The sequence below is a fragment of the Pelecanus crispus genome, chromosome 3 (genome assembly GCF_030463565.1).
Source record: "Pelecanus crispus isolate bPelCri1 chromosome 3, bPelCri1.pri, whole genome shotgun sequence".
Lineage (NCBI taxonomy): Eukaryota > Metazoa > Chordata > Aves > Pelecaniformes > Pelecanidae > Pelecanus > Pelecanus crispus.
The window spans coordinates 35,151,533-35,693,072 of record NC_134645.1 but is presented as its reverse complement, the minus strand read 5'-3'; the positions used below and the strand labels follow the sequence as shown (position 1 = coordinate 35,693,072).

The following is a 541,540-nucleotide window of genomic DNA, read 5'->3' as shown; positions in this document are numbered from 1 at the left end:
TCCTAATGTGCCATATGGCCTCAAGAATGAATCACACTTGTTTATGGTAACAATGTAGCTTTGAGGGATCAGTCCTTAAAATTTCAGGGTCTACCTTACTGAGCCTAGGAATGGACCATTTCTGGACTACAACACATTTGTAAATGGCAAGAAGTTCTTATGCAGCCTTTTACCTAAGAAATTTTTGTCAGTGCCTTATCTTTTGAAGAACCAGAACCTCTACAGTTCCTGTATGGTTTTTTGTTTGGTTTTTTTTGCATGAGAAGTGTATTTCATTTGAGCTTTCATTCTTCTTGAAACGATGGTGTTTTAAAGGTGTCTGTCGTGAAGATACCAACCAGCATGAATGAATGCCAAAAGTCAGCAATCATCAAATGATGTTCTTAGCTCTAAATTTAAAGGCACTGCAGTTTCAAAAGTTGCAAACATGTTCCCCAGAAGCATTTTGTTTTACTCAGGTCCAGCTGATACTTGTTCACACTGACTTGTAGAATTTGCAGACCCTCTTTGGGTCTTATTTTTTCAAGCAGTGTTCAGCAGTTGGTTTTTTCCCTCTGCGTCAGATGTACCAAAAAAATCTGCAGCTTGTCTATCACTAAATTATTTGGTAGATGACAAGAGCAAATAAAAAGTACTGTTTTGAGGAGAGGCAGGAAAGGCTTTTAATTGCTGTATTCTAATAACCACATCCAGAAAACAATGCAGAAAAATACAGCGATTTTTAACAAGCATAAACCTTCTGCCGATATTTGCTCTATGAAAAGGATTCTTAACTTCCTCTTTAAGTCAAGTCACACCAGACGCCATATGATATTTTACCCAGGAATCCTGCTGGAGTGCTTTCCTGAATGTCACGCTGTACAGTGGCTGCCTGTGCCGGAGCTGTGACTAACGTGGGAATGCAATTGAAACTGGTATCACTGTGACTTTCTACATTTCAAATAGAGATGGCTCTGAATATAAGTGCAGGCATGAAGAAGAGTTGATAAATAGCACAATCTGAATACCGATGATTGTTCAGACAGGATAGGCTGACAAGAAGCAGATCTAAACCAGACTATGGGTTTTCTTTATTGGTTTTAAGAAAACACGTTAACTTTAATTTTGTATCTGCTGGTTTGCTTATAGGTGTACATGAGATTTAGAAGAAATGCAGGATGGAATGGATAATTTTGCATTTTTTTTTTCTTATGTTAGTCTATTGTAACCTGGCTGTACATAAAATTAATAGGACAGGCCTTAAAGAATAATTTAGGCTCTGTGTAAATTAAAAAAGAATGGGACTTTGCTGATTGGGCATGATTCAAGTGGCAAATCTTACAGCATCTCTGACCATTAGATAACATGCAAGATATGAATGTTAATGTTTTTTGGATGCTTAGCTTGTTTTCTAATAAATATAAGTTAATATGTAAATTCAGTCAATTCATTGTAAATATCAGCCAATTAACATTTACAGAGAGTACGCTTTTAAAACTAAGGAAGTTCCATGACACAGCACCGAGCAATGCTCTTATAACAAAGACCCTTGTCTCCCCAGCACAGTGTTCTGAATGTCCACATGGCGAGGGTTTGCCTTGCCATGTATAAACTGTGAACTGTAATGAAAAATAAAGTTTTTAATTAAAATAAGCTTTTCTGAATCTCCTGCTTGCTACAACTGGAATGCTAAGAAATAATTTGTGAAACTGATTTTAGTGCTTTCGTTGGTTACAGAGTATAGCAGTTTGCCACCTGCTTTAATTTAAGCTGGTTTAGCAATAAAGGCTTGCCTCACCCAGCACGGATTTTTTTTTTCTCTTGATATTAAAAATAATGTTCTTTGATTGCTGTACCTGAAGTTGTGTTTCTTGCTGTTTTGTTTCAAAAACTTGGCAGGCCGGAGTTTCTTCTGTCGTGTGCTACAGTGATGATGGTAATTGCTCTGTCTTTGCACTGAGGGAGGCACGGGGAGCTCTGACCTGCTGCCCTGCCAGTTCTCCCGTGATGGTGGTATCCTGCAGAAGCATGTGAAAAAGCAGCTCTAAGGCAGTAGCCTTTTCGCACCAGAGCAGTCATTTCTACAGTGAATATTTTACAATGGACTCTTTAATTAGGTCTTGGCCAAGCGAATGATAGCCCGCAACTGTGTGGTGGTAAGTGAAGAGGACTGTTTTCTTACATCGTTCCAATCTGATTTGTGTGGGATGTGTCTCAGTGCCTTTTGGATCTGATTTTTCAGAAAGGGACTGGTAATGTTTAAGGTTTATTGTCTTTGACACTCAGAGATGTGACATCTTAGTTTAAACCATTGGATCATTCTAACCAGTTTGTTTCCATTTACCAGCCTATGGAAATGAGTGTCTGTGTGGTTTCTTTCATTGTTAAAATGAAACCTTTGGTCATCTCAGGATGTGCTGAAAAGAGTATGTTGTTTTGAGTTCCTGTGACAATGTTTGAGATATTAGTATGGATATTTGTTAAATCCATTCAGCGTTTACTTACCTTGATTTTATATATGATCTCTGGGAAAAGAAACCCTGTTAATTTATATATAAAAGATATTTTTTCACTTTTGTACCCGATCTAAATTATCCTACCTTATCAAAATAAGACTAGATTTGCCTCTTTGGAACAAAGCGTTAACAGAGAAAATCCTTTATTTGTAAGTTCAATAACTGAAGAAGAAGATGCAACAGTCCAGATGGTATAAGTAGATAGAGTTATCATGATCCAAATGCCTCTAGTACCATTAATGTTATTGGAAAATCTTTTTCTCCCTCTCCACATACAGTGATAGATCACAAATGCTGTGGATGGGTAAGTGAATTTATAAAACTCGATGAACTCTATAAATTTTTTTCTTTTTATTGCTGTAAGAGCAGAATTTTGTATTAAAAACCTGTGTGTCTTGCCTCTGGAAATCTTGTATAGCTGACTTTTCCCTTCCAAATATGGAGCTACAAAAGCATGAATTAGGACTTAATGAAATTCTGTTTGTAACTGCCTTCCTCTCACACACACATGAAGACATTTCCAGACTGTTAGGGTACTTGCTACTTAAGCAAGTTTGTGAAAATGGTATTTCAGTTTGGTAGAGGGTTGTTTTCTCTTGTACTGCCAAACAAATACCATATTTAAAAAAAAAAAAAAAAAAAAAAAAAAGACACTGGCAAAACGTTTTGGATGAGACAAGTTCTGGCATATAAGAATCTGTAAAGGCACATGTGCCACCTGATAAAATAATTTATTTCTCAGTGCTAGAGGAAACATTACATTAATAAAAATGATGTGAAATCTGCTAGAGAAGCAGCTAGAGATAATCTGTACTGTTTGCTGTTGCCTATGATAATCCTGCCTTTTTTTGCATTTTCTGGGGTCCTACACCTGGTAAAGTGTCCAAAGTGTCTATGTTGGTCAAAGCCTAGATTTTTGGACAGCCCTGCATGAGCGGCAGGGAGACTGAGTCGCAGACAATTTGTTCTATGCCCCGTTCTTGCATGAGTACCAGGGGAAGAGTTTGCTTTGGCATTCCCTCTGTGTTTTGTAGCTCTAGGCTGCCTGTCCTCCTTTTCCCAATATTTAGGCAGCCTTGAGGTGCTACCGTCTGAGCTGTGAACAGCCTGGAAGGGTCAAACCCAGAAGCTGGATCTTATAAACATCCTAGCCGTGCCTTCCTCTCTTCACCTCTTCCTGATTTTTTTTTTGATACAACAGGATGAAAGCTGGAGGGTAACATAGAAACCCACAGAAGTGCTAAACCTCTAAAGGGACCTCCCTTGAACTGGAATGGACCTTCCTTAGGTCACAAAGCAAACCTGTAAGACCAGGACAGCAGATGGGAGAAAAATCTGGTCTGTATGTTTGTTTTGAGTTCTTGCTTCTCCAGCATTATTTCTAAACCAATGGTCTCTAAATAGGAGTACAACACACCCCATGGAAGAAGAAATGGAAGGCTGCTCTACTTAGTCAACCCTTCATGCTCATCACAAGTCCATATATGTATACAATTTTATTTCCTGGGAAGGAAATTTTTCTGTCAGGGAAACTACGTATAGTGTTGAAGTACAGCAGTAATATTTCTAATAAATTGCTGTCATACAGTTATGTGGTAATTACCTTTTCTTTCCTACCTTGCAGTACTGTTTGAAAGGAAAGGATTTTATATACTAAGAAAAATACACATTTTACATGAATTTGTCAGATTTAAAGTAATTATTTTGCCATAGAAACATGAATGAGATGTTTGTGTTTGTGTTACCTTACAGATTTGAACAAACGTTGTAACCTTAATGCAAACAAAGTGTTCCACTTGGGAAAAATAGAGAAGATGCTGATTTACTGTTGTTAGAAATAAAAAGCTGTTGAGCTACACAGAGATATTAAAAATGCTAACTCTTTTATTTGAATGAGTATTCTCTGCTTTGCCAAGTTATTGTTACAATTGTAAAGAGTCTGTGTGAGAATCAATTGTAATAGGTTTATTGTACTTAGAAAACTTGAACATTTGAATTTTAGGCCATTGCTTATCATGCTTTCCCAAACTTTCAGAGGAATATGTTGAATAAGTTTATCAACAGGTACATTACTTGTAGAACATCATCATTTTACCCTTTATACATAACAGCTGATACAGTAGCTTATGTAGCTTTTTATTCTGGACCCAGATATATTTGTGCCTTCAGTATGTATCCACATTGTTGTACAATCTTAAATTGACTAAAAACCACACTTTGCTACACTGACTATTGTTTCATGTTAATTTAGTGATTTGACAATATAGCCAATTTAAAATCAGTATCTTAGAAAACCAATGGACTTCACAACTTTTTATGAATTATAGCAGTCTATCTACAGTGGTAATATAATAAATAAAATATTATTTATTGCCTGTTCTAGTTATTTCTGGATGTTTAGCTGGTTTTCTAGTCTAGATGCTCTAGACAGATAATTACAAAGAAAGCAACTCATCTCTCTATGGTTTGTAATTAATACACTATGACCAGGATTTTGATGTTAGAATTCTTTGTAACTAAAACTGGGATAATACATTGTGTTCTGTCTCCACTTTACTAATTATTAATAGCAGTATTCATTAAACACTGCAGGTGCACTGTTTTTTCTGGGAATGTTACAAGGGTGTTTATATAGACATCTTTAGTATGACTTTGGCAAATGAATGTCCTTGGTGAGAAACTCCTTAAGAAGGATTTACTTTATTAACTCAATTGTTAATGCTAGCTAATTCTCAAGACTAGTTATATGCAGTCAGATCTTTGTCCTCCAGAGAAAGGCACATAATATGCATATAATAAAAATCCTGATGGGAATGTACTATTTGTCATTAGTAATAAATAACAATATTTTCCAGAAGATGAACAGCAGCCTGAAATGACTTCTTGAATAGTAGTTTAGTGATAGCTCCTTGGTGTGGGTTTTTTTTTTATTATTACACTATTAATTTGAGCCTTCACATTAAATGGGGAGGTCTGAGAAATTTTTCTGAAGACGTACATGTTTCACAGTAAGTGTACTTTAGTCTTGTTTGGCTGAGGGGAGACAGAGACTAACTTTGCTGACTAGAAATATTGAATCTGTTTGTCAAAAATTCTCTCATGAGTACATGAGAGAATACATTGCTATACTTTTGATACCAGTCACAAATCTGCTCCTGTTCTGTGTGGATTTTTGCATTTTCTCCAAAGATTATGGTATTCAGTATTCATGCACTCAAGCATGCTAGAGTGATGGAAAGCCATCAGGAATTTCTGGAATTCCAACAAGAGTATCTGAATATTAAAGTTAGTAGTCTGAAAGGGGCAAATATAGCATGTGCCCACACAAGGCAGAGTGCATCACTGCAGCGGACAATCCGTGATTCAAGTCCACTAGATCTGGCGGTAAATATGATCAAGAGATGTTTTGCTTTAACTAGCACAGCCACACTTAGCATACCCTTCTCTGTAATTTACAGAGCATTTAGCATAATTTGTCACCTTTGCTTGTTCTGTAGCAGAAGAGAAGGAATTTTACAGATTTAAAGGCACCGTGTTGCACATTTGGACAGAATAATAGCCCAAGAGTCACAGTCCAGGCCATTCGGAACTACAGAGTGAAAAGTCACAAAGTCTGAATGCTTTTTTAATAGAGAATACTTTAGAGGTTTGTAGCAAAAAGAAGGATAAAAAATTAGATTCCGCTGTGAAAAGTGGAAGTGGGAGTAACATGCCATGTACTATTGTGCGCTTCATAAAGTGGAGGTGGGACGGGCACAAAGACCTTTTCATTTCTCAGTGTCCTTAGAGACTGTCAGAAGAGAGGCAGAGTGTAGCCTGCATTATATCAGTGTACTCTCGCTCTTTTGCAATGCTTTTTGCAAGCTCTGAATGTGCCCCAGCTATAAATGTATTACACCTTTCTGGGTGCTGGTTGACTAACAATGATGGGATAGCTTGAAAGGGAAGGAACTTTTTCTCCTGCTCATACTGCACAGGTGGAGTAACAGATGGGTTTGGCATTTGTTGGACAGGAGCAGCCTTTGGGAACAGGCCCTCCACAGCTGAATGTTAGATGAAATTCACTTTTTCCAATATGAAGCCCTTAAAACACTGTTTTACATAGAGGAAGGATTTTGAAAAAACAGATTCCTATTTGCTCTATCAAGACCAGAGCAGAGGCTGCAGGGTTTTTCTTTTTTAACACTGCAGCTGCATGCTGCTTTTGAGCTTGGCCTGTCTTTCAATCAGCAAGACGTTAGGACAAAATTAGCACTAAGAGTGGTTTCTACTTGTGTGGACTGAAAATATGAGAAAACAGTTCCTTGAAGAGGAGTAAAGAGAAAAGACCTCTAAATTCCTGCTGCTGGTTGGTGATCATGGAAACCAGGTTTAGAACTTAAATTAATTTTTATTGTCAGTGCAGAAGGGCTGCATTTGCACATCAGTCTAACTCTGCTAACCTCAATAAAGTTGTTCCATACTTAACTGTCCTTTAACAAAGCCTACTGCTCCAAGAGTAAAGGATTACAATGGAGAATATGTAGAGCCCTTAACTACAGAGCATACCATAAACTCTTCATCCTTTTCATTACAAATCCAAAGCCATCTACTCCGTACAGAAAAATGGAATGCAAAAATGCGTAACTAGCTACAAAGATAAGTCAGGGTATCTTCCTTTCATTCTTTTTTTAATGTCTGTTTATGTCTGTAGGCTATAGTTAAATGACTTCATACATTTTAACATTTTGGTTGTTTGTTTGTTTTTTTTTTAGTGGTGTCGTGCGTAAAAAATGTAACTCATTGAAGCAAATTTCTGTGCTGTATGCCTCTGGTTTGCACATTTCGGGTCCTATTAGGAATTAACAAAACAATCTCCAATGCAGGTGGAAAGGGTTATTTATGAAAAAAGACATAAGAAATGGTAAAGATGGATTAAGCCTCTGATTACTGTTTTCCCAATTAATATGCCAGAAATTTTGAAAACAATATGTTGCCATGGAGATTGTGGCATGACATGATGTATGACGAGGACAACATGATCATGTGCAGACCTCCATGGGTTGCTACTTCCTGCAGTGCCCAAGACAGCTGTTGGAATTGCATGCAACTGAAATAAATCTGTTTTCCTATCTCTTCCAGCTTGTCTGCCTGTCGGTTTGGTAATTTTGCAGCAAAAAAATCTTTGAAGCCAGTTGGAAGAACAGAAAGACAGAGGATACTGACCTGAAAGGATCTGGGGGCAGCTGCAGTGATTACATCAAGTTCTCAAGTGTGGTTTTTTTTCTCTACCTGTGCTATTTGGGAGCTGTGCGAGAGAAGTAGCTTGACAATTGATGTGCTATCTCACCACTGCAGATACATAGCTTGGGTTTGAAACTGCCTGTGAGCCTCCACTAAATCTTATCCTATCTGAGATAAAGTAAAAATGAATTCAAAGTAGCAATGGAAATTCTTGGGATAGTAATTATCTCAGGAGCTTTTGATGGTCAGTCTGTATTTGAACTACATCTGAAGCAAGTGATCCTTAATGCAAGTCCAGAGCATTACAAATCAGGGTACCCCAAAGCCAGGTCCTTTACACCTGACTTCGTATTCCTCTGACATCCTACAGATGATGATGATAAAAGCCAGAACTAAATATCATTAGTCTGAAAAATCATTACCAAAAAAATCACTCTAACAGTTCAGCAGAATTCCTTGTTTCTTCAGTATTCTCCAGCAATATCCCACCACTATGATGCTGCCATTTTTTTCTTTTTCTTTTTTAAAATTTTATTTCACATTTGTTGTGTTGCACAGCAGTTAGAGAGGAGTTTGAGAGTTAGGTTTATGTACTCTATTCCAGTTTGTGGCTGATTCACAGAGCAGCAACAAGAACCTCTTTAGTATAGGTAACAATTGCATTAGGATGTGTCTGTAAAAAGAAAAAAAAAATATTTTGAACACCTAACATAGAAAGGATCCTGGAATTGCATTTTGTTTTCTTTTTATTGCTGCAGGTTAGTGCCAGCACATGCTTATCCTCATGCTTAAGGGAAACTTTCTGCAAGTATTTTATCTTACCTCTTTTTCTTCAATCACTCTAAGAAATTCTCTTTTGCTGTAATAAAAAGACTGAGTACTGTCTGGCTACTGTTGTGCTCGGAGCAAATTTGCGGTGGTCACTGATTTTATTTCCATTTTGCTGAAATACTCCACAACTTTCTGTATCCCTGTACTTTCTCTTGTCCTGGGATTGTAACCTTTGGAGACAAGGATCATCTCTTTAGTCTCTGTGGTACTCCCTGCCATGTGCAGTGGGGTTCTCTGTTGGTATTATAGTAATGCAGATTCATGATGTAATCAAACAGTTGCATGTCTTCACTGGGTTGGATACCAAAATGCCTAATTTCTTTCTTGTGGCAAGGAAAATGAGTCATCTTGAATACCTCAATCATGGAGACTACCAGGAACTTGTACTCTGTGGTTATCTTGGCCACCAGTGGTTAGTTTATCACCTCAGATATCTAGTGAACTGCAGGGTGATTCTGAAGAAAGGAAAAAATGTTGTGCACAGACAAAATCTTTTTGAATTGGGATGTTAAAAAATTGCTGTGTGTTTGTGGAATCAGGATGATACTTTAATTCTTAACCAATGCAGTTTACTGGGAATGATTTGTGGCTATGTAATAAATAAATAGGATCACTGAAGTGAAAAGTACAAGAACCATAGATAATATGTTAAATTTTTTTTGTCATGTTTATTTGAGAGCACTCTAAACATCTGTCAAGTCACTATAATGACAGGCATGTAAAATCAAAGCCAGCACTGGGGTCTGGCCTTCTCCCCAGAACAGAACTGCTGGCTCACTCAAACTTCATAGTCTTAGGCTGTAAAGCAGTACTCATTAAATGTCACAATTTTTCTAAAAAATAGGCAACCCTTAAAGTACAGGCTCTTGGAAAGCATATAAAGTGAAATAGAATTTGGACCTACACTTCAAGCTGTAACAATGGTTACCTCCATATTCCCTTTCATGGGAGATGACAGCAATTATTAATTTACTGAAAGCTATGCTGCCAAATCACAGTTAAACACTAGACATGAAGCTGCTTTGATAAATGAGGTAGCCAGATTGCTAGAGTGCTTCAGAGGTGCTACTCATGAAAAATCCGAGTCCAGTGGCAGGTACATGAAATGAAAAAATACAAGAGAAAATATAAAAGGAGAGCTTTGCTTTGAGTACTGCTACCAAGAAACAAAAGCCCAGTAGGCAGAGTCCTTTTTTTTTTTTTAATGTCAAATAAACTGTCTCTTAAAGGGAACATAAATAACTCTGCTTCCTATGAGAAGGCTATTGAAGGGATGTCCCTCCATCTGGGCACAGTATCAGGCCATAGTCTCATTTCTGTATCTCTGATTATCTCTCTCCCCCTGTCTCCTCCCAGAGTAGGGTACAAAAAGACAGTTTCCACCCAAAGGAACTGAAGGATTGGGCAAGAAAATAGGAATAGAGCATTTTCAGAGATAATTTCAATGCTGTGTTCCTCTCTAGGCTTCTAAAGGTTGGATGAAGCGTGTTGTTGAAGTGCCTTTCCAACCAAATTTTTCACCCTGTTCTTAAATCTATGTTTTTGTCTAGTTTCTGAATAGGGGCAAAAAAAAGAAAAAAGAAAACCAACAAAAAAAAGTCTTTTCTTGTAGTTTCTTTTTATTTGCTTGTACAGTTGAACCTCATATAAATGTCGCAACTGCTTCTGCTCCAATAACCCACAGGGTAACATTGTCTTTAGAAAAAAGTGGGAGAGCAAGGACATTGCAGGAAAGGGTTTGCTTTAAATCAACGAGAAGCCTTAGTATTTGCAAAAGCACAATTTATGCAGTGAGTGGGAGCTTAATACAAGTGCAATTAACTGTAATGATGTTGCTAATATGCCTGACTGTTTATTCATCTTAGCACTTGAAGCTACAAAATCAAGTCACTTTCAGGTCTGTTGGGGTCTGCAGCCACCTCAGCTCACCACCAGTGTGGCTGAGTGGCAGAAGGGGAAAAAGCTGCTGTGGGCATCTTACAGCTGATCCTAGGGTGACGACGTGCACTGAACTAGAGCTGCTTATGACTGGCCTAAGCTGTGCAACCTGTGCTCCCTTCAGACCTGTTCTGCTGGCCCTTCACTGGAAAAATGCATCCTATGTGTTGGAGTGACAAACACTGACTCAAGCTGGAAGCAGAATAGTCAGATTACTGCGGCACTTCAAGTAACCTAAGCTTTTGGGAGATTTTCTTGGTGTTCAGTACTTGCCAGCTGTTGTGGTTTAACCCCAGCCAGCAGCTAAGCACCATGCAGCCTCTCACTCAATCTCCCTGCCCTGATGGGATGGGGTGGAGAATCGAAGGAGTAAGAGTGAGAAACACTCCTGGGTTGAGATAAGAACAGTTTAATAATTGAAATAAAGTAAAATAGTAGTAGCAATAATAACAATATAATAATAATAGTAATAATAATATACAAAGCAAGTGATGCACAATGCAATTGCTCACCACCCGCCGACCGATACCCAGACAGCTCCTGAGCAGCGATCACTGCCCCCTGGCCAACACCCCCAGTTTATATACTGAGCGTGACGTTACAAGGTATGGAATAGCCCTTTAGTCAGTTTGGATCAACTATTCTGGCTGTGCCCCCTCCCAGTTTCTTGTGCACCTGGCACAGCATGGGAAGCTGAAAAGTCTAGCATAAGCAGTACTTAGCAACAACTAAAACATCAGTGTGTTATCAACATTCTTCTCCTACTAGATCCAAAACACAGCACTGTGCCTGCTACTAGGAAGAAAATTAACTCTATCCCAGCTGAAACCAGGACACCAGCTCAGCAATTTTGCTTTCTGAACAAGTGCTAGTGTGTGTGCTTGACACTGTGTGTGCTGATCTGCATGAAGGTGAGGGAGGAGCTACCTCACGGTCCCTTTGATGTTCCCCATTCTGCAGAGCAGCCAAACCTTCTGAATATGCTTTTTTCACCCAAGGGAGCGCCTCTCCCATCTTTGTCAGTCTCAGTTTATTCCATATGAAGGAGAACAGATAGGCTGACAGGTGAGGTTACAATTGGATTTTTTTTGTTGTTTTTTTTAAACCTAGGAAAAAGAAGTGGATGAAGAGGAGGAACTCAGCTTCATCTTCATCCTTCTGCAATATCACTATTCGGGTTGTCTGAAGATCTTGTCACAGCCTTCAAGCCACTAGAGGAAAACAAAGGTCATGGTATCGCTTGTCTAAAAGGAAAAAAAAAAAAAAAAAACAAAACAAAAAAACCCCAAACACCAAAAGAACTCCTTCTAAGGCAAACTTTATGTATGTAAGCTCCATAAAGGAAAGAGCATAATATGTCTGAATTTTCCTTTGCAAATCACATGGAGATGACATAAGTACAAGAGATGAGGCTGGAATATCGTGTGGGATTGATCCATTTTGTCTTGCCCCTTTTTTGAGTGATGTCCACGCAACTGAATTCTCACTATGTGTAAAAGTGCCTATCAAATGCTGGGGTTATTTTTTTGGTAGAATAAAATACCAAGTTAATTAACATGCATTAGAATAACTTCTAGCCCTCACTTGTATTATATTACAGAACATTTTCCTTCTAAATCATAAGCCTTCAAGTTTAAAAGATCAGGCTTTACATAAAAGTATCTGAAATGACAGAAAATGAGAAGAAGAGACAGAGACCTCTGATCAAATGAGGGAGTGCTAAGCTTTTCAGCTAACATGAAAGGCTAATTACTGAAGTGATACTTAATAATTGATGCCTTCATTCAATATTGCTCTGAGATTTAGGTCCAATAAAGAATTTATGTACCTAAAAATAGTCAATACAGAATCTAATTTTCCACCATTTGGTCCCCAGATAGGTACCCAGGACCCTATGCATATTACTGAGGCCTTAGAGCAACAAAGCAGCCAAGGAAATTTCTCAGATTGTCAGAGAGGGGCTAAGGTTAGTGCCCTCAGCCTGCCCACAATTAGCTAGGCTGGATGTGACTCTGCTAATGATGCAGAGGATGTGGCAAGGGGGCTGAGGAGCAACTGAGCTCTCTTCTGCCATCTGATAGAAAGCACCAGGGTTTGCTAAAACGTGTTGCAGTTTCCTTCAGGTCCCCATTGAATCCTCACATCTAGATCCAGTTTAAAAAATGGAAATGCTGAAAATAGAGGCAAGTGTTATGTTCAAGATTTATCTGAGGATGCTGAGACATGTCTCAAGGACTTCCCAGTCCTTGATTTAATGTGCTACTGAGATTTTTTCCTTCTGAAGCACTTAGCAGGACCTTTTAATGTGCAGTCAGAGAAGGCTGAAGGGTTTTGCTACTGCCCCTTTTTACACAATAGCTCTTATCCAGCAGCTCTCATCCAGCAGCTCTCTGGGAGATTGAATTTCTTTAGCTGGAGAGGATGAGTTCATGCATCCCTGAAGAGCAGCTGAACCATGGGGCAACAGGTCAGGCTATCAAGGTAGGACCTTTACTTCTCCAGCCTGTAACTGAAATGGTGTGCAGCAAATCATGGAGGTAAGGAGACAAAAACCCTGCAGCTCAGGTGGAAGCTAGTTAGTCCTACACAGCTGAGCCCTATTGCTGACCCGCTGCCCACATAAAGCAACGTGATGGAGAGGTAACTAACTCTAGGGGTAGAGGTTGGCAGCTAGCTTGGTGAGTCTCCAGTCTGGGAGAGGTTCCTGGGTACTAGCCTAAAGAGTAAAGCTCCTTCTGAAAAATAGCCTAATTCCAAAAATCCAGAGCTCTGGGACTGAAAGGATTGATCCAAGTCTTCTGGTAAAACACAGCAGCAGGGGTGTAGTTGGGGCCTCATCAGCTTCCAGCTCTGGCAGCTGTGGTGGTGAAGATGGTATCAGGTGGTGGGGGTGATTGTAGTGGTAAGACTTTTTGGGTCAGTGGGCTGCATGGAGAGTCTGTGTCTGCACAGAGTGGTGAGCTGTGGTACCAGGCTGAGGATTTGAAACTCCCTTGGATCGTGATTGCTGCATCCAGACAAAGCCTGGTGAGTGAGTTAAAAGGAAGGAGGGTAGCATGGTCACTTGTTTCCACTCTGAGGGGGCACTGAGTTCAGGCCATGTCAGAGAAGGGGGTTGAAGGGCTGTCTTGACTATTGGTGTTTTACCTTGATTTTTCTTATCTTCTTTTCTTTTTTTTTTCTTTTTTTTTTCTTTTTTTTTTCTTTTTTTTTTCTTTTTTTTTTCTTTTTTTTTTTCTTTTTTTTTTCTTTTTTTTTTCTTTTTTTTTTCTTTTTTTTTTCTTTTTTTTTTCTTTTTTTTTTCTTTTTTTTTTCTTTTTTTTTTCTTTTTTTTTTTTTTCTTCTGTCTTTAAAAATGATGGGTGAGGGTTTGCTGCTGCTTTGCTTCCCACCATGCTTTCCACCAAGACTGTCTGTGACTGGAGGGATTGTAGATCCATGTATGTGGTTGCCAAGTAGAGGGGCTTGTCCAGAGGTGGACCCAATCCAGATGGGGAATCAAGGTAGGGGGTATACTGTTCCACAGTTAAAAAACCTAATATTTTCTAATACACGATGTTGCTTCTTTTCTCTCAACCTAGAAGTGAGAATTTTGTTAGGTCTGAGGTTGTCTTGTACTTGAGCCAAGATAGTGATGCCTGCTGGAGAAAATATTATGACTGGTCATGGCAAGTTAATATTCTTCCTACAGCTGTGGAACTCCAGAGAGCTGTAGGAAATGTCGCAATATTGTTAAGTAAGCAGGATGGTAAGGAATCCAGCAGTAACCATGCTGCAGAGAGAGAAATCAAGCAGGAGCAGCACATTAATCAAATGCATAGGAGGAAAGAAAATGTGCTGTGCAAAATCAGATGAGTTGCCTGTTTCACTGCTTCACATTTTTTATGTTGATAGTTCACTGAAAAAATGCTTTGTAAAGTTTATTGCTGAAGGTTACTTAACGAATATGAGGGGTTGCCGGATATAACTAAAAGGACAAAGCAATTATCAGTGTGTGCAACTGCCTTTCAGAAGAGGAGTCAAGCAAGTCCATGTTTTAGTACAGAAGGAAGGAAACTTGCATGCAAGCTAGCTTTTTTTAAGTTCCCTTTTTGTCCCTTAGTTTCTAGTCTCTTTTATCTTTGACCCAAATTCATCTGTACTGATGCGGCATGAAGAATGATACCTAAAAAATACATCATTATTCCTCGTCTTGTCTGCGTGGTTTTGTTTGCCTGTTTTGTGGTTTTTGGGGTGCTTTTTTTGATGGGTTTTTTTTTGTGTGTTCAGTTGGTTGTTCTTTAAATAAAGCAAAGCTTAAGGCTGTCAGATGAGTTTGCCTAATTGGGAATTGCTAAATATGGTTTTGAAAACAGTGGCACTAAGTTTGGGTATATAGCAAAAATACAGGGAAGATCATTACAACCCAACCAAAAAATCATGTGACTTTGACTCTCTTCTTAAAAAAACCTGCAAACCTGCCATTTTGGTCCTAATTAACAAATGTGTAGGTTTAGTGTTTAAAACCTCTCCTCAAACAACTGTTTATTGCTTTGTTCTTCTGTGTTGATTTAGTCACTTGGTTTGGTCTTGCATCTGTCTGGGAGAGGCTGTTCTCCTTCCTCTTCTCTCTTGGAGCATTCAAGTTCTTACCATTCATGTTTGCATGAAGGCTCCTGTCCTGCTTTGAACTGACTACCTAATGATGATGGCACCAAGCTATGGTAATAGACCACAGAAAGTCACGTGCAGGAGACCACAGTGTCTGGAATTGAGGGCTTTTAGATAGCCAACGGGAGATATCAGCTGAGGTACTGTGGGGGGAATGGAGTTAGACATATTTTATTTACTCTTCCTGCAGAGAAATTGATTAAAAAGCAAGCATTGATAGGTTCTGGTTTGCATCTGCCAGATGCATAAGTGCTTGATGATAATATCTTCCCTTTTACATTCAAGAGGAATAGACGCTCCTTCTTGTCTTTTTATTTTAGCCTACCTCAGCCTGCTTCCACTCCTGTGCTCTCTTTGTACTGACTACAAGGTAGTTTGTTGTTGCTTTGGGGGCTGCAAATGGCCTTCTCTAGCCCAAGGCAGATCTCTCCATGAGAGTCTTACTCTGTGTAAAGTAGACATATGGGTTACTAAGCTTATCCACCTTCATCCCTGGCATGAGCTGAGGTAGCTGTGAGTTGTGGGACTGCACTTGGAGAGACTGTGAATTGCTTGCATGTGTTATCAACTAGTTAATTTCAAATTTAGGTCAAAGTGCAAATATTTCTGGGGTCACTCTTTGCTGATTGTCTGACTGGGTTCTTATCTCTAGCTGTAGAGATCTGTAAGAAATATTAAATTTGGCATCATTGAAATATGAATTGAAATATGACTATGAAAGCACTGGAAGAAGCATCAGACCAAGGGTTAAAAGAATGGCCTGTGCTCAGAATAACGGATGCTGCTGCCAGGTTGCTCTTCCCAGAAGTAAAACTGAGAAATGTGGGGTTTTTATGTCAAGACCACAGTGCAGATGACTCCTTGGTGGAAGACCCTGCATCCTAACAACAGGACACATATGGCATTCTTTTTCATGTTAGCTCAACAATAAAGCAAGGTTTGGTGGGTTTTTTTCCTTCCCTGTTCTTTCTTACTAGGAAAACTAATAAACAGCAACTTTTGCTGTTTTCTGTGGCATGGTGCTGTGTTCTCATTCCAGGGAGGACCATTCCAGGGCAGATGTAAGGTGCTTGACTACACCACTGAGCCACTGTCATGTGCCAAATATCCTCTGCATGTCATCAAAGGCTTCTTAAACTAGACTTTTTATCAGCAATATACAACTCTCTTTACAATATTTAGAAATTTAACAGTTGTGTATATGCTGCTTCTGTTAAGTTTAGAAGATCTGAGGGTTTTTTTTCCTATCATAGGTTTTGGATACTGGTCTTGTTCTATAATCCTTCTTCACTAAATTTCTTATTCTTAGATAATAATATCTCTTATAAATTAGCCTTAATATGTAGTCAAACTACTGGCAAACAGGACTTTAAAATGTAGGTAAGATTGTTTAGAAAAGGAGATGCAGAATTGCATTCTGTAAAGAAATTACACTGTATGTTAATTCTGTCCTTCTGCAGCGAAGACATGAGGAAACCCCCACCTTCAGATCTCCAACATCCACAAGGCTGCTTTTCCCCTCCTCACCCCCATACCGGATAAATTCACTGAACTCCACAACTAAGCTCTATATGATGACATAGTCTAAAAAATTTAACTCCTGCGTATTACTTGCATATCCTTATTGGCAAACCTTCAACAGGGTCAGGTTAAACAACAAAAAGTGAATTTTGGAAATTGGTGACTGACAGATAATGGCTTTCTTAGCATTGCCTGTTTGCTTGGAATCACTATAGCACTAAAAAAATGAAAGTGTAAGAGCAGGCAAACATGTATGACATAAAACATGATTGCATTGTTTATTTTCAAACTGTGCTGTAGTCTTGATAGCAATGAAGAAAAAAAGATGGGTGGAGAACTTTGTTAAGGTTTTACCTTTGTAACACCCATGCTCTTTTCCCTTGACTTTTGATTACTTGTGAGGTTGTTAGCATCTCAGGGGATAAAAGTAAACCAGTTGAGGTCAGCTCTGAAGAGTGTTAGCACATTAAAGATAAATTATTTTGTCAAGAGGAGAGGACAAAAGAGGAAACAACACTAGCATAATGGCCATATGGTCTCAATAATAGTACAGTTCCAAAAGGAACTACAGCTGTTTTAAGTGTATCTGCTGTAGACAAACAATAATGTTAACTAGAAATTAATGTAACTGAACCACTGAAAGAGGGTAATTGTAGTTTAATATGAAAAATGCAACAATATGATAACAGGCCAGGATTTGAAGGAACCATTAGATTTTCAGCAAACAGCCAGTCTCCATAAATGTAGCTTTAGGTAGTTCTGTTTTACCAATAGCAAAGAGAGTATTAAAGAATGAAATTATTGAAGCTTCCAGTAAACAACATCCTCTTTGGTCTGTTCACTTTCTAGACTATAACCAAATTACTCTTTATTTGTATAACCTAAAGCTTGGCAAAATTTCATCTAAACCTCAGTGACACTCTAAAACTCTGGAGTAATTACCCTGTAAACTCACTACAACTAAAAATAAAAACTGCAAGCCTACCCAGCTCGCTGCTGTCCTGGCACACTGAGTCCGGTTTCCAGGTTTTGTTTTTATTAGCTTAGGCAGACAAGTTGGTAGGAATTAAATGTGAGATCAGTTACATACTGCATTTCTGGGTATTCAAAAGTGCTGATAAAATCCATTATGGATTGTGTGGATCAAATGTCATTAGGTGCCAGACATCTTTCACATCTGTGAGCTTTACATCAGGCTTTTGGCAATGCCTTTGAGAAATCTATACCTTCATTTGGAGCTACCTTTAGGTTAACCAGTACCAGAAGGGGACTGTCTTGAAAAGAGGCAGTCCATTTGTATGCGAGTCATACCTTTATTTCAAAATGAAATGGCATGCGAACACTTGAATGGCATACTAACTGGAGACGTATCTGACCATTTCATCCTACTGCTATAGACTAGATAAAATGAAGCCTAAACTAAGGTTAAAAATGGTCTCTTCTTTCATCACTCAATCTTGATTCTGTTGTTCCTGAATGATGTGAAAATTAGATACCATGGTCATTTTTTTTTATGGGACAAAATCTGGCCTCCACTAAACTTGGTTGGCCTCCAGATCTCATTTATAGCTGCTCTACCTAGTCAGCGCTAGAAAGGAGAACAACTTTGTTCACGTGATATCCACAGCCAAATCAAGTGACTAAAGAGCCAGTTTGACCTCACATGGCACCTTCCTTTCAGGTGTGTGTCTGGAGATAGCAGTTTTCCAGCAATTTACTAAGATTAGATCAAGGCTTATCTAGCAGTAAGTGAGGCTACAATAATAATTTTAAATGGAGGTCCTACTAAAAAATGAAGTTCTTGAAGCTTTATTGTGTATTTTGGAGTAAGGAATAAAAAATAAGGCTTGTGCTCCTCTTCCTAGAGGGAAGAGAGTCTGAGAGGAAGCAGTTGTGGGGTGAAGTTCTTGGAAAGACACTGCTGGTTATTTGGCCTGCATTTGTTATACCAGGTACAGTTCACCTCTTAGCTGCACTCATCTAAAAGTTAGTTGTTCAGGTTTTCCTTTTATCTGCTGGAGAGAAGATGGTTATTTTGAACTACCCACCCAATTGACTTGTGTGCAAACTTTAGCTAAACCTTCTGCATTACAATAGATTTTGTTTGTCACAGTGCAATATATACAACATGCAATACATTAGCATTTCATTCTATATTATAATGTGGCGTATATATAAATAAAATACAATAGAATCTACTTCAATTAAGAGCAGAAGAATTCTCTCCCCTTCATTCAGTTAAAACTCCTATCCTTCACAGGATAGGAAGTGGGAAGAAAAAAGGTCATGCTTCATTTCAATAAGTAAATTGCCTGACTCTGTCTGGCTTCAAATTTGAATTCTCCCAAGCTTTAAAAGTATACAAATTGCAAATTTTGTTTCAGATCTAGCTCTAGAGCTTTCTTTGAAATCCAGAACAATTTTCAAAACTACTAATTAAAGCATTTTTTATGACAGTGCCTGGGTTGTTGCTGATAGTTTTTTGCTAAAGTAGTATTTCTTAAGATACTTCAGTGAAGACCATTTAATCAAGTTACTTATTTCCCCTGTGGAATTGCTAAAAAAAAAAAACCCAAAAATTTGCTAGCTTAGTTGCTGACAACTCATTTGCAAACTAGTATGCTTAGCTCTTTTGCTAGTAAGCCCTTTGCAGAGTCAACCATAGCTTCTGCTATCTAATTAAAGTGATCTGAAAAACTAAACATACAATGATACAAAAGGCATAAATAATGCTGCAGATCTGAGCACATCATCCCTCTCCCGTATTTATATTACCTTGTTCTTCAATAATTAAGGACATACTTAATCAAAGGCATTCTGAGCTTGCCTTTTGTACCATATGAGCTGTGAATGTGCAACTCTCTAGGGTTTCACAGGATTGAGGTCTTCCATATCTTTTAGTGGTTTGGTTTTTTTTTTTTTTGAGGTTTGCTGATACTCAGTCAAGATCAAAACATGAGAATACCACCAGCATAACCCCACACCTTTGCTTGAGGGTAACTAAAACATTTTATTACTTTTCTAACCCTGAAAAGAAAGAATGATGGAGGAGGGTTAATTATTTCTGAAAGCTGATTTATTTACAAAACTTATTTACAAAATTTTCCACTTGCATATCTGAAGAGATTTTACAGATGGTAGTGATATTATCCTTAGGGGTAAAACGTTAAGGTGCAATTTCAAGCGACCCTCTTAAACATTTTTCCTAGAAAAGAATCCCAAATCACTGTCCTTTTTTTCTGCCATATGCAGTGGTGAAAAGGAAGGTCCCCTGTGGCAGAAGTGCTCCAGTTATTCTATGTGAAATTAAATGTTCCCTCCTCGAAGAACAGCTACCTATAAGAGAAGATTTCTTACCATTCAGTTTCCATTTCTTTTTTATAAGCTAAAGAGCATTGTCAGTAGTCACTATACCTGTGTAGCTATTGCCCATCCCAAAGAGCAGAATCAGAGTGGTGGTGACTGTATAATTTGAAATGGCTGATTGGAAACACTCAGTGTTTTGATGCACAAGAATAAGAAACAAGGGATATGTATCTGGGGGAGTATTTTTTTTTTATTATTATAAATAATTAAACCAAGTAACACTTCTGAAGTGATAATTCCTGAAATAAATGGCTGTAAGAACCGTAGCTTGGAATTATCCTGGGTTTTCTCTGTGCAGCTTCATTGCCACAATGCTCAGAGGATCTGCACATCTCTAATGCTAGAAGTCCATGGTGGTTACCTGACAACTATGTCTTTGTTGGTGAAAATGCCAATAACAACTTTTAAATTGGTTTAAGTGGTACAAAGTAAAGGTGTGAGTTTTGTGTGCAAAAGACCTCTTCTTCAAAGTCTTAGCAACTGAAAATGCTGAGTTTTCAGCTATTCTAGCTACAAAATGTGAAGTTTCTGAGTCTCAACTGCTATGCTTATACTACCTTCTGGGGTGGAGCAGGGGAGGGTATGAAGATCAATACAGGAGCTTGGAAAGCTATGAACTAGGTAGAGCTTTCCACAGAACCAGTTTTCCTATCTTTCTTTTTCATTGTACATCTACATGAGAAGTCATGTAGTCATGGTAAAAGTTAAATTAAGAAGTCTACAAACTGCACAAAAATTTCACTACTCTGAAAACAGCACGTTAAGGGATTGTGAAGGGCTAGAGCATGCTTGGCTGTGTTTTTAGCCTAATGCATGTACACGATTTCAACAGGAAGAACTATGCATGGTGTCCATACACTCAGTAAGATTTTTTTAAACATCGTAGCTGTCAAGGTCCAGCAAGCCTCTACTAATTACCTGCAAACAAATGATTCTCAAAGGTACCTTTAATAGGATCTAGGGAGTCTGCATCATTGACACAAAATCCATAAAGTGATTAGGGATTTGCAGGGTCATAACTAACCAAAAGTAGGGTCTTAGGAAAGTTCCCCAACACCTTGTATTATAACAGCTAAAGCTATGCAATTCCATGAGCAGCCTGGGCTATGAGTCTTGTAAAAAGTATGTACGGTGCTAAAGACTCTGAAAACAAATTGTTTGAAGAAGTTGAAATACATAATGCTCTGAGAGGGTGTATGTTCATTTATTTTAGCTAAGCCTCACTTGAGGAAATGGCCAGTATTTTGTCTCGCTGGTAAATTCTCCTTTAAAATAGCAAGCCATGAAGGATCCTGAACATTTTGCCACACAATGCCACAAAATGAAGAATATCCCACAGTTCTCAATTCAACAAAATGTACAAAAAAAAAAAAAAGGCACAGAACCAAGTTGAGTGGGATTAATGGTGAGAGTGGTCACTCTGCCTAGGTACAGGAGGGTGACAAGTCAAGGGGATGTCACTGGGTGACCTCAGGGTGATCATTTTGTGCTGCCCTGTTTCTTTCTCTGCTCACCAGAGAAGACAGCAGCAGTGGCTGGTGCTGGGAGGGGCAGGGCCTTGCTGCTGAGCTGTGCTGGAGCTATTGCCTTCCAAAAAAGAGACCCGACTCGTTCAAGGCATATCTCCTCTTTGAGCAGCATGTAAGGTGTTGATGGAGAGCTGAGCTCAGTTTCCCACCCTGTATCAAATTGCACTTCACCCTACAATGATGTGCGAAACACTGGCTGTGAGCTACTGTTTGAAAGCACCGTTGTATCCTGTGTATCTTACATTATATTTCAAATAATAATAGTATATCATAGTAACTGATACATTATTTAAATTACAAGTAACTTAAAGCAAAGTTACTTCCAGCAAATACACTATTTTTTTTCCCCCAGATATTAATGCTTTCTGCTAGGAAAATACTTCTTTTTGCATATACAGGAGGAAAACATAACTGAATCCAATGCTCTCTGGTTGAAATGCAGTAAAGATAATATCTTTTAGCCGAAAGAGACTCGATTACTTTGGGCTACAGTAATCATCACTTAAAAAAAACAAAACAAACAAAAAAAACCCAACCAAAACCCAAACCTCATGTTCACATTCTTGGGCCTTTTCCGAGTCGCATTTCATAGTGGAAGGACATTTGCAAGGTATATTTTGTAGTCTGGAACATTTAGTTATTTCATATAGAGCTTTGGTACACAGTCATTGCATCAGCTGTGCTGTTACTCTGACCCTATGGATATGGAGCCTGACCACCCAGAGACCCAAGCTGACATGATTGTCATTTATTCTATTAACTTATGAATTAAGGCTGCCTATTCCTCATGGCATTCAAGCAGGCTGGCAGCAGTACCAGAATCTGGTCTAACTGAATAAGGGCGCTATAATTTTTCTTTCCACTTCTATGGCTTTTCTGTTTTTATTTAAATCCAAATCTTTCTGTTCTTCAAACAATAAACTGACTTAAGTGCAAAAGGATAAAGGTAAAGGCACAGGTGCTTTATGTAGTCCTAAACATCTGCACACACAACAAGCCATGTTAAGCAGAATGAGGACTGAAACTGCTATTTCAGCTTCCTCACAGGTCTCCTCTCCTAAATTAATATGATCTGCCCAGTGTAAGCTTAGAGACCTCTTCTTTGATATTAAGGCAATGTCACTGTTATCCTGACTGGTAACTTCAGAATTGGCTGGTTTGGTTCCTTGGTGTAATCTGTAAATTAGAGAGGGGGTGGGGGGTGGGGAATCCAGCACCTTCTTTCCTAACTGATTTTTCTGATGTGCTAAAAAGACAAGAGGAAAACATCAAAAACTTCCTTAGCTAAGAAAAGGGAGAGATCTAGCTTCCAACTCTGAAGGCGGCAGTCAGCAGAGGAAGAAGGTGCAAAATATGTTTGTGAGTTACCCTGACTTTTATAATATCTAGATGTGTGCGATTGCTCTATTGACGTCAGCTGGCAGGGCGGGATGGCATTCTTCCAGAACACTTGTTTTTTTTCTCATTAGCAACCTTTTTTTGATATTATGTCTAATTGAAGCCACAGCTTCTGCACCATGTTTTCATTTCCAGCTACTTGAAAGGATCAAGGACAAACTAAAGGGCCTCCTGTGACTTGCAGAACATTAAAGCTTATAACCTCTGGGACTGATTTTAGAACTTGATAGGGTTTGTGTTTGTGGGTGGCTTTTTTTTTTTTTTCCCCTCTTTTCTCTTTTTCCCCTCTCCAAATATCTTAATGCTTTACAGAAAAGTGTTTCGGGACCCAAGCTGATGACCCATGTCTCCTTTCTCTCTCTCTCTCTCAGCTTTTTTATTCTGATCAAAGCATCTCAGCAGAATTTCTTTGATGTCTCCCTAGCTCTAGCTGTATCATAAGCAGTTTGACACAGTAAAAAGGAAAAAAGCATTTGTGGAAAAAATAATTTTCCAAATAAGATGATTTTTCACTCAAGTGACTGCATGGGGCAAAGGCTTATACAATCAGCGTTGTTTTGATTCCATGCTCAGCCTTCAAGGAATGGAGCACTTAACCAAGATTTAGTTATTTATTTATTTATTTTAAATTCCTGCTGGCTTTTCTTCTGGAGGTTCTTGTACACCACCTCTCAGAGCCTCCCCTTGCACTGATGGCAGAAAACCTGCTTATTCCATCCCAATCAAGACTTAAACAAGCGTGAAGCCTATTGTGAGTGAGAGGAAAATCAGGCCAAGTGTGTTTATATTGGGAGTTGTTAATAACAACAACAGCTCTTGGCTTTTGTGAAGCACATGTCAGGCAAGGAATGCGAAGTGCTTTTAAGAGGCATTAATTAAGGTTGACAACCTCCACTCTCTTCGCTTGCCATGAAGATAGTAATGAATCAGGCACATTGATTGGCTTTTAATCTCCCTTCCCAGATGTTGACCTGCCCCTCAAATGGTGTGGTGGGTGTGCCAGGGCAGGGTAAGGGAGGAGATGGGACCTTTCCATCTACGTGAGGATGGTGCTATATCCCCCAAGAAAGGGCTTCTGGCACTGAAAGTCTTACATGACCTGAGAAGCAAATCAGTTTTGGGGGAAGGATTTCTGAGGTGTGTTTTGACCTGTCGCTAGAAATAGCTGCTGTTCCTTAAATGTTAGAGTTGGGACTTGCTCAGTTACCCTGTGGTGGGAAAAGACAGATTCTGAAAGACCATTTTGCATAGGTGTTAAGTTTTAAACACAAAAGTAAATGTTACTTTGTAAGAAGTAGCTAAATATATTTGCCTGAATACAAATCCCTTCAGTAGGAAGTCTTGCTGAATTGAGAAAATTTGTGAAGTGTGGTATGGGAAGGTAAAATATGCTAAATTAGATTTCACCTTAGTCAAGAAGGCTAAATAGCCTTGCAAATATTTTGACTGGAGCGGTCCGCCACAGCAGAAATGCCTTCTTGGGTTTTTTTGTGGTGGTTTTGGTTTTTTTTTCCTGGCCATGAGCATAGATAAAAATATGCTACAATTCCTGGCTCAAACTCTGGAATCTGATTTTTATATCTCTATTCACCTTGTATAACTTGGAGGGAGTCTGATTGAATAATATCAAGGTTATAATTGATAGACTTACTGTCTCTCTACCTTTAAATGACACAAAAGTATCTTTAAATATAATTTTAGCATCTTTAGATCTAAAAGGTCTTTTAAAGTACCTTTTAACAGCCTAATGTAAAATTATTGCTATATAAGCTTCCAGATTAATTCAGATCTTCTAATATAGCAATTATTTTAACATATTTATAAGTAATATACAGGACAGTAGTTGCTTTGCTACTTTTTTCTTGTTAATATTCCATGAAGCTAAGGATCCAAACCATGGCTTATAAATTAATAGTTTCCTTGTGAAAGGAAAATATAGTGTTCAATGGCATGAACATTGGCTCACTGTTTTATTAATATATATTTAAAAAGGAAAATTAATTAATCAGAACTAGATTTGACAAAACTAGACTGACATAAAGAGTTAATGCCTCAACATTTTCCCTCAGAAAACCAACCAACCAAAAAAAAAGACTTGTTACTACTGAGAGATGTATTTTTAACATAGCTGAGCATGTCCTGGCCATCTCTTATAATAGTGCCCATGTTGCTATTTTTTTGTGTGTGTGTAATTACATAGGGAGCAGACTCATGATCTGTTTTGTCCTGCATCCTGCCCCTACAATGGGCCATCAGTTCTTACTTCAAAGGAGAGTATTCCAATACAGGAGAGATTTTGCTTCTGCCTGAGTCTTTTCCCTGATCTTTAAAATTATCATAATCAGTAGCCATCCTGAAGCTTGGGGTCCCAAGCTTTTGTAGCTATGACTGGTATAACTTTAGGTCGAAACAGCTGATTCCTTCTACTAGAACTGAAATATAGATGTAGTATTTGTGTAAACATTTTATTATTATTATTATTAATCATTTGAATTGCCACAATGCCTATATAAACCAGTTACGGACCAGCTCTTTACTGTATCAGGAGCTTTGTAAACATAGAATAAAGAGATTTTCTGTGCCCCAGAGAGTTTAGTATCTATATAAAAGTTCTAAGGCAGCAGATGCTGATTGGCAGATGGAAGTCGCTGAATAGAGGCAGCAATGAAATGGGTTTTATTTGCATGATATGGAGTCATACCAACATATCTGAGGCTTAACTTCTACCAAGCATATTGTAGTTTTAGTTTTAAGGAGCAGCAAGGGAAGTGAAGGAAGATTGCTGAGGTAACTTTGTGGGTATCGATGAGGAATTCCTTTCCAGCACAAGGAGCAGCATGGGAGAAAGCAAAGAACCATATCAGAACAGAAAGGAGGAGGGAACAGGGGAGATAACTCATCCATACTGATGGACTGGAAGTTACAGGGGAAAAGATGCAAGAGAGTATGATGTGAGAGGACTGGTGATGTGGAATAGCATTAAGCGGTGCTTGGAGAGAGGGAGCACTTCAGTATGATTTCCACTTACAGTTTAATAATAGTTAGAAGCAAAAATGCAGAGACAAACACTCCAAACAAAAATTATGTTGGCAAAATGAGCTTACCTTCTGTGTTTGCTTTTGTACCTCAGAGTATGTTGTCACACCAACTGATAGGTAATTTGCAACCCACTGTTTTGGCAAAATCAGTGTCCCACTTGGGCAGCTCAGCCCATGAAATATGTTAGATATGCCTTAAAGCCATAATTTCAGACATATTTATTATGGTCCTCTATAATGAATATATAGTTGGTCTACATAGACAAATAGTTTTGAGTAGTATGACTTGGTACAGCCCAGCAGTATCTGTAAGGGCTGCATTTTGACTTGAAGGAGTAACTTTCAACTTAACATGTAGCCATTTTTTTTTTTTTTTTAGTAGGAAAAATATCAAACCTGTTTTCACCCTTGGTGGGGGTGTGTGTGCAAAACCAGGATTTGGAAAAGAGCAATTAACATACACGAAGGAGTTCCATATGAACAGTGTGGGAATATAATGACTTGATTAAGGAAGGCGTGATGCTTAGAGCAGACTTGTACTGACCGGATTTATTTTCATGCAGTTCTTCCCTCCAATGAAACTTAAGAGTGCAACTGGCTACTCTGAAGCTACTCTATTAAGCATTCTCCCCATTTCACATTTCCTATGTGTGGCACCTGAGAAATCTGAATTTATATTGAATTGTCAAGAATAGCAATCACACTAACAGTGAAGGATGAAGTCCCTGTGGTTTATTTTCTGCCATTTACTGAGTAGTGAATTACAATTCATAAACCCATTTCTCTGCTCTTGGTGCACAGTGCCCCATATTACTAAAATCATTTGGTTTCACAAATCTGATTATGTTCATACTATTTCTGAAACAAGACATTTCCCTTTCTGTTATCTTGGATAATACAATTTCCAGTGTGCATTTGGAAGATCAGAGAACATCAATGACTACAGCTGTTCCTATTTTTATGGCGCATATTGTTCATGGTTCTCCACAGCTAGAGATGACTTAGTTCTGTGCTTCTGGTTATTAAACCTTATAATAACATAAGGCATGCTATACAATCAATTACAATAAATGCCTTTATTGCCAATATCTAGCAATTTCCTGTTATTCTTATCTCAATTATTTTCAACAGAACAAATTGCTTGAGGGCGATTATGGCTGCTTTATGAGCAGATCAGCATCACCTTAAGGCTGCAGGGGCAATGCATGAAAAGGGATAGAGAGCGCCTTGAAGATCCTCAATCATAATTGCACCTCATTAGGGAAAGTGTGAAAGGTCCCTACCTTGGTTGTGCACCTCATAGTCCTGAGCCTCTCTGTATACGTGCTAGTTCACTAGCAGCCTATGGTGGTCATGGAGAGAAGATGAAGATTGTGGTTATGGTAACGTCTAACTGCTAAGCACCTATGGGTTGACTTACAAATTATTAAATGAAAAAAAAAAAAACAACCCACCAAACATTCAATATTCAACCATTTTACCATCCTTCTGAGCCTTTGACTGTTCCTCTCTGGCAATATGAGCTCAGTCTTTGAGAGAGAACTGAGATTCTCCTGCAACCTCTCTGCGGAATAGCACGTGCAAAAGGTCACAGGGATGACACTGAAATGATGCTAGCATTTGGCAACATTTCATGCATTGGTGGCTCTGAAGAAACAGGCTGAAATCACAGGAGCATGCTGTGAAAGGCCATCTTGTAAATGCAGGGAGAGACACTTGCAGCACCCAAGAATATGTAATCTGAACTATGAGACTGACAAACTGTGAAGTTCACTTTTTTTATAAAAGAAATTAAAGTGCAAAGCAATGGAAAAAATTTTGGTCCGAATACCATATGTAACAGGAATTACAGTGGAGCCCAGAGGTTCCTATTTCAAGTTTAGAGAATTAACTAAAAAAATCCCCTTTCGTTTCAGCATGTGCAGAGGAGTGCTCAAGAACACTGAGAATGTAGAACAGCCAGGGATCCTCCTGGTGCTTGCAAATCCACCCCAGCTGTGACTTTCACAGGCTCTGGTACCTAGGCAAAGCAGTGCTGTGCTCTCTCTGCCTGCAGCCCCCCCTTTCTAAGTGACCCCCACTTCATGTGTTGCTGTTGTGAGCTTCACTTCAGCAGAGAATATGCAGTTCCCTGTGAACAATTCAAGGTGTTTTCTTCCTCCTGTGTATTGTCAGCTTCCATTAGTATAGGATGCAGCCACTTGAGTTTAGATCCTATACACTCTTTCCATAAGATGTCAGGCCAGTCTGAGGTCTAGAAATAATTGCATTCAAGCCAGATTCTTAGATGCATATCCAAAGTAGATAACACTTGTGGCTATTATCCCATACTTGCTCCTTGCCATAAGGAGCAACAATGACATCAGTATGTTATTCACAGCAAAAAGTGAGCATTTGGGAAATTTTATTTATTGGATTATTTATTGGATAATATTTATTTAATAAATACATAAAATTTATTTATTGGATTAGGGTGAACGTACCATTCACTATGGATAAAAACACAAAAATGTCCAGAGAATATCTTTGAAGTGGCTCAGCCTTCAACTTGTTGTCAGAAACAGGACACCTAAATCAATGAACTGTTGTTATAAGAAAGAGATACTCAAGCTTTCTTGTTCATTATTAGAATACTTCAATTGGCTTTTGTGCTATAGAAAATTAAAATTAATTTTAATGTGACAGGTCTAATTAGAGGAAGTTCTTAAGTTTTTATATACTGATAACAGGCTTGAAAATACATTACAAAAACATGTTTGGGCAGGTTTGAACAGGCTTGAGAAATATGTAACAAGAAAATAGAAGCAGTTAACTAGAAAGTGAAAGGGAAATTATTTGCTTACTCTTTTACAAAGATGAATTTATCTGTTTCCACTGGTGCAAAGTGAAGGAAAAAAATTATAAAATGAAGCAGGAGAAAGTAATGCAGTTTTAAAGTAAGCAATTTCTATGACAAAAGGAAGATTATTGTTTGCTTTCAGTTTTCTGAATTATTTTTCAAAATGGAATTGAGAGTCCGTTCATTGGGAGCTTTTTCTCAATAAGGGGCTACTTAAATGAGTGAAGAATTTAAGTTCAAGGGGTAGTTTTTTATTGGAGTTGTTTGGTTTTGTTTTTGTTTTTTTTTTTTTTACCTAATTTTAAAATGTTATTTCCTTGCATGAATAAAGTTTCTGTAATACAGCAGCACTCAGTGTTGTGGAAATCAAGGCAGAGAGTGGGCAGGTCTGTTGAAAACATTTTGCTAAATAAATCATAATGAAAATTTATTAAAACATTATTTGCTAGTTAGAAGGCTGCAGAAGTTGAGAATCATGTCCAGGCTTGTGTATTTGGTCCAAAATTCATTCTACTGACCTGAGAGCCTAGTTGAAGAACCCAAGTTCATTGGGCTATGGTTGGCACAGAGATGCTGGGTGGGATGCATTGCCCCCAGCAGGCTCTCCCCATCGACTCTGAAGGAATCTGCACAGGTGGGGTTTAGGTACCAGGGTCTGAGCCCTGACGTTCAGAGACTGAGGATCAGATCCGAGAAAACCTGTGAAAATCAGGTGTCAGGACATCTTTAGATGGGCAGCTTCAGTGATTTCAAATTTGAAAATAATTTTTAAAATTACTGTATCCACATCAAAAGGTGTCTGGCTTGCTTCAAGTTGGAATTAGTTTCTACAGCTCTGGCTTTCTGGAAGTGTTAGACTAGTTCTGGTCTTCACAAGTGGCGAGTTAATAAACTGCTCATAACAAAGCACTTTTCAGGCTTTCTCCTTTTCCTTTAGAGGGTCATATATCCTGTCTGGGACTGATCTGGTGAGTGGAAGTTCTTGCAAATAGCACTACTTTTTAGTCCAAATGAGCCCATGTTCTGCAGCTTTGCATTGCAAAGGGCTCTACAATTTTTCTGAGAAGCAATTCTTTTTATACAACTCTCAACCTTTCTGTCTTTTAGGCAACGATCAAACAAACCCCAACTTGCCAGCAGCTCTCTATGAGATCAAAGAGGAAGGGAAAGTGGATTGCTAACAATAGACTACCATCCTCTATACGAACAGGCTGAAATTATGATGAGGTATAAGGTGGGGACACATTTTTGACGCATGGTTCTGTGCCAGAGCTTGAGTATTTTGAAGATTTAACAGGAGCACTTGAAGGTATTTCTGTGTATGAATAGGAAGAAAGTTTTGCCTTACTGAAAATCATGTTATTTAGTCCTATATTAATCCTGAAAAAATTCTGATATAGCAAAAATTAATATATTGATTTCTTAACAAATACTGGTTTAGCAAAGAATTTAACTACTTGCTTAATGTAAATTAAGGCTTATTTCTTTGCTTAAAATTAACTGCTTTCAAATGTTTTGTTCATTTTGGGCCTAAAATTTTCTGTTATGTTTGAGTATAGGGAAAGCTTGATTAGGGAAATAATGATTTCAGAGTCTCCTGATATAGCCTGTCCTTGGGAGATCCTGCTCCCTTGAAATAGGTTCTCTATGCATTGTTTTTGGAGAGCTACTGCCCAGCTGAGAAGCCAGGATTATTTCATTAGTTATTTTCCTCAAGTATGCTGGTAATGACAATATATTATGTGTTTGAAAAGTAGATGTATCAGCTGCTAGTCTGTGAAAACCCTTAGGACTCCAGTCTTCCATGTTTGTACATGAAAAACTCCAAGAGGATCACAGGAAGACTCTTTTAATGCACCCCATTGGGTTCGTTGAACTGTCTGCTTGGCTCATAATACCTTCATGGTCTAAAACTGGTGTTACTCCTTGTGAGAGAATGCAGTGGAAAATGTGTTTTATCAACACTTGCTTCACTGGGAGGAAATTTAATCCATGGCTCTCTGGTCTTTAGCTTGATGGGTCAGGATATGAATGTTTTATCAGAAATTTTCCAAACAGGAAGGGACTTGTTGACCATTAGCAAGCTCATCAGTGATAAAGCAGAAGAATGTGGGAGTTTTTCATTTTCAGCCTTGCACCTGGACTTTGAGAGCTCATAAACAGATGGGTTTTTTCCCATTTTGGAATCGTCAGTCCTTATGAATGCAGCTTAGACATCCTGAACACCCGTCAGGGAAACAACAGAAGTGCCAGGTTAGTGGACTTGGACACAACAGGACACTTACATTTCTTCTTGGCAAGTCAGTATTTTTATTTTTGGCTATGCAGTGTTTTCTAATGTCTCATGCTACTCTGTTTAAAAAGCTGTAAGAAAAACTCATAGGTGCTCAAGTAATTTTGCATTTCTGGGAAAGTGGTACTCCCAGTACTAATACGATTGGACATCTGCAGTTCAGAATTAGACCTGCATAAGACATAAGAGCAGTGAAAGTATATTCATATGAGTTCAGAAACTTTTTCGTGCTTTCTTTCTAACTCAATGATCTCACGTGAATCTTATGGGAGAGAACTTAGGTTTTGCTGGAGTTAAAATCCACTCAGTCCCTGAGTATTCTTTTTGGCGTTGTTGTATTTTTATATTTGTATAATCTTAGTTCTTTATAGTCATGACATTGTGGATGCCTTTTCAAAACACCTAAGAAAACTGGGGTCTAAATGTGTTAGGAAATAGCAAACACAACTGTGATAAAGCATGCTGCTTCTAGTCTCTGTGGAAACAAATAGCGAATCTTAGAATCAAAGGATGTTCAACACCTCTCTAAGAGTACTTAGCTGGCAATACTGTAGCTGATAAAATTATGGTATAGCTATATCTCTGTCAAAAAAAAAAAATCAGTTACTTCTCAGCCTCTAATTTGTCATGTAGGTTCTAGCACAAATCCTATTTTTTAACTACTCTCAGTGCACCAAAATATACATCACTTGATTCTTGGCCACAGTTGTGTTGATAATTCTTTACCATTAATGAAATGTAAATCATAGCAATTGTTGGATGTGTCTTGTGGCCCAGGATAGCATACAATACACTTATTAAATGTTAAAATATGACCTACGCTCATGCATCATGATCATCCATTGATGGATTAATAGCATCCATCCTTCTGAGACATTCATAACTTCTAGAGTAAATGTCCCAGAACAGGGATGGTGTCCCTAGATGACACCTTGCAATCCAATATGTTCTAGAGATACTGAGTATGTATTGTTACCAGGAACACCACCACAATTCTAGTTTCTGTTTTAGCAAATCCTGAGCACTACTTGGGTTTAGCTGTTTAACTGGTGTTTTCATACTTAGACCGTTGTGCTAAAGGTTTCCTAAGAACAGAATCTGTGTTAATCATCAAATATAAAGGGGGCTGTCAACACAGGAAAAGCCCTCATCTCCACGAGACATTTTCCATAGAGATATTTGAAATTATGAACACTGTGGTCTATATTGGCAGGAGAGTTTCTATTTTCACATGCATTAAAACCGTGAAATCACATTCTTACCCAAAAAGTTAATGTTTTTGACCAGTGTCTGTGAGTTTAAGGAAGGATTTGCTAGAACAGAAATCAGTATTTCATTGTGGTACACAGCAATGACAGACAGGGCGTAAAAGATTCCTTAAGTGTACCGCGATATAATCAAGAATATTCCATTTTTCTACAAGATATCAAGTGAAATCCTCACCTTCATGAGGTCATTGCAATTTTTGCAGTCAATCACTGTGATTTTCCTACCTGACTGCATGAAACCCTGTAATGAAGTATGTTTCATTAATAACTTCTGGGTAGAGAACTATATTAAAAGGCCAGACACTGTAGTTTTCAAAATTGAGTTATTCAACAACAGAAACAAGTGTACTTCTGTTGGAAGAACATCAGAGGTGAAAGTGGCTTCTTTGGATTTTATATGCCTTTTAGGAGTCAAAACATTGTGCTAATTTACAATAAACAGCCTGACTTTCAAATCATAAGTAGAAGCCATTGAGCTCTTTTAAAATGGTGTTGCAAGGCAGTCTGAAGATCTCATCTAGCTTACATCCCTAGAGATTGAAAGTTAGAAAATTTGGAACCCGTGAAAGGATATCTGGAGGATCAATAATCTGTAGACAAAAATCACAGAGGATGCCTGTACCAGGAAAATGTAGAACATGTTTTTTTCTTAAGTGAAATAAGGTTTTTGGAAGCAGGACTGTGTGTATATTCCCAGATTCTGTATGGGGAAAAGAAAAAGGGGCTGGTGGGGGGAAGCACAGCAGCTGAGTTGATGTAAAGTTTTTGTAATGGAAACTGAAAACCTAGGTGAAACAGCACAGTCTTCCCAGTATTATATAAGAGAAAAACTGATTACTTGGTCACTAGTAGAAGATGGTAAACTCTTGAATAAGGTTTTGTACTGCTCATGAAAGCATTTCAGTGTGAATGGTTTCAAAATAAACACTAAAGCATGAAGTTAATGCTGTAATATTATAAATATCTCTCACTGTCATCTTCTGTGTTTGTGGTGAACGTTCATCCTTTGAGTCATCATGTGGTTTCTCAAGGAGGTTTCTGTGGCTTGATATCAGCCTTCAGGATCTCATGGGAGGATGCAGTGCTATTCTGCTGCCTTGTGTGGTGAGATGTACCTCTCTACATCCATCTTGGCCACACACAACCTGTTTTGAGAAAGGAGAGAGATGTGAAGTCCAACTCGGAAAACGCCATGCTATTCAGATCTTGAAGTTGGCACTGAAAATCTAGCAAACGTTATCCAGTTTCAGGGCATCATTATGGCCCTCAGTAAGGTCTGATTAATTCAGGGCAAAAGCTTACTTTGTGGAAAGAGTGTAAAGGATGTGAACTTAGTCATGTTGTTCTGTTGGTGGATGTTCACTGGGAACTGAGAAGAGACCTCCAGCTAGCACAAGACAGTAAGAAGCTCAGCTCAGTGGGCTATAGGCAAAAGGCTCCCTCCTGCTCATCTCCAGCACACTGAGCTATTCAACAGCGCCAGCACGACAGGGCAAAATGGATACAAAGCAGAGACTGCATCTGGAATATGATTTTAAACCAGTTCTGTATTTACATGTCCACCAGACAGCCCTGGTGAATCTGATGGCAAATGTGGGCAGATTAAAATATCTGTCTTCAGGAAAAATCCTCCTCCCATTAAATGTGTAGGAGAATAAAAACATCATAATGTAATTTTTAGAATTTGAATGAGATTAAAATAAAATGATGTTGCTTTTGTAATCCTTAAAATGAAATCCAGAGCACTCAAAGACAAAAGTGGATAACATAGGTTGGAAGCAACCTACGCAAAAATGGGATGTTACTAGTAATAAGGCAATATTTCTGATATGGCATTCACTTTCACCTGGAGTAGGATTTGCTACTTTGATATATTTTGTGCCATTTGTAGATTATTGCTCTTAAATTAGGTATGTTGATTAAAAATCAGTGGGTCCAACACTAGCCTTGTTACAGATGGTATGGAGAAAGTGTTTCTACTTATTCAGACGTTTACTCTATATTTACAGATGTACAACGGAGTATAGTGTTGGGACCGCCTACTGTACAGGTAAATAAGAAATAAGCCAATACATAACCAGGTTCTAGTGAGTAAATTTACCTGTCACAAATAACTGGAATGCTTTAACAGTTGTCTTGGCAGAGAGGCTGAATGAAGTCAGACTGGGAGAAGTCTGTACCAGGACTTTTTTATCCAGAGTGGTTAATTAGGCTTCTTTCATGTGGGCTTAAAACAAAAAGGAGTAAGATTTTGAGAGGCAAGTGAGTTGTCAGCAGTAATTTGCATTGCTGATGCATAGTGTCTCACGGAAAATGATGCATGAGAGGCTGACCATATGCTAGAAGGAACTTCAAGACATAATGATAATTTATTTGAATAAAGGAGAATAACCATAATTAAAATACAATTCCCCCTGCCTGCCCCCCCCCCCCCCCCCAACCTGAAAACAACAGTAATAACAGCCCAAGAAGTAAAAGGTATGCAGCATGTGAGAATTGTAATGTGATAAATCCAGGACCTTTAGCCATATCCTTAAATGCACTGCTTTCAAATTTCAATCCTCTTGATTGCTAGGAGAACCTCGAAGCATAGAATATGAGTGAATGCTGTCTCTTCGGCTTAGTTACTCCAAATTGAAAACAAAAGAAGAGCAATACAATTCCAAGTACCAATCAAGCAGCAATCTCAGTAAGAGGAAGAGTAAGACCCTTTTCTGAGCTTTAGGCTAGCTGCTATTTCATGTTTAGAGGGCCAAAGCCTGATTAATCCTGGCAGAGGTACCACGATGTATATCGGAGGGAAGGGATGTTCTGAATCCCTTATTTGGCCTTTTCTGTCCTGTAACAGAGCACATTAAAAATTTATCAATTCCAGCTCTTAATTCTTGATTGTATTTTTACATTGTAAGTACAATAAAAATGGCATCCAAGTGTAAATGAGGATCAGTCCTGTCAACAATTACAATTAAGATTTTTAAGCATAACAGGGAAATGAATGTTTTCACTCTGTCTCACTCCTATGGACTGTCGAGATAGTTGGAAGAACCCTTTCCATGAGCATAAAGATAACGCCACCCTAAAAGAAAAGCGAGTCGCAAATACAGATTCTTCTTCCTGGATGTTTCTTGTCACCAACATTTTCCTTGAAAACCCTAGCATTTTATTTGTTCAGTTTCCAAATGGATGCTCCTCTCTCTCCTCAGGTAGCAGAGAATAATTTAGAGTGAAATTCACTTGTATGTGAAGATGCACCCCTCAGTTATGGTAACCCTTGAAGGTTTATGCAGGACCAGGTGCAAGAAATGTAGGGTCTCAGAGCTGAGGGCAAGGATACTGTCCATAAAACACTCCTCAAAAGTCTACAATAAATTCTAAACCCACAGCTAACATACAGATACATGTATGTACGCTTTGCCCAACTGAGTTTCGAATATCTGCAGGGATGGACATTCTCAGTAGCTATGGGTACCTTGTTTCAGGGCTTAACCAAAACTTTTTTCTTATGTCCATCTGGAATTTCCCTTCCTGCAACATTCAAAAATTGCCTCTCATTCTTTCTCTTTGTACGACCAAGAGGAGTCTAGCTCTGTCTTCTTGATAGCCCCTGTTTAGCAGCAGAGTACTGCAACTGGATTCCCTTTACACCTCTCTAAGGCAAAGTCCAAACTGCATAAGGATTTAGTTAGATACTTATTTTATCTACTTATTTCCACATAAATTTTAATGAATTTATAAAATACACCTAACATTATGCATAATTTGTGCATATTATTAAACACGCCAGTATAAACTGGGCACAAAGAGGTCTGTGTTAAATTAGCTGTTTAGAGTGGATTTCATAATTTTCATCTTTAAAGTTTAAATTCATAAGTGTCTCCAAGAAAGAGATATTATTACATACAAAGGACTACTATCTTTTGAAAATGTAGTATTTGCACTCCATTGAGAGGACAGTCCAGAACAAGTATGAATAAGTAATAAAAATATGCAATACAATAACTCCATGTTCTGTGACCTCCATTTTGGATAGATTCCAACCTCTGTTTAAACTGCGATTGCAGTTTTCTTTTAGTCCTGTAGACCTTAATAGTTTCATTAGAAATGTGAGTCCCAAATTATGAAAAAATTGCCTCAAAATGGGGGAAAAAAAAATCTCCTTTTCTTTTTCTCCAGATGAAGTATTATATAAAACTATGGTTCAAGCACATATTTCATATGTAGTTGCTAGGGATTCTCAAGCAGAAGCCCTGCAGTGGCAAACACAGCCAGCTGTGCATGTGTTGCATGTGTTGCCTGTGTTTTAGGGCGCCCTGTGATTTAGTGAGTAGTCTGCTACAGCCAGCTGGCAGAAGCCAGCTGGACAATGCCCAATGCTACAAGGAAGTACCAGATCATGTGCTCATATGGACCCTTGTCATTTGTGCATGTGCAACAACTCTGTATGTACAGGTCTGCTGCTGAATTGTGGGGGGGTCTTGGGGACAAAAATGCTGCCTCCCTTGCTTTCGTCTGCACTGCTCTTTCTGGTCCCTTTGCCTAGGGGCAGAGCTGGGGAGTGAAGTAGCAGAGGAAAGTCAGTCAGGGAGGACTGAGGCAACGTGCCCATGCTCAGCACCATGGGACTGGATGGGATGCATCCACAGGGTGCTGTGGGAAATGGCTACTGACATTGTGAGGCCACTACCATCATCCTAGGCAGGTTGTGGTAGTCAGGGGAGGTTCCCCATCACTAGAAAAGGATAACATCACAGCCATGTTCAAAAAGAGGAAGAAGGAGAAGCCAGGGAACTACCAGCTGGTCAGTCCCTGGGAATATCACAGAGCAAACTTTCCTAGAAGTTATTTCTTCTAGGGAGAAGGTGACTGGGAACAGCCTATGTAGATTTGCTATTAACAAATGTTGCTTGTCAAACCTCCTTGCCTTCTATGATGAAGTGACTGTTTTAGTGGATGAGGGGGGAGCAGTGGGCATACCTTCAACTTTAACATGGCGTGCAGCATGCTCTCCCATAGTATCTTTTGTAGTCAGACTGGAGATATTCAGACTGGAGACATACAGACTGGATGTGTGAACTACAAGGTGAGTGTCAAACTGGCTGGACTGATGGGCTTCAAAAGTAGTGGCCAGCAGTTAAAAGCCAGCTGATGTCTCATTACTAGCGATATTCTTTAGGCTTCAGCAGAGGTAGCAGTAATGTCTAATGTCTTTGTTCCTGGATGATGGGACAGAGTCAACTTTTGCAAGCTCACCGATGACACCAAGGTGGGGAGTAGGGCAGGGAGACTTTCAGAACCCACAGATGTTCCAGAACTTGACTGGCCAAGGCTCTGAGCAACCTGATCAAACTCTAGAGTTAGCCCTGGTGTGAGCAGGTGTTGGACCAGGTGATCTACAGAGGTCCCTTAGGACTTATATTATCCCATGGTTCTATATACAACATCTATGCGAGAAGCACATGTTGTATATACACAATAAATCTTTTTTTGTTGAGGAATGGCCAACTTCATGGTGGGGACAGAGCTGCACAGGGCCCTTCATCCACTGAAACTGTGCTCCTGTGTGAGCAGGTGTGTAAGATTTATAATTTTCAACTTGCTTACTCTGTTGCTTATATGTGCAAAATCTTCTCGTCTTTAAATCAGGAAGTCATTTTCTCCCTCACAGAAATAATGAACCACAAGAGATGCCATTAATAATGAGCCCTTCTAGATGTCCTAGATTTAGAAATGGTATGCTAAAACAATATTTTTAGCTGTTGATCATCTTTTAAGCAAAGATTTATCATACTTTTACAAATAGTCTCTTTCTGTCTCTGCAACCCTGTCTAATACAAAGGTGCTGCCTCTGTCACCTTCTCCTTCTCCATAGCAAAATTTACTTTTCCTTTATGCCATTTTGGGCCACGGAGTTAGTAGAGAGAAGTTCAAAGTGGTTAGATGCAGCTTGTGCTAGTCTAGAAAACTGAAAACACCGGTGGATAAACTTTCCCTTTGCCCAAACAAGTGCAAGAGAACTTGGGGGAGGTTTAAATGCAGTGTAACTGAAACTAGCACTCAGTTGCTGAGGTGAGCAGCTCTGAACAAGAAAAAATACAAGAAAAAATTAATCCAGGAAGAAACCTACCCAAGAAGTGTCTCTCAACTGATTACTGAGCATTGTTGATGGGAAGTGTATAGAAACTGAGAAAAGAGAAGTCCTGAGAGACCCATGGGAAACGATCAGTAGAAAATCCAGCCCTTACTACTTCTGTGAGTCTCTGAAACAAGGACAGAAACATGAGGCCTCTATGTAAATGGAGAGGTGAGGCTTTGTTTGGCCAGTTTTTTGGGTAAGGCGAGTTTTTCTTTGGTTGCTATATTTCCCTCTCCAGAAGGTAAAAGCTGAATGAGCCCATCCTATTCTATATTTGAGAAGTATGGTGGAAGAACAGCAGTCAGGAGGCTGTTTACATGCCTGGCAGCATCCTTTAGTGACCACAGCTGTAGACCAGGACCTCAACAGTGTGGGCCCTCATAGTAGGTTACTGTAGCTCATCTGACAAAGAACAACTGGGTAATCTCTGTTGTGCTTCGAATAATACCAATTAGGTATCCATACTCTGATTTATTTGGTGCCATTTCTGTTCCTTAATTCCTATAAAAATAAAATAAGAAATTCTAAACCAAAGTATTTTGTTTGTAATGTAATTACCACTAATGAACAGCTGCCAAAAAGACAATATTGTCTAAATAGCATAATAAATATTTGCCAATGGACAGCAGTGTAAATGAGCTCTCAGTCATGCAGCACTTTCTTAAATTAAAAACAAATAAAAAGCCAGATCTTTTCCATCCCCTGATTTTGATCTTGCATAAACAGAATTGAACAGGCATTTAAAAAAAATCACTGTAAACTTACACATGAGATTGTGACTGATAAGTGACTCAGGAAAGGAGCCAGAGATCAGAGAATGTAACTGCTCAAAATCATCTACGTGCTTTGTGCTGCAAACTTGCTTACAACCGAGAGCAAATGAGGTGACAAGGCAGATCTCTGTAGGAATGAGTGTACAAAGTTTGAAGCCTGAATATCTTCTCAAGAATGCACTTAAGCCTGTGCCAGAGGAGAGAATGGATTCTCAGGCCAAGATCAACCCAGAACACTGCAAGCAGACACAGTGCTGTTGCATAGTGCTGGGAGCCAATTCAAAGCCAATCCTCCTGACCCAGCAACAAAATGTCTAAATTCTTACCTTTAATCCCAACCACAGCATGCAGGTAATTCACCGTGAAATCTTGAGTGGTAAAGCACTTTCAGACATTTATGTTACAAATTTACTTTATAATTTATTTAGACTGAAAAAGCAGCCTTCTGTATGACTGGACCCGCTTGCAGGGCTGATTTTACATTTTCCACGTATTTCTTTTTCTGCTTCAAATGCATCAGCTGTGTTGCTAGAATGCCTACCTGCATATTCTGCTGGAAGCAGGTATTTGAGAATGTCTCAATAGCAGCCCATAAACAACCAGAGAAGAAACTGGTTCTTCAGAAAACATTTCCTTCTGTGCCCTGCCCCTGTTCAGCTGTCATTTCAAAAAAGGGGGGACCACAGGGCTTGGAGGTGGGAGGGAGTGGAAAGAGGTTGAGGTGCTAGATCAAAGTCCTTTTAAAAAGAAAAAAAAGGAAAAAAAAAAAAGAAAACCAAAACAAACCCTGTGAATTATTTGAACTCCATTAGCTTGACTCAGGAATTTCTATGGGGGGGTGTTTCTGATTTCAGTTCATTTTTGGAGAGGTGGTGGTTTCCTGTGTATTGGCAGTGTGTGTGCCCGGCCTCTCTGATGTTGGGGTCCCCTTCCAGCATGCTGCTCACCCGCCTTGCGTTGCACCGCTTGCAGCCTTGTCAGGGCATATCTTGTGGGCAGCTCCCAGCTGTTGCCTGCCCTTCACTGTTTTAGGTGGGACAGCACAGAAACATTGTGCTTTAGTTCATCCAAGTATCTGCAGCACCAGCATGATGTCCAAATAAACATTTTTATCCCTGCGGGAGTTTGGCAGCTGGCTTGCTCCTGCCTTCTCTCAGAGCCCAGGAAATACAGGATTTCTTTCCCAGACCAGGCAGAAGCAGATGTTACTGTAGCACTGCAAGGAGCCAGATTTATATGATTGCAAGGGAGAAATTACAAAGAAAGGAGTACCTTGAAAAGGAAGAGAAGTAGGGTGTGTGGTGGTTTCTTGTCACTATGATTTCTGCACAGAAGAGATCAAGCTATGGTCAGAGCAAGCAGTGTGGCAGAAGGCAGGGACACAGAATGGGGTCAAGGGGTGACTTCTGCTTGTGAAACAGTGCTGAGTGCTGGTACGTGACTAATGCCAGTTTATAAGGCTGTTTAATTCAGCATATTAGCAGCAGGACCTTTCTTTGCATGTAGGTCCTTTTAATAACGTCCAATATATGACAATTTAAACTTTCTAATAGACATCAGACAGTGCTCTACATATACCTTCTGCTGTTTCAATGTAATAACATTTTACAGTTATTGATTTACCATACCATCTTTTAAAGAATACAAAATGTTTACCCTTGTTAAAATGTTTATTTCAAATAGTCTAGACAGCAAATGCTTTCGTTTGATAGCCCATATTGTCATCAGCTGCAAATTGTGATATGGTCCTTGATTTTGGGAATCACGTACTGAAGTCCACCTCAGTGTAACCAGGAGTAGCAACAAATGGATGTAAAGTGCGATGTAGGGCAGCAGAGGATGATTGTGCATTTTAAAGTTCCTGGGTCCATTTTTACATGATGTGGATGACCTAATTCATTTGATACCATGATATTTTTATTCTACCAATTCCCCCCCCCCCGCTTCTCCCCTGCCCCCAAGGGAATGGAGGCTTATGAGACCATGCTGTGTGGGACGGATGCGTTTGCCTGTGTATCCATTCCTTTCCTAGAGGCTTTTTGAATCCATCAGTTACTTTCAATAGAATTTAATAGTGAGGTTTCTCTAAGGCCCATGAAAAACAGGTGGGCAGATAAAGGTGCAGAACAACTGTGGTTCTCTCACTGCCTAGGCAGTCGGAGCTTGTGCTTCATTAGGGAGTCCAGGCAGGAGAGAGGCCTCACAAAATGCCACACTGGTGGCAAAAGCTTTAGTCAGAACTTGTACCTAAGCCAGCAAGCAGGAGACGAAATCAATAGGAAACCTGGCTTCATTAGCACCCCTGCTCCTAGAGCTGTTCGTTTTTCCTTTACATGTTGCACAATGGCTCATTTACAGCAGCGTTTTCTAGCAAGTCTTCACTTCTCATTGACATCATGTTGTCTCTTTTTTTAATATATTCCATAAAGGGTCCTTTCTTCTCCATCGTTCACTCCAAGTTATTTCATAGTCTGTTGAAGTGTTTTCTACCTTGCACCTCACTCTATACCCAATTCTAGTTATGATTTAGTGCATGTAAACAATTTCTTTTCTGTATAAATTAGGGCAGTTTCTAGTACTTAAAGAAAAGTTCTTTCAGACAAATGGAAGGAAAGAGGCAAACAGCCTTGAAAAGCAGACAGGCAAGACAAATAGCCCTGATCTTGTTCACATGCTGTGTAGGATTTGAGGGAAGGTAGATTAACTCTCTCCTCATTTAGTTAAGGGTTCTCGCTGATGGCAATATGAGTGTTTTTCTGAACTTGGGAATGAGTGAAAACTCAACAAGATTTGGAACTGAATGTATTTGCAGCTGTTTATGTTTTTGGCTAGCAAGATACTTTAGCATTCACTGTCATTTGCCCTACAGGCTTAAATTATACATTATTTGAGGCAGAGGAAATATTTTTTGTTCAATTTGTGCAGTGACCAGTACAGTGTGATGCTGATCCACAGTTGTGGCTTGTACATTGCACAGATGCAAAATAAGGCTAATAAAGATAGCAGAGAGCAGAAAGTTCTTATTTTTCTTTTTTTTTCTTCTTCATTAAACAAATTATATGTTGGGAAGTGCACGCATGCACACACACCCAAAAATCTGTGTTCTGAAATGCATTAGCTTGCAAAAACAGGAAAGCAGTGTTAGTGCTGGTGGCTCTGGGAGTAAAGCACTGCTTTTCATTGTTGCTATTTCTTTAGAAATGGCACTTTCCAGTTTAATGCACCTTCATGTGCTAAACTCCACAGCATGCAAAATGTATCTTGTATCAGCCGGGAAATACGTCCCTGGATACTTGTTAGTATAGTAACCATAAAAAAAGATGAGGTTTTTGACCTTGCATTTGGCCTGGGAAAGTTTTTTTTTGCATGTGAATCATCCTAATGCTACTTTCTGTATGAGCATTTATCATGTAAAGGACGTAAGAGGGTTCAAGAAAATAATGCAAACACCTGCTTGGTGGGTTTCTTATAAGTAACCCCAAGTTTAGGGTTGGCTGATTTTTTTTTTTAGAAGTAGCAAAAGTATAGCAGTGCCAGTGTGGTATGGTGTCCAAAAGAATTAGCTTTCCTCATTTGAAGGACAACAGATTACTTTGTTTTCACTACATTTTTATTGTACTACTCCTCTGCTTTCAGCTTCCCTTTGGAGGCAGGGTGAGAATAGTTGAGACATGAAGAACCTTCCCCTCTCGATCCAACATTTGCCTCACTTTTTGTGAATTGTTGCAGACTGACCACAGATAAAACAAGAAAGGTGTTCCCACACTCTTGTGGCACCCCACTGTATATTTTGCTTTTATGTTCATGGTTAAACTGATTAAGGGCCAAGACCAAATTTTCTCCCCATGCACCCCTAGCAGATAAGCGAGATTTGCTAAAAGATTTTTGTTTGGTTTTAACCCTTCTTTAGATGACACAGTGCCATCCATTTCTGAGGTCATCTTGGAGTTGCACTTAGGAAACCTGAGGGGGTCTGAAACACGGCAGTGCCCATGGTATTTTGTGACGTGCCATGGTTGTAGCATGTGATGACTTGCTGTAGTTCATACATTTGATATAACGTGCTGGGAAGGTGCTGTGTATGTTGAATTGCTCCCAGGCACAAGCTGTGCTACTTCAGCTCTGTTACTTTTGAGGTGGTTCCTAATATCCCTGTGCAATACTACGGTCACATGTGTAAATGTGCAAGATTGTTTAGAGCTAGCTTCAGGATATTTAAAATAACATTCATTCCATTCTGTGAACAGACCTTAAGTTTAGCATAGTTTTGTTGTGTTTTTTTCTTTTTAAATTGATTTATTTTTAACTGAAATGGAAGCAGTTTAGCAAACCTAGACTCTTGCAAGCAGATTGTGCTGACTGTGAGGATAAGTTTGTGGGCTGAGTTTTGTATCTGCTGAAACTATATAAAAATCTTAGTGTGAACTGCAAGCTAAGATGATGCTGTTGCTCAATTTGCTTTAACTAAAAGTGCCTGCAAAAGATCAGGCTAATAAAGGCTGTCTCTCAGGACCTAAAAAATGCACAATCCTATTAAAATACTCCTGAGCTTTTAATTATTTTCAGGTGGAAGTGCAATAGAAGTTTATGCCTGGATTTTCCTATCTGGAACCCGCTGCCTTAGAGACCTCGTTAGGAAAAGTGCAGGTCATTATAGCAAAAGGACACAGGAATTTAAGCAGGAGCTGAGGCACAGCATGAAACCCAGCCCCAAGAAAACCTGCCAGTACGAACATACACTGTCTCTCTTGTTGGAACTACTCCACTTTGTACAAACAATGGCTTTTGGAATAGGCTTTCAAGTATCCCAGCAGAACATTGTACATACTACCTCTGTACCACAGAGCCACAGAATAACTCAGCTTGGCTAGGACCTCTGGAGGTCCAACCCCTGCTTACACGAGGGCTAACTCCAGAGTTTGGTCAGGTTGCGCAGGGCCTTGGCCAGTCAAGTCCTGAACATCTCCAGGTTGGAGATCCCACAGCTTCTCTGGGCAGCTCATTCTTGTGTATGATTTCCCTCACTGGGAAGATTATTTTTTCCTTCTGTCCAGCTGGCATTTCTTCTCCTGCAGCTTGTGACTGCTCCCTCCTGCCTTGGCTGTACACCTCTGAGAAGAGTCTGGCTGGGTGTTGTCTGTGACCACCCATGAGATAGTGGAAGAGCCCACCAGCCTCCCTGCTTACTCTTCCTTCCCGCCTACAGGCAGGGGAAGACCAGCTCCTGCAGCCTCTCCTGCTGCACCACCAGCCTCAGCCCCCTGCCCATTTTGGTGGCCCTTCTGCTGCTGCACTCCCTCCAGTATGGCAGCAACAGCTCTCCTGTGCTGGGGAGCCCGCAGCTAGACATAGTACTTGAGTAAATCTCTTGCTTTTGATTTCCCATGAATATTTAAATTCTTTCAGCACAGAATTTCTACCTGCCCTCTGCATTTCTATGTGATTTGTGTCCTTATAGTGAGGTATGTAGTCTTTTTTTCCATCTCACAAGTATGGATTTATTAACAATGCAAGCGAAACTATTTTTTCAACCCTTACTCTGGATTCGATGCCTGGGAAAAAAAAAAGACAAAATCCTGTTCTTCTCTGGCCTTGTGTGACTACATATGATTTGGGCACAACCAACTCCTGCAAGGGAATCCTGCACTGATTCTTCAACAGTCATTGACAGCTGAAAATAACAATAATTATGAATAGCTGTCAATGCAAAATGTGGGCTACTTCTCTGTGTTTCAGTTCCCAGTCTCTCCCTAATCTGGAATCCAAGCAGCTCTAACCACCTAACATTGGGAGATTCAGCAGATATGCATAACATCTTTTTGAGGTGAGAAAACACAGTTAACAAAACAGCCCCGTCATCTTTAATATTCATCTCCCTTATTCTGACACTTTGCAAATATCTTATTTTTTGGCAATTCAGAGATATCAAAGTGATACTGAACTAATGAAAATTAATTTGGTCTTCTCCTGGAAGAGTATAATAAAACATGAGGAAATGTACTTCTCTTTTGATGGACCCAGGTTTCTTCTAAAACATAAAAGAACTCTACCCTTTTAGTGTTACTTTCCATATATTCTTAAAGAAAAAGGACAAACGTAAGGGCGAAAGGGTAGAATTAGGAGAACTCCAACTGTTTTGGGAGATCTGATTTTAGTGGTGTTTGGAGAGGTTCATCCCTGGGATGCTGATTAATTAGAAAACTAAAATGTAGGTCACCATGGTGGGAGACTGATATGGTGGTCGACATTGTGAGCCTGGGGAGCCCCAGAGCTGGGCAGCTCAGCCTACATGGCTGGAGAGCAGCCGTGTTTTTAGGGAGGTTCTGCTTCTGGAGTTCTTACTGAAGTCTGCTGACATTCAATACTTTTCTTTAATGAAACCTTGGAGAAATAAAGGGCTTGATACTTCTGATTGGAGATAAATATCTCTACTAAATGACCTGATCTTAGAGGTTTAGGGGGCTGCAGTTTAAATATTCTTGTTATTCTCAGAGTAATAGAAACAGAGACTCTATCACTTTTCCTATCTTAGTTGATCTCAGCTGACTGAAAATACAATAACCACTGAAAATAATTTGTTCAAGGGGGATTTTGGCTTTGTCATTTGTATCCCTATTCTCAGGCTTCAAAATGGTATAATATGCGAATTCAGAAATGAAATTGATAAACCACACACCAAAGCTGTAGACCTCTTCTCTGATCCAGTACCATTCTGTGAATTATTTAAATAATAAAAGGGAACCCTTGCTAGGTTTCCACTGTAGGTCTGCTGTCTTGGGCGGTTTTGTCTGCACAGCACTTGTCTAAGCAGAAATGTTCCCTTCTGTGGATGTGTTCAGTTCCACAGCAGTTAAGGCTTGCAGGTGATCACAATTTTTCCTTAATCTTAAAACAAGACAAATTTCCTTTGGGAACCAGTCACAGATTTCCAAACGCAGAATAGAAATTCATGTATCAGAACATTATCTAGCATGGTGGTAGCAAGCATGGTGCTATGCAGGTATGGGTTATTTATCCATAACCTCAATGCTAGCTGTATTTGTAGGTTTTATAGCATCTGCTAATAGTTACCTTCAGCAACTAGTGCAAATACTGATTAAATCTAAGGAATTAATAGTGTTTCTTCCATGCCTGTCTTGAGAGACTGAGCCTGTATCTCCATGGCAGCTTTGCCTGCTCTTCAGCTCCAGAAAGTTCCTTAAACTCTCATGTGTTAACATGAAAAAAATTCTTTGTTCTCTTAACATGTGCATGCAGTTTTGGTCATCTGGGAATACTAGAAAAACACTCCAGGCTGGAGTGCTGGTCCCACATGTATGAATCTAGCCAGGGCTTGCAGCATCAAGATATGCGCCTCCTGAGCATGAGATGCTTGAAAGTCGGTCAGGCACATAGCCCCTGCAGCTGTTTTTGTTACTGGGTGAGTTGTACCTGTAAACATTTTATCTCACTAATTGCTACATTAATATGTATATCTGCTAGGCTTGGTCAAAGAAATCAGGAGCTTGTAGCTTCCATAGGGTTCCTGGAATGCCTGCTGGTACTGCGGTTCTTGGAATGGCTGCTGGTACTGCAGTTAGATGTCAGCACTAAAATTCAGGACTCTCTAGTGCTCTCTGGGCACAGACTTCTGCCAGGGTTAGCAAGTTACTCAGATATCTTGGACCTTTTGGGAAATGGTTTTAGGAATGATCAAGATTAAATTAGCATGGAGGTCTGAAGCACTGGAAATAAAGGCCTGCATGGAGGTGTGTGCCTGAACTGAATGAAGATGGATGTTTCCTGATGTCTCTACAGTCTTACCTGGGTTAGGGTTATCATACGGGATTTTGTCTTCCAGAGGCTGACGAAATTGAAGGCTTACTTTCAGAAGGATTATAAGGCCATTCTCCATTCATGGAGAATTATTTCCAACAGGGTTGCTTAATTTTGCATATAAGTGGATTCTCAGCATTAATAAAACCATTAAGATAGGACTGGATCGGGGAAGGCTAGATTTAGGACTGCACTAAACTAGGTTACAGAGGAATCCCATGGTTTTAGTCAGGAAGTTCAGATGGCTCGTGACTGATCTTCAGATTATTTGAGTTATGATATTTTTGTCTTTATTTTACTGCATAACTTTTAGCATTTCAAGGTAATATGTTGTCTTTTAATCTAGTAGAGAAATGAATAAATTAAAATCAATCTGGCCTACCTTTGGATCTGGAGATTACAGTAATAAAATATATTAAGATGTTTTTTGTTTTCTTATCAGAAAATATTACTGGCCCCTGAAGAAAGTGGCAAGTAGAATTTTGCAAAACTGGTATAACTGGAAGCCACAAATTTTCACAGATTTTTTTTTTAGCTATACAAAAATTTAAATAAGTAATAATATATAGTAAATCAACAATATGGGTTTTTTTGCAAGTCAGTAGGAAAAAACTGAGTACTGTTTGGCCTCATTACGGGGAAAAAATAATGCTGATGGTAGACTTGCGTGGGTGAAATCAGAGCTGAGGAAGAGAAATCAGGCATAATGACAGCCAAAATCTGCAGTTTTTTTATCTTCAGTTGCTTTGTTATGCCACTAAAAGCAGCAGCATGTATGGCGGGGGGGGATGATACCGGCGTTTTCTCAGAAACACAGCCTTTAAGGTTAAATATCAGCAGAACATTAATCCAAGGCATTCTCATTCCTTACAGACTTGAAATAGTTTAACAGATCCACGGCAGACCTGACTGTACTGAACATTACAGTAACACAGAGCTAAAGCAGGAATTCAACGTATAAAAACGCAGAACATAAAAAACATTAGTATTCCAAGTAAGCAATTCACAGGGTTATTATGAAGGCTGTGTTTTCCCTTTTGTAAGGGAAAATAGCTAAGGTTTTAAGAGTACTGAAAATAGAGGCAAATGTAATTTTGATTTAATCATTCATCTAAACAATTTTGGTGTAACAATTTTGGGAAGAAGCATGTCTTCACATACTTTTATAATCATTTGTACTAAATTGAATTTAGTAAAGCATTTTTTGACAACAGTCTGTTCTTTCCAAGTCTTCTGGCTAACTAGGTAATATTTAAAGGCACATTGTCAAACTAAAAGGAAAATAGTTAAACCTGGAATATGTGCTGACCACTTGCACTACTCGCATGCTAAATGACATTTAGTATCAGTGAGACTATTCTTCAGACTAGAGGGAAAAATGTTATGTTTTAAAAACAAAAAAAAAGAAATCGTTTGTGCCCTTGGGATAACTATTGACTTCACTGAAACAACCTGATTACTAAAATAGTTCAGAAAGTTTAATTTCTGTTTAGTAGTCATTTTAACCCATCTGACTCACTTCAAAGTAAAATTGTAAGGAAGTGCCAATAGGTGAGCACGGACTGACAGCCAGTAATTGCTGAAATGCCACCAGCTACTGTTTAAAGGTATAGAAGAGCCTATGATGTGTTGACTGTGAACAGAAGTGAAAATGGCTGAACAGGGAATTTTTTTTTCAACAGAGTGAACATTTTCCAAAGTGACTAGACACCCAAATAAATAAATAATAAAGCCTTGCATGAAGAACAGGAACTCCTGTTTGCTTCACAACGCGAGCTCTGCTGCCTGGGCAATGAAAGTGGGCTATTCCTCCCAGTAAAACAAGGCCTTCAAAGCCCCGTTTGAAAGCTCTGCTGTGCAGCCAGGGAAGTGACATGTCATGTATTATAATAAAACCTGTCTTCCCTGGAACATGGTCTGCACGGAAGATTTTTTTAAAAATTAAATCAATCTGGATGGTTCAAGCACTTGAACTATGTATTTACTAGATAAACATTCACGATAGATTAGAACACAAAGTATTTTATTTCTTGTTATTTCTTTCAGCTCTGTTTGTTGTTTTACTGCTCTCATAAAAAAGCGTGCTCCGTGGGAAGGCATGCTTTGCATTTATGCTGACTTCACCCAGGAACCCTTACTGGCTCGTGTGTTTACCTCGTGCGCAAATAAAGCACATCCAGATTTGAACTCTGTCACTCGGATTCTGCTGGAAAGAAAAAAACAAGTCGCTTTAGCCCACTCTTCCTCACAGCTTTGGCTTATTTAGGCTCTTGAGCTGCATGCAGCGTGTTTTCTGGAACTTGTGGCCTGGTGATATCAATCATAAAAACACAGGAGGACACATGTAATGCTGTTTGTCTACTTTACAGCTTAGGAATTGGCACCTGTGCTTGTCGCTCCTCTTTCCTCTCGATCTGCTTTGTTTCAGGTTTTCTTGTGTTTTTGCTTGAGATTTGGTTTCTGATCCACTGGTGTATGAAGTAGAAAGCATCCAAGCAGCAGGCTCTTGATGGAAGGATGCACTTTTTCACACAACGGATAACTTAATAGTGGAACTCACCATCATGGGATATTGTAGAGGTCTAACACCTAAATGGATTCAAAAGATCAGAGGGGGTATGTCCACGGGGGGCTATTAAACGCAGCAACTTGATGTCACCACGTCTCAGAGGTTCCTATATCTATATACCTCCAGAAGCATACACAAGGAAGAATCTTTTGATATGTGCCGTTTCTTGTATGCTTTTCTGAACATCTATTACTCGTCACTTAAGAGAGACAAAATGATGGGCTTGGACGGATCTCTGATCTGTTCCAGTATGCCTCTTCCTACGGCATAAGCTCTAAGAGAGCTAATTCTGAACTATAGGAAGACCTACCTGGTTTTTTTGTCTCTTTTCCTAATCATTCCCTATGGTCTGCATGGAATAGCTTCTAACTGAGCATGCTGCTTTCTGTAAATGCTCTCCTTAAGTGCTCAGTTCCTAGGTTGAAGCTCAAGATTTTGCTGGGTGGAAGGATATCCAATGTCAGCAAGAGCAGGGTTACCCCAAGAGAGAGGATGAGCTGGGAGCCAAGGGTGACATGGGCAGGGCAGTCACCCCAGCAACCAGGACACAGTCCCAAAATATCAGGGGACATGGCTGGTTACTCTTAGGGTCTATTGACAGTCCCAGGCATGGTGAGGTAATGAAATAAATCCAGTGTCCACCCAGGGATGCCGTCCAGGGATGCACCCAGGAGCAGCAGGAGATAGGGCTGGAGACACAACTACAACATAGGGCTGAGGTTCATCCAGGAAAACCAGTCAGCAAGTCAGGACAGCAAAGGACAAGGCCGGGTGTGGGTGCACCTACAACATAACTCAAGGGCCTGAGCTTAAATAAGCCATGAGAAGTTGGGTGGGAGGGAGACCAAGGTGACAGTGGTCATAATAATCAAGGTCAACTAGTGCCCAGGTTCCTTTGCAGATTTAGCCCTTGGTGTCAGGTATTGTATTGTTTTCTGTTTGGTGGTTTGTTGGGTTTTTGGTTGGTTTTTTTTTTTAATTTTTCTAATTGTCAGTAGGTTACTAATGTGAGTTGGAATGATACATGAATCTCTGGTAAGATTTAATAAAATAGATAACAAGCTGAGTAAAAATGACAGGAGGTCTGCAGCACTTGGGAAATGACAAATAGAATCCAAGCTCCCTGTGCCACTTTAGTAGACCGCATTATTAGTGTCTCACTAACCAGTAAAAAACACACTGCTAGGATAACAGGCAGAAGGAAGTCTGCAATAACCAAATAATTTTACTCTCCGGGACTTTTAAGTCAACATCTGCAGCAATAATGGGCAAATACTAACAATTAAAATAAATGGAAAAAATAAACCAATGAAAACTGTAATCAATACTGAGGGAATGTCCTAAGCCAAGTTCTACACTTATATGCACTCAATGGATTTTCAGGCATGTGCATTAGCTTAAATCAGAGTAAATTTGGCTTGTGTTTCAAACATAGAATGCTACAGCATATTTTGACATAAATTTTAACAATCTACTTAACATTTAATAGAATAACATTAACTTCTTTGTAAGGAGCAGAATGGTTTATACATCTGTCTGTAAATCAGAAAAAAGCTAACATAAATAGCTTCTGTCAGGTCCACTACATGATGATTGATTTTGTAAAATTTTTTTAAAAAACTAATTTGCAATTTTCTGACAGTTTTGGAGTCTTGGTAACTGTGTAACTGCTTAGATTTAAATCTTAATTGATTAAGTAGTTTTCACTGTATCCAGACCCTTTAAATGTCTTGTTGCTTATCCATCAATATGAATTTGGTCCTGTAGGATGGGTGTAGCTCCTGCAGAGGGAGATGGTGGTTTAGGGGATTTAGATACTCACAAGTTGCCCTGATAGCTATGAAGATACTGCTTCATAAATGCCCCTGCTAAAGTGGACTGAATGAAGAAATGCAATGATGTAGAAACACAGAATTGTGTTCTGAGGTTTATCCAGAAACTATAAAACTCCTTTGATCTGGAAATACTGCAAATCTTGGGTTAGTATTTTTGTAAATTGCCTGCTTATTTTTATAGGAATTGATATTATACTTTTCAGTCATGTAGGAATGTTGGGTTTACTATGCAAGGGTAGGATAGCAGCTCCTTAGATAAAGATAAGTTCTGAGAATGGGCTTAAGATTAGGTATCTTTCCTGGCAGAGAAGCTGGTCTTCTCATGGGTAATAATAAACAGCATCGTTTCTTGAGTGCTTTAAAGTTTATTTACAACTTTTTCTGTGATTTTTTTCTTTATGATGTGCAATTTAATCCTGACTTTTCATGATGCTTAGGCAAAAATGCAGATACCATAGCACCAGTAAAATGAAGGAAGCCAGAAAAATAGCAGTGGTGTCCTGATATGCATCTCTCACATGATATACAGAATAATAGGAAACCAACAGTAAACTGACTTGAAGAGATGGAATAGAACTGCTGATGTAAAATCCTGGCCCTGATGCTGACAATGGTTAGTTCCATTACTGGCAGCTGGGCAGAGAGGATGAACAGGCGGAGATACAATCTCAGAATTCTTTTTTTTTTTTTTTTTGGGGGGGGGCGGTGGTGGAAATGGGAATAGAGATTGGTTTTATACAGTATTAGTGTATCAGAGCTAGTATCTCTGTCTTAAATATATTGTGTATCTAATTATATCAGAAAAGGCCAGTTAGCTTGGCTTGCTTTCTTAATCTTCTTTCTCAGAACCTCTGAATAATGTCTCAAACGTATATTTTATGAAGAAGCCCTGATGCAATTTTCTTGTTTCATGTACGCATCCTTCAATTTCCTGTGCCATTTTAGTTCTAAAATAATATATTTCAAAGCATTTTTCAAAGCATTTTCATATGTTTTTGATAATACCATGATCAAAATTGGCTTAGCAGATGTGATGTATTGTCTGGCAGAGACAAACAGGGAAAAAAATCCCACAGCTGGTATTGTATACCAACTCTATTGCAGACTTTTGAACTTGCATGAATAATAACAATTAATGATTATCTATGCCAAGAGAAAGCATGTATTACCAGTTTATATAATAAACCAAATTCCAGTTGATTTACACGGCTCTAAATTTTTGCATCTATAGCTATTCCCTATTCTCCTTTGTCACCCACGCACAGACAATCTCCCTTCTGCATCATTCTAAAAGCAACACAAGCAAATTGTCCAAGTGAAACTGACCCTTTTTGTCTAAAAAAGAAAAAGTAAGCATGATCCAAAATTTTCTTCAAGAATTTATACACTGAAAATTGAATAGTATCATTTGACTCTATTGGAGAAAGGAAGAAAAACCAATTTCATAAGGCATACATTTTCTGATAAAACTGTTGTTGAATGAATAATTTGTTGTTGAAAATTTTCAGTAGAGTTTTTTTGGTGGGTGAAGAAAAGGAGCAACGTTCTTTTTTCAATGGAAATTTCTGGTTGCCTCTAAAATTTCCCTACCCCAAAATTGTTTTGCTGAATTTCTTTAGCTTCTGGCAAGTTATCTCTCGCATTTTACAAACAGCATAGTAAAGAACATTTTTCTGTAACTTATTGGGGGCGGGTGGAATATATGTAGATGGCCAGATAGTCATATCCACTGAGTGTCCTATTTTTTTTTCTGTTAAGGCTGCTGAGAAATGTTGGAAATGTTGTAAATCTGGTGTTTAATATACAAAGAATGTCTTCCCATGTTAAAAACATTTCTGGGTGACTCTAGAACCCAATATATAAAATTACATAATAGGTACCAACATTCTCATATTCCTGTAGGATTAGGTGCTGAAACATCTCTGGAGACCTGGCCTCTGTTGCCAATTTCTGCAAGGCTTTGAACATGTCCTTAAGCGAAACTATGCACTACACCTATGGAAAATATTGAAGGAATTGTAATACTTCAAGTTCCCACACCTGACTTATTGCTCCCTCACCCTCAGTTTGAACCAGCATCTCTGAGCTCAGTATTTAAGTCTCTGCATGGTACATTTTAAAAAGCAGGCAATAAAAATATTATTTTTAAAAAGTCAGTATGTTCAGCAACCACTTAAACTAATCAAAAGAAAACGCCCAAGCAGTCTATCTTTAGTCACTTAAAATACTACATGTTGATTTGGAAATGACCGGTCCTTCTCCTACTCATTCCTGACTTTTTAATGAATAGCCTTCTTTGCCTAATATTGCCTCCTTTTCCCTTTTATATATGCAGATACATTATGAACCCTTCTCTTCTGCTTCCGCCCCACTTGCTGGTCTTGTTACCCCAACCTCCCTTCCCCAGAAAAAGGTATAAAACTAAGAGGAAACAGCCAGTCGCAGTTCTGACCTGTGTAATGGTTTGATATTTTATCAGTAATGCGGGCTGAGCGTAGCAATCCTCACAATGTTTAGTAACTTCTGGTTTTATTTCTCCCTGGCTGGAAAGACTGCCTGTGTGCTCACCAGCAGGAATGTTTTTGTCCTAAAGACAGTTACCTGATGTTGGCAAATGGGGCACGTTCCTTGCGGGGACCATGGCTTCAGGAAATTTTAGAGCTGCTTCAGTGAAACATGTTCCTCACCTAATGGGAAAATTTTGATTGTAACTAGACAACTCGGGATGATGAGAGTCTAGTTTTATTCAGAAATGTGCATTTTAACAGTTTCTGTATCAAAATATTTCTTTCAAACAAACAAAGCCTTATTTTGTTTCAAGCTATGAGCATTATTTTTAAAATCAAACATATTGGGCTGCCAGACCCTGTTTTCTGCTTTTCCTACTTAGTGTAAGAATAACCAAGACTTCCCAAAAACTTAAAAGCAGAACTGAGATCCAAGCAGATAACTGGGGTTTGGATGGCTCTGATGCTAAGCACAAGGGCATCAACAAAAGCATCTGCAAACAAGGGGGCAGTGGCAGAGCACTGATAATTTAATCGGGAGAAATATATATTTTTTATTAGATAACTCTGTCTTTACATTAAAAGAAAAAAGAATAAAAAAGAGAAAAAAGAGGCAGAGCTGAGGGAGTAATACTTTTTTTAACAAAGGTGTCTTGATGGTGGAAAAGAGAACAGCAGAAGACTGTCATCTCCTCGTTTTCCTTGATGCCTGCTACAAAGAACTTGTCTACTGTCTCCTACACATATTTAGAAAGATGAAATCCTTCTCAGGTATATATTTTTATAGTCTCAAGTCTCTAACTTTGTTAAAAGATTTTTGAATCTGTGTACAGCTTTACTCCAAACTTTGCTCCTTCAGCAATTCTTTTTCAGAGAAACTTATAACACAGAGACATCTGTGGCATTTTCTGCTGACAATAATTACAAGAAAACATGCAATATCTTCTGCAAAAAAACTTTATTTCTGAAAGCAATCAAATGTTGGTAGCTCAACCTCAGAGCTGTGTATTTAAATCAGCTTTGAAAGAGTAACTTCAGTAACAATATTTAGCCTTGGAACCAGATTTGAAAAAAGTATAGCACTACAATGTGTGGAAGATGCAATCAGTTCAATTCTATGTTATTATCCATAGGGTAAAGTACATAAACAGTCCTTGGAGTAGGGTCTAAAAACCCAATTCCCTTTCCACTGATGTTATTGCCTTGCCAAAAAAAGAAAAAAAAGTGGTGACACTGTATTTTCTGTCAAGCCCAATCTCGTTAATGCCCAATGCAGGGATTTATGCAGAAAATTTCTACTTTTTATGACTTCATATAAGGAATGCAATGATCATCCATTACCACAGGAGTCTTAAAAGTATTACTTTTCTGTGTATGTCTGAAAGCAGAATTTTTAGGTGTTAGGGATATTTTAACGTCACAAGTATCTGCAACAATAGTCTCAGAATGCTGCTAGGTTAGATATCTAGGTGGACTGGGTACTGCAGGACAGTAACTCCAACTTTATCTAAAATCTGCTTCAGGCCCTGTTTAGACACCTACATCCTTTTTTAGCTCTAAAATTTGATATTTTTGCTTACTTTCCCCACCAGTAAAATAAGGATAATGGGGAGTCTTTTCTGCATCTATTTCATAGTGTAAGTTCTTTAATGTATTTCTGTATTTGTACAAACTTAAATTTCAGTTGTAGGCTCTGGATGTACTTCTGGTACATCAATATTCTATAAAGTAACAGCGCATAAAAGGAGAATAATTAACACTTTCCACCAAGTACTAAATTTAATATAAATGAAATATAATTTTAGCACTGAAATACTATTTCACCTTATCCATGTTTTAATATAAGTATGAAGTATTAGCATCCCCACAGCAAAGCAGCTCCTGTAATTTAAGGCCACCTCAAAGAAACTCTAAAATATTCTTCCAGGGTAATTTTCTAGATGTTAAAAATATGCAGTAATAACTTATCTATAGCACTGTCAACTGTAACATTAAATTAAATATATTTTTCATGGAAACAAACTCACTCCTTCTCCCATGAGAGCTTGTTCTTGTGGGCCATGGCTGAGTATCTCAGGCCAACACTTTGCCAAGGCTCAGGGTCAAGGTTAAGGTTGGGAGAGAGAGCGAGCCTACAACTCCAAGTGGTGCTGGAATACAAAGGGGTGCCAAAGGATGGTGTAGACTGCAAAAACAATGCTCCTCAGAGAGCCTGTTCATGCAGACCATGATGTTGGTCTTTGGCTAAGGCTTGGCCAAAGCCTACAGTTCAGTTTTGAGTAAATGATGGGATAAAAACAAAGCCAGGAGCTCCAGGTGGTGTAGGGCCACAAAGAGGCTGTCAAAGGATAGCATAGGCTGTTGTATGAAGTCTTCCCTGAGACTTGTTTGCGTTTGTCATTGCTATGGGTCTTGGGCTAAGGCTATCTAGGAGATAGCTTAAGCCTGGAACTCCAGGTGGCACATGGCTTCCAGGGGCTGCTGAAAGATAAAGCTGCAAGATTTCCTCACTGAGGACTTCTTTGTGCCCTAACTATGGACTTGGGCTAAGCCTCTGTCAAGGCCTAGAGCTAGGGTTAGTGTTGTGGATGGAGAGATAGCCTAGACCTGCAGTTGGATTTAGGCTGCAAAGGGACTGCCAAAGGATGGTTTAGACGGCAGAAAGATTTCTCCCCAAAGAGCTGTTCATGTAGGCCATGGCTGGCTGTCTTGAGCTAAGGCTTAGCCAAGGCCAAGGGGTTTTGTTAGTGTTAGGTTCAGAGTTAGGAGAAGGACAAAGCTGAGAGCTGCAGGTAGTATGGGGCAGCAAAGGGGCTGCCTAAAGGTGGTGTGGGCTGCAAGAATTCTCCCCACAGAGCTTGTTTGTATGCACCATTGTTGGGCTATAGTAAATGTCTGTATTATATCCCTATTGGTAGACTGTTTAAAATAATCATTAGTTAAACTGGAAGGAAAATGCACAATTTTTTTATTATATAGAGTGGGTTGGTTGGTTGTTTTTTTTTGTTTGGGTGGTTTTTTTCTTTTTTGGAAAATGGTATAAAAAATACTCCAGCAGTTGAAAACATATTTTGCAATTGTTTATATTGAGGTAGAGGACTCTAGAGAAGGAAAAAATTATGGATACTGTAAAAGGGTGTATTTCTTTCTAGAACTGGAATATTAAATAATGAAGCACAGTAAAATGTGACCAAAGGCCCTTTGTTTTTCGTTACTTAAGTGCATGATGTTCTGTGGCATTCAGCATCTAAATCTTATAAGAACATCTAAAAAATATTGCCAATAAAATATAAACACTTAAGTAGCACCAATGTAGTCCTACTCCTTTGATTTCAGATGGGGGTGGGGGTGCAGAAATTAAAGTGGTGGTAAGTGAAAAACTGCAAAAGTTATCAAAGGACCTGTCACTTCTCAATTTGTATAAACTGGTACATGGAGAAACATACACGGCAGTAATGTTCCTTAATTCCATCCTTTTCTGTCCTGTCTAAAGCCAAGTCAGTTAATGGAAACTATAGAAATGAGCCTTGCAAAATGGGTACTATTGACACATTTTGTAAGTCTGAATGTGCATTTCTTTCTTCAAATCTCATTGCCAAAATAAAAATATTTTATTGTGAATTGGGTCCACTGCAAGACGAACAAAACCATCAGTTCACCTGTCTGCTTTCCTTGTTACATACTTGATGTCTAACGCATAAAATAAGGTCTTACCTATCAATTAGTCTGCTCTTCCTCTTACAGGAGTGGAACGTGCAGTCGGCACTACAACACAAGCACTCCCCATTACCATTCCTCTCCCTCCTCCACTGGAGGCACAGAGTAGTAGGTGGGCAAGCTCTGCCACTGAAATCTTCAGAGCTTCTGCTTTATCATATGCAGAATATGGACTTGGCCACCAGAGGCACAGAAAGGGTGTGAAGTGCCTTGCGTAGCCAATTTGCCCCATGGGACAAAAGATGCAATTTTCTGAGTCTATATTATTTCCATAGTGTGGTCCCCACACACTAGGATCAATAGACTAGGATTTCAGTCCACCTTCAGTGAGCAGTTCAAGGACAAGTCCTTAAACTGTATTTTCACACAAAAGTCTCTGATATGCTTACAAATTGTGTCCAAACATAAAGTCTTGTTTTAGCTTTCTGAAACTACTGGGCCAGAACTCAAGATCAAAATTAGCTTGAGTACACATAATGCCTTTCCTGAGCATCTAGAAAAGGAGGTGAAGGAAAAAGGAGGCACAGGCAGGATGAAGTATATTTTTCATTCATCACAATTCATTGCTTGGGAGAAACTTAGCAGGCAAGGTATTTGCCATGTTGATCCATTTTTCAGAGACAATGAGGACTTGCAGACAGCATGTCCTCTTGGGTATATTCCCTCTCAGCTCCCACTCTAGCTCCTTCCTGGAGCCCAAGAGCAGGTGGAAGTGAAAATACTTGTAAACAACAAATCCACATGGGTTGAATCCATGCTCTGCAGTAATACCAGCAATCCCTCATTCTTTTCTAAGGATGCATCTTATAAAAATAGCTGGCACATGTTTAAACTATTTCATTTTTACAGAACAGTTAAAGAGACCTGACAGCACATACTGTAGAGAGAAAAGTGGGAGCACTTTTTGCACACTGACAGTGTGTACTATCAGCTGCCATTTAGACAGTTTAATCCACAATCAGCTATAAGGCTTGGATGCAGATTTGAATTGCTTAGTCCCAAGCCAAGACAGACTTTTTTGTCTTCAATTACTGAAAGGTATGTCTGTGTAGATGTAACAGATATGTTTAAAAGGAATATAGGCCAAAGCAAAGAAGGTCAGCGGATTCTCAGGCTTGTGCTGCTATCTGGTGGAGTCAGCTTGGGAAGGAGGCTCTTCAGGAGAGGCAGGGACTAAGGAATTGATGAGGAACTGTTCCCGGAGGCCTTTTAGAATCAAAATTTAGGACTGGAAGTCATGTCATGATAAGCAGTTCACAAGTACCACAAGGTAGCAGGCTGGAAGCAAGGGCTTACTATGCTTCCCAGGGCACTAGGTATGCTCTTTCCTGCTATTCCAAAGACGGTGGTAGCATCTATTGCAATAGGCATAAAATCATGCTATACGACATATGGCCCTTGGTCAGTGTGCAATGGATAGTGGCCTAGAGGGTAAGGTGTGAGCTTTGAACTCAGAAGCGTAGACTTCTCCCCTTGTTACAGTGCAGTATTAATAGGACAAATTCACAAAGTGTTCAGATAATCGTTGGTAAGTAGAGGACCCCAAAGCCAAACCAGAAATCTATTCCTTCCCGCCTCTCCCTGTCCCCTTGATCTAGCATGTGTGTCTCTGAGGCAGGATGAGTGCTGGGGAAGAGGTGTAAAGCTGTCCACCGGTCCCTGTCCCTCACTGTCCAGCACAGATGCTTTCCTTGTGTGCACGGTTGCCCTTAGCTGCACTGCCTATGGCAGCTTCTGGCCTGGCTGGGTGGAAACCATTGCTTTGGCTCCAGGTGTGGTGTTTCCCCACCTCAGACCTGCTAATTTCAAAGTGGCAGTGAAAGAAATGTCTGTTGTGGCAGGAGTTGTTCACTACAGCCGTGGGAGAGAAGGAGGAAATAGAGCATTTGGAAAGACAATTCTCACGTCGCTGTAGCCAGCAGCCCTAAGAACGACTGGGAGCTAGGAAGGGGAGGATGGGGCAGCCAGGATCTAAAATATCAGCAAACAGACATCCTGAGAAGCAAGGAGGGCATGGACTGTCACTCAGAAGATCAGGCAGCAAAAAGGCGTCCTGTCTTGATGCTACAGAAGCCAGATGGGTTCTCATGAATGGCCTCCGTGTTACTTAAAGGCAGCTTCCTCAACTGATGAACTGCTTTAATACAGAGCAGCTAGTCTAATTTTATTTTTGAGGATGAAAGTGTGATAAAAATTACGTGCATGCAAGCTCCTAGGTTGGTTCAAATTATTTATAACTTTTCAGAGTCTAAGCTTCTGTCAAGTTTAATTTCATTGCTTCTAAATATGATATTCTAGACTGGAGTGCTAAAAGGGGAAAAGCTGTCAGAAAAGTGGAAATTTCTGCTATTCAGTTCCACTTTTTTTCTAAACAAGTTTTATTTATTCTGCTGGAGTTCAGGTCATTTCATTCTGAGAGTCTGTGGCATGCATTTGTTACTGAAAAAGAAAAACATCTCATGTATATGAAAAACTCCCACTAGATCCCCCAAATATCTTGCATAATGCTATTTTTTTGTTACGAATCTTCACTCACACTGAGAAGCTCCTGGTAAATTGAGAAAGAACTGTTTCTCTTTCCTATTGTGTTACAGTCTGACTTTAGTTGGATATAAATCTAATGAGAGACACAATAAAACCTGTTACTTTCATTTGATTAATTGTGATTTTTGGAGAGTTCTCATGTTTTGGGTTATTAATTCATCATTTACGGCATATTCCTTGAGAACGTTTGGTGGAATGGCTACTTCAACAGGAAGAAGCTCAGACAGAAACTCAAGATGCAGCAATGGGAGAGGAATTGTCAAAAATAGCCAATAACTGACAACCATTGACAGTCTTGTAGGGTCAAGCAGATATTTCAGAATACCTTCTTGTAATAAATGTTGCCTTGTTGGATGGCAGATGAATATAAGAAAATAAGAGCTCTTTCTGGACATGTTGAAATCACCAAAAGCATCTGCCGAAGCAGCCTGTACTTGAGGCACTTCATCAGAATGGATGCTGCATTTTGTTTTTCTAGTGCAAAGAGACATTTGTGTCTGTTCTTTCTTGTTCTCCTTTTGTGTTCTGCAGCTGCCTTATTGCAACAGTGGCTTCATATTGCTGGAAACTATTAAATGTGTCAAAGTTGGATCAAATATTAATTTACTCTATTATGTTATAGTGCTATCCTTACTTTGCTCAGGGTGAACAAATGTTTGAGCTTTACTCTTTTGAATGGAAGTTCTTATAATGTGACTTGTTGAGGAATCAGGCTCCAAAATATATATTAATGTATGTATATTTGATGAGGAGATTTGAACTGGCAAACTCATTTAGGTGTTAGTTGGGTTTTAGCGTAAAAATAAAATCTCTCATGTTCTAAGCTACATCTAGTATTTTTTTCCTTCAAGCTTTTATAGAAATACTGTTGGTGCTTTTAAGCCATGTGTATCCCTTTAAGAGGTAATCCTTCATTTACCTGTGTAATTGGAGAGGAAAATGTTTGCTAACAAAATAGAGTCATTGCTTTGCCTCTTAATTTCCTGTTTATGTTTGAATTGATAGGTGTTTCTTTATTAGCATCAAGAAGGAAGGAACTGGTCATTTATGAATAACTTATTTACATTGCAATCACAAAGCTACAGCAGATTGTAACCCCTGATTCAATAACCAAAAAGTGCCCATAGGTCTTGGCAAACTGGATGGCCCAAATCTTGCCCATAAACTCAATTCAGAATGAACCAAAGGGCATCCCAGAAATCTGTGTAGGATAATCAACACTTGGCTTGGTATTCAATAACACAGGGTGATGTATTTATTATCGTAGCATCTAATGTTTCATTTTGCAATTGCATTCTTTCCTACCAGAATTCACTGACAGAAATGTTTAAAAATATATTTAGCTTTATGTGATGTTGTGTCTAAGTAGAACCTAGACTTTTATTTAAATATTCACGTTTGAAGTGTCATTCTCATTTGTTATAATTTGCTTTAATTTCTATTTGCTTTCAAATTTGTTTTCCCAATTATAGTACTTTAATTAAAAGGTATTTGAGCACCTCATTCTCATTGACTTGAAAGAAGGAAAGTGACAGGCATGCTGGAGGAACTGGCCTGAAGTCCTTTACATGTTTACAGAAGAAGACTTAAAAAGGCATAGGCAAGAGAAATTCACAACTTCTTGTCATAGCTGTGCTGTGGCAGCAAGTCTGTTTTGAATAGACCATGTCTAAATATGGTAGTTCCATCCACAGGCTAGTTCTGTATTTGGCTTTTAATTATTGTTTTGGATTGATGCCACAGGTAAGAACCAAGATTATTGGTAGATTTCTTTGATGATTCAGAAGGCCATTCAGTAGCACTTAAATGCAACCATATTCAGTAAATCCTACATACCAGTCATCAAGACTGATACATCTTTCAGTATAAAGCTGAATTTTTTCTTAATTTGTGAAAACCTCTGTTCTTTTTTACAGCAGGATAAACCTGATGGTTTAATTGATGAGCACTTCTTTGAGAATCTTCTACCCAAAAGCTAACTTAGAAAAAACATGACATGTCATTAGTACAAAGTGTCATCTAAATCATTTATATAACATTCCTCCCACCATACTGCTCATATTATCTTCAAAAATGCAGGTGAGGAGCTATAACAAAAGTGATAATGTAAGGGAAAAGCCTGAGATGTGAAACGACAGCACAAGAGGTACAATTTATACTTCACCTTATAAAAATGATAAGACCAAGGCATTTCCAGGTCACAAACAAACCAGAAACCTTTATGTAAGAAAAATAGCATCTCTGCTTTTACAATGTAGTGAGTATGCATTTACATTGTTGTGTATATACATGCACTATTCAAATACCCATGATGTCTGCCTACAAATCAGTAGTGGACAAAAACCATATTCATTTTCATGAGATTTTTTTTGATCATGTTTACTAGCAAAATAATGGCTGTTGGAAAAAGGTAAATATGTAGTATTTGTCAACTTCACAGAACAGAACATAGGCATTAGAGATTTTCTGTTATGTTTTTCTGTTTCACATTACATGTGAATGTATTCGCATTTTCTGTTAATGTTATGGTCACCATGTTAACAGCAGTTGGAGTGTCACTGGATCTGATAAAAAATTTAAATCCTGTTCTATGTACTTATTATGGTGCCAAAGAAACTTTCACTGTCCGCTGCATATTTACTTACACGCATTTGTACAACACAGGGTCATTGGGCTTACTTAGACTGAAACAGGAATTCATCATAAATAGGTAATTTAAAGACAACTGAAAATTAAATTTAAGGACCTAAATCTTACCTGTCTTTATATTCATGTAAATCGAGATTAATACCTCCAAAGTCAACATAATCAAGGAAAGAATGTACCTCTAAGAGGTATGCATAAGAACTAGCTGTGAGTGGATTTTGTATGGTGCGAATGCCTGTGCTGCATCATGCAGGTCACTCTAGGGTGCAGATTTTGAACAAAAGAGACATCAGACTTCTCTACAAACGGTTTTCAACCAATATTGTTGTTATACCTTCTCCATTCCAGCACTTGGACTCAGGCTTTTCACATTCCTAGAACAAGTCATCTCCAGACCTCCACCGCAGGACTGGTACTTCCACTTTCATTGTTCAACACAATGGCTCTTTTCAGAGATCCCACCTGCCACACGCAACGGGTTGGTCAGCCTAGGATCTTCCACACGAATTTGCTATGCAGAGTTTGGAACAGAGCCACGTTTAATCTAGAGCAATATTTTAATAAAAGCCATTTTGCTGAGCAAGGGGCTAAACCTGCAGGCCCTCTCCACTCACTCATGACTGCTTCCTTAGTCGATGCTCAGACTGATGCCCAAGGACACTAATAAGCAGGGACCCTCCACCCACACCCTCTGCCCATGGGTCCAGGACCTCCATTTAAACCCAGCCCTGGGTTGTTGGTCTGTCTCTTGGTTAAGGTGATTGTTGTGCTTATTTTTAGCCCTGTCTCCTGCTGGCTCTGGCTGGTGGAGAGGCCCAGGCTCTTGCGGGTCCCTGGATGGTGCCTGGACTTGATTCATCCATGGTCCTGCCTGGGGCTGTCAATGGAGCTGTTACCAGCACGTGGCTTTGTCTGTCCAGCTGAGCCCCTGCAGGACTGTGCTGCTGTAGGTGAGGACGCTGCCCTGCCAGGGTCACCTCTGGCTCCCAACCCATTCCCCCCCTGCAAATGCTGCTCCCTGGAAAAAGAAGTATATTTTAGTATTTTTCAGTGTAAGTTTCTTTTCTCTTTCCACAGTAAGGTCTCTTCAGCAAGAAATGGTAGAAGCTAGACTGTTTTAAGAAGTTATTTTTATAATATACAGTTGCATTAGAATGCCATCGTGATATATGTTTTAAATAACATGAAGGGATGCAAAACAAAACAATAAAACACAGCTGGCATGTTTTAGTGTGTACTACTCTGATCCGTAGTTTGCTGAATACAAGACCTCAGGGTGAGGTGTTTATATTAATTTATTCTTAATACCCTACTGTGCTTTACCATTTTGCTTTATTATCCTCAATCAACTTTGGTGCTTTGTCAAAATGTTCCTTGACTTTCTCCAGGAGCTATAGCTGGGACTTTACAACCAGCAGGTTTTGCCATTGTCTTCTAATTTTGCAGTTCTGCTCTGGTATTGTAAAACTAGGAAATAGCTTAAAGCAAAAAAGCACTTCTTTATAAAGCATATACTAAATCAATTTACACAATTAATAGAGAAATGGATTTGAATGGTGTCCCACATAAATAGGAGCTATTCACCCAAGTAAGGGTGCTCAAGACCTTGTCCGTATAGTTTAGGTATAAAACTATTTTTCATAAACTTCCACCACCAATTAGAGAATCCAGGATGTCTTGACAACATTGACTGTGAAAGTAAATATACCTGACCTGCTGAACAACGTGGCTATAGGGGAACTACACTGGGATGAGTCTTTTTGCATTGAAGAGACAACTGTTAGTCAGCAAAAGGCGTTGTGTAGCTCATGGCATTAGCTTCCCCCCCCACTATTTACCTCACAGATTACATGATGCCTGCAATGGTGTGTTTTCTAGCTATTGATATATCAGCTATTGAAAATTATGTATTTACATCAAAGCAATCATTCAATGCAAAGTATGCAAGTAGGGTAGTATCTGTACTAATAACAATACCTGATCCTGCCATGGAACAAGGTCTAGCCTGGATGACTTCCTTACAATCCCACTTTAGTCTTATGAATTGTAATACAGGATAATACACTCAATAAAACCATTCATTGTTACATTCTAGTTTTTCCAATGGATGAATCATTAATATCTACGTATACTGATGCCTAACTAATGTTTTATGTGACAGACACCCATGATAGTGAAAATCCAATCTAAGGGAGAACTGCACTGTGTATCAAAAAAGTCTGAGCTGGTGGTCAACATCTCATTAAGATGTTAAAGCTGCAGTGGATGCAAGCATGTTTCCATAGTTTAACAAAAAAAAAGCAAGCCTTTCTTTTTCATATTGAGGCTTTGCCATGGTTATCAACATATGTTACTACAGAGAACTCTACCTCGGTTATGATTTCAAATTTAGAAACTGAAGCTAATACAACTTTTGGTTGCCTAGTGTTTAAAAAATGTTTCCTTAGGTTGTGTAATAGAGTATTCTGAACCAGGATATGGGCAGAGGGCATTTCTGGTGAAGGATCTTTGTCAATTAAGAAAAATTTGATTTGGTACTCTAAGGCTTGGCTTTAGAGACATCAACATCATGCTGCAATGCAGAATTTCCCCTCAGCTCTTTTCTGATGACAGCTCTGAAGTGAGAGGGGGAGTAGATTACTAAGGACTCTTCTTATAGGAATTGGTCTACTTTTTATTAATTATTGGGGTTTTCCAGTCTTTTATATAGTTCACATTTTAATAAATCCAACTCGGTAAAAGGTAATGTACAGTGCATTCATATGTCAGTGTCATCTTGCAGTTTTCAAGCTTGTGTTGTAAAAGAGTGAGGAAACCATATTGCTTGCTTATATGGGCTGTTTTGTTGCCCTATTTTAATTAAGAATATAAGTGTACCCTAACACTATACTAACCTCCTTATGAAAGTAAGGTATACTACAAAGTAAAGAAAATACTATAATGTCTATATTAGAAATAAATATGTATTTTTATTAAAAAAGCAATTATGTTTTGGGGTGGGTGGTTTTTTTTTTCCTGATCTTACTTGTCTGCTTGCATTTACAGATACCAGGGCTGGGCCAGAAGGCTTTGAGTGCCGGTATCTCTGTAGTAACAGGATTCATCTTACAGAGGTATCACTAATTTCAGCTGTAGTGGATTTGACATTTGATTCTGCATTTTCTAATTCATTGTCAAATTATGTATGCTGCCGTTAGATGTTTGTAGATATGTGATTAATATTTTCAAAAGGGGAGTGTTTTGTTTAAAGGGTTATTCAAACATGTTCGAAGGTAGCATGTGAATCGTCTGTATTTGATTAGAACACATGGCGCTTCCTATTTCTTCTTACCCATGAGAGAACTAAGCAAAAGTTCGCTCAATTATCTCTGTAGGCCAAGGATACAAAAAGTTTAAGAGACCTTAGTCTCCAGTTGCCTGTGACCACAAGATCACTATTGAAATTATTCACCCAAAGCCAATATATTACTGTTTCAGGTCTTTGTGTGAATTCTTTGTGGGTGGAAAGCTGCCTGGCCAAAAAGGACCTGGGGGTGTTGGTTGACAGCTGGCTGAACATGAGCCAGCAGTGTGCCCAGGTGGCCAAGGCGGCCAACAGCATCCTGGCTTGTATCGGGAATAGTGTGGCCAGCAGGAGCAGGGAGGTGACTGTCCCCCTGTACTCGCACTGGAATACTGTGTCCAGTTTTGGACCCCTCAATACAAGAAGGACATTGAGTTGCTGGAGCGTGTCCAGAGAAGGGCTGATGGGGAGCGGCTGAGGGAACTGGGGTTGTTTAGCCTAGAGAAGAGGAGGTTGAGGGGAGACCTTATCACTCTCTACAACTACCTGAAAGGAGGTTGTAGTGAGGTGGGTGTTGGTCTCTTCTCCCAAGTAGTTAGCAATAGGATGAGAGGAAATGGGCTCAAGCTGCGTCAGGAGAGGTTTGGACTGGATATTAGGAAAAATTTCTTCACGGACAGGGTAGTCAAGCATTGGAACAGGCTGCCCAGAGAGGCAGTGGAATCACCATCCCTGGAAGTGTTCAAAAAACGGGTAGACATGACACTTTGGGACATGGTTTAGTGGGCATGGTGGTGTTGGGTTGATGGTTGGACTGATGATCTTAGAGATCCTTTCCAACCTTAATGATTCCTAGTTTTTACTTTCATTAAAAATAATCCGGCCACCAAGCCAAGAAACACGAAATTGCTACTCTACCCTTAATTGGCTTAGTGTGGACTTGGTAGTGTTAGGTTAATGGTTGGACTGGATGATTTTAAAGGTCTTTTCCAACCTAAACGATTCTATGATTCTATAATGAGGCATCATTACCCTGATTTATTTCTTTGCCATAGGCAAATTTTATTAAAATACTGTAGAGGTGAACAGATAGTCTATATAAGTTTCATTAAGTTGCAAGTTTCTGCAACTAAATCATAATTGCCTAACTTGGTACAAATGCCTGCATAATGTTGAGAACAATACCACAGAAACTAAACTTATTTTGTCTTTTTAGCAGCATCTCACTCTAACAAACAAGGGAACTGTGATTCACTGCAGGAAAACAGAATTTGTCAAACTCTGGGAACAGGTAAAAGACTTCTGGTGGATTTTTACATGCCTCTCCTAGATGAAAAGATCTTGCACAGCACTTCCACTTTCTACAGCATTTCTGCTCACTAATGACGTCTTTTCCTACATCACAGGTTACTTCCTCATCTCTACCCCATACAGTATGACTTGGATGGTCCAGAATTAAAAGCAAGGTATGCTCCAGCCAGGACTCTAATAAGCTTTTGCTAGTCCATAATCAAATCAGGTTTTATAAACAAAGCAATATCAGACTTCATCATGTAGCTAGAAGACCTCCAAGAACCACACAACATTACAGAAGTTGTTTTACTGATTCAGTAGCTGGTACCCCTCCCTTCCACGTCAGTAACAATCTGCTTATGTAGCCTGGTGTCACAGCTATTGTAGAGCATTGTGCTTCAAGAGTTATATGTGTAAGCCACCTTTCTTATCATCTTTTATAATGCCCATTATCAGTGATATGACTTGAAAGAATTTATTTCTCCATAAAGTAGTTCCCAGAATCAACAGTGTTTCACTTTTGTCATTTTTTTCCTCCAGAAGTTTGGGTGCTTGTCTGAAAAGAAAAAAAAGAAAAAAATTACTGAGTTTAAAATTAGCTACTTTTTGTGTTTTGGTTACAAAAGAATAAAGGATTTTTTTTGTTCAGGTGGATTTTCATGGAGCACTCTAAAATTTAGCAAGTAGAGAAGTTTTCCTACTTAATTTTCTGTTTCATAAAAGTGGTTTTAAATTAATCATTTTGACCATAAAAGAACTCAGAGTAGGTGTCTATAGGGAGGAACAAAATCTATTGTGCTTCCATACAGAAACAGTCTAACTCAAAAATTCTTTTGCTTCAGGGCCTTTTCTTGAGGCTGTTGATATAAGTGCTGCTGGAGCTGTGACCATCCAGAGCCAATGAAATTCTGCCTCTGGTTGTTTGGCTAGTAAATCCAAGTAGAACTTTGATATGTAATATCATTATAAGTTACAGTCTCCTTCACAGTATTTCAGAATGTGTCCCTCTATTTCTTTTGAGGTTACCCCATTGCCAAATATATGTTGTCATAAAGCTTCTCTGTGGTTTTATTAATGTTTTCTGTGACATTATTCTTCATTCTGCTTAGGGTCAACATTGTAGAGCACAGACAGTAATACTTCTAAAAGCAAAGAACAGAAGGAGAGCGCCAGGCTTTTAACTCATTTAAAAAACAGAACTGAAAACTAAATCAATTGTTGGACAAGTAGAAGAGGCTGCTACTTCAACATTTTAAAATCCAGGGAGGGCACCCTCAGTGGTACGTGTTCAGCATCACTTTCAAGAATGGTAATATTCAGGAGGCTCAGAGGTAAAAGCTTGGGATATCTTAAGTTGCATGAAATTCAAAGTTTAGGCTTTCAGTTTACTTGAGGCAAAGGTAGGGGATGGTGACTAACACAGTTTATTTATACAATGCTTTAAATATGATTGTCTATTGAACTATGTTTAAATACTACTGCATTTTTGTGCAGTACTTTCTATATCACATTTTGCTTTGTATTTGTGTTGAGCTTGAAGAGCTGCTCTAACAACCAAAATGCAAATACTGTGATCAACCCCTTGCCTGGTTTATTGCGGTGTTCTTTGGACCTTTGAGTGGTAAACCACAATCAGTACTGGATAGATAATATTAAGGAAAGTTTTCCCTGTAAATAGATAGCTTAATCTGGTCCTGGAGAATACAATCCTACAAATTAACTTTTAATTTTTTTTTTTTTTTTTTTTTAAAGAAAGATAATGTTTTATATTTTTGCTCTTAGAGAACACTTTCTGGAGAGATATATTTTTAAGATATTCCCATGTTATTGATGTTCTAAGACACTCAGTGGGATGGAATGCAGAGTTCCTTTCCTCTTTTTTCAGGGAATACCTTAAACTGCTTGCTCATCCTTCAGTTTGGCACTGGTGGCCCAAAGTACTGATTATTCCTAATATAGGAATATAATGTCTGTCAACATTCTGCAAAGCAAATAATTTTTCTTCAGGGGTGAATAAACTGAAAGAAGAGACTTGTGTCTCTACACCTCCTCAGGGAGGAGCATTTTGCTACACGTTGGCTGCTACAAGAACTAAAAAAGGGAGGCTTCTCTGAGATGTTGCTAATATTTTGTACAGAATCATAGCTAATTTTCACTACAACAGGAAGAGAGGGCAGAAATGTAAGTTGAGTGAATTAGAGTTGTCTGGTTTTAGGGTTTGCCCTAAACTCCAGATCAAGCATGGTACAGTATAATTTATTTTAAAACTCTTTTTCATTTACTATACATTATGATCAGGAAAGGTTTTGCCTTCTGTTTGACTTTAAATAAATGTTTGTCTGTAAAACGAAGGTGATCTAGGTTAGCTCTAAATCTACATCTCCGTGGATTTGCGTTTGAAGGGTCTTGATTGTAGGGCATCAAAAGACATGCAAGTATGATCTTCTCTTTAGAGATGTGTTTAAAAACACATACCTCAAAAGATCATTTAAGACTACATACCAAGTTCTACCTAATAAGCAGGAAACTCCTTGAATTTTACAGCTACTGTACTGTTACCAGTGTTTGTATTTTAGGTTTGGGGCTTTTTTTTCTATTTTAATACATAACTCCACAGTATTGCTTGCTACCTGCAATATGTTTACATGAATCATTAAAGGCACCTGATGAGGACTTAGATGAGGACCAGTGTTAGAAGTCTGGTAATATTTATCTGTACATAGACTAGAAAGAATGAGAAGCTGTCCTTCTTCCTCAGATACCCCTATAGAGAATGTCTTTCCATGTCTCAGGATATTTAAGTACCAATCCTCAAGCAGTTTTAAAATTTATATTTTTTAAGGGAAAATTATATGACATGCCAAATAAACAGTAGCAAAATAACCCTTTTTAAACTTTGGAAAATAGCTTTATGATTTGTTAGTTCTATTCTGTAAGATAACAATAAACAGGATAAATGTCCAAAAAGTAGCTTTAAAATACAATTTAGCTAGAATGTACGCAGTTCTTTTGGAAGTGCAATAAGCAGTAATTTTGTTTACAGTCTTATACAATGCCTTAATCAGGACATTTTCTCCTTTTTTAAAAGAAGGAAAAAAATAGCATTAATAATTTATTATTTAGAGTGAAATACATTAAAAAGGATGCAGTTAATGTTATAGCCCAATATCCAAAGCCCCTGAAAATCAGGATAGAATTTAAGCAAAGCTGTCATTCAGCCTTTGGCTACTTTCAATATAACTAAGAAAAGTGCACTCAACCCCCCATATCCTCTTTTATCACCCCCTTGACTTAAATTATTTTGTTTTCCAGACTTCCAAATAGTGCATTCACAGTTTGCAGAGCTTTCTCCATCCATTAGATTTGCTTTTTCTAGGGACTTAAAAAAAACAAGCAAACACTGCAGTGGCATCTGGCTTTCAGTTGAGTATTTAATCACTCTCCCCATACCCATTCAGATGGATCATAAATGCTGCCTATTTTCATGCTACAGTCTGTCCATTAAAAATGGGTTTATCTTTTGACTGGTATAAGGCGATCATCATTTTTGCTTTTATGTATATATCCTTTTTATTTCTAACAGAGTATGCTCTTAAACGCCAAGTATATTGTTCATGGTATCAAAAACTACAGCTATAAACTCACAAGATTCAGGTTCAAGTAACTTCAGTATACAGCATTTCAATATTGTTAGGCATTTTTTAGCATTTCCTTTAGCATTATATTAAACAATGAAAAAATTTAGCATTTCTTTATTTTCTTGTATTACTAATTCTTTAAAGGTTTTAATCCATTGTGGTGGTTTTTTTTTTAACAATTCCCAAATTTAAGTTTCTTACGGGACTTGAGCACAATAAGAAATAGCTGAGTTTTCTGTAAGGTGATTCATGATCAGAGAATGTTGTTAATGAAATTAAAACAACTTGTTTTAAATGGGCATCAAGTTCAGACTTTTATTATGACAGAAATAATATCATAAAATTTATATTGCATATATTATGAAGAAAAGTCAATGACCTGCATGTGTCAGTGATAATCTTTATGCACTTATCACACACAGGGTGAAGAATTGTATGTCTTCAATTCTGCACAGGCACAAAAACCAGAAGGCAAATAGTGTTTCATACAATTGTTACCACACAATGCCATGACATGGCACGCTAATTATCACGTGTTGGTAGCACATGAACTGCTCTGCCTGGGTGTGCAGCACCGCTGCCAGATGTGAACACAGGCCTGGGCGCAGCAGAGTGTGGGTGAGTGAGGAGGACTGCAGTCACTGCCATCGTACGTGAGCTGCACGGTGTGACGCCGAAGGCTACAACCTTCTCCCTCCATACCCATACTCTTTGCTCTTCTCCATTACATTTAGAGGTACAATTAAAGCAGTATAGGTAAAATTGTATGTTGTATGGTACCATGCTTTATCATATGAAGGTTCTTATTGCCATATTTCTTGTTCTTGTAATAGAAGTGAATAATAGGAAAACTATACTAGTGCCTATGGACTTCTTTGGTGATGTTCTCCCTTAATATAGCTGTAACCTCATTGATATTCATTTCCTTGGACATGACTGAAAAAGGAAAAAACACCTCTGAAGTCACTAAATTATGTAATTCAAAGAAAAGGAAGACCCACAGGAATTACATATGAACAATAAACCCAGGCGTATTTAGTTTACATAGGATAAAGTGTAGTCATGCTTCCAGGCATAAGACATCCAGTAAGTGCTGAGGGTTAGGAAGACACTTTTTAGTTGTATAACTGTGGTCACTGTGGCAGTCACCTGGATATAAAGAAGCACCTGGCAATGATCATTGTCATCAGCAGGATGTGCTACTAGAAGATGTTATGGTCTTTAGTAAGGCCTGAAAATTATTAGAACATCTATGCTGTGCTGTAAGCAAAACTAGTATAATTGTGGCATTAAGTCCAGATAAGATTAAACAGTATCACTTTACTCCAGTTTAGGCATTCAATTCAACTCTGTGATCCTGAATAGAAAAGAAAGGGTTATTTCATTAGTTAGAAACTCAATTCTTTCTCTGGAACCACAACCTGGTGGCCACTGGAAACAATAACTTGAACGCTGGTGTGTGGCAAGTGCAAGTAAATTAAATGGTTTGGAGCTAGTTGCCAAATGCCTTCTGAGAAGGGTACCAGTACTGAATGGGTACGAGGTGGACACGTCTGATAAAGAGGGTAACAAGGGGGAAATGGAGAAACACAGATATGTAAGACTGGAGAAATGTAAAAAAACTTTTTTTTTTTTAATAGATTATAACATTTCTGGGATTAGAAAAATACTGTAATATATTAACAAACCGCTTATTTAATCAATTTGTAGATTTACAAACCAGAAACATCATCCCCAGCTGTTTGAAAACATGAGTACTTCTACCTTATAATCCTATGAATTCTGAAAGAAAGAGATAAAGAAAACCAAATTCAGATAATACTAGGTAAAGCTATAGTTTATATATTATTTATTAATATACTATTACATTACAGCATTTTAAAATAAGTCTTTTCTATATCAGGTAAGAATCCAATTTAAATGGGAATAGACTACTAAATTGCATTAAGGCAACACAGTTCTATGAAGAAGCCTCAAGGGAAACTGCACTGCTGGTATTCCAGTAAGCTTCTACTGGAATTTTATCTGACATGCTGTTGACTGGCTTTCGCATCTTGTGTTATTAAACTAACAATTAAGGAAAATCAGAAAAGCCAATGATTCATAAATTGGTATGTATGGTCTAATATATGAACTATTTTTCTGGAAATGTAGGAAATCAGAGTGTATCCATTTAAAGTGAGAAAGGAATGAGTAGAAACACCACTCATTAAATACTTTTTCTTAAAAAAATGGCTCATTATCCTTTTGTGTGACTCATGAAGTCACCATCAATCAGCTATGTAATCTGTAATTATATAGCATTTCTCTGCCAACATGGGTGCAAAAAATCCATAGCTAGAATTTGATTAACTCTGCCTCAAGGGACTGCTAAAGGATATTGGACTTTACAGTCATGATTTTTGAAAATGACTACTTAATTTGAGTGCCTTAATATCTGGATTTTCAGATGGAGATATTTTCAGGACAACTGCAGAAATAGCAAGGTACCCACCCTTCGAAAGTCAGCCCCTTTTAAACCAGTTCAATTGCTTCCTTCTCCAATGTCCAACATTAAAACTATCATAGAATAATTCAGAAATCCTGCAGCAGAAAATTATTGAACAATAAAATGATGCGGTTTTTAGTGCCACGAAGTGACATTTTGCTTGTAATAAACATGTAGTGTAACTATGGGTATTTTCATTATGCGCATACACATTTAGTCCTGTTTAAAAGCATGATGCATTGAGTAAAAAATGAAAATTCCTTTTTTCTGTCCTTAATCATTATATTTCAGATGCATTTTCTTCTGTTTACTTGGTTCACTGACTGCAAATGAGAACACCTATCTTCTACCTGCTATTTTTTTTTTGTATTCTTATTACTATCACCAAAGTTTGAAAGATCTCCTTGCTCGATATTTTTTTTTTTTTTTAAATACATATTTAAATCAAGGACCTTTCAGTAATATGTGCTATGCTCTCTTCAAAATGTGATTTCCACTGTTCTCTCACATCCTATTCCCTCAAACACCTCCTCTAAATTACTCCCTCTCCCTCCCCAATCCATACCCCCAAGGAAATCTTTCACATTTATATTTCAATATTTGACGACAAGGTGAAAAGCAGTATGCAAGGTAAGGATAGAACACTAATTGATATAAATGTGAAATGACAGTAATGGTCTCTGTTTGGGCCATGGCTGAAGACTTCTGTATAATGAAAAATCCTCCACAGTTAGTATTTTTTGTCCCTCTAGTAATATTAGCTAAGGTAATGTTTTAATAGATTTTTGAACCAAAATCTTAGTTCTGCTGTGCAAAGTTGAAATATACCAATACATAGAAGGGTTTCTTTCCATCTTGCAGCATTTCTAGAATAGATTTCTTTTTTTCCAGAAATACGGAAGAAAAAAAAATTATTGGCAACCTTCATTGTAATTAGTCTATTTCAATAAGTGATAAATGGTTTCATTATTATTCATTTCTGGCCTCTCAAGAGATTTCAGAAGTTTTATTCAAAATTAGAATATTTTTTCATGAATAAGATTTCGCGTGTGTGTGTGACTGTGATACAGAAAACTGACAATTACATTTTCTTTCCTGAGTCAAGCACTGTGACTGTAATATGAAAAGAAAGCTGATGCAACATTAATTGCTTTTGTGGTAAGAAGAAAAGGTTCTGGCAGGGTGTGAAAATAATGCAGTGTTGCCTTTTACTTTACATACTGTTAGAATTGGATCTTGCATTTTAAAATTTTCTTGTTGTTTGATGTACTGCTAGTGAACTATGCCAAAATAACATAAGTTTCTGCTATGCAAATCTGGTGAAGGGTCTGGAGCACAGGTCTTATGAGGAGTTGCTGAGGGAACTGGGATTGTTTAGCCTAGAGAAGAGGATGTTGAGGGGAGACCTTATCGCTCTCTACAACTACCTGAAAGGAGGTTGTAGTGAGGTGGGTGTTGGTCTCTTCTCCCAAGTAGTTAGCGATAGGATGAGAGGAAATGGGCTTAAGCTGTGCCAGGGGAGGTTTAGGTTGGATATTAGGAAAAATTTCTTCACGGACAGGGTAGTCAAGCATTGGAACAGGCTGCCCAGAGAGGTGGTGGAGTCACCATCCCTGGAGGTGTTCAAAAAATGGGTAGACGTGGCACTTCGGGACATCGTTTAGTCTAGTCTACCCTTGATTGGTTTAGTGTGGACTTGGTAGTGTAGGTTAATGGTTGGACTGGATGATCTTAAAGGTCTTTTCCAACCTAAACGATTCTATGATTCTATTCTATAAATCTAAGACTTGAGAGACAAAGAAAATCACATCACACAAGAAAAAAAAAAACCACCATTGGAAATCATCATCAATGAAGATGAGAACAGAGAAAACAAATAAGGGAAAGGTAAAATTGCCAAGAGTTTTCCAGGTGACCTGTGAAAGTCTGGCTCTCCCCCTCTCTGGCTCCGGGTTTTTCTGCTGCTTATTGACCACCGAGGCCAGTTTGGAAGAAGCAGCTGTGTTGCACAGCAGCTGGAGCAAGTCTTTGTCTCCCTGCATGTACTGGCCTAACCACAGTTTCCCAATTGCCTCCCTGGAAGACTCCTAATTATACTTTATTTCAGGAACAAGGAAGGGATAGCTACTTCATAGGTGGAGATTTATTTAAAGTTCTGAAATAAGAAAACATATTAGTCCAATAATAACATGCTAAAGACATTTATACATTTGAAAATCATTCTAAGAGGTGTTTCTCAGACTATGCTTCAAACGTTTGGGATGCTTTTGAACAGTTGGGATTGAGGCTTTCCAATACTAATAGCTTGGCCAAATTTCAGTGACTATTCATAAGACTGCTGACAAAGCCCATATTCCCCCCAAAGGAGATGATCTATTGCCTTGCCAAAGTTGAAGTCCTGCTAACAAATTTCAAGTAAAACCAGGAATTTTTAACCTCTCTAAACTGACATATTTCCTTTCTATTTTTAGGTATCCAGAACAGTTTTCAGTGTTTTCAGTGTCCAAAAAGAGTCAAGGAAGAAACACAGCCTGGGAAATTTCAGCCTAAATGCATGAAGACTAGCAATGTGATAAGCAACTGAAGAGCAGCATCCTGTAAGGAACCGAATCTGGTAACACTAAATTGCAGATACCGTATGTGCATTGGCTCCTATGGAAAAAGCCACATTCACTAGTTAGTTGTATTGAAGGGTTTGCTAGATTCAAAGAATCTAAAATGTGGGTGAGGAAGGTGCACTGTTGGAAAGGATGAGAAGGGAAACCACCAGCCACCAAAGGAAGCTGTGAAACCATGTTTGTCTGTGGTTTGAAAAGCAAAAGCTATTCTGAAAATACACAGCCACATTCACAGAATCACAGAATGGTTGAGGTTGGAAGGGACCTCTGGAGGTGAGCGGGTCCATGCTGGGCCACGTAGGGCTGGTTGCCCAGGGCCATGTCCAAATGGCTTTGGAATATCTCCAAGGATGGAGACTCAAACTGTGCCAGTGCTCAGTCACCCTCACACAGCAAAGAAGTGATTCCTGATGTTCAGAGAGAACCTCCTGTGTTTCCTTTTGTGCCGATGGCCTCTGGTCCTGTCACTGGGCACACTGAAAAGAGCCTGGCTCCCTCTTCTTTGCACCCTCCCTTCAGGTGTTTACATACATTGATAAGATCCCCCCCTGAGCCTTCTCTTCACTATGCTAAACAGTCCCAGCTCTCTCAGACTTTCCTCAAAAGAGAGATGCTCCACTCCACACTTAATCATCTTTGTGGTCCTTCGCTGGACTTTCCAGTAGCTCCATGTCTCTCCTGTACTGAGGAGCCCATAACTGGACACAGTACTCCAGGTGTGGCTTCACCAGTGCTAAGCAGAGGAGAAGGATCACCTCCCTTGCCCTGCAGGCAACGGTCCTCCTAATGCAGCCCAGGATACAGTTAGTCGTCTTTGTGGCAAGGGCACGTTGTTGGCTCATTTTCAAATTGGTGTCCACCAGGACCCTCAGGGCCTCTTCTGCCAAGCTGCTTTCCCGCTGGGTGGCCCCCAGCCATACACTGGGGCCTGGGGTTGCTCTTTCCCAAGGTGCAGGACTTTGCAATTCTCATTGTTGAACTTCATGAAGTTCCTGTCAGCCCATTTCTCCAGTCTGCTTGAAGGTCCCTCTGGATGGCAGCAAGACCCTCTGATGCATCAGTCACCCCTCCCAGTTTCATGTCATCTACAAGCTTGCTCAGGGTATGTTCTGCCCCACCATCCAGATCATTAATGAAGATGTTAAACAGGATTGGACCCAGTTTTGACCCCTGGGGGACACCACTAGTTACCAGCCTCCAACTGGACTTCGTGCCACTCTCTGGGCTCAGCCATCCAGCCAGTTTTCAATCCACCTTGCTGTCTGCTCATCCAGCCTGTACATCAACAGCTAGTACGCTAGCTGTATGCTAGCTCACTAGTATGCTCTGGCTGCACTGCACTGCTCTAGTAACTACTCAAACTGCTTATGGTACAACAGCCATAAACGTGGCTTAACTTGCTTTTTTGAACAGGTTTATTTTACTAGAGTGATGTGAATCAAAGAGCTCACTACTGAACATGCCCTCAAAAAGGGAAATAAAGTTAAATATGATCACTTACTCAAAGAAAAGCAGAACAGACTGGTGGCAGCCAACATAATTCATATGTTCATATGAAAAGATGTATAAGTAGTACAAGTGATCTTCCTCCAACAACTTTTGGACAGAATAGACCAGAACACAGTCCTCCTCTCCATGGCCAAAAATTTCAGGCACTTGCTTAACTATTACTAAGTATTGTAAACAAAATATTTGCTAAAACGAGCCTTTCCCTACCCATCTAGAACCAAGCAACAATTACATATACATACACAGATACATACACACACATATGTTTTGCTGAGTGTTCGCAATCAGTCACTCAGGTAAGGAGCTAACATGATAGGTGTTACTGTTTAAAATAATTACGAGTGAAGAAGAATAGCTTGCTATGTGTATTTACATGTATATTTTGATCTGCCAAAAGCTGCATCAAGATGTTCACAAAAATATAGATAATTTCAAAACATCAGTGAATAAAAATGGATGCAGCAGAGTTTTGGACTCTTTGCAGCAAATGAAGCAAGGTAAGTTCATGGCACCTTGCTCACAGGTGAGTATTCCAGATATGTGGGTTTAAGTACTCATCAATTTGATGAGTATACAGTGGGTAAAGCTGGAAGGACTCCTAGGAACATGGGTTGCTCCTGGCTGTTTATACAGACAACTACTCCATGTTCTCTTAAAACAAAAGTAAGCAGTATCAGGACTTCAAATATGACATTTTTGTTGTATTTCCTCTCATTGCCACAGCTTAGCTAACAGTCCAGTTTAGACAACTGTAATTTCCTGTGTGTATAAAGTACATTTGCTTAAGTCTTTGGAAAAAACAGCTGAGAGGAGCTTTGATGCTCCCTCTCACCCTTACTACAGTTTTCAGGGCTCATTTGAGAGATGTATATTGGAGTCATATGGATATGTGGCTTATCAGGTATCTCTCTGTCCCTGCAGCCAAAGCCATCACTGAAAACCCATCAGTAAGAAAATACTTTGAAAAATCATGCCCCCTCGTGCTGTTGTATGGCATGAGATTTCAGTTTTTAAAGAGTAGTTGAGTAGATCAATCCACAAATACCTTTTTGAAGAAGGCAGTTAAACATTTCTTCATTAGAAAGCAAACTGATGGCTGTAAAATTAATGTAGACAAGACTGTATGGCAGAGACGGCATAAATTCTTGCCCGTGAATGGGGAACTAAATGCAAGACAGATCACTTGTGTATGCAGTGGAATCGATGCTTTGTCACTGGCTGTCCTTCAGCCTTTCAGAAAGACATCCAGATCTGGTATTACAAACATACAGTAGAGTCAAACGGAGGAAGAAGGTATTAGGTGGAGTTATTTTGCTGGTATTATACTGAAGGTCAGGCCAAATAACAGTTGTCCTTTCAGCTCACAGAAGTCAAAAAACTCTTTGGTGTTCCAGCAGTGTCTTCACACACAGAATATAAAGTTTCTGTCTCTAACCCTTCAATTGTTGTAATTGAAACAAGGAATCACAAAACAAGCATTAAAATGCTTGAGCATAATCAACATTGGTGGGCTGAAAAATGTCAGAAGGAGCATAAAGAGAACAAAATAACTGAGTATATAATTTTTTTTTCACAGATTACTTTCAGAATTTGTGTTTTGTTCTTATCTTTAAGAAACTCTTTTCTAATATGAATGATCTTCAATCCTCTCTATGATTCTTACTGATGAACAGGCCTTGAGAAATAAGCAAAAGATACAAATTAATTAATGTCTCAGGTAAATGTCTATGTTACAACCTGGGCCTTTATTGTTTCATACCCGACAGTATATACAGCTATTTATTGGACCTTCAGCCTGCTATACAGTGGTGCCTGCTTACACAGCAGTCCAACATAAATAAAGCTGTGCTAACTTACTACAATCTAACCCTGTTTGTCTAGGATAGATTGCAGTCTGAGGGAAGATATTTGATTACTAGCTACATCCAGTTCATGAACAGAATCTGACTCAATACAGAAATGTAGACAACTTTAGCTGAATGGCTTAAATGATGAACACAAATGCATACACTGCACACAAACTCAACGGATTTTCAAATCAAACTGGAGTCTGCGGCAGTGGCATTCTTCCACTGTCCTGAATGGAAAAAAGCCTAGGCTTTCACAATCGACTTGTCCTGGCAAACAGCCCCACGCTGTGGATGCGGCATGTACTAGTAAAATAACACACAAATTTACTGTATTTGAGCTGTCTCCTGTCTCACCCAGCTCTGCTGGGATAGACTGAAAATTATTAGGTTGTGATTAATTAAACACTTATTTTCATACAAAATTTGTCTAGAATATTGGGCAGAGGAGGAACTTTTCAAAAAAGCAGTTGGTAGACTTGGGATTTTTTTTTTAAATTTTTTTTTTATTTTACCAGGGAAAAAAATCAACTGCAGAAATTCTGAAAGAAAAGCTGTTGAGTGGCATGTGGCCCTGGCAGCCCTTTGGGGGGCAGAATGCAGCAGTGCTCTGTCTCAGGATTAGTGGACATCCCACACTTGGTAACTTGAGAACAAATGCTATGCTGGAGCATAACAGTAATCTTCCCCAGACTTGTTGAACACAAAGATTTTAAGACTTATTTTCTGAAAATGAAGGTTTTAAGAATTTTTCCAGGGATTCAGCAGACTTGGATACATAGTTCTTTACAGGACATTGCAGAATGTTTCTTCCCCTTCTAGGAAGCTGCTTCTGACCTGGTCCTGGATCTATCGTCTCCTTCCTTTCACTCTATTTTAAGAGAGGGGAAAAAAGCCTTTATAGACATTTCTGCCAACATCCCTTTTATTTGGCTGTGGGGTGGAGCTGCTCTGGTCAAAGGGAACATCCTTGGTAGCTACGCACTGTGCAGCACTGCATCTGGAGCTGAAAAGAAAAGTTGTTTCCCAATTTGCAAGCAACAACCATATGTTCAGGAATAAAGACATGCATACTCCACCTAGTCCCATGACCTCATGAGCTTCCTTTCTCCCCTGTGGCCTATTTAAAATTATTTTAGTACTCTATTGGACTCCAGCTACTAAGTGAATACCTTCAAACGTTAGACCCTTCAAGCTAAGTAATTGTAAATAAGCAAAGCTGGGGAAAAACTGAGCATGCACTAACTATTGTTCCTAGTGACTCATAGTATCATTTCCCAGAGTGACTATATTGGTGAGACTCCAAGGCTCCTCCCTTTAGAGCAGATGGTAGAAAATTTTTAATTTGGCATTACTATTGTGTAACACCAGCAATCAAGATGACAGTTTACAGAAAGATATAGAGACAAGATCCCTGTCAGAAAGTTCTCACGTTTTGTGAGAAAATAGTTAAAAAAAAAAACAGATGGGGACTTTATATTGCTGAGAGGCTCCCCCTCCCCTCCAATATGCGAAGTGACTTTTATTTTAAAAGAGTCCTAGACAATAATAATGTAACACATTATATCATCACCGAATTTAAATGCTTATTCACTTCCAAAACATTTAATTTGTTTTCCAAACCAGATGCTATGAAAAATAAAAAGAAGAAAAAAGTCTGACTTAGGCTTTATAGAAACAGCTAAAAATATATCTCAGGAACTGGTGTCCAGCCACTCCATACTGTTGCACAGACTGCTGCACCGCATTTATCGTTGGTATAAGTGTCTGGAAAGGAGCCTGTCCAGGGTGGTGCAAAATCTCCCACACTATGGATCTGCTGAGGAGGCAGAGAAAGAATTTATTACCTAACTTCCTTTGGCTCCTTGGGGAGCCAAATTGTTCCTCAGGTAATAACTTCCAAAACAGGTACCAGGCAAACATGCCAAAGAGTAGCAATTCCTCCCTAGACTTGTATTTTAAGTAGCTTAAGGGCAATCATGCTATTGGGAGGTGTCTCTGAATACAATTTATACAGCAGAATTTGGCTTCTTTTGAATGGAATAATTAGCTTCTGGGCCAGAAAACAGGATGCTCCACAAGAAAATGGTACTCATACCCAAGTGGATAAAAGTGGGTAAGAAACCCTTCCTTGTACTCTTAGCTTGGATTGTTGCAATTAAAGAGATCAAATTACAAATTAAAATGTGCACCACCACATAGCAAATAATTCATTGCATGGGCCTCCTAAACTGTACAATCATCACTCAGAAGCATGCGTATTTAATTCTGATGTCTACTTTTTGCATAGTGCCACGTGACCCTTTTTGACAGGGTTTTTTTTTGATGAATTAATGAGAAGATGATAGAAACTAGCAACATAAAGTTGCTTTGTATATTAATATTGTATAAAGCTGATGGGATGTGTGCTTTGAAATGAGCTGGGGATTTGTTTTGGAGTGGTTGCAAATCATGTATTTTAATTGCAACATCAAGAGAAATGGTCTGGAGAATATGCCTGAAACCGTTAAGCTAAAACAGGAATTACATTTTGGAAGCTTACTTTAAAAACAACAGAGGCATCTAGTGGAAGTGTTTGAGGACTGCAGCTGTCAGAGAATGCATCGACGCACAGCTGATTTTCTCCCATTGCTTCTTCCCGGATTGAATTTCATGAATCAAATGACAAATGCCAACGGTCTTTAGGTTTTATTTAAGATGAGGCAAATCTTAAATTTAATGGTATTTAGGTACTGTGAGGAAAACGTGATTTAGGAGCCTAAGATGTATTTTTTCAAAAGTGATCTAAGCAAGTTTGGCCACGGAAGCATTTAATATGTGCAATGCTTACAGTACCATTTCTTGAAGACACGTGGCCAGTTGCAGTGCAATTTATAGTCCTTGACTACCTAAGCTATTAGATTCCTTATAAAACATGATAAAATTAGGCATGCAGAAAAGTGATCTTTTAGCTGCCTGAATGAGCAGCTGCTCAAAATGGCCAATGGGAAACACTGAGGATAGGTGCAAGTCTTCTACACAGAGTCTTTCCACAGTGGTGGGTTGAAGTGTATGGTTTCCAAGCATGACCCATGGCCTCAAACCCTCTCTGACTTAAGTTTTTCTTTTACAAGCTGGTGGGTTGAAGTAGGGAGTGTCAGTCTTCCTTCCAAATACAAGAAAAGAAATATCCCTTCCCACACTATTATCCAATACTTTGTTAGAGGGCTCCCCCAGGACCTAGGAGAGGAAGTTCAATTTCCTTCTCTGCCTGATAGCACACCTGAACATTTTTTGTTTCCTATTATATGCTCTGGGAAAGGAGAAGACAACTCAGAAGAATTGGGCTCAAGCTGCGCCAGGGGAGGTTTAGATTGGATATTAGGAAAAATTTCTTCATGGACAGGGTAGTCAAGCATTGGAACAGGCTGCCCAGAGAGGTGGTGGAGTCACCATCCCTGGAAGCGTTCAAAAAACGGGTAGACGTGGCACTTTGGGACACGGTTTAGTCTACCCTTAATTGGCTTAGTGTGGACTTGGTAATGTTAGGTTAATGGTTGGACTGGATGATCTTAAAGGTCTTTTCCAACCTAAACGGTTCTATGATTCTATGAAATCCAAAAGTGGGCTTTTCTTAAACCCAAGAAGAAACCCAGACTACAGCCAGACTACAAAGCATACGGAAAGCATGAAGGTCTAGGGCTTGGTGACACATTCAGCTGCTTTTTAATTTTCCCTTCCCTGAGGCTGTAGGGCAAAACACACCATAGAAGTGTCTGTACTAACATATTCAGAACACATTACAGAAGTATTTACAGGCTCCCTGCCCAAGCTTAATACACTGTGCTCGTTAGCCAGTTAGCCCAAGAAGCCTAACATGGCTGTGCGTTTCTCTGTGATAGTGATAGGGCCTTGCGATAGCTAAGTCATTTCTCCAACATACTTCACTGCCTGGCAAGAGTATCTTCATAGGTTTGGTCAGTTGGGCTCTATGATAAGACTAGAGTAAAAAAACTTGAATTTCCAAGGTATGCAAGTGAGGAAGTGGCCAGCTAACTTCAAGCAGTTTAGTCCTAGTCACGTAACTCTCACAGAATTTGCAAAATATAATTTTTGAGCATGCTTCATCTCTATCCATGTGTCCCTGCAGAAGAACATTATGTTTAAGTAGGGTGTGGATCCTCATGGTTGGTTTTCAATCTCTAGGCAAATTTCACTTGCAATAAATTAAAATATTGGGCTCGTATTTGCTTACGCCTCTCCTTGTTTAAGTGTAGGAATCAATGACAAAGCCTACCCTCACAACTTTAAACCACAATTTTATTACTTCCTCTGCTAACTGCACTGTTATTTACTTCCTCCTCAATTTTCTCAATGTGATAGATTTCTTCCTCGAATTGCACTGTGGGCTCAGATTCGTCGTGTCTATTTTTTTCCCTTTCATCAGCGCAGAATTTGATTAACGAGGGTCGGCTGCAACCCAGGCTGTAAACTCCACCGTGCCACCACTGCCTCCCCGTTGAGTTTTCAAGGAATTTTCTGTTGCTATGCTTCTCTTGCACGGCATTGCCATTTACCGGAGGCGTGAGCTCCGCAGCCCGGGGTCCCTGCGGCCGGAGGGAGGCACAAGGCCCGAGGGGCCTCGCTGGCGGTGGCTTTATTTTACGCTGGGGTCGCTGGCGCCTGACGGCGGCATAAGCGGCTGCCCCCTTCCTTTAAAAACACAAAGGACAAGAATTTGGCCTTCTTGGCTTCTTCTCCTCCCGGCGCTACGCCGCACCCGGGGCGGGCGGGCTCCCGCCGGCTGCCCCGCCGCACAGGCCGGGCCGGAGCAGGCCAGGCCGGCGCCCGCGGCGACACGGCCCATCAGGGCCGCGCCGCGCCGCCCCGCCCCGTTCACCTGCCCGGCCCGGCCCGGCCCGGCCCGGCCCGGCCCGGCCCGGCCCGGCTCCGCCCCGCCGACTGGCAGCAGGGCCCCCACCTCGGGAGCAGCCGAACGCACCCGGCCCCTTCCGGGCGCGTCCCTTCCCCCGAGGGGCGGTGACCCGCCCCCCCGCCCCAACCGCCGCCAACCGTTCCGCGAACGGTTCGAGGCCATTTGGCCCGCGCCGGCCCCCCTCCTCCAGGTGCGGTCGCGTTGCCATGGCATTTTCCGCTCGGACCGGGGAGGCGGCGCGGCCTGGCCGGGCCTGAGCGGCGGGGAGCCGGCGGGGCCGCAGCCTGGCCGGACGCTGACCGTGCCCTGGCCGCCGGCGGCCGCAGAGGGCTGCGCGGTCCCGCTGGCCGATCCCCCGTCTCCTCCTTCCCCGCCGCCGCCTTGCCCCGCCGCTGCTTCCCTCGACCCCGAGGTTGCGGCGGCGGCGGCGGCAGGAGGCGGCGGCGGGCGCTGGCTGGAGCAGGCGGCGGGAAAGATGGCGGGGAACGGCGGAGGCTTCGCTGGCGCTGGGAGCGGGGAGATCATCCAGCTCAACGTGGGCGGCACCAGGTGAGCGAGGCGGCGGGGGCCGCCGCGGGGGCGGTGGGCGGGCGGGCCGGCGGAGGGGGAAAGGCCCCGGGCCCTGCCGGCGGGCCGCTGCGGTCCCGCGGGGCGGCGGGTGGTGGCCAGGCATGCCGGAGGGCATCGGAGCGAGGGGGAGCCGCTCCGTGCGGCCGGCCCCTGCCGGGGGTCTGCCTGAAGGGAAGCGCTGCCCGGCCGTGCCGGCTGGTAGGCTGGCCCGGCAGCCGCTGCGTCCCGGGAGGGCGGCGGTGCCGAGTCGCCTGGGACCTGTCCGCCCGGGCTCCGTGGTCTGGACGTGGTGCTGCACGCATGGTGGTGCCTCCGGGAGGGCCTGAATAAAGCTTCACCCAGCGTGTTGCAGGGGGGCTGAGTCAGGGGTACCTGGAGGCAGATACGGGAAGTGTTGGCAGCCCTGTCTGGTGTCTGCCTGCAGTGTCTGGGGGTTTCTGGATACGTACTCCAGTAACGTGTCTTATGGACTCTGGGTATACCCCTTCGTCAGGAGCAGTGGACAGAGAGGGTTGCTTTGCCATCAGATCCATAGGCTTCTAGGGATCAGTCTATGTAGCAGCCTCAGAAGCTAAGGTATTGAAAAGGTTGATATGATCCTGGTGCTATCAACCAGAATAAAGAACTGTACTGTATTCGAATGTACGCTGGAAGTGTGGAAGCTGGCGTATGTAGGCATTTTGGCAGGCTGAGATAGAGAATGTGGGACAGCTGTGGTCAGAGTCTGTGTGATAAATAGTGCAAATGTTCCCGTAAAAATGCTCAGGCATGAAATCATTCAGATTACTGTTGTAGCTAGTGGAAACTGAAGTAATGTGTCTTCCCGAGTCTGCGCACAATGTGAAACCAGCTATAAGTAATAAGAACTACAACTACTACTATTGTAAGAATTTTCTTGCATTACCCAGCAAATGAACTTGTTCTTATAACTAAATTGTATGTTGCAGCATTTCTTAAAGGAGGGTGCCATAAATTCGATGCAGAATTCCTTTGTTATAATAAGATATTAAGAACCCGGTTCAGCCCAGAGAAGCTGCTTGTAACTTGCATAGGCAAAACTCACTATGATGGTGCTTTCAGGATAACATTGATGTTGGCTTGGACCAGATTTCATGTTAGAGTGAACAAGGTTCTTCAGTGAACTCTGAAATTATACGCTAGTTCATCTTTTAGGTTTTTATTAAAAGTGGAATCACAAAGATGCTTCAATCTCATAACTTTAAATAGATCTTGCTTATTAAATGTCTCTGCAGAGAACAGAGAATTGTGTACAGGGCGTGAATTGGGGAACAAATACACATCCTCAGAGGGCTTACCTACACAGAGAAGTATGAAGAATAAGGCAAACTAACAATCGTATGTATTTCATTTCTAGTTGAAGGTCTAGATTCTAGCCAACAGATATCATTTGGATGTAAGGATTAGGAAATGTGTGCATGGACATTGCCCTTTTAATAGGGAGACAATATGCAATAGTACCTCTGTGTAAGAGGTTTTGGTCTTTTACAAGCTCAACTTCCCTTGTAGTGCCCATATTCTTTGAAAAATATATCTGAGCCAGGTTCTTCAGCTTGGAAAGGCAGGTGACTCAGCTGACAGTGGAGAGGATGATCTGGACAGCAAATGGGTGAGCATAGGTTACTATAGACGTTTCCTTCTCTTCATTAGTTCCTGTTACCCTTACTAGAAACCTGAAACTCTTAGTTTTGTTTGTAGAGTTGTATGAGAAGAAATTAGCGCCTTCCTCTGACAGCAGTTATACTTTGGAGCATCTAGTACAGAGACCCCAGCGTACCATCTTCTGACACAAGGTTCCCACTGCTTCCTGGGACTGCCAGAGCTTCTCTGTTGTGTGCAGTTGCTCCAACAGTTCCTGGTCTCAGCTGTTGTGGATTACTTTGCTGGGAGCACAAGCCTCTTGCAAGTTAACATTCACAGAAATTACTGTAACAAATTTAGTGAATTTTTTTGGCCCTTTATTTCCCTCTGGTTATAACTCTACAAGCACAATAGACAATGAAAATGGTTGTTTTCTAACTGACGCAGTGTATCTGTTTCCAGTTAGTTGCCTATATTTTCTTTAAAATAATGGTAGGCTGCCACCTGCTTAAGTATATTTGAAGATATTGCACTGGGTTTGCCTAATTTTCCTCATACGATGTCTGTCTGACTGCTACATGTTAGCTGCATGGAGCTGCAGATGCACTTAACACACGTAAATGTTGCTAGCTAAGGTTCTTTCTGCATCCTGGAAAGGAGTACTCTGTCTTGTTGTTTACATAGATTAATGTGTATGTATTAAAAGTTCTAAAGTATATGTTAGTATGAGGTATTGCTTACTAAACTGGTACCATCATGCTAAATCATAGACAGAAAATCCTTGTGCTATCTAAACCCACTGATAAAATTGCAAGGAGATGAATGTGGAATCAGTTGATGGCTCTTTTTCCTGTCTTCCTGATTGTGTGGCTTGTTCTTCTGGAGCATCTTCTAGTCCCAAATGTTTTGCTGCTAAGCTCTTTAACTGACTTAGGAAAAGCTAGAGTAGAACCCAGCTGGTCAAAACACCAGCAAAACTTCAGTCTTGACGCCTCTGAATAGTTGACTGTCACTCATGTGCCTAAATGCAAATGTGCCTCCAGGTCAGAAATTGTGCTGTAGCATTTTGAGAAGACAGTTCCTCAAACATCCATTCAAAGATCCTGAATGTCTTCATGATCTCATCAGACTTCTGTATTGCTTCAGAATTAATTTAGCATTTATTGTTCAGTGTTGTAGACAATGCCAGTTAGCTGTGGTTCTAGTACTTTTTCCATGTCTTTCTACCTACACATGCCTTCCTGGGAAACCATAAGTCCTCTGTGGTTTTTTTTCTCTTCTTTTTTTCTAAAAGCACAAAAATAATTGAAAGTTGTAAAATATTTAAAGTATTAGACAATAAAAGTCTTTAGCTTATGAAGACCTTTAAAAGGGCTAACTGGTGATGCTGCATCTATCCCAATAGTTAGAAGCAGTTCTGGATTAATCTTGGATAAAATTTATGTAACTCAGAATCATCCCTTACTCTTAAAGTAGAGAAGGGTAGTGATCTGTATTACTGATGATAAAAGCTGTGCAAAACTGCAAATATACTTAGAAGTCACTTTCCATTTAAATAGCAAGCTGTTTTGATTCTTTTAAATTTTTTTTTTCTTTTTTAGAAAAGACTTTGTGTATGTTTGTGCTTAGAACACTGATACTGTAGTTTTTCTGTTAAAAACAGATTTATCATTGTTATGCTTGCAGTGAGCAGCTACACAATCCATGTTTTTGCAGCATGGTAGCTCCATATAGCCTTTGTGTTTCTGCCTCTTAGGGAGTATAAAGTAATGCTTTTTTTTTACATTTTTTTTTTCCTTCCAAAACTGGAAAATTCAAGCAGTGAAAACTAGATAAGTTATGATTAAGTACTTTTATTCAAAAAATATTTTGTAATGTATTGCTGTACTATATGGAAAGTTGTCATGTCATGTAATTTTACTTTTGCATTTCTTCTTTTGATTCCCATTAATGAAGAGGTCACCAAAGGTTTCTTAGTCATGGTACTAGTAAGAGGATATGTACAGTCAGAGAGCTGATGCAAAGCATGAACTCATTGTCCGAGCTGCCAGTCCAGTTGTCTTCCTTCGTGTTAAATCAAAACCAGAAGTATAAAAGAGTTCATAGTTAGTTATTATGTAAAATACTGTCTGGCATCATAAGTAATACTAGAATTTGTATTATTTCATAATATGATTTGGAGTAAATACTTTCTTTCTCTTAATTGTTACTGTTACTGAGACCCCCTAAGAGGGCCCAAATAACAAAATGGCAAATAATTAAAGTTACTGTAAAATATTAACTTGAAGCTCATTGTGGTCTTTTGCAGTGCACAATGTAGCACCCTTTGAGTCCTAAATAAGAGTAACATGCAGTTAATGACAAATGTAGCACGCTGTTGATAAACTTACATTTTAGTGGCTGCTTTTTGTTTGTGTGTGTGGTTTTTTTGGTGGTGTTTTGTTTTGGTTTGTTTTTTTGCAAGCATTAATGTTGACTAAGTATGAGAACCAGAAAATGTAGGATGTTTGGGACAGTGTGTTACAAACATATAAAGAATTACACTTTTGGGGTCTCTGGACAGTCCTGCTTTGTGCTTAAGGACAATCTGTGCAAAGAATCTGCAACCTCTTTGAGTAGACATTTAAATGATCCCAAACTTCCCAAACCCATTTCATACCAGCTTTGGAGGACAAGTGGAAGTATTTTGATAAAGCAGACTTCCTTCCAATTATACAGCTGATTCTAAACTTGTAACTTTGGTTTCCTAGGTTCAGCACTTCAAGACAAACACTAATGTGGATTCCAGACTCTTTTTTTTCCAGGTATTTGTAATATATCATCACATTAAATAAAGACAAATTAACAGTCATTAAAAGAAAAAAGAAAAATGTTCCCAGTTCTTAATTTATGCCATAAATAGTGTCTTTATTCCTTAATGCTTTTTCCCTATCTCAAGCAATGGGACAGGTTAATTTGAAGTAAGCTGCTATCCAAAAGGCATCTTCTGTCTTGAATGATGCTATGGCAGCTTATATGTGCTGAAGAGTTGTCACTTTTTGGATGGAGTGTTGTGGAAATAAGGCTCCAAGTCTGCAGGAAAGGGAGATGCCACTGACTGTTACTGTATTGCCACTTGTGATGTTATTGACCATATAGGGTAGCACTGCCTTTAATATTCTTTGAATTAGTGCTGTACCTGGAGTTTAGTCAAAGTTTTGAGGGTTTTAACTTGTGATGCAGGACCTGTTGGATTACTGAACATCCTTCTGCTAACTTTTACTACTTCTGTAGGTTGTGCTGCTTACTGTTCGTACCCTGGTAATTTTGTGCTGTAGTTTCTGTACCTCTACCAACCCAGTAAATCCCAAACACATAAAAGAAAACCTAAAGGCTGGCAGTTTTGCTTCCTTGCATTTAATTTCTATACTCTAGACTTCTTTCCCAATAAAAGCCTGGCAGCTGACATAAGCAGCATTATCTGCTCCTGTTTTACGGAAATGTTCAGATAAATGGAGTGCCAGGGAAATGTCACCTTCTTTGAGGCATGGAAGGAAAGTCCCAAGGAGGAAGTCCCTTGCTATTCCCCAGTCTCTCAACACTAATCTAAGGAGGTTGTTCTGAAAGTCATCCAGTACTGGAAAATCTCAGAGGTAATTGTCATCCAGACTCGCATGGAATCTTGAAATAAAACTGATGACATTAGTTAGTTTGCTTTGTATCTGTAAAACCATGTTTTAGTATTGTGTTTTCTGCTGATCTGGAGCAAAAGTAATTTGATCTGATGGGAGAGAAACTTTGAAGTAAAATGGTGTAAGAACTCATCCACCCCATTCTTGCCAAGTAAGTCCTTGCAGAATGGATTGTTTACTCTTCCTTTTTACTTCAGCAGCTTTTACCGATTTACTAGATTGTAACAAACTATGCAGCCCTCTGGGTGCCTGGGAAAACTTTTCCATCCTTTCAGGCTAGGCCTTGTGTCTGTTTTCTTTGGGAATCTAAAGGTCTTTCTGATGCAACTCAGCCTTTCCTTAGCTATGCATGCACTGCTCCTTTGTTCAGGAGAGATACTTCACCCTCACCAGCATTCTGCCTTGCCTAGGCTGTTTTCTTTGCTCAGCTATACAGTTTTACCAAAATGAAATCTACAATACACAAATAGAGCAAAGAGACTGAGAATGTTGCTGTCTTGTATTTTTGTCAGTACATTTCTGGGGGACATCTAATGAAGATTTCCTGTGTTTCAGTTTGCTGAGTGGAAGAATTTCAACGCTGAAGGATGAAACTGGTGCTGTGAGTAATAAACCTACTGATAAAGTGTTAATTTAATGTTATGCTTTCAGTTAGGTTCTCTCCTAAAGAATATTCACTGTGGGTGCTGATGGGAATTATACTTTCTGAGTCAGCTCTGCTTAAAAGCATGGAAAACAAATGGCCAAATGAATTAAAAACATTCACATTCCTGGGCTTTTAAAAACGTGTTTTGGCTTTTGCCAGTATTTTCTCTGTCCCTATTGTATTACATAACCCCTAATAGTAGTGTTGCAGAAGCCTATGTTTAAAATGCTGACAGCACTGTCTCTGCTTCAGAGTCCATGAGGAGTAATGTTCAATTGGACTTGACCTTTTGTTCATGTTTTGTCACTTATTTCAATAGGAGGAAAATAAGGGACCTTGAAATAATTTCAAAATGTTGCCATGCATTTTCCTTTTCTTTTGTTAGATTCATTACAAAATACACTCTCCTCTTTCTTATACTCTCAAAGCCTAATTGCAATACTGTTCAGGCTATTGAGTGGGAGAATGACTTCATAATCATATAGTCATAATTTAGTTATGTCTAGTGAAGTTTTAAAGATTTTAGGACAGAATAAAGGTCTCAGAGATGTAACTATGTGAATGTCATCGCGCCAATCTGGTCTCCAAATTTTCATTAAAATTGGTGACATCTCTGGATTTCTTGGTTCTCATCTTCATTCTAAGATAAATGAGACTGGAACAATGTGCATATTTCTATGCTCATTCTGCATTGTATAGACTGCAGAGACAGAAACTGTACTTTTTTTTAAACAGAAAGAACTGCTAATTGCTGTACTGCAGAGGGAGGGGTAATTTTCATTAGATAGGATTGCATATGTAGTTGAGTAATCCTGACATGGAAATGTAGCTTTTGTTGGCAAATAGATACAGAAGAATGGCCATTTCAGTCTGTGTATATGATATTGTTAAATGGGAAACTACAGTTACAGCAGTGTTGTTGAGTGATAGCAAGGCACACGAGTACTTTGCTAAAAGCTAGAGGTAGTTGTAATGGTAATTGGCTTCATTAAAAAGTCTAAATTTATATTGATCTTATTACATTTACTGCATTCTGAACACATGATAGAATGTGAGAGTACCCATTGGCCTTTGTGGAGACTCTAGAACTTAACATGCTTACTAAGTGCCATCTATTTGCAGCAGTATTTGTATATATGTCTTTTAAGAATGTTGAATTAGTGGATGGTAGAAGAATAATGAGAGCAAAGGGGTGGTCTAAAAACTTTGGGTTATGTTTGTCTGCTGACTGCCTCATCTTCAACTCCTCTTTCCCATGCTCAGCATAAAAAAGCATTTGACAGTTGCTCCATAATAATGATAAAAGTACAGCAATTTTTCTTTGCAGATATTTATTGATCGAGATCCAGCAGCATTTGCACCCATTTTAAATTTTCTTCGCACAAAGGAGTTAGACTTACGGTAAGAAGTTCTAATTATTTCAAGTGAAAATGAATTTGATCAGATGGTTTCGAAAACTTTTTCAAATGACGATTGTTCAGTTTTACTCAGCTAGTTGGGTGCCTACTATATGACTCCACTCCCTGGTAGATCTGGTGCCATGTCTAGATTATATGTATGATGTAGTGGAGGCAGAAATGGTAGCATTATATTTTGTAAGTGGATTCTTGTAATTTAAACCACTTCTGGCAATGTATTTCTTTATTGTTCTGTATCCTTATTTTAATGAAAGATAATTAGTATTAAGATCACTTTGAAATCTCAAACATCAACATGTTGAATGTGTTTGGTGGTAATTCTGTAAACAGGTAGCTGGGTGTTCACATTGTGTGATATCTATATGCAAGTATTTATATTCAAGGTATTGACTTGCTCTGTTCTTGTGGTTTTTGGGTTTGTTTTTTGTTTGTTCTTTCTCTAGGGGAGTGAGTATTAATGTTCTCAGGCATGAAGCTGAATTCTATGGAATCACTCCTTTAGGTAATTTCTTTTTTTTTTTTTTTTTTTTTTAAATATGAGGTCATCTCACATTTATTACTATACTAATGACCCACTTACAAGTCCTGGGCAGTTGCGACCCTGAAGATTTTCAAACTTACTGATACAGAAGGTTATTTGAAATAATGTAATGTTTCCTGGGAAGTGAAAGCTATGGTCATATCTGTATTTCCTCCTTAGTAAGAAGATTGCTACTATGTGAAGAACTGGAACGCTCATCTTGTGGCAGTGTCCTTTTTCATGGCTACCTGCCTCCTCCAGGTATTTTTGTATTCATGGTCTGATGTTGCTTGCAGTCACTTATTGCTTTAGTTTGTGGGGGTGATTGGCCAAGGTGGTTACTCTAGCTGTCAAACTGTCCAGAGAAGGCTTTCCTATGGAAAGATTGAGATGAGTGGCTGAATGGAACATCGTTCTGATTCAAAAACAAGGCTTTTATCTGTTTGCTGTATGAAATGGCATAATTAGAGTACTGGGTGGGGGGGTGTGGTATGTAAATACTAAGCAGGCTGTGTTTGGTAGCAGACTAGAGTAGAGGTTCTTCAAGTACATTTCAGTTAAATGTTAACAGCATGGAGCGCTTTCTTCTTTCTGAAGGTATGGTTACTTTAGGTGCCCTATGTCTACATGACAAATCAGCATAAATGAGCTTTCCTTAACAATATGAGTACTTGTTAGATTTTTACCTCTCTGTAGAGATTAACACAGTTCATGTGTTAACCTGAAATCTAGGGGATATCTAACCAATTGTTGACAAGTTTTTTTGAAGATAGTTTCTTAAATTAAATTATGAATGTCAATGTAGAGAGCAGAAGCATTTTCTGTTTCAGTGTTATGATATTGCCTAATTATAGCAGATGAATTAGACTTTAGATCAAAATGCAAAAGTATTAATCCTGTATTTTGAAAGTGAATGAATATCTGTTGTATTGCTAAAGATTATGGAGTGGAACAAAGTATCTCTTTTCTTTTATAGGCATTCCCAACCGTAAAATAAATAGCACTGCTGGGCCACCGGCTGATGTTAGAACTGGCCAAAACTGCTCCGAGAGTGAGGTTCATGGAGGTGGTGGTGTCCAACCTACACTTGCTGGTACTGGGGAAGGTACAGTCAGGCTAGGTGAGGAGTGTCAGTTTTAAAACCAAAACAAACTGCAAAGATGATTGTCACTGGGAAATAAAAACTGAGTGACTATTTCTGGTTTCAGCCTGTTATTCTACATTTGCCTGTTCTTAAATTGCTGAACACTTACTTAAACACTATTCCCTGTACAGTATTTAAGGCTCACTGCTGCACAATCAAGACGTGAGGCTGAAAGGCAAATCAAAGTTCTTCATGCAGTCTTAATATGGTCCCTTAGACAAATGCCTTATGCTGTACTAAAGCCATGATAAAAACCAGGCAGGCCAGTGTCTCTGGTCTTTGTTCGGAACCTCCTTCCTGCTCTTGCACCTTTCTTGCTCCTGGTGCCTCTCTTGCCCTGCAAGAGTCGAGTTTTTAAGTAAAGGTAGTCTTCAGTTGTTTGACTATATAGAGCACTTTCCATATAAAATATATAAAAACTGTAAATAAGATAGGCTTGAATTCTGTCATTTTCCAGCTTTTGACTTTGCAAGCAAAATGATGCGGTTAGTGTCATATTTCTGCTATAATCATGTAAATTGTAGCAGTGTTAGGAAAATCTAGAGGATGTTAAAAGGTGAATCTATATCCGGGTAATATAAAGTAAGCCTTGGATATGAATTGCTGATTCTTCTTTGTGAGTTGCTGCAGGTTTGGAAGAGGGCAGTCTTAGGGAAAATGAGATAGAAGGTGCAGTCTTTAGGCATTAGATCTTCAGCATATCCAGGCTGAGAGCTAACTCAGGGAAGTACCATAACCACTGATTTCCAGTGCCATCCAACACTTGCCAAATCTAATTTAGTTATAGATCAGAAACAGGCATGCTCCCACTAGATAATAAATGGAGGCGCTGTAGGTGTTCTGAGATGCCGGAAATTTCAGTTTAAGAGTCTGGAACAATAATACAGGGTTGCACCAACCATTTGGAAAGAACTTTTACGAAAGAAAGCATTGTTTCTTATTTGATAACAATCTTCAAATTTTTACCAGTTTGGCAGGCTTTAAAACTGAGGCATGTACTTGCCCCTTTCTCCTTATGAACACTTTGCATTGTAGTGACTGAGATGAAATGTCTTCCTTCCATGTAAGAACTGTAATAGTTATAAGGCTTGTGAGGAGTAATATTGCTAACTAGAATCTAGCTGAAAATGTTCCTTGAGAAACTTCATTATCAGAGTTTCTGTTGCATATCCTAGCAGAGATCTCTATCCTGTTCTAGGTGTGTCTGCTCATCTTCTAATACCCATGACTTGATTGACTTCAGCTTTGTTGTTGTTTTTAGGATTTCCTGTGGACCCACGGAAAGTCCTAATAGTAGCTGGCCACCATAATTGGATAGTGGCTGCCTATGCCCATTTTGCTGTTTGCTACAGGTATGAATATAGTTGCTTGTCAGGTTACAGGAATCTAAAAAAAATATGATAACTTGTTATGAGCAGAGCAGAAAGTTTACTCTCAAATGACAGTAGATCACATGCATTTAGTCTGCCCCTATAAATATGAACTGCCACTTCTCCTTGTGCAGACAAACTGCTTGATAGGAATTCAGATTTTGCTGCTTTGATGTCAATTCTTGATGCTATTGCAAAAGTAATGGACTCCAATTGAACTGCTTCAAAAGCCTGTTTTAAAGCAGTCTTTTAAAGCAAAGATTCATTTTAAAAGTTCTTCCTACTCTTTGGGTCTGAAGATAGTCTGTGAAGTTAGACTATCAAAGAACTTGAAACAGTTAATGGATTTTTGCTACCTAAGTGATGTACCTTGTCTTAAACTTCAGGTTTTTTGGCTTAGCAGAACTGTTACGCACTTGCTCTTTCACATGGATGGCTGAAAAATGTCTTTAAATGTCTTGTAAACAAACTGGCTATTTTTTTAAGATCAGGTGAAGATAAGTAACACCTTCATATTATAGAAGCTGTTTTTAGTTCACATCTGGTAGTCGTGGTTTAATTGGTGGCTGTCTTTTCAATGAAAAGTGATGTTTTAAGAAGAGCTGTCGCCAAAACCAAACACTGCTGTCGTAGTGTGGTTCAGAAACAAGGGAGAATAAAGAGTGTATTGTAAATAGCTTCTTTCTTTACTGCCAAGCTGAAGCCATAGTTTGCTGCCTTTTTCACTATATAGAACACTAATTTACTTGCTTAAACTTTGTAACTTAAATAACATCTAACTTGTCTCTTGTATTCACCATGGCAATTTGTTTTGCTTTAATTTATGCTAAATGTGGCTTCTCTTGCACTACTTAATGTTCTTGTTTTCAAGAACATTATGCTTGATATAATGCTTAATATGGTCTGACTGGAGAAAGCGGCAATGATTTGCAATTGTCTTTGTGCTAATTGTCCCCTCCTTAGGATTTTATCTCTGACTGTTTTCCTCGGATGCTAGCTCACTTAAATGAAAGATTCTGCCTCTTTCCTGCTTGGTAATCTACTTAGTAAGACTTGTTACCATCGAACTTAAGTCACTAGTGGTGCTTTTGATGAAGCATGTCAGACTGGAGTAGTTGCCGAAAGGTCAATATGCCAGTTTAAAATGCTGCTTTTCTTCATAGTGACTCAAGGTAGCAGTCCTGTCTTGATCTGAATATTTTTTCTTCTGGAACTTGCAGAAACTCTAGGAATATAATGGTGGAATTTTCCCTCCTCCATTCTGCTCTTATACAGCTTTGGTAAACAGTCTTTCCGCTCTCTGCTGCATCTTAGTACCTGTCTGGTTTTTATTGCTTGACAAGTGAATTTGCCCAGACTTCTTTGAATACCTAGTGTTTGAGGAGACAGCATATAACTAAAACTACTTCCCTCTACCCACAAATTTTAATATAGCTTGCTTATACTACTGTGCTGCAGTCAAGTGATGTGATTTTTAAGATTCTTGTCAGGATTGTTTTAATGTAAGGGCAACATCTGAATTTTAGCCAGAATCACTTCTCAAAGTGGTAATTTGTAGTGGATAGTGAATCCCATGCAGTAAGAAACTAAATATATTCAAATGTTTAGTTTTGTGACATTCTTGTATGCTGCTTGTAAAAGATATTATTTAAATACTTCAGATAATTATTTCAGTAGAAAGCTACAGCAAAGCACAGTACATACTAAAGATAGTATTTTTTCCCCTTTGAAGCATGGCTGAAGTCTTCAAAACTTGATAATAAAGCTTGAATGTCTTAGTTGCATTTAAAGGCTTATGGATATTGCAGTCCTGCTCTTAAATCCCTTCAGTATGATTTCTTCTGCATACTGTATGGGTAGAGCACAGTGATTTGTGGTGCTTCATCTCCAGGCAGGATGCAATGCTGAAGTGAAAGAATGGCAACAATGGCAAAAAATACTATAGATATGTTTCACTTTCCATGTTAACATTTATATAATTTAACTGCTTAAATTTACTGTGCTCTAGCTCAGTTGCGAAGTATCTGATTTAGTTTTAGGCAATAATTTAGATAAATTATGCTTTTCTGGCATCATGTAAGTCTTTAAAATTGCACAGGCAAATGATTCTCCTCAAAGAAAGTTTATAGTCAGTTCAGTATAGTCTGTTTACAGTACACCATAAACAGAAAATGTGACTAGATAGCACAGCTTTATGCTAGAGTGTGATTGGGTGTCTAACATGATATGTAAGACATCTTCCCTCTGAAAATTAATAGAGATTTCTTCTAAAGTCTTATGCTGAACCTCATTCTCTAGCATTTGGCTAGCCCAAACTTTTGGCTGGATCATCCACATTGGTTCAGGCTTAGACAGAGATGTCTGTTTCTGAATCTTTAACTTCTGCTCCCTGTTCCCTCCTTTGCCCTTCCAGAATTAAAGAATCATCTGGGTGGCAGCAGGTGTTCACGAGTCCCTATCTGGACTGGACAATTGAGCGAGTGGCTCTCAATGCTAAGGTGGTTGGAGGACCTCATGGAGACAAGGATAAGATGGTTGCAGTGGCCTCAGAGAGCAGCATAATCTTGTGGAGCATTCAAGATGGTGGTAGTGGCAGTGAAATTGGTAACTATAATTGCTTGGGTTTTTTTCTTTTTTGTGTGTACGTTTAACCAGAAAGAAGTCTCTGAGCGTATTTTGAGGTATGTATGATTGGCAGTATGATGTTCGGTAATCGGTTTCACAAAGTGACAGAACAAGCTATAGTAAGGAACATATTGGAACATATTAACTTACTTCTCTGTCATGCTAGAGGAATCCTTTCTCAAAAACAAAAAGATGAATAATAAAAAAGTAGTCTATTTACTGAACAGATACTTACTAATACTTACTGTTCAGTTCAGCTTGAGTTTTTGTGTGAAGATGCAAATTAAGAGTTAAACTTTTCTCTGGACTTGCATTTGAATCTAGGCCATAGCACAAAGGAACTAAGTTTCTGAGATGGAAAGATAGAGATACTGAGAGATTCTGCTCTTTTCTTTCCTTTGTCTTATTAAAGCTGTATTTTTACACAGAGATCATAAAAAGGCTTCAGTTCTCTGTCAAATGTAGTTCATAAATGGAATGTGGAAGATGAAAATTTCTTCATTTTATAACTTGGGTGTCTAGGTAGGGAAAAAGCATGCTCTACTGCCCTAAGCATACAGCAATCACTGCTTGTACACCTTGGCACTGAAGGGCACACAATCGGGGGGGCTTTAGAAACAGCAAGAAGACATTTTCAGAAGTAAATATTCCTTGGTACTGATCTGATGGCTTCTCTGAGTCACTGCTGTTCAAATACAGGGCAAGTTTGGGAGGCAGTGAAGGGAATGTTGTTAGGAACTTCCTCTAGCCTAATACCTGGTGTTTGAATCATCACTATTATGCCAGTAATATCTGTTTCCTCTGGCAGTGGATACTGCTAACAAAGTACGATAGCAGTCTCCTTATGTGGACGCTTTTCTCTGAAACTTAGTGCTGAGTTAATTTGTTATTAGATGTATCTCCGTACTTGAAGTAGTGAGAATTAATGTGGTCGTTAATTAAAGTCAAAATGACCAAATTCAAGTTTTGATCCATGTGCCTTTAAACGAAGAGCTTACTTGAAAGATGCTTAGGCAATTTCTAGCTATATTAACAGCTGTTGCTTTTTTTCATGCTTGAATGAGTGGAAGCACCAAGTCAGATTTGAAGATGGGGAAAGGCGAAGGTCTTGCATGAGATAATGCAGCCATATACTGCTCTTTTACTTGTGACTCAGAATTCTTGTATGTAATCATCGTCATCAAAACAGAAAAGGAGGTTCTGTTATATTTAAAGTAAATCTGAAAGGTGTGCCTAACAGTTGAATGTGAAATATCCCTATTAAACAGGGAGGAAATATAGAACTTGGGAAGCCTTTTCTTCTGTTATTTTCCCCTTGACCAAATCTTAAAGGCAGGAAGAGTTAGCGTGACAGCTGTACTCCTGTAATAGGCATTGCTTTAAGCACCGTGCTATTACATTCCTCCTGCATTTTCTGGTTTGACTTAGCTGCTTGTGTTACCTTGGGATTTGCAATAAGTGAAGCAACATTTCAGATTTTGGGAAATCAAGTGCAAAGGGAGGCAAAAACCGTAAGTAGACTTCTACTTCAAATAAAAACTGTAAAATATGCCAATATCATAAGGTTCTGATAACTCTGACTATGACTGAACATGGCAACAAAACCGAAGGAAGCTCTTCAGCTAAACAGGCTGTACTGCATTGAAGTGACTTTGTGAAACAAAGGAAATGCCACTTGGGGCCGAGGGGAGCAGAGAGAAGGTGCCTACAGGATTGAATCTTTAGTCCGAGTAACACTGAACAAAATTTACTGTTCCTCTTTCAGATAATAGGTCATGCTGCTTGGTTTAAAAAAAACTGCGGTATGCTTGTGTTAAATAGTAATAACTTGAGTATAGCTGTCTTGTTTCTTTGTAGTGGCAAATGCTTGCAGTCCTGCTTTGTGTAGATATATGGTACACTGCTATCATCTTCTGAAAGAAACTACTTGTTCCAAACAGTCATTGGAGCCTGGTGACACCATCCTCAGAAAATTGTGTGGGCTGGCATCTTTGTGATAGAGCTCTCCCAGAGCGCTCTCTTTCCTTTCAATATTACTTACATAAGACACTGCTGCTGGATTGCTGCTGTAAGCAGTATTTTACTGAGAGGGACCCTTAAGACAAGAGCCTGTCATTACCTATAGCATTGTCTCCCCTGTGGATGGGTCTCAAGATTGTCGAGGCTAAGCAAGACTGACACTTCAAATTCCTCCAGACCATTCAACCTGTCTTCCTTGATTTCCTTGAATCTCGTCCTTCTCTGGAGTATTCAATTCTAGTTGTTTCTGTGGATTTTTTATTACTGTGTTTTTCATGTGCCCTGTACTGCTGAATCTTATCTGCATCGAATGATTGTACTGTGCCCTGGAAAACAGTTTAGCATCCTAATTAAAACATAAGTGTATATTGAGCTTCCTGAGGTTCCTTCTTGGGGGTGTAACAGAGGGCTGCTTCTTGGTTGGGAGTGGCACTGTGTTCGTTTGAATTTGTCCAAAACAGTGTTGGGAAATTTTCTAGCTATTGGGTACACTTGTTTTGAAGACACCTGTCTGCTGCAGTTGAAGTATATTAGTGAGGAGTAATATAAATATGTAGAGTGAGCAGTATGGAATAGGAAACTTGTGAGTGAAGCTTGACACTTGGTAGTGTGCCTCCAGTAGCAATGACTTTTGTACTTACCAGGCAGTAAAACTTAGCCTGGAATTACTTAGAAACTAAGTTACTTACAGGGTCAGTTTGCTGGACTTCATAGCTGGCAAACTTTGAAATTATCTCAGACCTTTTTAGTTTGCTGTAACTTTTAAAAGCATGATACAATAAATAGTACAAAATTTAGTATGCTATCCAAGTTTGCAGTTCAATTAAAAATATTCATACTGGATCTATGGTGAGACTAGGAAGCTCTAAAGAGAGGACAGATTTTGTGGAAAAGCTCAGATGTTAAGGTCTGTTATAACCATAGTCATCAATGCCTGTCATGTTCTGCAGTGTTTTGATTTTTTTAAGTGAAATGTTCTTGATGCCACATTTGCTGGTAAGTCTTACCTTCTAGATCTTGAATAGCATGTGATGATTGGTGAAACTGGTTCCCTATGTAGTTTCAATTTTTAATAGCCTGTACTCTCTACTCATGGACAGTAACCAAACTTTAAGATGTGGAGATGAACAGAAAAAGAAAGAAAAATAGGCTTTTGCAGGCTGCTTATTTTTCCAGGTTTGAGTATTTCTTCTAAAAGAGAAATTTGAATGTATTCAAGCAGTGTCATGTTGGGGTCGTTCAGCCTTTTCCCAAGGATAAGGATGAAGCCTTGTAGCTGTATTTAGATTCTAAAATTATGTTTTCAGACTATGTCTATTTGATTGGACTTTAAAAAAAAAAAAGGCGATGAGAACTTGTAATACTTCAAAAGGTAATTGCAAACTAGTGTGGCATAAATTTGTCTGTCTAATTACTGCTTCCTAAATGACACCTAATAGTCACAGATAAAAAAAAAAAACAAAACACAACACAAAACAACAAAAAAAATCCTGCTTGCTGTAATAGGATTTTTATTTATTTATTTTTAATGCCTTAGGATGTATAAAGCCATTTGAGAACTTGATGGCTGTAGAAAAATGAGGAATGCATATTTCACATGGGCTCTTCCTTCTCTTGCCTTCTTTCTCCTTCCCAAGTAATGGTTGCATCAGCAGAGATGACATCACGCTGCCACTTAATTTAATGGAACCCAGTTTCCTGCTTGAATGGTACCTCACCTAGCACACTGCAAATCCAGTTTTGGCTGTTCTTTACTTGCTACTGTACTAAATGTGATATATGATAATAGTGGAGAGATTCCATTGTTACTGTTTTTTTCTCTTTATTTTAGATGAGCTTCATAGACTCTTCATTTTTTGTAGGAGTGTTCAGTCTTGGAGTCCCTGTAGATGCTCTATTCTTCATTGGCAACCAGTTGGTGGCTACAAGCCATACAGGGAAAGTGGGAGTGTGGAACGCTGTGACTCAGCATTGGCAGGTGTGTTCAATTCAATTTTCCGCATCACTGTTAAGAAGCTGGTATGTCTTTCTAGTAAAAAGAATAAAATAATCTAAAAGGATGTGTGAAGTGCTTGTCAGGGTTTTCAGCCCTGACTTGTGTTACGGAGTTTGCCACCTTGGTATCAGAGTATTGTGCCTGTGAGCAGAATGTTGAATTGTTTGGTGGTACTACCAAGCATGCTTTTTAGGCTTTCAAATAAAAGGACGTGGTGTGATTTGGAGTAATGTCAAATGTGTGTATATCTAAACTTCCTTGTGGTTTACTAACTTTGTAAAAATTCACTAGTATCATAGGAAATAAAAAAAAAAATTGTGGGGAATGTGTGATGGCAATTTCTGCACTCTCTGAAAGAAGAAGAAAACAAGAAGGCAGTCTATCTGGGGATCTCAAAAGTTGTTTTACAATGGGATACTCTTCTTCAGCAAAATATACGTGGTGCTTTAAAGATGTTTGTCTTGCACGTTGATGCTTCTGGCTGCACTGACTTTATTCCTATTGTCAGAATGCATATTAAATAGAGAGATCCTTGGAGTTTGTACAAGTCTGAGAAAACAGTCAAGCATTCATGTGAATAACAAAGCTCATAACACAGCCAGATGTACGCCTTTGCAGCACAAACCCTGGATGCAATAAAAATCCAAAAACTGCCTTGCAAATAAATCTCAAGAGGCAGAACTGACCTGAGGCTGCTCCACTGTTTGCTGACTAAGTTCTGATTCAACCCTTAAGTGACAGTGCTGCTAACAAATAACACAGACAATAAGCATGGGATAGCACTGGTGCTGCAGCAGAGACAGACATGTTAATATGGTCTTGAATTAAACAAAACATTATTTAAAGCTCTACTGATGCCTTGCAAAATCTTCTGTTAAGAGACAACTTAATGCAATGTGGCAGGCTGGCATTTGACAATATTTTCTAAAGGAGCAATTCATAAGGAATAAAAACCGATGTCCCATTCACCTTTGTTTCCAAGGGGAGCCACAGAAATCTTTCCAATCACATTAATAGTTCTTCAGTTTGGCTGACTATTCCTTTGGAGAAAACATTTCTTATTGAAGAGTAGAAAATCTTTAAGAGGGGCTTATATGCCAGGATGTCCCAAAACCAAGTTTTTTGGCTTTCTAATTTTTTCCCCAGAGGATGAGAATAGCTCCCTTAAAAGAAACAAAAAACAAAACAACTCCACCAAAAACTGAACAAAAAAAAACCCAAACAAAAAAACCCACACAAAACCAAAACAACCAACAAAAACCAAAACAACCAACAAAAACCAAACCCCAACTCCAGCCAGTTTCAAGGTGCTTTCTGTACCTCAGACTCTTTTGTTAGTAAGAAGAAAAAAAACCCATCCTCCTATAGATCTTTATCTCCCTTTAGAACACATTCTCCTTGAAGAACCTCATAAAGACTTAAGTGGCAGGGCTGTGCCTCTGATCTTCAGATTCCTCATGAGAATACATATTTGTGTAACTGCTTTCCATGAGTTGCCCATAGCTCTGGACTTAGGATGTAATCATACTTGCTGCAGTGAGAGAGATTTTGAGGAACAGAATGTGTCAATGCCCAATTTCAGACCAAGAACTTTGTTTCCTTTCAGGCTTTCTTTCCTGATACCTTTCTAAGTTTTACTTTAAGAAGGCTTAGTTTGTGCAAAGCTATCCTTCCTTACACTGTGAGTTTTGTATTTGGTGTATTACACCCTGAAGATGTAACTCTGACCTCTGCCTGTAATTGGTTCTTGCATCTTCTTCCCATCTTGGAGATTTGAGCAGACTAGCTGAGGTGCTTTCCCTAGTACTTACTCCTCTGGCAATGTTTCAGTTGCATGCAATAAGGAGAAGAGGTTGCAGGTGCTAGATACATCAGTAGTGAAATTCTTAGCATAGGAGAGCTTAAAGGAAGCAGAATAAGAGGTAACATAAAGCAATATAATATGACAGAAAAACTTGGTCTGTGAAACGAGGATTCTCGCTGGCCATGTTTTACCAGTGACTGTAGTATAGTGTCACTCTGTTTCCTAATGAAAGTTCACATCCTGGCAGGTGCAACTGCTGAATCACCTCTGGTGTTCCTCTCTCTCCTGCAGAAGAAAGGACTCTCCTTGTTTTGTATGATCTCTCTGACCCAGTCAGTCAATCTCTGCTGTCGGCAGCATTGTGGATCCTCTTGCTCAGACCTCTCCTTGCAGTTGTTACATCTTCTGCAAGGTCATGAGTAAAGTAGTATATCTGTTGATGGGTTGCCTTTACCTTCGTCAGTTTTGTAAACTTTTTGCAGATTGGAGAGCTTCTGTTTATACCTGTGATCCACAGAACCAGAGAGCACACTGCACCTTGATCCAGAGGCTCTTAGATGCTGAGATTCTGTTTACTTTCTTGCCTTTCTGCTCTTGTACTACTTCTTTAAAGTAGTCTGGAAAAAAATAAATCTCTTGAAACCAAGTTCTGTGGCCCAGATCATTAGATGCCTTATTTAATTAGGTGTGGTATGAATTTGATTGTGGGGAGGATAGGGTACTTAGTACTTTTTCAGATACAGCTGTTTATGTGAAAGCATTGAGATCAAGAATAGCAATTCTTTTCAGTAATTCAAAAGGTTCCTTCTCCAGGTCATTCAATCATCAGTTATACAGGGAAAATCCAAGTGCTTTCCAAGAGCAATTTATTTTTAGCATTGGATCTGTGCTGAATTATGGGTGAACATAAGTGAGAGAGGCGTAGTTCTTCAAAGAAAGAAAGGAGGGAAAGTGCCTCCTCCCTCCTTCCCTTTCAGGAAAATATGCAGAAGCTATATTCATGTGCAGCCTTCTCTGTAAGGCTACTTGATAGGCTTAGAATGTGTTTTAGGGGCTTAAAGGCTATCCTTAGGTTAGGAATGGATACTGGATACTGTGGGGTGCAGGGAAGTTTCTTTGGTTGGTTTGTTTTGCTTTTATCCAACAGATTCACGGTAGGTATTTTGCAAATGATTTTGCAGGTCTCTGAAGCAATTGGAAGGATGCTGCTGATCAGAGAGAAATGAGAATTTAAGCTGAAATTTCCATGAGTTAGTGTTCAGTGTCCATTAAGTGGACTGACTGAAGCATATGCGGTGCAGGAAAAATGCTATGACTTTGTGCATGTTTGAGTGCTCTGGAAAAAATGGCTTTTGGCTTTTTCTTTCTCAGGGCTGAAGCAAAAAAGAATTGCTTGAGCTAGGGGATCATAGCTAGCATAAGCTAAACATTTTCTTTGTTTGAGATCTCTGTCCCACCTGAGGGGATAAGCACTCCTTTTGATCCTAGAGGGCAAAGAGAGGGCATTCTTAATCCCTCACCTTAAGTTGTAGACCAGTAAGTAAAATATGACAAGGCTGCCTTCCAGTTTACTTGGTACGGATGTGTATTGGAAGTGGGAAATTGTAATGGCACAAGAATTTTTTTTCCCCTCGTTATATATCTGCTAGAGGCTGAGATCTCCATAGAGGCTGGTAGAAGGACTCAACTCGGGGTAAAGGAAGGCTTAGAGAGGCAACATCTAGTTCCTTTGCCTCGCAACCTGTTAAGGAGCTGTCAGGGAAGAAGGGATAGAACAGAAAGTGTGAAGTACACTAATTTTGCATATTGGAAAAAAAAAAAACCCTCTTTTGAAGATGTGGTTTAGCTGCAACGCTCGTAAGCTTTGTGCCTTCACATGGAGAAGGATCTTCTAGAGCAGTTGTGCTAAATTGGCTGCGTGCTTCTGCTGAACTCCATGACTTAAGATCTGGTTTGGTAGAGGAGTGTGATCTACCAGCAGTACTTTAAGAATGCCATTGTACGTGTGAATGCGTGCACAACAGCTTCAGACCAGTACCAAACCCAGGTATTCTTCAACAAAATGTACCGAAAATGTGCAAAAACTGAGAAAGTAGCAACCTAACTTCTTGATTTGTTTGTTTATTTTTTTCCTTTCTGTTTGCACTAGGTTCAGGATGTTGTTCCTATCACAAGCTATGATACTGCTGGGTCTTTTCTGCTGCTGGGCTGTAACAATGGCTCTATCTACTATATAGGTAGGAAATGGTAATAGGGTGGAATAAAAGGAGGTGGTACTGAGCAGCTTTGTTCTTAAACTCTTTAGTTGGTCTAAGTTGCATCAGAACAACTCTGTCTATTCAGAATAATAAACAAATGTCTCTTCCCCACAGACATGCAGAAGTTCCCATTGCGAATGAAAGACAATGATCTTCTAGTGACAGAATTGTACCATGATCCCTCCAATGATGCTATAACAGCGCTCAGTGTCTACCTCACGCCTAAAACAAGTCAGTATTCTATCACTGTCTCTTCAGTGAGAGTCTGTTACAGATATGGGTTTTTTCTTTTTTCGAAATGGACTTTTTCTATTGCTGCATAGCAGGGCTAAAGCAGACAAGGTTGGCCTTGACATAAACCATGAATTTTTCTTCATTTAATCATCTTCAAGTGAACAATGAACAGTAGGTGTAACAGTTAACCCTTACATCTGTACATATGAATAAATACGTACATGTACTTACAAGTATGTGTGCATATGCTTGTACATCATGCATTATACATTAATGTATAATGTAATAACATAATGCATCATATATTAACGCTTGTGCATAATGTACCTTTGCTGGTTTTAAGCCTTTTGCACAAGATATGCACTTAGATTATGAACTGTATTCACTGAAATAGTTTGTGGTGAACTGGGCGGGGGGGAGGCAACCTTGTTGTTATGTCTAACCTTGTAAACAATATACTAAAAAACATTTCTATATGCAGCTGAATGATGCTTAGCTATTGTGTCTGTATACCCTTTTGTAATCGCAGTGCAGCTATCTTTTAAATTAAAAAAAAAAAACCCCAACCAAAAAAAACCCCAACCAAAAAAACCCCAAACTGGGAGAAGGTGGTTACTCACATCACTGCATTGATATCACAGTGACCTTTTTAACTATAGTCCTCCCTGCTCTTGCCTTGCTTTCCCATTCTCTCCCACTAAGGCAGAAAAATAAACGGTATGTGGCACATATTGACCGTATCACTGTGAGGAGTGCCAAAATATCTGATCATATGACTTTATCCATCTCTTCTTTCACTTCTAGGAGGGAGGAGAGAATAGGAGAGAAGGCTGTTGTTAAGACAGTGTTGAAGAATGTAGTATGGAATTGAACAAATGTTGGGGATTTTTAGTGGCAAAATGTCATCTCTGTTCATTGAAAAATAATGAGTAAACAATGTTTAAAATAAATATCTATCTTACTGTGGAAGCTTGGAAATACTATTTTCTATTGCTTCATTCCCTGGCCCCAGTAAGAGAAGCTTTCATTCCTTGGGGGAACAACTGTGTTCTTGCTTGCTTTAGGTGTAAGCGGCAATTGGATTGAGATTGCATATGGCACCAGCTCTGGAGCAGTGAGGGTGATTGTACAGCACCCTGAAACAGTTGGGTCTGGGCCTCAGCTCTTTCAGACCTTCACAGTTCATCGAAGTCCTGTTACGAAGATCATGCTCTCAGAGAAACACCTTGTGTCAGGTAATCTTCTTTTCTGTGCACAAATTTGTACTGGTGGTTCTCCCCTCCTCCTGAGCAATGAAGTATTTGTATGCATTACTTTATAACTTGCATTATTCCCATATGTGATAGAAATGAGTTGGACAGATTTGGGGATGGGGGAGGGGCTAGATTTGCTTGGATCCTCTTTCTTAAACATTCTTCAAAGCCTTTAGCAGTTAAAAGGCCTAAGTTTTATTTGACCAGATACTGGAACAGCTAACTCTTTTGTTTGCGTCTTATTCCAAGGTTGCCATTTGTGGAAATAAAAATGTATCCCTGTCAAGGCTTATTGTTGTGGACAGGCCCTTTAGGACTTGTCGTCTTTTAACAGCCTTTCACGAGCTTTCTGGGTTGCAGAAAAATGTGCACCATCTCCTCTTGGGCCTTAGAAAAAGCCTTCCCATGACTTCAAAGGGCTGTCTGTGCTTTTTTTTTTCCTCAGCAGTCTCCCAGTGTTTGTTGTGCTATCCTGTTTGTCCTATCTTATGCTCTGGAAAGTGTCTTGCTTTTAGGGAAGATGCAATCACGTCTCCCTCTGTAAGAATCCATTTCCCCCAGAATCCAGCAACCAGGGCATGGCAGAGAACAGATTTACTTTCTGCTGCTATCCCAATTTTTTTAAAAAAAAGGAACAGGAAACATGGTATCCAATTATACTGCAAACAAACAGCCCAGAGGTTATCTGTTCCCCTGCAACTTGGTGCTAAAACCTCAGTGCCAGGAAGGGCACATCTGTGTGTAGAAAACTGAATAACTGATGAATGAAGTAGGAGAGCACTATTGTGTGATGCTGCTGCCAGGCTGCTCTCATGACGTCTTGTCCTAGCATCTGCACACAGAGGATTGAAGTGTGCTGGTAAGCTACTGGTGCTGACTCAGTCAGACCTTAATGTTGTGTTCCACCTGCCTCAGTTTGTTTCTTGAATTTCTGAGGGAAGAGACAAAACTAATAGAAAATAGGACATCAGCAACAATTTGTGGATTGTTAGATAAATCTCTGGAGATGCTGTGTGACCTGACATTGACTAAATTCTGCTTGATCACTCAATCTTGAAAAACTATCATACAGAAATCATTAGAGAAGTTTATCTCAAAAGTTTTGCCATCGCTTATAAATGTTACTGTACATCTTTTCCTTTCTAGTTTGTGCTGATAACAACCATGTAAGGACATGGACTGTGACTCGGTTCCGGGGCATGATTTCAACTCAGCCAGGCTCAACACCTCTTGCATCATTCAAAATCTTATCCCTTGAGGAAGCAGAGAGTCATGGCAGTTACAGTTCTGGAAATGACATTGGTAGGATGTCTCTCTAATACGCTGTGCTGAGCCTGTATGTTCACTGGTCTCATAAAGGTTTAACAGACCTTCAACCCTGTAACATGCAAGTCAGCTGATGGGTATAAGCTCTTATATACTGCTCTCCCCCTGAAAAGATGGCAGGGATCTGTAAGATTCACCTGGAAATACTATTTAGGCTGTATAGAGTGAGTACACTTAAAGGGCTTACTCTGAAGGTGAGAAAAAGGGAGGAAAAACTTTTGAACCAGACATTATACCTCTTCCTTGAGCAAACTGATGTAGCATTTCACTTTTGGTTTAACTAGAGAATGACAGAAAGCACAGGGGACTGTATTAAAGCAGATGAGCACAGCAAGGTTTGGGTCTACTGCAAATTCCAGTTCACTGTTCCATCAGGATTAAATGATGCACATGTGAAAAATTCTTAAATGAATTTGAAGTTGTGACAAAGTTTACTGAAACCTTGAAACTGCAGAGGCAAATGGTGCTAGCACATTGCTATAGCAAGATACTGAAGGAATGCATGTCAGTAAATATGGGTAGACGGGTAGTCTGGATTCCTTTGTGGTCTGAGTCTTGCAAATGAACCTTTGATGAATAGGATGCCCTGTGAATACAGGGTGGGGTCAGTACTATGGCAAGAAATCTGATTAAGCCTTTAGACACCTAGGAGCTGCAAAATAAGAAAATACTTATTGTTATTATAGAGGCCTAATGTAGGGTTTGTACTGACATAGTAATTCCTCCAGGAACATGCAGGAAACTCAAGAATGGGTGTCCTTCAGAACAAAAGAACAAAAAAATGTCTATCTGCACAGGCTTCTAACTATTGGATGGTTTGTTGAGCTGTTAGTCATCTTTGGTTCCCTGGTCCCGATGCTTTAAAATTGCAGTGGTCATACTAATATGAGTTTGGGTCTTCAGGACTGTGTGGGGAAGAGGGTGAGGGAATTGAAGCAAACAAACAAAAAAGTGATTTTTTTTTTTTTTTTCTTTTTTTCTCTAGGACCCTTTGGTGAACGTGATGATCAACAGGTGTTTATCCAAAAAGTTGTTCCCATCACTAATAAGCTGTTTGTAAGGCTGTCTTCAACTGGGAAAAGGTACCTCCATGTTTAGGGTTTTAAGTGGGAAAGGAGCAGGACTGTTCATGTGGTGGGGTCTCCCATCTCTTGGGGATGCATGATGCAGTTGCACTTAGCAAGCTTCTAATGTGCTTGACAGGTCTGGGTGAACTCTAGTTTGTGTGTTAGTAACAGAACCGTACTTAATGATCTACTATAACCTAGAAGCCAAATGGCATTTTGAATGTGGTATCAGAGACTCACTTCATGATGGCTCACCTGCTGAGCTCACAAAACAAACATTTGTGTGCCTCTACAGAATCTGTAACTCTCAGCCATGGTACCGTGCTAACATTAAATTTCAAAACTAATGCTGAAGTTGCTGGTGGCAGGGATTATGCTGCTCACAAAGGTAGACAGGGAAGCAGTTTCTCTCTTCCTTTGTCTTTGAAGATATTAGAACCTTTAAAACTGAGAGACAGTCTTCTAGGTCAGCTATACAATTGTTACTTAGGCTTGACTTCATAATATTCTAATACGTTTCTGCCAATGTAGTAAAAAAGTTGCTAAATAACCACAGCTGCTTTGCTTCCTGTTAGGCTAGGAAAACAGCAAGAGATCAGAAAAGATGGTGCATCTCAGTTCTATGCTTCTTACTGTTCTTGCATCTCTTGCCTAATAACTTTGAATCTGGGTGAAAATGTTGATGCCTTGACACTATTGGCATCTGAATTGAGGATTACTGATGTGTTTTCCACCCCACCCCGCCCTTACTTCAGGCTAGATTTGTATGTAGTGGAGAGCTTACTAGATGACTTACTTTGGCACTTTTTTGGGGTAAAAAGCTCAATACAAGGGGCCAGTAAAATAAATTACCCGGAATATGTGAGGTTCTGGTGTGGAGTCTGGCTTACAGCTTAGCTTTGGGAGTCTTTCTCCTTTCGCTCCCCACATAAGGTTCTCAAATAAAGGGCAAAAAAGCAATGGAGATTTGCCATATCAAGTGTTACTGCAGTTATCATAAGGCAGAAGTTATCTGTATAGATAACCTTGGTTTTATCATTCTTGGATTTTTTTTTTGCATATCTCTTATATGGTTAAATGTGCTGTTTCTGCAGGTTAGTTTCCTAGAGTGCCTAGCACATGAAGGGGCTAGTTGCTGTCATTCTTGTGAGAGCCTTAGGTTTCTAATCATTGCAAACTGAAAATGGACACCGAACATACGGGGGTTCCCTAATAAAAATAAACAAGTAGTAAGATGGATTGGTGGGCAAGGTACTGTCTGCAGCTGGGCAGCATGCCAGTCATGCAAGGGAAGGAATTTCATGTGGAAGAAAGGTCTCTTTCTGATGGCAAGTTTGGTACCTTCTCAGGAAATCAAAACAGTACTGACTTCACTCACCAAACTCTGCCAGGTGCAATTGTTTTGATAACTTGGGGTTTCTCTTCCTGTAGGATCTGTGAGATCCAGGCAGTTGACTGCACTACCATCTCATCATTTACTGTGCGAGAATGTGAAGGATCCAGCAGAATGGGCTCCCGGCCACGCCGCTACCTCTTCACTGGGCATTCAAATGGCAGCATCCAGATGTGGGACCTGACCACAGCTATGGACATGGTTAATAAGAGTGAAGACAAAGGTAAGTTGTGTTGTGCCAGGACTGTGGTGTGGTTCTTTTTTTGTCCTCACATATGCATGACTATGGTAAATGAACTTGGGCACTAAGAGCTGTCTCTTTCAGATGTTGGCGGCCCCACAGAGGAAGAGCTGCTCAAGTTGCTTGACCAGTGTGACTTGAGTACGTCTCGCTGTGCCACACCCAACATCAGTCCTGCCACCTCAGTTGTTCAGCCAAACCGGCTTCGGGAATCTAATTCCAGGTAAGTCACCAAGGGTGGCACCGGCTGCAGACACCAAAGGTTTTACCTTTCACATAGGCAAAGAGGGGTTTGGTGACCTGAATGCTGTAGCTGAGCCCTTGAGTATGGATTGTCCTACGTGTCTTGAACTACACACACATACTCCTCAATTTCTGTTGGTTTATATGTGTGCAGATTAAAGTATTGTATGAGAATTTGAAGTAAGTGATCTGGAAGCCCTTCTGTAGGGGTTGTGATGAGTGTATTGCTGTTTTAGTGGGAGTTGCAGTGGTGGGTGGGAGCAGGGTGTGCAGAAGAACTGGCTGCTATTCTCAGCCTAACATGTGCTCTTGTCCTTAGTTGTTGGTTTTCTCTTTTGAAGCCTCCAACTGCAGCACCACGAAACAATCCATGAAACAGCCACCTATGGTTCTGTGCGGCCATACAGAGAAAGTCCCCTATTGGCAAGAGCAAGGCGGACGGAGAGCTTTCACAGTTACCGGGACTTCCAGGCTTTTAACTTATCCAGCAAAAGCCCAACAGAAAAGGCAGCTGCTGCAAATGGGAATTCAAGCCAGACAGAGGCCAAGAAGGCAACAGCTGAGGGCAGTGCAGCTGAGAGGAAGGCAGTCCCAACAACAGCATTTGAAGTGCGAGGCACAGGCGTGACAGATGCAGGTGGGTGCTGCAGTACAGAGGTTCACCATCTGCCAGAGAGTTCACCGAATCTCAAACGAAGAGGACCAGAAGAGGAGAGCGAAGCCAAAGCAGAAAGCAAAAAGAAAATGGGTTTTGAAGGAGCTGGCTTCCTGGGAAGGAAGAAAGTGCCTCTCCTGGCCTCTGCACCAGTCCTTGCTGAAGGTGGGCCTGAATTACCTGGTGTGGCTTCTCCATCGCCTACGAAGACAGCTGCTTCACCACGTCACCGGAAGAATGACTCCTCCTGCCAAGACTATGGCTTGTGAAAATGTGACTGGTGGCAAAGATGAGGTGCAGGTGCCCTCTGGCTTGGCAGCAGGCGTAACGTTAGGTGTTGTGGGTTGTTTCTTGACTGGGACTTTGTTCTGATACACAGAATGAGAATTGTAAGGTTATGAGAAAGTACCTGGCTGCTGCCAAACCTTTGAAGAGTCATCCACATCAAGCTGTGGCTTTATGTAATGCTCCAAAATGTGGTACGGTACTTGGTCCAAAATATTGTTGTGCGTTATTGCGTAAACGTAGTCAGGCATGTGATATGTTGTGATTATTTTTGTTTTGGGGGAAGGGAGGGTGCTAAAGTAATACTTGGTTGCTCAGTGGAAGATGCCTTTAGACGCAGCCACACATTGCTCTGCAGAGGTGCTGCTGTCTTGGCTGGATTTTGCCTATTTTACAGGGCTCCCTCTGTAGTCTTGTTTTATGAATGCTCTCTATGTTGCTGTCTGAAATCTGAAATGTTTTGTGTAGGTTAAGGAGGAAGCTATTCAAAATAGCATATTATTTTGCCTCTTAGTCCAAATAAATTGCCAGAGGAGTGTTGCTTGTGCTTTCTGAAAATGTGTAGTATCAGATGATGGGTTTTACTGATTGGGACTGGGAGCGTGCATAAAAATATGCTTGCAGAATACACAGAACTGGCTGTCTCTTGAGGGCTTCCCTGTCACTTTCTCTGGAAAAAGGACAGAGATTAATATGGGAGTAGATTTACTGTCATCGTATAATAATTCTCAAGTACAAGTGCCTTGACATGGTATTTCCTACCTGTGTTGCACTGGCTGCTTGCTGTTTGCTCCTAGTTTACTGTGGGCGGTGAACACATTTTATTGCCTGTAGATTAGTAATACATAAGCAAAAGGGAAGGCTCTGACAGGAAGTGTGTAATAGGGAGTGGGTTAGGAAGTTTTCTACCCCTGAAAAAGCATGCTTGGAGTTAAGCATTAATTAATGGCTTTTTTTTTGTTTTTTTACATTTGAACCAAGAGGGTGGGAAAGAGGGAGGGAGAGAACACAAAGGTTAAAGCAACTCCATAAGAATTCCTTCATTTACTGTTTATTCACCTGTCCCTGAACACAGTGTTGTGGTGGAGCTTTGTCAGGGCAGGAAAAGACATGGCTATCCTTTCACGAAGGCCCCTTTTTGCCACATGCTGTTTTTTGGACAGGTAAAAGATTTTTCCTTACCAAGCACACTGCCCCCCTCCCACGCCCACAACCCTCCTGAACTCTGAAAATTGGATGAGAGACAAATGCAAGAGCCTCTACCTTCACAGTCTTCTACTACTGTATGACTTAGGGATTTTCAAACTGTTCTCTTTTACCTTTCTGAGGTGTCAGTGCTAACACATAGTTTTTACTACAGTTGAAGAGATGGTGGGAAAAAAAAAAAAAAAGGCCAACTTATCCCTGCACATCCCCTCCCAACAAACAGTTTTATCTTTTAACTATTGGGCATGGGGTGGGGAAACCAGAGCCCTATCCCCTCCCCTAAAGGCTATGCAGGCTGCTTTTGGCAAGTTACCCACTGTTTTCTGGAGAAGGTGATTGTGTTCTTCAGAGGTGGGTGTCAGTGAATGTGGTGTGCTCCTTGGTGACTGTGCTGAAGCCTTTGATGACATTGACAAGATCTTCTTCATCTACATACTGTTGGGGGGGGGGGGTGGGGGGGGGGGGGGGGAGGAAAAAAAAAAAAAAAGCACGTAAACCAAAGCTGTACCAGACTAAAGGCCGTTCCTTCATTTCTCTTTCCTCCTACCCTCCTAAAAAACAGTTCAGAAATAGTCAAATAAGTGTATTTCTACCTCTCTACATGTTTTCCCATGGTAAGAACCTAAAGCATTCAAGCACCTAACCTAAAGCATTCAAGCACCTGAATCCAAACCAACTAGATTTTCATAGTAAGCAGTAAGTTAAAAAAAAAGTTACTCTATATAGCTGACAAATGGTAAATAAAATAGCGTTTGTTCCAGTGTGATGGGGAACGTGGAGAGATGAAAAGAGAAAGAATACATGTTTAGCATTTTGTTTTGTGTAACAACCCTGTCATCTGTGATTTAGTTGCGATTTTGTTCTTCAAGCTTCTAAAGGAGGGAGTGAGCTGCTTCTAACTGCACTTAGCTAATGCATTGAGTTAGAGAAAGAGTTGAAAGAAGGAGCAAAACAAACTGTTTCCATAGCGTAGAGAGATCACCAGCAGTGTTACTGCAGATACATGTCCTGGGCCACTTCAACCATTCAGTGTATTAATTTGCAAGATGGACAAAAGGGGTGAACAAAACTTGCTGACAGTCTGAAGCTACTGAGTGTAATAAAGGGAAGAACGGAGTGAAAAGCATTGCAGGAGGTTTGCAAGAGAGTACCTGAGCAGGTACAGGTTCAGGGAAATGTAAAGCAATGTACAGAGAATGGACAGGTGAGCCCAGTTTTATATATAGTCACTGATTTTAAAAAGCACCTGAGCACTTGCTGTCAGGGTTGTTTGCCACCAAATGTGAGAGGAAGTTTTCGTTCTTCTGCCTCATCTGAAACTCATTGGACTATTCTGTACACCAGTTCTAACATACCAACATCTGACGGGGTGGGGGGGGGAGGTGGGGTGGGAGGGGTGGGTTGCAAGCTAAACCAAATCATGGTGTTAGCACAAGATAAGCAGATAGAGCAAGAGCTTCCCCTTAGCATCGGGAAGCTGTTCTTTTGGCTAATGAGATCATACAGCGGCACGCCCTGGGTGGGCTTTTAGTCCCCAAGGAATTAAATCACAAGGATGTGATAGCTCTGAGAAAAAGGACTCAAGGCTGAGTCACAAGACCACTGACTCAGGAAGTCCGTGAGCTGCAGATCAGTGCAGGCTGGAAAGTTAACCTGTACCTATAGGAGTTTAGCCTAGAGCCAAGTATCGCTCGCTTCTTACTTAAGCCTCATTAGCTTCCTTGGTCCTGCTGGTAGGGTCTAAGCAGGTATGGCAGCAGTGGTAGCAACACCCCCATACTGTGGCACACCTACACGTTCCAGCCCTTCTAGCTATTTGGTGTGCTGAAAGTGAAAGCCTAAGGAAGCTGCCTGGATTTATGTATGTGCCAGCCCATCCTTCTCCAGTTTACTTTGCATTTTGGACAAGATCCCCTCAATGATACCGGCACACTCCATGTAATTTTGTTACTACCTCACATGCCCTTCACCCCCATCTGTCCCCTTTTTAGGAACCTTATTAGTCAGCTTTTTCTGCAAACAAACACTCGTGTCTTGCTGGCCCCCAAATCCCTTCCCACACATTTGCTCAGGGAAGGGTGGAAGCCAGGTGGGGGGGGGGGGGGGGGGGTGGAGGTTAAAAAGCCTGTTTCCTGGTGACAAAGGGAAGTTGCCACTGTCCTTGACTTGCGAATCATAAGTTTTTATATCTGTGTGTTCAGGTCCATGTTGGTGACACCAGCCAGTCCTGTCCTCTCCTATATTAAAAGACAGGTACTCTGCCTGCCCCCCAGCCTCCTTCTAGTCCTATGTGGGCAGAGTTTGAAGTCATTTGCCACGAATGCCAGAAGATCTGAGCATTCACATGAACTCTGCCTTGTGACTGAGCAGAGGACAGACAACAAGTCTTGTCAGCAGGTGAGTCCAAGGTCACAGAACAGGAGTCACTGGAACATAAGCTCCTTCTGGCACTGAATGTGTGAAGGATGCCAAGACATTCCTCCTCACTTGTTCATTTGCTGAAATGTATGGAGAGAAAAGGCTATGAGTTGAGCAAACAGAAGGGACATCTCCAAGGTGCATAGCCCTGGTAGACGGCTGAGTTATTGGTTCAACATGAGCAAATGCATGTGGACCCCTCACAGCCTGTAAGAGCAGTGTGTGATCACCTGCAGCTCCAGAAAAGCAGTAGGCAGGAAGGATTTTTGAGGATCTAATCTCTGCCCATGTCCTTCTAGGTCTTTTGGCTGTGTCTCCAGCAGCTTTTGATATTTAGACCTTTTTGTGATGCTAACAGACAGACAAATCACTAGCAGCTGACACACAACACCATTACAGAGGAACAGGAGTCCTTACCAAGCCATGACCAGTATTGCGATGATTGCGAATAATGGCATCCCAGGGTGACTCTTCAACAAGAGACTTTTTGTCATAGAGGTCGAGCAGCTGGCTGACACTACGATGAAGAGAGGCTTGGGAATATGTGCGACTTAGCTGGCTCTGACTTGGTCTCCTTGTCCCAGATGCGATATGGACACTATGGTTGCTTGTGGGAGAACCAGCTCCTGGAATTTTTGTATCTGCCAGCCCCTACGAAGAAGACACAAACTAATAAACCAAAAATAAAGGGCACGGTCTCAAACACTTTATCTGAACAAAACCAAGCAGGAGTGGAAGAGAACAGAGAAACCCATGCTTCAAAAATCATGCACAGTTATAAACAGAAGGAAAAAAAAAAAAAAAAAAAATTACCTTTCCCCATTGTAGGACAATCATATATATCATTAAAAAGGGAAAAAAAACCCCAACCCTGTAAAATATGACTTTCCTCTCCCTAATTTTTTTTTTAAAGTAGCCAACAGGCAGAGGGCCAAAGATAAAATTTTGACTACCAGAATGATAGCCCAGACTTGCACACCGAGTCTAACAGAAGACTTCCTTTTTCAATTATCATGACAAGGGAAAAGACATTCGCCCACCAGGAGAAACATGCAATGTAAGATGCCTTCGTGCATGTTCTTTGGGTCATCTGGCACATCACACATCTTGCAATTCTGCAAGCTACCAACTCTACCTCAAAGTGCATTGTGTAGCTTTTGAGAGTGACACTGCTTGATGAATCAGATGTGTCGGCAATGGTTTCAAACTGAGATTAAAGAAAGGAAGGAAAAGCATTAGGGCAGGGCAAGGTGCAATGCAGGTGCAGTCTGTTCCTTACGGAGGGTGTGAATTAGCTGCACTCTGTGAAGGGGAGCAATGTAGCAGGATGTGGGGGACTAGGGGAACTGGCAAAGATGAGGCCATATTTAACTTTGAACTGGTCATCGCATGCTGCGTGGGCAGCCAGCTTTGCTTGCCACATGACCTCACTAACAATTGTAAAACACAAGCCATTTTGCCACTTCATAATAGCTCTATCCTAACTTCACTTCATAGTAGCTCTATCCTAACTTAGATTAAGTCCTTCAACTGATGCATTGTAGAATCTTCCTTTCTATTAAGTCCATGAGCTTCTGGAAAAAGAAAAAGGAGAAAGGAGAAAAAAAAAAAAAAGAAAAGGGGCAGGAACATGCAAAGGAATTGTGCAAGCATGCCAAGAGCAAAGACATTTTAAAGTCAAGAGGAACAATGCAACATGACAGACTGTAAAGGAAAAGGAATCAAAACCATGAGACCAAAAAAAAGAAGTTTCTTATGCTCTTAGCCTTTGCCAGGAGAAGGGGCACACTGGAAATCCCATTGTTTCCAAGAGCTCCTTTCATTGAGGCACAGATGCAGCTTCTTGGCACCAAGACAAGAAGGAACAGAATGCGTGAAGGATGCAGGAGTCACTATCCTGCTTGATGGCACTCACAGGAAAAAAGAAGCTGAGAAGTGACAAGAAGAATCAGCTCATGGCCTGTGCCTGGGAAGAAGCATGGAAATGGAAGGCACTGCTACTCCCATTCTCAGTCATGTAACAATTGCCATCTTCCTGTTTTGCTTTTCCTCAAAGAGTAGCTGCTCTGCTGCATGGTGGAACATGTTCTTTATCCATTTTTGTACAGCTTTATAACTTGTCATAATAAAAATGATACAAAGCCTTCCTCTTTATCACTCCTCAGCAGTTCTCCTCCCACCTCTCTGGTGATCCCACTGTGGGTGTATGTGCATAGATGTACACACACATTTTGGGAAGGTCCCTAGCTTTTCCCTGGTTGCACTCACTCTCCCCCACTCTTTCCTGGCATGCAGCTTGTCCTAGAGCAATCCAGCTGGGTGGTGGGTGGATACTAGAAAGAAATAGAGTCTCTCCCTAAGTCCTGCTTTTTGCAGGCACATTTCATGGATACTTGACAAAGACTGTCAGATTGATCCCGGTTAGCCGTCCACAACAGATAGTTGGGAATACACGAAAGGTTCCTCTGAAAAGCGCATTTTATCACCTACCTTCTCACAGCATGCCAAGGCCTTTTCAGCTCTATTGCAGATGTCAGCTAACATCAGGTGACATCAGTGGCTTTGCATTTTCTGTGACTCCAGATCCAGTTTGTCTTAGGCATTAGAAGCATGTCAGGGCCTGCAGACCAGGTGCCATAGGGCTCTTTTTGGACTAAACACCTGTAGCATGGCTCTCTGTGCCCGCATAGGTACACCAGACAGCCCTTTTCCTAAACTGAACAGCCTTCATTTGGTAACCAAGAGTGCAAAAAAATGGTGGAGGGGGGAGCGCACACACACAGAGATAAAAGTATAACATGACGGATACACAACATTGCATTTTACCAGACGTACCGGATGGGTTTCACCTGATGAGTACACACTCATTGGTGACGTTCGTTTCTGGAGTGGAACTAAAGGAGGTCTGTCTCGTGCATAGGGTTGCTTGTGGACTTTTCTTTGAAGAATTAAGGAGAGGAGAATAGCCAAGAGGATCAAACCTAGAACTACCATCAGCACTGCAAACCACAACTCGTTGTAGAATTTTGTACGTTTGGACTCTGCTTTGTCCTTCTCTCCAGGTGTTGTCAAGATCAGACCTGTAAAAATCAAGAGAAATTAGGGGAGAAAGGGAATGTTATTTCAGAAGGCGTTTAACAATATGCTATCCCTTTCCTCGCTAATAAATTAGGCAGAAATTTAAGTAATTTTGTCATCATGTGCTTATTTGCACTTATGTTCAAGGTGGCATAATGGTTCAATATGCTAGCGGGCTATAATAAAAAGCTTACTACCCTCAAGAGACCCTGCTTAAAGTTCTGGCATTGCTGCTCAGGCTGGAAATCACCAATGCATCAGCAGCTCTTGAGAGAGGCGGCAGTGGAGGTGGAATGCAAGACAAAAAGGGTTCTCCAAGTAACCTTGAAGAGTGGAAATGCCTACGGTAATTTCAGAGCAGTACAGGCAGAGGTCATTCTCTCCAGCACTGTGTAGTGGCAGGCCTGTGCAGTTAAAAAGAGAGAGGGAGGACAACTGAACCAAAATGAGTGATAAATTAATACAAAAGCAAACAACATGAAACATTTTATTCCTCCTTCCACTGCCTGTTAGAAAAAAACAGCCATTTGGTTGGCTTTGCTCATGCACAACAGAAGCATAAGAAATCTCAGTGACAGGATTTCCTGGTTATTTGAAATCCTACACGCAAATCCAGACTCTTTGCTAAGGAACGTCCATCACCTTCACTTGCAAGCCTCTGCTGCAAATTGCCTGTGGTGCTGATCGAGTTTGCAGTACACTCTGGGTACAAGCAGCAATTAAAAGAAAAGAGGAGCAGACTGTGGAAGGTGATGGATGTAGAGCAACTGGGAACATTTTATAATGCCTTTATAGCAAACTTGCATGAAATTCTGCAGGTGGATGGAGTGAGAACATGAAAAGGGATGTAAGGGAAATGCAGTGTAAAAGAGTCATTGCAAAGACAAGGCCCATCTTTTTTAGGAAGCTGAACAAGATTCAACTCAAACAATAAATAAATGCATTAAAAACAATACGTCACTTAGAAGTGGTTCGAGCTTAGCTTTGCTTCCCAGAAAACTAAGGAGTTAAAAAACCTGCAACTTTTTACTGGTAGGCATCTACTACTTAGTGGACAACAAGTGACTGGGATGCCACCATGCCAAACTCCTTCACTTCCACGAAACAGGCGAAGGCCTGATGGACAGAAGGGAAAGAGTCAATGTTATAAACCAGGTCCTGACAGCATCTCATATGACATTCTCATGAACTTGTTAGGCAAACACAATCCAGGTGAAACTGCAAAATGAGCCTGGCTGGTTGGTCATACAAAAGGGGCAGGTGGGTGCCTTCGTGCCCCTTGCTGGGGTGGGTGGGATGCAGGGAGGAGAGAGGATGTATATTTTCATTGTCAAACTGAGGAGGAATGTGTGTGAGAGGACAGGATTAGAATTCAAGATAATCTTAATTTGGAGCTAAAATCTGGAAGAAAGCAGATTCAATTCAGGAGGAAAAAGCACTACATTTTTGAACAATATATTTGTGTAAAAATAAAAGAAAAAAAACCTGTACACATCTGGAGAGAGGATCTGAAGCTGATCATGATGTAAAGGAACAGAAATCCATCCGTGGCAAAAAAAGGCACCTTACCTGCATACTTCATATCCTAAAGATGCTAAGGGATCTCCTGATCCTGCAATGAGATGCCATCCTGTCTGGCATGCATGATGTATCAAATTTCTACCAGAAACACATAAAATCAATAGGTGCTAGGTAATTTCTTCACATATTTACCAACTCCATCTCCAGCGCTGTACTTGATGACTGGTGTCATGGCGCTCCCTTCATCAGTGATGCAGGTCACTTGAAATGAAAAGGCTGAGCAAAAAGGTTAGAAAATACTGTCAGCAGGAGAAGCCAAATTCTGTAGGTGTTTCTTTTTCACCATGCTCCACCACTAGAGATGGCCAGGTCTGAGAAAAAACAAGGCAGGCATAGCACATAACCCATCATAACCCACCTAAATCCCAGATTAGAGCCTCATAATCCCTTATACATGGGCATTGAACTTCTAAACGATGAACCATGGAAGATCATAGATAGTCACCACTATGATGTTGCTACAAATTATGTTCCTCTTTCGCCACCCCATCCTCCCTCTTCCAATGACATGTAACTGGCAACTTTCAATCTATTCATCATTTTGCCCTAAATCCCTCATTCTTTATTCATGGTTGATACAGGCATGTTAAGATCGTTTGAGTTAAAAAAAAAAAAAGGTATTAGCATCATTGCAGTAATCGGGAAGGTAAAAAAAAATTTACAAAATCCTTTGACATACAAAAACCCCGATGCCTTAAAAACAGAAAACATTTTTTTCTTGGTTTTTTTTCCTTTTTTTTTTCTTTTTTTCCCCTGTTGAAAGAGTTTCCTTGTATTTTAAAGATTGCAAATTTCTGAAAGAATCTGTATTTCAAAACATGGCTGATTCCAAGAGCTACTGACTTAATTTGGTTCAAATGAAAATTCAGGCTCCAGTCTTTTCTGAAGCTGATTTCCATGCATTTCCCAGAGTGCAGCCCTGAAGGGTGCAATTGCAATGCAGCTTGAGGACTGGGAAAACTCAACCCTTACAATGAGCCAGAGCAGTCTCACCCAGTCAGGTACAATGTTTAAGAGGAAGCTTAGCTCCAAGGATTTTTGTTTCAAGCGTCTGCTTAGACGCACTTCAGCGCGCCGTAGTATGCTCCTGTGCTCTTAGGTTGGGATGGCAATGGAGAGTTTTCCTTAAATTTAACACACAATTAATTTAGCTCAAGACTCTTTCACAGAGAGAAAGCTATTGGAAATTGAAACTCACTTTTGTCAGATGTCCTTGGTAAGTACAGCTCAGTGTCAAAGCCACTGTAGATGCGTTGCCCGCTCTCAGTTAACGCGTACTCCTTCAGGCGGCCATTCAATACAAAAGTGCGACTCCAGTCTATGTGGATGGTGGATAAATTGCTGACAATGGAGAATGGAGCCGCGTACCGAGGTGCTGCAACAGAAGGAAAGAAGCTCATTTCTAGCCAACGGGCCTGACTGAGTTATACAGCTCAGAGAAGACTCTGCATGATACAAGCTGTCACATGCACTCCTTCTCTCTCTCATATACATGTGTATGAATAGGGGAGAAGGAGAAAAAAGAAAGCTGCCATAGCATGCCAGCCTCTACACTGGGAAAGCAGAAATATCTCATATCTTTAAAATGAAGACCTAGAACTCCCTTCCTTTCCTTTTCCTTTGTGTATATGGTACAGACACTAAAACTGTATAAATGAAATTCCAGCTTAAGGTCGGGGACAGGGAGGCACAGGAGGTTGTGCAAGTTCAGCTGCAGCATGCCAGGATGTGGGAACCAAAACACTAAGGAGAGGACTCTTTTGCAAGCTCCAAGAAATTGCCCAAGATCATCTTTTAACACGTGCACATACATGAACATGGGGTTTCAGAAAAGCAAGAGCAGATGGCAGGCAGAGAGAAAAGAAACCCAGAACTCAGTTCAGGGAGGAAGAGTTCATCAGCTGGGCTCAACAGCTTGCTGACAAAAGACTTCATTTAAGTTTGAGGTGGGCCTTTCTTGTGGCTTTGCCATTAAGCCATGTGCCCAGTATATGCTGGTTTGTTCATAAGCAAGCTGCTTGTCCAGCTGCGCTATGCTGCTAATTGCCCACTGTCACTAAAGCAAGCCTTCCAGGCAAGAGGAAGGAGACATTCGGAGTGACTCAGGAGAGCTGGTGTGAAGAGGTCAGCAAAGCAAGAAAAGCAAGACTGAAAGAAGAGGGCTGCAGACCCCATGGGCGGGGGTGTAGAAATGGCTTTCAAAACCTTGCATTCTGTATGTCTCACCAGTTCATTATGAATTTTCTCCATTTAAAAGTTCATTATCGTGTTCCAGCTTTTTAGTTTGCAATTTAATAAAACACAGCTTTAGAGATAAGGACGTTTTTCTTTTTTTCAGTGGTGACATTAAAGAATATCTGGGGCTGTTCCACCTGAAATTTTCAGCTAAGGATGTAGCAGATACATTTTTAGTAATTACTAGGCAGAACTACCAACTGATGCAAAAGGGATTTTTAGAAAGGTGATTCTGAAATCCTGACACAAGTGAACATCCTCTTTGCCCTGACCTGGCAGGCTGAGGTGAAATGCCCATCTCATCTGTTATGGAATGACTCTGGCTACAGCACTATAGATCTTTTTAATAAAAGCTGATGTTAGGCTACTACAAATTCAGTTTTGATGGCAAAACCTATTCTGACTGTTAGGCAGAGGTCCTGCATGTTAAATTTCCATGCAGATCACCACATGGCCTTAAAGTACTGCCTGTGGTGGTTAGATAGGTAGCAACAAATTCTTACTTCATTGTCAACAAGGACCCAATCATTCAGATGTTATCCAAGGAAAACTCTCATGAGCCCTGGCAGAAGTGTGGCATGAATTAGGACAGTAAGATTGTTCCTGAAAAGAATCACCAGGTCTCTTTCAAGATCTCTGCTTTTCCCAGGGATTATTTATGGCAATGTATTTATTACTGCACATCACCCTTCTGGTAATACTTGAACATTTTATGTTCTGCAGCTTTGCTGCCCATTCTCAGTAAAATAAAAGGTTTCCAGGCTCCCAAGACAGAGGATGTGATATCACCTGATGAGCAAAGAAATATTTTTGAAGGAATGAGCAGTCAAGCCCCAGAGCGGAATTTCAATGAATGGGCAGCAGGGACACAGTGACCAGAAGAGCAGGTTTCTGGGGACGTCATCTTTCACAGAGGTGGAGAAGTCATTTGGTGCTATGCGGCCCCGTGCATCAGAGGCAGGCATTGCTGATTGGTGAACCATTTCTCATACTCACGCTCCTTTTCCGTAGTGAAACCAATCCATTCTGAGGCGCTGCTGCCAACAGAGTTGTAAGACACGACTCGCAGGTTGTAAGTCGTGTAAGGCTCAAGGTTGGACACGTTGGCACTCTGGCCTTTTCCCGTATATTTCACCTCAGTTGGGCCAGGACTGCAAGCCTTCACTGCTGGCTGTAGGTTCAGAGGACAAGCCATATACACATGGAGCTCATAGCTGAGAAGAAAGTTGAGATTTTGATTAATCAAGAGCCTTAATAGCATAACAGCCAACCATACATTTCATCCAAATTGCTGTATGTCTGGCTACCAGAGAAGAGAATGGACCTGATCCCAGTTTTTCTCTTGGAGATTTTGGCCCCAAGTGTAAGATGCCTACAAGCAATCGTGGTTGTCAGTCACACTCACAGTGAAACTGTTGATGCCTGTTACCTTGCTGCTCACTTCTGCAAATCAGTATTTGCCTTAATAACTACAAGATGCAGCTGCCTCTTCGCTGCCAGTAGATCTCACGTCTTTTTGGCTATGCAGCAGCCACAGCTGTCAGAAAATTACCTCCACTCACAACAGCTCATCCTCTCCACCTTCATCCCCCCCAATATCCTGCTCAGGAGAAAAGCAATTGTTGTGTGTAAACACCTCCCAGATGGCATTTAGGCCACACGGAATATCACCATCAACACTAGGAAGGAGGAGCATGGCTGTGACAACTGTCCAGTGCTCTCAGCCCTGCAATTCCAGCTCACGTCCAGGAAAATTGTTCTGCCACTGCCCCTAGCTGAGGTGGGCAGTTTTGGCTGGGTGGCAGCTCCTACCTGGTAACAATGCCATTGGGTGACTGAGGGGCGCTCCACTGGAAAGAGGCGTTCCTGGAGGTCACGGTTCGGATCTGCGGGGGCGGCTGCTCCGAGGGTGGAGCTGGCTGCGTGGTGATTTGGGCCATGGGTCCTTTGCTGCAACAGTTGAAACAGGTGCAGGCCTCCACACCAATGGAGTATGTGGTAAAAGGTTTTAGCCCGTGTATTGTCTGCTGTGTGGCAGTCCCTTCTGACAGCTATAAAAATTAAGAGGGAACTTGTCACAGCTTCAAGCACCACAAGTACTAAATAAGAGTTATGGAGGTGAATTAACTCCAGAAGATGACGGGCACAAGGTTCTGCATGTCCTTTAAGTCTGACATTAATGCAGCTGTTGTGTACTGGGAACTCTGCATTCATTTTTCTCCCATTACGAAGTTAAAGGGCACTGTTCAAAGGAAAAGACCATGCCATCAGTGGCCTCACAGACATCTTGACTTGATCTGTGACCACTGTATGTCAACTTGCAAATGTCATTCTCAGGAACAGAGAAAAAGAAAACCTTTAAGGGGAAACTCTGGGATAAGTGCTACTGAAGCAAAAAGAAGTTAATGTGGAAAATAGCTCCATGATAAATGTGCTAGCAAATACTTATGCATATCCCACAAGATTCCTCAACGTGGATACAGGAGACCATATTGGGCAGAGTGATACAAATGTGTCTGGTGGGTCAGTTTACTCACAGACAGGAGAATGTGCTCTCTGGTAGGTACCTCTATGTTGAGGGTCAACAGGATGCTCTGCATTCAGATGGCCATGCTGATGGGCGAGCCTGTTAGGAAGCTCTCCTACACTCAGCAAGGGAGACCTGGCAGTTCTGGCAAAGGAAACAGTGCCCCCATTCTGAAACTGCTTGCAGGAACTGCCACTTCACCTTGCTGCTGTAGTCATTTGCAGGTATAGCTTCTTTAAGCCAAAGAAATAAAAATATGTAGAAAACACCAATGAGGGGCAACATCTGCTCCCATTTGGCAGCATGTGGTTTAGCAGAGTGCAGCAAAAAGTAGGAAGGAAAGAGTCAAGTGAGCAAAGGAAGGCACCTGGTACTTCTTGATGCCAGAGCCGGAGACAAACCAGCAGCATGGCAAGTGTGAGGGGATGGAAATGAGGGCCATGCAGGCACCAACGAGATGAACTGGCTGAATCAGACATGGACACAGACAATTGCACTGGAAGGAATAAATGCATAGTGTGAATTGGTAGGCAGCTTAAGCTCACAGGCAGGATTGGTGACCTGGGAAGGTGTCCCTAGCACTTCCAAGCTGAGCAAGATGGGATAAGGGAAAAAAATCCCATACAAATATTTACCTACTTGTAAAAAACAAACAGTGTTACAGACAAAAAGTATCCAAGTATTTTGCACTGATTTGGTGGTAACTGTTCCAGGCACCTTCCACAGCCCTAATCTTTCCCCACATCTCCTTGTTTTATAACTTTAATGAAACCCTGCAGATTTCCTAAGCTGAGACTGGCCATTTCTGGACACCTAAGGGTGTCTAGACTGAGACCCCAAACACAGGAGGAGTTGCTTGGCTACTTGCACTACTCTTCAATGCTTTATGATGAAATACTTCCTACCAACAAGAAAGATTTTAAGGGAAGTTCATGTACAGCACTTTCTTCTGAACTTCAAAACCATAGGCTATCCAAAGCACACAATTATTTCCTAATGGCTGCAGTTTCCGCCTGCAGCATTTGGACTGGCGGGAGCTGTCTGGAAGTGTTTCATTTGGAAGGTTAGCCACCCCTGAACCATACTTCTGATTGTCAAAGCACATCCCCACGTCGGAAGTGTTTAATAATGAGGTTAGTTCCTTGAGAAGCACATTTAGATTAGTGAAAGCGCTGGTGGTGCTTTGGCCAGAAGACAGCATTGCAGAGCGGTTAACAATGGGAGTGCAGGAGAGGAAGACAGTCTGCAACCAACAGTAGCACTTTGTAAGAACAGAATTGTTAAAGCTAGAAAATACAAGCTCAAATGGAAGTACAGAAATGGTGTTGACAATACTCACCACCACATCAGTCCCTCTGGTATCATTAGAAAACAGCCTGTAGATACTGACCACCCCGTTTGGCTTAAGAGGGGGGCTGATGTTCACCACAGCCACTGTGGATGCCACTGTGTCAAAAAGGGGAGCTTCCAGGCCCTCAGGAGGGGCAGGGCCCGTCCGGCAGCGGGACCAGCTGCTTGGCGTCCGTCCCGCTGAGTTTACCGACCACACCTTTGGCACACAAAAACAGAGAAACTGTTAGCAAAGGACTCAAGCCTACAAAGCATCCACAGTTAGCCAGGGATGCTACTGCAGCTGTACTGACACTGAGAAAAACGCAGCGCAATGACACCCATGCAAGAAGTCCCTTGACTGCTGCCCGGTACCTGTGTTGACTCAATGACTTTCTAACAAAAGAGTGCAGTATTTCCCACAGCTACCTTTAGGTAAAACAAGCAGATTTCATGTCTCAGGCAGCGTGTATTCATGTATCTTCTTCATCCCTGATCCCCAAACTCTGAATTCCCACCACTGTCTGTGTCATACCATGCAAAGAGGACTCCTTGAGAAGCTGTGATCAACAGTCATAATGTTTTCAAAGACATCTGAACAAAAATATTGGTATCCAGCCCTGCCAATTACTCCCTTCTACACACTGTCTTCATGTATGTAAGCAACCCTGATGAATTCAGCCTGGAACTGTGTGACACTTAAGTTACATTCACCTTGACTGAATCGCACAAGCCAAACTCTACTTACTCTCTAAAACCGGAAAGTTTTACAGGAACATCCCTGTCTTAAACATACTAATGTAGCAGTCATTTGGCAGCATTTTCAGTAACCCATAATATAAATAAAGCCCATTGAAATGCATAGTTAAGTCAGCATCTCTCATTTATTTTCACAACATTTGCTTTATTACATGAGCACAAAGGCAATGGCTTCAGCTCCCAGATTTCAAAATTTAGCAGCTTGAATTAGGCCTGATTAAAAACCACATGTCTCTATGAACTGTGCCTACTGGTTTTGTCAGCTTCCCAAAACCAAAGTGATCTGCAGACTACATAACACTCAGCACTTATTAAACACACTCTCCAACAAATCTGCATGAAAATTAAATTTTGCTTTCATCAAGGAGTGAATAAACATATGGAAGGATGTATAATCTTATTTATCAAAAACCATTTGTATAATTAAACACGAATATCATAAAAGGTTGCCTTAGGTCATAATTTGCATGAGTAAGTAATTTGTAGAATGTCAGGTACAATAGACAGAATAGATGGATGCGTGAGCATATAGGGTTAAATTAGGCTCAATATTAGCCAACCACATAGTGATCAATCAGAATGATAGATCTAAATGGCAATACAAGAGGACTGTCTGAGTGATTTTTAGTATAAGTATTCCTTAGTAAGCTTTCATGTCGAGCAGTTCTAACTACAGTAAAACACGTTCTTATGTGATCTACTCTGGGCAGAAGTCCTGGGGAAGTGGATGGTGGGACTATGCCTTAAGAAAAAAAGGAGATTTAGAAATAAGAGGTCTTCAGAACTGACCCTGGAGTCCTTCCAACTTGCAATATTAAGTTCCAAGATCACAGGACGCTTAAGAAGGATCCTGGGGAAGGAAAAAGGCCAAAAACCACCACAGTGGCTTTGAAGACTGGTTCTGCCAATTACAAACCCAAAGTTCCTGCCCGATTCCATCAGTAACATATAGCACCATCCAGTGAAACATTACATAAATACGGGTGACACTCTACGATAAAAAGCTCAGCCAAAGCACTTTCATTTTCAGTGAAATCAGTAATATATCTCCATTGTGAACTTTTCATAAAGTCAAACTCTGTTCACTTTACTGCAGTAGGTCAAACCCTCTATCTCAGTTCAGTTCCAGCTGCTACAAAGATTTGCCCACAGTTGTTCATTTCAAGGGGCATATTTCTTTGTGGAAAGAATAAGCCACATATGGAAAGAGCAGCTCTGAGTGTGCCACTGGCAACGACTTAGCACTGACCTGAGCTCAAATGCTCCAGTTATATCCAGGCTGTGGCCTTAATGAGCACAGAGCGTAACAGCGTTGGAATTGACCTGCCAAGCAAGCTGCCCACAGCAAAACTGAAGGTGATGAGTTAGGAATAGAGGCTTCCTGTGTAGCACAGGAATTTGGCCTCAGAATGTGACCCCCTAGGAATTTTGGAGAAGGATGCAACTCACGTGGGAAGCAGACACCTCACTGAGGGTTGGATGGAGACACTTTCCTCCACCAATCCCTCTCCTATCATAGGTGCCCATGCCTTGTCTTTCAGAAAACAAGCCTTATTTCAGACAAACAAGGGCTCTTTCTTTCAAAACACTGTCTTAGGACAAGGCTCATCCCCTTTGATACTACAGCTAAGTGGTTAAAGGACTCTTCCAGAGGCAGGTAGGTTCAATCACATGCTCCAATGGAGACAGTCAGCCTGCCACCCTCCAAAGTGGGAATGCCCAAGTGGATGACCCATCTTTGCACTTGGGGTGCTCCCAGTGGTCCCTTCAGAGCTGTTTCACTTTGCATGAACACAGTGAAATGAAGGTTGACTGGGCAGAGCACGAGCAACCGGGAGCAGACATGGTTCCCCAGACCAGCCCTTCCCCAGGGAGGTGTGGAGGAGCTGAGGTTGTGGTCCATCCCCTAGGCGCCACACATCTGTCCCTCTTGAACAAAGGCTGAGGTCATGGCCACATGTGTGTGGGCCTGACAGACAGGCAAGCTCTGAGTGTGCCTTCTGGACAGACACCAGCTGCTCAGCCCTGCCAAGACATGTGTCCAGCAGAAAAACTCCAGGTGTCTGTGAAACTAATGCCAGCTTCTGAGACAGCTGTGACAGCTAAACAGGACTTCTGAGTATCTAAATTCTGGATTTACACTGACCTAAGCTGGATTCCCTTAACTCCCTCTGCTTCTGCTCAACCATCTGTAAAAGGATGGATAAGTATAGAAATACTTCCCTTTGAGAACTGCCATCCAAGTAAATCCTGGTCAGCGTTTGGAGACTTGGAGCAGTAAGTGCCCAGAACTGACTGCAGATGGAAATGCTGATGTTTAGCCACTTCTTTGCATGAAGAAATGGGACAGCACGGCAACAGAAGCCACAAATAGAAGTGCCTGTTAAAATCAGAGGTTTGGTCATGGTTCCTCAAAAAGTCACCACAAAACAGTACAGATGAAAGCTGTTGCCTGGCTAGCCTGGTTAAACTGAAAATTCATGGTTTGGACTTTTGTAAAAAGCTTTTTGGGCTCACAAAAATTCCTTCTAAATTGTGATATAATCAGCACCAAAAAATATTTAACTGCATTCATATAGAAATGTAAAGAGTTTAACAGGCAGCAGTATTACCTGCTGCTTAAAATATAAGAAGATTATAAAAGAGCACACAGGAACGTGGGGCAAACAAGAAGCAATCACATCTCAGGGATGTGTTGAATGTCAAAATACAGGCAGCAGAAAAGTTTCTTATAACTTGACTTTCTGAATATACTGCCTCCAAAAGCATTAAGTCTGACATCATGGTGCATGGCTCAGCACCCTGCCAAAAGACGTGCTGCTGTTAATGGCTGCACTGTCCCCAAAAAGCCAGGAGAGGGCTCTGAAATCAGGTACACGGGTTACTATTTAAAATGTTTTATCAATCTGCTGGCCCCTGGCCCAGACTGCACTTTGAAGTGGAGCCAGAGAGAGAGAGAGAGGGGAAACCTCTCTGGAGACCGTATATTCGGAGGACTGAAGAATTCCAGTTACAGGTAACTAAGCTTGGGTTTTTTTCCATCATAAATGAGCTTTCACAGATCTCTGCTCCTGGAAGAAACCACTAATCAGCCATTGCTCAAAATGATCACAGGACAACCTCAAGGTTCATTGGCACGGCAAGAAGGGGCAAAACCCATGAGGAGCAGGAATGGAAGTGCTGAGAAGATGGCCACAGCCTTACCACCGTGACCCCAGCCTGTTCAAGCTTAGTAAAGCTGAGTAACAACTCCTCCCATAAAGGGCAACAAAATCACAATGGCCCTCGGGTGTAGATGCAAAAAAATCATGGTACTGTAGACGCTGACAGTGGAAGAAGCCCATTAGATGACTTACTCCATCCCTGAGCCACACAGGTTCATCTGCTGCAATACTCTTGAAACCCCAGGTCCTTACCAAGGAAGCTGTGTTTTAAACTTAAAAAGAAGTTTTCTTTGATGAAATTGAGGTCATATATGAAGGTATTTACTCCATACAGGACGTAGTAATGGGAACTGAGGGAAACAGCTGGATGTATGCTACCACAGCTCCTCCCACACTGCAGCGCAAGAAAGGCACTAGAAGAAGAAAAGCAATGATAAACCATGCGAGCACTATCGCCTCACTGTGATGAGAAAGAGAAGGTGAAGAAGTTGCTAAAATAAAGCACTCACACTAATGCCCCTCAAAGGACAAAGATAGTCCAGGATTAAGGCAGAAAACACAGTGCGTGGCCAAAAGTTCCCCAAAACAAAAAAGTCATCACTTGATCACATGACTCCGATTAAGTGAAGGAGCACAACCCCAGCTAACTGAGCAACGGTTTGGCAGAGGACATTGTGTGTACACTAAAGCCTGCCAGCTCACAACACTTGCATCTCAGACCTGGCTCAAACAATGTGACAGGTATTACGTCTGCAAATGCAGGGAACAACTGGTATGTCCCCAAGCGGGAATTCTCTCCGCTCCTGCAAAGGGGAGCCTCGGGCAGCTGACAGCCTATGGAGAATGAGAAACTCTCCCTTACTGGAGACATCTCATTCACTTCTGCTGAAGCATGGCCAGGCAGCAGCAAGCACAAGGGTGGACTGGCTGGTGATATCTTGCCTGTCTGAAGGCAGCAGTCCTGAGCTCCTGTTGACTTCTCAGGTCAGGGAGAGCTGGGATCCTCTGCTTTGCACGGAGGCCAGATGCTGCTCACCCTTCCTGGTTGCAGGAAACCAGCAGAAAGGCGAGCAAGCCAAACAGCTGACTACTGACCAGCAGTGACTCCTGACGCCCACCACGTCCTGTAGGCACTGTGCATCATACTGCTTCGTGCTGCAGTTAATCTGCAGTCCCTCACAGTTGCCTCTGTGAGGGACAAGATCTCAGCTCTGTATGTGGCAGCAGCTTGCACTGAGCACTCAGAAAACAGCCTTTGGCCTTAAAAAAGTCTCATTAGTAAATCACTACCTACCTTTAGCGTTGAGCACTGCTTAGAGCTGTAGGGCAGTTAGGTAGTGCTGTAGGTTCTGGGGAACCACAAGGTCAGACCAAGCCACCCCTTTCACATGTGTACATTACTCTTTACTCCTCTGTGTAAGAGTCGGGTACAACTTGGGTCTCTGCCCTTCAGGCATCCATGGACCACACATACCTGTGACTGCTGGTCTTTCCAAAAGGGATTCAATGCTGGCACTACTCGGCGTGTGTTAGGGGAGACAAACAGTAGCAGAGAGGAGTTCGTACCACTCTTCTCTTTTTAGTTTTTTCATGGAGGTCACAAAGACGCAGCACTACTTTGAGACTTTGCTTTGGATTTCTTGACTCAGATTTGTTCCATTTCTAACCCCACACTTACATAAATGCAGAATTTTCACAGCATAATTCCTTTCCAAGATAGCAAGACATTTTAGGGGCATGTAAGATATGACATCAGTAAGTTCAGAAACACAGCACCCAATTTTTAGTTGTGTTTGAACAGCAGTCTGCAAGAAAACTGAAGAGACCATAATCTTGGCTGGTTAAAATTAGAGAAAACCAGAGCAGCTCCCTCTCACCATGAGTTGCAGAACCCTTCACAAGTCTTTCTTCTCATCAGAACTGACCAGTGTGCAGCCTGGGTAATTTGGAGTTACTTAGGCAATGTCAGCATAACTCAGAGCACAAAGCTTGTCTACCGAAATCTAGCATTCAGCATTAGGATAATGTATTCACATCTGGGCACCGCAGTATCAGGCAGGTATTAGCAAAGTAGAAAGTTTCAAAAATGTCTGCAGTCTACGGGGGACAGAGTAAAGGTGAGGGAAAGAAAGTATTGCATCAGCTCATGACCAGAGGTACAAAAGGTAGTAAACAAATGTGTGCTTTCTGATTGCCCATCCTCAGATCCATACTTTTCCCTCTTCAACATTCAGTTAGCATCCTTAGGGAGGCCATAAACATATAATGGGATAGATTTTAGGTCCAGGCTGCTAGCACTGTGATAATTTGGGCCTCTTAACATTGCTATTCATCTCCACTGTTCAAATGCTAATAATAAAAGTACTAAACCCATTCTGTGGAAGGGAAAGGGAAAGACAACAGGCAAACACTTTGGGGCTTAAACAAAATTACCAAAATCTAAAGGAAGCTCATTTCATATAACATAGTATAACACCAGTAATTAATGAGAGATGTAAACAGGTTTAACTCTAAAAGGTAGAAAATTAAATAATTTGTTTCCTATGGGTGTATAATGAGATAGTTACCAAGTTCCCATGAGAGACATAAGCAGATATTAAAAGGTCTTTCCAATACCTGTAATGGCTAAGGGCAACAGCTAATTCAATAGATTCGATCAAAATCACCACTTCTTTCTCCGCTTCTGACTTATTACTTTGGCTGTAGTTAGTCATCACTCATTTTAGTTTGCTTTTCAGCAGTCATAAATTATGACTCATAAATAAAAAGATACAATCAAGGAAATCATATCAAGTCATCTGCAGCCCTGGCATATATTTTCCCCTAGTACTCACACTAATGTCTTTTTAAAGGATAGCTTGCCATGGTTTTGAATATGTCAGAATCACAGTTTACTGAGAAGGATCTTGCAAGGATGGTGCTGTAACAGTCTCACTGGTAAGTTTTGAAGCCAACAAACCCAGTCTAATATCCATATTTAGTTTAATGAACAAAAATCAAGGTTTGTTGCGTCAATGAACTGTTTATGCACTTGAATTTAGGATGGTGTTGACAACAGAAACATAGTGCTGGAAGTGGGGCTTAAGGAAAGAAATTGCGTGGTTTCAAATGGCCCTTCTCCCTACCCTGTACGCTCTACCGGGGTAAGGAAGCATCTCGTTCTGCAAAAGGGTATTTAGAGTAGGTATCGGCATTACATTAGTGAAACAATATGGTTATGTCTGCTTTACTTTTCAGAAGCTGAGGTCAAGCTCGGTAGCCTAATGCAGGTGTAGTATGAGAAACTGTCTTTACTTGGAAGCAGGGAATGCAACGAACCTTGTAAGAAAAAGCACTCTTCCAAACGAAATGGGGATAACAAGCAGGGAGTGCGAGAAAGAACTACATCTTGTTTTATGTCACTACTTTGTAGTGCATCTTTCTGTCAGGGAGACGGGAAGAAATGGCGAATTAAAACAATGAAAAGGAGCCAGATATGAGGGATATTACAAATGGGTGACTATCAATCACTGGCCAGTCAGAAAACCAGTTTCACCCCATTTTAAGCTGCAGAAGTCACTGAGCTGTTTGTCAGTAACTAAGCAGCACAAACTGGCATTCAGCCAATGATTTGACAGACAGGCTGGTAAACCAAGTGTCATTCTTGTCATCTCTGAAAAGTGACCAAGAGGGTTGACATATTCTTCACTCCAGGTAGTTTGTCCTGCCTTAATCTTCATGACTTTGCACCCATTTTTTTTCTCTTTATCTCTCCAAAGGCAGAATATGATTTGTTTTCTCTTTGAGAGTCCAAGATGAAGGACCCAAAACGTATTTCCCCTGGTATATCTTGGGGTATTTCCTAGACCCTTCACTTGGCTACAGTAACTGGAGTGTGAGAAGCGTGCTTCACAAGCAAGAGGGATGCTGTGCCTCCCGCAGTGGTCGGAGGCAGACAGCTTCAGCGCTGCAGACCCTGCCTTGGTGCACCGGATAGTCCTCCTGGAGAATAAACATCTGCAGGGAGCCATAAAGCTTTCTGAAAAGGGACAATCCTACTTTTCTGTCTTTTACATGTTCCATGCCTGCCAAGTGGAAATAAGGATGTGCCCTAAACCAGGAAGACATTAAGCCATTAATCTAAAGAAGCAGTCCTAAGTACACAATTAAGCGCAATTATGGAAGAGTGACGTTGCACTTGCATGGAAATTGCACCATACACTGACAGCTCTGCTTTGCAGAACAGCACTAAATGCCACAATTCTCTGTTCAAAAGGGCCTTCCCTTAGCTAAGAAAACCAGGTCTGACTATAGGTTACTATATGGGAACTTTGCACACCATCCTCAATAATTCCTGAAGAGAGCCTATGTAGTCTGTTTCAGAAATATTCCAGGAATCAAAAGATTACACTTACAAACTCATTAGGCCACATACAGCTAAGGATCTTAGGCAGCATTCCAACGAATATCTAAACAGCCAAATGCTCTAGAGAATGCAAATATCTAAATATACGAATAGACCAATAGAGGGAATTACAAAGATCTAAGTAATTATTTCCAAACATGGGACAGTAGGCACCTTAGTGCCTCTTAAAAATCCACTGATACCTAGCAGGTGCTAATATGCTTATGTAGATCTGGCCCTTAAAGAACAAAAGTGCATCCTTGAACAACAGTGACCTAAGCATTTAGGGGACACAGTCCCTTTGACCAGTATGAGCTGCTAAAATCACTTCACCATTTTTGAAAGTGCAACTTTTGCATCTAGTCTTACAAGCCCTAAATATTCAGCTGAAGTTTCCAGCAAAAGAAAAACAAAACAAAACAAAACAAAACAAAACAAATCAAAACAAAACAACCCAACCCCAAAATCCTGACTTCAGATCCAAAGAAGCTGTCAGGGCTCATTGAACTAAATCTCAATACCTCCAAAAATGCTGGAGAGAGTCCCATCACAGCACTTGGATTTTATCTGCATTCTGCTGGAGGAAATTCAGTTGCATTTAAAGTTTTATGTCCAGCAAACAAGCCTCAAATGCAGAGACAGCAGAATCAATATCCAGTTTAAGTGAAATATAAATCTGGGTTTCATCAGCATAATAGCCAAAGCCAAGCCCTATACTTATGAATAACTTGTCTCACAGGCAAGATATAAATTGTCAACAATGGAGGGGCTCAGAATAGATCCCACAGGACTGCTGCAAGTGACATAAGCAGAAGACAAACACATGCGTGCAAAAACCTCTCACAGTGAAATAAATGGCCACCAGTGAAAAAAACAAAAAATGATTTAGGGTCCCAGTCAACAGCTCAGCTTGGTTATTGAGTAGAACCGAGATAAAAAGCAAAGTCTTGAATACAGCACGGTATTCAGGAATATTCAGGAAAACCACAGGAATCCGGTCAAGAGACTTTCTTTGTTACCTGTCGCTAATAAATCATTAAAAACTTTGGCTCAAGCAAGTCTCTGTGCTATCAACTTCTCAAAAAACAACTTCTGACTGAGATAATTGAAAGTTGGTGCAAATGAGAGTATCCCACAGCCAACATCTACAACTTCCAGCTCAGATACCGACCTGGGATGTTTTTCTTTATCTAAGAAAGATTCCTAACTAATAAGTAGGGCTTGGGTCTACTACAATGCTTGCTACCTACCCAGCCCCACCTGCACTTGAATTCACATTCTTCACAGATTGTGTCCAAAATAGCAAGATCTGATCTAACAACAGTTCTGCTATAAGGAACCTACAGTAAATGGAGAGCAGACTTCACAGTGTTGTAGGCCTATGGACAGGTCCTACACAGGCATTAAAGAAAAGCTGGGAGAAAGAAATGGAAACCTTAATATTTGTACATAGTAGGACTCAAAACACAAACAGTCCACCCTAAAGTGTGCTGTTTCTACGAAAGGTTTAACAGCTTTTTTTACATGAGAAGTGACAACTGAAAAATATACCCTTGCATACCTAAAGTGCAATAAATTTTCAGGCTTTAAGTAATTAACATTTTTGCTTTGGAACGTATTGTTCTAGCATCTCCCGTACTGCTAGGTTCAAGACGACGTCATTAACTAACTGAAGGAAATCAAGCAACGTGAACCTGCAGTCAGCAATAAGAAGCAGTCAGCTTACAGATGCTCGTCATTTCCTTCAGCACAAAGCTAACAGACACACTTTTCACACTGGTTGTTACCTTGCAGACATGCTGCCAATCCAGAAACATCAAAAGGAAAAAACTAGAGGTTTGTGATTGACAAGCAGAGAAGAAAGGCTTTGCAAATGCTGTAGTGAGTATACGTTTCTAGTAGCATCCTAGGGTCTCTTTTCAATAGTTTTATAACTGTCCCTTGAGAATCCTTTTCTTACCCAAATTAGAGCTGCTATAACTGATTTATGAGGAAAGCCACTACACTGCTCCTTCCAAGGCCCCAGGACTCTGACAGTAAATGAGCAAGAGGTAACAGACACAAGTTGAAACAAGGGAACAAACAAAAATGAGACATATGTAGTCAGAAATTGGAACAGGGTGCCCACACAGACTGTACAATCTCCAGCCTTGGAGATTCAAGGATGGAGGGCTTGATCCAAAACTCAGCTGGACACAGCCCTAAGCAGCCTGCTCTATCTGGACCTGCTTCAAGCAGAGAGTTTGGCTAGGTGCCTTCTGGATGTTCCGTCTAACCTACATGACTCCATGCATCTATGACACATGTACATATAGCAGCTGGATACACTGTACTGCTAATGTGATAAAGAAACCTTTTAGATTTAATTCTTTATGGTTTCTGGTTACCAAAACCAACGTAACAGTAGCAGTGGACCACAGCTACCAAAGAACCTGATCTGTAAAGTGTATTCTCATCAAATTTGTGGATGACACCAAACTGGAGGGGACTGGTAAATATGTTCAGGGGCAGGTCTGCCATTCAGAAGGGCCTAGAGGAATGGGTCATCAGGAGCTTTAAGACTTTCAGCAAAGACAAATGCCAAGTCTTGCACCTGGGAAGGAATAACTCCTTGCAGCATTACAGGATAGGGACTGACCAGCTAGGGTGCAGCTCTGCTAGAAGGACCTAGAGGTCTTAGTAGACAGAAAGCTGAACATGAGCCAGCAGTGTACCCTGGCAGCAAAGATGGCCAACAGCATCTTGAGTTGTTTAACAGGAGCATAGCCAGACAATTAAAGGAAGTGATTACATGCCTTTACTTAGCACTTAGTCTGTTTTGGCCCATGAATACAAGACAGATATTGATAAATTGGAGCAAGTTCAGCGGAAGGCCACCATGGTAATCAGGGGGTTGCAGAACTTGGTCTATGAGAAGAAGCGGTGGGACTGGGGCTTGTTCAGACTGGAGAAGAGATTGCTTTGGAGGGATATGATTGCAGTCCCACAGCACCTATTCACAGGCTAAGAGGAAGGTGGGTCCAGGTTTCTCACAGTGGTATGTGGAGGGGTGGGAGGGGATAAGAGAAAACAAGCATAAGTTCAAACAACAGAGGTTCAGACTAGACGTAATAAAAAACCTTTTTCATAATGAGAACAGTCAAGCAGTGGAGCAGACTGACCCGAAAGGTTATACAATCTCACTCCCTGGAGGTTTTCAAGATGCGACTGGATAAAGCCCTGAGTAACCTCATCTGACCTCTTAACTGACCCAGCTTTGAGCAGGAAGTTAAGGATAGTGTCCTGAGAACCCTTCCAACCTGAATTATCTTGTGATCCTATAAAGCAAAAGAGCCTATAAAAGAAAGATTGCCACCACCTTGCAGGATCTCAAGAGGTGGAATGCACCATGTTTCATACATATCAAAACAAATCCATGCTTGAACAATTTTTCTTATTTTTTTCAGGAAAAAGGTTGTAAAGACTTTTGAGCATTGCCAAACTCCTCTTCAAGATATATCATGTGTACAAATATTGTGTACAGAATCAGTAGTGAGGCTTACTGGTGTCCGGTTCGGTGGCAAAGAAGTGTGCATATTCATAGACAACATCATATTCAAAAATCAGTCTCATTCTGTTATGATACTACATCCACTTCTTTTTAGAAACAAAAATTCAAGGATGCTCTTTTGGTGAGGGTCTAAACTCCACCAACTCATATAAAAGCTTTGGAAAGATTTCAGGTGTTTATAAACAGCAAAGTTCTTAGTGCATAGGCTGAAATCAAGTAAAGCCCTATATTACCACTAGTACTGTATGATAAAAAAATGGTGCTAAGACTTGTAACTTCGCCATAGAAAACAATTACAGGTAAAAGAATGGCAGAACTGGGCTCCTTGCTTTACCCTAGCCTCATAAGAAAAACAATAGTAAAAATACCGGTGAGCATAAGAAGTAACACAAACCATCAACATCAAATTCACTTTTGAACCATCCATGAAAACTGCTTGTGAACCTAATGTCTAATTTAAAGAGGAAACAACCCCAGTCCTTCTTGATGTAAACCACTTTAAGGTCATAAAGTAAAAATTAATTCATAATAGATTGGGGAAGATGGAAAAACAATGAAAAACCAGTGAAATGAAGCTGCCTTTTAAGAACTAGAATTTCACATTACTCATATAATATTAGAGCCTTGCAAAAGCTCTGGAGGGTGCACAAACATTTAAGATACAAGAAACACAGGCACGATTAAGGTAAAAAAAAAGAATGCTGAATGAATGTATTGCTTGTGCAAAATTATTTTCAGCTTCTCAACTATTTAAAATACATTAACAATAATCATTCAGGTATCGCAATACTATTAACATTAGAAATGAGAAGTGTATGTTCTTTGTGAGTGTAAAGTAAGGTTCTCAAAGTGTACTGAAATCATAATCGGAGCTGCTAAATGGCTTCAATTCCCACCTGATATTCATATTCTGTGTAAGGCAGCAACTTGTCATCTTTGAAGGAGGTTGAAGAACCATTGTAAACAAGTGCGAGGTCTAAATTTATGTGGGCTTGAGTCGTTCGCCTTCTGTAAAGTTCATAGTATAAAATCTTCCCATTTGGCTGCTGTGGGCCAGTCCACAGGACAGAAGAAGTCGACGGGAAGCCCCCAGCTCTGGTCTGTATTTCTATGAGAGGGGCAGGCTGCACTGCCGGGGGCGCCTCCAGCGTCTGTATTGATGCCCACTCGCTGGAGGCACAACCCAGCTCTGTGCAAGCTTGGAGCTGTACTTCATACCTTTGGGAACACAAATCAGGAATGAAGTGATTAAAACACTGCAAATACAAATATAGACTGTGCACGAGATCCAGGGGAATCTCTTAAATTCTCTTGGTCTTTGCAATTTTTAATATGAAAACAATTTGTGTCATCATACAGATTATATGCTGTGCCTTGCGTAGAGAAAAGGAAGAACGCTGTCTTCTGGGTTTTCATTTGTTGGGTTTTTCTCAGAGCAGAGTTAACATCTGCAGGAGACAAGTGATCAAAATAGTTTTGATTTTGATGATATGAATCAAAATGATGATTCATTGTAGGAGATGATTTGGGTATCATTTGAGAGCTATAGAGCCTCACTCTATTCTCTCTTTGGATTTAGCTTAGTTATATGTAAATAGTAGATAGACTTATCAACCATGTAACAAAGGTATGCCTACAAAAATATATAAGGAAAGGTCAGGTAAATAATCAAGAATTAGTAGGGGACATATTACTTCAGTATCAAGTGTGCTCCTTCTGTAGCCGAGCGTTACCTTCTCTTAAGTTTTAGTTTTCACTGAAAAACAAGTTGCTTGTTTTCAGCTCAAGGGTGTAAGCATGTTCCTAGCATGACTCCATTAATCTTAGCTTAGCTACACTGTGAATGGGCTAGCTAACAGGTCTTTGGTCTCCCCACCGTGAACTTTGTCAACTAAAGCCCTATTTATTCTTGAATGAAGACATCTTGAGAAAGATACACAAGTACAAGACTGAAGGTTGTGGAGTCTATAGCAGAGTAGTGAATTGCCCCTTGTATTAACTACAACCAAAGTCAACCCTATGCACTTCATCAAGGTGATATATAGCTGGTGTTACTATAAATTAAAAAATCCTAGTTTTATCATGGGCTTTTTAGGAAACAAAACCCAATGGGTTTCACTATCTGTTTAAACAAGATCGTTAAGCTATCTGCCAGCCCACTGAACCACCTTGCAGCATTTATTCAACTAATGAGGTCTTCCAGACTTACCTGCTGTAGGGCTGTAGTTCTGCCACTATGTACGACCGTCTCACAAAGGAAACATGAGATGCATCAAAGTCAATGGTTTTCTTTTCTGTTTCAGCAGGCTTGTGGATCGAGATTGTGTAATTTCTAATTTCACCATTTACTTTGATAGGAGGATCCCAGGCCACCAAAATCTCCTTTGAGGACCATGCCTGCAACCTAGCAGGCAACATCCCAGATGGAGCAGAGGGGTTGGTTTTTATCTGAGCTGATGGGCTTGTCACACTCCCTTGACTGTTATTTGCAGTGACAGTGTAGCTGTACGCCATGCCTGGCATTAGGGTGAAATCAAGATACCGAGTTTCCAGACCTGAGTAAACAAGAACACCATCCCTCCTTAGGTCATAGCTTGTGATTTTGCCATTGGGGTTAGCTGGAAGTTTCCATGTGATTTCAATTGACTCCGAGCCCATGACAAGGAGCCTGGGAGCTTCCATATTTAATGGTGGGGCCTCCATGGTCATCACTGACTGGGATATACTAGATGTGCAGCCTCCGGCAGTACAGGCAACCAATGCAAAATCATACTGTGTGTAAGGCTGTAGATTAGAAATAAACATTTGCAAACTTTTGCCAGGATAATACTCTTCATTGTTAAATTTCAGTATGTACTTGGTGATATCTCCATTTTGTATTTGGGGAGGTGCCCAAGATGCATTAATTTGAGTGGCACTAACAGCCTGCAGAGATGGTGGATCCACTAAGGCAGGAGCTGCTTCCAGTGTCCGTATTGCAGCTGGTTCGCTGGTAGAGCAGCCTCCCATTGTACAGGCAACTATCGCGTAACTGTACATTGAATAGGGCAGTAAGTCTTCATCCGTGTAGTTGAAAGTAGCAGCATCGAAGCTGAAAGGATGGAGAACATCATTTTTTAGCAATCTGTAGGACTGAAGAATACCATTGGGCTGTGCTGGGGAGGCCCACGAGATTAACACTTTACGGGGGTTAACTGACACCAAGGATAACCTGGGGGCAGTGAGACCTTTTGGGGCAGTTTGACTAGTCTTTGCCACTGTCCAGGAGCTGTCAGCATAGCCTGCTGCATTCCAGGCGCGTATTTTATACTCATACCTTGTCCATGGCTGTAAACCTTTATCATTATACATGAATGTATTACTTCCAGTGTTATATTCTGTGAAAACAATTTTCTCATCTTCTGTTGTTGCTCTGTTCCCTGCAGCACTTTCTTTTGTGCATCTGTGAATAACTTCATAGCGAATTATTTTTCCATTTGGACTAATTGGCTGCAACCAGCTCAGTTCAACATTGGTAGCATTCACTGCCTGGATTACAGGTGCCATCTGAGACACTGGGGGTGCTTCATCTGTTCGGACCGGCTGGGGTAGAGAACGAGTGCAGCCTGCCGCATTGCAAGCCTCCAGTATGAGGGTATAGAGAGTGTACGGCTCAAGGCGCCTGAAGAGGAACTGGCGAGATAAACCATTGTACTCCAGGTTATCATCGCTGAAAATATTGTAGGTCTGGTGAATAAAGAAAGAAAGAAAAAGAAAAAAAAGGCAGGGAGGGGAGAAAAGACAGAAGCCAGGATAAAAGGAAAAAAAAAAAAATTACATAAATCAACAATTCTTGTCAATAACCAGTAGATGAGACACCTTAATATTTACAATAGGGTAAGGACTATTAACCAATGATTCATAAACTTACTTTCTTACTAGTAACAATCAGCACACAAACAGATCATTGATAGAAAAGGAATGTTTTGATCCAATTTTCATGTTTTTTTCATTTTGGATGCAGTAATAAATCACTTAGTGACAGTTTTCATTTTATTTGTTTGTTATCAAGTTTCATTGCGAAGCTCTCAAAGGCTAGCACAAAGCTTCTCACAGACTAACTCTAGAGAAAAACATTTAAGAAAAAACCCTCCAAATAAACTCCTGTAGTTGCAAACTTTGCAGGTAAAGGTTTACACTCAGTTGAAACCATTGAGCTAAAAGAAGTCCCAGATTTCCGAACAACATTCTGTCAAACCCAGGTTTTCTAGGAACACATTTTGGCAGTGTCTAATGTATGCCAAGGAAGATTATAAGCTTTCATGCATAGCTTTCTATACATTAAATGAACAATTTGATTCACTGTAAATGAACATTTACAGTCATGGGGTAGCACAGGAATGTTAATACCCATTTTAATATAACCACAAGCAGAGAGCGCTCACAGAGTGCCTTGTGCTTACATAGGACTTCTGTGTTATTTTAAAGTATAATGCATTTGACTGAGTCCGTTTCAGCAAAAATGTTTTAATTTGATTTTCAGCATTTCCCTTCTCTTTTTTGATCAAGTGAAGTGTCAAGATGAAGATTACCTTAATCACGCCATTGGGTTGGGAGGGCTCTGACCATTTTAACAGCAGAGCCCTGCCATTTTCTTTCTTTTCCACAGTGAAGTTGCTCAGGCCACTGGGTGAAGCTTCCAATGTCTGCACAGATGTCCAGGGGCTTGAAACCTGCCCGGCATTGTTTACAGCTACAACATGAATATGATATGTTGTGAAAGGTTTCAATCCAAATAAATGAGCCTGATGCTTTGTTCCCTGAAGCAAGAATACAGATGTTTGAGTTAGTTAAAAAAATAATCAGCATCTGTGGTTTATGATGTCACTTGGAAAATGAGGTCTCAGCTCTGGGTTGCTTCTGACTGCTTTGCAGAATACCCCATCTGATTACCAGGATTTTTTTGGTGTGTTTCCGTAGCTGAACCTCAAAAAGAAACTCTTAAGCTTTTAAAAAGTACGTATCATTATAGTAGAGACTTCAGAGCTGACTCCTGGCGAGTCCTGCACAGTCCAAATCTCAGCTAGCAAACAACTTACAGTTCATTCAGCAGGTGTCTGAGCTTTGCTCAGTGAGGATGAGAGTGCCTGGTACTCTGCAGGATTCAAGCACATGTAAAAAGCTGTGGTATATGAGTGATGCCTGCCTCTAAAGAATCCTTATACATCTTGTGTGTAGATGTGACATTTGATAGGCATGCTGTCCTGTTCTAGCTACTTAGAGCATTGTAATCTGGATGGACAACAGTGTTTCCAAGAGCACAGTTTCATTTCCATACTGAAAACAAACCCCTTAAACGCGAGGGGCGGGGGAGAGAGAGGGAAGGAGGGAATAAACTGGTTTCTATGGTCCTGCTTGTAAAGATGTCGCTTGAAAGAAATTCACAAGGTAAGGGGCAACCCGCTGCCTTACAAGAACCCTCCCTGTTTTTCCAGGTTGGAGGAAGCAGCCACACTACGGATGGGGACACAGACAAGCGGGCTCGACCCTCCCTGGTGCCAGACCCTCGCCTCGCACCGGTGGAGAGAGGCTAGGAGGAGCGGGGCTGTTCGTGAATCCCACTGGGCTCTGCCAGGGCTGGAAGGGCTGGGGCTGACCTGCCACCATGCCAGACCACAGCCCAGCACAGGGGCGTGCAGGTGGGTGCAGACCGAGGGGCATCAGCCATGGCCAGAAGGGGCCACTGGCATCGCAGCTCACAGCTTTATCCAGCTTACCCCAAGGAGCATCTGACACAGACCTGAAACTGCTCAGATATGAGGCAAAGCGAGCCTCAGCACAAATTCCAATCTAGGCAGGAAGGCGATACAGCCCTAATAGTATTTTGAACAGGCGCGAAAGATACAGTGGCTAACAAAGAGCAGGAGTAACACTTTTCAGTAGGAGACTGTTCAGACTTGTCTCATCCAAGGAGCGAGGAAGAAAGGAGTTCAGCTGATCACCAATGTATTTAATCTCCTTTTTAGTTGTGCTTTTGCATTAATTATATAGATCTCAAGAAGGGGCGTGTGGGAATTCAGTTTCCTTCGTGTGGCAGAAACAGCTGAAGTCAATTTCCCTGTTTCAGTAAGTCATATTAAGTTGTTAAATGCTAACACTTCCAATTGTTTAATATTTAAACATTTGTTAAGCTATCAGACTCAGAAACAAATTTTAAAGAAATATTAATTTCTTTTTTTTAAATATTAAAAGTTAGATCATAAATATTTAAATAGTTATTTCCTCACAACAATGAGTTAGTCTTTTAGATAAATATAGCACAGCATTTGAATGACCATTATGAATATTAAATCTGAAGATGCCACAAGTACAGATTATAAATATACTTTTCTGATAAATGATTCCTTTTTCTGTTAAACAGGGCAAACACTAGCGAGATTAATAATGCAAAAAAGTATAATTCTTTGTTAGGAATTCCCAGTCATCACTGCCAAAAAAGCATAAGCTCAAATGCAAATAGCAATCACCTCGAACAGATTATATATAAAAAAGCTCTGGCTGCTGTGGGACATTTAGAGATATCTTTTGTCATAAGAAACATGGAAAGCATGTGGGCTATAAAGCAAAAACATATGTATATTGTCAATAGCAGCACCTGTTCAATTACAGTTTATTTCAGTACGGAGAATTTAGTTCAGCCCCTAGATGGCAATACTATCAAACACTTTTTGTAACATGAGTACTTAATGATTAACAACGTGCGTTCAGTCATCCAACATACTCAAGGCAGCCATTAAAAAAATAACAAAACTGATTTCATTATAGATTCTTTTAATAAACATTTATGGCTTAGATCCTTGAAAGTGGAAGCGTTCAAACTGCCATAGCCAAAAACCTATACAGCCGAATGCAAAATTATGAACTGCAGGTTAAAGAACAGAGCTCAAATTGAAGTTCATGCTTAGCATAAAAATCTGGCATCAGAAATTATGTTGGCACAAAACATGATTAAAATTAGCTTTACAATTGGATGTGGTCTGTATTAATAGTTTTTATGAGAACAGTTATCTATTAGGTTTTCAAAACAGAACTTTTAAAAGACTAAAATTTACATTCCGTGGTTTGGAAGGGGGATGGGAGGAAGGGAGCACACAACATTAAATTACTGCCCCTGAACCGCTACACAGAGGCTCTCTGAAGGTACAAACGCATTATTACAAACACCATACAAAAAGCAATACCTCTGCTTTCTAATCAGCTGCATCATCAGGGTGGGCTTTTGTGACAGTGATGCTACAAAACACTTGATTTCTTTTTTTTAAACAGAAAACTGGCATATTTTCCATCACCCTCTACCGTTTTCCCACTAAACCCCAATATTTAATTATTTACAATCCTCACCACACTTTGAAATGAAAAAAGGATGGAGGGATTTCCTTGCCTGCAGTTCATCATGTTCTCTGGAGACTGCTAAACCATTCCTTCCAGGGATGACTTTTATCCCTGGCTCCTACAGATACTTCCTGAAGAGCAAACGGTTTACACGTATTTTTGTTTGGTTTGGTTTTAAAGTAAGCTCAGGGGACATACTCCCAGAATACGGAGCCACACTTTCTCCCCCTGCACTGCTGCCATTGCCATTCGTGAATTTGCTCAGCTCAGAGGCTGATGCCGAGAAGAGGATGGATAGCAGTCTCAGTGATTCATTTTAAGGATTACTTTATGTCCTCCCATGACATTTTCAGCCTAGAAATACTGTCCTGCTGGAATAGACAAATATAAATAGCAAAATACACCTTGCAAAGGATAGCAGGGTAACCTTTGGCTTCAGTGGACAATGACATGGCCTTAAACAGGCACAGGAGCAAAATCACTGTGTGGGATATTCTCCCAGTCTTTGTCAGCAAAGCCATGAACTCATATATCCCATGTTTACACACTGCTAACAGGCCAGATTTCATTTACCATTAAAAGCAAACCAACAAAATAAAATTTTAATGCGAACATTAAGATGTTCATAGACTGACTGACCATGAAATCTGATGGACTACAATCCCATGCCCTCCTTCCTCTGTCTCCTACTGCGAAGCATTCTCACTCATTCAGTCATTAAATTAGGAATAATCTAGCAAACGCTTAAGCGTGTGCACTCTCACATTCCTCCTATAAGGCCTGTGCTTTTAATGTAAACACTACAGAAATGGACACCTGAGGCAAGCTGTGAGGCACCACCGTGATCTGATCCCTGACTGCAGCCCGGAGCCCAGCCTTTGGCATGGCCCTTGCATTTGGCAGCCCCATCCCCTTCCCTTGCGCAGCACTGGCAGCACCACCACCACTCCAGGCAGGACTGCACCTTTGGTTTTGCTGTGTAAAATGCTTCACGCACTGCCAGTGGCAGCACAAGCTCTTAAGAGCAACAAATACGCTCCTTGGCTAATTCCACTCTTCTAACTGTAAATTAGGATAAAAGTTATTTAAAATAAAACCTTGTTTTAACACATTTTTCAAAACATAAAATGAGAGAACATGAATCATGAATAATGTATCTGTCAAGATTTGCTTCAGATTGCCTTTTTTGTTTGTTTATTTTTTAATTCATGAGCACAGAAGTCACTTAAAGTCTGGAAACAAATTAGCATAGTCTTTCATGCCGTTCAAAGGCAGCAGAATCCATAATGCGAGGTGCTTGCCTTCCTCGCTACCTCTTGGCCCTCCTTCTGGGCATGGGCAAGACTGTGCAGCCTTCAAGGGTCTGATGATTTTACACTGCTTACTATGATTGCTTTTGACTACTTGAAGCACCCCTAAGGTGGCAACAGGGTCAAGAGGTCTTTGTAGGTTAAAAATGATCAAAAATTAACATTGATCTGTAGCTGCCAATAATACTCTGTGTGGGTGGACCCCCTGCGCAAATGTTTAAACTGCATACAACTACACAACCTAGTCATCTTTGAATCTATCGATCTGATGAAGCAGCACTTTCCAGTAGTGTCACTCTGGGCTTTTCCTCTTTTTTCAAGTCAGGCCACCTTACCCAGTTGCCCAGGTCTCAGGGCATGAGTTCAAGATGTGACAGATACATCAGAAGATCTCTGAACCACTGGAGAGCTGCCCAACGGGCAGCTTGAGTATCTGTCCCTTCTTCAGGGTAATCATCAAAACTCAGCAAGTCGTCAACAGTCATGTTGAGGTTAGGCTCTGCTTTCTTCTCTCTCCCTATCTTCTCTTCACACAGTAATCCCTATTTGGCAGGTATCTTCAATATCTGATTAAAAAGCTAGCTCATTCTTTCTGTGAGTAACTAAACTCAGTGGCATCAGACACTACCACACTGCTAATGGTAGTAGTGGTACAGGGATCCAAACCTGTTCTTTCATAATGCCCAGACATAAATGATGGCAAGGTAATTCGGTATGACACGCCCTTGTCTACAGAGGCAGAGATGCTGAACTCTCCCTGGACAAAGGAGGAGAAAGCTAAGGTCTCCTGGCAGTCAGAATGTTAATCTGACCATCCTCCAATGACAGTTTTCAAATTCTCCATCAAGGAAGTCAAACAGATTCCTCCACAAGTGACAGAAGCGATGGGGAATGCTTGGCGTTTTACTAAGATACTCAGTTTATCCTCACCTTTGTCATTATCCTCTTATCCATCTCCCCATCTAATCCAGATTCTTTGCCATTTTCTGCAAAGCAGTGGGAACGCTTCCACCTTGACTCTGACGTTCACTCCTATTTCCCAGCCTACTTCTTAGCCCCTGCCTTCACTCTTAAAATTGTACTGAGTGCATATTCATATGCAATCCCTAACGGGTCCTTTGGGTTGCCTTCTTTCTAAGGCTTATATCATGCACACTGTGTCTTTTTCATTTAAAAAGTCTACTCTATTCTTAAAGCCTTATGCTCAAATTCACAAGGATATAACTTACAGATACACAAGTAATCTATGAGTCCCTTCCTCTAGCAGTGTGGACTGGAATATAAATTATTCCCATGGTAGTACTGAAAAATCTCAAGGGTTAGGCAAACAGAAACCAAAGTGTTATTCATTTTACCAGAAATTTTCTTGCCTACAGGTGACCAGAATTGCCCTTTTTATCATAAATTGATGTTGCACTATTTGTTTTCCTCCAAATTTGTGTAAAAAATAATTTTAGATTTTTAATTTTTTTGTAAATTTCATTCTTAAAATTTTTCATTTTAAGAACTTTGCATTTCATGTTAGAATTTTAAAATTGCCTTTCAGCACATATTTTTCATTTTAAATCATTATTGTATTATTTGACATTACCCAACAGGCCTTCAAAAGCAGTAATGTATACCACATTGGTGATAGTTTTTATGGTATACAAAAAAACAAGAATTATGAAAGAAATCTAAACGAACATTTAAATAAAATGTTTAAGTCTGTAAAACCAGACATTTCCTTAATAAACCTAAAATAATTTTGAAATGTTTTTGCTCAGGGAATATTCTTCCAAATTGTCTTTTGTTGAGATGAAAAGGCACTCTTCCTTTCCCAGCCCTGCGGTGGATCGATGCAGTCTTTTCTTCTACAGTGGCTAGGAAATGACATTCAGGAATTCATTCTATTTGAGCTCGCTTTTTTATAAATAAATTTAGGAAAATTTATTTTTAAAATGTATTAGATTCAAGTTACAAAGTAAAGCACATAAAATGGCTTCTTTGTTAAAACATAAGCTTTGATTACATGATCAAAAAATATTCTTTCCCTGAGATTCCTGGCAAACTTAATGCTTTTTTTTTTCAACTTTAAGAATGTTCTTGTAATTTATTTTTAAAACAAATGGTAGTTTTGCCATCAACATCAGAGAACACTAGTCATCTATCCTCTGTGACTCCATGTTCCTGTCCTTTCCTAACAGTACCATGTTAGCAGCTTTTTTTAATAAAAAACCTAATTTGCACACCCTGTTCATCTCAACACAATTGAATCATTTCCTATGCGAATAGTCCTACATGGGCTTGTGGACTATACGAGGGAGAAACCTTTAGAAACAGCAGTAATCTAAGTTTAAAATGTTCAGCAAACAACAACTAATACCTGATACAGAAATATTACATTGCAATTCGTTTTTCTCCTTTCTGGCAGAGCATGTAAGGAACTGTGAATTGCATGCAGCTGGATCTGCCTAGTGGAGTTGGTGCTTATTTTCACAGTAGACAGTTTTCTTTCCCAGCACACCTGGGGGCCTGCTGCAGTCTCACCAGGTGTCTGAATCCCCAGCTTTGACTTGAAAGTAAAGCACCACAAAGCAAGCTAGGATGCATTGCACATTAAAATGAAATGAAGCACATTTAGCAAGCTGCATTCAGTCACTTATGTCGGCCTTTGGGTAGAAGTACACTTTTAAACCACCAACAATGTTGCATTTCTGCTGGCAAAACCTTAAAAAAAAACCTCTTTGGGCAAAGTCAACACTTCAGTAGCCTTCTCCATGCTATTTCAGTAAGATCTCTTTTCCTTTTCTCTTCCTTTTCTCTCATCTCTTTTCTTTTCTTACATAATTATTTACTTAAAATTCATCTAATGTTGCTGAGTGCCACCTTCTCAAAAATGTATTTGCATCTGTATTTGTCTAATTTGTACTAAGAAATATTGAAATAAAAAAAGAGATTTTTCTGCATGACTAAATAAATCAGATAAACCAAAATATCAATGACATGACATTCCACTATAGACATCATCTAGAGGACGATGTCAACATGTTTTCCTAACATTAATATTTTATCTCTAACAACACTCACAAGACCTACTGTATAATAAGCCATAGTTTTCCACCTTCTATGCTTTTTCTTTCCCCCACATTTTTCCACTTTAAACCATGTTTATTGTTTCTTATCATGAGAAAGTGATGGAAAAGGAGAGAAGAAGTGCTTTTTATAAACTACATACCTGATGGGACTGTTTTCCCCAAACTTTGGTTTTGATAAGTTCAAATCTGACATCCTTACTTAACCTGAATGATACTTTTTGCTTTCCATAATCATTCTGGATATGAAGAACTAGACTAAGTTTCTCTTCAAAATAAGACAGGCAGAATCTGAAGCAAAAATTTTAATACTATTTATTTGAGATACAATAAAGCATGAGATAAAATACTTAAACCCCACTGAAGAACAGTTATGTGTCACCCTTGGCAAAATGCATGTATATTGTATGTTCTGGTCTAGCTGAGTGGGGCATGCTTTTTGGAGAGCTAATGGGAGTGAGGGAGGATAGAGCAGATACATCAGCAAAGACTTCATGGTATATGGAATCCAGCATCATATTAAAGCAGTGTCAAACGCTGTAGGATTGAGCTGGGAGGTTTTTGTGATGTTCCAAATTCACACACTGTGTAACTTAGAATCTGCATAAACTCATCAAGGCATTGCAGAACTTGCAATTTGTTGAGTCTGCCTTGGTCACAAGGGGGATGGGAATGAATGATCCTTCAGGTGGGGCTTTATAATCTGGGATAGAAATGTGTCTTCAGGGAAGCTAAAAAGCTAGGAAAGGCAAGCACACAAACGCTGGCTGGGGTTTGTATCTCTACAGTTACAACTAGTGCACTCATACAGCTGAACTCCAGGAATATGTTTAAAATAAGTACCACATGTAGCGCTCCTGCTGAACAGCAACTTTCCATCCACTATTTGTTAACGTTTAGGAGTGGTGGTACTCTCATGGATTTGTTCTGTAGGCATGGCATAAAGAAGAAAAACCACTGCTGCTGTAAAACAGCAGCTAGAGCCTAAGGGCTCAAACCTGCAAATCGTATGGGGTACATCCCTTAATATGGAGAAAAATGTTATATTTTTCCTAATGCCATAAACCGTATTTTCTATTTGATATATTGGCCAATGGCCAGAATGAAGTTAGATGCTTTTGTCAGATCAAACAAAATCTGGGCTGTCACGTCAGTGCAGTCCATGTCTTAGTCTCAAATCCTTTTTTTTCTAGCAATGTCCAAAGTGGCAGGTGTTTTGCATAAGAGCGTCTGTAATTTTAAACCAATGTAATGAAACTGTGGATGTGTTTGTTATCCATAAAAAAGGATAATTTATATACCTGAACCTCTCAACTGAAGGTATCTTGTGACAATCGGTTTTGCTTCATAATAGAAAGAGCATGCCCTTGTCATTATCAAATGTTTTGGCTTTTGGTTTCATTTAAAGTTTTGTTTTTCAAGCACTCACATTGCTCCTCTATGATATTTGTGACTACGTATATCTGTGCCATAAGCTGCCTTCTTCATTTCCTCTCAAATTACATTATATATGGTACTGCGAAGAAAATTGGCTCTGAACACTATAAGACTTCTCCCATCTGATCTTAAAAAGACCTGGGCACAGTATCTGAAGAGTGCTATTTTCTGTAAAATTTAAAAAAGACAGTTTGGCTATGTGTTTGTTGTATGGAAAACAGACATAGGAAAGCCCTTATTTTTCCCCTATAAAAGCAATTATTTTCGATTTTTGCCTTTGCACAGCTCAACAGCCATAATGGGGAAAAGGGAATGTAAAGAGAAAAAAAAGTTTGAAGAAAATCTTTAAGGGGACTTGTACAAGGACAATCTGAATCTTAACATAGATTACTGGTGAACTCCCACATCAGTTTCCTTGAAAATGCCACTGAATGTCAGTTGTGCTCCATAAAATTAAGACTTTGCAGTTATATATGACTTTTCATCACAGGATCTCACATCATGTTACAAACATTAATTAATTAAGTCTCAGGATATCCCCTTGTGTTACTGTGTGCAGCTTCAGGAAAACTATCATTGTTTTAGATCCCATTTTACACAGGCACAATAGGTGTGTCATATTATTGTTAAATGCAAGCTTACTTTATTCCCTTTTCTCAATCATTCTGAGTCCTTGTCTCTCTCACCCAACACAAGCAAAAAGAGCAGTTCTAGCTGCTGCTAAGTAGAGGAAGATAACACAGCCTCAAGGCAATTCACAGCTTTAAATCCCTGCTTTCTGCCAACACAATGGAAAATAAAAGCAACATTTTAAAGGAGACTAAAAGGTTTTTACTTCCTACTGTTTTATTCTTTTTTCTCTGCCCTGTACTGAACAGTCCTAGCTTTTCATTCAAACTTTGCCTGCTATGTATGTAATCACTTCTGAGAGATATTAAAAGGTAAGCATAAACAATTTACTTGGAGCTACATTGTAAAGGCCAAAGTTTAGTCTGAATATGTGGCTGAACTTAAACCATCACCTTTAAAATGAACTGGGTATTTTAAAAAATGATGGGCCAAAAAGTATACAAACCCCTATCTCTTGAAAGGCTTTCCTTCACCAGGTTTTTCATTCCTTCCCTTAATGCTTTACACTTCCTACATGAAAATACCTGCTCTCCAAATAGAGACAGGCTGAAAGTAAATGAAAGTCTGCAGGTAGCAGTTTGGGAAAGGCGCAGTTCAATTATGCCAATCCATGCCAGGAAAAAGAGATTCGCTCCACACCTTTTTGTACACAGCAGTCACTCTTAGCAGAAGGCCAGAAGCACCCTGCTTATGCAGGTAGGGATGCCCTCTCTCTTTTCTGTAGCTGGAGGAAAGTTCAGCCTATCTTCTGACTATTAGCAGGCGATATTGATTAGACATATATTTAGGTGTACACTTTGGGGACATATTCCTCAGGAAAGCACAGCTTCCCATCAAAATACTGACAGGTTCAGCAGAGATCTTAATACCTTCCTTCCAGAACTTGCGGGACGATCCCCCAGGTTTGGAGTAGGGGTTTGCTACAGGGGATCCCTGCCCCTACTGGTCATATATGCTGGTTGAAAGCCTCAACAAGTAGCCTGAAAAGCCCCCTGATGGTAAGAACAAAAAAAAAAAAATCTTGTTTTCCTATTGCAGCTACTATGGACCACACTGTTGATGAAAATAATCAGGTCCAATAAGATTAAGTTATACATTGTTGTGTCCCTTAGCAGCTATGTCTTGCCACATGAAGGCTCAGAATCAACTGCACACCAAGAAAAGAGTTCAGAAGAAGACAAGAAAAGTGCTTATAGATTTTGCTGGAGTACCTGGGAGGGAAGCCACTTGCAGGTTTAATGTCTTGAAACCAAGCGATGCCAGTGGATAGACAAACTCCCAGATCCTCCTAGGATCATATGGCTACAGTCCTCTCTAGCTTAAGCCTCTTAAGGCACAAAGCTGGGAAGAAACTCACCTTGACACAGCATATGAAGCAGTGTCTGCAGACTGCCCATTCCCATTTTTTATGCTGTCAGACCAACGCTAAATGCATATACATATACAGAAAAGTAGACAAACCTGCTACGGTGTGACCAGGAAAAGCCACTAGCTAACATCACTTTTAAATGCTAATGAATAAATAAACCAGACTTTTAAATATGTCTTTCATATGGTTACATGTTCATTAGTCCTTTCTAGTGTGGCTTGGGCTTCTCAGTGCAAAGCTCCTGCCAAAAGAGAAGAAACTCTGAGCTGCTTATGATTTGCACTAGCAAGATTCAGTAGTTAGGGAAGAGATGAAAGATGTATACACTGAACTATTACTTGAAAACTGAAGCATAACGAGTTTAGTTCAGATTCTGTATTTTCCTTGGATATTTAAGTTACCTGGGGAATTAAAACAGATCACCAAGTCAACAGGTACATAGTTAAGCTTGGTACAAAACAAATTGTGCTGGTTTCAGAATTGAAAATATCTTTACAGCACATTATTGACTCCAGCATATTAACTTGTAAATCCACTAGTTTCATTGTCTCATCTATTGATTAGCTGCATGCATGCATGTTATAAAGGAGCAATCCAAAAAGAAATTACTACAATTTAGTCATTTTGGGCCAGACTTGTAAATGTATTCAAGTGCTCAAAGATGAAGATAGGTGCTATGGGAAATAGAGCTCCTCCATTCAGACACAAGGCTTGTGTAGCTAGTGTCCTCAGTTACACTCTATACTCTGTGCAGAGGAAGGGAGGCTCCTCCAAAGGGAAGGTCCGATGTTTAACTTCTGTTTTTAATAGCCCTTCAGAGGAGCCTCACTCTCTTTCCCAAGACAGATGAGACAGACTAGCCTACATTGGCAATCTAAAGTAAGTTTTTAGAATTCAGAGCCATAACTTTTGCTTAAATTCACTTCAGATTCAAAGAACCAAGAAGCCAGTGACAACATTTTCAACCAGTATACAGCAAGAGACCATACAGGTGAACTCTTTCTTTTTTTCTTAAGGTGAAACAGAAAACTATTGAAAGCTTCAGAAGTTAAACTGCAGCTGTTTCAAAGCACTTCAAAATGCGGAAGCTTTCTTTTGCCTTTTCAGGGATCCTGGATCAGGGTCTTCATGACTAGGAGAACAAAACTAAATGGTGTCTGTAGATGGCACTCAACCAGAACAGGGACTGGGTTTAGTTAATCCTTAATATTCAAGCAAACATCCCTGACTCCTGATTTTCATCCATAGGTCACCATGTTGGCAATGATCTTCAGTCTGAGATGATGTTACTCAAATCATTGTGGTTTAAAATTTCCATTAACACCCTTAGACCAAATATCATTACAGGGGTTTGTCAACAAAGCAATTGAAAGTGATGTGATGCTTCTATGCTAGACCAGAAAGATGAAAAAAATGCAGTATGCTGAAGAGCTGTTGCAAATTTTTGTCTCAGAAATGTCCTATTTTAAAAGCCATGTTCTCAGCTCTATTTGTCCTCGAAGTGGGCACTCTATTTGACATCAAAGCAATTGGAGCTCAAACTATTGTGTTACCTGGTGGAATAGGTGATGTTTTTCTTCTCATTTGCTCTCAGGGTCTCTATTCAGTCTTTTTAGGGCAGGACTTTCCAGTAACATTAAGCACAGCACTTAAATATGTCACTGTCGTAAGCTACAACTATAGCATAAATCTCATGATCTATTGGTACATCACGAGTCTAGCATTTCTAGCATAGACTAGCATTAGAGAAAATCTAAATTATCATCTGTCTTGAACCCCTGAAGAGAAAACAATAAAAAATAATTTTATGATGCCATAATGACAAGAATAATACTTCACTTCATCTGGGAAAAGATGTCTTCCAGACTTCTCATTAATTCTTTTTTAAAGCCTGTTGAAATATAAGACCTCTGCAAAGTTTCATTCATTTTGTTTGTGCAGAGTAAAGTTTTGTTTATAGCAAAAATACAGAAAATTTATCACTGCAAGAAGCCCACTTCCCTCACTCTCTTGCTATATTAAATCTCCATTTGCAATTCTGATTTTGTGGGACAACTGTAAACTTGGTGCCTTTTTTGCAGCCACTAGAGTAGCATCTCCACACTGCATGGAGGAATTGGGGCAGGCTAGGAACTGTGATCTGGATGGGAAAAAAGAATTGGTGCATTCAAACCTGCAGCAAACAGACTTAAAAAAATACTTGGAGCAAAATTCAGAAGTAAAATGAGTAATGATTTGTGATATGCCCCAGTATGTTAAATAGATACTGGGATGTCTGTTCATCTTCCTGTTGTGAATATATGACTCCTCAGAGTCATTTTGGCACACAGACAGCACACACTCCAGGTGTCTCATTCAGATGGACCATAGCCCAGCAGTAACATCATCTCTATGTTAGGGTGGTGTGGGCACAGAAGCGTTTAGAAGACACGTGCTACATAAAGAAGGAAGGTGGCGCAGTCACAGTTTAGTTTAAAAAAGACATCCTACAGATGCAAAGTCAGAGAGCTTAGGGGAGGCTACTGTGCTGCAGGTCCAGCTGCTGCTCTTGCACCAGTCATAGGTTGCCCTGGGAGGACATGCAACTGTTTATTTGTCTCCTAAGTCTTTGCCTGCATAACTGCACAGCCTCCAGAAATACAAGACCTTTAAAGGACATTACCTGACTGAAGCAGAGTCCTGCCTGGTGTAAGGACTGCAGGACCCACAGAATATCTGGAAGCAGAAACAAGTTCCTAACAAAAATCTGAAAAAGACAGAAGTTATTCTCCACTAGAGCCTCAGAATGGGAATTAATTCCTGCTCCCTATATCACCACCATAGTCTGCAAATGTGCTTTTAGAAAGGAAGGCTTGTGAAGGGAAAAGAAGGGAAGAAGAAACAGTTTCCACAGTTTTGGTGGAGGGAGTAAAGCAGCCTGCAGTTGCCAGAGGTATAACAGATGATGTTTGATGCCCTAAAGGCTGTAACATGGCACCTGCTAATAAGGTGAGAAAAAATTCGCTGAATCTGGTAGCAACTTTGGCAGGGGTTCTTCCAGCAAGCCCTGCACTTCATGGGTAGAAACCTTCTCTCCATGCTTATAGTTTTTCTTGGCACTCATAAAACAGTTCAATAAGCATATCCTTTCCAAATCTTCCAGCTGGTGGAGGGACACCAGTACTAATCTCTCTCTTTCTTTAAAGACTGAAGAGATTTTATTTGATGAATGCTGAAGAAACAGACCTAAAACTACCATACAGTTTTCACAGTTAAACAATAAAATCCATCCATTATGGGTGTATGAGTACAATACACTTAGATGTTCTAGATGCCATTTGCCGTGCATTTCTGTAACTCTGGTCAGACAAAAAGTTCAAGGTGCTGAGGGAAATACTTGTAGGGATAAGTTCATAAATTGGACTTTGTTTCCTCCAAATACAGATTACATGTATGTGAGCTACCCGCAAGCATTTTACGTAGGAAGTTTTCAGACTACCATCCTCACAAGAGTCTACTACTTTCTGCCTTCAGTTTCTTCGGAAACAAACCAACCAACCAACCAGCCATGAATTACTTATGTTTTGGTGATTTCACTTGTGATTGTACTGGTACTGAGAAGCAGGAAGGACAGATAAAAAGACTGTTTAGAACTTTATTGAATCTTATTAACTGTCTGGTTTGGGCTCAGTTTAAGTTTGTCAAAAGTAAAATTCCCCTGTCATCTTTTCTCTGTTCCACACACAAAAGAGATCTTCACACAATTCAGAAACTGTGCTAGGTTTGAAGACAAATGCAAGAGCTGCCTGTCAGCTCATTCACCAACCAGCCACCCCAGTCATCTAACTCGCAATCTCCCATTTGTCTGTTCGACATCACTCAGTTGTGTTTTCAACATTGTTAAAACACATTTCAACCACATGAAGATCCAGCAGGAACTGGGTGCCCTTGCAAGGGTGTGGAAGGTTCTGTCTCCAAAGGTGCACGGGCAGGGGAAGCAGCGGCTCCACCTGCTCAGCAGACCCAGAGTGATGCGGTCCAAGGGAGGGAGGGATGACAACGGTGGGGCTCAGGACCCCTTGGTTTCCAGCAGCCACTTCTACAGAACTGGTACAGACCAGTCCGGGTGCACCTCCCCTGAACCACTGATGTGCGCCCAGTCAGCCACATCCCAAGCTGGTAACGTGGCTGTGCTAGGTTATTATATCAAAAGGTCTGGCATATATGAACTATTAAAACCTGCATATGGTTTAAAGTAGAAGTGGTCAAACTCAGTATTCCGAATAGCATTTATTATAAACTTATGTGATTTTTCCTCTTTGCCTGCCCATCTCAGAGTTTTTTTCTTTACAGACTGAATAGTTGGATGAATGTTTTTGAAATGAAATCTCATTGGCTAATTATTCACTTTATTTATTTACAATTTAATTTCCACATTGTGTGATGAATCACCAGAGTCAGTTAGTAGTGCATCTGCTGACTGGATAACTACTTTCATTTTGTTTTTAATAACAAGTAAGTCACAGCTATTTTTAATAAACAGATTTTTAAGATTGCTAACTCTGTTAGTAAAATTCACAGAGCTTTTGGGCTTTGAAACCATTTTAATACTCTGCAATTCTCCAAACATTCTGAAAAACAACAGAAAGTCCCATTATGATCCAAAAGAACAAAAACAATGCTTCGGTTTGAAAAGGGCGTCACATTTTGGATTCCTTTTTCATACCCAGTTAACTTTATATACAGGTACAGTATAATGTGATAGTAAATTTATACCCCTCCATTGTCACCTGTTCAAAATGCATGGGAGTATGCAGTATTTTTTTTCTGTTTTTAAATCTCCATCAGAGCCTGTGTGAGAACTGGAATAAATAAGCAGCCACGTTATCCCATACTGGAAAAGTTCCAGAAGGGAAAGGGCTCTTGACATTACAGAGCTAAAGGAGTTTTCAAGACACTTTCTATTTCCATACTCGTTCTTTTGTATGCTAGGTTGCCTGCCATTATGTTTATGTAATTCTGACAGTGTTCTTAATGACACACTAACAGATTGTAAAACACGCTGCTGGCATTTACTTGTTTTTTATATTTTTAAAACAATGTCCTTCATGTAACAGTAGTTAAGCGCGGCAGAAGGACATCATTAGAGCCATGGTTAAACTGTAATTTACACCATTAGGAAGGCAGGAGCAATTTTTATTGCCTGGCAATTTTCTTGCTGAAATATTTGGACCATATGGCTCAATTTGTGTAATAACCTTAATTTCAGCACCCTTCAGGTCTGCCTCCATCTCCTACGGAATGGTAAAATGCGGTTTAGCAGAAAAGGCAACTGTCTATACTTAGAGAGTTGAGATTAATAACATGTCACGTCCTGTTTTTGGTGAAGGAATTCGAACAGCAGCCAGATGGTATCTCTACAAATAACTGTCAGGGGTCTTGATCTAATCAATACAATGTATTAATACATCTCCCTTCGCTGCTTCTCGAGGGGCTAGCGTGCAACATCTGGAAAGATTGGGGGGACCGCCAAGTAGAAAGCTGATCCTTTTCAGAATCAAACTGAGCCCAATTAATTTTTCATGTATACTTGATAACTGTTTCATAATGAGCTATGCGTCTTGACGGAGTTAGGGTTGGCGGCATGAGCGGCTTGTGCTTCCTATCCCCATTCAGTCCACTTACAGAAACCAACCCATTAATCAAACTATCTGGCATAAAACTGAAATCTCAGCTCAGCAAGAGATCAATAACCATCCTTAAAAAAAAAAAAAAAAAAAAAAAAGCAACAACAAAGACCCCACCACAGAACAAGGCTTTAGTGGGCAAAAGTATCCAGGCATGACATTAGTAATTACTTGAACAAGAACCAAAAACTCAGAACCATACTCACCTGACAGGCACCTATAACATAGAATTTAATATTAGCTTCCTGTCAAAAAGTAACAGTTAAGTCCATTAAAAATACACTGCCATTCTGCTTTCTAGATACAGAGGCCATCTGGCCCCTATTCACCATAATTGCTATTATAGTCTCAAAAATAATATTTATATAGTGCTGTAAATTAACAGACACCCATTCCCACTCCCAAAGAGCTTTCTGTTGATAAACTCATGTTTTAGCACTGTGCAGGAATTAGGGTCTCGCCCCCTAAAAAAGAGTGTGGCAAGATTATACATGCATTCCAGTCCTTTTTGTAATGTCTGAAAGGAGGAGAGAGAGGTCACTTGGCAGGCAGCAAATGGGAAACTGCAACAAGCATAGGGGAGATGAGCTTGAATGAGGCTGTGAAGCTGAGTGATGGGAATGGATTCAAAAGGCAGCAGTAAAGAGAAAGGACAGGAGGTCAGCTGAGAATACTAAACTTATCTTGCGTAGGACACCCAACGGCTGTTTGATGAGAATGACTTTGGTGACTGTAGACCTGGATTAGATTCAAATGGAGTCCCCAGCGGTAAAAGGCTCTATATTATATTACCAATTCCCACGAGTCATATGGCTTGCTCTTGCTTTTTTTAAAAAGAGGACCTGTTTATTAAAATTACACACTCCTTGTTAAAATTCCCTATGAAATATAAGCATATGACATAACACTTCTCAGCCAATTTGAATACAAGACCTTATCTGGAGGGGAATGGGGTAGCAGGATGGGATGAGGGGGTAGGGAATGGCCTTTCTAATTATCAGCTGAAGAATTCCTGTATCTGTAGCTGTTGGGCATGACCCTGGGGATTTTAGGAAGCTGCCCTATGACTTTACCAACAGAGGGTTATCTTGGAGTTGCCTGATATATCCACTTAAGAATGTTGGTTAAATGTGAATTAAAATCTAGTCAAATCCAATTAAGCATTTTTAAACAGTTATCTAATTTGAAAAGCAGCTGTACATATTACCCAACAAATTTCTGCCGCCTCCTCCTCCATTTTTATTCCCTACTCATATATGAAAAAACATCTGTAGCTTACCAAAGCCTTGTTTTTAAAGCAGATTTAGTGCAGTCACACTCAACATGGCAAAAAGGGAAGAATGTCCCTCATATTATATCTTCCTATCAAATTATACTTAATAAGGTGAAGGTTTGTGGGGGTTTCTGTTTTGTTTATTTTGTTTTTACAAATTAGAAAACAACCTGTCAATGGTGTTTTTCTACACTGCCTGGTTAGCTTAATCTTATCCACACAAATGAAATGCAAAACTTACAGAAAAACATCATAAAGAAAAGCATAAATATAAAGCATATATAAAAACATATATAGAGAAACAGCATATGGAACATCTATACAATCTCATTTTAGGCATCTACCTTTAGGCTTTGTCATGTGGTCACCTATTCTTTTATGACTGCAGGTGCCCAAACTGAAAAGGTTACCCACTTCTAGTCTGCTGCCCACCACCATCTTTCCATCAGAGGGTACCACCTTTTAAATCTGTCAACCTGCATAATCCCATTGTGTGGGTTAGGAAAGACCAGCCGATTAATCAGCATAAAATTAGCCACCTTCTTTTGACTGACACATGCCAGTAGTGGCACACAAGTGCACTGGAGGAAAGCAGTCTTGTGTGAACAGGTAAATGTCCATGCCTTAGATGTTCTGGAGGTTTCATGGTCAACAGAGGACATTCATGCTCCTAAACTAGGTTAGATGCTATAAGACCTAATACTACATGTGTTTCACAAAAAAAAGACCTATGGAATGAGTGAAAATTGGATCTTGCACAAGGAGAAACCCAAGGATAAAATACACCAGATATTTCCAAATAGGTAACTAATTTACTTGTAGAAAAAATTACCTATTGATCCAGGCACTCTGATCTAGTCAATCTAGAGTGTGCAATTAGGCATGGTCAGACATAACCCTGTATTTGTTTTTACATCTGGTCCAAAAATTTATCAAAGGGCAAAGTTATGGCAACTTCATGTTGCACACTGAATTAGGGAGAAAATAATCAAGAAAAAAATGTAACGAAATAAACTTTTTTGCTGTAACCTTCACTATTTCAAATCACCAGTTGCCTGACAACATTAAGACCTCACAGACACTAGATAAACCTTTCCCTGCTACCCCGCATCCTAACTCGCAGGGATTCATTCATTCTTGGCAGAGTTCCAGCAGGGTCTAAAGCTATGTTTCTGTGGCTGCCGAAAGCATCCAGGAGACACTGAAGTGGCCTTGGTTACAGCAAGGATGGTATAAATAGAAGAGCTGAAGCCTCTCTCTCTCTCACCATTCTCATCCAGTTCTATTACCACAGTACTTCAAAATCATCAAAGTTGTGCAACAATCCATTTCATCCTTTCTGCTCTAATTAGGCAATTCTACATGTCTGTCTTGATAGGTAGGGCTTACTGAAGCACCTAATCAGTTTCTGGAGGGGCATCGTAGTGCCAATCCAAATGCTTATTTAAACAGAGCCATAGTGCCAAATCCAGCATATTCTGCAGCAGCATGGAAACAACAGAATCTGTGAGACACAGATTGCCTCACACACTCTTTTTTTTTTTTTTTTTTTTAGCAGCCTTCAATGTGAAGGAGCACTTGTCCTGTATTCATCCTGTGTAAGCTTAACAGGTCTAGAGATTAAAGCACGGGAAGCATTTTATATTATTGGGCTTTCCTGGCAAATAAAACAATTACAGCAATTCCAGTACAAGCCCTTCCTGAAACTGTGCTAACAAGGCTTTGAATCTTAAAAACTGCATTTAAATCAAATGATTCATTTGCAAACCCATCACACGCAGCACACACGTAGTAGGTGTGGGTCATTTCATTGGAATTAGAAAGCAAATGTCTCTATACATGAGAGGTCACCAGTTGTTGTAAGTTAAAATCTTTTCACTGTTAGGCATAATTAAAATACTCTAACAGTGGTTTCAGTAATTTAAACATTGCGGTATTGTTGTAATATTTTTCTAGGCTTCAAGAGTTCACAATTGTTTGGTCCAATCAAATCTGGGAACACTGGAGAAGTTATCACCCATCAAGGTAATTACTTTCAAGTTGAAATAATTACTCCATCAATGTTAATGGTCTTTCAACTTCAATAAAGCACTCACCTGCCGATAATCACAGCTAACCTCTTGCTCTCATGCAATTCCCTCTCTATTTAGCAGGTTATATTACAGCCGTTAGAGTGGTCACTTGTCCTGAACAGCTGCTGAATTTCACTTTGATCGGCTGTGAACCATAAAAAAATTAGTCATCTGTGTATGATTTCCCCCTAACCCATAAGCCCTTGCAGAGCTGAGGATATGATCTTTTGGCTGTATTAGGGCACTGCTGAGCAGCCATCTTGTTTCTGGTTTTGGCTACTTTCTGCTCACTAACAGCAGCACAGTAGCCTAATTAACTTTTGCCCTCCACTGCCGTTTACAGCTTTCATTCTTTGCTAAGCAGCACATCTTCTGAATTTATGGCATGTGCAGGGATTCCTCCATTTACTCTCATCTTGTTTTCTTAGATTGCACGCCATTTCCCAGGCATCTGAAATAGGCATATATAAAAAAGTTTCACTGGTCCCTCTCCTTGGCATATTTTTTCTTATTCTTGTGGCTATGATCTTCATTCCTTCTTCTATAAGGAAGTTGCCATGTACAGTCCTCCATACTGCATTACTGAATAACATTATGTACAAGGAAGTTAATACCTACGTGCTATGTCATCTCTAATGCTGCCAAATGCTCACTGGTATATATGAGGAAACATAAATGAAGAATCACACATGGATGTATTAAATATTTCTGAATATGACAAATAGAAAGGAACTAACTCTGGATGCAAGATTCCAGATATCTGTAAAATCCTGCATAAGAGGTGTGTGTATATGACAGTACTGGCCACTTAAGATTATTTCTGATATATTATATTTTATACGGAGTTTTTCAGCAAGTCAAATTTATTTATTATTTTTACTCTGGTTATATATTCAATATACAAATTACTGTCTGGTTATAACACCATAATCATGCAAGCGAAAGCCTCATCCTCCTACCAAAGTCTCTATTATTATTGCTATTCTGCAATATGTCTACAGATTTCCCTACCACAGATGAAGCATCTGCCAAGAGAGCTTGGCCGGTGTAGTTATATACCATCTCCCCAAATAATGTAAGGTAAGCCAACATATGTCCTCAACTGTTAGCATAGCTGCATCCAAACCAAAGGCTTTGCTGGTGCAGTGATACCAGCTAAGAGACGTGTTAATTTTTTACACCCCAAGCTGACATAGCTATGCCAAAAAAGGCTTGTAGGATAAATTTGGCCTGAGAGCCTCATACTGCAAAACACATTGTGAGTAGACCTGTGCTTCTAAGTAGGCACAGGTGTAGGATTTCCCAGGAATAAGGCCTTTAATGCTTACACCTATGTCTCGCATCCTGTAACAAGCACATTGTACTTTTAGTTACACTCTGCTGAGGCCGATTTGACACACGAGGCCCTGATTCTACATAATAATAATAATGGGGGTCACTGCCCATAGGAAGCAGAATTTTTCTTTATAACCCTCATCTCTGGATGCTTTTCCTTCTCCAAGCACATTCTAACAGCTACACATTCTTACATTTTTTACTCATCTTCTTGGCTTTGAATTCTCCCGCTCATGGTAAACAACAAAATACTTTATACAATTGTGATGGGAGAAACAGCATTACACACCCACAAAACATCTGCCAAGGAAAAGTCCAAACTTACCCAGTTTTACCTCGTAGCAACATTAGGAATATAACAGTTAAAGAGCCGTGATGCTTTGATGCCATTTGGCAGGTACTGGCTTTATAATGGAATCAGCTCTGGGTCCTATGTTCACAAGCTTAAGCCCTAAGTTCACAAGAGTGAGAAGCTTGCTTTGACAATCTAGTCACTTTATGCAGATTTCTGTAAATGAGAACTTACTGTCAATCCGTTCCTCTACAAACACATCTGTCTCATGTTAATGCTGTCAATAAGACACTAAATATCATTCTTGCTTTAAAATGAACTGGGAAGACATTGCGGGAGACACTTATACTGCTGTAACCAGTCTTGACTTGACTTTGCTCTGCAAATAAACCAGAATGTCAGTTTAACTTGCTGTCACCTAGCATCTGTCACTACAGTCCTGGCCAAACAAGCTAGGGAAATGGGTGACATTGCTCTTTAACTGTGGAGCATCAAAATGGCTCATGTGTACTTCACTTGCTTCTACAGGGCAGGGAGATCCTCCTTTTGTTTGAGTGGCAGCAGCTTTAGCTCTCAGAACTGAGTTCTCCTTTTTATCTCCATAGGCAGCATGAAATGTCAGGGCATCAGCAATAACCTTAAGGTACTGGATAGCCATACCTTTGACACATTAATTCAAACACAGATTAATGCACCTTAACTGGGGAGTGAATAGCTGCATTTTGGGAAGGCAGTGGCTAGGTCTATCAAATGGTTTGAAAACCCAGAAGATGCTTCTCATTTGGCTCTGGAAATGGATGGAAACGAAGCTGTCAAATTAGAACAGTCTGCAGGGATATTAGCAAGAGCTTAATTTGTATCCTGCAGCATCACAAGGACTGTATTTCTACTTTAGGTTTTGGTCAAGCTTTATGTCCTGTGGCAGACAACCAGCGTGCAACTGACAAGAGGAAGGGTGGTATCGGCTACCGTGATTCTAGCACTGCTTTTTTTCTGGAATAATCTAATGGGATAAGAATGGAGTATAACAGATTAAATAAAGGACCGAACTCATTGCTTGCTTAATACTTTAAGTCTTGCTTGTAACATGGAAGCTTGTGTGAGAGAATGACTAATGGCGTCTCCCACGAGGGAGCTCCAATAGAGATGCTTTAGGAGATTAAATGATTTAGCCTAGTACCCCTGAAAGCTATATTTTAAAGGGGCAGAAGTTTAATCATTGGAAAGCTAGTTCCTTCGATAAAATTACATTTTAATTAAAGTGTCTCATTCACAAAGCTACAGTTAGGGGTATATCAGCAATTTCATGATAAAATTCTATTTTTAAGGTGTTATAACTTTGAAAGTTGTTGTCCAGGTTTTTGCCTGCTGGAATAATTGACCTGACCTCCTGAAGATATCTTTGATAACAGGACTCCATGCACTTTATGTCAATAACTTTGATTCAAAGCTTTAGCTGTTCTGCTATATTCAGAAGAGGTAGGATTCAGATCTCGGCTCCTTAGTATAAATCAGCAACAATTCTATTGAGTTAATGTAGTTGCAACAGCTTAAAGGGAGTGCAACTGATGGAAGAGCTGTGCAGAAAGGTTTCTCCCCAAAGGGTAGTAAAATATTTAAAAATAAAAAAAGAGGGGAGCAAAAATAATAATCAATAAATGTTCATGACAAAGGACAGTAAAAAACCCATGCAAGTCAGCTTTGCTGCAACACTAGTAGAACAGCTATACATATGCTGCCAGAATGTCATTTTGATTCAGGATAGTGTTTGGGGAAAATAAAGGATTTTGGAGCCAGGAAAATACTAATTCAGTAAATAATAGCTTGTTAATTTAAAAGGCTTTTAACTGATGCTGTTAAAGAAACACACTGTGGCAACATTATTTAAAAGGCCATTTTGGTAGGTTTTATTACCCACAATACAACCATCTTGGACATTTTCTGTTGTTGTTGGCATGCTTAGAAGACACTGCAATGCATGACCGGCCAGGTCAATTCCGATGCTCAGCAACACATTGCATGCTGCTGAAGCAGAGTGTTAGGAGAAGCCCTGCCATTTCGCTGGTATTGAAATGTTAAGTGTCCCATCACAATTATGATTGTGATTATTTCTTTTAAAACAAGTTAGGGGAGCTAAGTACCCATATCCTACTGAATTTCTGTAACTTTAAAATCCCAATCTACTTTTTAAAACCTAACATACTGTACGATGTGAATGCAACTATTTCAGAAGCCAAAAGTATATATTCCTATCATTCAGTTCAGGATCTGTTTTCTTTCTCAGAAAAAGAAGTATTACAAACTTAATCCATTTAGGCTTCCAGAAAGCTAGACACAAAACTGCTTTGGAACCATATGATCACAAGAGTAGGTAAGATTACTGAGCTGGAAACTTCTCCCACCTTGTCATGTCGAGATTTGTCTAAGGGAGTTACTTAAAGGTTACCATTGGGTATGCCACAGAAAGCTCTTTAGGATCCTACTTGAATGTCAAACAGCTACTTTATAATTGGGGTAATTAAGAATTTTGGGGATTTCTGGTGTTATTCGGTACAAATGTGGTCTATGAATATCATTTCGGGAAAATTCTAGGTTTATGAAATTGAGGTGGCACTGCTGAGGAAACCCAACTTTATTACAACCTCCTTAAATATTTTCTAAAACTTATTTTCAAGAGACAGCCAAGTACAGCAGGTATCCTAATACACAGCAGTTCTGTTTAACTATCTATAAACTGTCTTTCTGTAGAAAGACTAGAATGTAATATATAGGTGGGAGGAGCAGTGGTAACTGCACAAACCATAACCACTTTGGTCACTGATTTACGTAACATTGTTAGTTCACAAAACAACCTGCCCTTTCCTGAGTCTAACCCTCCACATACTGAATAGAAATGTAATATTTACAGACATTCATGTTTGGAAAGTCCCTTGAAGGGAAAGACATGTTAACAGTGCAAAGTAACGTTCTAATATAAGTATATGTAATGAAAGTAAAAGTAGATCTGCTTTTATTACTGATGAATTATGAGGGGAATATGCACATTTTTTGCATATATGAACTATGTAATTACTAATTAATTAATTAATTCACCTTGTGATTCCAACCAAATTTCAAAACTAGAATTATATACAAGGAGGACCGATTTTGTTGTTCTTTGTGCAGATCCTGTGAAACTGTTTTGACAGACAAAAAGCTCAGGACAGTATTTTCAGAGTGGGGCTGACAGTTAGATACATGTGCTTAATTCCTCCAGACATGACTCATCTGTGCTTTCGAGTAATCCACTTGACTCTACCAGGAATTAGATATTAATGTGAAATATTTCAGTCTGCATTGAGCCAAAGACAAAATTTAAACCAGCAAAACTACTGGCAATTGGAAACCCCACTTTTCCAATCGGTGTTAAATGTGATTTTAGAATACCACAGAGATCAAAGCAGAGTAAAAAAACTTAAAACTGGTTTTGTGGTCCAGTTCTTACCATTACGGTTAGTGCTGTAACAGCTGGGATGCTAAATGTTGGATCGCTGCGTTTTTCTTGATAGACTACTCGATACAAAGATATAACACCATTGGGAGAAACAGGCTGGGTCCAGTTCAACTGCACTGAGTACGCACTTGTTGCTTGTGCCCAAGGGGCTCCCAAGCCCCATGGGGAAGCCTCCAGAGTTTGGGTTGAAGCCCACAGGCTGTCCACTGACCCCACAGCATTTTGAGCTCTGACACGATATTCGTAGAGAGTAAAAGGCTGTAGAGCATCGGATGCGTCAATAAGTTCCAAAGCTCCTTCAGCCCAGATGAACAAAAGCAGCTCTTCTTGACTGCCCACAGGTCGTCTGAAATTAAATCAAAGGCAATGTGTTTAAAATTGAAAATAACTTTAACACTCCATGGTAGTAGATCCTGAAGTTCTAAGTTCAGCCTGTACCTCAGAAAAGTACAGAATTTATTTCTATACTTTACACACACACAAGGAACTGCTTATCTATCTTTGTATTCCCCTGAACTTGTGTTAGGTGCTGAGCGTGAAGAGGAGATTTTTGAGGCAATCATTTAATTTTTCTCCTTTATCTAGAAGAATACTATAAAACATGTCAAACAAGGGTGCTGTCACAGTCCATAGTAGCAGAGTAGCAACACAACAGCATACTGTCCTGTGTGTGTCCAACACATCAGATATGAGACCTTCAGAATTCAGAATGTGAAATTTTAAATCCATGTGTAGTTGCTAAGTAATGGGTGCAAGTTTCCAACATTTCTGAAAATCAAACTATTTATGGAGGTACTTACCTCAGGATCCCTCATTTATGGAAAACTTATGACCAATTTACTTGAGAAAAATGTTACCTAGTGAACAAGGGGTAAATATTCTATCATGCCCTCAAAACCAAAGCCCTGCACTTTTAAATTCTGGTTTGATCACAAAAAATACCCTATTTTTTCTTGCGAATGGAGTAAGTAATCGTTTGTGCATAAACTTAGCAGACTTTGCAGCTCCACCACAGAAACTCATTAAAATATCACAAGTAGTGCTTTCTACTAGTAAACTACATATTTTTTCCAACGCTGTTTTTGTTTAAAAATGCAAACTTAAGGTATATGAAGACAATTCACTGTATAGGCTTTTGGCACAATGGGGTTTTATTTTTGTACATATGTATATATATCTGTATGTACATGCATGCATAGAGATATATATACACGTATATACTTATATATAGCATTCCTACTACACATCTGCTTGTGTTGGCCCTGGTGATATTCTGAGTATCAGAGGAGATAACAGATGATCCTCAGCCCCTTTCTAATGTGGTCCCTTCTAGTATATAATTTACAACAGTTGTAATAAGGCAAGCACTCATCTTCAAAACAGAGTTATCAAATCAATTCTTTCACTTGGCATAAAAATGTTTGTGTGAAATTAAGTTGGTTACATTTAAACACTGTGATAAATCTCAATGACGGCTGTGCTGTACTGCACATGAATTTAAGTATTTCCCCTACTCTTCACAGGAACCTTGGCCTTTGCAAAATGTAAAAGCACTTTCACCCTCCATGCCAACAACAAAAACCAAATTACATTATCTGCCACTTTTATTGCAAACAGGGCAAATTTGCAGAAGTAAAATTGGTTTGTTTGACTACTGGGTGTCATCATCACTACACACACAGAGAAACTGAAGAACATTTCTTTGGCAAGAGAAAAATCTGTATTTCACAGAATTCTGTCAGATTTCATTTTGTTAAATCAACCCCAGGAATTACTTTAAAAATACAAAATGCAACAATTTTTTAAAACTGATAATCTTAGCTGTTTGTAATAATATATACCCAGGTACTTACATGCAAATATGAAGAATATAATGAATACATGTATGTACACATCCGTTCATTCTTCCTTTGTGTATATGCATATATAAGGCATGCATGAATACATTATTTTCTTACATGAAGATAAAGAATTTTTGCTAAACTCTGAGATAAGCAGGTTATATGGACACTGTTTAGTTTAAAAGGGTTAAAGTGTGATTTTAAAAAACAAGAGTTTTGAGGTACAATGTCTCTCGTGTAGGGAAATAGGCAAATTGTAAGACGTGTTGATAGTGAGAATTGGATGGCAGAACTGGGTGAAGAATGGCAGGTAGAACAGGCCGGAAAGATTCCCTAGCAATTCTCTCTCTTGCAACAAAATGTCTGGAAGAGTTGGAGTACAAAACTTCCCATTGACCCCAAAATTCCAACAGCTATTTTTAATACACTTCCTCATACTCTACCGTAGCGGCAAATTAAGCCTTATGCAGAACTCTCCCTTAGATGCTGTTCACTGACTTAATCCAAGTCACACAATTCTGAAAGGTGAATCATTACTATGCTTTTCTCCTGCACCTAAAAACATAGTCTTTTCCCTGTGTACTCAAAAACATGCCTAAAAATAAAATTTCTGTAGATAAGTGAAGAGAGAGCATATTTTAGTGCAATAAAGTCACATTTAGTATGTCTTGTCTGACCAAGCAGTATGGCACTTAAATGAATACAAATTTATGTTTCATAAATTTTCGAAACTCTGTGATAAACAGTTTTTTCACACTGAAAGATCAAATATGCCACCAACTGTAAGCTCATCCACAAGCAAAGCTGTACAATGTAGTCTGGTTAACTATTTAGATCTTATTACTGCTGAATATTTAATGAATGAAACTTATGGTTAGGTAAATGGTTCCATCTGTAGTGCTAAAAACCAGAATATCTTCATGTATGAATAAACTTTGAACAGAAGTGGTTGAACAGTCTGTAATCATTTCAATCGTCTTAAGATTTAAGATTCAACTGCTCATTTAACTGGAAGTGTTTCTTATGTACAATGAGCTGCAAAGGAGAATAACATTTCCAAGAGAGCAGGAAGCTGTCTCTTAATCTGCATAGTCTGATTTGCTGCTTACATTCATTTTAAAGATGCTCAGATACAGTTATTTTTATAAGGGCAAATTCTCCCTGCCCCACTGCCAATCTGAGCCAGATGACATAAAGAGAAGAATATAATCTTCTTTGTGACAGATAACTACAGAGCTGTAAGCAGAAGACTGCAGCAACACTAACTGCAACACTCGCCCCTCAGCTTTCTTATGTGGAAGGAGACTCAGTGAATCCCTGAGGTCTTGCAGGTCAACCTAGAATTATTCTTCACATTTACCTTTCACCATGCAACAGAAATACATGTTTTAGCAGTACCTGCTGTTTTACTTTCCAGAGTGGCCGTGTTATTTCTAGAAACACTAAGAAGTCCTGGGGTAAAATTCAAACAATTGGGGAATCACACTGTCAAATGTGAGGGAATAATGTAACATCAACAGTGCTCCCCCTCTACAGTTTCACATCCAATTAAACAAAGCAGCCTCACTTACCGTTTGGATTCAACAAATCTATACTAAGTAGTAGTTTGTATATTTTTCTTTTTTTTTTTTACAAGTTTTGATGTCAAAAAGTGAACAAAAGGAATTTGAGATTATTGCATGTAATATGCTAACTCAGTTTAGGTATATCAGTTACAGGTATAAATAAAACCCTTCAGGAGTTCTTATACTCAATGGCATATCCATTCATAAGAATTCTTACATTAAACCATCTACTAATACATGTGCCTTGGTAGATGTCTTTGGTGCAGCTCATGGTTAAGGGTATAAGGGTAAGCAATGAATTAATCATAAAGAGTCAGTCTAGAAACCTATACACTGCAAGTCACGACAGTCAACAGCCACTGAGACATGTCCTCTGTCTGAAATTGCCTGTTGATTTTTCTGTTACATTTTCACCATCAGGATTGCTCAGCTAATGAGAGCTACATTACAATCTCACATATATATACTAAATAATATAATCTTTCTGAAAAATGACGTAGACACTTTGACAGAAATTCAGACACTCCCTTAAGCAAGGTACGAACCAAAATACTTATAATTTTACAGGCAATATTTCTTTAAGAGTCATCTCATGTGCATCCTACACAGTGCATGCTGGTGGACAACAGAGAGCAGTTCCATTAGCTGATGTGGCCTATATCTTATTAAAATACAGCAAGAAATACATCACCTATTTCCATAATATTATTTTTCCAGACTAGCAATTTCTGTGGTTGTCACAGGGATGTTATGTAATGATGAATGGGAAGAGAAGTAGATTGGGCGATTGTCTCATGAACCAGATCTTTTCTCATTCACAATTTCTTCTAAGTTGTGGTCCTTGCTAGAAAAGTTTAAAACCCTCAGATCTGTGTTTAAAACTGCTATATGAATCAAAAATAAAATGTCACCCTCTCTTTTATCATAAACTAACATTGTAATTTTTTGGTTTCTAACAAAATGGCTGCAAACTTGCACGTGCTTTTATGATTCTAGAGGAAAGCACGAGTCCTGCCATTTTAATGCAAAAATTTGCACACACACTAGCTCCCCAAGCATTCCAGGTTTTGAGTTAAATGAATTTATTTTGGTGGTGATGCAGTAAGGAAGAGGCACATGATGAAGAAGAAATTACATGCCATAACCTCCCATAGAAATACTGCAGTCTTGCTGCTATAATAATGTAAGGCTATGTGTGGCTACAAAATGAAAAAGAACTATGTGCTTACATCCCATTTCTGATTTTTTTGCAGCTATCTGAGAAAGATTTGATATTGTTGTTGTCTAAGCACATTTAAACTTCAGCTGAAATAACTGCCAAGTGATTCATGCCTATGTAGGTGAATATAACGATTGTATCTGGAGCCCCAGTGCGCCATTTTCATTTCACTTTAAATAAAAAACAAAATGTATCTATGTCAGTCAGTGCCCTTCTGCTGTACTCAGAGGTATCAAACAGGCTACAATTATGATTGTGAAGTGATTGTGTCACATTGGAGGAAGGTTTATTGCTTTTGAGTCTGCTAGGCAGTAACACATTCTGTTTCATATTACTCTTTATATCATTGTTTGGCTGTGACTAGAATAATCAAATGCCATCAAATGCTGTCAAATTCAATTTACAGTATTTTTCACTGAAGCAGGCTTTCTGCATTATATTTCCTGTTTTCCCTTTCTATGGCTGCCACAGAATAGCAGCGGTAATCATCAGCTTTATTTACAAAACCAACAGAGTGAAGAGATGTCTTGGGCTATAACATACCCTTTATTCCTCTTTATACAGGGGGGGGGCTTGGGTTTTTTGATCAGACAATTAAAAAAAGCAAACAAAAGGATATTTCAAGAGAGCAGGAATTTTTAGAGACTACTAATATGTTTAAGGCAAAAGTGAATTTATATTAATTATCACTGCTGATTCCGAAAGGTAATTCGATTCCCTGTCTTCTCAGCCACAGCTCTAATATAATAAAATGTCCCAAGCTCTTCATGGGAGGCTAGGTGCAGCCCAGCATGTGTTTGCCACACATATTTAGAGTTGGGAAAACCAGGAACTTCAGACTTTAAATTCTTCTCCAATACATGGCATGAGTTTTATATTCTCTGATTTTCTGAAGCTATTCAAGAAGGTCCCTTCAGCGAGCTTTTAAAAAAGGGTCAATGGGCACAGCAGATGTCAGTGCTCTGCTACTTTGATACTTCCCTAAACACAGCTATCTATATAGCAAAATCCTCACGCAGAGCTTATGACGCTCTTCATAGGGAGCGAGGGTATGTCAGTCAACCACCTAGACAAGGCAGCTGAATACAAACACGAAGAAACATAAACAGATGCACTGTAATCACACTCCAGATTACTCACTCATAAACAGGAATATAATTTATCTCAGAAAATTGATCTGTGTTAGGAACCTAGATACCTTTTTTTGCTTTTGAAAATCTCAGAAATGGTGAATTACTCCTCTTTCCATTCCAAAATTCTCAATTGTCTATCAGAGAGCACTGAAGAATGTACCTAGTGGTCTGGGTAAACACACAGAGAGTATCGATCTTACAATTTTTGTCTGTCCCTTTGAATTTTTAAAAATATATTTTCACCTGCTTTTTGTCCTTTGTAGATCAGGAAGTTGATTCTTGTCTCAGCTCTTATTCTTAACTTGTCCATCCATAGATCAGCAATCTTACCTTAGCATTTGAAAGGTAACATATATTTTACCATATACTTCTACACATTTTTTCACCTCCTAGTATATCAGGGAATAAAGAAATGAACAGTTCGATAAGACTAAGAATCTGAGGTGATAAAAGCATTTACCTGTGAATAAAGTAGTTAGTAATTATGCCATTTGGCTTCTTAGGTGGTGCCCATTTCACTTCTATGAGTGCAGATCCCATTGCTTTAACGTTAGGTGGCCTCAATTCTCTAGGAGGTGCTTCAGCAGTTCTTAAATATGTTTGACCACCCACTCCACACGCACCTACAAAACCAGAAGTCTGGTTAGTGATAAGAGCTTCTTACTCAACAAAAAATACAGTAAAAGCAAATGAATGTCAAGTAAAGAAGCTCCTGATGAAATGGTGCCTCATTTCACCTCATTTCATTATTAAATACTCGTTTAAATTACCACAACTCCACTGATGAATTTAAATTACTGCAACTCCTGATTTTCATCAGTGAAGGTGAGGAAAGAATTGTTTCCAAAGTGTCATTTTAGGAAGACTTATTTCAAAAGGATTTTGAAAATTTCCATTAAAGTCAAGGAGTTTTGTAATATTTGGGCTCTTCTCGCCTGTCTTTATGATTACCACTTCTTGTTGGTGAACAGTTACAGAACTGATTTTGTTCTGTATGCACATTTTCGAAAACTGTTAAGCTATTTGTAACGAGCTTTTAATAAAATGGCATATATTACCTAAAATACATTTTTTAAATCTCCATTTAAAATATTAATGATATAACATGGAGAAATATTTAATGCTTCATTCAGTGCTAGGCTTTCTTTTTACTAGGTAAACATTTGACTCCAATGTAGGAATAAGATTTTATCTGTTTTGCTGAGTTGAATCTATCTAGAAAATCTCCATTCCCTTCCAGTCACAGAGGTGAGTCTTTTAAAAACATCTTACCATTCTGGCATGCTTGTATTCTTATCTCATACAGGGTGTAGGGATCTAGGTCACCAACAAAAGCAAAATGTGCACGTCCTGCTGGCTTCACCAGTAGAGTGGGACTGCTCGCATTTAGTAAGATGTTGTATTCCAAAGGCACATTGGCAATGAATATCCCTGTTGTGAAAGAGAGAAGAACCAGTGATTATCTGAAATACTAACAACAGTGCAGGGCAACTTCAAAGAGGCATTCATCATATGCAATTTTAAATGTAAGTCCCCTGTGGAGGTTTTACCTATTGCCTCTTTTGGAAACTACAATTATTTAAATATAAACTGAAACAGATCCGTCTGCAGATCACAACTGGAAGATAGACATTACAGTTCTTAGTCAAAAATCAAAATTCAATCCAGTCAATGCCTGTGTTGCAATTGCTACTTCTGGGAAGAGTGACCTTATGACTGGGAACCAGGCAGCTTTTATTTCTTTATTTTGGAGGGGCAACAGCTACTAAGCACTCCTGTTTGAATATAGAGTCATATGATCAAGAGTGAATTGCCACCATTCAGCAAATTATCCCTTTTTAGGCCAGCAGCAGTAGCTGAGTGTAGGCTCTTAGCCTGCTTTACCAGTAAAGTACAATACACTAGCTTGAACCAAGAACCATCATTTCAAGTGAGATAAACCCAAACTATCTAGTTTTTGTTGAAGAAAAAACCTGGTTTTAGTATTTTAATTCATATATTTTCCCCATCTATTCGTCTTCCCATGCTGTCAATTCCTAGTTTTCCAGTTCTGTTGAGAAGCTGAAAAAATCCATTTCTCCATGAGAACAAGCTAAGCCATATGCGATCCCCTCAGAATGATCAGCAGAGGTTCCTGGATCTTCTCTTGTTTCCTCCCACATGACTTCTCAAAGGCTTTTTTTTGGTTTGGTTTTGTAATTAGGAAACGAGCTGTAGGATTTTTATTTTTTGTCCACTACAGACTGTTCTATGTAGACAGCAGCAATTTCATAAAACCAAGAGAATAACTAAAGAGTGTCTGGTAAGTGTGTTTCCTCCATTCTGCCATCACAGAAGGCACAGTCTTAAGAAAGAACAAAGTAGACAAGGTACCTTTCTGAAATGAGTCAAGATGTATCTGGTTAGCAAGAGCACATTTCTCTTTCAACACACATACTTTACATGTCACAGAGATGTGTCTGTGATTGCACCAAGAACCAGATGTGTATGAGCAGTTCTGAGACTTGTCTAGATCTTGAGAATCTTTCAATTCATAACTTTGGAAAACAACTCCATTCTTTCTCCTAATTGTGGTTTTGGTCCTTTTCTGATAAAGTATCTACATTGATACTATCACCCTGAAGCTACAAAGAGCACTTTTTTCCACTGTTGTGCATCTTTTAGATGGATTTTTTTAGCTAAATATGTATGTGAATATGATCATCAACTAAAAGAAAAAAAAAGGTTACAAGAAATCAGAGAGATTTCAAGTTTCATTGTGGTACTATAAACAACTGATGTACGTTGGAAGATCAGAAAAATCTTTGAAATACCAAGTTTTTCCAACTCTAAGAAGAAAAAGAGGAGATAAAAATCCCAAAGAAATAAGATGCTGCTGCCTCACTAGATGCTAGACAAAGGAAATGCCATTACACTAAAAAGCTGAAAAATAGCCCTGAAGTGGAGGCATGACTTCCATCTTATTCAACTGCCCAGCTTACAGGAAGAAAAAAGATGTTGATATTAGTCATTGGAAGTGGTGAACGGAGGAGGAGACAGAAAGTGCAAAAATCCCACTGTAAAATTGTCCTTTTTCAGTGTAAAAGTTTCAAGGAAAACACCAAGATCTAATCATTAAGAATGGAATAATAGAAATACAACTTTTAAAGTCATGCAGGATGTTACTGAGTAAACCTCCAAGAGGTAATCTTGAAGTAGATGGCTTCTGCAACAAAGAAAATTATTTTTTGTCTGTGATATATGGAAGATGAAATGCTCTGGAAGAGTGCACTTGAGTGTGCATTGTATAATTATACCAGAAATTAAAGATATATTATTACAGCTAAACTACCCCCCCTATAATTGGAATGCCTGTAAAGGACACAACAGAGGATCCAAAATTAAGAGCTTGAAGTGGTAGACAGCACATCAAATAGAAACCTTTTTTTAATCTTGCAGTTAAGGCCCCCTTCTTCTCCAGTCCTGACAACAGACCAGATATTTCAGCCAGAAAAACCCACTAGCTTATGAAAGTGACACATAATTCACTTTTGTGCATCTGGTCAGTGCATTTTTTCTAGGCAAAAATTCACCAGAAACGCTTGAAATTGGAACTATTCAGAATGCTTGATTTCCCAAGGAAGATAAAATACAAACAACGACAGCTGAATCCAGCCATCAATATGCAGCAAAGGACACTTATTTCAAAATAATTGACCAATCCATATCCAACATTCAGTCCATATCACAGCAGAAATGCTAAGAAAACCCAAACAAACCAACCCCAAAATCTTAAAATTCTGCTAAATGTTGCAATATATTAGGAATGATACCAATAATAAAGATGCTCAGGAGAAAAAATATTCTCAAGAAGTGAACATGAAATTGTAAATAAAACCAAGTAAACATCCTGAAAAATTCCAATATCCAATGGAAATCCTCCCACAATTTGATGAAATTCATCAAATGCTAAAATCAGAGGATCACTTTATAATCTGAAAAATAAAAAATATATACTCGTACAACACAGAAACTTGTAAAAAACCCTTTCCTCCAGAATAGCCTTCAGCATCTGCAGCGAGTCTGAAACTACTACCTTGTGTGCTCTGATGACTGAAAGAAACGAAATGGGCATATTTGTTAAAGTCAGCTGGGAAACCACACGACTTGGTTAGTTCCAGAGTTCATAAATTTATGTCAGAATAAAAGGAACCGTAAAAGCACAAGTGAACCAATTTACCCTAAGTGCAAATGGCAGTTTTGTTATTTGGTGTCAAAGTTACCATGAGCACAATGACAACCTGCCATAACACATTTTCATGTTCACTAAAGAACAAGGATTTAGTTGGTTAATATTCCCAGCAATATTCTTTTTCATAATTTACAACAACTAGATGCTGATAGGTTATTTAACATTTATGAAGTTATAGATGTAATCAGAAAAACCCTGATTATCTTTACAAATAAAAAAGTTAAATTATTCCACTTTTTTTCTCTGCAACTTCATTTCACAGCAGGTGCAATGGGACAAGTCAGTCAAACTAAACCTTGTTTTTTTGTGGGCATATTTAGATAACATTTAATGGACAATTCTGTGCAAAACTCTGCAAATTAGGTTTGATGGCTCTGTGTACTTCAAAACTAGGGTAGTTCAAAAATAGAATTTGCAGCAAAAGATGCTTAGAATTGGGGGGAAAAAAGCCAGTCTGTTTTACAGACTGGTCACCAAAAATCTGTTTGAAGTCAATTGCTGAAAAATTGTTTAATATGATGTGAAACCCAATCACAACTAAAGCAAAATAGTTGAACTGTTTCACTTATAGTAAGCAAATACTAGAATAAAAATGTCATATCTTTTATTTAAAAACAAGTAAGAGTAAAGTTATGTTTTAATATTTAACGCCACAAAAGAAAACAATCTATTTGGCTTCCTGAGATTAAGTATTTACATTAAGCCTCAAATATCCAGATATCTCATTCTGGTTTTATCAAGTATTCCCAGCAAGACTCTGAAGACAGTAACAGCTGGAGATGCTGACTGCTTTCATGATGCAGAAATTTGGACATTGAGCTTCAAAAGCTTGTCCTACAGTGACGTGGAGCAAACAATAATTTACATGAGAAAACAAAAATGAGGAAATGTAACATTGGCTTAGCAAAAGTCAGAACAATTCGTTAGGCCACCAATAAAGGAGAAACCAGGTTAGCTGGGGAAGCTCAGAGACAAAGCTAAGAGACAAATAAACATCATTCAAATACCAGATTTGATCCCAAAAAGAATAAAGTAGGAATCCAGACATGTTAGGCAACTTCCATTCTAACTGATAAGCAAACCCAGCGGTGGATGAAGTATAGTGTTACAACACGGTGAAAGAAGATATTTTAATCCAGATGGTCATTAACATATGAAGCAAGTAACCTAGGAATGAGGACAGGATCCTCTTTTGAGCATGTTCAGCTTTCATGGTGTCACCAGCAGCAACTGAAGATATCTAGAAGAATCAGGCCCACAGTGAGGACCAGTAGGGTTGTCAATGAGTTGAAATGCAGGATGGCTACCTGCCTACCTATCAATAACATTTATGCATATGCCTTGGGAGAATTATGTGGTGGGGGGTTTTTTTGGTTTTTTTTTTTTTTCCATTCAGGTTTTCTGTTTCTATCCATGTCTCTAATAGTTGTTCCATAATAATTGTAACATATCCTTCTGCAGCATATCAGTGAAATGTACCGTACCTTTGAGGTCTGTGCACTGAGGCAATGCAACACAAGATAATGGCATACCTATTTCAGAAAATAAAGTCCTATTTTCCATAGTGAGTGAGGTGTGTCAAATATTTTTTCTGAATCCATCACTTTAACCACTACTCAGCCACCTTGCTTTTTAGCTAAGTCAGGAGTTTTGAAATGCTACATATCTATAAAGTCATAAGATTTAGATACATTACAGATGTTGAAACATTATAATTAAAGCCACCCAAAAGGAAGGTCTGTGTAATGTGATGCCCAAACTTAATCCTGAAGGTAACTATTTGATCCTAATTTATTACAGGAGATAAGAAGATAGAATGCCAAGGCATCCCTGATATCCACAGACAGGAAGACACTATGACCGACTACCCTCTCATCAAAACCTGTCTAGTAAAAAGCACTTTTTTTCATGGAGACTATACCAATTAAAACAACTGTCTCGTTCAAGAGTGACTGCCAAGCCTGACAATCCTTATAACAAACTCTGCATTCTGGGCTTATAAAGGAAACCTGTATTGTCTCAGTATAGCCAATTGTGAAACAAGGGTTCATACACAGAAAAAAATAGATCAGAAAAAAAAAAGAAGTTCCTCCATGCACAATGACGTAAATGAGGATAAAAACTGTAGACTCTTTAGGCTAATCCTACCAAGCTGGGGATGTATGTGGCCCCAGACGTCTGCATGCACAGGACCTGTTAATAGGATGTATGCCATTCCAGAAAATCAGAACCTCCAAAATAAACCTCCACCAGCATCCCCCACAGTCTTCCTCTTGGGAAAAAAAAAACCCACTAGGAGCACAAAGGTCTCAGAATGAGCATGAAGCAGGATTATGAAGGGTCAAGAATTAATTTCCTAGCTTCTGCATATACCTATGCTTCTGCACACAGGTTTTCTTTTAGTAGCATTTAGTAGCATTTCTCTGCTGTTAGTACTCCCCACTCCTGTAAGATCAGCTGGTGGCCCTGAGCTGTTATAATAAAAGGAACAGCAAGTTTTGTTTTCCTGTCTACCCAACAGGGGCACTGTATGAAAAACAATCCCTTATTCATACTTAAAAATGTAAATAATTGGCCCTACAATGAGAAGGCAGAGAAGAAGGGACTGAGTCACCAAATATCCACAAAAGCGAGGTAAGTGTTCAAGGCGCGTCCCAGTACCTGGGAAGAAAGACATGTGCCTTCCCCTGACTGAGGAGAATGATTCCTACAGCCATGTGAATACATCAACCCTGCATCCTCTACAGAGCCATAATGTCCAGCTTCCTCCTCACCCCTCTTGATCGTGTGGAATACGTGAACCTTTGTACACACAATCTTAATTGCAGCATAACCAAATGTACTACATAGAGCCTGATTCTCCTTGCAGGCTTGTAACCTACTGCGAGTAACAGGAAAAGAAAATGTCTAGCACAACAAGGACAAGCTTTTCTGGGAAACACCCCACTCTTCACAAGCCTACACTATTCCAGTATATTCTTATGTTTTAAATCTATTTATAATGTTGCTGAATATTTTGTACCCTAAATTATATTTATTATCAAAACTATAATACAACATGAGTCACTTTCCAATAAAACCAACTGTAGATTATATGCCATTCGAATTCACCTTCCTTCTGCTGGGTTCTAAATCCTTTCAGGCAGTAGGGGGAAAAGTTCAATTTAAGATTTTAATCTTTTTCATATATTATAGCATTTCTATAATGGATTTTGTGCTTCTGAAAACTAAAAGATTGACAGCTCAGGGTATTATAGATTTATTAATCATTGCTTAAATGGGTAGGGTGAACGCTGCTAAGCACTGCCACAATACATACTATCCCAGCCTTGAAGGCAAAATACTTTTTCTAGGTGACTTTATTTTTAATGCCAATTGACTCTACTGTGACTGCTGTGCAAGGAAACATCTTAAATAATTAGGAAGAGGAGACATCAAAAACTTCCCTGAGTTCATTGATAAAACACATACTGTTGTTATTGCAATATGCAAACATCTAAGTTTCTAAAAAAACTGACCTCATTTAAACTGAAAAAACCCAATATCTAGAAACTGGAAAAATTCTTGCTGAATATTAACTACACTAGACAGAAAATTGTTCATTTACAACACTCTCATTGTCCCACAATAACTACAGCATACCATTTTTATAACACCAGTAAGGTAAACAAATCACTTAAGCTGTGATCTGTGTTAATGAAACAGAGAATAGTCTCTCATATAGAAAGATGCTATTATTCAATTATACCTTCTTAGCCTACCTCTGTAGCAGGCCAAGACAACCTGGTGATGTTCAGGAGAAGAGTAACAAGAAGAAAAATATTTCTGGCCCTTTGCTGACCCACCCTCCTGCAAGGTAACATGTCTACATAAAGCTATGGTGCTCTGGCGAATAAAGTTTACTCAATCAGGTCAAAGCTAGCGTAGAATCTCTGTGTCACACTCTTATACCTTTTGTTAAAGAAGCTCAACATTGCATATCTGCAGGACAACTGGATATTTTAATTGCCAGGATAGCAATCAAGACATCATCAACCCAAAAGGTTGGCAGGTTTCCCTGTTGATAACTCAGGTTAGTCTGAACAGAAAGGAAAACTTATTCTCAGTGTAATTGTTTTTTTTTATTATTTTTCTTTAATACTTGCACTCAATAATAGTTTACAAGATCAAATTAACATATGGATTTTTGATCAGCTAATCCCCACAATACCCGTGTCAAGTATATAGGTCAATATTATTAAAATAATACATCTCTAGGAAACAGCAGCTTTAGATACTGGTTATTTAAATCACACAAACACTAAAACCAAATATGAAGAATAAAAATATCAGAATGATTCAGCTGCCTGCCTGAATATACTAATTTTTCCATCCTTTCATTTTGCTACAAAGTACTACATAGAAATACATTTTTACCTGGCACATCCCAAGCTAGAAATACAGAATATGCATCAATTACTGTGACATTATATGGGACATGAATTTTCTCTGGTGTTCCTACTGGTGTTTGTATAACATATTTATCACTAGTGTTGCTGCCGCCCCAAGTGCTGGCTTCCAGCTGGTAAACATATCTGCGCAAACACAAAAAGATCAGTAGGCACTACAGTTAGAAGCTTTAGGCATATCAGTAACAGAACATTTCCATTTTCACCAACTTAAAGTGAATAGACTATACAAAAAGTATTACAAATACTGCATTAGTGAAGATTTTCACCTTTAAGTTTTCTTAATGTGAGAAAAGTAACTCTTTCCTTATCATAATAATAATTTTAATACTAAATTTCCCATTAGCTTACATAAGAGAGAGACGTATTGACTCAAAAAGTGTCAAAACCAATTTCAGAATGGCCTCTATAAAAATATCCAGCAGCTGCTACTTTTGAGCCAGTATTTTCAATATGCACAGAAATGTTATAAACCATATGCAGTGCTGTCTGCCATATAGACTTAAATTTTTCTAAGGATATTCCATGAGGGAAAAAACCAACCAATGAGCCACCAACAACCACCCAAGGGGGAAAAAAAGAAACCTCCCCCCACTTTGAATCAGGATGGCCTATTCTCAGAAAAGGAAAAAAAGAGAAGTCCTTTGATTAAGGCTTTCCAATATTTGGAAGCCTCCTAAAAGTGCTCTACCAATTTTTCAGTGATTAAGTAATATCGTAAGAGATTTTTGTTTTGTTAAAAGAGTAAATTATATTTTGTACATTTTGCAAACACACGTACATATATTTTGAACACTTTTCACATATTACCAGAGCTCTTTAACATGCCTTACCTACTGTTAGGCTGCAGGTTAACATCTGTGAAATTCAGGTCCGGACTGCCACCCAGGAAAATCTGTTCTCCATCACGAAATAATCGATACTGAGTAATGAGTCCATTGGGTTTCTTTGGTTCACTCCAGTAGATTTCCACTTCTGTTGAGCTGACTATGATATGATGAGGTTTTGGCCATACCCCTATTAACATCACAATGACACTATTTCAATTTTATGACAGAAATATAACGTGTTTTTTTTTTTCCTTTCCCACAGTTTGTGCTGTTGCTTTCAGCAATGTAATGAAAGCATAAAACATTGCTAGAGAGAATGACAGAATTTAACACACTTTCTGTATTTATCCTATATCAAATGCAACCAACTAGACAAGGTACAGATTAATGGAGAACAAGGCCAAAGGCTGCAGCCTTTGTATGCCCAGTTGTCTCTGCATATTTATTTGTGCTTTAAAAAATATGCATCTGCTAATTGTAACCTTGCTAACCTAAGGATGAAATTTGGGCAATTGTCACAAAAAGAAAATAGAAATGCAGTGCCAGGCAGTCAGTATAAGGAATGTGCTAAGATACAAATATTCCGAGAGATGGATTATCCTGTGTAAATTTATACATGATATCTTGATGGATGACAGTAGAGTTTTGCACCTTGTTAAACCATCAGAAAATACAAGCCCATATGACCATCTCTTTGCAGTTCTATAAGAATGACTTTTTCCCTTACCATGAGGAGCAGCTTGTAAAGTTTGACCTGAAAATGGTTGGCTAGAAGCACAGCCAGCAGATGTGCATGCAGTAAGCATGAAGCTGTAATTAGTGTATGGCTGCAAACCTAGAAAGAGCAAACAGAGGTTAGACTGAGATGTTGACATCAGGCATCCCAAGAATTGTATCACTACATAGAAAGTTACTGGACTTAAAGTTATCTTTTAATATTTTTGGCAAACATAAAATATGAACCATCCTAATTTTACATTTGAGTAATATCAAAATGGTGAATTCTTGCTAATTTAGATATATATACTCTACTATATCCTCGGCTACAGGGGTGGCTTCTGTGAGAAGCTGCTAGAAGCTTCCCCTATGTCTGATAGGGCCAATGCCAGCCGGCTCCAAGACAGACCCACTGCTGGCCAAGGCCAAGCCCATCAGTGACAGTGGTAGTGCCTCTGGGATAACATATTTAAGAAGCGGGAAAAAAACCCCAAACTATGGGGACACAAACTGCAGCTGGAGTGAGGAGTGAGACTATGTGCAAGGAAGGACTCTGCAGACACCAAGGTCAGTGAAGAAGGAGGGGAGGAGGTGCTCCAAGCCTGGGAGCAGAGATTCCCCTGCAGCCCATGGTGAAAACCATGGTGAGGCAGGCTGTGCCCCTGCAGCCCATGGAGGCCCACGGTGGAGCAGATATCCACCTGCAGCCCGGGAAGGACCCCATGCCGGAGCAGGGGGATGTGCCCAAAGGAGACTGTGACCCCATGGGAAGCCCATGCTGGAGCAGGCTCCTGGCAGGACCTGTGGACCCGTGGAGAGAGAGGAGCCCACGCTGGAGCAGGTTTGCTGGCAGGACTTGCGACCCCATGGGGGACCCACGCTGGAGCAGTCTGCTCCTGAAGGACTGCACCTCGTGGAAGAGACCCACGCTGGAGCAGTTCATGAAGAACTGTAGCCTGTGGGAAGGACCCACACTGGAGAAGTTTGTGGAGGACTGTCTCCCGTGGGTGGGACCCCACGCTGGAGCAGGGGAAGAGTGTGAGGAGTCCTTCCCTGTGAAGGAAGAAGCAGCAGAGACAGCGCATGATGAACTGACCACAACCCCCATTCCCTCATCCCCCTGCGGTGCTCGGGGGGAGGAGGTAGAGAAAATCGGGAGTGAAGTTGAGCCCAGGAAGAAGGGAGGGGTGGGAGGAAGGTGTTTTAAGATTTGGTTTTATTTCTCATTACCCTACACATGTTCTCACTCCTCTCTCCTACTCAGTTTTGATTGGTAATAAATTAAACTGATTTTCCCCAAGTCCAGTCTGTTTTGCCCACGCTGGTAATTGCTGAGTGATGTCCCTGTCCTTATCTCGACCCATGAGCTTTTTCATTATACTTTCTCTCCCTTGTCCAGTTGAGAAGGGGAGTGATAGAGCGGCTTTGGTGGGCACTTGGCATCCAGCCAGGGTCAAACCACCACAAATGGTTAAAAATTAACTGGAAGGCACCTAAACATTCTTGGCACAGGCATAATCTCCATCACTGCTAATGGCCATAGAAGCTCAAAGGTTTCTAACAGATAGGCACCTAAAAGTGTAATTGCTTACAGTTTTGGACTTGAAAAGCTGAAGAGCCTGTAATGTTTTGAAAATTTATTACAAATATATTTGCAACAGAAAGAAAAGATAATAAAATACTCTCTTACTCGAATATGAAATCTTCTACTATATTGCAAACAAGTCCAAAGATACTCTGTTCTTGCCCCATTCCCAAGTTCTATTTGTTTGATCTTTTTCCCTATTTTTTTCCTATTTGTTACAAGATTTAACTATAAATGCTATAAAGGAGTTAGAAGCAGGACTGACAACCAAGTCCTCCCCATTACGAGATATTAATTTTAGTTACTTGTAATTTTTTAAAAATTATTTTTTCAGCACAAACCTTCTGTGCTGGACATCCTTGAATGAGACTAAAAGAGAATGTATTGCTGTGACCTTTCCTTGGAAATTTCAAACATCCTTGTGCTGTGTGTCAATGACTTCAGATTTGACATCAAGTTGCCTGCAGCTTAAGAATTTGACTTTAGGAGTCCTCATAAAATTGTACCCAAAATTTGGCTAATATACTAAGCTTTTAAAATAGCCATTTCTGCACATCCTTTAAAGGCTTCTTACAGTTAAATCGTTAAAGATGCAGACCTCTGTGAGCCTGTCTTGAACGCCTCAGAGCTCAGCTTTAACTGCTGATGAGACTGCCTCACAGAGCACGCTCCAGCCCAGGTTACAGGGTCTTTGCTAAAATACTTTTTTGGGTATTTCTCAAAGTTGATCTTAAACATGATACTACCAAGGCACAGACACTGAAAACCTCTCTCTCACATGTTTTCAAGGACCCTCTTGTCAACTCCTCATAATACATTAAAAAAAAGTTCCTGTTCCTGAATGCAAGGGGGACAAACAGTACAAGAAGCAAATTATACACAAAAATTCTGTGAAAATACTAAGATTGCAAAACTGAACACTCATAAACTAGGAAATCCCAGCATTAGGACATTGTACAAGACAAATTGACCCCCTTTGTATACAGGGTCTGTGGCACAGTCCTATCTAAAATTCCCTCCAGGATGTGGTCTCTGGCCTGCCTAATTGTATGTAATTCCAGACTTTTTTTGTAGTATCCACCCCTAGAGCATGCAATTGCTTTACTAACGCTGAGCATTGCAAATGGCTTAATGCAGTACCAGAAGAATTTAAACAAAACAAAAGATTTCTCTCACTCAGAAACAAGAACCTTCCTGGACCTGCCAGGAGGCCATCTGGGATGCCTGGGACCTGGCTGTCAGAGTACCTGGTGTTACGCAAAACTTTGTATATCCAAGCGCAACCCCTGGTGCCTTCAGCTGCAGCTCCAAGAGCTCAGGAATTAGCAATTCAGGCCCCAGGTCTCAGGCAGGGTGTCCAGAAAAATAAAGAAGACATGGTGGTGACGAGCTGTGAAAGCTTGCGAGGTGTCTTCCTCAGTACCACAGCCTGAACAGAAATGAATGCCCTGCAGAGCCAGGACAGAAGCCAACTGCCACGATCCGGAGGCTGTCTCTCCTCCGAGCCATCGCACGCTTAATTCACTGCAGCTTTCTAATCCAGCATCCCACAGGATTTATGAGACCCACCAGGGCCTGTCCCACCACCCCAGCTGGGGAGCGGGGCCAGCCAGGGGCAGCCGCAGCCCAGGCACTTCCCTGGGGATGGGGCTGGGCTGGGCCACGGGCCCGCGGGTGGCCCGGGCTTGGCAGGGCCCATGGCTGGAGGCCAGCACGGGGATTGAGGGCAGCAGGCTGGGCTGAGGGGGGGTCCTGGCCCCATGGGCAGGGCTGGGGGAAGGCCCCAGGGGAGGCTGGCAGCAGCTCGACGGAGAGCTGACGTGGGAGCACGCCGCAGCGGTGAGGGCCACCCTGCGCGCTGCCACTTGGCCGTCCTCCCAGGACACTGCCCCTTCTCCCTTCTTCCTTTTGGCAGCCAATGCCACCAGCCCCTCCACGATCCACAATTTATCCCTCTGGGTCGGCACCATCCCTGTCGCCTCCCTCGATGTGCTCCATATTCACATGAACTTCAGTTTTGCACCTCCCTGACGTCTGCTGAGCAGAAAGCAAATTTAGCTCCGGGCAGATGCAGAATTAGGCTCATCTACACCAATATTCCCAGAAGGAATAAACCTACCAAACACAGCAAAAGCTGAGGCAGCAGTCCTACATACAGGAGTTTATTTATTTATTTGTATTCCTCCCCAGAAGAGGCACAGCTTGTGGACTGAATGAGGCAGTAACCCTACGTACAAATGACTACGCTACTGTGTAATGCAGACTGCTCGTGTGAATTGGCTGAATTAGGATTATACAGGTCAATTCGTAAGTATTACACAGGTCAGTTTTTAAGTGCTTGGCTTTGTGACCTCAATAACGTACTTCTGATGTAGCTCATGTGCCTACTTTAAGAACAATACAATTCTATGACAAGAAAAAAAGTCCGGGCAAGATCTTTGTTTATAAACAAATCCTTGCTTATAGCCATTACAGAGATATTTTAATTAAAATATATTACAAACAAACAGAGAGAAAGAATAAGCAATAATTATGTAGAAAAGTAAAATACTGAATGGAAGACATGCAGGCTGCTTACAAATTGAACGAGACGTGAAGGAGAGAAAATAAAGAGATGACTCAGAGGGACAGCCCTGGCTGTAACCTAATCATGAACTAGAGGAGAAGAAAAATCATCTGAATGCTGTGTATAAAAGTAAGAAGGGAGAAAATGACGGTTGCAGACTTGAGAGAGGCAAAGGCATGGAGGAAAGCCAAGTATTTAACATTTCAGGATAGAAAAGATTACTGTGGCAACAAATTACTTGAATTCCCCTAAAGGGAGTCATGTTCACTTTTAAAGGAAACATGCATAATAAAGCAATACTCATTTACAACTACACTTTAAAGAGAAAAATGGGCATTAAAAAGAGAGCACATGGTTTCACTAAATTTATTGGTGAAATTCTGATACCTGAAACCTCTAGTCATACATGGAGCCGTCACAGCAGATTTTTATCTAGATTATTAAAGCTTTGCATTAAACTCCTTGTCTTATGTATGCTTTGGAAAGCTCTGTGCAAATCTATGTATGTGATTAATAATAAAAATAACAAGTAAGATAATCTTGAAACATAAACACCATTTTGCTTTTCCAATTTCTCTACTGGATTGTTCACTAGAGGATATTTCTCCTCTCCTTTTCTTTTTTGGTCTATTATTGTGGTTTTTTTTCTTTTTTTAACTTAGCAGTCTATTTTGTTATTGCAGCATTTGTCATTTGCTGAAAGGCTGTGAGACTGTGTTTTTTTTAAGAATGCATTCTTCTATTAGCCAAATCAATTCCTTCTGATACTGTTTGTCTCCATTTGAGGGTATGGCTCCAGCAAGGTCAGTAATTAGCTCCTAGGCTAACACTCCTGGGCCCCGCTGTGGGAATTTTACTCAGGAGGATGTCAGATTGCTGACCACAGCCTCACACAACCCCTCCACCCCCAAGAGTTTCCTTTAGATAAATATTGCTAATGATTATGATTCAGTGCTGCATGGAGATAGAGTTGACCAGTGACACCATTTCTGTATCCCTTCAGTGTTCACTATCCTGAAATGGAGAATATGTTCAGATGAAAGAATTTCAAACCATTCAGTCAAAGTATTTCTTAATATTGTTTCTTTTACTAAAATAAACGTCAATGCTCTTGCTTGGCTTTTACCTAAAGACAATTGATCCTACAAATTTGTGATAAAGCCTCTTACTCAGGATATTATCTTTAATGTACTAAAAAGGGGGAGTTGAGAAGAATCTTTGCTATAAACCCACCTGCTGCTGCTGAAGAGGGCACTCTTAGCTTTCTTTTACAATTCCCCTAATTATTTTCTTCAGTCTTACCCTCTGCCTGGCCCCCACTGCAAGGCATTAGCAAGCCCATTTGTAAAGTAGTAGTAACACAAAGTGAAACAATGCCATAACTGTCATCCAAATTGTTCTGTACAGGGTAGTGGAAGTGTTCAGTAATAAATGATATAAAAGGGTCTTTTATTGACAAGCTGCCATGTGCTGTTTGCATTAGAGAATATGAGAAGATGATGGCTGCTGCCCCTAGGTCCCAGTGGCATTCAACTCAGTGAGATAGCAGAAAATGCTTCAGTTTGCTTAAAGCATTGATAACACCTCTAAATAATTAACTGAGGACTTCCTGTCTTCAATTACTTAATGCTTTTTTTAACATCTTGAGAGGATTATAAGCAATTTATGGATTTCACATGATGAGCACATTCACTGCTATTCCCACAAAGCATTTGTGGGATCATGTTTCCAAAGCTTTGATGTAATTAAAAATAAGCAGCAAGACAATGGTGCAGTGGCAAGGTGCTAGCCTTCTCGTCTGTTATTTGCAAGACCCTAGATCCAAAGTCTCAAGAAATACTAATGCTACAGCTTCATTAATGTTCAACTGTTGCTCAGGGAAAAGCAGACAGTTTTGGGAAAAAAAAAAAAAAAAAAAAAGAAAGCAAGAAAAGGAAGATGAGAAAATCAAAACATACATCCACAGGGAATAAGACAACAGTTCAAACATTTGAGATTATGCATGAAATAAATTTGATTGTTTTATCTTATTCTTTTAATTTAGAGAGCAATAATTATCCACATTGCTAAATCACTGCCATGAATTCCATGTTATTACCCAAGGAAGCTCCCGCAGAACACAGCACAAGATTTGATTATGACTGTCAGGAGGAACGATCACTTATTTCACTCCTGGCTTAACATGGCAGCATTGGACAGTGGCTTAACGGAACAGGCACACAAAAGGAAAAAAGATCTTTGTTTCTCAGAAGGTAATTTCATTTCCTCTCCCTTCCAACTGGTAAGAAAAACAGTATTGTTTGTATTAAAATCTCAGTTACTCTGGAGGTATAACTGTCTTTTGGGAAGGAAATGAGAGCACGAGAAGTATTTTTCAAATGGGTTTGACAAATCATTCCTTGTTGGTAGGTGTTCTTTACAGTATAAACTTACAACAGCAACTCTAAAACACGTACTACCAACTGGCATACTCTAGTTAGTATCTCATGTCCAGAAACACTGAATATGGAGACAGGCATAATACACAGTTGATGAATTTCACACTTGAGCATGATATTGTCAAAGAGGAACAGTAATCCTTTACTCCTCTGTGAGTGACTACAGCGAGGATGAACTCTTTTAAAGCACTAAAGGATTCACTCTGACTCGGGACTCATGCTTTGAGGGGTGGTTGAGAGTGCCATATATGCTCTATAGGTTTTGTATGCCCTGAGTCAACTTCTACTCTTTGGGTGGCTGTCATATTGTGTGTATAATATATTAATCTCTAAGTTTCCTACTTAAAAAGAAAAAAAGGAAAAAATAACATATTTATGAATTCCTAAAAATCATAGATACAAGACTTTGATGAGCAACCTGAGGTCAAAGACTGAAAAAAGATATCCCAGAATGTTTATGTTCCCATTTTGTGTTCAACAGAAACACTTCTAAGAATAAATTTACTTTAGTGTAACATTCAAATGTAACTAAAAATTGAATATGTGAAAATAATACATTTGAGGTCTGAGTCAAATCGTCCCCCAAATCCCTTGACTAAAGCTTCTCTCAGATACACACAGAGTAGTGAAATGTCACCAAGTAGCTAGAAAATGGCTATAAAGAATATATAAGATTATAAACAGAAACCAGGATCTTTCCCTATCCCTCTTCCTTTCCTTTTTTACTATCTCAGGCATAAAGTACTAGATCCTTCTTGCTCCTACACTGTTACACATTCACAGCAGCACTAGTGACTTCAGCTGCATTACTGCACATTAATAACAGTAAAAGAGAAAGCTGAATCTGTGTGTAGCTATGGCAAGCCTACACAGAATATCTGAGACCTTGAGCACACCACAAGCATGCCTCTTGAATCAAGCTGGATAGATTATTTTAAATTTTTGAAATTAAATCTATTAATATTTTAAAAAACAGCAGCCATAAATGAAAGAGACTGAAAAAAATAAATTTAAGGTACATAAAGTCATAAAGCATTCTAAAGTGTGCACAGTACTAGGGATTTAAAAGTTACTGGCAAATAGCATTTTCAATATGTCAATACTGTCTTATACCTTAAGGACAGGACATTAGCCTGTCAGAGAGCTCTGCCTCCTTACCTGATACTGTGTGCTGCATTCTGCTTGCAGTGTCAGTGTATATAAGTCCTTTCCCTACTTGACTGATCTGGTACTCTCTGATGATACCATTTGGTTTCTTGGGTGCAATCCAGCTTAAATGTAATGCTGTTGAGTTCAAAGCACTGACGTCTGGTGGCTGAACACTCTCTGGGACTCCTTGGACAGTGACTGCAACTACCTGAAGACATATGAATTAAACAGCAATTTAATGTAATAGTACACTAGATACCATGATCAATGAGAATGTCACTTTTGTTTTAAAATGTTGTTTGGCCTGGCATATCATTACCAAGGGCCTGGAGAACTAGTTACTTTTTCCTCCTTTTTCACAATGAAATCTGACCTTGAATACATTACATAAGTCTATGTCTACAATTTATCACAACAGGTTCACCATGTTTTAGCTGCAGTGTATAGCACAGGGTGAAACAACAAAAACTGTATTGCTTGAAAACTCTTGATAACTCTCTTCCATATGGTTTGTCAGTGTCTCTGCATTTTAACTGCCTGATTTCATATATTTTAAGCACCAGTAAACATGGGGCTAAGCCTCCATATATCCCATGCAATCTGAACTCTATTGTAGTTATTTGCAAGTCCATATTTTTGTAAGGAAACCAAAGATTTTGAAAGATCGAATAACTTTGCCCTTGTTAAGCTCCTTCTACAAAAAGAAAAAAAAAAAGAAGAAAAAGGAAAAAGCTAATTTTCTATTGACACATCTCTACCATCTCCTACAGAGGCATTTCCAAATTACACTGGTTTAATAAGTGAGTCAGACCTTTTTCTCTTTGAGAATCACTTTTCTTTTTCTGTTATTACCACCATAAAGTATTTATATTATGCTGTAAATATAAAATGTGCCCTCTATAATATATTGTCTTAGTGCACTTGGTGGAATCAGTCCCTACTTGCAGACTTCAGTGTTTGCAACAGTAAACTCCTTAATTACAGGCAAGTGAAATAAGCAGGATTTATTAGCTCAGGCCGATGGCTGCAGCAACTGTGCCTACATAGCTTCCAGACCACAGCTCTGTGTGCAGGTAGAGGACTATCCACCTATCTCCATCCCTCTGCATCAGTGTTTCTTTTCTTACACTTTTGGCTGAGATTTGCACCAATAAGAAAAACATTTAAACGCCTGGGAAAAAAAAAAAATCAACTTTTAAATCCCATAGACGTTATAATTACAAAGCTCAGTCATTATTCCCCACCTCTGCCCCACAGACCTTAAACTTGTAGCCCTAGAAATTCATTTTCATAGAGGCAAGGATATTATTGTGAAAAAGAGGTCACTTAAGAAATAGTTTTTACACATGATGAATAAGGCTGCTACTAGAGCTGGTTAAATAGTAATGCTGGTGAAAGGCACCTGTGATTGAAAGTGATACAAGAGGAAATGAAGGAGTGACAAAGGGAGGGAAGACATTTTGTTTGCTTAAAACTGAAGCAGAGGCAGGTTGTACACACAGGGAGTGTAAAGCCTGAAGCAGGTGCAGACATGGAAAGCCACTGAAGGGTAATAATAGTGGAAGGAGGCTCTAAATAAGAAGGTTGTTGAATAAATTGATAGGCTAGAGCTGAAGCAGATAAACTAAGAAATACCAAGGAAGATGAGGCTATAGACCTCCTAGTGAGAAGCAAAGATTTAATTTCAAGGCTTAGAGAAAGTGAGTTTTAATATTCCTTACTCTATTCTATCATGTGCAGCTTTCTCTTTAACAAACATCAGTTCCTACAGTGCAATTTCAGCTTTGCCAAGACTGAGATACTGCTTTCTCCTTCCGCTTGCATGTATCAACCTTAGGTTCCAAATAATCACCTGTCAGTAGTTGAACCAAATAAGATTATTGACGTTTTTCACTTGCTTACTCAATAATCATCATGTCTTCAAATTACACCTTTCCAAAAGCATTTTTGTGTTACCACACTGGCTAATAAAATTCCGGCACCAGTTCCATAAAGACCAATTTACTAACCTTGCTGCTGTCTGCGCAACCAGCAACAGTGCAGGCTCGCAGCTGGTATGAATATTCTTGGTATGGCTGGACACCACTTGTGTCTGTGAAGTTCATTTCTGTTCCTCTAAAACGCTCAATTCCATTTCGGAGAATGATATAGTGAATAATAAGACCTATTGCAGAAAAAAAGTTTTCCCTTTTGTTAGCTGAGAAATCCTGTGTGATGGTATACTATAATAACCTACTCTGCACACAGAAAATATTAAACGAAATCTCTAGGCGATCACTGTAACAGACAATCACCCTTTTTAAACGGCTAATGTAAATTACCAGCTACTGTCCTCAACCTGCACATCAACATCTCAGTATTTCTCCATTTTTATTGAGAGCTATTCCAAGTTTTCTCACTGTTTGAAAATCATAAGCAAGATTTCCTGAAAGAAACATGAGTATCACCCACTCCCCCACCCCCTAATCCCCAAATATTTTGTAACATGATTGTGATTTTCTGATCATATTTGCCAATTATTATTACAACTGTTCTCAAAAGAGGCTTCTGGGCCTTTCTTAGAGACATACTAAATTGTCTTCTGTGAAATTAGACTCTACTCTTTTTTGCAATGAAAATGATCTCAACCTAGAGCAAATTCTTCTTGCAGAGTTTAGGAATACATATATTTCAGTGCCAGTGATAAGAAACATTTTGTGACTTTGGAACACTGTCAGCTGAATGATAGAACATACTTATTTTTCAACATATACCAATACCATTTGGTTGAAGTGGTTCCTCCCAGTTTAGAAGTATCATGTCTTCCCGATTATCCACTTTGGTCCATTTTGGTGGACTTACACCCTGTGGCACATCTTGCTTAGTGACAGCTCTGCTCATTTCACTAAAGCCTCTTCCGTAGCTATTCCAAGCAGCCACTCTGTAGTCATATGTGATAAAAGGTTCGAGGTTCAGGTCTAGAAAAAGGAAGTTAAATATGGATCATCTCAGTCTTATCAAAATACAAAACAACTTTTGTTTATTTTTTTCTGTGCCTATGGGACAACTTCTGTGTTTAAAGACAGATAGATATGGAAGTTGTTGTTTAGCCAGGGCCATTTTCTGATATAGCAATAGTTCTATCAACTTTTGTAAAAGCCAGTTTAGATCTCGTGTTCACTGAACTTCCTTCTACACATTTCATTTCCCTGAAGATACTGTCCTGATTCACAGGTTAATTCTTAAAGAATGCTACTTCACTACAATTGCTTCACATTTAATTAGAATACTTGATAGCATTCAGGACATCTTTTTCTCCAGAGTGAATGAAATACACTTAGCAAATTACCAATCTGATGTGCCACTTTTCCTTACCTGTAAATGAATATTGGTTTGGACTTCCTGTATAGACAGTCTCCTCTTCAGCTGGACACACACCTTCCTTCATCTCCTTTTCTGTAGCACTCTGCGAACCTTTTATCCACGCACAGATATTCTCCCTAGGATCAAAGTCACATTTTCCACAGTGTGCTGTTGCCTCCACAGATAAAGGGCAAAGGATATTAGCCTTGCATTCTTCTTTTACCTGAGGGATACACATACAATTTCAATATATTTACCACATCTTCCTTCCTTTACAAATGCTTCCATTAGTATTTCTCTGTCTTTATGCAACATACAAATCAAGAAACCACATTGAGTATGTTGATATTTCTAGCATATGGGAGACCCTTTCAGCCTTTGGCCTGTCTACTCTCTTTGGTCATTAATGCTTTTATAATCCTTTCTAAAAGAAACATTTTTTTTTTTTGTAGGGTCCTTGCATGAAAACATCACAAATGTTAACCACTGGAAGTCCAAATGGCTGGGTTTGTTGGAAGTAGAAGAGTCTATAATCAAATAAGAACAGGATTTTATCTGAGAATTTGAACATTCTGCCCCTGCAAAGGCCAATATCCTGTGGCAAATCAGTAGCAAATTTCCAGCCCCTCATACAGCTTGCCAAGTACACAAGAGGGTTCTCTGCAATTTCTTGGCAGCTGTCAAGGCTGAGAACTCTATCCATGGGTGATATAAATCTTGTCCTCTACCACACCACTCCTAAACAACAGTCTTTGCTGCAATAACAGGACCTCTGCGAGCGTTGATGCAGATATAAGATTTAACCCATAAAGAACAATTCACAGAAATAGAAATACACACTGAACATCCACAAGTTTCCATTAAAATTCATGAAATAATATTTTTGCCAAACCATAAGCTAGAGAGCAATAATTCTCATAAAATATAGGTGGTTGTAGGAAGAAATGTACTGCAATATTTGCTACAAATATTTCTGCCCATTAGGCTACAGATTTTAGAAGGAAAACCAAACAGATTATATCTAATGCTTCCTTAATTCACCCTATTGAAATTAGCTTGTTAGCTGATTATGAACTTCAGCTAATTTAATTTCCCAAACTTGGCACTTTCACAAAAATTACATTGTAATAGATATCAATATAAGATGTAGGATGGACTGGATTCACATATAAAGTAGCTCCAGAATATATCTCAGAAAATCAGTCCTTTTAATGTTAGTAAATCTAAACATATCAGAAAGCCAGCACAAGAGATACCTTTTCTATTGCAGGTAAGTGAAATACAAAGTGCTTCCTTTGTTTATACATTATACCTAAGGCATGGATCTAGCATGTTATCTACCAGAATTCATTAATCTATTCTCAGCCATTTTTTGCCTTGCATTAACTACTAATACAGTGCATTGAGGAACTGTAGCTGACTCATCACAACACTTGGATTTTCCCTAGGAGAAAATTATTCCATCTGAAAATGAAATGACATGAAAACCTTGACATGAAAAGGAGAAGATGGAAGAAATATTTGTGTATTAACTTAGCAGATGAACAAAAAGGATACAGGAACACCTGTTGGGGTCTGGTTTTCTTTTTACTTTAGTGATAAATTCCACAATATCTACCTGATTTCGTATTGTAGAAATCACAATAGCCAACCCTCTTTCTTTCTCTCTTACCCACTTTCTCCCTCTCTCTATAAATATAAATATAAATCTATATAAAAGTATGTATATAAATGTATATATAAATGGGGTTTCCATCCTTTGAAATGTTCATTTTCTTAAACAAAAAATTGTAATAGCAGTTGACAATATTTTTACAGCTTACGTTTAACACTAAGATGCTAATTCTTGAAGATTTCTATTGAATTCAACTGGAGCTGCAAGTCTTTGCAGCTTTCAAAGCTTGGTGAAATTGTCTCATGCTGATACCTATAGTCACTGGCCACTCTTAGAAAAGATGGAATTAGCCTTTATGCTGCTTAGCTTAGCCTTACATTAAAAGCGAGTGAAAATAAACTGTATAACTGATTAGGCATGAAAGGCACCAAAAATATAACACCCTCATTGTTGCTAAAAGTTATACAGGGACCTATCCTAGTACTGCTGAAACTTATGCCAAAATTGCCACTGGTTTTCTACAGGAACAGGATTAAGTCCGCCAAGAAAATATCAATTGCTTTATTTTTATTTTTATATATATATATTTTTTAGGAGGTTGGGGAATCTATGTCATACTGCCTGACCAAATTGAAACGTAATAGCATTTTTATACTTCAGAACCGGCCACTTCAATTTCAATTTCCACTTAACGAACATCATCAGGAACTGTGGTCACAGAACGGAAGCTGGCTATACATGCCAGTCTTGTTAGCATGCCAGCTTTTAGCCACTGTACTAATCTGAAGTGCTGGGCAACACTTCACAGAGGCAGCTAATCATTATTAATTCCTTTAGAATTCATTGCAATAACATCAATCATGGTGAACTCATTCGGTATTAATACGGATGTAATGTGAAAATGAATAATGCACACAAGAGTTTTTATATTCCTATTTTAGAAAAATAGTTATGAACAGTGTATTTCTCTTTCCATCGTCAAATCAGAGCTACCGAGGGATTTTCTATCAATTACCTTCATCATCATTCCAGCTGAAATCTTGTCAGAGCAAACATATTTCAAAGGATTATATCCAACTCCATTACAGCATTCTTCGCTCTTTGGAATAAGTTCAGTCTCACAGCATTTTACTGGCACTTGGTCATTCTTTCTAATGTGTGCTAGGAACTCACCACTGGAACCAGAGCAGCATATGGTATCTGACATATTCACATAGTCCTGCCCACAACAGAACATCCCTGAAATGAACAAACAAAAAAATATATCTGAATGTGAAACATAAGTAAATAAATAAATAGATAAAGAAAGGAGAAAGCTCAGAATGCAATATAGCTTGGCATAAAACCATCAGCAGCTGGAATTACGCAGATTTAGCTAAAGTGAGATTAAATTCGAACGTGAGGTGACTGAAGTAAGCGTCCTGTCTTCTAGACCTGCTGAAAACAATCAAGAATTAGAGGAATAAACAGGGATCCCTTACAATCAACCTACACCATTGCTGAACTCTTCTAAGAACCTTTGCTATGAAATACTATACCAAAGTACTGTGCACAGCAGGTTGAAGACAGACCGTTGATGAAAATTTCCTGTAGAATGCAGAAATTGAGAAAGCTTCTCCACGTACTTTCCAGTCAGGTCTCATTCATCCCCCCCTTACATGGGCAGTCTTCCAACAGTGCATCTTAGCATTCCAGAATGTTTCACATTATGTTTTAAAGTGGGGGTTCATATTAGATACGTAGAACTGAATGGGTGACTTGCCAAATACCCACAGTGAAGCTTCAGTCATCTGATATGAGAATCACTCTTTAAGAAATTAATATCTAAATATAATTTGTATTTCTGCAGTGGAATTTATAAGCTGCCAAAATTAATTCCACAGTCTCTCTTCTGCTTTTAATAATTTTATTTTAAAATTAAAAGCTCATCATAACCCCTGTAATTTTCCAAATATTCACATGAATGATTCTGCAACTGTGAAATACCAGCATTGAACCACACACCATTTAAAGAAAGGGGTAAATTTTAACTCTGAACCAAATGCTACAAACACCTCTATAATTGGCAATGAAATAAATGTTATTACTAATTCAACTAGAAAGATAACACAAAAAAACCCCAGGGCTGTGATATACTCTTACATCTACAAAGTAATTTGTGTTTGACATAATTTCTGTAGTATGTAGACATTTAAAACACATGCAAAATCGCCACTCTTCTCACTGCCATTTATTGCAGCAAATCTCTCTTAGGAAGTCATACATAATGAAAATTACTCTGTAAGGGTGTGATCCTGCTAAAGCATTCAGAGCATTTCATTCTGATCACTGGAATGACTCAAAATGGGGATGGTACCTGCATACTTTACCCATTTTCAGGGCTGGTTCCATTCACAGAAATCAAACTGTGATCACCAGCTCTCCACAAGGTAAATATTTCCCCCTGTTCACACCCTTTTCCCAAATTGTCCTCAGATTCTACCAATTTTAAGTAGAGAATCAATGCAGAAAATACCTCAGTTCAATACTAATAAGCAACTCAGTCAGCTCCAAGGGACTTTTGACAGGCAAGCTAAGATTTTGATAATGAACTGTTTTTCTATTGAAACAAACAAGGCTGTATTCTTTCACTGCGAACCTCATCTTTGTTTAACTGAATTAAATTTTTCAGCCAAGATTTCACTCACATAACAAGAAGTGACTCCCTTTCTAGTTTCTTTGGTAAACCATTACTTCTTTAATTATTATCAACCTTGTTCCAGTGTGATAAATTGCTAATTACTTAATACCCTAATCAGCGTTCATTCTTTGCACAGATAAACTGTGACAGCGCCATTAATTTAAATAGTAATTTCACTTAATGGCCAGAACGGCACACCAGATTTTTATGCAGCATTTTCTGAAGACTGCATCCATCACTGCAATATTCTGACATAAAGATGTCTGACGTGCACTAACTCACTTAGGGAGAGCAGATGTTGCAGAGCAGAGTTTGGTAGTAATTCCCATAGTGCATCACTTCAGCATGAATGAGCTGCAAAGGCAGAAGTAGACAATCTTCTGAAACTGCATTGCATAGCCTCTGACCTTTGCTTAATTTATCACATGTAGCACTTGACTCCTGAACCTTGACACCTCAAATGTACAATTTTAAATATGCTCCAAGAAAAACAAAATAGGACCATGTGATATTGATAGGTTGATTTGCTTTCTAAAAATCACTTTCCCAGTTGCTTAAGGATCCAGAAATTCCTATAAACAGTTGCTGAATTCAGCAAAATACCAACATACAAACTATTTGTTTGTAAATCAGTCGGAGTGTGTGTGTCACGCTTTATATGTTTATGTTTCATAGGCACATAATGCATTACAGCAAAAACGGAAATCCATGGGCTGGAAAAGACACTTCCTGCTAACAGTGATTTCTGTCAACAATTATTTCATGTTCATCCCCAGCAACTGAAAAAAATTACAAACATAGCTGAGTGATGAATTACTAATTTAGTAAATCTGTAAAACCAATGGTTTCAAAAGGGAAAAATGAGTATTAAAAGGCTTAGCCTTTGGAGCCAGAATAGAGGATCAACAAAATACAGAGCCAGTGTACATTGCAAACTACTCCAAAAATCCTTGGCTTACATGTGGGTATTGCAACTATTACAGATCAGGAACCACAACAGTACAAAGCATCATCTTTCGTAAGTCTGGGATGTCAGTATAGTGGCATTTTGTTCGCTTTTTTTTTCCTTTTCTTTTTTTTTTTAAAGAAAAAATCCAAGAGTGGTTTTAGCATTATCCTTTATAGCCAGAAATAGACAACTTTGGATAATCACATTGCAGCACTGGGGCTCAGGATGTGTGTATACAATGGCATCACTGCCAGCCTTTGCCAGTAGATGTCTCTATGGTCACCCCACTAAATAAGGCCAACAAGGGGTGAAAAATAAAACCTAAGAAATTAGAATTTTTTTTTTTTAAAAAGGAGTAATCTGCGATGGGAAAAACATCTCTTTTTGCAGGACAGACTCTCTGAAAAAGATATACAATGGCAGATGAAAAAGTTCTACCATTCAAGCCCTTAACCCAACATTCAATGCAAACCTGGATCTAGAGTCTGCAGAAACACGCTGCTTTCAAACTGGTCATGAAACACTAACACTGTGCACAAGGCTTGTACTTTTATTGATCATGTTTTTCTTGTATGATTATTTCCAAGGAACTAAAACTCCCAAACAAAAGCTTTACATTGTCATTATATTTTTAACCATGACATTCATTGCCAACTACAAAACAGAGCTTCAGAAGCATTTCAGCTTTTGCATAAAGCCACCCGTTACCTCTTCCCCTTCTAGACAATGAGATCAGCTTTCCAATTACCATATTCTTGCAAAATTCTACTTATCCATTTGCCAATGATAAGTAAATTATGTTTTTATGTGAGAGCATTTTTTCCATTAGAATCATTATAATAATAGACATAGGGAGCAGGTAGATTTTTGTGCCTGGCTTGTGCATTTTCATGATGTTTTTAGCAAGGCTGAATTACTCTAAGAAATTAAGCAAAAACCTATTGAGCTTGATGTATATGATATGATAAGAAACCACAATCTATTTTATGTTTAATGCAAAAGAATACGATCTCTTTTCAACTATGGCGCTAATTCATCTTTTAAACCTGTATTATGCTGGCTCACAGCATAAAGTCCTCACAGAAAACCTGTAAATGATGAAAAAGCCACTGTTTTCTTTTTTAATAGCCAAAAAAATGTCATCCTGACCCATTCTCAAGAAAAATGGTGCAAATGATAGAGCGCTATAGGCTAAACACATTTTAAAAAGAGGGGTATAAAGGTTTTTTAAATATATATATTTAAGGAAAAAACTGTTAAGAATACATATATACTGAAATGAAGAACATAACTTTCATCCCAAGATACCTGTATTACACTCCTACACAACTCATCTGCCCAGAGAGAGCAGTAAAAACATAAACGCTACCCCAGCAGTTCTGTTCCAACAGCATCTGTTAATTCACTCCATTTATAAAATACATATTGACAAAGACAACTGAACTGGGACCAGGGAGATTTGATTTGGTGTGAGAAAGTCAATTCAATGTGATTTTGTTAAAGGGCTCCTGCAGGCAAATAAAAGAGTTTAAGTAATAAAGTACATAAAGAGATGTTTTATGAGCCAGCCCCGCCTTGTGGCAGCCACACAATGCACGGCTATGCAAGAGGGCCTTGTTCAGAGCTGATATTGTGAGCCCTGCGTAGACGCTGTAGATCAGGCACAATTAGGGATCACAGTGAGGGGGAGCTAAAAACATGCAAGCGGTGCTGTTCACAGCATACACTCCATACGTTCCAACGGGGAACATTGTCACCGAGGACAAGGAAAAGGCTGAAGTACTTAACGCCTTCTTTGCCTCTGTGTTCAACAGCCAGACCAGTCATCCCCAGGGTACTCAGGCCCTTGAGCAAGAGGATAGGGATAGGGACCAGAATGGAGCCCTCATAGTCCAGGAGGAAGCAGTTAATGACCTGCTATGCCACCTGGACGCTCACAAGTCTATGGGGCCGGATGGGATCCACCCAAGAGTACTGAGGGAGCTGGCAGAGGAGCTTGCCAAGCCACTTTCCATCATCTATCAACAGTCCTGGTTAACAGGGGAGGTCCCTGATGACTGGAGGCTTGCCAATGTGACGCCCATCTACAAGGGCCGGAAGGAGGACCCGGGGAACTACAGGCCTGTCAGCCTGACCTCGGTGCCGGGGAAGATTATGGAGAGGTTCATCTTGAGCGAACTCCACAGGCAAGTACAGGTCAACCAGGGGATCAGGCCCAGCCAGCATGGGTTCACAAAAGGCAGGTCCTGCTTGACCAACCTGATCTCCTTCTATGACCTGGTGACCCACCTGGTAGATGATGGAAAGGCTGTGGATGTCATCTACCTCGACTTTAGCAAAGCTTTTGACACCGTCTTGCATAATATCCTCCTCGGGAAGCTGGCAGCTCACGGCTTAGACAGGCATACTCTTCGCTGGGTAAAGAACTGGTTGGGTGGCCGAGCCGAGAGAGTAGTGGTGAATGGTGTTAAGTCCAGTTGGCGGCCGGTCACGAGCGGTGTTCCCCAGGGCTCTGTTTTAGGGCCAGTCTTGTTCAATATCTTTATCAATGATCTGGATGAGGGGATCGAGTGCACCCTCAGTAAGTTTGCAGACGACACCAAATTGGGTGGGAGTGTCGATCTGCTCGAGGGTAGGATGGCCCTGCAGAGGGACCTGGACAGACTGGATCGATGGGCCGTGGCCAACTGTATGAGGTTCAACAAGGCCAAGTGCCGGGTCCTGCACTTCGGTCACAACAACCCCATGCAACGCTACAGGCTTGGGGAGGAGTGGCTGGAAAGCTGCCTGGCCGAAAAGGACCTGGGGGTGTTAGTAGATAGCCGGCTGAACATGAGCCAGCAGTGTGCCCAGGTGGCCAAGAAGGCCAACAGCATCCTGGCTTGTATCAGGAATGCTGTGGCCAGCAGGAGCAGGGAGGTGATTGTCCCCCTGTACTCGGCGCTGGTGAGGCCGCACCTGGAATACTGTGTCCAGTTTTGGGCCCCTCACTACAAGAAAGACATTGAGGTGCTGGAGCGTGTTCAGAGGCGGGCAACGAAGCTGGTGAAGGGTCTGGAGAACAAGTCTTATGAGGAGCGGCTGAGGGAACTGGGGTTGTTTAGCCTGGAAAAGAGGAGGCTGAGGGGAGACCTTATCACTCTCTACAACTACCTGAAAGGAGGTTGTAGTGAGGTGGGTGTTGGTCTCTTCTCCCAAGTAGCTAGCGATAGGACAAGAGGAAATGGGCTTAAGCTGCGCCAGGGGAGGTTTAGACTGGAAATTAGGAAAAATTTCTTTACGGAAAGGGTGGTCAGGCATTGGAACAGGCTGCCCAGAGAGGTGGTGGAGTCACCATCCCTGGAGGCGTTTAAAAAACGGGTAGATGTGGCACTTCGGGATATGGTTTAGTCTGGTCTACCCTTGATTAGTCTAGAGTGGGCTTGGTAGTGTAGGTTAATGGTTGGACTGGATGATCTTAAAGGTCTTTTCCAACCTAGATGATTCTATGATTCTATTCTATTCCATGAGCCACCACAGGAAGGGAAGAATGGTATAGAAACCACAGAAAGCTTTGCAATGGCTCTTCTGATTAGCCCTTCCTGGCAGTCAACACAGAACTAGGGTAGTTCTAATACCACAGATGGATCCGCTGACGGATCCAGTGAATACAAAAAATCAGCTGAAGATAGAGCTCATTTTTTGGGAAAGGCGGAGTTCAGTCTTCAGATCTGTATTCTTAGTTATATATCAAGATCCTTAGTTGAACAACTAGAGGCTCAAACTGGCATGTATATGGTGAAAGCACTGTACCACTCATCTTTGTACACCAAGCAGAACTGGGTACTAAACCTTCATTATTTCTGTGTTTTGAAATCGGGCTCCCCTTTGAGACTATAATTGTTTCCGAAGTCTTTTCATCAGGCTGAGAAAGCCTAAGGCTGATGGCATATAATTTGTCTAATAACTGTGGAAAGAAAATACCTGAATAGGGTTTTTAATAATACCTCCAATCCCTGTTGCCAGCTAGTCACAGAATGCTTTACGAGGAAGCAGAGTGCAGATTGCATCTCTGAGTGATGGACTAATTTCCTACAGTGTGCAAGAGATTAATGGGATACAACAGATGAACAAGTAACTAGTGCTAGGGATTAAGTTTTCTTAATTTTAAACTGCAGAAGGTTTACCCCTATGTAGATGCACAAGTGCGGGACATAGACCACCAAGCAGATAGCATCGCAGTCTTCAATTTCTAGGTGACTAACCCCACATCTCCAGAGCAAATGGAAAATCCCTGCACTGGGATGCATGGCAGCACAAGGCAGCCAAGTCTAACCTCTGCTCTACTCAACTCATTGAGAGGGGACTAGTCCTATTTCCTGACTGGCATAATGAAAGATCGTGCACTCCTTTTGAATTTTCTGGTGTCTCCAGCCCCCACAGCTTTTGGACAAAGGCAAAGAAGGTTTACTAAAAGCTCACCATTTTGCAGTCTATCAGAATAGGTGAGTAAAGTGCAACATCACTGTAACAAATTGGCATACACACCTTAAATCTGAGTGTGTCACTGCTGAATGGTTAGTGTCACAAGAGATTTAGAAAGATGAAGACCCTTTTTTCTGAAAACTTATCGCTTACCTGGGAGAGGTCTATGTGCAGTCCCTTCTTCTTCATCACCACAACAAACCAAGTCCGTACTTATGACTTCTCCACCACAGCACTGCTGATTGAAACTGTCATGGAGGGATCCACCACAGCAGATTTGATTGCCCGATGTGGAGTAAGGCATTCCCTGGCAGCAAGAGTCACCAACTCCAACTGAAACTCTGTTTTGCTCTTCGTTAGGGCAACATACTTCTCCTGTCAATTTAAGAATAGAATTAAAGATTTTATGCATTCATAGCTCTTGAAATCCCTGAGAGGCTTTCGTCTGATAGCAACAAGTCTGGGTTCACACACTAGTAGCTTCACATACAAAATGTTCCACATGAAAGCATGGAATCACTTGGTACTTTAGAATGCTATAACAGTATTTTATTCATTTGTAATAAAAATTAAAGAAACATGCATTCATGAATTCAGGGCCAAGACTCTAAGATATCAAAATGCAAGCATGACAAAGACAAACTGAGAAGAGCAACAAAAATAATTTCTGTAACTATGATAATTATACAGATGAAAACCTTTAAGTAGAGGCAGCTACGTAGTAAAGAGAGTTCATTCTTGCTGTAATTAACAGTCAGACGACTTATTCTCAGCAAAAAATTTCCTTGCTTCCTCCAAAATCATTCTAAACTTGTTTTGAAGGACTAATTCACACTGCTTAACAAGTTTTTCAGCCTTGCTCAGGACTTCATCTCCCAAAGAACATAAGGATTAAGCTCCCTTTAAAAATTAAATACCATCATCACAATCAGTGGGTTTGGCCGCTACTTAAGCAAAAGCATCAGCTTTTGCAGGAAAAGGCCTTAGGAAAGGCTGCCAATGAGATCGACACTATAATGGTGGGCTGGGCTGGGATAAACTGTGTGCTATGAACGGAGTAGATACTGCTATAAAGGATATATAAATGATGGTAAATGGCAATAATTTTCATTCACGAGTGTCTGCACTTGATCTGATCCAGTGTTCTAAGAGTTACATTTTTGTATTATCTTTCTGTGTTTGCAATGTTTTCTGTGGCTCAAATGTCATTTGGAAGGAGTAGGGGTTTTGTTCTGCTACTAAAGATGGGTAATAGAAGTGATTAAACTATTTGGATTCCTGATTGTTAATAAAATAAATGTGTTTTGATTTTTAAAACTCATTTTTCTCATTGAAAGTAATATCTCAAGTCCTTTTCTTCTGAAAGCTTGGGAATTACAGACAAAGTGCCCTAAACCCAGTGCAGCTTTTGTCAGAAATAAACACGTAATGTGATTTTAACAGATGAGGGAGAACACTTTTTTCCTTCCCCCCCCAACATTTCTTGCCAAAGAGGTGCCTGGGTGGTAGCAGCATTATGTGTTCTGCTCTGCTTTAAGAATCTGTCCTCCCATCTTAGTTCTGGGATGGATGTTTGCACTTCTTTGTGCACTACTGTTTCAGAAACTGAGATTCCTGCCTTCCTAATTTGTAATCTTCATGCCTTCAGCCCAGTGTGCTTCAGTACATCTAGAGCTATCAAGCTGGCCAAACAACATCTGGGAAATGTGTATGCTTACAGAGTTTCCTGTATAAATAACTTTATCAAATAAAGTCAATAATAAACAAAAAAAGATGAGAACAAATTTTTAGAGTATAATAGATATAATCTGTTTAGATACTTCATCATATTTTCCTGCATTCCTTGGAATCTAATTTAGTTGCTACACAGAAAGTATTAAAACACCGAATGTAGCTTACATCTATCGGAAATAAAACTGGTTGGTGTTTTTTTTTTTTTTTTAAGAACTATTAGACATAAGACACAAAGGATCAGTAACCTTCTCATTAACCTCTCAAAATGGGATCCATTCCAAGCTAGGCTTGAAAATGTTCTCTCTCTGAAAACTACCATGCAGTCTTACCAGTTAATTGTTATCCTTATCAAAGAATGACCCACATTAACATTTAGCTTGAGGTTATTAGCATATTTATAAAAATAAAAAAGAAAAAAGTGACCAACATTGTTCATGTTGCTGCCCTTTAGAGTATTGAAAAAGAGAATGCAGAAAGTATACTTAGAAAAAAATGTTTAAAATCATGTTCAAACATTCACTGTTTCATGTTTGTGGACTGCTGACTGAACAAGAACTACTTTCAGACATAAGACATTTTGTTTCACTGTGCTTTTCTTTCTTGATGTAAACAACATTAAGCTAGTTAACTTAGACCACTGGATGGGGACAGAGGTCACAGTATAATCTCTCCTTTTCAGTACACTGAGACTAATGAGGCCAGCAAAATACTCTTCTCTGGTACTTCCATGGGATAGCATTTTTCTGATGACATCATGGAAGGCATTCTAATATTGTGATATATGAATTACTTTTCAAAGGATCAGAACTTGGGATGTGCTGAATGTGTTGGCAAAAATTCAAGCATTTCTAAGCCTAGGGAATGTGTGCCAGCTCATGAGTAATGGAAGCATTTTAGCTCCTGACCTGACAATTGCCTACAAAGAGATATATGCTCTGAACACTGCCCCCTGAAAGGGCTCTCCTCCCCCTTTTCCTGTCCTCTTCCTGTCAAAAACCTACCAACAAACTGGAAAACCAAACTCTGGACAACAGCACAGAAGCACAATTTTGGCAAACTTCCCAAACAGTTCTGAGAATAAGAGCACGATCAGCCTTAAGAAAAGGATAAATTTCCATCAAAGATAATACATGTGGGATGCGTACTTTGATCTGTAACACTGGTAGAAACAAAGAGTAGACAATGCAGAAACAAGTAGAAGTGACATAATCCATAATATCAACCCCAAATACTAACAATTGTTTTACAAAAGAAGTGGCTAGGGAAAATCACATGGGGTCAAGTCAAGCAGAGAACTAAACCACACCACTAAATTGCCTGATGGTGTTCCTATTAAGCAGAACTGCCCTCCCCATTATGCAGCACTTACTGCAATTAAGTATAGTTTGGCATAAATTAGTTCTCTGGGAAATGACCCAATCATCAGGTTTCATCAATTAAGCCTTTCTTGTATAAACAGTGTACTGTGTTTAGAAGACAAAGTCAGTGCAATTTTCTTTGCTTATCCACTGAACACAAGTCTCGAAGACATATAGAAATCTTGATAAATCCCACGTTTATTGCTATGTTTTCATTCTCCTTGCTTTAACAGTTATATCAACTTTGTTGTTTTGTTTCTTTCAAGCACTGGAACGGAGTTGTCTCTTACCTACTAATACTCTAGTGTAATAACCACCACAGCACTGATGTTTCGGCTGCACAGCATGTATCTGACCACCACAGCAAACCCCTGGTGAATTAAGAAAAAATGGAATGTACTTGTCTTCGCAGCATTGGAAGCCAGGTTTATTGTCGTGCAGAATCCCATTACAGCATACCTAGAAGTAGTTAAAAAAAAAAAATCAGTAAGGCAATATCTGTTAAACAGAACATAATGTGTTCTCTAGCAAAACAACGTATATGAAAACGTGTACAACACATCCTAGTACTGACGCTAATATGACTGCAGTCAAATAAAATGTAACTTGGCTAAAATCCTGTGCCCTCCAGCATTATCAGACTTCAATAAACTACTGTGTTTCTGAGAGAATGCTGCTATTTTGTGGCCTTCAAACATACTGCACCTTAATGAAATAATCCATTAATATGAATCCACTTCATATGCCTTGCAGGCTGTTTGAGTCTCTCAATGTGGAGTAGGTTGCAATGTGTAGATATAATCTACCATCACCTTATCCGTTTCCTTTCTCCCCAGTTCTTATTTACTTATTTATTTATTTATTCATTCATTTATGATGAAACATGTGATCTAAAACCCTTACAACTAAAAACCAGTATTTCCCAATATGAGCTCTTGGGTTTTCTTTCACATAAAAATAAGTGGAATTTTCTTCTTATAGCACATGATCACTTATTTATGACCACAGTTCTTCAGACAATGTGATCTCAAGAGAATGGTATTTATATAAGGATTTTTTTTTCAAAATAAAATTTACATAGAAATGAATTTTGAAAAGGCCTTTTAACTGTGGAATTCTTTCTAGGTGCTGTCGAGAAAATTATACACTTGAACAATCAAATAATTATTTGTACACTTACTCCTGTGTCTATGGAGTGGCACACTGTACACACAGCAAATCATATAGAACAGTCAGTAGAATCATCGTAAAAATTGTAAACTCAGAACCTACAGTCAGTACAACTTATATTAGCCAGAAGGATGCCTCTTACAGCTAGGCAGAAAATGCAGTTGGCAGTACAGCACAGATGTTAGAGCAGAGTTGCTCCTTTGTTTTCTTTTGACATGGACCACTTCAGCCACTGACTTTAACCACGATCTAAATGAGGTTATCTTAGCAGCAAAGAAAGTAAGCATTCCTCTAGAAGGATCTTTTGTTTACCCAGGTACTTTAATTACTAGCTGACAAAAAACTTTAAAAAAATTATATTACTAGGCTCAGGACATCTAATTTGTATTACATTTATAATGTTAACACAAATATGTACATACAGAAAAAGTATTATTACTTTTCTTAAGCCATAAACAAATTCTTTCTGACTTCAGAAAGATGAAGCTTTGTTTTGTTCACATTTGAATGGCCTTTACGCAATCACCCAGTATTAGGTTAGGTCCTGAAGTTACAATTTACAAAACATAAACAGTATGTAACCCAAAATTAACATGAGGTAGGGCAGAAGGTGTTCTTGTTTCCTCATTAAATTTTGAGGTTTTATAACCTTATATGCTTTGAATTGTCACACTGTTTTCTGCTTTTCCAGCACACTTTCTCATTCAGCATCTGTTTTAGGCTACCAATGTGGCTGAATTTTGTCATTTTCTCTTCAGGAATTTTGAGTCTCTGTAGGTCCTATTATATTATTTTGCTGTCCACCTTGTCACTGGTAATATAATCCAATCTATGAATTTAATTAACCTACTGTTCTTTCTTCCAGATCATTAGTTAAGATGTCAAATAAAACTCTGCTTTACACCTCTTCTCTGCTTCCTATCTTTTGGATTTTTTTTTATGACTGGCAGGCACTCCAGGCTGAGTTTTTCTTCACTTACAAGTGGCTCCAAAGCAACCTAGAAGATTACCTGGTCTCTCTGTATTTCCAAGTCATTTAAAAGCATTCTTAAAAATATCAGGTCAAGTAAAAATATCAGATCAAGTACTATCATGGCACTTTCCTCAGATCATATTTAGCAACAGTTCTTGACACTTGTAAAAAATGGCCTCTGTCCTGCCCTTTTTACTGAATACTGATCTTAAGACACCAGAGCTAGTAAATGCTATACCTGCCTGCATGAAAGGAGGCCAAATACATGTTCCTCACACATTCTTGGTCCGAATTTGTGTACCCCTTGGGATTGTGTCTCCCTCTGTGATCTGTCTAGCCCAATTTCTCTTCTTGTTTGCATGGATTTCATTTGTCATCCCTGTACTGTTTCCTCCTTTTCAGTGATACATACCACCCAAATTTCACCTGAACAGTCTCTTTCCATCTTTCAGATAAAGAAACTTGCACATCTTTGGCATTATCCAGGCTCAAATGCTTGAGCAGCCATTTTACTTTCCATATGATGTTTCCAGTTTTTAAGAAATGCCCCTTCTCTTGTGAATCCTCAGTAGAAACAGCTGCTCTGCATATTTCACACAGACACTGGGAGGGCCGTTTTAGTACTAACTCTAAAGCATTCTGGCTGGAACATTTTTTGTAAGATTGCATTATTACTGGTGTCTCTCATTTTCCCCCTGAATTCCCTCAAAAAATCCCCAGCTGAACACCCTGGTATGTTACAATAGTTCAGCAGCTACTTCTCCTTGTTAAAAATTATTTAAGATCCTCAGTATTTCTCAATACCCTATAGACAGCTTCCAAAAAGGGGTCCAGTTGGCTCTAAAACACATTCAGACTCTCATCTGGCATTACCCATTGATATAGTTGGTGCTATTATTATGTAGCTCCATAACATCCTCTGCAGTCAGCTGTAAATTGTTGAATAACACTTTTTTGGCAGTCCTCTAAAGATAGTTAGTTTCTATTTGCATTGATATTCAGCCCAAGGATTCTGCATTATCAATCCATAAAATAAAATGCATTCAAGTAATGCTAAAATTATGTCATAGACAAAGAAGAAAAGCAGATGGATTGAAAGTTATAGTGGCAAAAGGTTATTATTATCTCATCCTCTTAGATCTAAAAGTGACAGTCCCAACTGGATGGTGTTACTATGTACATGAAAGTAGAAGCTTCGTAGCGATCAGATACAGTGACACCTACATTTTTGGCAGGTCCGAGATCTTACCCTCGTATAGAGGGTTGAATGCTTGACATATGCTTACTAGCCAGAAGATCTTTACTCCTTATGGAGATGATGCAAGATGTTCATCCTTAGCTATCATGGGGGCCCTTGAAAATATTGGTAGACTGAGTTATTCACAAATCAATCCTGTAGTTATCCTCCCATCCAAGCCTACAGAGGGGCTGTGACCCAGGAACACAGGGACTGGGAAGGGCTGGGCATAAAGAAAGGCTTATTATGATACCTGAGAAAGGGCCAGCCAGCCATGACACTAGCACAGAGTAATGATATCAAATCTGGCAGGCAGGATTACACAGTATTTTAACAATTTTTAAAAATACTCCAAACTTATCCATGCAACTCTCTTTTAATTAAAATCGTGTCATCCCTGATCCCTCTGCTTGCTGAAGACTTTTCTGAAGGATATGATCTGGCCTTATGGACACATGCCAGTTGAGCTAGGACTGATTTACTCAAATAAACAGATGTGCTAGGCAGCCATGTTTATCCTTCTTGTCAAACGCTTGCTGCCAGAGCCACTTTGTGAAATAGCAATTCACAAAACACTCCAAGGAATTCCTATTAGCTACAGGAGTTCATTAAAAATTTCTGCCTGTGAAGCAAACACCAGAGTAATGATTGACCCATCATGTTCTCATGTGAAAGGGAATATTTTAAATTAGCAAGGCTCATTCTTTTTTACTTAAATTATGTCTGAATCTATATAGGCACCTGGTTTTGCTAAGTATACTTACTCACCCATTTCTTTTCTCAAACGGCTGTTCTCTTTTGGTAATTGGCACAGCCTTAGATCTAAAATCTGTGAGCAGAAATTATTGTTATTCTGTTACAAATCACTATATACTATCTTACCAAAACGAGTTTCATTTTCTGTCTTTCAGGTGTGTCACAACACACACTATACATGAAATGTTATCTTTTTAAAGGTTCTCTAAGCCTGAAAGAACTTGAAAAGAATTTGCACAATATTGCTAGCATTAATAGTAAATTTTACATAAATATTGATGGAATATCCTTCACCAGTGTCGAGATGTGTTAGTTTTCACTCCTGAAAATTGTGCTTTTGAGGCTAGCTATCAAGCCACCGTCTTGCTCCTCCTGTCCTTAAAGAGAAGAGTCCTGCTGGTGTTTTTAACAAATGGCACGTTAATTACGACGAGTAAAGGGGTAAGCCTGTACTTCCTAGTAATGTCAGGGTTATATTTTATTAGTTCATTAACTGCAGATTTATACAGCCTGTTGCTACTGAAAATAAAAAGTGCTGAAGCTGTATTAACACCTTCAGTCAGGACCCTTTTAACTGTTGATGTTCATACTCATGATCCATTGTGTACAGAAATTATTAGCCTTTATGCCACTATTTTAATTACTTTTTTACTGTACCTGTCTGATTATTTTCAGTGTTCACCTCAGGATGCCAGTAACAACAGAAGGACAGTTCGGTAGCTACATGGAAAATACAGGAGTGCCTTCCCCATCAGTACTGAGATTATGCTCCCTGATGGGTGAAGCTAGGGCACATTCCCTTGTTAATTGAAGTACATCTCTGCAGATCTTGTGATATATGCTCTGTAAGCTGATGTCTGCTTTGAAATTTCAGATATGGATAAAGTTATGGATCACACTTTACCGAAAACAGCTAGGAAAAGACTGTCAATTTTGGCAGCTTGGAAACACCCAAGCAGCACAGGTCTGTTACTGTAAAAGGTACATAGGACATAGGCACCCTCTTGACAGCTGACAAAATTAATCATGAGAGTATATTCTCAGCTTTTCTGCAAAACTACACACACAAAAAAAACCCCTTTCTAAATTCTTTCTGCACTCAAGAATTATAAATCCATCCGAGTCTGATTACAAACACCAGAGCAAGGATACCAGGCACAGCACTGTGTTAGCTTTAGTTAAAATAACAAAGATTTCTAACTTTGAAGCAGAAAACTGGATAACAACTAGAAACAAGAAATAGGGATCTGATGCAAAGATTATTTAGGATAGTAAGAATCTTTTTTGGTCTTCATTAGGCTTAATATCAGGCCTACATGAGCCCATGAATGTGCATGTACACATGTCCCTTGCAGTGAAAAGGTCATTTGCTGTTTTAGAGATTCCCAAGACAGCTCTGAGCAAGTTGGTTTATTTACACGGCACAGTGCTACACAGAGATACTCACCTGGATCCCAAATGCAGCACACATACAGAGTGCAACCCTGCACCCGGGCTATTTTGCACTGCTTTTCTGATATAACTGTGCTACTTAGGCTGGACCCAACTTAGCCAATGTTAGCTGAAGTCTCTGCATCCCGCTCTGCTGTGCAGTGAAAACACACCCTTGTATTCCTATTACTGAAACACTTCAGTTTCTATAGATGGAGGGGATTATATCTCTTACGTAGATAAGAAAAAACATCCCTCTTTTTCTGCAGTGTCTTACAATAGCAAGATGATAACGCCAAATGTCACCCATAAATCCATAAGGAAATATTAATAAATAGCCCAAGACATATCTCCAAATTATTTTTGTTAAAAGGCTTACTTTTCCTCTCATTTTATATTCCTGAATTCGAGGAAGTTGTAAGAGTAGAATTAGACCCATTGCGTCTTGTATACCAGGTGCAATAAATGACCAGAGCAAAAGTGAGAACTCCACAGCCTGTTTGTCTATTGGAACTACGTATATACAATCTGCTTGCTTTTGCTGACCAGCCTATCATCAAATGAACGAAAAACTAGTTTATTATTCTGGATCTGAACATTACTTAAGCTGCTCAGGATTTAACTCTTGGTGGCATCTCTTCGCATTTGGCTGTACAATTAATGTATGGCGAACAGCAGCTGGCACTGTGATGAGAGGTTTTCTTTTCAGAACAAGTGTATGCTGGTCCGTGTTGTTTTTCTTCACTTCTGTCTGGTAAACTGTCGAATCTAAGGACCACATATACTGGCATAAATGCTTCAGCATTATAGCTGGCATAGACTGACAGTGAATTATATAAAAGTGTGACAGAGGGCTGCCACATAAGGTCTTATGCTGTCCCTGTCACAGACTCTGGTTTGAGGAACATGGAAGTACCAGGAGCTCTGTAGATATGTCATGGTTTAACCCAGCAGGCAGCTAAACACCACACAGCCACTTGCTCGCTGCCCCGCAGTGGGATGGGGGAGAGAATCGGAGAAAAGGTAAAACTCATGGGTTGAGATAAAGACAATTTAATAGGACAGAAAAGGAAGGGCAAATAATAATAATAAAAGAAGGTACAAAACAAGTGATGCAAAATGCAATTTCGCACCACCTGCTGACTGATGCCCAGCCAGTTCCAGAGCAGAGGCCGCCCTCCTCACCCCCTCCCCCCAGCAGCACCCCCCAGTTTTTTTGTTCAGCGTAACATCAGATGGCATGGAATACCCCTTTGGCCAGTTTGGGCCAGCTGTCCTGGCTGTGTCCCCTCCCAGCTTCCTGTGCACCTCCAGCCTCTTTGCTGGCAGGGCAGTATGAGAAGCTGAAAAGCCCTTGACTTAGTGTAAGCACCGCTCAGCAAGAACTAAACCATCAGTGTGTTGTCAACATTATTCTCATCCTAAATCCAAAACACAGCACTATACCAGCTACTAAGAAGAAAAGTAACTCTATCCAAGCCAAAACCAGGACAATATTGCTTACAGATATTTTGGATGGCTAGTGCAGATACATATAGCAAACCAGGCAAAGCACTGGGAGGGGAATTTTAATCAATTCACCCACAAAAATTACTCCCATGTCATTTTATGTATGAGTGCTTCAGTTTCTTCCTGTGGACCTTCCAGTCATTTATTACATATCCATTACTTAATCAAATAGCACCCACTCCCAACCACAGTCTCTGAGAAAACAGAGACACCATTATAAAAAAAAAAGAAAAATTAATTACAAAAAATTAGAGAGTCTGGAAGCTATAAAAATAAATGAACACTCTCCAAGCTCAAAGTTACCGTGAACATACAAATGCTCAAAAAATAGAAACAGAGAAAAAATGTTATAAAAATAATATAATACAAATTTAACTTATACATATGCCAAGATGTATTAAAAATTCTACCATGCCAAAAACCTAAAATAAGTAAATTTACATTTTAGAACAAAGGACTGCCCATAATTCACTTGCAAGATTTCAGAAATACATATGCTTAGTATAGTATTGCTTTCAAGGGAACTCAAAAGCTAAAATCTATGTTGACTGGAATAATTTATATTTTGATTTGAACCCCTCAAATAGCTCACTTCCTTAATTACTGTCTTGTCTGACAGGGAATCTTGTGAATACATATTGTTTGCTTTAGTCACAGAACATGTGATGATGCCTTTGACAAATAGGGACACTATTTCATTACATTAAATCTTACTTTCAAACTAAAAGTGTTCTACCTCATTTGTCAATAAAAACCATTACAGACTCCCACTGTGCTATTGATCCTACTCCTAAACAGGAACTCGTATGAAGATTAACCTGAAAACAGCCATAATTTAAAAATACATCTGACAAATCACAATGGATCCCATTCAGAGCTGCTCATCATTGTCAAGTAACAGCCACCCACTTGTAGCTGAATCTAAATAGATTTTCTGTGCTGGAGAATCTGGTCATTAAGCATTTAGCCAAGGAAGAATTTGAGGTGGCGGGAGAAAAGAGCAAGTCATGTTAATAACCACTCTTCACCATACAGGGTTTGAGGAATGATTCCTCACACAGAGAGAAGCTTGACGGTTTAACTAGTGTTTTTGAAATTCTGCATACAGCTAGAAAATTTCCTATGGCCTTCAAGTGGTCCAATGTGATCACTTTATGCCAAAGGAGCCATATGAACTACCATCATGTGCTCCACATACCTGGATACTTGAGCTGACAAAGAATCTCCTCTACTAGTTTACAGTGTGTGTACACAGCTGAGCAAACCTGATTCTTCCAAGTGGGATGCAAAAACACATATAGAGATTTATATACATATATACCCACCATGTAATTTGGCACAATGGGATTGGATCAGTGCATTCAAGAGGCTGGTGCTGAGATTCCTCACGCTTCCATTACATGTGGCTTGTGAGATTTACTTTGGATCAGATACAGCCTGATTCCTTGGGATGAACATCTGCACAATGTGCATGGAGCAAAGCTTTCTGAAGGGAAGAAACTTCAGATGTGTGCTTGTGAAGTGAGCTGGTCCACAGACTGGTTGGGAGCCTAAAGTCCCCATCCAGAGCTGGAGCATATTTGAAGGGTTTTTGAAACACAGGTTCTGGCTTAGCCTCCTGTGCAAGGGATTTAGTTCACATGCATTAACACCACTTCTACCCCGAACCAGCATGTAATAAAACCAATCTGGGGATTCACTTCAGAACTGCACTATTGCTCCAAACCAAAGTGTTAATGCAAGACACATTCATAAATGCTAACCAATTCATTTCTTCTGAAAGGAGAAATAAAGTCAACAATCACAGACTTAAGACAACAGAATCGCTTGTCATCAACTGACTCACATACACTGCTGGAGATTTTTGCATAGCTATCCCTGTACTGAGCTCAAACATCCATATTTGATTTTGAAAAGTTTCAAGACACATACCAAAGCCTTGATTTTAAAGTATCAAAAGAAGCAGAACCCCCCATTTCCCTTCCTCTGATAACTAAAGAGCTTTGGTTTACACACTTATTCCTAAAAGTACAATTTTTCATTACATCAGTAACTTAAGAATATACATGTACCTTCAACTCTGGATGATAACATGCTTCTCCACAGATATTTTCATACTTTTTACATTCTAATGAGATGCACATTCTATTACTTTTGCTGCTCCTTGGAGTTTTTGATGGGGTACACCTCTGCCACACTTTACGTAAGAGTTCATATCCCAGGATAATGCCATTTGGCTGTCCTGGTGATGCCCAGTTGATTTGAAGAGACCTACAGTAAGCAGAAAATTAACATCTGTTAAATTATTGGAAGTATTTATGCTTCTATGGATAATTACATTAAAGGATTAGCATGCAGTATTTCCATTTTATACTATTTCACATGGAGTGAAATATTTTGAAGTGTCCAAAATGTCCCTCTGGATGGTGAATTTCACAGCTGCTTTAATAACTGAAAGGTGTAAAAGTTTGAAAAAAGTGTCAATATGTGCCGATACTCTGGGAAAATAAATCACACATGCAATCAAAGCCCTTAAAGGTTGCTATTTAAAAGGCATCTTATTCATACTTCTGGAAACTTATGTGTAATACACATCTTAGCATTTTACTTGTTTCATTTCAGTGGTACAAGAAAGGATGCAGTATGCCTTCCTGGTACTATAGCAAAGACGTACATGAACTATTGTCAGGGCTGGTATGACCGTTCCATTCTCAGATAGGAACCTGGTAGAGAACGGGCAGCTGGGGGGCAAAAGACCACCCCCTGCCCTCTGAGCTGTTGCCAGTGCAGCTTACTCACATTGTGCTCAGTCACCATTTAGAACAGATTTGTATTCATCTTGCCTTTTCCCTGCTTTCAAAAACATTATACAAAAAAAAAAAGTATGTTGCTTCGAAATGTATTCTTCAGCACAGAATTAAAAGAACTCATCACAGCATCAGCAAGCACTAGTTCTCTTTGGTGCTTAAATATTTTCATTGACATAAAATTAGAAGTAAAAAATGCAAGTGTTTATCACAAGTAACACTCAAGACTTCTGACTTTGAGGACAAAAGCATGACTGTAGCAGCCCACAAAAGACTGTCTGTAAAACAAAATCCTGTTGTTGATTTAAGGTTCGATATCAGACCATCATCAGCTCAAGGAAGAAAGCATCTTAAGGGAAAAATCATGTTAAACTGTAGCATGCCTGTCACTACTAAAAATGTGCAGATATTGGCTCCAAAATCTCACTTAGTATTACAATTAAAAAAAAAAAAAGTGAAAAGGGACATTTGAAAAAGAAATTTGCTCTGTCTTTTATAATATACACATTTAACATTGGTATTTCAAATGAAAACTTCATTTCTTGCATAAGGACTCTGGAATGTTGCGTAAAATGCAAATTTCTTTCACTGTGACTCTGGGTAGAGAGAAGGAAATCCCAGTGCTACATTAGATCAATAGGAGGACCGACAACACTGCATAGTATATACTTAGGCTCCAAGTACTACTTTTTAATCTCCATGTCCTGATTACACAGCCACTGTCAGAATGTCAGTGGCATCATAAATTAGCATTCATTTAAAGTGAAAATGTTACAGTGAAACAGCAGCTGCTGAGATAAACTTTTACATCTTAACAGAATAAAAATAACTGAATTATTATTTTATTTCCTCGAGGTACAGAGGAATACACACAGCAATAAGCCTTTGCAGAACAGGAATTAATGTCACCTATGAAGGAATAATTTCATAGGTGACTTGTAGAGTCACCATTATCATTCCACGGTCTTCATCGGAACCATAGATTTAATTCCATATTCCATACATGGCTATTTTGTATTCACTACATATTCTACCACACGCACAGGAACACACACTCTCACACATACACACATGTCTACATTTACATAATGTTACAGGACCTAACTTAAAAACATAAAAGCAGGAAATACATTGTATAAACGTCAGAAAAAAGATAAAAAGAAAAGGAAAAGAATACTTCAATCTTTATAAATGCCATTGTAACTCTTGTGGTCTTTGCACAGTATAGATCACAGGAGCAAAGAAAGCATTTCCAGTCTTATTTTTGAATTATTTGCTTTCTACAAGTTTCATTCAGACTCTCAAGGGTATATTTTCAAAGTATTGTGCCAGTTTTTGGAGTTTTGTAAGTCATATTTCTCTCTACAATAATTTTAAATTAGGCCTAAGAATTGATGCAATGATTTGAACATTTTGCCTTTTCTGCAGAGCTCAGCATGCATTTCCCTCTTTTAACAGGCAATCACTTTATTATTATTCAATTTATAGATACACATGTGGGGTGGACATAGCCTGATATTGTGTAAAGCTGCAGCTGCACAAGAAAATTACATGGCACGGGTGTTCACTGACCAGTGCCACCAAAAGAGCAAGACTCAGTATGACCTTCCAATAATGACTTACAGATAAGCAGACTCCTTCACAATTTTATGAATGTTTCAGTTATGTCTACGCCTTCTGATGTTTACCACCCATAGCAAATTGTGGTCATTTTGAAAGCATCACGGCAAGAACAATACATAGCTCAGTTTAAAAAAAATCAGCAGGGTTTTTACAGGACTGCAGAAGCTTTTTGACATCCTTGCATTGGAACAAATACCCCAGGCTGAGCTAAGAACCTTCACTTTAGCATGCATCAAGCTGTATCATGTACGATGCATTTGATACAGCCACAGAAACATGGGGATGGAGCCTGCCAACCCTGTCCTTCTCTTCATCCCCAGTTACTCCCTCTCAGGTAAATTGGAGTTGTGTCTACGCTGGTAAGTGCTCACAGCCCAAACTGCAGAAGCAGACTTGCAAATTCTGGGCACAGATAGATGTACAACACCTGGCATGTGGCATATAGTCCTTGTCTGCCCAGAGAAAAATTCATTTCAAGCGTGCGCCATTTATGATGGTGCAAATGCTGGATAAGTCCCTTCTGTGACTGCTGTCAATGTGGCAAAAATACTGAAGTAGGGCTCACCTTCCAGAGAAAAGGCAGCCTAACCACGTTCACAGAAAAGAACTGCTTCAGACTACAAGGCCCATGAGGTACTGCAGCACTTCCAGGAGATAAAGAATAATTTCAAGCAGATCCACAAAGGTGTATTTGCTTTTGGTGCAACAGAGCAAACTGAAACCCTTTGGCTCATGCATGTGAAGAGAATATATTCTGACATTTCCAGGTAGAAATATTATTTTTTTTATATAGATGAAGAATATCAGTATTTCAGGTTTGATATAACATCAGACACATTTTGGTAAAGCATACTTCAGAAAAGAAATTCTGGGTTTTGCCTGCTTCAAGTATCACCAGCTTTGAGTATCCTTGAGCCATGAAAAGAAGTCCTCCTGATTTCTTTTTTCCTCAACTCAGTAGTAAAGGTTTAACCATCAAGATTAAGAATATAAGGCCTTCACTTCTGAATCTTGAGAGCAAATGTATTAGTCTCATCAAATACAAGGCTTAAATTTAAAAAATCACATCAAATCTAAGATTCAATGACTTTATTTCAGGAGCTGGAATTAAAAAAAAAAGTCACAGAAAAATCACAAAGTTCACCCAACATTCTTAAGATAGGGAACACTGCTATTATTAATGACCAGTGGATGAAATACTTTCCTCATCAGAAGATCACACATACTGAGCAACTGCTTCAGCATTATTGCACAGGAGTTAACTACCTGCTGTATCATGGACTGCAGTGCTAACACAATTAGAGAGGCGGTAGGACATAGTACAGAAAGTCTGATAAATAGCATTATGCTTCTATTGTTGCTACAAACTTCGTGAAATCTTTCTGTGCCTTGTTTTTCCCATTAGTAAAGTAGGGAGAGCGATCAGGTTTCCTCCATGGGAACGCTACCTTGGACACTACAGCTAAAGTGCTATAAAACCAAGCATACGTGAGAAACGTGACTTTGTACGTTGCCTGGACACACAGGTTGGACACGACTCCACAGTGATCTTCCCCAGCATTTCATGTTTATTCACATAGTTATAAATCCCTTCCTTTATTTGTACTTTCTGCCCATTTTCCCAGTATGAAAAATCAGGCTTACTGGCCTTTAGATCCCCTTGGAGAAATCCGCACTACATTGTCTCATCTTCCATTCCTCCAATACCAAGACCAATTTAAAGGATATTTTACACAGCACAGTAGTTTGACACTTCCATATTTCATCTCCTTTAGAACTCCTGAGCAAATACCATCATCCCAGCTATTTATTCTCTGGAGCCCTCAGCACAAGAAGGATATGGACCTGTTGGAGTGGGTCCAGAGGAGGGCCACAAAAATGATCAAAGGGCTGGAGCACCTCTCCTACGAGGACAGGCTGAGGGAGTTGGGGTTGTTCAGCCTGGAGAAGAGAAGGCTGCGCGGAGACCTTATTGTGGCTTTTCAGTACTTAAAGGGGGCCTATAGGAAGGATGGGGGCAATCTTTTTAGCAAGGCCTGTTGTGACAGGACAAGGAGTAATGGATTTAAACTAAAGAAGAATAGATTTAGACTAGACATAAGGAAGAAATTTTTACAATGAGGGTGGTGAGGCACTGGAATGGGTTGCCTAGAGAGGTAATGGAGTCCCTATCCCTAGAAACATTCAAGGTGAGGTTGGACGGGGCTCTGAGCAACCTGATCTGGTTAAAGCTGTCCCTGCTTACTGCAGGGGAGCTGGGCTAGATGATCTCTAAAGGTCCCTTCCAACCCAAAGCATTCTATGAGTCTATTACTATATGTTTTATTCAATTGTTCTAAAACCTTTCTCACTAACATGTTAATTTGAGATAGCTCCTCCAGCTCATTCACCCACGAACAGCATCTGATACAGAAATCTTCACAGGCTCCATAATACTGAACATCAAACCAAATAATCCACCTAGCTTTTTTCCCATACTTTATCTTCTTTGAGCTTTCTATTACACCCTGACCATGGTTTCTGGTTCCTCCAAGGTGCATAAAGGGCCCTCTCTTCCTTCATGAAGCTCTGAAGGGTTTTCCCCAGCTTATGCCACACGGTGTTTTTAGAGCCATCAACCTTTTAATCAAGCACTGAACAAGCACAGAGTTTCTGGCAGGGTTCATCTGCATTGTGCCTCAGGTTTCTAAAAGGAACAAAGCTGCTACTAAGTATTGTTATTAGGGAAAAACTAAGTAGGCTGTATTACAAGGAACAAGAGAAAGAAGAAAGGTATTTCAAAGGGAAATGAACTATTTTCCAACACACCGCGAGAAATTAATCCACTATACAAACTTTAAGTCAGCACCTACATGCATACAGTACTCAGAGAACTTTCTAATCTGTGCAATAAATACAATACTTCTCTGTAGAAACAAACCCTGATGTCCTAACTAAAAAAAAAAAAAAAAAAAAAACAAAACCCATACTTGATTTCAATAGGATTTGTTTCTACGTAAAGATGACCAATGCCACCCCCCTCCAAAAAAACAAAACCCAGACAAGAAACATGACAAACCAGAACCTGACTTAGGACTTCAGGACTGGGTCCCATACTGTTTTCTATTTGGAGTTTGGCATTATAAAATAATCATTCCAGGACTATGACCTTTTGTGCCAAGTTTCAGCCTGAAGCTGAGTTATTAACTGTAAAGGGTGGAAAAGTAAGGTATTTATAATGGCTCCGGTGGTATAACCTTCATTAGAACAGTGTGGATGGAGCTGCTTTCAGAAAGACTTCTAAGAAGTTGGTGGGTGAAATTATAATTTATGTCATGCAGCACCTTGAGGCAAATTTTAAAACAATTATTTGTGAATGCTACAAAGACATTATCCTACAGCATTCTCATCAATAATACAGCCCCCCAAACTGATTCAGATGAGGGAAAAACGCCATGATTCCAATTAAACACAATAAACTGCAGTCTGTATTAGATCTCAGGTATCCCATGAGCCTATACTCTAGAAATGCCTTTTTTCTCTGTCTGATGACAGATGTGTATTAAAATGTCCTCTTGTCTATATAAACTGGTTTTTTGCCCAAGCTTTTTCTTTTATGGAGGATAAATAAGCAAAATTCATATTCAGCCCAGCACCTGCTGAAGCTGTCAGCTGTAGTGTTTGTCATATTTCAATCAAAGCTGAAGCCAGCCAGTCATTTTTATACTGCACAATCCCTACATACTCGAAGACCAGAATTAATGAATTAGCTATTGATTAAATTCCACTCTAGCAAATCCACCGTGGCAAATAAATGAACTACCCGGGGCACGTGTAGGCCACGGCCAGACATGTCCGGGCAATCGATCAGTAGTTAGTATTCTTTTGGGATATAAGAACAGCTGATGATAATATGACATGTAGGAAAAGGCAGTGTAGAAAGAGTCTGTTTCTGGCTGAGCAGATTATAAAGTAGGAAGGCATTTTTGATCCTTTTGCATTCATGTGTTATGACATATTTAGTCTATATATAATAGCAGAAACATGCATAAGTGTTTGCAATATAGACAATACAGACAAAGGCATACATAAGTTAAAGCCAAGGGCAAAAGATGAGATCCTGCACTGAGCTCTTATCATCAAACAAGCTTTGACTATATCTGTATGTGTTACAGAAAAATAGCAAGCTTAATTTCACTCTTATACACAGACAAATGCTGAATTCAAAAAAAATGTAGAACTGATAAAACAGTGAACCAAAGTCCTTAAAAGGTTGGAGAAACAAATCCATTCTGTTGGCCATTTCTGAAAGCTCAGGTGTTAGATTTTTGTTATTTAAAAAAAAGATTTTTTTTTCTTTCTATAAAAGAAACACTGCTAATGAGCATACTCTGCCAGAAGTGTAATAAAATCACATGAACAATAACCTACACACAGGAGGCTAACTGTTTTATTGTTGGTGTAATTCTGAAAAATGTGTTAGCGAGCTTAGTTTTAGTCTGTCTTTCGAAGATATTAAGTCCCAAGGAATCACTGTGTATGTTACCATTTGGCTACTTCTCAGGACTGCAAATCTGATGCTCCCTTTACAATTAAGAAGTTTACCCATGCCTGTGGATGTAGTGGATAGGCAGATTGCAAACAGTGGTTCAAGGAGACATAGATATGTATGTCTTTTAAGATAGCTTACTAATTCTTACTGTTGTGATAGGTGACTTTTTTCTACCCACAATTATTCTAAGTTTCCATTATCAGCATTGCATTGCTCCCTGAGCATTAATCTTCCTCTTCTTAACTGACAGCAAAATGTGATAATTTTCATTCCTCTACACTTCTTAGCTACTTCCACTTATGCTTTATTATCACAGCACAGCGATATCCAAATGGATATGTACAATCAACCAAGGGTGAGATTTCTTCAATTGTTCTTTTGGCCAAAAACTCCAAGACCAAAAATAACAACCATTAAAAACGTTTTCAAAGTGTATACTGAATTCTTTTATGCACCTTATTCAACTGAGAGAAGACAACCTTACATTCTGGTTCCCATTCCAGCCACAAATCTCTCTGACATATGAAAGCCACCTATAGCATAGTACCTTGAGCCAATTATGTGAATAATGGGTGCTGACAGCTGCTTTGGCTCATCTTCCACAGTTGTAATCTGGGTCCCATTGCTTCTCACACAGGCATACACCGTGCAGACTTCAATCTGATGAAGAAGAACATGAGTTTCACATACTCAGCTGCAGAAATTATTCAGCTCTGCTACTTGTTTAGACTTCTCTCTTCAGCCAAGGTTTTATTCTTTTTTATTTAACAGATTCCACGCAGCCAGGAAAATACCACAGCTTTGAGATAAGTATATCTACCAGAGATATACTGAGCTAGATCACATTTTCCCAAACCATTTTCAAAAAAAGGGTACATGCAGCTTTCTGGCACTCATTGCTGTTCTCTATTAAATTATCACCAACAGAGTTGCAGTGAATTTGTTTTTCTGTACATATATGTAGAATCTGGTACACAACACTGAAAAAAAATGTACTTTGATTTGGGGTCTTGAGTAAGTTTTCTACACCTACCATATATTCTGACATCAAGATAAGGATAATTTTTCCTTAATGTTTTCTATTCCTTCATGTCTATTCTGGAGAATTAAAAGTGAAAAATGTGAATACAGATCATAGACTTTGTTATGAAAAATGCCACAGAAATAAAAATTTATTCCTTCAAGTCTTGGGATTAAACTAAGCAGAGGCAAAGTGAAATAGCTACTGAAGGACGGTAACATTGTTTCTGTATTGTCAACAGAGAAGTTGCTCAAAATAAAAGAACACAAAAAATGAAGATAATGCAGTAAGATTACCAGTGAGATGCACATGCATCCAAGATAATATTGTTTCCAGGACAAGAAGAAGAAGAAACAAAGAAAAAAAAAAATTAAAACCAGCTAATTTTGGTTTTACCTATCACATTGATGCAAATATAAGTCCAGTATAAAGACTAGGAAAGCAGAACAGAAGAATAAATAACATCTCAAGCAACAGAAGGTGGCCACGGTAAATTAATATAGAGGGTCTATAAGTGAGGCAGTACACTGAATTTGCATTGTTATTGAGAAAAGACAAATGTGTTTCCAAGCAGCATTCAGAAAGTCATATGTGTATTCATGGATGGAGGTTTGCTGTTTCAGAGGGGCTGGAACATAGAAATCTGTTACAGTATGCCTGTCTGTGATGTTTATTTATGGCATGTAGTAACTGGATGCAAATTTTCAGAATGAAATACATGGTACTAGTAAGTCCTTCTCATATATAATGCAAACCAAACCTGAACGAAATAGACAGGTATAGTTACAATTAAGTGTCAAACTGCATTTCTTGTATATATTAATACAACTTAAGGACAGAAAGATTTTTTTATTTTTTTTTTTTTTTATTCAGCACAGTATTTTGCCTTTCATTAGATATGTGAATAGAGAGGCAAAGATAAAGAAAGGGAAAAGCAAAGAAAAAATATTGTACTTATTAACATCATAAAAAGTACTACTATGATTTCAGAGATTGGCTCTGCTTCCTCCTCAGAAGGATAAAGAGGAAAAAAAAATTATAAAAGGATGACAAATGCAATATCATTATTTCTCTCTGCTGATATATTATGCATGCCTGATGTTTCTAAAACAATTGCAATTTTCTTCTAATGAGTAGGAGTAGAATCTTTGCCTCTTTGTAATATATGTTGAGGCTTTGCTAATGTAGCACAGAGCATTTAGGGGAAAGTAAATGGAGTTTTGATGGTCTGAAAAAAGATAATGGAAACTTGTATTACGAAAAGTGTACACAGACCTAAAATATGCTGAAAATAAATTTATGCCTTGTATGTATATACACACAAACATCAGTGCAAATATATGTCCATGTATGTAAAGAAATTAATGAGACAATATTCCACTTGGAAATACACATATCTTATGTAAAATTAAAGTATGTTACACAACCCAGAAAAGATATTCTAACCTGTATATCATATACAGTGAATGGAGACAAATCTGCTAAAAGAAAGGACCCCGGCTCGTTCATTCCAGTCTTGTACTGCTTATTATTTACATAGATAGAGTACTCTGTGACAACACCATTTGGGTTTGAAGGCGATGTCCAGATGACACGTACAGCTGTACTGTTGATGATGACAACCTCTGGAGGGAACATGCCCTCAGGCTCTAGAAATAAAGGAAGAAACTGAATAAACTCCAGCTGTCTCTGCAAAAGCACTTGTTTAACCAAATGCAGATTAGTATTTAGGTTTAGCAAAGGGTTCACTGCTTATCTGCTTTCCTCTGATGAAGTTATCACAGTCTGTAGTCTTCAGTAAATTGGCTTATTATACTCTCAGTTAGAAACCATGAGAGCTGATGGTAAAATGCTTTATACCAGCAGCATAGTGTCAATCATCAGTAGTATGTGGCCAGTGAGATATGATGATAAATTATTCACCCATCTGCACTGCCAACATACAAACATTATTTTTATGTCTCCCCAATCCTAATCCTTCCAAAAAAAAGAGAAAAACAGAGCATTTTGCTTTTAAAGCAAAACCTGAGACCAAAATACTTTCTGTCTGGTGGAACGTGACGTTATCAGCCTCATAGCTGAAGCACTATGAAGCAATATGCAATATTGTCATTATGTAAATGGTTTTGAATGTTGATTACTATAGGTAATGATGAAGTCTAACACTTATTTTAAAGAAAAAAAAAAACCCAACACCTTCCTTAGCGTTAAATTACATAATTATCTAAGCATGTCAGAAATAACCATGCAAAGACCTATTTTTATCATAAGAACACATCTTTACCAGTTGAAAAATTGTCCTTGTGATCAATTCTATTTCATAAACAAAAGGTGCTGACCTTTGGCATCAGAAAGGAAATGAAATCCTCACTTAAAGTGCTTTGCTAATGACCTGGAACACTTGCTTCTGAGGTAATGATATTATAATGTTTATAATGAGACTTTATAAAGCAAAAATATTAGAAAGACCATTCTAAACACATTTCAGATTCACAATTATTTTTTTATTTTATTTCTCCCCCTACCCCTCCCCCTACACTTGCCCACTGGCATAGAAATGACACATAAAGAATTTCCTTTCAGGCTGAACTTGCACCTAGAGTTCCTGGTGACTCAGGAAAGGCCCTGTGTATAACTGTCATGTCAAAAGCATATCGCTTCACAGAGCAAATCTTTTAAAAAACCCATTAATTGTCTCTAAATTCCACCATTTATTGATATGAACTCAGTTCCAAACTTAGTGCATACAGACAGGAGTATGCAGGAGAAGATGAGAACAAACTGGGTTAATATCTGCTATTAGAGCTTTTGCTTCTGTCTCAGCGGGACCGTTTATTGATCTACCACATGACGACAACCAGCACTTAAGCATTTTAGCGTTTTAGCCCTTTTTCCTTTTATACCGGAAATTTTATAATGGAAGGATGACTGATCTCAACCCTAACAAAAATCAATCAATTTCATTCTCAGATTTTAAGCCAAGCTGCATTCACTGCTAACCAACCTCCATCTAAGGTAGTCACATGCACAACTTCACTGTTGATGCTGTGGGCTCCATTAAAAACTTGAAAAAATATCTGATACTCTGTGTTGGGCTGCAAATCACCGATGACTATAGAGTTTACATCAGCCTGGATCCTCAGAGCTCTTCTATCATCAGTAGAATTCAAGAAGAGGGTGTAATACACAACATCTCCTTGCAAATCTTGTAGTGCTAAGAAAAGAAAGGAAAACATTGGGAGATCAGCTGAGAAATATTCAGTCAGCAAGTTTTTTATCAACAACATTTGATAAATGTGAAGAGAAAAACAAATTTTATGCAGACCTCCTTATTTAAGAAAAAGCAAAGATTCCATCAAGTGTCTTCAATTTCACCCTTATAAGCAGAGATGCAGACTGCTCTTCCAAACTTGTCAAAATCGTTAACAGTTCATCATCCTATCTAAGACTGGAGAAAGCTTTCTTTCTCTAGACGTCCCCAAGATGACAATGGAATTTGTGAAGTAAACAAATTAATAGGTGAAACCCACTGCTAGCAGTGGTGTGTGGACCTTGCAGCTTGCCACTGCAAAAGGATGGCTTTCACCCAGATAGAAGGAAGAGAGGAAATCAGATTGCTCTATGGCACTAGTTTAAGATGGAAACCTCAAAGATTTTTTCCCTTTTTGGCTCCTTCCCTTTAAAAAACACATCCCTACCCCATCTCAAAAGTACTGAATTCCTGTGTTAGGCCTCTAGCCATGAATAAGGGGCAAGTTCCTATGTCTTAAATTATAGTTACATTCAACTTTACACAGACAACCTTTTTGGCCATAGTGAAAACGAAAATCTACATGTTATTATTTTAGAACAAGCATGATAACATCATCTACATGTAAAGCTGTAATACACTCAGAAGCATTATATTTACAGGGGAAAAAAACAACTCCTCACATTTCTTCCTAAAATGTGTTTTGCCCAGCACTAGCTTCCCCAGTGAAAGGAAGAAAAAAAACAGTATAAATTTCTGGCTACACAGGGAAGGATACTTGTTGGTCTGAGCTGGTGGATAAACAAAGATTCCAGGTAAGCCTTGCTTCTCCATTTTAGCAACTCAGAGATAGTCTGTTATCTTATCTGTCCTTTGTCAAACAGTTTAAGTTCAGATCTGCTCAAATGCAACTGCGTTTCCAGTAGGCACCAAGATGAAAAGAATAATTACGACAAAAACTTTAAGCACTTGATACATATTGTTTTAGATGACACACTGTACTGTACCACTGAACAGGACTCAGTTGCCTGGGATATAGCATTGATAAAAGCCAAAAGCATATTTTTAGATTTAATAGTACACAGTTTTGTCATAGAAATTCTTAATCAAGAGTGATATGTTATTTTTAAGTGGTACAGATGCAAGTCCTAAATCCTTAGAAGTCGGAAACCTTCAATAGGTTTTCCAGAAAAAAAACTAGCAAGGCAACTTACATTAAGGACTCCCAAGTTCCCAAAGAAAACAAGCAAATCATTTAAAAACTAGTATTATGAAAAAATGAAAAATCGGTATACAAAAGAGTTAATATGCTTATTGCAGCATAAGTAGTAATAAAATATAATAAGGTTTTCAAATAATGAATGGCCCTGTCTTGGTGTTTAACCTTTGCATTCACAAACATATATGAAGAAAATTTCTAAGGTATGAATGAAAATAAAACCAGATTGCATTACCTACATCTAGAAGGTCAGAGGTTTAGATTACTAAGGTAATGAAACTTCAGTGAGCTGCTTCAAATCTATTACATTTGTCAGTTTTTATAAGCATGCTTACTTCAGGCATGCAATTATAAAATAAAGAGACTACATTTGTTGCAACTCAGCACCCGGTCCCTATAAAATCATTTGCATGTAAGTCATGAAGAAATTCCCCACCGCTGTATTAGCAAACCAACTAGAGAAATTGGCTAAATTTATTTTAAGGAGCGGAGCAAAAAGAGAGAGAAAGGGGATCTTCTCATCCTGAAGGAAAGTATATGTAAATTTTCATACAAAGAGATGAAAAACACCACAAACACAACAGGATTTTGTGTACTACTACTTCACAGATTTCTCGTGAGTTTGCATTAACTATTTCTTCACTTGCACTACTCTCATTCTGCAGAAATAGCATATAATAAATACAAGCATGACCGAGAAATAGCAAAATGTGGACATCTTGTTTCCTATTTCTTTCCTCTCCTTTCAAGGACATTTAGGTATATTATAAATCAAGACAAGGACCATGTTTCCTATGTGAGCAAGGCAGACCAAGATAAGTGATGGCAGGTTAACATCTGGTTACTGGAATAAATACTAAGCACACTTACTTGGTTTTGACCATTCCACTCCTATAGCAGTATGATTAACAGCACGTGCAATGAGGATACTTCCTTTCTCTGGTAATCCCGCTAATGTAGTAGCTATCGCTTCTTCACTTGATGTATATCCTACCTCGTTGTGCACTACGAGCTTGTACTCGTATGTTGTGTACCTAAGACATTTTAAAAATAAGTAAATGGAACGAAAAATACAGACGTAGAAAACGTTTGCTGCAAACCTTCTGCCTGTGCCGAAGTTTTGCTGTTTCTTCCCTCCCTCTCCAACAAGTGCAGCTGCATGGTTTGCACCAATGAAGACTCTGTAAGAGGTGTCTATTTTTTGGAAATAATTCAGCACCATTAAGATGGTAACAAAAACAAAACACATTATTTCACTTCTTCATAGCTGTAGCTTCTGAGGTGTTGAGAGATTATAGCTCAATTCAATATGTAATTACAGCAGTGGCAACCTGCCAAAATTTGGATCAGAATTTAATCAAATGAGGCTTTTTTCGTCTTTTGGGAAACCCATTGATTTTAACTTGCAGGGTCTCATTTGTAAAAGTGATTCACCACACAGTCAGGACTCTCCCACTACAAAAAACATCAAAAAAACCTGCCTAGGAATGCAAACTCATTTAATAAATTAATTTTTTTCAGAACTGTGTATATTCAACTTACACAGCTTCATTAAATACTTCATGTATATTTAGTAAACCAAGTGACTGTCACTCCATAATTTCTTCTCTATATCAAATGGCATATTAATGTATTTTAAGTGGGATTTCATAATCTCAAAATTAATTCCATCATAAAAAGCCCCTCACAAAACTGCACAATCACAGAAACACAGGATCATCCTGTGCAAATTTTCACTGAAGCTGCAGCACTTTAGGATAGTTGTCTACAAACACAATAAAGGAACATACAGTAAATGCCTAATATTTAGAGATTTCTCTACAAAACAAAAAGTCACATAGTATATTTACTTTTTTTTTTTAATGGCTTTTTACTATAGCACCCTATATTATGCAACCATCTAGTCTGATTTCAAAAGAGCTAAGCTTTAACAGTCCCACTAAGAAGAAAGAAAACTAATGGGAGCTCACTAGTGCCAACTCTAATGATAAGCATTGTAGAACAGTGACAATATATATAATGCATTTTATTTCCTTCTCTGCACTTTCTGTTGCTTGCAAACATGTAGTATTCTCTTGAACATTGTAGCACAGGTGCAATCAAAGATGAATGTAATCTGTTCTTGCAATCTAATGATGAGAATTTGAGATTCATTTTTTGATCCATATTTCCAACAATGAAAGTAAAAGAAGTTTGGCTTAGCCTATTAGAAATGAAAAAAACATCTGAAAAAATAATCATTGTAAAAATAGACTTCTGGCAGGAATATAATTACAAAAAAATCACTAATTCTGAAACATGCTTAAAATATGACACAAATGAAAATAGATGCTAATATATGGATTTTCTTTCTGTGAAAAACAAGGCTTGCATCTCTCTGCAGCATCTTGTCTCCAGCCACACACTCATCCTGAGTTGTTGACTGCAAAAACATAGCTGCAGGTTGCAGAACCCTCCCCAAAAGAAGTGTTTGGGTGTATCCAAGAGTTAGGCACACTTTTCTGGCCACAGCTTATTCAACCCAAAAGGTCATTGTGCCTAATGACTTGTCACTGAGACCCTGTCAGAATTTATTGCCCCCTCTGAACTGCTAACATAACGGCTGCACACATCAGCGCTGCTGAAATGAGCTAAACTAAAATGAAAGGAAACTCTATGTAGAATTTCAAACATGCTTTAAGGAAGAAATGGCCACTTGGGCAGGATTGGGTAAAAGAACAGCTCCATGAGCAGTTATTGTAATGGATGAAAATGAGCAGTGACTTTCAGCAAGTAGGCAGCGACAAGCCAGAGGCAGTGGTCTTTGGCTTGTTTTGGTCTCTACAAGAGTCTGGAGCAGAGGTCACATTCTGCTGGTTCACATCAGGAGGGATGATTTTTCATCAGGTCAGCCATGAGACTGCCTGATTCAGACTGCATCACTCACTCTTTGCCATCTTTTACATAGCTTTTATCAAAGTAAGTAGAAGCAACGTACAGATATTTGAGGGGCAATGACTGGCATGCAGTCCTCATAAAGCATGCCAGCATGCAAGCACAGAGAACACACACATCTGAACCCATCCGTGAATATTTTCCCAAGACTATGCCTACAAAAAAACCCAATGCAGAATCCATGTTGAATTTTCCATTACAGGTTCTTAATGTGTGTGTTTGCTTGTCTTAAGGGTGGTAGCCTTACCTTCAAGGTGCAGAAACTAAGGCTGATCAAGAGGAAATGCCTTGCTCTACACCACGCAGTAGGTCCGTAACATACTGAGAAACAGAACCCACCCTCCACTTCCCAACTCTCAACACACTGCATTTAACTATAACAAAGCTAACACAAAGCTGCCCTTAAATTAGATCTGCTGAGTGCGGTAAATACTCTTCTTGCCTTTGGAGATATTAAAGCAATTGTCAATTTGCATTTTAAAACCAGGTAAGAAAAACAATGCTGAAACCAAGTTTCAAATGCTTCCCAGCTAGGACTTCTCAAACATTCTCTGCCTGTGCTATGACTTTGCTAACACGCAAATCTAGAGCATATGTACACATAAATCTAAAAGGTTTCATTGCATGAGCATATCAATGCTAAAATTTCACAAGATCCTTATTTTCATTTGTTTTTCAGAGCAAAACACTGTATGAGTCAAGAATGACAGACTAATAAATCCCTGCATATTAGAATGATTAATACCAAAGATGATGACAAAAAATATTTCATTACATAATTAATATGTTCACTACATAAAGACACAAGAAACACTTTGAACTATTAAACATACACTATATAAAATGCCAGCATTTGTTTTTATAGTTTTTGTAATCTCACCTGCTAAGACCCTTATCTTCATAAAACCACTGAGTTCCTGAGTAAATATTGTGCCACAGATTTAAATCTTCAGGGGGATTTGATGCAAGTGGTTGCTGGATTTTACGTCTCAGGAGCTCATATCTAACACAAAAGACAAGCAGAACACCAGGATTATCTCAACTAATGTTATTACACAAAAAAAATCAGGGTTTTTTTTATTAAAGCCACACATTATTTTGTTTTTACAGCTGTAAACTTTCTGAGATAAACATTCTTTTTAATGTTTCATGTTTTAAAACATTCAATTACTTAAAAAAAATCTACTTTGAAAATGGAAAATGAAGCACTTCATTTGAAATGATGAGTTCATTTAATGATTTATAGATTTTAAACTTGTGGAAATGCTATGAAGATCAAGGCCAAATAGCCCAGTAACAGTGTCTCATACAGACTTGACTGATGCCATCTGATACGCACAGACTGCTACAGAATATGAAACGACAATGTCTCTGTCTTGCAAATGTGCTGAAACATATACCATTGTTATTATTTTACTGGAAGTAGCAACTTCAGCATGCATTTGTGTTTAGCACGTGTTTGTAAATAACCACAGTGTAAAATACATGTGACAAACAGGCATAGAATGAGATAACTCTTCCATCTGTAGACCTTAGCCAGGCACCTTTGTATTTGGGTAGACACTCATGACGTGAGCTTGAAAGACCAAACTATTTCATCGTGGTTTTAATTGGTATCTGAAGCTGTATTCCTGCTTCTGAACAGCAGGTCAGCTAAAGCCCATCTTTCATCAGGTCAGCCATGAGACTGCCTGATTCGGACAACATGTCTTCCACCCACTCTGCATCACTCACTCTTTGCTATCTTTTACACAAAGCCTTTATGGAATTTATCAAAGATTAAATCACTTAACGTCTACACAAGCTAAAGGGGATAACATATTTTGCATTTCTTAATCATTCTGTGGTTTACATAGAAAACTATACTCTAAATGAAACACAGTTATATAGAGTTGCTCAAAATCTTTAGGATTATTATTATTACATTACACGGGAGTTTTTTAATAGGACTTTTGTTTCAGTTTGATGGTTCTTTTTTACAGCACCAGATGTTTGTACGCTTCCTACCAGTTATAGAACCACTCTGGAATTGCTTTCAATGGTAAACTGCAGTTTTAATCAAACTATAGTTGCAAGCGTTTCCACTGATGCCTAGCCAAGTAGGGTCATATACATATATAGTCACCTAAATACGCAACTTGATTCTCTAAAGTGCTGAGCTGCTGTGTACCATCCTTTCCCTGCCCTGATTTTGGAAAGGTGCTACTGTTAAATTCCAGCCAAATGTATGTGGATACTCACACAGATCTTAATGGCTCTCACTTTAAGCACTTATTTGTGAAAATGTTTCTTTCTGTGTTTAAGCATTCTGCAGAATGCCTGGGTGTGGGTCACCACCCCGTTGCAATGATCTTTCTGACCACCAGCTTTATGTGTAATTTGACACTCATCTTTTTTAGGTTAAGAACATCTCCAGTCTGATGAGGAGATGTTGGACAATACCATTCTAGATTTGAGACCCTGAATAAAGAGGGTATTTAAGAGGTACTGCATACAGTGATTTTACATTGCTTCAAAACCAGAAATCAGCTGAGATGCTCTCTTACAAGAGCGCTGAGACTCCCTGTGCTCCATGGCAGCTAGGATGTATGTGCGTGACTTCCAACAACTTTCGCCCTCGAGTCGGGGGATTAATTCTCAACAGGTACAAACAAGCATTGTGCCGCTGACCTTAGTGATGCCAAGCCAAATTACTGCAGAAGTTGGGAGTATAACCTCAGAAATTAAATAGTAAAAACTAATTAAACTCCAACTCTATCAAAATATTCAGATAACTTTATACCCCAAGAACAGTTCTCACTTAAGTGGTTCATCAGTGTCAACAGAACCCAAAGACAGATCATTCCGGTTTTATTAGGATCAGTCCTGGCATATTCTGTCCAATATATTTCATGAATGGTGATCATGTGTAAATCACCCCCACTGGCAGCTGCTGCTGCTACTCTGCTTGCTGCAGACTTCTTGCTCCATCATGCTGTACGGAGCAGCTGCTTTAGTGGTTGTTCTTGTTGAGGGCAGCATGGCACACCATGAAGGAAATGAAGTCTGCAGATGTAGGTTGTGCTGAATTACTTCAATAATCTATGGTAAAATGGTCATGTTGTTAACACCAGAATAACAGAGACTGTTTTTTCAAAAACTTCAAATTTTCTGTAGAGCAATCATCATTTCATTCAGTTGTAGTGTGCCCTAATTAAGCCTGAAGAAAGAGTCAAGCCACTGTGCTGTAATAACATACGCAACTGAAATGGCATTACATGATAATTATTGAACCCATCAGTGCACCTAGAAGAGAGCTACTAACCAGAACAGAGAGATAATTCCATGCACAGTGTTTCCCAATATGTTAAAGCACTAGAATGAAAGATTTGTTTGACATTTTTATTATGTATGTATAAAGATATATTTGTCTTTATAAATCTTCATGCACTCAAAAACTTTTTTTTTAAAATGTGTACACGTGCACACACACTCAGTAATCAACAGATTCAAGTCAAGATCCCCCATTCCCATCACTCTAGACAAATCTCAGAAGAGACACCTTTCTCTAGTTCCAGTGGTGAAATCCAGCTGTCTATACCCAGCACTTCCTTGCATTTGCCATTTTTGGCTCTGCCACCAAACTTGTAGCATTTTAACTTCCATTTTTCCTCATGCACTCTCTCATTTCCAATTTATTAATCAGTTAAGTTTTGAAGCTTATTTCATGTCATCACACTACCATGGTCACTTTCTCTTTATGTAGAATAACCCCCGCAGAGTTTTGAGAATATTGGATGTGTTAAATATTTATGTTTACAGAGATCTCCTCCTTTTCTTGTCATTTTGTTGGTGGAACATGTTGCCTGAACTGACCACCAAAACGTGGCTGATATTGCAGCCCAAACCAGTTATGACTTTGCAAATATGTTGTGTTTGCTCCCTCTGGCTCTTCAGACAGCACTGATCTGAAAGACCCAGATGTCCCAAATGTGTTCTGCAAAGTCAATGCCAAAGTACAGACACCACACTTGCTTTAAATAATCCTGACTCCTCATAAGTTCAAAACAATTCAAAGCTCACCCTGCTATCTGCTTCTAGACATACCCACTTTCCATGAGTCCACTCATGGACTGCTGAACCCCAAAGAGGAATTTCAAAAGGTCAGAAATGAAGATGTCAATCACATCATAAAGTTTGCATCACCCATAATTTTCTGAGTCAGATTTAGATAAGGAGAAGAAAACTGCCATCTCAGTTGCAACTAAAAGCTTACCTCAGATGAGGACCATTTGGCCTTAGCGGTGGTTGCCAAGAAATGGCAATAAAGGACTCACTGATTGGAGTCACAGACAATGGACTAACACTCTGAGGAACTGTTGAAGGTGTAGTCACACTGGTAGGCAAACTCTCTGTGCAGCCTCCTAGAAAGCCGTCGCCTCCAGAACAAGCTATTACAGTGACCGAGTAGTTTGTGTAGGGTATAAGATTAGTCACCAAATGACTTAACGTTGATGACTTATTCCCAGTAATGACAATTCTTGGATCAGGCATGCGAATCTCATAGTTAAGGATTTCACCATTCTGTATCAGAGGAGGTTTCCATGAGACCTGAAGGAGGAAAAAAAAAAAATTAAAATAACAGAAGTTTTTCAGTCAGAATGCAGAAATACAGATGCAACATGCTACAAATGGACACAAGTGTGATCTCAAGATGTGCTTTTCTTTCTTCATCAAGACAGGCTTTGTGTATAACCTTTCCCAGGTAATGGAAATTTGATTTTTAAAAGTGCATCAGTTCGAAAACTAACCTCCTTTAATTTTAGTGAGGGTTGCAGTAACTATTGTAGCCATTGAAAAAATCTACTATTTAGTTTCACCAGTAAAATGTGAATGCTCCACTTCACTCAAAATTCTGTGAGATATTCACATGCATTAGCAAAAGTACACTAATTATGATAAGTATCACTAACGGTCATTTATTTTCTTGTGGGGTATTGCCTGGTGTGCTCATCTATTAGTGGCAGAGTAAAAAGAAACCTTATTTTATGTTTGCACAATTTTCAGAAATGTGTAACTGCCTTAGCTCCTATGAGAAACAAGATTTTTCTGCACGCTGTATCATAGAATCATTTAGGTTGGAAAAGACCTTTAAGATCATCCAGTCTAACTATTAACCTAACATTACCAAGTCTACCACTAAATCAATTAAGGATAGAGTAGCAATTTCATGTTTCCTGGCTTGGTGGCTGGATTATTTATAATGAAAGTAAAAACTATAATGAAATATGCAGGTTTTCCCTTTTATTTTTCGGTAATAAATTACGCTGGTAAGTATCAGACAAAAAACAGGCAGAATTTTCCATTTTTAGAATTTTAAAATTATGCTGAGAAAACTTTTTGACAAAACTGGAAATTACATACAGAATTCACGTTATATATATACATACTGCTACACTTTTACCAAACTGAGGTTAGGTGGGGAGTTTTTTTAAGTTTTTCTTTTTCTAAGTATATTATTCTATATATTTATTCTTACCATCTCTAGTGAGGAATCACACTCAAATCACTGTACATAAAATGAAAGGATGTTCTCAATTCTTTTTTAAGTCTTTTTGCCACGGTATCATGACAGAGGGGACTTTAGACTGACACAATGAGGACATGTAACTATATTAAGAATCTCAAAGTTTCATAAAGTCAGTGTAAGAGCATCTATCAATCCTTCCTCCCCTAGAAGTCCCGGTGTAGCAAATATACCAGCTTTGCTTTGCTCATCCCTGGAACTGTTTTCCTTGCCATTGATGCACTCATCTATAAAAACTGCCGTCTCTTTTCCTCCCAGGCATGGGATAATTAAGGATTGAATCCAGCATTGCAAAGAACACAGAAATGGAGAAAACCTAAATGAAGGTGTGTGCAAAATAAAATGAACAAAGGTAATACTGAAGTGTTAAATACTAATACGGACGTACTTTAGTTTGAGTTGAACTTTTTCCTTAATTCTCTCCAGCCTCCAAAGTAAGTATCTTTAAAAAGGTATATGCACAATTACACATGGCCATGGAAACAGAGAAGTTTGATTTATAAAATGATTTTTAAAGGACCCTTGGGGATTAGGAAATGTTATTATCTTAGGTACAGAAGGACCTCTTAGGCCGTCAGACATGTAAGAAACCTGGCAGCAAAGTACTGGAGAAAGCTGAAGGATTTTGATAACAGAATCTGGAATACTATTAAACAGAGAATTAGAAACAGGGTGATCTTGAGTAAAGACAGCACAAACAAGATTATTGGTGCCCACATAGGAAAGGCTTAGCTCTGGCTAATTATCAAATGCTGTATTCAGATTTCTGTTACTTCTGGCCCCAAATCATGATCCAACAAATAAAGAAAATACTATTGACAAAACAATGCAAAATTTCACAGAAGGTAGCAATCAATTCTGCACCATTCTCACAAACATTGAGCAAAACTCTCATTTTGAAGTAGTTCATGTGATCTAGCCGTAAGCTTAGGAAGCAGAGAAGAATGGATGATTAGCACATACAACAGAAAATGTTGTTTTCAAGTGCAGGTAGAAAGCATTCAGGTCAGTAAACTTCAGGTGAAATTTCTAATCCCAATGCTTTTTGTTGCTACTGTACTGCACACATTGGATGCACTGTATATGCCACGGAAAGAGGGGAATGTGCATGGCTCACTTTTATTTTCAGGGACGTACCTTTGAAGTTGCTGGAAGAAGCATGGAAGAATTTAACGTCTGACACACTACAGCAAAACACGCATTTCTGCCACCATAATTATGTTATTCTTTTTGGAGGTGTAGCACCTACCCTGAAATTCTGCCTTAGTGAAGTGTGACCAAAGATAATATATTCAAGGTCTTTTTTTAGGAATATTAATACAGTAAATCTGTCATCATCAGTGGAAAAAAAACCTCTTTCTTGTTGCTTAATGCAAGGTGGCTTCTAATAAAAAAATCGTGTATGTTAAATGCTTTGGAAAATTCCTGGTACTACCCTCTCAGAAGAGAAAACTGTCTAAAAATGTTCACCTTGTACCAAATCTTGTTTTATTTCCTGGAAGAGAGGAGTTATTTTTTAACTACATTACATTTTTAGATGCCTAACTTTTATGCCTAAACCCACAAAATTACTCTAATAGAACTTGTGCAAGATTCACCATATACTGTAACCCCTTCACATAAAGGAACAGATTAATAACATGGACAGGAGAACAGATGCTGCTCCAGAACCTCAGCTCCTGAGTTTTATACAGCATGTGTACTAACTGGTAAAACTTCAAAAAACTCCCAGGTGTTACTTGATAACATTTGTTGTGCACTAGCAGATAAAATACCTCATACTGTACATAACATAGATGCTTCGTGGGGCTTACACTGGGAAGTTTCTCTATTTTTTTTTTTTTTTCCCTTAAGAGAAATGTAAACCAGGCTGAACAAAAAGAATCAGCAAAAAGTCAGCAGCACAACATGGAACAAAACTTATTTTTGTCTGGGCATGGATATCTCATACAAAGATATGTAGATCAGTTATCGCTTTGGTTAGGATTTTTTTAAACTAGATAAAGGGATGACCAAGGATACTCACAGTCACTGCTGGGTCACTTGACCTGCTTTGAATTACATATGTCACCTGGGAATGACACGACATGCAGTCTCTGACAAACCTCTCTTGTCAAGAGGCAAGGGGCTGCCTGACCCACAGAGTGTCACTGAAGATGATGGAGCCAGCCTGGTTAACACACACGTGGCACTACTGGACCTCTTCTCCATTTTGATGTGCCAAGGATTGAGGTAAGAGCTTGGCAATGCATGAAAGCAGGAAAGCTCACTAGACAGCCTGTGTTGGAAGCGGTAACAGTTTGTTCATTGATTTGAAGCTCAGCACTGAGACCATGAAAGAGGATGCCCATGAGGAAGAGAGAATAAGGTAACTACTGGGAGAGATTAACTGATTCAATGTAATGACTCTGGAAGCTGTCATTTAAAGATCAAAGCACCTTATTTTCTCCACCACAAAATTTAAAGAGACAGAAATTAGCCATTTCCCTCCCATTAAACAGTTACAACCTTGGAAATCTTTCTTTTTTTTCTTTTCTTTTTTTCTTTTTCTTTTTTTTTTTTTTTTTTAAACGGCATTTGGAACCCTGCAATTTAATTCTGAGCTATGTGAAGAGAGGCTTTGGCACATGGATAACTGTTTTACTAGTTCAGGCCTGGCTTCAACAGTTAGCTTTTAAATCAGTATGTTTGGCTTAATTTTATTCTCATTTCTCCTAGCTACTGCTTGTAACATCTACAAACAGAATGTAATAAATACACTACCAAGAGCTTTTCACCTTGGTCTCAAAGCACATGTTAAGTCTCAAATTGCAAGTATTATTATTCCAGTTTTACAGATGAAAAGACTAAATCCCAGACTAAGTCACGTATCAGAAAGAAGCAAAACTGAAAACAAAGACCTGCTACCCTAATTCTGCATTCCAACCACTGGACTATAGTCCTCTGCCAAACCCCCAGCCCCCAAAAAGTAGTTGGGAGATTAATTTCCTCATGAGTTCTTATCTGTCTTAACAGAAATTATAGTGGGATTCAATCAAGAGCCAGTATCACACCAGAAAAGCAAATCCTGACAGAGGTCACTGATAATTGTTCTCATACATTTTGCACATGAATTACATCCAACTTCAGCAAGCACTACCAGAGAAGAACGGCACAATCAAGTTTGCAGTAACAGATCGCTATTACAAAAACTTCTAGAAGCTCTTAGCTTGAGTAGTGAAAAAACAGAAAGAACATTTATTTATGATCCTAATTACCTACTACAGTAAAGTGTTTAAGCTACATCAAAGGCAGGGGGATAATGCTGATGAAACCCTGATTAGTTCACCCCACTGTATGATCTGTACGAAATGAGCAAGCTGTGTAAGAAATCAGTCCTAAAATGTGGAAAACATCTAGTGTGCAAGTTAAGGTTGTTCCTAAGGGTGTTGGAGTATCCTAAGTCGCTCAAGCAGCACTCATGTGGCAAATAAGCCAAGGTCTCACTGACCTTAGCAGCATTACAAGGCAATCTTCACACAAGGATTGATCTCTCCTAAACAATTTCCCCAATGCACCAGGCATACCTGCATAAAACTGGAAGTGTGGTGAACAAAGTCCAAACTCTTTTTTCCTCCCCAGAACAAAGCTGCTATGTGGGCTTACTGCATCTCACTTTAGCATACAAGGCCTAGGTATCAGGGTTGTTCGTATTCTCAAAATTATGTTCTTAGGCAACTGCAGTCTGAAGCATTTTGAGAATGAAATAGCGATGGGGGTTTTAACCTGGAAGAGCGGAAGGGTCTTCACAGCCTCATTCTCTACTACACAGTGATCTGCAGAGGTAAAAACTGAAGGATCACCTCTCTTAGTCACTGACTTCAGTGACCATGGGGTTATTACCATTGCATCCAATGTTCTGTAATCAGAAGCAACTTCACAGGACAGCAAACATTAACGTGTGAGACAAAAACCAACTCCAGAACACGTGTCTATAACTGTAATTCCATAGGAAGTGAAAATGGATAAAGAAAACACCTTCCTTTTCATGGACGATACTCAAACTGTAACTACAGGGTATATTGCTTTAAATGTGTCAGTGGTATCCATTCCATACAGCTGAAATCCTTTTCCTGCATATTCTAGTCCCAGCCTATTTACAGAACGACAAGCATTTAGCAGTCCACTGTCCAGCTTCTGAGCTAATGAAGAACAGAAGACAACTATAAAAACAGAGCCTTGTTTATTTGTGTTGCTCACTTCCATATGCAATTTAGTAGTCAAATTTGAGAAATAGCTACTAGAAAAGTTTATCGCTCTGTAGAAATAAATTATAATCTTCTGCAAAGAAAGAGTGCAGACTGCAACTCTTGAAGATCCTGTGGACAGCAAACTGATGACATTGTTCAGTCTGTAGGGTGCAATACTAGCTTGCTCTGCTGCAGCTTCTTCTATACAAAGAAAAGAATGGCAGGTGAACTGTAAACTGCCATCTCTGAGGGTAACAACAAACATGAATGACAATGGAATTAAAAAGCATACAACCCCTTCTCAGTCAGAGAAGTCACGAGAAAATACTTACAAAAAAGGAATAATCCATAGAAAATGAATGACGTGATATTAAATCAATACGCAAAAAAGAAATTAGAAAGAATAATGACGCTTTGGTGCTACAGAATCACCATGGTCCTTCATTTCTAGCAGGCAATATATGTCATATACTGAGAGAAGTCAATGAAATAATCATAAATTCTTATTTTTCTCATTTTGCATCTAATCAAATTGCAGGAAGTTTCTGTAACTGATGTCATCATGAAGGAACAGCATTGACAAATACATGTCAATAAGGTACTTACTTCATCCAACCAGGATGAAACCATTCTCTTATAATCTACGCACCAAAAAGAAAAAGATTTCCTTTCCCCTTGACAGAAACATCAGGATTAAGTACAGCTCATGCCAACTTCTATATTGAGAAAGAAGTCATGCCAAGAATGACAGGAGATGGCTGCAGCTTCGTGTCTTATCAATGGTCCAGTTGGTGGCACTGGCCAGCAAGGGAGAGCAATACAGGCAAACATGCATCAGCAGGTCTCCAGTTAAGCCAATAATCAAGACTACATCTGTCTTCCCGAGGCCAAAGCCCTCAGGGGACAACCACAGCAGCAAAAGGGAAGTCTTCCTATTGAAAGTTAAACAGCCAAAGTTGGAGAATTTTCATACTAGAGTTAATTTAGTTCAGCGTACCCAGCCACATAATGCTTTTCCTACACAAAGAACTCCTTTAAATAATTATTCACTATGTAAACCAGCCTCTTTCTCAAGCCACTCAACCTAGCTACATTCCCAAATGTCATATCAGTGCAAAGTGTGAGATTGAAGCAGCACAGCAAGTGCAACCCTCGCAAGAAAAGGAAACAATTTCTTTTATACTTCTGTACATTAGGGTATAGCAAATCTTGTGTAACAGGAATAATGTTCATGGCATTGGCATATACTAAATAAACGGCTTTTGCAGTTGCTGAATACCTCCACTTCACTTTGGCATTTAATCAGCCACAAAAGCAGTTTATTGCGCAGTATACTCCGCTACCATGAACATTATCAATTCAGCAAATATTAAAAAATATCATGCAGGTGTCACAGAAATGGGTACTTTAAAAATTATCGACAGCTTTACGCTTTCTGTTGCACAAAAGAAAGCAAGCTAAATGTTATGGAGAGATATCGGTCCATTCTGATTAAAATTAAATGTTAAAGGAGCACATACACATCAGAAGTGTTTATGCCAAGAGTGACCTGCTGTGCTGATATTTTCCTCCTTGCAGAGTGAAAGCTTTGGTCTATGAAAATAAGCTGTATGCTCAAGTGAGTACTATCCTGGAGCACTTTGAATTCTCCACATCCTCAAATCATTTATATTGATTCTATGACTAAATAAAGGAATGGAAATATGTTTCTCTTTTTTTGTATATTCTCTCTGTTTTCAGTAGAAGTAAATATTTGCGCTCATGGTTTAGGGATTGGTTGCGCTGACAGTTGAAAGCCTCTATTGATTTGCAGCTGTGGCTTGGTAAAGGAGCCTCTTGCTAATCTTTCCCACAGTGCCCTTCCAATACTTTCCGCTCTAACCTGGAAGGACAGCTGTCTCTAGGTCAAGAGGTAATTAAAATCTCCCTGCCAAAGAGACAGCTTGTTTTCCATTCTCTGCTTAAGAGTTACCATCATTGACAATGAATAAGATGAGACCATTGTACAGCACAAGCAGATTCCACAAATTTGATTTGAACACTACATAGGTCATATATGCACTGCAGGTGTGGTGGGTTTGGGAAGGGAAAGTGTGCCTTTCTGGAACTCTCATCAGAGTTTAAAGGCACCGATGTAAAGCAATCCCAAACCAGATCCATCCTATTTCCACACAGGAAAACTTTTCAACCACTAAGTGGCAATCCTTGCCCAATACTTCACAGTCGTTCTGCCTGTGCAACTAGCGTACTTCTGGGGTGAAGAGATACAAGGGGTTTGCAGAGCAGCTGCTCAGACCTGCACCCCAGTTTGAAAGAGCAGGGCAAAAAACCCCAAATGTTTTTAAAATAGGTGCTACCTTGTTCTTCTTGTATTCTCCTAGCACAGAACAGTCACACGGGCCACAAGACAGCCTCAGTGCCACGGCACAACCCACTGGGTCGTCTCAGAGTCTTACTACTCTGACGTGAACTTGCCATAAAATTGAAGTGAGGGAAACAACACCACCACTAGCAAGCTAATCCATTTAACAGACCTGTAAGACTAACAAGTAAGGTGAAACCCTAGTCGCTCTGGTGCTCCCATCTGCAAACAAGCAGAAGGTGAGAAAACCACTGGGTGCAGCAAGCCTTGTCCATAATCTCTTCAGTTATGAAGAGCAATGAGCCCTTCTTCCCCTATAACTTTATTTCATTTTTTTGAAGATATAATAAATAATAATTAAAAAATGATAAAAGCTAAAGGAAATAAATCTCTTGCTGTCCTGGACAAGTAAGAGAAATTTTAATATTTTTAAGAACTCTTAGAATCTTAGAAATCAGAAGCAAAGTAATGTCTCAGCCATGGAATACCATCTGCACAGGAACTGTACCAAGTATTCCCAACTCTCCCGCAATTATGATGACTGTCATTAAACAACACTAAGTAAAATAAAATACTAGATAAATTAGAAGAATTTATGTCCATATCAAAGCAAAGGATACCAATACCCTGTACACTGAGAGAGAGAATTTTTGCTGAAGTACAGACACTCAGAAGAAAGTGTATTTGGAAAGGCATATACATAAGTCACTTTTATCAATTAAATGCTGCCACCTTTAATTATTTTGAACATTTTAACGAAAATATTGAAAATCAAGAAAAATGAACAGTAAAACTGAGTCATGGAAATAAAAACATCCAAGCTTCAGCATCTTTGACAGAAATTAGTCTTAACAGACCAAACAAATATGTGTCTTCAGATGGGAAAAACAAGCCTGAGACTACAAGAGCAGCAGTGATACAAAATATGACCACCACTCATACAGAAGGTCATACAATGAAGACATTAAAGGGCTTTAAAGAGCTTTGAATGTTAATGATTGACTGGGGAAGAAGGAGGAAAAAAAAAAAAAAAAGCATTTGAACTCTTTGGCAGGAAAGGAAAAGAAATTTTAAAAGCATTGTTATATTGAAATTAAATTATTACAGAGTGAAGACTGCACTGCCTGATTTCAGGTTTCAGAAGAAATAAATGATCAAACTGACTTTCAGTATTGGTAGATTACTCAATCTTGGAGCTGAGAAAAAGACAATAAAATTACAACTGAGCACACACCTCTGATCTCAAGAAAAGACATCCAGTAAAGAATGACAAGACCTCTGACAACTCACAGGCTTTTAAAATTAGGATTGGGTGTTGACTGCACTTGGAGAAAGAAAAAATATGGGCAAGATAGAAAATTATTATGCCCTTATCACATTAACTGAAGCATTAAAGGTTGCAGTGACAACTTCTTTGTGCTCAGAGTTGAAGCCAACGTGTAAAAGCTCATGCAATAAAACGTGGACATGTGTGTAAGCATGCCATTGAACTAGGGCTACTGTTTACACAGCATTGCTGCTTCTGGTAAATCTATGAAAAATGTTTTACTATAAATTGTGGTGGATATTAAGATATATCTACAGAAGCACAGAGGGCAGAGTCCTGGAAGTAGATTGCCCAAATCTTCAATAAGCAGTCTGGCAATTCAACACAATTACTAGTGGTCAATCATTATTAATTCTTACGGTAACCATTGTACTCATACTGAACTCATTTGCTATTAACGTGGAGGTAACATGCAACTCCTTAGAAGTTAAAACATAATTTTAAAAGCTCAGGATTTTTTTGTCTAATGGTGAATAGCTTTTTTTCATAGCTTAAAATTATGCGTGAACAAAGCAAAAAAATCAGCATTGGTTTCCTGCTTAAATTCATACCCTCAAACTATTTAGACTGCATTGGTAAAACCACTCTGTTTACCTTTTGAAAATACAATGTACACCAAAAGTAATAAATCTAACAGATGAACTTCAGTCTTATGCAAATGTCCTTTGTTTTGTGCTCTGGTGAGCAAGCTACTGTACCAATACTTTTGGCATTAGTACAAGACTGAATCCATGGAAGCATGTGTGTATTTACACAAAAGAGGCTTCTAAGCTACAAAAATCCCTCTTGTTTGGTTACACTAATTTCCCTTGAATGAAGTTTGTATGCAAGCCAAAACAATGGTAGTTATCCTGTCCTCTAGAGTTCATTCCCAACAGAACGATGTGAATAATTGAAAACTTCCTAGGTAGTCCTGTAAGACTCTTCTTTCGTAAATCAGGAGAACTACAATGCTATTTTTTTCTTCATTAGCTATTTTTAAAAAAAAATCTGATTATATACAAGATTTAGTTACATAAAAAAAAATCTTTTTACTTCTTAGCATTTTAATGAAGTCTTGAAATTTTGGAGAAGGTAGTAGGTAATTTTCTGATCTGATTAGGGAGTTAAAAGTAAGCATTCAAGTTTAATATTCAAAATAAATCAGGTGTGTAAGGAAGAAAATGAATTGGAGTATAATGCCAGAGGCTGGTGTAAAGGGAAAAAATGGAAAGGAATCTAATGCTTTTGAGCCAAAGGACAGACACTAATTATTCAGCTACCCCTGCAGCAACGAAATCTGTTGGCTCAGCCAGTAGATGTCTCTCTCAAATACACAGTTACTACACAGAAAACATGCTAAAGCCATGAGGCAATAAGAATTATTCCTACCTTAACTGAATGCGGTCCCAACGCTTCTGCATCAGGTGGCTGAACACCAGCAGGTCTTGATGGTCTAGTGGTAACTTCTGACCACGCACTGCTGTTCGTGCCTCCGTGAAGCGTGCTCATCAGCATTCTGTATTCAAATTTCTGCCAAGGGCTCAGAGCAGTACTCTGGTCAACGTAGCTCATGGACTGACTGAAAGGAAGAGTCACCACAGTTGATATTTGTTCTGTTCCTTTCACTCTCCTTTCTATCGTAAGGTTTTCCACCAAACCATTTGGGTGAGCAGGTGGTTGCCAGGATATGACCACAGAAGTTGGAGTATCAGAATAGAGCTCTGGAGCAGGAATATCCTCAGGCGCATCTGGAAGAGTCCGTATTGATGGGGTCTTGGGTGAAAGAGAGCATCCTTTAGAAGTGCATCCTTCTACCTGAAACACATAGTCTGTGTAAGGATGCAAGTCTTGTACAGTGCAATTAGATCTAGTTCCTAGCACTGTAGCATGCAGTTGGCCATTTTGGTAAATATTGTAGTGAGTGATAATGCCATTTTGCTTTAAAGGATGCTGCCAGGTGATGCTTGCTGCTCTTGCTGTGACATTCAATAGAAGTGGTGGATCTAAAGGTCCCGGTTCTGTAACAGAAAAAAAAAGAAAAAAAGAAAAAAAGAGGAAAGGAAAATTACTAATAGTCTGTGATTTGTAAAAGTCAGCATTAGCCAGCAGTACTCATCAAGTGAGTCTCAAAATGGCAAAAGAAGTTTGACTCTACCCAACAGCCTATTTCTTCAGAAACCGTAGGCCCAGTTATTCAAGGGAAGAATACCGTCTCTTATCAAAGGCAAGCTGCTCTGTAAGCACACCTTCCTTTCCTTCAACCCTCCTCCGTCCTTCTCTGCATCTTTTTTTTCCTCCTGAGTCTCAAAAGCGTGCTAACAATGCTGTTAGCATGTGGAGAAAGTGTACGCCCAAGAATCAATATAGAACTGCAGTTCTAGCTTTTGTTGATATTTTTCTAGAGCGCTAGCTACTAATTGCAACCAACAGCACAGGCATAACAAAGCTGCATATTTTACAGCTCAGTAAGCCCCTACTGCATCTCTCATTATATATTCAATATTTTACTTCATTCTGTTTATAATTCTAATCCATTTTTTGCAATTTATCTACTCCCTGTTAATATTATAGGTGATTTTTTACTGCGACTGTGACAGAAGCTGCCGATTTAGCTCTTTCACCTACTGATAAATAAACAATGCACAGATCTGACCTTTAGGTTAACAGGTTTTATGCTTGCTCCACTCAGCACTCTAACTGATTCAATTATCATAAAGGTTCAGGAGCTTCCATGAATACTGAAAAAGACCGACCATATGCCTGCATAGGTGTTGTGGAACAGCAAATACTCTGCAGCCCTCCAGAGAAATTCCTTAATTGTAAATAATTTCACCATGCGACACAATCAAGTCACCTTGAATGCAAAACCCTCAGCCTGTGGAGGCAAAGTGTTATTTAAGCTTTACTGGGCTGCGTTAAATTCTGCAATTTGAAGGGCTGTTAAGTTTTTCAATTGAAATTTCATTTAAAATGCAGGTGCTTTTTATTATATTGAGGCTTTACTGCTCTCTAGGTACAAGCAAGAACATGGTGCAATAACACAAATCTGGCTCAATCACTGATCAGTAACAGCTGTAATTCCAGAACATTTAGCATTCTTATAAACCACGTCCTGAAATCTATAAATTGCTACAGCAGATCAAGAAAATACTATATTCCCCCCTATTCTGCCCATAGCAATTTTGACATTTATGAGATTTTTCTGTGAACATTACATTTTATTGAAATCTTAAAAAAAGATATACTTGGATTCAGTAATTGTTTAAAATAGCTTTAGGTTTGGGGACTTTGGGGGGGATAAGTTTCGAATGCTAAGGGTTGAAAATTTAAAATTCATTAGTGATTGTGGGTGTGATATGACTCCAGGACACACGACATAGCATATGCTGAATTCCACAGTAGTCAACACCACCATCATTTAATCCCTAGTGAAGCAGTATGCTGCCCAAACCACAAGGAACACTATCTCTATAGGAAGAATAATTTACTTCACTAGAAGTTGAATAATTCCTGATAATTTTTAAGCGAAAAGGGAAAGAGAGAGGGAGGGGAAAAAAGGAACCCTAGACAAATAAATCCAGCACAATGAGTGGCTCCTTCTATATTTCAGAATAACAGCTGAAGCAGTCAGAAGTCTCAATTCTCCCCTTACATACAGAGAGAGGTAAATCAGCATTATTCCACTGAGGTCTGTGGAAACAGGGATGTGAAACTGGGATAGAAAGCTTTTTCTTTTCTTTTTTTTCTTTTAAATTTGAAAAAGAAACTGTTTTTTCTTTCATTATATGATGCATCACAAAGCAACTCCATAAAACTCATCCATATCACATATCCTGTTCTACTCACAGTGATAATAAGGATGGAGTTCTATATTTAATATTTGTGCACTCTAGGATTAATTTAGATCTCTGAATTTACAGGTATAATGATGATCTGTTGTAAAGAGCAATTCAATTCTATTTGCATGTACTCTCAGGCAAAATCAATTAGGTCATAAGCTGGAACAAAATTTGGTCCATTACTTAGACTTCACTGAAATATGGAGAGGTGGAGGTGTAAACCTGGATTAGATGTATATTCTGTAAACTGAATATTTTGTTGGGGTGAAGGGGAAAGAGGAAAATCTGCTTTGGAATTGAAGACCTTGAAAACAAGTCGCTGCAAATTCTAGTTTAATGGGGGAGGGGAGTTGAAAGAGATAATATTTACCACTAAGCTACAAACATGCATTTTATCTAATTATACCTCATAAATAAGCTATTGTACTGTGAGCTTCTGCAGGAGAAAAAAAAAACCAAAACAAAAAACCCCCACAACAATCAAGCAGTTTGTTGTGAGGGAACGGATAAGCCTTTTTATTCCTACTGAGTAAGTTGCTGGCATGACAGGTGAAACATTCATGGTAATTAGTTGAACCTGCGCTTCAACCCCCCCAGAGTTTAGACGTATTCCTTAAGGACAATCTGTAATGTATGGGAGGAGCTGTCAAACTTAAACTTTGGGTCCCCCTAGTCCCTCCCCCTCCCCTCAAAAAAGTGTATTTTGGTAGCTAGCATACCTACCCACACATTCCCTACTGCCCTTTTAAAAGAGAGACTTTTAAGACTCTCTGAGTTCAAATAAGACGTTTGAGAGATGCTTAATTGGCCCCACTGGATGGGAAAGCATTAAATCCTGGTCCCCAACACTCACTCAGTGTAGCTTCCTTTTAAATGGCAAGCAGAATCATCTAATTCTATATACAAATCAACTTGCACGAAACTGCTTGGTTGAAAGGGTCACCACAATTATGTAAAACATGAGTATTAACTATAATTGGGATAGTTTGCTAATACAATAAAAAGCTCTGAACATGAGAAAAGTTATGCTCACAGCAGTAGCTATCACTTTCTAAAGTAAGAATTCATGGATGAAATGACATGAAAAAGATGGTTATAAAATTTTAATGGAATGATAAAAGGCAAAAGTCAGCCTCTCAGCTGAATTCTTAAAATCCCTATATATCACAATCAGCTCCTTAACTGTAAAATCAATGTGGAGTATAACATGTTGTCAATGTGGTTGTCACTGGAGGGAAGCCTGCAAAGTATGACAGCTACACAGCTCAGCCTGACAACGATGAAAATAAAATCATAAAGCTTTTTACATGGATGTAATTGTTTATAGAAGTAACTACTGAACATGGGAACAGTGGGCATCTTTTTCCTTAAGATTCTTAGTTCATATTTCAAACCATTTCATTACAGCATTAATACTAGAAGGTAGTTTCATTTTGGCAAATGAAATTATCTTTTATGGCAGGCTATTTTGCTCATCTGCTTCAAAAGTTCAGACTTGACTTAAAATGAAGGCAGAAAATTGTCATTCATCTTTTTTAATTCCCTGACTAGAACCACACATTTGTTTACTTATTGTACATACCAGGGGAGTGAGGAGCTATACTCTCATGGATGTCTTTCGGGGGGATCTATACCTTCATTAATATATTGAGACATGTACCTGGACTACTGCCCTTTAAAGCTAATGAGAAATACCTGATTTGCTGGGAAACTCTCTCACTAAGCAGAATAGAAATTCTGTGCCTTTTTATTCTTGAATCATCTACTCTTTTCAGGAACATGGACAATGAATACATATTAACATATTAACAAAAAGTGGTGTCTTTCATATAATACCAAATGTATCCAGCAGAAAAGCCAAATTGTGTAGCTCTGAGCACAAGGGGCCACAGGCATCTTTTATCGCATCAGATCACAGAACTCAAAAGTAGTTAAGCTGTTCATGCAATGACATGCAGTCCATATGAACCCCTTCAAATACATATTAAGAGCCGTCTTCAGAGTATTCAGACTTTTTGCCCTTTACTGCTCCAAATGCACATTGGTTCCAGAACCTCAGCCTACCAGTTAAGAAACTTCTAATTCATCATCTATGGGCATGCATGGGCTGTTTGTACTACTTATCATACGATCATTGTATCATATCTGCCACAATACTACTTCAGCTTAATTTGTTCTTCTGTCCTTTTGCTATTTGCCCTGTCATGTATTTCACATGACTTTCTCTTCCCTTTATCACCTCACCAGGTTTTGTCTTCTCTTGCTTCAGTTCCCATTGACCTTTCTTGAGCGCAGGTGACCACATTCACATCAACTAACCATGGATTAGATTATATGCCTAAATTAGATGGAGCTAGCTTACATAGCTAAAGTAGGACACTTGTCTTCTCAGACAATGAATATAATCGGCAGAGAAAGCAAGCACTTCCAAAAGCTGAGAACTGCATCATCTACCTTCTTGTCCTGCATTGCCTCTGTATTGTCTACATAAGGAAGCTTTAAGAGAATAGGCCTCCTCATCCTGGAACCAAAGCTTTGTGGTAAGCATGCCAGAGGAGCACACCATAGCACTCTGTATGATAGGAATAACGCTCCCTGTTTTGTCAAGAAATTGTTCAGCTGATACTTTGCAGGAGCTCTCTTTTTTTTTGTTTTTTTAAATTGCCTTTTTTTTTCCTAGCAACTTCCATACATAATGATCTCAAGTGACTACTGTGTACTTTTCACATTACTTTTTGTGAATAAACATTGGACTGGCCTATAACTTCTTTATATATAAAAAAAGATGGACTTGCAGTCACTTATGTAAGAACTAAAAAATAAAAAATTGGACTGCCTAATAGGCAACTCGCAAAACCTTCTCTCTCAACTACTGCAAGCCAGGCACTTATAAAACAGCTTCAGTAAGAGCTTTCTATACTGGAATCATACACTGACCCATGGGACTGAAATGTAGTCAGTGTAGAGAACATGCTGGTGACCAAGATGTCTGTCCTGCTGTACACAACCCATTGGACTGCAGACAGTTTCTGGGACATTCAAAACAAAAGAAAGGACCAGGCAGCTTTTCTCTAAAGTAGCAATTTCGCTAGCTTAAAACTTGTCCAAAACAAGATGGATTTTCTCAAGCACTAGGAAAAGCATATTTCTCATTTGGGAACTATTCCTCTGATCAAAGATTACACTGTGTGGATTGCTACCAGCCAGTATAATTTTGCGAATCATAAAGCTACACCATAAGAATGCAGCAGCTGCCATTGGGTCAGCTTCAGGTAACTATAACCAGCTTCATTACAGCTTCCTTCTCAGATAGCTCAAAGACTTGCCATAACAAAGGGAAAAACTTAACTGATATCTTCTTTTTTTATATCTAGACATTTTCATTTTATTTCTGAATGCAATGCATGAAATTCTGCTCTCGGTTCAATGGTACATACTGACCTCTCAGTTCAGTGGTGATTACATTGATTGCAAGAGAGTTATCTTAAATTTACGTTCAAGTTACTGAAAACAAGATCTAATCCAGAAACTTCATCACTGTTTCTATTTGTCTGACAGTAAACACTCTGATGCTACGCTGACCAAGATCACTGGAACAAACATCTTTTATTAACACATATTTAGCAGGTTTTAAAATATTCATAGGATATGTACATTATTGTTATCTGGCACAGGCAGGTTAGACTTTAAAAAATGCATGGAATCAGTTACTAGTGCCACACTCATGTAAATGGAAGTATTTGAAAATTATTTACAGCATTTTTCTTGCATTAAAAAATACCCCAAACCTACTAATCTGTATATTAAGACATTTTATTATCAGTAACAACAGATTTTTATGGCAGCATTTGCTAATTATTCCTTAATCATGCCTAATATCCTCCTAGTTTACTAAATATTTATCATAAATAAAATATAATATGCAGATATACTGTGAAATCATCAACTTGTATTAGTAGAACTCTATTGACTTCAAAAGTGGATGTGTCGATTTATATCTATTGCTATCAGGTGTGTGTGCACATAAACACACACACATGCATGTATTTTATTCCTACAGATATTTTATACTTTGGTGAAACAAAAAATACACGGCATAAAATTCAATAAGAACATGTGTACACACATATATTTCAACAGAGTAAGAGATATGGGATATTTCTACTGTCAAATTGTACTTTAAAAAGTCAAAGTCTATTGGTTAGCAGGGCCAGGAATTAAGTGTACTTCTGCAACAAGCTGTCAGTACAGGCAGTTTTACAAGAAACGTATTGAAACCTTGACAGAAATACTGCTTATACCCAATGACAATCATTCAGTCTTAAGCAATTGAGTTGAATATCCTTTCACAGATGGCAGCCCTCCACAATGACATCAAAACCAGAGTCCTTTGTCACCACTGAAAGTTGGGGTTTTTTGTAAATTACAAGAGTGGTTAGATACTGGGGACATGTCAGCATGTATTCTTTAGCAGTATTAATGCAAATGGAAGAGGACATTTTAAGGAAAATAATTTTCCCCTTGGACACATGGAGTTTATAACTGAACTACAGAAGTTTGTTTTAAGCTAAGGAACAAGATGCAGCATCAGAGCTGAAGACATGGGTTGTTTGTTAATCTCAAAATATTTTAATTGCATAAACACTGGCAGAGGCATTATATTTTTCTTTTCTTGTTCTTAAGTTTCCTTTGGCAACATTATCCTGGTTTCGGCTGGGATAGAGTTAATTTTCTTCCTAGTAGCTGGTGTAGTGCTGTGTTTTGGATTTAGTTTGAGAACAATGTTGATAACACACTGATGTTTTAGCTGTTGTCAAGGACTTTTCAGCTTCCCATGCTCTGCCAGGTGCACAAGAAACTGGGAGGGGACACAGCCAGGATAGCTGATCCAAGCTGACCAAAGGGCTATTCCATACCATATGACTTCATGCTCAGTATATAAACTGGGGGCAGTTGGCTGGGAGGCTGCAATCGCTGCTCACGAACTGGCCGGGTATTGGTCAGCAGTTTGTGAGCAATTGCATTGTGCATCACTTATTTTGTATAGTAGTATTATTATCATTTTCCCTTCCTTTTCTGTCCTATTAAACTGTCTTTATCTCAACCCATGAATTTTACTTTTTTTTTTCCCCCAATTATCTCCCCTATCACACTGGGGAGGGGGAGAGTGAGCGAACAGCTGTGTGGTGTTTAGCTGCCTGCTGGGTTAAACCACAACAAACATCTACCTTCCATGCTAACTTAAGACATTTTTGCAGCCAGGTTTTGCAGAGGGTAGCATTTCATGCTAGTGCGCACAAAGACCATCCAAGTTCTATGCAGCAAGCAACTTCTACGTATATGTTCAAGACGACTATATACAAATGCATGTCCTGTGTAGGCCTTCTGCCCTATCCCTCACTCCCCAAAAGAGGATTTTAAAATTCTACACCTACTACTTTGTACAAAAAATAATTTTTACATATACTAACAAATGATGCCTGTTAAATGCACTTCTGTGCTCCTCCTATCTAAAGGGAAACAATGCTATGTGTACTGTCCCACCAGAACTAAATAATCATTGCAATTTGAACAAAATACTCATAGGAAACTGGTTGCATATAGACCATGAATGTAGACGAGTTTAATAATATTGTATCCACTTTTGGTAACAAACAATTACAATAAAGGAATTGAATCTCAACAAAGATTTTCACAGGTAGGTAACACATCTCCGGTATGTAAAGACCAAGTTCAGAACTTACTTTTATTAGGTAATTACTTACAGGTAATGTGTTCATAGAAGCATTTATACCTTTGGAGTTTAAACGGATTTATCAGATAAGTTTCTGTTGTGAATTATTTGCCCAGCTTCGAAGAAAAAAATTTTACAGTTGTGGGAACATATGTTTTCTTCTGGATGTTTTCTCGAGATAGACAGTTATCCATTTAGAGAAGGGACTAAAATGAAGTTGAGTCACCAGCACTGAATATCTGCTACAACAATTGCATATGAGCATCAGGCTGAATTTATGGTCTGAAATCCAGATCTCATATCAGTGTAAAATAGAGTAAGACCACAAGGTACTCTGGTGTGAAGGCAGAGAAAGCAACACAGTAATGAAACACCCCCCACCCCACCTCCGCCTCTTCCTGCTCAGAATGACTTACTTTCCTATTAAACAGGGTATAACAGGAAAAATGTCTTCAGAAAATACTTAATTTCTCTAAAATTTGGTACAATGGGGTCATCTGTTACTGATTTTTAAAAAAAAAAAAAAAAAGCAGCAAAGAACATATTTGAAAACAACAGAATTTTCCAAAAAGTGTGCTCTTAGATATCCTGCTACATTGTAAGAGAAAACTAATAGCTCAGTTTCTTAAAAAAAGCTGGCAATTATGTATTTTGCATATGCATTATGTACAACAAGCTCAAGTTTTGTCATATGTTTCTGCTTACGTATAGTATCAGGTGCAAAATCCTACTCTGCCAACTAAATGGCTGTACCTATATGCTGATACCTGTTTGTTAAATCAAGGGACTGTTGAACAAATTGTGTGGCGTGAGTCTGCAGAATGTAGAACTATTAATGAGGAAAGTGATGGGACTAGCAACGAGAAACTCAATTTCAGACCAGTAGATCACCACTTTGAATTAACAAAGATCACTGGGAAAGAAAAGTTCTGTTCAGCTGTGGTACACCTTAGGTATTCTCAACACAGAGACAAGACAACTGTCATATACTATTAACTTCAACTTACTTTCTCTGATATGACTGAAATCAGAATCAAGTCCCTGAATATAAAGGAATACCACTTACAAAGCTGTACTTACCAGCGTATCTTAAACTAACCATATATGAACACATATGCATGGAGGGATATTATATAAAGAAATAAGATACGACTTCATAAAGTATATATTTAAATATTCATGTTTTATGAAAATTTAAGACAACAGATACTTGATCCCTTAGGAGTTAATATTCAGGAAGGAAATACATTATTGCTATTTAACTGAGAAAGATAGATAACCAAAAGAAATTATGTGCAGCTGAACTATTTATATTTTCTGCTAAAGGGAGTTAAATAAGACAAGACTGCTTACTGTCCTCTGCTGTAGTCATTGAAGTCCAGTTGCTATAAGCATTGCCATAACCACTGGAGGCAACCACTCTCATCTCATACTCAGTGTACGGCTGAAGATCTCTGACCCTGTGTTGTAAGGAAGCAGTAGGGCTGGAAAGCAAACTGCAAAGAAAAGCAGCGTAAGTTACATTATTAATCATCCCAGCACCTAAAGAAAGACTAAAACATTACATGTCTTGTAACAAGACCAGCCACCCTAATGGCGAGCCATATTCAAGATAATGGGACTTTTCTTGCTCAGCAGTTGACGGTGGCCTTGCTATGGTCTGCGTACTCTAAAATGTCACCAGCAGAATGCCTCCGCCGCATCTGGAGTTGGTAGCTGGGTGCGCCTGGGGCGTTGTTGCGAACTGGTGTAGACCAGACAACCTGAAGACTGGTCGGAGTGGCAGATGAAAGCCTTGGAGGCATCACGCCATCTGGAGCTGTCGAAAAACATGGATGAATTAGAGCAGAGAAAACCATGGAGAACATATGCCGGGTGGAAACAAAATGCTCCGTATACTGGAAAAACTGTTCCTCAGGATCAACAGCAATGTTAACATGGTCCATTTAGTTTAACATTTTCACTACTGAACAATGATGCTATTTCTTTATTTTCTTCTTTCCAATAGTTACATGAATACCACTTTGCTAAAAGCAAGCCTCCAAACACCAGAAGTAATTCAGAAGCAACATATTCTCTACCACCTGTTCAAACATTATCTACTTCTCCTTGTGCCCAGCTCTGCCAGTCTGAGAAGCTAAAGAAATGCTTACAGAAATGTTAGCTAGCAAAAGTAAAATTGATCAGACTTTTTATCATTCAAATACCTTCTCACCCTTATAAATTAATAATAATTTTAAAAGAAAACAGCAGGAATTTTAAGGGGAAAAAGGTCTTTAGGTAGAAATCAAAATAGATTCACTGAAGTGTCAGTCTCTAGCCCACTGTTTTGTTAAGGAAATTAATTTTTATGAAGTCCAGGAACTGCAGATCAAAATCTGCCAGTTATGATACCACCAATGACCTTTAACTGCTGCAAATTTCACTGCATGCAGTAAAAAGAACTATGCCAATTTGCACCCTTGAGTTTACAGCTTTGTTTTTTCTTTGAGAAGAAAACAATCTGTTGAAGAAACTTTCTGTATATAAACACATCTGGAACTTTTATATATAATGCACGTCTGTAGCTGTAGCTCTGTAGCTCTTTTCCAGAGAGTTAAAACACTGGAAAGTTACTACCTTTGTCATTTAAACTCTTGTATAATAGTTTTGCTTTTCATGGTCTGGTAGTTACTATTTGCTTCTTTCTTTGGTCTTTCCACCAGAAATTTTTTGTTGCTGTTATTTTCTTCCTTCTCTCTATTGGAAAAAACAGTCTCACAGATCTGTAACTTAAGCTGTAGTTGTAAGTCTCGGGGCATAAGTTGTAAGATGAGCAAACAGTAATTTACAGTAAGTTTTATGATTTTCATTTACCACCTGTATATGAGGTCACTAAGAGGAAAGTTACAGACTTTGTGATACACTGTCTGAATCATTCTCTCCCTGAAACAGACAGAAGGATGGCATTGGCTCAGAAAAGTCATCAGTCATGTACAATAGTTTTTATTTATACTGACATATAAATATACAGAGATATGTGAACTAGCACCTGGCTGTTTTACTCTGATTATACATACTCATGACTGAGGAGTTTCAAAATTCTTCAGCTCCAGCTCCAAATTGTATTACATAGAAAGGCACAAACACATGGCTTGCTCCAATCTAATACTTGTTCCCTTCCCCTTAAGTCCAAGGTCTGCCAGTTCTCATAAGAAATTTTTAGTAAAAGCTGACTGCTGGGGTACCTGAGTTATTACCAGGTGTTTTACTGCTGAGAATTGGCCCCTAGCTCTGTAAACCCCCTGTTTTTTGGGGGACAAAATGAAGTGGTACAGGATCTCCAGCTTTCCTCACTCCCTTCCAGTCCTCTGTTACCATGAAAAAGACAACATAAAATTTTGGGGCTTAAGCCAGCCTGGCTGCCTTTGGATGCTCCCTTCTGCTGCTGCTATCTAGGCCTAGGCAATCAGGCTCCAGTAAACCCCAAATAAACTTGAAATCTTTCTGTTTCCATATCCAGGAGATGTCTGAGACTGAGATAATTCATGGTCTGGAAATCCCTTGCCGACACCTTCAAGGCCAATCAAGAGCTTGTGAGCACCTCAACTCAGAGGGAAGAAGATGGCTGATTTAACTTGAACAGCCCCCAACATCCCTCCAGCTGAGCCATCAAAACCAAACACCTGCACACCAAATGCCTCTGTATATGAATTAAATTTCACTCTCAGAGCAAAATGGAGAACATATATTTACCTCACTTAACATTGTTCAGTTTAGCAGGAACATAACTACTGTCTGAGTTAAGTTGTGCAGTAAGGGGGTTTAAGTCTTATGGATGTAAAGTACAGTACTTGCAGATAATCATGAATTATTTTGGCATCCCTTTATAAAGTGATTCCTGAACTTGTCAGCAGGCAAACTCAGCCAGCATGAGAAAGATGGCACAAATAATGTAAAAACTTTAATTAGAGGGTTTCAAAGTGTTTTCACAAGCTGACACTAACACAAAGACTCAATATCCCTTCAAAGCAGGGTACTACCTCATTTCAAACTGAACTGTCTGTAGCTTAAAATGCTCCAATTGCTTAAGTGCACACAGAAATTCTACACAGCAAAAAAAAGCTACATCTGAAAATGAATCTAATTAGTTGAGCTGTAATTTGGCCAGGAAGCCAAAGTTCGCATTGTTTTTGAGGAGACAGTGTGAGCAACTCACTGAGGAGGTAAAAGCGTTAAATTTATTTCCAGTTCTGTCAGGACACATCACTTCACCTTTGTCTTTCATTTCTCAATCTGTTAAATGAAGATAATAATACTTATCCTTCTTTGTAAAGCTCTCGGAGATCTACAAAGTAAAAGCTCCGATTAAGCTTTATGTATGTATAGTGGTGGTTATTATAGCGATACAGGAATGTTCATCAAAAAACAAAGATGTAGCTGTCTAAATGTCAATAACAATTCACAGTGTGGATGTTATTTTAATGGCGTAGGTAATCTCAGCTAAATGTTCAAATCTCTTCTACCAACAAAAGCACAGCATAGGGAGGAGTAGAAAATTTGGACAAATCTCTTCTGTGAAAGTCAACTGACCTGTAGAACAAGCCTAGCCAACTACTTTCAAACCAACATGTTAGAATATACAGCAAATTTATTTAATCTGAAAGACTTCCTGTAGCTCACAGAGAATGTCTTCAGCTATGCACCAGCAAGTGCCCTCAGTATTGCGCTTCTAAAGGAACGGGGCAGGGGGGCAGGACGGTACAACAAAGAAATTGCCAAGTCTCTGCTGAGTCATAATGAGAAAGGTGCTCTATTAAACTAATCATGCTTTGATCATTAAAACTACAGAGCACTCCCCCCCAAAAATGGTAATTCTAAATTGCACACAAAACATCCTTTGACTATTTCAAACATTCCTCATCACCAAGGTCTTCAGTGTAACATTTCCCTCAGCTTAACCCTTTTTATCCGATCCATATTCCCAAGAGACTCCTTACTACCCAAGTAATAACTGGCAACCAGCAATAATTCTACTGCGAATTTCTCAACAGAAGAGCCATGTATCTATCAGCTTGATATATCGTCTTTAAGATGCAATATTGCTCAAAAAGCTCCCCTCAAGCTTTAATATGACCCTCAGGGGGCAACCACTCCACTTGCAACCTACTGAATCAACATCTAGCCCAGTAAATCCTCACTTAGCAGGGCAGAAAGTCACACTTTGTATATGAAGAGACTACAAAGGCAGAATAAAATATTTAATCAGATGTCAATTTTAATCAAAGAATTCATAAACAGCCCCACAAAATAATAAAAACCGAAGACTGTTTCAAGCTGAAAATGACATACTGTATTCCAGATACTCAGGTGCATGCAGATGAGTCAAGAAAGATCTGATCCCTCCTCAGCCACTAATGTGCTAAGCAGGCTTTGAAAAGCATTTCAACTGCTTGCCTCAATTTCCTTATCTTAAACAACATATGCACTAGTAGTCAGCTTTGTAAGTATTTGTTTATTTTAGGACAGCAAGCATTGTGTTAAATGATTGTGCTTAAATGTTTACTCTGTGTTGAAACCCCATTTTTCTGAGAGGTATTCATTATATTTAGCATAAGGATATATCTGAAATTTAAATCTTCTGAAAGTAGAAGACTTTAAGTAGGATTATTAAAAGTGAAATATTATTAGGACAATAAATTATTATTTACTTATAAAAATGTCTGCACTATTTCTCTTTAATAAGAGGAAGAAAAGCCAGTAGAGCTCGATTTGATATCTATGAAATTGGTGTAAATTCACACCAACTTTGAAGTGAAGTGACACCACTTTCAACAGTGATCAGATATATTGGCCCTGCTGTACCCATAATACCTGCAGATAGGCAGCTAGAAGAGTTTGAAGCTATGTAAATGTGACTCTACATTTTGCCACATCTGCACGTGTAAAATATTTAGCACAGATGATGCATTTGCATCTTATCAAAATATTTTTCATACACATGTATGCAAATGATAACTGCAGGTATTTAACTACAGAGAGGAAAATAGGCTCTCCACAGTTTGTGCCTTAACAGCAAGGAAAAGTTTCAGTCAGACTGCCTTTAAATGAATGTCTCTCAGTCATGCCTACTCTCACTCTTTTCCAGGTTCAATTCACAAACCCCATTTCTTTGTCTCATTGCAGTGGCTGTTTAGATACTCCTGATTCATTTTCTATTTTAGGTGTCCATACTGAGAACATCTCATTACAGCACTTTTTATAGCAATATGTTCTGCACGTTGACATTTGTTTCTCCTGATTTTCCCAGGTATGCCTGTTATCTAGTTGTTTGCTCAGTCCAGATAATTCCAGTCATTGCACTCTCCATAATTCTCAACATGGCCATGTGTTTTTATTTCATTTAACTGAAAGACAGGCCACGATGCTGGGCCACATGTCATCACTAGAAGGGCATGCTAGTTATACACCTTCATCTGTTGGCAAAGCAGAAGATTGCTTTTTTTCTTTCTTATCTTCACATGTTCATTGAAATTTACTCCGGTTTGGTTTTTAACCCTCTTTTCCCAGTTATCTTTCCTACTCAGTGTATAGTAAATACACACAGTTGTTCTTGATTTTTCATTTAATATATATGTTCAGCCATGTTGTTTTCTACCTGCTCAATGCCTAAAGAATGCATAGAGTATTCTTGGATTTTCTTTTTAATTTTATAATTTCATTGATATATGTTTTCAGTTACAGATATATCTCCATCTAATAATATATATACCAGGGACATACACCCCATATTCAACACACATCCATGCACTTTGGAACATAAAATGTGAAAGGTCCATGGCAGCCTTGCCTGCCCCTCTCTGGCACAGGGGGCTTGGGAAGAAAGGAAGCCGCGCTATGGGAAAAAGCAAGACAACAGTCATAAAGGCATAGCTTAAGCCTCCAATAAACTTCCCAGTAAATCTAAACCTGTCCTCATGTTCGTGAAATTTTCTTTTCGGAAGTATAACATAAACAGGTTACAAAAATACCTTGTTCTGTCTTTATGATCTATCCTGTTTTATACTTCTGATCTCTGCTATAATAGTAATTTCATTTGAAAAGTGCCTTTATAAATCTTTTCACTTTTAGCATTAATCTTTAATGTTACTTTACTTGTAAGGCACAATATCACTTGGAAAAATGAAAATAAGAAGTTTGAAAAATCTGAAATTTATGTTTATCTGGATTCAGTGTGTAAGCTCTAACTGCAAATTTCCCTCCACTTGCACTATTTGGTATTCCAAGCTGCAGAGTACAATTTCAGTAGTGTCCTGAAAATCAACTCAGGCTTTATTCCAAGACCTGCAGACCTGAAGTTTAAGACAATTGTCTTTTGAAATCTCAGAGCAGGCTTACTTATTCCTCATGCATACTGCTCTCTGGCAAAACCAAAATCAGACCCTCCCACTCCTTTTAATGAACTTTTCTTCATGTACAACCTCAATATCTGCAATCCAGATATGGGTCTTAAGTAAAAAAATGTGTAAGAGATGCCCCTTTCCTAAGTGTTATATTTTACTGAGGTGAACAGTATAAAAATGTCTTAAAGATTTGTCACCTTTACCTTTATACAAGAAGTAACCTGCCTTATGCTAGATAGAAGTTTATCCATGTTACTCAGCAAGAACTTTGCTAAACTCTAAAAGCTACAAAAGAATGCCAATAAGCAATTAGCTGAATGATTAATGATTTTAATACCTGTAATAAAGACATTGGATGGAATTTGTAACTGCCCAGTAAAACTAATTATTCATCAGATTGTTTAAAAGGACGCCTAGCCAATAACTGTCATATCACAAAATTAATTTAAAAAAAAAAAAAAAAAAAAGGATTGCTATTACAAAATCAGGCAGAAAACACAATTAAACAAACTGCTCCTGTGGGTTCATTGTGACTCTGATTACTGGAAAATGAAATATCTCTGTGAAGTAGCTTTGAGAAACTACCAGATCTCCCTCTTTTTACTTAGGGGAACAGATGTAGCAAGAGCAGAGGGAACAAGATCCTGCCTATCTTCATGCAATAGCTTCAGCTTCCTGCATGAAGCAGCTGTAGAGATGAATTTCAGAACTTTTTTTTTTTTTTTTTTGAAAGGGAGGGGGTGAAAGAATTTGACATCATCTTCAAAATCTTGCAGCTTCCCTTACAACTGATATCTGCAGGCAGAGAGCTACCAACCAGAAGCAGGTATGCTAGCTTCCACATTGATGGAAATATCTTTGGTGAGGAGACACTTGGCTAAATTCAAGTTTCTTTCTTAATGTTGATGGTACAATTTCAAAGACCTGCAGGCTATCTTTTAAGCCTTTTACTTCATGTTTGAAACTAAACAGTTCTTAGATAGCTCTGGAAATAGGGGATTCCTGAAAGCAACAAAAAAAAGCAAATTATATCAGTGATGGTTGGGAAAAGACCAGGAAAGAAAGTTTAAACCTATGTAGCTTAAAGAATAGTAGAAGAGCAAAGGGATGGACATGTGGGAATCTTAAACTTCACAGAAGTTTTGCAGAGAAAGAGAATGTCTGTGTCCTGGGAAACAGGACATAGAGTAATGGGATTAAACTGCTGCAAGAAAGATTTCAAATCTCCATCGGACTAAACTAATGTTTTACCAGAAATGAGACAACTTATGGTTCTGAGGAAAGAAGATGCACAAGATGATTTCCCAATGAACTCTTTTTCAGCCTAATAATTCAATTAAGGGGGCACTTAACATCATAAAAGATGAAGAAGGAACAAAGAAAAAGGAAAAGGCACAGAGGTGGTGATGTTACTAGAAGCATACGCCTCAGTCCGAAGCATAAGTTGCTGAAAATTAATTTTTAATATTGTTTTATTCTATGACTGAAACTAGAAGGATAACATAGGATATTGAAAACCAGGAAGCAGCATTCTACTTGAACAAGTGGGTGTGGTTTCTGCAAATCATTGTTGCTATATCTCCATTCAATGTGGCAAAAGAAACTAAGAAAACATAGCAACACAACTGTATGCTAAAGGAAGTGAGATATTAGAAAAGATGTGAATGTTATGTTAGATAAGAAGTCTCCCGGTTCAAATTACGTGCACTCCTGCAGTATGAATGTGCCAGTGGACAGAACAGTCTACCCTGCTGGCAGAAAACTGAAGTGTTACCAGTTGAAGTGCATTTTGACAGAAGCATCAGTTTACATATGCCTAAATGTACAGACTGGAGAACAATTTACTTGCATTTGCAAATAAATGAGATCTGCAATCAGATTACCTGTAGTTATTTTTTACCTATAAATTTCTCTGCAGTACATAGAGGATGGTGTGAAACACCACCATCTCTGATGGAATCCAAGCTTGAGAATGTCCATAAATACAACATGGATCTGACAAGATGACAGATTAGCTGGTGTTAGGGAGCCACTATGCACAATGGGTGGTGCAGTCTTATTGCATCTTGAATGTCCTACAGGTATCTGCGAGATCCAGGTCACTGGACTACCTTTTTGGCCATGAAATAACTGAAGCCATAACAGACATTTCCCCCCTCAGATTCTTTCCTTAGTTGCAGAAAGAGGAGGAAGAGAGATTTCCTCACAGTTTCTGCTCCTAGTAATCCAGGCAATGCAGAGCTGGATTTGGTTCACACCTGCTGATTAACTTCTTTATGCCATACATGTAATCACAAAAAGCACTTGTGTCATAGTTAATGTCTTTTTATAGGGAAAATGGGAGGCAGGTGTTGAGAAAGAAGAAAGTGATTCTTCCCACCTACAGTTGTTGTCCCGATCCCTCTCACCTCCTCCACAGACAGCACGAGCAGAAAGTCTGACTCTCCAGCATGCCTGGAGGGGACCAGCTCTCTGTCATGGCTCTGCCAAACCACTGCACCCCTTCAAGCTGCCACCTCTTCTCCTTCCCTTTCTGTAACAGAAAAAAGTGCATTTACACTGCCACATTTCCAGTGGCATTTACATGTTGTTTTGAAATGAATACTATATAGTACTATGATTTATAAATAGAGAGAACATTTAGAAAAAGAAAACCACTATTGTTGAATAATAAAAATAAAATCTTAGTTATAAATGAGGAAAAACAATCACCTTACTTTTAACTAAAAACACCCATTGTTTATACCAATAAATAAACCATTCCTCACAGCAGACACTTATATTAAAGGATCAGATGACACTATCATTACTGGGAATTGCAAGGTCGCAAAGACCAAGGCACTGCCTCCTTGGGTGTGAGTACTTTTGGATATCTCAGCTGAAGATGTGCCATCATTAATACATCTCATTACAGCTTTGGTTTAAGTTCTAGTCTCCTGATGGTACTGATATAAAACAATACTAAAGCTACAAGCATAGCTGGTCTCGTGTTTCAGATTTTGTGATGTATGCATGGTATGATATTCCCACAATCACTGTTCATACACCATTGTTTTCTGCAAGGAGCTTGCAGAGTTTCAGAAAGCTTTTGTACATTCTAACTTATCTAATCTTCTGAAATATATCTTTATAAAATATATGTATATGACATATGAGAAAAGCAACTAGTTCTTGAGTATTTTGTTCATACATCAAAAAGTGCCATAGGAGTTCACTAGGGAATATGTTGTCAAAGAAACCATGGAATTTTATCTTCTCATTTCCCATTTTCTCTAAGGTGTAGGTGCTTATCACAACAATATCAAAGTGTCTTCTATGTCAATGCACTGAAATAAATATATTCCCACTGAAAGACGTGAAGGAAATTCAGAAATTGGGAATGTACGAAATCTCATAAACATTACAAACTCTAACTTTACAGACTGGGAGTCTCCTCTTTGCTTGCAAGAAGTGTTGTTCACCTAAAGACAGTGGAAGTCATGCACTTAAAATACTGAGGATATAATTCTTTGAAAATTTACCTCTTATAGCTCAATCAAGTGTCTTCTAAAATTTTGGTCCCTGGAAGTCTTTTTCAGTAGCAACCATACTCTCATAAACGGAAGTTAAAAAAAAAAAACCAAAACCCAAAACATTTACTACTTTTCTCCAATCCTCAAGCTTTTAAAAAGCGCATTATCTTTTCCTGTTCACTTGAGTTGGACAAGGCTGAAAACAAAAATATCAAAGCAACAATACTTATTAAGTAGTAACTCTGGTTTGTGTGTTATCTTAACCTGTTTCTCAATTCTCACTAAGGCATTCAAAGCATATGGCCTTTGAAGTAGCCTATATTCTCTAGTTTTCCTCTGCAAAGTACAGAATATGTCAGGTTCAGACAAAATACCAAAAATGACTGTATATTTTATTAAAAGCCTATTTTTTCCTCTCTCTCTCTTTTTAACAAAAGTCTAATTTAGTTGTTGTTCCCTTAGGTACAAAGTACACAGTTCATAATTCATTTGATATAAAATGTCAGTTTAGATTTTTGCACTTCTTTGATAAATGAGAAAAAACACGTACATTTCAATTTCCTTCTACGAGGTTTTACTAGCAGAAGCCCCCCTCTCATTGTGCTGCTCAAAGACCTTTGTGTTAAATTAAACATCAAGATTCAGAAACTGTAGGGAATGATATTTCCAAGACATACAGTACAAATATATGAGACTGGGAAAAAAGGTAATGATTTTTCCTACCAGTAAAGTGATCTCTCCCAAAGAGCATCTTTGATCCTTGAATTAGTTCTCAGTTATAATTTAATATATCAAAACTGTCAGCAGCTTTCCTTACATTTAGACATAAAGTGATATAGTCAGCTCCACAAAGAGCAAAATACAACATTGACGGGCTTGCTCCCCTCCCAACACGTGCTTGTGACTCTAAAGTCCATCAATATTAATGGGGCAAATCTGTGTACATCAAAGGAGACAGCAGAGAATTAATTTAATTGTATCTGTCATCATTAACAGTATGGAGTGTTTTTTCCTATATAACCAAATCCTGCCATCGATCAACACGCAAAACTCTCAGGGGGATAATCTGCACAATGGCAAAGAGCAGAATAAAAAATGTAGTTCTGGAAATAAAACTATTATAATTAGGAAAATAACAACTAAACACTCTATATTATTCTCTTATGTAACACATGAGGCCGAGGCAGACAAATCTGAACTATCACATTTACAGAGTAAACAAGAATTCTTATCACTTCTCAAAATTGCCAGCTGCAATGCTATGGCTGTCACTTCACGTTACAATCTAGTTCAACAGCTGCAGTATCAATAAATTAAGCTGTATTAGGAAATAGCAATAGGATCACATTCTGGTGCTCATGCTGAGTATCAGCACTGATGAACAACATGCGTCCAGATCCACAAACGCCCAGAATTCAGGGTCTGCTCCTCTTGCCCTTTTGCTGCTGACATGTACACTGCCCCACCCTGACCAGAGAAGTGTCTTTAGCCCTGGGTTGCAGTAGTACCTGCTCTGCCTTCTCCCCCAGTAAATAAGCCCTCTTCCTGTGGCCCCGCGGCCCCCCTCCCCGCAGTGGAGTTTCAACAGAACAGATGGGTTGTATTCCTGCCCTCCTTGCTTATGAACCCAGAGATTAGTACGCTGTCTGGCAAGTGGGAGATGGGAATGGTAGTCACTTTAGGATGAACAATCCAGATCTCCTTTTCTCGGCCAGTGCTCTAACAGAGATAAACTATGACAGAATATGAAAGGTGACACCTCCGTTCCACCTAACTGTGGCAAAAATCCCTAATTGTTTTTATGGATTGGTCCCCCACTAAAAATAGCATTTCAATTGACAGAAATATGATCCAGGTGTTATCCACTGAAGCAAAATATTTAATATTTAAGGTGAATAGAAAGCAATTCAGACAAGCCTATTCACACATGGAAATAATCCATGCAAAATATACAGTTGACTTACCTGATGAATAGGGTAAAAGGATTACAACCTTTTATACCCAACCCATCCACATAAGCATGTTCGTACAGCATTACTAAGTAGCTACTCATCAGTTAATGTCCTGTTCTAGATATGTTTAACAAATAAACCATTTATACGAATTAACTCTTGGTGTCTTTTCCTCAGATAATGCTGAAGAACACATAAATCCACTGGAATTGGTGGAAATGTGTCAATATACCACAAAGCATGATCTGTTCCCAAATATTTTTACTGAAAATACCTTGGTTACTGTCTTCTTGTTCAAAACTGGGTGGCCTAATTGATTAGAAGTCTTCGCAACACCATCATGTTTTATTCAAACTCAAGCCAGGCTGACTGTATTTTGCCTTATGTGCCACAAGACATGCTACAGCATTTACTCAAATTTGCACATACAATTCACAATATGTTGAGGTGAAGTAAATACCTTGGCAATACTTATTCTCTACAGTGCAGATTTTCTTCAATCATTTGTCAAAAAGTAGAGAGGCAGGGAAAACTTCCTCTCCTTTTTTTCATTTTTAAAACATAGGCAGAAAAGGCTAAATCTTCATCACAGAAAATTTACGGATGCTTAATTCAGATTACAACCATCAGGAACATCCTGTTGAATTTTTTGGACGGCACTATCAATTTCTTAAGAATAACCCTCTCAAATAGGCTTCTTAGTATGTAAGAGCACTCACAACTTTGGTGGAAGGAAAAGTAGAGAAAAGAGAAGTATTCTTTATATAATGCCATCTCTTCACTCACTCAACTTCTTTCATTTCTGCATGTTCTATTACAGCTGTTTAGATAATCTAAAATCAGCCAACCTGAATTCATGTATTTTCTATGTACACAGTGGCCCCATTCAAGTATGGTGACAACTTTCATGGAGAGACAATCCCCCAGTCTAAGCTGAGGGACAAGAAGAGAGGCTGACAAACTTTCTGACATGTGTATTATACTTTTCAGCACAATGGTGAATACAAAAATCTCTTTTACCTTCCCTTGCTAACAAATGCCTGTCTTTTTACCTCTCTGTAAAATAGGAATAACAATCCTCAGTCAATTCAGAAGCCTACTGGAAAGCTGAATTAGTAAATATGTCAAATATAATTCAATATTGGACATATCCCACCATAACATGAAATACATGAATTCCCTTTCTTTCTTATTTTACTAACCTGGAATTAATCTAAAAGCATAGTATTTCTTTGTCAGAAGAATAAATAAGACCTGCATGCAGATCCAAAGAAAAAAGACAAAAATCCAGCATGTATGCATGAACATGCATATACTAATATATCATACACATACTTGTGTGTGTGCATCTGCATGTGCTTGCAGACACAAAACCAGATGTTCCGAAAGAAAAGCACAGTAAGGAAAAACTGTCAAATGTCAGGAATCACTGAGGGCTACAGACTCTTATAGTTGCCTTTGTTGTAAGAAAGAGAGTAGCACACAACAACAATGGACACTAGAGAAGAAATGGTGACTCTAATGACTGATCCTCACTCAACTTCCCTTTTCTCTCTTTTCTGTATTTATAGAGAAGCTTTTTTCTCCTTAGGTACTCAGTCAATTAGCCCAAAGACAACTGCATAGCTGCTACATAATGAGGAGCACTATACTAGGAAAAAGTAGGGAAGAGTCAAACTTAAACCACCATGAGAACAAATAATGTAACTATATGGACGAAAAATATTTTAATTCTGCAAAGCGTTTTAAGAATTCAGATACAAAGTTTAAGATTTTTTGAAATTCAATTTCAGATCTATTTCCAGACTACACAGAAAACTCCCAAATAGGAGTTAATAGGAGTTATTCTTAACCGTAAAGGAAACCAGCAAAAAAAGCAAAAGCACTTTTATGGCCATGATGTTTAAGAAGGATCTTCTCTGGTTTTGTCCCCAGCTAAAGAGAGGAAAAGAATAGTGATTTGATTCCATCTACATTTCACCCTCAGCAAGATCTTAAGAGACCCTTAACTTTTCCCCCTTAAGCTTTTTTTTTTTTTTTTTTTTTTTTTTAATATGGAAACGTGATGGATATGTAACAGGGTGACAGAACTTTGCTGGAGGCTTACAGAGTTCATTACAAACAGAGGAACTTCAAAGCTTCCTCAATTGTGCAAAGTAGCTCAAAAAAACCCTTGCCATTTTACTCAAGTGCTTTATGATCAGCAGGCTAACTTCCATAATCTAGATGCTTCAAGTGCAGAAAATACAGAATGAAATGACCAAAAAAAAAAAAACAACCCAACCAACAAAAATTCCCCCCAAAATAACCCCACAGACATTTGCCTTTGCTGACAATTAATGAAAATGCCATTTTATTCTGGAAACTATAGGGGCAGGAGTTGTCAAAAATAAGTATAATAAAGTGAGCTTTTTAGAAAAGCAGTGCAAATCATAGTAGCTAAGTAACATAAAAATTGATCCAATTCCTAATATTTGCATATATCTGGAAAATGGTTCAAAAGACAAAAATCATGGTGTGATTTTTCAAATGTCTTCTGTATGTTTTCACTAGATATTTCAATGTCATTTTATTGTAGAATTCCTTCAACAGAAGAACCTAATTTATTACATAAAGAATGTTGACTTTAATTAGAGTACTGAACAGTCTAGTTCAGATTTACATAGAATTAAAAAAAAAACACCATAAATAGGCTTAAGATTATATAAAAATTACATACTTCATCTAAACTGTGTCCTTTTTTATGTACAATTGAAATTGGTCTGAAATAGGTTTATGTGGTGATAGGTAATCATTTTAAATAATGATCTGCTGCTAAATTCCACAGCAGCCGATTTTTCCCACTTTTACACATTCTTCTGTTTTTCAGAAGTATAATCAAGCTCTAGTTTTCCAGCATGGAATCTGCTCTACTGCAAATTTCTTCCAAGAGATCTTAAGCACTGCCTGGACATCATGCTAAGGCTAAGGTTTTGGAAAGACCTGGAGTGAGACCTCTACAACAAGGTTAATTGCCTGCTTACAGATGATCAATTGGCTATCTCAAGCTGTTGCACGGTTCTCCGTTTCTCATCTGGCACTCCCCAAGCAAGCAAAACCATCTATGTTCTTCTAGGCAGCTAAAATTGCAGTTTTGATCTTCTTGCCCTAACTGTTTCATGCAGCTCTGGAAGACAGAAAGCAACCTAAGAACTGACAACTACAGTTGTCCTATGTCTGGAACATTCTAAGAGCATCGCTGTAACTATGGGAGATCTGCCTAGCCCCAAAAGGATGGGGTGCAGGGGCAAAGGGAAAGAAGCAATTAGATTTAAAAAAGAGATAGCTGGAGTGTCATTGCCTTGCGGTGATCTCTACTTTTATGAGGTTACACAAGGTTCAATTTAAAGCAACCTTGAGGTGGTCCTTCATGGTGTGTGGAGTTAGGCTGAGCCCCAACTGGCTACAAATTAGAAAAGTGAGCAGTAAAGCGGGCACCTCTGTGCCTCCCATTGCCGGAGTCTGAAGACACAACCTTTCAGGAATGAGGCTTACTTCTCTCTTCTCTTGCCACCCAAAATACCCACCCAAAACCAAGAATAGACACAGTATGAGCTCACTGAAAGATGTGCTGAACAGACTGGGAGAGGGGAATAAAAGAAGAAAGTAGAACTAATGAAAGTGACAATCAGTTCAATACTGCAGAGGTTAGAGAAGAATTATTGTTTCATTAGAACAACTCCCAGTTTTCCACACAAACACTTTTGCAGTCCTACCCTTATATCCCCATGAAATCATCTTTCTGGACAAAAGGAACTGGAACGGACAATTTACACAGCTTGCCACTGACACTCTTTAATTAGCTAGGTCATTGATGCTCTCATGTAGGAGAGCTCTTTCCCCCTCCCTACTCTATCCTGCTCTCTTCTTAAACTACCCCTACAAAAGATATGGTCACAATTTTTCATTAAGAACTTCCTGCTGGCACACCCCACCCCACCTCCATTGACTTGTTTGCAACAATTTTGTTTGAAACATTTCCTGTTCTTGGTCAAAATTGGAGATTATATTATTCTGAAGCTATACAGACATCATGCAAGTGTTTGAGAATTTGGAATTTTTTTAAATATAATTTTTTCACAATGAATAAAATAGAATGATGCCAGAAGCTTTTTTTTCCTCTAAACTACCTTTCATTTATTTTTTTCCATTTTTAAATTCCATTTTTACTACTCTGCCTTTAGAATAAGTGACATAAGAGGATGTAAGAGAAGAAAAATGAAAAAGAAACAGAAGATACAGAACAAAAAGAATCCTGTTGGATTTTAGTCTAAGTTGGGGAGGGGGAGAGAAGACAGAGAAACTAGAAAAAATGAGAGAAATGAGAAAAACAACTAATCTCTTGGAAATACCTGAAATTTAAAGTAAAGGAAATTCTCTCAAAACAAGTTTGATGGTGTGATTGTTAATGAGCATCATGGAAAACCAAACCTGTCTCACAGGGAAAATTCCAGCATATTCAGGTTTGATTTTCCTTCCTAAATAATTCTGTCCTAAAAGCAGCAGTTTGCTTTGTTTACTGAATATTAATTCTTCTAAGGAGGCCTGTTGGCTTCAGTGATCAACTTGTATGAGCAAATGCTTTCAGATGTGAATATAAGTTGTATGATGTGGTTCTTATTTGTTTGCATAATTAGATCAATGATCCTATGATGTGGTTCAATAACCAGTCTCAGAGGTGTTGCTACCTAAACTAACAGTGGCTGAAATCCTCTTGTTGCAGGACGTTATCCGCTGTAGATGTTGAACAAACATCAATAGCTACAAGGATGCAGGCTCACTTTTTCCTGCTGAGAACTGGCCCAAGCTTGTAGGCAGAGGCATGCAAAGTCCTGTATGCAAACAAGGGACCAGCAAAGGGCAGTGCTTAAGAGTCCAAGGCAAAATCTGACATCTTTCACAGCTAGATATTCCTACGTTGTGCAAATCACAGACAGAGCATATAAATGAACAACATGCTTCATAAATTATGGCAGACATTAAACAGACATTTCACTGCTTAGACAAATATTTTTTTTCAGAGTATCTTCCCTTCTATGTTTTACTTAGGGAAGATACATCAACCCTTTGAAGGTTTTTTCCACAGATAGGTCAGCACCAAGTTAATGGTTTGTAATCCCCGGCACAAGTAACCACACAGAGACAACTCTTCCATGTCAGATGGAATTACCATCCACAACAAGCTTCATACCTCTTGTCATTACTTGGGAATCCAGTCCCTGTCTGTGCTTTGGAGGTGATGACTGAGCCTCCACCTTCCTGCTTCCCATCTGATCAGCAGCCTGTCTCTCTCTGCTATCTCTCTGTGTACCTATTTTTTTAACATAATCTATCTTCTTCCTTTCTGCAAACAGGACTTCTCATTCCCTTCCATACTAGGGCTTTTGTGGTCAAAGGCAGGGAACAAATGGATTTAACTAGAGTATAAGCTATTGCCAGTAGTGATTGCAACCTTCTTTTCTGTTAGCTTACCATCTCTTATTACAAAGCAATCCTAAACTAATGGGGTCCTCTATGTGCCACTACATCAGAAACAACATTCATTAAGAAGAAAAATATATAACCAAGGACTCTGTACAGAAGATTTTCTCACAGATTTTTGCAATTTTACATCCGCCATATCATTTAAATTCATTTACCTAATTAAATTAATTCTAAACCAATTTGTTCTCCAGATCTTTTACTAGCTGGCATCCTCAAATTAATGTGAAGCATTGGCCAGTATATTATTTTTTACAACTTCTACCAAAGCAGTTTAGGACAAGATACATAGAACAAATTTATTCTTTTTTTTAAAAAAAAAAAAAACCTCAAAAAAATTTACTTCTACCTCTGTGGTATGAAATTTGTCACTAATCATTTTAAACTATGCCCTTTTATGCTTCTTCCATCTCTTTTAGCTTTCTATGCAGTTCTTTGATGTAACAAAGACAGTTTCAGACAAGATTTCAGTTCATCTGGAAAAAAAAGCTTTAAGTCTTGAGGCAAAAAGCAGTGTATTTAAAATTTATATACTCCATAATGCCTTTGTTCTGAACTTGAACATCCTGAAAAACTTCTCCGCTTTCTTTTGCCTTCCGACTCTGAAGATCATTTGTTCTCATGGTTTCAGCTTCTTATTATGCAACAGTGACTTTAACTGGTGGTTCCAGCATTTAAGTACATGCACAGTCATGGCTGACCCTTTCTGATCAATTGCCAATCCATACAGGTTTGACTGATAAAAGAGCCAATTAGATTTAAGCAAATTAAGGGACATCACCAATGTCAACCACTTATTAAACTGAATGCTGAATTCCATGCATACAAAACACTAATGCACCAAGTCCCATTAAGAGTTGAAATCCTAACCCCATTAGTAACTCCAGACCACTACAGAGTAAGGGTCAAAAGAAAGTTTCATATTTATGGATTAACATTTGGATTCCGTTTTTATTTTTTTAATCTTTCCAAGAACTCTTGAACCTGCACTGCAATTTTAGTCAAGAGCTTACATAAAATATATTCCTTATTTCTAAGATTTTTTTTTTTTTTAAGGGTTGACTTTAAGCATGGCAAATCAGCTTGATGAGAAATTAAGATATATTCAATCAGGTAACACTAAAGATTTAGTGTGCTTTATATTATGTGCAATACATTTTAAATTAAAAATGAAACAAAATAAATGCTTATTGGAAGAAAATTTCTATCATAATTGAAAAACAGTGGCCTGTGATAACTTCAAAATGGAATTCTCCTTTGTCGTCTATCACTCTCCCTCTTACACAATCTTCCATTAAGCTCCATGAAGTACTCCCCACAATGCAAATTTTTGGAACAGCTTTTTTGCTATCCTTGAAAAGAGAATGCTACATTTTAACATTCATTAAAAGGCTGTGATTTTGTATATGATGAGACCTCTTTCACTCTTTGATCAAGCAAAACTTCTGTCAAAGTGAAATCTTGGCCACTGAAGTAAAAAATAAAATTCCTTCTGATTTTAGTAGCATCTAGATTTCATTTAATGATTTAGAAAGTAAGTGAAGGCACTGAACACAGCCCAGTGTAGAATTACCATTATACTCATAATTTAGCATGCAGTGGAAGTGTATGGCATTCAAAGAATCATTATAATAAACATCATAGTAAAGTAAATGTACATTGTCCTAGATATACACGTGTGTGTCTGCATGTGTGTACGCATATAGCGAGAATATAGTGTGTGTGAGCGTACTTCTCTCATATGCACTGCTTCATTTATTATTCATTTCACTACAGATCACAGTCCACTGGACAATAGTATGGAAGATTTCTTTAATAACTCTCACTGCTAATTTAATTCTACTTAAACACACATATCCTAGTGAATGCCACATGCTTTTCAGCATGATTTTATGTGTAAATCAGGATAATATGTTTTCAGATCATTAACTAAAAGGAAGCATGAACTAAAACCTATTTAATCAATGAGGTATTGCTTTTAAACTACCACAAGGTCATAAAAAAGATAATTTCAAAGCTATAAGTTTTCTAATTGTAATCAACAACAATCTAATGATGAAAGAAAGTATATCTTAATGGCTGTCATAAACTTGTGCACATCCTTGCCTATCTTTAAAGAACCTTTACCTTCTTATTTGGTAAAATTCTCACTACCAAATTTTGTTATTTCTACATGCAAAATTGAAGTGTGACACTGGGATTAGAAATGTCAGTGTCTTACTGCTCAGTCTTAAGTGAGCAGTAAAACTCAGATACGGTTTTATTATTATATGACAATGTATATTTGTTAATATTAGGTATAATTTGGCAATCAGATTGGAAAAGTATAAAATGGGCTGGGAATTTACCTTTCCCTTCTTGCTCAGTAATCTGTCATACAAACTCTGCATTTTATTTATTCACTTTTCAGACATCTTTCTGTTCGTTTGGCCCCAAACCCAATCCATCTGTTTGCAAGCAAACTGTTCCAAGTGCAATTGTATTTTTGAGCTGTAAGGTTTATGGGATATGTTTGTTTGGGGTTTTTTTTGTTTGTTTGTTTGTTTGTTTTCCTTTTTCTTTTTTTTTTTTTTTTTACTTTCAAATGATATGTGTGTCACTCGACACTATTCCTGCTCATCAGCTACACCTACACATATCTCCAGATCAAGTTTTGTTGGGGCCTCACTTTAGAATTCAAAATTGCCTTGAATTCATTGTTTCCACTGGCATTTATTCAACAAAAGCTAATTCACTAGGATGTCCATGAAAAGAGAGTGCAAAAGGAACACATATACATCAGCTGTAAGTTTAAGCTTTCATTAAAAAAAAGCAAACGAAAACAAAATATGCACAGTGTTTAAGGGAGTATTTGCTCAATCCTCTTATTTCAAATTTTTATGAAGATAACATCCAAAGTGGCTTCATTCACGGTACATCAGCACATGGCAACTGACTTTCTTACAGCCACACCAGTTTGTGGATTCTGGCTCAATATATTACCAATTGTTTATATTATTATTATTAAACAAATTATCTAAGTCTATCCAGTAAGTGCTCTTTGTCAGCACTTAACTTTTATTCTAAAACAGATTACAAAATGCAGGTGACTTTCTCTATATTCTTAGATTAGATTAGCCATCCATGATAGAATACAAAACCATTCACAGAAAAAAAATAAAGTATATAATACACTCCTCACCTACATAATATGTTATCTATACAGCTACCTACTTCCATTCTCTAGTTCTTAAATTGAGCAATGTGACAAATTAGAAGCCAAAAAGAACAATTTTGTTAGTGAGAACTACTAATGCAAACGTATTCTTCTGAACTTCCGGTCCTCAGTTGCAATAACAAATAACATTTTGTTCAACAGAGTATTTGTGTAATTGTTACATGGACAGAAAAAGCACTTTTTCATACTTACCTCCTGGAGGCATGACTATTGTTATAGCATCACTTATCAAGCTGCCCTGGCTGTTGGAAGCATTCACTTGTACTGTGTAGTTAGAAAATGGAATCAGTCCTTTAATGGGTACCCACACATTGGATTCATTGCTGCTGCATAACATCCGAGTACCATTTACAATAGAATAATTAGCATTAGCTGTTATGAAAAAAAAAAGGGGGGGGGGGGGGAGAAGAACAAATGTTAGACATTGCATCTGCTACCATTCACTGTCTTTATGAACCAAGTCTTATTTCTACTCAAATGAACAGTTGACATTAACACCAGTAACACCAAAAAATGGCCTATTTAGAAGAAAAAATATTATTCACGATTTTCTCTTCCTTTTGCCAACAGTTTGTGGTACTTGTAGAACTCGAAAAATAAATGAACCAACCATGCAGTTGCAAAGCTGACTGCTATATACTGCAAACAGAAGCAAGTTTTCAGAAATGACTCATTTTCTAGCATAGTTGTGTGATAACTGCAAATTCAAAACATTAAGGTTAATTCTTATGCATATGGAAAACTGGTAAAACTTCTTGAATTCACTAGAAAAACCACTTACCTTAGGAGTTTATAAGCTAACTCCATTGCATACATAAGAATTAGTCATATGCAGCAAAAAACTCCAGCATGGCCTGCAGTCCTCTCGAAGATAATACAAGGATTTGAAGTATTTGGTTTATCAGTTGAAATCAGAGGACACCACAGCAACTTACATGTCCTTTACAACCCTTTTAAGATCTCAAACTTAAGATAAGAGAATATTCTACCTTACAAAAATAACAAAATAAACCTTTTCAAAATACCTGATGAGTAAGACTGGAAAATAAAGAAATTGTATGTCAAGTAACATTTTTTTTTGATGCAATGAAGATTTCACTCACGTATCTGAGAGCAAAGCTGAGCTCATTTAAAGATTATCCAATATTTTGAACATATAAAGTGCTACATAAATGATTAATATTATTACTACTATCCATCATTTCATGGAGAGCTCTCACATTGAAGTCGATGGAAATTCTGCATTACAAACAACAGCAGAATCACACAAGTCTGAGACCACAGGTATGAGAATGAGATTAAACAGAATATAACTATTAAAAATATCTTAAATTAGTTAAGGCATTGTCACAGGCAGAAGGTTTAATATTCACATCTGAGTCCTCTACAAAATCTAAATAAGATAGAATTAAAACAAAAACCCCAGAAACTCTCCCCTTTAATTGTTTAAGTGAAACTCATTGGGTTTACTCATTTTTATGCACGTTTTGAATGAACTGTTAAAACTGAAATGTTATTAAACCTGAAAGCGTTTTTCAAATATTCCATATTTCTATGATGTGCACCAACATGCACATATGGAGTACATTTCTGTCATGCTTTCGTTACATTTTACCATGAATGAGTGATCTGGACTTTGTTCTAATTTTGGGATTCCTATAAACAATCTGTGATTCACTTATGGTAGAAATCCAAGCCATTCCATTATGCTGATATTCACACACAAAGGGTGTTTTCAGTTATTCTGCTGGTAACATATGGCAAACTTACTTCCTGAGTTTTGGCAGGGGAGGGGGGGGAGTTTTTTGAAACTCTTTTTATAAATCTGCCTTATATTCTAGTTCCTCGTTGCTCAAATTCTACCTGGATTACACCGTGCCATAGCACCAGACTGCCCAAACAGACTACTGTAGTGTGAATGTAGAACAATTTCATGAAACCCAATGGATTTCTTTTGGATTTCACTGAATTTTACATTAGCCTGAGATACCCCAGCAATGGAGGCAAAGCTTCTTATCATGCAAGAGCAACCACCACATTTTACAGACTCCACATAGAGACATACCAATTCTGCAGAGGCCAAGTTATTTTGTCTGAGATTACTCTTATGTACCCAGGCTACCTAGCCAGCACTAGAAAAATGCATCTGCCTTACTTGATCACAGCTCTTTAACTGTATATCAAACCCTCCTTCTGCATCTTTGTGAAATTGTCCCTGTATGTGACTGGGAGTAGATACAACCCAACAAAGCACACTTCTCCCATTATCTATCACAGTTTTTCTGTGCACCACCAGGCAGTCTGTGACTTACTATTTGTGACACCCACCCAACAACACGAGACTGTTATATGCACCTATTGTTTTGTTAACAACAATAAAGCCATTCGAAATGGTCAACTGACACATACACTCTTAAGGTCCTTGTGACATGAAACACTTAAGGACGTGGCTGGCTGTGAAAAGAAATGTGTTTTTGAAATGTTTCACCTACAATGTGTAGGGAAGTTAAAAAGTCCAGTGTTGACAGAGCAAGGCACATATAGGATAGATTCAAACCTGAAGCATAAAAGGAGGCTCCCTAACAGCAATTTATGTGCCTAATTCATGAGAAAATTTAACTTTTTCTATCTAGAGTACAGTTTTAACATGCTAATATTTTTATTCTCATCCACCTGAGCCCAGAATGAAAGCATGTACTTCCTCTGCTGATATTTTTATTCCACTATTAATCTTTCTTCCACTGGCTAACTATACTATATTTTTAAAAATACAGTTTCAAGTAACAGAAAAGGAATTAAAAGGATAACGCTCTATTCCAAGTTGCCTGGATAACAACATTAATATACAGTAATTATACAATTAGTTGTAACATTAAATTCTAGTTATAGCAGAGTGATTACTCGGCAATTATAAGAAGTATATAATTACTCAATAATTAGGAGAAGTATGTAATTACATAACCATTTTATTCAGCTCAAAAATGAACTTGCAAATTTACAATGAGTTAGACAACATAGCCATTCAAAATTTTTCATTGCTCCTAATAAAAAGCTGAGGTGCACTTGCAAGTTTCCTAAGCTGAATTTTACACAAACAAAAGATGTTTTATCCTGGTTGCTAGCCAAGCAACTTACTGCTACTGGCAGGTAAAATATTAGAAGAACATTTTTAAAATGCAGGTCTTGCTGGAGATGACTTGCAATATGCAGCTTTGCCACTTCCCACTGCTTAAACTTTGCTTTCAGTGGGCTGGAAAATGCAGACACATAGGTTCAATCTGACAGAAAACGATACAGCGATAACCCTCTCATATCGCTCTGTGCCATTCCTGCCTGGACTGCTTCAGTGTGGACCCTATTTGTGAGTATAAATGGATGGGGCCTCTCTTTTTCCATTTTTCACATGTGTTTTTCTCTCCATCCTGCTCACAGGTCCTACTGTAGCCTACCAGCAAGCCTGCCGCAGACGAAAACAGCAGCTGCCTCAGACACTAGCAAAGTCCTAAGAGACATTGTTTTACTTCAGGCAAGCAGTTTCTACCAGAACGCCTCCTCGTTACTGCACGTTTCTGCCTTGTAACTTCTGCCATGAACAGTCACCAGTGCTCCAACAAGAAAGATCCCCTCAAGACATAGCTAACGAACAACCTAACCAAGGAGGCAGAAAACAAACTCCTAGAACTGGCTCACCATGTTCTTCAATAGACACGCAAGCACCCTTACCAAAAGAATTCAGATGGAAGGGGGCTCAGAGCCACTGTCTCCTATAGCCTCTCAAAAAACACTAAACCCTTTGCAGACATGAAAGGCTTCCCCATGCTCCTTAATCTTTCCATATTTTTGCATTGTAATGGCTTTGTTCTTTTACTAGCCTTCCTGCTCATAAGGCTCTCCATACTTCTCCCAGTATTTCTGAGGGACTTCGTTGGCTAAGTCTGGTATTTGAGAAAAAGCTGTGCTGTTGCCAGTTTATTCCTGGTTTATACCAGGTCAAAGTATCTCAGTTTTTCAGAAAAAACATTATCAAAATGAAGAAATTAGGGCTAATGAATATCCATATACATACTTTAAAATGATGTATACTTGAAACAAAGTCACGTAATAAAACATGCGTACATTAAAAAGATACACAAATACACATTCCATTCAAAATCATTCTTTAAAAGTGCTAAGCTTCACACAGCACTCTAGCTGGTGAGTATTTGTGTTAGAAGGTTCACTATGCTTTTGGGTGGACACTTTGAAGGGGGCTCCCAAGCAGATATGCATTCCTGTTACTGAGTACTACTGTAAATAGGTGAATAAAGCTGCTGTAAGTCGGTGGTGCGTAAATTACTGCTATCCTGGGTCCGTCATCCTATGGGGTTCACTAGATTGAAATAACATAAATGGGTATCCTTTTCCATTCTTGTTATAATCATTGTCACAAGAATTTTAATGCCTCATATATTCCGTAATTTTTTTCTCTGTGCTGTACTGCTCTGACCTTTTCAATATTCTGTAATTTGACTGGCTGGCCATTTCAAGTTCTCTCCTTTTTACAGCCTTATTAACTTGTGGGGAAGAGGTGAAATGGACAGCCAATCAGAATACATAATATTGCAAAGGTCACGGTAGTACAGTATAGTATCAGCAGACACAGAATACTGTATATTAGTCATTAGCGTTCTGATATCTTATTCATGTGACAAAGGTTGTAAGGAGCGCAGGAAATGGTACAACATGAAACCATTCTCATGACAAAGACTGCAATGGAAAAGAGAAATAATACAAACTAAATGCATTCATCTCACATTTAAAAACTAGGGTTTTTTCCAGAAATTGCCACATTTAAATGTACTCTTCCTATCTGGAGCAAAACTAATGTTTTTAAGGAAAAAGGTAATAAATTGAGATGTTTTCTTTTTGTGTATCAAACAGCAAAACCTCATGCTTCATATGTATGGGCAATCTTTTCCAAATTACCAAATACTTTTATTACTATTATTACATTGCTGACTATTAAAGTAGTAAGTTTAAACGTAACCAGTCTAATGTGACGGTATCACAAATGCATTAACACAACTATGCTGCTGACTTCAGGAAGCAAGGAGGCCATGCTAGTGAAAAATATTACTGGGACCTCACAATGCTTTTCTTTCCCAAATCATCAACAGCTGCCCATCATTATGCAGAAGATATTGCTCAAAAATCACCTTCCTTACACTTCTCTGTTCATATTCTTATGGGACTTCAACAACTGAGCCACCTTTGTAAAACAGAATTCTACTTATTCCTACTTGCAGTGTCCTAGAAATTGGCTGACTGTTCAGCTTACCCCCAGATTTGTTTGAACTTAAATGATACTACAGGACCATAGTTTGTGAAATGCAGAGAGACTTCCACCTAAAAGGTACTTAAGCCTGCAACACTTAAATCTTATAATCACAACTGTTTAATGTGTTGTTATTTTCTTTCAATATCACTGTTTCAAGATAACGTGAGGTTTCGATCACAAAAGTACACTACATATTGTGTGCTAGTACATAGCAAAAGGTATTTTTGGGGTGAATTTAAGGCTTTGTGTCATGTTTTGAAATATTATTACCAATCTATACTGTTCCCGTTACATACATACAGGTCTTGATAACCTCTTTCACTTAGAGAGCATGTTGCTCCACAATTATTCAAACAGATAGAAGCAGAACTACACCCACCGTAGAAGACTACTCAAAGCATAAAGGTAGAAAAAAAAAAACCACACATCAAACAATAGTTCATATGAGGATCTAAAGAATTATACAAAGATTACTTTGTTAACTAGCACAACAACTTACAGTTATTTTTATGCCTGCTTTATATGTGTGTGAGCATACAGAGGTTAAGCACGTTACCTTGGGCAACAGAAAAATATAATGTCAGAATAGAAAAATAAAAATGAAACAAAATCTCACTTGTTCACCCCCTTTCTTCCTTCTTCCATTGGTCTCATCCTCACTGAGCACCATTTTCTGTCCCTGTCCTGGCTCTCTGGCACCAAGTCTTTTGGGGGAAATTCTGTCAATATGCACACTTCCTCTTCGATAAGCTCATTCTTTTGTCTATTAGTTTTGCCTATTCTTCAGCCTCATTAACTTCCACATGAGCTACTTTTTTCCTCCCAGCTAAGATTTTTCTTCTCTCCTTCTCTGCCTTTCCCACTATTTCTAGCACAGTATTCAGAATAAAAAAAATGTGACTTTCCATTATTTTGATTATCCCAATAAAACACAGTTAAAAATCTTTCCCCATCATTATTGGTGACTCTCTTTTCCTAAGAACTGTAATAATGAACTGTTTTCCAATTGTCATCCCCATTGTTATACTGATCTTATGAAGCGTTTTCTGTGCTTTGATGCCATACCCCTCTTTTCAATAAAGTGGTGGGGGGGGAGGCAGTTTGTGCCTCAATCTCCTGAACGACTATTTGTTCCTCTGCTCCTGAGTTGACAGATGTATTGTTCCTAAGGACATATCATGGTCTCAATCCACCAGACTGAGTCCAAAATTTAGTCTCTCTTACCACAGGAAACCTTCATTCTCATGGGCTAGGGGGAGTTGCTGGGTGACTCAGGATGGGTAGTTTAAAAGCACTGTGGCCAACTGGCAAAACTATGAATCCAAAGTATTCATTTTCCTGTAAATAATGAACAGTTCACATTATCTGCATTGAAAAACCTTAGCTTTGCCCTTTTCACTGACAATTAAAGAAGTCTTTAGTTTTAAGACTGAAAAATAGAAAAAATTTAAAGAACAAGATGAAAGTTCTTATGACCACATACAGCAGAAATCTGAAAGCTCAAAGACCTAGATGTACTTTCTGACTGTATTACTCAAGTTGTTTCTTTGGCAGCTCAGTTTCTCTCACTATAAAACAGGCAAAGCCACCTTCTGTGACTTTTCAAAGACTTAAATTTCGTACAGCTATCTTAGACTGCCTTGAGACTTACAGAATGCAGATGCTGAATGTTCTATCACCCTGAGCTGGCCCCCAGTACAGGCTAGAGGCTGACGCTGGAAAGCAGCTTTTCTGCTTTGAAAAAGACATGGAGTTCCTGGTGGACAAGTTGAACATGAGCCAGCAATGAATCCTGGTGACAAAGAAGGCCAATAGCTTCCTGGGGTGCATTAGGAGGACCATTGCCAGCAGGTCAAGAGAAGGGATCCCTCATCTCTATTCAGCCCTGTTGAGACACATCTGGAGTGCTCATCCAGTTCTGGGCTCCCCAGTACAGGACAGACATGGACTTACTGGAGTGGAGTCCATGCAAAGATGATTAAGGGCTTGAAGCATCTGTCACACAAAGAGAGTTTGAGAGAACTGAGGTTGTTCAGCCTCAAGAACAGAAGGCCTGGAGTGGGGAGGAGCTGATCAATGTGTATAAATATCTGATGCAAGGGTGTAAAGAAGCCAGACACTTCTCAGCAGTATATAGCAACAGGACAAGAGGCAATGGGCACATACAAAAATACAAGAAATTCTCTTTAAATCTAAGAAAAAAAACTTTTTTACTTTGAAGTTGGTCAAACACTGGAAGAAGTCACCCAGAGAGGTTGTGGAGTCTCCATCCTTGGTGATATTCAAAACCCAACTGGACACTGTCCTGGGCAGTGTGCTCCAGCTGACCCTGCTTGGAGAAAGGGGGTTGTACTAGATGATCTCTAGAGGTGCTCTCCAACCTCAGCTGCTCTATGATTCTATGAAAATTTGCAGAATATTTCAAGAACCCTAAGGCAAAGCAGGGGTAATCATTACGATGAAAGCATGTTCCTGTCAGTAGAAATAACTGATCATTAGTTACATTACTAATGTAATCATTACAAACACAAAGGAATGTGCATTTATATGCTCATTAATTCTATGGACTGAAATATGAACAAAGCCCACAGCCTGATGAGGGAGCTCATACAAGAAAGTTAGCACAGAACCTATGGATAGTTAATGACTACAGGCCTGATTAGGCTCTGTCATGACGGCAGGCAGAGAAGAATGTTTGGTGTGTAGTCTCATCTACCTATCTGAGCTTCCAGTTCAGTGCCATGAAGCTTTCAACTTAAAAACTCTGTATCTGTAGATGAAACTGTCAGGAAGAAACTTTTTTATTTGAATTATTGTTTTAGGTTTTCTCATTACTCTTTCATAAACATAGAAATATCCAATGAGTCTTGCAATTGAGTCTGACTCATTTAGACCTTCTAGTTAAAACAGTGTATTCAGTATAGTGTTAAATCCCTGCTGTAAGTATATTCATCTGTATTGTAACTCACTTTGCTGCAACAGCACCAAGGGGCATCAGTCCTGAACCCCCGCTGCCACTGTACTAAGTGTTGTAGGGACACACTGTAAGAACTCAGTCCATGACAGAAAGAAATCATAAAATAGGGTGAGGCCACGCAACTCCAGAAAGCATTCTATGAGTAGAACCAACTTATATGGATTTCACACAGGCTTCCAGTGTCTAGGTGCTCTTATCCCAACATGAACAGGAGAAAGCATCCCAGCACAGTTTAGTACCCCAAGAGGCGTAACATCACATTGCCTATAAATGACACGAAGGCATCAAATAACAAAAACATTTGCTGTACTTGTGATGTTAAGCTGATGACAGAGCATGTAAGTGATTTAATCCATTTTGTTTGAGGGGTTTTATAAACAAATGATGAGACTTTATAAAGTTTATTTCAGGAGAGATTTTACACACACAAAAAAAATTCAGAAACAGTTAGCTTTAAAATCTTCAAGTTTGTTTTTCCATGGTTAGAACATTCTTTCTCTAGCTGCAGCAGTACATAAATGGAGATTATCACAGTATCTGGTTTCCAAATCTATGCCCATAATTCATGGATGCCAATAAGAATTTTCCATTCTCCAGGGACACTATCAGAAGGAGACTAGCTAAACACACAGAGCAGAATTGGGAGTCTCAAATCCATAATCAAATATCTAGATTGATTGTGTCACTTGCACTTGTATTGATTTCAATTGGAGCAGCTGACCCAAGGGAATAATAAAAATGTGGAATAAAACTGATTTATGAGAACAAAATAAATCCTTTTGTGAGTGGTAATGAATTGGTGCTATTTAACCCTTTCAATCACAAAGGGAGAACACTATTTATTTTTTCAGAATGCTGAGTTAGCTGAAAGAAGTCATACAAAAAATGTCAATACTGTCAAATGCCATTATGCTTAGTTGTAATACTTTGGAAGGAATGAAGCTCTAAACTTGATCTAGGATTTTTATTTGACATAAGACATTCTTTTGGCTTTTCCAGTCACCTTACATGAGGCATCATAAATGATGCACTTGTAGATTGAAAGAACCATAGAATCACTCAGGTGAGTGTTTGTTGTACTTACTAATAGAGTAAATCCCTCCAGCCTATTTAGGGCAAAAACACATAGAGTAACATAAACAGCTGTATCAACTGCACATAAAAGGATGACCTATCATAGTATCTTGATCTTTCTGGCATAACACTAGAAAGGTACATAGTAAAAATCTAATTTGATCTCCCTTATGCAGTTCAAATAAAAACTTCACCAAAGCTTGTCAAACCCCAATTTTCATCAGGCTTTCTCTACCTGAGAAAATAAATAGGTTTTACATTAGTCTCTAAAAAGAAGCATATTTGTTTGAAACCAACATATGCAAGTATCCAAACACAATTTCTTCATCTGCGGAAGCTCTAGACAGATTATGTATTTTTTGTTTGTGTCATGTATTTACATCATTGACACTAATCATTTTGCATCCAATGTCATATATTGTATTTTTGCATTTAGGATTTACCAGAGATACCTAAGGACTGTCAATGTAGCCTTCCTCAGCCTTCACGTGGGTTAAAAACTGTAGAAGACATTCATTAACTAAAAGACTGTTTTCATAGGAGAACTGACTGGCAAATTCCCTTTTACTCAATACTGTTTACCAGTGCCATCTCCAGAAGATTGCTGTTATTCCCTAGACTATTCCAAGGGAGCAGGGACGGTCTCGGAGACTATCCTGCTATTGGCAGTCACTAGGAATTTCAGCCTGTAAGAACTGATAATATGTTCCTCACAGAAATGAGGTTCAGCCGTACATATCTGCTTTATAACATGAAAGCCGATAAATTACACCGTACAATATAGAAAAACATGAAAGCCAATAAATTACGCCATACAATATAGAAACAGACCAGTGTACCTGTGACAAAACATAATTACGTGAATAGAGAGATGCAGAAGATCAATTAAAACACTATCTGCAGTCTGATGGTAAAGTCTTCATCAAAGAAACAGTCCAATGTAGAAATTAGAGAGAGACTGCTTTCATTTTGCTTTCCTCTGAGACACCTGTACCACGGAATAGAAAAGAACAGCATATCTGGTGCTGAAGGAAATCATCAAAATCTACTGAAGTTTGACTAAACATTACCCAATAATCATCCTAAAGTGCATGCAGAACTATGAGTTTTCCAGCCATGCAAATCAAACTTTAAATGGCACAGTACTCAGTGCCAAAATACCCCTAAATCCTGCTCTAGTGAAGAGATTAAACATGACTATTTGAAAATGGATCATGCATCCCTTTTTTTCCCCCCCCCCTCAAACATCTGTAAGACAAGTGAGTTTTATTAGTGAGGTCTGTAGCTAAAACTAAGGAGATAGACAGAGGAAATGAGGGAGGAAGAGGATGAAATATGAAAAAATCTCCTTAATGGCTCACTTGGAAAAGCAGCTAAGGGCTCCCACAAAAGCATCCTACTTTAGGAGTGAGGAGGGTGTTCTCTGGTGCAGCAGGTGGTGATGAATATGCCAATAATGTTGCTCACAGTGGGGATGATGATTTTTGCCATGCTGTCCTTCTGCAACTGTATACTTTCCTTTGGGAACTGCTCAAACTCCCTATTGGTTGTTCCCATTTATGATGCTACTTGTGCTGCGTGGAGTATGTTCACATGGCGCAAGTGTTGTACACTAATTATCACTAAACATCTGTGTACATACATTAATGGATAATACTTATCAAGCATTTAAATTATTATAATCAACTTTGTTGTGTACTAGGTTTTGGGAGGTAAAGACCTGGTGGGGAGAGACAATTCTCACAGCATCATAGCTGCTCCCATGAAGATTCTCTGTAACAATACTGTTGGGGTTTGCAGGTACAAGGCCATAAGAAAAATAATCCAAGAATAACAGCATGAGAACTATAACAGATAATACTTCCAGAAAGGCTCTGGAAAACACTGCCTCAGCGGCTTTGGGGTCCTTAGCATTAGTAACATTAAGGCACTGAGGTACCTCAGGCACTGTGCAACATCATAGCAGTACAACAAACTGAAATGGATTATATATTTCTTTATATATTACAAAGGCAACTGGTAAATTACCAATATCATTAATATCACCACAATTTCTCAGATTCACATTCTTTTTGAAAACTTTACCCTTCTTTTAAGGTCAAGGATCTCTACTCTCCTTGGGCCAGCTTCTTGAAGAAAGGATTATTTTCCTTAGTAACTAGTATTGCTAATTACTGACATTAGTAAAGTCAGATTTAGTGTACCTATCGTATAAATAAAAAAAAATAATCAAGGATTACTACTAGGGAATTCAGGTTGCAGAATGTATAGGGTTATTGAGCAATCCTAAATTATTGGAGTAAAGTTGGAACGACTTTTCCTGTCCTTAATAGAAAATGGTCTGTCCCTGGTCAGGAACACATGATATTACAAACATCTTTGGTAAGTGATTAAATGCAGGAAGAACACAGTCCTGATATTTACCTACTATGGAAAAAATATTCAGATTTCTTTGGTACCTGCTTCTTGAATATTCAGCTACATGAGAGGAAAGACTTAATGACTACTCAACAACAGGAAAAAAAATTAGCAAGTTTTTTAAGAAATAGCTTGTCTTGAAAATAAATCATACGATTTGATTACATATATGGAATGACTATGTTGCCATTTTTGTAAAAGAATTTTTCTTGCAAATATTAAAGCACATCTGAAGTTGTATCTATTGTCAGGTATTGCATATTCAGTTGCAGCAACTTGTCCTGGTTTCGGCTGGGATAGAGTTAATTTTCTTCCTAGCAGCAGGCATAGTGCTGTGTTTTGGATTTAGTAGGAGAAGAATGTTGATAACATGCTGATGTTTTTAGTTGTTGCTGAGTACTGCTTATGCTAGTCAAGGACTTTTTCAGCTTCCCATGCTCTGCCAGGCGCACAAGAAACTGGGAGGGGGCACAGCCAGAATAGTTGATCCAAACTGACCAAAGGGCTATTCCATACCATATGACGTCATGCTCAGTATAGAAACTGGGTGGGGGTGGCCAGGGAGCAGTGATCGCTGCTCGGGAACTGTCTGGGTATCGGTTGGCGGGTGGTGAGCAATTGCATTGTGCATCACTTGCTTCGTGTATCATTATTATTATTATCATTATTATACTGTTACTATTAGCATTACTATTTTACTTTATTTCAATTATTAAACTGTTCTTATCTCAACCCAGGAGTGTTTCTCACTCTTACTCCTCCGATTCTCTCCCCCATCCCATCGGGGTAGGGGGAGTGAGCGAGCGGCTGCGTGGTGCTTAGTTGCTGGCTGGGGCTAAACCACGACACAACTGTAAATGCAAATCTATACTTAGATATTTCTATTTTGAGGTAATTACACAAACAAGTATGTCTAAAAGAAATTCACTATGAAAATTGGCATAGCAAGTCACTCGGAAATGTTTTAGTCATTTCTGAAACATGTTTAATTCTCAAAAACTGTTGTGCTCTTTTTAAATTACCAAATCTAAATATAAAACACTTACCTGCTGCTGCATCTTTGATGATAACATCCCACAGAATTTTCATTCCCCATTCTCAAGCCTTCAACAGAAGACAGGCTAGGAACTTTAAGGGGCTTCAGCATTCCGCTCCCCACTTCTGTTGGCATCTGCAGGTGGCATGTCTTCCCCCAGCAGACATTGCTTTTATGTACTAGCTTGATTCTTAACATTCCCTATTTGAATTCTGATTGGAGAGTATACTGAAAGTGGTGTGCCCAATCAAGATTATAAGAGGAACCTTTTAATAGAAGCCATATTAATAGATAGTCTGTGTTTCCTTCTATTTATTTATATAAATATAGTAAATATTAAACTAAAACGATTAGATGAACAAAATTCTAATGTATATATGCAAAAGTCAACTTGTTTATAGATGCAGCTGTTTTTTTTTTTTTTCCTGTTGACCAGAAAATGCTGCATTCTGCTGTCAGAATTCTCCAGTTTGCCAAGAGAATGACTAGGCTGCAAGGAAGCTTTCTGGTACATAATCTCCAAATAAGCAGAGTTACCAGATGAATAATTTTTCCCTTTACAAAAATACCAGATGAACTACATTGCTGACAAGTAAGAACCTTGGATGACATGTCAACGACAGAAGTTACAAAAAGTAAAAAAAAAAAAAAAAAAACAAACAAAACCAAACCCCCCAAAAAACCAACAGACTAACAACAAAATAACGTACATTGATTTCTACATTCGTGAGCAACAGAGTTCTGAGTATAACCCTGCAACTTTGTGTTGTGAAACTCCCTAAGGACATATAGTTAATTAAGGATTCTCTTTATGTCAAACTTGCATTCAAATGCATCACAACATCCAGGGGACTACAGATTTGGATTCGTTTTGTGCTAATTCAGTCATCTGACACAGGTAGGAAGATAAGAATTTCCTCCAACTCTCTCCTCTGGAAAAGAGGTAATACCTGATTCTTCCTGTACTAGAACTTAATTTCAGATATCCAGATGCAATTAAAAATGACCCTGTACTTAATCTAAACCACCCTGAGGGTAAATAGGGCTGAATGAGAAAACTTCTTGAGGGAAATAAGCCTGATTCTGTCACTTTTCTTTCCCCCTCAAGTCCTCTGAGAATTGAAAGTGTATCAGATAATAACAAGAACTCCAACTCCTTGAAGTATATCTTTATCGATGATCTGGATGAGGGGATTGAGTGCACCCTCGGTAAGTTTGCAGACGACACCAAGCTGGGTGGGAGTGTCGATCTGCTCAAGGGTAGGATGGCCCTGCAGAGGGACCTGGACAGGCTGGACCGATGGGCCAAGGCCAACTGCATGAGGTTTAACAAGGCCAAGTGCCGGGTCCTGCACTTTGGTCACAACAACCCCATGCAACATTACAGGCTTGGGGAAGAGTGGCTGGAAAGCTGCCTGGCCGAAAAGGACCTGGGGGTGTTGGTCGACAGGTGGCTGAACATGAGCCAGCAGTGTGCCCAGGTGGCCAAGAAGGCCAACAGCATCCTGGCTTGTATCAGGAATAGTGTGGCCAGCAGGAGCAGGGAAGTGATTGTTCCCCTGTACTCGTCACTGGTGAGGCCACACCTGGAATACTGTGTCCAGTTTTGGGCCCCTCAGTACAAGACAGAAATTGAGGTGCTGGAGCGTGTTCAGAGAAGGCCAACAAGGCTGGTGAAGGGTCTGGAGCACAGGCCTTATGAGGAGCAGCTGAGGGAACTGGGGTTGTTTAGCTTAGAGAAGAGGAGGCTGAGGGGAGACCTTATCACTCTCTACAACTACCTGAAAGGAGGTTGTAGTGAGGTGGGTGTTGGTCTCTTCTCCCATGTAGTTAGTGATAGGACGAGAGGAAATGGGCTCAAGCTGCGCCAGGGGAGGTTTAGGTTGGAAATTAGGAAAAATTTCTTTATGGAAAGGGTGGTCAAGCATTGGAACAGGCTGGCTAGAGAGGTGGTGGAGTCACCATCCCTGGAAGTGTTCAAAAAATGGGTAGATGTGGCACTTCGGGACATGGTTTAGTCTAGTCTACCCTTGATTGGCTTAGAGTAGACTTGGTAGTGTAGGTTAATGGTTGGACTGGATGATCTTAAAGGTCTTTTCCAACCTAAACGATTCTATGATTCCTCTTAAAGAGAGAAAAGCTGTTTGTGATCTGGTAATATTAGTATTTCGTGCCTTAGACTAACCAATTGCAAAACAAATTCCTCTTTAAGGCTTCTTCCAAGGAGGCACCAGGACTTAAATCAGTTGAGGCAAACAACTTGCCTTTGCAGGAAAACATGTTTCCTGAGCATTGCAGAATTGGGACAGAGCCCTCAATTTCTAAAGTCATATTTGATCCCCATGTGCAGTTTGCTGGGAACAAATGCTCTTCTGGAAAACATACCTGTATATATCAGAATGGTGAAACAGACCCAACAAAGCTCCTTCCTGTATTTTAACAAGTATTTTCAAAGACAAAGATTGTCAGAAAAATAAACAGTTGAATTAGAAAATTAAGACTAATTGATACAGATATGTCTCTTGCATACATTGTTAAAGCATGGTCAAACTATGGAAAAATCCATTATCAGTTTCCTCCTCTATTGGCAGAAAATCCAAACTATCACCTGATGATCTACATTTCACACTTGCAATTCCACAGTGACCTTTTCAATCAGTTTATGATAGTAGTTCCTTCTCTTCCCATTTGGCTATTGATAAATGTTGACTAGATGCACACTATTTAACAAGACCTTGCCATGCTAGTATCCAAAAATCCAAAACTAAGTATCATCATCAGTATCTGAACTAAACAGCAATGAAAAATCAGGGCATGCATTAAGAAACGTTTATATTGGATTCAAAAGTCAGGAATTTAAGGAGGTTTGTACCTTTAGAACATTCTTTCTTGCTTTTATGTATTAAAATGTAGTCTTTACTGATGTATTGTTTTTACTGTAAGAGGATAAATACTCCCCACTCCAAAAAAAGCCCTGCAGCAACTTTAAATCTTTTGCAAACTATTTAAGATGACCTAGCCCCATTAGAAAACAGTCTAAAATTAAATACAACTTATTATAACAAAGAAATAACCAATAAGCTCTCAAGCTGTTCACTTGAATTCCTATGAGGTATGCATACTTGTAAAAACAGCTGGATGGAAAGTTATATATCTTAAACAAATATGATGAATGGCAGGCCCATTTGGTGGAAGAACAGTGTACATAAAATATTAAGACAGTCAGACAGAGACATATATATGTGAAATTTGAAAAATTTGGAACAGGACAAAAAAGGAGCTGAGCCTGGGGACGTCTATAGAATATTCAGCATTAGATCAGCTGGTGTCTCTAAAGTGTTGGAATAACAAGTTCATGACAGAGAAAGTGTGAAGTTACATGTTATTTAAACACTTTCCATGTCATCAACCTGCTATCTCAACATACCATATGCTATAGTAGGGCACTGATAAGATAACAACACATCAAGCAGATTTCACAATATACAGTAGGGATGGCAGCGTAAAAATATAGAAATACAACATGCATTAGAAAAAAAGCGTTTGCTCTCATAGTGGTATCCTTTGCTCTGTCCAGGGGCTATACTTATGCAGAAGGATTTCCGTGCTTCAAAAAGTGTGTCTCATGAGTCCATCCCTCAGAGGCGTAACATCCCTTACTTTTTTTAAAAAAGAAAAAAAAATCAAAAAAAATGCCATGGAGATATGTTAGGTTTGAATGTAGACCTTTCAGGTCCCATGTAGTTAAGTTACAGTTGAAAAAGATAGTGATATAATGAATCCAGCTCTTTGATCAAAAACAATAACCCCCACATTATCAAATTACAGATACCTCCGCAATATGCCCTAACATGCTTAAATATTTATTCAGGTTTCTTTAGTTTCAATTCTCTCTAATTCTACTTCATTTAGAAACAGGTATCTAAGTAAGTAAAGTAAATAAATACTACATTTTTATAGAAGCGTTGCCAAAATCTGTGATCCCCCCACGCCACCCCCCCCGCCCCCCCCCCCGCCAATACTCTATATCTGACAGGCTTTTCTTGAAGTGGGTTTTGACATTATGTAATTGGGTATCCCTACTTTCAAATAAAAACAGGTCATGGCCGGAATGACTCGGCAGCCAGCCAGTCAAGCAAAATCTCCCCCATCTCCCCTTCCTTCATAACAGACATTATTTTGACATTTAGTAATCTTTGAAGTGCTTTGCAACAGAACATAGTTAAACAACTTCTTAATAAGAGAAGGTGACTGCACTGTTTGGGAAATGATATGTTCATCTGTTAAAGACTCAGATTCCTACCAGAAGCTTGAGGTTTTATTTATAATAATGAATTTAAATGAAGATTTTTCAATTGAGAGCTGTATACACGGAAATTACAAAAATATCAGTGTGGTCACTGCAACAAATTCTTGTTACGCAACAATATTTGAAACCTATTCACTTATGTGACCTTACAGATCTGAGATCTAAAATCTGTCTAGCAAGCTTCCCAAACTGACAGCTTACATACTGCTGAGCAGGCCACCAGTTCAAGCGATGGGTGCAAGTATTTTGATGTTTATATGCAGCCCTTCTAGGTGAATTCCACCTCCAATTTTTACATTTTAATCCTTGCCTCTTTAACAGACATTGCAGCAAAGGATGAAATGCAGTTGTTCATTATGTCAAGAAAATACCAATTAGCCATCAGACAATTCAATAAGCTTTGTGTAAATCTAGTGAACAGATGATGTCTTATATAAGTTTGATGAATTAATGCTTAATTTCCTTCCTGCATGCCCCCAAAACAGCCAGCATAAATGTCAATTGCTACAGCTCTGACTTCTGGGGGGAAACACTCTTTACTTATTTAGCATTGCAAAGCAAAGTTTCAGCAACAGTGAACAAACATAATGAAATTTTCTGGGTTCCATTCCCCAATGATTCTTTCACCACCACCCGGCTCTCCTGAGTTGAACTAACATAGCAGCCACTTTAAGTCAACTCTTATAATTGCTTCCAATTTGCCTGTTTTGCTTTTGGCAATTAGCAAACTGAAATGTTATCATGAAAGAGTCCATCTCATTTATAAGGCCAGGTTTTCCCTCCACTAAAATATGCAGGCACTCTGTTCTTTATTACCAGCAGGAGATAAATGGCTGGTTTTCGTTGCTGAAGAATATATAATGGTTAAAAAGTCACTTTTTTCCTCCAGCTCTACATAAATCACAGAACTAGTCAATATTTAATAATGCTTGCCTTGGTCTGGAGTCCCTTGATCACCCCTGTCATGTGTAATAGCTCCCTCTCCGATATCTTTGACATAAAAGCCCAGCTTTACTGCAATACTAACATGTAGAGGGTCATTACGGATCGACATTTACCTTAATCTGTGACTGCCAACCATGAACCGATAAATTCCAGCAGATTCCACTGGGAGAAATCAGTAAACTTCTCAGTGGAAAGAACTGAAGGAAAATTCTGCCGAGAACAGAATACATTTTCTACAAGGGCTGCTCTGCAAATGGGTTCTGACTTTTGAAAGTTCTCTAGCTGCACAGCTTTGCAACATTTAATACCGTTTTGATGGTTTGAGAGACGGGATGACAACCGAGGATGACATGACTTAGAAAGCAAGCAGAAATTTTCTCTGCAAAAACAATGCAAGATTAAACACAAGGGGAATATGGCTTTTGCATTATTCACCCTGCTGCCTTGGCGGAAATGGCTGTGCTGTCATGGGTCCAGCCAAAATGTTGCTCCTTTTTTTCAAATTGATCATCACTCCTTCTCCTCATAATCTTACAAGTGCTTCACAGCAGAATACATCAAAGCCTTCATTGCATAAAAAAGGGACACAACAGCCTTTGTGAGGGGTCAGCTGAGACTGCCTACTACACATTACGCTCTTCAATGAATGTGTTTCTCCAAACAGCACACAAACAAGTTCATTTATACACTACTTTGTAGAGGACAGCAATTACAGCATGTATGTTCTCTTTAGCACCGATATTGGAAAAAACAAATCGTTCTCATTCTGAGCAGAAAAAAAGACAAGTTATGAAGCCAACAGTGATTCAATTCTCTATCTGTTACTGCATTTATAATACTGATTAAATTTGCGTACAGTACATAGAAGGATTAAATGTCATCCAAACATTATTTTCAACCACAATTTTATATTATACTCATAAGAAAACATTTTTATAGTTGCCTGATGTCAATCATGCTATTTAAAGTGCACTAAAAATTAATGACAACATTGTTAGGTATAATTCATAAACATTATTTGTGTACAATATTTTATTATTTATTATACCTTAGAGCATGCTTAATAGCTCAAATTGACATATTAAATGCTCACACGCATTTTGTGAACATTTTTATTCACTGCCCAAGTATTTTACATTTTTATAATAATTAGAGAACACAGCATTTTACTTTCAAGTGAAAAATAGGCACTTTGTGTAATACATTTGGAAAAAATGTCCATTTACATTCTTTAGTGCCTTATATAGTCTTTTACACAGGTGTAACTTCACTAACTCTACCACTCTGATTTAGCAACATTTTCACCCAAGACCACGTTGCTATGTTTAGGTTTAAAAGACATAAGAAAAAAAAAAAAAAAACAACCACACAACATAAACCAGTGGAAACAAAACAGCAGCCCACGATACAATAAGGCTTAACAGCTAATTGTTACTTTTCAGGCTTTTGTACCATGTGGTGAGTCTCTCTGTTATATAGAAATAAAGAGTCCGTTTTCTTTTCCTTTCTTCTTTTTAGGAGTAAGTGTCTGATTTAATTGCATACTTTTTGAGGTAGCTGGCTGTTTGGAAGCCTTATTTCTTTACTGTAGCTTATATAAATTTCAAATATACCCACAATCAACCATAATATGAACAGCTCTCATGAATGGCTCCCACTTATATAAGCAAACCAACTGAAATTTTGTGAGTATAGCTTCCTTATCTGAGTGAAGGTTGCAAGATAAGACTCCATGTGTATATCTAGAGACTAAATGAGTGCAGAGGGCTTATCTTTATTTGCCAATTTATGTGTTTGTACAAATGTAAAGCACCATAAATCAAAGCAGCAGTTCTTAAAGAATAAAATTGATAATTCTAAAATAATCAATGGAGTGGCAAAAAAGCAGAAAAATTTAGTATCAATGCTGTTATTAGACTTATTATAAAGGAAAAAAAAAAAATACCTTGATCAGCATAGAAGATACCAGTGACAAGGACTGTGTAGGTCAATTTTCCATTAGGTTTATTTGGGGCAAGCCATTTTAATTTAACTTCTTTGGACCCATCGACAGCAGCAAATATATCAACTGTTCCCTCAGGGGAAGCTTCCATGGTCCGAGCTTCTACCTGTAAGTTCAACCATGAGATCAAGGTTTGTTGCCATAGTTTACAAACAGTGAAGGAATGAGAAATGCAAAATTTTAAGAAAAGTTATTTGTTTAGAAAAAAACGTAACTAACACTGCAAGTGTCCTAATTTTTAAGCATTTTACCTTCCTTTCATCTACATATGTTTGAAGCTGTCCAGCAACTAATATACTTTATATGGAGAACCCTGTAAGGAACAGAAAATAAATACTAGAAAAGAATGAAAGAGTCATTTCTTGAAAACACCATTGCACCTCATGTGGATGAATGATCTCTGCCTAGTGTTAGGGGAGGAAGCAGCAATAAAAGACCACAGATTTTTTTTTTTTTCCTGCATTTTAAAAGACAGCTGTAAGGAATATGCTTTTAAACACTGTAGTAAATTACTATAGATATTTGATAGAGGAAAAATATCCTTTGCAGATTATTGGTTGCTCCCTGAATTAACTTCTAATTTCACCTAACAAATTTAAATTGCAATAAAAAGTAGATCTTTAAGAAAAACAAAATATGATAAAGGAGCTGGAAAATTTAATGAATGTGAAAGATTTTTGAATATAAATAAATACTCATTCAATATTATAGAAATTTAGTATTTAAATTTCACAACTTGTAGTACACATTCAGTGCTATGGAACAAAATATTATGTTTTATGGCAACAAGTTTGTCTCTCATACATTATTTATTTTGTGTTTTCTAAGGTATAAGATGGTTTCACACTTTTCTAAGTGCCTCTCAGTTGCAAGTTCATGGGAGTGCTAATAAATGCTCTTTTAATCTGCCACACCTGCTCTGTCATCAAAATAACCAAGCATACTGTCTCTGTCCTTGAAACATGAATGTTTTACTTTTTAGCATGCAAAATTTGGAAAGCTTATTGTTTACAAGTGCCAGGCTATATCTTTGATGTGCCTCAATATCTCTACATGTACTTCTATATTCATACACTCTATTATATTTAAAATAGGTGAGCAGTTGCAGTAAAGCCAACAGGATAAAGCACATGCCTAAAGATAAACAAATGTTTCACAAATGTATTGGATCAGTGCCACATTGATTATTTGGGTATTTCAGTCAAAAACATCCTTATGGAAGAATCTGAGTAAACTGTGCTTTCTAAAATAAAATAATTTCCTGAAAAGTTGTGCTGCTAAATGCAGGTACTCCGATCTCACCACAACAGAAACATGGAGAAATGAATACCAACTATTTTTTCTACTGAAGAGGATTAAAATATTCTTAAAACAGTATGCATTTTTAGCAATCTGTACCGCATCCTAAGCAGCTGCAACAGCTGTATTGTGTTTCTAGCCTTTTCTTTATGACCTGCTATTCTTTTCAGTATAAAAACCTATTGAAACACTGTTTAGAATCAGTACATGTAGTATCCTCTACAGCCACACCTCTGCAGAGTATTTTGGAAATAGTATTTTGTATAAAAAAATGTACATTCTGTATATAAAATTATGGCACAGAAAACCTGTTTCATATTTCTTTTTCTAAACATTACTTTATACACAATTCTGTGATATTTTCAGATGTGTTTATTAATAACTTAATAAAAATACTCTGCTATCATATAAGTAACACTAAATCATAGGGTAAGAATAACAACTGCGTTGGGAAAACATTGACATCCACCTAAGTTTAAAAAAAAAAGTCCTAGCATACCCATAAGCTAAAACCCTAAAACTGAAGTTTAATAGCAGTGGGTTGAGATGACAAATATTCAGTGTTGACCATTTCCATTTATTTGCAAGATATTTACAAGAGCTAACACATTTCAAAACCAGCAGAATTGCAGGTCTTCTGAATTCCTCTAAAGAAGCTGTTAGAGGTTACACTATTTCTTAATAATACATATTTTTAATCCTTTTTAAGCAACAAAAGCCAATTAGAACAGGCACAAAAGCAATATCTTGGCTTTACTAGAAAGAGATTAAAATTTAACATGTCTTAATTTACATGTTACCAATTTGCATCTCATAAAAATAAATCATAGTCACTGAAAAAGAAAGTTAAACAAAAACTAACCCAAATAAAAAAAGTTATTGAAACACAGTAACTTCTAATGCTTTCATAACTGATTAAGATCTTCAGAGCCACCTTCAGAAACATGAACTGGAGAAATCCCATATTTAGGACAGTCACATAGCATTCATCATCGATTAGGGCACATTAAGCACAAGATCAGCAACAAAAATAGCTGAAGGTGTATCAGTTTACTGCTGGGAGATATTTCCTATACTATTTAGAGTAGAGACAAAATATTTAGGTTGGGGGGTGGGGGGGGGTGGGGTTTGTTTGGGGTTTTTTTAAGTGTTGGATTTATTCTGTAATAGATATAAAAATCTTTCAAAAAAATCAAATGAAGATGCAGTGCTTTAACTTCCTGGCAGCACTTAGGTGAGCCTAAATAAAGATGTTGTACTTCAGTTCCTGTGATTAGAGATGGATCACTGGCTTTGGAAAACAGTTTGCGTACTGATCATGGGATGCAGATGAGTATCAGCTACAGCGACCCCTACTTTGAATTGTTTCAAAAGTCAAGTTACAAGTCTGCAGTTCAGCAGAGATGTCAAAAAAGGTTACTAAAAATATTTTTTAAAACCCTAACTACTGCCATTCTGTTCTGTCCTTATGATGCCTATTTGATAGGACAGAAGTAGTGAAAATATGCGTATTTCATCTGTATGCAAAGTCTGGTAACAACTTGTCTTAAACATCACTACTAACACAATGGATTAGGTTATTGCACATCACGAACCTTAAAACAAGGTTTGCTTTTGGGATATATGTGAAGTTGTAAAAAATGTACAAGAAAAACTGGCGAAAAGCCATTCAAGCTTTTAAGAGTAAATATCCTTCAAAGTAGAGCAAGCTATAAAATGTTTAATGGTTATAAAGTCTAGTCGTCTTCTACAGATAGACAATGTTACCTGCATTTGAAAGCAAGCAATCTTGGAATGAATATTGGAAATGTGACTAATGAATTATATCATAAAAATAAAACTTGGAAGTTCTTTCCAGAGCACAATATAGTGATGTTATAAATTACGATGGAAAAATAAACATAACATGAAAAATTCCCAAATCTTCCTTTTTTCTTTTTTCTTCCTTTTCTTGTTAGTAAAATTAAAAATGCACACATAAAGCTGAATTAAACAAAAGTTAAATCTCAGAATTAACACAGGTTTCTTTCTCAGTTATGCCTGAAAGCAAAATCAAGCACAGCATATATTGTTCCAGTTATTCATCAGCTACAGTACTATAAAGTCATGCTGGATTTATCAGTTCAGCTATACATCTAAAAACCTTTAACAAAATAAAAAAGCCTCAGAAGGCTTGTTTTTCACATGTCAAATTTAATATTCCTTTATTCTCAAATCCTGAAAAGATGGGGTGTTGAACAAGACTATTAAAATTTGTCCAGTATAATATTTGGATCACATACTTGCATTCAAAAGATATTTACGAATCACCATATTTTCCTTGCTCCTGTTGCTACTTCTGGATTCTGCAGTTCTCAAGTTAACTTCAGTCCTTTCAGTCAGGCAGCTAGAAATTTGCTCATTACTGGAACAGTAACTCTTTCTTTATATATGTCCTTATAAATCTGGCCAAAGCACATCTGCACCTTTCAAACATATTAACTCTATTTAATTTCAATAATGTGTGTTTCAGCCTCAGATTTTGCCTTTCTTCACTGTACCTATGTTCTACTTTGGAACGGTGCCTAACAATGACCTATCAAATCTTTAGCAGCTCTTAAACAGGATTTTTTTTTAAATGTCACATTTTGCCAGATGGGTTAGTACTGACCAGAGTGAATCATCACCATTTACTCTGATATTCGCTGCCATCTGACATTTATTACACTCCCAGAATGCAAATTAAGGTACTCACCAATGGACCCAAAGCACAACCTTTTGCAGTACATGCCTGGACTCTGAAGGAATGCAGACTCCAAGGAGCAAGTCCATAAGCATAACAACTTCGCTGTGATGAATTTTGCATCAGAACACCATCCATATACAATCCATAGCTAGTAATAATACCTATAAAACAATGTGATAGCACTCAATGTCTAAAGAGCTACAGAGTTTTAGAATATAACTAATGCTACAGACATTAGGGTGGTAGTAGTAGTATTTCAAACAGTTTACAGTTAAGCAGGTAAGCATTTAGGAGGACTGGGTATGCGACACTTCGAAGAAACACACTCTCCCATCTTTAACTGTTGAAAACCTTGCAAGTGGATTGCACCTTTTGAAAACAATTACACTTAACAAATTTGTTTCTGAATAGCAGCTAACATCACCTTGGAATCAGGAAAACTGAGGCAACTCTGTTTCACAACCTATTCTGCATATGGCTATTGAAACAAGAACTGGAAAGGCACACAAAACCATCTCACATGTTAACAGCTTTAGACTTAGAAAAAAAAAAATAGTGATCTACAATATAATTGAAACGTTGAAGGACAACTCAAGCCAGTGCTATAACTACAATAAATCGGTGACAATTAATTTTGTCATGCAAAACACCTTATTGATACTCATTCTTGTTGATAGTTATCTCAGATTTTCTGCATTTTTCCAACAAACTAGATACTTCATTAATTTGTTGTTTGTTGGTTTGTTGTTTGGGTATTTTTTAATAGTTTTATCCACTTTTCTAAACAAAACCACAAAATAGTATGGATCACTTTTTCTTTCTCAATGTGCTGTAGTAAAAGTCCTGAAGTAAACTATTCCTTACCTATTCTATCTAAAGAAAGAAAACATATTTACAGACTCAAAACAAACATTTAGAAAGAGGAGAGAATGATCCTTCTGGTGTAATTGGCTAATAGTAACTCAAAAATTGCAGGTGATTGCTTATCTCAAGGAAATACAAATCTCTGTTCTTCCAAAGGTGCATGATAGGATAGCATGAATCCTGTACAGACTATACATACACAGTGTTTTGAATTTAATGAACTAAAGACTGGATTTTACAGATTTGCTTAGACTTTGGAAGTTAAGCTTGCAAAGGAATCCTTTTTCTCAGGGTTATTCCTCCATCTTTCTCATTTCTGAATATTCTCCCTTTTTAAAAGCTATTTAAGTGTGAAATCTTAAGGCCAATAAATGCAAAGCTATAGGATTTATTAGAAGTGAATTCAGTTCAGAGGATGCCTCTAATCTTCCCATTATAGAAAACATCTTCGTATTGTAAAAATATAGCTCAGTTCATCTTTCCTTCCCTTAAAACTGAATTGTTTGGAACTGCATTGAGGAAGATTCTGTTTGAAATTGAGAAAATATTTTCCCCTCTGTTGAACGAAGAAATACTTCGTAAATAAAAGTGTATACACAACTGTTTCAGCTGAGGTTTGAAGAGTTGTACTTCAAAAGATTTATATGCTAAAGCAATGCAGAGCTGAGTATGGTGAAGTGATTCACAGACTCCTCGATTCTTTTCTCTTCTAGAAAAGCAAGACGCTAAACTCAAGTCAGACAGCGAGATGCGTGTGTGTGGGAGGAAGTCCTGATAAATCTCACACTATCAATCCTACCACATTTGACAGGCTTCCTAAAGCAAAAATCCCTCGGGGTTCCGTGTCTAGTTCCTTGTAAAGCAAGGGCATTAATGGTTGATATTTGCCCTACATCAAATAAACAAATTATATATATAAAAAAATATATTAATCTCAGAGGGAAAATGTGAACACTGGCATTAAGGATTTATTTTACAGGGGAAAAAGAGCTCCACTGAAGTACTTTAAGTACCTATACCAGCAGCACTAACCCTTTAAAGTCCTGGACAAACCATTATTAATTCCTTTGATATTTATGGTAACAGTATGAATCATAATGACATCATTTTATATAAATGTGGGTGTCATACATACCTCTATGGAACCACACTGTAACTCAGTATTAAATAACTGGACCATTATTTTAAAGTGTTCCTAAACCCACAGCACTATGTAGCATCTACACTCTTGAGAAGCAGCTTGCTGGTCAACGCTGTGAGTTTTTGTTAGTCCTCCCAGTACTGTCAGAGAACAATCATTTCTAACAAGCTGATCCATTATCTCTTGATTTTACTTCTGCCTTTGCCTTATATGACTCTGATGGAAAAAATTACAGAATGAAAAGAAAGAAAAAAAGTACATTTCAGAACAAAAGGGCTAGTAGTCTGACTTTGAGATGTGAAGCCATTTTTCTAAATTAGACAAGAATTCTTTTTGGAAAGGGATAACTAACTAAGCCTCTCTATTTCACCTGTATATGTTTCCAAAGCATACTGAGAAAAAGTTCAAAGTTGGCCCAAAGTTTACACACTTCTCAAGACTTGCTAGATGTTCCTGAAGTTTACCATCCATGAAATATTGAAGTGTATAGCACATTTTTGTGATTTACAAGACTTCATGAGCAACACATGGTCACCATGAAAAGATTCAGTTTCTTCATAATTATTAAGTCTAGGTAGCTAGATTAAATCTTGGTTTCACTGAAGACAAAATCTCTATAGACTATACCACAATTATGTTTCACTTTCAAAAAGAAATTCAACAATGCAAATTAAGCTTAAACTGAAGAAAGCCCTTCCCTTTTTCTTCATCCTCTCCCCTCCATGCATAAGGCCATATAGTCTGTCAATAATATTCTAGACATTAAAGATGAAAAGAGGTTTTGAATCTAAAGTGCTACAAGCACTTTACACTTAAGGTACAATCTAGAGGTCAAATCTTAAGCAAACATACTTTTACCTACATCAATCTCACTGACTACAAACACAAGTCATCTCTCACAAGCACAAGGATTTGCAGGAACAAGTACTGGATTAGTTCACTGAATAATTTTATATATCAATTTTTACTACACCTAATATTTCCCATACAAATTCCATATAGCCTTGGAAGGTATAGTCCAGATCAAGACTTGATTTTATCTATGATCTGTACACAAGTGAAGTGACGTTTTTGAGAAGTGACCATCTAAGAAAAATTTTCAACGGTGAAAAGAGATAAGGTCACTTTTATGTGAATGGATTTTAAAAGAGCAGACCTCAAACTATATGGCAAGACTATAACAGATATGTTCTGAAGAATATACAATTCTTTATTGAGACCACTAGAATAGTGAAGGCTCAAAACAGAATATTTCGTGCCACATGTCATTTCACAAGCCTCTCCATATCTTGCCCTCAACTAAATGGTCAATTTGCTTATATTACACTACCTACATGTGACATATATGTGATAGAAATAGAGCAGGGTTCTGCTGTAAATTGGCATACCTCTGGGCCGTGACCCATCAACCATTTTATTGTCAGTTTGAAAATAGGACAAAAGAAAACATGCATATTACAAATATATTTCAGCATGTCATCTTCCAAATGTTTTTTCTTGGTATATACACTTGGTATATAAAGGACATTTCTGAAGCAACTTTCAACAAAGAATTAGGTGTACCATTTCCCATTTTCTATAAAACAAAAATTTTCCACAAAATAATGTAAATTGGCCTTAAATTCAACAAAAAATGGAGCCCAGAAATTCATTATCCATGTTTGGATAACATTAGCCTTTGACATCTAAATGGTCCTGCATCTCAAAGCTTGACTCCCCCCATTGTGCCATCTTTATGAAGAAGCCAAGTAGCCTTTAATCCTATTTGCCACCTTTGGCCTCAAGGGTAGCATATTAATCCCACTTAACTTTTTCTAATTGGTGGCAAGCAGCTAGACTCCATATATATCAAGAGAGCATAGTAAAGTCTATGCTGTCCAAACACCAGTCAGCCTACACACCCAGTCAACATCAGCAACAGATAATAAGCTTCCTCAGCCCATAGAAATAAACAGTAATTTCTGTCATATAGTATCAGAAGAAAGGAGGAGGGAGATAAAGGAAATGGCCCCAGAGATCTACTAACAAGATGTCAGTTTATGATATGCAAATCTTTGCAATTCTGAGGTTTCCACCTGAAACAAAGCCAAGCTCAGTAATTTCAAAAAGCACTACTTACACCTAGTAGACTGAAACTCACCAGGTTTGAACCAATTAAGTCAAAAGTGGGAAACAGTTTCTGTCTTTTGGGAGGGGTGAAGCTACATTAGAACTTCTGTCTATGAGAATACACCAGTAAAATGCTGAAGTAAGAAAATTTAAGGGAAAGTTCCTTCTGCTGGTCGTTCTCATATTTCAGCCTTCTCAACTATGATATTTTTCAGCCTCCTACGCAGTTTTAAAATACTGACACAGAGAGCGATTATAAATGACGTGGCCACTAGGCAGCCCAAAAGATATGCTGAGAATGAACAAAACAAAGTCATGGAACAATGCAAGCTTTCCTGATTAAGCAGTTGCTCAGTGACAAGTTTTAGAGCTTTTTTTTTTTTTTTTTAATTCTTTTTATGAAATAAGGAAAGGGATGGAAATAGGAAATTGGGAAGAAATAAATAGGAGAATGGGAAAATATGTTATTAGTTATATGATATTTTTGAAACTCCAAAAAAACGTGGGGGAGAAGAAAGAAGAGAAATGAGAGAAAATCTGCATATCCCTTCTTGACTGTTGTGCAAGCGTGAGCATGCTATGGTGAAAAAACAAAGTCCCTGGTCCCCTAATGCCCTTCTGACTGCCAAATGCTTATGATATAGCAATTCTTCCACTCTTAACAACTCAGCTGACTTCGCTGAATCCCTTCCATCAGTTCTGACCCTAAGGAAAACCCTCTAACAGCAACATGCATAGTATCAATATATCACCAAAGAATAACAACAGTACCAAGGGAAAAATACTTTATGGGTTTCAAATAGTAGGAAGATGTGAAAATACCAGAGAATATTTTTAAAGGGGAGAAATACACACAGGAGGTCTACACAGGGTGTATTCGGGATTACAGAGGAGTAGGCTATATGACAAATTTGGTAATTACCTAAATGCATTGTTCAGACCCCCAAAATAGAGGTGAACAGTGTTGTCATCGATGCTGTGAAACCTCCAGTTTCCATGGATGACGGGACACGGGACAGAAAAATATAATTTCTTTTATAAAGCTCTCCTGATCCTTATCACATCTGTTGCTCATTCCTAACAAGCTATTTATTGTATTTCATAGAAACATAGAATCATTTAGGTTGAAAAGGACCTTTAAGATTATTGAGTCCAACGTTAACCTAACACTGCCAAGTCCACCACTAAACCATGTCCCTAAGGACCACATCTACACGTTTTTTAAATACCTCCAGGGATGGTGACTCCACCACTTGCCTGAGCAGCCTTTTCCAGTGCTTGATAACCCTTTCAGTGAAGAAATTTTTCCTAATACCCAATCTAAACCTCCCCTGATGCAACTGGAGGCCATTTCCTCTTGTCCTATCGCTTGTTACCTGGGAGAAGAGACTGACACCTACCACACTACAACCTCCTTTCAGGTAGTTGTAGAGAGCGATAAGATATCTCCTCAGCTAAACAACCCCAGTTCCCTCAGCCACTCCTCACAGGACTTGTTCTCCAGACCCTTCACCAGCTTTGTTGGCCGTCTCTGGACACGCTCCAGCACCTCAATGTCTTTCTTGTACTGAGGGGCCCAAAACTGAACACAGTATTCCAGGTGTGGCCTCACCAGTGATGAGTACAGGGGGACAATCACCTCCCTGCTCCTGCTGGCCACACTATTTCTAATACAAGCCAGGATACTACTGGCCCTCTTGGCCACCTGGGCACATTGTCAGCTCATATTCACCTGGCTGTCGACCAACAGCCCCAGGTCCTTTTCGGCCAGGCAGCTTTCCAGCCACTTTTCCCCAGGCGTTGCATGGGGTTGGTTGTTGTGACCCAAGTGCAGGACCCGGCACTTGGCCTTGTTAAGCCTCATACAGTTGGCCTTGGCCCATCGATCCAGCCTGTCCAGGTCCCTCTGTAGAGCCTTCCTACCCTCCAGCAGATCGACACTCCCCCCTAACTCAGGGTCATCTGCAAACTTACTGAGGGTGCGCTACCACCCTCAGTTGTTTCCTAACAACCTATTTATTGTATTTAAAAGGAGAGACAAGCTGTACGTAGTAAATGCTGTATTAACAACAAGATACAACATGCAAATTTAGTCATGTATTCCCAACTTTTAGTTGTTTTAAAGGAAGCTTGTAGAAGTTTATTTATCAAACTATAAGTCTTTATCCTGTGCTGTTGATATGTATATATAAATATATGTATGTATATGTTTATATTTATTTGATTAGTTAAACCACTCTCTAAACTACTTGGATTTTTTCCCACAGTGCAAGAATAACAGGATCAGGTCCTGACAGTACACATCAAAAAACGCCCATTTCATTGAAAATTATTCGGCCTTTAGCCACTAAGCCACATACATGGCCTTCCTGCCTCCCTTCCTTCCATCCCTTAACCCTCCCCCTTTTTGCTTCCTCCTTGCCTTCCTCTAAGCCTTTGCCAGATATGCTGACGGGATTTTAGAAACAGGGTTATAGGGTTTTTAAGGGGCTAGGAGGCGAAATCTTCTAATATGACTCCCATACAAAGAACCATAAATTATCAAATACATTCTTTAACAGGAGATGACATACTCTTACTTCTTTCTAAAAGTAATGTAAGACCTTACAGAATATTACCTATATGTAGCTTTACAACCACCAATTTTTTGGGGAATCATTTAAAATGCCTTGTAGTGAAGTTGTACAAGTAGGATGTGCTCTACCACAACTGAAAGCAGGGAAAAACTTGCAGGGGAAAAATGAAATTCATGTGAAACCACTGTGAGAAATAATTGATATATATCAATATGATAAGCCAATGAAGAAAAACATTCCTGTTGCTTTAAATTCAGTGATTTCTGCATAGCTTCCTCTGCTGTGATTTAAACTGTTACGTGCATGATAATAAAATCAAGGTGAATTCCAAGGCCGTATGATACTGTGCAACACCATTAGAAACGTAAAATTTGTCCAAAAGTTTTACACATGGATATTTCACAATTCAAACATTTCTAAACATAAGTAAGTATAGTATTTAACTTCCACAGCCATGGAAATGTACACCTTCAAGATGACTATGTACAACACAAGTCTAATGATTATTACATATCAGTTAATGTAAAAGAAATTAATGTTTTATTAGAGGGTGAAATGAACATCCTAGACTGATATTCTCCAAGAATACCTATTCCTCAGCTCACTTGTCCCGGAAAACATTAAACAATGAGATGCAGTACACAAGAACTATCAAAAGGGAGCACTTTTGAGCCACTGAAACTGTACGATAGGCTGAAAACCACAATCTCCTAGCTGCAGACAATGATACTATCTCAGGTATTTTATGTGCTAAAATGATCATTAAAAATTAAGCACCACATATAAGCTGCCATTTAGAATATTAATTTACCTTTACTAATCATCTTTTTAACTTGAGGCTAAAAGAGTTCACTTACCATTCGGATACTCAGGCTTAGTCCATGAGATGTTAAAGGAGTCAGATGAATATGACTGGGCTTTTGGAACAGGAACACCTTCTGGTGTACTCTCATCTGTTATAGCTGTGCTAGCTTCGCTTATTGAACATCCACCTCCAGTGCAAGCCTTAAAATATGAATCAAAACAAATAAACATATTTCAATGTAATACCAATAATTTTAGCAATGATTTTTTGTAAAGTTTTATAATTTTTACATATGTAACCTTAGTAAGTCAGTGCTTTTCATAGAAGATACTTTTCTTAGCATAGATTCGTTTACCTCTTAAATAACAAGATGTGCTACCCATGATACTTAGTTTTTAGGTATAGCATAGCTAAAACATTATCTTAATGTTTGACTTGCAGCATTTTGTATTTGAGAGTCATAATCACAATTACATTTCCACTGTTTTTGCAGCAACAGTTAAAGAAAGTTACAGTAAAATACGTATCATTTACAGTGTGCAAAACTCTTCTGGAATTGACTGTAAAGCTCTCAGAAGTTCCGGACACAGAATATACTGACCAACTCACAACGCACTTAAAAAATTATCTTGAATAGCCATTGAGAAAAAAAATGCCATTCAGACATTCCTGCACTTCATGACAGCACACAGAGTGGTGTGCAGATGCAGTTAAAATAGTGAAAAAACACTCTATTATGAATCAATATGTAAGTTGTTATTACATGTTTATGGATAACAAAGTCAAATCATTTGGATTTCAGTTACCAGAGAAGAAAAGATTGATTACATGATTTTTACATTTTGCTTGATTATGAAACAATACAATGTGCATGAAAATATGCATGCTTCCCCATATAACAGCATCTTAAAGTTTTACATGCACAAACATAAGGCTACACAGCTATAGTCTTTATGCGTGCTGGTTTTCCAATTACTTGCACCAAGATCAATGACAAGACACAGGAGTTCTTAGAGAAGTTAGACAAAATACACAAGAATATATAAACTCTATACTGGAATTAAATATTTCTTTTAGTTTATTGCGTTTTTTAAATTTTATTGTTTAGCAATAAAATAAATCAAAACCTGGATTCAACGAAGATCCAGATTCAGACATACTCTTAATTAAAACTTATGGGATCACCTGTGTTTTCAGGAGTTGCCCATGTGCTGAAGTGGACAAGTAGACCGCTCTGGATCATCAGCACACAAAGGAAAAATAAACTTGCTGTCCAGATCTCCAGGAATAATACATTTCTCTCAATCTAGCATATTTTATTTGAAAGGATTAGCTTCAATTTCCCACTTCCCAGTGTGTTTCAAATCAGAGAGCAGTCAACATAATTCCTACCCTGCTCCAAAAGCATATACTAGCCCCATGGATAAAAAAATAACTGTTTGTAAACAAGCCTATTTTATACACCAAGATTGTTCTGATTTCACTGGAAATTACACTCCCAATACAACTACAGAATGGCTCCCTGTGTTCAGTCTGGGCTATCAAATAAAGATGAAAGATTGCAACCTCAGTTTTGGGAACGTCCGAAATGGCATTTACTTTAAACATGACAGTGGTTTAAAATAAAAAAAAAAAAAAAAAAAAAAAAAAAGTCACCTTAGATGCTCAGATAACTGTCAGCATTTTGATAAGGAAAATATTTACAAACATCATCCTTCCAGCAAAGGCAGATTATTCTTCAAATTATTTCATTTCTAGTGGCTTCATGAAGAAACCAAAAAGACCAACTCTGGAAGACCTCTTCCTCGTACATTCCTTACTGCCTTGCTAAACAAGTTCCATGGAGTCTTCCTCAGCAGTGGAGGGCGTTTTCATTCAAGGGCTCGGTAACAGCAGCCTTCCCATTCATTTATTTCTTGAATTTCGTGAAGATCAATTTTTGTACCTCTGAAACTCGCTGGGGTGTTAAGTTTCTGATTCTTCTAATGAAAATCAGTAAAAGAAAGCTCATCTGTATTTTAAATAGTGGGATTTTACACTAGTGCATCCCAAATGGACTGGACATTGCTGGGACCCTGGCAATCGCATCTGGTGATGCTCAAAGCCATGAAATCCTACACTCAGATCGAGCCCATTGTGCCATTCTGAACTTCACTGAGAAACAGATTTGAGGCAAAATTTGCCAAAATACAAAAGTATGTAGACAGCCAACGGACAGATACAAACGACATAACAAGACACCACACAGTAATCCTCCAGCTAGCACCTGAGCTAGCTTACCCACACAACACAGCCGTGAGGAGATATAGCTTAACAGTTAAATTGCAGAAGCACTCAAGTCATACAAACAAGTGTGCCACCCCAGCTACTAAATGCAGGGTTTCAGCTTTTCATTTTCTTTCAGATTGGCCTGGTTCACACCCATCCAGATTAGAGCATGAAAAGAGCAAAAGCAAGTTCCTTTTGTTCATTTACAAAAACAATTGCTACATATTAAATAGCAGTAACAGCATACAAAGATAAATATTTTGTTAACTTTACTTCATGTACTTATATTAAACTTGTCATACAAAAGTTAAAGCCAGCAGCCTGTGAGGTGCTGGAAGTTCTGCTGATGAGGATCCTCATTCCTGTGCTCAAAGCTGCAACATTTGATAACTCACCTTCCACTTTCCCACATAAACAAAAACCAGTTTTTGTACGGATACAAAACAAAATTAATATTACCTGTGAAACAAGGAAAAGAAAAAGATTCTATCTGATAGAAATATTTCATTCTAACAAAAAAAAGAGGAAAAATTTAATTAAGTTTCCATTGTTGAAGCTATGCTGTTGTTGTTTTTACTTCAAAAGTTTTATTGAAATTCAGATTAAAGTATATGTGAAACACTAAATATCTCTATTTCTTTCCAGGTGTGTGTGTGATTTGTTTTCTTTTTTTTTTTTTTTTCATCAAGTATAACATTTGGCCATGTTTAGTCTTCAAAACTTGTAAATCTCTGTCATGGTTTAGTCCCAGCCAACAACTAAGCACCACGCAGCTGCTCGCTCACTCCCCCTACCCTGATGGGATGAGGGAGAGAATTGGAGGAGTAAGAGTGAGAAACACTCCTGGGTTGAGATAAGAACAGTTTAATAATTGAAATAAAGTAAAATAGTAATGATAATAATAACAATACAATAATGATAATAACAATAATATACAAAGCAAGTGATGCACAATGCAATTGCTCACCACCCGCCGACTGATACCCAGACAGTTCCTGAGCAGCGATTGCTGCTCCCTGGCCAACGCCCCCCAGCTTATATACTGAGCATGACGTCATATGGTATGGAATAGCCCTTTGGTCAGTTTGCATCAACTGTTCTGGCTGTGCCCCCTCCCAGTTTCTTGTGCACCTGGCAGAGCATGGGAAGCTGAAAAGTCCTTGACTAGCATGAGCAGTACTTAGCAACAACTAAAACATCAGCGTGTTATCAACGTTGTTCTCCTACTAAATCCAAAACACAGCACTATGCCAGCTACTAGGAAGAAAATTAACTCTATCCCAGCCGAAACCAGGACAATTTCTAATATTACATTCTTCTTAAACTAGTCTCACAAGTTCTAAATACAATGGATTCAAATGTTTTAAGAAAATTATCACCTCAAAGATATTGAGAATTTCATGCACTTTTAGACTTGCCATTTTCAAAGCTGCAAGGACATTTAGATCTTCTAACCAGCCTATCACAGACCATTGCATTTTATCCAGGTAAATCTGGTTATCTTCATCACCAGAAGGAATGATCTTTTCTTACTTTCTGGTTACCACTGATGCAATGCAAATATAAAACAAAGGTACCTAAAAGTGTATTCAGTAACTTCGAGAAAAGCTGTACACATTAATGAAGTAAAAACAAAGTCCACACAATACTTCTTTGTTTTAACCATATGCCAAGGCAGAGCCACCAAAAGAAGCAGTCCCAGTTTCTCTCCAGATCCTAGCTGTTAATTCTGCCTGATCCTCTCTTCTTGTGCCTCCCATGCACTGGAGCTGGGCAGGAGCAGAGAAGAGCTGTGGCACAGTGAAGAACAGCACAAGTTCTTTTGGTAGTCCAGCTTGCTTATAAAGGCATAAAATGCTTGTTGAAGTAGTGCCTTAATTTTGGACATGGTGCTATGTTATATGCTGTACAATTTACTATGCTGAAATGTCTAGGCACAAATGAATTAATTTCAACATGAATCTAATCTTTAATTAGACTGAATATCCTTGCTTTTTCAAGTTCAAGTCAAATCCTTATCATTACCTGAAGGTAGTTTATTTTTTGTGGTATAATATTTAGAACATTCAAGAGCATGCTAAGAAAAAATGAATGCATACCCAGTCTACATAAATGTAAATTTATTCATAATCAAGAGCAGAATATTTTCCTATGGCATTTATCAAAGCAAATATCCTTATATAGGTATTGTTATAAAATGAACAGTGTGCTTAAAACAAGGGACAATCCCATGCTTTTATGCACATATTTCCAGGTTTGTTAGTGAGCTGAAGATGTTTTATTTCATCACAAAATAAAACCAATGACAAAGAAACGCAATGAAAACACCAAGGTCTTTTAAAATGTTTCTTGTAAACAAACTGCTACTTTACACTGAACTCTTTTCCTCTCTGCTGTTTCTTTCTACATACAGATTTCATGAAAAAAGAGCAAATTATCATGGTACAAAATACGAAAGGCTAACATTTTCAAATACATTCAACATTTTCTCATAAGTTGGGGGCAGGAGACACTTTTTAAGTCTTTCATATACTTCTGCTCAATTCTCTATTAGTTATCATCCAACATATCCTTGATGAAAATCTGTATTTAAGTTACATACACATTTTTTGAGGGCCTGGTTTGAAACAAAATACCTACTATTGCTCAGGATGGCTCACCCATCTTAGTTTCAGAAAGAAGAGGTTAAACAAAGTGGACACATGAACCATTAAGTATTTAAGATGTTAACAAAATCAGAATCATTTTCACCATTTTACACCTCTACTACACATCTTTAAAACTTACAGCTAGTTTTATGAGGTATTCAGTACCCGGGAAAAGCTGCTGAATAGTAAAATCCAGAAAAAGTTCCGTGCTGTTATAGATTACATTCCACTTTGTAAAATTCTGCTCATTGTTGGCAATATAAATTATATAGCGATCTAGGATTCCATTTACTTCTACTGGTTCTTTCCATCTGCAAATAAAAACAAAATATGATTAAGACCAACAAAGATTCAGACTGTACTGAAAACGTAAGGCTTTGTTTAGAGGACTTCGTGGGGTCTATTTTAAGCATTTGAAAACATAGTTTTGCAACCATAAAAATAAATCCAAGGCATGCCTCTAATGCAGTATTTGTACTCAATAGATAAATAATTACAGTAACACACAAAGCAGGGGCTACAAAACGGGCATATCACCAGAACATTTCCTGCACTGAAGTTTGCAGAGGCTATGCCCATATGTAGGTTATACTGATTGCGTAAAGACAAAATGGAAATTAAGTTGGCAAGTGATAATCAGAAGGTTCACAGAACCACTAAACTAATCACTTCTATGCATTTAATCATAATAAATTTAATTTTATGTCACAAACTCTTTCCCTGATTGAACTCACTGGAATTCTTGAATAAACTGATGCACTATTGTGTTGTCAGGAAAGAAGAAATCCTTACTTACTGTACATATATAGTTCTAGAATCCAAAACCATCAGGACCGGGGCATCTACGTGAGATGGTGGCAGCTGCGCTGTAAACAAGGTGACCTGGGAACTGTTTGTACAGCCAGCAAGCGTGCATGCAGTGAGCAGAAACTCGTGTGGCGTAAAAACCGTTAAATCTAGGGCAAAAAAGGAATATGAGTTTACTTTTTATATTAATTTTACCTTGTTTTTCTGTAACTTTCAGAGGGTAGTAAATTCAGAAAATCAGGAGGAAGAGAGACCTGTATCTCATAAATGTTTCAGATTTGTCCCAGAGGAGTGAATAGGTGCTGGTTGTTTAACAGTAAATAACTGCAAATTTTGACTACTAATAGATCTATGGGGCACGCTTTGGTGGAGATGACCCCATGGTACAGTATATTTACACTAGAATGTACACCACCCAAACAAAACAAAGATGTTAGCCTCTTAGGTGCTACATACTATATCAATTTGCTACAGTGGCAAATGATCACCTTTAAGATGATTAAATCAAATCAAATTAATGGAAAAACAAGTACAGATTCATTAACACAGCCAGATTATATTTTTTTTTAAAATGTGCTGTATGATACATGAATGTCAAGCATCAATACATACAATGATTCACTCCATGCAGATTTCACTATAAGCAAGAACACAAAGGAAGCTCATTGTTGCCACCACTCATACTGGTCTGTTCTCTCTTTGCCTGTTTGTCTTCAGCTGCATGAACGCCAAACGTTTGTAAAACGTATTTCAGTAAAGACAACCTGTCTAATGCTATAGCAAGACAACAGTTAAATGGTTATTTATTATGAAGCTATCTTGAGTTTCAATTACTGCAGAAAATGGTGAATAAAATGTAGCATCTTTGCTGAATAAATATTCTAAAACATCTTCAGCTTCATATATTCTTCCTTATACTAATAAAGGAATGTTTGTCAGAAAAAATATAGTAGGAAAGTAATGCAGACATAATTTTCTAATCTTTTTCATTTTTTATTAAAATACAAATCACAGATTTTAATGAGCAAATCCTTTAAGAAAGAATTTACAATTGAGGTTTTGGCAACAGTACAAGGTATACAAGTAAAATGCATATGTTATAGATACACATTTTTAGTACGCCAGAAAAGTTCTGGGTTTTTGCAAGACATAACAAATGCTGGTGTTTTCCGGGCCAAATAGTATCAAAATATCATTTTCTACAACAATATTTGTGAGCACACATTCAAAAATTGCAACTGGATGACAAAGATCTCACTAAAGCAGAAATGCCGTAGACCCAATTCTTTCTCATTAGTTTTCCCCTCATATAATGTCTTCAGTCCCTGCTGCAATGGAATTCCTTCTGATTTACTCCACTCTGTGTGAGGACAGAATGAACTTGTACATTTTTATTGAAAACACAGTATCACTCAGTGGTATTGTTCTATGGAGTACACGGCAAAGTGTGAGTTAAAAAAAAAATGCCGTAACTAAAAAAAAAAAAAAAAACACCACACCATCAAGTGAATGCCTGTAACACAGTGACATGTTTAATCAACATAATGGGGCTGATTCTACCAGGGTTAAGCAGTGCTTATGTGGGTGAGAGGGGGAAAGCACGCTCCAGAGCAGGTGCTCAAGCTGGCTCAGCAAGCAGAGAAAGTAAACTCCACATACTGCATCGACTGTATTGCTCCCATTAACGTACACCTTCCTGGATCCCTTGTTCCTTGCAGCTGCCATCAGAGAAGTCATGAAAAGTACAGATGGAGATGGAATTCTGTGAGACAAGAATCAGATACTCCATGTTCTGGGTGGGCAAACAAATGACCAGAAGGATTTTACTTTTAGCAACCCTAAAATGAACAGCTGAAAGCAATCCATGGCACCTATTTAATTCATATCCTTATAAACAGTTGAACACACATTCTTCTCTCTAAGTTGAAACTGTATTGTGGAGCTTTACTTAGCAGAGTGAATATAACACAAGGGAAGGAATAAGAAAAAAAGAAAAAGTGGCTTTCTCCTTTTTGGTTTGTTTATGGTGGAACACTGTTTTCTTGTACACAGATTTGGGATGGGAGAGGTATTTTTCTCTCCTTTACGGAAAACTCCTCATCAGGGAATTGCTTTTTTTACAAAGGTAGCTTGTAGTGAAACCCTGCTTTGATGCACACTGTAGCTGATGAGACTACTTGCATGCATAAGAGTTTCTGGCAATACCTAGTTAAATTTGAAGAGTGAGGAACTTTGTCAAGGATGAATAGAATGGAAGATAGGAAAATGTTTTATTTCCCTCCCTGAAAAAAAACAAGTGACTAAAAGTTACTATGTGTGTCTCAGTGCCTGGAATGGAAAAAGCAAACAGACAAGACAGGGAAATGTGCAAAGTTTAAAAGAACATGAATAACATGGAATGGAAACACAGGACATATGAGCAGCAAGATCCTTTAGGATCAACTAATACGCATACTGACAGGGGAGGGAAGGAGAGGAGAGGTTAAAAAAAAAAGAGTATAGAAAGATAAAATATGGAAAAAGCAACATGTCACCAGGATCAAAGGAAATTTTTCTTCCTCATTTTGATTTAATAATGCCAATGTATTTTGACTAATAAATGCCAAACAGAAAGTTTCAATGGAATCTGAAAGACTTTAGTGGGATAAAGACTAAAAAGAAAAACGATGTTAGTGGGAGCAGGAGAAGAAAGTACAGAAACTAGAGACTTAGGAATGTCACTCAAAGCATGAGCTTCACAGTCAATGAAAATCTCTCCTTAGACTTCATCAAGGTTTGGATGAGCCTGCAAATATAGTGTAGGTAGTATTTCTAAAAGGTTAAAACCAGAAACTGGCAAACTGAACAATAAAAAACATATTACATCATAATTGATGCAATTATTTGTCACAATCTGATTTGGCAGATATTTTCCTATTTAAAGTTCAAAATGCTTCATAATGGATCAAAGGATTCAAACAACTATGGGTAGAAACATGAGTCTGAACGAAGAGGGAGGAGGTTCTTAGAACTATAAAGCCACTGTTTGTCAAGGTCCTCTAGCAACAACGCCTTGTTTTCCATTTGCTTGATTGCATGATTTGCATAAGATCAAATGTAGGCAATTGTGGACATGAAAAACAGATCGCTCTCAAATACATTAAAAATGGATCCACAAGCATTATCCAGAAAAGCGTTACAAGAAAATGCACCCCAGTGCATGGAAAACTCAGTGATTAACGTCAAACAAACTATAATTTACAATACAGGGCATGAATTATATGTTATTTTACAATTGATTTCATGCTGTTGCTGGAAGAATCGCATTGATCTCAATTTACAAAATGAACCCAATAAGCAGACAATTATTTTCTTCTAAATTCACAGCAAAAACTGAATTTTTTTTTCTTACACATTTGCTTGATCGGGTTATATTCCTGTGTGTTCCACAATTCCAGTCCCCCGTGTTACTCTGAAATAACAACAAATGCTTCGTATTGCAATTTTCCAATAACTACTCTCTTAAATAACTTATTTCTTACCAAAACAAATTTAAACTTTAAAATTATAGAGGTTTACTGAGAAAAACCTAAATTCAGGATTTGGTCTTGTACTCATTTCTGGACTCAGAAGGGCAAAGAGCACCAAAGGGCAAAGAAAAAAGAGACTTTCTTGGGGGTACAGGATTCCCTCAAATCACCCTAATAAGGTAGCAGGTAGCCAGAAGAATAATTCTGCATTTTTCATGTCAAAAACAGAACAAAAGAAGAAAACTAAAATAAAACCCCGCATACCTGTTTTAAATCCATTACTTTCCCCAAGGAAAAAGGTGGTGGGGATGGAGGGGAAGGACAGGGAGAGAAAGGATCAACCTGCCTTTTCATCTCTTTGACCTCAGAGGCAATACAAACAAACTAAATTCTTTTCTAATTCGTATGTCAGCAAAAGAATTGCTAACTATAGCGGCTATCATTAAAATCAACATTTGCATACCACTACATTTATTATATATGTGGTATATGTGGAACTTCCCACACTAACCAAGGCAACTATCTTAAACATCATGGTAAATCTAACTATAGTGGTTGGTATATATATCCAGTTTCTAATAACCACCAACATAAGTCCTGATAGCACAATCAATGCATGAGACAGAAGGAATAAAGAATGACCCTGTTTGCATGGTCAATAAGAACACTCACTTTGCTTTGATCAAATTTAATGGGTAGTCATTGAAAGATAATATGCAACACTACAGTGCTACTTTTAGCGTGGAATTTGAGAGATGTTGCTAAGATAGAGAAGAAAAACATAGTTAGTAAAAAAAAAAAAACCTAACACCGAAATTCAAGATTTAAGAACTTGACTCAAAACATGAGCTTTACTGTCAAGATGTCAGAGTACATCACAGTTCAAAAATAACACAGTAGTAATCACTACAATTTTTTAATTTGTCTGTAATGCGCAGCATTCTGTATTCAGGTTTACAGCAAGAGAGTCGCATACCCTTTTTCCCTCCCCTCTTCCACCCTATTTCCACTCTCCCTTCCACTCTCAAGCAGCTATTGTAAGGACCAGAAATGGCAACGTCCTGTCTTGGTGAGCACTCAGTTGAAACATGAGTTGTGTAAGGAACCCCACATAGTTTCTCTCAGGAAAATAATTAAGACAATAGCTATCCCATTGCTATATTCAAAGGAAAATAATACGGCAGCACTGTTGCAAGGGATTGTTAGCAGCACAACAAAGATAACCTGCTGAGAGAGTATGAAGATGAAAAACTTCCCAAGAATTCCAATCACCATGTTGTTTATGTAGGTAGACTGTATGACTACTTCAGCTCATTACTCACATCCTTATTCTGTTCTCTCTTCTTCTTTCTCATAGTTTGTTAAATTAACTCACAGTAACTTAATATTTAATTAGAAGGCAAACTGTTTGGGACCATAAATCTGCATCACCAAATACAACAATGTCCCCATCTGATTTTTATGCACTACCAAAAAAAAGAAAATCAAATTAATAAAGTAAGTGCCAAGATTGTATTATCAGGCTTGCTCCATCAGACATCATTAGCAGTTCTTTCCCTTCCACCATTTTCTGAAAGCAAACAACAACTCATATATAACTTTTAGTACAGTATATCCTGATTTCTGTATTTATAAAGCACCAATCACTTAATTACACTGACTCTCAAAGAACCATTGTTAATGTACAACCTTCTCTGGGAAGGTATTATGCTAACACTGCATCTTTTTCACAGATCTCCTGTGAACCCCATGCCATACTCATCACTCCCTTGAAAATATTTCAGAAAAACCAGGGCGCCACAAGTGACGCCACTTGCCTACTGCAAGCAACTCAACCAAGCCCAAGAAAATGGTGTGCTTATGTACCTAATTGCATAAACTAGTAATGAATGGCCTTTTACATGTGGAACTGGCTCATTAATTGAGGAAAACAGCTATCTTCCAAGATAGCAGCAAATTCTGCCAGATATTAATTAAAAATTAAAAATGTTCAAGAGTGAGAATTAAAGGAATTTTGTGAAGCCACTAAAAACAAGGGCAAGAAATAGAGACAAATAAACTCAGGGTCAAAAATAATTATTTTCAGGAAGCACCATAAGGTGTTGTTCTGCTCTCTAACCAGCAAAGGCTTTGACTCAATGGCATATGGACAAAACAACTTTGCTTCTAGCTGACCAACAAATGCTGATGTGTTTTAGAAGCTATTTGCTCAGCAGTAAATATCTCTGGTTTTCCCAATTACTCATAAAGGAGTAAATCCTCATTCCATTGGAGATTTATATTTTTCAGAAGAGTTCAGGAAAGGTACAACTTCCAGGCCCCATCTCAGGAATAAAAGAGCACAGCACAAAATCATGTATCACATGGGAACACCAAAAATATGAGAGTCGTGTTAGGACTGTGTAAAAAAGTTATATTCAAGAATAAAAAACGTTTGGCACAAATGTGAAACAAAAGGATCTTTAATTGTTTCAGTTTGCAATGATTTCCAACAATTAGTGAAGTTATTAGATGCCCACAGTAGACCTAAGTTCCACTTTTGGAAAAGTGATAGCTCCGAAGTACTTTAATGCTCTTAAATATAATTATGTTTTAACAGCAAAGATTATAAAGTCTATTTGTTTTCATATTTAGTAACAGTGTCTCTTGGTTATGCTCTTACAACCCTTAGCTGTTGCACAGAAAACCTTTCTGCCATTTATCAGCCCAAACTCTTGTACTTCTTTGAGCACAAACTCATCCCTCAAATGTTATGTTTCATTGTGGCCAATTCACAAGGCCACATTAGCATCCATTCCCAATTATTGTGTTTCATTTTTCTTTTTTTTTTAAAAAAAACCTATTAGTTTTAACCTTACCCTAGCAAGGTACATGTCTTTTTAATTCAACATGCACATTATTCCTTTCCCATTGCAAAAGTTGGAATACAAGGGTTCTAGTCTTTTATTTTAAAGCCATTTCCCTGAGATAGTGTCATGGTTTAACCCCAGCCAGCAACCAAGCACCACACAGCTGCTCACTCACTCCCCCTGCCCCAGTGGGATGGGGGAGAGAATCAGAAGAGTAGAAGTGAGAAAACTCATGGGTTGAGATAAGAACAGTTTAGTAATTGAAATAAAGTAAAATACTAGTAGTAGTAATAATAATAATAGTAATAATAATAATATACAAAGCAAGTGATGCACAATGCAATTGCTCACCACCCGCCGACCGATGCCCAGACAGTCCCCCTGGCCAGCTCCCCCAGTTTCTACACTGAGCATGACATCATATGGTATGGAATAGCCCTTTGGCCAGTTTGGGTCTACTATCCTGGCTGTGCCCCCTCCCAGTTTCTTGTGCCCCTGGCAGAGCATGGGAAGCTGAAAAGTCCTTGACTAGCATAAGCAGTACTTAGCAACAACTAAAACATCAGTGTGTTATCAACATTATTCTCATGCTAAATCCAAAACACAGCATTATGCCAGCTACTAGGAAGAAAATTAACTCTATCCCAGCTGAAACGAGGACATATAGCTACTATGGGTACATTTTCCAGGCTGTTCTTGCCTGCCAGTTAGGACACACTAGCTTGAAATCCTAAACGTGCTCAGCTGAAGAAAACTCAAATCATGTGGAGTGTTGCATACCACATTGTTTAGAAAAAGTTGAAGGGAAACATCAGAGGACATTTAAACTTCTCTTAATACTTTACCACCAATTAATCTACCTGATTCCTTGTGTGACTCTAAAGACTTCTCATGTCACTGACCAGAGAAGAATCATGGTGCATGCGTGATGCTCCTTGGAACCCTTCTTCCTCTAACATCCCTAAAGTGTTCCCCTGGCCCACCACCATTAACACCTCTCTATTTTTCTGATGGTGACTTTGGGAGTTTTTTTAAAGGCTTCTTTCACTGCCAAAACAACACATAGCCAGTCAGTGGAAACATTCAGCACCAAATGAACCTAATGAACTTTCAAGCTACATCTTTGTTTACTAGAATTAAAACCGTGCATTGTCTCCTTAGCTAACTTCAATTATACCAGCTGGACAAATAAGGTGAATTTGAAGGTCAGAGGGGGAGAAAGCAGAAAGAGGACAGAGCACATTAATTTTTACCAGGCACATGAAGAGAAGCAATTGTGGTCATACCAATATCACTATCTTAGTTTTATTTCTCTCTCTGTCATTTCTTTGCACATCATATGGCACAACGCAGCCCTATTTTAAGATTTAAATGAAAATTTCCATTCATGAATGCTTCCAATCCAGTCACTGTATTGCTATCAGCTTAAATAGAGGGGAGTTGTTAGTATAGATCATAAGAACCATGATCTCTCAGTCAATGTCGAGGCCAAAAAAGTGAAAAAGTGTTTTGAACATTTTATCTCTATTACTTCAGCTTTATGTTCACAGCTGGAAAATATATTTGCACTAGGCAACTACGTTGCAAATTTGAATCTCAGATACCTGCTGCTATAAAACTGGAACTACTCTGGATTCACATTAGTATGGCCAGGAACCCCTGGGCTCACTAACAGAAGTATATTCTGTATTCCCAAGTAATTCCAATCTTGCTGCAGTGGGAGAAACAAAATTCAGATCCACCTTACATTTGGTGCTGAGTTAATTGCATCAGGTCAAGAGAAGTGCCTGACTGCCACTTTTACAACCCACTGAAGAACACATATGAATGTGCAGCTGTGGTAAGAGAAGCAAGTAAGATGTTAAGTTATATAAGAATATATAGTAAGTAATACAGCAACTATTACTATCCATTTTATATAAATCAATAGTGCAGTCTCATCTGGAATAGCATATATTACAGAGTGCAGAAATAAAGTCCGTCTGGAAAATGGCAGTGAGAAAGCACAGGCTTACAAACACTCTCTTAGGAACAGAGGCTGAAAAAACAACCTAAGAAAAGGAAACAAAGAAGATGACACACCACACAGGTATATAGGATAGTAAGTGCTACATAGAAAAGCAATTAGGACACTGTGTTCCCATGAACTCCCTTTCAATAATACAGGGGAAAAAAAAGATATCCAATAAATTTAGAAAGTGGAATTTTCAGAGAAACTCACCCCACCCAAAATCATGGAACATCTTCTGCTGACAAGAAAATCCAGGTTTATCTTTATAAATCAAATTTTGGGGGAGACACATTAAATATCAACATCATGTTTTAAAAATTATTTTTATAAGCATCACTAATTTGCAAATCTGTAGAACAGAGTCCTGCAAGATTTCTATACTTCTCTCTATATATCTGAGACTACTTGGAACTTTTTAACACTGTATTTTATTTTCTTTTTTAAGTTTTCCTGCCCAAGCAAAGAAAAAGAGGGATGGGAGGAAAGAAATTAATTTCCAAAAGAAATATTTTCTTCGACAAAAAGTAAACAATTTTACTGGTAGATTTTTACTTATTAAAATTGAATATGCATACTAAATCACAAAATACCATTTTAACCCCAAAACAATTGTTTTAATCAACAAAATATTCAACAGAAAAAATTCATCAAGCAAACTTGAGACAGCATACTCAGACTAGAAATTGGGATCAAAACAAGAAAAACATGACAATGGCTGTTTGAACTGCTATCAGCCAGAGGTTCCAGATTAGTGGTTTATGTTATGAGCTTTATTAAGCTACATATGCATTTTATATCCATTATGGGTAACTTGTTCCACCATTTTGTATAGTACCAGGTACGCAAGATGGTTAGAGAGCGACTCTCACCATCCAGGCAAGGCATCATATGATTTAAGAGTTTCTGTAGAAGAGATACTATCACCTTCCAAGGACCAGAACAGCTCTGTATATCTGAATTATAGTCAGAGAATAGAGGGTTTTGCTAAAACATTGCTGTAGTGCTGGAACAAGGATAGTGGGAGGACTCAGCTTCTGAGCACCATTCCTAAACAAGACAATTTATAGCAAGTTAGATCTGTGGCAAGACTACAAAAGCTGAGCTAGTTTTCAGCTGGCCACAGAATTAGCAGCATAGTAAAATATACTGTACTTCTACCTGCTCTCCTCTGTCCTTACTGGAACAATCAGCCCTAGCTGTTGAGGCATTAATATGGTCAACAAGTGGTTGGGGAAATTTTTTTTTTTGTAAGTTTACTTGCTTTATATTTATTTTCAAAACACACACACACACACAAAAAAAAAAAAACAAAAAACCACACCACCTGAAAAGCCCAAAGTTTTTTCAGCTTGACATGTTGCACTACCCAGTTATGTCATGTAGTGTCAGTAATGTCATCAGATAACATAACTGCCACAATCTGATGTGATGCATTAAACTGGGATTACCAGAATAAATCACGTTTGTGGGTACACAGATCACAGGTGGTGCAGTCAGCTGCTCTGTATTATGGCGTATCTATAGGATGTGCAGATTAGGATATGATGTTCAGAGGCTTGTTCTCGTTTGTGAAGTGCTTTGCAACCATAACTCAATAGTAAGGAGCCACCAAACAGTTATAATGGCATAAACCATCATCAGGGAAAAATACAAATCGATCAGTGCCAGCGATATAAAAGAAAGAGCATGCATCTGTCCCCAGCCTCATAAATTCAGTGGTTGTTGCAGGCTTTTTCTCTATCCCACATGTAGTTTATTAATAACAGTAACTATCATAAATAATAACAATGCAGAGTAGTTTACTTCAAGATGAATGCTCTTATTATCTGTTGATCCTCTCCCTTATTTCTTACATCCTGTCTTTATTCTTCCTGTAAATGGGGGGGAAGCTAGTTTAATTTATTGTTTGAAGTTTATGCCGTTTAATTGGCAACAGCGTGCTATGCCAAGAAAGTTGTCTACGTAGGCTCCCTGAAATACCTGCATAACTTAACTGGCATGTTAAGCATCTACAAAAGAGGCATAGAATTTGCATTCTACTGCATGTTATAAATAAGTAATAAGAACAGATTAGAATTATGCATTTACACCTACTAGTGAGAGTGAGATGCATAATTCACAAGTGGCAAACCCTTAAGAGGCTTTTGTACTTCACCCCAACCCTCTCCCCCCTCCAATCTCATGTATGTAGAACAGTATATTTTTCAGTCCCGCTGCTCCATAATTTTTTTTTTTTTCCCCAGCTGGACTGTTTAGATTTTATAATCACTACTTTTTCTTTCTTGCAGAAAAGCAACGGACACTATATGTTAGTCGTCATTGTTGGGAATGTAGCTGCTTTTTGTTACAGTATTGGTGTCGCCTTTCTGAATTTTCTTGTGATACTGAGGGACACGACTGTAAGAGGCAGATGTTAAATGGCAGTGCTTTCAGAAGGTGCCAGAGTAAGCTGAAGTCCTCTACCTAACTTCTGAAGAGAACGCAGAACTTGCAACTGAAACTTCCTTACGCTTCACAGTTAATATGATGTACTGCTTCTCTAGTTGGATCTCCTGGAGGAGTGGACTAATCTCTATGCCCGTTCATGTCCTCAGATTCTCTGCTGAAGCCTGTAAACTAATACCTTTTGTGACCACAATTTATATGATAGCACATGAAGGCCACAGATTTTGCAGAGCCTGTGGCTTTCCCCCACAGCAGTTCTACCTCTAAGCAGCGCTCTGTTACCTGGTGATAAGGTGTAGGAACAAGGAATGATTTTAGGCTAGTTGCTTTAATATTTTTTGGTTCTCTGGCTGGAGCACTACAGTGTTTATTAATGTACCTCCCAAAGAAACATCACTAGGGACAGGCTCTTTGGTGGAAGAAGTTATCTTGTAATTTCTCCTAACTGTTTTGAACTTAGTCTATTTACTTCCCTGAATTTTTCTTTGTCCTGTGTGCAAATATTTTACGTTATGTTCTAGCTCTATCTACCATTTGTTTATTCTGCCTCAATCTCTGCCATGCAACTTCTTGTCATAGTTAAGCTAAGACTTGTAACTCTTTTTTCTGGTTTTCTTTTTTTCTGATTTCTTCAGCATACCTCACTTTATTTTGAGTTCTCCTTGACTAGCTTTCTATGTACTTTATCTCTGCCTGTAAACTTAGGAGAAAGACTTCAGTTATGCATCTATTTTAATTCCCAGTACAATTTAACAGCTTAAAAATTGCTACGTGATATTGCAACAATGGTATTAAATCCCAAGAGCCATATCTGAAGAATTCGAAACACATTAGTTGAAATGAAAATAATACTTTTACCCTAACTTTTAAGAATAGCAAAAGGCACCACAATTATTTTGATATGTAGGAGAGCATTCTTATCCTTGAGCTGATGAAAAGGCTAGCACGCCAGCTCATGACAACATGTGAACATTCTTGTCAATTGGATTAAATTATTGTTCCTTGATCAGAAAACAAATAATGAACAATATTAAAATGAAATGATCATAAATAGCTCCAAAGTTGAAGTCAGTATGAAATTCAACTTTCAAAAGGAAACTACTGACATACTGTACCAACATGGATTACTTTCCACTTGATAATTTCCTTCATTTTCTACATCTCTCCTAGAATAGACTGTGGAAATTTTTACCACGTATGCATCCTTTGTATGAACTCACCCAGTCTAGCCAACGATCCTGGAAAGGTAAACAATGAGAACCCAGAAGCTTTTAATAAACCAGATTCTCTAGTCACCTCTGAACAACCTTTTCCACTGACTAACAGAGGGGATGCAAAGCTATTCACCCACTGTCCTAACAAGAAAGCTTTCAACTGTTGGCAGAGCTGGTTTAGCTGCCCCTACTATCTGTTCAGAACTGATAACAACTCTAATTTATACCAACTAGAAAAATTTTGAAATAAAAATATTGTAAGTCTCCCCCAAGGTATTTGTATAAATTTTTACATATTTATGCACCTCTGTTGCTGGAAGCCACGTATGCTCACTGAAAGAACATAGAAACTTAGTGATTGAATTGATTAAATCACAAATTAGAATTAGAAATTGCTAATGATATATTTCCAGATACAGAACATAGGCAGTGTATTATCACCAGTGTAAAAATTCACTCTTTCACAGTGATCACTTACTCTCTTACGTGTGCATACCTTGTGCCATGCCACTCCTCACTAAATGACTGAACAGGACCATTCTTAAATTAGAAATCCAGATGCTTATTTACATGTAGCCATAAACTTACCCATACATGCAGAAAAAGAAATCAAGATATGCATGCTGTAAAGGTGACTCAAATGTGCCTCTAATAAAGGAACATGATATATCCAAAGCAGCCATCACAGAAACAATTACGATGTTTATCATCCACCTTTCCATTCATCTTAAGACCATGAGTCTAAGCCTTACTTAAAGCACGCTAATCTGATGTTGTTCTTACATGTTTAGTTTTATGTTCACTTAAATATTTTTTTCCCGTGCATTAGTTAATTTCCTGGTAACTCTTCACTTTAATGTGTCATTCTAGACAACAAAAAACATAGAAAAGAAAGAAAACAGAAAAAACATCCAGCAGCTTTCAAAGTCCAACTACAATTCATGTAAGATGCTTCAATCAGAAATAGATTGTCATAAAAATACAATATTTCACGGAAGACTAGTGGAAGGCATGATAGAGTTCAGTACTGACTAAAAGGCTATTAAGCTTTATGTAAACAATTTAGGCAATCAGTGTAGAAACCTAGGTTAGATTTCTGGCAGTGATTCAACAGGAAAGGAAGTATCCTAGAATGCCTCTCATGCTTATTGTGACATGATTTATGCATTGCATATGTTTTCACATAACTCAGGAGGACAGGGAAACAGATTTTGAAAATACAGGAATCCTCCTCCAATCATACAAACCATCAAGTATTTTTAAAATCAAACTTATATCCAACTATTTTATGGTCTTGTAACACACAGGCTTGTATTGCTCACACACAAGACAAGGCTCGTGAAAGATGAAAAACACTCAGGAAGGTCTGGACTTAACAGTAACAGAAAAAGACATTAATTGGTGAAAAGTTTTAGAAATGCAAGTTGTTAAGGAAGCTGCTCAGATTTATTGAAACAACAAGACTGAAACTTATGCAAACATCAAAGATTTCCCTTTTCATAAATTTGTCTCATTATAGCTTTCTGTGTTTTCAATAAATGAAACATTGAAAATATTTAAGAAATGGTTAATGACTTAACACCCTTGTGGCCATGCATTTAGCAAAACCAAGGAAAAGGCGAACCTCTGGTTGGGAACCCTCCAGAATTATTACTGTGGTGCTACTTGCCTGTACATTGTCACCATTTATTAATATTTCACTAGTGTTAAAGGAAGGTTGGGACGTATCAGGTATAGAGAGAAGGGTCTGTGTCTAGTGCAAGCCAAACAGAAATGCATGTACTGCTCAGTCAGAATAATTATCACAGCTGATAACCAACACAGTTTGTAATAGCAGCATGGAAGGAAATATCTATCTTAAATTAAATATACATCAAGTGTTTGGTAGTTCAAGAGACCAAATTGTCCTAAATGAGTAAGGAGACATATGAGTGTGTTTCCAAGGGCATAAGGAAAATCATAGAATCATAGAGTCGTTTAGGTTGCAAAAGACCTTTAAGATCATCAAGTCCAACCATTAATTGAACACTACCATGTCCACCACTAAACCAATTCAGGGTAGAGTAATAATTTCATGTTTCCTGGCTTGATGGCTGGATTATTTTTAATGAAAGTAAAAGCTAGGAATCATTAAGGTTGGAAAGGATCTCTAAGATCATCAGTCCAACCATCAACCAAACACCACCAAGCCCACTGAACCATGTCCCAAAGTGCCACATCTACCCATTTTTTTGAACACTTCCGGGGATGGTGACTCTACCGCCTCTCTGGGCAGCCTGTTCCAATACCTAACCACTCTTTCCATGAAGAAATTCTCCCTAACATCCAATCTAAACCTCCCCTGACGCAGCTTAAGGCCATTTCCTCTTGTCCTACCGCTAACTACTTGGGAGAAGAGACCAACACCCACCTCACTACAACCTCCTTTCAGGTAGTTGTAGAGAGCGATAAGGTCTCCCCTCAGCCTCTTCTTCTCTAGACCAAACAATCCCAGTTCCCTCAGCCGCTCCTCATAAGACTTGTGCTCCAGACCCTTCACCAGCTTTGTTGCCCTTCTCTGGACACGCCCCAGCAACTCAATTTCTGTCTTGTACTGAGGGGCCCAAAACTGGACACAGTATTCCAGGTGAGGCCTCACCGGTGGGCACAATCACTTCCCTGCTCCTGCTGGCCACACTATTCCTGATACAAGCCAGGATGCTGTTGGCCTTCTTGGCCACCTGGGCACACTGCTGGCTCATGCTCAGCCACCTGTCGACCAACACCCCCAGGTCCTTTTCGGCCAGGCAGCTTTCCAGCCACTCTTCCCCAAGCCTCTAGCGTTGCATGGGGTTGTTGCGACCAAAGTGCAGGACCCAGCACTTGGCCTTGTTAAACCTCATACAGTTGGCCTCGGCCCATCAATCCAGCCTGTCCAGATCCCTCTGCAGGGCCATCCTACCCTTGAGCAGATCGACACTCCCACCCAATTTGGTGTCATCTGCAAACTTACTGAGGGCACACTCAATCCCCTCATCCAGATCATTGATAAAGATATTAAACAAGACTGGAAATCTCAGAAAGTAGCTTCATTATGCAGCTTACAATATCAAGTAGGCTGCCCCACTCTTTCCAAGCCTATTAAGTTAGAGCTAAGTGAGGTATACACCTATGAATGGATATCAAGAGATTCAGACAGAAGCAGCAGGTTTGGACTTAGTCCACCAGTGCAAGAGGTGTCATATGTTTATTTACATGAGGCCAGCATTACTTGAAACTAAGCATAAATCATTTACCCAGCATTTTGCCTTTACCTGGGGGGAATAAAATCTCTCAGGAAAGTGGAGATGCTTTTCTTTATCTATAAACATATAAGTTGAACATAAAACCTTGCACAGTTTCTGATCTTCTCTAAAGCACTTAACAAAAGTGTGATTGATGAAATCTTGACTTAAACTATAAGCTCATGCATCTCTCTTATCAGCAAAATTAAAATCAGAACAGAACCCACCACTTTGCCTTACTAGCTTCAGGCAAACCACAGTTACCAGACTTACTGCTGAAAATACGATCCCACAAAAAGTATTTCAGGCTATGTGCACAACATGGCCAAGAAAGCATATTCTAGTTCTTATAAATGTAAGGAGACCTCTCAATGTTCAATAGCAAACAGTGGTCACCGTGTGACAACTGCTCACAAAGAGAAACTATATCACTTGATATGGCCCTATATGAAGTTCTCACTGATTAAAAACAAAATGCAAAGAAACAGATTATGCCCTTCAGAAATCCCAGAGGAAGGTAGACAAGATGCACAAGACTGGGCCAGTTGCCCCAGACAGGTTCACACAGGCAACATTATAACAAACCTGATCTCAAAGTGGCAAAATCAGAATTTGCTGCTATCTAACTGCAGTGGGGATGTCTTGGAGAAGACGTGCAAAGCCACTTGACAGTGCAGAACACCTCCAAGATGATAATGTGTGGACAGTAAGCTCTCCTGCTTGCAAAAAAAAAAAAAAAAAAAAAGGAAAAAAGACAGAAAAAAGCTACATGAACCCTTGATTTAAATCTGTCACCCTCAGCACACACTCTCTTTTGAAGAGATCCCAGCATCTTTAAGTCTGCTGACCAATCTAGATATCTGTGAAGGAGAAAAAGAACTAGAAGCCTAGAAGCCTATATAGGTTTAATTCTGACAACTAATTTTGAAGTAAGATCACAGAACAAAATAATCTGGGAGTTTTACATTTTTTAGTGGTTTTAATTCTTGTCATGGAATTTAGACAAGTCTGGAAATCAATGTTTGTCCTCTCTTTGTTTAAAAAACAGAGCCCAGAGCCAAAATATTTCCTATGCTGCCAGAAGGGAAAGGAGAAAAAAAGGACTCTCCCTGTTCTACAGCTATTAGCTCTGGAGAAGCTATTTGCTCCAGTTTGCGTTGGTACACACAGAAGATTGGGAGGGACCAATCACTCTCATTTTATAATTTGTGTTGCATTTTAATTTTTAGAAAGCGAGACTCAAGCAACCTGAGAGCTCAGCAATTCCAGCAGGGTTAGCATGAGTTCTCTCCTAGCTTGCTGTGTTACCCAAATCTGATCAAAGGACAAGGACTCCAGAAGCTTGTCCAGCTGTGGTTTTATAATGACACCATTAGGTTTTGCTCTATAATCAAGGTCCCTAAAAGTCTGTGTAGCTTCAGGCTTAATATCTGCGACAAGGTTAACTGAAATCTGCAGCAAGGATAACTACTTTAGCAGATTGTATCAGCAGGAAATATTTAAACACTATTTAAAAGGATTTTAAATAAGCAGATTTTATTTAACACTGCACTAATGCACTGCAACAGAAAATGATACAACAGAGCTGCTACAAATAAACATAATGCTTTTACCCTTACCCCACCCCCCTCCCTTCTAAATTCCCCAGATCTGTATTATTAAGTCCAATGAGTGTACCAGATCTTTCTGTCTGAAGCTGAAATACAGGAACGCCAGACTCAGACAGCCCATTTGCCCTTTGGTTTTGTGCCTGCTGAATCTGCATTCTGGGTCTGCAGAATTAATTACGATAGTACCGGTCACTGGCAATGTCAGTGTTGCCAATTCAGGTGTATCAAATGTACTTTCTTATATGCCTACAACTTTTAGAGGAAGGCAGCTTCTCCTGTAAGACTGGTGTACTCTGCCCTCTAGTGCTAGGTGCACCAATATATGTTTACTTAAATGCATACTCAGGCTAGAATAAAGCCTGAAGCAACAGGTGTTTTTTATATGCCTCCCTGGAAAACATGTTATTTCCTGTGCACCTTCTCAGCTGGATATGTTGCTAAACCAAAAATAAGGGGTGGGCCTGGAACTGTAGCATGGTATTGCCAGACCCTGGAATAAGAAAGAGGCATATCTCATTGGGTCACATGCAAGACATTTCAGATCACCAATTCTAACTGCAGAGAGATGAAGACTAACTTTTCAATGCTCACAATGGTGTTAAATAAGTCTCTGATTCACAAAAAAAAATGAGGAATTGTGACATTCAGAGTTATAATATACATAAATCTAGCACTAACATTGTATTGGATAGCAAACCGTTCTTTCCAAAACACTCTAGTGAAAGAACAGGCTGGGTTCATTTGGTATTTATATGTATTTCACTGCAACCTGGAAGATGGGAAATAAACACATAGCAGAGGACTACAGAATTTTTCTATTGTTTGTCCTCTAAGGCAAAAGCTGCCTGTCATCTTTGAGCAGGACCTAAAACAAAGGAACATAAGTCCTTAGGGTTGGAAATTGGTGTTTTTAAACACGATTATAGCTAAAAACTGTATGAAAAGTAACCATGAGAACTACATCTTAAAGCTAACATAGTAAGTATTTTCTTCTCAGTGATTCAGCTTCTTGCAGTTGATACATTTTATTGCAATTATCCTCTATGTACAATTCTGTGGATTTTCTTGTTCAAATTGTTTCACTCAGCAATTAGAGTACAATATTGATATTATGATGGATTTTACTTTTATTATCATGATCTATCATTTAAAACAAGCAGTAGTAGTCATAGGGATAAAAAGGACAAAAAGCTTTGCCAATTTTTTACTAACATAATAATTGTGCATGGCTGTGCATAGTGTGTACTATAATTACTACTGGTTTAGAGCAACATAAAAAAAATACAAGTACTAATTTGGGGTTCTCCCATTTTTTAAGTTCAGATATGCTAAGCCCTGTTTGCACAGATGTCAAACATCTGCCTCTTCCTCACAGAAAAACAAGGCTCCCATTCTATCCTGGTTTTGTAGGATCAGCCTTTCCACACTCAGGTCAAATAACAATTTGAATAAGCCAAAGCTTAGTTCACGGTCTTAGATAAAATTGTGAAGACAGCTCTTTCTCACCTTTTCCAAGGCTCTCCTTAATATTTTGCCCAGAAACCTAGTACAAAGCAGTCTGTCACAGTTTTTTTAAATTCTTTGGCCTGTAATTTAGGATAACTCTATACTCATTTAACTCAGTTGAGGATCTGCCCTTGCAACACAGTTGACAGGATCTCTTTCCTGAAAAACTGGAAATACTTCTTTCAGGTTGGCAGAGAAAAATAAGTTTCATACAGCTGAGTCTTAATAAGAATATCTTCCTTTTAAAGATTAATGATGAGAACCATTACATTCTGCTAGGAAAATTATAGGAACACAATTTGTTAACATTGTCAAGTATCTAGTGCTTCAGAAAATGCAGACATACACCCTCAATGCCAAGCGCAGTGTGAAGATAGATTTATACATTTTTTGTTTTCTAAGGATACCTACAAAGTCATTTTCCTTGTAAACATGTTAGGTAACAAACACCTTTTCTTAGTCCATCAAATGCTCAGCATTTAAGAGAGGAGTATTTTGCTCGAATCTTTTTTCGAAAGTTTCTTCACAACAATAAGGTTTCCACCAAACCAAAACTTGGCACTTGGGTCACATCTGATCATTACTGTCTCTGCTTATACTACACTTTTCTGCATTTATTAGACCACCTTTCTGCTGGTGGTATTGGCACCACCAGCTGAGCCCACTGCAGTATAATACTTTTCAGTATAAAACCCACCCTGTTTTCTCTTTCATCTAAGGCAGATGGGAAATTTTTGAGACTAGTTTAAAGAAAAGAGAAAATAAGAACAAATACCTTGCCTAAATTTAAAAATATGAAAAAAGAACTGCATTAAGAAATCTCCACATTTCAAAGCAGACACTTCAGTTTTGCCTGTGAGTGTTTGGAAGGGTTAAAAAAGAGTATTTTCCTCTCTACAGGAAAAATCAACTCTAATTTTCCTAAAATCAAAGCCTTTGTAAGATCTGTGAGAATTTGTGAAGAGTTTTGAAGATAACTGTACAAGCTTCTCCATCTCCTCACAGCTGCTAGTCATCTCTACAGAACAGTAAGGTATGCAGGTTTGGAGAGCAGAACCCTATTGTAATTGCTTTCCTGAGCTGCAGCTGTTGGTCTTGGTTATGGGAGCTTCTGCAATCTCATATAGAGGAACTGAAAGCATGAATACTGGGGCAGGGATTCACATGGCCTAAATTCCACCTGGGATCCTGGACTAAGTACTTACTCTTGGCTTGTCCCTACCCATTGGAGACATGAGGCTTTCACTAGAATTCAGGATGTGAAATAGCACCCGAACTGCATAAAGAAGCAATACCATATAAGGCAAATGCATGAAGGTAGGAAGCAGAAAAATCACAGACAGACAGTTAACAAAGGTGTTGCAGTACAGGGGCTGGCTTCATTTCAGTGCTTGATTATTCACGACACAGAAACCGAATTTGTCAATATGGGGAAAATATTTAAAGACACTAATGGGTTTAGTCTAGTCTACCCTTGATTGGCTTAGAGTAGACTTGGTAGTGTAGGTTAATGGTTGGACTGGATGATCTTAAAGGTCTTTTCCAACCTAAACGATTCTATGATTCTATGATAATGGATGCCTAATGGGTCCCCCTTTTCAATGTGGTAAAGTGTACATTTGCCATATGCGCTTTTAAAGGGTTTCCTTTTTAATTACAGCTCAACCCCTAGAGGAAACAAACACTGGAATTCCCATGAAAATCAATGAGTATTTCAAGCCTTCAACAACTGTCAAGATCAGAAACTAAGTTAACAATATTATTTTCAATTATGGTGTTGAGAAAACATATCCCTCCTCAAGTTATGGATTAATTAGTACGGGCCTAAACTGATCGCACTTTCCATGGACTGAAGTGAAAGTCAGTGAAGTACCAATTTTTAGACAGAATTGATGCCTTCCTAAAAAGACAGCCTTAAAAATATATATATATTTCAACAGATACAGCACTTCAAAAATCACAGAGAGAATCTATGACTTTCTGGTATAGACTATTGGTCGGGAACTCAGTCGTATAGTTATTAAATTAGGAAAATCACTTCGGTGAATGAATAGAAAACAGATGTCAGAGACAAGGAACTTTGTCTTTCTGTTTAGGGTCAATAACATATTATGTTGAGACAATAAGTCACCAACATCACCAGCATAAATGCTGAAAGGAAAAGGATAATATGGGAAACACCAAAAATGTAGGAGACACGTATAACACTGGGAAGTCAAAAGCTGCAACTTTTCACTGTAAAACCGTAACCCTTACAAAAAAAAAAAAAAAAAAAAAAAAAAAAAGAGGGAGAAGAAGATTATGTTATACCTCTTTGACCTCTAGCCTACAAAGAAGAAAACCTCGGGCTCTGAAAGAAAGCAAAAACAGGACAAATTAAAGGTATATGCAGATCTAAGCAAGATCTTGAATAAACCTGATTCAGAATGACTGGGATTTCTAGTGACCCAAATCCCAGCCTGCTGGCTCACATTGCCTCTTCCCCCTCAGGCAGAGTGAGAAACTGGCAGCTAAATAAAATGGATCCAAAGTAAACAGACTGATCTCCATACCATGTTCAGAATGACAGGCAAGAGTTGCTTTTGTACTATACTGCATAGGGCAACACAGTCTGATTCACTAGCCTTCTCTTTTGAATAAGCAAGATTCTCTGTTCTCTTTATACCTTACGTCTGCCTAAAATTTAATTGAAATCAAAGTTATGAAATGCTCAGTAGGACCAAACATATAAAATTTTCTAGAAAAAATATAAATAATTTCTAAATAAAGGCAACACGAGCTCTTCTAGGAAGCTTGTAAACCGGATGAGTTTTCCTCAGACTAGATTAGCTGAATGTATTCTGATGTATCACTCAAGATTTAGAGGTAGAACATGAGGAATCAAGTCCTGACCCTTTTTAATTTATCCTTTTCTATATTCTCAAATAGCAATTACAAAAGTTACTTGACCACAGTTTCTATCAATAAGCATCCATTTTGGCTATGAGTCAGAATACAATGAGACATGAATCTAAAACCAACCAACCAAAATTTATTATGGTGAACATTTCCTCAAATGTTTTACATCGCTTGTCAATTTATAATCCGGTTGCAGATGAACACATCAGTAAAACTATCTGTGATGAACTTTCAGTAATAATTTTAATAAGATTGGAAGCACAACTATTTGCACTTCAAAATTCTTAAGAATAGTGTTATGGTATGGCAATAAGAGATTAATGGAGATCTTGCAAAAAAAGATAAATGGCCCTACAAGAATACCAGAAAACTGGGGGGGATGGGGGAGAAATTAATTGAACCTATACTTTTGATAAATATTTATTTTTTTGCAGAAGAAAAATGCACACTAGTTTGAGCTGTCATTATGCTAACCTATATCCTATTTTTCATATTATTAGTAATACATAATGTGGTAGTTTATATTCAAAAATAAAACCAGAATGTATATACCTCATGTATTTATCCAGAAATACAGTAAGGTTACTATGGTTACGAAAAATCCATTACCTTTGAATACAGAATGAAAAAGTTTGACTTAAAGTCTGCACTATTTATTATAGCGATCATCAACAGCCTTCAGGAGGTTCTCTAACTGGATTCATTTTTCAGTGTCAAAACTGACCCACCACACCAGTAGCTTATGGCCTGTGCAAGGCAAAGAAATTTGAACTATATGAATTTTTAAATATGTTTTATACTAACTCAAGATGCAGAAATGGCTGTGAATTTTAAGGCCTTACATTAAAAAGAAAGTAGGGTCTCTTGGTACCCTTTTTCCCTGAGTTGTCCGATATGAAATGCTTTATTTTCACTTGTACCTACTACCATATACAAATTCTGATGGATCCAGAATAGTGCTTATGCTGTGCTACGATACTTCTAGCTCAATAGTTTGTTCTTTTATTTTGTTTTTTGTTGTTTGAATAATGTCTGAACAAATAACTTGGATGCTTCATTAAACTACACCAATTACATTAAAATAGGAAGTCAGATTTCCATGCCTCACTGTACTGCCAAATAAGTCATTTACCTTCTCTGTAATAGTTGAAGAGTACTGATATAAGTTGGTTATTGACACATTGCATAACTGTTATCAGAAGAAAATGGATTACTAGTTTATGCTTTCAGCAAATGAATTAAGCATGGGTTATTCAGCAGAGCAACACAGTGTCTCTCTAAGAAAGAATATTTAAGGAAGACAGTAGGAAAAACTATAAAACCTGTACATAACATCTTGTCTTCAACAGCTTACAGTTTACTTGTTTTGAGCGCTAGATGATATGAGATCAAAAAGTTATAAAACCATTAAAAAGATGACTTGGGTCCTGTGACAGAGGACAGCACAGCACAAGAGTTAGCTACACCATGGCGACATTAATTTCTGAGAGTCCCAACAGAGAGTTCTATGCAGGATTCTTTAAAAAATGGATCCCATCAGGGTTTAAAGTGCATCCAGCCCATTTAAAAATTATTTTTCTTTTCCTCTGAAGTAAGAAGGGGTCAGTCATATAATTATTCATAGCAACTGATACCCATCTGACATGCTACCTAGCAGAGAACTCACCTTTTACAACATATTTAGTTCCATTTCCAAAGTAAATTGGTACTCCGTCCATATATAATGTATATTGTGTAATAATACCATTTGGTGTTTTGGGTGGGCTCCAACTCATCAGCAGGAACGTGGGAAAGGATATTGCTGTGGGTGATTGCACATCTTCAGGGGCTGGTGAAAAAAATGTATAACATTATATTATATTATATTTCCACAAATAATAAATAATTTCAGTGAGCAGCTACTACGAGAATGATTTTTGGTAAAGCTGAAATTTCAGAAGAGATTTAATGCTTGCAACATACCAGCATTGTGAGAACTCTCCTATTACATGTGAGGTTTCCTAGCCAAACAGAAACTTCTATGAAAGACAAGGATATACTCTTTGCTTTTTAGGAGAAAAATTATGTTCATATAATTCTATCTTTCCAGCTTGATAACAGTGAGCAAGGAGGGGTACACGATTTTAGTACAGTTTTTAGTTACAGTTTTTTTAATACACTTTATTTTCTCTTCCTTCATGTCTTTTATTCCTAACTACAAAGTGATCATTCTTTCTAATCACAAATGCAGATGCTGTATTCTTAGGCACTACCCCTTATTTCAGACTTTTCATAATTCAGTACACTTAGTAATATTTGTTTAGTGTAGATTTTATGTATATAATATACTGGAAGTTGGCAATGGATAATAATTTAAAAGCCGAGTTCTCTCACCATTCCAATGAGTTATATGCTAGAAGCACAAGCAATCCCACTGAATATCGCAAGGGGAGCAGAACTGGGGCCTTAGTCTGGGAGGAATATCTTGTAATTTACAAGCTCTGTGCTAGCAATTTAAAACAATAACTAGCAGTGGCTGGCAATGTGAAAACAATATAAAGTAATGAATGTTTCAATAGGGAAACAGGGATAGCTGGAGGGTATGATATGGTGTCTGTCTTCTGTATCATCAATTTATTGTTACTAAGAGCATGCAACAAGAGCATCCAAAAATAGAAACTCCACACATTGACTTTTTGTTCAATTCTTCTGAGGGATAAAACACATGTTCCCCATGGCTTTATTTGATCTCTGGGAAAGAAAAAATAAAAAAAATCTATTCTTGCCTAAACATTCCCAATATGACAGCACATCTGAGAACAGTGGATGTTTTTCTCAAACACGTATAAGAATTCCTGCTTTATTCACTAAACGGGGAAAATAAGACATAAACAATTTATTTTTTAATTACTGTATTACACCAGAAAGAAATATACAGTACTGTATTTCATGTTTACGTCACAGGGTCCATTAACTATTTGGCTGTCAGAGGCTACACCCTTGCACGGATAATGCCACCAGACAAAGTCAGTCAGTTTATTTAGAACTTCCAAGAGGCGATAATTGGATTTTGATTTGATTGGTGCTGCTGGCAGTTGTTAACACGTTCACATCAAAACACTGTTCTAGCAATGTTAGACTGCAATCTTCAGGACTGTCCTCATCAGGACGATGCCTTGCATGACTACCTGCTTTGGCAGCACTTCAACACTCCAGCATTCTTTTAATCATTATGGTTGTAATTCACGTAACTTCATGCTAAAATTTTATTTGTTTTATTGGTACTGTATTACTACCTAGTTTACATGAGAAGCTAAAACAAAGAACTCTGGGAGGGAGGGAATTTTGAAAACTACTCCACATCATGGAAGATTAACTACCATCCTATAAATATGTGTCAAAGTCTTCATTATTCTACTGGTGTAAATTTGGAGTAACTGATGATTTTAACTGGCTTAACATAGCTTTAGGATGATAGAACCAGGAGATGTGGACTTTATGTTTAATTAAGAATGGAGTTAGATATGTCACAGATATTTTGGGAGCATTTGCTCCAGTAATTGAAGTGTATGACTTATCAGCATACTCTTTAAAGTCAGAAGTATAATGTATTTTCTCTTTCTTCCTGCTCTAGTTCTTAATGTAAGCATAGAAAACCATAGAAAGCGTTAATTTACACTCACAACCTTTAAGTTTGAGCACAACAACATGCAGAAGTGTTTAGAAAAAAAAAGAAAGGAAAATCTGAACAGTGATTAATAAATAACTCAGTTGGCATTTGGAGGTTTCATCACACTAAAATAATTGTTGCCTATTGCTGGTGTTTAGCAGTTAAAAGAAACCATGGAAATCAACCGTTTGATTCTCAATTTCATACTGTGCCATACAATCAATTCTTTTTAGTCAGACTGTCTCTAGATTTACTTCTGAGCCATAGTAAAATGAGGAAGCTTTCATTAATCTTTCAGATGCTTCATATTAATGACAAGGCTCTTGCATGAACAATGTAACAGCAATTAAAAAGCCCATTAATCTGCATTACAGCTATTAAAGATGCATGTCATTAAAGGGTATGGAGTTTGATTCATTTTCGCACCCCCCCAAAAAATGGAGCAATTATGGTCTGGCAATGCACTTTGTCATCAAATTAGGTTGGGGTTTTCCAGCAAATGGCTTTGCAGCATTTAGCTCTTCTCCTGTTTTATTATTCATGACTGAAATGTGGAAGTCAAGACCTTTGAAATTACTTTACCTTCTTGTGGAGTGGAGATGTTCAATGCATGCAAGCTCTCAGTACAGCCAGCCAAAGTGCAAGCAGTTAGGGTTACAGCATAGCTTGTGAAGGGATGCAAGCCTGTCAATACACCTGCAACAGAAGAAAGCAAGGTGTTATGCATGTACAGTGTACAGACTGATTACATACATACACAGGCAGAAGTAAAAAAATTAAACTTTTCTGTTACAGGCTTCCACTGTTACAGGTGGAAAAGAAAAATGATTTTAAGGTTTCATTCCTATTATACCGTGACTTAAATTTTGCAAAATAAATTGAGAATAAATGGTATTTTATTCTATTAATACTAATGATGCAGCTAAGTTTCTTTAGTTATGCTCACTATAACAGATACTACTTCAAAATTGAGGTGTACATTTTAATATAACAATGACAATAAAGCAGTGTTTCTCTTAGTCCCTACCTCACAAAGGTTTTTCAGTTATTCATTTTGTTTTTCCAAGGAATTTTTACTGTCTCCCAGAACAAAATTTTTTTAATGCTTCCTCTCCAATGTTGCCCCTATTCATCCATAAACTGAAATCTCTTTTTTGTATGAAACATCCCACTTGTGTTCCATTACTTCAGTGGCAGCAGGTAGACTATATACTTGCTATACTACTACAGTAACATAATTCAGGTGACACAGCACCCAATGGTTTACAAGAAAAAAAGATCTGTAATCTTATGCTTTTTCATGTCCTGCTTATGTTAGTGAAGAGAAGTTGCTAGATTTCCACATGTCGATCAGCTCCTTGTCACAGCGAATGCAACACATCACTGCTTACCACTTCAGGAAGTTCCACAATATTTTGAACTGTGAACAGAAGGACTACATAGAAAAAATGTGGATTAGTTATTTTCAGAAACATCGGCAGTTCCCATTTCAAAGTAGGTCCAACAATAAAGTAATATGGAATGAAAATGCAGTAGTAATTAAAAGAAGTCCAATTCACGTCAAGTTTTATTTCAAACCATGTTCTCACCTCAACTCTCACAGCTTTTAGTAAAATCAATGAGGTGTTTTGTAAAAAAAAAAAAAAAAAAAAAAAAAAAAAACAAAAAAACCACACCACAAAAATTATAGCAAACTATGTTATTTCGGAACTGTTTGACACTGGGATTTTGCAAAGCAGCTTCAAAACCAACAGTACCTCAGAGAATCATAATTTTTGGCCAACCATCCCATAGAACAATAACACTGCAAACCCCCTGTCATGGCTTAGCCCCAGCCAGCAACTAAGCACCACGCAGCCGCTCGCTCACTCCCCCTACCCCAGTGGGATGGGGGAGAGAATTGGAGGGGTAAGAGTGAGAAACACTCCTGGGTTGAGATAAGAACAGTTTAATAATTGAAATAAAGTAAAATAGTAATGATAATAATAACAATACAATAATGATAATAACAATAATAATATACAAAGCAAGTGATGCACAATGCAATCACTCACCACCCGCCGAACGATACCCAGACAGTTCCCGAGCAGCGATCGCTGCTCCCCAGCCAACCCTTCCCAGTTTATATACTGAGCATGATGTCATACGGTATGGAATAGCCCTTTGGTCAGTTTGCATCAACTATTCTGGCTGTGCCCCCTCCCAGTTTCTTGTGCACCTGGCAGAGCATGGGAAGCTGAAAAGTCCTTGACTAGCATAAGCAGTACTCAGCAACAACTAAAATCATCAGCGTATTATCAACATTATTCTCCTACTAAATCCAAAACACAGCACTATGCCAGCTACTAGGAAGAAAATTAACTCTATCCCAGCTGAAACCAGGACACACCCTCAAGCATTACATGTACATGAACAGGTAGAAGAAATTAGTCCTTATTACTTTTCGTTGAGTTACTACATAGAATGCAGCATAGCTTTGTGTTTCATTAAAAAATGTCTTTTTTCCCCCACATAAGCCCTTTATACTCACAAAAAGGGCCTGAAGAATTTGATGCTGGAAGTTAACAGTTACAGCATAAATATATTCTTTTCTGAGTAGGACAATCAAAGTCTGTGAATGTTTATATTGTGTTTACTAACAGGTGTGTTCACATGGAAGATATGAGATTAGCTTTCACTGAATTAGTAGTGATTTTGTCTTTTCTTGTAATTAATCCAAAAACTTCAAAGGTTGGTATTGCAATGACCTTTCTATTTGAATTCTCTGAGGTCCAGTTCTACTCATACACATAAAGAGATATTCAGAAATTGTCACATTTACTTCAGATTGGTTTTAAACTAAAACCAGTTGATCAGAATCCACTCTCTCTGGTTACAGTTTTGATTTTCCAAATCCTCAGTTAACAGTGGAAAGCTGTAGTGACATCTTACTACCTAATGTAAAGGCAACAGGAAAGAAAAAGAATACTGTGTCAGCCACCACCCAAGTGGTGCCAGTAACCTTCCTGTGATGGAAGGAAAATATTTTTAAGAGCATTCAAAAAGCAGAAAAGAGGAAATAATAATGTTTTAAAGCTTTACTATCCCTGTAAAGCAGGAATATTGGAATCTAGAGTAAATTCTTCAGCACAGAGATTTTGTCAGTCAAAAAACCATCTTTTTTGCAGAATACTTAGTACAAAGCACTTATTTCCAGATCATAGAGGGTTAAACACAGAAAAGTGTAAAAGATACTATTGGAATTACCTTCAGCAAATAAACACATGCAGAACCAAATCCTATAACTGTGACATTTGCAAGTTCTCGGTCAAGAGGAGTATGGTATAGCGTATATGCCATCTCTCTATTCACTCTGCTGTGCTTTAGGAAGCAATTTAGTTTTATTTGTACATTTAGCACTTGTAACATTTTTTTCTCATGAAGCAGTGAATTAATGCTCCTTGCATTTCCTGATGGAAGACATTCTGTGGGGTCACCAATGGCTTCAGGCACTGAGAGCTGCAGTAGCACATATCCAGAAAGATGCCCGTAGCTGTAGAAGGTTTGGATTGGGCTGTTTGGTTTACTTTTGACAAAGTACAAAGGTTTTATATAAAGCACCTGCCATGCAACAGAGTGTACATTGCATAGGTAAGTTTGTGAAGGGTAGTGTGAATCTGGGAAGAAAAAAAAACCCCTACAAACAAAACACAAACAAATAAACCCTTTTGCAACAGGAGTTTATGTTTAAAAAAAGTGTATTCAGCAAAGGCAGCAACTTAAAAAAGAATTCATTCATTTCCTAATTGATGTTTTTCCTTCATATGTACTGTTGCACTATTTTCTTTCAACAAAGAAACAGATGTGCTGCATAGGTAGGCAATAGAAAGTGCACAGATTTTATTTACATACTTCAGCAAACTACTTTTTTCTCAGCTGCCAACCTATCTGTTTGGCCAGCATCCACTGTAATCTGTTCTCCTTCATTATGTTAATCTGTGGGCGGAAAGATTTCTGTCATCTTCAAATCGCTTGTACAGCAATGGTAAACACCTTGGCCTGTCTGTAATTGGACAGGTGTCTGCATTGGTGTCACCCGGCTTTTAATTCAATTAAAGAACTGGCTGCTCTGCTCTCATTACCCACTCATTTCCTCTGCACTTTTAGTCAGTCAGTGAAATTTACACTCAGTGCTTGACTATCTTAGAGTACAAAGTCAGCAGTCCCATAGCAAAGATCATCACTGATACACGTGAATTAATTTATAGCACAGCAAAATAAATTTTGCAATAAAAAATAGCCTGTGATCTAATGAAGTTGGTCGACAGCTTTAAAAAACTTTCCCTAACTCCTCAATTATCACACTCTCAGACTGGCATCTCTTGCCTATACCCAGTAACTGCTGATCTGATAAGACTCCATCAGGCTTTCCAAGACAGGATGCTAACAAAGCAAAATTTGGCCATAACCACCCTTGCTTATATTCTATTAATGTTAACAGAAGAGAGGTAGATAAATTGTCACTTTTATCAGGAGATAGAATTAGAGGCATCATCAATATTTAAGAAGAGGGTCAGCCTCCTACATTTGGGATATGAGTCCCATTCATTCAGCCTGCCACTACAGACCAGCTGAATCCATCTAGACTTAAAATTTACATCACAGACTACGTACCAAGCCTCAAAATCCACACAGGGAATCAGAGGCGGTAAATCATTCTAACACACCACTCCTATCTGCCCACTCAAAGAACCTTTGGAAATAAATTAAAGTTCTAACACAGACATTTTGACACAGTGACCCCATGAAACTGAATAATGTCATTTGTTAAATATGAATGTAAAGTTAACAGTCTAAAAGAGTGATCTGGAATCACACCTAGAACATTAAGCCCACTTTATATGCAAAACTAGTATTTAATTTTCTATACTTTTATTTAAATGATCTTTAATTATTTGCAATATTTAAAGTTGAGCTTTAGAGTTGTGTCAGAGAGAAAATGCTAGGTTCATTCTTGCAGATAAGGGATAAAAACATTGACATGGACAGTACAAAAGGGTCGACATTGGATTTATGGTAAAATGGATGCAGGGACTAGTCAGAGTTAGCTGCATCTTTATATCCACTCCATTCACCATTCTAATGCATACAATATATAACAATATTAAATATCCAGCTTCTTCCTTTCACTTCTCCATAAACCAGACATTTCTTTTGTTCAGTACATCTAAATGGGAGGTCTTGTATATTTAGGTAGCTCAGCCAGATTCCACAGTATTCTGGCAGATTTTGAGTGGAAAAGCAGTACTTCTCATCAAAGAAAAAAATCGTTTTACCATTAAGGTACAAGGGCTAATATTCTGTTCACAAACACTGAAAAAGAGATTCAAAGGCAATTATAGTATTTTAACAATTTCCTCATCCAGTTAAAAGACTTTTATGAAAGCAGCTGCTTCACTGTTCCAATCTGTCATCCTGCTTTTTCAGAAAGTTGCTTCAGAGATGAAAAGACACACTTGCTTATGGTAACTTACAGAGCTTTGACTCTGCATAATGAATTGGTTAAGCAAATATAAATTGAGGTCAGTTTCTAAAAATATATTTATTGAAGGAGCATTCTCAAAAACAGAACTAAACCCACTTGCCCACACACAACTCACACAAAAAAGCTATTTAATCTTACAGGTGTAACACAAATATTAAAGTTCTTTTCCTTACTTCCCCAAAAAACCACACTCAACTAAGATGGTGGAAGAGGACAATTTTGTAAGGCTCATTCAATTTTTTCTTTTTACAGGTAAATTTAGCTAATTTTAATCATAACCAGGCACTTTGTGCATCTGCAGCCTGAAAACTCAGCTCTGCTACTGAACATTAAGATTCCCAAAGTCAACCACATTGCTTACCCTCACAAATTCCATTTGTTTCACAAGCTGAGTGTATTTTTTGCCAAAGGGACTTTTCATTGCCAGATTTTTTCATTGTTTCCTCCCTAACACTCTACTTCATAAGGACCTATTTTGAAATACATATACTGCAATTGAGACAACACTTGACCTTATAGATTTACCTTAATGCTTGTTTAAGCTCTTAAAAAAAATTACCAAATCTCTCCTCCCCAAACCTAAAGACTATTTAGCCAACTTGAATGCCTGAGGTCATACAGCATCTGTCTAACAAAGTCACTTGTGTGTCGAGATGCATCATTGCCACAGTACACTTAATCATAGTCCACTGACCAGAAAAGGAAGTCCTCAAATGACTTTGTGTTTTCGACAGATTGTAGCAAAAACTGTTTAAGTACATGTGTCTTCTACATATGCATTTCTGGACTGAAAGCCTGTGCACATCAATCTGTCACATACATCTGCATTTTTAAAGCATATTCTACCATAAGTGTAGTACGAGTCATAAAATTTTGAAGAATTATTGAACAAGAGGGCACCTGTTCCAGTTCTTTGGCTTATTAGAACAAAAAAAGGTTTACTTGAGTTACTGAATTTCTGTGGCTTGGAAGACCCTTTTTTTCCCCAACAGAAAAAGGTCATAACGAACCATACACAAGCTCCACTGGCCTTGAAGATGCAATTCAGGTTGCAGTGGTTCAAGGAAGCCCGTTACATTCCCCATAACACAGGGCACCTTTCTGGCTGCTTTAATTTGCAGAAAACCTTAGCCCAACAGTTCAATTTTGCACCAAGAGTTAATTCACTGCAGAGAGCGTTGGTTCTATAATATCTATCACTGTTACTCTTGATCTTTCCAGATAACTTTGTCAGTGTTCATTTTCTGCAGGATGATTATTTTAAAAGTTTGCAGAGAAAGAAAGACTGTTAACTTTTCTGCAAAATTTTTTTGAGTATGTGTATAAAACACATTAATAATCCTTTCCGTCCTCACAAACATTAAGAAGTTGGTTTCTTTTTATTATTAGAAGTATTGGTATGTAGCTAAGAGTTGATGTAATTTTGATAAAATGCTCAGATTTATTTAATCAGACAATTTACATTTCATATGAATAAATTTATACAATGGCATTGGACTGTAAACAAGATTCATTTAGGTCTAAATCAAGTTAGAACCTTAATATTGCAGAATATTAATATCATTTATGTTTTAAAATGCACATATTGAAAAATATGCTGCTAGTCTGCTAAAGCCAGCTAAATGAAAGGAGATACAAACCTACATTCTGCCACTCTGATTTAGAGTCATTAGGAGCTCAAGCACCACCTGACAACTCACAGAAACCTAATGGGCATAGACAGATCTATTGGCTACCCTACATTGTATTAGCTGCCGCACTCAAACAGGCATCTGAGCAGGGGCTCAGGTGCAGCTTCTGGTATACTCCTTCAGCTCCTCCCACCCAGAGAGGCGTGCGTATATGTGGGTGAGAGACACGGAGAGACCAAATCTCCTTAAAACACCCAGAGGGACAAAACAGGCCAACGACGAGCATCGCAGCCCTCAAGACAAGGATCTTGCTACGTGATACCCCTTTGTGTCAGAAGGGTGCATACAGCCTTCCAGATCTTGCACACCATGGCATGCCACTGTAAAGCACATACCATCGTTCTTCTGGCTGTGGGAAATATTTAGATGTTTTCTGTCATTTATCTGTGCTTCTGAACAAAGGCTACTTCTACAAAATGATGATAAAGAGAATTTACCTGAAAATGACAACTATCCTTGTATTTAAGTGTGGTTCAAGCATGTGATGAAGCAGCTCTTGAAAACCGTATTTTCAATACAAAGTTCCAGCTTTTATTATTTTAAATGTTTTGTCAGATTTTAGTTGTAAGTACATATAAGCTAAATATACCAAACCTGGTTAGTACATCGTGACTCTTTGTTTCTTCATGAAATGTTTTAGAACATTAGAAATTTGTCCCAACCTGGAGTATGGATTTGGGAGTCTTCCTAGTGCTCTGGCCTATATGTCTTTACATCAGTTTGTTTGCAATTCTTTCCTGCAAATTTACAAAAAACTCATTAACTGCAGCATCTATGGGAGCATTTTGAGTGTAAAATATTTAAGGAAACCAAGAGCTTTCAAGTAATTTCAAGTGCGTGAAAGTAATATCCAAGTAATTCATTAATAATTTCACGTGACAAACTACCTGGGCTGTGGTAAATTGCTTACGGACCCCATGCAGATCAAAGTACCCCGAAGAAAACAACATTGTCTAAGAGCCACTAGGCAGCAAACTCTCATTTTAGTCTAAGCCTGTCGGCACAGGCACTCCCCAGCCTGTGACATGGCCACCCTCGGCTCCCAGTCTGAGGGGAGTAGCCGGCCCCCGCTGCCCCCAGCTGTTGCCCCAGGCCTTGTGGGGCCCATAGCAGCACGGTGAGGCCTGGCCCTGGGGCTGTCCCCCCGCAGGCCCTGGGGCTCCCAAACCGGTCGCAGGACCTCAGGCTGCTTTGGCAGCACCTGCTCGGGCCTGGCAGAGCTCTCCCTGGGAGGGAGGACCTCTCGGCTGGCGGCGTTTCCCTGAGCACGGGCATTTGTCAGTCGGGCAGCGAGCTTCCCCTGGCCCTGTGGCTCCGCCAGCAAGCCCGGGCCTATCAGCCTGTGGCAGGAGGCCCCGTCTCCTCTCCGAGAGACTCCCTAGCTAGAGCGCTTTCAAAGCCAAGGCGCAGCCGAGCCACTTTGATTAACCATATTAAATCATTAAATTAACTTTTCCTGAGATATTCATCTGCCGAGCATAAAAGACTAAAAGGTGAAAAGTAATTATAAACACGTGTCAAGGGAAGGAGGGAACATTCAGGGCATTCAGAGGGGAAGCTGTCGACAACAGTTTTCTCGTTATCATGCATGCAGCCACAACTTCAGCACTTGGCTGTTGCGGCAACGACGCAAGCAGGATGAACTGCGAAAAACATACAAAATTAAAAAGAGGAGTCTGTAATATGAATACGAAACGTTTGTGAATTCTTTTGCAGGATATTTTATTTAAATATTATTTGCAGCTTTTGCTAGCCTTCTTCACTACCCGTAATTGGGAGCTGGTAAAATTTAGAGGCTTGTGGATCTCCTGAATTCTACAATGAGAGCGACCTGAATTATAAAGTGTTTTTCCCTTATGTGCCTGACAAGAGAAGCATCAGAGGATTGTGGTCAGTGGCACAAAATCCAGTTAGAGGCAAGACAGCTGTGGTGTACCCCAGGGGTTGATACTGGGGCCAATCCTGTTTAACGTCGTCATTAATGACCTTGATGATGGGGAAGCACCCTCAGCAAATTTGTGGATGATATAAAAGGGCCACTAAGATGATAAAGTAACTGGAGCATGTCTCTTATGAGGAGAGGCTGAGAGAGCTGGGACTGATCAGCCCAGAAAAGACAAGGGTGATCTATCAATATGTATAAATACCTGATAGAAGGGAACAAAGAAGGAACCGGACACTTCCCACTAATGCCCAGTGACAGGACAAGACTCAGTGGGCACAAATTGAAATGAAATTACATTAAATCCCACCCAAACACAAGAAACCACTTTTTTACTGTGAGCACGGTCAAACAATGGAACAGGCTTCCCATAGAGGAGTATCCCTATCTGTGGAGATACTCAAAATTCAACAGAACCATGGTCCTGGGAAAACTGCTCCAGCTGACCTTGCTTGAGCTGGGGGGATCGACTAGATGATCTCAAGAGGTCCCTCCCAACCCCAACAATCCTGTGATTCTGTGATACTATGGATTCCAAAAGAAAGTAGAAATAAAAGCTGCTCACAAAACACACAGAAACAGTGTGTTCTAAGGCTTCTTTCATTTGTTTAAATACTGATTCTAATTTATATTCAAAATTTTGACGGCAGCATAGTAACAGCATGTAGAATGCACTGGAATGCAGCGTAAAGCAACCCAGCCTTTCAGAAAAAAAAAAAAATCTCTGATATGATGACCTTGTACTTCCTTTATTACTCTGCTGAGTGTGATTGGCTGTATCCAAAGTGTATCAATGTTGTTATATGTTTTTTTCTTGAAGGCAAGATGGGCTAGCGCAGTATTCCTTGAACCCCAGAAATTTACACTCTAACTTTATACTCTCATTCTAGAATACAGATCCTGAACACTGTGTTGAAATAAACTACCTTATCCAATAAACTCCTGGCTCAACAGTCAGAACCTCATTTTAAGGATTTAAATCTGCTGAATATTCCTTTCTTGGATGAAAGTGAAAAAACAGTTTGATATTTTGAAGATTACAAAGGTCAGATTTTGAAGGGTTTTGGTTTCTGAGGAGTCAGAAATAGGCATTTGAGACTATGGGATTATGCTCATTTGAAGACCTACTTTACGTGTAATATTTAGCTCAGCTTTTCTTCTTCTTGACAAGGGTACAACAGGTTCTTCTGAATTTGACAGACACAGGATAGCCTTATGGGAAATGGGCAAAGCTATTAATAATTTTTTGTTACTGTGCTCCAGTTATGACTCAGGACCCTACTGCACAGAACAGATCATGGTAATTGTTCAAAAGAATTTACAGTCTAAGTATAAAAAAACCCCACAACAGATGGGTATAAAAAGGTGCAAGGAGAAAAATAAGTTAAAGGGGGTTGTCAGTCCCCTCAGATATATTTGCAAGCAGCAGATTAAGCGGTGCCTAAGCTTAACAGTGAATGAAAATTTGAAGGAGGGAGTGGAAAAATACCAGAGTTGCTTCATCAATGATCCCACTGAGAGCTGTGGTGCTTTCCTCTCTCCTGCTGCATTAGCAAGCCTGGCTGTTGGGGTTACTGTAGTATCTTCTCATGGAATTCAACAAAGGAATTTCTAAAGAAATTTCCCTGAAATTAGGGAGAAAATAAGCAAAATTTCCCTTCTCAGCAAACTCAAAGGAAAAGTAAGCAAAGACAGCATCTTAGGGTGGGGTTCTTTGTTTATGTTAAATTTTGATTAACCAGGAAAGATGATTCAGCAGGGAAAGCCACACCTTTTCTTGGGACTTTCACATTTGTGGCCAACCATTTCTCAATGTCCACAGACTAGTTCTTCTATGTAGGCTTCACTGAAATCAATGGGCTGAAGGTAAAATAATTTCAAGATCAGTGATTTAATTTTTCACTTGTCTCAGCTCTGACCTCACCATGAGGACATGAATTACATATTTCATACAATGCCAAAATTGGAAATACATGACTAAAATACTGTGCAGCAGTTATAAATGACAGAAGGAAGCAGTCCTTCCACACACACAAAACTGAATTGGGAAACTTACTGCCATAGCAAGTTACAGAAGTCAAAAGCATAAATGTATTCAAAAAAGACAGACAATTCTATCACAGACCATTAAGCATGATGGTCCAGAAGCAACTTTCAGCTCAGGAATTCCACAAACTACTAGCTGAATTTGTATTAACAGGAAGACTCACTCTATGCTTAGCACATTTCTTACATTTTCTTCCTAAGCATCTACAATCTGACATTGTCAGAGAGGTCAATGGTTGAATACAGCTATTCTTAAGTTCTTAAGGTCATTTTATTTTGCAGTATTCAACAGCTATCTGCTATAATAGACTAAAGAACAAGGATCCATTTACTATCTCCATTTAATATAAAAGAATGTCTTATTCTTCTGCCTCCTGAAAGCTGCATGCAGATAATCTCTTACCCGTCAAGCCTGGTGTAGACTTTTTCATAACCCTGACACATAATCATGGCACAATGCAAACAAATTTAAACAAAATTTTGGTCCTGACCATCAGCTGTGAATAAGCTATCTAATCCACATGCTTCTAATATGGTTTTTAATTTCTACTACTATAATTTGTAGTGCTTTACAGCATAGATAAAGAATATTCAAATCAACAAGTTCCTCAAAGAAATCACAATAAGAAGAGAAAGCCCATGCAGTTTTGGTACTGTAAGCACATTACATATAGTCAAGCGATTTCAATCTGAAGAAAATTAAATATGTGCATGTTTGCTCTTGAAAGTGTATGCATACGTTATGGCAGAGAAACAACACAAAACATATATACTTATGTATTACCTAGGCTTCAGGAAAGCAGAAATTATATACTGCCTGAGGGTTAAGGCACTTCCTAAGACGGTTATATTGTCCAAAGCTGAGCCAAACTCAGCTTTGAGCATTATGTCATTAGCACTTTTCAAATTGTTATGATATGAATATATAATCAATTTTAGAGAGTATATAAACAAATTCATTGGTCACAGTTTTTTACAACGCAAGTAAGATTTTTGTACTATTGCCCCATTTAATCATAACATAATTCAGGCTGTTGTCAGTAACATACTCCCTTCACAGGCAACTTTGTAGCAGCCAGCAAAGGCTTTCTGTTAATAGAGAGCAGAAAGCCAGATCCACACTATCCTGACAGGAAGGGAGGTCCGAAAATGTTCTTTATGTGGCAGAGAGTCCAGTGTTTCTTCCTAAAAACATCTGCCTCCTACGGGTAAAAAGACCTAGACTCCAGAAAACATCACAAGTGCAATGGTGCCTATAGTTCCTGTCCACAACCTACAGCTCAACAGTGACCAAACCCCTTAAACCCAAGGCCCCAAATTGCTTCATTCCATCACCACCTACCTCCACGTCCAAGTGGTATCAAGTAAAACATCTGATTAACATAAACGTATGCTAGTTCCCACTGAAATCAGTTAGGTTTATATGATCAACATTAGGCAAGTAAATGAAGTGCTTTCACACATCAGGTCATAGTATCTTATGAGACCCACATGTAGAGTTCATTTAGGTAAACCGGATGTAACAACAGGGGAGGGAAAAAAAAACCACATACACTAAGCAAGACCCAACAAACAATAAAAAGCATTCTCCTCCAAAGCATTGGTAGATTGGGGAAGGAATACCTTAAATAAAACTGCTTTTTAGTATTTGAGTTGTACCTTAATTTCTATTGTTGTTTGAAGTCCGTACATTGCTATGTACGGGGATGCTGACACCAAATACTACCCTTCCAAACATTATATATGCTGTGGGTACACAAAAATAGACAAGTAATACTTTATAGCTCAACAGAAGGAGGTATAAGCATCCCCTTATTAGATGTGCCTAAAAAATGGTACTTAACAACATTTACCTGTGAGCATACTAGTGTCAGCAAGCTCAGCACTAGTGATGGGTACATTGGGACCATCCTCTTCATATGCTTTCAAAATGTACTTCTCAATTACACCTATGACCCCAGCAGGTTTGTCCCAGGTGACCTCAATGCTGTAACCATTTATGCTGTGAACTCTTGAGGGAGTTGGCACATTTTGTGGAACTGTAGAAGGATAAAATAGAAAATAGAGAAAATGGCAGTTCTAAGGAGACTATTGCCCCTATTCTTCACTTTTAATGGCTGCAGTAAATCAGACTCAACCATTAGCATAAATACAATTTATTAGAGTTGTAACTTTTCGGCATTGATTTAATATGACTGCACATCTTGAGCTATTCAGTTTAAGCTATATTTCAAAACCATCAAAACTCCATCTACATAACATTCCTCCTTGTCTTGTTGCAATTTTCCAAAAACATTTAATGTATCAAACATATTTAAGCATCACTCACAAAGAGAGGAGGTGGATTGTATGTAGGTAACAAGTTCAGGCATTATAATCACACGACTGAATGAAGCAAGACAGTATTGCAACAGAGAAGGGTTTGATATTTGTCTGTTGGATATTTAAGCCACAGAATGTCATAACTATGAAACATTTCTAAATATGTTCACTCTCATTTACAAAAGTACTTCAAAAAGTTTAAGCTCTTCCATTTATTTTCGTATCTTCACAATGCCATACAACTGTCTCAAGGCAAAGTAGAGATTTGTGAGGCCTTTTTGCGAAATCCTTTGCTTCTGATCATTCCATATTATAAAAAGAAAAAAAAAAAGGGGGGGGGGGGGGGGGCGCGGCGGTGGAGAGTGAAGGAAAATTAAGATGTTTAAAAGAAATGGAAAGGCAAGCTCATATATGCATACAGTTGCTAATAAAAAGAAAAATCATCCCATTTCCCATAACCTTTAACTATTTATTAGATATTACCATACCAAGTAAAGGTCTGGCCAGTAACAACTTCATCACAGATGACTGCACAAGGGATGCAGAGGAAAGGCCCAAGGAACACTATGGCAGGATGATGGATGATGAGTTTGCTGTAAATGCATATGGACTCCCTGGGCCTGTTGATGATCATTCGCTTTTCTCACCATCAAACAACCTCTTTTTTTTGTAGTTTTATTGTTTAGTTTCATTAAATATGAATGCAGCCTTGGTTTTTATAAGAAGGGTACCAGAACGGAAAGTATAAAAATACCTGGAATTTGTGATTCTTGTGTAAAGACTGTGATACTCTAGGAAAGCTTCAGTTACTACAGTAATATATTGATTTTATTAGTTCTGAAGTGTATCACAGGGCAAGGTAGGTACTGTATAGCAGATGGTCTTCTCATAGGGGACATAACAAAACCAACTCAAAAATAATTAAATAGCGCAATTATTCTCCAACCCCGGGGAACACGTAGCTGCTCAATGCTGTGGTCAGCTTGCAAACATAAATTTATGGTAAACCTTACAGTTGTCAGACAGTTGATATGAAAATATGCGTGTATTTTCTCTCTTCTGGGTGGTATGGAAAATAATGACAGTAAGTTTTATAGGAAGGTATTCGCAAGTCCAATATTTATGCAGGTATCGTATAATTTTTTAACATCATACATTGAATGTCTTGCATCAAAACAATTCTCTGCATTGATGGAATGCCATTAGGCTTCAATTTACAGAAGAGGGAAAGTTGGTTAGATAAATCATGCAGAACTGTAAATCTTCAAAAATTTCTGGCTCAATAAATTTTGCAAAAACACTGAACAGAAAAGGTCCTTTAAATTTTCTTCATAAAATAGATGAAAAATTTGATCTTTAAGGCTCAGCAGGTATTGTGTTCCTACTTTGAATCCTTCTCCAAAAGCCACACGCTGCTCTTCTAGTAAATATTGCCACATTTTCAGACACATTCTATGGGCTATTTGTTAAAAGAATCCTCATTCAGCAGCGCTGAACAGCATACCCATGTGCAGGTACTGTAAAGAAGAACTTTCACAAGACCCTCTTCTCCCTAACAATTACACGGCCTTTTATCTTCCACAGCTTGTGCCTGCTATCCCGGTATCTCCTTTCCCTACACTTGATTTTGTATCACTAAGTTATACATCGGAAAATCCAGATCTAGTTACTCCGGTAGACTCCTGTAACATGAGGTATGTATAAACATACCTAAATGCATGGCTGTTCTTACTCAATTAATGCAGTTTAATCCTTTCATATTCTTTGCTCACACATAACTACATAACCTAGTATATATTGGGAAAATACCTTGAATTATGTGTGGAAAATACTTGCCTGAATACTTACAGCTGAAGATAGTAATTTGGTGCCAATTAAAAGCATTAAGCAGTTTTGCTCCTTCAGAAACACTATGCAACTTGCACTACTCAGAATTGTTGTGGGATTTTCTCCAACCTGACGTTAGATAGCTAATGAAAAATGGGAATAAGTAAGTGTTAAAATTATATTTACCTGATTCTCTTGTACGAACACGGGTCCATACACTAGATACTGATCCTCCTTCATTTGAGGCAACCACCCTATAAAGGTAGTCTTCAAAGAACATAGAGAAGAATAGAGGAGAAAAAACGAAAGGAAAAAAAAAAAAAAAAACCACCACTGAACATGGTAATACATTAATACAGAACAAAATAAAAATGATGCATTTCATTTAAGGAACCAATGTGTTACCTGTAAATGGTTGTAGACCACTCTCATAAACACTCTGCTCTTTTCCTCGGTATACTAGGATGGAGTCATTTCCCCTGCAGTTAACAGCACTGTCAGTTGATAGGCATCCGTCCAGATTGACTCTGACAGCACTGCTGGACACAGATGCCAAGTTAACGACAGCACCTCGTGTAAATTTAACATCCTTCATGCAACCACCGAAACCTAGCAAACAGTAAGGGATTAGTATCACATAAAGAGCTTCAGTCATTAATTAAGAATCGCTTTTGTACCTTTCAATTCTATATTTTCAGCTTTAAAGACTGTAATGTGAATATGTTAACTTCCAGCATGACACTTGGTCCCTCCTTTCAAGATACTAAACTGGCAAAAATCCCTGGTATTCTAGTGTTGAGTTCTTACCTTACTGAACTACACTTTCATTGTTATCAATTCCATCCCATGAGGAAATAGCTTTCTGTTTTCTGTCTTCTCTCTTTAAATTTATTACCATAAAAGTGATTCTGAATTTCAAAATCAGCTTTCTGCTGTTTGCTAATATTTTGTTAATACACACTCTTCCTCAAACTTGAGAAGAACATATAGATTAAATATATAATTAACTTCAGGAGATCATGGAGGTATATCAGTTTATCCTAATAGGGATATAACTGGTATGCTGTTTACAAACATACTCTAGAAACATAACCCCAAAGTGTTCATTTATGAGAAAAAAAAATTAAGTTACCTCATTTTATATTTATTTCTATATACACGTATATATATCTCTCTCTCTGTGGGTAATATTTCTATCACCATTACAAATATGTTAAATTACTGCAAGTAACTAAAAACACGACTACAAAATTTCAGGATGCAGTTCAAATTTCTATATGCTTCTATGACTTAATTTACAAAGAAATTAATAAATTGATACAAAATAGTTCTCAGAGCTGTATAGTATAGTGATTGGTGTTTAACATAAAACCCAAGTAAACAGTAACCAAAGTGACAACTTCAGTTCATTGAATAATTAACTTTGTAAATTAAAGATCAGCCTCTCACAGATCAGTGCTCTTTTTTAGCTTTACAAAAACATCGTATTTATATCTTTTGTACTTTCATTGCCTTTATTACTGCAAGCTGGCAGGTCAAAGTAATATTTATACTTACCCACCTGACATGAGAATCTAATATCCATACATAGTTCATGCAAAAAGAAAGGGGCACTGAAAGTGGACACCCATTTTGAATCATCCTCTATAAGACCTTCTCTCCCCACAATGCTAGGAATTTAGACAAACTGCTCCTTAAAATGAATACATCCTAATTTAAGCTCAGCTCCTAGTCCATAGCAATATGCTCAGTTTCTTAGGCAGTTTGTGGCAGGGGAAAGAACTAGTCCCAGTCTGCACGGGCATCTTAATCATTAGACAAAATGAACAGTTGTTTAATTTGTGATGAGATACATACTGTACAACCTATTTTAATACATTATTTTTAGTATCTTTTTAGCTGCATTTATCACTATTTGAAGATTTCTGACTGATGTCAGCCAGATGATCTCGTTTACTCTCAGGAAGCTGCAGAATAAGTAATGACAGTACAAATTCTCACAAATGTTCCTGCCAGCTCCCCTCCACCTTGACCTCTCAGGAGGGCATGTGATAGGTCATGCAAAGGCCTACAGACTCTAGCTGAAAATTCTTAAAATACAGTTGTAACTGACATGGAGGTGGGGTGGGAGGAGAAGGATATTTATCCTTTATTTTCTGTGAGAAAAACAATATTCCTTTATTCACAATTAACTACCAAGCAGCCATTCATTAGAAAACCTTTTGTAAATATTTTTTAAACTAGGAAGGTCTCCATATCCTATTATACCATTACATCATTATAGTTCTAAATAAAAGTATGTTTCAAAGCTGTAATGCCTAATCTTGCTCATCTAAATTTACATTTAGGAACACAGAAGAATGTTTTTATCTTCAGACGCTCTGCATATAAATTCACAGCCGCCATCTTATTTTGCAGCATGCTGAGGAGGCTTGGTGAAAAAAGTAATATTTATTGATGTGCCTCAATATGCACTTCAGACATTCACTTTAGATGTTATTTTGCCCTAGATTCTTTGTTCAGAGATCTCGTTGCTGCAGGAGTTGCGAATGCATCCACTCACGAGGCTGTAACATCTGCTACAAGGCAACACTGACAGGGTATGACTGGCTAACTCTTTTGGGCCATAAATATTATGCATACAGAACCTGGAGGAAAATTATAATATATGTGATACCTACAGCTGAAAGAATACTTAAAACACTATTTTGGAGCTATCTGTGAATGCCAGTGCATGGATTTGATTCAAACTATGCTATAGCTGTGAAACCACAAGGCTTCAATGGCTTTCCGCAGAGCTTACTTGAATGCACACATTCAAAGCCACTTACTAGATCCCCCACTAATCATTTACTGACTGCTACTTATTTGCCCACAGTATCTGAAAACTCACCATGACTGATAAATAGAATCATATAATGCTTTGGGTTGGAAGGGACCCTTAGAGGTCATCCAGCCCAACCCCCCTGCACTGAGCAGGGACAGCTTTAACCATATCAGGTTGCTCAGAGCCCCATCCAACCTCACCTTGAATGTTTCCAGGGATGGGGCCTCCACTACCTCTCTGGGCAACCCGTTCCAGTGCTTGACCGTAAAAAATTTCTTTCTTACCAAATAGCTTCATAAGTAATGAAAAACCACACCCAAACTGTAAACAGAGCAAGTTTAGTAGACACTTTTTGACTACATTTCATATAGTAGACCCTTTTGTGGAGACCATTATTACCAGCCTGTAATTAATGCTTCTATCTTTTCCCTAGAAATTTGACCTGTTCCAGAGCAGAAGGGTCACAGTGACAGCTAAAAACATGACTGTCTCCCCTCCTCCTGATAACATGAAAGATACCATGGTAACATAGCCAAAATCCAAATTCAGGGTTTTATATTCACTTAATGTTTTAGACCAGAATCAGTATCACCTAAAAGAGGACTAACAAACTCCCAACAATTCTTCCATGTGGCAGCATCCAGCCTCATTACAGTGATTTAAGCTATGTTTACTGTCTTCCACTGGTTTTGTATTCCAGATCTGCAAGTGATTCAAGTTGATCAAGCAAAACAAGCTTAACTGAACTAGCTTTCTCTAATGAAGATTTGAGATCATCTGGTTGGGCATCTCAGATTACCATTTGCTACTCTCCAGTTCCTCTCCTATGAGTTAGATTGCTTCAGATATCACTGGGTTGGAAGAATTTTTATAGCATTGCAAAAGGATCGGGACTGAGTAAAGCTAGATGGGTAGGGATAACCAGTAGTTAAAGCAACAATGGGTAGGAGGAAAAATTCATGTTACATATTCATGAATTTACCAGCAATAGAATGTCCACCTTGTGCATGACACCAATTTTTGAAAAACATATGTTCTTCTTGGTGTCATCTTACCTTGTTCTAACCCCACTTCTTTATAAAAATTCTGAATCTCAGGTGGGATTCCTCCTATGTACACTGGCGAGTTTACTCTCAGCTGCTGAACACCAGGTTCAAGCGTCTGCTCTCTCAGTTCATTCATACTTGCTGATAGTACAGAGCCCTCCTTGTTCACTGTGACTTTGTTCCATTTTCCATCACAATAAGACAGTCCTAACCAGAGATCCACTTGTGTAAAGACAATGCCAGTTTTTAAAAAGATGTTTAATATTCCACTTTTCAGTTCAATCTATATATTTCAAAACAGAAAAAAGATTTTGAAAGAGACATCACACACACAGCAACAACAGACAGTTATTTTTAAAAAATAACCAAGGGAGTCAAAGAACAAGACCAATGAATAAGACATTTTTACCTTTAGGATAGCAGAAATTACAACAAAATTGTTTACACAAAACATGCTAAATACAATGTATCAGTTAATTCAGAATGTAGGAAAATATACTCTGATTTTTTGATGACTGACTTTGGCACTAATGCAAGTAAAAAAAAAAAAGACAATGAACCAGGACTGTTTTGCTTTTTTTTGAGGATGAGAAAACAGTATTTTATCTATCAATTCATTTTTTAGAAGAATGTAACAAGATAATAAGGAAATGAAATGTCACACCTGATTAAGGTCTTTTTAATTGGCTGGTGAACTCAATTTCAAATTTTTCCAGCATATCTTGATTCTGTACTTCATCGTTATTCTCCTAAATCTTGTAAGAAAATAATTGTTTTTGTCTGTGCTTTTTGAGATTAATGTGCCAATTCTCTAATAGAAATACTTTTTACTTAAATTTTCACTGCAGAAGTTTCCAAATGCTTTACTGCAAGACCCTTTATCCTAACTGAATGGAACACAAATGGGCTGAGACTGTAAGCTGGCAGGTATAGAGCACTAAACACCTAGGTGATGAACTTGTGGTTGAAAAATATGGACACGTTCACAAAAAGGCATTACTGTTTCCATGCCAAAATCTTAAGTGAAATAAATACTACAGATTAATATAAATCCTTATCACCAGTATTGACAAACTGACGTATTTAGGTTAGCGATAATTTTAATATTGCAGTATTTGTAATTGGATCGTATTTCCTCAGCAGAGACCCCAACTGAAGAAAGAACTCAGTACTTGAGATGTTATGGGAAATACAGGTCCTGTCCCAGAGTGCACAGACTGCTTGCTCATGAGACAGACGGATTTTGTTTATTTGTTTGTTTGGGACCACAACTTTTCCTATTTTCATGAGTTCATAGCCCTTCATAGCTAAGGACTCTATAATACAAATGAAGGACAGACCATGGCATCAATGCTGATGAGTATAGCTTGAAAAAGCAGTCTACTGGGCAAGTCACCATTTTTCTTCACTGATGAGAATCAATACAGAGCACACTGTGCTGGTGCAAAGAAAGCATTTCAGCTGCATGACTACAGTAGTATGCCAGCAAGTCTGCCAGACCTGGAAGCTGGAGAGAGGACATGATTGACATAGCATCACTACTCAGTACCTCCCTCTTCCAATTTACTCATCTTGGCATAGTCTTAAAGCAAGCAGAGAATGATTCCTGTGCTTTTTGTGATGACTTCGACTGACATTTAGAATGCCCAAGTGAGCTAAAGATAGAGGGCCACTGTTCACTTTGAACTGTTCCGCATGGTGAAGATTATTTAAAAAAAAAAAAAAAAAGGGTCAAAGTCCTGCATACGTCTAAGATTGGCAGTGCTTAGGCTTTCGTTGCTGTTGAAGTGGTCAGCATCAAAATCAGTAATGCAAACTCTATCAGCAGTCACGGTATCTTCTTTCAATCACAAACACATGAGGAAACACATGCCAGAGTGAGAGCTAGTGATTCATACTAGTTTATCTGGTCACATTTTGCTCATAATTATTGTGCCTGCATCCAAAGAGAATCAGATTGACCTCTCTAGCTTGAGTTAATTCTCAGGGCATGGAAGTCATGGAAGAAGTGACCTTTACACAGAGCACCTTTCTAGGACATAATTTTGTCTTGGGCAGAAGACAAGACAGAGTCTTTGGCCATTTGGTAGCAGGCCAGCCATGTGTCTAGTTTAGTCATTCCAACATTATAAAGCTAATAAGAGAGCTGTGACCTATGCAAAGGGAAGGGTCAGGGAATACCATCTTACATTGGCACTCAGGATAAGTGGTATAGCTTCTAATCTGTTTTGCAGTACAAGTATCTCCTGACCAAAACTCCCAACAAAGACATCATAGCTCATGCGCAACATGCTACACACCTCATTTTCACTTTCTATTAACCTTTTTTTTGTGAGCTCAAGTGTACAGAAAAACCTTCTGTCATCATTATGCATGTGTAGAACACAAAGCTGCAAGGGTTGGAAAAGCATGCGTATACTCATCCTCTCTAAAACTCCTCATCTTAAGGCTATGGAGATGTTGAGGTCAAGAGTAAAGTGAGATTAAAAAAAATTTACTTGACTTAGGACAAATGCTAAGAAAACTATCTAATCACAGTTTTCAGCGCTAAAAATAATATAAATATGACTGCCAAAAATCTGGAAGTATGAGTAGAGAAGGAAAGTGTTTTAACTACTTTATGCTTTTGACTGCACTTTAAATTTAGTAAGTCCCCTTTTTCCTTTATAGTCAGAAGCTGTTTTCTCATATTTTTCTTTCACAGAGCAATAGAAAGGAAACAAGGATCACGTACCACAAGAATCTCCAGAAGAACCCAAACCCTATGTTGTCCCTGTGAATACCATTAATTTAAATAGTGCCCCTGTACAGTGAATTACATACAGGTCTTTTTAGGGTGGGAAAGTACTGTATGTATAGCGTCTTACACTATTAGCTCATGATCTTGGTCATTACTTGAGGGCAAAACTAAAGTAATAACATGTAATTAGCAAGACTTGTTATTGGAAGTCGTTATAATTTTTGAACTAAGGCTGCTTGGAAAAGAGGAAGCTATCAGATCTAGTAGAATTCAAAATCCAGGAAAAAATTATCTGCTGGAAAAGTCAGTAATATAAAAAGTAAATATAGAGTAAGTTATAGTTGACCTGAAAAGGCGAAAAATATATTTATATGTTTTAGGTCAGAAGTTTAAAAGAAAAGGCACATTAGATATAATGCCATGCAATAAAACAGGCTGTGACATGACAGCCATTAGCAAACCAGCTGCATTATAATAAATAAATAAATAAATGAAAGTCAATAAACATGCAGAAATGGCAGATTAGGTCATAAAGAGTAACAATACCCTCAAAAATCTCTAAATGTAAATGATTGCTTCTTGGACCAACTAAAAAGATATATTACTTTCAATGTAATAGCTACTAGTTGGTGCAAGTAGTAACTATGTTCACCCACCAAGCAATGGTGACCACAGTCTAATTACATTCCAAATCCTTGGGGGAACAAAAATATGAAAATCCAGAGCCATGTAAGTAATAAAAACATTTGAAAAGCTGCAACAAACACACTCAACCTTAAACAAAATCCTGGAAGAGATGGAAGCACAAGTACTTCCAAGCATAAAACAGTCTTATTTAACAGACACCAAAAAGAAAGTTCATAGGCATTATCTCACAAATTTGCCTAATACAGGATTTGTGCAGCTTCCTCTACAGTGTTAGGAAAACAGTGATAGTGATAAGATGGGATTAAGCTGGACCACTAATTTCTGTCTATATGACAACCCTTATGTTTCAAACCAAAATGACAAAATCTTATTGATTATAAAAAATACATACACCTTAAAGAGCAAGCTTTATTAGGATACTGGGCAACTTCCATCAGGAACTTTTTGATTTACAATTTAATTGATTTCATTCTAATATGAGAACTGGGAAATTGGGTAACTATAATTTCCCAGGAATGAACCAAAAGCTTTTAATACACATCATCTATTCTATTTTCTAATCACTTCTAATCCAACAAAGAGAATAATTTTGCTTTTTGTATATTGATATCTTTCTTTTTTATTATATAAATAACACAGGTAATTTATTCTGAGCATTTGCTGGAGTCTTTTTGTTCCCCTTACACTTTGCTGTGCACAGCATTTCAAAATAAGTGAAACAAAGAAGTAACTTATGGTTTGAAATTTCTTTAAACACTGGACATATCTTAGTAGACAAAACTCAGAGGTCATATCTGAATATAGTTATTTGTATGTCTGAACTTACTGCAAGATAATCTGGGCCATCTTTATTGTAAACAAACAAAAGCAATCCATTCAGTTGATCTGTTCTAAATTTGAATGAGATCTCAAATTCCAGTCCACCACTGAAAACACCTGAATGCAGTTCCAGGAATCCTTGAAAGAAAGTGAATTCATGTGTAAGTTAAATCAAATACATAAATACATAGGTTAAGAAACCAAAAGCAAAACTCCAGGTGCTACTTTCTACTTTGACATGAGGAACTCGGAGGTTTCAGGATTAAGATTTACAACTTTATCACTCAGCTTTGTAAAGGACAGTTATCCATAATGTACTGCAACAAACCAAACTCGTGCAATGTCCTAAATTTTGCTACCTGGCATTTTTTTGATGCTTTATAGGCATCTGTGTCTCTCAAAAGTGAAACTTCACCTTTTACATGCATATCAAATCTGCATAGTTACAGCAGCAGCACCTGCCTGTGAATGCAATTCCTCTTCTGTGCAGCAGTCTTTTGTAAACCCAGAAGCCAAATTTTAAACCATTCAAAAATAATCCTATATAACTAAAACTGCTTTGAAAAGCAGATCACTGCAATACTTCTGATACGATCACCTTTTATATCTCAAGAACATACTTGGATAGAGCAATAGCACAGCAAACTACCTTTGCCAAGAAAATGTGCTCCTTCTGAGAGGACAACAGGACAACCTTCCCAAATATGATAGACATTCTTTTGCTCTTCAGCATCCTGCCAGTTCAAAGATTCCCAGTTTTCATAGGGAGTATGCACTTTTTTCAAAAATATGTCACTGAGACACCCCACAAATCCTTTCTGGACTACCATCTTCATCCCTGCAAAAAAGGAAAATAATTTTTAAGCCAATCACATGCAACTAAACACAGGGATTAATTTGTTTTATACATGCTCACCCTATCATATATTTCCATATGTGCATTGATAACCAGCCATCAATCACTCCATAAAGCTGGTCTCCAAGCTAAATCCAGATTTCTGAATGGGTCTAGTCACTAAAAGACAGGAGCTACTGCTACGTAGCTGGAAAATATTAAACTTTTCAAGATTTTGCATAAGGTACTTCAAAATCAACAGCATAAATCTACGCCATGAAGATTCCAAGGAAAGTTTTCAGGTTTACCCTCTTTAAAGAAAAGAATAATTGTGCAGAAAGGCATGCATCTGGTGAATCGGAAGAAACAGTGTTGCAAAAGCTAAGGCAGAGGAATACATGATTAGAAGCTTCATCAGGAAGTTTTTCTTTCCTTGTTTTGGTAAAAAAAAAAAAGTGATTAATGGCTGCTATCTCTTTTTCTTTACTGGGGACAAAAATATAAAGCAGGTTTTATAGATGGTGTTCTCTCAGATAGTATTTACAGTTAATCTCATTTTGATTATTTAACTGAGGTTTTTGAGGGGGGCATCCTGGATTACTTTATGAACTAAAGTTTTAGAAGAACATGTGCACATATTTCCGGTTTTAGTAAAGTGACATGAAGTTGTACTCCAGTGTACCTCACATCAAGTCATCAACTAGATTTCAAGTCTTTATCAGTGGTGGGAACACAAACTTAATACAAACAATTTGGCTTTCAGGTTAATATGAAAACAACAAAAGCCTGGTTATGAATTCACTGAGAACAGCTGATTGTATACCAGTTTTTTATGCAGTCACCTCTGTTATCTGCTGGTATACATACACTTAGTATATATATCAAGTTTCTATATGAAGACATATGTTTATTGAATGTTGTGGAAGTCAGCTACAATCCAGCTCCACATAAATATATCTGTAGAATACAGATATATTCATACACCACTTAGTTCAAAGCAACAATCCCTGAAGGATCCCAACTCACACCAAAAAAGGCCAGCAAGTTGTGTCCCTGCATCCAGGTGGGATGCATAACCCTGTGCTTAAGCTAATAAAAACAATTAGTATGTGTACTTTGGAAAAGAATTTGGGAATCTGGAATGTAAAAAATACCCATAAGTTTCACATGCATACCAGTTCTGTGCATAAAATTCATTAAAATGTACACAGACCTCATACACTGCTTTACTGCTGCTGAAATCAGCTACATAGATATTTCAATCTATCCTGAAAGATAAAATTGGAGAAACTGTACAGACCTATTTTTTTTATTAAAACAATTACGTAAATTATGCAAATTAAGTACTGTCCTCATGTTTCTGACACAATGTCAATACAGCCTACAGCACTGCAAAGGTAGTTAACTCAGTGCCACTGTATAGGATTTGTCATATTATACAGCCCACAGTCATACTCACCTACATCCTTTCTTACAATAGTATAACCCTGTGGAAGTCCTCCAACAAAAACCCCCATGTTCTCTCCAATAATGGTACTGCCACTAGTTGCTAAGGAAGAACCTGAACAAAATAGGTCATTATTCTTGTGTTCAATGCTTTCAACAGATTTTCAACTCAATAACAGAATATTGACATTTGAGAAAAGAGGCTAATGTAACACCATATCTTTATACCTGCCCATACGTAATATCCTGAAAATATTTACAACTCTATTTTACAAAAGAATATTAATACAATCACAGAGTCACAAGCACAAAAAGACAAACTCCTCACACTTACTATTAAATTACCAAAGATTCGCAATGGATATCTCAGGTGCACGGACAAAACAGTAGTGATTTTGTCAGAAAATCAAGTGAATTTTTTGCTGTATAGATGAAGACAGGCAGTAGAAAAGTAAGCAAGTGAGCAACACCCTGACTAATACCAAAATAATAAAGCAAAATAGAACTGGATTGATTACCTGTGTACTGCCCATCCACTGTGATGTTTCCCAGTGCTTGAATTCTTGTAGCAATTATTTGGTGCCAACTGTTATCATTGTACTCTTTTCCACCATCATTAGTTGGAGTGACTGCTACCGCAGATCCCTTTTTATTAACAGAAGAGTCTGATTTAGAATATTATGAAGGTAAGATTTAGAATGATACCTTACTTTTTATACCACTCTGTGGTATATAACATCTAAAAATAAAGGCAAAAGTCCTCTGTTTAACTTCTTTCGGAATACTGAATGATGTTTAGGACTGATTTCCCCACTAAATTAACCTTCTCAAATAATAAATGAGGGATCAAGGATCCAGTTCAGTTTCTATTAAAAATAGAAAACCCTGTGTAGTTCCCCTGATAAAGACGAGGATGAGGCACAAATTACTGAGGGTCACGTCACTCAGATTTTTTTTTTTTTTTTTTTTTAATGAAGTCTCTATTTAACTACTTCATGGATTGCTGTGGTTGTAAAGTTTGATGGCCTTGATTCAACATGCCATCCACAGAAAGCAACCGTGTATCAGGATTGTTGACTGCAGTGCCTGTCTACAGGAAGGGACCTGAAAAAGAGATGTATTTGTAGGACAGTATGAAGATGTGTCTTCTGTCCCTGTTAACCTGGTATCAAAAGGACTTGAATTTTTAGGTGAGAGAGTATAATACATTTAGGAAGGTAAAGATCATACCAAGAGATTCAGGGGGGGTGGCGGGGGGGAGGGTAACAGAAGGTAGTTATTGAGGATGTTTTTACCGTGCAAGGGATGCTTGTAAAAATGTTTTTAAATTTAACTAGAATTTTTAGCTGCTTTTATTGAAACAAAAAATATAATTATATGAGGGGGTGAATTTAGAGACATCCATGACAAAATGCAGCAAAATCTTTTCTGAATTGCTAAGGAAGAGGAATATAACAGATGCTGTTGCCAAAACAAATCTCAAGACTGTAAACAACCAAACAAAATTACCCCATAAATTCATATAATGATGCAATAAAAATAAAATTAATGTATTTCAAGAATTTTCCTGAGATTTATATCCAAATAGTCTTCTAACTTCCCAATAATTCCAGTTATGTTGTGTCAGGACCTTATACTGTACTTAAACCATGTGGGAACTTGAAGTTATTCTGTTGAATTCACAAAATAGAACTGTCCTATGTAGCAGGCAACTACTGAATGGAAAAACATTTCTTTGCATATGCACTACATAAGATTGAAGAATCACAACGTCTGCAGTTACTTTATGGCTTAAGACAGGCTTAAAAAAAAATTTCCAAAACATATGTAGAAGAAAAAGAAAAGGTTCCTTATAATTTGGGGGTCTAGCTTGTTACTTTGCAGTAGCAAACCAGACAGTTCCATATTTTCTTTTTTCCCCCCAGATCTTCTAGTACTCTTTCTGGCTCAGGCCTTAGAGTTATGCATATGAAGAAAACCTGTTGATAAAAGCAACCATCCATTGTGATTAATACTAAAAAGATCTTGTTAAAATTTAGTATTCTGCCTTTAGTGATGTGCATTTCTTAGAAACTGCTTGTCAGCATACAGATTTATAAACACTGTATGCATTTTACAGTACATTTTGAATTGGGGACTGTCACCATGTATGTATGTATGTATGAAAGTGTATAGGATGTGTACATACGTACATGATTACAGAAAACATTATTTCCCATTAATATTTACAGCATGTTTCCTACTCCATTCAGCCAACATCTCGGTAGTGAGGCAGTTTGTACAGCAGTCCTCTGTCCCATGATAAAAATACAAAGCTATATATCCTTACATGCTAATGTGCACTTTTTCATATACTATTTTTTATTGTCTTCTCTCCTATTTCAACATTTTAATATTTTACAAACACACATTTCATTATCGTAGTTTAATAATTAAAACCAGAACTGGTGTCATGCCCAATTAATGTGCCCTGGTAGCATGCCCATTAGTTTTTCCATTAGTGAATTCAACAATACTAATGGGATTACTAGCATGGGATGCTAATTGGGCGTGACATAAGAAACTGGCTTACTTCTTAGCATACCCTTGCTAATGATGAAATTAATGAGCATTTTATTAAATGCTGTCTCATCAAAGTGTACTTAGTTAGCGTTAAAATTGTTACAAACGATGCTGCATTCTAAAGATCAGGTGCCTGAATAAGTGGTTCTTCACATTATGTTTGGCAACAGTCTAGAGCATTAGCAGTTTTATACATCAGAAACCACATTTATTTGAAACCAATTCAATCTGGGACCACACAACCATATGTGCTAACCTGTGCTTAATTTCAGGGGGAAAAAAAAAAAAAAGAAAAGAAAAGAAAAAGATGGTGTTCAGGATTCAGCATGCATTGCATTGGAGGCCTCTGTACAACGTTTTATCCAGAACTACTCGAGCGACTCTGTGATTATGTTCAAACATTCTGTTGTGAAATGGCTTGTTATGCATTTTGGAAATCACACATAGGGAACCAAATCTGGATTAGTTTGCTGAGCCATACAGTAAGTCTTAATTTTTTAGCAGCTCTCAGTAATAACTAAGTAAATATGAATCTCTGTGGCTCTTCATGCTGATGATTACTGTCAGGAAAATACATAGAAACATCACAAATGTGGATCCTCAAAGATACTGTCTAGGTGCCAAAGTCTGAATGTAACTACACTTCTCCCAGTCAAGTTCTCTCAATAACCAAACTCCTATGACTGAGAAGATGAACAAGTACTGAAGTTTTGCCAGTGCCAAGCAGCAAGGTATAGTCAGGATTCATAGCTAAGTGTTCTCCATCTTCCTTTATTTGGGGAGTAACAGCTCACCCTCAGACTGTGCCTAGTACTTCAGCCTCTGCACAAACCACAGGCAACAAGAAAAGTGTCAAGTGTTTGTCCTTTTTTTCTGTAAAGTTTACTAAATGGATCAAATGGATCATCTAAATGGAAGAGCTGGATTCAATTCCCTCCATATTGTGAGAAGAATCTCTATACTCTATCCTCAGAAGACTGTCATAATCACTAAGGAAAATGGTGCTCCAGATTGGCCTTAAATTTCCACTGTTAGTGATTTCACTTTGTATAAAATATTCAGTGCTTCCCTGGGAAAAAGATAGAACAAATGACCTGTAGCCGCTGAAAGATAACTATAAATTTAGCTAGAGTCAATTGTGTAGTTCAGGGGTGGATTTAAAGGCATCATGATGGGAAGAAACTCCACGGACAGCTGAAGGTTTGCAGACACACTGAGTTTGGAGGAAGGTCTATGGAACAATTTGATTACACAGACAAGACTGAGGAAGACATCTGTTAGTAAAAAAACCTCATGCTTCCTGGACCATGAGTAGAAACCTGCAAAGAATGACAGTAAAACAGTAAGGAAGGAAAAATGAGCAGCTAGACAAAACAAAAGGGAGACAAAAGAGTTTGACAACATCTAGATGAATGGTCATGTACATAATGCTGAGAGAAGTATGAATGGATAGGAGGAAAAGGATTTGAAATTAACACTAAGAGAAGGAAGAAGTTAGGCTGCTGAAGACTCCCCACTAAGAAGACTTAGCAGGACTATCACCCGAGCAGATACAACAAAGAGAAAACACGCTGCTGATCATGAGCAAAGATACATACCAGAACCTTGAAAGGTACTAAGGGTAAAAATAATCAACCTGCGACAGAACACAGCTGGAAGGGAGCACAGAATATTACACCACACTGCTCTAGATAAAAAGCAGCAGAGACACAATTGTCATCAAAAAGAATTTTTGCAGTTTTTAGGAGAAGAGCACAGAAGCAGGGCCATAAATACTTATCATATATGCCACACCCATAATTAGAGAAACAGAGAAATTAGAGAAAATAATGCATATAACCTGGTTAAGAAACTACATGATGTCAATAAGAAGTAATTAAAGCATTTGCACACAAATGCAAACTGTGATGCACAAATGAAGGATTAAGATTTGCTGCTAAAGAACGTGATACCTGACATTATAGGATAGGAATAGCAAATCATGGCAAAAAGAAAAAAAGAAAAAAACTATGTAGAAAACATAGTAACAAAGGTAAAGATAGTGAGGTAGCACAGCATATTAAGGATACAGAAGACTGAAAAAAAATCTCATAACTGAATTTTCACAAGTAAAAGTTTTAGAAAAAGATACTAAAATAATTATATTAATGTACCCCACAGTACCCTACTTCTGAATCTGAGAAAGCACAGGAATCTCTTCCATGTTATTAATGAGAAATTAGAAAACATTATCAGAGTTGTCCCAAGCTGATTCAAATGAAACACAAATATAAACAAAGATATATTCTTAAACAAGTAATTTGTTAAAATTCAAGTTAGTAATACTGAAAATATTGATGAACTGAGAAGCTAGGGACTGAATATGGACAAGACCTGCATATTTTGCAGTTAAAAGATGGGGGGAAAGGGATAAAAAGAAGAAAAAGAAAAGAAAAGCCCCAAACCAGTCACTCTCCCACCTGTCCCCCTTCCTCCCCAATTCCCCAAATAACATGAATCCAAACAAATACTACATCTTCTAGGGAATAAGTCCAACCTAGCTGACATAAAACTCCTTCAGAAGGTACAAATCTGCAAGGAGGGCTAGGAATACTATCTGAAGCACTAAAATACTAGTTGAAAGATATCTGCTCCCATTAAAACAAACAAAACAAAAAATATCATCAAACTATTACACCTAGGAAGATCTTGCAAAAGAAATAAAAATTCTTTTTCAGTTAAGTGAAGGTATAAGTGTAAAAGAGATAAAACAGAACTAGTACCTATTAAAATGTGGATGAGGGCAACATTAACGACAATGTTAAGCATGGTCCCAAAAATTGAGGTCCATGCTGATTCAGTTTGCAGCAAGGAAAAGAAGATAAAGCCTGCGTGTAAATGCAGTGAAAATAATAGAAATGTATATCTTGGGGACAGAAACAGATTTAATGGTTTCTAGCAAGGGGACTGCATACACGCTAGCCTCTGTGTAGCACCACGCCGCCTCTACAGACTCTCCAGAGCTGAGGAGGAGATTCACTGCTGGATAACACCTTTGCCTGTTCATGGAGCACCAGTGCCTGCACCACAGCAGAGCTCAGGAAGCAAAGGTTAACAGTGGGTCATCAAATCTCTAAATCCCCACCATTTCATACCTTTAAGCATTTCCGCTCAACCTCCCATAGTAGTAGACACAAGACCAATCACATAATTAGCCACTGAGGCATGACAGAAGACAGGGCTGATACAGTGGCCAGGCCTTCCAGCAACACGGAGGGAACGATAACCTTATGAAAAGGACGCACATATATGGATACATACAATATCATATTCTGCTGGTATCATTACAAAAGTCCGATAATTACTTACGGTTTCTTGTATACTTATGAAATATAAGTGAGTGTGCAATGCTTTTTTATTCCATGAGGCGATCCAATTTTGGGGTGCAGGGAAAACAGAAAATACCCAAACAGCAATGCAAGGAATGTGGCCGTGTTTTTAATTTTGTGCAATTTATGTGATAATATTTCCCGCATTATTTATGTCTTTGCTATGGTCATTATTACTAGAAGTGAGAGACTACTTTCATCACATTAATGGCAACATGCTGATTTCAGTTGGAAATTACAAAGTCTCAAGATGAGAGGCTTAAAAACAATTGACTAAAAATATATATAACCTCTATTTTCTAATTCAAAAACTAGTTCTACCCACCTTTGAAACCTTGGTACTATAACCTGTAGTGGTGTTTGATGGTACTGACAAAAAACCCCAACCCATAAAAATGCAAACATAAAGTCATGAATTGCAGCCAGCATAACAAAAAATGAGCAAAGCTTTAGTGTTTCAGTGTTTCTCTCTCCAAAATGTCCAGTTACTTAAGGGTTCTGAAGAGCCAGTTAACTTGTATCAATTAAATAATAATAATAAAAAAGAGATAAGTATGTAAAGAAGTACTGAAAGAAATAATATAAACTATTTTTATAGGATCCCGTCTTTTGTTGTACCTGTGGATCAAAAAGAAAATAAGGACGCCCACTCCTCAGTTGAAGTGCAATATATTCCTCTTGATTCCCAGGTGATGCAGAGAAAAAAATCAAACCATCAGGTTCCTGGGTTCTAAATTTCACTTTAATACCTGTTTAGAAAAAGCAAGCAGATGGTTAATGCCAAAAATGGTTCTTATGCATTTTAACAGTGTCATTACAAACAAAAAGTTGTTTAAAACCAGCAGTAAAATGGCAAACCAAAATCATGGAAGTTTTGTCTGCCCAAAACCCCTGTCAGTCATTGCAGGAGAAATTTTACTAATCCAATCTGGACCAGCCTTTGAGAGAAATGCCTGTGATTTCAAAGCCCTTACTCATCTGTAAAAAAAAGATGCAACTGTGACTTATGCTGTTCAGTAATTTCTTTCTTAAAAAAAAAAAAAGTAATTCAAATATTAGCATACTATTCTTTTCATGCACATTTTCGCTATCTTATGTCAGATGGAAAACAAAAAGTGACAAAAGTTTTTCTTGTAGACAGCATCCATATTAAAAAAAATGAAAGAATTATAATTCTGATACACATTCATACTAGATCATGCTTGTTAATTACCTATACCCCTAAGAAATACCGTTAGACCCTGTTTCCTAATACACAAATGTTTTCATGCAAATCACATGATGCACTCACAGATATGGAACATATTCTCTAGGCAATGAAAATCAGTCATGCTATTAAAATATCTGCAAAAAGCAGTTGTACACAAGTAACACCCAGCAAGTAAAAAAACTCAATGAATACTGTCCATACGCTTAAGGGAAAGCATAGCTTTGCCTGGCTCGGAAATAACCGCTATTGCAGTACTTTGAGGTTCCAGGTATTTTTTTTTTCAGGTATTTTTATCAAGCTGCCAAAAGACATTTCTGAAGACCAGACGATCCCTCCTCACACCTAATTCAGAAGGACTAACACAAAAAAAAAGTAAATGAGTTTCTGCAAACACACCATTATTTCATAATGTTGTGTTAGAAAATATAAATTAAATTGTTCATAACAGTAATATTGCAGTAATTCTAAAAGTTTTCAAATGTTATGCAGGAACTTACTTTCTTCTTTGGATATTGAAGAGGCTTACAAACCTTAATTTCTGCCTGTAGAGCTGCCATAGTTTCAAATAAAGTATTGATGAGTCAGGAACCACCCATTTCAGTCATAGCCTGTACAGCAAATTCTTCTAAATTAATTTGTCACCTATCACATAATTCAGAAAAGGACTCTGCCCTTTAAGTGCAGGTATCTTTGGAGTTTCTCATGAGATACGGAAGTTCATACAAGCTAGCTCTAAATAAGTACCTTCATACGTCAATATTTTATTATATTTCTAGAAGTGAGTGCGATGGAGAAACCAAGTATTAAGCAAACTTCTGCCCCATAGATAACATTTTTCACTAGAAGATAAAAACTTGTGAAATTAATATTTTTCACAGGAACATACTAATTAAAAACAAAATCGGAAAAGATTTCTCTAGTCCAGGTTGGACCTCATGGTCAAAACAAAACATAGCCAGAAATACCATTCAGACTTGTAACAGCTAGATGTATGTAATTTTTCTGCCTTATTGACACTGAGCACTGAAAACGGATCTTTCTTAACCTGAACATAGAAAGCTTTCCTCTGAAAGCCTGAAAAGTTTCACAGAACTTGAAAACCACATTGGATCATCGGAAAAAGTTTCCTTTTTTTTTTTTGGGGGGGGGGGGGGGGGGGGGAAGGGCAGGGAGAAGGAGATTCTGCGAAGTTTCTCAGAGACTTGTTTCTACTATTTCAGTATGGATGTCTAAAATCTTAGTTTCAATGTTAAATATAACAGATAAATACAAACAAAATAGTGACATTACAATTACTTCTGTAATTTGTCATATACAAAACCTGCATCTCAGCCACACTACTGAGGCTACTAAATCTTAGATGGAAAATATGACCATCTGTGAGGCATAGTATGAATGTACTTTTAATCAACTGAATCTTGAATTGTCACTGAAGAATTCACCTAACAGGCCTATTTATGTGACAAAAATGATTGGTCCACAAGGAGCTGCTGTCATTTCTGGGGTAAAAAACAACAGGAAATTCTACTACAAATTAAACATTAATGTATGTCATTCAAATAAAATCTTTAATTCCATTTCAAATCATAGCTGAAATTGGAGAAGCTGTCATAATTCCTCTAATTATAACTATTTTTTTTCAATTTCTGTAATTGAATTTCTTTAACTATAATGGCATTGTACAAAACATAAGTGCTGTATACAATGAACATAAAAGACAAAAAGAAGAACACACAGTAATAAAAGGAAAAGTAGAATAAACCACTAATATTTTTATTAATGTTTTAAAGTATCCCACAGTGTGTTAGGGCAGACTCTACCCTTCTGTTAGGATCTATATTGCTTCAACTTCTGCAGTAGTGGATTGTGATTAGATTTTTATCCTAGCTTCATAGATGGCACATCCAGGTTAGTAGAGGAATGAGGATGTGAGTGACCAATGCAGGCATTTTAAAGGCATTAAACTGAGCAGCAATATCAGCATGCTACCCTGAGAGTGCACGCTATTTTGAGAGTTCCTTTTAGTAACAGGCTGACGTTAAAACAACAACAACAACAAAAAAGATGTACTGTTAATGTCAGATGAGCCAGAACCCAGCTTTTCGTATAATACAGAAAATGCATACAAAATGATTTTTATATCCCCTCTTTGCCTCCCTCGTGTAACATTTGTGAGTCTGAGAACTTCAGCAACATTTCAGATTCAGACTCAGATTCACATCTGGATTCAGATTCTTCTACCACAATTCAACGCAGCTTGCAAGATCTCCACAAAAGTATTTAACAGGCAAGAATGTGCTCTTTTAGAGGCTGACTGCCTTTTTGCTTAAAGCAAGTTTACCAAGCACATGGGATTATTTTGAGTTTAGAAAAGCCAGTTGGTAGTCACGGGGAAAAAAAATGAATTAATTAGACCAGCTCCTGGATTAGCATAATATATACTAACAATTTATAATTATTACAGCAATAAGATTAACTTCTGACTAACATTTTTTTCTTGCAAAATAAAAGGTTAAAAATAGGGGGGATTGACCAAGAAATTTTATTCACCGAAACTAAAGAGGTTTTACTTCCTGTGAAACATCTTTCCAATTTAATGGAATTGAATGTAGTTATTAAAAAAAAAAAGTCAGCATTTCAAAATACAACAACATACCAAGTACTCAAAAAATGTCTTTTGACTTTTTAAAATTTTGGGGGAGTAGAGTTGAGGGGAGAATGTAGGCAGAGGGGCAAGGTAACTGAAGACATCTTTTACAATAACAGCTGAGAGATTTCAGCAGTGACCTACTTAAGACCTATCTCTTTTTCCCATGCACTCAGCTAAAACTCCTGTAAAGTACCTTTCTCTACAACTGGATGTTCAGAGTCCAGCTCAAAATAGCCATATCTAAGTTATTAGACTCATTAAATACATAGAAGTTGCTACAAGTCTCAAAAGTCCCGTGCCCCTTCATCAAAACCTATAGATAAGCACATGAACAAATCTGTCCAAAAGTGACAAGAACAGCCGTATCGATGTATTTCCAACCTGGATGCGGTCAGCAAGAATACTGTTAGTTTAATTTTCATAAATACATCAAATACCAATCCATGTGCATAAGATTGAAAAAGTAATAATAATTAGATACCCTAGCATATTACAAACTTTTTCTTTGTGGACTTAAATCATAAAATGAAAACAGTGTACATTATGGTTGGAAAAAATAAAAAAAAACAAACCTGCCTAATATCTGGAAAATCACAAAGCATTATTAGAAATGAATTTTGCATAATCTGTGAAGCACATCCGTTTTCAGTGCAATTTCTCCCAGGATCGTACAATTGTGCAAACACTATTTGTATTTTCATTCTCCGTATATCTTTATATGAAATGGTGTAAATAATTATATAATTGTATATTCCAATCAAATGAACACAAAATTGTTGGCAAAGAAAGCAATCCCTTTGTTTTCTAAAGCCCTTATTTGTGCATAATGCCAACTAAAATGAATAGAAACTGTATATGAAATTTTGACTACAGCATTAGGCTCTCAGCAGTCCTTTCAGGATGACAAATGTTAAGCATTTACCTAACATTAAGACTGTGTACAAATGCTTTTGCCTAATCAAAGTACATTTGCCCACAGAAATTAAAAAACAAAATTTGTTTTTAACTGGGAAGGGGATAGATAGGGAGTAACACTCTCAGTTACTATACCCTTCCATTTAATTAATATTTAGTCATTATTCCCTCTGTGAGAGTGATTCTGCATGCCACATGCCATTCCAATAGCTAAAACACATTTAAAATGTATTTTTTATAAGAAAATACATCTTTCAAAAAAATAGGAAGGGATACTTCACAAAAATGGATCAGTATTTAAAGCAGTTTCACATAATCAATAATGGAATTAGAGGAAAAGAAGGAGCTCAGCGGACACTTTCCTGGACACACTCATGAAGATAATCTGCTGAATACAAGTAGTTCTTCACACTGGGTGATGGCCTATAGCTTTCTGGATTTTGTTGAGAGAAGCAGCTGGAAAGCATTCTTCCCAAATCTGTCCAACGTCTTTTGTTGTCTTTGGTATAGGATCAGGCTCCATATTTTACTGTTACCTTAATGTGCTTGAAAATGTTTTTGAAGTTCATCATCACAAACATTAAACTGAGTTAGTAATTCCATCAGTCAAGCAATGCTGTCCATTTTTAAGTTGTTTTGGTTTTTTAATAGAAATTTAAAATATATACTGAAGTCATATGTATGTACATATACATATCTACACACACATATATATGTACACACAAACACAAAGAAAATTTTTCTCAAACTTTTTCCAAGCTGTAACTGGAGTGTCCAATTGCAGGTCAGCAGCCCCTTTTCTTTTGTGACAATAGTAAAACCAAGAGAAGCTGAAAATCCACTGTTTTTAAAATTAGTCTGTACAAAACAGTTTCAAAACATTTTGAAAAAGTCTAAGTTGATTCAGAATGACAACATTTGAAGACTTTTTTTTATATACTCTTAATACTTCAAACTGCCAAAAAGCTAAGTCAAACTTAAAGGTTGAACAAGCATAAATACATAATATGATTAATGAATGAAAGGGGAAAATATGTAACACTTCTTGTGGAAATCAACTACCAGGCAAAAACCAAAATCCTCTTGATGAGGATTGAGTATTTCTTTTACACTAAAATGACTAATTTGATACCTGTTTTTTCTTATTTTGCTTGCTACCCCATTATACCCACTACCGGTAAAACAAACAGGACATTTTAGCTTTAATCTTCTTACTACATAACCCAAATAACTTCAGTCATGTTTGCATTAATGCTGCATTAATCATGTTGTTGCGTATTAATGAGTTTTCAGGCTATGCTAATTACTGTCATAGATTCTGCAGCAGCCCATTAAATATACAAATTACAGAATTAAAGAGCCAGAGCTCTTCATGATTAATCTTTAAATGGAGAAAAACTAATGATGTCTGTACAAAGTTTCTCTCCACTTTTGGCTGACTGAGCCCAATGAACAATCAATTAGAGTATTTGAAGAATAAGAATATTGCACATACTAAAAGATTTGTTACGCTGCTATTCTATGCAGAAGACATACATTTATAAGTTTCTATCAAATGGACTTCTGTAACATATTCCAGTCTTTAAGGTCACCCAAAGTGTTGCACAGGGGTAAAAGCTACAGAATATTCCAGTTCATTATTGGATACTCATAGGAAACTGCTGGTTCCATATGAATATAGTAAATCAATCTTCTCCTTTTAGCAAGGACACAAGTCCTGCTACTCCCTAGTAAGAAAGATTTACAGCAAACCTTGGTGAAAAGAAAGCGAAGATAAGTTTAAAGTCATTTGATAAGATTTGATGTATTAGTAGCACTTTATCCCCTCACTTAGAGAGTGATGCTTTTTCAGGAATAGTCTAATACCTAGTGGTTAAATCAAGAGATTCAAAATCAGGAGACCTTGAGTCTGTACTCAGCCAATGGCTGAGGTATGTCACCCAAGAGCCATCATTTAAACCCCCTGCCTCCATATTCCTTCCTGAAGAATGGTTGCCAATATCACTTGTGCAAGGTTCTGTGATGTTTGAAAAATTCATTACTGTTTTGTTCTCCATAGCCTTAAATATTTATAAAATCAGCAAAATGCCCACACGTATTCAGAAAAATTATCTGGACACTAGGTATTTACTGACATTTGAGAAACACTAATATGTTAAAAAAGGGTATTAGTCTAACCTTTTCCAAATACTGCATATTACGCAGAAAATCGCAAGACTCCTCTAAAGAGCAGATTCTCAGATCGTATTATTCTCAATAATTCTCAGCGTAATATTCTCAATATTCTCAGAGTAATATTCTCAATATTACTCTGCACATCAATAGCTGCAGTTTAGAACTAACCAGGCCATTCCAGACCCATCCAATCAGTTATTTATACCATGGAAAAAATAAACAAACCATACTTCATACATCAAAGGTTTTATATTTATACAAAGTAATTCTTTTTTTTTTTTTTTTTTTTAAAAAAAGCCTGCTCAGAGCAAGATTGATCATGGCATTAGAATACTCTCATGTGAAGACAAAGTGAAAAAGACTGGATTGCTGCACTTAGTGCACAAGGAAGAAGACATAATACAAGTAATACGAGATTGTCTAGGAAAGCCAGATAGGGAGCAGAGCAGCTTTCCAACACACACTCACCACACAAAGACAGCATTCAAGAAAAGTAAAAGGGAAGAACTTCAAAGCAAAGATGTACCTTATCACAGGCACTTTACAAATTCCCAGTGAAACGAGAAACGTCATTATGACAATCTGCAAAATATTGGTACAAGAAGTATCTGAGAGTTTAGCAAGACCCAAAAGGAATTGGACAGTCTGACTGCCTAGATTTAACTAAATAAAGAAATGAAGACCTCAGAAAAACTTACATGAGAGATCAGGGTGAAACCTGACTTGGAGATGTGGATGATACCATTATCTGTTAGTATTCCTCTGCCATTAGAGTCAACATCCAGTTGTTTACACAGAGGTTTTAAGCAATACAGTTATTAAAGTAACTAGTGTCCTGGCTCAAATTAATTTATTAAGCAGGCCTAGGAACGCAATTCATAACTGTCTTCTGCTTGTGTACATTGGGACAGTATACAGCAAGCATACATCCAACCAGCATTATTTTTTCAGAGCATAGCTAACAGAGTAGAAATAATAACTGTAATCGTGAAATTCTAGGAGTCAAGCCCTGCTTGGGGTAAGGATCAGATGCAAGTTTCTGTGTTGCTCTTAATATTGAAGTGAAATACGAACAAAGAAGAAACATCAACCCAATACTCAGCTAATGCTTTCTTTGCTGTTATTGTTCACCTTCAACAGATTTGAGAAAATTTTACCCAAATGTAGCCTCTCCCAAATAATACCTGTAAACTTTATTTTTATTTATTTATCTTTATGTAGGCTGGAAACAAGTTCAACAGGCTCTGATTTTATTAGAAAAGGAAGAAAATCGTTTCTAGGAGTAAGAATCCTTTCTGAGCAATTTCATGAATCCAAACTATGATATTTAAAGTACGGAAACAGAGGCAAGCATTCATCTTCATTTCAGGATAAATTCTTTAGAGAAAGAACTGTATTCTGTTACCCGTATGTGAATTAGTGCATAAAAAAGGTCATCTTATGCAACAAGAGTAAGGTGGGAGAGGCTTCTAGGTGTTAATGCAATGCAAATCATAATTACTAGAAATATGATGACAAGAAGAACCACTTCAAAGATTTACAACAGTGCAATCTATAACAGGTCAACATCACAGAGAAATCAGAAATGAGCTGGAGGTCAGTAGTTGTAAATAGCACTTCAATTATAAGCCTTTAGTTAGTATTTCCAGCAGTAGTACAAATGTTACACTGCACAGAGAGCAATTTAACTGATCAAGGGAAAAGAGTATGACTAGAACTGAGTAAAATGCAAATACGTCAAAATGAAAGCCAGTGTAATGATCTGAAACATAGCAAATTTAGACAACAGTGCACTAGCCAAGGCAGAATCCCCTCACACAGCATCACAGGAGCTGGAAGCACAAGAAGGTGGAAATCCTGCAGCAACTGAAGAAGATTATTGATTAGACAATGTACACACAGAACAGAAGAATAACTAAAATAAGCTAATGAGCGTCTTGAGAAATAATACAGGACAAAAATGGAAATGTAACAAGGAGGGAAAAAAAAACAAACCTTTTAGACAGAAATACAATACCACAGAGCAAACACTCATCCAAAAGCATACTTTCAAGTTACAAACTCAGCAACAAATGCTGCACATGGTAGAACTGCAAAAAAAGCTAATGACATATCCAAGTTAATGCAGAGTTTTAAGGTAGACCAATAAACTGCAATAGAACTTTCAAATTAAGAATTGAAACAAATATATAATGTTTTCATCTAGTAATATTTGTGACAGTATTTCCCCTGACTATTATTGACATAATGGCCTTTTCCAGAGGAAGCCTAAAACTGGTTTTATTTGCAGGAACTAAGTTCACAAAAGGATTTCAATGGAATGGTAACACCTTCCTCCTACCCAGGTGGGCTAACTGCTCCTCAGCTGAGGATTTGAGCTGAGATTTTTCACTGTGCATCAGGATGCAAATGAAAATGTAATAAGCCAACTGATACACAAAACAGCACCAGCAGTGATATCTGTTGGTGTTTCGGTGCGTTTCCATGTATGGTAAGAAGTTCATGGTTTTCTCATTACTCTAATCAATACTTGGAGGAAACTACGTATATCTCTAAATTCTGAACTATATCCGTCGGTGCAATCAGTAGAAAAGGTGATCCAGAAATAAGCATGAATAAAGACATTTCAATGGTATGAAGAGCCATGTAACTCAAGCTGTAAGAGCTTAAATAAAGGGCACAATTTACACAAAGATTCAATGAGGCAAATGAGAAAGTGAGGCATATAGAAAACTATAATGACAGGAAATTGATATAGCACATAACATTTACTAAATACTGTCATAATTCTGTTTGCCCAATTTAAGTTAAATTGCAACACTAAACAAGGAATATATTAAACTGCCAAGGCACAAGGATTAAAACCATAACTTCCATAAAATTTCCCTTTGCTTCCTTCTATGTATGTGTAGTTGATCCTGTCTTACACTTGGACTGTAAATTCTTTAGGGCAGATGCTGTCAACTTTTTGTTCCTAATACAAAAGAGACATGTAAAGATTTAAAATTCAACCAGTTTTATTAATCTAAATAAAAAGAGACAAGGACAATACTGAAAATACTTTCCTTAACAATTTCTTTCACATGGCATGATGTCATTTAGCTTCCTTATATTGTGATGTTTTCAGGCAGTTATTGATTGATCCTATGTCATCTTTTCAGAATTTTGATTCCTTATGGGATTCTTGAATTAAAGACCACTTTGTTGTAGCCTGCCTTTGTGTTGATTTTTACATTATTGCTTAAAACATGAGTGATTACAGAATACATGACTGACTAATTCTGAATGATGGTAATAAGGAAATTTCTCCTCCTCTTCTGCAAAATTCACTGATAATTTTTTCTTTCTTCTCCCTCTCCCTTTCTCTCAAAGTATGAGACTTTCTGCAACACAGAAAATCATGATTGATTACAATATTGTAATAGATTAAATCAAGAAGTGGGTGATTGGACGTACAACATTACTAAGAAGTACGAGACTCTATGTTCTTTTGTTTCCAGTGTGACCATTTTTGTATCTTTATCACTTATAATGCCTGACAGAAAGACACCCATATTCAAAACAAACAAAAAAAGCAACAATCCTTGCCCATGTGCTGTAACAATGGCTCCAAGTCACCTTTTTTCTGACCCCTGCGTTGCCTGAGGATTCAAATGACAGTGAGCTTATTTAACTCCCACTGATTATTTTAAAGTTTTGCTTACGATGCTAGCACAGTGTAAGGGAAAGGGGGAAAAAATTACTCACCTCATCCTTAATAATGCAAAACCCTTATTTATAGATTCATTTAAAAACACTAAATAAAAAAGCCTCTACAAAAAATTCAATCTAAGCTGTGTTTTGCTACTAAAAGGGTGAACTGTGTAGCTATAGCAGCAAGGTATGTCAAGTGTAGAATGGCATAGCCTTAGAGGAAAGCTGGCCAACAGCTCTTGAACAGTATTTGGCTGTCAGCTACGTCAGTGCAGGAATGCTGCCACTGCATCAAGCTGCTGACAGCAGGGTTTTCAGGAACAGGGACTGCCAGTTAATCCGGATCCCAAGCTGCTTGTAGAAAGGAAGTATTGGACTATTGAGGCTGACTCCAGAGTACCCTGAAACCTTACACACCCAGCTCAGCCTTGTCCCATAGTAAGAGCTCTGGGGAGGGAGTGCTTGTGAACTATTAACATATTTCCTCCCGTAACATGCAGTAGGTATCCTGAGGCTCTGAGGTGTAGGAAGATTTCAGTCAGTGGCTTATAAAGCCAGGAGAACTGGGCATTTCTGTCTTAAAGCAACCTTAAGCACTGGCCATTTTTCAGACTGGCTGCAGTTGGTGGGCACTTTGCAATTCTGCAAGAGTACTGCGTTGCCCTGATTTCCACCTCTGACATTTCCCTGGCCCCTTCCCGCCTATGTGAAAGGCAGAAGGTCTGGCATAAAACCAATTATGCAGTCTTTGCCTCACCCAGGATTTCCATTCAGCTCATTTTTTCCCCTTAGCGCATGCAGCTCAGCAGCATAACAAAGTTTACACAGGAATACCCTAATTTTTTGAAAATTAATGATGCTAACGTGACAATGTAACATGGGTTTGGAATAAGGAGCTCAAATTGGCATGTTTCGATCACTGAATTGCAACAATTTGGGAGACAGAAATACAAAAGACCGAAGAAAGATGAAAGAATCCTAAAAGAGGAAAATAAATGGGACAAACACCTAAATTTGAAAGCTAGAGTGCAGAGGCAGTGTCTTTATAATACATTTAATCTTTTAAAAATACTGAACAAAACCTTCAAAACATAATAATTAAATGTGCAAATTGTTTTTAAAGGAACTCACTCTGAATAGTGCCAAAACTTTCATGGAAGGGATGACTTTCATCCCAAGATAAAACTCTCTTTTCCTTCTAAAAATGCAGTAAGTCTTCCCAATGGTAGACATTCTCAAAAACACTTACCCCTCACCCCCTCCTTGAATCTTCCCAACAAGCTTTTGCCCTAGTTCCACAATTCACTTAATTTGTTTCCGACTCAAAAGGTATTACCTGGGATAGTGGTACCTGCCAGTCTAGCCTTCGTTTTGTTCATTCAATTATGAAGGCTGATGGGAACAAAGACTGTAATTTGTGTAAATAGATTCCCCCTCCTCCCTCCCTGTCTCTGCAGCAAGTCACTGAATGACTTGAAGATGCATAAAATAAAATCCGCCAAGGGCTAAAACTCCACTACACCCACTATTTACTACAGAAGAAAGAGAATTCATTCTGTTAGTAGTGGCACCTCTGCTGACGAAGTTTCATTTTTAGTAACTCAAGAAACTTTTAAAGTAAACCAGAATAAAAGAGCAGTATTAATTACCAAGCCTGAAAAAAATGGTCTATATAAAAATGTGACACTATTTACTATTTAACCAATTCTTTGCTTTACTCAGGACACACTCCATTCTAAGCATCAGTTGTTAAACTCTAAATATCCTAGAATAACAACACTAATCCCAATTTACATCCATGCAAGCATGGTCAGAACAAAGAATTTTAAACAGACAGGCTTAGATACAAAGTATCAGGTCAAATTTGGATTATTTCCTCTTCCCCCCCGCCCCCCTTTTTTCCCCTCCCTGAAGTAGCTAGTGTGTTCCTTTCCAAAGTCCCCAAGAATATCATTCTATACCTGACCAAGGAGTGCCATCAGTGTAAGTAACAATGACTCTCTGAATTAAAGAACAGAACAGCAATATATTTCTGTAGTTCCACCCCCCCGCCGCCTTGCTTAGTATAGGGAAATATTTTATGCTACAACTACTTACTTGTGCAACATTGAATAGATTTTATAGGACAGCAGAAAAAGACACCTTAAAAAAAATACTCAGAAAGCAGAAGGCATGACCCACAAAAACCTGTTTTTCCCCACAATTAAAACAAAGTAAAGCCTGTTTTTTTCCAAGAAGTAAAACAAATGTATTCTTACTCCCTAAGAATACAACCAAAAAAGAAAAAATTCTCTTCTGCAATAACTACAGTAAGCACAATATCATTTCCAGAAAGCACTGAAAGAATTTTGAAGTACACATAGAGACCACTAAGGGAAAAGTAGAGCTGCACAGCAGAAATTTTAGAAATCTTGAGTTATTGTGGCCAACATGTTTTCAGGGAATAGACTTGTTTTATAATCTAAATCATAATCAGAACCACAGAGAGCAAATAATCACTTCTTAACAAGATAAAGATTGGACTTTAGCAGCAGCACAGGTAAAAAGTTAGTTTAATAAATAAGATATAAAGCACTCTATAGTTTTGCAGTAAGTAATGATCAATGTTTAAAATCAATGCTCTTGCAAATTGGAGCCAATGCAAAGGGGCTAGCACCAGGGTAAGATGATCCGGTTGATGTATTTTGGATCTGCTGAAATAAATCCATTTATAGGAGCATTTGCAGGATGACTAAGTTAAGAGAGCACTGCAACAGTCAGGCCTGGCTAAGGGAACGCCTCCTCCTACTGTCAATATTTCAAACTGATAAAGAGCTGACCAAGTGCAGTCAGTGCTGTGATGAATAAAAGAAAGCTTGGGACCATTAACATTAATGGGACTTGTGTGGATAAATGCTTGTATATTGTACTGAAAATTTACCTGATGGACCAAGAGATTTTTTTTTTTTTTTTTTTTTGCTTATGCTTCCCCTTTTTTCCCTGCACACTGCATATGATCAGTTTAAAAATATTTGCAATGTAATTTAAATGTCCAAAATAAGTTCATATGATTAATATCCCATGAGTCTCAGGCCAGAGGGGGAAGAAAATTACAGAGCTCACTCTGGTTACCTGGAAGACTTGAGAAAACAGAAATGCCAGTTTTATAAACACAGATAAAATTGGCTGATCTAATATCTTCAGGCAGAGTGCCTTAGCCTTGGGGCACAATGACAAAGACTCTAGCACCTGCCATCTACAATGTGTATTAGGGAATGGTTAATAAACTGGTACTCTATGAGAGCTGGATGAAGTTTTGTGGGAAGACAGAATTTCAGATCAACAAGTATAGTCATAAGAGCATATATATCCAGGATATGACCTAGTTCAATAGTTTTAATTTGAAATGTGGCAGCCTGTTTTTCTTATCGTCAACATTAAAATACCTATCATATACCCAGCGCTGTACCAAAATCAGAAGACGACATGGCTTTTATCTCAGCCCCCTCCTGCAATCTATCAAACACCACATGGTACAATGGGGGGCAAGGTGGCGCACTGAGGGTTGTTCAGGAGAACATGCTGTTTCATATTGGTATACGTTTATAGCATAATTGGGCAGAGTACTCCCAAAGAAGGTGGAACAGTGTAGAGAGATGTTGAATAGGACAAAAAAATTCTCCTGATGGGGAAGAGACACCTCTGGCTCACAGGTTCCCCAGATAGAGAGGGAAGAAAAAAAAAACCTTAGTAGCAGCACAAAAGACAAGCAAACGTCCTGTATGACTTCAAGGCTTATAACTGTTCCAAGGAATTTAACTTTTTTTTCCCCCAAGGGGGACAAAATACATAACTTTACCCAATATAAGATTACCTGTCCTACTGTCAAGTCATTTTTATTTTTATTTCTTAGCCATGGGGGCACGGGTACTATTTACTTTAGTACCTACATTATTTTAAAATCAAATACTATATTGGAATACACTCCTACTATAGCCATTTAGAGATAAAAAGATTCATGTGTGCATATATCTGTCACTCCACTCTGAACTCCTGCAGTCCTAAAATGGGATAATGGTAAGGCTTAAGGTAAAACTTTCAAGCCTACTGATCAGCCCCAGCCTTTACATACCATCTCATTTAGCCTTTGACCAAAACTGAAAAAAAAAAAAAAAAAATAGTGTGCGTGACTGAACAACAAGGTTGGGATTAAGCTAACTGCAGTACTGTGTCCTTGCACAATTAAACCTATTAGCAATATGAAACAAGATAAAAATATAGAACACTGACAGAAGAATTCTGAAATTACAAATAATGGGTTGTAAACCGAAAATAGAGCAAATATGAAAGAATAAAATACCTTATCAACAGACAAATTCTTTCAAAAATAACAGTTTTACAAATCTTGCAGGTAACGAAATCACAAAATATGGAGACTAGAAAGAACATTGCTGTGCTTAATTAGCAGTTCTACCGTATCATCAACTAGTTCATGAACACAGTTCAAAGCGCCAAGTTCCAGTTATTTCAGCACAGGCTGGAAGAGGAAGCAGCATACAAAAACCTGCCTTCTTCCACCTCTGGCTAGCTAGATTATGTTGCTGCTTCTCAGGCACACACCTGGTCATAACAACTCACACCTTCATGACCTTATAGCAAGAATGAGATACAGTATTTTAACTCACATTAAAAAAAAAAAAAAAAAAAAAGAAAAAATTTCAAAAAAATCCAGAATGCAGTCGCTTATTTACAGTCTGCCATGAGCACATCATCCCATTTGCTCTGCTCACTACACAGACTCTCCATAGAATATTAGGTCAAATGTAAGGTCCCAATGTTAATCTTCATGGCCATCCATGGAAGTGGTTCAAGATATCTCAAGAGTGCCCTTCTCATTATGTTGGTGACCTCTCTGAACAACTGCTGTTAGTTTCAAGGCTCACCAGAGCAAGACTGAACTCCCTTTGCAAGAAGGATAGAGGCTCTGGAACTCATTAGAGGAGCAGATCAAACTGATCACAAATTTCACAGCTTTCTAAAGACAGTTTAACCCACATCTACTCAGGCTTTCCAAAGTCATACATTAAAGCAAAAGAGAGAAGAAAAAGGAAAGAGGAAAGGAAAGAGGAAAACATGTCCAGAGAATAATGTTAGGGAAGAGGTAAAAAAGTAGTTGCATGAGGAGTGAGGAAAAAGATGAGAACTAATTAGTTGTGAGTATGACTATACTTTGGTATATTCAAGTACCACTTACAAACGATGATAAAGGTCCAATATTTCAATTATTATTCTTACCTAATACACTGATATGAATATTGGTGAAAAAAGTTGCACAAAATGCATGTACAAAAAGTGCATATTGTTTTTTTTTTTTAAAAAAAAAAAATTCAGATCATTTTCCATCCCCAAATGGAAGAGCAGAAGTTTGCAACTCTAAATTCACAGCATAAAAACAGACTTAAAAAAAAAAAAAAAAAGAACCAATGAACTAAATCTTCCTCCCATACAGGTAGCAAATTAAAAAGAAAAAACCACTAAAGCAAGCCAGGCTTTCCCCTCTAAGTAAAATTCACCCCAAAGAACCATCTGCTTGATATATAAAAAACAAACAAACAAACAAAAAACCCCAAACACACCCCCAAAAATCAGGTAGCCCATCTAAAAATAATTTTTAAAATAATTTTAAAAGTGTCATGTATTGTATAAAATAACCTGTTTCCAATTTCTAACAGAGATTATGAAGTGGAATCTTACGGATTTCAATTTTTTTTTTTTTTACTTTGCTTTCCATATCTTAATAAAATTCTAAATTCTGCATATTTTTAAACAAAATAACCATCGTAATATCCAGTATAGGTAAGGCCAGTCTAGATAGCAATAGTTGGTGATTACCAGATCAAAGGCCTTACTTAAATCAATAAAGATAGCTCCTGTACATTGATTACCATCCAACACTATAAAAATATAATTGCTTACCTTGAGAGAGGCAGTACAAGTGAAATGAAAAGGTCATAATAGGTCAATAATTATTTAAATTAAACTTACATCTTCCTTCATCTGATGGACCAACTCTAGCATACACCGAAATTTACCAGTTTAAAGAGACATATTAACATGTCAGCAAAGGGCTTAGCAGTAATTGGGTCAGCAGTTTTAAGAAGTCAAGGTTCCAGGTTGTCAGCTTCTCCATTTATGCTCCCAATTAATCTTAAGGTATTATAGATCTTAAGTCAGTAAGCACAGATCTAACTACTTTCAATCAAATCTCATTTTGGGTATATACAGAGATATAGTTACTTTTTGAGATTTTTCTACAATACAGCATATCATTCTTTAGAAAGTCTTTAAATTAAAAACAAAAAACCAGTCATGCAACAATTCACTATTGAGCTCAATGAATCCTCCAGTAATTTAGTATATAACATTTCTGTCACCATATTAAATGGTCCTTATACCAGAACAACATTATTTGGCAGGTTTGCATTTTCATTCTAATAGTTATGCTAACAGTTGCTTTCTGAATTCTCTGTCACTATACTGCACTGTTATTTAAGGTCGCAAATTTTTCCATCTATGTTTGCTTTAGAGATCATCTATCAAGTCCAACATGTTTCATGGAAAGTATGAACAGCTTAGGAAAAGATAGGAACACTGGAAAAGAAATGTGTAATCCCATCTCATTCTGGGGATGTATCTTGAAAAATAATTTGGTTTGGAAGTATTTGTTTTCATAGTTGAAAAAGACAGCATTGTAAAGCTCAAAAAACAAGGAAGGGGATTACACTTCACAAGTCAAAATAACAAACTACATATAACCTGTATCTAATCAAATAGATGTTATACTCTTTAGTTCAATTTTTTAAAAAAATATGCACTTACTGAAGAAAAACACTAGCAAATAACTTGTGAGAAAGCATGTCATTCTAGTGCCAAAAGTGTTGTGTGTTGTTTCCTGAGGATCCCCCATCCAGTGACAAAGCTTACTACAATCTTCGGAAACTCTGTACATCCATACAATAACTAAGAAAGATTTAGTCAAATTGAAATGCTGCAACTTCAACATACTTTTTAAGTCAGTGCATTGATTAAAGAAATCAGTAACACTCAGATACAGAAGGAACTTCCTCCCCAAGGTCTGCAAATTGGAATGGCAGCAGCCCTTACTGCTAAATTTACCTCCCAGGTCATTAACACCATCGTTGCATAGAACTTTTCTAAAATATTCTCTCAAGAAAAAGAAAAGAAAAGCCTTTATAACCATATTTGCTTCCTGCCAAATGTTTTTTCATTATTACTTTGAAGAAGTAATTTAAATCACTCTTTTACACAAAAGTGTTTTGGTTCCTTCTTTCTGTGGATCAGAGATAGGAATTTGTTGAAGTGTGGTTATCCTGAAGTAAAAGATGGAAGTCTAAATTCACCAATGTCATGAAATACCTCTCTGCAGGATGGTTAGATAGAGGATAGTGGCAAAATTCTCAAAGAAAAATTACATTTGCATGGAGACTTTGCATCTTAGAAACGTAGGGGCTAAGAAGGCTCTTTCATGAAATTGGTCCTGGCCACCAAATTCTGATGGTGGGCCAGACACTAGAAAGAAAGGCAAAGAGTCTTTCTCTTGGCCTCTTACTTTTCTACCACTCTGTGCCTGGCAGTATGAAGAAAAAGACAACACTTTGAAGAACATGGAAGGAAGGTGGTCAAGGACATTATAATAGTCGGGGAAGAAGGAGGGAAGGGAGCAAGAAACAAATCATGGATAGTGTCGAAACAGGAAAAGGATGAAAAAGCAAGAGAATTGGGGGGTGGGGGGAGAATTAAATAGGAAAACAGGAGAACCTATAGCCACTAGTAAAAACCCTCCTTACAAATCTAGTTGAAAGTATATGTTGCTAGTAAACACAGAATACAGTGGAAAAGCATGCACTCTATCTTTCACATACAGATGATCATCTAGTGCAGCAGTCAGTGTCTCTAATAGTTCAGATGAGAAAGAGATTTCATGAATATTAAAGATTTTTACCCATTGACATCTGTATTAGTCAGCAATGTTCCACATGATGGATATGTCTGGGATTCTCCTATGACATTGAGATTTTTTTTTTTTAATTACTATTGAGAATAACTATATAGATGACCACATTAGGTCTGTAAAAGTAAACTCTCAAAATTTAGGAAACGCAAAACCAAAATTGTCTGCAAATAATTAATGCATACACAAATAGAGGATGAATAATGATACAGTCTACAATTATACAAACACACATTTCCCATAAGATATCTGCCTCAAGGATTTTATGATGTTCAGCAACTAAAACAGAATTCATGTAGCAAATAAGGATTTTGTGCACAGAAGCTTGTCTTATTTGATGTAGTGCTCTGTGGATGTTTAATGAAAGAGGAAGGGGAGTATGAAAAGTGAACGGACAGTTTCGTAGCTAGCGCAGTTCAATGTCACTCTGGAGAAATCTGTCCCTACCTCTGCCTCAAAGTTCTTATGCAATGTGAGGCAAATCGCTTAAGTCAAACTTTTCAGAGTTATTCACTTCTTATACACTCTTCATTTTCTTGAGTGTTTGCATTTAAACACCCCACAGAGATCTGTGGAAGTGTTAAATGTTCTTAATCGAACAGAGGTCAGTGGAAACTCTAAACACATGAACTACTCTGAAAACTCAGGTCCTACCTATGTAAAACTGAGCACTCAAAATTAGCATTCAGTCCTCTTTTTTCTTTACCCAAAGTCCCCATTCATAAAACAAAACTAAGTGTTGTAAAAGTGATATCAATGATTACAAAGTACTCAGATACTCTAGTGAAAATAGCACAGGAAAAAAACCTTTAAAATCTGCGTTTACTTAAGAATTAGATACGTACAGTAAGACAGACATCAAGCCATACACAGAACAGTAAGAATTTTTAAAAGGCAACAGCTGGTCCATACCATACACAGAACCTATGGATAAGCTAGTTTTTATTCAGTTGATTACATGCCATCATAACACATAAAAATAACAAGGATGAATTAAGTTCATGCTGCTTATTTTATCTCCACTTCTGAAGTTCTAGGTGCTTAATTTTGCAAATCTTAATTTTTCCCATATGTACTAGTGCAGACAGCCTTTTTTTTCCTCCAAATTACCATAGTCTAATCCTGAATGATAGTTTTGTCATAATGGAATTATTCAGTCTATGATCTGATTGATTTTAGACCTTAAATACTGAATCTTAACACACGTAAATTTTTAATCCTTTAATTTCTCTATTCTGCCAGTAATTGATAAGGACAGTTGTACTTAGACAAGGTCTTAATTTAATCACCCTGAAAAATCAATTAGAAGGTGAAAAGCTTCCTTATATTATTATTATGAAAATTTCCTGATCAAATTCACAGTGCAATCATAATCAATGCGTGACTCTTCAGTCAATACATAATTCAGTAGTTACATCATCATCATTTAAAAACACAATATGGGAAGGAATTTGTATGGTAAAAGCAGGCATAATTTAAAGGCTCAGTATTAGTCAACTGCAATGTCTCCCTCAAGTCATCAGGCTAAATAGCCCTTTATAGAAATAATCTAAATAAGGGCCAAACATAAGCCGGAAAGAATTCATTCCACGTAAAGTATCTCACCAGCCAGTATAGAACTAAACCTCTCTTTGCTTCATCCTTGCTGAAAAATCTCTATAGAATCCAAGAATAGAAGGAACAGATAACATTCTTCCTATGCCTGTCCACAAACTGCCCCTCAAAATAAAAAAATAAATAATCCAATACATACAAGAGCTTGTCATGCCACATCCCTTCACATCACTCTGAGTTTCCTCTTGTAAATTAGGATCCTTTTGTCCATACACAGGAACCTTTCTTAAGAGGGTTAAGAAACAGGCTTTTCTTCACTGTAACAGCACTTTAAAGGGTGAGGAAAAAATTGAACAAGATTTATGTATCATTTGGAATTAACGAAGAACTTTGAAGAGAGAGGCAGCATCAAAAATAATAGAATTCCTGCCATCGTGCCCTGGACTACCCAATATTTTCCAAGCAGATGCAGTATAACTGCACCACTAAAAACACAAGAAAAGGATTTTGCATGATTAGTCTAGACAAAAATCTTGACCAAGTGTCATTGTTACTGCCTTCTGGCTACAGCACAAACTAAAAACATAAGAGTTTAGAAATAGGAGACCAGAAATTTGACATTTATTTAAGTCAAAGCTACAGGAATATTCATTTTCAGCTATTACTTCTCATCAAATCCCTCTCTTTAAAACTACTTCAAGTTACAAGTTCAATTACACCAGCACATAAGAATCCTACAAAAATCTTATGAAGTACTGGTGTGGAAGACCCACAATTGCACTAGCAAATGAAAAGCATTGGAAATAGTTGGTTTTCTTTCACCTCTCTCTGTGCCATCTGAGAATTTCCAGAAGCATTCATACATTCATTCTAAAAGATGAACATCCATTGAACTACCATTTTCTGTGCTTAAGCCTGCTTCAAGTTCTTTCTTTGACCTGTATCATTTCAGTCCTTGCTTTAACTATATAGTCATTGTTAAATGAAATGAGCCTCCATTTAACACACAGTACCTGCATCTCTCACATGTGAAACTTCAAAGAGATTCTTGCCACCTTCCCCCACCTCCTTTTATTTTCTTCTTTTATTAAACTTCATGCATTTGTGCAGTTTCTACCTTCTAGTTTTTTCTTTATGTTTGTTATTTTCAGCAACTTTTATTTCCCTTTATCTCCTTCCCAACAAGTCCCTCCATCTCGCACCTTTTCTTAGCGGCGTACAAACACAAAAGGAATCCCAGGCGACATCCTGCCTGAAGCAAAACACAGCAATTCTGTAACATACAGAGACATGTATGTATGAGGGTACCCACTATCCTTGCTGCACACAGAAGAGGCACAGAGAACAGAAATTCTTCTTGAGCTCTCTCCTCCCCCTCTTCGCCCTGGTAAACACAGAATATAATCCCACCTTTGGCTTTTTCAGTGAGCTGAACTAACACATGAGAACTCCATTCTTACCGAACAAAGGCCAGATTAGATAATAAAACAAAAAACATTTTTTTCCACAGTCACTGTCATTAAATTCAATGAGTTTTCTTTGGGCAGACTCCTATTCAGAGCTCCTACATCAAATCCTACAGCATTTTGTTTGGAGACAAGCAAGAAAAAGAAACACCAAATATATAGATATGCTTTACTTGTGGAAGTTAATCTCGTATAAAAGAGCTTGGTACATAAGTGGTTACACTCTCAGATTAATTTATAAAAAATAGAAACTTGGTAGAGAGTAACTACTTTTATTACCCTTGACTAAACACATGTGCTTTGAAATAATTTATAAAAACCTTTTCTTCTGCTAATTCTTAGGTTTGTCACCTACAGAGAGAATGTCCACTACATTTCAAAACAGTAAATCATGTCTGCACAAAATTAGCAGAAGCACAACGAGAGTTGTGACAAAAGGGGAAGAACTGCTGTTTTACAGAGTACAGGTCATGTGGTATATTTATGATAATCAAAAGACCCAGTTCTGTAACTGGTTTTGCACAAGCAGACAGCTGAAACTAACCACCGTCTAGTCTGGGAAAGGGCTTTTCCATGGGCAGCTTGATATAACAATAGGAAAGCTACTGCTTTTACAGCTTCCACAGTGGGACTGCTACATGCTCTGAAAGTTTCCATGCACAAGCAGAAAAAAATTGTTTTTAACCATGCAGTGCAGAATGTCACACAACACTGGCAAAAACTTACTTTGGCACTAAAGCCAAAAAGATGCAAAAAAAATTGCAATTGCATGCCAAAGCTTGTACTGCATAGTTGATCTGTTAATGTGCAAGAGGTAAATATGAGAAATAAAACAGAAGGGGAGAATCTTTTTTTTTTTTTTTCCCCATCCCTGTAGTGGCTACAATAAATATTTTCTACAAAGATGGAAAAAAGCAGATACTTGATACCGATAGAAAGTATGTCTGTGCCTAACAAAACCAGCTCATCTTAGTGAAAATATTACCCCTGTAACACTGGCAAGGTCAGCATCAGCTTGGCTTATTTGCTGCCTAAGTCCCTGTTGTGCATGTTCGAAAATGTTTTAAGTTGTTTTGTTCATAAAGCAGCACAGTTCACTTTGTTGTGCTGGATCACTCCTTTTTCTCTAGACGCAGCTCCTCTCTCACTCCCTATCTTTAGGCTTCTTGGGATTCGGAAGGAAGGAAGAAAGGAATGTGTTTTTCAAGATGAAACTATGAATTCATTTTAACTACTAGGAAAAAATTCTAACTAAAATGTCTGTGCAAACGGTTCTCAGCCACAAAAAAGGATGGTTCCCCTTCTTACTGAAGCCAGCCACTTGCCGGTGATATAGAAGATCTTTATCTTTCTTTCACAGAAGATGAAGACGTGGGTTCAAATTGTTCTTTTGTGAAGACAGAAGAAAATGTTAAGAAGTTGGCATAAAAATTAAAAGAATTTCTAAGGAGAAGTTCTGTGGCAACAACCCAGACAGAAAGGACACAATAAAATAAGAGCTCTCTAAGAGCTCTTTAGTGCATGATTTAACAAAAAAGTCTGAAAAATGAGTGGCACTATCGAAAGTTCCCTGAGATACAAAGTGTGTTCTCCAAGTCAGCTTAACAAATGCTCTCTCTTCCTTTTTCTCTCAGTATTAGAAAGGTTGGTGTAAGAATTTCTTTTGTAATAGTTTTTCCCCTCAGAAAATCTGTTTACCTTCTTCAGTTCAATGTAATGAAATAAAAAGGATAGTTCTTAAGAAGCTATGTAAGGGAAAAAAATGCCAGCAAAAAGAATACATAAAGCCAAACTAAGCAAAAGATCAGATTTCTCTCATTCTGTTCCAGTTCTCTTCATCTTTTTAGGGTAAGGCTGAAGCAAACAAATTTAGTATCATTTGTTGTGTAGTTGTGCCTATAGATTAGGGAAACTACAGGCTGGTCAGCCTAACCTTTGTCCCCAGGGGCACTATGCAGGAGGCCATATTCAGGCACACGAAGGACAAGATGATGATTTGGAACAGCCAACATGGACTTACTACAGGCAAATTGTGCCCAACCGACCTGATTGCCTTCTATGATGAAAGGACCGGCTGAGCATCAAAGGGGAAAGCAACAGGTGTTGCGTACCTTGGCTTTAGCAAGGGTTTCAACATGGTTCCCCATAAGATCCTTGCCACCAGGCTGGAGAAATTAATGGACCACAAGTGGACTATAAATGTGGGTAAAAAAACTGGCTGAACAGCAGCACTCAAAGGCTTTTGACAAGTGGCACAAAGCCCAGTGGGCAGCATTTCCAAGGAACTGGCACTGGGACCAATTCTGTTTAACAGGTTTTTTTATTAAAATGAATCCCAAGCAATGAGATGGAGTGTACTATCAAAAAGTTTGCAGGCAATAAAAATATTGACGGCTGCAGTGGATACATTGCAACTCAGAGGAATCTTGACAGGCTGGAGAAATGGGTTGACAGGAACCTTGTGAAATTCAAAGGCAAATCAAGTCCTGCAATGCAGTTTTGGGTACTCTGGCATTAAAAAAAAAAAAAAAAAAAAAGATACTGGCACACTGGAATGAATCCAGCGGAGGGGCACCAAAATAGTCAGAGGGGCCAAAGTACATCACATATGAGAAGAGGCCGAGAGAACAGGGTTTTTTGTTCAGTCTTAAGAATGGAAGGATGGAGATGATCTTGCCTTCTTCAGTTACCTCATGGAAGGATACAAAGGAGACAGAGCCATGCTTTCTTGGAGCTATACAGTGACAGAACAAGAGGCAATGGACACAAGTTCAAATACAGAAAATTCTGTATAGATATAAGGGGGAAAAAATTACCAAAAGGCTTGTCATGTTGAAAACTGGTACAGTACTTGGAAATATACTTGGAGATAAAACTCAACTAGACAAAGGCCTAAGCAGGTCTAGCTGGACTCACTATGAGCAGGAGGCTGGACTAGATTACTTCCCTTCCAACCTAAATTATTCTATTATTCTGATTTAGTGATTAAAATTAATTTCTAACCATCTCAAACCTTTTCAGTAGTCATAAAAAGAAATGCTGGGAAATATCTAGAGGAGAAAAAATAAAATAGAAGCAAAACTGTCCAATCCATGCAACCTTGCCTCTTTCTAGAAAGTCATCAATCAGAACTCTGTACAAAGTTGGGGGGGGGGGGGGGGGAGGGGAGGGGAGCAGCTCTTTCCTTCTAAAATGTATTTGGTGAAATTAACATCTTTCCCAGTTTCATTGGGCTAATCTGAGTTTATAATAGGATACATGTTTGGAAAACATCCTTAGAGGTCACAGAATCAGTCCACTTACTCCAAAGCAGAATCAGTTTTACCTAGGTTATTCCTAGGTAATGCTCATCCAACTATTCTTTAAAAATTGCAGTGTCAGAGCTTTCATTTTTATCTCACAACAATGTATTCTTTTGCTCAATTAGCCTGAATCTTTTTAGAAAAAATTTCTTGTGAGAAGACAATCTGCCTTGCTATATTTTAAGCTTATTATGAGTGCATTGCTGCTTTACTCACTCAGAGATGGAGAAAAGTTCGTTCTCCTCTTTTAAAATACACATTTTTATATACTTCAACACCATTTTGACAGCTCCTTTTAGTCTTCATTTTTCTAAACTATGCCATTTTCTTCAGCCTTTCCTCTTACATTCTTTTTAGACCTCCAATCATGTTCATTTTCTTCATATTCAGTCATAATGCATTCCATAAGTTTCTTTTAGGATGCTGGAAAAGGCCTGTTTATTTGGCTCCATGCACTAATGAAAACATTTGCATCTTCTACTAACTATGAAGTGTTTGCTCAAGATTGTATGGAGTGGAATTTGTTTTACATTACTGCAAAGAGTTCACTGTGATGAAGAGCTACAGTGAGATCAAACGTTGAATGACCACAGCCATTCTCAGCACTTCTACTCAGAACAAATGTAAACGACGCTTGTGCAGTGTTCCATGGCAAACTCATTAAGAAACATCGTTACTGGAAAGATTCTCCACTCTGAGAAATGTGTATGTATCTGAGTCAGAATTTGGCAGTAAAAACACTAGCACAGATATATTTTTTTTTTAAATACACGTTTTTAAGACCACTTCACAACACTAAAAATGTCATTGTAAAAAAGCTCTATTTGTAATGCTGAATATATGAACATCTTACCTCATACAGTTATTTCCTAATTATTACAGAGCTGAATTCGCATCATGTAGAGGTTGGCAAAGAGTACATATTCCAGGCAAGACCCACTTCTTTAAGTGTAGCAACCTATTTCAGAAAACTTGGATTCAAAGCAAGGCCAAATACAAAAGTTTCTTCAGAGTGGACTGCATTTTGATCAATACTACATGAATAATTTTCTTCTTAAACAAGTAGCATCCAAGAGGAATCACATTAAAATAGTAATACCTAATTCAACTGTTTTTAAAATATCACAAAAGAATCTTTCATCTACCTGAAAAAATGAATTATTTTATCACTAAATAAGTAAAGGCCTCCCTTCTCACATGGATGTGTAATTATAGCTCCTGACATCAAGCTCAAATTGTATTTTAAGCAATGCATAAAGCATGCTTGGAAGATTTGTTTTGCTCCACCTCACAGAAAGAATATGCATTTTATTTATAAAACACACTACAATGCCACAGAATTGTCACTTCATGTTCAATGTTATATTTGAAAAGTAGTTTTATTTTGAGAGGTCAGGAGGAATGTAACCTTCCATACAACCATCTTGCTACTCTGCGATTTCTTTCTTTTGTAGCAATTGAATCACTCTTTACACAGTGAGCAGTTCTTACATACCCCTACAGAAACTCTGAGTTTCTCTTCATGAAGCCCAACTATATCTCCACAGCATGGAGTCAAGGAGCTTTCTTGTGTTCATTCATGTGTCCAACCAATTGCAATTTCTGTCCTTTCTAACTATAACAGTCCCTATCCCATCAGCTCTGCCATAGACTTTCTGTCTGGCAAGGGATAATCGGAGGAATGATTCAAAAAGTGATTTGTGTAATCTGTGACTGTACTATAGACAACTAAATTGCAGTCCTGAAAATCCTAGCTCAGATGTCATTGTATCCCAGAGACATTCAGGGTTCAATTTCAACCAGTTGCTCTTTGGGCCCAGAAGTTCTCTTTTGAAAGAACTGAGCAGTTTAGCATCTATTTGCTCAATAAAACCTGAAAACTAAACTTCCTTTTATCTGTCCTTAGGAGCTTAATCCAGTATACTTGCTCTAGAAAAAACTATTGCACAGCTTTTTGACAGGATTTTCTACAAAGTTTAAGCAGTGGCACTGTTTCTGTGTGAAGGCACAGTATCCACCAACATACTCAATAGGACACACATGTGCTTCTCAGGGAGTCATGTTTTCAAAAAAACCCATGATCCTCTACTCTCTGTAAAACCAAAAGTTAAAGCTGCCTAACCCTCAGGAGATATTTATAAGTTATGAATCCTGAATAGAAGGTAGGGCCTCAAATTAGAACCAAACTTGATCCTAAGTAGGGCTCGTTTACACAGGTCAAAATTCATACATCATTTTTTATTTCAGCTATTCAGGCACCTCAAGTCCTAGCCCTCAACCAAGGAGCAAAAAGGAATTGAGGAAAAACTTTTTTCATAAATGTATCTGTTGGTTTGTTGTTGATATTCACAGACACACACTTCTGCAGTTCAACATGCTATTTTCCATGGATTTTATTCAATGATCTTGAAGGATCTTACTTGTAAGCCTTGGTATGCCTCTGCTAGAAAGTACATGAAGACCCTAACTTACCTGCAGAGCAAACTATTCATGACATTATGCTCATTACCTTCATCTCTAGGCCTTTTTTTGGACCTAGCTATCAGACTCAGTCATTAAAAGATAATACAAGTATAATTTGAATTTAAAAGATATTCAAACACTCAGCTATTTACAGTTCTTTGAACTCCAAGCTTGCCTGTCTACACCCTGTATAAAATAGACAGTAACTCTCTTGACTACTAGAGAACCAGAAAGACAAACACAACAGTGTTACTGCGGCATTCTGACTCCAGACAAACAGCCGCATCACACAAGCTGTACTGATAAAGCAAACCATGCAAAATAACTGCTTCTAGCCATTTCTAGAGGGCCTTTTAAGTACAAACTCCTGCATTAAGTAGAATCTGAGGTTCAGCTCCCCATCTATTAAATCAGAATGATAGCACTTTGCTGTCTCATGGGGGAGATATGAAGATCACCTGAACACCCCAATCTTCAGAGTGACGGGAGACGGACCAGTTCCTTAGCCAAAGCAAGAACACTAACAGTTCCTTTGCCTGGTGGTATTTTGACAGATCTAATGAATGCTGTTTTATCTAAGAACTTCAAGGGAGACAAATAAGTATTAAAAATCAAGTCTGCATCTTTTGGGAAATCATATTACAGATGCCTAAAACACTTCTTCGCAGTTTGAAGAGCTGAGAAGTTGCATGTGGACAGTTCTGGCAGAAACAATCCTTTTCTTTACCTGACTTCCTCTCATCTAATGTGTACTCAGAGCACATCTTCCTGTGCAGCTGGAGGCTTTGTTACAGACAGAAGGACGCTGCTTAGTGTAGCCAGTGTTTATTGCCTAACTTTTTTTTTTTTTTTTTTTTTAAAGATGAATTTGGAAAATTTCCCAGATAATACATCTGCCCCTATTACTTGCACCTCGGAGTGTAAGACCAGCTGGGGAGGTAGTGAGGACAACTGCATTTATTAGCAATGAATAAACTGATCTATCTTTTTCTGGATTAGCAGTGGGAGATCCCAGACGCACTAAGAAGTATCTGTCTGCTGACTGACATATACAAGCTGGCACACTTTTGTGTCAAAAATGTACACAGCTGCATGCACACTAAAGCCGTTCCATCTATAAAGCACAATTGCCAACTGCTTGTCTTCAGAGATGGGTAATAAGAGAGGGTCTCAACAACAAAACAAGTGCAGGGTACAATTAAAGAATTTTTTTCATTTCCTTAAGTGTGTGTCTTTCTAAACTCTCCTGAATTTGCTATAATTTTCCATCCGTCATGTTTTGGAAGAAGGACTGATGATCTACTTAGAAAAACACAGATTTATATTTCTCAAAAACTTCACTGCGTTGCCAAGTACCCGAATTATGCATTTTTAGGTACCAAAACAGGGTGATTTAACCTGATTGTCAGTCATTACCAGCAGATGTCTGGACAAATTGCCTAGCATGTTTTGGTTCTAGGTTGTCTCCAGATACTCAGACTAAAGCTGGTCAAAAAGAACAAATACAATCCAAGGCAATAATAAATTGTATTTATCCACACAGCATTATCAGCCATCAGGTGCCAGTATGAAGGGAGCTTTATTTTAACATCATCTCCCAGCCTGTCCGCCCAAACTCTGTCAAATCACCTCAGCCATCTCAATAAACCTTATTCAAGGCCTTAGTCTCAGCTTCTGGAGCATAACTGAACCCCAGACTGAATCAGTGCTTTGGTAGATTAGCGCTGGGCTTGCCTGGCTACATATAGACAGGCATGTCAACAATCCCCATAGTGCACCACCCTCTTCCCCAACACTCTCAGAGACTTCTGATGAGAAGAAGGAAATTCAGTGATACTCATAATTCTTTATCTGTCTGATTAAACTATTTAACTAACCACAGTGATGGGGCTGACTGGAGCTCCAGTGAGAAAAACTGTAGCTCACAATTGCTTTGGAGTTTAGATCATCACAACTGACAACAGAAGAAATACATCAAAGATTTTTTTTTACTAAATATACAGTAAAGGGTGCAAACTCTGATATCAGGAAAAGCATCAAGCAATTTGAATGAGGAAAGGAGCCCAACAGCTGTTCCTACAGATTCCTGCACAGACACAGGTTTTGCAAGTCAACATGGTGTCAATATTTAACTAACACATTATCACTTGTTATTATTATTTGACTATCAGTCAAGTAAGCACCTAGCAAGAAAAAAAATTGAAGTGATCTTCAATTTTTTTTTTTTTTTTTAAACAGATTCACTGGGTGATCATAGAGAGACAAGAAGATGATTTTTGTTTTAAACAAAAACTGAATTTGCACACAGACATACTTGCAAATATCAAGATATCTGTGCTCACACATTCGTGCCAGAATTACCTGTGGTGACCCAGAAGACAAGGGATGTCAGCTACTCAGTCCCTTCAAATCTTTGGCATTCTTTTGGGTGTCAACAATGCTGCCTGGTTTTTTGCAGCCCTTATCTGTCTTAACAAACAAGGCTCAGTACCAGGTCAAGTTGTCCCACACTGTGGTGTGGCCTTTGCACTATCAGCACGCCATCTAACATTCCTCTCACTGTTACCTAGATTCCTTTTGGATTTCCCCTTGCTGCTATCAGTCTCATGACTTGATATGTATCTACACATACACACCTTCGTACAACTTTTTCAATTTTTTTTTTTTTAAACCTTCACTTCTGCCATTTCATAGAATCGTTTAGGTTGGAAAAGACCTTTAAGATCATCAAGTCCAACCATTAACCTAACATTACCATGTCCACCACTAAAACAATTATGGGTAGAGTAGCAATTTCATGTTTCCTGGCTTGGTGGCTAGATTATTTATAATAAAAGTAAAAACTAGGAATCATTAAGATTGGAAAGGATCTCTAAGATCATCAGTCCAACCATCAACCCAACACCACCATGCCTACTAAACCATGTCCCAAAGTGCCACATCTACCCATTTTTTGAACACTTCCAGGGATGGTGACTCCACCACCTCTCTAGCCAGCCTGTTCCAATGCTTGACTACCCTTTCCGTAAAGAAATTTTTCCTAATATCCAATCTAAACCTCCCCTGGCGCAGCCTGAGCCCATTTCCTCTTGTCCTATCGCTGACTACATGGGAGAAGAGACCAACACCCACCTCACTACAACCTCCTTTCAGGTAGTTGTGGAGAGCGATAAGGTCTCCCCTCAGCCTCCTCTTCTCCAGACTAAACAACCCCAGTTCCCTCAGCCGCTCCTCATAAGGCCTGTGCTCCAGACCCTTCACCAGCTTTGTTGCCCTTCTCTGGACATGCTCCAGCAACTCAATTTCTGTCTTGTACTGAGGGGCCCAAAACTGGACACTACTGTGTCCAGGTGCGGCCTCACCAGTGATGAGTACAGGGGGACAATCACTTCCCTGCTCCTGCTGGCCACACTATTCCTGATACAAGCCAGGATGCTGTTGGCCTTCTTGGCCACCTGGGCACACTGCTGGCTCATGTTCAGCCACCTGTTGACCAACACCCCCAGGTCCTTTTCGGCCAGGCAGCTTTCCAGCCACTCTTCCCCAAGCCTCTAGCGTTGCATGGGGTTGTTGCGACCCAAGTGCAGGACCCAGCACTTGGCCTTGTTAAACCTCATACAGTTGGCCTCGGCCCATCAATCCAGCCTGTCCAGGTCCCTCTGCAGGGCCATCCTACCCTCGAGCAGATCGACACTCCCACCCAATTTGGTGTCATCTGCAAACTTACTGAGGGCACACTCAATCCCCTCATCCAGATCATTGATAAAGATGTTAAACAAGACTGGCCCCAAAACAGAGCCCTGGGGAATACCGCTTGTGACCGGTTACCAACTGGACTTAACTCCAGTTAATTTCTTCTTGTACTTTTAAAAACTAATACTTCAGGCACACCAATGTACTATTTCACTTACAGACCTCTACATCATCTCAAACACGCAACCAGATTCATCTAGATATTTTCCCAAAAGCATACTGTCTATAACTTTGTTTTATCCAAGTGAAGACATCGGCAAATTATGAGAATCACAGAACATAGGATAATTGGTCTGCTTCGATCTGAAAAATGCCCAGTTCCAAAAATAACTAACTAATCAAAAAAGAGAGGAGATAATACCCAGCGGCCCAGAAACAGCAGACTTCTGTCAGATTGGCAGCCTTTTTTCTTTCCTTGATAAAACAAACGGGACCACAACACAAATGTTCTGAACACAGAAGAAAGCACAGAAGAAAGTGCTCATGCAACCTCAGGAATCCTCAAAAAGATACCAAAGAAAACATGCTTTAGTATTCACAGCAAATCATCGAAAAGTTTTTATCCCAGAAGAATAAATAAAATCCATCTTATATTTACCACTAGGAAATGAGTCAAATATGCAGCAACGTTCACCATCATGTACATCTCTATGTACAAAGGCAAGGGAACACAAATCTCACATGTCCAATAATGTTTTCTGCAGTCTTTTTATGTGAGAAATAGCCCATACATCGCTAACAATCACATTCTGCTTGTGAATTAAAAACTACAGATTTTACCATGGAAATTATATAGAAGATTATAACAAATGGTAAAACAAATGCAGAGTACAATTGGTACATTTTGTAAGTCATTTAAACTCATTTACCTGTAAAGTAAGTATTGGTGGGGAGAGTGGAACTAGCAAATCTGTAATATCCATTTCCTGGGAAACGGATCCCTTTCATTACTTCTGTACTCAATGTAGCTAAAGATGAATCCATCCTTTCCACCTGGTAGATGGGAGAAGGCCCATTAAGTTCTTCAGGTTCATTCCAATTTATCTTTACCGTTGTGCTGTTTATTCCTTCAACACGAGGGGCACTAAGTTTTTTTGGAGCTGCACATAAAAAAAAATTATCTAGGTATTATTGTCCATAATACTTGGGAAATTATCTATTGCACATAACATAATTTTTGCAAAACAACCTGCTTCCATTTCTGATCATCTTAAGAATAAACACAGATATGCATAGAAGCTTAATTAGAAGGAAGAAAAAAACCCAAACAAACCACCACCAAACACAAAAAACCAACCCAAAACCTTCTTAATCTTTATAGGAATTACTTTCAATTCCACAAGAAATACCTTGTTTATTCAGGCTTTGGATAAATGTCTCTAGTATTATATCCAAAATATTTTTTTTCATAATCTCTAAGAATCTGAATCCACGTCTTCATAGAAAATATATTTGCATCCCTTGCTTGATTAGCCTCTCATGCCATACTCACTGTAAGCATTTATCTGTATGACTTCCAGCATTGGAATTCCAAAGGAGAATTGGAACAGTTAATTAACTCTTGTTACATCTCAGCAGTATGGTACATGACAACATGAGTCTTTCATCACTGAACTTATCCTCGTCAACAGGAGCCGAACAGCTATCCATCCACAATACTGAAGGTTGTTTTCCTCATGGTGCAGGCACAAGACATTAGCATATGTTGAGATAATTACTCAGTTCAAGAAAATGATCCTCACTTTTCTCCACACTGGTGCACAGTAAGACTCCATACAAGATTGTTTCCACAAAGGTATCAGCATAAGACAGTTTTATGTTATTACAATGATCCTCCTCCCATTAGAACCAATACTCTGATATTCTTTTACATACTGATAGTGTTGGTCACTCTACAGCAGAGTTATGATTTTTTTTTCTTCTTTTTTTAAATACTGTACAGTAAGCCACTGGAGGGCAGCATGACCTGTTTGGATAATGGCATGATGGCCATACAGGTGCAAAAGGAATGGACCATCACCAAAACAATAGAAGGCATCATCTGGAGAACACCACCACCACTCTACTACCTATAGAATCTGTATCCCTCTTACCCTGCCTTTTTCTCTTTCCCTTCTTTCCCTGATAAAGAAAAGGATTTAACAACAGAAACTTCATTTGTACCCAGGAAGTGAAATACAATGACAACTTGTAAAAATTACTTGTTCCCATAATGACATAGTAAAGAGCAGTAAACGCCTTTCAAGAACAATAAAACCTGAATTAAAATATGGGCCTTTGAAATCTGACATATTACTTCACAGCACAGCATTGTACATAGTGTGAGTTCTTTAAAGAAGGAGAGATTGCTTCATTTAGAATGAATTAATAACATCCTTTTAAACATTCACACATTTCCAAGATCATTAACATATTTTTCATTTTTCCTATTTGCCTGTAACATGTTGCTACTTTTTTTTTTTTTCTCTTTCTTCTTCTTTGCTCCCCTCTAACTTAATAAATATGCTTCTTGGAGAAAGCAGGGAGTGGGGGAACTGGGAAACTGCCAATGACACTATGTGCTGTAAATTCCTGCTTAGGCATCATTTATGACTTCACAATCTAATTAGTATCTCACACTATGGTAGAAATTTACAATGTCAAAATTGAAGTAATGCAGTATGAGGTCATAAGCTTTCCTGCATAAGTAGGGCACAGCACTAATGAATTGTGGTATTAATGCACAGGTTTAAATAGAAAACATGGCTTAACAATCAAAACTTCACCTTTGGACAGAACTACTGTACGTCAGCATTTTAAATGCTAACATAAGAGGTTGAGCCCTCCAGTTCAGCTTACTGATGGTAAAACAGAAATGCTAAAATTCATTATTTCTAAAAAAACCCAGCTAACCAAACCTCATTACAATAACTACATCTTCCTTTAAAGTCTAGTATTAATAAACGGCAGTTACTTGGACCATAATTATGGCATCTCTGATACCCAAACCTGAAGCTTTTATGAGGCTTATGCAATTAACTACTTAAATGCATCGTAACACTTGCTTCTCTGACAGGGAAGTATTGATTTTTTAATCATTTTCAAGTCTCCTCTAGCACAAATAAATGTACTACAGTTACAGTTAATGCACTGTGTACACGCATTAAACACTGGCATGACACAATTTATTATTTTGTGATATATGGAACAGAAGCCTACCCTTTCAGAAAGTAACATCCTTGCTATAACGTTAGTATTTAAACTACAGGCTCATTGATGCTTGAGAATTCTTGTGCATCAAGACAGTGGAAGACTGTACATAATAGGTTACATAAGTTTTTTTTTTAAAAAAAAAAACCAAACCAGAAAACCAAACTCTGCACAGGAACAGACAGGTCTGAAAATAAATCTGTAGCACTAGCCCAGCAGGGTACTAAATGCTGAAATTAGAAATATTCAAGACAAAAAGATACAGTATATATTTTCCTAAAGGTGTCACTGTGGTACCTGTAGCTACTTTCTGAAAGATGAATCGACTATAATTTTACCTATTTAATTTTTTTTTAGTCACGTTCTGTTAAGACACATCTGTCAAAATAATGAGCATACTACATTTTAGTGGATTCAAAGTCACATTTTGTGTATTTTAATTATGTAGTTTTAATGTCTTGCTATATAATACATATTTAATATATTATAAAGCTAAAACAGTATTTAAAAGCCCATGATTGCTGCATGCCATTGTGTAGCAGAGGGCACAAAAAAGACCAATAAAGACAGATGGTCCATACAGCTTATGTTGAAGTCATATATCTAAATATAGATGTTGCTACACAGGTCATTACAAATAAGCCTTTCCCATGTGTGTATGCACACACATGTACACAAAAATGAAGTTGGTAAGTAAAGAGCAGTTAATTTTGTTTTGTTTGAAATAATATCATTTTAGTTTTAGACCCAAAGACAGATGCCAGCATTTCGCTCTGAACAGATGGTAATTCCATCTAATAGTGCATCTCTGTATTAGTAAGGTCTGTTGTGTATACAAACAGTAATAAACACTAGGTAAGGATCAAAATAAATTTTAATTGTTGACATTAAATTCTGGCAGCCACGGTTCTAAGGATACAATACTCCTTTCTCAAGTCTGTCAGGTTTACTAATACAACTGCTAAAGCTTTTCCATACTCTGCCAGATTCTTGTCCCAGGAATAACATATTTACGCTGTGGCTAAATTTAACAGGCTTACATATGTTTGAATAACTACTGCTCAGCATACCGTAGGTAGATATTTGCGTACCCTTCCACAGAAGCCTTCAATTAGCCACACTGAATAGTTCAGGAAGGTAACAGTAACAAAAAAGTATACATTTTTTCATTATTGTTCAGTTGAATTCAAAATGTGTGCATACAAATTAAAACAGAAATATTTGACAAATTTGAGGACAAAAACTTGAAGATGTGTTTGGGTTTTTTTCTTCATTGTGGAGTTTATCTTGCAGGTAAAATTACATCCCTCACTACTGATCCTGCATTTCATTTTTGCTACAAGTTATTAGTCCAGAGGACCCTGAGATTGCCATAGCATTTCTGGTATGATCTTTTCTTTCTCTGTGCTTCACAACAGTATCAGTCATTTCAACAGTAAATGAGTCCAGAAACAATACTTATATCTTCTGACAGTATTTTGATTTTTTTAGAAGATTCTTTAGAGTCCATTTTGGACTCTTCCCCCCAAAAGAATAAACACTACCCATAATGGACATCAAAAGAAATTTAATAACACGGGTATGTTACAATCATATTCCTTTAAAAATAGATGTAATACACAGTATTTTTTAAAAATCATGAAAAATATATTGCTTCCACCATATGGGACAACCAACGACTCACCAACCGATTTAAGATGCAGCATATTGAGCTGACCATATGTTACAGTGCTGTTGAATGGCTGAGTGATTCATGCCCGTCACATTCTAGTATATCAATTAAAGCTCCTTGAAGTCTGCATGATTTGTGTCTCTGTTATTAAACCCTGCTAATTCATCCCACTTACACATCTGTTATAAATCTCTAGGAGTGCTGCATGATTCATGGCAATCTGTGAGCATGGTACAGCAAATTCTTCTCCTTGTAATTAACAGTAAATTGTTTTACTGCCATGCAATGAATTTTTCAGTTATATTGCAAATGAACTCCTAAATGCACGGTTCTTTCCTAAGAACTGACTTATATCATTAGGCAATTAAAAAGTATTGCTTTGAACCAAAAGCTTTTAATCAAGAGGAATGCAACTTAAACATAGCTTAAAAACCGTGCAAATTTGACACAGAGGGAAAAGAACAAACCAAGCTATTTTCTGAGGTATAATATGTGGTTCATAGGGGAGAAGAAACAAATAACTTTTGAGTCCCTAGTAATTTCCTGAAACTCAAAGAGCAGTTTAACTACAGCTTGAACACTTGGCAAGACAAGTTTGAGCAGATACTATTTATCTCAGAAGTTACTTAAGTTATCTGTCATTACGAAATTCCTCAGATTACTTTACACTTTTCTAATTGTAAAACAGTGTCTTTATTCTTGAAATAAATAATTGGATAATTAGCCAAGCTGAATCATCAGAGGATTCCAATGCTGCTCAAGTGTTCTTGTCAAAGGTGAAGCAAATTCATTTCAGCTTTGCCTCTGCAGCTTTCTGAAGAGGCTTTGATTTTTTTTCCTGCTACATTCTTGGCAGCAGCCTCAAATTCATGAGTCCATACATCAAGTCAGTAGTTTAACAACAAATGAAATTAAATTCAAAGAAGGGAAACTAATTGAAGGACAGCAACAAAAGTGTTTGGTAATGTGCTTTTTAATATGGCATGCCACATTTGCATGATAATTTTTCCTTTTTAGCATGGAGCAGAAAGTGACTAGCTTAATGAGGGATTATTCAAGACAGGAATGAACAAAATGCATTCATAACTAAGAACAAAGATTGTATTATGAAACGGAAACAGGCAACTGCCGAGAAGTAACTGGATGATTGGTTTATGCATTATGAATAAAAAGGTAGAAAAATATTTATATTAGTATTCACTAATGACTATATATACAAGATTGTTGTAATTAAAATTATAAATTAACATATTAAGAGTGCTTGTTTAATCACTTTGGGTCCTATTCACGATGAAGAGACTTATGTACATGCATGCAAAACAATCTGTGTTTTCAGACCAGCAGCAAATGGCCCTCGTATTTCTCTTCTGTAACAAAGGAAAATATACATTACTTATTACCTGTTTAATGGGTATTTGTGATTTTAAAATTGAGGCATAGCATTTTGTAGAAAAGTAGTCTATGACAGGCATAAACAAATGCTGTATTGCCAAGACAAATTGGTTGAGGCTTTTGAAAAGGGCTTGCACCGGACCTTATTCATGAATGGAAAAAATGGACAAATTACTCAGATTAAAAGGGTAATCAAAAAGAAAATGACATCAAGGAGTGTAAGACAGCCCAGAAAGCCCATCAGCATCATTACCCCAGCAAACCCAGAGGCAACTCCAAAGCCACCAATACAACTGCTTGAGAAGTCTGCCAAGAAGCCAGATGCAGCTGGTGCTGGAAGAATATCTTCTACAAATTAGCTTCTGAACCCTGTAATTGCCATCAAAAGCAAAGGATCAGGAATACAATGTGCTGGGGTAAATGGCAGTAATCACAAAGCCATACTTTGGTGCCTCTTAAAAATGCTTTTTAAATGAAGTTTAAAAAAAAAAAAAATTAAGAAGGGCAAAGGAAAGACGAACTTAATTACAAGAAATAAGCTCAGTCACACAGTAGTTAATGAAACATAGCTGTATAGATTGTTTAAGGCACCCTTTGACTATCTGATTTGAGGGGGATAGGATAAGCAATTGTACTTGTCCAAGCACTCACATGGCTAATTCTCTCCTGTTGAAATGTCAGAAGTTGCTGGGGAAAAAAAAAAAAAATGCTTCTCTGCCTGACTGAAAAATGTGGAAAACATGCATGGTTTGTCTTGGTAGACACTGCAAAGAATAATGCAAGTAATTAAAAATTCTATGCAAATATATTGTCAAAAAATCACTTTTAAGGGACCAGGTCCTTCCCTGGTACCAGTTAGTACAGTTCTATAAATTCCAAGGTACCAGCTCAGAATCCTATGCAAGATAAAGCCACAGAGCAAAAAGCACTTTTGAAAACAAAAAAAATAGCCTAAGACCTGGTAACAATAACAAGCTCAATGCCATTCTCAAAAATAAACATGAATTTGAACTCAGGACAACCTGGAGAATGGAATAAAGTAAAATGTGGCTCTAGCTATTGAGATGAAAAACTTGTAATTACTGTCCAGTATTGCTTTCAGTTACATGCATGAAGTTCCACTTGATGATCTTGGGGTAGCAAAGACAATAATGAAGCTCCAATTGGATTTCAAAGTTTCAAACAAAGTATTAAAAATTAACTTTCCTCATCTATCATCCAAGGCTTTCAATACCATGTGCACAGTATTGCAGTGCATAAAGCGTATTTAAAATACCACACGGATTGTGGAATGCGCATCCTTAGTATGCCATTTAAAATACTGATCGAAAAAGTATGAAACACTTTTTAATTACATGAGTCTTTAAAAGCCAACTATCTGTGTACTTGTATCTGAACTTACCAAATTGAGGTTCTATTTCTGTCCAGTCACCTTCCCTTCGAGTAACATAGACTCATAGGATGCTTTGGGTTGGAAGGGACCTTTAGAGGTCATCTAGCCCAACCCCCCTGCAGTGAGCAGGGACAGCTTTAACCAGATCAGGTTGCTCAGAGCCCCGTCCAACCTGGCCTTGAATGTTGCCAGGGATGGGGCCTCCACTACCTCTCTGGGCAACCCGTTCCAGTGCTTCACCACCCTCGTTGTAAAAAATTTCTTCCTTATGTCTAATCTAAATCTATTCTTCTTTAGTTTAAATCCATTATTCCTTGTTCTGTCACAACAGGCCTCGCTAAAAAGATTGCCCCCATCCTTCCTATAGGCCCCCTTTAAGTAGTGGAAGGCTGCAATAAGGTGTCCCTGCAGCCTTCTCTTCTCTAGGCTGAACAACTCCAGCTCTCTCAGCTTGTCCTCGTAGGAGAGGTGCTCCAGCCCTCGGATCATTTTTGTGGCCCTCTTCTGGACTCGCTCCAGCAGGTCCATGTCCTTCTTGTGCTGAGGGCCCCAGAGCTGGACACAGGACACCGGGTGAGGTCTCACAAGAGCAGAGAGGCAGAATCACCTCCCTAACAGACACAGGTTAATTCTCTTCTTCCATTACCTTGACATGCTTGCTTTGATCTTTCATCCCAAAACTGCATTACCACGTAATATTGATCTTCCAACACTTTTTACCATTCTCAGAGCTGGTCATGCATCAGGGATACCTGTGCAAGTTCTTTTGTTTATCACGCCTATTCTTCTTCCTGGTTTCACATGCATTTGTGACAGCTTTCACTCAGCTTTTTAATAAAAATAACTCAATTCTTATTAATTCTATTTTGTTTGCTCCCTCACTCACTCTCCTCACATTCGTCTGGCTCAATTGTTGTCTTTTATTACCGTTTACAAACATTGTGGGTGTATATATTGGTGAGGAGGAGATTTTTTGCCAGTCTGGCAGACGCAAGGACATATGGCCAATTTTAGTTTTCTTTCACTCTCCTCCTGCAAAGCTACTCAGGAGATATCCCTGGTACAGATGCCTATACTGAACCAGGCTAGAAGGGATCTACTTGTTATGTTTGCTTCTGGATTATTGTAACCAATTTTAAGTTATAGTCCAAAAGACTTCTCATCAAAAGATCAGCAGACTGTTTCTGATGCTTCTGCTCCCTTAGGTCTTACCCCTAAATTCTGCCCCTGACTGCAGAAGTCTCTTTTCTTTGTCTTTTAAATCCTCTCTCAAAATCTCTTCATTTTCTTCCTCAGCATTGTTGTTCCTAATCATTTCACGCCATGGTTGCAACCCTTGTTGCCAGAGAAAAAGAAGAATGATAGATTTTGAAGAGTATCTTTTTGTGTGGCTAGTCTTTAAATTAACCTAATGGATATGAACAAAGCGTAAAAATTACTTGAGACTTCTAGTGGCAAATTTTAGAAGACACTGGCAATTCCAAAAGGAAGCTCCTTGCTAATATACATCAGTTGGACATGCCAAAATCACAGTCATCAAGGTACCCACTGATTTAAATGCTCCACGTGATACGTCTGTATATTCCACACATGAAAGGAGTGGAGATGGTTTTCCATTATCCTCCTCAGGGTCAGAGGAGAAGAATTAGTCTAATTTAGTATAACCTCTAGCCCAACTTGGAACACAATTCAAAGCTCCTGGATTGTGTTACAATGCAAGGGAACCATCATGCTGGAGCACATTCCAGTTGAGACTTCCTCCAAAAAGCTCCCTTTGCCAGGGCATGGAAGGGGACTGGCATCCAGCCACAGAGGCTGTCTCTGTGCCAGGAAGACATTCCTTCACGAGACAGAACTCCTCAACAGTCCTAGAAAGGCAATTTAATTTCATTTTGCACCATTCAATGACACAAAAGGGTATTAATGGACTAAGACTTGATCATCTATTTTTACAAATGACAGGGACTGGTTTCTCCTAACTTTGTTCCAAGTTTGAACTCATTTTGATCTAAAAGTCATCACATAAGTAGTGTGTCTTTTACATTTTCTTTGGAAACAGAGTTTTACCGAACTTCACAAAATGGAACGTGCACACACAAAAAAATAGAGATTATTAAGCAAGTTTCTCCAGAAATGAAAAAAGTGAATGGTGGAAGATAAAATTGCGTGCAAAATTTAAGTGTTTTACTCTTTAGTTTGTCAAAATTTAAAACATTGTATTAACATGCTTTAAAAACGTAAAAGGAACCCAATACAGGACTGATTCATTGCTTTCAAGACTTACAACAGTAAGCAGGAAAAGGCTACACTGCAAAACAGCTAATAAATGGGGACATGTCTCTTACTCTATTTTGTATTCTCCTGTCTTCATTAATGTGATAGGTCTCTAAGTATTAACACAACCAGGGAGGAGATGGTCAATAAACAAGCTGTCAAGAATAACTGAGCTATTGTTTCTGAATCTTTTAATAAATGTATAAATGCAAAGTTGGATAATTTGTAGCAATAAGGTGTGCTGCTTAGGCCATATTTGTTTCCATGGTTATTGGCACAGACTGAAACACTGTTCCTTGCACAGCTGTGTGGTATGGGATAAAGTCATACTCATACAAGTAGGAGGCTCTGTAGATGGCCAGCTTGAAACTTTAAGAGGTGGCAGTATAAGGAATAAAAATAAATTTTGAAATCAGCAATTTAGCAAGAGAGAAGATGACAGAAAAATCTTTGCCCACTGAAACACAAAGACAACACGGTGAATCAAGGAACAAATCATCTATCTTCCTCTTGAGAACAAGTGGAAAGGCAATTAAATAAATAGATGAAGAACAGAGGACAGAGTAGAGGTAATATCCAAACAGCTTAAATTCCACTTCAGTTCATGTAACTAAGCTTCCTATTTAGTGGCTCTGGGCAACTCCTTAGCCTCTGTCTGGAAGCTCCTGTATCTCTTCATTGATTACACAGAGGAGCCTTGGTGGAATTTAGGCAAATCAAATACAGCCCAGGAATACATTCTGCACAAGAGAAATTTTCAAGTTTTTTTTCCTATGGGAGACCAAATTACATAACAGAGGTAATTTCAAAGATCATCATCACAACATCCATATTACATCACCACTAATTGCTTAACTGAAAATGCTAATATTGTGAAAGCAATTAATGTGTTTTAATGCCTACACAAAAGAAAACCACAATGCTAAGTAGTCAGCTCTCTGCAGGTGACCACCACTATGTCACATAGCATGGATTTTGAACTTATATTTATAGTATAGAAGAGCTGTACTGACTACCTTGTTCCATGAATAAAGAGACTTGTGAAGCTGATTTTCCTAACAATTTCTTTCTCAAAACCCTCTTGATCCTCTGATGTCTAAGAAGGGAGCTCATGCCAGTATTTTCTTCAAAGTACAATACAGGCTTTTCCCATCTCTGTTCTGTACTGATGCTTATTTTCTCCTAAATTTGTAGGAGGTTAGTACCTTTGAAGTCCCCACCATATGTGGTTGAAATTAACTCAAAGACTGAAAATTTATTAAGGTGCACAGGCACATATATGCAGTTTCTTAAGCATTGTTTCCGTAGGAACGCGTGAGTATACATATCTATAAAGCAAAATCTCATAAATCTTAGGGGCTAAATAAACAAGCATTTTCAAAAGACCAGACCCAAAGCATGTATGTTGCTTCTTATTTAGACACACAAATACTCTATGTACTTGTGTTAGAGTTTAATTCAAAAACCATGCAACTCCCTTTTCATGGGTTAAGCAAGGCATTGGCACAGCATGTGCATTTCACGTGCCCTATCATGCGAACACAACACACACACTGAAAAACCCCACCAACAAACTAACAACTCCTCAGCATCAAAACTGAATGAATGGATTCAACTACATTTATGTACAGTTACTGTTTATTTAAACAGGAACAAAAATACATATATCCATAACTTGCAATGGAGAGAGCAGTACACAAATCCTATTGTCATAATAGTGTACCTTAAACCTTCATTGAAAACATTTTGGTTTTAATCTGTCAAGATAAACAAATAATAATTAAGCAAGTCACTTTGTATTAATACAACACCTACCCCTGTCACTGTGCATCAAACTATGATCATCTTAATGGTATTCATTAGTAAACTGTGTGTCAGCTTTGCACTTTGATACAGATTGTTTCCTTACCAGCTGCCAAGGTTTGCCCCTTGCCTGGCTCACTGGTTACACAACCAATTTGATTGCAGAGGGTAACAGTGAAGTTGTACGTCCTGTAAGGTTTTAATCCCGTCACTACATAGGATAGCTCATGAGCCTCAGCTATATGCAAAACCTGCAAAGCAGATTGGAAGATGACAGTTGGTTAATAATATTTTCATTCCTATTAACTGATGGCATGTTCACTAATAAGAAACTTGCCTCTGAATTTGCAGATTCCTTCATTTAAATGTGGGAAAGCCTGCAAAGACCAACTGAGGGAGAGGATCATTTTGGAGAATCTGAACAACCTAGGATTTAGATGATAATACTTCCCATCACACTGCTTTATGAGGTAATAAGCCAGTTCCTGAGTGGATATATGAGGAAACAAAGTTATTGCCTCATAAAACTGTGTGGTGGTGCAGTTATCACTACAAACAGTGCAGCTACAATCCAGATGACGAAGATGACACTATTAAGCAGTGAAATCTGACCACCATTGAATGAGTGACATGATTAGCAGGCATTAGGAGGCAGCAGAATAACTAATACCGACAGATATTTGAATCTGCTTTACTTTAACATTACTTTAAGCTATCAGAGAGAGTGGAACTGAACAACTGTTGTATTTTAGATAACTTCTTTACCAGATGTTTATTTAGATGAAAAATCTTGCAAGCCTGTGACAAGAAGCAATTTACATGTATGCATTGTTACAACAGCCCTAGGAGCAATAGTATCCCCACTTCATAGACAAATAAATATCTGTGGTACCACTGAAAGACCAAGTCATCTCTGAAACAAGAAATACAGTGTCAGAGCACTACATGCACTCCCACATTCTGATTACCTATCACGTTTCTTTGCTCATTCCTAAGCTTTTAGCTTACTACTACTGCCATGGTATTTGTTTGCCAAACCCAGTCACTCAAAAATTACACCAGTATTTTAAAAATCACATATTAGACTTTATAAAGTTGGGTTTCTGCTATTTTAGGTTTCCCCACTTCAAAGAGTTGTCCGTTATCCTGGAAGCCAGACAGGTACCTTTTAATGAAAATGCAGATTCCTACAAAACAACATGGCTTTAAGCATATCAGGAAATATAGCAATAATACATAATCAGAACATACAAAGATCAAGGCAATTTAAATGCTGTTGCTCAATCTCATCCCTAACAATAATACCTGGGAAAATGGTGGCAAGAACCTTTGTTCCGTCATCACACTGATGCTGTATCCCATCACTTCTCCTCTTGCTAAATTATCTTCAGGTTTTTCCCATGACACGTTGAGGGAATATGGTGAAAGAGGGAACACTGATGGAGACGGCATGAACACTGGAGCTAAAATCAAATTAATACAATAACATTCATAAAATATGTAAGCAATGTGTGTAATGCAAGCTTTCTCACTGTATTTGTAAAACACCAATGCAGACAGTCTTTTCTTTTTTAACCTTATTTTCAAGCCTTACTGGCATTTTCAGATTATTTTGACAGCACATAAGAAGTACCTCACCCATCATTCTCCTGTTTTCTACTCTGGCCATGAATGCAGAATAAAACTCTGCCTATGTCTTCAAAGAAATACTAATCAGCACTAAAGTCCTAACCCTTGTAGCAGGTGGGAAAGTATATACAAATGAAAAAGTCTTGAAGAAAAACTTCATGCAACCTGGGAAAAAACTGATAAAAGCAAAAAGTGTTCAATACTTCAGCATCTTAAAAGCAATTTTGTTTGCTAGGCCAGTTTGAAATTAACATGTCTCTCACTTCGTACAAAACAGTTCCCCTGTCTTCCATAGTAAATCTGTAAAAGGATTGTTTGCACTGCAGTTAAATCCCCACCTGATTACTCTGTAATAATAGGATACCAACTCATAGCACTTCTGCGACGTACAAACAACCACACTAATGGACCTCTTCCCAAATATAATTTAACACTTTTATAACATATAGTATTTAAGAACAGATAAGCACAAAGACTCATTTTGAAAGGGGAATTAGTTTAGCCTGCTGTTTTGCAGGAACAAATGACTGAGGACATGATTTTCAAGCTAACAGCAAACAAAAGCACCAGTAATGTAACAGAGATGTTTGACTGCAAAACATAGGCTCTATCAGCCTAAAAAACTTAGATTTCTTATGAAAGCACTGAAATAAATAGCTGTTATTTCAAATATGTCAAGTGGCAATCCCTTTTGAAAATCTGAACAGAAGGGTCATAATGAGAGCCATTGTGAACTGATTAAACTTCTGAAAAAAAATGGTCTGTATTATGACACTTGGCCTCCATAAAAGCATACAATAAGTTTCAAGCACTATAATTCTGAAAAGGTAACCCTCAAGTTCTTCCAAAAAATTGTGTTCTAAACAGTCAAAGCCTTAGTTCAGGAAAACTCATTTGAACGTTCTTTCTGAATATACGTACCTTCTTGGACAATATTCCCAATTCACACCAACTGTTAATACATTTGTGACAAAACCAATCTTTTTTCATGTTTTCTCCCTTTAAAGAACATATAAATAACAACTGGGAAAATAGCGGAGAATTCAAACACCACTTGGTAGATTCTGCAATCTTACAGTTTTGAAATTTTGGTTTAATTGACAGGGATTATTTTCTTCAACAATATGATTTTATGGTGAAGAAAATGTTTTCGCTTAACATGCCCTGAGATAATCTGACCTATCTTTAATCAGTTAAAAAATGAGAATTTGTCCCTGTTTGAATCATCTCTAGCCACATTTTATTGGGAAAAAAAAAAATTAAGAATGTGTTCTAATTTAGTTTTTCCTTTTGTTTGTATCAAAAAAAAAAAAAAAAATCAAGCCAATATTTACCAGCCTCTCCTGTTCGTCCTGATATCCAGTCTGAAGATATGCTACCTGCCATGTTTACTGCTAGCACATAAAATTCATACTCTGTGAATGGCTCCAGATCAGTGACTATGGTACCAGCCTGCGGTGGAGCCAGGGCATTTTCATTAGGAGACTCCATAACTGGTTGAGGACTGAGCCATCCACTGCTTTGGAAAATACGAATTTCAGGAGGAAGGAAGTTCCCAGCTGGTTTTAATTTTTTTCTCATGTAAAGTTCATACCTTATAATTATGCCTAGAAAAAAAGCGAGACAGAAAAATTAGTGCATTTAAATGATTTCTAGAGTTCTACTAAAATACCAACACCAATATATTTAATAAGCTAACAATCAATCAATATCATAGAAAATATAGCATAAAAAGTTTTCCTCATTTCTGCTATTTTCATCTAAATGCTCACTTTGGCATTTTTTGCATTACACTGTTTATTTTCCCCTCCATGCAATTTTGGGATTTGAAAACAAATGGCTGAATTACAGTATGAGTTCTTCCATCCTCATTGGAAGACAACATCCTAACGTTCTAATCAAATGTTACTGGAAAGTACTTCAGTCACTTGAGTGACAGTTTAATGCTAACCTTTTAGAACATACTACTGGATAGGAGATATGTGTGTGTCAGTTTTCCACCAGCATAAACCTATTATGTACGCAGGAAGGTCTCACCATTTTTGGGGGAAAAAAAACAAAACAAAAACCTTCGATATTGTGGTATGAAGTGATACATGATCTAGTTTGGATCATGGAAGCAGTTTAACTGTAGGAACAGAGTGTAAGAAAGCTGACTGGAGATTTCCCAAATGAAAAGATGAGAGACATAGCTAAGCCAGGAGATAGTTAATTACCATATAATATATATATTTGGGGCTGTACTCGTGCACAGAACTGGAGATGTGGCTAGGGAGAAAAAGCTTCTCTCTTTGTCTTTGGAAAGACCAGGAAATCTGACCACACATCAAAAGAAATACAAGAGCATTGCTTAAATCTGCCTGTGCTGGCAATTACATGCATGTAATGGCTATGAACTAAACTATGAAGAGTATATGCTACAGATTGAGGGACAAGTACTAACAGCAAGTATCATGAACTGCCCCTCTAAATACATACAAGCATTCTTGTGCAGGCATTCTTCCTGTCTAATCTGGTAATAGCTAGCAAATAAGATGTTCAAAGAGGAAGCTGAGCTCCCCATACTCAGATGCCCATTTTGTGAATAGATCAAAATGCTTGTTTTTGCATGCACAAATACTTGTGCATGTAAGTGCAAGTGCACAAAGCTCCATTACACATACACTGAAAGATAAAGTGTTTACCAGTAAAACCTGTGGCATCACAAAAAGTATCCTACAACAGCTGCGTTCTCAGTTTCAAAACCCTAAAATATTATTACGCAAGTTAGACCAGCAACTCTTGGCAATTGCCTAATCCCTAACAAAGTTATACTGGTAATAGAATTAGTTACTACACATGACGGATGGTTTTAAAAACAGACTTCTCTGTTAATTCTTAGATTTTTTTTTTTTCTTCCCTGTAACCGTTATCTGTTTGTTTATTCTTTGTAAGGCAATATCACTACATCTGTCTGAACTAGGTGATCTGGCAAATTAGGAAAAAAATTAATTTTACTGTAAATGTTTAATTATAAATGTGATTTTTGCTGCAACAGATGCCACTAAAGGCTAAATCCCAGACCCAGCATATTCAGTTGGAGTTCTGGACTCCAAAAGAATAAAACACAGACTCTGAGGATACATTTAGTGGCAGACAAGCAAATTAAGACAATGCCTTACTTCATTCCCAGTTTATGTCACATGGATAAGGATATTCTAACCAGATTTGAGAAAAGGCTGCCTTTTCTTTGCAAAATCTTTGACTTACGAAAGTAAACACAATGTCCTACCATTTGGTTTCTCAGGTGGTGACCATTCCACAGCCAGTTCTGTAGAGCTGATGCTTTCTATCATCGGTGGGTGTAGCCCTTCTGGAGGAGCTTGTGCAGTAATTACTGTTACTGGCTGGCTCTTTAAGCAGCCTCCACTAGTACAAGCTTGCACAGAAAAAACATACTTTGTAAATGGAATGAGATTCCAAATAATTGTTGAAGTTTTTAAGCCTTCATACTGACCACAAGGCTGAAGATCAACCAAGCTAGTACATGTCAAAACGTATTTCTCTATGGGCCCAGAGTCATTGGAGAGGCTTGTCCAGTAAAGTAAAACAGAGTGGTGACTAACAGGAAAGATGGGATTTAAATGCAAGCTTCCTGTAGGTGTGCCAGATTTTGTTCTATATGTCACTGAGGCACTTCTTGTAAAACCATGAACATTGCTGGCTTGCACATAATAGGAATAGAAGGTATATGGAGATAACACAGTATCGGTGAAGGTCTGAACACCTAAAACAAACAGATGAGAAGAAAATTCTATCAGTCCAACACATTAAAAATAATCTTAATTTGCATACGTAAAGTCTTTCCAGCCCTAATCCAAGAGGTAAGATATTTATGCCTGTTTGCATGCTCTTCTTGAGATAATTATGAACATTGTAACTTCTCAACTTATTTTTTTTAAGAGGGGAAAAAAACCCTCCCCTTTTCCCTTTATTATCTTCCACCACACACTGGCATCACTAGAGAAATATTTTTTCCACTGAATTTCTCCTATTTCCTGCTTTATGCATGAACAAGATTAATAGAATTATCTTCTTATTCCTCCTTTGCTTGGAAATAATTATTCCAAATGTAAATCAGCATCGATATTAGTGGATCCAATTTAGGAAAAAACCCAAACTATTCTGTAAATTTTCACACCTTTGTTTTTGATTCATTTCATAGTGTAAGACCAAATATTTCACCTATTTGTGCTTTCACTTCCTGTTTTTTAAAATAGTGCCTAATAGTTCAGTTGCAAAGCATTTGATCTTGGATGAAAAGTGAAACAGAAGTGCAAGTAATTATTAAAAAGGTACATCTAAAGCCTATATTTACCTTTCTCACCCCCTACTTCCCATTACTCTAGATAGCTTTTTAGCAGCCATGACCATGAATAGCTCCCGGGTATATCCCAGAGGCAGTTACACATTTTGATCATCACAGCACAGTATGAATTTACCTACAACCATACCACCATACATTGTTTTGCCTTAAGAAATAGCGAACATCGAGTAATATATTACATGCCGGAACATGGATACTCTTAAACTTTTTCAAAGCAAATGGAGAGGACACAGCTATTTCTAAGTCCTGTCTGTACATCTACACTGGCAAGCCAGCCCTGAGTACAACTTAAGGACCACAAAATTATTAGTATTGCTAGATATTCAACCTTTGACATTGTAGTAAAAAAGCAGCTGTATCAGGCCAGTAATTGCTTACAGCGCGTCAACTACCTAGAGCAATCACAAACTTATCGCTGGAGTCCAGCAATAAAGAGACCAGGTAATCTCATCTTCATGCCTTTCAAACCCTGGTACTTCAGACAAGGTGCCAGGACAGCTCTACCAGCAGCCGCAATGGTTATTGCGACATTCTTGTGCATTAAAAGCGAGCAGGCAAGTGATGCAGCAGATTTCAGTCTTGCTGGTGAGATTCAGCTGTTTCTTTTTCAGCTTTTGGGTTAGCATGCCATTCGCAACTGCAGTTGCAAGTACTTGAGTGTACTCTAGAATTGTTGCGCCCTTTCTGAGCTGCATGGAGACACCTTCCCTGGCTGAAGTGCTTCTAGATGCAAGAGTGGGGTACCAAAGCCAATTGGACATGTGTTAGAATCCTTGGAGCAGGAGCGTGGCAAACTGTTGCTGTAAAGGACACCAGCAAGTAGAAGCTTGCCATGTGTCCAGTTTCTGATTTTGTCTCCAGAGAAAGAAACGGCTACAGAGGCAGCACTGCTCAGCATGCTAGAAACTGGGGAGAGCTGCACTTTATGGGATGATAGGATCCCTATCCTCTAGGCCTTCAACTCAAAAGAGCCACAAAAAAAAAAAAAAAAAGAAAAGAAAAAAGAAAAAAAAACACCCAGCAAGACTACTATCATCATCAGCAAGACCACAAATCCTCATCAGGTGACAAAACAGGAGCACCCCCTGAACTAGATTATAGGACCTCCCTCCTTGCCCCCGACCCAGCTCTAGAACCAACAAGCCAGCTAGAACCCGATTTGGAACCAAGTGACCTAGAATGATATATAGAACCTGATCTAGACCCAACAAGTGAGCTAGAACATGATCTACAACAAAAAAGAAAGAGCATTCTATACTGCTCTGAAACCAGCAAGCAAGCATCCCATGCTCCTGCTCTGAACCCAGCGAGCAACCTGGCACCCAACTGAGAACCAACATGTGAGCTAGAACAAAAGCACTAGGTAGCTCTGGAACCAACAGGCGAGCTAGAACCCGATCTAGAACCAACAGGCGAGCTAGAACCCGATCTAGAACCAACAGGCGAGCTAGAACCCGATCTAGAACCAACAGGCGAGCTAGAAACCTGATCTAGAACCAAGTGACCTGGAATGATATATAGAACCTGATCTAGACCCAACAAGTGAGCTAGAACATGATCTACAACAAAAAAGAAAGAGCATTCTATACTGCTCTGAAACCAGCAAGCAAGCAGTTCTGAACCACCAAATGGTCCTGAACCAACAAGCAAGCAACCCATGCTCCTGCTCTGAACCCAGCGAGCAACCTGGCACCCAACTGAGAACCAACATGTGAGCTAGAACAAACCCGATCTAGACCCAACAGGCGAGCTAGAACCTGATCTAAAACGGCCTCCCTACCAAACCACCAGAAACCTGCTCCAGAAATGACTGCACCATCAACCACCCTAGCTCTACAAACCGTGAACCTCTACAAACAACCAAAAACCCAGCCTCTGGAATGGACCTGGACTCCAGGGCCCCAGGTCAGATGTCGACAGCAAGCACATTGCTTTCTGCTTTTCAAGTACAGGGATCAGAAGAGGTACGCTGCCAGAAAAGTAACCAGCACAATCTCAACCTTACGAGAAATTTCATTCAGTGTTGATGAACACCTGATCACCAGATGGTAACTTTATTACAATAGGAATATAGGCTAGATAAAATTGGATAAAGCCAAAAGCTAAAAGGTTCTACATTCCTCAGGTGAACAACTCCACCATGGATTTAGCTGCATTTACAAATAATTAGAACAAATGTCATCTGGAGTTAGAATCTTAAGTAACTTTGGGGGGTTTTTTTCACATTTTAGAGCGAGTATTTCATTCTATCCTCAAGACAAGGATTGGCATCTCCTGAGCCTCTGGTTTCCCAGAGCAGTTAGGAAAACATTGTTTTAATTGGGCATTCTGCAATAGTATCAGCCAGATCACCAGGCCGATTTAGAAGATTACTCTTAATTTTCCTTGGGAAGTTCAGTGTTTCTATAAAACTCTCATTTAGTCAGATAATGTTCATCCAGTTGCACTCTCGAGGCGTTTCATAAGCATTACAAATTCCATACTATACTGAGAAAAAAAAAGTAACATTATCAAAAGTTCAGACAGCATTAACAACATATTCTTGCTATTCAAACACCAGCAGATTATTTCACATCATTAATTAGGGGCATTGCAGGAAATGTCAAAAATATCTTTTGAAACCAAATCTATGTTTTTATACAATAATGTTTTGTTAAATAGAAACATGTTAATGTCTCATTATACAGCTAAATACATTCAGAATTTTTCACTCTCTACAAAGTATCCAGGTACAGTTATGAAATAACATCCTCAAGAATGCACTCAATTTCAAGTACATTACAGAGCACAAATTTATGACAAAGTATAATAGCTTTTCTTTTGAAATTAATTCATATTTTTACTAAAGGTAGGCTTTAAAACCAAATTAAGGAATTGGAATATTTTCTATTAGCTCTCTAAACCTTTTTGTAATGTTTCTTTCTCTCCTCTCAATCACTTTATCCCATGCTTACATGGAGTCGCATACATTCCCTTCATGGTATGTACTGCGCAGTGACCAAATTCACAGCATAAGCCATAGAGCAATCAATCAACTGTAACAGAGCAGCATGCACCAGAACATAAAATGTTAGGTGCGTTCCAAAGGATCTGTGCTTCCACTAAATAACAGGCTTTTTTTTTTTTTCTCCGGGATACATGCCAATAATTAGAAAGACTCAGCTTCTGCAAAATATCAATGCTGCACTGGTATGAAAATGCAACAAACTAAAGAAGCTGCTAGAACAGAAATCAAATCTTAGTGGCATTAAGCCACACCAGTCTTCATAAAAAAACCACCCACTTGCATGCCATATATACATAAAAACAGTATCCAAATCCATCTCCTTTTCTTTGATAAGAGGATCAATAGTAGCACAGAATGGCCTTTCCAGCTAGGACAGAGTGTCGAATCCTTGAGGACTGCCTTCTGAGGATCCCTTTGCAAGCCTCAACATGAGAGAAGAGGGGCTGCTAAAGGCAAATCAGGAGCTACATTGATAGCTTAACAGAAGGTGCTAAAAGTTAGAGACCACAAAAAGCTTTCCTAATCTGTTAACAGTTTAAAACCAGGAGGATGAAAAAAATGAGTTTAAGCACATTATGGTCTCTTCCATTCCGCCCAATTCTTTCTCTGGGACTTTGCCTCTTTTAGATTTTAGAGCCTGTGTATATTTACAGGGAATGCTTTTGGTGAGTCAATTAAAGTTTTTCAGATTAAAAAGTAAAAAATTATCAGCCATTTTGGGTGACTCAGTCTGAGAGATTTTAGACTGGAGTATTCATTTCTTTCAAACAAAATTAACAACACAGAACAGTAACTCACTAAAGGAAAGCACAATAATGTATTCAAAATCACAGTGAATGATAATGACAGAAACGAGAAATAATTAAGAAAAATTGCACATATATATAGATATGTACACACACACATAAACACAAAATCTTTGATATCATCTTCCTGTAAATACTTACTATAAGGGTAGTAGTCTTCAGTTGTATAAATTTCAGCCTCATCCCTATACAGCTGGTAAGTAAGCCTGTTAGAATTTGGAGAGTCAGGGGAACTCCACGAAAGACTGATAACAGAGGAATTGAGAACTTCTCCTGTAGGAGGAGGTTGCTGGAATGGAGCTAAAACATGCACAAAAACAGAGGATGTAAAAATGAAGGTAATCAATAATCACACGATTTTAAATAAAAATGCAATGAAACTGCTAAGTTTTCTTCAAAGAAAAACTCTCAAGCAGACATACAGTCACTCAGGCAAGACATTAATAGACTAAACTGATCCATCCAAATGCGCTCCAGAAAAGCTTTTTATCCAAGTACATGAAACAAGTTTATATATTTAAACAAATGACAAATAAACTTTAACCCCTTCCCCCCCCAATTAAAGCAAGTACACCACAGTTTGCCAAACACTTTTTTTTTTTTAAATGTTATTTCAAGACCTCTATAAAATGGGAACATGTTTATCTGGTCACATTATTGAAGTCTATAGTTCAATTGTAATCTATTTTTTCCAGAGAATTCATTCCATTTTAGCATAGGCCAGGTATAACTTCCTCTATTAGACTAGAAATGGAAAATCCAACTAACTACAAATTTTACTGAAGTGTTACAATAAGCCTGCTTAATTAAATGACAAAAAACATAAAGGGACAAATTTTGAAGGCTATCTAGGCAATTCACTTCCATTTGTTTCCAATGAAATTTAAATCAATGAGAGCGAGGCATCTAACATTTCAGTTTGGGATTCTTATTTACCAAAATACTACTCTATCACCTCCATTAACTTTGCAAAATGTGCTACTTAATTGCACTAGCATCACTAAAAAGAAAAACAAACCTGAAGTTCACAAGCCAAAAGTCTCACATTTTCAGAAAGAGCTGTCAAAGTCCCTCCTATGTCTCTTTTGTAATCCAACTGTATGATCATGGTCCTTTCTAAGATAATGGCTATTTCTCAGAAATTAAACTTTAAATGCATAGATATAGACATATATATACACACACGTGTGTGTGCACATACACATATATTTTTCTGTTGGACTCGATGGTCTTAATTAACGGTCTTTTCCAACCTAAATGATTCCATGATTCTGTGTTTCTGTTATTATTCAAGTCAGAGCATGAGTCCATATCCTGCTATGAGATCTCCAGTCAGCCTGTTACACTACGGAAAGCGCTATTCTCTGACCCTCAGTGTACTGTGCATTAGCACAGAACAGGAGTGGTCTGTTTTGGCAGCTAATAATTGCTATAGCTTGACTTAAAGGCAGACTGTGCCATTCCCTACCCTCTTTACCAAGGGAGGGAAAACCAAGAGAGCATGGATCTAGAGGAAAACATTTTGCTCGAGGAGTGAGAATAGCCAAGGGCAGTACAGAAATCAGCACATGGAGTAAGCTAGCAGGAGCTGGATCCAGAACCACCCAATAAGCTTTTCTCCCCTACATGAAGCATTATAGAAAAAAAAAATCAACATTACAAACATGTGGCTTTTCATTAATTTTTTTCTCCTTCTGTTTATAAACTATCATAATCTCCATTGGATATTTGTTTAATATACACAATTCACCAAAAGTTAATTATCAAAATCTGTTCAGCCAAGCTAACAGGAGACAAGAAGCAAAGAGTGAAGTTGCAGACAGAAAGCGATATGAGGACCTCAAGCCACACAAGTGACAGATGTAGAGACTTACACCAACATCAGTGGGTCACGTTTTACATACAGGTTTTTAATACAAATCTAAAATGTGAGTTGAAGCTCTTTATTTAGAGTAAGATAACGAAAAGCCCTGCTCCTACTGCAGTATCTCAGCCAAGAAATCGCAGAAAATATTTCTAGAATTCATTGGATTGAACAGAACACATAATCACCATGTCCCATTAGAAAGCATAGGTTGTTTAGCTGAACTCAAAAACTCGAGATTGGCGGCAGAGTTAGGAAGCAAATGTATGCAAAACTGTCTACAGGAGTAAAGTTTGAGAATCAAAGGAAATAAGTGCTCCTAAATCCCTTTGGCATTTTTCTCCATATAATACAGGCTTACAAGAACTGAGCAATCATAGAAATTTACCAGCATAACGTTCATTCACCATTCTCAGTCTCATACTATCACATATTGCTCCTACGCGTTTGCTGTTTTGCGTTTTAGATGTGTAAACGCAGTACTGTATTTCAGATTTTTTTATGGAGCATCTAAGATACTGTTGGGTAGAAAAATTGAAAATAGGTCTTTTCCTTAAAGAATGTTAGTTGGACAGTGACAGCAACTCACATTTACTTCCCTTGGCAAAGACTTGTAAGCAGCAATGGTACATGTCAACAAAATACTGTTCTGCAATGAAAATAACCACAAATATCAAGCTAGGCAAAGCTCCATATCTGTGCAACAAGTTAAAATATTTTGGTATGAATAACCAAAAGACTGCAATTGCTATATCATTTATGTCCAGAAGAGGACTCCACTTGTCATTTAGAATACTGCCTGATGTATTTTTTTCTAACTAAAATCTATGATATTATTTATCTATGTCATATTATTATTAATCAATTTTATAGTTGAATTGCCATTGACCTTTATGCAATGTATATCCCAACATAAATAAGTAGGTTGGTTTATGTTTGTAAAGCACTTTGAAGATGAACAGCATCATAAAAGTGCCATGTATTATTATTATACATTCAGTTGAAACATCCTACATTTTTTAAAGAAACAACAAGCCAATCAACTATCTACACAATGAATAGATACTATGCCTTCTACAGAAGAGTATGGGGAAAACAAAAACAAAACTGTTTCTAAGCACTTACAAACTTCGAGAAAAAAATCATCTTTGGAAACAGTCTCTTTGTTCTACCCCATTCATAGCACTGCGCATTCTGCAATGCATATTATTTGATATTTAAACTGATTTACAATGAAATACAAACGGGAATCAAAGTGAGAGCTGCCGTCCTTGTAAACGAACTCTTTGTGCATGTACATCTCTGTTTGCAAATCTACAGTGTGGGCACATCACAATGATGAATATCATGTACATACCCATGCAAAATATATAAAGAAATATTTTGTTGAAGGAAGATCCAGAAACATGCTCCAGAGATCACTTGGGAATGTCTAACCCTCTTGTTGCATTACACATGGCTACCTGAGCTAACTCTCACAGTAGGACCAGTCTGGCCATTATTAATTAGGCCTGCTGACAGAAATGACCAATTAGCATCTGCAGAGTACCTCAGCCACTAGTTACAGGATTTCCAAGACTGGGTTGTTAACTGTGTACGGCAGTAAGGTGTGTACAAAAACGTAACATAACTCTTTCAGAATTAGCTGAGGTCCTACCCACACAGTTTGGCATTGCATGGTATGACGTCCTCAAAGCCCGTTTCTGAACATTGAACTGAAGGCAGCTTAAAAATTTATTTTTCTTATTACATATAATATTTTTCCTCCCCTTCTTTAAAATCTCTGAGAGCTTAGAGACTGTGCACTGGTGAGCAAAATTGAACATTTAATTTTGACTACTTATGACACAAACAAAGGCTGAAATTGTACCATCTCTTCACATTCAGACTTACTGCAAGGGCAGAAGTGCAGATGTTCCATTGCAATGTGTTTCATTACAATTCATGATCTGACCATCAACATAGCAGTAGCCCCACCTCACACACAACGATTTATGACGCTCTGTTACACCACATCATATTTTCCCAAACTGACTGGAAAAAGCCGCAGGAGGAGAAAGGCAAAGCTACATTGCACTGAGGAGCAGATTTTGAATTAATCACCAGGAGCAGGTCTTCGACAGACCTTCTGTTCTTGAAACCTTCTGAAGACAGGTCTCCTGCCTCCTGTCAATGGCAGGAAAGGGGGCTAAGCTGCAAGTTGTACAAATACTATTGCATTTGTGTGACTAAAAGGTGAACTCTGCATTGGTCACTACGAAGAACATGGTGGGAAGTGCAAGGGAACTACGGGCCATTACTTCTCCCCTGGGTTAGACTGCAAGCGTAAGCTGTACATATGACACAAAGCATTCTGTACATCTCTCTGGAAAACACTCCTAAGATACTCACAGTGAAAATCGCCCAAACTTCAGGGACCGGAAATATGGGAGGCAGGGGGGAGAAGGGGTGGGTGTCAAACCCAGTTTAAGTACTGCTGACCTAATTTAATACTCACTAAATCAATAAAAAAACATTAATCTGAAAGACATGCTTTTAAAACCTAACATCCACTTACTTTTACTGCAGCCAAATAGGTTGTGGACATCCAAATTACTAGCATCAGGAACACAGTTGTCACATTTCAAGCCAGTTACAAATTGTTTACAAACACACTGTCCAGTAACAAGATGACAAGTCCCATTAATGGCTCCTGCAGGATGACAATTACAATGCTGACATCTATAAATAAAAACAAATCAAGGAAGTGATCAAAACACATTAACACTCCAGTTAAGCACAGTAGAGTTTTGTTTAAAAGATTCTTGGGTAACATAATTAAAAAAAAAAATCATAAACAGTTCAGTAGCCTGAGACATGGTAGAAAATCTATTAGCCTGATGAAAAAAAAAAAAAAAAAGTAGCTTACTAAAAAGTTGCCCATTATAAAAATAAACATTAAAATCTCAATGCCGGAATAATATTGTAATTTAGATAAAAACTGCTTCCCATTAAAGAGCTTTTATATATATTGATCCATACAAAAAAAAAGGATAATAATGTTTGGTAATAACCACATCATGCACTCAGTCCTGCAACGCTTACTCACACAACCTTTCTTGCAGAGCTGTAGAGTTCAGCGATACATGTGTAACCAGTTTCATAGGTTTCCACACAAAATATGCAACCTTCCAACTTAGAGGAAACTAGGCTTTTGTTGAAAAAGAAATCAATTAATAATTTCTTGTCCACAGAGGCAACTTGAAGTTGAAAAAAAAAAAAATAACATGCTGTGAATAAAGGAGAATGAATGTAGACAAAAAATGGGAGGAAAAAACCCTCAGATTAAAACAGTGAAAGGAAACAAACTAGCAGAAATATGAATATTATAACAGAAAGAACATTTTCTTTGCAGTCTGATGGACAAAATTGAAAATAACTATAAATAATATTTAATTAAATGTGTAAATTCAATTTTTTTTTAATTAAAAAGAACAAAAAAATTAAAAGCATTAGTATCACACAAATGCCACATTTCAATTCTGTACATCTCTCTGGCATCAGTAGAGTACTTTCAGGATTAATTTATGCTTTGGCTTTTGCATGTGAAAACTCTCATGATCAACTTGTTTTTCACTGGATATGCTATTTCCCCACCGGCATTCATTTATAGCAGGGATACCAATGTCAGATTATGCAAATATTCAAAGACTCAGAACATCTCAGAAGTTAAGCAAAGCAATTTCTTCCTTACTGCAAGTACCGTTATGCTACCCATTGCAATACAGACTGCTATTATTAGTCACAACAGAAAGTCAACAATGGCAAATAAAGCCTCATACTTTAGATCATAGTTTCACTATGTTTTAATTGCTGCAGACTAAAAGAGTTTTGAAAAAACATGGACAGGGAGAAATGTGGGACCGTACAGTGCAGCTGAAACATACTGGGAAATCTATATATCACTGCCTTTGCCCTGAGCTGGAAAAGTCCCATTCTCAGGCATAAGCAACACCAGCCTAGAGGGAATCTTAAATTACTCCAGATGCCAGGTCCCAAAATGATGAAGCAGCAAAAAGATGTTGGAGAAGTCCAAGGGAGAGACAGTCACGCCATGTCCCCTTTGCTCTGCTAACCCTAAGACCAGACAAGGGTTGTTGACTTATATTTGGCTGATCTTTCCTTGGCCGGTTTCACCAGATCCAAGGAAATAGGTGGTGGTGCCTTTACACAAGTTACTTCATGTTTTCCAGTCATCGCTGTCACCTTGGTCTATCTCCTTCTATCTTTATGAAGGCAGAAACACATTATGGTTTAGGTATCGGATTTTTAAGGCAAGGGAGAGAGGAGGGGGGGTGGAAACTGTTTTCACATTAGGACACTAAAATTCAGGTCAATAATCAGTGAAATAGACATTAAATGTGACAGATTTTTAAACAAGTTTAAGAAAACTCTTCACATACATTTTCTGCCCATCACAGAGCTCTCTGTATTAGAGTTTCTCTACTCCACAGCAGCTCGTGCTGTGTGATCTCCTGGGTAATCATTCAACACCCTTAAAAAGGCTGATAAAAGCTAAAGCTGCAAAATAAGCTGCAAATTTGTTTTATGGACTAATATCCTTTTGGGAATAAATAAAATACATTCTCTCTTGGAAACCACTGTACTGTAGTTTGCTCTCTTTTATAGGCAAGAGAAAAGGGCAATTTTTTCAAACTGTATTAAGTCTTTTCATCTGTAGACAGTGCATCCAAATCCCCCTTCAAATAGAGGTTTTGTTTAGACTATTTAAATGTCATGACTAAAAAAATTGGTTTAGTTAGAGAAAAAAATGAAGACAGAATTATTTGCTCAGCAAGACAGTACTATATTATTTCATAATTTCATTACATGGTGATATTTAGTACATATACTTTGGGGGGAGTGTTAACAAAATTGCCTCAATAGGTAAACAGTAAAAGTCAAAGCTTCTCTTACTGCTCCTGTATATTACTGCACTTATGAATAAGGGCCCCCTGTGTATTCCAGTTTTTATTATCATTCACACATGAGACAATGAAACTCAGATACACGTACAGTCACAGTAATAGTTCTCAGTGCCTGGCAGGGTGGGGCTGCTTCTTTCTGCTTGAAATAGTTGCATTTTCCTCTAGGAAAATTGTAAGCTCCCTACCTCCACCTACACTGAATTAGGCTCCAGATCCTGCAAACAACAGCATACATGTTATCATATTCTGTTCCACAGGATTACACATTATATTTGTGCAATCACGTGCATCATTTTCTTAAACTGTAGAACACTAGAACCGGCTTTGTTGTTACGCATAGTTCATGCTTTTCAGTCAGGATTAAGGATTCAGTCAATTAAGGATTTTTTTGAAAAAGAACTAATTCTTTGAAACTTTTAATCATGTATTTTCAGCATTCTTGTTTAATGCTACTTCTTCAAGATACTCGGAGTCAAATATATTTGAGTTTTAATAAAACAGATATATATATAATCACAGAAAACAGACTTTTAAAACATGGAAAGAGAAATGTCAGGCCAAGATGAATTGCAATATTGATTTTGTGAGGATAAATGGTTTTTGTAATATTAATATAGAGAAACCTTTATTACATTGACTCTCTAGGTGCAGTTAGAGCCTCTCCAGCAATCTGTTTAAAATCTTCATTTTTCATCCTTATGGGAAAACCTCACTTGCTAAATGGATTTCATAAAGAGTAATCTGTCAAGATATATATATAGATAAACAATTTGTGATGTTCATTGACCAGTTCATTATAGTAAACAATACAGAGGTAAAGCATTTCAAATGTGTACCAATGCCCACAACCATTGCAGATGTGCTCAGACCACTGCAAACATCCAGTATCTCTAATTTTTTAATTGCCAAGGAAATTTTCCTGCTTCATAAGCTGAAATGCATTCAAAATATGGAGTTCCTGTTTTATCTCAGAAACATCAGAAAGTAAATCAGCTCACATATGCATTCCTCTGAGAGCAGGAGAATTTGAAAGCCTCACAGTCTCTGTATGTCACAATTTTTGCTTCTTTTCTGCTATTGTGCCAAGACAGATACGTCTTTGCCACTACAGATAGCTCATATCCTTTTCAGTCTGTAACCACAGAGTCCTTAAAAGACACTTGGAGCAAGGATGGTTTAAATGACTTTGCAACTTTACAAAGAAAGAAAAAGCAGTTTACTCTTTTTAAGAAGATATTAACAGTTAAAGAAATGGATTAAAATAGATTAACAAATAAAGACCTGGATTAACACTTTCAGTGGATAAATGTTTCTGCCTGAGGAACCTCTGAGATATGTTGCCCGAGTAGATGCTCACCAAAAGGAAGCCAAGCATATGCAACACAAGTTAATCATGTTAATGTACTACCGGAGCAGTCTTCAATACTGTCGTGAGGATTAAGTAGTATTATGGCATTAAAGCCAACTCTGATTCAAATTCCAGAACTGTAAAAACTTTCTATCTTTACAAGATGTGGATCTAGATAATTCTAGGTATTTCCACATTTTGAATTTCAGAAGACAGCTCAAAATGCAAGTAATTGGAGGCCAATATCTATTTCAGGAGAGCTATTGCTTAACACAGACATAAACCTCTACATCACCTGCTAAAAAGGGGGGGTGGGAGGGGGGAAGGCGGAAATCTATTCCAAGTAACTAAAAGAAAAAGATCATTAATAATGAGGAAAATATATTTAAAAGGGAACTTTAATATTACGCAGATTTCATTCCTTACCATTAGAAACAGCAGGAAGTGAAAATAGGAAGTCCTTATTCCTACAGATTACTTTACGGCCATTAGCAAATGCCTCTGTGACCCGCAACAGTAAAAAATAATTTTAAAAATCTCCTAATGAGTGACAGTAACATAAAAGTTAAAGTGAAAAATCTGCAGAATAATGTCAAGTATATGCAAGACGACACTGATAATCACTGCCTAAAAGCATGTCTACCCCACACTAGCTGGGGGAAAGGCACACGGAGAAGGGAATGTTGTACTGATTTCGCTTCTGCCTGTGGGGTTTTTTTAAAGGCAAAAATACTAAATATAACAAAACAATTTAACACCATCAGTCTGCATGAAAATATGATAGCATTAGAGCTGTGCAATCTTTCTGGACAATGTTTAAAAGGAAATTGAGATTGTGGGGATTAAGGCAAGAAAGATGATCCTGGAAAAGAAAGATAGAGCAATAGTTGGAATAACAATGCACTACCTATAGATATGTTTTTCCCCCTACATTCCAGGGAATATATCCATATACTTTCAGTGTACCTAGAGGCCCCAGGCTACATTAGATAAACAATTTACCCTGTGGCACATAACTAAATGCTGAGAAAGAATACACTGCTTCAGAAAAACAGATTTTTAAGAGGACAGGGGCTATGCATATTTTAACTGTTGCTGGTAAAAGAAATTTGGAAAGACAGGGATATCTAATTATTTTACTGTTTTATTTTTTCCCCCATTAAAATGTCTTCCTGAAATCTTCAAAAACATTCACTGATTATAAGAATGGCACATTACTCGTATTTTAATAGTCCATGATTAACACCTCAGAAACGAACACATCTTACCAAAGATGCAGAGGAAATGTAGAGAAACAATTACCAAATAGCTATAACATTAGATAGCTTTAGCTTTATACAGTTCTCATGTTGTTTCTGTTTAAGTCTGTGGCAAAACTTCTATTTCCTTCAGCTCACTAGAGCACAGAGGGTTATAACACACCACACGTACATCAGAGTGCACACATGAATTCAAAGAAGGATTAATGTAATTAGAGCATATCTTTTCATTGTCACTAAACCTTTGAGTGAGCTACTATGAGAAAAATGTAACGAGGTTATAAGTGACCCGTAAAAAAGAAACACTCACCTCCCTGTGACAGAGTCAAATCCAAAATAAAGTTCTTTGCAACGTTCACACGTCTGTCCTGTTAAAGAAGCATCTTGGCAAGTACATTGGCCGGTTAGTTTATCACAGATCTGATTCACTGAACCAGCTATGTGGCACAGGCATGGCAGACAACCAGTGACGCTGGATGGAGAAAAATAAAAACCTGGAAAAGAATGGGATTTTGAGAATAGACAATATGCAAAAAGTGAACACAGCAAAATTATTATTAACTTGTCTATAATTGGGGATGAAACAACAGAACTAAAGCTTAGGTAACACACACATCAAGTCAAAGCAACATAGTCCTCCTGCAGGGCTGAGCTTCTAAATCTTCTCATTGGCACTTTGTAAAGCTATTATTTATCTTCTAGTTGCCAAGTCTAATTTTTTTTTTTTATTATTCTCTCTTCAGACTTTATTTTAGACAGAGCAAATGCAAAATAGGGGGAGTACGTGAATTCATCCATGGGGCAAGTGAAGACCCAAGGACATGAGCAGTACTAATGAATGCACCACAAGCAGTAGAAACATAAGAAAATAACATACAAGAACAGACATTTATCTAGTCTAGTCTGGGATCTCATCTCTGACCATGGCCAGATGCAAAAGATAAGAAATGCACATATTTTCTTAAGAAAGTCTCTTAATCTTTCTCAACCAGTGGTTGGCTTCACCCTTGAAACATGAGGATGTTTCTTAGAAAAACCTGCATTTGATGAGCATTCCCAGGTGTATGTAAAATTATTATTTTATTCCCCCTCAACATATAGCTTGTACCCTACACAGATACTTTTACAGAAACTAATAAACTGATGAAAAAAAAAATACTTATCTGCTATAAAAAAGCTTTCATTCTGAATCCCATCCTTCTGTTCCTGTATTATTTCCAATTATGAACTGAAGCATTAATTTCACCTTCCCCACAGTATATTTGGTATGCTGCTACTATACTTCCACTCTATTGCCCTCACAAGCAATCTTTATCTTTGCAAGTCTCTAACACATTACTGATAAATACAGTTAGAGTTTATACACCTCTAATCTGGTCATTGAAGAGCTTACCAGTTATTCATAGCCTCACCTGAAATTTCAAACAAAAGAGCTTTTAAGCACTTTTTTTTTTAATGACGCTATTCCACTTGCATAATCTATTTTGCTAACTATGGAATTCTTCCATTCTTACTAATTTCTCTTCTATATGTCTGATCAGAAGACAAATCAAGTAACAGAATACCAGTAAGAAATAAAATTACATAATTTTCCAAAATTATTTTCTATTTTTACCTGATTATTAATGGATATTTTACTGGGGTTTTCACATAAATTGCTCTGCTTTTTTTTTTTTTTTTTTTTTTTTTTTGAGTACCATTTGATTGAAAATGTAGCAGCATGTAGGAGTTCTGCACTTGTCAACTGCAAGTACCTATCTTTGAACATCAATCGTAACATAGGGTCATTGATAGGAGTTTCTATCTCTGTCAGATGGTTACTGTTAATTATTATTGCACAAATTCAACAGAAGAATTTCAACCGTTACTCAGATACGCAGTATTTGCACAGACTTCTCAGACACCTTCCCTCTCTCCCCGGTTCAGTTTCTTCTTAGTCATGTCCACAGTTACCAAATCTTTTTTTGCTGTCCAACAACTTTCTGATGTCCTGCTTTATAATAAAGAGCCCAAAATTGCATTGTAACATGTCATATCACCCAAGGCCTTATTATTTATTTTGTCTTATAGGAGATAGCTTTATATATACACCCCTAGGGTGGTATTCTCTATCTTTGCAGCAGTGTTGCACTGTAAGCTCATATCCAAATAGCAGAGGAACTAAACAAATTGAAAACATTAGAATTTTACTGCTCAAATCTTTGTTCAAGTTTAGCCTCTGGTCCTCAGTGAGATAAATCTCAAGTGGACAGTGAAGTGATATCAGTCTCCAGTTAACATACATTCGCATCATAAAAAACCATGCTGTTGGCACTTTATTCCAGAGAGGCTCCGAACTGAGCCACCACAGAGACTGAATAGCTTGAAGTTATTAGTGAGGCAGCATGTATTATCTCATACTGCAGTTGTCTGCGCAGTACAGTGCCCATCCTGTGCATAAATAGAGGAGACCATTTCCCAGCAATGTCACTCTTGAGCACAATGAACGACTCCACTCAAAGAATGTAACAGGAAGATAGGAAACAACTTTAAGCCTGGACTCCTGCAGAAGGTCAAAGCACTTCTTCAGGACCCAGTTTACAGTTGCAGTAAATGATAAGCACTCAGGCTACAACAGATCCTTGCCCATCAGAAGTTCTGCATGAAACTAAAATCTAAGAAAATATTATAGTGGGTAAATAAGCACATCTCTAGTAAAGAAATTAACTTCTGCTGAGCAGGATTGATCACTAGAATATATTGGTTTTGTCGTAGCAGAGAAATTCATAATTATAGAGAATCTATACATTAATGTTAAACATCCTGGCTCTCCTAATGTCATATTGCCTGTGCCACTGTAGAGCAGTGAAGGACTTGGTATGATATATTTTGATAATAATCTTTTAGAAATGCTCTAAAAGTTTAACTAAGTTTCTGGATACTACCACAATATTTTTTTCAACGGTAGCAAGTAAAAGTAAAAATATTGTAAAAGATAGGAAGATGGGACAAAGTCCTTCTCTCAAACTAATTTATAAGTAAATTAATTAATGTGATTAAATGTAGACAAAAAGAGAAGAGACACTGGATTAAATATTCATACTGTTTGTCATAACCATTATTATTATTTACTTCCACCACCTAGGATTTGGCATGAAAGAGTAAGAAACAACTTAATGCAAGCCTAATTTATAGCAAGGTTAGAAGGGCTCATAAAACTTGCTTTATGAAGGATCCACTGTTGTATAATAGAGCCAATTTCCAATTTTAAGACAGCGACTGCAAATCTCTACAAGATCTAAGTATATAACTAGTATTATGCTTATTCTTTTTCAAATTTTTTTCCAATTCAACCATAAGTGATCACATTTGTCAATCAAACATACTCCTCAAAAGGAAGAATGAAAGTCATACCAAAGTATTCAGCTTCCTTTTTTAATCACACTCTTATTATTTCTCCCACTGTATTTCTCATGGAAAAGGAGCATCCGAACAATTCCTTAGCACTTTTACATGCTTAACAACTATGGCAGTAATGCTTATTTCTTAACCACAGTCTGTGGTTCAAAAAGCACAATTAACAACACTGACAACATTGTCACAACATACTTCACATTTTTCTGGACATTTTTCTGGCTAAGAAGAGAGGTAGTATGTACACAAAAACTCAGTATTGGTGCCTGGCCACACATCCTACATGCTGGCTTACATCTTTTCTATCCTGTGTACCGCTCCGTGAAAAGCTGTGGTCACTGAGTAAAGAACTTACAAAATTCTATCCCCCCGCCTTTTTTTTTTTTTAAAAAAAAAAAACCAACAACTTTGCCACTCCCATAACAGGATCCAAGACCTGCGTTGAACAGGATTTGTATGGCACAAATCCCACTTGGTGTGCACCACAGTCCTGGAATGAGGCACTATTTGTGAGCTGGAAAGATCTGTTTTCTACCACTGCAACCGAGGACATCTCAAAAGCAAGTTTATACACAAGGTGAAACTGTTCTTTCTTTTGGTTTCATGTTAAAAATCAAGTGTTCCTCTCTTTGCATACACCACCAGTTTAAAAAAAAAAAAAAAAAAATCTAAATGTACAGAAATCTACCAAAAGTGTTACTTGTATGAGAACAAACTGGAAGACAGCAGGTCATGGATACAGCCTAACAGATGAAACACATGGGTGAATGTTCCAGAAGGAGTTGTTTTTTTTAAAAAAAGAAAAACCTCATGATAAAATAATAAAGTCACATCTAGTTTGAATTTTTCTCCATTGGCAGGCAACTCTTCCTGTATTAAGATTTTGGTAACTTTTGGAAACCTCGCAAATTTTATCAAAGCACACGGAAGATGTGCTACAATGGGATGATATTTTAAATACCACTAACTATAACAGACTTATAATTACACAGAATAAAAAAAAGAAAAAGACATATGACCTGTATTCCACTAAGGAAACTCAGACCACAGAGTTGAAATGTCCCAACAGCCTAAGAAGTCCTCAGTATGTTTTTAGGACTGCCAGTTTTAATTAATTAATGTGCTTTTAATTAGACTCTGTTGGCTACATGTATACTTGGAGTATGCTTTCTTACCTTTGTCCCAAGGCAAAGCCATAGGACGTTCAGAGTACTTGAAACCAATTAAACTCTTCCCATACTTCTACAACTTAATACCAGTATTACTAGCAGGTTATACTCACCCCTGTTTTATAGAAAATTCTCCTTTGGAACATACTAACAAAGAATATTTATATAAATGTTAGCTATATTAAGTGCCTAAATGAGCTTACACTGGGATCAGCACTAAAATATCAGTGAAAATACCGCAGTACGCTGTGCTACGCTAAAAGCAACACTATGCTTCTACAATGATAAGGACTTACACTGTCACCTGCAAGAAGGGAGCTCGGTGTTGAGCACATACATGATTATATTTATTACACAGAACATTTAAAAATAACTAGTACAGCAAGGTTTCAAAAAGAAATCTTTATTTTAACAGAAACTATTGTGGAAGTATTCCTTTGAGTGCTATGTAAGCTTTTCTACAAACCAGTCTGTTCATACTATCAATTAAACCTTTTTAAACCATTTAGTTCTGCATAAACCCTGGCCTTTCTTTTTCAAGGACAAGGGTGGTCACTGACTCGGGAAGCCTTGACATCACTCCTCTGCCGATCTCTGATTAAGTGGCTGCTGTACAGGGTTAGCAGGTCAAATAGCACTGGAGGAGGAACTAAGAAAAACAGAATGCTGCCTTATTTATTAGTATATGTACCTAAAATAATTTAAATGAAAGTATTTTTAAAAATACTTAATGGAGGTTAAGCAGCTTTTTTAACCTCTGTTCAAATTATTGAATGGCATATTAAAACCAATGGAGCTATAATGTACCTTTTAATGTGACCTGCTACTTTAATAAATTGCATATGTATTTAACTTGAACTAAACCTATCTGTTTAATATTATTACTAAAGGTAGGTTAATATTATCTACAGTTTCACTTTACCCACCTACTTTTTAAAACAAAAACATTAAAATATACCTACAGAGCTTCCCACTTATAATGAACATTTAAACTCTGTTTACAGTAATATGGTACAAAATCTTGAACTGATACGTAGCAACTGCAATAACACCTACTTGTAGGGCCGAACCATAAGCAGTCCTTGCGAAAGCCAGCACACCCTCAACACGAAAAGCATTCACCTGCTTTGCTAAGTGGCATGTTGCCAGCCTCAAAGTTTAAGCAACCACCTCTGTACCTCCTGCCATGCTCAGCTTTATGCATGAAGTGCCCTTCCTGAAGAGCTTGCACTCTGCCTTCCAAATCCACATTTTTCATTACGAGGATAGCAGCTGTTCATCAGGCTATGCTAGTTTATCTCTTATTCAGTGAATGGGCCATGACTATTTGTATGTTTTCTCAATATCTAGAAGAACTAGGCCTAACCTTATTTTGGACATGTTGAAACTACAGCAATAACACAAATTAGGCAACCTCTGGCAATAGAATAAATATTTGATGGTGATCAGGACGTTAAACCTTCCTTCTCACTCACGCAATTAGGAAGAAATGGAAAAATAATTAATAAGATAAGTCAGAGATGTCAGACATGAAGCTGTCTAAACACATATTAAAAACTGTAGGAGCTATGATGATATCAAACAAAGCAAAGCTTACTACGTGGAATAGACTGTCCTCCAATTTTCTTACCTGGTTTACACTCATTACACCTTCTCCCCTGACGCTGAGGCAGACAGACACACTGTCCAGAAACGTGGTCACAAACTGTTCCTGCCAGCGTGCCCAGAGCGTCACAGTCACAATGCTGGCAGCCGAGGAGGTTGCTCATGCTGAGGTTGTACATATGCAGCACGCACTGACTGCACTGAAGGCCAGTGACACCAGCTTTGCAAGGACACTGTCCTGTTGATTTGTCACAGAGCAGAGAGCCATTTACCGTACCTGCCTTATCACAGTTACATGGCAGACAAACAAAGGAATGATTTTCCTGTACTTTGTGGTAGCCGTCTAGGCATTCGTTGCATTGTCTTCCTCCAATATTTGGTTTACATGCACACTGCCCTGTCTTCACATTGCACACAGTTCCAGGAAACGACCCGGCAACGTTACATTCACAAGCCTTGCAACCAGTTACATCCAACCCATAAAAGTTGTCCATGCAGGTGTCGCAGTGAAGCCCTTTCACTCGTTCTTTGCAACTGCACTGCCCAGAGAGAGGGTTGCAGAATTGGTTCACCGAGCCGTGGCTGTTGCACCAACAAGGCTCACATCCATCTTCATTAGAATATCTGAGAGCTTTAAATCCAAAATTGCAACTATCACACCTAAGACCTGGAAAGAGAAAAGTTATTAATAAAAAAAAGCTGAAAAGCTATTAATTTCAATTTTAGAAAGGATAAGTACACTACACTTGGGGGAAAAAAAAAAAGAGAAAGGAAAAGACTAATATTCTTCACCAGCATAATTAACAGGAATGACAGGGCTGCACAAATCAATTGAATAACAGTGGCATCCCAAAAAGCTGTTTACTTTTCCAATTTGTTTCAGAAGTGATGTGTTTCTGCTGGCTTCTCAATACAATTTAAGATACTTCTGCAAGAGATTCTTTGTAACATTTCTAAGACAAACCAGAATTAATCTCTTTGTCCCCCAGAACAGCACCTGTTGCACAATCAATGCTTACGTGAACTCTTCACCCTATATCGTAGAAATACAATATGCAGGGAATTGCACTGGGCTCTCAATCTGTTCTGATAACAGATTTATATATTATATTAAAAACATTAAATACACTCTAGGACAACACAAGTTAGACTAATTACAATGAATGATTTACTTAACGCTGTAGTTCAGTTTTAACATTGATTACATTTATGTTAGTGTTCACTGTTAGCCCTTACTGAAAGCAGAAAATATTTTCCATAATCCAAATTTAAATATTTTTATGTAAATGTATGATTTAGTTCACTCCTGCAGTACACTAAAATCTAAACTGTTTTCTTCATACTTCATCCTGTAGTTTTATTAGCTTTGTTTTCAAAGTCATCACTTGCTTTATCCCTGCCCCAAGGGATGGCATTTGTATTTGAGTTTATAAAATGTACATTACAAGAAAGCAAACTAGATTATTATATGAAAAATGCAAATTCGGTTATGTATTTTCCCTTGCAATGGGAAAATCCTTCACTATAAAGCCATCACTTAATTGTTGCATACAGAAAAATACAAATACAGTGTTCTAGCAAAACATTGTCATCATTTAAAAAAAAATACAAAACCATACAAAAATATATCTAGCAACTTACACATAGAAAAATAAAACTAAAAATGGTAGGAAATGCATTATACATATGGATAAAAACTCAAAAACTCCAACAGACGGCAAGTTCCTTTAACAGTGATGAATGACTCACCTAAGGCATATCATTTAATTTCAATAAGGAAAATAAAAAAGGACCACTATTGCTGCAAATTTTAAAAATAACTGTATTGTTAACAAGAATTATGACTCATTTTGAACTATTAAAATTGGTCTACATGGATTCATATCGTATCAGTTTTAAAAATATGCGCAGTGCTTATTTGAATATGCCATACATATTCCTGACAGGTAATCTATTCCTAACGATACTGAGGAAGGCCTACAGGGCATCACATTCAATGTTAACAAGTACAGGGGAGTTAGCACGCTTGGCATTTAATTCACATTCTTCTACCTTTTTATTCTAGATGAATGACCTACTTTAATAAAATTATTGGTGCTAATGTATTTTACTGGTGATAGAATCATTAGTAAGATTTAACAGTTGTGTTAACTCTAACAGTTCATGTTTCATAACACTTCAGTCCATAGTTGCATTTTTCTGTTACCGTGTTTGTTTAAATAGATAAAACGGCAATAGACAGATTGCTCTAAAAACCAATTTAGAAATCCAAAGAGGAAAGCTCTTTGTTAAAGTTTGCTGCACACGTTCCAATATACAGAAGCTTATTTACAATTGGTTTGGAAAACAAAAAAGATAATCCAGTCTGGAAAGAATTAGGTCTTTATCCTGCGAACAAACACTTGCATAACTACGGCCCGCCACCATAGTTACAGTTAAAATTGCAGAAAGCATAGATTTACACATTTTTTGTATTACTGTTTCAGTGGAAATAGAAACAATTGTTATTGTTTTCATCAAAGGGAGAAAATATTTACAATATGTAGACAATCAAATACATGAGAAGCAGACTGTGCATTTCTTCTATACCAAACTCCCACTGAGTTAAGAAAGGTTTTCACAGATGCAAACATGAAATGTAGGCAAAGAATATGTAATTAAGAATGCTCTGAAGTCTTTTTTATCAAATGTAGAAAGTGGTTTTAAGATGCACAGAGGTTTTTTTTTTTTTTACTCTTAGCACCCTTTTTATCATATGGAAAACATAGGTACTTGGCATTCCACAGGAAAGAGGACAGAAACTGTTCAGGCTTATGTCTGTTTAGAGTTATTTTCATTATTTGTTGTTACTTTGTGTTTGCTTTTGGAAATTGGAACAAAGAAGAAACAAAGACTCACAATATGACAAATAAATCAATATGCACAAGCCAGTGAGACTTATAAATTAACGCATACTTGCATATTGTTAATACAACCCACAACCATGGTTAGCTAAAGAAAAAATAGATTACTAATTGTGTTAATAACAAAGCAGAAAAGAATCTCTTTTTTTTCTTTTTTTGAGACATATGTATAGTCTGAGACATGTACAGTTACCATGCAAGGCTCACTTTATCAGGAAATTCTCCTTGCATAATATTCCCATACATCAACATTTCAAAGTGTATTATATACACTGTGTATTTTGGGCACTTGATAAATTTTGTCCTTATGTGGCTGTGGCTCCCCTCAAATATGCTGGAAGTAATAAATTGCTATAATCAAATCTAATTTCTGAAAAATACCTGTGGGAGTAACAAACAAAAAAGCACGTCTTGTAAAAAAAATGATAAATAACACAGAAGGTAGCAGTTTATTATAATCAGCTTGGCATTGAATTACAAAATTAAAATTATGTGGCCCTTGATAACTAACCCTAGCTATGTACATGATCTGTGGAATTATGTTGACTTATTTTGCATTTCATAGGAACAGTTCAAAGAAATATAATAGAAAAAAATTGACAGATTTATCACAAAGGACCCCGTAGCACAGAATATTTTGAGAAAAAAAATCCATTTATTTTGGTCTATTAAGAAAACTAGCATGGAAACGATTTGCTTAGAACTCATTAAGTATAAAACATTTTGAAAAAGTGTTAATTTCCTAAAAGAAACATCTATGCAGTAAGCAAATTACATTATTTCTGTGACTTATTAGTATGGAGCTATGTAAGGCAATGCAGCTATGCCATAAAGAAACTTCTAAAGGGTTGATTAAACTAAGCTTCAAGCTGTAGTTTGATAGAATTATTAAATTAATAATTTTTCAACAGTTAATTTCATTAATTTTTATAATCTGCCTTCAGCAAAGAAGTTTACTGTACTTTTCATTTAGAAATGAAGTGTGTTGTATTTCCAGAGATAACAAGAAAAATGGCTCCAAACTCTTGCATTACACATACCAATAACATTTGCTTTGCACTTGCACTGGCCTGAATTTTGGTGACAGGTAATATCTCCATTGACTGTCCCAGAGGTATTACAGTTACAGGGACTGCAGCCATCAGGGTTTGACTGTTGTAGATTGTAGAATCCTTCCTGGCACTGATTGCATTGTCTGCCAGACACATGTCTCTTACAATTACACTGGCCTCCAATCTAGAAAGACACAAAATATTATAGAGTGATGAACATATCTATTTTTAGATAATACATTCATTAGCAACAAGAATGTGAGTATGAGTTGGGGAGAAAACTTTAAATGGAACAGAAAAAAATAAGCTTGTGTAACAAATTTTTTTAATTTGTTGAGAGACAGAAAAAAGAGAAATATTAAACAGTGTTTAGTATTCAATTTTTAAATAGAGTTTAAAAGTCCTGTTCTTTCAAAACAGAAGGAAAAAAGAATTGAGTAAACAACGTGGCAATATTTACCATCTGGACAGAGAAAACTGCAAAGAATAATTACAACATCCCATTGTATAAATGGTGACTTCTATTAAAACAAACAGTACTTTTTTTGAATCACAGTTACTGCAAAACACTGTATCATTTTCAAAGGTCAATTTTTGCATTTTTTTGTTCAGACCATATGCTTATTTATTTTAGCAAAAAAGTTAGTTAAATAAGAACAAAGCAAAGTTGAAAGATTTCCCTTCTGATTACTCATCCAAGATAAATTTTCTCTTCCTTTACAGAAGGATGTGACCCAACAGCTCAGTATCTGAAACCCTCTCCCTATTTTCTTGCTTCAGCTGGGATCCAAGCATTCCACTTCAGTGGTAGCATATAAAGGTCCTCTCCTACTCCCTAAATGGGTAGCATTGCTATTTGGAAGGAGCCAAGGCATCCTTTGTTATGCCTGGGCCATGATCTGGGAGTATTTGTCTCACATCTTGTGCAAGATTAAACGGCTCCTGGAAAGCTATCTCCATTTCAAAACTCTGAAAGCCAGAAAAAAGCCAATCTCTATATTCATCATTTTCTGATATGGTGGGAAAACTGACCACAGGGAAAGGACAATGGCACAGGGACGGGGAAACAAATAGAAGACATCAGTCAATACACGACACAGAGGAGAACACAGAGATGCAAGAGATGTGAACTGGCAAATGGTTTAGCACTCATAATCAAGGAACAAAACCTAACTTTTCTAACTCAAGTGGCTCGGGGGCATGCAGTGACAGCAGCAAACAATTAAACTCTGTGTTATAAGCCATTTTCTTTGGGTCAGTGTATTTTTTTCAGTGCAGATATTTACAAGTATGAAAAAGGACAGTGATTCAAAACTAGTTATTAATCTACAACATCAACAGCTGTAGTTCAATGTACTTTGCTTTTAATTAGCTACCAGAACAAAAAGTTCTCTTAACCATTGTCGTCTTCACCTTAAACCTATGAGTCAGGCAAAGCTGAAACAACAGGAGAGTCCTGTGGCAGTAGAGACAAAGCTACTTGGAAACTCCACTTAAAATAAATGCTATTACAACACCCTCCAATCTACAATGAAGCTCTAAGCTTTATTAATACAAGATAGAGTATTTCAACATCTAATAGTAAATTCTCAGCGCAGAAAACACCGAGTTAGAGAAGCATGTATTCCTACCCCTTCCTCATAAAAGGATTCTGTAGTCCAATAAAACCTCTTCAATATGCTTTCATGATAAAGATCTATTACTGATGTATCAGACACATTTCTCAGGAAAATGAAAATATTAAAAAGGCAAGAAAACAATATTTTATAAACAAAAGGCAAGACAACAGCAAGTACAAAAATGTAAGAGTTAAGAGAACACAATAGCAGAAAACACAGCAACAAGGATTTTCAAGTTATTCCCTTTTAGACTGGATTTGATCTAGATATTTAGTTTATTATAAGAGACCCAGTCATGCATCGCAGCCATTCAGAGAACTCACATGTGAAGAGCAACTCTGAGTTTAATCCTAAATGAAGAAAAATACCTAGTTTAATACATAACTGTAAAAGAAACTTTTGTCTTAGTGATCATTGCATACTCAGGTTACACAGGAGCAAGTATTATATAAAAGATACCTCATTAGTACTCAACGAACATATAACTCATACCCCAAAAGACTCCAAAGGTACTCCAAAAGCTACCACACGAAGGAAAGCATTACATGCAAAAAGTCATCTTCAAAAAGTGGAAATCAGATAAAAATACAGAAGTTTAATGAGAGAGGATAGCCACCACCAAATTTTAAAAACAGAATAAGGCAATACAAAAATCAGCTTTTAACAAGCAACATGCTTAAGGCATGAAGGAAAAAAAAAAAAAGTATTTTTCAAATGTCAGAAACAAAGGAAGACTACCAGAGAAACTGTGAGGACAATAAATAATTAAGAGATATGATTAGCAGATTCAGACTGGACATTAGAACTTTTCACTGAGGGAAATGCAGCATCAGTAACAGGTTGCCCAGAGGGGATGTGGAATCTCTGTCCCCAGAGGTATCAAGAATCATCCAGACAAAATCATGACAGGCTGGATCTAGCGCTGACAACAATCCTGCTTTGAGCTGGAGCAGATGACCAACTAATGCTGCTATGATCCTGTGTAGCATTCAGGAAAGACAGAACCACAACAGAGATTGCAAAGAAAGTATTTCACAGCTGTTCACTATGAAAGAGGTGTTACTATTTTATATTAGGAATGATTTTCAAGACTGGTTTCAAACAAAAATGTCAGCAGGAAAAGATTTTAGCAAAATCTCATCTGTTGAAAAGTGACTACACGCGAGTCAAGAGTTCTAGATGAAATGAAATGAAATGTCATTTTTGAGTTATTAATTGCTGAGTTATTAATTGCTTAAATCAACCTCAGTAAAAGAGGAATGAAATTACAAAAGTTACATCTATCTCCTTAAAATGCTGTAAGGAAGCTTCTGAGATCTACAGACTAGTAGCCTTTTTCTGTACAGAGCAAATTAATAGAAGTGAAAACATGAGTTTGATACATTGGAAAAGATTGGTAATATTTTTTGCAAAGAAAAATCATGCTTCACGATTCTACTGCGTTTCTTTCAGTCAGCAACATGTGGAAATATCTCATATACTGAACCAAATGGATGATCAAAAAGTCAAATTAATTTCTACATAAAGTAGTACAAACTTAACGCCTGGGGAAAACCAATGCTGACTATAGGTAGACAGTGATGAGTCCAAAATTAGCTATTATCACTCAAGAAAGGAGCTGTTAAAGCTGCTCCATTCCCCCTAAAAATCATTTGAAACCTCTGAGGCAGTTAAAAAGGCAATAGGAATACTAGAATTATTAGGAAAAGAACTGAAAATTATATAGAAAATGTCATTCTGTCATAAAAATCCATTGTGTATCAACATTTTGCACAATTTGTATATCTCGTTACCCTCTCTAAAATAAAAGAGGTCGCAGAGTGAGTAGAATAAGCAAATATACAAATGAAAAGAGACTAAAAGAAAGACCTTTCAGTTTGGAAAGGGATGACTGAGATGAAGGGAATACATGTCTGTAAAATCATGAATGACTTACACAATGAATTTTCATTATTTCTCACAATATAAGAAGGAAAGAATACCCAGGAAATTATCAGAAAGCAAACTTAAAAGAATAAAAAAGTATTTTTTCTATACACTTGAAGTGTAGAGAAAAATACCTTTTTTTTTTTTTTTTTTTTTTAGGTGCATTAAAAATGAGTTAATTAATTCCATATGTGGACACCAAACATGACAACTCAGATGAAACTCCTAAGTTTGGCTCAGGTAGTCCCAAACCCATAAATAACTGGAATCTAGAAAAGTATAATCACAGAAGGATCATGCTTCTTAACGGGAAGTCTCATTTCATCCACTATGGCTGTTCTTATCATAAATGCATGGAAACCCAAGTCTAATTGTGAGCAGATGGTAGCCATTTCCTGAAGCAACAAGTGAAATGTGTAGATTACTGAGTACTAAGGAAGTAAAGAGTACCAGTACCTTCAGCATAATTTTAAGTATCAAACTATTACAAGAAGCAGTAATTTCCATCCCACTCAGTTGCAGAAAATGTATGTCCCCAAACTTTCTCTTAATAAGGTAAAAAGTTATGTCAGAAGAATAAATATAACTCTTCAGAATTAGAGAGAAATATCTGGCCAACTGAAGAATACAATTCAAATTTTCTCCAGGAACCAGCCAATGAACTCATTTGGAGATCTCCCTGTATAAATTTCCTCTTACCTTGCTGTCTCATAGAAAAGAGTTTTCCATGTGTAATCAATACAAGTGGCAACTGGTTTCCTGGCTCTAAAAAGAGCGAAAGTCTTTCATGGCAGTTAGAGGAAGGTATAGGAAACTAAAGTTTTTGTTAGAGAGGGAGGCTTATCAGATTTCTTCTTAATAGATCTGAAAATAGGTTTCTATGTACCAGATTAGAGGATCTGTAAATAACCCACTGACACTCTTCCATAACACTGATTTCAAAGTCTTGTGAAAAAAAGTCAAGCAGACAAAAGACGTTCTATAGACAAGACAAAAAGGAGCCTCTCATTGTGTTCACAAATGATTATTTTGTTTTTGTCTTAGCTATAAATGACTAGAAACCTTTCCATTCTGCTTCTTCAGACATTTTCTGTCAATATAGGATATCAAGATGAAAGATATCTGTTGAAGTTCAGCCTCCAAAATACAGAATAACAAATTCAATTATATAATGCCATTTTAACCCTGCCTTCTGCAGTAGCATGGCATTATAAGAGACATGAATATCAGCTAAGGGAAATATGCCACTGTAATGTACCCCATATTCCACAGTTTTTGTCCTTCATATAGTGGATACACTTCAAGTAGCTGTGCAGAATTTTAGAGAAAAAGTTGAGAAATATGCTCCAGATAAAAATAGTAGATGGAGGGGGAAAAAGGTAGTTAAAGGTACTTGTAAAACTTGGAAGATTTGTAGGGTTCCATAATTGCCTGCCCTGGATGCTCAGCTCTTTGGTATTTTCAGTAGCAAACCCTGAAGACAGAAGAGAGAATATGGTTGCAAGCCTCACAGATCACCCCAGCTCAGGGTGCACAGCCAGCACCATCATGACCCTGAGGGCACCAACCAGCCTTAATGGCCCCAAGCAGCCTCACCTGGGGTCTCCACTCACACCCTCTGCCTGCAGCCCAGGAGCTCCAGATAAGCTCCAGTCTGGGCACCAGCACCTAGCCTGGGCTATGCTGCAGTTGTGCCTGTCCCCTGCCTCCTGGAGGGATCCCTTGGATTTAGGCTGCAGCCATGTCTTCAGCCTCATCTCCTGCTGGCTTCAGACTGGACTCCCTGGATGGACCCTGGACCTGATTTATCACTTTGCCTTGCCTGGGGTTGTCAATGGACCCTGCTATGAGCACTTGGCCATGTTTCGATGCTGCGGGACTGTGCCCCTGCTGTGCTGGGATCACCCTCAGCGGGTTGATTTTCAACACCACTTTTACGCTTTGCGCAAATATTCTAAAATCACCTTTACTAAGGCGAAGTAAATGCAGAAGTTCAAAACACAACATATAGCAAGGAGACATCAAACGTGAAATAAAGAAAAATTGTGAAGAAACAATAATGCAGAAAATAACCTGGAAGTGATACTGGGCCACCACAAATTAAATATGAACAACATGATACCACTCCAGAAAAGGTAAACATCATTCTGTGATGTACTAAAAAGGAATCTCATATTTAAGACATGAGAAGGAAAGGTAAGGCTTCAGCTCAGATAGTTGAAGGGTACAACACACAACTTAGAACAGCAAAAAGCAATAAAAAAATAGTTTTAAAGAACAGAAATTTTAGCTAAAAGAGAAAAGCAAAATTAAGTTACGTATGCACTCTCAAGTTCATATGAAAATTGGTTACTGCATGCATTTAAGAAAGAAACTGGCTTAAAAAAATGGGAAATAAAGAAAAATAACATCTTTAACTTCTCTGTACAGACAGAGAAGCACCAAAACAATCCAGAAGCACGATGAAATGCTTGGCATTGGATACTGTTACAAAGAAGTTGTACAAGCTGACAAACGTTTATAATGCTGCAGAAACAGGTGTACCACAGGTTATAATAAGGAAATCCACAAAGTGGGTAGAACAAACCATTTCTATAACTACAAAAAAATCTAAGTGAATTATGAAGCAAGGTGGTTATTGCTATTGTTATTACTATTATTACTTCTGTAAATCTAGCTAACTCGGGAAACACGGTATCATTGAGAATACTGGTAGCAATTAATATTTAAAGGTTTTGTTAACGAGGGTTTCACCAGTTGTGCACTGGAGATATTACTGAACTTTCCCCTCCTCCCCCGATCCAAGTGTTACCTGTCATTTAAAGAAACAGACTTTACTTATACCGGTTATAAAAGAGCAGAAAGCAACCGGTTCTCCTGTTGCTTTTGCCTGAGAGGCCTGGTTCTGACCCAAAGAGTAAACAGACAGAAACAGCCTGTCTATTAACATGACCATCTTGGTACTTATCCTGGTTTCGGCTGGGATAGAGTTAATTTTCTTCCTAGTAGCAGGCATAGTGCTGTGTTTTGGATTTAGTAGGAGAAGAATGTTGATAACATGCTGATGTTTTAGTTGTTGCTGAGTACTGCTCATGCTAGTCAAGGGCTTTTCAGCTTCCCATGCTCTGCCAGGCGCACAAGAAACTGGGAGGGGGCACAGCCAGAAGAGTTGATCCAAACTGACCAAAGGGCTATTCCATACCATGTGACATCATGCTCAGTATAGAAACTGGGGGGGTTGGCTGGGGAGCAACGATGGCTGCTCGGGAACTGTCTGGGTATTGGTCGGCGGGTGGTGAGCAATTGCATTGTGCATCACTTGCTTTGTATATTATTATTACTATTATCATTATTGTATTGTTATTATTATCATTACTATTTTACTTTATTTCAATTATTAAACTGTTCTTATCTCAACCCAGGAGTGTTTCTCACTCTTACTCCTCCAATTCTCTCCCCCATCCCATTGGGGTAGGGGGAGTGAGTGAGTGGCTGCAGGGTGCTTAGTTGCTGGCTGGGGCTAAATCACGACAGTACTAAATCACTTATGGAAAATATCTGTCTAGATTGTTCACTACGAAAACGAGTCTAGCCAAGCATTACTACCAAGTGGTGGTGTATCTTGGGACCTCATAATTACAATTGTTATTTGATACAGAAAATCACTGATGCCGAGTTGGCATATATCCCTTGTGTCATTTATAATTTACGTATGAAATATACATTAGTCCCATATCCTTGAATGTAAACAGTTATAAAAAGTATGCAAGCAATTTCCTCCTGCACAAATCACAGCTACAGCATTATTGTCCTTAATCAGGAAGCAGACTACTTGAGATTTCTGAATTTTAGATATACCGAGCAGTTCAAACTGCTTTAGACTGTAGTGATACCACTTTAACTGGAGGACACTTTAACTCATCATGTCTAGAATCACAAATTCAAAGAGGACCCTGTTCAGGAACCCTCCCAATGTCCAGTTACTAAACTGATATAAGGACTTAAGAAGAGATTTAAGTATCCAGGACAAAGGATGATGTATTCCAAAGAATTGTCTTAATTATTGTTTAGGGTACAGCAAAGTATTTAGCCATAGCGTTCATTTAGTAGGTATTCAACATGCACATATCATGGTCTCAGAAATGTATCTTCTGACTACTTAAAATCTTGTTGACCACATGTATTCATAAAGTATAAAATGGAATTCACTGAAAAAAAAATATCTGGCCTAAGCCTTTCTGAAAGTTAAAACCATCTTTTTCTCCTTGGGTATCCCTACAATTTCAAATAGCTATTCTTTGGTGTTTGTAATAGAAGAAACATACTGCCAGAAACATAATCAGAAAGTCTCTCCAATTCTGGAGAATCAATATGAGATGCAGCTTTATGTTACTAAATAAAAAACTAAAGCTGACCCTTTCTAAGTTTCTTTTACCAGAGTTAACTTCTGGTTTTGAAGCCCAAAACACATGACAAAAAACCCTTTTGTGATTGGCTGAGTCATTACTAATTTCAATTATTTACTGTCTACCAGGACAGAAGGACCTTTCCTTGACCAGCTGGCAATGCCCTAAAACTTACATTTTAAGAGCCATGGATGTGTTTTGTTCCTGCATGAAATTCTTTCTGTTCATCCTGCCATTGCTGGCTTTGCAATTGATTGGTACTGAGCTCGATGTTCTGCCTTTTTGATATAAATGCTAATCATATACTTCTCACTACCGTCTCACTTGATGCAAATCTGGCAAGGACCCCAGCATCTAGTTGAGTGCAATCTCAGGAAGCAGGAGGGGGAAGCAAGGGGGTTGAGGGCTTTTATTTTCTTTTCCTTTTCTTCAGTTTAGGAAATGAGAACTGTAAGGTGTGCTGGCTTACACATAGGTTAATGGTCTGACCACCAAATACCTGAGAGTATTCTCGGTATGTCACCTTTGGGAACTGAAAATTGAATAAGCAGCAATAATGAAGTTCCTATTCACTCCCCTGCTATCTCTTCTTGTCATCACATACGATGACTTTCAAAAGTCAGTAGCTTTCTTCTTCTGCTCAAAATGTAAAATAAGGTGTTTACCCTTTGCCCATGACACTCCAAAGGGTGGGAGCGGACCAAATCCCCAAAATAACTTGACAAACTATCACAGAAAAACAGCATTTCCATGATACAAAACCCATCAGAAATGAAGCTGTGGAATTATTTAACATAAAAAGCACATTTTCCTTCATTTTAGCAATAAGATTAAAGGCCTTCCATGAAGGGAAATCCAGGATTCAGAACACACAGTGTATTATAACTTGATTTTTTTTTTTTTTTTTACTTCACTATGCACATGAGCTTTTCATTGACACATTTGCATCCTTTATATTGCTTATTCTATTTGATATATCTGTTGACTGAAAAGCCCTTAATTAAGTGCTTTACCTATGTTCTTTCCCTTGTAACACACATTCCCGTTACTTATTTATTGTCAATGACAATAAATGGGTTAAAAACTGTGTAGGTGGCAAAATGAGAACACGGGAATGCTCATTCTAATTTTAGATCAAAGAATTTATCAACTCAGAAGTGAAATTATCAGAAATAAAGATTCTACTTCAGTTTAAAATACAGGTACCTACACAGCTATTACCTAGCTTTTCCATTATGTATAAAAAAATTAAATCAAACATTCAAAATTCTGAGGGAAAAAATAAAGGAATTCAATAGAGCAATATTTAGGGAGTGTACAGAAAGGTGAAACCTGAAGTCTGTTCAAAAGCTTACTTGGCAGCACTGGAATCTGTTTTCATTTGACTCCTCAGAGAAAACAGTAACTAACAGCTTTTTCTTCTTCATACCTTAGAAAGAGTTTTCTTGCAACAAGACAATACAGCTGCCACCTTGACAGAAGGCAATTAAGTCTTTGCAACTCTAAACGATATCCTCTGCAGTAAAGTACAGCTTCTTTGCACCAATACATATATGATACGTATTTATTTGCATGTTAACAGTAAGTTTTTAAAAATCAGCAAAAGCTGAGTAAAGAAAGATGCCTAAACTCACTGAGACCAGAATGGTACTTTCCAAGACTAAGTAGAAGCAATAGCAGCACTTTCAGCTTTGCCTAGAAACAAATGCCCTGGAAAAGAATGCTTTTTTCCACACCATTATATATGGCATATTATAATAGAATCATAAAAGGACTACAAACTGCTGTACCTGATTGAATATATAAGCATTTGTAGAGCAGTCTGGGTAAAAAGCAGCACAGGAAATGAGTCAAAGATTATGGTATAAGGGCCAGAAGAAATTACTCTCTAGCTCTCCATACAGAGCAAGAACGATCACATCAGCACTATTCTGGCAGAATTTTCTCATGTGTGAATGGTTGGGGAGAAGGGAAGGCGGCAGCCAATTCTTCTTTCAGTCTCCTAAAACTCAGGCACCTCAAAGAATTCACCTGGGCTTTCTGATTGTTTGAAATATTTTGTGACAAACATTCACAAAGAGGATGTGACCAACGTGTATCTTCTATGCTGATTAGATGTCAATAACCAGCACAGAAGCGGACAAATTCTGTCAGGCTGTAGCAATTCTCTCTCTTATACCCACCAGTCTCTCTTGACTGTCTGCAAAAAAGATCAAATGAACTGCTCATGGATGCACTGCTACACCACTCTTCTAAAATCCCACGCATTACTATAAGCCATAAAGTTATAATTTTGAAGTTTTTAATATGTTAGTTTCACTTCAAAATACAAATGAAGTTACACAATAATCTGAGTGGGCATGATCTACAGATGTACGAGAACTAAGAACCCGTGCAAAGGAGAAACTCTACACACCTACGTGCCTTTCTCACCAATGGTAGAGTAAAATAGGTGAACAGAACAGCCATAAAGTTTTCATGATCAGTCTGAACAACTGAGATGGGGGTAACTGTGTTACAGTAAGCTCTGCTACCATCCTGTAAACTGTCTACATTAATACTTCATTTGATGAGTAAATATTCTGTGTGATTCAATAGATTAATTTGTGAGTCAATGGATTAATTTTGGAACCCTGTACCTCTTGGAACTTAGTGACACAACTGGCACTTTGCAGAAAGAAAAAGTTTTGATGAACTGCAGAAAACGGTAAGTTACGCAGTAAAAGTGTTTTCTGCCCCATTTTTGGCATATTTCCTTGAAAATTATCATTGTGACGTGACAATTAATTTTCATGAGTAGAGCCCTTATTCCTTACGATTCCATCTTCCACAGGTCAAATTTGGAAATACTTCCTTCAATGATGCCTTCCTATTTCATGTAATTCATTTCAGCCTTTAGTCCCCAGCCTTATTAATCTATTCTTTAATGCCTCTTAATCATTTCTCCCTGCTCTGCTTCTACTACAGCAGTCAACTGATGCTTTATTGAGCAATACAGTCTCCCCCATTTTTCCCATTTTATCTCCCTGTTCATACTCTCATAGTCAAGCTTCATCAATGTTCTTGTATATTTCACTATAAAGCAGGAATTTCTGTAAACTACTCTTCCTCTGATTATTAAATCACAGCTAAAGTTGTTTTAGGTTAACATTTCACCACAAACCACGGACATGCAAATCAGCATTTGCTTTTATTTTTCCTATACCTTAAAAAATAGTCCTAACATGGGATCTGTGTTTTTCAAGTTTTTTTCATTTCTGTGATGCTGGCAAAAAGTATCATCTTCAGAAGACAGAAAATTATAAATTATTTTTTATTTGTACTAGAGGGGATTATTTTAAAAAACATTGTGTGAAATTTGCATCACTCAATATGTGCACTGATGCACAAGTCCTGTGAAGGTACACTGAGTCAAACTGGGCATGTGTTTGTACCACTATAGAACCAAGGATGAAAATACAACAGGATCCACAAAAGCTTACTGCTAAATAAAATGCAATAACAAGAGACATCATATGAAAAATGCTAGAGATTGTTTTATAAAAAAATTTGGAAAAAAGAGACAGGAAATGTGGCAACAAGCTGAAGAAGTTCTATCTCAATTCCCTGTAGAACAAGTTGTATTTTAAAAACATTTTAAAGGTAGATTTCAGACCAAGAAGCTATTTCTTCCCTTTTTCTAACAAAATTTGGATTTTAGCATTGGACAGGACATGTGAATAGAACATGGACCACAATATATCTTTAATACATGTTCAAGACTTCAGTCACTTTTCCTGCTTTTTTTTGACATGCATGTTTTGAAAGTTAGATACATTGATTATCAGACTATACGTCTTGCACACCAATGAGGTCCATAGGCTTAAAAAGCATAGCTGATGGTGTTCTCTCTTCAGCGTTACTGTGCGGGTTTGTTGGGGTTTTTTGGGTTTGGTTTTTTTTTTAATGGACTTCATGAATTAAAAGGGAGATCAATCCTTATCTTATTACAGGGAAAACTAGCTTAATTTTAGTCCAATATCAGGCTCAGCTTGTTGCCTGTATTGTCAAAATCTGTTAGTAATTTTAAGACAGTATCAAGACCTTCAAAAACACTCAAAACCTGGAAGTTTTAACATTACTGAGTGCACAGGTACCTGTTAGTATCCCAAAACTACTATTCACTTGTGCAAATTCATACAGCATCTTGTATGTCATTGCTAATCTAGATGAACAACTCTTCAACAGTATTATCTCAAATTGCTTTCTGTGTTTTCTCGGCTTTCATTCTCTGATGTAAGTCAATCATCGTTTTGAAAAGGTTGAACTTAAGCATTTTTTATGAAGTAGTTACTATCTAAATACCCTTTGTAAAACCTTACTGCTGTCTACCCAGCTGATTAAAATGTTTTGTCATTTTTCTGTACTGGGACTACTTACATTATCACACAGGAGGCTCTTATTTTTGGTGCCTGTTGCATAACAGTCACAGGGTTTGCAAACATCAATGGCTGAAAGATCTGCACCTGCTTGTCTGTAATGGAAATCCTTGCACAGCTCACAGTTCCTTCCTGCATGAAAGAAAGGTTATGCATTATGGCTTCCAATTCATTAAAATTAGCCGTATAATTCAAAATTAAAGACTCTATTCCTTTGAGAGAATTCTATAATTTTCAGGACGTCCATTTTAATGCACCTTTCATCTCTACCTGCCAATTTAGTGATCCAGAGCATATGAAACAATGAACCTGTTACAAACTATGTTTTACTCCATTAAACTTCCATCTGTTATATAATACCACACTTATATAAAAGCTGTGCCATGCAAATGCCTATACATTTTTTGGAAAAATTATCGTTGAACCTGAAACTTTTCTTTTTTCCCTTTACTAGACAAAGCCAAGAAAACTGAAATAGAAGAGAACCATTAAAACAAAAGTATTCAAATATACTATTTACAGAGACTAGAAACTTTTACTCATTAAGCAAGAAACTGACATGAGAGCAAAATTTGACAACATTTCTAATATGTTATCTGTTAAACTGGTTCAGTTAGAAAGACAATATTCTGGATTTAAATACTCTAGCACATGTAATGGAAACAGATTTGAAAATATACATGCTAATCATTTATTAGAATGTGTTTTGAATGGAAGATTTGATATAAGATTGGATCAAATTTTAGCAGTATTTTCTTGTAGCTTAAGTATTGACACAATTGTAATTACTGCACTACCTGCATAGTTTAAAGTACATATACATGAGAACTTACTGGAACATCAGCTGTTGAGCGTTATTAATCTCAGCTGACACAAGACAGCCAAAAAGTGACTGTAAAACAAACAGTCCATTCTCTTTTGTGTGACTTACCAGCTGTGTTGTGTTGACAGTTATCACACACTCCACCGCTGCCTCTGTAGTGTTCCTGAGGAAAAGGGTCCATTGCTAAGTCATAGTGGCAGCTTACTGCATGGCTGTAACATTGACAAGGTTTGCAATTATAGGCATGAACTTGGTCACCCGGACGAAAAGGCTTGTCATTGTACAATGGCAAACAGCGATCGCACTGAAATAAAAAGAAAAAAAAAAAAAAGAAAATACTATTTCTTTACCTTACAAGAACACTATTATACTCTCTATATACATGTTTCATTCTATGTTAAAATATATATTTAAAATATTTTTTTTAGACAAGAAGTGAGAAAGCATATAGGGAAATAAGAAAACCATTTTTTTTTTAATCATTTTAAGTTACTTTAACAACAGATTAAAATCAAGGAAGGTGGGTAGAAGAATAAAATTTTAAATATTTAGATACTCAACACAGGCTAACATCCTGTGATTCAGATTTAGTTAAACCTCTAAAGATGCAAAATGATGCCTACTGCGTTTGAGGCACGAAAGACATATTCACCTAATGCATCCATTTGGATGCATGTTAAACAATGTCTGTTACTGTAGTTTGTAGTATTGTAGTAAGTGTATTTTGTACAGCTACCATTTGACCTTGTGAGTGAAACAAAAGGCCTCCTATGGCCAAATATATGATGTTGTATAGAGTATCTGAAATATCAGCACTTCTTAATGTGCATTTATGTCATGAAATTTTCAAGAAAGAAATTTTAAACAAAAAACCCACAAATCTCTACACATATTCAACTCTGACAAGTTCTATTTTAAATATGACACCAATGCAGTACTAGGATACCAGGTAGATTGTTTAAATAAACAGCTAAACAAACTATCTTGTTTTCTTCAATTCTTTTCAAATTTTTTTAGTTACAAAGACTAATGATATTCAAGTACTTGATTAGCTTAAATCCAAACCAGTAAAAATATTTTTTAAGTAGCTCAGACGCACCTCAGAAGCTCATTTTTTATTTGAATGAACTCAAAATATTACCTTCTAAGTAGAGCTTTGTGAAGAATGTGAAGTTGGAATAATCTTCAGTTCATAACAGACTTTACAAAACTTCAAGGAGAAAATTTGTTGTGCCTACTGGTTCATCAAGAACTAAAACCAAATTGGATTTCTTGAAGTTAATCAATGGATAGCATTTTGGACAATAACATTCTCTTTATGGTGAACAATCCAACTAGTTTTTTTTTTTATGAAATTGGCTCAAAGAATGGTACATGTTGGCACTGGAGAGATGTTTGTTTAGAAGACTCTTTAAAATTTAATTGTCATTACTAAAAGTCCATTTCTAAAATACTGGTGTCTTGCTGGATCTAAGAAACAAAATATATGGCAATTATAATTTCCACCTTTCAGAAGGAATTTAAATGCTTCAAAATAAGCTGCTTCTGTAAAGTATTTGGGCAGCTTCTTTCTTCTTAAGTTCCAGAAGTGCGCTCATCTTTCTTCATGTCTACTATTCCAAGCACTATTATAATTATTTAGGCCTAGTGTGCCTACGTCACCTATACACTGATCATTAGGAAACTATATTGAAGTTTCTAAACTGTTTCACTCGCAGCTGATGCTGGGAAAGCATCAACTGTGGGTAAAATGAGAAACTGAATTAGAAAACATAAGATTAAGATAGTCTAAGAATTGCGGAGCAGTCACAACTCATAACAAAAGCAACTTGGGAGAGAAAAATGAATGCACAAGAATTTATCTGCTGAAATTTGGTTTTAATAAATAAAATTAACAGTAAGAGGTAAGATAACAATAGCTACTGCATCTTTGTGCAATCTGTTAAAAACAAAACAAAAACCCAAAAAACCACATCACCACCACTGTGAGAGGAAAAAGAAGATTTCAGGATTAAAATTAGCAGGGCTTCACTTGAGACCTTGAACTCTGACCTTTGTTTATCAGAAAAATCACTGCTCAATTGTGATTAGCCCAGTTTAAGTACACTGAGGGGAATGCCTTGACCATAACTGTTACACAAGTTACACCGCTTAAATTTATTCAAGTCCTTCCCTCATTCACATCCATCTTTCCTCTCTCTAGTCACTCCCTTTGTCCCTATGTTGAGGAAAATCAGCATTACACAGCACCAGCAACATGAGACAAGAGTGTTCATTCAGTCATTGCACAACTTGGGAAGTGAAGAAAGAAACCTGAGCTCCCAGCCAAACCACCCCACTGATGCAGCTTCCTCCCTGCAGCATGCCTACAGAAACACGTCCTCCTCGAGAGCACAGGGGTAGCTACCAACCTGCCAGCCCTGAGTTTCCATTTGTGCATGGCCAGCCACATAGTGGCTGAGAACATTTGTCCTTTCATTTCAGATTTAATCTTAGATCAGTTACTTATGCACACCTGTGCTTGCACCTATTGTTAAATGACACACAAGCACTAAGGAGTAAGAGAGAAAAAGATGGCATTTGATTACTTTGAACTACCATGTCTCTTGTTCTGTGACTTTTCAAACTTTGACAAAACTTTTTAAATGTCTTGGCAAAATGTAGTGATTCAAAAGCTGGCAATGACTGTAAAACAATTGCTGTTCTAGCAAGTTGTCACACCTGTATGCATTAAAAATGTGCACTGGACCCCCAACTCATCCTGCTGTGCTTGTCACACCTTGATTAGGTTAAGAATGGCATTTAACTTCCAGACCTGCTGTGTTTAACTTTCACTTTTGGTAGCATGATGATGAACATATGGCAATCTTCAGGTCTTCATTCACCAAATGTAAACTCTGCATTTGTCCAAAGCACAGTTGTTAAGATTTTCAAAGGTTTCAAGAGATTCAGGTTTTGATTCTTAGCTACCACATGTAAAACAGATAGGTAAATTCCCAAAAAGACTTTGACAAATCTGAACAAGGTCTAGCGGCAGATTTACAAAGAATGTTAATTCTTGACAAAAACAAGCCTTTCTCCATAACCGTAAAACCCACAAACAAACAGATGTCTTTATTCTCAGTTACATCTAGGCCCTTCAGAAAACATGTTAAATATATGGCTTTGCCTATGGACAATAACAAACATGTCCTCTGTGTATATATATAGTATCTGAACTGCTCACCTTCTGTGAAAACAGTTTTCTGAGAAAACACCACATGGAGCCAGACAGTCAAAATACCTAGCTCATCTTGGCCTACCTCATTAGTCTACAATTATGATTAAAAACTTATTTCCAGTAATGAATTCAGGAATCATTTTACTAAAATTCTTATTTAAAACTTACCTTCTCAAAATTCCTGAATCCAGCACACTTACGGAAAAATCACCAATGACTTCAGCCTAAGCCTTTATGTGCCAAGTTCCTTATTAGTCACTAAGAATGCTGAGGACAGTGCCTCTGAAGAAACAGTCGACAAATATTCAAAGCAATACTTCAGAAGGCAATGGTAACAATACTTTAAGACTTGCAATAAGTCATGATCAACTAGAACTTTCTACTCCAACACTTTTAAAATATCTCACTGCTTGCCTCTGGGTGGCATCCTTTTTTATACATATATATAAAATGTTATGTAGAATTTATTCATTTTTTTCTTTTCCTAACCTGTGTAGGAGTTCCTATCTCACACCTGTCAGTCAAAGTTCAGATGCAACAACCAGTGTATATAACACCTATAATACTTATATTATACATATGATTCTATAATATACATATGTCATTAACAGTACACAGATTTAAAAATCTGCTGAAGTGATATCAAGATTAGAGTGCCACCTTCTCAGGCATCTTGAAATGCTGTCTTGTCTTTGAAAAACTCCATTATGTGTACCACCCAAACATATGTATTTATGCTGCCCTATAAGTGTTGACTATAATAGGATAGTTAATCACATACTATTTTTTCCTTCCTAGAAGATCCCACTTTGTACCCAAATGGACAGTATGCTTTCATTCCACTTAGCTTCATTAACCAAATAAATATGGTTTCTAGGCTATATCTATACCAGTGTAGCTTAGCCCTGGTCTGAAGACAGTCATCTTAATTTCCCTGTGGCTTTTCCTCAGCACCCTCACTATAGCATTTGACTATCAAGACCACATGTTAGCAGAGCTTTGAATCATATCTGTCTCTTGTGAACTCCCCAAAGACCAAAGAGCTTTTAAGCCCAAAAGCCAAGTTCTATTAGAGGGGAAAAAATAAAAAAGCTAGAACTCAAAGTGACTCGGGAAGACAGAACAGAAATGAGGAGTGTCTTATGGGGTTCCATTGTAACTCTCCTCGTACTTTAAAAGGATGCAACACGATTTTAGAAACTAAGTACAGACATAACAGATGGCTTACAAATACCGTATGCTAAACGGCATTCTAAGAAAAGAATGCTGCTGCTTTACAATGGCAAAGTGACTGACTGTCGTGGTTTAGCCCCAGCCAGCAACTAAGCACCACGCAGCCGCTCGCTCACTCCCCCTACCCCGATGGGATGGGGGAGAGAATTGGAGGAGTAAGAGTGAGAAACACTCCTGGGTTGAGATAAGAACAGTTTAATAATTGAAATAAAATAAAGTAAAATAATAATAATAACAATATAATAATAATAGTAATAATAATATACAAAGCAAGTGATGCACAATGCAATTGCTCACCACCCGCCGACCGATACCCAGCCAGTTCCCAAGCAGCGATCGCTGCTCCCCAGCCAACCCCCCCCCAGTTTATATACTGAGCATGACGTCATATGGTATGGAATAGCCCTTTGGTCAGTTTGGATCAACTATTCTGGCTGTGCCCCCTCCCAGTTTCTTGTGCACCTGGCAGAGCATGGGAAGCTGAAAAGTCCTTGACTAGCATGAGCAGTACTCAGCAACAACTAAAACATCAGCGTGTTATCAACATTCTTCTCCTACTAAATCCAAAACACAGCACTATGCCTGCTACTAGGAGGAAAATTAACTCTATCCCAGCCGAAGCCAGGACACTGACAGAGAACCTGACTGGCAAAGAACATAATATCTACCATTCTGAATGCCAGATTCCAATAATGGGACACAACTGAGATCTCAAACACTGGCACAGATGTTGTCAGGCAGCATAAGATACAGTTCTACTCAACTCCTCTTTCATTTATGCTTTTTTTGGTGAAGTTACTTGAAGCCACACTAAGTCCTACAAAATCAAAGCATATGCAACCACGCTAATTCTGAGAATCAGGCTGCTCAGTAAATTAATTCACAAATTCTCCGGGATTAAAACTCAAAGCTATTTTCAAATCAGGCATCCACTCCATCTAACACTAATTTTTACTCCAACTCTGTAGGATTTTTGTAAAATAATAGAGAGTGAGAAGGTATGCTTTGCAGCTGATGAGTTCGGCATGTGTTCTGTTTTACCAAAGCTCTGACTTGCTCAGGATATCAAGTTGTGAGAGATCTTGTGTTTATTTTTCCCCTCTTTCTACCTTGTCTATTTGGAATAAGCCTTTGAATTCCATTCTCCTGTAAAATTACAGAGTGCTGTAGCCACAGTTACTAGGTATTCTCAGGTTAATTTCACTCTTCTGAGGAAGCTATTGCACAGGAGTTTTTTTGTTTTGTAATAATAGTTTTAGTGGGGTAAAAGAAGAGAAATAACCAGATTGGCTAATCACTTGGGCACTTATATGGAATATGTGGAAAAATTATAGAAATTCAATAAATATATGTGGCACTATATTTTACAACTACTTCCAACAACAGTGAAGCACCAGCCCACTTGTGTCTCAGTTTTCTTTCACATTAAATGACATAAATATCCTGCACAGTGGATAAGCCCCTGAAAAATCATTTTCAGACTGGAAAAGCCTTCTTAATTTCTGAGAGGTAACAATGACAACCATAATGCTAGTTGCCATCTGCCTACCCCTTAAGTAAAACTTACAAACATCAGATCAAAATGTATAAGGGATAATGACGACTTCACAATTCCTTCGGCATGTCATCACCCGTGCAACAAATCACAAGGTACCTGCAACTGCACCAAGTTCTTTCAGTATTTCAGCAATGCTTGTACACAAATTGTTTTAGAAGCCTGGAACTTTGAACTGAGAAATTACACCAGTTTTCCAGGGATGGATTCATGGACAAACCCATAACTTCCACAGACATATCAAAAGTTATCTAAAATTTTCAGACAGGTAAGACTACTGAACTTGGTGCCTTTCTGCTTGCTGTTTCCTAAAACTCCAGTCAACCATCTGCCTGCTTGATTTCCTTTCTTTTTATTCTTATATAACCAGCTTTCTCCCAGGCCTATCCTCTGGATACACAAATTACGGCACAAAGCTTACCAAAAAGTGCATTTTTTTGCTAGCTTGCTTGCTTCTGGCAAGCTAGAAGTCTGTTAAGTGACCACTTACTACAGTTAATATTTACAGCTCCTCAGGTACTACGTATCATTAATTCCAACATCTAACATGATGATACAGATTGATGTTTAACTAAGATTCAGACAGATTCTTCTGTAACAACATAAAAAGCCTTATTTATCCAATTCTTAGTAAATCAACAATGCCATATCCAGTTTTCAGACAGCAGATGTTTAAGACCATTAATTATTTGCATGGAAAGCTCTGAAGACCTGAAGCCTTTACTGTATCCAGCCACACTCTCACTTCCATTCATACCCTCTCAAGCATTTATCAGAGTTGCTTTATTTATTTTTAAATTCTATTTTCTATTATTATTTCTATAACTATTCCTGCATATTTTGCCATTACCTTTCTCTATTAAGTTCTGTATGACCGATTTAAAGGAGGCTCTGAGGCTGTAAGGTAAGGCTGACCTTACTCGATTGTTTTCTTTTTTCATGGGCTGTTTCCAGTTTTTCATGTGACATCATGCAAAGTTTTTGAACATACTATTACTCATGTCTATAAATTAATCCTTGTATATAAATGTTACCAAAATCTGGACTCTACTCTTGGTGCCTCAGTTTCCATTTGTAAAAGGCAGAGCTATTTCCCAAAGCAGGACACAACGCATTTACAGAACAGTTTGTAAATGAAGAAGCTGAACATTTTTTCAGAAGATGAGAGACAAGCTCTGTGAGCATTTTTTTCCTCTTCTTTCTTAATCTGGCCCCTCAACACCTACAAATCCTTCTTAAGCGTTCCCTTCTTCCCGTCATCTCAAATTTCATAGTAACATATTTCTTAATCAAAACAGAACTCAGAGGGAAAAAAAAAAAAAAAAAAAGAAATTCCATTTGGTATGTCAAATTTCATAACATGGTGATGCAAATAACTAAACTAAGATTTCCATTTGTAATGAATTATGCAAACTTTTAGTTTCTGGTATTGCTTTTCTGCACAACAGCTACCCAGATGTATATGCCAGATAAATTCAAGATGGTAATTTTAGTTGTATTAAGTGTAAATGTGACAAGGACATACTCTGCCATATGTTAAGAGCTTGGCAAGGGATCTCTAATTTCTGGTCCAGAAAGAAACCCAAAACCTTCTTATACACCCTCAGTTGTGGTGACTTACTCACTGCTAGCACAGGACAGAAGTTAAAAAAAGACTGTTTGCTGACAGTGCAATTTCTTCTCAAAAAATATTTGCCCCCTCCCCCCCCCAGAAAAAGTTTATATTTGGAAAGGTCTTTCATCAAATGCTTAATTGAATCAAAAATAATGAGAGCCGAAAATTAGGATGGATTTTGGGTTTGCTTTGACATGGTGTTTTTTTACAAAAAAATCAAAACCTTTAAGCTGTTTGGATTTCATGTAAGTCCTTGATAAAATTCAAAGTAGTTGGTGATATATTTGCAAATATTAATTCTATTTTATTACTACTTCTACTTTATTTCGTATTTAGTAGATACTGACATGATCATTAAAGAATGAGGAAAATAATTAAACATCCTTATTCTACTCTGAATGAATACAGTTAATTCAAGCATTTCAATTATAGTTACAATGCATATATGCCAAATCAAAAATGTGACACTCACTGGAACAACCCATTAACATTGACAGAAAATATCTGCTAAGGCAGATACATCATTAAAACGTATTTGGTTTGTTTTCACAAGGTAGCATAAGTCTTGCAAGAGTGCTTGGTGAACTTCCAGATCTTATTAAATATTTATAATTAATCCCTACAAAGTAACATTTCACAATGTGTGTTCTAATTAAAGGGACACTGTCAGTTTGAATTTTTTTCTAATTTGATCTATCTAAAAACTTAAATTTCTGTTCAAATCCCATTTAGACTGTCGATCCTACATTTCTGCTTAAAAAAAAACTAGAAAACTTAGATCCCCTATGAAATTTTACAAAAATCTTTCACATGATCGTAAGCGCAATATCAAATGCACTCAGGTTAACACTTCTTACTCTGTTCAAGTGAGCACAGACTGCTTGGGGCTTTTTGATGTGAGATTATTCTCCCTTTTGCTACCACTGTTGCTGTTCTGTAACCCCTTCTTAATTTTTAGAAAGCCTATTTCCAAAAGGCATAAATGTAGCAAGGAATACAACACGTACTTGTGACAGAAATATAACATTCAGTGGGATTGCGGGATTCGTTCCTTTGATGTAACTCATTCTTTCTTAATCTCAACTTCTTTTCTGTTTCTTTCTTGGGTTTTGGGGGTTTTTTTTAGATAATTAATTGGGGATAGAATTTTGTCCATTATTCTAAGCTCTCCTCTACATATTTTCTAGAAGACCATGACTTAAACCAAACATCCCCATTTTGGTTCTCCCATGGCCAAGAATTATAAAACCACTAGGAAAATTGTAATTTTGCAACTTGGTAAGTTTCAACTACACACTACACTTCACAATATCCCTCTTTATGGAGAAACACTGTTATTAAGAGCAGAACAAAGCAATGATAAGAATGTATTTTCTAGACTGTATCTGGATATTGTTAATATGGCCTTTTAATTAATTCCAAGACACTTAACCTTAATATCGACTATCTGAAAACAGAGAGCAATGAAAAGTAATATTAACTTTCTTCTTTTATTAGAACAATCATGTTGCTACTACAGATTATTTTAAAGATAACCAAATGTCATATATGACTGTAAAAAGTACGGGAAATTGACACTTCCAGGTTGTCCTTAAATAAATAAATAAGTTCAAAGCTCAATTTTTAATGTTTTAAAAAGCCACTACCCAAATCACTGGTTAAATCAAAATAATGAATAAGATCCCTAAGAAAATAACTTCCAAATAAGTATGTACAGGCACATCACAGTATTTTCTTAACTGTGCTCAACTATACAAGAGACATTTAAAATGAAGTCTAAAATGTTTTAATTCTTCCTGTTAGACATATTTTGTAAAACAACTGCATTAAAAGATCTCATTCTTAGCTGAAGTCAGAGACTGCAATCTACAGGTGTCCCAGGTATCAGAAGGTAAATCTATGTTAGTGTTTTACCTTGGATTAGGCATGCAGATTTTAAGCGAATCTCAAAATTTTCTGCATTTACTGTGCTTTGGTTTGCATCATGGAGCTGTCTTGGACCATTTAAACTGTTTCCTTTAATTTAAAACTAAATTGGAAGCTGAACTCCAGGACTGTGCCTACGACACTCCATCTACTGAATGGGTCTGGAGTCCACAGGATCAGAGTAAGACTAATGTAAAGGAAAAAAAAAAAAAAATCCCTGAAGCACACCTGCTGTGAACATTGGGTCTTCATTACCTTTTCACTCTACAGACCATTTGCTAGTTGCTACAGCAGGTAGAGCCATAATCTTTATCAGATGTCGACAGTCTAAATTCAGGTTTGCATCTAACATTTGAAAGTGGCATAATCCTCTAACAGGAAATCAAATTCCTGAACACAGCAGTCCTAATCACCAATGGTGGAATAGCTTTTGGTGGGAGCAGGGAGGGGAGCAGCAGTTTTTTGTGTCCTTATTTAAAACAAACCCTGCTATGGAAAGTTTCCTTATAAAAGTTAGGATAACACTGACACACATACACATACTCTTCCCCAGGATTAAAATCCCAGTTTTGAGGCTGTTCATAGGTAATGTAGATAGACAAAGGAGATACTAACATTATTTCCTTCTGTATAGCTTTCCTTGATGCACAGGCACCTATACGGTTCTACAGCTGCGTCACAATTATCAGCGTGGCCATGACAATTACACCTGAAAGAACAACAGGTAGTGAAGAAAAAATTAAAACATGGAAACACATCTGTCCAACAATGTATAACATGGTCACAAAGACAATTTTGTGTATTACATAGTCTGGTTCTTTATTAAGGCCAAATAAACACCACCAAAAAGAATGTTCTCAAGTGCAGCAACCTACGAAAGACTACCTCACTCAACCTATTTTTAAGTATCAACAACTGCTTTCCAAGAAAATAAAAACCAGCATGTAGTAGAGCTATTGTTACCTTACATAATATGTAATGAAAACTATATGCCAGTATATAACATTAATATGTAAAACTTTATTTAATAAATGGCAATTATTCATCAATATTAAGGCTTACAGTGTGGTTATAACTTTTAAAAAAATCTTAACCATATCAAGCATAATTTTTTAGTTTAACCCATTTTGATCTCAGTTAAAATGTCCACTTCTTACTAAAATAAAATCTTTATAGAGTATTAGTTAATAGGCAATAACCATCCCACTCTACCTGAAGGGCTGCTCTTCTGGAGGCATGACATAGCTTTGCAAACTACAGCTGAAATTATTTTACTGTTGCATAGTCACCAAGATTGTAGCTGTTTTAGTAAAAGCATTATCATAACACATGTAAATCAATAATCAAAACATAGTAGTAGTGTAGAAAATTTTAAGGTAAATGTGACCTCTAATGGGGTGCTTTCTCTCAAAATGAGAACTACCAAAATAATTTCAGGAATAATACTTATTAACAAAAATCTGCACCATATGCTTCTTGGAAACTATTTCAATGCCAAATTTGCATATTATTTACAGGGCATAATTAGTCCTTTCACAAGACAACACACTTATCATATATAATAAAGTTGTCAGTCACAGATAATGTAACATTTTTACTGACAGCTGCCCAGTTTTAAAAGGAAAACTACAGCTAAAACAAAGAATGAGCTCTGCATTAAGACTGTTAAAATTGCCACGTCTGGGAATCTATAATGAAATTTGGAAGAGCTACTGAAGTAAAGCACAAGCCATGGTTTCAATCATAAGCCTTTGCTTAGAGGCATTGGTAATTCCAAGGAAAGGACTGCTTTTGACAGATTTGTGTAATAAGTATAATTAATTTTAAAATAACATGTGAGCAAATGTTTTAAAAAAAACAGTACACCAATCATTTCAAACTTGATGCACTGCTTCAGACCAAATTCTCTTCTCATTCATAAATGTAAAAGCAGAACAACTTCATTAAATTTTAGGCAGGTCATTATATACTTTGCACAGCTGCAACAGTCAGAGGCAGTGATGGGTGGGGGAAGAGTTCCATGACACCTACCTTCCACTGACTGTAACTTCATTAACTCCATAGTATCTATGCCTAAAATTCACCCAAGACTCATTAGTATGATACTGGCCACGGAGATGAATCCTCACTTGTGTAGCTTTTACAAATTCTTGGAGAGATGGAGTATTGTAAAAATCATTGTAACCAGGTCGGTGATTTGGTTCCGGAGTAAGAACACTAAAAGTTAGATTACCACGGGAATACGGTGTAAAGCTGTTTAAATAGAGAGGAAGACAAATGAAAATCAAAATATCACATATTTTACATATTTTATCTCCTAATATCCTTTTCCTCAGAGAGGGTCTCCACTTAACTGTACATAGTTTTATTTCTGGGGAAAATTCTTATGTCAGTGGATTCCCAGTCACCAGAATTTAAGCAGGGGAAGAGAAATGTCCTCTATATGGCTGTTTTTCCCCAAATTGCCATGCTCTTCTCCAGACCCTAAGTTTCCAATTAAAAGTAAAGCCTCTAAAGGGCAACTTCAAAATATGAATAAAGTGTGACTGATAAAATGTTATCTGCACTAAGTTTTCAAAAAGTTTAACACAATGTCTTTGAGAAACATGAACTAGGCTTGAACTACATAAGGAAATCATTCAGATGACTAACATGATAATTAATATGCCCATATTGTTAATTATATACCTGTTAAACATATATAAAAAACGTACAGAAACAATTACATTTTGAATTCCAGAGTCACTGGACTGTATCATCTCATTTGATGAGTGAGCAGAGTTAGAAACACACACCACCTTCCAAGTGAGTGAAGTGCAAGAGAATTTAATGGAATGCAGCAGGATTGAGAGTAAAACTTTATATTTAAGCCAAATAAGGGCAAGGACAGTCCTGAGAATCCGAACAAAGGCAGAGTAAACAAGTGTATATAAACTACACGTTTTCGCAATTTGGTATGAATCATATCTCATGTTGGTATATTTACTAGGCAGAGCTTAGCTATGGGTAGAACTTGCCTCTGCAAGAGGCAAGAATGCCTGCTTATTTGCACACCTACATGGGTTCATTAAAAATAGATATCCCACAGTATCACCTGGCACCTGACATACAACATTCAAAAAATGTAATTCTCATCACTTCAAAATATCTTTGAGCTTTTGAAAGATGAGATTCGTAGTTAGACTAGGTCTGCTCAGTCATACTGCTCTGTCTTCATGAAGGATCTTTGAATTTACTGTGCCCCTATGCAGGTCAGTGCTTCACAAAAATCTCAGTGGAATATATCTGTACGTTTCTCTGGAGAATACTGTCCTCTCTTCCACTCCACAGAAAGTTAAATAAGGTATTTTTCCATGACATACAGAACTGTAATGGAAAAGTGAAGATGGGTACAAATGGCAGATGAATGACACTATCTTGGTATAGAAGCATCAGAAGGAGCAGCAGAAGGACTGTAAGGCTGATGGCACCTAGATGAGCAGGTCGTCAAGGTCTTAGGGCATCTACACGCAGCTTCTCAGGAAACCAGGAAAACAAAGGAAATCCTAAAACAGGGGCCAGCCAACATTCAGACTAAGCAAGATTCAATCATCTGATGGGGGAATAAAGGACAGTGAGCAACTCCTAACTCAGAGATGGAGAAATAAAAGCCTTAATCACTTTCATCTCCCAAAGGACACGAAAGAGTCCATTCAGTACTTGCATGTGGTCACCAAACCAAGAACCCTCGAGCCATGGTAAGGATTCTCAAAGCCAAGGTCACTTGCCTTCCATGTCAACCCAAGGAGTCCTGGCTAGGCCACCAGGATACAAGCACACTGGTGTCTAAATCCTGGACAGACAATTTAGGCACATCTTCGCACTTACAAGTACGTAGGTATGAGAGCGAGTGTTTTGTTTTACAATAAAACCACCTTCCCCTTCTATAAAAGTCTCAGCAGGGAGGTCTGCTACACTACTGACACAAATTTGGAGCATTGTTCCAACAGTAACTTCTGAGTACACAGAATACACACCATTATGGGGTAAATTTCTTATCTTTTACACAAAGCTTTCTGTACATCAGCTGCACCCAAAAATCATTCATTTGTATCACTTCCTATCATTATTTATGTTGTAACTGAAGGGGAGAAATAGTGCTACTTACAAAACATTTATGGAAACAGTTCATACTTAATTCCTCAGTTCTTTTTAAGAAAATATACATATACATATTTCTGGGTTGAAAAAGTTGAAAAACCACCTCATTTGGGTTTTTTATCCAAAAATGCTTGGCTTAAGAGATTTCCCTTCTCCTCTACCCTCTACTCCAAGGATCAGCAATAAAGCTCAAAGTCCTTTGCTGAAAACTGGTATAACTCAGATGACCTTATGCCCCTCTCTCCTCAGAATACTGAGCTCCTGGAGAACAGACAAAGATGCTGACACTTGAAAAGTCTTAGGAAGGTAGCAAAAGTGAAACAACAAAAAAAGCAAAATGCCTACAGCACCTAGTACTGGATTTTCTAACTGATTTCCAGCCAAGTACTAAACAAGCCTAATACTGACTGGCATCTGAAATCAGGCAAGAGACAGTGCGTTTGAATATATGTAGTGGTATAGATTCAAAAATAAATATATATGGGTACACACATGCATGTCTGTGTGTAAAATTATATAGTAACTATATATGTTATACACTACATTTTTGAAATGTATATTGTATGTGTTATATATTTTTAAATTTGCACATGCTGTCTAGCAAAAAGGTTTGCAATGTTTCTAAAAGGTAACAATCCTTCTCGACCCCACCCCCCCATTTTATTTTGGTTCTTGCTTAGAAAGATTACAAAGTTTCAAGATACAATTTTCAACCCATTTCTTACATGCTTTGCATGATTAGTAGTAAGTCTGAATGATTAGCTTTTGTACTTAAGTTTGGCCTCTCTTCTAAGCTTCAGAACAAGTTCTGCTCTCAGAGATCATAAGGAATACTTTCACATTCACTAGATAGTTTAAAACTACGTGTTATATCAGTTATCTTCCTCCTTATCTCAATGTTCTGTAATTCTACTGACAATAGCCCCCAAAACACAAGCATGTAAAATTTCAAAAGTCTAGCTCAAAAATAACAGAGGAATCAACTGTGTCACATACCTCAATGTCTGAAATCTGATAAAAATGACAGATGACCTTTTGGCAATCTTCAATCGAAAGGTCAGATTTGGGATCTTTTATATACTCAGCAGCCCAAAATAAATAAGTATACCAAATTAAAAGATTCTATCTCATTGGGACATAGAAATGAATTGTGTTAGGATGTTACCTGTTCAAAGCATCTCTATTATGCAGATAATACCCACTCATACCTAGGAAGCTGGAGACAGTTGACAGAGTCTGGGTTTTCCAGAGATCCATTGTTATCCATGCCAAAAATACTGCAATTTTTAGCAAAATACTGCCAGTCTTCCCAGTTTAGATCATCTCTTTTTTTCCTTTCAATTCTTATTGCTTCAGGGTGCGGGCTAAAGAACTGCAGTATAATATAGAATACCTACAAGATGACAACAAATTTATAAACTGACATTAAGAGGTAAGTTGTAAAACAATGGGAATATAAACTTTTTTTTCAATGTCACAATATAGTCTGCTTTATCACTCACACACAGAAAAAGAACCAATATTTCAGTCCACATATTCCCAATTAAAAACAAAGATAACTTTTTTTGTTAAACAAGCTCTTTGATCTCTCAGACATTATTAGAAAACAACTGAACTGTTGCATCAGAACTCCACTTTTTCCTGAAGACCATTTGAAAATGCACTACAAAGTAAAGTCCATGATATGTTACAGTAATATTATTTTGGCAAAAGCAAAGGGCATAGCTTTGTGTTGCCAAATATTTGATGAGGAGTTTGTCTGATAACAGGTAATTTTAAAAAAAAATTTTTTTTTAGGAATCTCCTTATTTTTAGCTTAGACTCTCATCAAATATCCTGTGTTGCATTAAAGAGCACTTCCCCCAGCATATTGCTTATGCAGAAACATGTATGTGTCAAAGAAGCCAAGTCTTAGAACTTCATAGACATTTGAACTCGCTTTTAACTAAAGTACTAATTCTTACTTATGTAGCCAAAACCTGTCATAATATTCTTTACCTTCTCCCTATTAATGACAAAAAAGAAAAGATAAGCTAGCAAGAATACACAGTAATTTGGTAGAGCCCCTATTGTGAATGTAGCCCCACTACTGACATGACCCTCCTTCCAAGACATCCCGACACTCTTCAACAGCGTAGTGAAGCGTTAGGTGCAATCTGGCCTCTTCAGGAACCTTGCCTGCTTATTGTATTCTCCTTCCATATTGCTCGGGAGGCTAAATTGCCATCTCCAGAACATGTCCAAAACAGAAATCCCCTCTGATATGTCAACATGCCACAGACATGTCAAATTCCATTTGATTGCAGTCAACTTTCTACCAGAAGGTATAAAACAAGCACCTCAAGTTTTAATAGAAATTAAAATTGAAGTTTAAATTTACAAAAATGGAGTTAAAAGGGAACAACCAATCTGTAAATATTGGTGTCTTCACACAGGATATCCACTCTGGTATATCTATTCTAGACTACTGCTTGTTACAACAGCCAAGGCACATCAAAAGAGAATGACAAGAACCACGATGCATTCTGCTGCCTTTTGCATTGTTTCATGCTGATAAAGGAAGTTTTCTTCCTGGTCCCCTAAGGATAACATCTTAAAGCATAAAGGTTTGAATTTCCTCAGAATTGTAATGAAATGTCTACAAAAATATTTTCCTAGTTTTGATTTAATAAATAGCAAATGTAATCTTCTCATTACCTGATACTGTCCATTTTGTAAATCTATTGTGATAGAAACACCATGATCCAGACCTGCAGTATTAGCAAACACAGATGAAATCCACGTGGTCCCAATGTCATCATCATTGATGTAACACAGAGGATGAGCTTCTGCATCCAACCTCAGCACTCTGTCATTAGTGGTATCATCTGCACCATTAGGGATGCAGTACCTCTGTATCAATGGATGTACCCGGGGATGACTTCCAGGACAGCGGCACTCAGACTGGGTATGCAGATGAGGAAATTTTCCAGAGAATACTTCCAAAATGTCTCTGTCACAGCATATAAAAAAGTAATTACATACATGATAAAAAAGGACAAGTGCCACTTTGTGCCTCTAGGCTCATAGATTAAACAAAACTCAGCTTAGATTATAGTAGAAGCCCTAAAGGCCTGGTTTCATCTCACATAAATGGGGCAGTCAGCTAGGAATCAGGCCACCCAGGATCCCTACGTAATCAATGGTAAGCAGCAGGCACCTTCAGAAGGTGTCTGTGAAGCAGCACTCTGGAGTTGCTTTTGTTGCTCCACAGACATACATGGTGCCAAGGGAAATGAGCTCCTTGTTGGGGTGTCTAAAGCGAGGTAGGCTGAATCTAGCCCTAGATGCAAGGAGAACTCTTAACATTTTATTACAGCGTCATGTCTGACTCCAATCAGTGATCTGGACACTGCTCTTAAGCGTACCATAGCATTGGCATATTGCTTCACAGATGAGTTGAATGTTTGCACTCAAATCCTCCCAAAGGACCAGCTTGAGCAATATCACATTGCACCTTAGAAAACCCGGATAGAAATATTTTCACTTTTAACTAACTTCAATACAAATGCCCACTTTTTCAGCTGCCCCAGTCTGTGGTCACTCTAGTTTCTTCTTACAGCCCATGTCAAAGCCATTGAGTCACTTTAGTTCCCTCTGACATCAGCAACTGAAATAGGTACATAGGTAGGCAAGCAGACAGATATATGAACAACACGGGCAAGTTACCTAAACCCTTATCTGCTCATCTTTGGTGTAAAAGAAAGATTTTGTGAGCCTAGAAGATACTGAATTTTTAAATTAAAAGAACCTTACTTTTATTACCATTTTCCTACTTTATCAGTAAGAACATAATTTTTCTATACTTATTAAGCAAATAAATACTTGCTAGCTGCCACTACACATTTCACAGAACCCAAAGTTACAGGACCTTTTAGATAGCCATAGACTTAAATTAATTGATATGCAGGCAAGACTTTCCTTCACAGTTTAGCCCAGATAAACACTTTGGACCAAGTTATTTGTGGATATAAAACTACATCTACAAAGATATCATTAGGTCACTACACTCTGTAAAATACCTTATCTTTCAATTTTTAAACTTTATTCATCTCACTGACTTAAATTGTAGTTCAAAGGATTTGACAAGCATTGTTCTGAAAGAATACAACCAACATGATTTTCATATAACTTGGAATTCAGATTCATATTAACGCTTTACATTCAGAGGAGCTCAGTTCACTGTAATGTCCTGCAGACAGCTGAGCTCCTAAGGAAACTGCTCTACATCTTATTGAAAGATTATCATTAAGTAACCTTGAGGTCTGCAGTCATGAGTGTCACTGTGTGTAGCCTACCCAGAAGCACCACACAGACAAATAGGACCTGACTACTTTTGGCCAGCTTGAATGGACTAGATTAATCCAGCATGAGCTGGGTAACAAAGGTAACATTTCTTTGTAATGCACTAGGAAGGGAGGCTGCAGGGCAACAGAAATTGCAGTGGCAACCGTAATTTGGCCTCAGGGATGGAAGAAGTCAAAGCAATTGCGCAGGGCTATGTGGGCTGAGCTAGCGAAGTCATTGGCAGTTTATGGTGACAACCTAATATAGAAAGCAATGAACAACTAAGACAATAGCACCTCGGGGTAGGGGCGTGTGCGTGGGGTGCAGGGAGCATCAAGAATACCCATTGTGGACCTCTGATACCATGGGAAGCTGAAACCTGAGGAAAGGAACGGCTAAGCACAGGAGCCAAGCTCGCAGCCATGAAGCCAGCATGCTGACCAGTTGGGAGTGCCAACTTGGATCGCTAGTATTAAAGTGATCTAAACTGGACTGGCCAACTACGTTCCCTTCCTCACCCCACAGATTACATGGAGATGTGGGAAAGTTTGGCAAGTCTCATCCAGCAGGACTTAGCTTATCAGCACTCACTATTATGTCAGAATTATGATGAGCTGATAACACCTAGATAGTTCATGAGCATTGAAATCTAGCAACTGGATCTACTCTCTGCAAGACCACTTAATAAGGTTGTAAAAGGGAAAACAATAACAAGGAAAGCACACATTTATTATTGAGTGTTGAGTTGCACTACATATACTACTAAATGTACTAGCTATATCTAGGCAACAGTTCAAAAGCAAAACACATTAAGTTGTTGAATGTATTTTAACTCAAGATTTTGCAGATTAAAAGTCATCTTTGAAATGAGGTTCAGTAAACTACATCATCATAAGCAATCATCTAAAGGAGAGACCAGGAAAGCGCTATACTTCAGGAAATAAACATATTGTTATCTATTCTTTCTTCTCACCGCACTCTTTTTTTTTTTTTTTTTTTTTTTACAAAAACAAAGGTTCTTTACCTGTTTGTAAGTGCCACTGGGTAAAATCGAAAATCTTGCATTCTTCCAACAAATTGCTCTAAACCTAAGAAAATATACTATAAGTAAGTAATCTATTGAGCAGAACGCAGCTTTGCACTGCAGGAGAGCACCTTTAATTCAGTACTCGGAGATCTCTCTTGCACAATTACCCCTCCTGAATGAAACCATCTTGGACGTGGACAAAACTATGGAGGGCAGTGACTTAATTTTTTTGATAAAAAAGAATGATTTATAATAACTTTATAAGAACATTTTGTACCTATCTCTTTTCTGATTAGAGAGGTGGCACAAGGATCGGCTCATTAGACAGAAGTAATGAGCCAGTCCATGTGCCACCTCTAATTAGAGAAGAGATACAGTAGGTACAACTGTACCTATCAATTTATACAATAAAGATAAAAAGCATTTAAAAATATTCCTTTCTTTTATACATTTATTAGCTATCCAGTATTCAGAATCAAAATCAGAAAAAAAACACATTTCCAAATACAAGCTTTAAGAAATGGGGCACAGAATGACTTTCTTGCCCAAGAGCACAATAAAGTTAAGTGACATATAGTTGTATTTAGGAGTTAGCTTCAAATCTGCATGTTCCTGAAGAGCAATAGTCAGTGTTCTTACATCTGCAAAGCCAAGAATTTGTGGAGAGCAACAAAACATCCCCCAGCTGTTCTGCAATGATCATGTCATGCTGGAGTACATATAAATTTCTAGATGTAGATGAAGAGTAACAATATCAGGCATTACTAGAGGCTGAGGAGTTCTTATTCTGCTAGTGGTTTACATAAGTATTGATAAAACTGAAGAACATGAACAGACAGAAGTCTTCAGCTCTATTCCTGACACTGGGGAGGAGTGTAATCTAGTGGCCATGCACAATCCCACCATTCTGAAATAGTTTCATATATTGTCTCAGAAAAACTATGAGCATAAATTAATGGAATGTGTCACTTTACAGATCTACATTTTGGAGAATGCAGGAAAACCTACTTATATGCAGTAACACATAGAATAAATTATGAACCTACAGGATCATAATTTTAAACTAAAGAAGAATAGATTTAGACCAGATATAAGGAAGAAATTTTTTACCATGAGGGTGGTGAAGCACTGGAACAGGTTGCCCAGAGAGGTAGTGGAGGCCCCATCCCTAGAAACATTCAAGGTGAGGTTGGATGGGGCTCTGAGCAACCTGATCTGGTTAAAGCTGTCCCTGCTCACTGCAGGGGGCTTGGGCTAGATGACCTCTAAAGGTCCCTTCCAGCCCAAAGCATTCTATGATTCTATGATCACCTACCAAACTTCTATCTTTCAGCCAATCTTTTGAGAAAGCTAATTGTGCAATAGGAATTTTCTCCTGCAGGAAGTTATTACTTCTCTACATACAGATAATTTAAAATGACTCACACACTTTTTTTTTAACCACATCATGCACATCTTATTTTCAATATTCCAGTGCATGCCACTGAAATACACCATTTACCTGTGAAACTTTGCCCAATTTGCAGTGTACCGTCAGCACTAGTATCTGCAACTGCTCCCACAAGAATCCTTGAATCAAAAGGTGTGTTGTCATCTTCCCAGCCATTCAAGAAGAAACTAATTCTGCTGTGATGCACCTATAGAATCAATGCAAATGGACAAACACATGCTTCATTATGCAATCACTGATTTCTCTATACGTTGCATCTATCACTGATTAACTATTAATATTACTTCGACGGACTCACTGTGTGTCTTTATTTTCGGTGCCTACTGAAAGTAGATAGCTCTTTGCCATCCATTCATTAGTAATCCAGTTAATAAGATCATCACTCAGATGCACAGAGTGTAACATTTCTACAGTGGTTAAAATCAAAGAAGAATCTACAGTACAGTGATCCAGTGGGGAGGGGGAAGAGAAGAAAAGGAGAAGGGTCTGTTTCACAAGGTACGAGGCTGGTTACAGCTACTTCACCACTTCAGGCCATGGGCACATGCTATAGCTGTCAGAGCTCTTCTCATACACATCAGCTCATATGGGCCTCAAGGGGCTATCTACCATACTCAGGATAACCAAACGCAGCATGTTTCAGCCAGGCCCCTAACACCCCTCCAAAATGCCTCCATAACCCCAGCATGTTTCTTTCTACAAGGGCTGAAGGGAACGGTATAGAAACTGGCTACATCTGCTTTACACCCAGTGGGTAATTCCCTTACATCAAGGGAACCCTTGGCTAGGAATATGCACTCAGCCAGCACTCCAGGGTACTGTGTTCTGCAAGCGTTCCCTTCCCTGCCAATTCATTTTAAATTTGAGCTAACGTTCATAGAAATACTTTATGGCATTCTCCCAGCTCCACAAAGTCACAAGATGCTCAGCTTTTACAAAGTACTTTTTTGCATTAAAAATCCTCATGTTTAGGTTACATAAAATTAGAAAAGTATTAACAACATGGGAGTGGCTTTCAGCCTTACATTTTTTATGAAATTCAATACTCATTTAAAAATTCCAGGTACATACAAAATGAAAACTGGAGGCATAGCGGCTACAGTCAGCTTCCCATTAATGAAGTTAATTATAGAAACTAAGCTCAACTTATTCAAAACTTTTGAACTCTGTGGAATTGTTTACTGAATAAACTTCATCTCATTTCAGAAAGTGATTTATTTGGAAAACTGAAATTATTTGATTTTTAGCAATATTTAGCTTGCATAAGGCTTATTTTGCATGAGAGCTTAGCAGCCTTCAGATTTTGAAACATCTTTTTGTTGTTGCCAATTTACAGAGCATTATTGCCATTTTGCAGATATGGATGCCTGGTGAATTGTGTCTAGAGAGGCCAAATAAAACTAGAGTGCTTTAGCCTGTCTTGATACCCATGCTAATCAAAACAAAATAAACCTAGAATAACTGCTTCCATAAGAACAATATATATGTGAAGACAAACAGAAGGTTTACAAGCCAGAATAATTTGTTGCAAAGAGGAAAGCCAGAACCTGAAAAAAATATCAGTTTGAAAACGACCATATAAGCACTCGCAATGCTATTCCACCAATAAAGTCTTTCAAATTTCAGACCAAGATAAACAGACACAATTACCTATAAATCTGAGCTCAGATGATCAGCATCAGTGCCTCAGGCAACATGAGTCTATCAGTATTTTAAGAAAGAAAATACAAAATGAGATGGAGATGTTTGTTTGGAGATTTCTTTTTTATTTAGGCTTCACACAAAATTGTACAGATTAATTTTTCCTCCTTAAACTGCACTTTCAAACATACAGATGCATGCTGAGCTTTATTGCCATTTCCAGATTCAGTCAATATTTCCCAAATTTAGACAGGAATATTTATTGCCCTTCCACTGATGGAAATTTGAAGGCTATTATCATAATTACTAAGCCTTGAGATTTGTTCAAAAAGTTATTGCATATGAGTTTCACCACTCAAAATACATCTCTCCATTTTAAATTATCTTCTGTGTTGACACATCAATGACCTAAATACAACAGTTTTTTATTTAATTTTAATTCAAAGCCCTCTATAACATCTGATGCCCTATTTGCAAGAGCCTAAGTATATGTGTATATGGTGGTTACATTGCATTTTTTTTTCTGCATCACATTTTTTACAGCCTGTTACTGTCATTTGGTGTTTGACTGTTATCATCATAAAAGATACAGGCTTTTCTACTTTGTTATTTGTAGCATTATCTCATGTTTTACAACATCTTTGCACAACATGCCCGCACATGAAATATAACTAGTGAAAAGTTCTCAGTGGTATTAATGCATAAAAAAGAATGTGGTTCCATCTCTACTGTCTTTACCCAGCCAAAAGCTGATGAACAGCCAATTTTCCTTTATCACATTAGCACAGCCATGAGGGAAACACATTTGTTCTAGTCAGCTACACTAAAGATACTATTACCAATCTAACATATACATGTTTTATATCAGCAGTATTCTCAGAGTATGAGGGAGCCAACAATATATTAACACTAGCATGACAGTTTATTTAAGAAAAGAAAATTGTCTCTGTAGAGGGACAGAAGTTAGAAATGTATGGCTAAAGCTCAGTGTCACTGGTCTAATAAAGGTAATAATTCTTAAGCTTTCTTTATAGCAGGTAACACTCCTGTGGCAGCTCTGTCATATCATTCAAATAAAAATGTTGTCTTTTACAAGTTTAAGAGTACCTTTATTTTTAGTCAGATATGAAGCATGTTTCCGCTTTCCTGTTTTCACTGTAAAACATTTGTAAGTGGAATTCAGAAATGGGCGCACTCACCCCCATCTGCTCCTTGCAAACTTACCGTCTCAGCTGCAGCTTCTATAGGACCCGACTCTGCCTCCCACAGTGGTAAGCAGAGTGCTCACCTTCATGCACCCCTACTAAAATCAGTGGGACTATTTATGACTTAAGAGTGACCGAATTGGGCCCTAAATTACCAGGTATTTTTACTTGTTGAAAATAGGTGACTAACAACAATTTTAAATCTCCCTCCCCCCTCCCCCACCCCCAATCTCTTTGTATTAAATAGGATTTAGAATAGTTGGGTTTAATATAGCACATCCCCAAGGTAGCCCTAAGCACTTTACAATGCTGAATTGGATATCAGTAGTGCAGTGACTGTGTAAGGCAAAGGCAGCAGTCATTATGCATTTGGCAGTAGCTCAATGTAATGATCCCCCTGCTGGTTATTAAAGGGGGTATGAATATCTGACATGGGAGGAAAATGTAGGAGGGAAACCATGTGTGGTATAAAAAAATCCCAGCGGCTCTCCACTGTGGGAGGAGAGGAATGTCTCAAAGTTTGGTGTCAGTTTAGACTAAGCTAAATAACAAGGAAGGCTGGCATCGAATCGGCTGTTTGATGTGGTTATTTAAGGTCTCCTGACCGTTAGCATTAAATTGCATACAATACCACAGAAATAAAAGATGAATTTCACTCCTGACTAGGACAATAGGATTATTCCCCTGTTGTCTTTATTAATAATGTTCTGTAGGAATTTGCCCCAAGAGAGTAACAGGAGATGGGTAGGAAAGGCTGGCCTCCTGGTTGTGTAGAGTACAGGACCAGAAGCCTGGGACATCAGCGCTCTAATCCCAGCTCTGAAGCCATCTCTCCCTCCCGTGCTTCCCCATCTGTCAAATACTTAGCAAATCACCTCACAGGGAGGTGGCAAGGATTAGGTACTAAGATAAATTCACTCTGCAGCTACATTAGCCTCTGCCAATGCAGAGCCTAATACCAATTCCAAGCAATGGAAAATCCATTTGATGGTGAACTGAGATGGTGAAAGATATCCACAATCTTTCCGCTAATAGCATTCTTGTTATGATCCAGAAGAGTTTCAAAGATGAGAGGTGCTGGGCCAGTGAGCTGATAGACAAGTTCCTTCAGTGCATCCCAAATGAAGCTCTTATGATCCTTCATCAGAAGCCAATTGCTCATCACAGCCAGCAACACCAAATCCAACCACTTCCTACCTAGGAAAAATTCCCTACCCTATGGGTCACTGTAGTGCAGAATGAACGAGGACACACTGAAGGACAAGCTACTGCTTATAAAATGAGACAGGGACAGAAAAGGCGTTACAATTGTTTATTTTCTCACCTAAAGATCTGTGCTACTCAGACCCTACCCACAAAAACATAACAATGAAATTTGACATGGATTTGGGCACCTGGTTTGGATCAGGCAGAGCTGCCATGTAAACAAAAGCCAGTATTTTCATGTATTAACTGCTAATAGAAGCTTCCACTATATTGCAGTAACCTGTGTGGCAAAAAAAAGAAGCATCACAACCTAATACTGGACTTGGAGCAGTCACACTGGCTAAGACTGAGGGACTAACTATAGCAAAAAGCAGAAGCAGGGGAGCATATAGAAGCATGGTAAGCACATATGATGCTGCTCCTCAATATTCTTTGAACAGCAAACCACCAACAGCTCAGAGACTTCATCAGCCAGCCATGGTTTCTATACATTTAGTAGCTTTCCATGTATTTCTTCTACATGATTTTGTATAGCTGCTCCTTCAATGCAAAAACTTGTAGTTCCCCCAAAGGCACCCACTGTATAGATTGATTCAAGAATACCACAAGTTTTTCTTTCTCTCTTTTTTGTTTTTAAGCCTTGAACAGGTATAAAGTATAAAGGTATAATAAATGTATAAATAAATAAATAGTATAACAGGTATAATAAAAATATTTAGTATTTCAATAAAACTATCAATATGCTTTTCAAAAAAAAAGCCTAATATTATTCTTCTTCAACACAGAGGCAGAACACATTTTGGATATCAAGACACGGTTATATACTTTCGAAGCCAAAGCCAATTTAGGGGAATTCTGAGACTTGAATCTACAAAGTTTTGGCTTTCAGGTAATAACACACACATATATTACATCACAACATACATGTGCGATATCTGGCACATTTAAGCAACATACACTTTTTCTTCACACACATTAATCATCCTGTCATCAAAATGTCCTGTTATTTTTATATATATATATATATATATATAAAGGCAACTGAAACAGTTTTAGTCTCTTCCATGTAGAACTGAATTGCATCATTTCAGCCAAAATAAATGAAGTTAAGTGAATTGTTCTTCAGTGGATGCTATGGTGTTTTGGCATCATTAAGATTTTTCTGTTAAAAATAAGTCCTAACATTAATACTACCCACATACCTTGTGCAAAATTATTTCTAATAAATAAGATAGGAAGGAAAGACATGGAAGAGAATCCTTTATGTTCCATTAAAAAAAGAAAATAAAGAATACCTAAATATATCATAGCACAGCTCAAGATCACTAACCAGAGATCAAAACTCCACTGCACTAAATAACATACAACTAACAGATGCGGTAGTCTCTTCCCCAAATGTTTTAGAATTTATAATTTTTACATGTTCCAAAGACATACCTGTTTTTTAGTAAGTACAATCTTTCCCTTTAGGTGATCTTTCCTATCCCAATATTTAATGACACAAAAGAAAGATTTATTAAAATATTACAGATAAATTAAGGGGAGTTATTTCAAGACAACATTAATCTCTTCTGCTGGTTAAATATACATTCTTTTTACTCTTATTCATCATAGCTTCTAGTAACCATAAAATACGATTTAATCTTAAAGTTTCTTCTCATCATCTATTGTTCTAATAACCAGATCACAGTGTCTGGCAAGACAGATGAAGAAACCAGATGGACTTTTTTCCCAGATTTGCAGGCCATAAATGAGGAGTTCCACAACAGAGAGAACTCTGGCACCAAAAATGAAAGAAAAAATCTTTTCCAGTCATTCAAGCCAAATGATACCAACCCTGGCCTATTTAGTTATCCAGCCAACTTAGTGATGGCAAACACTTCAGCTGTAACTTCATCTCTTAAGGCTATTTATACCATCAAAGAAAATCTCAGATGGCAGGGGCAGGAATGACCGACACATATAAAACAAGGACAAGGACCAAAAACTCATCTTCAGATAAACACTAGGAAACGGAATACATTCCAGTACATGTAATGTACACCACCATTTTCAAATAAGATGAAAAAGTAGTTCAGGGATCTATGATATGCACCAGACAGTGAAAAAGATTTGTCCAAATATCAGGTATCTGCAAAATAAAATTTTTTTAAAAAAGCTAATTTCTAAGTTAAAAAAAGCAAATTTAGCTAGCTGCAAATGCAAGCTACATTTAAAAATTAAGTACAAACTGAAACATAAAGCCTCTTTCTCAAATATGAGAAAACAAGAAAACTCTCCTCCAAATAAGCGAACAAAAAATAAACTAAGAAAACTCAAACAAGTTTGTATTAGTTTATCCTTTAAATAAATTCTATTTGCACAGCAAGAAGTTTCTCAGAAATAGAAATACTTTTATTATTATAAAGAAGGTGATACACCATATGAAGAATTTGGAAGTGCTTTATGAAGAGCAATTAGGAAGCTATACAATTTACCTGTAAGGCATTAAAAAAAAAAATCCAGATCAGCAAACTGGCAGAAACGACCCCTCCCCTTAGTTGCTGTAAAAGCTAAAGCAACTCCAGAATCAATAAAGTTACACAGACTTTACAGAGATGTAAATGAAAGCAGAAGTTAGCATAAATTATTTGCTTAATCATTCAGAAATAGTGAGGAATCAGAGATTATGAGAAATCAGGAGAGGTTGCAACTCATCCAGCTCAAAAATTACTACACAACGTACCATTGCAATTGCTTACCACAACTTAATTTGGTATGATTCTTATAGAAGTTGCTACCTAAACATAGCTTGCTATCTGTTAAAATAACCAAGATTCAGAAAACCTTTTTTCCTTCTAAATGTATTGCAGATTTGTTGCATCAGGAACTTTTTCAATGAGTTCATTCTATAGAAACAGACAGTGTATTAACACATTTTCTCCCAAGGTGAGAAAACAGATTAAGGCTATGACCAAAATGACAGGCCTGTGGCTTCCTTGAATACTTTAATAGAGTCAACAAATCAACAGTGGTCACTGATGACAACAGATGAGGGAAGACAATAGATGGAAGGAGGAGAATTAGTGATGCTGCTATAATGGTCTAATCAGAAACTTGAGCATAAAAATCTTTTTCACCTTCAACCTGTCTAAATAGGCTCTTTTTGCCTGCTCCTATAAAGATATACAGCATATTCTACTACTGGGGGACAGATGTGGGTTCACATCTCTACTCTGCAAAAGCAGGTGTGAAATAAATGTGTAACAGTTAATAAAAGATACAATAAAGGGGTTTTGCATATCAAAGAGATGAGATGCACACAGGTATGCATTTTGGTATTTCCTGCATAATTGCAAATCTTGCAATTTGCAAAGCTGTAGTTGCAAGGCTTCTACACAGCTTTAATATTTCGTAAGTGAATTTCTGTGAAGAGGAAAGGTCTGTGTTGCTCAAGTCCATACCACTAAGTGGACAAATGGAATTTTGGGGGGCGGGAGGGGGAAAGTATGAAACCATTAGCATGGATCCAAGTTTACTTTCAGCTGTGACTTAAGCAGAGCTAGCAACCAAAAACCGTAATGCTGCATTTTACATATTTTTTAAAATTTGGGCATCTATGTGCCCATAAATTGATGCATCAGAAATAGCAGACAACTTTCTGCCACAATTCAACACCTTCCTTCACTGAATAAATTGCAGAATTTACACATCGTGAACATCCATCTTAAAGGCTCCTTTCCTACCCCCCAGTTCTGCCTTATTCTTATTTTGCCTTATTCTACTAATTTTTATTTCTCCTTTTTAATCTACTACATTTTACATTTACCACTTTTTTTTGTTAAAAAACAAAAACAAAAAACAAACCACAAAAAATGTAGTGAATACAGGTGGGAGCAGATTCCATGCCCCCAAGGACTATTTTTCTCAAACATTAATACAAACAGGGAACAAAATAAATGGCTTATCCCAAAATTCCTCTACTCCTCCCAAGCCTTTAGGCGATCTCCCTGTCAGCCACCTTATGACTGCTTTAGAAAATAAAGAGGTGGGATAGTTTCCACAGCTTAACCTCTGCAGATGCGTCAGGATTCCACACCACACTCAACCACCTCCACACATTACTCACCGGCACTGGTGCACAGCCTGCTCATACAGTCTTACATTGCTTATCTCTCCTTACAACATACCACATGCAGCCTAACCCAAATTTAAACCTTAGCTGAATGGATAATACAGGAATAAGCACTATCATACATTTTTGTAGCGTAAGTACATTTTGGCAGCGATGACATTATTGCTAGGGATGTTTGGGCAGATGTCTTACATCAAAATTCCCTGTGCCCTTTTTTTTTTTTTTTAAACACTTTTCCCCCTCTCAGAGACAAAGCTTACAACCCTAAGAAAAAAACAGACTTCACTTTCAGTCTTTTGCTCTTTGCAATTTTTTTTTTTTTTTGAATGAAAATTGAGACAACACAGAGGGAACTTGGCAGATCTAAAGCTTGGCAAGAGATAATGAATTTATGTAGCAAACATATGAGAACAAGAATATGTCAGGAGGAATTTGTCTGGGATCTTGTTCTCAAACAGACCAAAAAAGACACTAATAACCATGTTAATAGGGATGGGGGATGGGAGGGGAGGGAGGGGTGTGGAAATTAAAGAATAATATCCAGGAGGACAAGCCAGCTCAGACAATTATCTGCATAACACTTGACAGACAAATGGTACCTTCTATACCAGTAAAAAGAACCTCCTGATGAGTTTGCCAGTGAGCTTGGTGCTGCTTCAGCTAGAACCCTGTCTCAATTTCAAATGCATTTCTATTTCTTACCAAGTACAGGAGAAAAGGAGTACTACCTTTATATAGCTATTACAGTTACTTAAAGTCTGCAGTGCTGTTTTTAGATTGTTTGCCCATCATCTTAAAGCAAATGCAAAAGATACACACATAATAAAATTTATTTTACCTGCTATTATTAAATGACTTGATTCACATTTCTAAATTCCTGTGTTTCCATATTCAAGTCCTACCCTGCCGTCACATAGCAAAAAATTGAAGTTTTTAAGGTGTAAGAACCCTGCACCTCTAAGCAAACCCAAACGTACTACCTACCCCTCTATTTCAAGCCTTTGAAGCAACTTGGCTGCAAGCTTGAAGGAAAAGAGCACAAGAAGATAGAGGCAAGCTGCAGCCCTGGCAGCTATGTAGGTTTCAATGTGATGCTTTTCACACATCTTTAGTTCCCAGGCCAAAGAGCATTTTACAAGAAGAAAACCAAAGAGGGCTTGGGGCCATTCATTGCAACCACTGACTTAAGTAACAGTGTGGTCAGGGACTTTATTATGATGATTTTTTTTTAAAAAACATGCTTAAGTTAGCATTTATGGTTAGGGGAGATTCCTTTACTTCCAACCATTGTGTCATTTCTAGAAGGAAGCCCTGCCAACATAGTTCTAGGCTGGGATTCATTATCTAACCACAGCCAAAAACATGAAGTCAACTCTGACCTCTCACCAGAGTGTGCCAGTCTAGCCAAAACACACAACTACAAATGGTTTTAATTTATTAAGTATTTTATTTTTAGTTCATTCATATCAAAATTCAAGGATGCTGCATTCCTATTCTTCACTGAGAGAAGGAAGGAAAAACTCCAAAGGCTCCCTTTTAGCACCTCCTTAAGCTCTATAGGAAAATCACCTTCAGCCTTTAAAAACAGGAACTGAAGTTGTGAGAGGGAACAGTATATGCACAAGCTATTTGGCATTAAATCACTGATTTTTTTTTTTTCTTCAAAATCAGGATGCTGCTTTAAGCTGACTGGGAGCCTGCATGGGGAAATGGTTTGAAATAATTCAAAAGTAATTCTTCTTCAGTATGCTCCAAATTAAGTTTCAGTATACTTAAGTTCCCCATAAGCAGGATCAACTAACCAAATCAGTGAATTAAACTGTATTTTAACCCAGACTATTTTAGGATCATTACAAGAAAAGACCTGGAAAGATGCCTTTCTCTACAAGATTTGTAGGGGATGCACACACACACATCAGTATTTGATGACACTTTGCACAATCTTGTTGCAGAATCCAGAGGATTTTAACTTTCACTAATATAACAGGGTAAGAACACCTTGTGTTGAATACATTTTTCTGCAGGCCAGCAAACTGGCAGAATACCAGGAAAACATACCAAAAGGAATAATACTTTATCATCTTTGGTTTTATCCTCTACTCTTTTTTTTTTTTCTTTCTTTTACTTGTTAGACTTTGACAGACACTTTTCCAGGAGTTCCTGATAAAAAAAAAAAAATCCTCAATTAGATGGCTTTTGAAATTAAAACTGCCTAAATGGGAAAAGACACCATTTTTTAAATACTGAAATTGACTCATCACAACATTCTTTCCAGAGATAACAAGTGGACTGACTAGTACTTCAGCTGTGAATTTATTTAAATGTAGACATACACATGCAGTATTAGGAAGGCAAAAACAGGATATGAAATAAACATAAGGCATCAGCTCTAAGCTCACTGTCAAGAGTATACCAAGGCTTCTAACCACAGAGTTCAGCTGAAGGTAACTATCTGTCAAATGTAATCCGTGCAAGTGAATATGCTTAAGCTGGTGCTATGAATCAACCAAAATTGCTTTGGTCTTATTGACATTCAATTGCAAGAAGTTGCAGCTCATCCAGTCCAATAGACATCTGACAACACCAAGAGTGCTTCAGTGACAGAAAGCTTTAAATATAGATGCAACTATCATCACAATACACATGGAACTAAACTTTATGATCCCTCATACCATCTTCAGAAACTGGTCATCAGCTGGATGCCATAAGACCACATAGTCATCCTCTCTGCCTGTTACTAATTTGTGCAGTTAACAAATCACTGTGACTTTAAAAAAAAAAAAAAGGAAAAAGAGAATAGAGATTGACCGAGAGAAAAAGACTACTCAATCTTTCATCACTGTCCCATTAAATCTCTCTCCGAAATCCACTTTTGCCATCATCATCTTTGTTCACTTTTTAAAAATAAAATGCCAGATCAAAATTTGTTCAAACTGTTTGCTTTAGTTAAGGGCCAGATCTTCAGCTACTATAAACTGCCTTCAGCTTCAGCAATTCCATTTTACACCTGCTGAGACTCAGACCTCAAATATGTTAAATTTACTTTCTTCCTCACAGCTGTTCTTTACACCTTGAAAGATGTCTGATATTGTGTGTATGTGGGATGTTGGACAATAAAGCATCTCGCATACTGGGTCCCAAAAGAAGACTCGATTTGTGTCCTAACTTTGCACAAAAGAACACCACCTGCAAACATCTATGTGCTTATTTGACCCTTCTCTCTCAGAGAACTCCTGCCATTTCAGTGGTGGATGCTCCAGCACAGCGTCTTTTTATAAAAATTTTCATATAGCCCCACTGTCTACATGAGTTATGTACCCACTTGCTTGCCCTCCCCAGCTCCTGCTGTGTCATTCCTTCCCTCACCATACAGTGAACTGAAATCATGGCAGAGACATAAACAGATAAAGGAAGCTGGGGAAGAGGAAATATGTCAGCTACATGCAGCTTGCAACCATGTTTAAGGGGATGCACAGTGTAAGTATTTTGGGGGGAAGGAGGGAGAGAGACTCGTGCCCACATTATGAGCACTAGGAACAGTTATGTCCATGCTCTAAGAAATCCAGCGTACAAAAAACAGAGACTTGAGGACGAAACCTCATCAGGGGACCACAGTGACAGAACTGCCTTAAAACAGAAGGGCTGGAGAGGATAAAGGGACAGTAGAAGAAATGGTAAAGAACAGCAAAGGAGAAGGAAAAAGCATAAGGTCGGGAGGGGCAAGTTGTCTCTTTGCCTTTCCTTCTTTTGCCTCAGGCCCATATTGGCCTTTCCTTTTCTTGACTTAACTGGGATGAATTTTAATTGCAGTCTCTCTATGAGTTTTACACACTATGTACTCTCTACTTGTGTGGAGTGGATTTCCCATTCATCACAGGATTGCAGGCAAAAATCCCAGGAGCATTTTGCTTTCGTTCAAAGTTAGCTTTGCTAAAATCAATAACTTTAGGGCTGCTTCCTCCATCTAGCACATACCCCCACCCCATGACCATCTCAAATCTCATGATTTTATGATCATTTGATTTTGTTTCTTATCTCCATATACAGATTTATATTTGCAGTCTTTCCATAACAACAGTGACAATATTCTATACTGTTTCAATAACAGTATAAAGGCAACAACCTTACAGCAACAGTGGAAACATGCTCTCGTCTGTAGTTTTAACACAGTCAATATCCTAACTGATCTCTAACAATCTCTCTTCCTACTGTCTCCTTCTCAATACCCCAGCATTCTTCAGATCAAAGTTTGGTTTTCTTAGGGACCTGGTTTTATGTCTTAAATATTTGTTTTGCTTGGGCTTTTTTTCTGGTAAGTCTAGTGCAACAGCCAAGAATTGCAACTACATTAAATTGTCCTTACCTGGTACACAAACCACTGAACTTAGTTTAAAAAGAAGGGGGAAAAAAATGGGGGGGTGAGGGGGGAGGTGTTTACTACTGCAGATTGAGTATCATCCCTCAGCAATATTGTAACATCTCTTCCAGTTTTAGATTAGCTCTCCCTTCACTAAAACTGTGTATCTTGGCATTTTAAATCCCCCTTCATTTTCCTGGTTGTCTCTATTATTCCAATAATATCTTTCTTATCCTTGAAAACACGTCACTCCAATTCAGCAGTCTTATTACATATGCTCCTAGCATTTGTATAAGAGATATTTAGCTTTTCTTTTTGCCCTCCTTTACACTTCCACTGTCTCCTACAATGTTAATCCCTTCTCCACGGGAAATAGTTTTCCTTCAGTCCAAGTCTTTCTTTTTGTGCATAGATCCACTAGTTCAGTTTGAGTTCCCTGAAAAATAACATAAATAAAAAAAAAAAGGGGGGGGGGGGCAGAAGGGAAAGAAAGAGATGGAACCCTGGAGTGCTCCTGAAGGAATTAACTCTCTGCTCAAGAACAAGCTATGTATTAATACAAATTTGACCCCAAACTATGAAATCAGAAAGCAACTGGCATGCAGACCATAAGGTGGTTTACAGGCTTATGAAAAACTAAAAGCTATTTCATGAATAAAGCCTTTAAAGATGCAAAAATGCAAGTAAGAGCAAGAAGAAGAATCCAAAATAAGAATCATGTATGTCATTAATGTTTTGGAGAAGGGTAATTTTAGTACTGTTAAAAACTGAGTGATATAACTCACACTGTCAATTATCTGATAAACAATGCCAAAGACAAAGAAAAATCAATGCAAAAACAGACAGCTTTCGAAATGGTCTGTATTTTTAAATAATTACCATTTAAATAAGTAAACATTGTTTTAAAATAAACATTTGAATCAGATTAGTGATCCTTCTGCCACAGAGTACGCATTCCAATTATGGATTGGCAATTTTCATTTAATCTTTTTTTGGTGAGTATTTCACCAGTATTTCGGTACTACGAAGTAATATTAAAATGGTTAACTAGAGCTCTGCCACTTTCTACCTCAACTGGCACTGTATCAATGAAAAATATTCTTTATTGTCTATGTCAGTAGAGCTGTATCAATCTATTACTGATGCCTCAGGACAGAATAAACATATCTGGGCAGGAGAATAGCAGAGAGGACCCGAAAGCTCAAGATTGCAAATACAGATTCTGTTAAAAACTAAAGTAATTAACAAATAAGCTTTACTCTAACTACTATTTTAACCATTGATCAATCTCTGTTCTTTTTACATCGAAAGGTTTAACAAGTGACTCTTGTGCTGCAAATGAGTTCCAAACAATAAAACATAATAAAAGGATCCTAGTCATCAGATCTGAAAATACATGGAGAACAATTGCTTTCTTGCTGCATAATGACTCTATTTTCCCCAAGTCACAGAACAAATCAGATCCAAGATCTGATGATCACTATAGTAACATGAAAGGAGACAAGTATTAAGGATTCAACAAGCTGCTTTTTAGCAGCTAAAACAGTTACATAAAATAGACTTGCCAAAATTAATTGAAACAAAAGGTCTGAAAGTACATTTTAGATAATCTCATAACAATGCACATTTTCTCTCTGCCCCCTCCATTTAAAATACAGCACAACCACTGATTCTGAATTTTCCTGAACTACTTGTAATCATGTAAATTAGGGATGAGATGTAGATGTCAAATGAAACGTCCCTTCTGAATAAAGTCTCTGTGCTTCACTAGTCAAAGAATAAGCAGATACCCACACAAATGGAGTTGTTAATAATGTACAGTTATTAACCCTGTATTACACTATCAGCTGTAGATTAAATTCTAGTCTTTTGAACCTATTATTTGTAAAGAATTTTGCACCACTTTGCACTGCTCAGTTCTGGGACTTGTAAGTCATTCCCAAATTTAATGCAAGAATACATTGGTTCTACAACAGCTGAACAGCTCTGCTGGGACTAGAAGGTTGAAAATCCATCCCCCTGTCTCGTTTTGTGATGATTTACATAAGAAGAAAGCAATTATTCTTGCCCTCTGAATGCCTTGCCACAAAAGTTCCATGCATCCAGTTAAGGGATTTTTGCAAGTAAAGTCTCATCTTTTCTTTCAAGGCTTAGTTTTTCTTCATAGTCAAGGATCCACAAAATTCTGCCTTTGATTCCTTTTATATTCCTCCCACCAACCTTACTTCAGGTCCTTCCCTCCTCTTCTGTGCCCTGCTTGCTTCCTTCCACCACAAACTCGTTTAGAAACGGTCATCCAACTACTCCTTTGTACTGTAACTCTCCAACACTTTTTTGATGACAATTCACTGTAATCTTCAATTTTCTTTTTTTAATAACTGCTTTTCTCCAGAGTTCCTAAGCATCTTACCAGCAAAGCTTTGCACTAGATCCAAACTGCGCCGTTAACTGAACATACACCAAACCTGACTTAGGAGGGCTGCATTTTGGTAGCTTATTTTCAGAAAAACCTCAAGGGAAAAGTCTATGCAGCAGCTCCTTCAACCACATTTTGCTGGAGATGGGCCCTGGGAGGACCAGAGGAGGCTGCTCAGAAATTTCATGGTGGCTTCCTGTGCACTTTAGTATACAGGCCTCAAGTTAAGGCACAGAAAGGCCAGGGAGATTACTGATCAACGGCAAAGATGTGGATGCCAACACAATTTAAGGAAAAGGATAAAAGCCCTTCGAATATAAGATGCACTTACAAGTCCAGCAGAAGAGCGGTAATCCAGTTTACTGACCTGTTACATACATAATTACCTGCCTTACAGACAAGAGGTACATGTATAAGGCATAAGTAGCAACTTGAAGAGACAGAGTATCTACTATCAAGACTCAAGTAGGCCACCTAGAGAAGCTCAGAGAGATGACTTTTTCTGTTGACCAGTCCTGACTCCAAGAACCACCCAAGTCCCATGGGACACAGGCATCAAGCGAGAAAGAGAAAGGCACGTATCTGTGAGTACTGAGGATAAGTCTTCAGGGTAAGAATTTCAGATTAGGAGCAATATTGATAGTTTAATCTATGCTGCCACTGAATATCACATGCTGATTTGCCTACAGGTACAACGACAGTGAACCTCACAAGATATATAGGCCATCTACAACCAGAGTCAACAGTGATGGTATACTTAAATGCCACTGGAGAGAGGAGAGGTTCAAGAGGAAAAAATTTTGGCTTTAATTCAGAAGGGAGAAGATCAAAGCCAGTGCCATTGCTTGAAATGCTGCCAGTATCACAAAGGGTCAGACAAGCAAGGTTGCATGATTCTACACACAACTGAGCAAACAGTGCGTGGAAAAGAAATTTAGGTCAATTCAGAATTGAGACACTTTTCTGGAATAGATAGAATCAAAGAAGGGTAAGCTTCTCCTATACCCATATAGGGCCAATTCTTTATCAAATTAGGAAAGAAACCAGTCAAGTTTAGGGAAAAAATTAAAGTATCTAAAAAAAAAAGTCCTAACTAAGCATGCAGGTAGACTGTAGACCATGACAAAATATGCCTGTCTGAAATCAAAAGCCTAAGGTGTTTGAACCTGAATGTCGGGAATTACATAGATCATACCACTGAAAAAAGTGTTGCTATACCTTAAAAAAAAGTTCAAATTTTGATAAGGTAAATCAGTTAACTCTATTAAAACATAACAACAGAAGCTGAAATTCCAGCCCATTTTTTAAGAAAGAAAATAAAAACCAGCACCTTCAGATTTAATGCGAGATCAGAAAAACAGCAGAAACAGAAAATACAGTTTTCAATCAGCCCTGCACAGATCAAAGAACAATGCAGAAATTAAAATTACAGACATGATGCATGACCAGGTCTTGGAGCAATTGTTCTCATAATCCATCAAATCAAGTCTATACAGGGTGGATTGGTTGGAAAAGCACATGAATAAATATTGTATACGGGAAAAGGCAACATGGCTTTTGTGGAAGGAAATCAAGATCCACCTTTTGAGTTTTTTGAAGTAGTTAAGATGCAAACGGATAAGGAAAAATTGACCAATATCATATACTGGTTTTCCAGAAAGGTTTCAAATTTGGTAGAGATTAAATGTGCACTTTTCACACAGACAGAAGTTTGTCAGTAGGTAACTCCAACATCTCTGCTATTTAGCATTTTGCATAGGCTTGAAAACAGTGGTTAGTGATAGATTCTCAAGGAACAGGCAATGAAGTAGCAGACTAAATGTGTTAACCACAAAGTAATAGACATGAGAAAAATATTCTTAACTATGTAAACATAACATTAAGTTCTGAAGCGTCACTGGTCAGAAAAAGTGGTCTTGGAGTTTTGTAGATACTCATCTATTAATGAGCAAAATGCTCAATGTCAAAGAGGAAACACATTCCTCACTGGGAAAGAAATTAAGAACAAAATGACAAAACTTCATTGTTTAGAAATTTATGGTGCAAAGTGTCTGGAATAACAAGTGGAGTTCTGACCCTTGTATCCCCAAAATTATAATCGTATAGCCCCAAAAGTTTCAGAAAAGATGACTGAGGATGACCGAACTGCAGAATGGCTTCAATATAAGGAGAGATCCAGTTTATAAACAATTATAACATGCAATCAAGTTCTATAACCAAAATATCAAATAGCATGAGAACAATAAATAGAAAGTAACTGACAAAAGAAATTAGCAGACAGCACATTTAAAACAAAGAATAATTTCATCCAGCCATAATTGCATATGAGGAACTCGGTGCCACAAGATACTAGGAATACCAAAATATAAATGATAAAAAAAGAACTAGACTATTAAACTAAAAATAGGTCACTCAGTGGCTATTCAATACAGTCTAGCTTAAGAAACATCAAAAATATTGGTTGTCAGAAAACAGGTCAGAGATGTATCGAAAAGAAAGCTGTTTCTTTGCATCTACTCTTCTTTTGTACTCAAAGAAAAATTATATAGACAGACTGTCAAACAAACACAGCAGTTCTTAAACAATGCAAAAATTATGGCATTATTGAGCTGAGGTATTGGAATGAGATACACGGACATTTCTTCCTCCTCTTCCATTCCAGAACTTACTACTTTCCAGCCAAGCTGACAAGTTGTTCAGTGCCAGGAAATATTCTTTGCTTCCATAAGAAAATGATACATGAAGACTTACCAGAAGACTCCTCCTATGGACTGCCAACAACACGTATAGATTTTGCATTGTACGGGATCTACACATGTAATTTACGTCACCTTCCATTTGCTGCATGTACAGGTGATAATGCCAGATGTACATGACAGTTCACACACAAATAATGGGGGTTATGTAAAGAACAATCTGAAAGTTTTATCTTCCATTTCTTGATCAGACTTCTGACTTAAGTCTCTGTCTTTAAGCTACAGAAATGTGAACCAAATGTACTATTTTTAAAAAAAAAAAAATAACCAGGAAAAGCAGAAGGTGCTCTATTTGGCTGTACTCATGAAGTTTTTAGACTCTTATCAAAAAAGTTTCAAGTATCTTGTGAATACATCTACTTAGCAACTGGCACAGCATAAAGAGGGAAGGACAATGGTTCAATATCTGTGACCCATCTTTACCAGCAAAGAAGTTCAAACCAGTTGCCAGTTTTCTGCTCACACACCATGCATGACAAGAACTGCCTTCTGGAGGACCTTCTACCCACATTGCAAGTGGTGTGCTCTCGATGGTGATACTCCAGTGTACAACTTCAAGTTTGGTCTCCCCAGAAAGGAATCAAAATCAAGCTTATCAGCAGTGCTCTTGCGTAACACAAGGCTCCAAATAGACAGAAGGCAAACCTGTATCAGAGAACTCTTCCCACACACAAAACTGATAATGTAGATGTACCCTGTGAGTGTCATCTTGATGTTTTATATCAACAGCCATATCAGGTACACACAGCTAATTCCAATCTCTCAAACTTTGCTCCCTACACAACTCAAGGGCACAAACGTACAAAGGCAAGAGCAGTCATACAGCTTGCAGAAGTGTACCTAAAGTTACACCAAGCAATACATATGTGGAAACCTACTTAGAAGTGGTGTACATAAACATGTATTTAAAAGATTAGTTCAGAATCAATGGCTATCTAGTTTAAACAATATTTTTTTGCTTATGTTTCCCCTAGTAAGGCTCCAGATTTCTAGCAGTCTGAAAATAGTCGATTCCAATGACCACAGTTTAGAGTTCACAAGATGCTCTTGAACAGGACACAGCTCTTTCTCTCAGGTCTTCTAACTCTAGTTATGCAACTTTTACTATTATTCTTAATATTGAATTTGAACACTTGAAGAACATCTGTTTTTTCTTTACCTTTCAAAACATTCTCCAAGTAGGCAAGCTGCTTCCATATGATATGACATACCTTTTAGATTCACATGCCACCACAATATTAAAAAACATTTTTTCCAACAAAAAATACACTTACAAATGATATTTTATGTACTGTAACTACATGACAGAAATAGATGTATTGCATATTACAATGGCCACTAGAAGTTTGATTCACAGCTATTAATTATCCTAAAAAAATTATGGTATACATAGGAAGACTAAAAGTCACTTTCTAATTAAAAAAACCCAAAACAAAACACCCCACCCCAATTCTAGAGTAGCACATTCTCTGAAATTAAAATCTTGGCCCAGATGAAGTTCCCTGTCTTGTGTTCCCAGGCAGCTGTTAGACTGTAAATCTAAATCTGCAAATATGCAAGAACTTGCCTGAACTCATATTCAGGCAAGAAAGGAAGTAGTTTAAGAGGTAGTGTAAGTGAAGATAGAGGCATCTAGGAAATATCCCAGTTTCCCAAGGAGCTGAAGTTATAACAAGACCTTTCAAATCAACACAAAGAGTCAACATCCTAATACCCATGGACCAGGAGAAGAAGAGGCAAGCACCACAACAGGACTTCAGCAAGTTACCAATATCAAAGAACCCCAAGGCTGCATGTTCAGCAGCAGTATCTGAATGGCCTGCAACCGTAGCAGATTAAATGATGAACCAGTTGCCAAGAGAGCTATGCTCATTGCTTCTATGAGCAGTCCTTTAAACAGACACTCAAATACATGATACAGACTGTGTTTCTGCTGTCTGTTGGGAGCATAGCACCAACCATATGGACAGACTGCATCCTGCTAAATATTTTCAACACACAATTGCAATTAATAGACGAGAAGCTCAAATATGTAGAACTGATGCAAACTCTCCTCTCCTGTCTTGGGACTGACAAACTGCTCCTAATAGATAGTAAGTGATGACTTCAAACAGGAGATCAAAGTGATTTTCCTTGCTTTCTCATGTCCGTGCTAAACTTAGGGAACAGCAGTTTAAAATACCTCGTATTTAGTAATACATACACAGAGACTATATAGAGTAAATGTTTTCCTCCCTGCTTTTAAGTTTCAGGTTCTTTGCTTTTAATATAAATTTCAAAGTATTCAAAAACTTGTGCAGAAATTAAAAGGATTTCACAAATTAGAAGGGACAAGTTTTCTCTTGATAGTCAAACAGTTATGATGTAAAGCGGTCTCATTAAATCATAAGTACTTTAACCTTTTCTTGAAAGAACTGGAAGATTTAAAGATTTATAAAGAAATTTTGCCTAAACTAGGAAATGACTCATATTTGACATGTATTGAAATGATAATGCTGATTTCAATAGGCACTCTAAGAGCATTTTCCTCCCAGGAGAGTAATTCAGTCATGGTTACCTCTCTGCATTTAGATTTTAAACTTACTTTCTAAAGCTTTTAATGTGCTATAGTCTGCCAAAACATGGCAGAGTTACATAGATATGATCAGGCAAAATAAAGGTTAGTAAAAAAGATTATTTTTATAATTGCAGACACTAAATATGAAACAAATACATCAATCTGACATGTTCTCAAAGAATCTCCTGTTTCAGCAGCCTTGGCTGTAACTGAAAATTCATGTTTAAATTCCACTCTTTTTAATTGGTTAAATAAATTCTGAAGTATCAAAGGGAAAGTGAGAGACCCTTAACAGTGAATCTGAAAAAGAAAACACATAATGGAGCTGCTGTTACGAAGTGGCACAAATCTGATATTGGTATCACTATGCAGAGATAATGAGGTACACAACTGGCCTTAATTATGCGTTACTATGCTTCAATTTTTTTTATTTCTTTAAAACTTAATTTTGTAAAACACCAGTTTTCCTGAGGTTTCACTTCAGTGCGTATTAGACTCTTAAGTTAAGGCTACATATCCTTCACTCCACTGTGTACCTTCAATCAGAGTTTTTGCTAGTATATACCTAAAAACATACAGTGACAAATACAATTAAATCAAGATCAAACACACAGAAGGACTCTTAAAACTTTCAGAAGCCTGGAGGACTTGATCCTTACCAACTGAGATCAACTACAATGGGGGCAGTAATTTCAAGGAAACAGGATCCACAATTTATGGCCTTAAAAATACCAACAAACAAAACTGTTTGAAACTGCAAAACAAAAAAATAAGTTCCTTTACAAATCATAAGCAGTGGAAAATGAAGGCTGACATCATTAGAGAAAAATAAGTCATATTAATTGGAGAGCAGAAAAAAAAATAATGGTAAAAATTCACTTTTGTTGCAAATCCACTTCAACTTACTTCAGCAGAACTTTTCAAGGATTACTTTTCTCAAGTGTTTACTGGGTATAAAAAGCAAAGAAATGGATAGCAAATGGCTCTGTCAACAATATAGCACTGTTGTGGTTTAACCCGGCAGGCAGCTAAACACACAGCCATTCACTCACTCTCCCCCTCCCTAGTGGGATGAGGGAGACAACTGGAAAAAACAGTAAAATTAGTGGATCGAGATAAAGACCATTTAATAGGACAGAAAAGGAAGGGAAAATAATAATAATACACAAAATAAGTGATGCACAATGCAATTGCTCACCACCCACTGACCAATACCCAGCCAGTCCCCAAGCAGTGATCATAGCCTCCTGGCCAACTCACCCCAGTTTCTATACTGAGCATGACGTCATATGGTATGGAATAGCCCTTTGGCCAGTTTGGATCAACTACCTTGGCTGTGTCCCCTCCCAGCTTCTTGTGCACCTGGGCAGAGCATAGGAAGCTGAAAAAGTCCTTGACTAGTTTAAGCACTACTTAACAACAACTAAATCAGTGTGTTACCAATGTTACTCTCGAACTAAATCCAAAACACAGCACTACACCAGCTACTAGGAAGAAAGTTAACTCTATCCCAGCTGAAACCAGGACAACCACATATTAAGAAGGCTGCATAAACTATCAAAAAGTATGAAGTTACTCTCAGACTGTTGCCATCTAGTCTGAAGTAGCTTTTTCAACAGTCCATTCCCAGACTATTAGTGACTCATGTCCAACATCCTGCTGGCAGTGGTTGTTACAGTAATATCGCAAGAAGGAGGGGGGGGGGGGGGGGGGGGGGGGGGGGAAGAAAAAATCCCACAGTCCAGCTATATAAAAACTGCTTGATATGAATTCCCATCTTTTCCTGTTGGATGCAGTATATCACATTACCCTTTTTAATAAAGTTACTGAATTTAAATTAAAACAAAACAAAACAACCCCAAACCCAAACATTTTCTTCCTCAATGACATAGACAGTGGGATCGAGTGCACCCTCAGCAAGTTTGCAGACGACACCAAGCCGAGTGGTGCGGTTGACACGCCAGAAGGACGAGATGTCATCCAAAGGGACCTGGACAAGCTGGAGAGGTGGGCCTGTGCGAACCTCATGAAGTTCAACAAGGCCCAGTCCAAGGTCCTGCACCTGGGACGGGGCAACCCGTCAATACAGGCTGGGGGATGAAGGGATTGAGAGTAGCCCTGCAGAGAAGGACTTGAGTGTACTGGTAGATGAAAAGCCGGACATGAGCCGGCAATGTGCACTTGCAGCCCAGAAAGCCAACCGCATCCTGGGCTGCATGGCCAGCAGGTCGAGATAGGTGATTCTGCCCCTCTACTCTGCTCTGGTGTGACCTCACCTGGAGTACTGCATCCAGCTCTGGAGCCCTCAGCACAAGAAGGACATGGATCTGTTGGAGCGAGTCCAGAAGAGGGCCACAAAAATGATCTGAGGGCTGGAGCACCTCTCCTACAAGGACAGGCTGAGAGAGTTGGGGTTGTTCAGCCTGGAAAAAAGAAGGCTGCAGGGAGACCTTATTGCAGCCTTCCACTACTTAAAGGGGGTCTATAGGAAGGATGGGGACAATCTTTTTAGCAAGGCCTGTTGTGACAGGACAAGGAATAATGGATTTAAACTAAAGAAGAATAGATTTAGACTAGATGTAAGGAAGAAGTTTTTTACCATGAGGGTGGTGAAGCACTGGAACAGGTTGCCCAGAGACATAATGGAGGCCCCATCCCTAGAAACATTCAAGGTGAGGTTGGACGGGGCTCTGAGCAACCTGATCTGGTTAAAGCTGTCCCTGCTCACTGCAGGGGGCTTGGGCTAGATGGCCTCTAAAGGTCCCTTCCAACCCAAAGCATTCTATGATTCTATGATTTTTCTTATCCCCACTATTCTGATCAGAATGCTTTTTCAGAAACACTCTGCTGCAATAGGACAGACCCAGTTTCCAACTGAAATAGTCCCTTTTCCTACCTGGTGTTTACACCTCAACAGATTCAGAGAAGAAAACTGTATGACCTCCTACTATTCACTATAGTTAATTCCAAAAAGAAGGTTCTCCAAGTCATCTTCTGTAAGGCCTGCATAGAGCCTTTCACTGTCGTGATTGACTTAGTAGCTCTGTTCCGAATTATATTCCTTAAACATAAATGACAAAAATTGTACCCAAGATTTTGCACAAAATCTCACCAGAGTCTGGAGCAGCAGCAATAATGCTTTTCTGTCACTACTGGGAACACCTCTCCTGATATGTTTCCCCAACACATGCCTTTTTTGTAGCCACATCATGCCAGTAACTCACCATTACTACCTGGGACTACTACTTCAGCAATGTTCTAATGATTAGCTACTTAGCAAAAGATTTTGTGAGGGATTTCAAGTTCATTATGCCACATTTTGTAATATCAAATTTTATTTCACACCAACTACCCTAGTCCTTTCGGTCATGCCATTCTTCCTGTATGACATCTTACTGTTCCTCTTCCTGATGATGCCTCTCCACATTGTCACCAGCTACTATTATCAGTACACTCTTAATATTTCTATCAAGATCATTAATGAAGACATAACACAAGGCTGGTGCAAAGACTAATTTCTCAAGGAATTAAATTCTTTTTTGCCTCCCTTCTCCCCTGCCCCCAGCATTACAAGCAAGTTCCTTTGAGCAGTACCTATTGCCAACCTTCCCTATGAGCATCCCCTTTGACCCTACAACTTCTCACGGGTTGTCACATCAATGCTAAACTGAACTCCAGATAGAGGAAATCTGACAGATTGACTTTGCCTGAAAATCAGTTTTCTCATCAAAAAAAGCTAAGAGGTTAGACAGTGATGAGCTACCTTTAGTAAATCCACACTGCATTTTACCCCCTTTTTCATTTAGCTCTACATCTTTATCTATTCCTTCAAAGATCTTTTCTAAATCCTCATATGCCACTGTGTCAAGACAAATAGGTCTGCACTGCCAAGATCCTTTTTCCTTCCTCTTTGTACAGGCTCTGGCTGGGATGGCGTTAACTTTCTTCACAGCACCCTGTACGGTGCTGTGTTCTGAATTTGCGGCTAAATCAGCATTAATAACACATTAGCATCTTGCCTATTGCTGAAGAGCACTTGAACAGTGTCCAGCCTTTCCCTTTTCCCACTCTGCCCCCCCATCCCACCTCAGTGGTAAGCTAGGGTTGGGCCAAGAAGTTGGGAGGGGACACGGCTGGGACACCTGATCCAAACTGAACAAAAGAATATTCCATACTGTATAACCACAGGCTTAGCAATAAAAACTGAGGTAGAAGAAGGACTTTGGGGAGACAGGGATTTTACTTCCAAGGTGGCTGCTGCTCAGAGACTTGCTGGGCAGTGGTCTGCTTGTGGGAGGTGGCAAGTGATTGCCTTTGCATCATTTGTTCCCATTTCACCTCCCTTCCTTCAACTGTTAAACTGTCTTCATTTCAGCCCATGAGTTTTCTCACTTTTGCTATTGCTATTCTCTCCCCTGTTCCACTGCAGGGATGAGGGGGGCCTAGGTGCTTGGCTGCTGGCCAGCATCAATGCATGACACACTTCCTCCCAAATGTAAGCATTACAGCTCCACCTCTGACTTGGCAGATTTGCATAAAACATCTCTTTGTCAAAGGATTTTATGTACCAGTTCTTTCAGAATTTTTGGACAAAGACCATCTGATTGCATCAGCATGTACACAATAAGCTTGCAAATGTTTCTACCTCTTTATGATCACTTCTGTTTCCATACATTCATTTCTGTTACCCAGCTTGTTTTTACTCTGTGACTGTTATCATTATCCTTATTGAAAACAGAAGTATTTATTTAGTCTGGGGACCTTACTCAAATGATCCTTAATCTCAAGCACACCTTCGCTGTACACAGGTCTTGCCTTCTTACACACACACAAAAAAATAATCTTTAGAACTTTTTACCCTTTAACAGTCATTGCAAAGTCTAATTCAGCTTTACATCTTCACAGTTTTATTCCTATTTCTACATAGCATTCTCTGTAAAGTTGCTTCCCCGTTGCCCAGTGCTTGCAGACTCTGCCATCTCCAACTGCAAAGGTGCTTATTCACTCAGATAAGCCTGGGCACTACATCTCCAATTTTTTCCTTTGTTAAGGGCAGAGATTCCTCTTAATTGTATTATTTTTATTTTTAATAACCTCCAGGCCTTTTTTCTATTCAATCTACAGGCTCTGCAGTTCACCTTGGTTTATTAAAGTAGTCCTATTTGTTTGTTCTCTTTGAAACCCAAAAGTGTACCTACAGAACCAAAGAACTGCCTATTCTTCTATTTCATCTGAATCTAGTTATGAATATTCAACATTATTTTTGACACCCACATGTCTAATAATGCCCTCATCACTTAACAAAGCTGGTATCCAGACTTTCTGCTTCAGTGACTAGTTGATGAAGAAGCCTTTCATGCAGAGCATACAGGAATATTTGGGCCCTGCTCTTGTTAGTAGAACTTTCATTTCCCAGCTATAAAATGGAGAATAAGTCTTTGCAATGACACAGTTCTTAGTAGCAGTTCTCTCTAACAAATTATACATCTAAATCTAGACCCAAGGATTTAAATTCCTAGATTACCTCAGTAGAACCCATTTACTTGCCTTCTCTTCCCCTAGAATTATTTTATTCCAAAGAAATTATTTTCAATCTGTGCTGTCCTTTCTTCTTGCTTTCCCCCTTATCATTTAATTACTATTCGGTGCTCTTCCACCATTTAGCTTTCACTTTTATCATTCCTGAATAGGCATATGCTCCTACACCTGAATTCCAAACATATCTGTCAATCTACCATATTTCTGCTCTCTCTAAACTCAGTTTTACATCTGCAACCGGTACTTCACACTCCTCTGTCATGGTGTCTGTTGCCTAGCATTTATATACAGATAGTTCAGTTTTTCCTACTGACCGCAGGAACTCCCCTGTTTGCAGGCTCCCAGCTCCTACTGACTGCTTGGCTTTGGAGAGTTTTGGCCCGAATCAGTCTCATATTAGGCATACCTGTGTTCAGAGATGGACTTGGACCCTAGCTCCTTGGCAGAGTGGTCTGTCTCATGGTCAGCTATATTACTCACACACTCTCCGCAAACTACAACCAACCTGCTAAAAAACAAGCACAAAAATTCACCAGTCTGCCAAAAACACTTATCAAAACCAAATCCCACAGTCTCCCTTAGCTGTTATTCCTGTTACCAGCTTGGCATGCAAAGCCTTGCGCCTCAATCCCCTATTCTTTGGTTGCAGCCACTGAGTGCGCCAGCCAGTCCACCCCTGTCCTTCGCCCATGCACTGTCACAAACAGGATGCATAAATTCCCTGTGAGCCAACCAACAGGTGTTGCTTTTTTCTCAGGGGCAGGACCCATTAGAAACCCCTATTTCCTAACTGTATTAGTAAGTGCTAGCATTCAGTAAAAAATTTTTGTCTTAAATGAGACTCACCCCAAATTAGACGTATGTGTAATTTAGCCTGCAGTCAGTGAGCAACAAGGCATCATGCCAAAAACTTCTTTTCCTCCCTATCTGCCAGTCAAACATGCAATACTGTGCACGGCTTTGAACAATACTTTGCAATACACTGTGGAGAATATCAGTTGAGTTTATATGCAACACAATTTACAACATTAACTATTTTGACCCACTGTTGTCACTTGCATTTCCTACACAGACCTAAACCACCACAGAATTTAAAAGAAAAGCTACACTGTTAAAAAGTTCTGTAGTTTCAGGGAAAACAAGGACCAAATATGCTTCATCTACCAAAAGAGTCATGCATACTGAAGGCCGGGGATATTAACTGCAGCATTTAATGCTTCTAATTTAAATTTTTGGGAAACCAAAACAGCTGTCAATAGGTTAGATGCCCACACCTCTGGCATAAAGTTTAAACATTTTCATAACAAACAACAGACCTGTTACCACACACATCTTCAGTTACCACTGGTATCAGAATTATATTACCTAAAAATTGTAAAAGTACATAAAAGTACAAACTTTTTAAAAAAGGATCTGAATAGCTTGTGCTTATTATGCTTCATGCATAGAGAATATACTTTCTTTATGTAAAATTCTGTTTAACATAGCAGCATCACATCCCAACCCTCTCAGTCTTAAAATTCACAGATGAGGTTTTTAGGGGTCCTACAACTCCAAATACAGCAATGCTGCTATTTGCCCCCCCCCTCCTTTTTTTTTTTTAATTACACTTTTTCACATATACAATTTTTGTTACATGCACGAAAATATCCATTCCACATTTTCAACTGTCTTATCAGGAACAGTACTTAGTTGCCCCATAAAAGAACATTCACAAACATTATTTTCTTTTAGTAAAAAAAAAAAAAAACCCACCCCAAACCCACCATATCAAGCAAGCTGTCAAACAAGTCTAAATAGATTCCCTCCCCCCCCCACCAGGACATGTCACACTAGATCCGCAATAAAAAGAATGCCAAATAATGTTCCAAATTCTGCAAAGTACCTAAAAAGGTGCTGAATCTGCTGTTGGTTTAGTTAAACCTAATAGCTTATGGCTAAACATCACAGTCACATACATGACATTTCACATCCAACAACAATTTCCTTTTTGTTTCTGTAGAAGGAGATTGTATCAGCTGCACTGGTAACACCATACATACTACTTCAAAACCAGGATGGCTGTAGGATGACTGCAGACTTTCCTAATTTACTAGCCACAGAGCTCAGTCCTAAGGCTTGTCTTTGCTAGAAAATAAAGGTTACACCTACAACAGTGACACAGAACTGAGATTGCTAATCCTTTACAGGTATTAGAGGCAGTTTCACCTCGTCAAGACAGCATGGAAGGCTACATGGGCAGATTGACTTGGAAAAGCTTGAGGCAGTAGTAGGCCATTATTGCACTCAGCCCCCTCTGCTGCCTCTACCCCAGGTAGCTCACCTACAGCCCACCGAAGGGTTTCTCCTCCACACTGCAGTGCCCCTACCTACTGCATGGGCATCACCTGGGAAGAAGGCTGGTTAGTTAGAGAAGTCAAAAGTCACACTTGTGGTAAGATCAGGTGATTTGTACTTTTAGGTGTAAACTTCAGGCTCTCCCACTGCCTTTAACTAAAATTACTAATGCCTATAAAACTACATAGTGCTTGATCTTCAGAAGACTTTTTTCATCAGCTTAAGGAAACACCTACATTCAAATATATATCATCATGATATATAAATACATATCATCATCAAATACGACTATTGTCTGAAGACAGACGCTTCCATATGAATGTTACTTACGCATATTTTTGTATGGTCTCTCTCATATTCTCATTTTCCATTTATAGAAAAAAACACTTTTGGACAGCTACTAAAACAGAAAGAAAAAAAACCACAACAACAAACCCCACTTTTGCCTAAAGTTTCATAGCCAGACCTAGTGCTAAATGGATCATGCTGCAACCACTATCACCTTTAAGGGGAAGTTGAATCCTAGAATGTAAGGTTCTACCCTGAGCTCAGAAACTTGAAGAAGTTAAGCCTGCAGTCCGTCCCTTTAAGGGTCTAGAAGCTACACTTCTTTACTCCTGCTATGCATTGAACAACTTTCCCCAAAGAAACAAAGGACCAAATTCTACAGAGTGCTTGAGGGTTCTTTGTAATACAATTCAAGATACGTGTGTGTATTTAAATCCAGCCCTTTCACTCTTCATATTGCTATCCCAGGCTTTAGCAGTTTCTGAGGCTAGTACAAAATGTGGCTGACAGCAGCAGCAGTAATATAGCACCCTTGGAGTGTTTGAAGTGTAAAGTTCATTAGTTCTACCTTAAGGTCACTCTTTTAATCCAACAGCCAAAATCTTATTTGCACTACCATGCTGTTATCCTGGAAAAAAGAAAACTGCAAAAAATCAAGACGTCAGCTTAGATACTTCTTACAAGTGACAAGATCAGCACTAAAAATCCAAATCACAGTCAATACCTTTTAGCAAGTTTCAAGAAAGCAGCGAAACTATTCTTGATTGTGCGGTAAACCAAATGAAATTTAATAGAATGGATAAAGGAAATGAAGGAAGGAGAAGATAAACATTTCAATACCTGATAATTGTGTTTTATAATTATTAGTTGAACTTGGCTTACAAATAGAATTTACTAGAGTGTCTGTTGGGAATTACAAGACATGCAAATAACTGAATTTTAATTTCTTCTGTGTTTGTTTACTGATTTTTGTACATACAGTTTAAATTTTAACAAACTCATTTTTGCTTTATCCTCGGTGGATATTTGTACACTTATTAAAAAGTTATGTCAACAGAGACTTCTGGAACACAAGGATTGTGTTTTAACAATTCCGAATCATATTTTTAAAATAAGAGGTAATAGCTCTGTAACTTACTTGCTTGATTGATCCTGCACAAACCCAGACATGTTTACTTATGTGCACTGTAAGAAGTTTTTAAAATTAAATGGGCTACACCTCTGTAAGATAAAGAGATTAGCATGTATAGATGAGGATGACGTTCTCTCTTCCAGGAAATAATTTCCGAGACCCAAGACTTATTGGTAACGTTGAAAATAAGTAGCTTTTCTTCACCCCAAATACTCGTGTTCTTAAGGGTGAGAATTTTCAGTCTTGTTTGTTCTGAAGAATGGGCACAGCACTTCTTTCCAGTGCAAAATTAGCAATCGCCTCAAAATGAGCTCCCAAATTAAGATCCTTACCTACAAGACTCAAGACTTGTCATTTACATTCCCCAATTTACCCTTTTATATTTATACAGTTATACCATTCCCACACAAATGTTGTATTTCAACAAATATTAAATGTTTTTTATTTTACTCACCTGCACACTAAGATGAATCCATTTCTTCACAAGGATTCTCCCCAGTGTCATTACTTTTATTGGTGGCTGCAAACCATTTACTGTGCGATAATAAAACATGGTCTCTTTCTCAGAGATTGTGAGTTTGAACACAGTCTGCCCATCAATAGCCTTTTCTATCACACACCTTTGGAAATAACCAAGAAAAACAACATAAGGTCAGAGGCATACACATACACACATTCTTGCCAAGGTGCTATCCTGTAAAGTGATGCTAACCAGAACGCATTAAAATAAACGTTAAAAATACAGCTCTTGAGAAGATGCTCAGTGACAGTGAAAGTCAGGATGTACTAAGTGTAAAAGAACTTTAACAAAGATATTTTCTGTCTTAATCTATGAGATATGTATTTTTTTAAAATTTAGTGTATGCAACCCCAGTTCACTGGGGGTGGAAAAGGGGTCCACTTTGCCTCCTCTCTTCAGGGTTCCATGACAGAAACCACAGTGGCTGGCCAGCACTGTGCAGGTCTCTGCTGCACTTTTCACACAAAGCTGTGCAACATAGTATATTCTGTGGAGGCACTTACATATTTCTTAGTCTAGCAAGGCAAATGTAATATAACCACAAAAGCAGTATGAATTACATGTTCTGGAAATAAGTCTTCCATGATTCTGCCAAATCTGTCCAGGCAAGGTAGCAACACCCCCCCTTTGACACAGCCTTTCTTTAACCTAAGAGAACAGGAGCAAGGCAAGAAGGCTATGCAGCCACTTGTCAGGGTTTTTTTTCGCCCACAAAGATTTCAAATCAATATGAAATGCAACACTGACATATAAGGTACAAAGAATACCATCGGTAGCAACCCACTTTGCATATCTAGCTGCTGAAATATTTTTGCCAATCCAATCACCATGATGTCAAGGGTCCTGAGAAAGCATAGGCTAGGTATGCTTGTGAAACAGCTATGCATTTTATTAAGGTAATCATCGGTACAACAAAAATTATCAAGTTCTTCATTCCCATTTCAGCTGCTTGAGAAATCCAGTCCCCAATTTACTAACCCATGAAAAGCCAAATATTTTAACAGTTCCACCAGACTAAATTAGTGCACTAAGTCACAAGAGAGAAGCATATAAAATTTGTATGAGACCAGGATTTACTCAGATATATTTTGTGCGGGGGGGGGGGGGGGGGGGGGGAGCGGCGTGGAAACAGACACAACACGTATACCAATAAGCATCTTCACCTACTATAGATTTATAAAAGTATCAAAAGGGCTGTTCTTTGATACTGCCATTATTCACTAATTCACCTTTAAATCCAAGAGAAAAATTAATTCATTTAGCCTGCTGGAATGTTGTCAATAAAACAACTTGCAAAATACAGACTTCTGTTCTCCAAACCTTACTAAAAACATGTTTCTTAATATATTGTCAACTGGTCTTTTCAATATTTTGTTTGCTTGTAAACATGCTAGTTTTGCTAGATAATAAATGTGAGGGAAGGCTCAGCTAAGTAGCAAAATATTTAGGAACTGGATTTACCCAGTTCCTGGATAAACAATAATTGGATAATCCAGTTTTTTGTTTTTTTAGTTATCTAAAACAAACATCCCCACATTGTTTTTATCCCCAAAGGTGTCATGACTTTAAGAAGGGAAGCGACCTTGATGTACATCACTTTGAAAACTGGAAAGAACAAATGTGAATTGTGACTCACTACTGAAAGAGAAAAACCAAGAGGCAGAAAACAGAGCAGCGGGGGGGGGGGAGCAAACTACCACTAACATAGGTGAAATATGCATAAGCATTACTTCTGACTCTGAGCACGATTTTCCATTCCAGCCATGATTACAGAGAGAAACCACTGTTCTTTGTGAAGTTTCCAACTTCTGGTAACCTGCAGTCCCACAGAGCCAATTCCTGACTACACAATTCTCTATGGTGGGGTTAGAGGGAAAAAAAGCAAACACCACAAATCTGCTTGGTCAGCTTTCAAAGACAAAAATATTCTAGAGCACCTAACACTGCTGCACTGGTGATCCCCACACATTAACTGGAGCACTTGCAAATAGGAACATCTGCACGGGTTCGAAATCAGATATATGGTATCTTAAGGCAACTCTCCCTTTCAGTCTAATTCCTATTGTAAAACATCTGAATGGTTACAAAGTAACAGGATACGATTTTAGTCCTTTAGACAAATAAAGATTAAAAAATACATCTACTGCCCACTTCACAATCAGGCCATTCCCTCTGACTTTTGTGTATAAAAGGTCCCAGCTCATTTTTCTCCTACTGCCAATGTCTTCTGGTCATCTAACTTCCAGTTAGCCCAGTTCACACTAAATTGATATAAACTGCCTGCAATGATTACTCATACATGCTAAGCTTCTACTCATATTCTTATCCTATTGCATTGCAAAGGGTTATCATCATATACAATCTCCTCTATTGTGCCAAGGCTTACTTACAGGCTACGCACAGGCTTTCTGAAAGCATTTATATTAACTGATGAGTACATGCCATAAGAGAGGAAGCATGGGGAAAGAATAAAATTCAGGAACAAGAGCTCTGCTCACTTATTTCACTTACTGCCTAAAGGGAAAGTAAATGTAAAGACTGGTGTACAAATGTCAGTGTTTTCTCACTATTCTCTTGCTTTTCTTCAAGATTTCCAATATGCAGTGACTTAAAGGCATACCTGCAAATATCTGTGCCATAGATCTTAGAAGAACATTAGGGCTTCAAATAAGTCTGTAACATGACCTGACTTTCCTCTCTTTGTATGAAAGTATATTCTTTCCCAGATTCGCATAAGAAAACTTGGTTTACAAAATTGATGAAGAAAATTCTTGGTGTCTTTGATTATCCACATATATTTGCTCCCCCAGAATGTCACAGTCTGTAAAGGGCCTTCAGACTTTGGCTCTTTGCATCAGTATCTCTCACTTCAGCCAGCACAGTAACTTCTAGCAGAAAAATCCTGCTATTCTCTTACATGGGCACATGCTTAACAGAGAAATGCCATGCCCTTTACGAGGATGCAATGGGATACTGTACAGCAATACTCCTAGCTTCTTTCCTAAGTGCTCTCTAGCAGCCAGACCATATAACATTCAGTACAAAGAAACACATTAGTATGGCATGCCCAAAAACCATGGGTCTGCTGTACTTGATATAAGAGCACTTTGCCAGTAAACAAAATACCTTGTTAAACGTTCAATTATTCTACTGGTAAAATGAGCGGCTGGTTCTGGCTCATCTTCCTAGCGTTTTGGTGGCAGCATGAAGACTTTGAGTCCCAGTTCCGTGAAGTCCCTCTGCTGTGATAATGGGGTTTAAAAGGTCTCGCAAATGATGTCTGACAGAGACAATTCCCCATGAGGGACTGCAAAATGTAGGACATCTGGTAAGTCAAACTCCTTCTGCCAACCTGAAGGACTGACTAAACCAATACAATAAAAGGAAAAACATCTTCACTGTTAAACTATTTCTCTTTTGTAGAATGCCTTCTGGGTCTGAAAGAAAAATTGACACACTTCTTTCTGTGAATAGTGGGGAAAAAAAAGAGTCTGGACAGTGGCATATCATCCTGACCACCAGAATAACTGTTGTCCAAATTCAATTTTCAGGACTGGGCTCTACCATTGCCATTTCTATGTGTTGACTAGCAGCAATCTCACAAGGCAAAAGAATGAAGTGATCTATTACAAAAACTGAATAACAACATTTAGATTTTAAAGTGATCTATAAAACCCGCTGAACAGGAATATGTACAATGTGTAGTTATTAACCCAGTAGCAATTGGACGCTAATGTTTCACACTAGTCCCTGGATAATCAGACATCAGTAGAGTCTGGTTTCTGCATGGCACTTAATCATTCAAAACTAAGGACATACATTTCATTGTTTTAGGCTCCATGCAAGCAAACGCCTATCCCATTGACAAAAGTTTCACAGATTTCACTCAACACATCACTGCAACAGCTTGCTTGAAAATTAGCAGGACATTTCTGCTTTAAGTTAGGCATATGCGCTGCTGAACAAGACTCTGATATGCCCGCACGTGTGTGGACATGAACTCAAGTGATAGCACAACCCCAGGAACAGACTCTCCAGCTTTCAAGATTCAAACTTTATGTAGAAAATGCTGTCTATAAAAGACACTAGGCCAAAGCTCCAGAGACACCTTTACACATACCGTCAGATGAGCTGATTTAACTTAAGCTCAAACCAAAGCATGCAAAATAAGTATCAAGAATGTACAACAGAGCAGATCATTATTTTCATTCTAAGAATAAGTTATGAGTACAAGTACAAAAACATTTGTGACACACTCTGAAGGCATGTACTTTTTGTGTGCTTTAAAGAAGATCTGCACAACCAGGGTAAGAAATAGTAGGAGGCTCTGCATTTTGTGATAAATTAAGGGAACTTTTTTTGCAGGATTTGCGATGCATTTTTCAAAAAGCAAGTTTTTCACTATAGTAAGGCCCAGTCAATCGAAAGTGACACTTTTAACAGCAATATTTGCTAAAAATGTGATCTGTAGGCAAATAAGAGGGGAAGCATGCTTAGCTACATCTATTTTGTGAACACCTAGTGCAACTTCACTAGCAGTTTGAATAGTGGAATCTTTCATTAAAGTAGCAACACAATCTCTCATTCCATCAACATTCCCCAGATATTCCAGAAAAACTATGACGACTCTTCTGTAGCTCTGAAATACTCATTTTGGAAGATCTGGGGGGTTTCCTTGTTTGTTTTTAAGGATTAAACTTGCATTGGGGGATTCCTAAAATTTTAGATCATTTTTTTCCATCACGAAAGCAGCAACAGCACAAACTGCAGACGTGTTTCTCTAGCAGCTTTTAGAAGAAGGAGTGTGAATTAGAAACACAAATTTAGATTTTTAAGAATAGACATGCACACTATGTATGAATAGTTCCCACTGATAGTCCAATTGCTTTCATCTGAGCCAACGCCATTGAAACTGAACCTACTTGTCTTGACATTTGCAAAGACCCCAACCTAAATACGGCTTTAAAACGTCACAGTTTCTCACTGTACCTTTTTAAAATTTTAAATAGCTTGCTAATAATGACCGTGACTACAACGATCAATTTTTTTAAGAGCACCAGGAAAGTAAACACCTTCAACACTACTTACATTACACCTTCTTGCTCAGGTTTCAACCATACAGTTAACGTAAATGAAGCTGCAAGCCTTGGAGAACGGGGAGTAGAGAAGCAATCCTTGTGATTATGAAAAATAAAACTGGAAGCATTGCTGAAGGACCCTGGATGCAAGTCCCTTTTGTCCTCTGTGATACAGGTACCAAGGCCTTCTGAAAGAAGCAGTTTGTAGGAAGAAGGCGATGCCCTGTACGGACATTCCTGAACACAAAACCTCTGGGTGCAGGACATAATACTTTCAAGAGCTACTGAGCTATGACAGAAAGTACTTCGGTCTGGCAGCCCACAAGTGGCTTGAGTTGGCACGATTGACACATTCTTGAAAGCTCCCACATTTTCAAGCCTAGGGAAATGTCCCTGAGAGCTGACCAACACAAAGGAGTCATAATAAGTTAAGATTAATGTTTCAATAGCATGAAACAAGAAACGACACCTCAAGGAAAGAGCCCAGCAATTCATGTTTACAAAAAAGCTCCTCCTGATTAAAGCATCTGTAAATAAATAATGATGTCCGTGTCAGTAGCAATGTCCTCAGGTGGTACGCTTCAAGAGTTTATGTAGCTTTTCATCTTCAAAACACCCATGCAAGGACTCAGTCGCAGGGGACATCTATGTCTTCTGGCCAGCGAAACGCACGTGGGTGACAGCCGGTATCTGCAAACCACAGAAAACAGACACAGTCTGTTGGAGGAACGTGCCCTTTTGCACCAACAGAGGCGATGCCCGGCTAAGGGTTTTAAGGGTTCAAATTCTCCTTCCAGATTTCCGCCAGCCGGCCCACCTGCACCTTTGCTGGCTACGGCCAAGACATCTCCCTAAGTAAGGGCAACAGGACCAGGCCGGCTCAAGCCTGCAGATGCTCACGGCCGAGCGGAGTTTATCCCGGATCTGTTGCGTCACGCGAGGCCGACGCTCGGCTTCTCGTTTTAAGGTAACGAGTACAAAATAAGGTAGCAAACCAGGGCATGCAAACTCAGCACCCGAATGTCTTTCCTGAGGGTTTCAAGCCAGTTTATAGAATCTCACATTTACAATCCCCGGGCGCTTACCTCAGCTTTACGCCGCTACCTGGGAAGCCGCTCGGCGCCGTCCCCAGCGCGCTATTTCAGGGTACGCTGAGGGACACCCCCCTGCCTCCGCTCCTCAGGCGCGCTGGGTGCCAGCGAGCGGGAACGCCAGCCTGAGCCCCCCAGCCATGTATCTACCCTTCCCTCAAGTTGACGGCCCGCTTCGTGCCTTACCCCACCACCCGCCTCACGCCGCTCCTTTCAGCGCCCGGCAAAGCTGATTAAACCCACGTTCCCCATCTGTCCCGTGTGGATCTTTCTAACAGCGAACGCCTGCGCTGGGGCTCACCGGCAGGCTGGGTAAGGGCAGGCGGCGAACCCCGCGACGGCAGCCGGTAAGTGAGTGGATTTCCCGTTCTTTACTCCGCCTGGGAGAGGCGCGGAGCGAGGAGAGCGGCGCGGCGCCCGGCGGCTCCGCTCGGCAACGCCGCCCGCGGTCGCCCGGCAACGCCGCGGCCTCCTCCCCGCCCCCGCGGCCCGGGCCCGCCGCGGCCCCGCCGGCCCCCGCCCGCCGCGCTTTAAAGCGGCCGCAGCAGCGCGGCTCCCGCCTTCCTCCTCCCCGCCTTCGTTCTACACGCACCCACCCCTCCCCCGGGGTTAGAAGGGCGGCCCGCGGGAAGCCATTTCGCTGCCGCTCGGGCGCGCCGTATGAAATGTTTAACGCGGCCCCGGGCAGCCGCCCGTCGCCTCAGGAGGAGCGGGCGGCCTGCGGCGGGCGGGCCCCGGCTCCTCTCGGGGCCGCGCTTCAGGATGCGGTTCCGAAGGGGCCGGCCCGCCGCCGTTCAGCGTCGGCGGGGTCAGGCTGCCTTTTTTTGGGGGGGGTGTGAGGCCTTCTGCGGGGTGCGTTTGTCAAGGTCTGCCTTGTAAAGCTTTGGAAGCGATGAGCTAGTTGTCTCTGGGCCCGATTTTCTCAAGTTTCAGGGTCAGACTTTCACTGCGTAGAGAAAAGGGGATGAATTTCTTTTACACCCTGAAACTAGGGTGGGAGTTTGAAGTCAGAGGACCGACGGAAAAGCACAAGAGTGCCACAGGTACGCTTTCCACAGCAAAAAAAGCGCAAAGAAACATGGTCAGGACCTTCAGGTGTTTTTGACAAGAACCTCGTTTCTGGTTTTGGTACGGCTATGCAAAGCAAACACAAGCTGCAACGCTGACCGCAGTGAGCTGAGCATGAGCTACAATAGGTTGCTTGTACGTATTTCTGGACAGCGAAGAGCCAATTAATACCTCCCCTGAGGATATATAAAGCATCTATAAATTTTATCTTTATTATGGAAGTTGCATGAGCTGCTGCCTGGCTGGTACCTTTCTTTCCTGACAATTTTGTTGAAATAGCCTCCAGTAACTTGTCACCTTAGCATGTTTGGACTTTTACTAGCTACATAGTAACAAAATTCTTTGGCAACATATACAATTGCTAAGAAATCATCCTCTGTCATATCTCTTAATGCATTTTAACAAGCCCTTCATCCCACATCAAACAAGCTTCCTCGACTGTTCCTGGAACATCTCTGCTTTAATACAGATCTTTTTCCTAAGGTCGTAAAAGATAAACAGTTATTCCTGCTGAAGTGTTATCAGTCACTTTGCAGTGTTTTCACGTTCTGGTAGTCATTAAACGTTGTCAGAATTACCTTCCCAAAAGTATTCAAATGTAAAGAACTTTGTTTACCACAGAAGGGATGGGAGGAAAACATTGGTCTGAGGCATGGTGCAACACCTCAGCACATACAGCATTTCTAGATAAATACAGTTAGACCATAGGCTACCACAGTGCCATCAATAATACAACAGTGAGAGCATTTGCACATCAAGAACAAACCAGGTCTTTTAGAACACGATGGAAAGCAAACAGACAGAAAACAATGCAGTAATAAAATCCCAGATGTTAGCTACCATCTCAGGACATCAAATGAGATGGGAACATCTGTGAGTCATGGAGCACGCACCTGACAAAAATGGGAGCTTACCAGGTGACCAAAGATGCCAGACTGTCACTTGTCTGTATTTCTTGGCATTCCTGAAGTATAAAAATCAGGTTTTGCTCTTTCTAGCAACCAGCAAGGCCTGCTCCAAGAATCCTTGCAGGTCTAATATCTCTGAAAGGAAATTCAGTGCCCATTCATCACAAAATGCACTTTCTGTTAGATTCTGCAGATACTTGACAGCCCCACCACCTCCCAAGTATACCACAGCATCTTTCATAGTCAGTGCTCAGTTTGGGAAAATGGCCCTGACTCATGTGACACCCTCTAGCCCCAAAGATAACCAGCCCAGCACAAATCACAATTTTTCCCTTTACGTATTTCATCCAAATACACAAGACAGTAGTACAAATCTTGCAAAACCACATTGCAGGCCAACAGCACCATTACCTAGGTCAAGGATCTCTACATTTTTGTCAAGGACACCATTGTTCATCAGGAGTAAAATGAATAAACTACCTGCAGGGGATTAAATGGATGAGAAAGCATCCAAAGGCCTTTGCAGCCAGGAACAGGCATGCAATATAAACTGTACCACGAATGAAAAACCTGAGAGTAATTTTGTGGGAAATATTATAGATCCTGTTCACAGGAGTGTTTTGAAGGCTCTTTAATATACATATACGAAAACAGGAGGAATCCTACCAGGCAAGAAAGTGTGCTAGTATTATGCAATGAATTCTCATGAAGAATTCATTATGCCCATTTAACAGAATTAGAATTGCAGCACAAGGAAAAATTACCTAATTTGCATGCTTCAAGCTTTTATTTACAACTGTTCATCTCATGAGGAAAGAAAGCCTACAATAGCCACTGGGTTGCTCTAAGCCACACAGATGCCATCGGAGAATCTGAACTGCATCAGAAAGCTGTGTCATAACCAGGAGCCTGATCCTAATGATTCAACACCTTATCCATGGCAGATAGCATCATCCACAAAAGCTTTCCATACCAGCTGTTTTCTTAACCCATGGTTAGCAGAGTCTCAGGACCTACTGACTGCTCTAGAAGGTTGGGGCAGGTTACTAAGGAAAAGAAACCGTAAAGCCTAGTTTGTTATACAGCAGTCTGTGCCTTGACTGGAAAATTTTGAGGACCACATGTCTCAAATTTGTATGCTCTGAAGCAGGGATTTGATATGAGAAGTCACCTTTCTATAATCAAGTTATAAGCCCTCAAAAATACCAATTTGCACACACTCAGTGGAGGTCAGTGGAGCATCTTGTTGGGGATGGTAAAACCACAGGGACTAATAAAGTTTGCATACAGGGCAAACGTAACACCACCATTTCCAAACTTCAATGTGCTCAACTTTGTAACAATGATAATCTGGTAGTAGGAAAAAAAAAAAAGGACGGAAACAGGGAATGCAACAACACACTTACTCAAAACACCAATGATACAAAACTAGTCTGCACAAACATTGTGCAATTGCACATGTGTGTTTTATACTTATACAGCACAATACCAACTTAAAACTTAAAATAATTCCTTGGAATCATAATTCCTGGAACTACTGAGGTAGAATTTCAGGCAATCCATTTCTCTCCCCAAAACACCATGGGTGTTCTGCACTGTCAACAATATTAAATATTATTTTAACAATATTAAATAATATTTTAATTAGTGGTGAGCAAAGTCTTGACAACTAATTTGTTCATCAATTTTGCCTTGTCTTCTGTTCATAGGGTTCTGAAAAACTGAAGAATTTTGCAGTGTATTGAAAGCTTTCGTTTGTGTCATGTTCTGCAAATACCTTATACCAATATTAGCTTGTATTTGTGCACTGTTGACTAGTCGCATGCTATTTTTGCTATTGTGTGAAGTGACCTATGTAGACTAACCCACACAGCATGACTTTCAAAGATTAGGCTCAAGTGTACAATTCAAAATTCACTTTCAGTGAATATTCATAAAGACTTGTTTTTATGAGTTCTTTTTCTGGTAAAACTACACCATTTGAATATTTGCAGGAAATTAACATAAAAGAACCATTTGCATAGCCGAGTCAATATTTATTTCGAATTTAACTGCCTAGCAAAATTATTTTTTCCAATATTTTGCAAGTAATAATAAAACTACAATGCAAGTACATTTTAATAGCTGGAAGGGAGTTGATCATGACAACCCAGAAATAATTAACAACTTATGTTTTAAAGGGGAGGAAATTCTGTATAAGCCAGTGAAATAAATATTAGAGTAAAATTTTCTGAAAGCACAGGAGGAGGCGGCAAGTATTTTATAGAGCTGTTAAGAGCCTTTTAACAGCTTTAGAAGTACAGTACATCACATCGCTTATTTTAGCACCAAAAACTTTCTTTGTTACTAGAAAGGCAGAAATGAAAGACTCTTTTAGGCAACAAGTTTTACAGGCTTCCTTCACTTGAAAATACTGAGCTAGACTGTACATCTCCACATGGTAATTGAGTGAAAGGAAACCTCTGCAAGGAATTCTTTACACATATTTTCTTTTGCATGACCAGGGTAGGCTGTAATAATGGCCTGTCCAAGCAGAAAGGGCCATCGTATAAAGCTGAAGCACTTGAGCTCTAATAATTGACCTTTTCTCTCCCCACAGCGTCTGTTATTTCCTCCACATCTCCCTCCACCCCAATCCATCATATGCTTTCCTGCCAGTTGCCAGCACAGAACATGTCCAAGCAACAGCTTCTCTTTTCCTTTATTAGCCCATTCTCCACAAAACATTCTCTAATCCATTCTCTGGCCTTCAACCCTTTCAATACATTATCTGTACCTAATTAATCAATTCTCTGTGTTCGCCAACTGATTATCAACACCTTCTCCAGACTCTCAGTCAAAACCCTGCCCCTATTCTTCATTTTCCTTTAGACCTTCTCCTTTAATCTCCTATTTCATGGCTGCTTAATCCATAGCTGCTTTACCAGGCACCCCGTTCCATCCTCTTCTGCTTTATCATCATTAAGCAACAAGCATCTTGCTCAACCTTGAGCATTCAAGCTAACCTCACCTTCCTTGCTCCAAGCCTTCTTTCGGCAAAATATGATTCCACATCATCTTCCAACTTTTCATTCCATCCCAAAGGAGGATATTCCAGTTCTGCAGCTGCCTCCTCTTCTCTGTTTTGGTTCAGTTACAGTCAGTGTCTTCAGCACAGTCCTCATGTAACAGCAGAGGAGGCAGACTTTGACTTGGCATATACCTGTTGACAAACTGGAAAGTTACATTAGGATTTGTCCAAGTTTCATATAATTAGGCAGTTTTCTGAAGACAGATGAACTGGGTACTCAGCTGAGGACTGCACCATACAACATGAGCATCATCATTTCCTCCTAGAAACGTTCAACTTCTACTTTTTCTTCCTGAAAATTCCCATCTCGCAGTTCTCAAAATACTTCAAATACTTCACCCATCTTTGTCATCTCTTTTGCCAAAACCCCTGCACTTATATCCTTCTCCTTCAGCTTCTAAATTCACTTTTCTTTCACAGCCCCTCCTGTTGCTTCTTGCAAATCACTACAGTAAATCATTCCTAGGGACGTGCTCCTTCCCCAGACATCTTCCTCCTATTTGCTCCTGTAAGGATCTTATCACTTTCTATTCAGACTAACTCTTCAACCAGCATCAGGTCCCTCAAACATTTATCTTCTGCTCTCAGAATCCTTATTCCCCACCAGTTTCTTCTGCTTTTCAAGATATCCCTCTCCTTCACAGTGCACAGTCCTCACTAACTCTCCCACCTTTAGTTTTCCTCTCTCTTCCTGTCCAGCTCCCCTTCCTTCTGAAAGTTTCCACCCTGAACTCACCTCAGTCTAAAGTTCTCCAAAGTTTGTGGTAAATCCCTTTTCTTCTCAAGGGCTCTCTGTCTTCTGTATGTCCTAGGAAAGACCTGGAAAAAAAACTCCAGAGCCATAAAATTGTTATTGCTGTGCTTTGCCTAGCTGCTGGGGTAGTAGACCCAGTAATGGTGAGGTAGGACCTTCACCACCTCCAGAAGAGAGTCACACTGCCCTTCTTTCCTGTACAGGACACATTCGAGTTCTCCCCATGCCAGGAGGAGCAATTAAACCCTTCCTGCTCCACCAGCAAGATCTTTGATCAACAGCAGGACATGGGGGGAGGAGCTGCTGCTGTCTCCCCATCTGCTCCCCTCCATGAGGAACTAAGAATAAACCCAGTTGAGCATAGGCCTGTTTTCTTCCCTTCCTCCCACCCCTTTACAGCTTTATTGCCTTCTCAAGTAACAGGTATCTCTTCAAACAATTTCCAGCAACCAGGAACAATTTACTCCCCCAGCCCTGAAAGTACACGGCTGCTTCAGGAACATAGAGCAGTTGATTTCAGGTCCTCTCTGCACTCTGGACTGATATGGAGCAAGAACTTTACCATCAGTACTATTTCGCTCCAAAGTTCCCCTGTGCCATCTTTCAAATGCATGTAGTGCCTGTAGAAGCCACATGCTTTTCTTCAAAGTAGCAATTCCTCTGCTTCTGGCACCACTTTTCTTCAAGAATAATTTAAAAACTGTGTGGCATTTAAAGAGACAGCCATCTCCCTAGAGCCACTGAGTTAAGCTCGTTACACTTCCACATGTGAGTGAAACACATTAACATTATTCATCATCCTAACTTTGATATGTTCATTATTCCCAGTTATCTTCAACAAGTATTATATCTGCTGTAACTGCATACACATTTTTGCATAAAGTCATTTTGTGCACCTTATTCTATACTGTAAGTTCTGAGGAACATTAGCATACACCGTAGGATTTTGTACTTTTCTAGAATTGTAGGATAAGTATAGGCTAGTTTACATAAAATAAATGGACATCCTTCTCGTAATAAAATTCAGATGCTAGATTAAGGGAGGCCATCTGAAGAGGAAACAAAAGTCAGAAAATCCAAATTCTAATCAGGAGCTCAGAAATGAGTAACTGCATGTCTGTGTCTTTGTTTCCTTATCTACAAATCGAGAAGATTGATAGTCACTTTAGCAAAGCACTATGAGATGTGCAGGAAGGAACAAAATACCAAAGAGTTACCAAGTGCAGTAAAATTTTCGAGTCTAACTGTCAAATGTCAAAACAAACCCTTTTTCTGAAGTTCAAGAAAGTGCTTAACTTAGCAGTAAATCTCATTTCTTTTACTAACAAAAAGATCTACTATTAAAAGCCAAAAAAAATGGAATTTTCATACAATGGCCGAATGCTCCAACAGACCAGTCCTGTGAAATGCTAGAGGGCAGTCAATAATTAATATCCCATGGCAAAGGAAAATTGATAGTAGGACCCCATATCTTTATAAATCTTTCCTATATGATCAGCTAAAATAGAAATAGGATAAATAACATGAAAATACAATCTAATAGTCACAACAAGGAATCATGGATTTGCATCTCTACCAGTTAAGATGTTCTATAGGAGAAAGACTAGAAACTCCTTCAAAGTGCTGGGCGACAGCACACAGCAAGAGAAGTGACTGTACGGAGAAGGGGTCCTTTGTATTTCTCCACAAAACCCTCAGCAGAATAGCTCTTTGAGGAAAAGTTGATTTAACCTCATTCTAGTTCAATAATAAATGTAATCTAAAAAGCATGATATGCAAGTCCAGTGGAAGATAACAACACAGGATAGGAAGGATTGTCAGGACAATCAGAGGGAAAAGGTGCTGCTAGAGGATGTAGCAGAACCAATCTAACAGCTGACTGCTGCCCAAATGGGCAGTTCCACTGCACCCAGAGGATTTAGCAGATTGAATCTACTCACCAAGGAGTCAAGTGAGTGCCAAAATTGGGTACCATAGTATTGGCAAGAACAGGATCACCCCTTCTAAACGCAGCAAGCTTTTAGATGGTCTCAGTCTGCTTCGAGGAAACATATCCCAAGTTGTGTATTTATTTGATCCTTAAAGCTTCCTTCCAAGGCCAGGACTAGTGGCAGTTTTTCAGTTATGTAGACTGAGGCATGACTTTCTAGGAAATTATGCTTCCTAGTGTCTTTCCACTTCCCAAGAGCTTTAGAGGGGAAGAGGGCCCAGAGAATTTTAAGTGTCTAGAGGGCACTCAAAAATGACTAGCTACGTCAAAGAGGGATCTCTAAATTAGTTATACCACTGATGGAAAAGGAGGCAAAACTCAGCTATGATACATTCTCCTCAGCTGTACTCAGCCCACCTGTAATTACACATATCTCCTTGACAAGGCACAGCACATGATGCCCAGGATCTTAACAGATACATTAGAAAACAAAGGAAGAGGGACAGCGTGTATGCATAAGAGTAATAGGACATCAATAAATGGACAAAACCATAGGAAAACGTGTTCTATTTGTTTTGTGAGAGGCAGAACTATTTTATGCCATTATCATTGCATTTTCATGACCATCCTGATGAATATGCACAAATGTCAGTGCAATTTTCATCAGGAGTATGCAAAAAACGCAAACAATTTGGTACAGCCACAGTCCAATTGTGTCCTCTTTGAAATCTCTGAGGAAAGGTAAATCCTAATATCCCAGTTTCCCTAAGGGAAGAGAAATAAACTGCACGTGCATCAATATGCTTATACTGATATAGCTGAAGACTGGGGAATGCACTGCTTTAGCTTTATCAATATTGCTAAAACAATGCACCCTATGCAAATAGAGAAGGTTTAAATAGCAGGCAATGATACCCTTGCACTTTGAACATAATTTATATTAAATATGATGTATGTATATATTTTTAATCAAGCTCATTTGCTTAATACATATTTTATAAATCTCAATTAAGAGATTTTTCTTGCAGAGTTGGTCTCAGCAAAGAAAAAACCATCAAGCTCAAGTGAGAGGTGCTAAATAGCTATGGGTTCCTACAGCCTCAGCTACACATCCATGGTCTTAGACAGGGACTGGACAGAGAAGTCTCATCCCATTAGGATACACTGCAAAGGCGAGTGACGGCTCACAGGAAAAGCCGCAACACCAGTAAGGACACATGACTTGGCTTGGGCCCAAGCAACAGTGCTGAGGTTTAAATCCTCTCATTCAAGGACACCTTGACAAAAATCACACAAACATGTACTTTTCTGCCTTTCAGCATTTGGATATTTGGGATAAAGAGAAGTAATTACCATCATCTTTTCCACACACGATCTTAATTTATTATATAAATTTTACCAAGTAACACTAAAGACACCAGCATTGTGTCAGCATAACATGAGTAAAACCGAGTATAATGAGAAAGTGGCCTCATATTACAGTCCAGTTTTCAGGGGCAAGATACTATTAATGAATCATCTTATTTGCCTATTTAAAAGGTGCAGTTTACTTCCTAGTCACTACAATAGATTCCAGAAGTCCTTCGAATACACACACCTTTTCTTGAAACTAATTTCCAGAAGAATGCAATTATTTTTCATTTAATCTTTACAAATTATTTAAGCAGTTGTCTACCAAAAAACTCAGAAACATTAACTTTAAACTTTTTAAAAACTTACTAAAAAAATTAACTGTCATATGACTGATGTATACTTCATGGTTCATATTCGAAGCATTTCACTGTACATCCAGCCTTTTGACACATCTGTTGTCTACTCAGAAGCTTTCAACAATTTAAATGATTTTCAGTTTTAAAATTATTTTTAATTTTGAAATTTATCCAGTTGTCTCCATAGCAATCTAGTGTTTCCTACAGCTGGGAAAATGGACAAGTGTTTGAAAGTTTCGCGCTTCGTGAAGAAAAACCTACTGACTTCAGTAGTCCACCCTAGAAATAAAGCTGTTATGAATGACAAATGACTGGTGATATTCCTTCCTAGTTTCAGTTAATTAGAGATAACAGATTCTTCAAAGAATAGAATTTGATATTCTGTAAGCTTTTTCAGATACATTTCATCTTATAAGCTTGTTCACAAAGATCCATCCCAGCTCTATCTCTGATCTTGCCAGCTGTCCTGTGAGGACTGAACTTTGATCTTCTGTTGAGGCTTATTAAGTTTTCAGGAGAGCTAGCGATGGCATCAGGGTTCAGATGAAGAGATGACAGGGTGGTGGTTCTTTTACCTTTGACAGTTCATTATTTGTGGGCAAAGAGTGGATCACCTACACCACATAATTTCTATTCTGCTGGGAAATTTTTCTCTTCAAATAAAAAGGAGAAACCTGTGTGATTTCAGAATAGACAGAACTTTCCATGATTATTCTTGCGACCGAAATCTCCGTCTATTTAAGGAAAATGCTTTAAAAGCTTCTAATCCCACCAAAATTCTTTGCTGGCTTTTAATTCTCTTCCACCATTTGGGTTCTGCGTACAATTTCTAACTCTGCTTTACCTAAAATCAGGATATAAAGCAACTCTAAGTTATTTTTGCCTCTTTTTTTAGTGAATGCGAATGACAAGAATGTTTTGGAACTACAAAAAGATTGGTATTTAGTCATATTGGTGAAAGCACTGGTAACTACTATAGTTTCTCTGAGGCCCAGCAAAACTAGGACCTCACTATCATCATGAGCAGAGCATTAGCTTGCACTTCTAATGGTATTTGCTCTCTGTGGGACAGACTAAGGCCAAACCATTTGTAGTTATGGCAAGCGTGCTTTGAACGCACATTTTTCCATCATGAAATGTGTCCTTAACCTTGCTGCACAGGTTGAAAGAGGTATCCTGTCAGTCCATTATAATTTAGCATATTAAAAGAAAGTTCATAGTTAATATTCATCCTTCTCAGTTTATTTTACACAGTAAGGCATTGTCTGCCTGGATATATGAAAAAATGAACTTTGAGACTGAACAGTTTCATCCTTCACAATTCAGTATTACAGAAGTGCGTCTCATCTTTCAGCCTTATATGAATAACCTGATTGAAGTCTGCAACAAGACTTACTCAGACGGGCTGGGGGACATAAAATTGATATGAATATCCATAGCATCCCTATAGAAATTTTAATTTGGAAGCCATGATCCAGGAAGATACGGTTGAACTCTAAGCAGTCATACAATAGGAGTGGAATCTGGGAAACTCTGAAGCTGACTCCAGCCTTCAAGGTGTTTGGAGGTAGCCCAGTGTATTGACTCAGGTCCTCCAGCTTAAGTCTTGTTTCTCTGTTTTGTTTTGTCATTTCAACTTGTCCTGGTTTTGGCTGGGATAGAGTTAATTTTCTTCCTAGTAGCTGGCATAGTGCTGTGTTTTGGATTTAGTAGGAGAAGAATGTTGATAACACCCTGATGTTTTAGTTGTTGCTGAGTACTGCTTATACTAAATCAAGGACTTTTTCAGCTTCCCATGCTCTGCCAGGTGCACAAGAAACTGGGAGGGGGCACAGCCAGAACAGTTGATCCAAACTGGCCAAAGGGCTATTCCATACCATGTGACATCATGCTCTGTATATAAACTTGTGGCCAGGGAACAGCAATCGCTGCTCAGGAACTGGCTGGGTATTGGTCAGCAGGTGATGAGCAATTGCATTGTGCATCACTTGCTTTGTATATTATTATTATCATCATTACTATTTTACTTTATTTCAATTAATAAACTATTCTTATCTCAACCCAGGAGTTTTCTCACTCTTACTCCTCTGATTCTCTCCCCCGTCCCATTGGGGTAGTGAGCAAGCAAGTGGCTGCGTGGTGCTTAGTTGCTGGCTGGGGCTAAACCATGACACACCTGCTCAACTGCAATGTTCAGTGTCAAAGTAAAATTATGTGTGCAGTCTGGTAGATGTATTCTTTCTCTTTTTCAGAGATCCACAAATTAGCATGACTCAGCCCCTGACAGCCAAACTGGCCAGGCGACCGAGACCACAGTCAGCTGCTGACAGACGTTCCAGCTTTGAGAATATAAGATTCTTTCCACCTACTATGTGCTGACTTACAAGAGCCATTGTTCCTCTTAGGATGTTTTAAATGGGACTTTAGGAAAAGTTCTGTGATGAGTAGATCTGTTCAGTGGAAATTACTTTATTTGGATACTTGAATTACCTTTCTTCCTGACATACCCTGAGTCAAATTTCCCTTCATACAAGCACCACACAATAACTTTTTGTCACCAAATCAAACTGGATCAAGTTGAACCAGCAGACAAGGAATGGAATATTTGCATTGTGTAGTATTAAATTCCAAAAATACATACATAGAGCCGAAGCAATACTGTCATACATTACTTTTCCACTTGAGCCTTGCTTTAAATGTTAAGTAACTTGATAATATTTACCAGAACCCTCATTTATAAGGGGAGAATGTTAAGAACTGTGGAATAAGCCTCAACTCAGCAATTGCACATAGAATAAGGTAATAAGAGTTTTAAATACATGACGAATAGGTTTATATGCCTTTTATACTGAATGCAGATAGAGAGGCTTTTCTGAGGGGTAATTTAGTCCATCTAAATTAGGTTCCTTTGGAGAACAGTTCAAAGGAGGAGCCAAGCCACTGCTTCTGGTCCTGACTCTCCAAGATTTGTAACTTGATTACCTCATATGAATACTAATATGTCAGAGGTATATCTTACTTATATCTAAGAAATATTCTAAAACCTTACAGCTGTATGAGATTTCCCTGTTCTCTGAATCAACTGCAAAATTCTTCAGTGCATTTCATATTTAAATGTTTACTGTTGTAATAAACATTAAATAGTTTTCAGCCAACTATCCTAGATCAAAATAGCAAGCAGCTCATTTTTGTTGCCTTTGGACTATGCCGAAGTGATACTTAGATATATTCAATGTTTTTGGTTTCATAGTTGAGTAATTTAAGTAGTTTGTATTAAAAGTTGTTAATATTCCTAACTTGAAACAACTTACTTTGACTAGTTACAGGCCAGCTCTTCAACTAGTATGAAGACAACATAATGCTACTGTTCTCACCACATCATGTAAACCATATCCCTTGGCTTTGAAGACTCCTACTGACTCAAATCACAGCTGAAGATGTAGCCCACAATTTAAAATTCAATGAAAAACATTTAAGCCTTCAAACTTAATATTTGCTTGTGTTCATGCTATAAAGCTCAATGACTATAATAGTCATGGAAAATTAACGCTGAAGGGGCACAGACTAATTTAGAATGAATTTGTTTTAAACATGGATGAAGACAATTCATTTGCCTGATTGCCTAGAGAAATGAAGTTTTGGATGATGAAATTGAGGCCAGCTGTTGGGAGAACAGGAAACTCAGAAAAACCTGGAAGAATATGATAGTGAAGACAGGAGTCAGCAATGAGGAGAAAATTGTCCAATTTTTATAGGGAAAGAGTTAAGAAAGCAGACAATCTGGCAGTAAATTAACACACATTCTAATGAAGAACTGTAAATTTAGTTATTAGAAATTTTCAGCATAAAAAGTGTGAATAAATTATTTTAAAAATCTAGTTTATGCTTCTCCTTTATAACTGCTTGGGAACCTTTCAAAATAGACTATCACAAAATATTTTCTGGGTAAAATTTATTTTTTCTGCCATGTTTTTAATTTGCTGCTGGAGCCAGACATACTCTGCTGCTCTGTGGTCACCAGTCTGTCATAAGTAGACAGCGTCCACACTAGGAGGATGTCATTTGCACATAGGCTTGTCACATCATCACTTCTCTTCTAGACCTAGGACTCTACCACACATGGATGGGTTCAGATCTGTCAAGCATCTTAAAAATTGGAGTTAACTGGCTGGCTGGCTGCAACAATAGGGACTGTCTGAGGAACTCAGCTTTAGGGTTTTGCAGTCTGCATTTACACAAAACCCATCAAATTGGCTGTGGCCATTATGAGCTTCTAATTAAACCTCTCTGAAGACAAGGTCACAGACAATTAAAAGGAGAAAAAAGGTTAGCAAAAGAGTAACAGCTCAAACTACAGCAACTTTGCTCTTGAAAACCCTTAAATACCACAGAGCTTTTAAAACAAAAGGATATGTAAGATGCACTGTGCCTTAGGTGGTCTCTTCCAGCTTGGCATAGAAAATACACTGCTTAAGGTCTGTTTCTCCTGAAACAGAAAGCTTGCAAGAGTCTATAAGCTTTGAGATAGGTGCTCAAATCTATTGCATTTTAGTGAATATATCTTTGAAAGAATACTCCTCCATTAATGCACTCCAGAATCACAAGGCAGTTGCTTTACACTGTGACATTCTCATAGCACAAACAATTTGGCTGCAATTAAAGGAGAAAACACTTGATACTTTGGTTTGCAAGCCAACCTGAAAACACAAAGCCTGACTAATATATGAAACAGTCTCTTAAATCCTTAACAATGACTTAAGGAATAAAATAATAAAATAAAACTATGTGGAGGTTAATGCAGATACCAGATGGGAGACTTAGAGGAATGTCTGCAGTTAGCAGCATGAGGAAATCTGAAGGCCAATATGTGCAGACATTATGGCAGATAAGGTAGTGGAAAGTAATCCTCACAATGAGATAATATAGCTTTTTCATATAATTATGATATTTGAAAAATGTAGTAACTTCATTTGAAATATCGACATCTAGTCAGCATAAGCTATAACATTAATAGGCTGAGTAAAGAGAATAAATATTTTTATCCTATTTAATCATAAATTTGGTTTAATGACCTTTATCTGATTATATGAGCAGCCCAAGCAACAATATTAAATAAATAAATAGAATATTAAAAGATTGTTAGCAGATAAGCTGCTTGGAAATTTCCAAATTAAATGTATTTTGGGGGAGGGAGCTCTGTCATTTAACAGTATATACATTTTCAAAATTAAGATGACTGCACAGGTGCTCCAGCTGAGCCCCAAGCCTGTTGCTGTGAAAAACCTCTCCCTGGCACCCTAGTGGGAACCAGAGATGCTTGTTTGGCCCTTAGTCACATAGAGTTAGCTTCCTCTTTTGATAAAACCTGGAAAAGCCTCATAACTAAAAGTTATTCTTTCTTTTCTGTTATACACAGATAATAGTTATTATATAGTTTTCTAATGTGCTTGACCTTAAGAATAATAACTAAAAAAAAAAATCTCAGTTGTGCTCGTAAGCTTGTATTAGATACAGGTAACAAGTTTCTGTTCCCAGGTGGATGCTGCACTACTTCACACAATTTGTCCCACCTTGCCTGAACAGTCCCATATGCATTTCCTCAGCAATAGTACCAGCATGAAAGAAATCACAGTTCCTCCCTTCCACCAGTTTTCTCCCCTCTAATTTTGTTTCCACCCTTCATTTTCTTAGCTTTTTGTGCAACCAAGCCTTGAACTGAATTGGAGAACTGATTCACTTAGAGCAGAATTTTTTTGCCATTTGGGGGGTGGGGGTGGTGTTTGGTTGTTTTATTTGGTTGTTCTGATTTTTTTTTTTTAAAGAATGCAAGATCAGTTCCCTAGTCTTGTTTCTAGCATCATCACAGAAAGCTCTGATGACATACCAGAGCAGGCAAAAGATTTAAATCAGTACTTCTGCCAAAGGCAGACCTTCACCATAAGTCAAGGTGCCTGCTAACTTTCTAAACAGGCTTGATTAGTAAAGCAAAAATAATAAATTGTAAAGAAGTTCTCAAATGCAGGTGTTATCCCAGAATGACACTGGCTGTATGATCAGGACAGATACTGTTTTATCCTGGCTTATGGATATATTTGCATCTAGAGATCAAAATGAGAATTTTATCCCATTGGCATCTATAGAATCCATTTTTTAATGGGAAAAGAAAGTTACAACATGGGGTCTACCTTTGTAAAAGATTTATATACATGTGTATCTCAGATACAGCAGAAAAATAAAATATTGGAGGCAAACAAATGAGCCTTAATATGGGCTAAAACAATACTTTTGTGACTGACATTTTATCCTTGCAAGTTTCCCAAGTCTAAAATACTCTGCAGGTGAGTCCTCTACCTTGAGATTTTCTCCAGTCCCCTGAACTTAAATTTCCACTCTTGGAAAGCTACCTGCTCAGGTCATACAGGGAAAGCAGCCACCTTCCTCACCAACTGGTGATCCTCTAAAAGAAGAGCGCCACTAAGCACTGCTGAGAGGTGCCTGCTGGCAGAGCTCAGCTGGGTATGCTCAGAAGCACCTGTTCTGTTGTAAGTGACCACCACTCCTACACCCCCGTCCCAATGCTTATCCTACCCTGCACCCTAAGAAGAGCTCAGTCGAGGTTCATCATTTTCTAGATACATTTGCTTTTGGTCTTAAATTACATATTTGAGTCTGTAGAACAGAGTACATGACAGACTCATGGTATTTTGCTGAAGAATTTTTGCTTTGATCATAGCAATAGGTTTCTGGTAGTGAAACAATGTCTATATTGAAGATTCAACCTATATACATCTGTCTCAAAACAAATTATGTCTGCAGCAAAAACCAGAAAACATTCTTTATTTCATTATACATTTAATCTTGAAATATATATCATATCAAAACTTTATGTATTCACATTTGCATAGAGTAATGAAAAAATTAATTCTGATAGTCACAGAACAATGAAATCCAGATTTCTATAGAATTGCATTCCCCTAGCCTCCTTTCTCATCATCAATATCCCTGGGTTCTCCTTCCGTGTCTTTTAAGTCACCCAGACCATACCTTCAGCCTCCTTCCTTGACTTTAATGAGAAGCTCCTCTGAAACTTCTTGCATGCCAATTGCCAGTCAAAAAGCCAAAGAAAGTAACACTGAGCTTCAAACTTTCTGTCAGAGAATACTTTGATTTGAGTTTCTCCATCTTGCAGTTTCACAGAACTTGTCATAACTGACTGTTTCCAAGATTTTTATCCTCTCCTCCTCCCCCTGCCAGCTCAGGATGGAATAGGACAGTGGGTCACAGAAGAGAGTAGGTAGAAATTGCTACTGCCTAAGCCTTACAGTTTAAGAAAGCAGAGTTCCTCTTACACAAACTGCAAGAACAGATGCTGAATGCTTTCTAGCCTTCTTTGCAGCCTACTGAAGGTATTTGTTTGGGAAAATATAAATGACAAATTGACTTCTAGATTAATGGCTACCATATTGGTAATGTACAAATCACTTTTAACAGCCACTATTAACTTGGTAAAGAGAAGCTTGCTAACTGCTCTTTAATTAAGTACACTTAATGACCTTAAGGGGATTAGTAGTCTTGTCTGATAATCAATAAGCATGGCAAGATTGCTGCCCCATAGGCAAGGGCTAGAGAACAAAATTAATCTGTGCAGATTAGTTCTACCTAGTTTGGTTTGTTTGCTAAGACTGTTTCAAATTTACTTCAGTTTAATATATTTCTAAAGAAAATTAAAATGGAAGATGTTTTACACAAGATTTTCCCTCATTTAGCCAGTGTTAAAATGGCATATGTGCTTGTTAAGGAAATCCTGTATTCTGAGCAGGGGCTAGTGCAGATCAGTTTAGAAGAAATTTAAAAAAGAATGAACACCCATGTTGCAGTCTCCAGAGAAAGACGGAGGCTGAAGGAAAGGACACTGAACACTGTGCCTAGAAGACCTAGAGTGAAACATTGTCCCCACAAAGTGATCCCCAACAGTGGCAGAATTCCTGCCTGCCACTGCCTGAAGCCTGAACTGCCCTGCCTGCACAGGGGTGTCCCTTCCTGCTCTCGCTTGGGCTGCAGCCACTCCAGCAGCCAGAAATAGCTGTGGGAGCACCCAGTCTCAGTGCCTTTATTCTCACCATGGTCCCTATTTGATAGTTTTCAGATTAAATGCTGCTTGTTTTCTGCGATAGCTGGACCCCCTCCACCCATCCATAAACACACACACATTCCATAACCTCAGCTCCTTGGAGACACACACTGTCTTCTCTTCCCACCTTCACTGCCCTGCCTTCCTTCTTCTGCCCTCCACAAAATAATTACATTTCGGGCTCTAGCAACACCAGTTCTGCCCAACTTAACCTATTAAATGTAATTATTCTGTCCATTCCCCAGCAGCTCACCTTTCTGTAGCCAGAATTCCCCTCCACAAAAAGGGTGTGAAGGACTTGTAGCAGCGGGAACATGCACCCTTGATACCCCAGCTTGTCTGCTCAGGGAGCATGTTGTCCCCCCCCACACAGCTGTTGCTCCTTAGTGGCTAACCTTGGGCTCTCCTTGGAGGGAGCTGCAAGTGTTGTGCTCTTCCTTCACATGACATGAAATAGTTTGTTTTCTGGTTGTTATTGGGTATAGACATTTGTCCTTATTCAGGGTTTAAGGGAGAGATCGGTAGCGCATAACACCTCCTCTTTGTGTGCAGGACGTGCTTCAATCCAAGACAAATTTTGATCCATTGGATAAAGCATGGCAATTTTATTTTTTCCATATGCTTGGCAAATAGTAGGAAGCTTTTTACAGAAGGAGGACACAAAGGTAGATTTTTTTCTTATTTTTAAAGTCTCTGAGTCCACCTCAGGATACATGCCTCATCCCAGTACAAAGATTCATCCCTCCAGTTTGAGGGCTGATCTTCTTTCTAACGGTTCGGAAAAGAAGTCAGCAAGCTTTGGACTGCAATAACACTGCAAGTGTAAAATGCAGAGAAAAGTCCAAACTGACAAAAATATGCTCCATTCCAAATGACCATCTTTCAGGCACAAATATGTGCTTACAGTTTGATAAGAAATTCATATGATAACTTAAGAGAAATAAGCAGTTAGACTTAGAAGGAGGTTATGAACAGTATTGTTGGTTCTTCCCTTTTCCCTGAAAATAAAACATCTCCCTAGCTCTTTCAGTTCATGTGTCATGCCTGCAGTAAATCAAGTGGCTTAATTGTAAAAGAGAAGCCTCTGTAAGACACATATATGGTATATTGACACTTATGCTACCAGAGCCATAGGGATATTAAAATTGATTTCCAACAAGCTGAGGCCTTCTGCTTTCTAATCCTGTGTTCCACAAATACATATTAACCCACCCCCCCCTAAACAGGGGTAATTAGCTTTCAAAAATAGCTGCTCATATTGAAGGTGGAACATAGACATTCAGCTTGCCTTCACATAGTTCAACTTCAGCTGCCAAAGTGCACAGACCAGTTTGCATACTGACCAGGATGAAACTTTATTGCTCTCAGCTTATAGGAAAGCCCTCACTCTTGATTAAGCACTTGGTACATAGTGACCTGATCAGGATCCTCTCACTGTTATTTGTACCCACCCACCATTTTTTTCTTAATTATGCTTTACCTTCCATGCAATGCTATAGTTTTTAAGGCCTTCAAGATCAGAAGTACTTTCATTGTACATGCTGATAAAGCGCTTCATCACCCACTCAGTCCAAACAGCGATAATCCACACAGGCTTCACTATGCCTGGGCTTTTAATCATAATCAAAAACAAGCCACCAACCTGATTTATTTGAAGTAGCTGCTACTAATGCCAGCATTCCTCTTTGATAGTACCTGGCAAGGCAGGAGAGAGAAAAAGATGTTTCACCCCAGACTAGATCCTGTATACAAGCTCTAAACCACATCTGACTCAATCCAGCAAGACTAGCCTGGCTCTTTCTGCCTTAAATACAGAGGGATTAGGACCTCCTGTTCCTCAGGCTTAATTGTCCCAGGGCATCACTTAAACTCATTCCCGCTGAGAGCAAATTAGGGTAAAGCACCTGGAAGCCTCCTGCTGTGCACAGGTGTAAGTGAAGACCCAAACAGCCCCATCAGCTCCAGAGGGGAGCCCAGCTCAGACCACCCTTCAGTCAGGGCAGCGGCAAAGGGGGAAACGGGGCCAGGACACTATGGCTCTCCACACCCCCTGAATTGTCCTGCTGCTTAAGCAAAACATAGGATAGATCTATCACTCTTTATCACAAAATCAAAGAGCAATGTTCTGATTTTTCTGTTAAGATGCCTCTTTGTCCCCATTATCTGCCTGCTACCTCATTAGTCTTGTGGGCCCAATTCATATTCTGCACTGACTTAAGAATATTAATAAATGAATATAACTGTATTGACTCCAAGAGGGGTAGGCTGTTATGAAATGGACATAACAAAAAGGCAAGCTGGAGTTTTTACCCTCTTCCCTGATGCGTACTCCATTCCTACATATATTCTTTCTCCCTTTCTGTCCGTATTTTGTTCTCTCTCTCTCCACAGCTGCATTGTCTTTCATATATGTCTCTTTTCCTTTCTGCAGATTTTGCCTCCCTCTTCTAACATGGTAATGACCTTCTTATCTTCAGATTCTTCCAAATCCATGGGCATGCTTGATGACTACTGTTTGCTACCCCTTCTGGCCACTGTTAATCTATTTATATTAACCAACCTCTGCTCCAGACTCCCACTGCTGTTGGCATGGTCTATAAATTTTAAATAGATTTTTTTATGCATTTGGTAAGTCTTTTTTGATACTCATTGCTTTGCCAAAATGAAGTCTACTGAAAGAAGTGCAATTTGGCTGGGCCACAGTGCCAAATACAAATAATTTATCTTTAAGCTGGAACATCTGTTAAGATCATTTGACTTCGTGAATGGCACTTCTAAACTGCTTCAGTCCAAGGAGCGTGTTGTGCTTCACAGGTATTGAGTCACATAGCTTCTGTCACCTGCTTTTATATACTGATGGAGTAAACAAAGAGGAATAAAGCCTCCGAGCCACCCGTTGTAGGGATTTGGTTACCAGGTACCACTGTATTCACTGCAGTGTGACCCAAAATGTGATAGATTTTCTATAAAACACGCATGCTCAACTACGCTGCAGATGCTCTCCCCATAAAAAAAACCACCAGTAAGTAAATGAAAGTAGGAAAATAAGTTAGCTTTTCTTCATATTTAATATCACCTTCCTCTCCCCAGCTGTTTCTGTTGTAAGTCTATAAAGAAGTGGTACAGTCCTAAAAGGAAGTCATAGACTCTCTTGTTTTTCTTGGAGCTATAAACCATGTTGCGGATAGGCTTGCAGATCCTTTTGTTATGCTGCTCTTGTGGAAAGGTTTTGTAGTGTAAAGTGACTGACCTTAATCTTTTCACATTGGGAGCTGAAATTTTTTTCCCCTGAATCTTCTGGTTGTAAGACAGAGTCCATTTATATGTAAGATATAAGAATAGCCTGGCTCAGCAAGTCATTTAGAAAGACATTTGGTCAATGTAAAGGAGCAAGGGAAGGAGGGGGAAGGGATCCCCCTCTCCATTGTACACTTTTGTCATGGTCACCTTGTGAGTGGGTCTCTGTGTCGAGGTGACAAAGGAGCAAAGGAATCAATGTAGGAACTATGTAAAACCTCATACATTGCAAGTATAGGCACGTTTACATCTTCCAGTATTATCAAAGCCCATCTTAACAATTTGCCCGAAATCCATCAACGTACCACAATCTCAAATATATCAAAGGCAAATTTTTTTGTAACTGTAGTTGGAGGATAACATATAAATGGGAGAGGACGAAGAGTCATGGAAAGAAATTCAAGAACTTGTTCATTTCACTCCAATCTGAGGTGCAAAGCAAAACCAGTGCAGTGCGGTAGTTGTCTGTGTCCTTCGTTAAATACATAGAGCATATCAGTCCTTGTCCACGTACATGGACTGATTCATTATTTCCCAAAGTATTAGTGGGACATGGGAGCTTATCTGCACCCTGTAGATGGAAAAGAGACAGTAAATGGATGTCCAAGTTCACATAACCAAACCAGAGCAAGACAGAAACTTGTTGTTATGGATTTGTATTCCTTCACCCCATTGCTACTCATTAGAAAACACTCATGGCCAGGTTGCTGGTGCTGCTGTAAGATATTTATGTTGCACCCTGTGGATTTAAACTCCGCAGAAGCAGCCACCGTTGTACAAGGCTTGTGCCGCAGCTTTTAGGGTACCTTGAGCAGAGAAAAGGAACCAACTCAGGATTCTCCAGGATATGGCTGATCTTAATCTTCTGGAGCAACCTAAGACTGCCAGGGGTAGGCTGGCACTGAGCCAGTCTCCTGGGAATGGGGAAAAACCGAAAGTGTCTTTAAACCACAACAGCACAGCATGGGGAGATGGGAGAGTTCCACCCCGTTGGGGAAAGAGACCTTTCAGAGAAAGCTGATGGCACGGAAGTCACATGGAGACTGCGGTGACAGCTGGACAGAAAGGATAAAAACACATGTCTAGTCAGACTATATTACAGTGTTCTTTTTTTTCTTCTTTTTTTTCTTTTCTCTCCCAGGGAGGGGAGGGAGAATTTGGTAATACAGCCTGTAGGCTTTTCCATAATATGAGAATCAGGTTGTATCAGACCCCTGCCTTTTTCTTTATTAACAAGCAGGACTGCTTGCTGCATTTCTAGAGGGGCTGCTCTAGATTGTAACGCCCGGTGTCAAGCCTGAGCTTAGAGCATCTGTAGTGTCCACTAAGTACCGCTCGCACGAATCTTGGGGACACAGGTAACCTCTCCTCCACATCTGTAGTGTCCACTAAGTACCGCTCGCATGAATCTTGGGGACACAGGTAACGTCTCTTCCACAGCATCCCTAGGGCCAGCCCCAATAAACTTTATGCTGCTACTTTAGGTACTTCTTTCAGATGAAAATAACAGCATGGGCTGCAGCCCTGAGCACAGAGGCCTGAGCCAAGAGCTGTGCCGGGCAGCAGGGCGGGGAAAGCACACTTTCTGGAAGGAGATTATCATTTCCCCCCTGCCTTAAAGCCAGTGTTTCGGGCCAGCATCGCTAACACAGTGCTAGTCCTCCAGAGAGGAGGAGCAGGAGAAGCCTGGAGGGGAAGAAGGAGAAGTGAAAAGGCTGGTGGAGGAAGGATTTTCTTTCTTATCACTTCTTTTGTGATCATGGAAAACTGCTATACGATTATGCTGAGCTTTCACAGCAGAGTGGGAACGACCTGCCCAGATTCACTGAGGTGGAAACCGTGGGCGTGATCTGGGATTCAGCCCCTGCTTGAGGAGGTTATTCCATGTCTGTGACTAAGCTGTGCAGCTCAGCCTCGATGGGCTGTAGACATCTGATTCATTAAGATGTTTTTGTTACGTAGGAAAGGACAAAATATTCAGTGAAGGTTCAGCTGTGGGTAAGGAGAGAGACCTGTGCACTCAGCAAGTCCATGGGGCAGTAAGCTTGCAGGCCCTAGGGAAGACTGAAGCACTGCTGTGTCAGAATAGAGATGCTCACTGGAATTCAGACCCAGGGTTTTTGTTTGGTTTTTTGGTTTGGGGTTTTGGTTTTTTTTTTAAATTTAAATCAGGCTGGCAGTGAAGAAGGAAACTACTGAGGATGCTATGGAGTTTTTCCATTCGGTACCATCGAGGAGCCCTATAGACCCCAAGTTAAGCCCAAGTTAGCAAGTCATATTGGCACTTCTGACTCCTTCGCAGCCTGGTATGAGAATCGTGCCCTTATTGACTTCCTCTTACTGCCAGTCCCTCACCTTATGGACATTCCCAATGAAGCTGTGAAATTAGATAGAGCATGGTAGATTGAACTGGAGAGTGTTAGGAGCGCGATTCATAAAGCACTTGCGATTTAAAAGTATTTTTTTCTTTTAACCCCTTTCACTTGCCATTTACCCTCTAACTCTCTCTCTAAAAAGCATGCTGAGGGGCTACTGCAGCAGGCTCCCCAGCAGCCAGCCAGGTGCATGTCTGTAGTTTGCAAACCTTGCCTGTGCTGCCTGCGAGGAGAGCCTGTAGAGCCTGCCGGCCCCATCCACGCCGGCTCATGGCTCTGGCCGCAGCGGCCCCCGCTCTCTGCCGGTCAGACCACAGCTGGTGTGAGCGGCTGGCAGCTTGTGCAAGAGGCCGGGAAGTGCAGCCGAAGGGGGATCGCCGGAGGGGAAGCGAACTCGGCAGTCCTCACCTCCCCAGGACGCGGTCCTCCGTCTTCAGGAGTGTGGTAGCTCCTCTAGTAGATGTCTGACATTTGGATGGGGGGCAGATAACCTGCCCTCGCACCGGTAGCTTACAGGTATTGCCTTGCCCATGCTGAGATGGCTGCCCTGCACTAGTCAAGTGCCTCTCTGGGTAAAGCATCTTTCAGCAAAGCAGGGTACAAAAATCACCCAATCTTGAGATGGAGCGGCTTTTCACTGGCCTGAGCGTTGAGGAGACAGGGAAAAAGGCAAACAGCGAGCGGACAACCAGGCCCCATGAATGAGAAACGCGGGGTTACAGCCTGTTTTTAGCAAAACAGAGATGCAAACCAGCAGCACGTCGTCTGCCCCCCTCCTGGCTCTCGGTGCTGGCCTGAACAAGGCAATCACGGCACTGCCCGGCAGCTTGCCGGTCCACGGGATCAGCTGCTCGGCAGCGGGCAGCAACGGTGGCATCGGCTGACGAGCGAGGAGAGGCCACGAGGCAGTACAGACGTAAAGGATTTGTGTTAAGGCTTCGGGACTGTCTTAAATCTCCGACATCTGCCAATTTAAGTACAGCTGAATCGCTGGATAATTCTGCTGGTGGTGCTCCTGGGAACACCCAGCCCGAGCAGAACAATTTTGAAGGAAATTACATGAGCTGGGATTTAGTGTTGTCTCTTTAGCTTGTGGAAGAGATAATCTGGCCCATTTAATGTGGAACAAAATTTGCTCTGTTTCGCAGGCGTAAGGAGAGAGTTTTGCCTTGAGAAAGCAGCAGTAAATGACTCTGAAGTCCTGCTGTCACTTGTTCACCGAGCTGCTGTAATATGGAGTGGCAAGGGCTGTTTTCTTGGGCCGCTTTCTACATATAAGTAACGCTCTTTATAAAGAACACCACTTAGTCTTATGACAAAATTCCTCTAGTGTGACACAGAAGAGCATTGACATCATTCTTGAAGGCTGGAGAATTTATGGCACAGTTAATTATTAATTTGGCTGGCATTTGTAAAGTAGAAGGGAGTTCTCGTGCTTTTAGGCCATGCTCTCAGTGTGTAAATCTCTTGTATGGCTGCCATAATAATATTCCTGCAGCTATGTTGTCACCTATTGTAATTTTTCTGCTAATAAGAAAATTTAAACTAACCAGGAATCCTAAATTTGGAGACTAGTTGTTTATTTCAAATATACTCTAGAGAAATAATAATGCAGTTCTGCTCTGAATTTAATTTAAACAGGAACAGGCAAAACAAATCTCTGCGGAGGGCATTTGACAATAATAAAATATTTCTCCCAGCGGGTGAGCTGGTAGCAATTGTATTGTTGCCATCAAAGCTCACGTTTCAGCAGGTCATTACCATCATAACAAGCCCTTGGACCAACTGGCATGGACATGCAACATTGAGCTCCTGATGGGCACATTATTTCAGACCTTTAACTTCATGGAGAACAAGACAAATACTCCTGGGAACGGAGGATTATATTTTGAAATTCCTTTCTTTTCTGTTCTGCTTAATAATAAGAGCCTGCGTGTAATCAATCTACCGCCACTTGCTTTTTCATATTAACGGAGATTGTAAGGAGCCAGGCTTGGGAATCTGAACACTAAGGAAGAGCGGCCTTTAATCTTAACAAAATACTAACGATTAGTATGGCCGGGATGTGGCGACGCAAACACTTGTGAATAAAAATGTTAAGAGCAAATAAATGCACCCATATTCTTTTCTATTGTTACTTTTTTTTTTTCTTCTTCTTTAATAGCAACCACAAGGAGGAAGTTTGTGGTCTATGTGTTAGAGACAACCTATACCCACAGAATCAGCATCTTATCAGACAGGAAAAATACACTCCTTGTGAGGCGGCTACAGCAGGCAGGCTGGATAACGGAGGATATAGTAATTAGCAAAGTGCCATGTGAAATCAGAGACCTACATTACACAGGAGAGATGAAATGCAAAGTAAAGGAAAGGTGCAAGTAAAAAAAGCTGTTAAGGAAAATAAACAAAGGCTGTAGAAAAAAAAAATTCAGAAAACAGATGGAAGCTGTCCCATTCTGAGTTTAGTGCAGGAGCCAGGACAGGTAATGTTAAAAAAATGAGAGAGGTGTGTTCTGCTGCAAAAGCCTGTACACAAAAAAAATCCCAGGTGTTTTGGTGCTTAGGGTTTGGGTTTTTTTTCCAGTAGGGTATTACCAGGTGATGCTGCAGCAGGACACTTAAAGGTGCACAGCACAGGGGCTTGTCCTACTGAGGACAATATTTCCATTTCTGTTATCTTTCAGAATCAGTCCACCTTTCTTCTGTTTTGTTTTTGGTGGTTTGGTTTTGGTTTTGGTTTTGGTTTTGGTTTTGTTTTTTTTTGACATACTTAACCTCTGTTAGTATTTCAGCCGCATTGGCATTGTGTATTAGGAAGCACACGTACCTGCATGTGTAATAGCATGGTGCATGATTTTCATGCCATTTCTCTCTCTAAGAAAGGATCAGCTGGAGGGGCCACACCAGACTACTTTTTATTGGCGTTCGCCGGACCTTTTCACACTGTGAACTCACAAGGTCAAAAAACCCCGCCAACCAAACAAAAAGCCCAAATTCCATCGAGTTAGACGATTACTCGGACGCAAAGCTCCAAAGAAAACTCGCAGCCCGTCAGAAACCCCATGCCATTTAGTAGCCAGCTCAGCAAGCGACGCGTTTTTTCCTTTTGCATCAGTACTGACGGCATCGGCCAGCTTGCGAGCGGGCACGGGTGCCAGTGCGACAGCGTGGGAGGAGCGGAGCGCTCCGCAGCCAGGCTGGCGCGGTGGTAGGGGTAGGCGGCTGTCAAACAAGCACCTGCGTGGCAAAACCGTGCTCTTACACTGGGATGGCTTCTTTTATTGGGGCGGGGGGGAGTAGGGGAGGGGAAGGGCGATGTAAACCACGTCAGTCAACGTCTAGTTTCACTGAGCTAAGCCATGACCACAACGGGAAGACTCTGTGGGTTTGCCGATCTCCTTATTTTAGCCAAGCGGTGTTGCTGCAGCCACAGGTTGGGGCTGCAGCAGTTGAGAGCTGTAGCAGGAGGTGTTGGTCGAGCTATGAATGCCAGCGCCCCAAGCCATTTTTTTAATTTTCTTGAAAGATTTAGTAGCTATTTTCATAGTTTAGAGACGTTTGCGCTCCTAGCCGAATTCCCCACAGATACCTACTGAAACATTTCTGCCTACCAAAACATCTCCGATGGATTTCTGTGCCCGTCCTGGCTTTGCTGCAGACAGTGGAGGGAGAAGGCAGAAAGAAAAAACCCAGAACAACTCTGCAGAGTTGCATCCCTAGAAGTGCCTTCATCTCAGTGTTCCCTGTATTTTCTCTTCTATGATGCTAAATGTATGATTGTATGGCGCTTCGTGATCCTCTCGTGAAAAACGGTACAGAAATATTAATTACAATTTTTTAATTGTATGTGAAAACTTTAACTGATGATTAGAGACAATCACATGTTGAGGAAGACTACTCTCTGAGGAAGTACTACTCTTTATGAGGGTTTTTTTTCCCCTTTGCGTGTAAAAATTTCTACCACCGCTTTTTTCACTTTTAACTTACGGTGCAGTATTGCGTTTTCCTTTGAAGAGGTACTTTGCAACAATTCAAAATTCGAGCCCTAAAAAAGCGGGGGGGAACCCAGTTCTGGGCAGGCGTGCGTACGCGTGTACGTACGTATGCCGTGTGCACAGCAGTGTCAACACTAAAAACTAATTTTGGCTTCCTTTGAAGAGTCCCCGCAGGATTCCTCTTTCTATTGTTCTGCTGCTCCTTTTCCTCCTCCCCGCCCCCCCCATTTCCTAGGATAGTTAAAACACAGAAGGTACTGGTAGGAGGGAAGAGGTGGCCTCCCATTTCCAGGCATATCGCCACAGAAAGAGTGCGAAGCACAGAAAGCCCCTGGCGCTGCCCCGGTAGCTTGGCCGAAACAACTCCCGTCCCCGAGCATCACCGTCCTGTTCAGTTGCCTTTGTGCCATCAGCCAGAATCTCCAGAGAACGGCCGGCAGCGAAGGTGCGAAATACGTTGGGCAAACACAACGACAAAATACTATCAAGATAGGCTAAAAAGCAAGAAAAGCACACATTAGCACTTCTGTGATGGTTCCAGAAGGGTCCACAGGAAAGAAGGGCTGACCCCCCGCGACTGAGGGGGCTGCAGCCTTTCAGAGGTAAAAGGCCGAGAGGCCATTTAGTGCCAGTTTGCAACCGTGCTGCTTAACCCCCTGGATCTTGACGACTCATCAGCGCTCTTCATTAACACCGATCTATATTATTGCTCCGGTGGCTATTTACTTCCATTCAGAAAAGCTGGACCAAATAATACAGATTTTTTTTTTTTTTTTTTTTTTTAACCCAGAACACACAAAGGCAGTCTCCTGCAGTAGGAAATGAAT

At 38.4% G+C, this 541,540-nt stretch overlaps 2 protein-coding genes across 2 annotated transcripts; one reads left to right on the top strand and one right to left on the bottom strand.

Moving 5' to 3' along the window:
• The first annotated feature begins 84,994 nt into the window (after window positions 1-84,994).
• KCTD3 (potassium channel tetramerization domain containing 3) lies at window positions 84,995-112,840 on the top strand. The gene is made up of 18 exons (XM_075707669.1): window positions 84,995-85,068; window positions 89,439-89,492; window positions 90,915-90,960; window positions 92,333-92,406; window positions 92,867-92,925; window positions 93,124-93,204; window positions 93,920-94,063; window positions 95,349-95,439; window positions 97,871-98,061; window positions 101,964-102,079; window positions 106,051-106,138; window positions 106,274-106,390; window positions 107,458-107,628; window positions 108,793-108,948; window positions 109,958-110,054; window positions 111,471-111,655; window positions 111,758-111,896; window positions 112,258-112,840. The coding sequence occupies exons 1-18, from the start codon at window positions 84,995-84,997 to the stop codon at window positions 112,838-112,840; spliced, it is 2,466 nt and encodes an 821-aa protein (XP_075563784.1).
• A 1,567-nt stretch (window positions 112,841-114,407) lies between these two features.
• Window positions 114,408-512,880, bottom strand: USH2A (usherin). Its single transcript, XM_075707636.1, has 71 exons — window positions 512,396-512,880; window positions 507,242-507,407; window positions 477,292-477,427; window positions 475,788-475,851; window positions 473,135-473,429; window positions 471,646-471,830; window positions 468,329-468,550; window positions 466,913-467,006; window positions 456,857-457,052; window positions 455,927-456,057; window positions 443,545-443,740; window positions 439,627-440,268; window positions 433,745-433,928; window positions 428,418-428,581; window positions 424,138-424,296; window positions 419,089-419,583; window positions 417,152-417,424; window positions 415,494-415,651; window positions 414,295-414,439; window positions 403,335-403,565; window positions 371,892-372,022; window positions 365,862-365,988; window positions 365,357-365,458; window positions 363,712-363,885; window positions 363,070-363,200; window positions 358,865-359,138; window positions 355,388-355,591; window positions 355,169-355,249; window positions 352,687-352,872; window positions 340,213-340,326; window positions 337,648-337,809; window positions 314,666-314,825; window positions 314,009-314,180; window positions 309,006-309,153; window positions 301,468-301,619; window positions 297,378-297,540; window positions 277,549-277,728; window positions 257,442-257,592; window positions 257,127-257,269; window positions 247,590-248,218; window positions 236,990-237,324; window positions 233,615-233,737; window positions 230,671-230,834; window positions 228,336-228,545; window positions 226,778-226,980; window positions 224,858-224,970; window positions 217,422-217,620; window positions 208,564-208,732; window positions 205,335-205,556; window positions 198,104-198,327; window positions 195,486-195,696; window positions 194,891-195,088; window positions 194,141-194,295; window positions 192,141-192,339; window positions 184,404-184,511; window positions 183,680-183,863; window positions 182,815-182,972; window positions 175,440-175,598; window positions 174,628-174,790; window positions 168,401-168,755; window positions 143,659-143,886; window positions 141,297-142,813; window positions 139,984-140,305; window positions 127,241-127,450; window positions 125,187-125,425; window positions 124,371-124,588; window positions 122,338-122,514; window positions 121,272-121,355; window positions 119,316-119,560; window positions 116,898-117,131; window positions 114,408-114,497 (listed from the first exon to the last, which is right to left on the bottom strand). Exons 1-71 carry the CDS (start codon window positions 512,878-512,880, stop codon window positions 114,408-114,410), a joined length of 15,621 nt encoding a protein of 5,206 aa, XP_075563751.1.
• Between the last annotated feature and the right edge of the window lie 28,660 nt (window positions 512,881-541,540).

Excerpts from the sequence above, each read along its gene's own strand:
- USH2A (XM_075707636.1), bottom strand. The coding sequence starts at position 512,880 with ATGAATTGCTGGGCTCTTTCCTTGAGGTGTCGTTTCTTGTTTCATGCT. Across the intron at positions 352,873-355,168 it reads TGTTCGTACAAGAGAATCAG|TTCCACAAAATGTGCCAACT; the intron begins GTAAATATAATT and ends ATCCTTCTACAG. Across the intron at positions 175,599-182,814 it reads TCTAGCTTGGGATGTGCCAG|GGATATTCATTGCCAATGTG; the intron begins GTAAAAATGTAT and ends CTTTCACAACAG.
- KCTD3 (XM_075707669.1), top strand. The coding sequence starts at position 84,995 with ATGGCGGGGAACGGCGGAGGCTTCGCTGGCGCTGGGAGCGGGGAGATC. Across the intron at positions 90,961-92,332 it reads TGAAGGATGAAACTGGTGCT|ATATTTATTGATCGAGATCC; the intron begins GTGAGTAATAAA and ends TTTTCTTTGCAG. Across the intron at positions 111,656-111,757 it reads TAATAAGAGTGAAGACAAAG|ATGTTGGCGGCCCCACAGAG; the intron begins GTAAGTTGTGTT and ends TGTCTCTTTCAG.